Source organism: Vicugna pacos, chromosome 27 (genome assembly GCF_048564905.1).
Source record: "Vicugna pacos chromosome 27, VicPac4, whole genome shotgun sequence".
NCBI lineage: Eukaryota > Metazoa > Chordata > Mammalia > Artiodactyla > Camelidae > Vicugna > Vicugna pacos.
Genome location: NC_133013.1, coordinates 14,986,379 through 15,391,106, shown reverse-complemented (window position 1 = coordinate 15,391,106; position 404,728 = coordinate 14,986,379). Strand labels below are relative to the sequence as shown.

Here is a 404,728-nt window from a genome sequence, read left to right as displayed (position 1 = left end):
AAAAATGACAAATGCTGGAGAGGCTGTGGAGAAAGGGGAACCCTCCTACACTGCTGGTGGGAATGCAGTTTGGTGCAGCCACTATGGAAAACAGTGTGGAGATTCCTCAAAAGACTAGGAATAGACTTACCATATGACCCAGGAATCCCACTCCTGGGCTTGTATCCAGAAGGAAATCTACTTCAGGACAACACCTGCACCCCATTGTTCATAGCAGCACTATTTACAAAAGCCAAAACATGGAAACAGCCTAAATGTCCATCAACAAGTGACTGGATAAAGAAGAGGTGGTATATTTATACAATGGAATACTACTCAGCCATAAAAACCGACAACATAATGCCATTTGCAGCAACATGGATGCTCCTAGAGAATGTCATTCTAAGTGAAGTAAGCCAGAAAGAGAAAGAAAAATACCATATGAGATCGCTCATATGTGGAATCTAAAAAACAAAAACAAACAAACAAACAAAAACAAAGCATAAATACAGGACAGAAATAGACTCATGGACAGAGAATACAGACTTGTGGTTACCGGGGGGGGGGGGGGGGAGTTGAGGGTGGGAAGGGATAGACTGGGATTTCAAAATTGTAGAATAGATAAACAAGATTACACTGTATAGCACAGGGAAATATACACAAAATGTTATGATAAATCACAGAGAAAAAAATGTGACAGTGTGTATATGTCCATGAATGACTGAAAAATTGTGCTGAACACTGGAATTGGACACAACACTGTAAAATGATTATGAATCAATAAAAAATGTAAAAAAAAAAAAAAGAAAACACTCTTATGGTTAATGGTTACTACAGAGGAAAGGGAGCAGAGAGGGATAAATTAGTATGGCTTAACCGATATACACCACTACACATGAAACAGATAAACAATAAGGACCTACTGTATAGCACAGGGAACTATATTCAATATCTTATAATAACCTATAATGGAAAAGAACCTGGAAAAATATATATGCATACATAGCTGAATCATTTTGCTGTACACCTGAGACTAACACAACATTGTAAATCAACTATACTTCAGTTAAGGAAAAAAAGAATGTGGGCACAGGCACGGCCAGGCTGGTATCTGATCTGACCTCAAGGCGCCCCTCAGGGTAGGCAGCCCAGCAGCTGGGTGAGGGCACCTCTGGTCTAAACCTCAGTGGTGTGCAGGCCCCTAGAGCTGAAATTGGGCCTTAACATTGAAGAAATGCTTCACGTACTGAAGTAGGGGTATTATAGCACATGTCTTATAAAATTGATCTTGAATGAATGAGCGGATCTCAAAAGTATGTTGCTGGTAGAAGAGCCAAGAGCAGGGATGCCCTGACAGCCCTGAGGCCCAGCCCTGGGAGGGATACCCTGGCCCCATCACAGTGTCCACTCCTGCTGCAGTGCTGACAACAGCCAAGGCACACACCACCTCGCAGGCTTGAGATCTAGACACCAGGGGTCAGCCCCTGGCTACACAAACAGCCCAGACAGGAAGTAGAGGTGTATTTCTTGCTTATGCAGCCATGGTCTGAGTGTAAATGAACCAAGGCTGGAGTGGCTCCATGGGACTGGGCTCCAGGCTCCTCCTCTTGTGCAGCTCTGCCAGCTTCCATGCAGGCTGCCACCTCCTGGCCCAACATGGCCACCCAGCCCCTGCTGTCTCATCTGCATTCCAACCAGTGGGAAGGGAAAAGATGACATGACCAGCAAACCTCTTAAAGGGCAAATAACCTCTGCCCATTCCCAAGGGAGGCTGGGAAGTACAGTAAAACTCTATTCTAAGTGAAAGGGAGGGAGGCTATTGAGGGACAATAGCACCCTCTCCATCTATGTGCCTGGTCTGGAGTGGAAGCTGCCTGCAGTGACCGGCTTCCCCTTCTCTGAGCTGGTGAGGTGGGACACGCCGGGCGAGCCGTCAGGCCCCTTCAAGAGCCTGGCCCTGCGTGTGTGCTGGCGTTTGTCAGTTGCAGCTGTGCTGCCCCTGCACAGCGCTCCAGTGCTTGGCACAGTTACCTCCTTTAATCCTCACGACGACCCCCTGGGAGGCGGGCATCCTTGTCCTCACCGAGAGCTCCTGCGCATAGGAGGCACCAGGCTGCAGTGGGTGGAACGTGGCCCCCGGGGCAAGGCCTGCTGGGTTTGGGGCCAGCTCATCTGTGTGCAGCTTGGATAAAACAGTTGATTCCCTGCTAAGGACTTAATGATGACAGGGCTAACGGAAGGGATTGAGGTCAAAGTCTGTAAAGCACTCAACACCTGAGAGCCCTTGCTACAGCGGAAACGGCCACCACTGCTGCGGCGACGGAGCTGGGATTTGCGCCAACCACTGCCCTGCAGGCCTGGTTCCAGGTTCCTTGGCTCCCCAGGGGCCAGACCAAATCCGGGATGGGAGGGGGGCCCCTCCCACCATTGATGGGGCAAGGAATCTCTGGGGACTCGGTCCCAAGAGGACCTGCAGGGCTTTCATGGGTTTTGGCTTCCGGTGCAGAGAAGAGTAAGGAAGTTAGGCCACCTGGAGGCTTCAGCATCCTGGGAGCCTTTCCAGAGGCGCCGCATTTCCCAGGAGGTGGGGGGCGCCACCTGCCTCCCCTCACCACTCCTCAGCCATGCCTCCCCGGTCCAGAGGGCCTTCCTCAGGGCTCCAGAGGCTTTCTCCCTAGGAATCTTTGCCCCAGGCTTTTTTGCTACCTAAGTAATTGGCCATAGGCAATTTTGCTGTAAAAGATAAAATAACTGGCTGACAGTTTGATTTCACTTCTCCTTTAACGCAGTACTTCCATCTGTACGTTGAAGAGCTCAGCTGTAAATACGCACCCTAGTATTTGGAAACAGATACCTGTCTCTTAATGAAGGAAGAAATTTTTAATGAAAAAGAAGTGTGATGCCAAACGAGGAAATAAATCAATAATAAAAAGTAAAGTATAAAATACTATGAACAAGAGACTTGGAAGACAAGTGCTTAGGTACAACCCACAAAATAAAATCAGTTACTTGCGCGGTATTGCCATGGATCTACACGCATTTTACACGTATTCAGATATTTTATATTTCACAGTGTCTTTAATTTTGTTTTTCATTTCTCTTACTGCGCGGCTCTTGTTGGCCGAGCGTTGCGACCGTCCCCCGTGCCGAGACCCTGCCGCAGCTCAGCCTCCCCTCCGCACGTACCTGCAGGGTTGGTTCCCGTCTGGGGTTCAGTGGTTATCAGTTGGATCATCACGAACAGTTTTGTACACGTCACGTTCCTTGTCCTGTCGATGCTTTGGGCCACGTTATACCCAGAGAGGTTATGGAGGGCAGTGTGGTTTAAGTGGAAAAGACAGGCATTGAGGTTAAAGGGCAGGGTCTGCACCAGAAGAGACTCAGGTTTCAGAGCCCAGCGGATCCAGGTTGAAATCTGGCATCGCCTGCCTCCCGACAGCCTGGCCGCAGGCAGGATATGCTGAGACTCGTTTTCATCATCTGTAGAAGAGTCCTTCCACTTACCTGGAAGGACTGTCAAGCGACTTTAAATAAGAATATGTGTATTTCTTTCTTTCCTTAAAAAGTGAGCTGGCAGGTGCTCAGTAACCGGTTTGTTGAGTTGAATTGGGTAAGAATGGACCATCTTCCTGGCCTTTCTACAGCTAAGAGAGAGGAGGAGCTTTGCTCTGGTGCCCTGGAACAAGCTTCCAGACACCCCTGCACTGTATAATCAACTAATTCATCCTCTGATGTGTGGGGCACCAACTCCACGCCAGGCACTGGTTCCAGGCAGGCGCTCAGCCCTCCCTGTGGGTGACAGGCCCACCCACGTGCTCACATCACGGCTCTGCCACCCCAGCCAGGCCCCTGCGACTCTGAAGTTGTTTGCAGGTCGACCTGACACTGCTTCACCTGCAACACCCAGGGTTGTCCCTCCCAAGCAGCTCAGCCATGGGAGGGACCCAGGGGAGGGAGGGGCAGCTCCTCCCTCACTCGACTCATCCAGACACTTGCATGGAGGGAAAAGCACACTTTGAGACTGCATGGCTTCTTTCCACACATTAGCTCATTTCAGCTTTGTAAGGACTTAAAGACAACTCTATCTCTGTCCACTTTACATAGGGGATGCTGGTGTCCTGGGTCACATCTCCAGGCCCCAATGAGGGCTTCACAGACTAGGGGACACTAGGTCTTGTCTCTTCCCTCTCCAGCTCCCCATTTCTCAGGGAGAAAGAAGAGATCTTAATATGAGAAAAGAAACAACACCCCAAAGCCCAGGCTGCTGAGTTAGGCTGTGTAGTTGTGCCCTGACGACAGGCCAGCTGGGGCCCAGGCTGCAGCCCCCTTGTATGTGGTGACCTTGCTTGAGAAGGTCCCTTTACTCCTCAGGTAAAGAGAGAGATTACAGACTTCTTTCAAGGATGTCCATGTCCTTTGCCCCATATAAGGTTCCAACTGAATCATTTTTGTGTATGGGTTTGGAAAAAAATTATTAGATGAAAGCATTCTAGATTTTCAGGAAGGGGGTAGTCAAAGGAAACACCATCAAAAATACATGTTTCCCTTGTAGCCGTGGCCGCCAGGAAGCCCAGGGCCAACTGGAACTCGGCACAGAGGCCACAATCTCCCTTTTCTTGGCACATATACTTCCTCCTCCTGCCACAGCCCTGATTTTCATTTCGTAAGTCAACGGTGACTGCAAACACAGGACCTCAGCCCCTGCTTGGAAAGCACACAGAGTCATGGACTGCTGTACTTTGTTGTCCGATTTTCAATGTCTTTAAAACCATTATTCCACATATTTTGTCTGGAGTTTGGGTTGTTTTAGGTAGCTAGGTAAATCTGGTTCCTATGATTCCATCTTGGGGAGCAGAAGTTCTTACTGTTGTTGATTTTTATTTATTTATTCTACTTACCAATAAATTCTCCATTTTCTCTAATAAACATGTTTTTACTTTGAGATAGGAAAAAAGGACACTATAAAATAGCTCTGTATGTTATTCATAAAAGTGAGAAGTTAGAAGTATCTAAATTCCCCAACAACGATACATCTTTAAAGGGGAACATTAAGCACCCAATGTTCATACGAAAATGTGAAATGAAGTAAGTAGGATATAAATGTCTATAGAACATGATTTTAATTTTGCTAAATAAAAATGTGTACAAAGACTGTTGGTGGGAATATAAATTGGTACAGTCACTATGGAAAGCAGTATGAAGATTCCTTAAAAAAAAATAGAGCTGCCATATGATCCAGCATTTCCACTCCTGGGTACATATCTGGAAAAACAAGATCTCTAATTCAGAAAGATATATGTGCCCCAATGTTCACAGCAGCATTGTTTACAGTAGCCAAGACATTGAAGCAACCCAAGTGCCCACAACAGGCAACTGGTTTAAGAAGATGTGGTACTTATGTACCATGGAATATTACTCGGCCATAAAAAAGAATGAAATATTGCCATTTGCAGCAACATAGATGGACTAAGAGAATATTACACTCAGTGAAATACACAGAGAAAGACATACCATATGATATCACTTATATGTAGAATCCAAAAAATAATACTAATGAATATAGACACAAAACAGAAACAGACTCACAGACACAGAAAACAAACTTATGTTACCAAAGGGGAAAGGCGGAGGGAGGGAAAAATTAGGAGTATGGGATTAATAGATACAAACTACTATACATAAAATAGATAAGCAACAAGGTTCTACTGTATAGCACAGAGGATTATACCCAATATCTTTTAATAACCTATAATGGAATATAATTTGCCAAAAAAAACACCGCTGATTACTATGCTGTACACCTGATTGACAATATTATATATTAACCATACTTCAATTTAAAACATGTGTACAAAGACAGTCTCCTAACGTAATGGACATAAAAGCAAAAATAAACAAATGGGACCTAATTAAACTTAAAAGCTTTTGCACAGCAAAGGAAAACCATAAACAAAACAAAAAGACAACCTACGGACTAGGAGAAAATATTTGCAAATGATGCGACTGACAAGGGCTTAATTTCCAGAATATACAAACAGCTCATACGACTCAATAACAAAAAAAAAACAACCTAATTAAAAAATGGGCAGAAGACCTAAATAGACATTTCTCCACTGAAGATGTACATATAGCCAGTAGACACATGAAAAGATCAAAATCGTTAATTATCAGAGAAATGCAAATCAAAACTACAATGAGGTATCACCTCACATTGGTCAGAATGGCCATCATTCAAAAGTCCACAAACAAAAGCTGGAGAGGATGTGAGAAAAGGGATCCTTCCTATACTGTTAGTGGGAATGTAAATTGATGTAACCATTATGGAGGACAGTATGGAGGTTCCTTAAATAACTAAAAGTAGAGTTACCCTATGATCCAGCAATCCCACTCTTGGGCATATATCCAGAGAAAACTCTTAACTCGGAAAGATACATGCACCCCAGTGTTCATAGCAGCACTATTTACAATAGCCAAGACATGGCAGCAACCTAATTGTCCATCGACATTAAGCAAAGTAAGTCAGAAAAAGAAAGATAAATATCATATGATATCACTTATATGTGGAATCTAAAAAAAAAGATACAAATGAGCTTATTTACAAAACAGAGAATGACTCACAGACATAGAAAATAAATTTATGGTTACCAAAAGGGAAAGGAGGGAAGAGGGATAAATTAGGAGTTTGAGATTAGCAGATACAAACTACTATACATAATATAGATGAACAACAAGGTTCTACTGTACAGCACAGGGAACCATATTCAGTATCTTTTAATAACCTATAATGGAAAAGAATCTGGAAAAGAATATATATATATAAAACTGAAACACTATGCTATATACCAGAAACTGACACAACATCGTAATTCAAATATACTTCAATTTAAAAAATGTGTACAAAGAAAACATAATGAAATATCAGTCGATTTTAGGTGTTTAAAAATGTTTTAAAAATAAATCTCAGTGCTTCTCATATATTCTTTAGGGAATGTGAATTATAATCATATCAAACAGCAAACAGCCCCGAAATGTTAAGACAACATCCTTGCAGAGGAGAGGCTCATATCAGGCTGGGAAAGAGGACATGGGTGTGAAAGGGCAGGTGGGCTGGGGCAGGGACCACGATGGGCTAGAATCCTTCGGGGAAGGGAGCTGGAGGTTGGAATCAGAATCTGGGCCTTGCAGGCAGCGTTTGGGCCAAGTGAGCTGGGCTCAGCCCAGCCTGTCTTATCCACCTAGCATCTTCCGTTACTTCTGGAGGCCCCTGGATTTTTCCCCCAGCCCAGGCCCAGTCCCTCGTGTACTCCTCCCATGGGCAGGACTTCTGCCTCGTTCTCCCTTGTGTTTATCCTGCTGCTTAACAGCCTCCAGTGGGAGTCAAGCCCCAAGGAGAGAGCTGTCACCCTTCAGGCCTGGAGACCAGGCTACTCAAAGCTCAGGTTTCCATCAGATGCAGAGCCGGCTCCATCTCAGGGACTGTTTGGAGACCCAGGGGAAGGGAGCCTCACCTACAGAACAGAGCTGATCTCTGGGCTCAAGCCTGGGGATTATCCAGCCTCTCAACCTCAGCTGCAGGCAGGAACCACCCAGGACCCCTAAAATGTCCGAAGTCTGGGCCCCACCCCAGTGGTTCAGGTGGGATCCGCCAGAGGTGTGGCCTGGGCAGCCAAGGCTCAACCTTCCCCACTTTGCCCCAGAATGATTCTAATGTGCACCACCCACTTTGTGGATGTGACACATGCAAGGTCCCCCAGCCCTTCAGTGACAAGGTCAGTACACATTGTAGATGGTAGGAAGTATCTACGGAGCATTGATTCTGTCCTGTTATCTCTTCATCACAACGGCCCTGTGGGCTCATAGGGTTCCTACCTCACCGATGAAGACTGAAGCCCGTACCTCACCGAGAGTCACGCGGCTGCTCCCATGATTTGTAAACAGATCTGTGAAGAGCCAAGATGCTCGTGGAGAATCATCTGTAGAACAAGAGCAGGATTCCATGGAGGGAGCTGCTGTTTGTGGAGTGGAGAGGACCTCACCGCCCGAGGGGTGGAGTACCTGCCACAGCACCTTCCTTCCTCCTGCCCCCGACTCCGCTCTTCCGGGACAGGAGCACAAGGGTGCGCCCGGGACTCTCGAACTGTGGTTGTGCACACAACTCCCAAGGAGTTAGTTAAGGCTGCAAATTCCCCAGCTTCATCCCAGGAGTCTCTGACTCACTGAATCTGGGGTTGGGCTCAGGGAGAAGCATTTTTAACAAGCAGCCCAGATAATACAAATGCAGGGATCCACCGACTGTCCTTTGGAGAGCACTAGTCTCAAGGACAATCTCTGGTCTGCCTGTCAGCAGGCATGGGTCTGATGCTGGCTCTGGCGGGCCGATTACCTAACTCCACGAGCCTTGGTATGATCATCCACAAATGAGAGACTCAGGCCCCCTTCAAGAGGTCAAGTTCAATGGCATCAGGCACATGAGACCAGTGGCTTTCCAGCCAGTGACTGCCCATCGCTCTTGGGCCCTTCGTGGGAAGGTCATCCCAAGAAGATAAAACACTGGCAGACTTTTCTCTGACCCAGAGGAATCTGAAACCATTTGGGAACCCTGAAGTCACAGTAAAATGCTCACCTCTGCAGTCCCACGTGTATGCACATTTTCAAGATCCAGGCCTTCATCTTGTCTCTATAACACCATGGGATAGGTGCCATCACCCCCATTTTACAGATGAGGAAACTGTAGCTCAGAGAAGTTAAGGGTGTTGGCCTAGGACACACAGAGTGGATTGTTTCCAGACCTGGCTGCTTGGGTTCTCCCAGCCCCCCTTTCCCGGAGCTGCTCTCACCCTTAGTAGGAGAGGGTGAGAGAGCCCCCCTGGGCTCTCTGGTCCCAGAGTGGAGGGGGCTGGTAGCCATCCCAGCACTGGCAGCAGGACTCTGGACAGTTCAGGTGGAGGACCCTGGTAGGGGGAACCTTTCCAGAAATAAATGAGGGTCACCTGCCAGACTTGGCCCCGCTGGCAGAGCAATGGCCCCTGACTCTTCTGGGACTTGGGACAGTCCCAGCTGTCCTTTACTCCCAACACTGCAGCCTTGGAATGAGGGTGTGAGGGCTGGGCATCAGCCTGTTTCCAGGCACAGGGGACTGGGGCTTGGCCTGCGCTCTGGCCTGGAAGCCGGGGGAAGTGACTATAGAGGCAGGGCTGAGGTGGGTCCAGCTGCCATGTGGTTCCATGTAGCCAAGATGCTCAGGGAAGACAGGGAGGGACTGGGTCTGCCCTGGCAGTCAGGGCAGGCTTCCTGAAGGAAGTGACAATTTAGCTGAGCCCAGTTAAGGGAAGAGGGGACAGGTATTCTGAGCCCAGAAATAAGGGGCTCCAGGCCACACCCCGTGCTGGGTGCTGGTGCCAGGTGACGGAGAAGGTCGTTTCACCTCTGGGCGCTTGCCTCCTTGTACAGACAGGTCAAGAATGGGGTTCCAGGGGCGATGACAGGCTCCTGCTGCTGCTGCTGGTTACAGGCTGGGGATCAAGAACTGTGTGCTGGGGACCAGCCTCTGGCATCTCATCAACTCGTCACAGCAAACCAGCAGGCTAGGTACCCTGGCTCCTGCATGACAGGGGAAGCGGGGACAGACAGGTTTAGTAACTTGTCCAAGGTCACTAGGCCCTTACACGGCTGGACTGAATGTGGAGCTGACTCTCTGATCCTGTCTGTGCCTGTTCCTTCCCTCACCCCACGGCCCCCTCAGCACAGCGGGACCCCAGCCTGGCCCTCCCCCCAGCCCCGTGCCACATCTGGGCGGAGGGAGTAGTTGCAGCTGACCAGTGTCCCACTCCTTTGGATTCAGACAGGCAAGGCTGGAAGAGTGGGGGTTGTCCCGGCAACCGCCTGGCTCCCACCCTGAAGATGCTGGGGGTGGGGTGGGAAGTTCAGGGCCCCTCAGAGGGTTGTGGTGACGAGGGAAGGAGAGAGAAGCAGGCCTGGTCCTCAGCTGGTCTGTTAAGGAGCCAGTCAGCACCTCCTGGTTCCCCCCTACCCAATTCTCCCCCAGAGGCCCTCCCGGGTCCCCCTCCCCTCCCACTCTCATCCCAAGGGTCCAGATACTGTTTCCCAGGAAGGAGTCTCACCAAGCTGTCTGGAGGGAGGAGCAGCCCGACTTCAGCGGGACTGTTCAGAGCTCTGCGCAGCAAGCCATTATCACATGAAAGAGAGAGGCCAGAGGGGGCCTGGGGGCGAGCCTGGCTGTAACTTGGACACCAAAGGACTTGGGAGGGGGTGTGTGGCGGGAGGCTGGTGGGCCCTGAGGCCCACATTCCCCACCTCTGGGGCACACCGAGTCCCACCCTCCTTTCCACCTGTGTCTCCTCTCGGGACCCCACAGGGGTGGCATCACTGTTCACCTGCATTGCTCCACTAGCCTCTGGGCAATCTTCCCACGGTGACGTGAGGCCCCTGAAGGAAAGGGGGCAAAGTTAGGAAAAAGGAATCTCCAGAGAATCCCAGAGCAGGAACTGGTCGGGGAGGCCCTCCGAGTGCTTTTCGCTTTGAAGGAGGCCCTCAGCCCTGAGTGAGGGATGCGGGGACGAGCTTCCCGATGTTATTTCTGATGCTCTGCAGTGCAGCTCACTGCGATTCTGTCTCTGGTCCTTCTTCCCAGGAGATTACAAACCTGTGCACTGCGTGTCCTCCTTGCCCAGCAAGCTCTTTTCTAGACTTTCTGGCAGCCCTACCTCCTCTCTTAGTGAGTTTGTGACTCAGGTTTAGGTCGTGTTGCATTAGTTCCCACACTCCCTTCCTGGGCAGAGCCCATCCTGGGTTGGTTTGTACCTGGCTGCTCCAAACTGGGCTTCCCCTCGGGTAGGGGAGCCTCAGACAAGAATGAGCCCGGTTCATCCATGGCACCTTCTTCCCCAGGAGCGGCAGAGACCCAGTGGCCCGGCGGGCCAGAGTTCCCGGATCCCTGAGTGCTTTGTGCTTCTGCTGTTCTTCTCGAACAAAGGGCGCCTCCTCCCTCCTCCTGCCGCCCACACAGAGCCTGTCCCTGGCTCAGACCCAAGTACAGCGGCCAGTGGAGGAGGGAGGTCATGGGAACCACTCTCCTGGCCCCGCTGGGGGCGGTGGGACGCTGTGGCCGCCCTGACAGCCAAGGGCGGGGGCGGAGAGAAGGGTCCAGTGTTCACAGGCTGACGGGGTGGCAGCCACTGCCCAGGCTACAAGACTTTTCACGAATCTGAGTCCTCTAAGTTCACCGAGTGAGGGAAGACACTTGGCAGCCTGGCAGGACTTTCTTCTTTTTGGTTCTCGCTGGAGGAGGGACAGGGAGCTTGCGAGCGCAGAGCCAGAACCGAGGCAGCTCTGCCCACACCCCCTGCATCGCCCCACGCGGCCCGGGGGACTGAGGGGCTTTCATAGGGACAGGAGGCTTCAACTTCAGCGAGAGGCAGCCGGCAGTTCAGGAACAGAGGCCCAGGCACCCGCAGGCAGGGTCAGCAACGGCTCCCGCTGTGTATTCCAGCAATTTCTCAGTGGATCAGACCCACTAAATCCCTGTAGGGCTACATGCAAATGCAATTCTTCCTCCTGAATTAGTTTTTGGCAATTGCCCTTGTTCGGGGGTGGGCTGGGATGAAAAAAGTTGGCAAAGAAAGGCAAACATTCATCTTTTTTATGTAGCAGAATCGATCACAGAGGATGTTTTTTTTTACTGCGCTGACTTAACTGGAAATGGTTTGCACTCCTGGCGTCCCGGGTTAGGGTCCATCTCCTGGGGACGTTGAGTTCCCCACAAGCTGCTTCGTGCTTCAGGGCTGTCGTCCTGGGTCCTGTTCCCGAAAGTACAGAAACAAAGGTTTCACTGCGGAGAAGCTCCCTGGGAGCTGGGGCGGGGGTGCCCCTTTACCGGGAACCCAGAGTATCCTGGGACTCTGCAGGAAGCCAACAGGGACAGGAAGAGATTACAGTCACCATCGAGATTTCAGGACATTTATTTATTTTTTTTGAAAGGGTCGAGGGGAACTTTACAGAATCTGAAGCCACTAACTACAATGGAAGATAAATAAAATACAAAGCCAGTATGTTGTGACAAAATTCCAGAAAACATGATGAAAAAAAATCTTTACAGTTTAAAACTGCTTTACTTTATACATAATTACAAATTAATATACAGCATCTGAGTTTTAACCCCTTTTTACTGAATAGGATTCAGCACAGAAATGTTCTTATAGCATCTGAGAACAACGAACGAGAGCAGAGGTATAAGGTGTATGTAATCGCCCTTCTGCACATCCTTGCGTCTCCTGCATGCCTGGCGGGGTGACACGCCGGAACCACAGGCTAAACCGTGACCGTGGGCCAGCCGACAGGCGGGTCGCCGTCAGTGCTCTCGAGCTGCCCATCCTGGCAGGTGGCTGCAAAAGGCAGAGGCCGTCAAGTGGGGTGAGGACGGGAGTGAGCAGAGGCGGGGCTCAGCCGGGGCGTCTGGAGCAGGCTGCCATGGCCATGGCAGGAGAGACGTAGCCAGTTGGGTCTGCCCGTCTTTGAACCTTAGCGAGATGGAGAACTAACTCAAGGCCTGTCAAGCTTTTGACAAATTAAATTAGACTGGTACACGGAAAGAAGCCTTTGTTTTTTTCCCTTCCTTTTTTTTTTTTCCTTCTTCTATGGCAGCATTAAAAGACTTTTTCCTTTTAAAACCTGGCCAGAAGGCAGCAGATTCCAAAGCTCTGGTTAACTAGGAATGTTAGGCTACAATGAAAGAAAAATGAAGAACCAAACCCAAACAAACTCTTTGCCCTCTTCTTTGTCTCTGAGGATCCATCAGAGCCACAGCGCCAGGCGGAGCCGCGACCCCAGGACCACTGGCGCGTGTCCCCCCCGGGTCCTGCTGCAGGAAGACAAGGCACACATCCCCTCAACCATCGGGAGGCTTTTCCTGGGCTTCCACATTCTAAGAGTGTCCAGGTGGGTGGGGTGGGGGTTCGACACCCCTTGGCAGTGTCTGGGGTCCCCTCCAAGCACCCTCTTTATGGCCACTGGAGCCCCCTCACAAGGACAGGCTCCCTCAACTCCCCTCCCAGAGCCTGGCTGTCCTCTGGGCACAACTGGCCCCCCAGCAACACTGTTTGGACAGCTGCAGCTCCAAGGCCGATACCAAATCCCTGGGGAGAAAGAACCAGCTGTGGAAAACGCAGCTCTGGGGCCACCAGATGAAATACAAAGCACTTCTGTGACGGCACCTTCGGGATGGACTTCTGGCTGCTGAGGTCGTGGTGCTTTTATTTAAGGCAGAGCCTACTTATTAAATCCCTACGCTCTAAACCCACTCCCCAAATAAAGGCACAACAAACTCCAAGGGTCTTAAAAACTTGTGCTCACCACTGTTAATACTAGGCGCTCGGGAAGACAACAAATAAGAGGGGATATCAGCAAAGGAATAACATTTAGTGGTATTACCCTGAGACACAAGAGGAAAAAAGGTAAGATTCGTACCTTTCCAAAAAAAAAATCCCAACAGGGATTTCTTCCCCACAGCCAGCTCTCACAGGGCAGAGGATGGAATGTTGGCAAAGGTTGAACTATGGCAATTGGCACATGTTTACTCCTCTCCATTCTCAAAGAAAACAGTTATCAGAGCTGATTGTCTCCAAAGTGAAGCTAACCGTTGAGAGTGTTTAAAGTGCACACGCCCCCCCCCCGACAGGGATGACGACTGAGATGAAGTCAGTTTTGAGAGAAGATGCAGCCTCCTTCCAGGAAACTCACTAGACTCTGGGAACCTGGGGACTCTGGCTGTTGTCTCCACCTGTCCCCCAAAACCTAAACACAAAGTCGGGCACCTGACTTCGCGAATGTGGTAGAGAAGCAGGCCTGCCCAGCGTGGGGCACTGAGGGAATTGAGTGTGAGCCGCCCTGGGAGGCAGTCCCTTCTCACGGGAAGGAAACCCAGATGGGGCTTTAGACTCAGTGACCAGGGAGGGTCTCAAGGTCAGAGCAGGCCTCAAGGTCATAAGCAAAAGCAGGAGCAGCAACAACCCGAGGTTCCCCAAGCACAACAAAATCCCCGAGTTCTCCTTCACGGGGAAACGGGACAAGGTGCGGAGAAGCCCGGGCCCGGGCGAGTGGTCTCCCCTCACTGGAGACTGTGTCCTGGGGGAAGGCTGCCTTCTGAGTCTCTGATTCTCAACTTGTCCAACCAGAACATGACCGAATTATTTTAAGTTAGTAGGGTGTGGGTAAAGGGGAAATCTCCATTCTGAAAAACTACCACCAAACACTCAAGGCAACTGAAACTTTATAACTGACTAGCTGGGAGTAAAAGACACTTTAAAATCGAAACCCAGCTGTGCACTGATGTATAGAAACTCAGTGTCTAGATGCTTCTGTGAAGAGGCTGTGTGAGAGCAGATCCCACCAGCACTGAGCCTTGGTTTCAAGCCCAGAGACAGGGAAGCCTGACCTCCGGGGACACAGACAGAGGGGAACACACCAGCCCTTCCTTTCAGCAGAGTTCTTCTCTGTGAGACAGGGACCCACAGGGGGAAAGCCAAGGGAGTGACAAGGACAGACCACCGAGCTCCATGTGGACCTGACAGGCCAGCTGTCACTCAGAGCTAAAGAGACTGGTGGCAAGAAGCAACGTTTTGGCTAAGGGTCTTGGGCAGGGGAGGGGAGCACATGATGATTCAATAGAAAATCATCTGGTTCTGTTGTTAAAGTGTGTTTCTGAAGGGTAAGACATCTCCATGATAAAACTAGGCAAATGGAGCCCATGGGTGGTAAGTTTCTTAACTCTCAAGCAAAGAAGACAACATCCCTTGGTCAAAACATAAAGTGGGGGTAGGAGGAGGGAAGGAAACAACCCCCTTCCCCAATCTTAATTTTCTGTTGGGACTTCGGGGCCCTCTGACAGTCACAGAGGAGTCAAAGCAGCGCGGGCTGCCCCTCACTCCCTGCACTGACCAGACAGCTGCACCACTGGGCTGGTGTGTTCACCCTTAAAATACACACACACACACACACACACACACAAATAAATAAAACAAATCTAAGCTCAAAATTTTAAACCAGACCTCTTTCAAATAAACTGAAAGATAAATATCTCCATCTGCAAGGCCAGCTTGCAATTCATCAACAAGCACCAAGTGACAGATTTTTTCTTTGTTTTTAAAAAGTATGTTCAAAGACCCATGCTCTTGAGGGGAACAGAGCAGGAACCAAAGGCCACACTTAAAGCACAGAATTTTCCAGGGTCTCCCCTCATGGCAGGTGCAGGGGCCTCGGGGGAAATGCACTGCACCTCCCGGCTGGTGACGAGCCTCAGGAAATACAGATCCAAACACAGCGGGACAAGAAAAAGAGGGAGAGAAGGAAAAGAACAAACAGGCAGCACTGGTGGCAAATCCAAGGGGCAGGGTACAATAAACAACAGACCTTCAGATTTAAAAAGGTTTTTAAGAAATCAAATTTTGCCAGGCCTCCTGACAGATGGAGAACTCTCCCCAGCCATGCCCTCTGGGCCAGCTTGTCTCTCGGTCTGTACTGGTGGAAACCACTATGTTCGGGCTTCACATCACCGCCTGAACCGACTTCTCCACCAATTGTCTGGGACAGCGGAGGGCACTGCCCAGCGACAGGAGAAGCAGGCAGACCCCAGCAGAGGAGCACCCACAGGGCCGCCCTCTCCCACGGCGAGGGCTAGGCAGCAGGGGCTTCCCTGGGAGCCACCACGAGGTCTCAGGAATACTGCCAGGAGGCCGTGGCCACTTCTGAATGGCTGGTGACAACCAAAAAGTGTCACAGTGCAGGGGTAATGGTGAGGAGGCCTCTCTACTTCATCTTTGTCCAGAACACATGGGCACGTAACTTTGTAAGCCAGTAAGTGATTTTTTCTGGATTTGATAAGATTACTTTTTTTTTTTCAAGTGACCGAAACACCCAAATCAAGGAGGTGCCTTTTAAACACATCAAGCCTCTCTCACTGGTTTCCACAAACATCTGCTGTCCCTTCTAAAGTGAAAGAAGACATACACGCACAAAGGGGTGAGGTGTGCATGGGTGGGCTTTCAGGGAGCCAGCCTGGGGGGACCCCGAGCACACTACCTGAGCAGAGCCAGGCAGCGCCCCCTGCACGGAGCTGAGCCGAGCCGAGCCAACCAGGCGTCTGGTGCAGGCCGTGCACCGTCTGGCATCTCCCTGTGTGCACGCAGATGGGTACTGTACCTGTACAGATCAGGTCCAAACTATCTGCTCTTTGATTTTTGGTTCTGTTCCCCAAAATAAAAGGCAGTCAGAGTCTCAGACCTCATCTGGAAACACTCTTTCAGCCTCTAGGAATTCCTGACATGTCCAAAACCATCGCCTGGGCTTCTGGGGCCACTACTCTTGGTGTAACATCCTCAGTAGGGCCAGCCCCAACCTGTGAGTTGTGGGGTCACCAATCCTGGCCTCCTTCCCCACTCTGACCTCCAAGACCATTTGTTCTTCTGGTCTGGGACCTAGGGCAGAGCAGGGCATCAGGATAGGAGTGTGCACACAGAACAGCAGGAGGTGGGGCTGTCACCGCTGGCCGGGACAGGAGGCGACTGCCTCAGCAGAGGAGCGCGGTCAGCAGAAGATCTCTTCTCCCTCTGTGGGTACTTCCGATGCAGGGCCATCTGGAAAAGGGGAAACCAAGACGGAAAGAGAAATTCAGAAAAAAATTGCTCTTTTCACTGGTAAATTCCCTCTCTTCCTCTTCTAGGATGCAAACAGATGACGGGCTGGTGGGCAATCAACTCCTGAATGCTGGGGCTTCCCAACTGACAGAGCAAATGAGGTCCTCAGTGTTGTCCTGTCTACAGTTATCTCTTAACTTTGCAGAGACACTAGGCCTGCTGTTTATAAGTAGGCCTGGGGACTGGAATCTCTCTTTCGTCTCCCACACAGAAGGGAGAGAGCAGTTCACATGAGAAGGACTGAGACCCTGGTGTGGCGTGGTGTGATCGCGAGCCCTGTGGCGGCAGGAACACCAGGTAATCCCTCTGAGCTTCAGTTTCCCAGCCTGTCTAGGGGTTAGCACCATGCACCTCCCTTGGAGGAGTAAAGCAGCCCTTGGAAAGTGCCCACCGAGCACTAGTTATTATTATTACTGGACTACGCCTGGAAAGGGAGGGAAGACTGCAGTTGCCTCAGTCAGGTGAGTTTCAGCCCCTCAACCGGACACCACGTGCCTGAGAAATGCAACCCGCACCCTCAACTTTGTATACACCTGCCACGCAGAGAGGGTTCTTAACTGCTCTCTGAATCTGTGCTCTTAGGGTAAGTTCCAATAGTCCTTTGTGGGCAGAGCAAGTGGCTTTGGTGAGATGTATGACTGTTCTGTTTTTTAACCCCTCCCATGCTGCTAAAGCCACTGACTCTTCAGGGTCCAGGGACTACCTGGGCTAGTGTGTGTAACTCACCACCAGGCTGGGAGCGGCCTCCTTTGTTCTTCTTTTTTTTCTCCTTCTTTTCCTTTGGCTTAGCTAACCCAAACAGGCGGGTGGAGGTGGACATGGAGGTGGAGGTGGATGCTGCGGTCTGGCTCTGACCCTCTGGTACTTTGTTTGTCTGGCCAGTAGAACTCAGTATGTGAAAAGGCCCTTTTTCTTTGTGTGTCCGAGAGATGCTGTTCCTTTTTGGGGACACTGAGAGTTCTGAGTCAAAGGACCCTGATTTGGGTATCGAGGGTGCAGATGGCAAGGGGGTCTCCTCGGGACTTGGTAAGAAAGATGGGATTCTCAGCAGCTTGGTGTGTTGATGGGAAACCTGCAGGGGGACAAGAGAAGGGTCTGATGTGGAGGTCAGCAGCACCCCTGTGCCACTCAGTGGCCGCTGCCCAGATCACTGCCTGTGTCTGCCCCATGTGCACCCACTTCCTTGGACTCAGAGAATGCACTGTAAAAAGATTCCCAACTTCTCAGTTCCATTTACTCCCTCCCCCAAGTAGTATCTATGAAAGTGTTAGAAACATCACCTTTGATAACAGTAATATTTTTATCATCAGCCTCATAAAGAATTAACACTACATTGGATGAGGCCGCTTAGAAAAGAACTCTCACTCTCTGAAGGAACAGGGAGAGCTGCTAGCCGAAGACTGATTTACACTGGGACGTGGATAGTTATCTCAGGGCTAAGAGATTATAAGGGCCTGTTCAGGTAAGGGTGGAGGTGGAGCAAGCTTATACCAGGATCCCAGTCAAAGGTTAAACAAAAGACAGAGAATCAGTCTACTCTGTGCTGTCTCTGTGCCCTGCAGCCTTCCCTGTGGAAGCCCTGAGGACTATTGGGATGGGGGTGGAATCCATCCTCATGTCATAAAGAACACAAGAGGAGCCATTGGCTGCTCCCCCACATCAGTGAAAGCCTCCGCAGGAAGCCAGGCTGCGTCCTCTGGAAGATGTCTGTCTCTCCGTCTTTCACTGTCCAAAGTCAGTGGGTAAAACAAATGGCAACATAAGTATCAACAGACAGGTGGGTCTGTGCGCAGCCAAGCTTCCCACCTGCCACAAGTGTCCCTGTTTCAGAATAACCACCAAAATAAACTCAGGAGTCAGTGTGCTTCCCATTTATGTAAAACCTTCCCATAAAAGTAGCAGCTACAGAAGAAGAAAGGGTTCATCAACAGCAGTGAGACAAATCAGACATTATGCACAGCCCAGGCATCTGAACATCCCCCAGCAGGAGTTTCATCTCTCCCAGAGGGGCTGCCTCCCATCTATTTGCTGGGATGGGCTCCTCCCAGAGGCTGATGCCCACCGACCCCTCACGTGGGCACCTGCTCTCTGTGAGCATGGGTGCTGTGCTCCGGGGGCTCGTGTCCTCGCTGTGTTGACCTCACTCAGCTACAAGTTCCCTTCGGTGGGGCCATTCTGATTTCTCATGTGGCAAAAAGCAGAGGGACTTCTCCCCAAGTCCTGGACAACTGACCACCATCCTCAGAGACACTGAGGCCACTCCAGCCTAAGGCAGCAAGGGCTGGGGGAAGGGCCAGTTGGCCCCAGGTGGCCATTAACTCCCCTGGACAGAGCCTCGGCACCACTTCCCTCTGCTCTCAACCTCTCAGTGATGCAGAGGGAAGAGCAAAACTCACTGCCTCGCCCGCCCCCTTGTGGTATACAAACAGATGCTGTAAAATTAGCCGTTCTGGCTCCGCCTACTCTCTTGGGATGCTCGGAGCACAGAGGGCTCTTGGTTACTCGCCTCGCCACCTGGCCCTGGGGGTGACCGCCCCAACCGCGCTCCGTACCTGGCACATGTCCCTCTGGCTGAGCCGCTCGGCGTCCCGCTTCAGCTGCTCCTGCTCCCGCTCCAGCAGCCTCTGGGCGGCGCGCAGCCGCTCCAGGTCGCTCTGGTAGGCGGTCTTCTTCTGCTGGAGCTCATCGTGGTCGCGGTCCAGGTCCTGGCGGCTGCGCCACAGCTCGTCCTCGCGCAGCGCCAGCCGCGCCTCGCGCTCCTGCAGCACCCGCTCGCGGGCCTCCAAGTCGCGCTCGTGCCGCCGCTTCTCCTCCAGGTGCTGCGCCTGCTGCCTCTGCAGGTTGGCCAGGTCCTGGCGCTGCTTCTCCAGGCTGCGCTGCTTCTCCTGCTCGATGAGGGAGCTGGGCCGGGAGGCCGTCCGCGTCAGCGCCCTCTCCGTCAGCAGCAGCTTCTGGTCCTCGATGTAGCTGTCCTGCTGCAGCACCACCCCCTGGGGGCGAGACAGGCGGGGACATGTACCTCTGCCCGGGCAGAGATCCCTCGGACAGATGACAGCTCCCCTCTGGTTTCTAACGGCTCTGGGGAAAAGGCTCCAGGACAACCCTGGTCAGCGGCCAAAAAGGAATGGCAGTGTGCTGCGGGGGCTCTGGTTTTGGTCCAACGGGTCACGTGCTGGTCACAGTCAGCACGTGAGCTGGGAAGTGTGTTTTGGAGGCAGGAGGAGGTACAAACTGGCTTGCTTAGATCTTTAAGAAAGGAAGTGAGCACAATTTAAGGATATCCCCAGAAACCACAACAGTAGCTGCTTTGTGAGAGCCAGCCTATCCAGATGCCAACCGGACACATGGAACATGGAAACTTGTCATCGTACCAAAGCCCTTCTACACTGAAACCATTTCCTCTGTGCATGGGAGCACCCCATGAACTCATCAGTTCTGGTCTTAGAAGGTCCAAGATGCTCTAACTGCTGCATCTTGTAACCTTTCTTGTCCTGAGAGCCCCATTTACCCATAAGCAACCAATAAACCTTAAGGATCCTGGCCAATGACACCCTCCTCACTGTTTGTCTGGAAGCAAGGCAGTGAAGGGATGAGAGAAGCGCACGTACCTGCAAAGTGCTGAGGAGCTCGTGGAGATGGACGACGCTCTGGATGACCTGCTGCAAGGGAATCGACGGACCATCACCTCAGAGTCTGAGGCTCAGACCCCATCACATGGCGTGTCATCCGACAAGAACCCCCCCTTAGCACACAGCAAAGGGCTTGCATCTGAATCTAGTATTTTCACACTGAAAGCACCACAGAGAATTAGCAGGTACAAGGAGCCAAGAAAAACAAAACAAGATCAAACAAAGTGACTGTGTGTCGGTGGGACTTGAGCACACATTAAAAGGTATTTTAAAGCGCCAATGATTTAAAGTGACTGGCACAAAAAATGGCACACAGACCAACAGAACAGAACAGAAATCCCAGAAGCAAACTGCAGAATTTAGTATATAAGTAGCATTTCTAATCAACAGGGAAGGAAAGGATATTCAACGAATTGTTCTGAGGAAACTGGCTAAATCTTTGGAAAAAAATTAAGTTCGGATCCTGGCTCCCAGAAAAAACACTCAAATGGATTGAAATGTTTTTTTTTTTTTAATTTTATCTTTTTTTTAATTTTTTTTATTTTTAATTTTTGTTGGGAGGAGGTTTATTTATTTATTTTTTACTTAACGGAGATACTGGGGATTGAACCCAGGACCTCATGCATGCTAGGCATGCACTCTACCACTGAACTATACCCTCCTCCCCCCTGGATTGAAATGTTAAGTGTAGAAAACCACTGTAAAAGAGCTGTAAGAAATGCAAATGTTTTCTCATCTTGAAACAGGGAAACCTATTCAGGGACAGAAGCAATAGAAGAAACCACAAACACACACACACACACACAAAATTTCAACTTTTACTATGTAAAAGTGTAAAATTAAGAGGCAAAAAAGGACAAACTGAACAGAAAAGCAAACAAAAAAAATCTGATTTAAAACAAAGGCTCTCAGATCAATAAGAAGGAAAAACGAATACCCTCGTAGAAGAACAGGGAAGGAGCATAAACCACAATTCACAAGAGAAGAAATACGAATGGCCAATTATATAACATATTGAAAGTGATTTAACTGTATTTGAAATCAGATAAATGCGAAAGAAGATAAATAACCCTGAAACTTATCTAGCCGACAAAACGTCAGTTAAAAAATAACTCCCAGTGTAGGTGAAAGTGAGGCAAGAATGGATACTCTTGTACTGACAGGGGTGAACACCCATGACTCTCCTAGAGAGGGGAGGCAGGCACGCTGAGGAAACAATCAGAGCCAGGCAAAAAAACGTATGAGCATGCTCTTGGCTGCATCATTCAAGAAGCAGAAAAGCAGAGAAAGAATTAACCACTGGCAAGATTAAATAAATTATGGCACAGAACATATAATACGCAGCTGTTAAACAGCAAGTTGTGTATGAATGCGCCCCCGGGAAACGCTCCTCCTGTGCGTTAAGAGAAAAATAGCAGGACGTGAAGCCCCAGGGAGTAGGGATACAAATTGTGTGAAACTGTTCTTACACAATTCACACTCACACAAACTTAGATACATAAATACATGTCTTGGAGAAAAAGAAGACTGGAAATATGAACACCAAACATTTAACAGTAGCTGTCTCTCAGTGTTGGGATGTTTACTTTTTTTTTCTTCATTTTTTCCATTATTGGATGTTTTTCAAATCTCCATGAACATGTATTCCTTTTACAATACTTAGAACACACAAAAACCTAATGATCAGGCTTAGCTCTCCTGAGAATACTTTTTACCTCTCATTTAAGTTTATTCTTAATAAACAGAGGGGAAGTCACTGAAGCCAGCTAACTCTGGCTGGGCACCCGCGGTGTACAACCCCCCGGAAGGCCTGACGGCCGCCCGCCTCCTGCCCTCTCTGACCCGGCCCTTCCCGCTTAATGTGGGGGGAAGCTGCCGAGTGGAAAAGTCAACTAAGGGCTAATTTTTAAGCAGCACCAGGGAGCAACTGCGCAGGTTTATTTCATTCAAGGATGAACACACTGAAGAGGCTTCCTTCAGGACACCAGTCAACACACACGCCGACAGACAGAAAACAATATCCTTCTGTGTTTTAGGGGAAAGCGGAAAGATTAATTTGAAGTGTCAAGACAAGGCTCCTCAGGGGTTGAAGGAATTACAGCAGAATCAGGAAGAAACACAGAGAACATCCTTAGAGGCATGCCCTGACATGCCACTGTCACATGTCACACACAGTCACGTGCTCAGTCAACCAAGTCTGGGGACGTTGGTAGTCTTGAAGAGGATTTCCTAAGAGGGACCCAGGGAAGGGGGAGACAGTGAGAGAAGGGGGTGATCCCGTGGGGTCAGCGGAGCTCAGCTGAGGGAAGGTCAGAGACTTGCATGGGAACTTGATCTCTAACTAGGGGACACCATGGCTACTTTCAGAGTGACACACACAGGAGCGAAAAGCAGTGCTTCAAGAGGCAAACGCAACTCGAGCTGTAGCAGAAGCTATTACTATGCAGAATTACTGACAAGTTAATTTGCCGTGTTCCAGACTGTGGCTTTTGGTGCCAGGCTTGTGTTATAGCAGAGGCAGCTACAAATTCTACCCAGTGTGCTTGGATGGAAAGAAACCGCCCTGGAAGCTTCATGGCCCATGTTCAGAGGAAGCAAGGGGTGTCTCAAGGACAGAGAAGCAGAGGCCATTTGAGGAAGCAGTCACTCTGACAAAATGACGCCCAGGGGCTGGGGAAGGGAAACTGACAAACGCACAGGTCACAGCCAGGAGCCAGCTGGTTGATTACAGCAGAACAGAAATGACCACTCCTAACCTAGCAACTATAACACAGTCATATTCCTTTAAATAGCTCACAATGTTCTTACCTCACTGTTTCTTTTAAGCATAAATACCAGGTTACCATTTCCACCCTATAAAACAAACAAAAATGTGCATTAAAAAAAAAGAAGATTGTGAGGCAAAAATTCTACTGAGTGTGTGTCTAAGTTACGCTGTGACTTCCCATTTTTGTTCTTTCCTAAGGCTGTGGGGTAGTGGAGACTTGAGGCGGAATGGTTACTGAAGCCCTGCAGAGTCCAGGTTGGGGTGGGACACAGAGACAAGCCTCCGAATGAACCTGGCCCAGCCCGGGGCCGGAGCTGTGCGTGTAAACATGGTGTCCGAAGCCACAGAGGCCCAACAGTCAAGAACGTGGGGATCTTAATTGTACTATTTGCTTCAAGATATACTTTCCTCTTAAAACAAAGCAGCAAATAAAAACAGCAAAACAGCATTCAAAACAAAATCAAACTGGACAAACTTCAAAGACTATGAACTCAGAGGGAGGTGCCACGGAGGACCTGGTGTATTTTAGAAAGAAATACCTTTTTCAGGCCGCTGTCCGATTCTGTCCTCCTAAGGTCTTGGGCGTCGTCGCCCTCTTCCTTCTCACTTCCTAAACAAACAAAACAAACAAACAAGGTTTCTATTTTTTGTTTTTTTAAAGTTGTGATACAGATTAGCCAAGAAAATACGATATACACAGCTTAGGGACAGAATAGTTCTGAATCCCGTTAATGCCAAAAAAAGAGGACAGTCGCTTGGTGGCAACAAAGTGATTACTAATAATTTTACTGATGCAGAAGAACAAGAAGCAGAAAGGAAAAAGTAAGTGTTATTACTCCTTTGGTTATAGCTTAACTGAGACCCCAGGAAAATACAGTTTATTACAGAAAATGAACTAGACACTGAAAGAGGTTCCTAAGTGTTTGAGCAGCGAGAGACTTACCAGGATCTCACGAAAACACTGACTGACTGACTGGGACAGAAGAGATGGCGTTACTGGAGAACAGGTCATCTTCAGCTGGGATGGTTAAGGACTGCCCATAAAGCCCATGAGTTCAAAATCACTGACCTTTGGAAGCATTCATCTGATGGCTGTCGAATCCTCCAAAGGTCTCTGCTCTCCGGGGCAAGGAAACAGGGCCGACCACGCCTTCTTGCTCAACAGGGCTGCTGACAGCCTGCCCAAGTGTGCCTCCCAGGCTTCCACTCACCAAACCCTGAAGGATCTCCACTGGAAGAAAGGAAACACACAAAACTGACACCTCTTTCAATGGGAAAAAGAAAACCTCATGGTAATACATTATACATATAGGGAACTTGATCAGAAAATTCCAAAGGGACTACGTGACTTCCTTTGCTCAGAGAAAGCTCTTGGCTCAAGAAACATGTTTTAGTTGGAAATGCAGAGATGAAACCTTCAGCCTTATTTACCTGAGATCTAGGAAATCTGAAAAGGCACAGGGAAGGCAGAATAATTTACTGAAAGGAGCATGGCTCCTGGAGTCAGATCCAAAGCAGCCAAAAGGAGTTCTCTAGAAAGTAAGGTGGGCCAATCTGAGAACTGGGGAGGGCTTCTGCCCCTCCCATGTTGAGGTTAGGGGCTAGAGCAGTCTAAACATCTGAATTCTCAAATTCGAGCAGCTGGGGGTCCCCTCTAGGGAGGAGGTGCTGACAGTGGAATAAAAACTGAGCAAGAAGAAACAAAGCTTCCTCTGTACAGCACAGGGAACTATGTTCAGTATCTTGCAATAACTTTTAATGAAAAAGAATATGAAAATGAAAAAAAAATCAGTAATATTATTTTGTATTAAATTTAGGATTACCTTTTGCTAGCTGTGATGATCTCTGTATGTTTTCTTTCAAGATGTTTAACACATTTAAAAGAATCTGGTGTACTAGAGAAAGTGAGAGGTGAATTGATTTTTATTTGAAATGGTTAATTAATATTAGACTTGTGACTTTGACTTAAAAAGGTTTAAGAGAATCTTGCTGAGTTTCTAAGAGCATTTAAATGTATAAGTAAGTGGTCCTGACCTGATCCACTGTGTTACTGCTTCTGCTTTATGTGATTCATAGGAGTTGCTTAGGTGGACAGGAACATTTTGTTCGTTAGGTTTATAGTATTGGCCTGGGAGGCTTTTGAAGAACTTGTGAAAGTCAGGTATTTTTAATTTGTAAATGTAGATTAAAATTCTTGAGGGAATTTAAATAAATCTGAGGTTAATTGTTTACAGTAACTTAATCTATTAAATGTGAGCTAGTAAACATCAAACAAACCAAAACAACAAAAACTCACCGAGCAGGAGACAAGCAACAGAGATGAAGGAAAAAGGAGGTCCAGGTGGAATAAGGGAGGAAACAGAGGCAGGGAATCTTCAAAGACAAACCATCATATTTTCTAAATATTTTCTAAAAACGCTGGATGAAAACAACAGAACAGTCTAGTGAAGAGAAAACGGCTATCTGAGCCTAAAAATTTAGGAAATTTATTTCACATAAAAATGAGCAACAGAAAACCAACAAAGTCAAATTATGAAAATGAGAGCAAGTACACCCAACAGAAAATGACTTAAGAAAACAGAAGGAGGAATATTTAAACATTAAAAAGATAAAGATACAAAGAGTATTATGGAAAAGCAACGAGTACTGAAGACAGGCGAAGATAATCCAACACACGGATGGGGGAGTTCCTGAGGAAGAAAATCAAAGCAAGGAAACAGGGAAAACACTGAAAGGTGTGATCTGAGAGTACATCTCTGAAATGTGAAAAACCCGTCATGTCCCTCCAGTCATTCTGAATGTCTGAAGCTTATTCTTTAGTAGGTATCTCAGAAAAGGCACATGATTGGAGGGACATGACATAAAAACTGGTGGTGGTCCTTGCAGAATTAAGGCGATGGGGTCAGGGCTAAAAAGGAGGCAGCGCCGTGTATGATGGTTGTAAGTTGACAGTGTAGACACAGTACAACTGTTAAAAAAGGGGGTATGAGATAGCTTATAAAAATCATATTTAGTGATAGTCGTATTAGTACTGTAATTCTGATGCATATTAAGGTAGGACAAAGCCAGGGTGAAAACACAGGATATTCTATTTCAATGATGTATCCTTGAGAACAAGGATTCAAAACGTGGACGAGAGGAGATACAGATGTAATACAGAAGAGGTTAAGTAAAAACACTGTAGCCCACAATTTGCATAAAACACGTATCTATATGAATTCGTTGCCACACACACATATATTTCCCCCCCAAGCTGTCCACTGAAAAGGCCCAACCTAGTAACAACAAAAACCCAAGTAGCAGTGACCATCCCTAGTACTTAGACTGTGGTCTTAAAACATCATTTCCCACTGAAAGAAGCCAGAGGATCTAGGAAAACGGCTGATTCCAGATATGGGCAGATCATCACAAGACGGGACCAGAGCATCTTAATATACGAAGAGAAAAGACGCTCTCAACAACTGCTGGGGTCACGCTGAAAGGACTCAGAGGCCGAACAGAGGCACTCACTGGCAAAGAGAGGACCTTTTGCGCTTTTCATAAGGGTAAGAATCGCAACGACTTGAAAGCCCATCAGATACATTTAAATTCATGAGTCTATACTATTTTAAAAGCACTAATCACCTTCAGACGATGACCATAAAATCCACAAAAGAGAAACATACAGGTCAAAAAGCTCTGGTTATTCAAGGGTAAGTTTTGTGGAAAAGAAAGGGATGGTGGGGTGGGTGTAAATTAAGACTCAATTTACTATAAATTAAGACTCTTAAAAGGCATATCAACAACCCTATGCCATGACTAAACCACAGTGTGTATGGATAGGCACTTGGCCATAAAGCCATAAAGAAACCTAAGTGATTACTGTAAGTCACAATACCTGTTCCCTTTTGAAGGGAGGGAGAGAGCTTTGATGGGGACAGGACATTGGAAGGGCTCTTAGGGGTCTGGCCACATTTTATTTCTTGACCTGGTAGTAGTTACCAGGATGCTCACCTGATAAAAATTTGCTAAAGCAAAGTATGTTCTGGCCTCTTTTCTCTATTCGTGCCTTGCTTTACAACAATAATGGAAAAAGTGGTAGATACAATTGGTGTCAATTACCCTCATTTATTGCACTTTTCATTAAAGGTCCTCCTTTGAGAGCCTCCTCTGTGTTGGAGCGGAAGAGGATTCTAGAGCTGTGAGTTGGGGAGCCATCCTCTGGCATGGGGCTGCTGCACTCAGTCATGTCCCGGAAAATCATCTCTTTCTCTTCCAGGAGGAGCAGGATCTGCTGGTCCTTTTGTTGAAGTTGTTCTGCAGGTGGACAGACAACAGGTCTGGTGACTCGACTGCTTGGTGTGAGGAGACGACTAAGACACGAGCACCACCTTGTGGCAGTGCAAGGGAGGACAGGGAACACCTCCTTTCTTCTTCATCACAGGCAGTATCCAGTTTTTAATCTGGAATTTCTACCTGGAAGACTATCCAGGGTCTCTCCAGGCAAACGTCAGAATTTCTGATACAAGTCTGAACTCTGTTCCACTCTCCTGCCTCCTGTTCATTTCTCAACCCATACACTCTTCTGTGGCTTTTGCCCATCACTCTGCACCTACTCCTTCCACGGTCACTCTTCACTACTGAATCTGATGATGTCTTTTATCTCATCTTCTCCAGCACAGATGACCCCTCCCTCCTTCTGAAACTGCCCACACCCACACCCCCCAACACATTCCCTTTGAGGACACTGCTGGTTCTCTCCTTCCTACCACTCCTTCCCTGGGCACTTTACAGACCTGCCCTCTGCAGGGAGTATCAGGGTTCCCCCACCCCAGGATCCACCTCGGCTCCATCTTGGGCTGCCTTCTACACCTGACACACCTTCCTCTCAGGGACCTTATTCACTCCCATGGCCTCAGTTACTCCCTATGTGTTGATACACAGAAAGCATCCCAAGTCCCATCCACTTTTCTGAGCACCAGATCTTGAGTCCCACTGTCAAGTGGCCATCTCCACTTGGATGCCTTGTTCTCCACAGGTCAGAAACCTCTGTTCTCCATTCCTGCTGCCCCACTGACTCCCTATAGCCTCTCATCTCTTCCTCAGTCCACATCAGCTTCATCCCCTCATTGCCCAAGCTGGACACCAGGGAGACGTTTTGTCTCCACCTGCCCCACCATCCATGAAGGTTCCTTATTTCTTACCCACATCCATCCCCCCTCCAACCCAATTCTCACCAGACTTTTTCAAGAATCTCCCAACTGGTTTTTCCAGTTTTCTCAGTGGGGTCCCCCAAACCCCCAAACAATTCTCCCAACTCGCTTCATTACCAATTTTTTTAAAATGTAAGTTTAAATTTTGCTTAAAAAAAAATCATGTCATTCCCTTGTTGCCTTTTAAGACCTGGTGTCTTCCTGGCTGAATCTCCCATCCCTCAGCCCTGACTCTCCAGACACACCAAACACGCCATTCCCTGGCAAATGTGCCAAGTCCTCTTTCACTTTTCACCTAACTGTTCTTCATCTGGAGGTCAGTTTTTCCAGACAGAGCTCCTGTGTCAGCTTCTCTGAGGCTTAACCGCAGGTGGGCTTCGTTGGTCCCAGACACTTCACGTGTGCCCATGGCCTAGGTGGCCTGTCATTTACGTGTGTCTCCCTCACCGGAGTGCGGGCCTCCCGATGGCAGGGACTTTGTTTCAGGACTCTGCACCCCCAGCACCTAGTATCAGGCCGGGCCAGGTGCTTTGCACATGTTACAAGAAGGAAGTACTCCTCTCTGCCATCCTAGTCACAGGCCAGTAAATTTGATGTGATGCTAGCACCAGTCTAAATCTGTCCATCTTTTTTTCTTCTTCTCCTCACTGACACAGAATGTTACCATCTTTCCCAGCTTGAAGGACTAATTATACTCCTTGGGTGCTTACACTTATTTGACTCTGGGCCTCATTTCCACCTAAAGCACATGCGTCTTTACTTCAGAACGTTCAGTGAACACGAGCAAGGAGGGGAGAGCGCTCGGCCCCGGCGTTCAGAAGACAGGGAACAGGGTCCTGGCTCCGCCATGAACCATGCATGTGACCCTTGGCTGCCCGGCCTTCGCGGGCCTCAGCTTTCTCATCTGCACAATGGGGTTAGAGTACACATCTTGCCAGGATGCTGATAAAACTACATGAAAGGCCGCAACAAACAGTAGTCAAACACAGCCCATAAGCACACCTCTCCCAAATTACCTCGTAACGCGTTTGGAACATGCCGAGCGGCACAGTGATAAACAGATTAACTGAAAAATTCTTTTCCTCAAGTACTTTTCTCTCCTTTTTGTTTTAACCTTAGATGTGACTGTGAATTCTGGCAAATTCTTCTGTGATAAAGTAGAAAGAATGTCACCAGGGTCCAAGGACACTGATACCGAGACAAGAGAATCGATGTCCCTGATCTAGTATCGGACATGTTCCTACAGCCGTTTTTTCACTGGAACCTGTGCCGGCTCAGATTTGTTTTCTCTTCTGTTTCCAGTGCCACCGGGACAGCCTGGAACCGAGGAGCAGCAGGGGCTCCCTCCGTGACCACCGATGCCCGACAGGCAGTGAGGGGTCTGAACCACTCCCACCAGCTTTACCTTTCAGCTCCCGGGCTTTGGTGTCCAGCATTTTCTTTTCTTCCTCATTCTCACTGGGAATTCCCTCATCTTCGTCTCTGTTCCTAAAACAACCAAAACAGAAGAAAATGTTCCTCAGATGTCGATTACTCTGAAGGCTGCCCGTTCCCTTCTGAAACCACAGAGGCACCAGGAGGCGGGGCAGGGGGGCCGGGGTGTCTGACTCACAGGGTGTTGATCGTGTCCTGGATGATCTGGATCCAGCTGTTGCGCTCCTCTTTGGAGCTGGCATGGACTTCCACCATCTCCGGATCTTTTGTCCCCATACTGATCAGGAATAAACCTTTCTCCTCATGAGCCACTTCTCTTACAATCAGCTTCTTTAAAGAGATCACTGTTGATTTCTGGTCCTGGACAAAGGGGAGAGGGCAGACAGAAGACATGGATGCAGTATTCTAACTCTGAAGGACAACTTCCATCTAAGGTAAGACTGGGCATCTTGTGAAAGCATATGGCTTAACAAAAAAGGGCAAATTTAGGAGAAAAAGAAAGAGCTTGTTATTTCACTTACATTTTATCAAACAGAAAAAGATTTCCAAAAAGGAAATGAGACTTTGAGGCTATGATGCATCGAGCAATGAGTCCCTTTCAGGCTTGTCAGAATCTGGCTGGCAATGTTACAAATTTGTATGACTTGTAAGACAGAATGTGTGAGAAATACTCCAGTGACAGGCTTCTTTTTAGAGCAAATGGCCAAGGTTTTCAAAGGGATTACGAAGGAACAAATAATGTGGAGTCGGGAGGAGGTGGGCAGAGAATTGCCAGGGTGTGTGAGAAATGACTCGGAGACATCTGTCCTGAGCCAGTCAGTTTTCATGGGGGAGCAGTGCTACACTCCACACCTCCCCTCGCTGCTCTGAATACTGTCAGTCACACATACAGATGAACAATTAATCCAGCTTACCAATGATGCAAAGACGTATTTCTGGTCTTTTTCTTGAAGGAAAACTAAAATGTCAGTGAGCAGGACCGCTTGAACCTCTGTAAAGTGGGGGAAGGGAAGAGAGAACAATGACCACGGCACAGCTAAGCACCTTTGGGGCACTTTCTTAGGACAACTCAGCAGTACGCCCACAGAGCACAATGGATGGAGACCACACCCCTCCGAGGCAAGGACTGGATATTTCTGCAGGACCCACATCTGGTCATTGGATTTCTAGCAGCATTTTCAAATGGGAAGGTTTGAGTGTTTACTGCTGGAAAGATATATCCCATAAGGTAAGATTCTTTTTTCTTTTTCAAGCTGGGGGGTGGTAATTAGGTTTCTTTCTTTATTTTTAGAGAAGGTTCTGGGGATTGAACCCAGGACCCTGTGCACTCTAAGCATGCGCTCTAACGCTTGAGCTATACCCTCCCCGCAAGGCAAGATTTTTAAAAATAAAATACTTTAAAGTTGCAAAGCAGGATTTTAACAGATGTTAAACAGCAACATATCCCACAAAATCCCAGGTCATAATATTTCTCAACTTCTGATCGTAGTAATGGGACAGGCGTGGAACAGCAGACAGGAAAGCTGCCAGAAGGTGATATAAACATTTCTGAGTCTAAGGAAAAGCAGGCTTCTTCCACACGCCCAGGAGGACAAGAACAGCTTGACAACGCCCACTGATCTCACAGGTACACGTGAAAACAGTGACTCTGTCCTCAGCTCCAACACATCACAGTCGACCTCAACCTTTCTGCTCCATGTAAACAGCCTTCTCTTCTCAATTAAAACAAAACAAAAACCAAGTTAACACCTCCAGTTGGATCCAGGACTCAAAAGAATGTCACCAACTCTTGCTCTAATTCTCTTGGAGCATGAAATGACATTTTCCATTATTCCTTTCAGGACACAATGTGACATTCCTGGAAATCCAACAGACCAGCCCTGTGAATCACCTTTACTCTGGGAAGGGGAGCCTACCACTCCTTGGGGAAAGAGTGGAACTCACTTATGTAGCCTCCTCCCAGGGGGTCAGGCCCCTCCTAGTCTTTTCAATCACTTCTGCCACAACTGGGGTCCCCTCTCTGTGTAATTCATTGCAAAACCATGGAGAAAACAGAAGCAAGGATGTCTGATTCCTAGGAGGTCTAGTTTTTCAGCCTGGACCACAGTAATTTTCCATGCACTACCATTAGTTTTGACAAGTTTTTTTTTTTCAAGTTTATTTTTAAATAGTTCAGGTGACTGCCCCCCTCCAAAAGTTCTAAAACACAAGTTTCAACTTTGTTGGATCCTGAAGTTTATAGGATCAGTGTCAGTGGATCAGAGAAAAACAATCTCACCCCTTTCAAAGGTTACCCAACACAGTACTGGCTGTTCTCGGCATGAGCTCACTCAGGGGGTGAAATGACTAAACACCAACTCCTCTCTCCACTGGAGATTTTTCAGGCCAGAAAACCTATCCTTTTGCCATTGGTTTGACCACAACTTTATTCCAACAGCTGGGATCTATTAATTTTTATTTTGGGAATGAATAAACAAACTGCTGTGTAAAGAAAGAACACAGCGCTGGCTCCGGGCAGCAGCAGCTCTAGGAAACCCACCCTTACAAGAGAGGGCAGGCGTTTCTCAACCGCCAGGCTGCCTCGAAGACGGCCTCGAAGCGGCAGTGTGGTCAGAGCCTCCACTGTGGGACTCTGAACATCACACAGTATTAGGGCTGGAAGGAAGGAGCCTCAGGGATCACGGAGCTCATCCTGGAGCAGTGAGACACCCAGCTGGTTGGTGGCAGGAAGGGGTATTTCTTTTGTCTGAAATGACCCTGCCCGGTGCACCCTTCCCCGAGGCCCTCCAACAGCTGCTCCCCCAGGTTTCAGTCCCCAGTCTCTCCTCCCTCCTACAGACTCTCCCCAAAGCCCCTGCGGCTGTCTTACACACACTCTAATTCATCCCTTTCCTTCTAAAGCCCTCGATTCTGAATGCATTCTTTGCCCGCTCCCATCACCACTACTGCTGTCAGCCCCTTAGTCTGGAGTACGTACCTGCTCCAACCTGACCCTCAGCCGATTCGTCAGCCTTATTTCCTGCCAGTCCTCCCTGCCTCACTCTGCTGCCTGCCTGAGCCCCGACTGTCCCCCCTTCCTGATGTCCCAGAGGAGTAAGTTTCCAGGCTTACTCCTCCCTTCTGCCTGGCTCCCTCCTCATCCTTCCAGACTTAACTCAAATGCTGCTTCTCACCCCTTCTCCCCATCCTGAGTTCACGCCTCCATTCCAGCACCCAGGATCAACTGCGAGAGCAAGATCATCCTTGCAAGTCTCTTCGTGCTGATCCTGCTTCATTCACCTCTGAGCCGAGCGGACTGCCTGGGACTTCTTTACTGTTTGGTATCAGCATGGCGAGGCTCTAGCTAAGGACTCCTGGGAGTTCTGACAGCAGTAACCTAAGCAGGACGCACTCCTCGGAGGCAGCAGCAGCACACACTTCACTCACGTGGGCTTTATGCCAGTGGGGCTTTGTGTGCTTAGCTCACTGAGGCCAGGAGGCAGGCTGGGATGCTCAAGGCTACTGGTGCGGCTGGAGTTACCATACAGGCCCAGAGAATACAGGTTTGATGAAAATAATGATTAAAAACACCACCAGGTGTACAGATGAATTAACAAACCTCCTAACTTCCTTAAATTGATGGATCTCATCACTTAAAAGTCAAAGACTAAAACTGAATGCGGATGAGTATCTTTTATGATCTCTTTTGCTTAGAGAAAGATAAAAGATATGAACAACAAGGTTTAGTAATAAATCTAGTTGATGTGAGTTAAACTTACGTTTCTCTAAGGTCTCAGGAGCTGAAAATTCCTCTAACATTTCTTCAGAACGCGTGATGGATTTTTAACCTCAGAGACCCTAGGAACTGTGTGACCAATGGGTGTTCTTCCCTCCTGGCAACTGTTTTGCCAGAACCCAGACCCGAATTTCTTATCCATCTCTCATAGGGGAGCACGCATTCCAGAACAACTTTCCTTTTTGTATTATCTTACCCTTTGCTTTGTTTTCTATATTTTTTCATTTCCCGACTGCATCATTTTCTTGTTACCTTTATTATATTTTATATGGTTTTGCAAGCCATCTCAAACCAGTCCCTCCTGACAGATTAGGAACAAGTGAACGACTGCTGCTCCTGCGTGATATTTGGACCCAGGTCCCCAGGAGCGACCTGGCGGTGAATTTTTAAGCAGACACACTCGTATTTTGCCTGCTCCCCTCTGGCACACACTGAGACCCAGACAAAAGTGAGCCTTACCTTTCAACCTCCCCGTGGCGCTCTTCAGAAACACGCTTCCATCCCGCACAAGCTTCTTCCGCTTCAGATCCTCCTTGGCGAACATCTGACCGCTCTTCATCCTCATGATCGACTTGCTGTCTGTCTTTGTGTAGATCTCACTGAGACGGACTTTCTTCTCGTAACTTGCCACTTTGCTGTTCACAGCGCCAATCACGTCCTTCACCAGGCCCAGGCACTGAGCTAGGTCTTCCTGCTCCACTGCACTGTCTGAGAAGAGAAGAATCACTCTGCTTTTAATGGATTCTTTCAGACAATGGGGAACCCTGCCTTCCTGCTCCACGTCATTCTTCTCCCTTTGTGAGCATGCTGTCAGGTCAAGGGTCACGTGCCCACTTCTCGCTCTGTCACAGTCTGATTCTAAACAGTTAAGACGTTTCAGTGAGACAGGTAACATGCAATTACATGCTATGCTCTAAAGCAGAAGAACCCAACCCTCTTAGGGAGGGAGAGGAGCAACGAGTTTTTTATTTATGTTTTTCTTTTACCTAATCCTTAATGCAACCACAGGATCTCTTTAAGTCAAACTAGACATGGAAGAGTTCTTCTATGGGCTCTCTAGTGCTGCCGGACATAGGGAAAACAGGCCGCTGGCGAACAAGACTGAGTCAGAAAAGAGACCCACCTTTGGTACACTGCAATATCCTTTGGAACAAAACTGGGTATTTGGTGATCCGCTGGGTTACAAGCAATATGCACTCGGGGACTCCAAGCCTCCGGACGATGGAACTGCTCATCTTCTTCTGCAAGGGAGGAAACCAAGTGTCAGGAACCACCCGGGGGAGAAGCCTCTAGCTAAAACTGATGGTGACACAGCACTCTGGACAATGATGGGGATTTTCACGTTTCACATAGATACCTTCATGAAGGCCTGAAAACGCTTATCCTTGGTGTAAAGGTCTTTGAAGTAGTTGACAGACTGGTTGTGTTGCCCGCAGAACTTGCCGTACGTCTTCTTTAACCGTTCTGCATTTTCACCTGAAAACTGCAGAGGAAAGAGAACAGAAATCATGCCATGACTCAGGGTGTGAAACTCATGTTATCATTTTGTACAAAGTTTCCAGGCTATTTGTAAAATTCAAGACAGCGTTCTCATAAATTTCCCCCTAAAATTAAAATGGTGCAGGAGCTTTGGAAAACAGTCGGGCATTTTTTTCAAAAAGTTAAATACAGAGTTACTATATGATCCAGCAATTCCACTCCTTGACATAAAAACAGGAGTCCACACAAAAATATGCACACAAATGTTCACAGCAGCTTCCTCACAACAGCCCCAGTGTCCACCAAAGGACAAACGGATAAATAAAATGTGGCAGATGCGTGTGAATGACAATAGCCAATCACAAAGGACAACATACTGTTTTATTCCATTTACATAACTGTCCAGAATAGGCAAATCAACAGAGAAAGTAGATTAGCTTCTGCCTAGGACTGGGGAAGTTGGTGGGGGTGATGATGATAAAAATTTTCTCTAAGTAATGGTGGTAATGGCTGCACAACTCCATGAATATACTGGAAAACACTGAACTGTACACTTTAAATGGGTGGATCATATGGCATATGAATATTTCAACAAAGCCATCACCTATATTAAAAATAATACAGGTATACCTGTTATGTACTGTACACGTAAGAAATGCAAAACGTGTTCTAACTTCCACTTATCATAAACATAGTAATAAAATAAGGAAACTCACTACAAGTTCCTCATGATTAGACATTAGAACCAGCTCTCATTACCTGGGGATACGTTTATCCTCCTTACCTTGGGTCAGCAGTCCTAACAATTCTCTGTGACCCTTAAATCACTCCCAAGTATGTGTCATCTCAATGGTTTATCTGAAGATATGTTCACTTTGGGGTATACCTGAGAGTTTCTGTACATGGGCCCTATGACACATGCTAGGTGTAGATTTCCACTGTACTAACAATGTCTGGAGGCAACACAAATTGATCCTTACTAGAGAACTTGGAAAACGTTCAGTGTAGCCTTTGCTCTCCCCCTCTGTCGCAGGAGGAGCTGAGGCAGAGAGACTTAAAGTGATCTGCTGCCATCACACGTGCCCTATAAGGATGATTTGAGCTTGGACACTAAGAACCAACAAATGGACACCATGGGGCTAAGACATGAATCCTACTGTCAGGGTCTTACTAGAGCACGTGCACAAACACAAGGGGCTACAAACAGCACAAGTCAAGGCTAGATGAGGCACCTGTGCAGGTCTGAGGGCAGACGGGCAGAGGGAGAGACACGGAAAAGGGCAGGAGAGGGGACGTTTGGGCAGGGAGGGTTCTCACTTGGAGAGCTGGCCGCTCCCACTCTGAGGCCTTGTCAGTGTGAAAGTGTCCACCAGACTGCATTTGCATTTTTTTTTACTTTTTTTTTTAACATTTTTTATTGATTTATAATGCATCTGCATTTATTTCGTAACACACCTATTTTCACTCCTAGAACGTGAGTTCCACAGGGCTGAGTAGTCTAAACTACATGTACCTTTGTGGTTCCACATGGTAGAGTAAATGCCCAGTAGACACTTGAGGGGCACAGGCTCATGAATACAAGGGGAGGGCAGAATTTCCAATTCTCAGGCAAACATTCCAGCACGTAAGTCTCTGCTTCTACAATGAGGCAGAGCTTTGCTGGTGAAAAGGACGTAGTCAGATGTGAGGTTATGCCCCTCTGCCTGCTAAGGTTATACTAGCAAAAAAAAAAAAAATTTTTTTTTCCAAAAAGAATACTTTAAAAAGAAACATTAAAAACTGCCTATGACATATACATCTGAAAGTATCAAAATAATTTTTAGCCAAATTTTTTCTGATGTAGGATTGAAACCATAACACACTTTGATGGAAACATTAGCAAGAGATATTTTATGAATTATTTTATAGATGATTTCCTGTCAACTTCTTAGGCTCAGGTGGTTTTTAGATAAATGAATTCCTTTTGATTTGATGCATAAGAAGAAGTTGAGACTTTCAACAAGTATTTTTTGATCTCTTAAACTACACTACCTCTGATGGTGGCACAGGCTCTGAGAAAGAAAACCTGACTTCTACTGAGTGTCTACCATATATGCGAGGTACTTCGTGTATGTGTTTCTTTTAATTTTTAAAAACATCATTAAAAATTAAAGTCTATTACATATATGTTCTTTTTAACTTTTACATTTACAGCATTAAAAAAGAAAGTCTACTGTCCTCATCTACAGAAAAGGAAACGGAGGATTGGAGAGACTGAACTACTTGCCTGAGCTTACAGAGAACAAACGGCAGAGCCACGGCTCAGGGGCCCCAAAGCTCCGCTTTCCCCAGGTGTGTGTGTGAGAAGAGACCCTTCCGTTGCTCACCTGATGAACAAGCACATCTCCAATCCTCTTGATGAGAAAGTTCTTTTCGCTTTTGTCCACCAGAGAGTCCTTCTTCCGCTCCAGGATCCTCTGAAAGAACTGGCTGTGGATACTGATCAGCTCATCCAAGCAGGGGAACAGCTTCTCCACCATCTGCTGCTCAAAGAGCAGGTCCGTCATCATGCCCCGGCTGTACACGTCACTCATGATCTTGAGCGTGCGGAGGTGGTGGAACTCCGTCTGCATCAGCTCTGGAGCAGGGGCAAAGCCTAACGGTCAGGAATGCTCTCCTGGAGGGTTCTCACATGTCTGCTGCTGTTAGGAGCCCAACTTTTGTGTTAAGGATATTTAGAGCCCAGTTTAAACTTTAAAACTGGGTCAGCAGCCATCTTTTCCCTGACCTGTTTTCATCTTATTCCTCTATTTTTCACCCGACCTCACGCTATTTGCTGACAGGCACACTGGATTCCATCACACTTAAATGGCGGTTTCCAGAGTGGTCTTCACTGGATTCCAAACCTTTCATAATTTACTGTGTTCCCATATCCCAGAAAAGACTTGTGTTTAGTCTAGTTTCTAGGGTAGCTGGGGAGTTAAACTGCACTGACACTAGGGAGCTCCTTCCAGGACTGCTGCATAGATAAGCACTTGGATTAAATGCAACGTGCAATAAAACTAAAGGAAACAATTTCGAAGAGAGAGAAAAGGACAGAAATAAGATCATGTCTATACCTCAAAGTGTGTTTTTTTTAGGGGGGTGGAGGTTTGGTTTATTTGTTTTTTATTTAAATATTATTATTTATTTTTATTTATTTAATGGCGGTACTGGGGACTGAACCCAGGACCTAAGCATGCACTCTACCACTGACCTATATCCTCCTCTCTCCTCAAAGTTTTTGAAGAAAATCTTTGAGATGCTACATACTTGAAAATTGACTTTCCACAACCCAATAAACCACCTGATAAATAATGCCAGATAAGCAAATCAAATATTAACAGAGCAAATGAGCAGTCTCACCATAAATCACTTCTTGCCGTTTGACCACGTCTTTCTTTTGCTGTTTCAGAAACTTGCTGTCCACTATTTGACTCCAGGACTCTGCCTCCAGCTGTTTGGACTCAATCTCCAAGTCTCCCATTAGCTGTCCTTCATTCATGTCTGTACCTACTCCTCAAAATACCAAAAAATCAATATCAGAATCTTGCACCTGTGATCTCTAAAACTACACTGGACGTTCCTCAGGGTGATAGTTTCACGAGAGTACTCATATGGGGGATGTTCACAGAATGCATATTTCACTAAGAAGTTAATTTTCTGTTCAGGAGTGACATACTCTATCTTCAAGACTTTGGTTAAGGATGATAAATGTCACGTAAATAAAACGTGGTTAAGACATGATTCCTATGTGAAGCAGTAAGAGTCCTGGTGACTCTATCTGTTTAAGAGAATAGGCTTACAACTGCGCCAGAGAGCTGGAAACTGAACGTTCATAGAAGGCTAGGGGAAGAAAGAGCCTTTGTACTGGAGTGTGACCACATTAAAATCAATAGCATCCTTCAGTGGACATCTATCTAACAACTGGGCAAGTGTGATCACCAGCTCATTATAAAGCATTTGAAGCTTTACAGACAGTTTAGAGAATCTTCACACGGGTAAGGAAGAGGCAGGAACCATTATGCCATCAGCACTTGCATTCTGGGCAATGGTACGGGCACGGAGTCTGTACAGCTGCGTGCAATACAGGCTGTAACTTCCTCTTACCTTCATCAGTGAGGGACTCTGTTGACTCATTGACCTTGCTGATTTTATTTAGTGAGTCTGTTGAATGAGACAGGAATTTCCAGGTGTTTGATATGTTCTCATCATTGCCAACTCTGGGGACCAAAAGAAACACACAGTCAAACGCATTCTGATAAGCCATGGTTTGCGGACTTAAGTGAGGATCTGAAAAACTATACTGTGACAGCAGGCTGTAAGCGCTACAATGACTGAAGACAAATTCCTCATGTCAGGAACCCAGTAACGTGCAACACGAACCATTAAGGAGGCTTGGAGGCATTTAGCATCATTGCAAATGTGAACTTTCTGGGCCTTGGGCTTTGTTTTGTTTTTTAATGATAGGCAGCAAGGAGAAAGCTCTTCCTTCAGACCTTGGAAGAATTATATAAGAGATTTCTCTGTTTGAAATTCATGTCTAACCACCACACTTTCCCCCCATGTTGCCTACATAATTATAAACCAAGCACTTATATTAGACTGTCTTCTTTGGACTTTCTCAACCCCAACTCACCAACTAGCACAGTGGGCACCAATAACTATTCGTGGTACAACACAGTGAGTGAGCCAGAGTCATCTGAAAATAAATTTTATTTAAAGGCCAACTTTCAAAGGCATAATACTAAAAGATTTTATTAACAACTCTGAAAAGAAGGCCTTTGGGTAATTACAATACAAAGACAAAAGAATATAAAAATACCTGAAAAAAAATTTTGTTTTAAAGGGGGAGGAAACATTAGCCAGCACAGAAGTTAGGAAATACGGACGAAAGGAGATCTGCATCCTTCAGTTGGGAATTTTCCTCCAGGCTAGGTTAAGAGAGCTGCAAGAGATGTTTTGAGTCCTACATTTGAGATGACTTCTTTACTTGATGGGAAAGCAAGCATCTTACTCAACAGCCAGCAACATCATAATCACCCCTGTGCTCACCGCAGACAGCCGAGGCCTGAACAGTCAGGGGCCATAGCAGCTTTCTGTAGGGGCCACAGAAGGAACTCAGTGCAGATGAGTGACCGGGAGCCACTGTAATGACTGACTCGCTACTCACTCCCGTGACTTAAGAGTCAAGAGGCAAGAATGGAAAAGAGTGGGGTGGGGGGGGGACCAAAACCAAAAAAAACCCCCAAAAAACCTCCCACCCTCCAGGTTCCTCTGACCAGCAGTGAAGTGTGACATCTGAAAACATGAGTGGCTGGCTGCAATCCAAAATTCAGAATTAAATCATCTTTTTTTTTTCTTCCTATTTCTACTTCTTATCTGGATCTAAAAATACTCCTCTTAGGATGCAGGTTCTTCACAAGCAGGGCTGATCATGTACAGAAGCGGAGAAGAACCGGCCTGAGAATGGGGTTTGGGAGGGATCCTGTTACAGGGGGCAATCCTGAGGCTGCAGGAGAACATGGTCCTCGTCCGGCTCCCCGCGCGCGGATAACCTGGCTGTGCGCCAGTCCGTCAGGTTATACGCTTTTCCTCCAAGAATCTTTTTGTTAAATTATTATGCTTCTGTCGCCTGGGCGATTTTTATGTCCCCACTTACCCAGCAATGTTCTGTATGGAGACGCTTTTGGAGAGCGAGACACTCTGCTGGGACCGTCGATTAGCAAACATGGGGGCGGCAGAGGTCTCATCAGCTAGGAGGACTGCAGACCGAGGACGCTCCTTGGGCTGGGAGGCTGGAAGGAAGAGAGGATGCCAACTGCTGTGTCACCTGTCCACATCCTATGGCCCTGATTCACCTGAGAGCCGCCAAACGGAAGCTAACTGCTTTCAAAGAGATTTACCCTGGCTGCACAAATGGGCACAAAGACTCCCTGGGGGGCAGTCTGGCAACAGCTATTGAGACTGTAAATGCCTGTACCTTTTGATCTAGCAACTCCACTGTAGGATATGTTTATTCTACAAGACACACTTGTTTGTTTGAAATGACGTAGTGCAAAGTTATTCAGTGCTAAGTCTGGTAAAAGCAGAAGACTGAAAATGACACAAACTGAGTATCAAAAGAAGATCAATTACTAAATCATGGTACACCCTATACCTGGGCACTACGAAGCTTTGAAGAAAAATGAGGACGCTCTCCCTGAACTGACACAGATCTGCAGGATAATATATTTGGGGGGGGTGCGGAATCAAGGTGCAGAACAAAGTGAACATCAGACTATTTTCCATATTTAAAACAAATAAATTAATTCAAATTAATATTTGTTTTATTAAAGAAACTTGAAGAAGATAAATACAAAACTAAGAAAAGTGGTCCCCTGTGGGGTGTCATGGAAATCAGGCAATGAGAAAGCACCACAGATTTAAAAATGTAAACTAATTCAAAATAAGAGAAAATAAAGTTGAAAGAATTTTAAGGACAAAAGGAACCTCAGAAATCACTGCAGCCAGCGCTCTTTGGGAGAACCTACCAAGGTCATCTGCAGGGCTTGCTGGATGTGCCAGTCCCCAGCCCTCCCTGTCCTCTGGGGGCGGGACCTGGGAGTCCACACTGATTTTACCAGCTCCCCAAGTGATCCTTCTGCACAGTGTCTGAGAGCACAGATTTTGGCCAATTCCTTTAATTTACAGACGAGGAAAATGCAACACCTGTTAAACATCACATAGCTAACTTGTCCTCAGACTGTGTCTCTCTCTTGAATGTGACCAAAGAGGGAACTGGAGCTCTACTTTTATGCTAAAGTAGTCACACTGGCATCTGGGTAACAAATTATTCTTCCTTGGGAACTGAGCTCCTGTCCCAGACATGAGCTGCATTATCTGCTCATCCTCAGGCACGTCAGGAACTGAAGGAAACACAACTGGGGCAGCTGTTATGACTGCACAGTATTTCAGGATGCTTCTGACTTGATAAAATTCATCAAAACAATAATTTCCAATTTAAATTCTATTTAGAAGATGTTGATATAATAAGCACCAGAAACATGCCATAGCACAACACGACCAGACCCTCCCTGCAGGAAGCACGAGACACAGGCCCTGCCCCACAACAGAGAAGAAGGGCAACTGGTAGGAAAGAGAAGATGCGTAAACATCCAAGAGCCTGGAGCACACCCTCAGTGTGTCAGAAGGGAGGTCAGTGAGCAGAGAAAATCTGGTGGAGGAAGAAACTCTGGTTCTTGAAGAACAAGAAGGCAGTGGGTAGGTCATAAGGGAAAGAGCAGGAGTGTAGGAAGGAAGGCAGAAATACTCGCAGTGCTCGTATGGAAGGGAGGCAACAAGAGGAGGAAGCAGGGGAGATACATATAAGGGATCAGTGAAACTGCTGGAGAAGCAGAACAGAGTGATGCAATGTAGAGCCCTGGAAATTATAAAGAACAACTTGTGTCTAAAAAGCAGCACATGGTGGTGGGGGGTGAAAATAACAGGTTTCCCTTGTTTGAAACCAATCCACTCCACTCAGGTAAGCTGCTTAGTATCTCTGGGCCTCAGCATCCTTATATATTTGTGATGGCGGGGCTGGCGGATGTAGGAGGCCTACTCCTATGTACTTCCTAGGTAGCATCTCATTTAAACGTGGTACCACCTGCTGATATATATTATCACCCTCTCAGAGAGGAGGGAGACGAGGTACAGGGCGATTTAGTACATGTCCAGGGATACCCAGCTGTTATGTGGGGGGCTGGGACTCAAACCCATAACTTGAATCCACAATCTGTGCTCTTCCCACTGTGCTGGCTCAGTGGGATGAAATAAGAATAAGAAAACACATGGGGGTCAGAGATAATGCAACAGTATTTTTTTTGGAAGGATGTTATTTTATCTGATTTGAAAGGAAACAGGTTTCTGAAACAAGGAGTAATGTCACAGACAAAAAATTTTATGGAAGACTGCACTTGTAAAAGGTGTTACAATGGGCTTCAAGCGGGTGACAGTCTGGTAAAACTTTTCTTCCAGTCTCTATGCAAGGACTGGTGATAGGTGGACTTCTGTTTAAAGGGACTGCACACCCTCCGGGGCAGTGCGGACTGCATGGCCGCTCCTGATGGAGCCGCTGGAGGCACGCAGGGCCGACAGGCAGGGAGGAGTGGTGCTCACGCTGGAGTGTGGGCCGCACCATCCCCTGGAGGGTCTATTAAAACACAGATCCTTGGGCTCTACCTCTGGAATTTCTGATGGAGTAGGTCTGGGTAGGGCCCAGGAATTTGCACTTCTAACTGATCCAGGAACTACACTTTGAAAAACACTGCCTCGGGGTAAGTCTCACACAGGTTCCCGAAGAGCTAATTAAGGTGATGTTCATTACTGCATTATTTATGGCAGTAGCTGGAAACAACTCAAATACCCGTCTTTGGGGGAACTGATAATTAAAATGTGGTATATGTTTATGAAAGAATACCACGCAGCAATCTGAAACGATAGCTTACATACAATAACGTGCAGATCTCAAAATGATGTTGAGTGAAAAAGCAGCAGCAGAATGGATAAGCTAAAGTCATATCACCTAATTTACATTCAACACACAAAACAGTAAGAGATATTTCAGAGGTATACTATGTCTAAAGACATGGCAGATTAGAAAAAAATTTACACCGAATATACTACAGTGGGTGCTAAAGAGGGGAAAAGAGTGAGATAGGGAATGAAGAATTGTTTTGCTTAATATTTTCCCCTTCTCAAAGTGGAGCCTTGCACAGACTGGTAGAGGCAGTTTGACGTGAATGAGACAGTGTGATTTACTTAATTCTGTGAACCACTTGAAGCCCTTGGGGGTAAAAAAAGAACTATTTACATAATAGTTTATCAAGAAGTTTAATAAGCAATGTCTTATTTGACGCAACTCTGAAGGCACTAAAAAGCAGGTTTAATTGTCAACTGATGGAAGAGGAATTTCGAAATGCACAGGGGACACTCGCTTAAACACACGGGGCTGAGGCACTGCCTTTTAAGCTAACACACACACTATTCTAGAACCTTCTAAGATGGTTTGATGATCAAGCTTCTGGTCAATGTACCTGCAACCTTCTCTAACTTGTCACAAAATAGGTATTCAAATCTTAACGAATGAGTATCACAAAAGTGCGTTTCAGTCCTGAACCAGAGTCAAAAAGGAGTTATGAGAGGTGGGCTGAGCTACTTACACTTGTTTCTCATAATGACCGTGGGAAGTGATGAAGTGTCATGTGCCTGAAGGCTCCCTTTGGGCTGCTGAAAGTAAAAGAAAATAAATACATGAAGACTGCATTTACAATTTATCTTCCGTCAACTTTCTCGAGGCTGAGAGTAGGAAAAGATCAGCTGCTCCTACCCCCCTGCTGTTCTTTGCCGGTGGTCCTCGGCATCCTCATCCCAGCCATGGTAGGGGACCACCAGCTCTCCTCTGAGCCTGCCAAGCACTCTGACTCTGCAAACGCTGTTTCTTCTGTTCTGCCTGGAGTGCTCTCCTCACCCGCACAGGCATGGCATCCTTCTATTTCAAGGTCACTTGAGTGTTACCTCCTTGGTAAAGCCATCCATTAGCATCTTTCTTCTCCTCACCCAAGGCAGTGACTGGCACCCCCTCCCCCAAATCCTTCGCAGACCCCCCACCTAGTTTTTTCCCCACTTATGGTCATCGTCTACTCATCCATCTTCCCCACCAGAACACTGGTTCCTTAAGAGCCCTTTTCATTTCTATTTCTCCAGTGAGTAGTGTTTATAAGGTGTTAAATAAATCTTAGGTAGAGTGCTCACTGCAAGACTTCTGTTATAGAATGGAACAGAAACACTCCTGTGAGAAATTACAGACTGAAACAACAAGTCCTAGGGGAAACAGAGTAATTTAAAATGGAATCGCTTCTCGGCCTTTTGGCTAAGATCAAGTGTAAAATGGAGCTCCTCCTTTTCCGTTACAGCCTCTGACGCGGGATACGCTACATCCCCGTCATCTCCATCCTCTCTAGCACATTCATAGTAACATCACCTTATCAGAGATCACAGACTCAGATGCCTACGGGGCCAGGCAGGTAATGCATGGCAGTGATGGGAAGTGGCAACCCTCTCGTCTGAGGAGGCAGCTGCTGACTATCACTTGCCATCCATCTCTCAACAGTTAAGGAAGGACCTACGAGCCAGACACCGTTCTATGTGCTCCACCAATGGGTCACACACTCCTGACTTCAGACTGCCTGGCAAGTTTGGTGCTTATATTCTAGCGGTGGGGGGAGGAGAGGTGAAGATCATAAAAATGAAATGCAATAAATAAACACAGACTGTTAAACAGATCCTGAGAAGGTGATAAGTACTACGAAAAAAAAAAAAAGAGCAAGGTGGGGACTGGGTCTGCTGGGTAAGAGGAAATACCAGGGCTGTCAGAGTCTCCATTTTTTTCAGGACAAATCAGAAGTCCAAATTGCTATGAAGTATAATTTTTCAATAAATATATTAACCCCCCCCCCAAAACTCCGTGAACCAAACAAAATTTACGTCCATGGGCTGAATATGACCCAGGCGGGGTGCAGAAGTCGGCGGTCTTTACACTAGCTCAGGGCTTCTCAAAGGACGGCCCTGGGACCAGCAGCATCAGCATCACCTGAGAGCTTCCTAGACAGGCAAATCCCTGGGCCTTACCCCACCCAGAATCTGCTAGATAGATGTGTCTGGTTATTACCACCCAGCGTCCATTCTCAGAGCCCACTAACTTCCTACTCTTGTCATGTGATCAGAGTCACCCAGACGAACCTGTGGAGAAAAGTGCTGCCAGACAGGCTGCGTTTGACCCTGACATTCCCCAGCCCATGGGCACGTCAGAGCCCTGACGCCCACCCGTTGTCCCCACCATCCTGAAGGAGGAAGCCTGGTGTGTGCAGAACACAGTAGGTCTGTGGACACAGTTAAGAAGAAAACCACTTTAACAAGGACACAGAGGGATTAGAATCACAGAGAAATGTGTATCTAACATGGAGAAGTTCTGAGAGCATTTTATCTTCCCAAAGCCACAAACCCCTCGTATGTTAATTAAGAAGAGAACTGATCACTTAAGAGAAAATCATTTCTTTGGGAGTTCAAGATTTGCAGATACTAATTACTATATACCAAATAGATAAACAACAAGTTTCTACTGTATAGCACAGGGAACTATATTCAATATCTTGTAGTAACCTACAATGAAAAAGAATATGAAAAGGAATATATGTTTGTACATGCATGACTGAAACATTATGCTGTACACCAGAAATTGACACAATACTGTAAACTGACTATACTTCAATTTTTAAAAAAGCCGTTAAAAAAAAGAAACTTAAAAAAAAAAAAGTGAAATAAGAATCTTTTCTTTCCTCCAAAAAAGAGAGAATCATTTTTGGTTATTTTGGTCTCAAAGTTGGTACCAAATGATTTAAACAAACCCCTTCAACCTTAAGTCTCCCAAATCTGTGGATTTTATTGGTTTAGCCAGAAATGTCTTACCTTCATTTTGACCTTTGCACAGGAGGCCAGACTTTCTCTACAGCCTTTGTGGACCAGAGCACTGCAATCTAAAAAAAATGCAAAACCCAAGGTGACATTAATACAGCAAATAGATCCTCGAGATTCTCCGCTGTCATAGCGACCTACGGATTTCCACGTGAAGTCACACACACATCAGAATGTGCCTCTAGCTTAAATTACAAGTCGCAGCCCTCTTCTAGGAAGCAGGCACTTGGTGTCATTGGGAGGAGGAGGGAGAAGAGCAGATGTGATTTCTGACCAGCAAAAACTAGAAACTTGGAACTTCTTGGGCAGGAAGCTGAGAGGCTACTAAAAAAAAGTAAAAGTAAGAGAGGCTATGAAAACTAAAAAGTACATATTGACCGCAGTCAGTATGTAAGACTAAGCCACAAATAGTATGTATGTATATAATGTATGTAGACATTTACATATACATAGAGCAGTAACACTCACAAGTAACATACATGCAGCCCCTTAACAAGGGCTGTGAAATTTGCATGACTGTCAAAGGTGGAGTTTGAGTCTGAAAACTTGTTTTATGTCCTTCCACTTGGGATCCTAGCTGCCCTGAGCTTTCTGCAACCCGCCCTGAGTCAAGATTGCAGACGAAAGGTCATGAGAACTACCCCAAAGCACCTCCAGGAGCCCTGACTCAAGAGAAAGTGGGAGGCTTCCCGAAAGATGAAGCAGAGACCACAGTCTGCCAAGGACACGGTTTTATCCCAACTCTCATTTCTCATTCCTTGGCCTACAGGGGCCACTGATGTAGCAACCCAGCCCCTGGGCCTCAGAAGGGTCACCATCAGCTTGTACTGCTGCTATGAAGTCATAAAACAGAACTGTGCCAGGAGGCCAGAAGTGAAGCAGAGACAAACAAAGGATCTGTCTGTGGGGACGCCCAATGACGAGAGCCTCCCCAGGGAAAGGCTTCCTGAGAAAATCAGCCAGATACCATCCACGAGGCAGTGTTTCACACACTGATTCAGGAAGTCTCACAGGTCCTGCCCGTGGGAACCCACTCATCACGGGCTCGTACGTATGGGCTCTGAGGGGAGGGGGTGGGAGGGATACCAGTATGGAGACGGCCAGAATCCCAGGCCCCAAAGACTTTCCCCTATTCCTTCCTCACTGCCTACTTGGGTCACAGGTCTCTTACCTAATGCCACCAATCGCAATGTGCTGTGATAATCTGATGGTTTTCTCCTCCACCTCCTTCATCTACTGCTGAACCTTCAGTTACGTCTCTCGAGCGCAGTGCCTGGCTCATGCCACCTATTCAGATGTCTGTTTTAGACCTTATGTCTGTCTTGTCCAAAAGCCAAGTGCCCTGACACCACCTCGATTACAGTCAAATATCAAATGACCAACACAACAAGGAGTACAGAGGAACAGCTCCCACGCTCAAGGTGATCTGAGTCCTGGCTCTACCACTCAGTTCATGTGACCCTAGTGCAAGGCCCTTCTCTGCAGGCTGAAGTTTTCTCATCTATAAAAGGAAGGAAGGACCACACTTTCCCCCACGTTCCTCTTCTCTGTGATTCTGTAAGACTCCTTATGCTACTTCTGTTAAAGAGATTAAATCCACTGGATTGTTCTATAAGGTTTCTGTTGCAAGAGCCTTCAATGCCTTAGCCATCCGAATTATCACTAGGGCAGACCCATCCTTCCAGGCCTGGTCAGGGAAGGGCTCAGTAACCAACAGCTCCAACTGGAGGAATCCTGGCTGAAGCTACCACCATCAAACAGGTAATCAGGAGCAACCCTACTTCTGCCACCGGGATGGCCCAGAGCGGGAACCAGTCTGGAACAGGCTGGGGTGAAGCTTCACTCTGGGCCCTTTATCCCTGGGAGTATCAAGCTTCCTGTCTCGCTAACCTCGTGAAGCTCCACCCCATGTGAAATTCACTGTCTGGCCATTTTTCTGATGTTAATAAACCAGAAGAGACATCCAAATTCATTTACCAATGGCAGCAGGAGGAGAGATTGTCCTGGGAAAGGCTCACTCGGAGAATCGACAAGAGGGGAAAACCTGGGAGGTTTTATCGCAGTGACAGCTCTATTCCAGCTTCCACTGTTTTCTTCTCCAGGAGGAGGCTGCAAGGGAGCCGTCTGGGTGCTGTGCAACTTGTACCTTCTACTGCATGTGATCTTTGCATGTAAGTCGCGAAGCTGCTCTAGGAGTCAGCAGTTACTAAGCAGGTACGTATCACTGAATGTTAATGCCAGAGCTTCTCAGCAACGTCCCTTTCTGGGCACAAGGAGGCCTCTGAAGAAAATGACCCCTGAGAACTGACTCATTCCAATCAACAAAAGGAAACATTTTGAGGATATTTTTCTTAAGAACCGGAAACCGCTAGCCCTCATTCATTTCTCTAGTTCTCTGCTACTTGAAAATAAGGATAAATTTTGATGAAGAAATCATCTTACTACTCAGAAACAAGTAGAATCGCAAATAGAAATCCACGTAAGTCCTGAGATGTCAATGCTGTTCTGTCCTTCTCCACATGAGGCAATGCAGCTCATATTCCAGGACCTAGACTCTGGTGAACGCTGGCTGAAGACTTTAAACCCCACTAGCCAATGGTCTTCTTGAAAGGGTCAGAGGCTGGATCATTTGTCTTTAATGATTGTATTCAAAAACTTTTTGCCTCCAGCTCCCCATCACCTCTAGGATAAAACCCAAATGTCTTACTTAGCGTGACTTAGCGCATCATGTGCTGTGTACATTTCCAGCCCCTTGCCGTATTCAGTCTCGTCTGAGCTCTGAACAAACTGTTTCCTGCACTTGTGCCCCTTTCTCCATTTTCCTTCCCTGACTAGGCTGGCAGGACTCCACTCTGTGAGGTCTTCCCTGACTCTCCCGGGGAAGACCAGACTCGCCACCTCTGTGCTCCTGGTGTTCCATGGTATACCACACCTGCATCATGGCTGTACTGTAAAGGCCACACTCCTCTCCTGGACAGAAAACTCCTGGAGGGAGTCTAACTTTGCCTTTTTAAGTTTTATATCCCTACTCTCAGCCTCCAGCCCATAGTAAGCACTAAATGTCTGAAGTGGGGGGTAGGGTGGGCAGGTGAGCTCCAAGCTGCTGGACCCACAGTAACAAGCATAACAAAGTAGTTGAGGCAAATGTCTACAGTCGTTTTCCAGCAAGACAGAATGTGTTCCCCCACTGGCACCTCCGTCCTTACTCAGGGTACAAGTCTCCCTTCCCCTGCTACATAGATGCCCCGGACTGCGAAGCTGTCTTGCTCCGGGGCCTAGGCGATCCGTTACCTCTTATGCACAGGCTTCTCAGCTCCCCTCCCCACCTTTTTCCTCCTTGTCTTTCACACACACCCTCTTTAGTCCTATTCCTCCTTACCCTCTCTGAGTCTTGCCTAGTTACCTTTAGGAGAACCTTCCGTTCATGCCACTTTACTTAAACAAAATATACTTTAAAACATGGGTGATAAGCATATGAAGAAAACCAATGGATTCATATCACGGACAAAGAAAACCACACATTTCAAAGTGGTAGTAAATGTAGTGCCACACCCAATAACACTATCTTAAAACTGTTTAGACATCTCATAAATCAGTAAGAAAAAGATAAAAAAACTCAACAGAAAAAAACAGTAAAAGATTACAAACAGGCAATTCACAAAAGAACAAAATGGTGCTCAACCTCTCTAGAAATTAGAGAAATGCAAACTAAAACAATAAAGAAACATCATTTCATATCCAACCAGATTGGCCAAAATAAGAGTCTGCCAGTTCTAGGTATTGGTGAGGATATGGTGATGCAGGAACTTTCATCACCTGGTGATGGATCTAGAAATTGATACATCCACTTTGGAGAGTAATTTGGCAACATCTAGTAAAGTTGCAAGTGTGCTCACTTCATGAATATACAGCTTGGTAACACACACAAGTTCATAAAGATGTTCTCTGTAGCACTCTTTACAGACAGAAACTGGAAATCACCCAAATTACTTAGCAGAGGTACAGATTTGATGTATTCATAAAATGAAATACCATCTAAGAGTTAGAAGTCAATAATCTAGATCCATCTTCAATATCCTGCCTTGATTCCCCAAATATGATGTTGAGGAGAATAAAGCAAATTACAGAATGAGATACACTGTATGGTACCACTTATGAAAACTAAAAACAACAAAAAAAGTTTTTGCTATTGTTTGTGTATGAGATAGTTATAAAACACAGGCTATGTATACACTGAATTCATGATAGTGGTAGTCCTTGGGGAGGAAGGAAAAGAAATGGGATTAGGCAGGGAAACAGGAATTCAGCCTTAGTTGTCATGGTTTATTTCTTTGAAACTAAAAAATAATCTAAAGCAGTCTGACAATATGTCACTTTTTTTTTTTTTTGACTAATGGGTACCGAGGTGTTGGCAATGTTATCCATGTACTACTCTGTATTAGTATGCTCTTTTTTTAAACCCAAATTCTAATTCCTTCGAAGTTCCTTGAATTTCCTTATTCTTTAAAAAAAAAAGATTTAATCACATTTTGATCAATTTAAAACACTTTTCAGTTAGATTTTATTGTCTTTCAGTTACGAAAGAGCATTTTCTCTTTCGTTGTGATGAAAATTGGTGTTTTGGGCATCAATTAGCAACCCAGGAGGCGGAGGAGTTGCTGGAGAACTTGCCACTGATCCTGATCTACAGACGTGACCATCCAGCATACTGTGGACAGAGCTTATTTCAAAGTTGCAGTCTTCCTGTTCCTTTCCTCCCCACCAGTTCCATCACCATACATAGAATTAAGTAACAGCAATTTCAAAATTTTTATAATTTTTGTTTTTTGGGGGGTTTGTTTTGGGAGGGGGTTGTTTATTTATTTACGTACTATTATTTTTTAAATGGAGGTACTGGGGATTGAACCCAGGACCTCGTGCATGCTAAGCATGTGCTCTACCACTGAAATATACTCTCCCTCCAAGTGATGGCAATTTTTGAGGGAGTGGTGCCACCTCTTTTAAACAGGCTTAGTTCTCAAGTCAGTGTTTGAGACTTAAAAGGCAACTCCAACTGATGAATCACAAAGGCAGAAATACTTAAATGTACTTCTAGCCAACAACTTCCTACACAAATAACACTTTTTAAATTAACTGAGACAAGTCCCCAGATCCACAACCCAGCTGAAATTTTAATGTACTCTATAATATGGGCACAAATCTTAAGAGATAAAATAGTTTACATGGACATCTGCTTAACACACTTAAACACCTACTTGAAAAACACTCAACTTGTTACCAAGTTGTCCTGGACTCAGTTCACAAGGATGGTTTTAGTGGTGTCCATGGGTGATTTAGAAACTTTGGCCCCACTGACATCAGCCGAAGTCATGAGGTTAAAACCTCTGTTTTGGAAAACAGACATTCTTAAGAACACAAGAATCGGAGACAAATCTCATACATTTTCAAATTCTCTGCCACAAACCATACCATGCTGTTAGGGAGATCAAAGAATTATTTGGCCTTTTATTTACTGATTTTTCAAAAAGACTTAATAGCAGTAAGCAACATGCTTTCATTTTTCAAAGTTCTTCAGAAAGGTCTTGGCACCGTGGTTTATGGGAACAGAGCCGACCCTAATCAGACTCCTCTGAACTTAAAAGCAAACAGCCCAGCCTTCAACTTCTTTTCTTGCTATAAGGAGGCATCAAACAGAAGAATATGAAGGAAAAGCCACAGGACTGGGAACTATCGTCTACCTGTTGCTGCGTTTTGTTTTTAAACCTCTACTACCACCCCACCAGAGAGCTTTGGTGAACTGAGTATATAGTTACTATACACTCTTCTCCTTTAGCAGAAAAATGAAACCACCCATTAGAGAGACCAGCTTAAGAAAATCAGCTTTAAAGAAGGATAGGAGGAGCGGCTGGCCAAAATGAAACGAAATTACACAACGGCATGAACACCCAAGGACTGCCGGCTAAAGCGGAGATTCTCTGGTCCTTCTTAAGGATACATGTTGGAAAACTCCCTTTAAGGACAGAAAGGTGCAACTTCCTCCCAGCATGTCAATCCTCACCAAGAAAACTCAAACAAAACAAACAACAACCAACCAGAAACATTTAAACACCAACGATTTAGAAGTACGTGCTCCCAAGTTGTTCCCGTAACTTCTCTGGGGAGTGTGAGATACACAAGGCACGTAGGACGTTCTTTGGTGGCTGGTGTAATAACCACAGTGCTGATGTACAGAACAAGAGGAAAGCCACAAAAAAGAGCCAAATCACCTTAGCTGAAGTGCTCACCGAACAGCAGTTTTCATAGGAACATTGGTAAACAAACAAATAAAAACCCAAATGAAAGTGCTCTGTTTGATTAAGAATTGATTTTATTGCTCAGGCTCTTCTTTTATCTTCCTTTTCCCTAAACAAACTTCTTTTCTTTTCAGCAGTTGTATGTATTTTACTATCTCATATAAGCAATGAACTTTAAATGTGAGAAAACTGTCTAGAGAGCTGTCTTTCTGGATAAAATCTAAAAGCAAAATCCAAGCATCACACACATTCTAAACTCTTATGTTTCCTACTTCGATTGCAGCCGGTCTACTTGTTTATTTTTTTAACCAAGAGAAGCAACCTACCACAAAAGTACTCAGAAGCTGCTAACACAACAGAAAATAAATCAACAATAATCTCAATATCATTTTACATCTGTTTAAAGCAAACAAAACAGAACCACTGGCAAGAGTCAAAACCCCAAACATAAACAGATTCCTTACTCTGAAGGACTCCACCAAGCATTCGCAAGACCAAGTTATTTGCGGCAGCTGGAAAGAACAGCTGATTATCCAAAGGAAGCTTTACATAACTGCATGAAGGACTGGAAAGATGCACTTCTCCTTTCTCCATTAAAACCAAAGAAATCCTAAAGTAAGAGTAGAATTTTGGCTGGGGAGGGGGAGAGGGACCTGCCAGGTTTCTCCTAAATTAAATAACTTTGAAGCAGTCCTGACAAGGGGCTTCAGTTCTTGCTCTCACCGTTTGTCTGTCTTCCAGTAGTAGACTGCAAAGGGACTCCAGGGAGGCTCTCCTCTGTTCCTTGGTATTTCTAGCGTCTGTCATCTTGACCGTGTCTACTTAAGTCCACATAACTGACTCAGTTTTTACCACCACTATGATGTCAGGCTAGCCCAGATGTATTCCACTGGAGTCAAGAGATGTTGACTTGTTTTAAAAGTTCCATCCTGCTGAATCTCTCAATATTTGCATGCAGAAGGACATATTAAAGTGACAAGAGAGATGTGAAAGATAGGTGGAAATCAACACCAGCCATCATAACACACACCCCTGATGAACTACGTGGCTGATTTTTCTAAACCACGAGTCAAAACTGAGCAGCCACTTGGGGTCTGAGGCTCCAGGGTCAGCAAACAAGGTTACGTTAAACCAAAAAAGGGAAGAAGCTCAGAGCGTGAGGGTTTCCTGGGAGGTAAAGGAGGTGGACGGATGCTGCATTTCCTGAGGCTCCTGGGAAGATCCTGAGCACGAGAGGAGATGGAGGGAGGAGAAAAAAGATTCTGAGTCCCCAGATTACTCATATTTTCCACTTCCTGCCAAGATGACAGATGGGGCTTCATACACATACACGTTCACTGCAAGCGCTGGAAGCTGGAGAAGAGCAGCCCATTACTTCGGTTCCTCTGGGAAGATGACTACATGCTGCTCCTTTGCTCTCAAGCCTTGATTATTTTCCTCCTCTTTTTACAAGCGCACACTGTCACATACAATCCTTAATGACACCGCTAAATGTCGAGCTGTTCCAGCACTACCTCTGGAAATGACTGTACAGCTACAGTCGGGACAGGGCGCCCCTAGGTTTCTGAGGTGGGGTGGTACGCAAATTAAAAATGTGTTTTTGAACCTTAGGTGCCACACTAGGGTGACAAGCAGGCCGTACCACACAGTTCCTTTTTCCTGCCTGATGCTTTCAGTTTAAACTTCAAAAAACACTAACTCTACTTTGTTTTGCTGAACAGGCAGAACTAAGATAACCTGGGACATTTTAGTTAGATCAAGTGATTTCCATAAATCAAAGAACTGCTGGCAGAGGACATGACGGTACTTCCTCCCCAGACTCACTCTCCAAACAGAAAAGACTTTTGTGATGACACACTGGACTCCAAGAAATAATTTGCTTCCAGAAGAAATAGACTTCTTGGGTGACTTAATATTAAAAATTACCAAATAAACCAAAAAACCGCTATCCTAACTTATTACAAACATTGTTAGCATGGAACTAGTAACCAACTTGCTATTTTTACTGGTTTTCTATCTTTAGAAAGCCTTAAATAAAATACTGTCATATTGTGTGCTATCAAATATGTAAAGTATTTAGTATAGATTCTTGAGTTATAATTTGAACATTTACTTGTAAAGTCAACAAAAAACAATGATGCTGTTTTGATGAATCAAAAAAATGAGAAATCAGGTGCACAGTATACTTGCAATTCGTATACCTACCTCAGCATCTAACTTATGTCTGTATTTAATTTTATGTACATAATATAGAGAACATCTCCAATTACACAGGTAAGTAGGAACAAATATTAGCAGTTTAAAAAAAATGACTTGTGTGGCTCACAGCGAAAGAGAATGTGACAATGAATGTATGTATGTTCATGTATAACTGAAAAATTGTGCTCTACACTGGAATTTGACACAACATTGTAAAATGACTATAACTCAATTTTAAAAATGTTAAAAAATGACTTGTCTTGCAACGTTTTATTCTTCAGTTAACTACAGATGCAAGGAAAAATCCAAACAAGTAGGTAGGTTGACAGCCAGTTAATATCTTGATGTTAAATTGTGGTTATAGTTTTGAGCATATGTAATTTTAATGCAAATTTTAAATTAGTTTAAAATATACATAAATTCAAAATTCCATGGAACTTCCAAAACACCAGTTACACAAAAAATATTCTGAAGACCACTGTCCTATTTATTAAACTATTCAGTTACTACATGGAGGTGTGGTTGAGAACTTAAGCCTACAAGTCTCAAGCCTCTTACGCTTAGCTTTTCCTCATCAGTACCAGGCCCCACACAAGTGATTCTCCTTGGGTTGCTATGGTATCCTTGGGCCATAGAGGTTTCCACGAGGTACCCAGATCATCTCCAGGGGGAATTCTAGCGCACACTGTACTGACAGCACCAGCAGTTCAACAGTCTGAGGTGCCCACGCTGTATTTCATTGTGGAGGGAGTCCAGTAAAAGAGAACTTCTACGTATGTTTAATGGGATGAAAAAACCAAAAATGGGTTTAGGATGCCTGGTTAAAAGAGGTGTGTTCTACATTATAGTGGATATTTTTGCTATCTGACAAGTCAGTCATATACCAGTTGCAGGTTTAATTCTCAGTCACTGTAGTCTAGCGGAGACTTAGAGTCGATATAGCCAAGGAGGGTAAAGCTCGACTGTTCTAACCTAGAAATAATGTATATACAAAGACCAGGAGCACTAATAAGATGTTCCAGACACTGACGCAGAGTAGGTAACTCTTTCCAGCCTGAATTTAAATTGAAAAGTTTAATCTGGAGCTAATCATGGAAAGAGTCATCTATTCACTATAAGCATAGACCTATGATTCTCTAGAGCATAAAGAAAATGATTTTTGGGGTCTTCAAAAAAGATTTTCTTTCTCTTTGGTCCCTAAACCTTCTGATAATATGTCACATCACAGAACTCAGAACTGGGGGCTGGTAGAATCAACCCCACTGCTTCTTATTCACGGTGGTGCTAATAGCAACTTTTGTCAAGCGGACTGTTTCCCACAGATGATTCTGCTCTTGGTCCATTAAGTTCCTGAATTATCAGTATACTTTGCTCTTTCATCAGAGAGCAGATGACAACCCGAAAAGCCTTTGAAACTATCAGTGGTCCAATGTTTACATTTTTTTTACTCATACAACCAATACTTAAGTCTAATCTTAAAAAATTCAAACAACACAAAAAGTAAAAAATAAAAACTTACTCCCCTTCCAACTCTCTTCTCCTGATCTCTTCAAGTACATAGTTTGGTGTATAGCCTTTGACATATTCTCATATATTTACATAAACAGCTACTGTTTATTTATCTCTTTTTCTATAAATTAGGATCATACATACAGTTCTATTCATTGCCTTTCATGTTACCAAAATGTCTTGGAGATCTGCTTGTACCTGCAGATCTACCCCAGTGGCCAACCATATAGCCTGGGGGCCGAAGGCAGCCCACATCTGTTTTGTAAACACAGGTCCCCTGGAACGCAGCTCACTTTCTGTCTTGTCTCCAGCTGCTTTTGTGCTACAAGAGCGGACTAGCACAGCCAGCACAGAGACCTAACAGCCCAATTCTCACCATCAGTTCCTTCACAAAAAAGTTTGCTGGCCTTTGATCTATCCTGTTCTTTTCACTATTGGCCTAACATTCCATCTAATGACTATACTGTATTTTATTACTGGATATTATTTTCTTTACATTTTTCCACATTATGAATAATGCTGCAATGAGTAAGTACCAAGGATTAACCTTGAGAACTCTTCTTACAAGCCACTGTGTAATAAGCAACTTGAGAAAGGTGCCTCTAATTATATATTCCAACCAGTAAAAAGGATAATTATGTGATGTGACAGAGTTGCTAAATATTGCTACTATGGCAATCAGATTACAATACATAAACGTACCAAATTAATGCGTTGCACACCTTAAATTTACACAATGTTATATGTCAAATATATTCAATTGAAAAAGAGTAAAAGAAAGGTGACTGGCATATAAAGCTGCTCAAGGAGCATTTGTTGCACTGCTTTTGAATGAATCCCACGGCACCTTGAAAGAGTTCAGGAAACTGATTTTTGTTGAGTAACTTCATTTGAGATAAGAAACTCAAATACATACTTATTGAGAGTTAAATGCAAAAAAATAAATCCAGTCTAAAGTTATCAAAATTTCCTAGAACACTCACCCAGCTGCCCCCTTACAAGCAGATGACAGAGTGGAAGCCATTTTTCCTTTATATACAAATATAAATCGGAACAATCATTGATGATATAGAATACTGAGATATTTGAAAAATCTCCACGAAGATTCTTCAAGAACTACTCTCACTCCTGAAGTTTTATCTTTCACATCTACCCCTTGGTTGTTGTGTCCTGTTCTTTCATTAGGGAGTTTATTCATTTTAATCCTTTAGTAACTCTCAACATCTTCTCTTGTCTATGCATCCGCTAACTCATCTTCATAGCGGTTTGCTTCCTTACTTAACTCGGGGTTCCAGGAGATATGGATGGTGTAAATTTGGACCCTGGATTTATGTGATGCAGAATTCTCCCATAGGGTCCTGGGGACAGGGCAACTTTCTCTGCTGCTTCTGAAGGGCCAGTGGGTGGGATTTTTCCAGGCCATTCAGCATGGCTGTTAGTCTTTAAAGCTCTCGGTTTTCTTCAGGGGTCTCCGTCCCAGATGGCACTATGTGCCCTGAGACCACACACCCTGTCCCCAGTTGAGGGGGGTGCTCTGTACTGCTCTGATTCTGAGTGCCTGCAGGGATTTTCTTCTCTGCAAGCTCAGTTATATATTAGGTTTTTTTTTAAGTACGTTTTATTGAAAATATATATTAAAAATTATGTTTCATAGCAGAAAGCAGGTGTTCAGTCTGCTGTACTGATGAAGTTCCTCAAATATCAATTTCATGCTGCCAATCAAGAAATGTGATTTCTCCCTATTTTTCTCTGAGACCAACGCTTCCAAATGGAGAACAGGCCCTCTGTAGGAAGGATGCACAAAATGAAATGATTCCTTGACACAGAGGAGGACATTTTCACAGCTCTCATTTATATCGACTTAGATCGATACCCTGGGGGCTCAGTCAGCGTTGATGTTAGGCAGCTTCTCATCACATGTGATACTAGAGGATTCTGGAGGGAAGAAGAGCACTCGAAAGTGTGTGTCAGGGCTGCGGAACAGCCCTCCTCGTCCGTCTACTTTCAGTATGTTGTGATGAATGGAAACTTACAGGTGCTCAATAACGTAAGCTTATAAATTATATTCAGTTTCAACTAAAATAAAGTGAAAAGGAGACACAAATTCTTGCAAAGAAAACTATGCACCTAAGACAATATTAAAGAGACTAATCACTAACCAGCAAACAAGAAGATGGCAAATTTGACTTGTCTTATTCCTAGAATGAGCTCTTTATGAGTGTAGTACAGGACACGTACCCAATTTTATGTTAAATATGCACATCTTGGAGGAGTAGACTAAAAATCTTTTAACGGCAGATAATACTAAAAAGTGCTTGGTGACCGCTGCCCTAGGCAGCCAGGTTATTCCAGTACCAAGAAGCTGACTGTGTCCAGCGGTTAAGAAACTAAACTGGCGACTTGCGACTGGTGTCCTAGGAATGAGTCCTGTTAGAACCTGGGCTGCAGAGTGAAATGCTGGAGGGATACTGGGCAGTGACAGTCTCTCGCTTCTGAGAGGTCACATAAAACTTACTACTGTGCTGGAGCAGTTCTCAATCTCCTGGGAAGTCACACATGAAGGAGGACATAAATGTGTGTGATATCTGCCCACCAGGATGAATAAAAAGACAAGAGCTCCCTGGAGGGTTTGTTTTTTTTTTTTAAATAGGACTGTTAGAAACAAATAGGGCCTCAGACAATAAAATATCCACAAGAAGCCTTTTTACAAGCGTGTAAGTATTCACGATAGTTGTCTAAAAAGTCGTAACAGCGGGAGCAGAGAGTAGACAGCCAGCGGGCTACACACTCCTCCACCCCTCCTCTTCAAGTCAAGAAAGCAAGAGAGTGGAAATTATTATTGCAGTAACGGTGAATCTGCTCAAATAAACTTTTAAAAATTTCCAATTTCAGTAGCTATTTTTAGTAACAAATCACTTGGGATACTTCATCCAAATGACTGAAAACAAGACAATGTCATGACATCATGGTCTGACAAGGGCTTTCTTGGGAGTCTGAATTAGTCACTGCTTTGTCTGAACTGGTTGCAGGTCTAACATGATGAAAAATCACCTTGGCTTTCTGGATGACTGGACCTCCACACTGGTCACTTCTGACCACAAGCAGCCTCCTTGATTTACCTTGGTTTGCACTACGAATGTTATTAATTTCTATCTGCGTGAAACCACAAAAATTTTGAGACTTGGCGCCTAAGAGCCAGGGTCTGCGGATTATAGCCCATGGGCTAATTGGCCCGTCGCCTATTCTTGTATGGCCCGTGAGCTACAAGTAGTTTTTACATTTTTAAATGGTTGAAAAAAATAGAAAAGATTAATATTCCATGACACATGAAAAGAACATGAAATTCAAATTTCACTGCCCATAAATGCAGTTGCACTGGCACACAGCCACCCTCACTGTCTTCTGCGCTGTCTGTGGCTACCTTGGTGCCACAGAAGGAGAGGTCAGCAGCTGTGGCAGGGACCGTGCTGCCCAGAAAGTCTTGCTATCTTCTCCTTGACAGAAAAGGTTAGCCGACCTGTCTCTGAGAATCTGACCAAAACAAGGAACCATGTTCAGTTAACCGACTCGGCTTTCAGGGGGTTGTAAGGCAGGGCAGTAAGAGGACAACATGGAACATTTCTGCACACCGAGCTGCCCTCCTCCCTGGGCAGTTACCATGACTTAACGCTGGTCAATGGCTGAAACATATACCAAAGCACCAGAATGAAAAACGAGCATATGTGACCTGACAAGGGACCGCTCTGAGACTGTTTCAATGCTGACATGGACCGAGAATAAGGTAGTGGCTTTGGGACAGCAGGACAGAATATCTGAAGTTGGGGCTGCCTGCCAAAACTACAGGCTGCATGTTATATACCTAGAACTTATTTCTTCAATGATTTTTAAAGATAGAAAAAGGGTTACTTCTCTACATAAACGAGGAACAAATAAGGGGTGGGACAGACAGGAAACGAGAAACGAGCTTTTCTGAGCCAAGAGAGTTCCACCATGCAGGCAGGGGCACGTCTCTTACTTGCACAAGTGTAGGCGTCTTTGTTGGTGAAGGGCTTTGTGCACTGGCTGCAGCCGATGGGACCCACCACAGGGATGGAACTGAAAGCATGCCCATTGACAGTCTTCTTGTCCTTTTCCTTCTCTTTAGACTCTTTCTCCTTCTCCTTAATTTTATCTTTCTCCTTTTCCTTTTCCTGCCAAAGAAAAGAATCAACAGTTAATTGAACACTAGAAGGCCTTCCCTTCTAGAAGGGCCCCAAGCTGGCATATGGTCAACAGTGGCTGGTGAACGTTTTGGACAAAAGTTAGGAACACTGTCTTGGACATATGTATATATATTTATTCTAAATTAAATTGTGAGCATTCAAGCTATCTTAGAAAAACCTTTGGAAGACTGGGCAGTGGCTTATTCATTGGTTATTTATTCCAACAGACACAATGCCTGAGGATCAACACTGAAGAGAAAGAGGCTTCCGGTGCTGGAGGAGGAGGAGTCTGCGGTGGCCGCGAATCCTCCTCAGTCAGCCACAGCTCAGCCCACACAGGAAGCAAGCGACAAGCTTAGGGCCAGCTGCAGGCAGGGAGCAGCAGATGGGATGGTAATAGTTCTGGGACCAGCCTGAGGGGCAGGACAATGATTGGGAAGCGTGAAAAGTGACTCGAGGTTCCCCGCTGACTGCCTCCCACCAATCACATATCCCTAAGTGAGGGCACATCCCTGATGTTTCCTCCTTTATTTACTATAGCTAAAAACACTACACATCCCCCATATGTACATCTTCTGTTTTACTAAATAGAATTTCAAGGTTCACAGATATTAATTTTGGCCTAATTTTCAAATTGAGGGGAGGAGGGATTTAAACCCTAAAACTTCTTTAAGTTCTTTAACTTTTTTTAAATTAATGAGTGTTGAGATCCTTAATGAAGTACCTAAAGCAGTCAGGATGTTTCAGGTACACTCTGCTTTTAGGAGACTAGGACTGTGGGATGTAACTATATGCTCTCCAAACAAGGTCCTTTATAAGCACATGTAGGCAGACACTTGGCTGGTTTATCAGTATCAAATGAATGAAAATGAATATAAGCACATAAATGCATGACCGGGACACTGTGCTATACATCAGAAATTGACACAGCAACTGACTGTACTTCAATTCAAAAAAAAAAAAAAACTCTAAAAAATATCAAATTAATAATTTTCTTTCGAATTACCCAGACCATGAACTACAATTCAGAGGCAGGAAGAATGCATTTAGTAGTTGTCATGATCATTAATTTCGGGGTATCCATTTTCCAGGAATTAAAAAAATTACAACAATAGTATTGTATGCCCTGGAAAATGGGTTGTAATTGCTGTAATGAAAAAACTTTCTGGAAGATAGGTACCCCACAATTAGTGACTATGACAACTGCTAAATGCCTTACATTTTGAATCAATGCCTTCTCCATACATTATTTCATCGGATTCAATAACTTTGAGATGACTAGGGTTGGCATGATGTTTCCCATTTTTTAACTGAGAAGAGAAAGATAATAAACAGCAGCTAAGAGTGAACAGTTACTATGTGCCGAGCGCTGTAGTAAGCTACTGACATGAATTTTCTCATGACAACCCCGTGCAGTAAGTACCAGCTATTACCTCCACTTCTTGTTTGAGGACACTGAGGCCTTAGACATGTCTGATTCTGTACTGGAGGCCACACACCAGTAACTGCCCAAGCTGGAATTAAGATCGAGATCTGCCACAAAGCTCACTCACATTCACTGCACTCTACTGCCAAGGGCAGGAGACGTCTGTTGACTCACAGAAGGTCACACAGCAAATGGTATGTGCAGTTAAAATCAGAACCAGGTCTTCTGAGTTCCTATTCAGAACCCAACTGCTGTTCTGAAATGGTGAATGTTTGCTAAGTCTATGACTCATTTAATAAATCCTTTGTTGGGGGAAGGGTATATAACTCAACGGTATATAGTACGTGCTTAGCACCCCTGAGGTCCTGGGTTGAATCCTCAGTACGTCCATTAAATAAATGAAAAATAAAAAATAAAGTCCTTTGTTAATAGAACACATGTAATCGAACTCTAAGAGCTGAACTGCTACTTTAGAACTATAAAAAATAACGAGCGGAAGAGAGAAAACAAACTACTTCACTTTACAAAACAGGAAACAGTTCTGAGTGAAAATTAGTAACTGCTAAAGTATCTAAAACTCTAGTAAAAATCAATAACAAAAACTGAGTTTTTTCAAATAATTTCTTTCTTTTAACTAAATTTTGCAGAAGGCCTTTCCATACATAAAATGTTAAATTGAAGAGCATCTGACAGTTCGCTCAGGAAAGCCAAAAAAGCATGCTCCTGGGGTTAAAAAAGATCTGCGGCAAGTAAGTTACTCTCTCAAGCCTTGCAGTGCTCTTCAAATCTGAGTAAATAATTTCCTCATGCTTTGCAAAAATCCAAACTAGCTCTGCCAAGGATAAGAACAAAACAAAACAAAATCCACTGTCTCTTTCTGTTTTTACTCAAATTTAGTGCTTTAAAGAAGTCAAGCTCTTACCTCCCCATGTTTTGGTCCTATGGATCTCACTGTTATAAGGGGTGCTTCATGAAACCGACCCCATTTTATCGACATGATTCGACCCCCATGCCACGAACTGTGCTCTCACGGAAGGAGGGGCTCATGCCGGCGGGGCAGAGCCCAGCAGCTCCAAGGGGCCATGAGAGCAACCATGAGAGAAACCAAAAGAGGAAGCCAGAGACTGGTTGAGAAAGGGAAGGAGGGAGGGCTCAGGCTGCTTGTTTCCTTAAGACAAGCTTAACTATTTGAATGCTGCTAGCAGAGCCAACTACCCTGGCTACAGAGGACACACAACATGAAACAGAACAAATCCCCCCAAATACAGGACGTGTGGACGGTACTTAAGCTGCAGGACAGAAACTCTGGACCAAGAACAATTTTTTAACACTAGAAGTCAAGGAACACATCTGTTTAAAAACAGACTACTCATTTTATAAAGAACGTCTTAATGAAGTTGCCTGAGGAAAGGTGGTGGTTGGCCGTTTTCTGAAGTTTGGCTTTTCCGTGTTTAACACCTGCCAAAATGTTTCTAAAACTGCTGGGAAAAGAGAAATTAACAGCAGTTAAAGAGAAAGACGCAGGTAACAATTACACTAGGATATAATGAAGGAAAATGATTTTTCATCTTTCTGAACCTACCATTTTAGACAAGTAATTACAATAAAAAATCAGAGAACTCTTTGGAAAACTGTGAAGCAAGCTGAGATTAAGCAACTGTCATAGTGCAAATCTTTAATTGAAGAAGGAAGAGAATTATATTTAACATTGATTCAAGCCTCTAAAAAATTATACTCTACACTCGGCTGACGGGTTTAGTTCTTATTTAGACACACCACAGGAAATGGGAGTTGAAGCTGAATGTCTTGCTATGAAGTTATGGATTATATTAACAGCTGGGCAGGAATTTAATCCTTGCATAAAAAAATGCCTACTTCAAGTAAGATTAAGAATTTGTCTAAAACACCTCCTAGTTGTCTGCAAAGAGGAAAAGCTCAGAAAAAAGAAAATCAGTGTGACGGGATGGTTTTAAAGAGGGTCACCCCACTCCCTTTATGAACGTGGAAATTATGCATGTCAGTGTGACGGGATGGTTTTAAAGAGGGTCACCCCACTCCCTTTATGAACGTGGAAATTATGCATGTTAGTGTTTAAATATTCTGTAGCAAGCAAACTTACTTAGCAGGAAACAGTACTAACTCTTGAAGATACTAAAAGACAGAAGCAGAAACTGCCAGTCTTCCTGTTAAACTTCCTGTTTAGGTTCTCCCTCTTTCACAAAAAGATTCAACACATTTATCTAGTAACTCAGCCAGTTAGTGATAATTCTTAAAAGGACATATAAAGGATCAGTTCTCAATTTCTCAAAAATTTCTCATATACTGGCCACAGGTATGAGAAAAAAATATATATATTATATATATATTATATTATACATATAGTATAGCACATATACTATATAGCATTTACACTAGCTAACGTAAAAAACCTACTGTTTTTCTTAACTATTGAATGTTACTTCTCCATAAAGCTTAAGAAATTGAAAATGCAACTGTAAACAGTTAAGAAAAACAGCAGAGTTAGCATCATCACCCCAAGAAAATATTCACTTATTTTTGTTACCATTTAAGAGAATACAACACTTCTCAACGGCAAAGCTCTACTGTCGGCACAATGGCAAATAAAGACAAGGTGTTCAATGTAACTTAACATAAAATGTATTACTTCACCACTTCCCCTATTTCTTCCTATCTTTTGGTACACTGACAAAAGCTGAACTATTCTACAGGAGGCTCCAAAATGATCTTGTGTAAAGTGAGCTAGTAACAGTGATCAAAGATGACTCCGGAGCGTTTTAATATATTTGCTACTGGGGCACTCTAAACACTTGATGATGTGAAATGGATTGCAATCCAAGGTTACACATTTGAAACCGTTTGAGAGTTTCCACTGCTAGAGATAGCACTAGACCCCAGAGATCAAATCTTGAAGCCAAGAGTCTGAAAGAGGAACCAGTCTCATTGCAAAATAGTGTTGTCACTTTGACAAAGGAGAAGATCGGATGTGAGAAGTTAAGTGATGCAGTTCTGTCACTGATGACGGGCTTCACTCGCACCCAAATTACCTTCTTTTCTCCTGCCTCATCTCGTCATCTCCCCACTAGCAAACTCCAGTCCCTTGAGGTTATTAAAAAACTTAAAAGGAAAAAGATACTGTGTAGTAACACTCAAATCTTGTTTAAGAGCAAACATGAAATGGAGAGCACTCCTGCTGGAGGTCAGATGACAAGGTACTGTCTAGTCTGTGACCTCAAGCACACCTCTCTGTGCTCCAGTTTGTAAAATAAGGAGGCTGAGGTGAGACTTTTTCAAAGGTGAGGCTCCAGTTTCTAAATTCAGTCTTACATCGTTTCGTTCACGTCTGTCTGTATTACTTATCAATGTGATCAGTGGTGAAGTCACTGCTCTGCTCTTAATCAATGCACTGGGGAGGTGGATGGAGAGGGGAATCTCCACTTTTTACTGGTCTTCCAATTAACAGTTTGAAGAAAAGAGTCCATAGTTTAAAAACAAAACAAAAAACAACAGAAACATCTTACATCATCCAGACAGACTGTAAAAACTTTTAAGGCAAAGACTATGTGGTTTAAGTTCTTCTGGGTGGACTACAGAAGTCACTCAATACTACTTGTCCCATTTACACTGATCTTTCAAGATTTTCTTTTGTTGATGCCAACCAGTGTCCAAGCCAGCAGTGATAAGTAAAACAGATATGGCTCTATTTTAAGCCTTGCTGTCGTATGTAGAATATCGATAAGCATTCTGCCCTCTTTAATTTTTTTGAATTACAAAGCAAAGCTATTATAAAACTTAAATATGTGACTATTCTAGAAACCATTTGCTAGATTCTTTGCATCTTTTCCAGTTTGCCCACTTTCTGTCCATTCTGCACTTGGGCAGAAAAAATGAAAACACAATTCTAGTGGCAGGATTTAACTGAGTCATGACCAAACCTAGTATACGCTAAAAGAGAAGAGATCTTATTTACAAAACATTGGATCTATTTCTACCAGCTCACTTAACTAAGGGCCTAAGAAGCTTGTTGTATTTGGCGGGTGTAGAGTGTGTGTGTGTGTGTACTTTTACAATATTCCTGACTTCACTGTTTATTCCTATACTAAGTATATACATGCACCTGTATAACATACACACACACACACACGTATATAGTGATTCCTTGGCAAGAACTTCTTAACTGATTTCTAATTTTTTTTTTTACTTACTTATATTGTTGGAGGGCAAGTGAATGGAGTATAGGGAAGTGAGAGGCACAAAGCTTTTCCTGCTGATGTGAAACTGAATCTTTCGGTTTAGCACTGGGAATGGTATTAAAAAGATAACTCCTTTTCTTTCTTTCCTTTTAAAAATACACTTAAAAAAATATTAGAAGAGTCAATGTGGAATTATTACAGGTAATGTTTATTTCCTTATTTTTCCTAGTTAAGGTACTTTATGCCAAGGAAAGGGAGGTAACATCTACCTTACAGGGTTGTGGAAAGGGTTAAATGAGATTAATAAACGGAAAGCTCTTAGAACATAGTGAAAATTCAATTAGTGGTATCACCTCTCATTGTTATTTTTCTTGCTGTTATTTTTCTTCATATTAGGTTAGTTCAGAGAGCATCTCTGAACCATGTGTCCCCACCACTTAATTAGCCTTCAGCTGTGTGCAGGCTGTGACAGGAGCCTCCTGAGAGCTGACTGAGGCGGCCACACAGCCGTGCCCATGGCAGGACTTACTCTGCTCTTCTTGCTGCTGGACATCTTGTTCTTGATGTAGCTGAATGTACGACTGACTTTCGTTCCACTCTTCAGTTCAAAATCTTTCTTGGAAGGGCTTTGTGGCGGGAAATTAAAGTTCTCTTCTGTAATACTAAATAGAAAAGAAAAGAATTTTAAAAGGGGTTACAGAAGTTAATTTTTAAAAATTAAAATACCCTACATACAATGCTTTGTAACCATCACAGTCATGCATTATTTTAGCTACAAGTTACAGACAATTTATATATTCATATGCAAATAGGAAATGAAATAAGAGGTGGACAGAGGCTGCTGAGTGGTTTTATACAATAATATCCAAGAATGGAGCACAATGCCCATGTTCTGTTGCCAAGACTTGGCTAAGTCTTCTTATATCAGTTATTAGTGTTTTATTAATGAGTTTTCAGTGATCTGATTGTTAAATATTAAACAGAGCCTAATTATCAATTATAATTATATTATCTGAAATTTCTTAATCTAAAATAGCACCCAATTTACAAACTTCTTTGCATCAAATAGGTGCTTGAAAAGAAGCCCACGTGTGTGATGCAAACCAAGGAATTTCTATGACTGAATGCATAACCAAGTTCCCTCACAGCAGAGATCACCCCTCTTTTTCAGTCTTGAATGCACTGGAGAATCAATACGTGAATGCAGCTACACACAGTTCAGGAGGGGATATACTGAACAGCAGGCAGAAATGACGCTGAGTGTGGAGAGATCCATTTTAGGAGTTTCACACAGATCCATGTGTACCAATTTACCTGTGCAGGAAACCTGTATTCTAAGTCCATGCATCATGGGCATGTTTGGACTCTAGGAAATTCACAATTGTTGACTTCTTCAAAGAATGCTGGGCCTTTGCATATACAATCAATCACTTATACACATATACAATTATACGCATAATCTACCATATACACAATTATGTATAATTGTGTACATAATCTATTATCTAGAAATCTATTTCTTAGGTGTTCTAGACTTCTTAGGTGTTCTAGAACAGTTACGTTAGAACTTTTCTATAGCAAAGTAGTGTTTACCTCAAGGGCCTCTATAAGAGGGCAGACAAGCAGAACCACAAGGGTCCTCTTTAGTAGCTAGTAAAGTCTATTTATATATAAAACATTGTTTACAATACAAAGCCATCTGTTACTAAGATAAAGGGCAAATGATATGAAAATCACTGCTCTAGAAAGAACAAAGAGTAAGTAAAATACCACAGAAATGCAAAGAAGAGCATTCATACTGAGAGTTCTGGATCACTGAGCCACAACTGATGCCTCTGTGAAAGGAGTTTCATAGTTCTTTTTTTTTCTTTTTTCATGCAGGTACTACAGATTGAACCCAGGACCTGGTGCATGCCAAGCATGCACTCCACCACTGAACTACTACCCTCCCCTACACCTTTGTGAAAAGGAAGGCAACTTAAAAAACATTGTAGGGCAACGACCAGAACCCAAATTATACTTAAATTAGAACATTTAATCTCATAAGCATGAAAAGAGGAATATGAACATAAACAAGTCAAAACAGCAATCGCTGGCCTGCTATCAAGAAAAAAAACGATTTACTTGCTTGGACAGAGGTGTGTGCCATGTCAATGCACACACAAGAAAATAGTTTTAAAGCTTAAAATGGCTAAGAAAATAGCAACGCTGCACGAATACACACACACACACACACACACACACACATATTTATGAAACAAAATGCTCTTAGACTTAGGAGTTAAAAATTCCCATGAGCAAAGAGAGCAAAGTTCATAAAGTCAAATATTCATATAATTTATGGGAATGAATGCAAACAGTATATCTTCATCATTAGGCTCGTGTAAAGAATAAAGGTGGAAAATTACTGAAGACATTAAGTTAAAAGGGTATTGCCTTCAATGCAAAACCACGCTTAACCATTATTTCAAATTTATCAGTCAAGGAAATAAGAATCCAATGAGCTCAATTACTTAGTTTGCATAAACACCATAAGACATTTAGAACTTCCTTCATTTCATCTTGGGAAAATGAGTAACCAAATATAAGTAGAGTACCTTCCAGTCAGATTAGCACTCGTGTTGTGGAAGGGTCGTGAATCTAGAAAACAAGAAAAGGAAAAAAAAAAAAGTTAGAACAAAAGGATTTCACCCAGATAACAGATAAAATGTTTAACATTTTTATGACAACACAGATAAAGCAAAAATAGCCTTTGAAAGCCAGTGCCGGGTGCCTTCTTCTCCTGAGGGTTTGGAAGAAGGAAAAATTGAAAAAGAACACAGTGAAATTAGAACCAGAAATTGGCAGCAACAGGCAGTGAATTTCTCACAGGAAAAAAAATTTTTAATCCAGGATTCAAGTAACCGAATAAACCCCAGATCAACTTAAAAAATACTTGAATACACATCTATCAATGTTCAGAGCCCACAGGCCATCTTTCTGAGATGATGTCAGAGAAAGAATACACAATAGGAAATTAAATGTCATATTCTGTGTGCTGTTAATTTTGCTTTCATATATTTCCACACTAAAAATCTAGCTAATGTGTGTCTGATACTTTCCTGAACATTTCTGGAAATGGATCGGTGAACAGCAAAGAGCATCGGAGCTGGCTTGTAAGGTCTAGGCCTTGTTGCTAACTTGGGGTGAGATCTCTGATTTCATTTCCTCATCTATGAAACAAGGAAGGTAAAACAGATGCTAAGGTCCTTTCCAGGTTGATCCTGATCAAAGGAGTAGGGCTGATACATTTTTCCTCCTTCCATAACTATCAGACATTAAACCGAGGGGGTCATTAGATCGAAGGCTAAGACAGATAGGGCAATAAGCAGAACAAACAAAAAGGAACAATACCAACACTTAATCTACAACATGTTAATCAAGTCTGAACTACTTTAGGACTTAGATGAGAGAAAGGCCGCAATCACACAATGATAAATGGTTTCCAAGTTTTAGGAGATCAGGTACAGAAAACTGTGTATGAGTCCAGGCAGACAAAAGGTTGCTCTGTATAACTATTGTTATGATGTGGACAAAACACACCCTTTCTCCCTGTTCTTGGTTTCAAGAATCCCCAAGATCACTGTGAGTAAAACTTTTAATTTGATAGAAATTTGAAAATGTTCTGCTACCAGATTACCAGAACTTGAAACTTTTAAACTCCCAAACTATTCTAGATTATGAATAGAAATGCAGAGTTGTAGTTATGGTTAACAGAAAGTCAGCAGGTGGAAATGATGCATATGAAACTTAAAAATGAATTCTAAGTCTTCAAAAGGTTGCTTTCTGTACTTTTTCCCTTTTACCTATTTGGGGTTCTTCCATTTCACTTGTAACGCATGGTAATAACAGGCAGAGGAGAAAGGTGAACAGTAGGAATAAGTTCTGGGATCTGTCTTCCAGTTCTGCATGATGTAGGTGTGAAACCACCAGCATTTTAACTTCAGAATGCCTTCATTTACTTAAACAAAAATCAGTAGTGTGTGTGGAACAGTGGCTTTAAAACTTTTTCCACCCAAGGAGCCTTGAATAATATAAGCAGCATTAAATTCTCTCAGGCTGCCAGGATTCTGCTGTACACTTAATCAATTACCCAGTAAGTTACCACCCTAGTAATGTAAACAAAGTAAAAATAAAACCCGTAAAGAAAAACACCAGTCAGCACAGAGCCTGGCCAAGAATAAGCTCCTAGCAGATTTCTGTCAAACAAATTAAAAACTTAACAAATATGTGACTTGACTACTGGGAGCATCTATGACCTCTAACTTTTTTGCTGCTGAAACAAATTTTAATTCATTTACTGTGACCTCTCAGGTGTGGTTCTGAAAACAGTGACTAATCTACAAATGTTTCTAAAATCAATGCCTCTGAGATTCCTAAAGTGTCATCAAGTTTTCAAAGCATCCCAAGAATATGATATAACCAAGGTTCCCTCTGTGATACAATTACAAGCAAAAGCAAAGAAATCTGTCACTGAAGTTAGCCTGTGAAATACTATTGCAGGTAAATAGCTTGTTTCAGCTAGACTTTTTCTAAAAGGCATAAAATAACCTGCAGATCTAATACAGTAACATTCTAGGATTGGAACGACTGGATAGACACAGTCATTACTTTGTCAAGAGTGTTCCATGGAAACTAGCTTCATGAGCAGTTATACATAGTCAGCACCTACTGTGGTCATCTAGTTAATAAGTTTGGGAAACACAGCATATTGAACGCTGCCTTGGAAATTCACAATGTACCCATTAGCCTTTGAAACCTGCTTAAACCAGAGTCTCCTAAATTTATATGGCCAAGTCAATCATTTCTTTTTTTAAACTCTCCCTGCCTCTTAATTCTCACTGGTATTTTTGAGTTTAAGGAACACATTTTGAGGAATGCTGGATGTTTAATTCAAAGGTTTCTTCAAGCTTCTATACTTTTTGATTCCATCATGTTGGATTAAGTGGGAAGCCAGTGCCATCACAATTTTATATTAGTGGCAGAACTACTACGGGAACCTTTGTTCCCCCTGCCACGCTCACCTACTTCCCAGCACATGACAACCACTTTGAGATTAAACAGCCTTGAGGATTTCTGGACACTCAAAGTTGTGGGGGATTTTCACAGCTTCCCAGTGAGTATCTTATGTGCCTGTTTACCAAACACCTCTTAACTTTGAAAAAAGTATTGAACACATAAGACTTCCATTTGTATATAAGCCATTTTCCTTTTAAGAACAATGCAAAAATGTGACTCAGCTTAATATTGCTTAAATATTAAATACGTAAATATTGCTAACGCTTAGGATCAGCAAGTGGCAGGGAATTAGGATGCTTAATGATATGGATACTGTAATCGCCTAAGACTCACATTAGTTGTATGAAATGACAATAATTCATTATGAGACTTTATATTAGAAGTAGTTTTTTCATTAAAAATAGCAATCCTGGAATAGTCTAGAAATATTGTACAGTTGAAAACAGTGATTTTCATGGTAGAGGGGGATTCATTTCCAACTTTACTAAAACTGATACTTTGTATAGTTTTTAAACTAGGGTTTATCAAGTAAGGACATAGTAATCTGAAGCCTTTAGTGTAGTGAACGGATTGAAAAATTAAAGTTCCGAAGGAAAGAAACCAGAAGGGAAATAAGTATCTGACTTCCACGCAATAATTAATGTGGCCTAATCTCAAAGAAAAGGTATTTTTAAAGAAATGGTCTAAAAAGTGAGAAGAAAAAAGTTTAACATTAGCTTCTGAATATCACAGGTAGACAGCTAAATATCTGTCCCATGAGACAAAAAAGCAAAACAATGAAAATGAAACTTACGCGATTAAATGGAAAGTTTTGTCAAGGCAGTACTCAGCATTACAAGATGTACAAGGTGGGATGGGAACCCGTTATGCCTTATGTGTTCTGGGACGATGTCTTGGGCCCTAGTATCAGGCCACTGGGTCAGTGAACATAGGTAGTGTACTAAAGACAAAAACTGTTTTATCCAAATTAATTTTCAAAGCAAAGCATGAGGACAAATGATTTAGAAATGATGGCATGCAAGGGGACAGAATTCCCCAAACAATTTCTTAGTACCAAGCCCAAAGCATTTTCAGCACTGGTCACACCCTGGAAAACAGCCATTGGACCCCAAAGTGGCTTACTTACTATACAACTCCTCCTCCTCATCACTGGAATAAGAAGAGCCAACAGAAAAGAGAGTTTTAGACTTAAGGAGGAGTGGAGAGGTGCTGACGGAGAAGGAGATCTGCCTTGCTGGCTTCATCCGCCGCCGGGCTGAGGAGTGGGTTAACAGAAGGTATCAGAGGGGGCACCAAGTATGCCAGAACAGAGTGGGAGGCACCACAGACCCACAGTGAATGGAATCATGTCCCTGGCCTGAACGATTCTGGGAAAGGCCATCTAGATGAACAATGTAATGCACTCAACATTTTCATCTTTATTTCTAAGTATGCAGAATGCTAATACAGCTGAAGAAAATTCATCCAACAAACATGTACTTACTAGGTAATGAAAGTAAGGATTTTATTTTTCATAGTCATCATTTACAGCGAGAGGTTTTTGTTTCCTTCAAAGTGAAGGAAACACTTGGAGTAAGTGGGGTTCCCCTGGAGTCTGCATTTTACTCTCTGTTCGCTCACCCCAAACCTCCTCATTTGCTGTTGCCTCTTAAAGTACAATCTGCCTGTGATATACTGGTGACTCATGACTTTCTATTCTTAAATCAGCTCCTTCCTTTGAGTTCAAACCTCATTCATCTCACTGCTCACTTATAGGTGGACATCCCACAGCAGCTCAAACTCAACAAGTACATGAGTCAGCTTATCCCTTCTTTGCGACCTGTTCCTCCTCCTTCATTCCTTTGTTGAGTGGTACCTAACATCTAACTAATTATCTGAAATAGAAACCTGGGTACACCCTTGAATCCTGGTATTATAACTCACTCATTCCTTTTGGTTCTGTCTTCTAGAATTCCCTGAACACCAACTTCTCTCCTACTGCCACTGCTCTGTGGCCTGGCTCAGACCACCACCTGCTCTCATCTGAATCCTGCAATAGCCTTCTTCTCCTCTATCAGCCTCTCTCCTCTCCAACACTTTCTCTCAGGTGGTCTCTCTGAAGTGTCTGAATCAATTAATCAATTGATTTAGTCAACTTAAATCACTCCATTGCCCTTAGACAAGAAGCCCAAATTCCTCAGTCTAGCTTTCTACATACTGATTCACCTAGCGAATTTCTGGTTTCCTTTTGGTCTCAACTTTGACATCACTTCTCAGTAAGCTTTCTCTGATCGCTCAAGTCCTGGGCACTGATGTTTCTCAGTGGCTGCATTTATCATCTTCTATTGCACTCAATTGTTCTCACATTTGTCAGCTCAAGTGTGGTGAGAAAACGAACTGTATCTGTGAGTTCATCCTCCTCCTGCTACTGTCTAGCCTGGTGCCCAGCAGAGAGTAGCTATGAATAAATAAACATTAATAAATGAACTTCCTTCTGTCAGGCTTTCTGGAAGCTCAACAGCCTAAGTAAAATGAAAGAAAAAGCCCTGTACCTACCACACCCCAGATAAATGCTACGTGACGTCAGACCACTGTGTGCATCCACTGCACATGACAGAGATCAAAGAACGACCGGCACAAACTCATGTACATTGGGCTTTTTAGGCAGTAACAGTCGAGTACAAAAGATATCATTTTAATGTGTGTTCTAAAGTATTTCCAAATGTGAAGCAAATTCAGGAAATGAGAATAAGCTCTCTTGTCACACAAGTTCTAAGAATATCCCCTTCTCTGTCACACAATCATGGATCATAAAGAAAAACCTACCTGTATGAATAAGGAGGATCTTCAACATATATGGAAAGAATGTGTTGTGTTAACACAGAGATTCAATTTTATCATGTACTCAAAATGAATATGCATATATTCCAGCCTTGCAATTTAGTCAAAAGATCAATATAAAAAGTCTATCTGCCTGACTGAATTTTTGTTCTGACAAATGTTATCTTTTCCAAATAGAACTACTCTAAGAAAATGAATGCATTCCAATAAAGTCTCATCTTACTGTCCACAGCAGAGAAACTAAGCACAGAAAGCAGTGATAAAAGATCCTCAGTAGCATCGATGCCCCTTTCCAGAGGTTCCCCCCCCACCATTTCTGGTCACATGAATCATTTAGCTTTGTAGATCTGATGCACTTTACATATGTAAATGCCACAGTTCAGTTCTTAAGACCCACTTAGCTTTCATAGTCCAATGCAAGCTATACAATTATAATCTAGTGCTCCCACCAAAGCATGCAAATTCATACACCACAAGTAAAGCAGGACAGGTGCCACTTGTGAGCATCGTTCTTTGTGATAACAAACCATGCAAAGTGAAGGGCAAAATGAAACCTCATTAAGAAGCCCCTGAGGTTACAACATCTAATGGGTATCATTCTCCTTTTAACATTACTGTCACTGAGTACTGCTTAGCAAGGATACTACTGATAATAATAATCAGTTTTCTCTACTGTTTGTAAGCATCTTCTGGGTGCAAGCAATGAAAAGTTTAAAAATAAAGTCTTATTAAGGGAGTGTATGTAATAACAGAATTATTCTGTACACGCAAAAATGAAATTTATTCTTAAGTTCTAAACTGCTACCTTTCTACTTCCTGTCCCAGAAAATGACACAGAAATATTTCAGTCACCACCTTTACTCAGTATTTTCCTCTACATCAATGGATTTTTGAAACAGATTTCAGTTTAGGAATAATGCTGAGTTTGTCTTTTTCTAATGTAGACAATGATCCAACAATGAGACAGTCCAGACAACAGCTCAGGGGACATACATTTTGAGAAGTGCTCAAATGTTAACAGCCATGAAAGACTGCGGTGGAAGCAGCTAATTTCTTTAAAGGAAGAAGACAGAACACAAGAGCTGACAAGTAGTGAGATAAGGCTCATTTTAGAAAGTGTTTCATTCCTAGACAAGGATGCTCATGAGACATAGCCACTTAAAGACAATGAAGGACAATGTTCTAGGGTTTTTTGGTTTTTTTTCAAACATTGCTAAATTCTGGTCAGAGAAAAACGGACCCTAGCATTGTCTGGACACTGTGAACTCACTCCATACTATAACAAATGCTTACTATAAGCCAGAAATATGCTAATGTGAATTTAAAATAAATTCACATTTAAGTCTTATCACATTATCAGCCCTGTTTAATAGTTCAAGGACCTAAGGTCACACAGCCACTAAGTGTTCTTAAGAGGTGTACCACACACTTTAGGCTTTCAAGCCACTGGGTAGATTTTAATTATGATACTTTCAGCAAGGAAGATCACGACCAAAAATGAATCATGCGGAATACATAAGCGATTTGGAACTGAAGAGTTGCTTCTGTGGCAAATTGAGAACCATCCAGTTATCCTGAGGCTTAAAGGCATAGCACACAGCAATTTTAGTCCTGTGTTCAACAGCCAGGATTTTTTACAACTGCAAAGAAAAATTTATGTTTCTAGAACAGAATAAAAAAGTACAGTTGGGAAAATTAATTTAACTGTCTATGGGGAGGGACTAAGGAGAAACACTATCATTCAAGTTGATGAGTCCTCCAATTATAGTATGAGCTAACTTAGGGAAGTTAGTGGGGCTAGGTAATGAGTATATGACTTAAACTTTCACACTTGCATGAAGTGTACATTATAAACTAGAATGAGAGCACTCTATTTGGATGAAAGGATTAAACGCTTGCTTAAAGCTTTGCTCCTGACAGCAGTCTGCGACTGATTCCCGCGAGCTGAGCCACGGGTTTCCCAGCAACACGAAGGGCTGGGCCTGCCAGAGCGCCTGGCGCCGGAGGAGGGAGTTTTCCGGGGGTTAGCTGCAGTGTTTACAGTGTCTGGCTGGCAACTGAAAGCACGGTCAAAAACCGTCTTGCTTTATGGAGGAAAAATCATGAAGTGCTTCATGTACTGGGCAAGACAGTGTATCACAGAATACAGGAAAAAGGTCTCCCTCCGGGCCAGTCTGGTGGTCCTGGGTATCCTGGCCACAGAGGAGGGTCTGCAGAGCCGAACGCCACATGGGAGGGTGCTTCCCTTTTCCTGCCTGACTCTGGTCCTCCAGGTTCATCAAAGCCGCTATGAGCTACTTCGTTACAGTAATTTTCATTCTATAGCAGCAAAACTACTAACCCAAAGCCAAATCTACACCAAAGCACACCAAAACCCAAATAAAACCAGGAACAGCTATTTCAGTTAGGATTCTGTGCGGTTATACTTGTTATCTTTGAGATTAAGTCATTATTAGGCACCTTTAGTTAAACAAGCCAGATTTGCATGTGAAGCACTAATCATATGAAAACGAGGACAAAGTTAATAGAATTACCCATTATGCCTTAACTCCACTGTGGAAATTAAAAAGATTAGGCCTCTCATAAGCCACGAATTGAGACAAAATATCCCATCAATGCAGGACAGCTACTTCTGTTCCCAACTCTTTAAAAATGAGACATGTATCAGGGGACACTGAAGAACACCAGAAACACCAGGAGAGTTTCTTCCCTTTGCTTCAGCCTCCTGAATACACGGTCTTTCAGCAAAGAATGTAATGTATCATACCCTCTTTGATGAGAATTTAAATCTTTATATCAAGACCCCATACTACAACTACTCATGGGAAAAAAAAAAAACTTTTCAAAATTTAAAAAAGTGGCATTTCCCAAAGAAAACTTTCTGTGGCAAACATCTGGATCCAATTCAAATATGTTTTATACATATATTTTTTTATTTTTATTTTTATTTTTAATTTATTTATTTTATTTTGGGGGGAGGATGTAATCTGGTTCATTTTTAGAGAAGGTACTAGGGATTGAACCCAGGACCTCATGTATGCTAAGCATGTGCTCTACTGCTTGAGCTATACCATCCCCACTTCAAATATGTTTTTGAGCATCTTTAATTAGCAAATGCCCTGTGCTTATGGACGCCAGACGTCTCTAGGTAACTTTCATAGCCTGTGGATCCTGAATCTGCATACATTTCCATTAATCATTTTAGGATGTAACCTTCTTGGCATTTGCTTAAGCAACTGAAAATGTATCTCATTCTTTCTTTGTTCTTCATGAGCTTGATACTTCTGAAGAGCCCAGGAAACTAGTGCTGGATAAAATTTGGATAAATGTACTGAGGTAATATAAGAAATATCATCCAGACATTAAGAGCATTAAGTGTGTCGCTTACTCTCAAGTGTTTCAGAAAAATCTTTAAGGAAAGTGATCAAGAGAGATGGATAAGACAAGAGTTAAGATAACATCTGGGGGCCCCAGGTGAAGAATATATAGTAACTATTTGTATTGTTTTTGCAACTATTTTTGAAGTCTGAAATTATTTCAAAATAAAAAGTTTTAAAACCTGTGTGTCTGGTTTAGGCTCAAGAATACAATGAATTTAATGTATTAAGGAGATTTTTATGTAGAAAAAGGAGGAAGATCCCCAAGCTGAACTCTGTCATCTTTCTGTAACTCATCAGCCCTGCATTCAGAGGAAGAGGAAGGCAAATTCTGCAAGGTAACGTCAGACGGTCTTAAAGTGAAAACAAACAAAAAAAGATGGGAAAACTATTTAAAATATATTTAGTTTAATAAAGTATAGTATACTCACTGTCCAACCCAGGATGGCTGATGGTCATTAATGAGATGGATTTTGTCAGTGGAGAAGAAATGGCTGATGTACAGTAATTAAACCTCTGTTGTTTAGATCTGTGGCATGTCTGTGAGGGAAAAAAGTAAACAGGTTCTGAGTACACACTCTGCATTTCTAGATAAGCACAAAACTTTACATCCTGACTCAACCTAAGGAAATAAGGTAGCACACGAGAGAGGTAAGGCAGAGGCTTTGTAGCCCAGTCTCCCCTGCCACAAAACAGCTGCTCAACTTCAGAGAAGTTATCTGGCTTCTTTGAGCCTTAAGTTTCTCAACTGTAAAATGGGGATAATGAGAGTATCTACCCTTTACACAGTACTTTTTTATCCCTCACAATACCTAATAATGTTTCAAACTTCGTAAGTGCTTATTAAACATATTCTAAGAATAATCAGACAAAAATAATTCCACTGGAAGTATCAAACGATATATAGTCCTTGCTCTTTGAGAATCTAAATATCGTTCACAAACATGTAAGTAGGATTCCAGTAATATCATTCTGATTTTAAAAGAGTTGGAAACAGAGATGCAAATAGAAAGTGTTTTAAGATCACAAGCAAAGTAGCCATGCATCTGGACAGAAGCCTAAATTGCTTTCATTTCCTCAAGATTAGATTGTTTCTACTTGTATATGAGGGTGACTGAAATTTGACAATCTGACTCCCTCAGTAAATTCAGCCACTTCAAGGCCATGTACTCCAACTGACTGCAGAACTTCCTGCAACACAACTCCTAACAGTAAACCAGTGTTTACTAGCACACTTCCGGTGACGAAGGACTCCCTCTCCTTTTGTTTTGAGAGAGGCCATCCTGTTAACTAACTTTAGTTATCGTAAACCCCCTCCCTTCATAGTAGGCTGAAATCTGCACATGTAGCATGAATGCGACTTAAGTGCGCCAAGGACTTCTGATTATTTAGGGCTTGTTCCATGAGTAACCATGGAGTCCGAGGCAAACAGTTGCTGTGTTTCGAATACAACTGTGAGGTCTGAAAAATTATCTCAGTGAAAGGCCCCCGCCTTTCAACAGGAAGTTGGCTACAGGCGACTGGTGCAGATCAGACACAAGCAGCTCAAGCAGCCATTCAGAGGTTGCACGTGAGACAGAAAACCATGGGTGAGCAGAGCCCCAGGCAGGTAAACACACGAGGCAACTCCAGTGTCGACAACGTTACCTAGACAGACTCAACAGAAAGGCCACTTAGAAAGAGACCACTTACTAAAAGATGGGGCCGTTTGTTAGAGTCCCAGGAATGCCAGCTCAGGAAAAGGTTATCCCATAAACAGTATTAAGAAAATAAAAATGTCCTCATTTCCTCATTAGAACTCATCTGCTTCAAAGACATGGAAGCAGCAGTGAGACGAACAGCCCGGAATTCTGAGTTTAACCCTATTCAGCTAATAGCCAGTCATGAGGCCTTGGGCAAGTCACTTAAATGGGCTTGAAGTTCTCACACACAAGACTTAAGTGGAATCCAAAGGGATATATTGGTTCTAAGTCTATGATTCTGTTCACAAACACACACTTTTGGTACCTGGTCCTACAAATGATTTCCAAAGGATTCTATACAATAAGATGCAACATACTTTTCAGATTTTCCATTTATCAGAGATGCTCTCAGTTGTCACCAAAGAATTGTTTTCTGGGGTTTTTTTCTCCCTCCCTTTTTCTGTTACACCATTAGGCTGAATAAATCTAAAGCATTTACTTCAATAAATATCTTCCACATATTCTTGTTATTTCTTCCAACTGTTTCTAAAGTATCAGGCCAAGAATCCATGGGTTGGGGGCAAAGGCGGTAACATTCCTTAGGCCTTCAGTTTGATTTTCATTAGGCCTAAATTCTCATAAGCTTCACATGAGCATAAGTGACACATTCATCACTAAGGTAATCCTCCAGTGCCAAATTTATATTTGGTCATATTGTTGCTATGCAGCAGGATGTAATAAAAACTTACATTTCTACAGAAAACCTCAGTCACCAATCCAAGAACAGGTTGTTTAAAATTTTTGTTTGTTTAGTTTGAAATGTTTCATTTTATTTCTACCTAAAACGCCAGTCACCTATTCAAAGATAGGTGTTTAACCTTTTATTTGTTTGACTGAAAATTTTTCATTTGGACGTGTATCCCGGAATCCTCTCAGAAATTAATACAAGGTCTCCTTGGCCCAAGAAGAGGAAAAAGGACTGGGAGTAGGGAAGAAAGCCAGAAAAGCATGTAATTCAAATTCGCAACTCAAAAATTCCCTGAGGGATTGTCAAAAGTGGTTAAGTGATCATGAAAGGCCCGAGAAGATGACAATTAAGAAAGAGTCATCTGGTCTGGGTGACAAGGAAGCCCACAACCTCTGAGGCAGGAGTCTCAAGAGCGTGAGAGTGGTGCACAAGAGGAGGGGAGGGAGGGAGGGCAGGGAGTGCAGATGCTGTCTCAAGAATTCCGGCAGTGACAGGAAGGAAGCAGAGAGAATACACAGTTGTTTCCCACACAGTGCGATGAGACAAATAAAAAGAAGTTTCTTTTTCTAGGAAGGAGAAACTTGAGATATGTTTTTGAGAATCGGGAAATTTAATAATGGTGTGTGACATGCTTTAAGATTCATGTTACTATTGGGGTGGTAAAAGTCCTCAGATAAGAAGAAAAAAACTCAATTTAATATCCTGGATACTTTCCTAATTTAAAGAAGCTGGAATACTTACATCTATGCAGATCAATGGCACTCCTTAATTATTATTAAGTGCTAAAAACCTACTTTGTGCTACTCTGAGTATATTACATAATGGGTAAGTAATCACAGCTACTATCCTTATATTAACATAGGTCCTGCCTTCTTTGTTCCTATTATGAGGACATATTCAGGGAAATAAAATCAATTTTTTTCCCAAATTCGCAACATATTACCCATTTCAGTCTTACCTGCTGATCAAACAGTCTACGTTCTCTCTGGCTTGATTCCAGATCTTCTTCTGAAAGTGACATCAAAGAGTCACCCCTTTCCTCACCACTAAAAGGGTGCCTGAGCTCTTTGGTGTTTGAAGAGTTTACTTCTAGAGATGAAGATGGCTTGTTTCCAACACCAGCTCCTCCTGTCAAGCCTTCTAGGCTGAAACTGAACACAGAACACAAGAGTTAATTCATTTTATTTCTGAGTCTCAGAAAGGACAGAGGATACAAAATCCCTTCCGTTGTATCTCCCCTGCTCGTACTTCTACGTCACCTAGCAAAACTGTCTACAAGGGCATGGTCAAATGTGTACCACCTACCCTTCCCCCCACAGATCTTGGTATGCTGAGAAACATACCACACTTAAAGATTTTTTTTTTTAACCTCATTCAACTTACTCAAATGTTGGACCATTTAAGGTCATTTTCTTAGATTTTCTTCAATATACCATATGGACAGACCACATTATCTTAATGATCTTTTATTTATCTGTGTTTTTTTCCCCTGAATTTGATGTAATTAATCTTTGCCAGAATTGAACTCTGCCAATGCCAAAGAATTACATGGCACAGAGAGAACACGACCGTAAGTAACTCTCAGTAGGCAAACAGAGACTAAGACTTGCCCTTGTAATCATCAAGCGGACCTTTATAACTTTACATTCAACTACAGTCTCAGTGATCTTTATAACTTCACAGGTACGCATCCACCCCAGAAAACCCATGTTACATATGAGCATTACCATCTGTGCACACCTGCCCGGACAACAACTGCTTTGACAGCTTCCTGAGAATTGTTAGTTGCAGACAGGCACATGTGACATCTTAAAGGGCAAAAGCTGAAAAGCTAGTAAGTCTAAAAGAGGTTTAATTTTTTTTTTTGTCTTGATATTGACAAAGGGGAGAAAAGCAGACTTAGGGTTTGGTATCTAAAATTGGATCCCTGGAATAAAGACTATGTGGTCTGTAGAGTGAAAAGTTTTTTTTTTTTTTTTTTTTTGGTAAGCAGGAGGCTACCGAGAGAAGTCAGCCATCCATCATCCTTGGAGTTGCTAGCCAAAAAAATTCACATCTCTTACAACTGGATCTCAAAATATAGCTGTGGCTGACCATGTCCTCAGCTACAGCATCTGGAATTGTATTTGAAGGTATATTTAAGCTATTTAGTTATCTCTTCTCAGAGTTAATTGCTACCAAAACTTCACGTATGGCAGTCCAGAAGGGCTTGCATTTGCTTTTTTCCCATGAATTACTTATTATGAACTGAAACCATATGCCTCTATTTTTCTCTAGTGAATAAGTGAAACAATGGATTTTATTTTTCTTATTTCAATATGACAATAGAAATCATGAATAACTACAAGCAAATGTCTCTGTAAAACTCATTTTCAATACCAGGGATAAGAAGACGGGCTAAGTGAAGAAGAAATTTAGTTTTCTATTATGAATTATTTGTAAAGCCCAAGAAGCCAGATCTATGCTTACAAAACATTTAATCCTGAAAATGTTTTAGTAATCAATCTGGCTGCTTAGCTGAGAGAAGACTAAAAATGATAAGGAATCTGTGAGCTTGGAATCTAAAGAGACTGTTGGATTTGGAAGCATTAACAGAAATAAGTACATCTTATTAGCTGTCTTGTTTCTGGTATTGTTCTCCTCAGGATGTGGGAATTCCTAGGATCTGGGAATTAGGACCGATCAAAACAAAGAGAAAAGTTGTCTACAATACCAGAGGGTCAAGTCCGTGTGGAAAACACCAAATCTACAGCCACTTGAGACAAACAGGATGCATTGGGGTACACCATCCAACTCCTTGGCTGTACCCCTTCAGTTGGATTAGTGGTGCCCATAGAATACTGTGCTCACAGACAAAGCAGGCCACCATATGCATTCCAGCCACACAGAAAGAAGCCAGCTCCAAGCCAAAAGCTCAAATGCCATATTTTCTGATTCCCACTTTGGTGGCTGGACACATAATACCATACCTTCTGTAATTAAAGTCAGCACTCAGGGCAGCAGAGTATTGCACACCAGAGGGACACCAGCTCATACTGGGGATGACATCAAAGGCAGAAATAGAAATGGAAGAAGAAAAGAAGAAACAGGGATGGGGTTACTGAGTTTAAAAAGAAAGGACACAGTTAGAGACAGATGGATGTATTTGATTATCAAAAAATTAGGAATGTAACATTGACTGAGAATTTAGAAAATGGCTGGAACAAAAACCATGGAAACTGAACATTTTTCTACTGATGTCCATCTAGATAACGCGTTGGAAATGACTATGTGAAGTCTTTACAGGATAACAAGTCCAATCTGAGACCCAAGAATTCCTTCTAGCAAACCCTGAATGGAGAACCACCCTGCTGGGGCTCTGGCTTCCTCTCTGGGCATGTTCCCAAAGGCGTTTCAACCTCCGCTACCGGGGTCAAGCTCACTGCACACCCCACCACTCCCACGTCTCCCTTACCACAGTTATCTCTAATCTTTAACTAAAAGGAATGATGACAAACTGCACGGAGGTAGGCTCACTGAGTCATCTGTTTTTTTCATTTGTTTCCATTAAGGATTCATCTAAGCCAGACAATTCATAAATCTTTCATAATGATACCCAATCAACACTTACACTCATCTTCAAACCCTATTCACTAGGCCTGTCTGCTGAAGATAAAACATGTTAACAGTGGTCACATTTCTTTGTATTTTAATAATAATGAAGGGATTTCTTCTCTTAAAAGGAAAAGGGATTGTGTAATACTGAGTTAGCAACCTGTCCCTTAATTTTAAGTTTGTACCTGCTTTCCCACAAGATTAAAAAACATCCATTCGATCACTACTTCCTTGATTATCACAGCACTGAAATTTATTCTCAAGCAACAAGAACAGAAAAATCTGGGGTTGGAAGGGCTATGTTAATAAAACCAAATAAAAAAATAATCAATTCAAAATATCAGGTACTCCGTAAAAGAAATTCGATCCGTAGGTCAGGATTCTTGATTAACAAAAGCTGTTCTTTAAAAAAAAATACACTGCTGCTATTTTAGCCTTAAAGTTCTAAGGGATAGGCTTTTGTTTTCAGAAGGGGGATAACAGTAAAATCAATCAGCTCCCTCCGAACCTTCAAGTGGGAAGAGCTGCAGACACCAAAGAACAACCCCACCTTATCTTAAAGACACCTAATAACTGTTTTGTTGACAAGTGGGAGTTTTTGACAGAGGGAAAAAGACAAGGAAAAAGGTGGGAGAGTAAAAATGAGCTACCCCTATGGTTCTTCTAAATCCTTAAATATCACTAAAAATTAATTCAAATGGTAAACATTTTAAATCAGATCAAATCAATGGTATAAAGCTCACAAGTGCAAAAGCAGAAAGTGGAACTACATAGCTGAGACATCTCTACTAGTCCGGTAAGTGAGATCAGACTGACTTATAATTTACTTGCGTGAGGGAAGCCAGCCTTGATATAGTTACAGACACACACAAGTCCGTTATTTGAAATTACTCACTTAATTTTGTATCTCTAAACTGTTAATAAAAAGGCATACTATGCCTGTGTATCCAATTTATTAAAAACAAAATGTGGAAAAAATTAGTAACTGAATACACATTGCCAAATTACCATTCATTAAAAATAATGCCCTTCTACAGATTTAAACATCCCTTTATTCTCAAAAAATGATAATGACATGAGAAACTGGGATGAAATTTAGGATGAAGACAATGAAGAGTAACAGGGAGACAGAAAAGTTTTTCTAAGAACCTAGGAAAGAAGCTACAGATGGTCCTACAGTAACAGAAAAACTGCTCTTTCTTGTAGCAAAAAACCCCTTTCACAATTCAGTGTATTTTTGAAAGCACACCGTAATTTCCTGAATTCCTCAAATGGTGGGGAGGAACACTTCATGGTTCTTTGGATTTTGAGATTTAGTTAGTTCTAGATTCTTATAACTAACTAACTAACTAAATAAATAAATCCTACTCCCTGACCTTTTAATATTTGGAGTTTTACTAGCTAAGGCTTAATACAAAATTTAAAACTATACCTCCCGGTCTCCTAAAGAAATATGACTAAAGGCGAAGCTGTAACTGGAGCTGTTGGGATAGTTGTTATCTATATGCTAACCTGGACCGCATCCAGCATCCTGTCATCTTCCAGTGCCATCTAGTGCATGTTTTTAATAAGTTCATACTGAAGAGTTTAAAGAAGAGTCAAATGTATCTCTAAAGGTTTTAGATACCTCTACTGAAAAGGCATTTAACTACTTGTTCCCATGAAGAAAAACTTAACCAGGTTGAGTACAGTTATCTAAGATTCATGAGAACATTTGTACTTGAGCTCAACCTGGTGCCTAAAATCAGGAATTAAAGGAAACACCCACTTGAAGACGAAGTAGGAAAGAAAGATCACTGTGTGCCCACTTCCCAACGAACAGCTTCAGCCAATAGTTAAAAATACCTCTTTACAACTGTCTTCTAATAAAAGAAGCAGTGATCTAACCATTAGTTTCAGATTTCTAAATTTTTTCCCAAATAATGGAAGAAAAAGTCACTAATGACTTCTAAATAGTAAATGTAAAACAAAACTTAGCATCTGAAAAATTTAAAGCAAATCAGCACTTTCTGGCTAGAAATGACTTTTCAGCTTATAAAGCGCTATAACTCTTAGCTTCAAATTTTTATGTGACAAAAATAATGAAGGAACTGAAAAACCAGAGGGCCCCTGAGAGCTCAGCCGATGCCTCTTACTTGCCTCAAAGAACGACCACATCAGCAATGGAATGGAAACTGCCAGGTGGCCTGGGAATAAAGGCTTTCACCACATTATTACCGAACGTGTTGAAAGTATCCTAGGACCTGTGCACGAACACACCCATATTCTGGTTCGTCCCCATTTTTCTGGAAAGAAGGAAAAAGTACTCCCCAGGGTCTATTACAGAGGTATAACAGGCATTTCTTTGAATTCTCCTGGATAAAGTTGGGGAGATCATATTATCAAAGTGATCTGAACACCAAAAAGAGCAAGATGGAAAAAAACATTTTTTAAAATTAAAAAAAAAAAAAAAAGTAAAATAGGAAAATTTGAGAAACCATTTCTTACGGAATGGACATTAGCAATTAATAAGTATACTTTATTTGCCTGAAGCAAACATGACATTATTCACAAACAGACTGTTTAATCAGGGATGAAGCACAATGAGACGCTCGTTAGTATAAGCTCAGAGGCAAACGGTTAGTCCATCAAGTTAGTGAACTCTGTACCTTCTCCTATGAATGGGAGGCCTCCTGACATCCCCAAGAACTCGCATTGAACTGAAAATGAATGGTGGAAGAGGTCAGTGTTGAGATGAAACAAAATGGGTACAAATGCATGAAACATACAGACATCACACTGGGAAGAGAGACAAGAAATAGTATAGGAAGTAAGGGAATGAAAGAATGTGGAATAAGAAAATATCAGGACCAGAGAGGCCTGACAACTTCTGAAAAGGGCTACTTTGCTCCCTCTCTCCTTGCTCCAAGCAGTAAATTCAGGTGACCAGGAAATTGTAAAAGGATTTGGGAAAAAAAGGCCATTCAGAACTTTGAAATCATCTTCGTAAGACTTTAAAATTCAGGTTACACTATATGCAGATAATACTGTAAGAATTAGCTAAACTAATTAAAGTGATCCCTAACTCTCATTCCATCATCTCCAGAGGTACTTGGGACTGTGGGGCTGGGCACCCCTTACTGATAAAATCAAACAGGAGATTCCATGACATCACATAGGCTGAAAATACAAATAATTTGGGTGAAAGGGTTCTAATTTTAGCACAGTCCTAAAATCACCATGGAATCTTGGGCAAATCTTTTACTCTGAGCTTTAATTTCCTCATCAGAACTACATGATCGATAAAGTCACATCTAGCTCCGAAGTCAAAGTCATAGTAAAGGGATCCACAGTGGTTTATAAAGAAAAATACATTATATATGAAATAAATCCTCATTTCTCAATGCGGTTATCATCTCAGACAAGTCTGTCAAATGAAGATGCTTCTCTTGCTTCAGGAAGGGAATCCTGGCTGTAGGGATCATTCCCCCATCCTTATTTTCCCTTGGGGTATGGATGATCTTCAAAAAAAAAAAAAAAAAAAAAAGCCCTACAGCCAGAATAAAGCTGGGAAGAAAAACTTTTAGAAAAACTGCTTTTCATATAATTTCAAACGTGTATAAAAACTACCATCAGATAAAGCAAGTGCTAAGTTTTAAGGTTAGCACCCTCAACTCCATCAGAGAGTAACGTGAAATTGTAGAAACAGTGCTTGACCAGGAGACTGGAAACTTGGATTCCACTGACCTTGGGTAAGTCGTATAAACTACGTGCACCAGTCTCATCTTCAAAAATGGGGATACCACCTGACTCATGAAGAGGACTCGAAAATTACATGAGACTGTGTGTTATTAAAGGAGTCCGAAAAGGGTAGCAAATCAGGAAAGTGTAAGGCATTACCATCAGCTCCATAAAGGCAGGGACTTTGTTTTGTTCACCTCTGTGTCTCCAGAACCTAGAAATGCCTGGCATGTAGTGGGTACTGAATATATCTTGGATGAATAAAAGAATAAATGAGTGATGAATGTAATTAGGTAACATGTACTTCTTACAGTTGAAATCTGAGCCAAAACATTATGAGGGCAAGGAATTTAAAAAAAAATAGCAAACAAACCAATAATTGCTTAGGTGAGCTGTTTATATCAATTGTTTTGCAACAACTGTCAGCCTCCTCCCTTAGCTGTTTTTCCTCATTAAGAAAGTAGCTTTGGAGTAAGCACACCTTTGTACATACAGTAGGCATGTGGCACCTGTTCTTTAGACTTAAAACCATCTGCTTAAATTCATCTAGGCAGCCGATGGTCAGAAGCCAAATCCAACTTATCTTCTTACAGCCGGCTTCCAAACTGAAGGGATGAGACTGGGTCGTACTCGTGAAAGACCCTCAAGGCTGGATGATATGTGGAAAATGATTTAATAATTATTATGATCTCTTGAGGATTAAATACTGATAATTTAGACTTTACAAAAACTTTATGCATTAGAAACAGATGGCAATTTCTATGGGGCACTGTGAAAAACTTAGATGTGTTGAGTCTATAAGATTTCATGTTTATTTCTTAATTCAAAATTGACATGAAACTATTCCCTCCAATTTTTCTAATCTGCGAATTTCATGAACAAATCTGGCCTGAATAAGTGTTACAATTTACTAAACACCCACTATGTGACTGATACATTTCATTTGTAATATTTACTATTACTAATATCTGAAAGGCAACTGTTTCGCAGAGAAGAAAATTAAAGCTCAGAGGGGTCAAGTAACTTGCCCAAGGTTATCCACATGGAGTTTGAACACATATTTCCCTGATTCCAAAGCCTATATTCTGTCTTCCACACCATGGTCTCTCCTAAAATCTTTTACTAACAGTAACATCAAATCACTAAATCAAAAGCAAGCAGACACTGAGAGACTAAATAAACACCCTGGCATCTCACCTCCGGTGGTTCATTTCAGCATCACTGGCTGCATTCTTCCCAGGACCCCAGCTGTGCCTCCGGAAAGGGGACAGGGAGCGCATAGAGCTCCTCAGGACAGAGCAGTTGGCAGGCACTTCAGTGATGCTGTCCATCTCCTCCTCTTCCATTTCACCTGAGCCAGCAGGCTCACTCTCACTCTCCCGACCCTCGGCTCCCACCCCGTGGCTGTAGAAGCCATCCAGACACTGCTGGTCTCTGGACCTGTTCAAATTTGAAATCTGGGGGAGGGACACATCACTGCCATGAGAAGAATGTCGATCCAAGGAAGCTGTGTCATCAGTGGAGGAACTGCATCCAGTGGTATCGCAGGCCAGCTGCTCTTCCTCGGGCTGTAATGGAAAGAAAGCACGTATGGTTGAAAATGGCAGGACCAAGCAGATAGCCTCAGTTATTTCCGTTGAGCCAGTGCCTTCACAGTGGGTAGGATGTGCAACATCACGACTGGCTTCAACAAATAGATTTTCTTCTTAAAGCACAATCACAGCTGGACTCAAACAGCCTCTCGTTAAGGTACGGTCCAGATCTATGCTCTTTCCACCCTTTTCCTACAGGTGCTTCACAGGAAGTACAGAATCTTCCCTTTCTTACAGAGGTAAAAATCTAATTCAAGTCTTTTTTTTGTTTTCAGTCAATACCATCAACTGAAATGAAGGGAAGTTATGTCTCCAAGGTTTCTGCTGTATGAAAACTCTAAATTCGTATCATAGTAGGTTTAATTTTTTTTTTAATAAGCCTTCACTAAAAACAAGATAGTCTGCTGGGCTGCAATAATGATGTGCTGAAGTTTATATTCCAAAGGCAAGTCTGATTGTTTTCAGTGGTGTTGTGAAAAATGCAAAATAGTTTATGATCCCACCTAAAGTCTGCCACAAATGCCCAAATCCTGGCCACGAATACATACATGGAAGAAAAAAATCTACCCTTTTTTCTCACTTAACTGAGTCCCAGCTGAGTGTTACTGAGCCAAACTTTACACAAGAGAATCAGTCCCGGCAATGGAGCCTGATAAACTGATGGCACTCCTTTCCCAGCCAACCTCTAGAGCCTCAAAGGAACTGAGCCGTTGACTCCAGGAGCCTGACATTCTCTACTTGCTGAAAGACACCAGCATACAGAATCTGACGGGCAGAATAGGATGAGCTTTGTGGCATTCAAAAACTAAATTTATCCAAAAGTAAAGTGTCTAAAAGAAAGCATGACCATGCTCTCAGTTACACTTGTGGGCACTGAACTGTCTTAATACCTTTATTTTGCATTCTTACAGGATAGGGAGCAGGGAATAGAGAAAGGCGGTCTGTGGTTTTTTTTCTCTTCTTCACAGTATTTTCCTAATTAGTCTGTCTACTCAAAATTTTAATTACGAGTAAAGAAACTTACAGTTCTTCAAGAGAGATTTTTAAAAATTACAGGAATTTTAAAAATGAGCGTTTTTAGCTTTGAAATAGAAAACAACTCCTATACTAGGAGTGTCTCTTTAAGGCTTAACATAACACTTCAAAAGCACTCTACCTTCTACAAGCATTCTTTATACCTTTCTGGCTGGGTCTCACCAGCTCACGAGTTTTTTCAATCTGTAGAATCCAGTTTCCTAGATTAATTGCTCTTTATACGATGTGTGAGGGATGAGACTGAGGGAAGATGTGAGGGGACCATTGGACAGCCAGAAATCTGAGCCCAGACTGTCTCATGGGCTTTGCTAAGTACACAGGCAGTGAGCAGCAGAAACAAGATTTGAATCCTGGCTGATTTCAACTAAAACTGTCCTGTTCTGTTATCTTCATCACCTTAACAAAAACCCCCAAAACCAAAAAACAAACAAACAAACAAAAAAACCCTGTAAGGACAGGATCTCAAAGTCAGTATCAAATAAAATTATTGATTATTCTTTTTAAGTTAGTGAGGACTGATCTGGGCATCCTAGAGTTTCTATTCATGGGGCCATTCTCCTTAGAGAGGGAAAATATAAATGGTCATGGATACCAACTTTTTAGAAGACACTTTTAGGATGTCTTAGCTTTCTCACTGTACTGGGTTGAATAGTGTCCTCCTCAAATTCATGTCCTTCTCAGAATGTGACCTTATTTGGAAATTAGGTCTTTGCAAATGTAACTAGTTAAGATGAGGTCATAGTACAGAGGGTGGTTCCTGAATTCAGTAAGAGTCGTGTCCTTACAAGAAGAGACAGCAGCCCCTCTGATATACTGATTTTAGGACTTCTTGCCTCCAGAACTATGAAAGAATAAACTTCTATTGTTTCAAGCCACCAAATTTGTGGAATTGGTTACGGCAGCCCTGGGAAACTAATACACTCACCCTTAAGCTGCCTAAATTTCTAAGTCTCAAAACAGTAACAAGGGACAAACAGAATGAGCATCAATAAAGCAAAAGGTGTGACTAGCCTGTTATAAAAACAGATAAGGCTTCAAAAAGAAATGATAGCTCTGAGCTGAAGTTTCCATTTACTCATTTATCACATATTCTTACAAGTTAGCTCTTCCCAACTTGGAAATGACTTGCAGATGGTAGAACAGGTACTTCTCTGTAAAAATGAAGAAATCTGCCTAGCACACATCGTCCACACAACCTTGTTCCTGCTGTGTGCTACGGCATTTCTTGGTGTGTGCTTTTGTAAATTGACTACACTTCAATTAAAAAATAAAAAAGAATTAATTCTGATTTAAAAAAACAAAACAACAACTGAAAACTAAAAGGCCTGGGAGTTTTTTTCTCCACAGTAACTACATGATCTCTTTAGTTTTGTATTCCTGATTTAAGAATGTAGTTCACGTAGTATAATATTCTTACACTTACATATTTTTACTGTACCTTTCAACTCTTATTATGAGCGAGTAGTTATTACTTGAAAGGGGAAAATAGGACAAATTCAGAAATTAAGACTGGGCTCATTTATTAAGTATTAAGGATTTTCTTTGACTCAGATCTAAATCACTTTTTTCCAAGTTTTTGTTAGCGTTCTCAGAAGAATTTCCAACTTCATCATGTCTTTACGCTATCTTTGTAGACTAGAAAGTAGTTAGTGGCTAATAAGAAATCAAAACTGGAATAAGGTCACTACCTTTCCACGGCTAAGTATGTCTATAGATAAGTCCCTTTCCCCCTTATCTAACATGATGATCTGTAGATCTAAAGAAGTTAGAAACTGATACAAGGTCTTTTGAAAGATACTATCTATTTAAATTATGGATAATAGAGGAAAGAAGAAAAGCAGGGTTTCTAAAACTTTTGGGGTTTTTTTTGTTGTTTTTTAGGGGGCAATATTCCCTTTCCAATCCCTGAATTCATTAGTACTAAAGTTCTTAGAGATATCTGCCAAATAACAGGTATGAAAACTCTTACTTCTACCATTCTCCTCCCTCCTCAAAAAAAGTACCAGATTTGGGGGATGCCGTTTTTCCATCTATAAATATTAGAAGGTGAAAAAATTGTGGCTTCTGACATGAAATGAAATGTTCCATGCCTGACATTTGAAGTCCCTCTTAAGGGTTTTTGAGTTTTGTGTCAGTCTTTCTTTAGAAAGGACTTCTCTCTTAAAATGTTTGCTAATTAAATGACTTTCAAGACTTAGGAAATTATCACCAGTTGGAGGAATGATGCCATGGGATCAGTTTAACACAGTTTTAAAAACTTAGTTTTGACTCCATGTAAGTCAAATGTATTAGTTAAATTGATCCCATTCTGCCAGACAATTTGGAATAATGTTGCAAGCCCCTGAAAGTCAATACACATATATGTAATTTTTTCATTCTTATAAGCAAATGGCCCAAATACAACTGTCTGCTAAATACAAGGTGCTTTTTGTTTTCTTAAGATGAGTATTAAGACTGGTTTAAGGGCAGAAAAGTAGAAGAGATTTTAAAAAGGCAGAAATAGGAGAGAAGGCGTGGGTGGGTGATGTGTCTGCACACGAGAGAGCAAGCACGCTGGGGAAACAAAGACTGAGTCTGTACCTGAGACTGACCCACGAATCCTTCCCCCTTGAGTTTTCATAATTGGTTTTCCCCCTGCACAGGAGAGGATGGGAGCACACAAGAAACCTATCCTCTCTACCATCAGCTTCTTTTTCCTTGGGGTTTATATATATATGCGAAAATCTGCACGTGGTTATCAAGCTGGCAAAACCCATTAGGCGTTGGAGAGAACGCCCACTGAGCACTACAAAGGTATGAGGGTGGCTGATCTTTCTAACACCAGCCTTACACAGACAGTTCCAGCTTCAAGAGCAGGGGCTAAGCCGACCCAGCAGCCCAGGAATACTTCGGTTTCGTTTAATTTAAGCTCAAATAAACTAGGGAGAATAAAAATTACAAAATAATTATGTAATTATCTATGTAAAAGTCTAAATTAAATGATGACTCTGTGTATATACAGCTTAAGAAACTATTAAATATATGTACAATATAACTACTACATAAATTTCAATAATAATTATTTAGTAAATACACATCATATGCGGGGCTCCATACTAAGTGATTTAGATGTAGGACTTCTTTTACTCCTCACAACTGTTTGATTTAGTAGCTATTCTTATTCCCATTCTATAGGTGAGAAAACTGAAGCTCAATAAGGTTACATAATAAACCCAAGTTTCTGAGTTAACTGCTCTGGGGTAAGGGTCAGTCTTTTTTTCTTTTTGTCTTTTCCTTTCTTCTTCTTCAAGCTCTCCAGGTGATTCTAAGTACAGCTAGGATTCAATCCTATTGCTAAAAACTCCAGAGCTATTATTGCAACTGGGGGCAGACAAATTAGTAACAGGACAGGACACAGACAGCAATAACCATAAAAAACTAATAAATTACACTTAATCAAAATTTTTAAAATTCAGTTCATCAAGACACCATTATGAAAGTGAATAGGCAGCCACAGACTGAGAGAAAATATTTGCAAAACATAAATCTAACAAAGAATTGGTATCCAGGATACATATACAGAACTCGTACTTCTCAACAACAGATCAGTTTTAATGGGCAGAAGATCTGAACAGACACTCCATAAAAGAAGATAAACAAGTGCCCAATCAACACATGAAATGTGTTTAATATAATCAGCAGTCGTCAAGGAAAAGCAAATCAGAACCATAATGAGATACCACTACACGCACACCAGAAACGCCAAAGTTAAAGCAAAACAAAACAATTACACTTGTTGGTAAGGATGTGGTGGAACTAGAATTCTCATTCATTGCTGGCAAGAATGAAAATGGCACAACCACTTGGAAAAAGGTCTGGCAAAAACTTCTAATGAAACTAAACCTATACCTACTGTATGACTCCTGTGTACTTATCCAAAAGAAATTATAATATTTCTATTCCATTTATAGGAAGTTCTGAAATAGAAAAAACTAACCTGTGGAAGAAAAGACTCAGAACAGTTGTTGCCTCCACGAGTTTGGAGGAGACAGAATGGGAAGGGGCATGAGGAAACTTTCCAAAGTGATACATTCTTATGCGGGTTTGGGTTACAAAGATGGATGGATGCATTTATCAAAAGTCACTGAAGTACAGCTGTTATGGGAGACAGTATGGAGGTTCCTCAAAAAAAAATTAAAGGCAGAACTATCTTAAAGAGGTATTTGCACTCCTATGTTCAAAGCAGTATTATTCACAGTAGCCAAGATATGGAAATATTCTAAGTGTCCGTGGACAGATGAATGGATAAAGAATCACTCAGCCTTAAAAAAGAAGGAAATGTTGCCATTTGTAACAACATGGATGGACCTTGAGGGCACCATGCTAAGTGAAATAAGCCAGACACAGAAAGACAAATACTGCATTATCTCACTGAAATGGGAAATCTAATCATGTCAGATGGAAAGTAATATGGAGTAGAATGGCTGTTTGCAGGGGCTAGAGGGGTGGGGGAAATGGGAAGATGTTAGTCAAAGGGAACATACTTTCAGTTATGAGATGACTAAGTCCTGGAGACCTCATGTACACCATGGTGATTACAGGTAATAATAATGGGTACATGAAATCTGCTACGAAAGTAAACCTCAAGTGTTCTCACCACACGCAAAAAAAGGTAATTACGTGAGGTCACAGATACGTTAGCGGGATCGTGGTAATTACTTCACAATGTATGTCAAAACATCAAACCATACACTTCAAATATATGTGATTTTCATTCGTCAATTATAATTCAGTAAAGCTGGGGGAAAAGTCATTCAATGGTAGCCTTGAGACTGCACTTCTTTGCATGTAAATTTTATAAGAAACAAAAAATGTTATAAATAAATACTGAATTCTAAGTATTTAGGGGTCAAGATATCTGTAACTTATTTTGAAATGTATCGAAGAAATTAGATGGACTGGTGGGTGGAAAGAATGAGGACAGATGCATAATTAAGTAACAAAGTAAATACGATAAAAAGTTAATTGTAGAATCTCAGTGGTGGGTGTTCACTGCACAATTCTTCCAACTTTACTGTTTCAGAATTTTTTAAATAAAGTGTTGTAGGGAAAAAAATGCCTGACTGGCTTTCTTAACCAGAGTTATTATACCATATAGGTATGATATATATATACACACACACCATAAAGGTATGATATATACATGTATAAAGAGAGGTTTAAACATTACATACACTTATATAAAAAGATATGTAGAAACAGCTATACTTTATATCTTATTACTACACTGGAAGGAATCATGCTTAATATCGCCAAAATACTAGTCCTTTAATTTTCATTCATTTATTCACCAAATATTTATAAATTATTATCTATTATATTATACACAAGGCACTCTGCCACATGCCTTGAAAATAAAAGCTCACATTTTAAACACCTAATATATGCCAATCACTTAATCTATTTATGTGCAATATTTTAAGTACCTTAAATATCTGATAGCAAGCATTATCCTTGCTTCACAGTTCTGAACTCATAATAATTTCAGTAACTATGCACAAGTGATTATAGTTTTTCTAATTTGGATTCTGTAAATATATTTACTTTTATCTCTAAAAGGTTAAAAATAAAAGGTAAAATTTTTGACTTGGTGATCAAGTGCTTGAGAGCAAACCACCACATATAAAATAGAGGACTTTCCTTTAAGGGTTAGCATCTTAGGGGACTTTGATTTTCTTAATCAACTGTAGGTATGTCTTATAACTTGGAGAAAAAAACAAGATTTAAGGGTTTCATTTTATCTTTGGGAAAAGGTGCAGCAACTCTTAGTATTTTCTGTTGACCTCAATCATCCTTTTAGATAACAGGGTGGCCCAGATTGTGCATTTTATAATCACTCTTTCTTAGCTAATGTCGAAAAGAATTCTAGGATTTCTTCTCACTTTAAAAACAAAATTTAAATTTTATGCTGTTTATCTATGGAACAGAAAGACCTTAGGAACCAGCAAATATTCATAAGAATAAACATGGAGCTCCTAACACTCACTGAAGAGTCATACTTGCCAGGAGGCAGGCATACTGAATGGAAACATAAGCTTAAGGTGGAAAGTTCTGACATACACTGCAGGCTGTTCAAGAGAGCTCTGTAAGGCCAGAGTCACACAAGCGGCTGCAGGAAGTGACCTAACGCACCACTCACGGTTCACAGAAAAGGATGTCGCAATGCCTTGCCTACAGATTACTTTTTAGAGAAGGGAGAGTAGGAGGGCCAGAGCCTGGGAAGAAACCCTGGGACAGTCTGATGTTTCACAGCACACATTGTGCAGATGACCACAGAGGAAGGCTTTTAAGGAAGTAGCTGCTGGCCTGTCTGCCATGCCAAGGCTTCTACATAAAAGCACTGATTATTAAAGCAGGTGCTTGGAGAATGAGAGCCAAATAACAGAAAATGAACAGATTTTAGAGTTGGGCCTAGGTACAAATCTCAATTCTGCTACTTACCAGCTAAGTAATTCTGAGTAAACTTCTTTACCAATCAGAGCCTCTGTGTACTCAGGAGAACACTGAGTATAAAACCACCCGCCCTGCAGGGTTGCTAGGAGCATGAAATGAGATCACACAGGTAAAAGATTCTGTTCAGTGTCTCGTGTATAGTATGCACTTTGTAAATACTAGCCTGCCTCTCCCTTTCCTTGCACACGTGAACCCCTGGTTTTGTGAATGCTACAGAAAAACACTAGTGCAAAACTTCTCCTAGTCACAGACAGCTGGAGTGTAAGGACCCTCCACATCTCGTCCCAGGCCACCAAACACTCGTGTGTGCACGAAGAGGTCAAAGTACAGCCACCACTTCTGGACTTCCTGAGGCACTCCACTGCAAAATGTAGGTAAAAGTTAACTCTGGGGTATGTTTCAACTTTTAAAAATTGTATCTGTCCAGTCATCCCGAAGAAACTGCTAAATGTACCACCGGCCATTTGTGTGAACAATCTCCTAGATGCTCTCGCCAGTTTGAATAACTAAGCAAAATATAGGAAATTCTAATTCTCCACAGCTAGGAAAATCATTCAATTTAGTGACCAGAAATAACTACCATTCTGAGAGACAGTAACACCCAGGGAAAGCTGTTATGCACCTAGGAGGTTCGAGCAAGTATTTCTTAATGGAGACTTTCCAATTTGCAAGAAACTTCTCACTGAGAAAATTTTCATATATATATATGTGTGTATATTAACAAAGCTTCACGTCTCCATGACCCAGTTTCAGTGATTATCAATGATTCCATTTTAAGGTTGGAATTTCGAGATACTATCTATCTCAGACAAAAGCAATACAGTTTTAGAGACACGCATCTTCAGAATGGCAATCCCCTCGGGGGGAGGCAGCTGCTTTAGAAGTCCTTACAATGAAAACCTCAAAATCACAGTGAAAATTACCTAAATTCTGTTGGTTAAAAAAAATCATATTGGTGTCCCTCTCCTTTAGTAACTTCAGAGAAGAACAGATCTTTCAAGTGTGTGAAGTTTTCACTTGACGGAGTCCCTCAAGTCAGCTCACTGTGAGCAGCAACGAGAGGACTGCTGGAGCTCAGGGGTCTTCCCAAGGGCCTGTGCAAGACCACGAGCCCCAGGGGAAGGACACGGCGGAGACGGCCTCGGGAAGGCCAAGCAGGCACACGAGCGACAAAAATGAAAGGGAAGCGTCTGAAGGTACATTCACAGGGGCTTAAATACGTTTCAGACCAGAATTCCAGAACGCTAAGCCTCCACTCTTCAAGCGGAACTTGCAAACCCAGCATCACCACCACGCTGCCCTGGAGACCCTAATTCAGCCACTAATGCAAACGCTCCCTCCAAAGCCATCGTGAAGCCTCATACGGGCGTCTTCACAGCTGCCATGTCTCTGCCTCCTCACCTGCTCTCTAGGAAGACAACCACTCATGGCACATGACTGAGTACCATCTGCTGAGCCTGCCGTGGGAAAGCCCTCTGCTACTCTTAGGAGACAAAACCACCTTGCTGCAACTGGATACAAACATAAGCAAGAGAAAGCAAACCGCCTGCATCCCCCAACCCCTCACAGACTCAAATCGTATGAAAACACAAGGTGATTCATGTGGATGGGCTTGGCTTTTCACTAGAGAGAAAGCTTGGGTTCCTGAGCGGAGATGTGGAGAGTTCCAATTAAGCAGGCTTGATGAGGAGGGGTGACGTCAGCAGGCTCAGCACCAAGCTCCAGGCCGAAACACATTAATCAGAAATGACTCTACGGTTAGTTTACACACATCATGTCATACAGTCTGAGCTGTGGTCTCTTTCTGCCCACTGAGAAGTATTCACTGTCATCTGATTTAATTCAGGAACTTCCATTTCTTTAGGCTCCAATGTGAGCTTCAAAACCTGCATGTCAGCAGCCATAATTTTACAGAAAATAAAACGGCCAATGCCTTTTCTTAAGGCCCAGCAACCTGGAGCTTCATTCTCTGAAAAGGGAGTATTCATACTCCTGTAAGATCACTTAAGAGCTGGAGAGAAGCACTGGAAGACTCAGAGGAGTCACAGTTTACTGGCAGGAGTCACATCCTGAGGCAAACAGTACCTTGGAGAAGATAATGCTGTCCACTTCTTCACCGGGTGAGTGAAAGAGGTCAGACTCACTCCCAGATTCTCTTTTAAGTACACCTTGTTTTGAGGCACACTCTCTGCCCAGTCCAACATCCAGGAAGCTTTCACAGTCTGAAAAAGATTTATTCAACCGCTGCTTTAAAAAAAAGTCAGTTTCTTTTCATTTCCACAATCAGCCCTTTAAATCAACCAACTCCTTCACCCCTCCCTCCCTTCTAATATTAAGAAGCTTTAGGAAACAGTCAAATTAGTTAGCTTTCAAATCAGTACTCTTAATTTTCTGCTACAGTTACTACAGGATAACCATGAGTTTATAACACAAATCATAGGTAGAAAAGATAAAATGATGATACAGAACCATAATTCCACCTACATTTAGGTGTTTAGAGGGTAATCTTTTCTTCCTGGTAGCTAGAGAATTTTTTTTTTCTTTTGCTACAAAAACCACAAGTTCTTTATTAGGAAACTATGTGATAGACTTTGTGAACAATTTCTGTTTTGAAACTTAAGTTCTTTCTGGAAACCTGTTACTTTATCAAAATACTGAGATAAAAGACAAAGAGGGAGGGAGCATAACTAATAAACAGAGCCGTGTATTAAACTTACAGGTTCTATCAAGTAACAACAGAAGTGCAATTATTTAACTTCTACCTTAAATAGATCTGACACTGAAGGAATAATGTGAAGAAAAATGTACCATCCAGAATCTGTTTTCAGTTCAACAACTAGGATACAGGCTCTGATGAACCAGACACAGGGGGCCTTGACAGAAGTATCACACTGGTACACCAAGGGATTCTAAAGACTTGGCATATTTAAATTAGCAAAGTATTTAACACATTTTCTCCTTTAACTCTGTAAAAAGGGACATGTCATCTAATAGCAACAGACATAGTGAAACCAAGAAAGATATCAACCTTCTTCAAGAAGTTTTGAAGAGCAAAGCATTTCCACTTAGCATTTTCATGTGTGATCTGGAAAAACATACAGGTATGCTTATCAAATCCTCAGGTGATACTAGGTGGTAAGGGATAGAGTAGATAACCTGGCTACCTAGTAGAGGTTTTGGCTGAAAGCAAATTCAAGAGGAGCTGACAATACAAGGAGATGGCAAAGCAAACGAAACCACTAACAGCTTTAGGGTCTATTAATAGACAGTGTACTCAAGTCCAAAATGGGGACAGTCCAACCAGCATGTGCCAGATACACTGCACCTATATGATTCTGTTTGTCCCTAAATAAACTAAATACAGTGACTGACAAAAATGCACGCATGGTAATGAAGCCACCTCAGTGGAAACACCTGAGATACATTCAGGTGGCAGAGGCGAGGCGCTTCAAGAAAACGTGTCTGAGGGCAGCTGCAGATCTGCTCTGTGCGGTTCGAGAGGGAGAATGAAGCCCGAAGAGTGGAAGCTTCACTACAACAGGGCCTCTGGGCAATGGGCTGGCAGCCTCATAAAGTCATGAGTCAGTTCACCAGAAGGGCTGGGGGCTGGAGCAGAGGCTGAGTGGGTGTGGCAAGTGGTTTTGAAAAAGTTGTCTACACAGAAGGAGGAAGTGGAGATTGGACTAGATGACCCCTAATATCTCCAAATTCTTAGAATCTATGCTAAGGCAGAGAGAGAGAGAGAGAGAGTGTGTGTGTGTGAGTGAGTGTGTGTGAGTGTGTGTGTCTGTGTGTGTGTGATTATTAATAAAAAAAAATTATTTGCCCTGTAGTAGCCAGGAATTTTAAAGGAAGAATTAAAGAGGCACTGCATTGATAAAGGTCATGAATCACCTGTCAATGAAACTACCTTTTTTGGGGGGAATAACTCAGTGGTAGAATATATGCTTAGAATGCACGAGGTCCTGGCTTCAATCCCCAGTACCTCCATTAAAAACAAACAAACAAATTACCCCTCCCAAACAAAAAACCACCTTTCTATTAGTTAGGCATTTGACTAGATACTAGGGATTGTCCAAATAAAAAGAGATGTTTAATGTTGGTGTGTGCGTTGAGGGTGGGTGGAGTTAACAATCTTGTAGTAGAAATGAACATATTAAGAGGTTACTTTCGACACAGAAGTACATGAAGGATACTGCAGGAATCGAGGCAGGGCCAACATGTTACCTTGAAAATGTTCCAGTTAAAGAAAAAAGTGACCTTAGTCTATTTCAACCTTGGTTCAAACTACTTCTGAGTGTGTTAGTTCAATGGAATAACCCTTCCTTTAAAAGACTGGAATGCATGGGTATTCTGGAGGGTTTTTTTCCACATTTCAGACCATGCACTAACTTACGTAGAGTTGGTGGGTGTGATTTTTCTACTTGTTCCCCCTCTGTTTCCCCACTTGGAAAAATCAAAAACTCTACTCCGTGGTTGAGGGGAAAACAGGGGGGCTGGCCAAGAAAAGAAAGGGCTGTCACAGCAACTATGCTGAGCTGCTAGCCGTCCAGCTGGCAGTCAAACAGACCACGTCCAAATTCCAGACTGGAAAACAGAGTAGCTCAAGACATTCTAATGGAAAATTCACAGGGAAGATCCAGACTCAGCCCTGGGAGGAATACCTCACCCAGAAAATAAATCCAAGCCAGCACTCCAAGGGACCACAAACCAAGAATGGGATGAGAGTTTGCTGCTGTGATACAATGTGGACTGCTGAGTTGGGGTGGAGGGGAGAGTAGGAAAACAAGGAATAAGGGAGAGAAAAGGACCTTAAGCCATTATGAAACTCCCACATATTGGGGGGGGGGGCTCCTAAGGCAAAGGTAATCTATATCCCATGTCAGACGTGTCAGCAAGTTTCCAAAGTGAATGCAATGTTTCCTGCTTCATATGTGCCCCCTTCCTAATGAATAAAGTGGAGCAGCAATCAAAAATATAAACAGGAAGAACAATCACTGGTTTTAGAGGTAGACTGATGTGGCTTAAATCTAGATCTGACTACTTATAGCAAAAGGATCCCAGGCAAGAAATAATTTGACCCTCTAAGTCTCCATTGCCATAGCAGTGAAATGGGGTGATTCACACCTCCCCTAAAATAGTTGTAATGACAGTTAGAAAGGGTTTATACATATAGTAACCAGAACTCTGTCCCTCAGCACACGGCAGGCATGTGATAAACATGACTAATGGAGTTAAGGCTTCATTAACCTAACGTGTGATCTGACAAGTATCCAGTAAGGACACTACACCTTGAGGTGGGCCAGTCCCATTTTATGGCCCATATATAAATTTGTCTGACTTCTGTGTTCTGAGCCACTTGCTTTTTAAAAGTTAGCAACATGTGCACTTTTAAAGTGCTATCTAGTTATCTGGGTTTAAATTGTATATATGCAAACAAATTACAGTTGAGGAAGGGTAGGAAAACTTACCAGCAGCACGCTCACTGGGCTTTGCTGAACCATGCTAATCATAATGCATCTGTACTTATTTGTATTTAAATAGATATGTGTTTATCCAGAATTGAAAAGTATGCAAAGTGATTTTAAAAGTTATTATCTTATTTAGTCTATATTGCTCTCTTGAGCTATGCTTAAAAGTAAAAGAAACCTGCAAGACTGAAAGTACCTAGAATTCACCTAAATACATCAAACACACAAACAAACCCCAACAACAACAAAACCTATGCCTAAAAATCAAAATCTCAGGGCTGAAGTTTAGAAGCATCAAGACCTTGGATTCTGTCTGCTAAACTGAGGTTTAAAAAGAACCACCCTAAAAAGACTAAAGTCTTCTGGGGCTGGGGTATGGAGGAGGTCAAGAGAATTCAAGATTATGCCCTGGGGAAAAAACACAGGGGTTCAAAATTCATTTCTTTAAATGAGTAAAATAAACTGCAGTATGTGGAGAAACTTCCTATGAATATTCAAATTGTGAGGCAACCTCATTTAACCTTCACATGGCAGACAATTTCACTGCTTAAGCGGCTCGGAGTCATTACACTTTCAGAAAAACCCTCATACAGCTTAAGGAACCAAAACATGGTAAGTAGTAAACTTTCGAGTAGAAGATTCTAGGGGACTAGCAGACAAGAAGAAGTGTCAGTTAAATCTGTGAACAGGGTCAATCTTATAATATTCACAGACCCTAAACACAACTACAGCGTAATTCCTTTACCTCTTTCTCCATATGACAGAAAAATAGGGGGGAAAAAAACACCTCTTTTTCGTGTTTGCTTCCAACACTTCCTTTGGTTGAGAATCAGTATGAAACTTCTCTGGAGGTAGAGGATTTGAACCTTTTGTCTTAAAATTTACTACTACCGCAGGACATCCACAGCCAAACTGTTTCTACAAGGCTAGTGAACAAGGGCTCAGCAATTCTTAGAGCAGGTCTGTAAAAACCAGGCAAGTTCACCTGTCGGGTAAAGCATTAACTCAAGAGCCCAGAAACCACCAGTGTCCACGTAGCAGTTCAGGGACCTACGTTGCTTGCTGTGTCACTGGGACCATTCCCCCAACTCCCTGCTGCCTCAGGGAAGGCCAGTAATGCTCCAGGGGTGGGAGACAACAGAGCACACAGACATTAGGGAACGGCCCTTACATCATAGTGAATTAGTGGCTAAACTTGGGTAAAAAGTTAGGACTCCTAACCAACCACAAATTATGTGCTGTGTCATTAACAAGCAAGGTCTTAAGAGCATTTTACCCTCATCTGATGTTACTAATACCTCATGGGTACTTAAGGAAAGACTCAATTGCTGACAATACTTCCAAAGATTATGGTTCTCAATCTTGGCTACACCGCAGAGGAACCAAAGGAGCTTTTAAAGATTCTGATGCCCAGGTCATACCCCAGGCCAGTTAAATCACAATCTCTAGGGGAAGGATTCACACTTCAGTATATTTTAAAGCTCCCCAGATAATTTCAATGAATAGCCAAAACTGAGAGCTACAAGTTTAGTCCTTAATAATACATATTTATAGCTTTGCCATATTAAGAAAACTTTATCACCTGTACATATATGCAAAGGGACATATGCCTTCACAAGTGGATTAATAAATCATAAAGCCACACGTGAAAACTTACCACTAAAATGAAACTTACGTAATTATATTACACGTGTTCATTTTCAACTGTGAGACAAAACACCTGCTGACTCAAATCACATACACCCCTTTCTTGTGATTTACCCCATTAACATGCTAAGGAAGGACAGATCTCTGAATCAAACAACCTGTTATTAGAATGGGACTGTGGCTCTAGAAAATGGACAGTTTGGATGCAGTTATTCAAACAAACCGGAAGTTGGAAAATCCCTGCGTACCTGGGCTCTGCGTGGGAGCCAAAAGAGATGCTGCATCAGGGCACGGCTCAATGGTACACCAGCTTTCTCGGTTTATCTGAAGGAGAAGAAAAACAGAATGAATTTCAGACAGTGAAGTAACATGGGATGGCTCTACAGCTCCTGCAGGTATGTCTACCGCACCAGCACGCCTATGTTTTCCTCTAATACTTTATTGCCAAGCAGGTAACACAATGTCAGAACAATTTTTTTTCTTCAGAAAACCAAGTCAACCTATACTCAATTAAGGCTTTAAAGAGACTGTCAATAAAATTTAGGAATATAAAAGCAAAGAGAAACATCATGGTGCAGGCCAAAGGTGATATAAAAAAGAAAAATAAGTTAAGCAGCGAAATGAATCAAACACTAAAATAGATATTTGACAGCCGAGCTTGCAAGCCAGAAAAATGGAAAAATAATTCCTACTTATTCAAGAATTACTAACACTGGGTATTAGATCAAGAATTCTATGTATATTACCTCATTTAATCCTCACAATAGCTCTGAGGAGTTTGTATTATCTCTATCCAAAGACTAACTAGGCCCAGAGGAGTTGCTAAGATAATAAATTGCAGGACTGGCAACGGAACACAAATCTATGTGATTCTAAAGCATATTAAAAAGCAAACATACCCCTCTGAAATATTTTTTTAAATTCAGCCATCACAACTCCCAACCATCTAAACATAACCTACTTTTATTAGTTTAAAAATAATGTAATTTTTATTAGTACAGTGCCCGCTTAGCACACACAAGGTCCTAGGTTCAATCCCCAGTACCTCCTCTAAAAATAATTAAGTAAATCTAACTACTCTGCCACCAAAAATAATATAATTTTTAAAACTATCATGAAAAACTTGAAAAACATTATCAATCAATTTGATTTAGCCAGCAAATACTGAGTGCTTCACCCAACAATAGCAGAATACACATTCTTTTTAGTGCACAAGATGGACCACATTCTACAGTATAATACAAGTCTCAAATGTGAAGATTAAAATCATATTAAGTACGCTCTTTGACTACCAGATTATCAAATTAGGAACCAAAACAAAAAGATAGCCGGGGAACTCCCAAATATTGAAAAAAATTTTTAAAAACTTCTAAAAGAATCCATGACTCAAGAAAGAAATCTTAAGGAAACATAAAATACTGGAAAATACTTCAAACTGAGTAAAAATAAAAACACCAAATGTAAAAATTTGTGAGATACAGCTAAAAGAATGCTTAGAGCAAATTTATAATATTAAATGCCTATATTAGAAAAGAAAGGTCTCAATTCAATGATCTAGGCTTCCACCTTAAGAACCTAGAAACAGAGCAAATTAACCCAAAATGAATATGATAAAACAGAGCAGAAATCAATGAAATAGAAGTAAGAAAAACAATAAATCAATAAGCTCAGAAGCTGGCTCCTTAAAAAGACCAATGATACCAGTAAAACTAATAGACTGACCAAGAAAAAGAATTCCAATCTATAAAATACCAGTACCAGGAATTAGAGGGGAACATCATTACAGATCCTACAGACACTTAAAAGGATAATACAGAAATACTATGAACAATAAATACAACAAATTAGACAAAATGGAAATATTCCATAAAAGACACAAACTACCAAAACTCATTCAACAAGATACACAGAATCTAAACATCTCTAGTCTATTAAAGACATTGGATTCATAGTAGAAACCCTTCCTATAAGGCAAACTCCAGGCTCAGATGGCTTTAGATGTGAATGTCACTAGATACTTAACAAAGAAATAACAGCAATTTTACACAAATTCCTAACAGAAAACAAAGAAGGAACAACAAATAGCTCATTTTATGAGCCTAGCATCACCCTGACACTAAAACAAAGACATTAAGAAAACTATAAATCAATATCCTCAGAAACATAGTAGCAAAAATCCTAAACAAAACTAAGAAACTGAATCCAGCAATACAGAAAAATGATAAACCTTTCATGACCAAGTTTACCGCAGTAACATTTGAAACATGGCTTAACATTTGAGAATCAATTTATTAACAGCCCAAGACCCACCACAAACTGATGATTATCAAGAGATGCAGAAAAGAATTTGGCAAAATTCACCACGTGTCCATAATAAAACTCATAGAACACAGGAAACAGGAAATTCCTCAACCTATAAAGGGAATCTATTAAAAAAAAAAACCCTACAGGTAACATCATACTTGATGGTTAAAGACTAAATGACTCAATGCTTTCACTCTGAGATCAAAAAACAAGGCAAGAATGTCCACTCTCATCACTTTTATTCAACATTGTAGCAGAGGCTGTAGCCAATGCAGTAAAGCAGAAAAAGAAATAAAACGCAAAGATCTGGAGAAGAAGTAGTTTTACTACTTTAGTCATAGGTGGCATGACTGTCTATGTAGAAAATCCTAAGGAATCTACAAAAATACTACTAGCATAAATGAGTTTAGCAAAGCTGTGGGACAGAAAGTCAACATACAAAAAAAATCAACACTAGTTCTACGTACTAGCAGTGAACAATTAACAATTAAAATCAAAAGTAATACCATTTACAATAGCATCAAAAAATATAAAATAATTAGGCATAAATTTAAGAAAATATGAGCAGACTTGTACTCTAAGAACTGCAAAACACTACTGAGAAGAATTGAAGCAGGCTTAAATAGAGGCACCATGTTCATAGCTCAGAAAACTCAATCCTGTTAAATTGTTAATTCTCCTGAATTCAACACTACTTGATTTCAAGATTTACTATTAAAGCCATATTAATAAAGTCCTTGTGGTACTGGTATAATGAGAGGAATACAGATCAACAGAACAAGAGAGAATCAACAAATAGACCTTCACAAATATGACCCATTCATATTTGACGAAGATGTCTAGGTATTCCAATGAGGAAAAGAATAGTTTTTTGAAGAAATGATGTTCCAACAATTGGGTGTTCATATGAAAACAAATAAAAATCTACCCCAAATCTCAAACTTTGTATCATCTATAAAAACAAACTCAAAATACCAAAATGTTCAAGCTAAAACAACAAAACTTCTAGAAGAAAACATAGGGGAATGTTTTTTGTGACCCTAGGTTTAACTAGGCAAAGATTTCCTGGCATACATAAAGGTAAGCATGACAGAACTGATGAATGTGACTTCATCAAAATAAGAAAAAAAATCTGCTCCTCAAAAGACATTGTCAGGAAAATGAAAATGCAAATCACAGACTGGGAGAAAAGTATTTATAAAACATTTATCTGCTGAAGGATTGGTAACTTAGAATATTAAAATATAAATCAACAATAACAAAAAATCTCTCACAATGCCATAAGACAAACAACATGCTTTTTAAATAGGCAAAAGACTTGAACATTTCATCAAAGAAGATATATGAATGGCAAATAAACACAGGAAAAGATGCTCAACATCATTAATCATCAGGAAAAAGTAAATTAAAAACACAAGGAAATAACAGTCTACATCCATTAGATGGTTAAAACTAAAAACTGCTAATTCCAAGTGTTGACAAAGATGGAGAAACTGACACACTGACACACTGCTGGAGGAATGCTATATAGTGCAGTCACTTTTGAAAGCAGTTCAGCACTTTCTTATAAAGTCAAACATAAACTTACATATAACACAGCAACCCCACTGTGGTATTTACCCAAGAAAAATCAAAACATATCTTCACACACAGACTTTTACTGGAATTTTCATAGCAGCTTAATTCATGATAGATACCCCCAAACTACAAACAGCCCAGATTGGCTAAATGGATAAACAATTCATGATGCATCCATTCAATGCAATAGATTTACAATAAGAAGGAATGAACTACTGATACAAACAACATGGATGAATCTCAAGATCATTAGGCTAAATTAAAAGAAAAAAGCCAGACAGACAAAGACTACCTTCTGTATGGTTCCATTTATACAATACTGCAGAAAAGGCAAAATTAGTGATTAACAGGGACTGGAGGAAGAGACTGATAGCAAGGGGACAGGAGGGAACTGTGGGGGTGATGGAAATTTTCCTGTTATGACTGTGGTATTGATTACACAATTAAAACATTTGTTAAAACTCATCAAATTGTGAACTTAAGGTCAGTTTTTTTTTAAGGGCAGTTTTATTTATTTTTTTTAACATTTTTTATTGATTTATAATCATTTTACAGTGTTGTGTCAAATTCCAGTGTTCAGCACAATTTTTCAGTCATTCATGGACATATACACACTCATTGTCACATTTTTTTCTCTGTGAGTTATCATAACATTTTGTGTATATTTCCCTGTGCTATACAGTGTAATCTTGTTTATCTATTCTACAATTTTGAAATCCCAGTCTATCCCTTCCTACCCTCTATCCCCCTGGTAACCACAAGTCTGTATTCTCTGTCTGTGAGTCTATTTCTGTCCTGTATTTACGCTTTGTTTTTGTTTTTGTTTTTTAGATTCCACATATGAGCGATCTCATATGGTATTTTTCTTTCTCTTGCTGGCTTACTTCATTTAGAATGACATTCTCCAGGAGCATCCATGTTACTGCAAATGGTATTATGTTGTCAGTTTTTATGGCTGAGTAGTATTCCATTGTATAAATATACCACCTCTTCTTTATCCAGTCACCTGTTGATGGACATTTAGGCTGTTTCCATGTTTTGGCTATTGTAAATAGTGCTGCTATGAACATTGGGGTGCAGGTGTCATCCTGAAGTAGATTTCCTTAGGGATACAAGCCCAAGAGTGGGATTCCTGGGTCATATGGTAAGTCTATTCCTAGTCTTTTGAGGAATCTTCACACTGTTTTCCATAGGGGCTGCACCAAACTGCATTCCCACCAGCAATGTAGGAGGGTTCCCCTTTCTCCACAGCCTCTCCAGCATTTGTCATTTGTGGATTTTTGAATGACGGCCATTCTGACTGGTGTGAGGTGATACCTCATTGTAGTTTTGATTTGCATTTCTCTGATAATTAGTGATATTGAGCATTTTTTCATGTGCTTTTTGATCATTTGTATGTCTTCCTTGGAGAATTGCTTGTTTAGGTCTTCTGCCCATTTTTGGATTGGGTTGTTTATTTTTTTCTTATTGAGTCGTATGAGCTGCTTACATATTTTGGAGATCAAGCCTTTGTCGGTTTCACTTGCAAAAATTTTCTCCCATTCCATAGGTTTTCTTCTTGTTTTACTTCTGGTTTCCTTTGCTGTGCAGAAGCTTGTAAGTTTCATTAGGTCCCATTTGTTTATTCTTGCTTTTATTTCTTCTAGGAGAAAATTTTTGAAATGTATGTCAGATAATGTTTTGCCTATGTTTTCCTCTAGGAGGTTTATTGTATCTTGTCTTATGTTTAAGTCTTTAATCCATTTTGAGTTGATTTTTGTATATGGTGTAAGGGAGTGTTCTAGCTTCATTGTTTTACATGCTGCTGTCCAGTTTTTCCAACACCATTTGCTGAAGAGACTGTCTTTATTCCATTGTATATTCTTGCCTCCTTTGTTGAAGATGAGTTGACCAAAAGTTTGTGGGTTCATTTCTGGGCTCTCTATTCTGTTCCATTGGTCTATATGTCTGTTTTGGTACCAATACCATGCTGTCTTGATGACTGTAGCTCTATAGTATTGTCTGAAGTCTGGGAGAGTTATTCCTCCAGCCTCTTTCTTTCTCTTCAGTAATGCTTTAGCAATTCTAGGTCTTTGATGGTTCCATATAAATTTTATTATGATTTGTTCTAGTTCTGTGAAATATGTCCTGGGTAATTGGATAGGGATTGCATTAAATCTGTAGATTGCCTTGGGCAGTGTGACCATTTTAACAATATTGATTCTTCCAATCCAAGAGCATGGAATATCTTTCCATTTTTTAAAGTCTTCTTTAAGTTCCTTCATCAATGGTTTATAGTTTTCTGTGTATAATTCTTTCACCTCCTTGGTTAGATTTATTCCCAGATATTTTATTACTTTGGGTGCTATTTTAAAGGGGATTGTTTCTTTACTTTCTTTTTCTGTTGATTTATCGTTAGTGTAAAGAAAGGCAACTGATTTTTGAACATTAATTTTGTAACCTGCTACCTTGCTGAATTCTTCGATCAGCTCTAGTAGCTTTTTTGTGGACCTTTTAGGGTTTTCTATATATGGTAACATGTCGTCAGCATATAATGACACTTTTACCTCTTCTTTTCCAATTTGGATCCCTTTTATTTCTTTCTCTTGCCTGACTGCTGTGGCTAGGACTTCCAGGACTATGTTGAATAGGAGTGGTGACAGTGGGCATCCTTGTCTTGTCCCAGATTTTAGTGGGAAGCTTTTGAGTTTTTCACCGTTGAGAACTATGCTGGCTGTAGGTTTGTCATATATAGCTTTTATTATGTTGAGATATGTTCCCTCTATACCCACTTTGGCGAGAGTTTTTATCATAAATGGATGTTGAATTTTATCAAATGCATTTTCTGCATTAAGGTCAGTTTTATTTTATGTAAATTATATCTCAATAAAACAGAAAAGAAAAAAATATACCTCCAAAATAGAAGTACGATCTATGCTTTAGTTTTTGCAACTCACAAACACCTTAACGTTATAATCCTCTAGTTCCTTTAACACAGCAATAGTCAGTGGGTAATTGAAAATAATGTAAGTAGGAGTATTTAAGAGAAGGTAGGTCCACAGTGCCAACTGCCACTGAGAAGTCAAAACTGATTAAAAAAAAATAAAATAAAAAGTTACTGAATTGGGCACCTGTGAGGTTTATGGTGACTTTGGAAAGAACAGTTTTAACAAAATAGGTGAGATCAGAATTAAAACTGTAAAGCACCTCGCTATATTTTAAAATTCATGGTACTTTCAAGTTTGAAAAGTCCAAAATCACTCAGATTTGACCTCTTCCTGTCCCTCAAGGAGGCATGCTGCAGTTTCCCTGAGGAGGGCACACCCTCAGTGAGGCTAGATTTAAGGACAGCCACCTTCGCGTGTGAATTATACTGCACTGGTAGTTTTATCTGCACAAACGACAGTCAGCTTGTTGAGAATAGAAGCCCATCTTTTATTCTATGGGTCTCCTCAAAGGGTGGATGGTAGATACTTAGTGAATAATCTGAATTCATCATCCTCAGTGATTTTACAGAGAACTAGAAGCCGGGAGAACCTTTAGGATTCACTCTGCCTCCCTCTACTAGATCCATTTAAAAAAAAAAAACAATGAGGCCACAGAAGGTGAAGAGAATTGACAGAGTGAGGACCCAGTTTTCCTCACTTCGGTCCACTGCTCTTTTCCCATCCCTACAGTGTCTCTTCTTGTTCTTAACTTTGTCTCAGAATTCAACAATTGTTTAAACAATTTTTAATAGCAATATCAAATTGATTAAGTCTGGCAAAGTATATTTAACAGCTTTGGAGAAAATCTGTTGGAAAATAGAGTCATTGTTTAATTTAGACAAAAAATATTCAGAAAACAAAATATTATCATAATGAAACAACTAAAATGGGAAACTGTGGGTGCCAATTTTTTGAATATCAAAATGCTAGAATTGAAAGAAATGTTTTTTGTTTGTTTTGGCTCTGTCTACTTCTGGGAGCCTGTGTTTTCAATCACTAACAGTTAATTAACAGTGATGTGCTACAAAAGCTGTCTTTAAGTATACAAAAAAACTTCAGGAAATCTGGCAATGATGCAGCTCCTTCTTTAGAATTAGGACTCATTTACAAACATTTAAAAGTAAAACCAATATTGAAAAATATTAAGATTTCAGGTAAGTCAAAAGACTTCCTCACCAGGAAAGGATGGGGAAATCTAGCATGAGAAGTCTTCCTAAAGCTATCTTGTTGATCTATCCACATAGCTGGCTGGTCAACTTCTATAAAGTACCCACTTTAAGGAAAGAAACGGTGTTAAGGTATAGCAACAGTCAGAAGGACGATTAAGACTCGATCCTGACGACAATTTGCACAATAGGTCCCACAGTTTACAAGTATGAGGAACCCTTGCTTGTTTAAAATGTCAAAGGTTACAGCTGCCTCCACGTCCCAGGATGACAGAAGTATGTAAGCACATGGGTCTATGGATTACCAGACTCAGTGAAATAACTCCACAAACTGTGGACCACAGGCTGGGAGACACTGATTAGTTTGTGAAATACAATAAACACCTGAGTACCTGAAACCCATAGATGTAAGGAAGCCCCTAGGATGAAGGAAGATAATTTCTGGTTCGGAGATTTGGGAAAAGCTTAACAAAGCTGGTGGTACCTCCAAGGGGTACACATGTTCAAGGGCGAGATGGTAGAGCAGGGCACTCCAGCCACACGAAGAAGAAGACAGGCAAAGCAGTTAGGAGGCTTCAGAGGTGGAGCTCATGGCCTTTTCTGGCCCAGACGCCTTCAAGAATCTGAGGGAAGCCACGGCTCCCTTACCAGAAACATGCATGTGTGTGTTCAGTCAGTGGTTCTGGAGCACACTTTTATAACGCAGAGTAGAAACTTTTCCTTAGATGTTTTTGAGAAGCACAAAAAGCCCAAAGGTGTTCAGAAGTATAAACTGAGGAAATAGGAGATATGGCTACAATAAAGAATCTAAGCTTTATTTTCTACCAAGAGTGGACCCTCCCCTCCTCAATTATATAAGAAAGGGAGTGGGGGAAAAAAATTGGTATTATACTAGGAACATAACTCTACAAGCGTAGAAACAAAGTGGGATGGTGGGGAGGAAGGAAGCGTGGGGCATCTGGGACACGAAGACCAGGTAAGAGGTGCCTAGGTTGCTGGAGTCTGCAGGCGGGGGGTAGGAGGTGCTCTGGACACAGAGGCAGCAGCAGGTCAGTGAGCTGTACAAGGGGCAGAATCCACAGAAATAAGAGAAAGAGGGACCAAAACTCTACAATTTAACAGATACAGGAAATCCAGAGGAGAGGATGGCGATGCACTGTCTTTGACTATGTTGAGTTTGAGGTGTTAAGATGCCTTTCAAACAAAGTTATGGGTCTTGAGAGAAAGGTTGGAACTAGCTTCATCTGACCTTGAGTAACTGGTGAAAGAATGTGTGAGAGAGCGGAGGCAGGACACACCAAGAGAGAAGACACTGAAGGCAGTGTTCGTGTTAGATAACACATGTTTGCAGACGGAGTAGCCTGGAAAGCTCGTAAGAACTGGCTTCTTACAAACATAAACAGCACAAAAGTGAGTATGGACTAAGGAAACGCAAATAAATCAAAATCACAGTGAGATACCACATCACACCCTAATGGGTGGCTATTAAAAAAAAAATCCAGCAACAACGGAAAACAGCAAGTGTTGGTGAGAATGAAGAGAAACGAGACCTTTGTGCATTGCTCTTGGGAATGTAAAACGCTGCAGCCACTGCGGAAAACAGTAAAGTGATTCCTCCCAAATGGAAGCACAGAATGACCACACGATCCAGCAATCCCACTTCCAGGTATGGACCCAAAAGAACTGAAAACAGGGACTCGAACGGGTACCTGTATACCAATGTTCGCAGGAGTCCTATTCACAACAGATAAAAGGCGAAAACAACCCAAATGGCCGTCAACAGATGAACGGATAAACAAAACGTGGTATACACATGCAGTGGAATATTATTCAGCCTTAAAATAAGGAGAGAATTCTTGACACATGCTACAACACGAACCCTGAAGACACTATGCTAAGTGAAATAAGTCAGTCACAAAAGGACAAATGCTGTGTGACTCCACTTACATAAGATACCTTTTGTTGTCAAATTCATAAGAGACAGAAAATAGAATGGTGGTTGCCAGGGCCTAGTGGGAGGGGAAAATGAGGAGTTACTGTTTAACAGGTACAGAGCTTCAGTTTGCAAAGATCAAAGCATTCTGGAGATGGATAGTGGTGATGTAACAGTTGCAATCAATGTGAATGTACTTAAGGCCACTAAACTGTACACTTAAATGTGGTAAATGGTCACATTATGTATATTCCCCCTTGCAATTAAAAAAAAAGTGAGTGTGCAGCAGATACAGATAAGCAAGCTTGTTTAGAGAAAAGAATTTAGGCAGAGGGAGAGCTGGTAATCTGGGCCAGATGCTACCAATCATGGTCAATGCCATTAACCCGAGGACAAACTCCTTAAGCACAGAGTGTGGAAAGAATGTCAAAACACGTATCAGCATTTTCAACCACATCCTGTATACAGTGACAGCAATACCAAGCAGATCATATTCATGTGTGAAAAATACCGTGCTTACTGTATAAGTAGGCTGTTTCAGAGATATAAACTGGATTACGAAACATCTCTCCCTCCTCCTGTCCTGTTTTCAGAAGCACTGAAGTGACAGATAAATTTGCCCTCATCTCAGTTTTATTTTTCCAGCAAGTCCATCGTTTCTCACTCCCACAATGAGACAACTCAAGGGCCACACTACGTGGCTCCATTTGAAACATCTGCAGTGTTTGCCATGGGCTGAATAAAATGCCAGGCCCTGACTATACACATAGTAACACATCTGTTCTCATGTTAGTCTCTTTTCCAGAAGGTGACCTCTGAGACTCAGGTTCCTAGATTATGGATGATGACCTGGTTCTTCGTAGTATCAACACTCTCCCTGGCCAGCTCCGAGACTAGGCTTGGCAGAAGATTCTGATCACCAAAAGAATGAGGAGACACAATAGAAAGAAACGACAGTGTTGAGATGACTAATTTGAGATTTAAGAGAAAAATGAAGATAATGATTATGAGCTGCTCTATCCAGGTTCTGCCCTATGAAATCTCTGAACTATTAGCAAAATACAGGATTGGCAAACGACTGGATGGGTAGGAGAGGGACTAGTTCAACACGATTCTGAGATTTTGTTTAGTAAGTAGCTAGAAATTAGGAAAACAGAGACTTTGCCATTAAAAATTCATGTCTTTTGGAGGAGTAAGTTACCAAAACCCACTTTCTGGCTCTTGACTCCATTTATGACTCTTTAGCTAAAAAACAAACTCAGTCCTTTGTTCATGTTACCTCCATGACAACCAGATCATGGACACTACCAATATTCAACACCCAAAGCTCTGGTGAGTAATAGTGCATATGGAACGTGGGAAAAGAGGAGTTAACTCAAAAGAAATGCTGACCCATCCAGGTTAACTTTTCATTCCTGTCACAAAGCCTGGGACCCCTTGTGACTATCTAAACTGCACCCACGTTGTGTTCCCATTAGTCTGAAAATAGAGTCGGACATATTTTCAGTGGAGAGGGAATTGCCTTTTGTTTTTGGCAGAGTTTCTGCTACTGTTTATATCTGAACATCCTAATAATACAGCTCATGGTTACACTCAGCCTTCCCAGCCACTGCCTGTATTTACTTCCTCTGCAACTGTCTCAGGAGATCTAGCCAGAGTTATAAGGCTGAACAAAAGGAAGCAAAAACCCCACCATCCGGACATGGAAGCCAACACTTGAGTCAAAGTCTCTTCAGGGAATCAGATTATAACTGAGCAGACAGGCATAGCTGTCTTTAATCCTTAGCCCGCTTACGTCTTTTGTTTGAAGCAGCATGGAAGTGTCTAGAGCAAGTAAACTTTTTAAAGGATGTATATTTCTCTGGAAAGTGACACCAGAATTAAAGACAAGTTACTCCTTCTGCACTCCCCCTAATGAGGTCAGGTAGCCTGCCTGACATCGTGAATGGGGAGGGGGTCATCCTCCTCTGTAAATATTTTCACTCAGTGCACACAAAACATGGCTGCAAATCTTTCAGCCATTCCCATGATACTGTGAATTACTAGCTACAAAGCATGCTCTCAATAAATCATCAGTAACAAAAAGAATCATGTTATTACCAGTAGGTAATATTTTTCCAGGTACCCAAAGTCATAAAGTTAGTAAAACGGAAGTGGTCCCTGGACTAAAATCGGTTTAAGTCAGCAGTCACCCCTTCTTTTTGGTCTGCTAGAATTGCAGCAAGTTTCTGATACCTTGTGTCCCCTTGTGCTAAGAGTGGTCTCTCACACATGCCACCGAGAGTTGGCTACTGAACCGCGTCAGACAGAGACCTATCACTCTCTAACTTGTGAGGGCAGTGCTAGCTTTCCGAAGGATGCTGAGGAAAATGAGCACGTTGACACCAAAGGGCCTCTGCCAACAATTAAAACTCTTCCTTACCCCATTTTGTGCACATGATTCACAGTTACCAAGCACTTATCATAAGGGCAAGAAGTCATATATGCATTGGGGAGGGTGTAACCAATATGGTGAGGAAGAGAAATGTGTATGTGTGTACTGGGCTGGGGGCTAGACAAGTCAATGACCAAGGAATACTGGCAACCTATGCCTTATTATCTAGGGAAAAAATAAGGAGATAAGATTTCAGAGGCTCATAGGGGTTGATGATGGGAAGCAAGAGCTGATCTGAGGATGAGGACCAATGCACCCAGCCTTTGGGAAATCTGATGGGAGGGCTCTGATGCACAAAGGCTACTGTGAGACTAACTGTACAAAACTGACAAAGGGAACATATCAGAATGCAGAATAAGCCAAAGAAAGTACAGGTACACAGCAGAGGATGAAAATTTTGAAGCGCATCTACGGTGAAATATTAGGGTGCCAATGGGAGGGAACGGGGCTGTAAACGTGAAATATCAAAGGGAGAGGTTCACAATCTAAATTATGCCATGATTGCCATAATTCACCTTTGTTCTTATCCCAACCTTATCAGTACATTAAAGACCGTTTACATAACATAATGCTTATGAATCCATACTTACAAATCCTAAAAGATTAATTCATTCAATTAACAAAACTTATTGAGCATTTAATATGAATTAGGGACACTGTTTTGAGTGTTTGGACATACTGAATAGAGGAAAAAATGACAAGCTCCTTAGTATAAAACGCAAACTTCCACAGACGAAAGGGGAGTGAGAACATATACATACTCACTTGAGAACTGAGGTGGTGTATACATCCAATGTAATTATGTTTTTAAAACACTGATTAAAGACACTGAAATTCAATATGGAATATACTTGGACAACACTTGTAAGTGATTTAAAAAAAAAGAACTGTGGGGGAAAATCTGTTAAAAATTGTGTGACAAAATGAATTTAGATGAACTGTGCACCTGTCAGCGTTGCAGAAGGAATTCCTGCACTGGGAAAGACGTGACTGAGGTAACTTCTAAGACTTTTGCCAATATAGAAAGTCTAAGATTTAAAAAAAAATATATATATATATATATAAATAAAAATTGGTATACACATTGATATAATAAAAGGAACTGGCTGACTCAATGAGGAGGTCTTAGAACAGCAAGAAAAAGTATGAGCTTTGAAAACAATCAGGCCTAGGGTTGCTTCCTCTTACCTACTACGTATGAGCTGTGAGAGCTTTGGAAAATTACTGACTATCTGAATCTGCTTTTCCATATGTAAAATGAGACAAAGCTGGGATTGTAAAAATTAAATGCCTATATCTCATATCCATCCACTTCTTCCCACTTCAGACCACAAAACCATTTTATCATGCCCCGACTACCATAATGGCAGCCTAAGAGCCTCCCACATGCCAGAATGATCTTTTAAAAACATACACTGGGAAGCAACGCATCCAAGCAAAGCAAACCCCTCACCATAGCTGTCAGGGCCCGGCTCTTCTAGGTCCCACTTACAACTCCACCCTTACTTGCTCACACGGCCCTGCTCATCCTTTCCTACCTCAGGGCCTTTGGATCTGCTGTTTCTTCTTCCTAGAACACTTCCCTCAATATAGGTGGCATCTTTTTATCCCCTGGAGAACAATTTTTAAAATGTCAGAACCTCAGAAAGATCTTCTATCTGAAAGAGATCTTCCCATTACTTCCTATACAGCACACTGCTTATTTCTATCAAATCGCTTATAGTAATTTGTGCTTTCTGTTTCTCTGCTTACTGTGTGTTTTTAAGCAGTCCGACGGCTTTAGAGACCTCTGTGCCCCTTGGACCAAGCACCACATCTGGCACTGAAGAGGCTATTAATTCCCCTTCAGGGCATCGATCTCACTTTCTTCTCTTTATCTCCAAAGCAAAGAAATTAGCAACAAGCTGACTTCTCTCATTTCAAACTGGAAACAGGGCATTTTCAGGATTTCCCGTGTTTACTTATTTTCTGAGAAGTAAAGTCTTCCCTATTGAAAATCTTTCACTTTGCAGTAGGCAGTATGGTGCAAAAAAAGAACACACAGGTTCATCTAAAAAGACTGTCTTTTACTGGCTGTGGCCTTGTGAAAAAAAATCACATCACTCAAGTCTTTCTTATCCCTCCCCCTGGCTCATGAGAACCCTCAAACTCTTCATATGAAAACAGAGGGAAACGGTTGCTGCCTGACAAGTCAGTCTCAAATGAAATGCTGTATATGGAAGTGTTGTGTTAAAACTGTGAAACAGCTCCTTTCAGTCTAACAAACCTGTTGCTGATTTAGCTCTACTCATACAGGCTTCCCTGTGCTGACAGAGCAGAGTATTGCACATTTCAGTACGATTTCCCATGCACCATGTTCCCTGTGGTACTTTGACTGAGATTTTTCTACCCCTCACTTCTTTCTTTTCCCCCCAGAACAAGTGAAAGTCAGAATCAAGCAAATAAAGGGCCTAAAAATGAGGCTTTCCTAAATATATGAGGACAAAAAACTTTAAAACATCACTGTGATTTCAGAGCAGAAATCACATTTCAGAGAAACTAAAATGAATAATATTTTGGATCAAGTTCAAAATGCCAAGTTACCCATGGCTCTCTGCCTCTGTCTGGCAAGTCAAACCACCACCACCCGACAGCGATTAGGAGGGACAATGGCGCCACTCCACCACAAGTCACAGCTCCTTCACCTACCCCTTGTCTGGCATGGTATTATTATTATTTCACTAGCTTTTGTGTCTAGCCTTCTGAGACATTTCTTGGCCTCAATGGACCAATGAAAAAAATTAGGGAGTCTCAAGTAATAAGCTGAATTGATAAATCAATACAACAGCTGCACCATTTCCCTGACCAGGGCAGCACAATACTACTTTGCCGAGACTCCCCTGGCTCCACACCCTCACAAGTTCAGGTACTGAGGTTCTTTTGGCATCTGAGAAGCATTTGGTTGGCTTCCAATTTCCCTTGCCTTTGCCAGAAAACTGCTAAACTTCCAAAAAGTGCTCCCTGAGTTGTCCAACATTCCCAGACTCCGATCTTATGGCTGGTGGAGTCCTTACTAATTTTAGATTCAAGGATGCCTTCTGTGAGCAATTAGCTACTCAGAGTCCCCGCCTCCATCCTGCTTAGACACCCAACATCACTAATGGAGAAAACAACAAATACAGCTATCAAGAGTCAGAGGCTAGATCTGAAAAGCAGTCAATTCCAGCCAAAATGGCCACTTTGACTGTCTGGAGACCCTTCCAATGGAAATAAGCACCATCTCTCTCTCTCTCCCCTAAAGAGCTTAAGTAGAGACAGCAGAAAACTACAGATGGAAAAGACTCAGGCAAAAGACAGACTAAGAGACAGAGGCAGAAAGACTGACAGAGAAAGCTTCCCCGAAAGGAGGCCTGGGGTGGGGAGCAGAGGCGTGGAGATGTCAGAGACAAAGGGACAGACAGAGTCATCTCAGGAAGGAGCACCTCTGAAGGTGAATTTCTCCCTCTGTGATTTTCAAGACTACGAGGTTCTCCTGAGCATAAGAATGCATTTTTTAAACAAGTAAAATGACACTGAAACAGTAAGTGGCTCAGTGTTGATTCTCAAGTCCCCACTGCATCTGTTCAAATATTCCATTAAGAACCCTAAAAGTCACCAAGCCAACCTCCACTCCCGATGTTCACCCGCACACACCTCTCAGCCTTCCTCCCCATACAGGGTGGCCAGGGACCCAGCTACTGGATTCAGACAGGGAAGAGCTTGAGCTTTGGGATGGGTGACGCGTGGCCCCTTACCTTCAGCAACACCACGTCCACAGTCCTGTCCACCTTGGAGATGTCACAGAGGCTGTAGCGCCTCTTGTGTCGTTCATACATTTTGTTCAAATGCAGAAGAGAGGAAACAAGGTGCAGGTGATGTACCCAGTGTCAGCTCGGGGGGCCAGCGCACACCTGCAAGCCCACAGTTTCAAGTTTCTCACGGTGAGCTGGAGGGAACTTGTCCCTTCCAGACTCCTCTATACAGAAAACCCTCAAAGGGTCAAAAACTGAATTAAAAAGAAACCAAGCAGAATCCCAACTCCTTGAACTGACTAAGAACTTCCTGGCAACTTCGGAGCACTGGGATGATGAGTTTACAATTCACAACATAAGCAGTAAGTGCCCCCGATGCTATACTTCGTGTAGGTCTTGACTGGAAGAAAAGCACACGTCGTCTCCATCACTGGCCGTAACTCCAGTAGAAAAGCTAAGAATTAGCCGGCTGCGCATAATGGCTGGCACACGTGGGGGAGGAACCCCGCAAAGGCAATAAAAATCCAATATGTACTCTGTCGGGAAGCGAGAAGGAGAAGGAAAGAGACGACGTCTCTATTTCGAAGGAATGATAGGAAAAAAATGATCTCATTAAATTCTCTTCTGGCTTAAAAAATAAAAACAAAAGACGTGAAAAATCAATTTTTCCTTTACAGAAAAAAAAAAAGTAGAGGCTTGGAGATTTCTGTTCAAAGGAGAGAGTCTTGAATCAGCCTCTTGCTCACCAGGCAGGAGGGCTTGGTCGTGATTTCAGTTGAAAATCTCTAATGACAGCAGAGTGAGAGGAAAAAGACCACTCCCGGCTCCTTGCTCCCTCCCTGCTTGGGCGCCGGCCCCTCCCCGCCCCAGCCCCCGGCCCCCCCTCTCAAGAACATCAGCACTTGCCCTTTCAGCGCTACACCAGCAGCCTCGGAGGCTTGAAAACCTAATTGCAGTGGTGGGAACATGATTCATCCACAGACGAAGAAGAGAAAAACAAGGCTTCCTTTTCCAGCCCGCTGCTTCCTCCTCCTCCTCCTCCTCCTCCTCCTCACACTGTCCCCTATGAAAAAGGCTCTGTCAGGCATTTCCAGATGCACCCCGAGTGCTTTGATGTGGCGCATGGTAATAAAGGCAGGGGTGTCATCCTAAACACCACAGACAGCTACAACATACTTATCTATTTATTCCACGAAGTAGGGGAAACTGAAACTACCCAAGGCGCACACTGCATCTCCCTGCATCTCCCTGCCAAAGGCAAGCCAGTGATTTAATGTGAGAAAAATGCTAGCCAAATATTTCAGGGCTCCGTTTCTGGGATCCAGAAGGGGTTACAAAAGTGTCTGACAAGGCTTGAAAATCATCAAGAGGTCAGCCTTTTCTTTGGCACGGAGGGAGTGTTGGGAGGAGGGGTTAAGGAAAATTTAAGAGGAAAGGGGGATGAATGGGTACTTGTAGCAGTACTTTTTGTGACTTGTCACCTGGCTGGGACTCCTCCCTTTCAAAGTCCCCTCTCACGTGGACTGAGCCCGGTGCGCGGCCAGCACTTCACGCCTGTTCTCTCACTGAGAACCCTCTGGCCCCAGCCCAGCCAGGACTCTCAGGGGCAGACCTGTTCCAGAAGTCATTCTCTCTTGGGTCGTAAATGATTTGGAAGGGAAAGGAGGAGAAGGAACTAAGGGGGAACAAAAAGAAGAGAAAGGGGAAAAAAAAAAAAGAAGAAAAGATGTTCCCCTTCTAGGAGCATCAGGAGGCTGACATTCTTCTCAAGTGGCCAGAGGAGTCCTTGGCTAGACCTGGGGAGGGGGAAGGAGGGGGCTCCAATGCCACAAAAGAAAGGAAGAAAAGAGACTGAATACCTGAATTTCTGTCAATATTGTAAACAGTAGGTGAGGAGGTTTTCTAGGAGGTCAGATGAATCACCATCTCCTCCGGCCAGGCATTCAAGTTGCTAACCAGCTCAAAGGAGAGGCAGCAAACCCCATAGAATCAAGCACTTTCCTTGCCGTCTGTTACACACCACAGCGACAGCCCTACCCAACTCAGAGCCTCTGCCCACCCCCATCCCTCGCTGTTTCATCCACGGCATGGAGGTAGGTGTGAACCCCCCACTTCCCCACACACCCTATAAGTCCTGGCTCTGTGATGCTACCAACGTGGACAGTGAAACAGATGTCGCTTTTCATTAGAGAGAAACTGATTAGAGAGAAATTAGAAAGCTGTAAATAAAATTCTAGCTCAGGCTTACCAAAAGGGTGGGAAGGCTTTAGTGTAGGGAAAGATGGATAATAAACTATCTTTTCTGTATGAACTTTCACCAGGCTGTAATTTAGAACTCTCCCTCCTCCCCATATAAACACAAAGCTGCCTCCCCTCTGTCCTCAGTATGGTTTATTCTTTACTGCCGCTCCCTTCTGTCTTAATGAGAATCAAATGTTTCCTGCTCCCAAGGGTCCCAGGCAGCTCCCTAGGGATCACAGGTGCTTTCATCACCACAGAGCCTTTCCACTCCCAGCCTCGCCCCACTATTGACTAAACGTAGATAACCTACACTGATTTAATAGATATTTGGTGCTCTGCAGCAAAGGCAAACAAAAAGAACAAAGAACAAGGTCTCTGTCCTCAAGAAGTTTATATAATTAGAGAGGAACCTGTTTCAAAGTAATAATAATTGTCTGAAATGGCCAAGATTACTGTTTTGAGACAGATTAACTTTTTTATTTCTGACAATGAGCTGGTTTTGTGCTACAGGCTGGAAATCTAGATTTCCTACCCTTTTTGTACACATAAATACACTGAAAGGATTTGGAATTGTCCTTACGTAGTCTGTTCCTTCTTGGAGAACAAATGCTCTGGGTGGGGAAAAAAAGAGTCTGTTTTGCTTTCCCCTCTGGATCTGTTCAGTACTCTCCACAGAAGACAGAGTCTGCAGTCCTGTGCTTTTGCTGCTGGTGTGACAATTCCAAGTTTTTATCAAAAACATCTGGAACTACTGAAGTTATTCTGTTAGGATTTTGAAACACAGAAACCAATCATTTTATAACCAAACCAGAGCTGAGACCTATGAATTTTCATTTTGAGAGTATTTCTTCCTCTCCTCTAACTTTGGGAACTTGTTGCAAAATATGCTTATTATTTACAACTTCTTACAACAGTAATTATTCACAAGATTAATTATATCTCCCTTCTCTCTGTGCCATCTTACCTCTAGCCACAAGAAGTCCTAAATTCTTCAATAGAAGCAACCAGTGCTTAAAGCCTGTTCAAACCATGGGCCTAACGTATGTTCTTTAAGATTCTGGAAAATGAAGTATAAAAATATTTCATGCATTTGAATTTAACGACTGCATTTCTGTTTGTGAATTAAATTTGCTCTTAGTATTTAACTCTAAGATCTAACACCTTACCCAAATGACTGATTTAAGCATTCTAATGGGTCAACTCTATTTGGCTCCTCTTCTAGTGAGGCCAGAACCCTATCTAAAGTCCCCCAGCAAAGCTTCTGAATTAGGACACCACCTAGTGGGTATACTGAAGATCCAAACAGAACACAAAGGCCAGTAAGCATGGGGTGGGGGGGCTGTCTACTGCTCCCAAACATTTGTCCTGTAACCCCAAAGTGAACATAAAATAGAAGCATGTCATTGGCTGAAAGATCCACCAACGATCAATTTAGTCTCTGCAGGGAGCACAGGGTGAAAATCAAAGGTGCTTTCCATTAGATGTGCCACTATCTCACTGAGCACCCTGGGATAATTAGCTTGACTCCCTGGATCTTGGTTTCCAGAACTGAAAAATGAGAAGGTTGGACACTAGATCACATCTGAAGTTCCTTCTTCATCTGATATGGTCAGTCTGAGACCTACAAATCTATCATTTGCCATATAGCTCATAGAATGTGGGTAGATGCAGAGTAGAAACAGGAATTGATAAGTTCTCTCAAAACTTGTTGCAGAAAACAAGCAGTATATTCTTGCATAATTATATTTTCCACCACCACTTTTCACATGAAAAGAGAAGGAAGGAAATGTCGACCACAGTCAATAATTTTCATTCATCTATGATTTCATTAACTTGAAAAAAAAAATAGTCATCCAGAGCGACACATTTGTTGGTGGTGAAATTGACTAAAATACAGATAAAATATTATATATATTTTTTATTATAGCCTCCACTTAAACAACTTCAGTCTGCTTAAAATAACAGACTGCTTCAAATAAGGTGTTTGAGTGTTTGAAAGGAGAAAGAAGGAAATTATTTACAATAGCTGCAAAGGCATTGTTTCTAGCCAGGATTCCCTTTTTAATTTCAATTTAGGTGTTTTAATTTCAATTTAGGTGTTTGAGCACTATTGGTCCAGGAGAGGGAGGACTACTGCCCCCAACTCCTTGAATTTCTTCCACTCACAGATTTGGAGTTCCAAAGGTTTAAGAGACTAAAGGAGCAGGGGAAGGCCTAAAGGGCAATCAACCAATCAGCCAGCACTTCTCCCCAGATTATCATCTGGCAGCAGCAGGCAGCACCTCTGCTTTAACCCTTTATTGCCTTTCTCAAGAAGAAACTTCAGCTGGTAGCAGCAGTTTGGCTGACAACAATAACAATGGCAAAAAGTAATTAAGGTGGAAGAGAGTAAGAAAAGACAAAACTCTAAATATGTCTCTACACAATGGAACATTACTCAGCTATAAAAAAAACAATAAAATAATGCCATTTGCAGCAACATGGATGGACCTGGAGATCATTCTAAGAGAAGTAAGCCAGAAAGAGAAAGAAAAATACCATATGATATCACTCATAGGTGGAATCTAAAAAAAGAAAAGAAGAGGACACTAATGAACTCATCTACAAAACAGAAACAGACCCACAGACACAGTAAACAATCTTATGGTTACTGGGAGAAAGGGGGTCGGAAGGGATAAATCTGGGAGTTCGAGATTTGCAAACATTAACTACTATATATAAAAATAGATAATAAACAAATTTCTTCTATCTAGCACAGGGAACTATATTCATTACCTTGTAATAACCTTTAATGAAAAAGAATATGAAAACAAATATATGCATATATATGCATGATTGGAACACTGTGCTGTACACCAGAAACTGACACATTGTAATTGATTGTACTTCAATTAAAAAAAAGTCTCTTCACAAACTTGGACTCATAGGCAATAGGTCTTGTGGAACAAGCACACAAATGTTAGATTTTACTAAAATTACCAACAGCTTGGTGAAATAAAAGGAGGGAGGAGGGGAGGGAAGGAGAGAGCTAAATGATAATTTCATTCGGAAAAGTAGCGATAGGACAGCTGAATCTCTAGGACAGGTCCTCTGGGGCAAGATTTATTAATAACAACATGTACTGAGTGCTTCCTGTTTGCCAGTTGCTCCCACATGAACTAACTTCATTTATTCCTCATAAAAAGCTACAGGGTGAAACATCACTGTCTGCAGATGAGAAGCAGCAGCACTTAGAGTTTAAGTCAGCCGTATCAGGTCACAGAGCTCATAAAACAAGCCTGCATTAAACTCAGCTCTGTGCATCTGTTTTTCCATATGCATCTTATTTTGCCTCAAGTAATATACTAAATTAAAAGAAATGAAGCTAGCAGAGAACAGGTAAGTTAAAATATGAGGAAAGAAAATTTAGAATTTATCACTCATATCATTGGTATTCTTACATTTGATTTTACACAAATGCCAAAGAATAGAAAAAAGATTTTATTTTTTCAATGAAAATGACAAAGTCCCTAATTTTAGAAAGAACAGGTAAAAAGTGTGTCATTACATTAAATAGGCTCAACTCCTTTGCCAACATTTTAAAACTTGACCTTTAATTTTTTTAATAGCATCTTACTGTGGCAATATGTTAGAAAAATCAGAACAAACACATTTTACGCAGAGACTGAAGGTTTCTGGACATGGACAACGGTCCTCCCATCTTCTCCAGAATGAATGGGAATACTGTTCCTAGTTTTTCTCCTGGGAACAAACAGTAGTAACTTCTTACGGCAGCAGTTCAAACATTCGAAGATGCCTGTTAACGACTCACCATCCTCCTCAAAGCTTCTCCTCTGGATCGTGATTCCAACTGTTCCTCACGCCACAGGGCAGCCGACTGTGGGCTCTCTAGTCAGTGTCCTCCATGTGATGTGGACACCGAAACAAACCCTCTGCTGTTATGTGCACAGGGAGAATTAAGATCAAACTGGCTTTCTGAACACAGAGCACGCCGCTAGAAGGATGTAAGCCTGTGGTGAGGTAAGCTCACTTCTCTTATCTCGTCAGTCTGACGTGTCAAAACAAGTCTCTTCCATACTATAATCTTGTGATTTTAAAACCTATTTTACATCTTTCCTCGTTTAAAGAACATTTTGTAAACATTTAAATTTTTTAGGTTAAGTTTTCAAATTTTCCCAAAGAATGTGGCTCTACAATACACTAGTATTTTAAAAAACCTGGAATGCTAAGAACGGCAAATTTAGTTATCAGCAACAAGTTAAACAGCTGAGAAATTTTACACGGAAAACCCGTAATACTGTTGTGCTTGTGGACGACAACCTCTCATGTGTCCCTGTCCTGAGTCTTCAACACGCGTTTCAACAAATGAAGTGAGTTCAGTCATTACATACTTCCTGAAATTTATGTCTAGCACTGAGGATACAGCAGTGAACTAGGCAGCCATTCGATGGTTACAATGATGCGTGTGAGCAGCGTCAGAACAGAGGAATGACAAGGGACTACAGGAACACCTGCCTTTAGAGGAACGACACTCTGAGGCCCAGGAAAGGCCTGCTGAGGAAATGCTGACCGCACTGAGACCTGGTGGATGAGTCGGGGAGCTGGAGAGCTGGATTCTGTGCTGGTTCCGGCAGAGGACTAGGAGCTAAGGCCCAGAGGCAAGAAAAGAGCAAGTGGCGAAGGACCAGGCCTGAGGAGCAGAAAGAGGCCAGTTCCCGATAAACATACTCTACGTATATTTGAAAGTCTGAATCACTGCAAAAGGAAAAAGCCATGAAGGGCTGTTAGCAAGCAAAAGGCATGATCAGTTCTGCGTTTCAAAAATACCGCTGTTCTTCCCCTAGAGCACACTCAACAGACAGGAGGGAGCAAGACAAGGGGCAGGGAGATTAGCTGCAAAGCTGTTACCTGAGTGGCATGAGAGATGATGGTAGCTTGACTTCAGGTGATGAAAGTGGAGATCAAGAAATTAACATTAGGAGGCCTGGGGGAGGGAGAATGCGGGAAAGAAGGGTCATGTCTGACTAGGATTCTGCTCGGGGTGAGCAGGTAAATGGTGCAGTGCAGCATAAGGAGGTGCAGGGAGAGATGAAATGAGGTTTTAGGCACAGGAAATCTGAGGTAGCTCAGAAATGTCCAAGCAGAGCCAGGTAAGCAGATGAACATGTACATTTGGAGCTCAGGAGAACAGCTGGGACTGGGCACACAGATGTGGAAATCAACGCACCGATGTGACATCAAGAAAACAAAACGAAAGAATGGCAAACAGTGCCATATGCTGTGAAAAGGTCAAGCCAGTAAGACATCTGGATTTTGCTATGTGAATGTTTCATGGACTTTGGTGAGGGCAAGTTCTGGTGCAGCAGGAGTGGTGAAAGCTGAATTTCCATACGCTTCCATTTCACAGGGGAAGCTTTATGGTTTGCTTGTATACGCCACATTTCCCGGTTTTCTCTCAAGACATTTTTCCCTTTAGACAAAATGACTTAGTGAATCACTACATAATGGTTGCTACAAGTTGGCTAACCTGGTATTAAATACTTCAGTGTGTAAAAAACCTTCTGAGAAGTAAATGAAGCATTAATTAACAGAGAAAAAGGGCCAATAACACAAAGTGAGTTCTATTGCCTGTTCTTTTGCATACTTTCAATTCTTTCCAAGAGCTCCTGTCACAGAGACCGAAAGGGAACACCCGGGTGCACACTGCAACCTGGTCAGGAATATGGACAAGGGTTTCCTAACAGCTAAAGGAGAGAGGCAGGGCAGACCGTGCTTTGGCAAGAATATGGGAACAGAAAGGAACAGCCAACAAGTAAGAAACTCCTTTTCCATACGATCACCTATGGAACTCAGAACAAACCTCATCCTATAGAACAAAGGCAGTGAGGTCAGGGAAACACTGACAGTTACCGACCAGAATTTCCTCATGGGAGTCTGTCATCATCAGTATGTCTTGGCCAATTAGTAGCAAACTAGTGAAGATTAACCAAACTTAGTTAACCATTCAACAAATATTCAAATGCCTGCTGTAGCTATGGTGTTCTGTGAGGTGTTACGAGAGATGTAACGATGGATAAGACATTTCTGGGACCTCAAGGAAACAAAGCAGGGGCAATGCGTGAAACAGAAGTATGAGACAGCACGGTAGTACAAATGAAATGCAAGGTTTCAGCAAGGAATAAGGATCTCTGGCTGAACTGAGTAGGTGGAAAAGTTTCATGAAGGTGTCGGTTTAACATGAAAGGACAGAGAGAGAGAAAGTGAGAGGCAGGAGGCAGGCATCACTTATAAAGACTGTGAGTGAAGGTACAGATGCTGAGGAGAGGCAGGTATGACAGAACTGCCTAGTCAGACGCATCAAACTCCTGTACGAGCGCCTATGACTTCAGCTGGAAGAGCACTGACTGCCCAGACTGTAAAAGCACAGGATGCCGCGCTAAAACTATTCAGAGGCAACCGGGAGTCACCAGAGATGTTTCAGCACAGAAACAAGTGGTATGATTTGTCCTGTGATTCAGGAAGAAGGTACAAGTCTTTAGCCTCATCAAGCTTAATCTCTCCTGTCTGGATATCACGACTCTTCATGATCCTTATTCAATCTCACTTAATTATTCCTCAAGATAAGTAAACGGTCATTTTCTCAAGGTTCCACAATTAGGACGTGGTTCTTCCTACCCGAGTGCCTCCTGGCTCTTAGGACAAGTGTGGTTTCTGGAATTCCCTACCTTGCCTCTCCACCTTAATCAAAATCTGCCCTTCAAATCTCACTTTTTACATTAAGCTCTCTGCCTGCTCTCACTCTCCCTATAACTGTAAGCTATGATGGTCCTTGGGCTGTAATGCACTCACTGTCATCCTGTATTCCTTGATGCTGTGTGTTGGTCTGAGCCCAAGTAGAATGGTGAGTTCCTTAAAGGCAAAGGTACTTCTTAACCTTCTCTCCCAGAGTGCCAAAAACGGAACCAGGCATCCAAGGGCCAGACGAATAACTGATTATGCACTCGTTTATTACCACAATCATAATCCTAAGACTTTTCAGATGGCTGACCAGATTTAGTCATTAAATAAGAGGAAAAAAAAGCTTGTCAGTGTTAACATACACAAAAGAAGAGTAGCCTAAAAGAGTTTCTGAATTTAAAGGATTAAAGTCCTGGCCAGACATGAAAACTCGTGTTCAAAATAACCATATCCTTAGGAAAAGTTTGAATCCCACATAAAATGAAAATGTGTATGTTAGGAAATTACTCGACTTATCCTTCTTATTTTTCACTTCACAGCACAAAGAATAGCTCTAGCGTAGTCAAGCAGTCATACAAGCCAAAAAATGATTCAGCTTCCCATGGAAGTCTTCCCTCGATCCTCCAAGGCAAACACATACTAGTACAGTCATGCCTTCAAAAAAAGCACAGAAAATAGAGGTATAACTTGCTTTTTCTACCAACTGTCCAAAAGACAGAGCAAAGAGAGAAGAAAAAAATCCTTCAAGAAGAAAACCTACTTTTTTAACACTGCTGCCAGAGGATAAAAATAATAAAGACATATAGTAATAGAAAAATGTTGCTATGAGGAAAAAATGAATTAATACACAAAGTATTTTGTATAGTGCCTAAGGCATGAGTACTACATAAGTATTAGTTGATGTAACATTTTTATTTTATTATCATCATTATATTTTGGCCTTATTTTTCTTAAAGAAGTATTTAAGTCGGTCTACAAGAAAGGGTACATATAAGAAAAAACCAAGTAGCTGGAAATTCTGACTCAGGTTACAACTGAAAGAAAAAAACTCCTTTGCTTTGAATCAGACCACCATCTTCTCCCTGAAAATATCTTGCGGGATGAGACCAGAAAGTAGAGAGAAAAGTTAGGTTGTCTTTCCTCTGATCAGTGGAGAAGGTAGGTGGCTGCCCCAGAAGCGAAGATTAAAGGAGCTACTGGGCATCTGAATGCTGAGCTGTTTTATGGAGAAGCCATTCTTTAAAAGGTCAAGACAGAACTGGGAACTGAGATGGAAGAGTCAGCCTTGGGAAAAAAAGAAGAAAAAGAAAAAAAAGGCTTTTCATCTGAGGCAAAGGGAAAGGAGTAAGAAAAAGACAGATATTTATAGATTTTTTTTCCTGGCCAATCCCCAAGTGCCTAATTTGGACTGAACTTAAAGTGTCCCTAAACAATCCCCACCCAGACAGCTGAAATACCAGTGTGCCCACTGGGATAAAGAGCAGGGGGCTCTAGGAGGTGACTCTGAAAACAGTCTTGCACCATGACAGCCTCTGGCCATTTCTCTCCTTGTGAGACTCTTCCACTGCCGCCTCAATGGTCAGCTCACTGTACTCACATCAGATCTGACAACTGGCTATACCCATGTCCCCGATCCTGCCCTCACTGTCTTCCCCACAGAAGCAAAACCAGGCAAATCTTTAAGAGTCCTTCAAATGCCATCCCATTCATGACGCCACCACTCAACACCTCAGTCAAAATACTAAGTGAAGGAAGTCAGACAAAGACAAATGTCATATGATACCACTTACACGTGGAATCTAAAAAATGGTACAAATGAGCTCATTCACAAAACAGAAACAGACTCACAGACAGAAAACAAACTTATGGTTACCAAAGGGGAAAGGCCGGACAAATTAGGGAGTAAATTAGGAGTAGGGGATTAGCAGATACAAACTACTACCTAAAACATAAACAAGGTCCTACTGTACAGCACAGGGAACCACATTCAAAAACTTGTTAACAACCTGTAATGTAAAAGAATATAAAAAAGAATGCATATATATGTGTAGCCAAACCGGAAACGAGCACAACACTGTAAATCAACTATCTGTCAATTAAAAAAAAATACTGGCCTGTCCTTCCTCCCATTCTATCAGAACTGTGTCAGCACTCGTACCACACTTAAATCACCCCCGGTTATCAGTTATCTAGACACCTGTTGTAGAAGTCTCTCAGACCAGGGCACCTATTTCTTTGGATTTCCTGCAGGTTCTTGGCCTTAGTATTTAACATACGGTTCCTATGTGAATGAATCAACATTCATCTCTCTGTGTGAAGAGGAACTTTCAGGAAAGATAACCCATTCTCAGGAGCAGATCAAAACGGCGCAGGCAATCTAGATTCAGAAGCTCCTTTCCCCATACATTTATAGAACTCATGGATTTTTGACACAGAGGCACAAATGGCATTAGCAGTTAGGCCTTATCAGTAAGTGGGACGTATCAGAAATTAATCAGCAAGTTAAAGAACAGAATTCTCTGCCTACTCTGAATGCTTTTTTTAAAATAAAATGGTTTGGGGGTGGTTCTCTAAGATTGTCCATTTTGGAGATTTATCTGACCAAATACATATTAACTTTAAGGTTACTATTTTATTTGCTCATAATTTTTAACAGACTGATGATATTCTAGTGCCTACCTAAATAAACATGCCCACGTCTCTTTTCAAAATTAATGTGATTCTTTTAACACAAATCTTGCCGGAAAAAAAAAAAACTTGTTCCCAGTGAATTAAAAAAAAAATCTGCACATAATGGTCAATTATTCAAAGACCAAGTTTCATGGAAGCATTCTGCTAATTCCTCCAAAGATATACACAGTGTGCACGCATGTGTGTGGTCAACGGCTCAGAAGACTGCATAGCACTGACTATGTCAAGGACAGTACATCTGACAATCAGGGAACACAAGGAGACAGTGTAAGTAACTGAAAAGAGTATAAAGTATTATTAGGGTCACCCCTGCGCTTCCAGCACTGAACAGGATGGACACACAGAAGGCCTTTGCTCTGTCCCTACAACTTGTCAACTATAAGACTATTATTAATACTTCTCTTTTGCCTCCCCTATGAGGATGTTGTAATAATAAGCATTTGCAGTCTTCAAAAGAGCACAGTACTACTTAACATGGCTCACTGTTACTATCTTTCTCATACAAGCAGAGTTTTCCTGGGTCTGAATTCGAACGGCTCTACACCTCTCTCACACTGAGAAACCCAAAAAAGCCTTTCAGTCTGTTCCGTGTCACTACAAAGGCAACTATCCGAATTCTACACAGACAGAAAGATGAACCACTCTTCCTGGTTCAATCCTAAATACACATATTAATGGGTTATCAGTGAGGACCTTTCCCTTCACCTAGTTTGTAGATGCAACTCTCGCCATGCTGATTAAATCTGTGGTTTTTTTTTTTTTAAAGCTGAACTAACAAAACTTAAAAGCCTCAGATATATCTGCTTTGGAAACAGGAAAAAAAAATTTAAAGAAAGGGAACTATTTAAGGTTTTCAGTGCCCTGAGGAGAGAAATTGATAAATGAAGTAACTATACTCTTAGGTAAAGTTCACTGAAGTAATGGTTGCCAAAAACTGTCAATTAACTAGAAACAAGCCCTGCCGAAGTTCTTCCTGTGTTCCTTCTTCTTTCAAGATACCCACCATGCACGCTGCTTGATAAATGCCTGTCTGTGTGATACACACTGTGGCGGGTAACACTACACACCGAGCAAGGACAGCGATGGATTTTAGTGGTAAGGAGGAGCCCGGGGTGGCTGGCAGCTGGGCTGTGGAACTGACAGCAGTGCTGATGGGCCCCTAGGTCATTTCAGGAACAAGACAGTGAAATCTGTGCCACAACCACACAGTTTAGCAAGAATCTCTAACATGAGCTAGAACAGGAGTCTCAACGTGTGGCCTGCAAACCTCCAGGGGCCTAGAGACCTTTCCAGGGCATCTGTGGGGTCGAAACTATTTTCATAGTAATGCTAACACATCGTTTGCCCTTTTGCCGTGTTGACATTTGCACTGACGGGCCTTAGCACGAATCAAGCGACTGGTACCAAGGCGAACCAGCAGTCACTGCAGGCTTCACTGCCACACGCTTACAGTATAGGAAACAAAAACAAAAAACTTTTTCACACAGAGTGTCCCTGATGAAGCTGTAAACTTACTAATGTCATTCAATTTCATCTTAATAGTCTGTGTGACGCATGGAAAGTGGACATAAAATACTTCTGTGGAGGACCTACGACGGTGGTCTCGAGGAAAATCACTCATGCAACTGTTGTATGTTGTGAGCCAATGGAGAGCAGCATTTGTATCTGAAGGGAGGACTGCTGAACAAGGGACGGCTATTCTGAACTTCGGTATTTTCCTGGAAATAAACAAAGTGAACCTGTCTCTCAGAAGCAGCAACTGGCAGTATTTATTGTTGATGATAAAATCCAGACTTTCAAGTGAAAATGAGATTTTTGGGAAAACTCGCATCTGCCACTGGGAACTTGCCAACTTACCAAGACTTAAAGACATTTCTGATGAGATTGGTGGTGATACTAACAAGTGTGATTTTCTGATATTGCAGAATGAAATGTTCAATGTTTGGAAAAGTTGTATGATTTGGCGAATCAATATTTCCCAGATGACCAATGCATGATGTTAGGAAGCCATGCGTGGATAAAAGATCCATTCAAAGGACAAGATACACCAGTGACTTTTAATGTGCTAGAGTACAAAAAGTTTGGTGATATGATTTCAGATTCCACATTACAAGTGACTTTTTAAAAACTTTTAAGAATTCTCATCCAGTGTCAAAGAAGAGTATCACAATTATCTGGCTAAACTATTACAATATCCCTCCCTTCTCAAGCATGTATCTGTTAGGCTGGATTTCCCTTACTGCAGCAGTCTGAATGGATAAGACATACGCGAATCTAACTGGTTTCTACTGAGCAACAAGTTAGGGCAACACACTGTTACTCCTCTCTTTTTGTTTTTGTTTTGGAAAAGTTATTTTTCATGAAAATAAGCTCTTTATGTTAACAAGTAGTGGGTTTATTATTGTTACTGTGAATGAATTAATAAATAATTTTAATGTACCAGTTTTAATTTCCAAGATAGTAACTATTTACAGATATAATTCATATAAACAAAACATCTTCGGAGTTCTTAATAATTTTTAAAGTATAAAGGAAACTTGAGACCCGAAGGTTTGAGAACTGAGAATTATAAGGCAGAAAGAAATTAGTGGTAAGGAAACCAAAGAGTCCAGGTAAGAGAAGATGAGGGTATGAATTACCTAAACCAGAAATTTGAAGTGATAAATTTGACAGCAAATTTTTTTTTTTTTTGATTTGGGGCAAAAAGAATGATTCTGGGTTGAAAGCCTTCTAGCTTAAGAGACTGTAGGTATGAAAGCCTGTGCCTTTAGTGACACGTGAAGTGAGGCCCAGATAATTGCATAATCTCTTGACTAAAGCTGCTGGCTTGAGGTGATACAGCAGGAATGAAGAGCAGAGATGGTTTTCTGAAGAGCAAGTGAAATTCTTCAGGAGGAGACTGTTTCCATGATCTACGTGCGAATGAATTTAGCCAAAAGACACTTTCTAACAGAAACATGGCTGACCGTGTTCCGTTCCATTTTTGAGAGACTGAAGCAAATGGCCCAGAGGTAAAGTGACACAAGTAAATCCTTAACCCAAGTTCCTGTCCTGCCGGTAGGCTTAGTGCCCTGCCCACTGAGGTACATCTTTACTACGTAACAGTCAAATGACAGCCATAATGATACTCCCCAGACATCAAGAAAAGGATAAATTTTGATGAATATTCTAGAAGCCAGCCAAATACACAGGTGTTTAGAAACAGACTCCCAGATGGAAGGTCCAGCACTTAAGGCTTTACCTCCAGCTATCTGAAAACTCTGCTATTCCAAAAAGAATCACCTGTCAAAGGTTCTGCAGCGTGGAAATGTTCTAATCTAACTGTAAGATGGTCTTCACTCAGGGCAGGTAAAATGAGGAGCCAAAGCCAGTTCTAAGAAATGGAATTTAAAAACACGGCAGAAGACTTCATATATTTTTTTCTCCCTGCCAAGGCTGAGTTCTCTCAGCCTGGCTACTCCTTGTGGTCATCAGAGCATATGTGCAATTGGTGGTGGGTGGGTGGGGAGCAGGGCAGACATCCCTTTAAAAGGCCACCTTGTTAAAATGTAAAGTCAATGAAAAGCATTTGTCAAATGTCTTAATTACTATTCCTTTGCTAAAAAGAAGTTCCTAAAGGAACATTTGTTTTGTGAAAATGAATGCCAGTATTTAAAGTCCTGTCTATTAAATTAGCTACTTAGCAACAGCTGGTAAATTTCCTGAATAACTGTGTATATCTAAAAGCAAGAGCCTTGCTTTTAAAAATATTTTGATAATTTCCACTTTTTAACTTATTAGATTTGTGCAATTAGCTCCCTCATTAGCCTAAATTAGTCGGTTACAAGATAAAACCTTTCTCAGGAGAAGAATCAGCTAGCTCTTCTTTTGGTAATACCTCACTTTATGATCTCGTCTTCCCAACTGTATGCTGGGGCAATCAATCACAGGAACTTAGAGGAACAGAGGAACAACTGCCAGAAGAATTAGACAACCTGGGTCTTTTCACAGCTGTTGCCATTTCATGCCTTCAGAGCTTGGTCAGTTGCAGATGCTGTGAAGAGACTCATGTTTCGTTACTCTTCTGCTTCCTCAAACCTCCACATTAAAGCTCTCCTTCATCTTCCCTTTTCTTTTTGTTACCTCCCTCCTTCCGGCTCCATGTTCCCACTAACTAGCCTTACGCAAGAAGGATGAAGGCAAGTTTTCACATCAGTCACTTTCAGGGCACATTCATGTCTGTCTACTAATAAATGGCTAATTCAGAGGGACTCTAAGTTTAAATTAAAAAAAAAAAGAACACACACACACAAGATTGATTTAGAGACCATATTCTTGAAAGGGCGTGCATTATCTTGTTTCTATTTAAACAAAGAGCCATGCCAGGAGACACACACCCGACAGTAAAGGGCCCCATCAGGAATAAAACAAAGATAAGAAACTTTGGTGTTATTAGGCACTGAAGAGTTTCCAGCCCTCACCCCGTCCAGGGACAGCTAAAAAGCAGCTCCCAGTATGACACCAAAACCAAAGTGTGCAGGTAGAGATACATGGTAACTACGACAGTAAGCAGCACGTGTCAATCATCTGTATTCAGGCACTGACAGCATCTCTTAAGAACCTCCTCCACTGGCTTCACAGAGCCTGGGTGCAATGGGGGTGAAGTGTGTCAATGACAAATTCTTTCTCAAAGCCAGAGGACGTAGTCTTTTGACCAAAAAAGCAAACCTTGGGGCACTGTCCACATTATATGCCAATCATGAAACATGTCTGCTCCCAGCTTGCAGGTCAGGTTCAGCTGCAACAGCAATTGCACTGAAGTTCCACGTCAAGAAAGCCAGGATTTAAACCCTTTCCCTGACTCAAGGAGGAAAGAACAGCCTCAGACAAGGGGAAAAATGATCCACTGAGCTTGATGTGAAGCAGACACCACACCGGGTTTCAGTACTAACGAGGGAGGCGGGCCAGAGCTCTTTGCTTCCTCCAGATCATCCCATTAGGGAAACCTAATGACTCCTAGGAAGGAACATAGCCTATTGTGTTGCGGATGATGCTGACAGAGGCCGGAACTGTTCCACGGCGAACAATCATGACAGGAATCACTTTCTGGAACTGGAATGAAAAGACTCACTCCCTATTTTAAGGCCAGCAAGGCTGTCAACAGGGGAAAATCCCCTGAACAAAGTATTTCAGCAGAACTCTGCTTAATGCTGATGGTAAAATGCCATCAAAACTGAAGAGAAGGGACACTGGTACATACAGGCCTAAACAGGAGATGGTTCCTTCCCCAAGTTCCCATGACCCAGGCACCAACCACCAGTTCACTCCTTTGTCTCTCCCAGCAAAGCTTCTTGAGGGTTGGGACCTGTCTCAGTCATTTTACCCATCATGGCATCCCCAGTTCCTATTACAATGTTCAACACACAAAACAGTAGATGTCTGCAAATTAAAGGCTCGATTTAGTTCTGGAAACGCACAACAGTAAATAACTGCTGTAGGAAGGGAACACACATTCTAACAGCATGATTTACCACTGGAATCTTCTGTTATAACTGTTTAAAAGTAAGGAACTCATGCATGGATATATGTGCGCTCTCTCCATGCCGTCCCTGCTGACAAGTCAGTCTGTGGCTTCCCACAATCAAGCCCTGGCCTCAAAGGGGTGGAATGAGAGAAAAATCTCCTGAGCCTCGTGGAATGAATGTCCTGGTGCCCACAAAGTGGAGGTCACAGAACACACAGGTTGCAGTGCTTCTGATCATGCGTCCCCTCCAGACCGGTCCAGGCCCTGGGTCATTGGCAACAGGCCTGTAGCTGAGGCCATGGTCCTTCCTGGCTCTTCTCTGGCCGTCTCTGCCACCAGCCCAGGATGGCAGGGAGAGGCCTGGCGCCAGCTCACTCTGTCCCCAGTCCTCTCTGCCTAAAAAGAGCTTGGCCTGTAGATGATTCAATGGGAGAAATGACTACAACAGAATTTGGGGTGGCAAAATAAGGAGGCAGGCTGGCAAAGAAATAAACTGATGATGTCAGAAACAAAATAGAACACAAGCATATTTCCATAAGTTATTACTTTCATGGGAACAGGAGGATAAAGGGCCCTGGAAAGGAGATCCTATAATTCAGCTTTTCCCAGGGCTGTGGGACACCTACCTAGCGAGGGGCAGGCAAGCACTGAGCTCTTCCCTTTCTCACACCATTCACCCACTGTGGCTCGGCCCGGATACATCATTAAACCAAGGTGGAATCCTAACCGACTCACACGAGCTCCTTTGGAACCAAAGACCCCCCCTGCTTTGGTAGGTAACAATTTGCATTAAATTACAGGGAAGGCAACCCAGAACAAGCAACAGGTCAAAATAAAGATGCCATGCTCTGGAAGGGAGTAGGCAACAAGGGGTGAGGCTCTCACACCTGTCCAGATCGCCCTACACTGGGATCTGCACGAGGCCCCACACAAGACGGCGATCTGCTGAGGGATGCACTGCAGAGCTGCCCGGACGGCGGACGCCCCGGCTCTTCAACCAGGGCACAGCAGGCGGTGCAGATTCAGTGCGCCTTTCCCAGGATTCCTCTCCAGGTACAGGTGGAGCAAGTATTTCATGAGACAGAACAGGGTCACTGATCAGGGAAGGTGGTCCTATTTAAGGATTTCCCCTGCAGACGGAGCACAGGCCTGGAGAGGTTCACGGGGTGCCTCAGCTCATTGCGTGACACTGAGGAGCTGACTGTAGTCAGATGAGGTGGTCTCTCGGGTCGAGGTGGGCCCGCAACAAGGCCCAGGTTTAGGGTCTGAGGCTTGACTCTTCACTAACCAGCTGGGCAAACAAGGGCGGGCCCTTTTGAGCACTGGGGTACTCTGGACTCAAGTCCCTTCTTTGCAAACTACAGGGGATACAGACAGCATGACAGAGCTACAAGGCCTCCTTACGCTAAGATTCTGTAACAACTTTTTTCTACAAGATTTTGAATTCCTCTAGTTACAGACTCTGGAATACAAACAGAAAAGACCTTTAAATGGTCCCATTACAAATCTTACAATCCCATACAATTTTTGCAAACAAACCAAAGGGGTAGTGAGGTATCCCCAACTCAAGTGCACTTTTCCACTGGTCTACTTCAAGGAGACTCCAAGCAAGAGAATAATTCATAGTTTTTCATTATTTATCCTCCCCTCCATTTTTTTTTCCTACTGCCTCAGGGAAGGGATTGAACAAGATTTCTCAGCTGTGATGCTTGCAAAGTATCTCAAGTTCTATGCAGTAAAAGAAACACACACGTATTTGAGGTTTTACTTTCCATGGTTTCAGTTCCCTGTGCTCAACTATAGTCGGAAAATATTATATGGAAAATAAAAAATTCATACATTTTACATTGTGCGCTGTTCTGAGTAGCCTGAAGAAATCTTGCACCATCCTGCTCTGTCTCACCTGGGTTGTGAACTGTTCTCTTTGTCCAGAGTATCCTGCCCGCTAGTCACTTGGTAGCTGTTTTGGTTATCAGATTGACTATCTTGGAATCACAGGGCAGTGTTCATCTAACCCTGATTTTATTTAATACTGGTCTCAAAGTACAAGGGTAGTGAGGCTGGCAGTTCGGACCTGCCAAAGCCATAAAGTGCTTTCTAAGGTGAAAAGTCTAGGCTTGATTAAAAAAGGAAAAAAAAAGTATGCTGAGGTTGCTAAGATCTATGGTAAGAACAAATCTCCTATCTGTGAAATTGTGAAGGATACAGAAAATAGTGTTAGTTTTGCTGTTGCATCTCAAACTGCACAAGTTATGGCCACAGTGTGTGATAAGTGCCTAGTTAAGGTGAAAAAGGCATTAAATTTGTACAATAGATATTCTGAGAGAGATTACATTCACTTAAGTTTTATTACAGGATATATTGTTATGATTGTTCTATTTTATTATTATTGTTAATCTCTTACTGTGTCTAATTCATAAATTAAACTTTATCACAGGTATGTTAAGTATAGGAAAAAACACGGGTACATAGGGTTTGGCGCAATCCAGGGTTTCAGGCATCCGCGGGGGTCTTGAACGTATGCTCCATGGATAAGGGGGGACTGTTGTGTATCTCACACAAATGAAAGTTCCAAGTCAAATTTATACATTGAAATAAGTATTTTCCACAGTGCCCACTTTGGGGAGCTGTACACTTATTCAAATTATTCCTACCATGATAAGTTCAAACAGTTTCAGTAATCATCTTCTGCAACTATCTTCAAAAGAAATTCAGGAGCCAAACATGAAAAATCAATTCCATTCTGATACTTCAGCTTGATCCCAAACTCCAACCCCAAAATGACTAGGCTTTCAAAACTCTTAAACATATGTCAGTCCTGATGACTCAGGACAGAATGCCAACAAATGCTGCCCAGATAAGGAAGATTAACATAATAAATGACTGGCTCACTCTGACTTCTGAGTGAGACTGACATTCAAGATATTTTAAATTGCTCCTAAAGAGTATCTTCTGCTCTGAGTTTTATGGAAGGTATTTTCACCATCAACTAGCATCCCTTGGAAGACGACCTATGCGGCACTGACTTAAGACCGTGTGACAATAGCTTCTTGGACCCACAAGCAGGGATGGGGCTTTGGGGGTCCTCAGAATGGAAGCAAAGCGTCTATATCACCACACCAAGGAGACAAGGGGGGAGCAGAATGGAAATACGTGAATACCGGAACTACTCTAATTCCTGCATGGTTCCCATACTACCGAATACTTCTATTCTTCATAGTTCTCTTGGTAAATGTTACTTTTCTCAGTTTCCTAATGGGATTTTTTAAACCTAGATTGTCACTAGCTCAGTTTCCTTGCAAATTGGGGCGTTTCTGGCAATTCTTAGACCTTCGAAGGGCCAAGTACATTGTGAAAGCAATAAAGGACTGTAAAGCTGGAAAGCACATCAAAGGTTCCCTGAGTCCAGCCCTACTTTCTAAAGAATATTTATACCACGTGTATTACAACAAGGTTATCACCAAGGAGACACAACCACACTGCAGACAAGCACTTCTCAGGAAGAATTCACTTCTCTGTGGGCTCCTACGGCATGTAAATAGCACCTCATGACATCTCACGTGCAGCATCCGCAGACTGCGATTACACCTGCATATGCTTCTTCATTTCACTAGCCTCTAACTACGCTGAGGGCAGAGACAATATTTAACTTTAAAAAAATCCCCCAAATATTTCATGCAATACCTTGAGAGGGAAAGGCAGTCATTTAATGTTTACTAAATCAATCAATAAATGAAATCAAAGCCACAGGCTCTATCACAAAGTTAAGCAGGCTAAGAGGCCAAAAATACCAAAAATCGTTACCCCTGAAACCTTTTCTGGATAAAGCAAACGATTCCATATACAGTGTGCACCTTGACTCTTATGGTGGCCAATCAGCAAGGCATCTTCTTAAACTACATCATCAAAACCCAATGTGAGAAATCCACAACTGCTCTAATCATGGCTCACCGAGAAGGACCCAGGCCTCTTTGCACAGATCAAACAATACTTTTCTTTTAGTTTTTCTACAATGGAAGCTTCCTCTCTTAAGAGACAAAAACAAGCAGCCACAAAGTCACGTTTAGGTCAGTAAGCTGAACACAGAACCCGGGGTCAGAAGCAATACGCTAGCTTTCCTGAGAGATCGCCTGGTGGGGGCCCTTTCAAGTCTACTGGCAGGAATAACTATCACACCCACGCCTGTGTTTCTGACACAGAATGCACGGATCTTCACTCTCACAACAGACAATCCACTTTCACAAGGAAACATGGAAGGCCACTTGAGGTAAACAGCATAAAAATAATACATCATTCTTTAGAAAATTCCCTCCTCCCAGGGGGTATATAGGAACTTAGAAGAACTGACCGTTTATCTTACTGAAAGATATCTATTCATAAGCAACCCTAAATTTATCTATATTTTAACACGTGCCAGACTATATCTTATTGGTTTAATAATTGTCTCTTCCCACTGAAATACAAACCTTTGAATGCAGAGACTGAACAATTTTCATTTCAGCATTTTTAAGGCCTAGCGGAGAGTTCAATGAACAGTTGCTGAATAAATCAGTGCATCCTCACAGTCAACATAAAGTGACATAGTAAGTTAAGTGAGTACCACTATGGCCTGATAATATGGGTAATTTCTTCCAAGACCATTTTGATTATCACCTATTTACAATCATTTATCCACAGAGTATTAAGTGGGTCTGATAATTCTGAGTTAGTTTAAAATGAGATTAGAATCACACCTACTGCTTATAAAATGCTTATCACATGCTAGACACTACAGTAACTCTAGTTAGTGCAAATAACCCTTGAAGTGGACATCATTATCCCAAATTTACAGGTGAGGAAACTGAGCCTCTAAACAAATGGATCAAAGTGGCAGATGTGGGAGTGAAACTTTGGTTTGTTTACTGAGCTCCATGACCTTTTCAATGTGCTTGGCCACTAGCCTTGGTTGTCAACAGTGAGATACGAATGAAAAGAAGTGAAACGAGGAGTGTAAGAAATGGACCAAGAGTGGTAAGAATCAGATTTGGTTCTTCTATCCCAACAGGTGGGAAACAGTAAGGCACACATGTCTCCTCCAAAATGCACATGACCTATGAGTAAGCAGTTCTATGAAAGAAAGAAGCGGATTATTAATATAAAGTAAGGCTGCAGAGCAAAACACACTGGAAAATGTTCAAAGAAAAAAGTGATTAGTAAGAATTTGGCCATTAAAGGAAGTGGGACTTTAAAAAGTCCCTTGTGATTGTCCTTTGAGTCTAACACAGTAAGATATACACCCCGACACTCATGAATGTATTCCAATCATTTTAGAATCACACACTAGTCAAAAATTAAGAACTGGAAGAAACTATAGAGATTACCTAACCGTTACACAAACAAGAAAATAGAGACCAAAGAAATTAAATATTTTCCTCAAGGTCAGTGAAAGATGTATAGTCATATACAATGGAACACCACTCAGCCATAAAAAAAGAATGAAATTTTGCCATTTGCAATAATATGGATGTACTTGGAGGGTATTATGCTAAGTGAAATAAATCAAAGAGAGGAGAAGGGTATAGATCAGTGATAGTGTGCTTAGCATGCATGAGGTCCTGGGTTCAATTCCTAGTACTTCTGTTAAAAAAAAAAGAAAGAAATGAAAGAAAGACAAGTACTGTATGATATCACTTATATGTGGAATCTAAAAAAAATAAAACTAACTAGTGAATATAACAGAAGAGAAAAAGACTCACAGATACAGAGAACAAACTAGTGGTTACCAGTGGGGAGAAGGAAGCGAGGGTGGTGAAGATAGGGGTAGGGGGTAAACAGGCACAAACTACTATGTACAAAACAAACAGTCTACAAGGATATATTGTACAACATGGGGAATATAGTCAGCACTTTATAACTATAAATGCAGTATAACCTTCAAAAATTGTGAACCACCATGTTGTACACCTGAAACCTAAGTAACATTGAACATCAACTACACCTCAATTAGGATAAAGAAAAAAATGTATAGCAAGTCATTAAATTATACTCATATCTACAGATACTTTTACACTAAGGTTGTAGTTTTTCCACTTCTGGCTTTACGATCTGGAGTTCTTCAAGGTACTTCTTTTTTTGCAACTATCTTCTCTAGAAGAATATCTGCAGAATTCCCTGTTAACTCTCCATCTTAGAAGAGATATCCAGAGTATTTCCAAACATTTTGTACAAAAAAGCTGAAAAGTAAGTTTCCCCCTGCTTGAAGCTAGCTCTAGCTTTGGACCCAAAAGTGACAACTGGGGGTGGTGCGGGGGAGGCTGGTTCTCTTAAATGCCAAATAGACACAGAAAAGACTTATTGGTGACATTAAAAGTCCATTTTGCCTTTTCCTGGGTGGCATGTACACCACAAAACTATGTATATAAATACGACAGCAGATAGATTTTTTTAAAGGACCTTTTTTAAAAACTGAAAGCTGTTAAAAGAAGAGGGTAGGATGTGTAAGGCACGCTGAATGTCAGTGTTACGGCTTGTCCAGTTAGTTACCGAGTAGCCTGAGAGCCGCTGTATTTTCCTATGGCAGCTGAGCATGAAGTCTGTGAACAGCCCCACAAAAACAAAATCTTTTAAGGAGACCTCTGGACTATGGATGGAAATGCAAGCTCGCCCCCTTGAGACAAGAGAAAGAAAATACAGAAAATATCAAAAGTACAAGAGAACCCAAGATTTTAACCAGGAATAGTCCAAAACTGTCCTTACCACAACCCTTAAGAAACAGATATTAATACTGGTGTAAAAATAATTAAGAATGGAAATTCAGTTAATTTAATGTTTGGTTGTGTAGTGATTTTAAAAAGGGGGAGCATGGTTCTGATTTAAAATGCTTTCCTGATTAGGGAGTGTGTGCTACGTGAAGAGTGGACTTTCCCAGTAACCTAATATTCAACATATGGGATTGTACAGTTGTGCGTGAACACCATGGGCGTCTTGACAGGAGATACTGGTTTGCTGAATTAACTGTTCTCTATGGCTAACAGGCGTATGCAGTGAGCATTTGAAAAAGGAATTATTACAGAAATACCTCAACAAACAGACATCCCAGAGAAGCCAGCTCCTTCCTAAAGAACTTGGCCACATATCGAAGAGAAAAGACTCACAGAAGACATGGAGTATGCTGGCTGGCAGCACCGGGGAAGTGGAGTAGGAGCTGGAACTCTTTCCTGGCCACCACGGAGTATACTCTCAAGGTCAATGGTCCCAGAAGGCTTTCTGGTCTGGACTTCAGTGTTCAATGTCATCTCTGTACCAAGTCATATCATTCTTTAGAAAATAAAAGGCAGGTATGGAAAATGTTTGCAATTTCTGCACTGAAAGTAACCTCTCTGGACAAATACCATCTTGGTGGTATTTAGCTACAGCTAAGCAAATTTTAGTAAGAACATAAGAAGATTTAAAAGTGTATCAGCTTAGGTCCTAAAATGGCCAAAGGAATTTTTCCAACGATCACTGAAAGCATGGGAGGATAATGCAATGGATTTAGAATCTTAGTGTGTATACGCATCATTCAGGAGTACTTGTTTAAAGTGCAAAAACTCATCCAAGTGAACTGAACTCCCCAGAGGTGTACCGAGCCTCGGATGGCTCTTCTGGAAACCACAGTGCTGCAGACACATTACTGACACAGGAGAGAGGTTCTAGTCTGGCTTACCGAGTTAACTAGTTGTGAAACGAGGCAAGTCACTTAACCACCCAGAAACCATCTGTTTCTCCTATAAAGCAGAGGTATGAGACTTCAGATGATACTTAAATTCTAAAGGTCTCAGAGGTAAACAAGCTCCATGTCTCCCAACTTGAATGACTGTCTGATGGTATTTCTGAGGCCTTCACGGCAATGTTCAAGAAGCAGAAACTGAGGGTTGATTGTTTTAGGAACCACCATATGCCACTGATTATTTAATGAGTAAAAAGGATATTCGAATCTGAAGTTATGAAACTAATTAATAATAATAATGCTAAGCCATAGTTAATCATGTGCCAGGCTCTAAGTACTTGTTACATATTAACTCATTGAGGGAAAAAAAGATGAAAACAAAAGGTAATCTGAAAACCTTGAAACTAGCAACGTATGTAAGAAGGGATAATGTTGAAAATTAAACTGTGACTAGTATTAAGGCTTTGGCAACACTTAATAACAAACCACAACTATAAAATGCTGACAAAGTGGACTAATGAGAATGGACCATATTGTGTGTGAAACTTGGCCTCTTGAACTGTGAACAGTTTTCGACCCAGTGAAGAAATATCTATGAGGATCGTGTATCAAGTGTCGAGAAACCTGCAGCATTTAACACATGCATGTGTTTTCTCCGAGAATACGAGCACTGCTCTCGATACTGCCAATTCCTTTATGAATCATGATTTTAAGCATTACTGACCTACCTCTAAAGGAACGGCCCATTCATAGCACAATGGGTTAAACAGGTTAAAAAATGAAGAACTACTCCTTGGTTTTTATGACATATCAGATTACTGGACTAAAGACCATAACCCAACTGTACCTTTTTCTTTAAATACTTAGTGGTGCCACACTCGACAGAGGTCACCATGCACTGACAATTATATGCTTAGAGAAGGTTACAAGACAGGAAGACTTCTAAAAGGATTTAAAACGGATTCTCCATTTACATTTACTAGAAAATTGCCATAAATGCACCACTGTTCCAGGTTTTCAAGACAGTAGCAAAGCATAAGATACACAAATTTTCCCATTTTCCATTTGGAAGGGGATGATTCAGTGAAACGATGATTCAATGAAGCTATGACTGGCTTATTCCCAAGGCCAACATACAGACTGGGCATGCATCTGAAAGACTGGATTAAATAATACTAAACAAATGCCATTCCACCCTCAACTACAGTCACAAGCTCTTTTCAGACTGCAAACCCAGACTCCAGAAGATTAAGGCTCAAAGATGACCAGAGTAAGGAAGTTGAGCCCTGGAGACACGGTCCGGAGACACACAGAACTGGCTCTCTCCCTTCTAACATGCAGTTTAATACCCAGAGCTTTCACCACAAGCCAATTCTCCCTCTTTTCATCTGTTGATGCACAAGGACCTTCTGAGGCCAGGGGACCACTGCTCATCTCTGTACAGCCCGTGAAAATACCCTAAGAGTAGATTTTACATTTTTAAATGACTGAAAAAAATTCAGAAGAGTATTTCATGATATGAAATGATTTTGTTATATGAAATTCAAATTTATATGAATAGTTTTATTGGAACAGTCACTCTTGTTTACAAGCAGCCCATGGCCCGCTTTCACACTGTACAGCAAAGCTGATTGGTTGTGACAGAGATCGAATATCTCACAAACCCCCAAATATTTACTCTCTGTCATTTACCAAAAAAAGCTCACGAACTTCTCAATGAACATAGTATGCGAAGAGTTAAATGGGAAAAAAGAGAAAGTGGGACATGGGCAGGATTAAAGTATGTTCATGCTTCATCCTTCCAATTCGCAGCAAATGAGGCAACTCTGGCAGATTTTACATCACTTTAAGAATGCTGTGAACACAGAAACCTCCACTGTTCAGACCTGAAAATCTTCAAGAACTAAAAATCCCATTAACATACGCTTTCTCTAATGATGCTAAATGAAGGCAGATACAAAGCACAGATACCCCCCAGCAACAGACAAATCACATGGTTCTCATGTACTGACGCTCCTTAGACCACACCCACAGTCAGAGAGCCTGGGTAAGAGTCAGGGAGGAAGGCACTCTGTTCCGTAAGCCCTAGGCTAGAATCAAAACTACAAGTTCCCACTCTAGCAGGATCAGACCCTGAGCTAGTCACGTGATTCTCCAAGGGTTTAATTCTTGTATCTGTAAAATGAGGCATGATGACCAGCCCAAGGAATATTCTTTCTTTCAACTCCTAAAACTGGAACAAAAACAAGAACAGGAAAGAGACGAGGAGAGAAGGAACTTTTTTTTTTTTTAAGTATTTGTTTTCTTCTTTATATTAGTCAAAATACAATTCGGACAGAGCTATCCTCATGGGAAAGCAAAGCGTCCACAGCCAAGCATCAGGCTGTGCTGAAGGACACCACTCAGCAGGATGTTAAGACGGAGGACCGACAAACAGAGGCATCTGAATTCAAGGATGTGAGCTTGTTCCTTCCCCTTTTTAGGGGTTTCTGGAAACAAAGACACATGTACCCATACAGGGTGTGTTCCCTTTTCTCTCCCCAGGGGCAAAAGCAACATTTGTCTGAATAAGGCCTGCTGTACAAGCAGCCACCCAGGCATTAGTCATGAATATTATCTGTAAAAGGGGTGGGTTAGAACAGTCAGCACCTCCCTGCCACTGCACTCCAATAAAAGGAAGCTTGTTTATCACAGTCCATACACGTGAAACAGTTTGGGACGGTACAGTTCTGTTTACCTACTGGGGTAACTTTGAGAGAAAAATGCCTCTTAACCCACTGAACAGCAAAAACAGTACACTCCCAAGTCTAGACAAGGAAGGCCAATTCTCTGAGGGGCATTACGATTCAGTCCAGTAACCTGATTATTCAGCTTCTTTCTAAAAGGTTTTTTTTTTAAAACAAGCATGGAATCTAAAGCTTAGAGCACTGTTTCTCTCAACAAGTTTAAGTTCTCTTCTTTTACAAGTTAATAGCTTTAAACAAGAAAATAATTTCAAATCCCTGAAGAAAACCATTTTTGAAAACTTACTGAATATTAAATACAGAATTACCATGTGATGCAGCACATCCACCTCAAAGTATATGAAAACATAACGTCCACACAAACTTACACATAAATAATTTGTTCACAGCAATTATTATTCACAAGAGCCAAAAAGTAGAAACAATCCCAAAGTACAACAAAATGTGGGATACCCACGCAATGGAATTTTACTTGGCAATAAAAAGAAATGAAATACTGATTCATGTTACAACATGGCTGTTACCTTGAAACAGTACACTAAGTGAAAGAAACCAGTTACAAAAGGCCTCATTGTATAATCCCACATATGTGAAGTTCCAGAATGAGCAAATCCATAGAGACAGAAAGGAGATCAGTGCCTATCAGCTGAGGCAGGTGGGGGTGGACGGCTGTTAATGAAAATGGGGGTTTCTTTTTGGCGTGATGTTTTAGACAGTGGTGATGGGTGTACCACTCCATAAATACATTGTAAAAAACTAAACTGTGCACTTTATTTGAATGAGTGGATTTTATGGTTATGTGAATTATGCCTCAATAGAGCTGTTAGGAAAACCTACTGAACCTTTTTTTCAATCACTAAAAATGATACACTTCATACTTTAGTCAGTATTGAGCTTTAAGTTAAAATCTCATTTTCATTATCGGTTTCTATATAAAAGAAAGAGTCAGGTTTAAGGAGGATTAGTAGATCCCTTTCTGTGGTAATTCCCATTTTGTGACATGTTAAATCTCATGACAAACTGACAAGTCTTGTGCTCAGAGGGAAAATTTTTTTCATTACAATCTCCAAGGGATTCATGCAAGAGGGTCTGTTCCAAAACTCTGCTATGTAAAAGCTTCACTGCAACCACATGTCCACATGTGTACGTGAGGGAACGAGAGAGAGGGGGGAAAACTCAACTGTGAATAAAAAAAATCCCCACAACTAAAACAACAAGGCCATGAACCACACGCAGCAAAGCCAGCTAAACACACAGTGTGCTCACACAGAAAACTTGATGCCACTTACCACCTGGGTCTTCGGGCCTGGTGTCACCTCAGGTGTAGACATTACGTCCCCTGCACCCACCTCTTCAGAGACTGAGCTCTCCCTGGCGTCACTCAGAGAATCCACTTCATCTCCAGCTTTCGTGCCTGGCATTTCTGAAGAGAACAAGGCAGTTACAAAGTGCATTTGATTCCTGGGCCTTACTATGTACACAACATGCTCCAGGTTTCACGTGTTTGCTTTTGCTTTTGTGTTGAACAGAAAGTATTCATTTCTGCCCCTGAGCTGAGCTATTCCCTGGCCTCTATATGGATTTGCATCTAAGAAAAGATTTAGTTCAATGTCCACTGAACTTCCATTTTCACTGATTTTTCATGACAATTCGATGAGTGTGGTGCTGACTTGCGTATGGAAAAGTAAACTCGCAAGCTTTAAGGGAACAGATTAACAGCTTACGCTGGTTGTCCATCCTGACCATTACCAAAGAGGCAAGAGACATTTGCACACTGTTTGTACAGGACAAAAAGGAAAGAGCCGCTGAGAATGAGATAAAGCCTTTGGGAAGAGTTAAACGTTCTTTAAAAACACACTACACACAATCATCTACCCATCACTGCAAATGGTAAGACTGAACTATTCTAGCAAATTATTCTTTCTTTTAACGTTTATGTGTTGTTTAGGAAGAAATAATCACAAACTAGCAATTCCTTTTCATAAGAAAAAGTTTTTTTTCATGTTTTCTTTAGAATTATGCTCAACAGACCAAACAGTAGTGATTTTTGACCTGACTACTGTATGGTCAAGCACATACATGAAGGAAGTGGTAAAATGATGTCTGAGGCAAAGTTAGGCTCTGACACTTCTTTAAGGGGGACTGATGGTTGAAGAGTCAAAATTAACCTTGATAATCCAGAGACAAATGAAACTATCACCTCAATTTCATTTGGAAAATTTTCTGTTCTTGTTATTAATCTAGTCATGCCACTACTCCAGCAGAGAAAAATGTTCCCTACACCAAAGGGCAGAGTGATTTCTTTCACTAAAGAATAAATTACATTAAGATTGTATTCTCGTAGCATATTATGAGATGCATAAAGATCTACTTTAGATTTAGGAAAGTTACATTCCTATAAATGAACATTTCTAAGTCTCCCTTCTGTGCCCTCACTTCTAATTGTATCATCTTACTAGCAATTTAAAAAATGGGCAAACATGTTTCCTTGCCCAAAGAACCAAAATCTGTCTTACATTGCATAAAATGTCATTTAAGTTTAAAAAAAATCTGATTAAGCAACCCCCTTAGAAGTATTCCTTGATTAAAACATTTCTAAGTGAGTAAGATAGCTTTTTGGGGGGGATGGGGGGAGGGTCGTTGATGATTTTTGTTTTATTTATTTGGGGATGTGACTTTCGGCACATCCTTACTATCCTATACCCATCACCTGAAAATACCTATCTTGGCAAACAGCGACCAGTCACAACAGTAAACAGATTACTGAGACCTGCGGGGTGTCGGCAGCCTCTGTGGGACTGGCCTGCCTCCGTCACGCACAACTTCCCACAGCACTGGGATCAACGCTCTTGACGGGTGAAGGGCACCTCATTCTAACTGGAAGTTTTGTGTTTTCCTCATCTCAATTTCTATTTGGCTTTGCCGACAACAGAATATGAAAACAGAAGCCAATGCCATGTGGCTCCTGCCAAACCAGTAGTTAAACTGGTGTTTCCTCACTTATGAAACAGTAGGGTTAAATTCACAAATGGAATGTCAACTTCCTAGAAAATACCCTTTGGTCTGAGATCACACTCAGGTGCTTTTTCCCTGGGGCAGTGTGACCAGGGGCTTTCCCCAATCCTGGCTATTTTCTGAAGAAAGTACCAATTTCTTCATCACTGGCTACTTCTCTCTGAGGAGCACACACGACTCCTCTTGGTAGCAGAACAAGTAATGCGCCCACACATACCGACCAACCCCAAACCCACAGATACTGCTGAAACTTCATTTTCTTCTCATTTTCCTTCCTAACTTTAAAATCTGAAATATAATGTCTCATCATCTTTACTTCATTTGTGTCCTATTACAGGTCAAACTCTGAAACTCTTCCTGGTTTCTACCTTTTCTCATAATGTACTATAGACACAAACCTTAGTTCGTACTTGCTTGGGTTAAATTCTGACCACTGAGCCAGAAAGAGAAATAATTTCAGCTCATGTGGCCAAAGATGCAGCACCCAAACGGAAAGAACACAGCCAGGAGTCAGCTTACAGCCACGCCCGTTCTTCTGAAACATCAACCTGCCAGGGCCCCCAAAATAGACTTGTTGTTGTGCTTTATTTTAAAAATTGGAGGCCTTCTCCTTTAAACTTCTGAGTAGCAGTCGACAAATTTCTCTCATTAACAATACAAAACACTAATATAACAAAAAGCCTGAAGTCATCAAAAATACTACCTCAGGTTTCTTAAATCCCTCAACTGGAAAAATAGATTATAAATGGCTAAAAAACCCTTTATCAGGGAAAATGACCACTGTTTAAACTGCTCTTTTCCCAAAGCAACTTCTTTTCTTATTCTATTTGTTCTTTTTTCTCCACACCCCACCCCTACAGTCTTAACACATAATACAGTAAAGGGGTTTTCAAAAATTAGGAAGAACAGCAAAAACAATCAAACAATAAAAACAAAACAGGCTTCTTACCTACAAGAGCCTGGGGACAAGCATGGAGACGGGTCCTCTGTCTATACCTGGTAACAGGTGGTGGTTTCCAGGTGGGAATCAAACTGAACCCTGAATGGCTTTCGGAGTCAAAACCCTGAGTCCGACCCCAGTTTGAACTTTAGCCTCAACCCCCCCAGTAAGAAATTTTATTCAGGTCGTTCATTTCCACCGAGCAACAGTGGTTTCTCTTTGCTCTCTCTGGACATGGTTACCCACAGACAGAACCGGCTGCTGTGTGAGCAATCTGCTCAGTGCAGCTGCTTCACCCAGATAAGCAGACACAACGTCTGCCGGGTGACAGCAGCTCAGCAGACGAGGCTTGGGCGGAAATCCTGCATCCTATCCCCTGCGCTGTGCAGGGTCCTGAGTTCCCAGACTGCTGCCCAAGAGCAACAGGCAGTGGAGGTCTGCGGCTCAGGCAGGAAAAGGGGGGAGTTCCCTTCCCCCTAACTTCCACCAGTGACCTAATACCACCATTGGGGACGCTGGGCCATCGGCTTGGAACGACACTTACAGCTGTTCATGAAACCACTCTGACTCTAAGTTTGCTCAGGACACAGACTAGGATGGTAGGAGAGGAAAAGAAGTTTCAGGCTTGTAAATAAAACACACTTTTTCAGCCCTATTATGGTTCTTGAGAGAAAGGACTAAAGCCATGTGAATAAAAACATCTGCTAAATTCCTTTATCATTTTAGAGCACCTGGATCTCAGCACTGTTTTCCAGGTTAGGAAAGTTGCCACTGCTCCAGTGTGACAGACAGAGCATTTATAAGCTTTAAGCAATCAAGCCTGGAGTCTGGCACACAGGAAGCAAAATCTGCCCAAGCCTGAGACGATGAGCCTTTTCGGATGGTGTTGACTAGTAACTTGGCAACCTACCCAATGAACACAGGGCCACCAAACAACAACACCTATACTTTTACCAGCATATCAGAGACTCTGAAGGGGATCTGTTTCTCCAACTACTGGTTTTGAATTCTGCTTTGCTTACCTGTTGCCGGTGGAGGTCCCTGGACAGGCACAATACTCTTCTCTGGCTCCTCCCTTCCAGCAAAGCATCCTGCAAGGCTCCCAGAGGCTTCTCCACGAATAGTGCCCATGTGTGGGGTCCCCACAGGCAGGAAAGCACTCGCCTTCCCCGCAGCAGCACCTTCTAGCTGTTCAGTCACTGGGCCCGACTCGGAAGGACTGGGCAGTGACATGTGACTGATTTTCCCCTCCGTCATCAGCGCTCCCGAGGCCTTGACTCGTGCTATGACAGCATCCACTATGCGACTCGCAGCTGCCTCGATCGAGTCTGCTCTCTCAGGCAGATGCGCAGCTTTGGCAGAGAGAGTGCAGGGCAGGGGGGCAGCGCCCTTCTCCCTGCCTGGGACCTCGTCACCATGGCCCGAGAGCTGGAGTTCTGTGGGGAGGTCTGCCACACTGGGCTGCAGCGGGACAGGGTGTGCCTCCTCTCTCATCTGTGCCCCCTTGGAGTCACCCACACTGCAGTTGCTGTCCACTCCAGCCAGCTTCCCCTCCTGCTGACCAAGAGACGCCACCTCTGGGGTTGCGGCGCCCTGGAGGTCAGTCACAGCTTTATCTGGTAAAGCTCCCAGGATCATACTCTTCTCCTGGCCCAGCGACACCTGTGGAATCGGGACGTCATGGGTGTTGTGTGATGTATCCTCTCTTCTGGCTCCAACCGTGCCCTGGACCACGGCACCATCCAATACCACATTTCCACTCACCTCACAAGCAGGGGTCTTGCCCTGGGGCTGAGTGTTTTCCACTCCAACATCCAGAGCAGAAGGTTGACTGCAGTTAAGAGCCTCAGACCCATCTGGTAACAGTGGTGAGCTGCTCTGCTCTGCACCCAAGGCTTCCTGGCTTGCATCTGCAGCTGGACTTGCTCCTGGTGGCACCAGGCTCTGTGCAGCCCCACCTTCAGTCAGCAGTGAGACTGGTGGGGCCACTTCCTTGTTATGTTTAGTTTCTGCGTTAAGACAGGCCAAGGGTGTGCCCAGTGAATTACCGTGCCGAAGCACTCTGTCCTCAGCACAGACAGCTGAGCTAGGTTCTTCACCAAATCCTGGGGGCTCTTGTCCAGGAGGTGGTGTTCTCTGCTCTTCCTGCAACGTTCCTGAACAAAGAGTGTCTTCCCTGATGGAGGAACAGCTCACTGCTTTATCCTTGTCATCTGGGCCCTGAGCTGCAGGGCTTTCTGGAACCACCTGGTTTTCTTCTTCAATCAAAACAGAATCAGACGCCAAAGTGGCCTCACCCACATGTAGCAGGGAAGAGTCAGTGCCCCCTTCAATTTCCAGGACTTCAGGGGAAGCTGGGAGGCAGGGACTCTCATGCTCCCCACCAAGTCCTCCGGGGCTGGTGTTTCCCATGTCGGGCTGAAGATCTAGAGCAGAGGAGGGTACGCACAGGTCTGCTGCACCGTCTTCTCGTGGCTGCTTCTCTGGATCATTCGAATGTCTGTCTGGGCCATCTCTACAATCTGTGTGTGGTTCAAGAGTTGCTGTTCCCTTTTCATTCTGGGAGGGGACAAGAGAAAGTGCGTCATCTTTGGTTACTGATTCACTGCCGGGACTGCTTGCCAGAGAGAAAGTCCTGCCTGATGTTACTGCCTGGTCTGATACCCATTCTCTCTCAGCTCCGGGGACAACTGCATGCGGATGTGGAAGCCCCTCAAACATGTCTATTAGAGATGATTCTAGTTTCACATCTTTTCCTTGGCTTTCTGTATCTGCAACTTTGAGAGGACAAAAAGCCACATGTTCCTGGGTCTCTCTAGTTGGGTCAAGGGGGGCTGTGTCAGTCTGTGGGCCTTCCGGGCAGATGACAGTGGGCGGGTGTTGTGTGGTGAGTAGTCCTGTGGTGCTACTTTCAGGCTGGGTCACTATGTCATCACTGGGTTTTGCAGCCAACACTCCACTAGAAGTCATCGTGTTCTGCTGACAGGCAGAGGCAGCACAAAGTTGATCATCTCCAGTTGTCGAACAGATGGGTGGTTTGCTGTTTTGGCTTTGAACATGAGATGAATCCGTTTCTGATGTCTGATTTGGCATAACATCTGTCTGTGGCCTGGGAAAGGTTAGATCAGAGGGTGACACCGCCACACACACACTCGCTAAGGGAGTGTGAGGTTCTAACCCTTCTGAATTCCTGTCTTCTGCAGCAGTTGGAACTACCTGAGAGTTCTGGGCTCTGGGAGCATCAGCACTCTCTTCACTACATCTACGAGTTTCCGTTTCTGCAGTTTTTTCAGTGGGGGCTTCTCCGTGACTGACTGCAAGTAAAGACTCTGCAGGCTTGTCAGTATCCAGGGAGCCAGTGGCAGAGGCGTCGTCTGGAACACTGGCTTTATCCACAGGCTCGTCTGTGACTTTTATGTCAGAGGCTCCAGCTGTGCAGACACTGGAATCCTCAAATCTCTCCTTGGTACTCTCCCCTACTTCAAGCTTGTTCCTCTGGATGGTGGAGTCTTGGTTCATGAGACCACCCTCCGTTTCCCCTACAACCTCCGAGACACTGGCACCTATTGTGGAACTGACCACCAGTCCGCCTTCAGCGGGAGGCTGGGTGGTGCCGGGCTCCGTGACCACACCTCCCTGCAGGACACTGCCTCCACTGCCCGGAGACTCCTGGTCTGTGGCCGCGGCAGAAGATTTTGTTCCAGTTTCTTCACTTGTGATTCCACAGGATGGAAGGCCTTCTGTGCCCTTTCCTCTGCAATCAGGTGTGCTCTGAGGGCAGCTGTCAGGATGAGACAGAGCCTCAGAGTCCGCAGTAGGTGCTGGCTCCACCTCTTCGTCCTTCTCCAGGTCTGTATTTTCCTTCCCACAGAAACAGTCTGTATTCTCTTCCTTAACCACACTTGACATGTCATAGGAACTTTCAGCCTGCCCCACAGTGCTCCCATGGCAGCACTGAGAGCTCTCAGCATCTTCAGGAGGAGAAGCAAACTGCTGGCTGACTGTGGGCTCTGATGCACAGGGAGGAAACCGACCATCTGCATCATGGAGGCTGGGCAGACTGGAAGCTTCCCGTGCTGCCAACACTGAGGGCATAAGATTGTCCATCTGCTTGAGGTTTGTTTTCTAGGAGAAAATGGAAGATATTTTTAAAAAATTGTCCATGGGAAAAGATGTCACTGACACTTTATTACAAGCAAAAATCCTGCTGGAGAACACTCACTAGCATTCTAGGTCACATGATAAACAAACCTAAATAAACACAAGTAAGTTCTCTCTTGCTCCTGATAATCAATTTCCTTTTATAGCTACAAAACCACTGGGATAATAAAGTGGCAAGAATATACAATATAACTGTTTTCTATATTATAAACTTATGTTTACAAAAGTAGATTAAAATTGAGCCTCAAAAACCTTATTTTAAAAAAGCACAGTGGATATATTCAAATGAGCAGCTCAGAAATATTTTTAAAGGTCTTCAGAGGGGCAGAGGCTGCTTTCATGCTGCCTCGTACATACAAGGAAAAACAAATCCTGACCAGCCTTGTAAACTCTTTTCAATAGCAAGGCACAGACAGATGCTCCTGCGCCCTAAATTTTCAGCGAGGAGTTACACAGCACCCTTTAATTCCCAAAATATGCTCCATTCAATCCAGCTTAACAATTTTAGTTATGGGGTTATATTTCAAAAAGATTGGAATGGTCAGTATTCTTTAACTTTTTGATAAAAGTCGTCCCTTTGTTCCTTTAATGCTGAATATTAAATAAGACTCTATCAAGCTAATTATAATACCTAATTCTTGATTATTCCCAGATGGTACTGTGGTTTGAGAGTGTTATATGTCATCTCAAAACAGTTTTTACAACTTTGAAAACAGATATAACCAATTATATGAGAATGGTTAAAATAATCATGGTTGAGCAATTCGATGGAAAATGCTATGCTGTCATATAAATGTTAACTATGAAAAGCAGTGAAATCAGAAAAAGGTATTTATAATATAATGTTTAAGAAAATAAATAAAATGTAGAATCTAAGGTTAGAATTATGCAGAAATCAGAAGTACATGCAGATAAGGCTTAGGAAAAAATGCTGAAGAACAAATGCAGCTGATCTTTAAAGAGTATTTATATCAAAATTTCAGGAATCCATCTAATGATACTATTTGTTCAACACATAAAAACTTTTTAAAATGTCTGGTTTGCTCTTCACTCGTTAGCTGACCTACTACAACAATCTCATGCACATCTACTGAGCAGGGTCATCTGGTTCAGTTACTCACTCGGTTCTGACGTTGAACACTTACACTACCCCACCATCAGTCTCTCCTGCCCCTTTACTGGATCTACTGAAAAAGCTCACACATGTAAGTGTAAACTGTGTTACGCTCATGAAAGTCCTTCTAATAAGACAGTGTAAGAAAAGCGGATTCTCACTAAAAAGTTTCTGTCCTGTGCTCCTTAAGAGTATTCAAAACTGCTTGCTTCCCTTCCTACAGAGAGTGCAACGGTCTCCTAAAAATTAGAGATGAAATCAGGTCATTAAGCTGAATAAAGGGTAAACATTACAGGACAGAGAGATTTGGAGGAAAAAAGCAGTACTGCTTGAGAATTTGTAGAAGCTCCTAACACATGCATCCTCTCACAGTTTTAACTTCTCATGGTTTCCTGTAAACTATACCTATACCTTGCAGGTAGCTTTGGCACCTGCAAACTGCTATTTCAAACGGACTATCATTCACCGAGAAAGAAGAGCTCTAAAGGAAAATCTGACTTCCTGACAGTCCATCCAGAGGAAAATAAAATGACACCTGTTCTGGAACAAACACAGTTTGGAGGAGCAGAAGCAGGCGCACCATTCAACCCTTCTACAAAGTGTCTCGACCTGCTGGCCTCAGAAACAAGACCTGCTCCTAGAGAAGCCTCTGGCACTGAGCTGACGATCCTAGATGACCTTAAATGAAATTACTGCCAAGCTTTTTCCAAATCAAATCAACTATGAAATAAAATGGGAGGAAAAATTATTTAAACTTAGCCTTTCAGATGTTATGGCCAAGAGAGATGTACCCATATGACATTTAGATTACCCGTAATAAATGCTACCAGGGAGTCTGTAATGTTTTTATGTCTGGCAACAGCTTTATCTTGAAGGCTTGAGTGGATTATAAAAATCTTAATTTTTTTAGTGATCTTTTAAAGCACATAACTATTGATTCAAATATAGTAAACATGCTCATCATCAATAGTGGTGAAAAGCCTCTATTTCTGAGTAAATCTGGTTCTTGTTCTTTAGCAACAATCTCAGAAACTGTTTAGCTCATTTCATTTTATAAACTTAAACCAACAAATTTATAGTTAAACAAGTTTCCTTTTACGCCAGGGAAGTTTAGTTCTAGTTGTTGCATATTTCTGTATCTGCAATGTGTATCAGTACATTTCATTATTTTAAAAGCCCGGCAAACACCACTAAAACATTCTCTCAGCCTCCTGCTACTGCCACCCCAAAGCCAGCTCTGCATCTGCACGTGGTAACACCTACGCAGGTAAAACTGCTCTGCAGGCTTCACGGTCTTTAAGGGAAGCATTTTTATGTTCTAATTATAACAAGGTTCATTGTGGGAAGGGGTGAGGTCACCAAAGACTGAAAATGAAACTTTTCTTCTTTACCATTAGCTGCTGTTGGATGTTCATAAGTTTAAAAATATGTCCAGTGCAACTGTCTCCAGGAGGTCGGGGCTCCTGGTGTGAGTCGGACTCGGAGGTTAATGTATAGATGTCCAGCTCTCGGTGATGTCTCACAGAACAGTCTCCGTAAGGGATTTCATACGATAAACTGCTCCAGGAGTCTGGTTCTCCAGCATTCTCCCTGGAAGCAAGCAAACTCTGGTTAATATTATATTATCAGAATGTATAATATAATAATATGTTAATATATATATATTTTTTTTTCCGTCTCCCAGGCATAGATTTAACCCTCAAAGTCTTATGTAAAATTTTTCACCTCATTGCTCTTTGAGGCTCTGTAGGAAAAATCTGGTTTGTACGGTTCCCCAGTAATTCAGGCATATAACTAACTGTTCCATCCTCTTCACAAGGGGTCATAAATGAGTTAAATGAAAACTGTAGTATTTCTCCCTAAAGACAATCTTTTGATCAAGAGAAGAGAAGACTAGGATCTTAAAATAGTTAATATTATGCTGACAACCATATAATGAGGAAATGTAAGTAGAATGGTTTTAGCCTCGCTTTCCAAAAAAACAAGGCTTATTAAGCGTTTCCCTTAAAATGGGTTACACCACATGCTAATTGCAGTCAATTATACTGGGAAGGACAGAACTAATCACTCCAATCCCTGCAACGGCACGCCAATGTTTATTACAAATAGGTGGAGAAAACATTCTCAAAATTCTCAAGGTCAATTATATGAAGAAAAGCAACTACAATGTCATATCGCACTATGCTTGTCAATATAGTTATCAAATCCTCTTTTGAATGAAGTACTTTTAAGTACTTAAGTAAGTTATAACTTTTTTAATTTAAAAAACAACTCTGCTCAACACATCATTATGGATATACCTCATAGTTAAACAAAGCACATATATATAAAAAAGTATTTCTGGGATAGGGCTCAAAACACGAAATCTCAGTGGCAGAGGGTGTGCTTAGCATGCACGAGGTTCAGTCCCCGGTACCTTCGTTAAACAAACAAACCTAATCTCCCCCCAAAACAAAACCAGGAAATCTTTTACGTGGTTCTCTCTAATGAACCCAGTACGTTGGTAAAGTATCCTACAGATTTTGGAAGAAGGCGGAAGGTTGTGTTTGAGATCATTATCATTTTTAAAATGGAAGAAACTAAAGCATTAAGACATAACAGACTTGCCATCCACTGACAAAATAAGAGGGAAACATTACTTCAACTCTCTCTCAGTGCTTTGTCTACTAAACCACACCTGTCTGTCTGTCTGTAACAATTCACCAGTGAATAACTGGAATCTGAAAGCTAAAAATATGTTGTAGTGGAAAACCGGTAACAAACTGGAGAGCCACGCACTGACCGAGGGTAACAAGGGGGCTGCAAGAGGAAACTATTGTAATTTCCACACTCAAGGGTGACACCCCAGCAGCTGCTTAAAATGAACCTAGCATATGCTCTGTTAAATGTTTTACATATTTACGAAGCTGCTCTATGCTGAGTAAAGTGACCACAAACAGAAAAGTACCTGTAAGACAGTCACTTAAAAGTTCAACTGAATGACTCAATTAAGCAGCCAATCAGCTATACCAAACAAGGGGGCGGTGACTTGTCAGCTCTGGAGCTTGGGTTGACATTGCCATGAACTCTGCTTAACTAACTGTCTGACAGACATTACTGGCATAACTGCTTACTCAGATTACCATTATAACCATACTCCAATTTTTTTTTTAAAACAAAAGGCCTTTGAAAACAAAACTTGATTTATACACCATTCAGTGTGAACCAAATATAATAAGCTAAAAGGGGACTGTCTGCCAAGGCAGGGGCAATTAAAAAGTGCAAAGTCTATTTCCAACAAAACGGATTTTTTTTTTAACCAACCTCGCCACTATTAATTCTCAAACTGCTTCTTTTCTAATATCTAAACCTTGGGAAATTCCCTTCTGTGACCACAGTCTATTTACCATCCACCTCTCCCATTCTCTCCTTCCAGAGGAATGTGCTCTTGTTGCCGTAAGTGCTAACCCTGCAATCTTCCAACTCATCATCCCTGTGGATTTTCGTTGCTTCCTAGCCCGTTTAGAAACCAAAGACTAGTCAACGCCATTACTCCCCCACTGGCTTCCATGAGTACCTGCTGCCACCAACACTCTTCAAACCCACGTTGCCTGCGGGGCTGGGGAAAGCCCACCATTCAGCACGGACTTATGTGCCAGGGGCTATTCTAAGGTGCTGGTGATACAAACCAAATCCGTGTCCTGCTGGAGCTTACATACTTACTGAGGGACACAAGAGCAATCAAGATAAAGAAAGCGCCTAATATTCTGGAAGACAGCAAGTGTGATGGAGAAAAATAAAGCAGAGATGAGGGTTGCAACTTTAAATGTGGTGGGTCAGGGAAGACCTCAGTTTGGTGTCATTTAAGCCAATACACTTCCTGCTCTGTATAAAATCCTTACAGGGCCCACTACTAAAATCTGGCAAAGTTCTATGAATAAGAATGTTTACTGCAACGTTAGATATGACTATTAAAAATTGAAAGTAATCTCAGTCAGTAACTAGAGAGCTATTAGAGAAATTAAAGAACAGATCTACAGATGATTACATAGCCATTAAATATAACTGGAGTAACAGTTCAGTAACACTGAAATCTGTAGTATTCAGTGAAATAAAGGTAAAAGTGCAAAAAATGTAAGTTTTAAATATAGACAGTGAAATGTACAAATAAAAATAACGTCACGGTGACTGGGTTATCAGTTTTCTTCTGCAGGATTTTAATTAATGTTTTTAATAATTTTAAAGCTCCTATCCAGCCAGGCCTCACTGCTGCTCTGTAATGTTTTTATGCATGTGTGCTAATCCATCCCCAGTGAGTTACCAAAATGTTCTGTAATGTCCTCAAAGGCCTAATGTTAACCTTGTCTACTTCATTCTCTCGCCTTAGTGAGACACTTGAGGCCATCTAACGTGAACTAAGTCCACCTTCATCCATCGCAGATGCCCCTCTAACTTCTGGATCCTTTCTCAGAGGTGGGTTTGCTCTGTTTCCTCCTGCCTCCTCAGGTAACCGACTCAGAAATCATCCCCCGGATGCCTGAGGTTTCCACCTGCTTCTGGACAAGCTTCTTCCCCACCCACCAACAAGCACGGTGAAGGCACCAACCGTGGGCAGGAGCGTGGCAGGAAGGGGGTCACTGTGCCACCAGCAGCAGCAGCGGTCTTCATTCAACCCTGCAGACCTGGAGTTCTCACTGAGGAATCTGGCCCCAGGGGGACATCTGACAATGTCTGGAGACATTTTTTGTTGTCACAACTTGGGGCAGGTGGGGGGTCCTACAATGCACAGGACAGCTCCCTACAACACAGAATTATCAGGCCCAAAATGTCAGTAGCATTGGTGTTGAGAAATCCTGCTATAAACCCACCAGAACACTTTGTCCGCTCTCCCCTTCCCTGTCTCCTTACCAGCCGTTGAAACAATCAGAGGCTCTGCCATTTGGCCCTTGCTCTCTCCTACTACTAAAACTTCTGTCACAGGTCTCCAGAGACAAAGTAAATCCCTAAAGCCAGTGGCTTTTCTTTGTCATCACTGCCCCTGAGTTTCACAGAATCTAAAAATGATGATCTGATTCTTCTTCTGAAATTTATTGCCACTTGACATCCATAAAGAACCATCTTATTCAGCCACTGTTTTCTCTGGCTGCCTCTTCTTCTCACACCTTAGATGCAAACATGTCAACCTCCTGAACTTGGTTCTCTTTCATTCATCCTTTCCCGCAGCCCCAGCTCACCTTCCTACTCTCTCTCTCTCTAGCCTCGAAGTCTCCCTGAGTTCCTGCTGCACTTCAACTACTCAATGAGTATCTTTGCCAGGATGTCTGGTGGGCTTCCTCAAATTTCAAAACTCAATTTTATATTTCCCCCATTCCCCAAAACAGCATCAACTCCAAATTTATTTCAGTGAATGAAACCACTGTTATCTCTAATAACACCGTTTCCCTTGTTCAGAACATTCTGTTGACACTGTGTTTACACTGCTTCTGCCACCCAGCACCTTTTTCAATTCCTATCTGCACAGCTCTAGTTCAGACCTTGACTGAATTATCTAGACTCTTGCAGCCACTCCTGTTACAGGCCAATTGCCCTAGGACCTCCAGATCTACCAAAAGTAATTATTCTAAACCAATAATATAAGAAAATATTTTAAAGCAAGCCATTGTCTTGCTCAACAGTTTTGTTCTGCAAAATAAAACTTTTTGTTGTTCTTCTTGCATTGGGAGTGGTGTGTGTACTGTGTATGCCCACACCACCTAGGCATTCTCTTCATCTTAAGCATGCCGTGAAGCATAGATCTACCGTACAGACACATAAAGCAGAGAGCCACAGAACTTCATAGACCAAGGCCACTCAGCTAACAACTGTCTCCTTACACACTACAACGGCCCTTCACAGAGGCCGCGCTGCACCACCAATGCTTCTGCCTGGCCAGCAACACCTCCACAGTAAAGCACCGACGTTCTTTTAGTAGATTTATCTTTATAGATCCTACTCTGCAGCCACACTGTAAATGCCCATTCCCCACACACACTTCATGAGCCAGGCATGCAGGCCTATCCAAACTCCACCCATCCCGCACAGTCTGGTGTCCTGATCTCTGTTTCTATTCTTCTCTCTATGGACACAGAACCTGTTCACCCACTGATCTTATTATATTACTCTTTTATGGCTTAAAAAACACTTTAATAATTCATTACATATTATAAATAATATGTTAAAAGCTATTTAATAATTTATGTCCTTGTCATTCCTTCTCACTAGAATACAAGCTCCTTAGGACTGAGATGGTGTCTCTCGGAGCTGCAATTCACAGAAGGTTCAAGATAGAAAGTACAGAACACAAAAATAAGAGTATATGAAGAACTTCTCTTTATCACTAACTTTTTTGGCAGAGTAACAAATGAAAACCTGGCCTAACATTCTGGGGTCATGTTATATAAAAAACTACACATCTCCAAACACCAGGATCATGAAGCACAGGCAGACACGCACAAGGCGGGAACGAGGGAGCGGAGACTGCCAAGGCATTACGAACTGACTTCCCAACACAGGAAATGCAGGCTCAGTTCACTACCTGCCCCCTTCCCCTAAAAACACACGCCCACAGCCTGTCCTTTCCTCCTCGCTAAGAGCTATAGTTTCGGTTGCATCAGTGCTCAGTGTCTGTGCCATCATGCGTCTAGAGCTGCTGTCCACAGCCGATCCAAGTAACGAACTACAACTACTTCTCCTTTCTGTGTATAATTTATTACTTTCTGTTGAATTAAATGAGTTTTTCTAATTACTTTCCTTTTTCTGATTACTCCTGACTACAACCTTGTTTTTATGGTCTTGTTTCACAATGTGATATTCGAAGGTCATTCAATGAAACATTACTGAACACCTATTACACAGTAGGCACTGTGCTAGATGCCAGGGCTACAGGGATAAATATGATACCTTTCTCAAGGATAAATGTACAAACACAGTTTAAGGTCAAACATGAATCAGACAGCCAGTTTGGCTTATTGGTGTTACTGTCACCTCCATGGAAACAAAAAACAGGAAAGAATCTAATAGGAATTTTACCCTTATGAATGTGGCATTTTATGCACTAAATATACCACATTTTATCAAAATTATAATGCTATAACTTGTAAAAGTAACACGTTTTTGTACTACCAAGAAAAAACCTTGTGAATTAAATTATGACACAAGCTGGAATACATACATCTGAAAAGAGATAACACAGACTATAAATACAGTCAACTACCCCCCTGAATACTGGTAGGGGTAAAACAATTCAAACGAACAAACAATCCAACATCACCTGCTTAATGTGAACATTCTCCAGGGCTCCCTGAGCATGCAACAAATAAGACAGTAGATACAAGCGAAAAACGCAGCTCAGAGGCTTTAGACAGACTTAAACAAAAAACACCTAAGTAGCTGAACAGTTTCAAACAAAACCATATGCAGAAACAGAGTTGCTCCGGTGATGGAACAGCAGGCCCAGTCCCACTGCAACCACCTTCCCTCCCAGGTGGGCTATGAGGCCCATACCTGGAACCCAAGGAGTAACTAAATGTTCTGCAATTCCCAAAGTACAGACTTCTTTATGGACAGCTACCACATTTCCCATTTTAAAGTCATTTTCCGTGCTTAGTCTCCTTCACACTTGTGGACTAACTACTCAGCATTCTCCTGATTAGAAGCCCTCTGTGTGTCTAGTTAGTAATCAAGTTGTTCCTCGGCCTTGTATTTTTGCCCTGGAGAAGAATATGCCTGGGTATCTAAAACTTACCTTAGAAATACACACGAAGATTTTATGTACTCAAATCAAGTCTAGCAGGACAGAAAGGCACGTTCACAAATGCACTAGAAATTCTGGTTGTCTCAGTTGGTGAATTAAGAGGCATCAGAGCCTCAGCTGAGTGAAAGGCAGATTTGTAGATGGAGTACAGAGGCTGCAGGAAGGTTTACAGAGATCTCCACTACCTTTCCCTTTTCATCCCAATGAGGACAGCACCACGCTGAAGAAAGGAGAAGGTATTTTTACTACCAACTGTGGCAGTGTGCATTATTTTATTACTATGACACCAGATGGTACTGGAGTCTCTTAGAATTTCTTAGATTGTTACATGCAACTAGATCTCAGAACAGGCTTCAAGATATAAAGAGCTGAGATCATGATTACTGGAAACTTTCAATCATCCTGTCAATAAGGTAATTTTCAACCATTCATGGGCACCCTGAATTTTATCTAGAGTGTCCAGCATGACTCCAAGGGCAGTCTTCCTTTTCTGAGCTCTGAAAGACTTGTTGCTCTGCACCGTAACTTCCTCTTCACTCATCTGTCACCCCTATGGAGGACAGGACCAGGACCACAAACCTGCCGACTTGCTGGGTCTCACTACCCTGTTCCATCTCCTGACACACTGTAGGTACTCAAATACTTGCTGGGATTTCACTCCAGGACGGAAGAGTAGGGATATCCCTCTGTTATCCTCAAGATGTTTACAAATGGTTTGAAATCACTAAGAACTCACTCTACATGAAGGGAAAGATAACCTAAAGAAATAATTCTAGTAAGACCCAATGGAGTGGCAGTGATGGCTTAAAAGGTAAAGTTGGCAAAGCAGATTAAAAAGCCATGACAACTGAATTTAGTGTATGATAAAGACCAGGAGGAAAAATCATGGCTTGAAAGGATATTTTCAACAGCTAGTGAAAAGTGAATATAAACTATATATTAGCAAATCATATTATGTTAATGTTATATTACTGATTTTGATAACTGTACTGTTGTAAGAATATGCTGAAATATTTAGGAATAAAGGGGCAACTTTACTCTCAAAAGAGCTCAGTAAAATTCTATCCATCCATCCATCTACACACATACAAACACACACAAAGCAAATACAACAAAATGTTAACAATTGGTGAATTTAGATAAGGATACACAGCAGCTCACTGTATTATTCTTGCACCTTGTCTGAGTTTAGAATTTTTCAAAAAAATGTTAAAATAAAACATTAATTTTAAAAAGGCAGAGGTATTAATTCTTCCACTATTCTACGATTAGTATTTAGGGAATATGTTGCGATTACTTAAGGCAGGGAAGAAACTAGTATTATTTGAGTACCCACTAAGAGACAGGCCATACACCACGTAATTTAATCTTCATATGAATTTTTCAAAGAAGTACTACCCCTAGTTCAAAGGAGGAGAAATTTAGACTCAGAAATATTAACTCATTTGCTCTGCATATAACACAACAGATTTTGATAAACCTGTCCTCAAACGTTACCATTTCCAAAAAAGTGAGAATTTAGACTAGACATGTAACCTCTTTGAGTATGCATCATGATCTGAAAAAAAGATAGTAACAGTCCCTTTAAAAGGTGCTGTGGTGATTAGAGGGAACAGGAAACAAAGTATCTAATAATGCCTGGCACCCTGGCGGCAGTCAGTGAACACTGGTGCTCGCCTTACTAGCACACAGCACACACATAATGGAGTAACGCACTTGGATCCATGTGGGACTGACCCCTGAAGCCTGTGCTCCCCCACCATCAAACGTTGCACTGCTTCAGGTGGAAAGGGCTGGTCTTTACAGGAACGCCTCATCAGGTGCCACAGGAGGAAGCGTCTCGGGTCATGTGAAGTCAGCAGGGAGCAAACAGGCCTTTAGGGGAACCATTTCTTCACAAATTAAAAGAACGTTCACCCCAGGCAGAACATTTTCCAACACACAAGCCTTCTCTGATGAGAAGTTCTAAAGCCTATCCTCTACTGGCTGAGTCACTCACAGAATGAGCAGATCAACCACAGTCCTTCTCAGGTGTCTGATGAGATTCTGACAGCATCCAGGACAAGCGGCACAGCCCACAACTCTCATTACCTGACTATCTGCAAAACGAGCACAGGCTACCCACATGAAGGGCATCAACTTGCATGTTTATTCCTTCAGTTTTTCTCAAAAATGACACCCCAAAGTGTTCACTACCTTTTTCACAAAACTGACACTAACTAGTACCTACCTTTTTTCCTAAGGGGAAAAAATATCCCACTTGTCATAACAAATCATCGCAAATTCATCTCATTATGTTGTATTTAGACTTCCCTAGAGGTTAATCCCTGGGCAATATGATGCGGAAAGCACGAGAACTGAGGTCTGAGCAGAATCTTGTTTATACCATGGTCTGATCTAAGACAAATTATTTAGCTTCTATGAGAGTCTTTTCCACTATTTAAAAAAGAATTAGGAATAATATTAGCTCTCTTACAAAATTGTTGTAAGGATTAAAAGATACATGGATAGAGATATCATTGCTATATACATGGTTAGTAAGCACTCATTAAATTTTAGGTCCTATTTCCTTCCACAAGCTGGGGGTACAACCATAACCACCCTCTTTTAGTGCTAAGTTTAATTATGTAATAATGTTATCAAATATTGAGCAATGTGTTTATGTATCACATGTATCACCTCATTTATTCTTAACTATCTTGTGAGCGAAGATATTACCCCAATTTGCAGATGAGGAAACTGAAACTGAGTCAGAATTTGGGCTGACATTCTAAACTGCCCCACAAAACTATCTCTACTGTCTATTTTGCACTAGAAAATGCAAACCAATAAAACAAATGAAATATTCTTAATACACGTATTTTGGGTGATTAAGTTCTGGAGATTTAAGTTCTAGATTACTGTGCATTATGGACATGGGCACAGTTTGTGGTCCATGCCGTCCATGGTCATTTTTCTCTCTTCCTTTCCACCGTCAGGGGCTACCTGGGCCCTCTTACTCCATGGTTCCATGACTTCTGGAATATCTCATTCTTCTAACAGCCAAAGTTCTGTATTTTCTAGTTTAACCTTATTGCACTGCTTTCAAGATTCTGTAAAACCATTTTCAATATCCTACCATATTAGTTATACATACATCAATATCTATCATACCAATACTTACAGGGTAAATAAAAATTAAAGTCAAGTTTATACTAGACAGACATCTAAATATTTACTGATGTCATCAAGGTACTTAGTTGTTGATTCTTCTTTTTCAATCAGATTTAAGCCACCAACCTGACTCATCAAGTAACTCTCGGGAATCAATCTTCAGACACAATGCTAAGTCTAATTTTCCCACTAAAGCAAAGTCCTTCATCTTACTTGCGTTTTAGAATTACCTGGAGAGCTTTTACAATTCCTGATGTCCAGACCGTACCTCCCATCGATTAAATAAAAAATCTCTAGAGGTGGCCCTAGGCATCAATATTTTTTTTAAAGGTTCCCAGGAGACTCTAATGTTTAATTAGAATCCCCATGTGATTCTAATGTGCGGCCAAGGTTGTAAAACACCACATTAAAGTAACCTACAGGTGCCGATTCATTTAAAAAAGAAAAGTAGAGCTAAGGCTGGCAAGATGGCAATGAATACTGGAGCTGTTCGTTTATCCTTTGACCTAATTATGTAATCCCCTGGAATTTATCCTATAGAAATGATTTATAAGACGTGAAAAAACAACAGGCGAAAAAATGAGGCTCACTGCAGCATTCGCTTGGTTAATTTCTGGGTTTGTTTTTTTTTTAAGGTTAAAATTAACATCAAACATTAAATGATTTAAATACTTGTGATAAACAAAATATTTTAGAGGGCCTCAAAAATAATTATACAGACCCAAGAAATAGATAAAGAGTACGATAAAGTGAAAATATCAAAATACAAAATGGAATATCAGCTGCAAGTATTTAAGAAAGTCCAAGCAGTGTGGGAGGTTAATATCTGATAATGAAATAAACCTGTCTTAACAGTGGGGGCATTATGAATAATAAGTTATGTGTAACTTAATTGTTTAAAAAATACTAATTCTTCCCTCCCTGTTACCTTCCTACCTTCTGGCCTAAGTCAGAAGGCAGGCAGCTTAGTGCAGGTGTCCCCAAGAGCTGCTTCAAGGGAACATGGAAAAATAAATCACGACACAGAAGTCTGAGCCTGGACTCTGACACAGTTATACTTAATTCATCCCCAGAACACCGGGCACTTCAAACAGACCCTCAGCTAAGAAACAACCCAGAATGACCAATCTCTACTCACCCTGTAAGGTACTCTCTCTTTCTCAGCCCTGTCCCTCCCCAGATGACTAAGGTCAGCTCAGTGATACACAGAGATTTCTGTTTAAGTACTTCTTGGTTTTACACTTAGTATAAAGCTAGGCTGATCTCTCACAGGATCCTTTGCCTATTCCATGACAGTTATTGTCTTGGTAACTACTTATCTCCTCTGCCTACAAAGTGCCTGGTGTTACTTAACGAGACTCGGGAGACACAGACACGTGAAAATTATTTGGAAACGGAGGACATTGTCACTGTTGACAGTAGTCAAATTCTAAATTGGGGAAAGAGACAGAAATACTTACAAAATAGTCTGAAACTTGAAAAAAATAGAACTGTTTAAGGTAAAGTAATTTCAGACTCATGAACAGAACCCAGATCAGTAAGAAAAGTCCAATATCCAAGCACCAGAAGAGAGAGAACACATCTTTAAAACGTTAAAGAGTTTCCTTAGCTTTCTCATGAAGCAAATACACAAAGCAAAATCAAATAGCAATCTTATATGCTTACCAAATTAAATAACTAATCACAAAAGAGGGACGGGAATGCTCATCCATTTTTTTAAACTTTATTTGAAACTCAATATAATGGAAAGATTAAGAGCTAAATATGAATCTCAAACTCTAATATAATGGTAAGCATTAAAATCAGTTGATTTAACAGGTTCCAATGGTGAAGATTCCATTTTCTATAGATAAGCTATTTGTCCTACTTACAGAAACCGGTAACTTTAATCACAATGAAGTCATAATTCTGTAAGCCAGCTTTTCCAGCTCAAGAAAAAAAGAGAATTTTTGTTCATTAGTCTGGGCAGGATTCTTATCTTCAGGCATGAAGTTCACCTGACTTTGTATCAGGTTACTGTAATTAAAATTTAAGAAAAGAACCCATACTTAACAAGTCTAAACTTATGGTTACCAGGGGGAAAGGGGGTGGGAAGGGATAAATTGGGAGTTAGAGATTTGCAGATACTGACTGGTATGTGTAAAATGGATAAACAAGTTTATACTGTATAGCACAGGGAACTATAATTGATATCATGTAGTAACCTATAATGAAAAAGAAAATGCAAATGAATATATGTATGTATATGTATGACTGAAACATTATGCTGTACACCAGAAATTGACACATTGTAAACTGACTATACTTCAATAAAAATAACTTTTTAAAGAACCTATTGAAATAATAATAATAATAATAATAATAATAATAATAATAATAATAAGAAGTCTATAGGCTTCTAATGATCTTGTGTATTTTTATAAATCCCACTGCCCTTATTCAGCACTCTTCATAATTCACTGGTGAAATGCATTAATCTTATTTAGAAGCAGTTAGACAAGTGTAATAGGTCAAAATAAAGGGACAATGTCTCTTTCACAGAATACATGTGATTTTTTTCAGGTCTCTCTCCTCTAATTTGCCACTTTTGTAGAAACATATAATACTGATCTACTATTCCTGATTACAGCATAAGATAAGTAAAGTCATGTGTCCCACAAAAAATTCCCAAACTATTTATGAAGAACTAGATTTTTTAAAAAATTTCCGATTTGTCATAGAAGCAAAAAATCTAAAAATTAGGAAAAATGAAATTTACAAGATACAAAGTTTAAGCTCAAAGATTTAACAGGTCCAGCAGAATAAAATTACTCTGTCAAAAGTTTCTAAACACATACTCTCATTATGCTTTATACTTAACATGAACCAGTGACAAAGAGTTGGCAGATCAGCCCTGATCCAGGACTTGCCTCATTCTGAACAGCAATGCGGTAACAACAAAGATCCCTCCAGACTGCCAGGAACCACTTTTTACTTCCTTAACATCTACAGACCCTGGGGAGACAGGCCATGGGCAGCAGAAAGAAAAGTCATGGCATAGACAGCAACATGGAATGTGGTACCAGATACAGATCCGTTAGACCGATTTCCGTTTCTCCCAAGGTATACTTCACACAGGCCTGGAAAAGTTGGAAACTAACTCAATAATATTCAAGGGGATTTTAAAAGTTCAGTCTCAAACAGGGTTTACTATTACTATTATTTTCAGAAAATCAAAAGCATCCAAAAATCTACTTTAACGGTCGCGTCAAAAAGAGCTTCTGTAATTTACTGACATGATTTCCTTGAATCAAATGTGCAATGCCAGAAACTAATTACAGTGCATAATAAATATAATACAGCTGACCCTTGAACAACGTGAGTTTGAACTGCATGACTCCATTTATACACAGGTATTTTTTAATAAATACATACAGTAAATACTACATGGTCTGTGGTCGGTTGAGTCTGTGGATGTGGAACCGTGGTCACTGAGGGCCAACTATGGGACTTAAGCATCTGCAAATTTTGCTATCAGTGGTGGGTCCTGGAACAAATCCCCTGCGGATTCTGAGGGATGACCGTACCCTGTAAAGCAGTACCCAGTCTTTCAGAGCTCTTTCATTTTAAATATCATTTGTAATATTCCAAGTATAAGGCTGATGTTCTGTGTATAGATGGAGAACAAAGTTCAGGTAAACCAATCAAGGTTTCACAGAGTTAAGGGCTGAATGAGGACTAAAAGAGAAATTCTTTTATTAATTCCAAGCAATTTATTCCCAAGTAATTTAGTATAGTAACTTATGTGGATTAATGAACTGAAAGAAAAGCTAAATGCAAATTATTTCATTAGATTGCCTTTAAAAAAAAGATACTATTCTACTGGACACTCATACCTTAACCAATAAAATCATTTTCATATTAGCAATATTCTCTAAAATGGTATACATATACAAAGACCCCAGAAGATATTCACAGCATAAACATACAGAGAATTTTAACTTACTCTGTAAAAGCTTAAAAAGAAAATCTAAGTCCTATTAAATAGGAGGGAACTGGATTATACATGAGGCAATTATAAAAATGCCACTTCTCAATATATGCAAATGTATTGAGCTCTGTATAAATACTTTGGTTTTCAAACATTCGTGTATATATATATTTTTTTCTGTTACCAAATAAAATGTTTCCAAAAGTCTGTTGAAAAGATAACATGACAGATGGTATGCCCTTGTATTACAAATGTGTTCTACCTGGAATCTGCTCTTCTCTGTACTGTTCTTAAGCTCTTATCTCAGGGTATCTTAAAAAGCCACGTTTTCAGAAGATGAATGGTCTAGGTCATACATTTTTTCCATTTATTCATTCAAACATTCAACAAATATTCAAGCAGTAACTATCATGTTCCTAGGTATGAGGAATATATTGATGAATAAATAAGACAGCCAAGGTTCCTACCATAATGGAGCTTACAGTATAGAGGGGCATGATTATAGTTAGAGACAAGTGTTTTAAAGAAAACAAAACAAGGTGCTTATGGCAGAAATTTCCTTTGAGTGGAGATAGTGGCTTCTGCAGACAGGAGTCTGGAAAATCTCTGAGGAGTCATGACAACTGATCTGACTCATATGAAAGAGCCAGGATGCAGAGTTACTAGGACAGACTATCAGGCAAAGGGTACAGCAAGTGCAAAGATCCTGAGGTTAGCAAAAGAAAGCAACGGGAATGAGGAAAATGTCATGAAATGAGATGAGAGCTGTATGGGGTTCAGATCTCATGAAGCTCTGCTAATCATGTAGGAACTATGATTTTATTCTGAGTAGGGTGAGAATATATTCAAAAGAGGAAGGCAAAGAGGGAAAAAAAATGAAACTAACAATATTAACCAACAGTGGTACCAGACAAATATAATTGACTTTTAATCCTCACAATAACTTTGAGGCAGGGGCCAGTGTATTTCCATTTTTCATATGAGGAAACTGAAGCTTAAGGAATAATTTGCCCCAGTTCACACCTAGTAAGTGCCAAGGCCAGACTCTGTACCCAGACCTAATTCCAAAACTTCTGTACCTCTCTACACAATTCACAGTCATACACACTCACAGCTTCAAACTGCGACTGCATTCAAATTATGCAAACTGTAAGTCTGGTACAATATTTATCAGAAGCTAATCTATACTCGGTTTTCTGTTATGTATTTCGTAGGATCCACAGCAAGTTTTCAACTGTGGAAAAACACAGATTAAGAGGCCATTCCCCAGAGACAAGGTTACAGCATCCCAATAAGTATATTCATGGTCGGCCCCAAAACGCAAGGTTCATGTATGCAGTACAACAAAATCCATTAAGGTCAGAGTTAATTTCAACTAATTTCCCAGCATCCCATCTGTTATGCAATTGTCAACAATCCATCAACCTCTGTCTTCTTACCTTGTCCAGCATGTTGCAACTCAAGAAAAAGGCTCAGTTTCATGTTAACATACACGGAAAACCCTGTCAAATCAACTCAGAGAAAAATACTTCTCCAGTACTAACAACACTGGTCATTCAGAGGGAAGTTCAAAGACAGGTCTTGTTGAGATACAGCAAAAAGCCAGATCAAATGGCAGAGAATAAACAGTGCATCAGTTTGGAAGCTGATACTCACTTATAGCTGCCCGAACACCACGAACATTGCAAGCCCATCCTATTCAGGTCCTGGCTTTAAAAGCAGAGAAAAACAGCCAGGTCAGCCCTCCCAAAAGGCACGTTTTGCTGAGTCTACTTTGGACAGGAAGTGCAGCACCTAGTTCCTTATTTGAGGGTTACTGCAATATCTTCTATGAAACCACATCACCCTAACAGTGCCAAACCTCAAGGAGTCCTACAAAATCAACCATAACTCCACGGAGATGGAGTGGGAGAGGCTAATGCCAGAAAAAGGAGAGGGAGGGGGAAAGGGGACAGGAGGTGAAGGAGGGACGGAGCCCAGGGGAGGGGAAGGGGGAGGGGAGGGAGAGGAGGAAAGGGAGGGAGAGGGGAATCAGTGATCCACCTTAAAATGAATAGGAGGTGGTTGTAGAGAGCTCATTGCTAGACTAGTTATGCACTCACACACGTGCAGATTCACTAGAAATTTTAGCACCCATACTCTGACTTTCTGTCTTCCCTCCTGTTTTTGACTGAATACTGCTACTCTGCCCTTAACAACCAGAACGGGAACAGTGCAAAGGAAAGAGGGCACATAATTTGAGCAACTGCTGGGTATCAGCAATTTGTTGTAAATTCTGTTGTTAAATAATACAAAACAAGTTTTATATGGTAATGGTAAGAACACGAGCTGGAAAGCCAGAACGACTTGGTTTGTTTCCTTTTTTTTTTTTGGCATTACCGCCTGTGTGATCTTGGGCTAGTCACTTAAATTTCTCTGCAGCTCAGTTTCTTCATCTGTAAAGTGGAAGTGCTAGGTTTACTGTGAGAACAAATGAACTCAAATGTAAAGTGTGATCAGCACAGCATTTGGCTCTCCCAAAGTGCTCAATAAACTGCCACTATGTGGGGTACTAGGGCTGGTATAATTCTAATGAGAAAAACAGAGGCAGTTTCTGAGTATTCAAGGGTTAAAAAGAAAAACAAAAAGCACAAGGACCTTGCTTGTGGGGTAACTGTCAGGCAACCTTCCCTATGTCACCCTACCACTATTTACTCCCAAGGGCCCTAAGAAGAAAATGGGGCTCTAATTCCCTGCTGTTTCAAGGGACAGTGTTGCAGTTGCAGGATGAGTTTGACCAGGAAAAAATGTGTCAGAAATGGGATGGTGGTGCAGAGATGCCATATTCATAGAAAGCTAAGTCATCATCTTATTTCCAATGAATCTTCATTCCTACACTTCAAATAAAGGGATATGCTAGATTTCTAAGAACTTGACAAGCATGTTCTCATTTAATCCTATCAGGCCTATGAAGTATATGCTATCATTTCCCATTTTATGGATGAGAAACTGAGGCTCATGGATGATGAACAATAGGGATGCACTCAAGTTCAGCTTTGCCATCTTTAATAACAAATAGTTGAAAGCCTACTGAACATGTATGTGATCAACGATCAATTAACTGCAGTTTACTATCATATCAGTGAAGCAACATCACCAATACAATATTGTCAAAAAAAAAAAGGAAATATTTTGTTAGCATTCTCTACATAAAGTACAAATGTCCTTATGTGCTTTTGATGTAGCAATTCTAATGGCCAGTTAAAGCACAAATGTGTATTTACTATAAAATGCTACAATAATCAATGACTGAAAACTGTTAATGTTATGAATAGAAGAGTTTTCAAATGATTAAAGTAGTAGAGAAACAGCCTAACAGTTGATATGGATATTAAGAGAGAGTGCACTGGCTAGATAACTGTACGAGGACCATTTTATCTTTTTTGAGCCACAAATGTTTATAAAAATTTAAATGATGCAAAGAACTACAGATATTAGATTATATAAAAATTAATTCTGATTAATTTTTTATTAACTATCATTTATAACACTAAATAAACATTCACTAGAATATTTCTTTTTAATTGTATATATCTCATTCCATTTAGGTCATGTGTCTTTGGAGGCAAAATTCTGTATTTGTAATTCACAATTCAAAATCCCATTTGTATCGCTATTTTGTAAATCAATCACAGCTTATAAGAAAAAAATTAAAAGCAGAATGTCAACACTGCCACCTCCAAATTTTACAAGAAGGAAAAATGGCCAAAATCATGTATAACAATAATGACAAATCATCTTCAATCCAGATATAAATGTATGAAGAAATGATTTAGAAAAAAAATGAGGTGCTCCAAATATGTTTTGATTTTTTGCTAATTAAATGTCAAAACAACGGACTTTACTAAAAATACTTCGAGAATACAACTATATACAGCCGGGCCTCAGTATCAGCAGGGGATTGGTTCCAAGAGCCCTCAAGTACACCAAAATCTGCAGATGCTCAAGTCCTTTAAATACAATGACACAGTATGTAATTATTAGTGTATATGGACACTAAACATTTGAACAAAGCTTTGTCAAAATGATTGTTTTACAATGCTGAACAACTTCAGCGGCTAAAGCTCTTTCAAGATTCACTAAACCAAGAATCCTAAATACAAAATTCCTCTTAGAAAACATATTCTGGAAGAACATTCCTAATTTACCATTTTATACAGCCCACCTAGTTAGAGCTACAGAGATGCCAGGAGAAAAGGAGTATGCTGCTTAGTGAATCAAGAGTGATCTTGGAGCTGGTAATGCTGAGAAATTATCGTTCTTCCACCATAAGGTCTAACGTTTAAAACAAAACTATTAAATTTTAATAAAGATATAGAATTATATCTTATATTATTTCGTATTTATTCTCAGACGACACAATTTCACTCTACACTGGTGATATTCAGCTTTGGCCAAGACTGATTTTAGCCAAAATGTTTATTCAATACTCTTTATCTTTTTTCCTTGCTTAAAAATCATTTTTATTTCTGTTAATAATAAACGCAGGTAAAATTTTCAAATCATTCTTTTGTTGATATGCCTTTAAGAAAACTTCAAAATTGACCGAATAAAAACAATGTTTTTATTAGTTACTAAAGGTCTGTGTTTTTTAGAGGGTAGGTGACAACTGATCCTTCCCTCACACGGGCCCATCAAGTCCTACACTCCAGGTTCATATTCTCCTCGCTCTACGGTGAAATCAGAAACATTTTCAAAATCACATGCTGCTGCTAGAGAGTTTGTTACCACAGGTTAAGCTGTATAACTTCGTAACTCTTTGAAGAAAACCTCTGAGGCCAAAATGCTACACACCAAGAGCACAGCACACATAGAGCAGGGAGAGACAAGAAGGGTACAGAAGTAAACACAAGACATATGGAATAGCTTTATTATTCCAACCAACTTCCAGTACCCATCCAACATCTTAGATGGTCCAAGTCAGTGTCAAAATCCATTAAGTTTTGGATTTGCAACCTGGTTCAAATTACTGTGCCATTACCAGCTATGGTGATCACCTTGTGAAATGAGGATAATATGCCCACCCCCGAAGGGTCTGGGAGAGGACAGAATATATGAGAATTTACACAAAATGCCGAACACAAATAAAACAAATGCTAACTAGTGTAATTCTTATATAAATACAAACATTATCCTCAGAAAGTGCATTCTGCAAATTTCCACAGGGTTGCCAGATAGGGCAATCCTGAGATTACCAGTCGAATGGATTTTTAAAAACTATAAAATGTCAAAAGTCTTAAAATGCTTTGGCTGAAAATTTACAAAAGGAAGGGAGGGAGGAAGGAGTCATTGAAAATCAGATCTATGAACCACTGTAATTAAATTAGTTTGGTTAAAAATCTGACAATGTTACCAAACAGGCCTCCTCACAAAATTCTGTCAAAAGAATTTAAAAATAATCTAAAAACAAACTTGTGAATAATGACAACTTACTAATAACTATATGGCTTCGGGTAATCTGTTTAGTCTCTTTGGGTCTCTTTTCTCATCTGCAGAAGAATACTGACTGTATTAACTACATCTCAGGTGTTTGCTGAGTGGTTTTAAATATGAACACATGTAAAGCACCAATGCAGCAGGTATTCAATATTCAGTAACTGTTACTGCCCTTCCCTCTTTTCTAGTTTCCACTCAGTTCTACCACCTTATCTTTACCAAAAGACAAAGACCCAGATCACACAGTGAGACGGGAGGACAGATGGACAGATAAATGGATGGATGAAGGGATAGACAGATGAGCAGATGGATGGATGGATGAATGAGACTAAGGCCAGAGAAATGTAAAATTAAAAAAAATTTTTTTTGCTCTATTATTTTGAAGGTAAATTTGTACATTTGTTTCATCCTTTCCCCTCTTAAGCAAAAGCTCCAAATTTGTTTTGCACCCAATGGGCTACTGAGGACCCACTTGTCAAGGACTTGAAGAGGACTCAGAAAAGGCAATCACTATGTTAACAGAACATCTTGCTCAATAGGACTCAGCTCCATTGTGAAATACGTACACTTGAGTACCAGTTACTCTACCACCTGACCCCAAACCCAGGTTTCAAGTGCAAATGGGTCAAAAGAAGGCCTTAGGAACAACAGACACAAACTCTCAGAGAGGGGCCAACACTGCATGCTACAATGAGAAACCACTGATGGAGCACCCCATGTCTGCCATGCTGGGTCTGTGCTCTGTGTGTGCACATGCGTTGTCCCAGCCTGGGCCGATCATTCCTGGACTCTGAGCCTGAGTCTGGCTTGCAGCCTTGTGATGTTGGGCAACTCACCTCTCTGGCCTCAGTTTCCTCAACTATAAAATATGGATAATAATACCTACCCTGCCCCTCACTAAGCTGTCGGGAGAATCAAAATGTAAAAAGACAGCCTAAGTGTAACCAAACATAATTTTAAAACCATACGATGGGCAACATAAATGTAAAGTTACTTTAGTAAGGATCTTTTTCTCCTCAGGAAAGAACAGGCTAGGACTACATGGAAAGCCTACTATCCTTTCCTTATTAAGTGCTGCTCATCCAGTAGTTCAGGGGCCTTTGCCCCCATCAAATTTTTGTAGCGGAAGAACATGGGCCTCAGAACTCCAAGAACTGAGTGTACTGGCAGCTCTATCATATCGATAAAGCCTTGGGCTAGTTACTTTAATTCTCTGAGCCTGCATATTTCACCTGTAAAACACAGAGAATACCTATTTCACAAGGTTGTAATAGTGTTTAAATGAAATATTACCTGTAATGTACCAACCATGATTTCTAGTGCACTGTAGGCATTCAACAAATAAAGATTTGTTGAAGTGATACTGAAAATGAGATAAAGTACGAGGACAAATACTTTTAAACTCACTCTGGGGGCAAATAAAATACTTCAGCACTTTTATGTCCACACTCCAGAGTGGAAATTCGTCAAAGAAATACTCTTCCTGTAAGGGAGGCAGCACTGTAAACGCCTCCCACCAACCCATCGGCGTCGGCGTCACAGCACGTACCAGGAAGTTAAACCAAGCCTGTAAAGCATTATGTATTATGCCAGGGAATAATTTCAAACTCTTATCAAATAGGTACCTTCAAATGCTCCTGAAGATATGAACAGATTTTGGCCAACTTTCCTTAGTGTGTGGGAAAATTGATACAGGTCTAGAAGGAAAGGAAAATTAAGAAAAGGACAGTAATAGGTAACATTTATGCCAGTCACGGTGTCCTGCCCTTCTTCCATTGAGATGTTACGCATTCTTCCATTCATATCCCAAAGCATCCCATTGAAGACAGTCCTCTCATTCTTCCCATGTTACAAACATGGCACTGAGGCTTGGGGAGGGTGAGTGAAATCGCCTAAGATCACAGAGCCTCAAGAGGTAGACCCTGGATTCAAAATTAGTCTGCTTCACTACAACTCTCCCGACCTTTCTGCTAGCTTTAATTCATAGAGAACTAGATAAATATGACCAAAAAAGACAGTCTGGGAAGATCAACCAACTGGAATGTGAGTTTCAGTGATCAGTGCACTATCATTTTGCTGATTTTATGACTACATAGGAAACCTTCCCATAGGGCCCATAGATTTTAACAAAGTATTTGCACAAATCTCACTTGGTTTTAAGGACCTGGTGAAATAGGCAGACTAGGTATTATCCATAAGTGATGAGAAACAGGAGACTCGCAGTGGGTAGCCCCCTAACTTTTTCTCAGTCACACAGGCTACTAAGTGGGAGGCTTAGATTTAATTAAGCTTTTTGTCCCTAAGCAATTCTACTGTACTATCCTGTCTCTCTTTAAGCTGAAATATATATAACCCCTATACTTGCTCCAAGAAATAACCATAAACTGTGTGACAAATAAACTCTGATTTTTCACATTTCACAGCTTTTAGTTATCATTCTAGAAGGCAGATATTACTATCCTTTTTAAAAAATCAGATGAAGAAACTGAAGCTTAGAAAGTTAACGTGTCCAAAGTAATACAGTTAAAAATGGTGGAACCAAAATGCAAACTTAGGTTTGACTCCAAGGTTTGCACACTTAGCCATTACCTGAAACTGCCTCTCAGTCTCAGTTCTAATGAATGAGCCAGGGCCCAAGATTCCCTGTTCGTCATATGTGAGTGAGATGTCAGAGAGCACCTGGCTCTAACATTCTCTCATTAGGAGACTCCAACGCAGCACTCATCTCATGCCGTCACTTGCTAGCATTCGCTAAACTAAGAGCCTGGAGACATGGGTTCTCTCCCTACTCTGTCCATCACTAATTAAGGGACCTTACACAGGGTGTTCAACCAACTCTTCTTCAAAAAGGGAAGTTGACTGCATCTACCTTCAAGCAGAAGTAGGTGCAGGTATCCTCCAGGGGTAAGATTTCTCAAGCAAGACTGGTAGGTAACATTCTGATTAAGGTGAATTTTCACTTCAGATGCATCCATATTCATAACATAAGATCAAAGCATAAGCTAAAGCAAAACAACAGTGAGTCAACAAAATCTCCCTCTTCCCTGTCACTGAACTAAGTGAAAGTTAACAGGTTACAGAAAAGGGAACCTGCCAAAACTGTGCTGAACATAGTTCCCTAAAGACATGGGTCTCATTTAGAGAATCCGTCCACCTCTAAGCACAGCTGAATCAATTTTCACTTAGAAATGGCTCACTTCAGCGAGTGGATTTTCTAAATAAGCTTCAGGCACACAAACACAAACAGAACTTGGACCCTAATCAGCACGATGCCGTCCCTTTTCCTCCTCAAAAAAAATAGCAAATAACTAAAACAACAAATTTATTTTGGGAGAGGTATAGAAGGAGTTAAGTAAACTTGATTTTTCAGTTATGGCTGGACTGTACACAGTAAACGTGAACTGTATATAATCATATTTCAATTTCATATTAACTGAAAAGAGAGCATAAGAGACAGGCCTATATGGAAACATTCAATTTGAAAGAGGGCAGGGGTAAGAACGCCCACGTCTAACGATTTTAGTGAACTATCAGAAAAAGATACCATCATCCAGTGGAGCACATCTTAACTTTCTACAAATGTCTCTGTGGATTTCACAAAACAAACTCTTCACCGAGAAACACAGGTGCATAAACTTTTGCCTGTAATTTCAAAGGATGTGGACCCCATGAAGTCTACCCTTGGGGCCCTTGAATCCAAGGAGTGGAAGGCACTCTAGACGGCCTCTTAGGAGATGTGACGTCTATTTCTGGCCCGGCCACCTTGTCGCTCTAATCCAGTCACTTTGCCTCTCTGGATGTCAGTTTCCTCATCTGTTAAAGATGATCTTTCCTGACTCTTTAGGGTTGAAATTCTAACAAAGTCTACTGATACCACAGTAAGAGTGAGGGATTTAGTAAAATCACCTCCTTATCATTTTTTAAATTGTTACTCATGACTCAGAGCACTTTTTCTAGGTTGCAGAGCAGTAACAGCCAGGAGAATCTAAGCTCTGGACTAGGTCTACAGCAAGGCACTCCTACTCCCCTCCTGCAGTCCTCTGTTGGAAAACCTCAAGTTGGCTTTCCCTTACTTACTTCCCTCCAAAAGGGGAGAGGTGGCTTTCCCACATGTACAGCGGTAGCACTATGAAGCAAGCCAAAAAATCTTCTCCAAGAACAAACACACTCCAGTTTCCTTAAAGCTGTGCTGCAATAAGTCTCGTGACATCCTCACCCGGCGTAGAATGAGGCTGTTGTAATCACTCTATTTCCCCATCTAGATGGCAGTCCTTAACCAACTCCGCTTCCCAGCAAAATCTCTGAGTTCTAAGACTGAATAGAGAGAAACTGCACTTGAACTTCACAATAGTTATACCGAGTTGTTTCCACTTCTAGGACAAGGCCTGTCTTCCTAAGGCCATGAGGAGAACGAGCAGAAGGAATCCAGTCACTGGCCAGATGGGAAGTAGGAAGGAATGGAACATATCACTCTCTGGAATACTGTCATAGGAGAGCTCAAGTATCCAAAGCTCATCTGAGATGAGGTGTGACCCCCTACCGGCACTGTATCTGTACCACCTATCAGAGAGCTTTCTGCAAAGAACCTTCTGTCTGGCTTGACTGGGAAAGTTAGAGCAGGTAAAGAAAGACACACAAAAAACCTTATTTATATAACAGTCAGTAGCATTGTGTTCTGAGATCTCTTCTTGGCCCTTCTAGATTACCCCCACACACAGCTTAAAATGGTAAAAAAATAAAATGCAACTAAATTAAGTCTAACTTGGCAAAATATATGAGAATTTGGGAATATAAGGTTCCTTCAATTGCTAAAAAAATAAATCCAACGGGATTTACTCTTGTTTAGCCAATGTGGTAGGAAAGATGATCATGACCATAACCAGTAAAAAACATATTAAACAAGAGAAACTGTACTTGAAATTGTCTACCCTTCATAAATACTGCAATCAAAAGTGTTAGCTGTTTTAACGCATTTATTTCTCTGTTTATACAAGAAAATAGAACTCTTTAAATGTTTTGACTAACAACCTTCCTTCAATCTAAAGAGTCAGAATGTATAACAATTGAACCCACAAACACACAGACAGGATTTCCTACTGCACGTTTCCAGGACAACTCAGTGGCTTTTTACCGCTACTCATATGAAGACATCACTGCTCTCAATTTTATTTATAAAAATTACACTCAAACCAAAACTCTGTGGTTCAGCATACTTTCCATACACAATTACTACATTAAAGTATTTGTTTCTAGTTAACTTTTTAGTCTTGGAGACATACCGAAAAAAAAAAAAAGACAGAAAAAACGTTTCCTCTTGTACTAAACCGGGAAAAGCTGGATACCATGGTAATGGAGTGCTACCCCCTCAGACCAGACTTACTCTGAGTTTTCAGCAAAATGTTAAGAGGCAAGCAGCAGTGAAGGCAGGGAGACAGAGGAGAGAAAAGACGGTGACATGACTTACGTGTGTCACTCTCAGACAATGCAGTGGTTAGAAGGAGCAGGCTGACAAAGCCCCAGGAAAGGCAAGGCGCAGGGCTGAGGTTTCAGTTCCTGGCAAGCGCCCACTGTGAGGCCAAGTGGGCAGGGCTTCTATGAACGAGGGGTGGGGCTGGCGCTGAGAGGAGGGAAATGGGGAGAAGGAGCACTTACTCGGTTAGAAGCTGGTGCAGCTTGTGATAACCTCGCTCCAAGGCCAAGCTCACAGGTGTCGCTCCTTCCTGGTTGTGGATGCTCAGAGCTCCGCGGCCACCTGGCTTCTGCAACAGGAACCATGTCAACCGCAGCAGTCCCAGCCGCACAGCAAAGTGCATCAATGTTTCCCGGGGGCCGCCATCTGTGGACGGGGAAGAAAATGGAAACAAGTGAAGAGAATGTGAAGACACGGAGCAAGCAAACAGAAAGACGAGTCAGGTAGACACCAATGCCGCCAAGGACCTAGGGTCCTACAGTTAAGCCACCACATACAACGTGAACAATTTTACTGCAGCAAAGTAGAATCAGCTCTCGACTAAAGACAAAACAAAGCTAGAAAAAAGTATGAGAAGCAAAATCTCCAACAGGAGCCAGTTCTACAAAAGACTCAAGCCATTTCTTATTCTGATTTAATGCATCTGTTCAACCAATTTATACAGGCAGATTTGTAAGGGTGACTCCACACATATGTTCTTTCCCTTAATAAAGAAAGAAATAGAAGTGAGTGCAGCCTCCACATGGGGATCCAAGGGGAATAGCTGTCGGGGCTTAGATGGGTGTATCATCAAGGATATAATTACTTTAAAAAATTGTTTTAAAAAACACCACCACCCAGACAGGAGTCGGCTAGTTAAACACTAAAAACAGGTTCTGCTTGTTAAGTACACACAGCTCTTTTTATTCCCCCACATTAAGGGCAAATCAAATGGCTGGCACTGCCAGCTTATTTCTGTTGGTTTAATGAAAGAAAGAAATGCATCTCCAGGTGTAAAACAAAAGACTAACTCCAAGAGGATATGCTAACAACTTCAGAAAGAAAAACGTGTGCCTGGGCCTAGTTCACCCGATGGGAAGGCCCCTTCCTGGTGTAGTGAGTCACTCTGAAAGTGGCAGAATGTAGAAGGGCTTTGGCGTCAGACAAAGCTGGGTTCATATTGGCATTTACCACCTGTGTGACTGGGCATCATCCATCTCACCTCTCTGAGCTCACTCTCTTCATCCCTGGGGTGGGGTACCATCCCTTCACCCCCAGGGCTGCAGTAACAAATGAGAGGGAGTGGATGAGATGCTACTCTGCTGCTTGGCTGTAGCAGGTACTCACTGAATGAGTGCCAGACTCCTTCCCTCCCCTGCTCTTTTCTCTGTCCCTCCCAACTTCCAGCTGCATCCTGGGTTCACCAGCAACTCTCTCTCTCTGCCTCAGGTGTCCTCTTGTGCCCAGCCTACAATGTCGGGAGCTACAGGCCCTGCAGGGCTGTGGTGCACACCCCATAAGGCTGGGCCTTACTCAGCCCCAGGGAGCAGGACTTGGAGTCTGGAATGGTGCCCTGGAGTTGTGCCTGCCTTCATCCCCTCAGCTGAGCTAATATCTCTCATTCTCCAGAGCTTCCCACAGGTCTCAACTCCTTCACTGAGCGTACGCAGACTTCCTGGACGGACCCCGGTGTTTCCTCCTTACACTCAAGTCTCCAGTGCTTCTGTATGTGAACAGCACAATAAGAATGAACACATCTTTGAACCTGAGTTTTTACACTGAACTGCACTGTCTTCTAATGACATGTGTGCCTTAGTCTGGTCTCCCTACTGCCAAGGTAAATTTCCTTGGAAGCAAAAGCCATCTTTCATATTTCACACTTTCCCTACAGAACTCTGCACACTACTAATTCAGGGTTTATACGGTGTTCAGCAGAGGCACAAGGCTAGAAAGAAATCAACACTGCCAAAGAAGCCACTGCCGATGCAGGTACAAATTTTAATTATCAACACCTCAGGGGAGGTAGCCAGGCCAGACTAAAGGACAGAAAGAACCTTCAGCAAAGATCAAATATCACCATCTGACTTGTGCCTTACAGCTGTTCACAAACACTCTGTCATCCTTATCAAATATAAAAAAGCTAATGAGGCACTGCCCAGGAACTGTGTGATTTTTTTTTTTTTGAGACTGGTTAATTCCAGCCTTACTAAGCAATACCTCCTTAAAGTAGTTTTCTCTACACCCCCACCATTTCTCACCCCTTATTTGCTCTGAGTCAGCTCAGCCTTTAAGAGTAGTGTTCCAACAACAAGGCCATGCACCTGCTCAAAGCTGGCACCCCAATTCCAGCACCTGTGGGCTCCTGAATCTCACCTTAAGGTCTTCGCAGCAGGTGCCACATTTGCTTTTAGGTCACCCCCTCTCTGCCATCAACAGATAATAAGAAAAGCAATACCAGGTGAAGGCCTGCTAAGTGCCAGACCCCGGGCTAAGTGGTTTGTACTTTTTTTCATCCTTTTTCATAAAACCCATGAGGTCCTGTTATCCTCATTTTGCGGATGAATTCAGGTTAATAACTTGACCACAGCAAAAATCATCAAGATTTGAAAATTCTTCTATCTTGAATTTAGAAACCACACCTTCCTCTCTTTTTGTAAGAACTTCAAGCAATCATGCACGCGATCTAACATTGTAGTTTAAAAAGCACCTTTTCATTATGTTTTCCTCCAAAAATAATTTTATTACCTTCCATACCTTCCATTTGTCTCTTATTCCCTCTGTCTCAGTTTAAACTCCAGAGCCCCTACAATTTAGAATCAATCTCTGTTCTCTACTCTCTATGTTGGTATTTTTTTCCTCTGTCAAGATCCTTTGTCTTTTCCCTATGTATGATGAGAGCTACTCAACTTTGTTTTTTAGATCACTAACTGCATTTCCTATGATGTCAAATTGGGTCCTTTGTCCCCAGTTTGAATTTAATTATGCTATGGGATTCTGGATGTCCTTGCATCATTTAAGCCAACTCCCTTTCCATCTCTGCCGTCATTGTGATGGGGTTTTTTTGCAGATGTAATTAAAGCGCCTAATCAGTTGATCTAATAAGGAAGATTATCCTGGCTAATCTGGGTAGGCTTAACTGAATCAGTTGGAAGATTTTAAAAGCAGGGCTGAGGTTTTCCCTGGAGAGAGAAGAAATCCTGCCTGTGGAGGGCAGCTTCGGCCTGTGCTCGTGGAGTTCCGTCCAACTCAGGGCCTCCCCTTCCTGTCTGAGGATGGCAGCTTTGGCTCCTGCTGGTGGGTCTGAGCTGGCCCGTGATTTTTCTCTTCTCTTCCTGCCCTACGAATTTTGGACATGCTTAGTGAGCCCCCGCAACTGGGCAAGCCATTCCATGAAATAAATCTTAATACATACTTTCCTACTGGTTCTGATTCTCTGGTTGACCCTGACTAAAGTACTCATTAAACCAATTTTTCTCCTTGGTGCTTCCTTCTCCAATTTCATAATAGGCGTTATGTCTTCAATCTTTTAAAGGACCTCTTCAAATTTTTTTCTTTGGTTTCTTAATGAAAATTGTACCCAGTGAGTCTTCCACCTGAACACTCGTGATAATAATTCTCCATTCCCTTTATGCTGAAGTGCTATGTCATAGGCCATGTTGGTTGGTTAGTTTTCCTGTTTAACCATACTCAACTGGAAAAATCTCTATGTGGGCCCAGCTTCTAGCCACCAAGAAGGTAATCGAAAATGTCATAAGTCCTGCTTGCTATCTGTTTATATGCTGGAAGCGCGCCCCAACAACCCCACCACACACACACTCCCTCAGATCTGCAGAGAAAGGAGATGTGTGCCTAGCAGGCATTCAACACCGACGAGCATGCTAGATGGCTGCATCTTTTCAAATCATTGCATTTTCTGACTAAGCAAAACGTCCTAAGTTTCATGAGCAAAACAGTAATCAAAGATTCCACGCACTTCTCCTCCCCGATCAATCATGGAGATGCCCTGCTCACAGTACTCCTTGAGTCTGTATCTAGGAGGCTCCAAAGTCCATTCTTTCTACCAGTCTGTACTGTTTCTTAAATAAACCTCAAGTCCCACATGAGGCAGGAATTTTCATATCCCCTGCAGAAGGAAAACAACAGGCCCATGTGAGAAATGGGCTTTTGGAAAAGTGGCACTTATAACCTTGTGGCAGGATCGAGGTTTGAGAAACAACAAAATCTTTTGGAGCTAAAGTACTGGCATTACCAGGCACCGCCTGTCTTGGCGTCAATCCCTTAGATTAGTATAATGTTACATTATTATTAAAATAGCTTTTAATATTTTATTATTTCTTTTTTTTAGTAGCTATGATAGCTGAAAACATACAAAAATACTAGCGAGTGTAGCTAAGAAAAAAATTTCCATGGAAAGCTATCAAGCAATCTGGAAAAAGTGTGGGAACTAAAACACCAAATGATTAAGGCTGTGGTTCTATGAACCAACATCAGATAAAAAGAACTGAGAACACACAGGCTGTTTTTAGCGCAGCCTTCTTCACATCTCTCTCACCCTTCTCTCCACCCAAATGTCTCTATGTGGGGAAGACTCCCACCCCAGAGATGATCAGCTCTTCTTTTCATTAGTTATACAACACCATGACTAAGAACGCAGACTTCCCCCAGAACCTTTCTCCTCCTTGCTTTCTTCAGAGCAAGTCTTCAGCAGCCCACCCTGTTACCGAGAGTTATGCTGCTTGCTGTTGTGTGGGGTCTTTCAGGGGAAAACCCATCCTGGGCTTCACCATTTTCACTAACCACAGAGGCACTGAAGAGCTGACACACGCGAAACTCAGTAACTCAGAGGGATAGTATCCCAACCCATCACTCACGCTCCACCCAGATGAAGCCATGTGACTTCCATCTGAGTACAGCATGGAAGCTGCTTTACGTAACTAGGGATTAAAGAGCACCGGGAAGAATAACATGGACAAATTCCCTCTTGCAGGTGTTTAAAGTGAGGACGGACTTTAGAAATTTTTTAAAAATCTCATTCTGCTTCAAAGAGTTTGTTGTCGTTTTTTCTTTTTTCTTTTTAAATAAAGTGCCGCACTGTTTCATCTTTTTCATAGGACATGTTACTTTCCCTCATCAGAGCTCATCCATGTTTTGTCTCTAATAGGTTGGTGGATCTTGGTCATGGTACATTAAAAGTGAAGAGCCTGTAAACTAGCACCCACTATCAGACATTCCTCCATTTCATATGGGAAGAAATTTAGAAACAGAGAGATTAAGTATTTTGCACAAACTCCTGCAATGAAGCCAGCATATAAACAGGCCAACTCCATGGCCTAAGCTTCTCCACTCTAATACTGAGTCTAAACCAAGAGCTCTGAACTCCACGTTCAAGCCTGCGGTTCAGGGAGACTACGAATCCCTGAAACAATATGTAAATGTCTGCAGGCAGGCCCCTATGAGTATTTTTTCCTGAGAAGAAATCTGAGCTATTTTCAGAGGAGTTACTGACCTGAAAAAAAAAAGTTAAAAAGCACTGCATCTAAATAACTAGAGTGGGAGGATTAACCATAAATCTTACATGACTCCTTTGTACAAGCATTAGGCTGGAATACCTGTAAACATCCTAGCTTTCAACAGGAAGTAGTCCTGTTATGTAACAAGGTGTCCTATTAAAATGCATTATTATCCCAGGCAACAAGCTTACTTCGTACCTTCTTCCTTATTTAAACACCTTGAAAAAAAAAATATTTGATGTGCAACTCATTGATGTAAGCAGAATGTTCCTTTGCATTTGTCACTCAACAGCAAGCAAGGACCTCTTAATTGATGCTACTCAGTCTTAAAATATCTGTTTGTAGCTTCTAATCCACAATTAACTGAAGAGTTTAAACTGCAGAATGTGAGTCCAGCACTTGAAATCAGATTCCTTATCCCAGTGTTGACTTGAAGACAGGTCTGCAAGTCTCTTGCACGCATTTCACCTTGTAAAGTATACACCTAACTTGTTCAATTTCTTCTGTTCTTTTAATTGCTTTTAATTCATGTCAGTAAAATTCACCTTTGGAGGGTATACAGTTGTATGAGTTTGAGCACACAGATAGCTTCTTATAACCACCACCACCAAGACACAAAACCAGTCCAATACCCAAAGAACTCCTCCATGATACCTCTTTGCAGTCAGATCTTTCCCCTATAGACCCTGGCAATTACTGGTCCATTTTCTGTTCCTACAATTTTGCTCTTTCTAGAATATCATATAAATGGAATCATACAGTAAATAACTTTGGAAACTGACTTCTTTACTTAGTGCAATGCATTTAAAATGTACCCAAGTTGTTGCTCATATCAACAGTCTATTCCTTATTTATTCCTGAGTAGTATTCCATTGTATGGATGTACCACAGGTTGTTTATATATTCACCCAGTGAGGGATATTTGGGTTGTTTCTAGTTTGGGGTAATTATAACTAATGCTGCTATAGGCACATTTGTGCAAAGATTTTTTTTTGAGTAAATTTTCATTTCTCTAGGCTAAAGACCCAAAAGTGAGACTGCTGGGTCATGTAATAAATGTACATTAAACTTTTGTAAGAGATTGTCAAACTGCTTCCTAGATTGGCTGTAACATTTTGCATTCTCACCAACAATGTGTGAGCCGCTATTCTGCATCCTTGCCAGCACTTGGTATTTTTAATTTTAGCCTTCCTTAATAGGTGTGTAATGACACCTTATTGTGGTTTTAAGGCATTTCCCTAAATGTTCAAATGTGATTTAGCCTTTGCTAGCACTGCTTGAGCAATTTTATACAACAGAAACTGAAGAAGCACATGGAAAGTCCACAAAAATATTAAAGTTGCCGAGTTCCTTATTAAAGACAAGGAAGGATGCTAAGGCCCAGAGAGGGGAAGCGATATGCCTAAAGTCTCAGACCCGTGCTTTTCTAATAGTTCTTTCTAATCATGTGACATGAACTAACTATCCAACTCCTGTGCCTTCTTTAAACAAGACAAAGCAAACCCACACACAGATAAAACTTTAAGCCCCACACATAACTAGCGCAATCCTTCTTGATACTGATTTATAAATGACAACCAGAATAAACATCCCCATCACAAGACAGAAAGAGCAGGGGCCAGAGGTACTAAGCCCCAACATCAGGTTTCTGAAAAGGTGCCAGAGCCCTGTAAACAACAAATATTCTCATCTCTAGATCTCAGCACTGCAGAGCTTTCTTAGACATTATATTAATAAGAAAAAGGACACATTTTTTTTTCCTTCATGTGATTTCAGGGTCCATACTTTCTTTTGTATTTTACCTGGCAGGAAGCCCCTGAGAGTGGGGGACACCATTCCTACAGCTGGTCACAGCCTTAATGGTTAAATTCGGTGGATTTAAGAGAACCCAAACTAGCAAGCACCTCTCTACCATTCTTCCATGGGAGGAAGAATGCACCCACTTGATGGGTCTGTGGGAGCAGGAACTGAGCGGGGCCTCCCGCTCAGGGCCTCTCTGGGCGTTTCTCCTCAGGACCCGCTTGCCTGCAGGGAGGATGACTTCTGGTTGCCCTCCTTACATAACACAACAGTCAAAGCTGCGTGGACTCTGAAGGGCAGCCCTGTGATTGTTCAGCTCTTTCAGAGATAAAGTAGAAAGGATAAACAACCCCTTCAGTCAGCCAATCTAAAGTCAGCCTTCCAACCTAGCTTTTGTCATCAACACAGCAAACGTTCTGATCTATATCCGTGTAACTCCTACATCTCTCCAGGAGATGGTGAACTCAGGAGGGAAAGACGACGTTATTTATTGGACTCCAGGCATATACTGTTTCACTGAAGATACACACATATTCACAAATACATATTCACAACATTTAGAAGATGTCATTTGCCACAAGAATAAATATGTGGGATATCCCCTGTCTGAATAAAAGGAACACATACAGATACTGATTACATCAGTGTTTTTAACAATGGAGCCCTTCCTTCAATGAACTCGCCTATGGAGGGCCAGTGGATAAAATAAGCAAGTGAAGATACTCTGGCTAAAAATGTTTGGGGTCTACCAGAGCTCAGCCTGCTCTCAAGCTCCTCCCACCCACTTCCCAGCCTCTTCTTTTCCTCCAATTTCATGGAATTTCTAGAGAACTTGAGAATACAGTAATAAAAGCCTGTCTCTGATAATTAAACACCAAGAAAATAGCACAAGTTACTCTGCTACTTTCCTCCTCGTGAAGGACGGGTCTCTTTCTGCACGGGGTGGGAGAGGATGGAAGGGCAATGGGCCACCCTCTGCTCTATTTTATTTTTTCAGACCAACAGCTTTATTGAAAGATGAGAACAGAACCCCTCTTCCCCTCAGTCCTGGCAGCATCAGCCTCCAGCCCTGAGCATCCTGGCGTCCTGCCACCCAAGCCCCCCGCTACTTTACATGAGGGCTGACGACGACTACAGCAAGCTCCCTCTGGCGTCACTTCACCACAAGAACAGGCCTAAGAGCTCAGCTGAAGAGCCCAGAGGAGATGCCAACGGGGTCACTTCACTACAGTAAGTGCAAGGTCTGTTCAGCCACAGTGGCAGACGTAGAGACAGACCATCACCATATAAAAGCAGCCTCATCCAAAAACATAAGAATCCAAATTCAAAGACCGTGGGCCACTTAAGTTCTTACCACGTGACATCGGATCTGTCCCCAACACATTCCACTCTGCCGGCAGCTTCAGGTGCCTGAATGCCAGGGCCACCTTCTCATCAAGGGAATTCACATCAGTAGACGGTGGTCCTGACCGATCAAGAAAGCGGGTGAAGTTCAGAGCCTGCTGATTTCCAGCACTGGTTGCCAGGAATTGGGCTGCATCGTAGGCCTCGTCCTGGATGAACTGGAAGTCTTCTTCGGCCACCACAAACACGGGGAGGCCCTCTTTGGAAGCACAGAGCAGCACCTTCACTGTCTCGCAGCAGTCATGACCTAAAGGAAACACGTGCAGCAAGGAAGACAGGATTAGAGCCCTCCTCCTGAAACGAAGACGCTGGGGGCGTCCTCTCTGCTCTTCCTGTGTGATGTACAAGTTCCCCTGCCTAAAAGAAACCCTTCCTTCCCCTGAGTCCTGGCTGTAGTCTTCCCAATTTCTTAAAACTCCATTTCTAGCCCTTGTTTCAAATTGTTATTCGCAAATATGAATCAGTTCCCCTACCAAACAGCAAACAACTTTGCATTCCAGCGGCCTGTCACGCCTGCAACGTAGTGTCTGGCACTCAGTCTCTGAAAATCTCAACATTTACTGAACTACTGCTGTTCAACTTGAACAAATTAAAGAAGGGAAGCTCAAAGATCGTGTTAGGGCCTAGCATGCAGTGGGGAGTCTAACACCTACTGAATTGCATTAGCTCTGAAGACCCAGCAGGCAAGAGGTGAGTCACACAGGTCCCATGGCAGGAACTGTACAGATTCCCCAGCACCTGCCTTACTGTCACCACAACACAACAGATCAAATAGTGAAGCACTTTGAAAAGTACAATATGATTTTATTTTATTATTATTAGCAATTCAGGGCCTAGAAAATAATTTTGCTCTCAGACACACGTTCCTTCCTGTAAAGAGGACTTCGATGACTTGGCCTGGTTCACAAAAGGATGATGCAAAGTTGCGGCCAGACACTGGGTTCAGGACGAGCAGGCACGCCAGAGACCGTGGCGTCCACTGAACACAGGGCAGGGGCTCACGCAGCAGGCTAACACACCACCCTCAAGAGCCCCTCTTGAGTGCGAGCAGAGGTTCTGCAGGGTTAGATCCTGTGGAGAGCACCTTCCTGGAGAATCAGACTTTCTCCAAATTTTCAGCCTCACAGAAGTCAGTATTTCCAACATGCAGAATGTATTCATCAAACACGTTTCTTCTCAGCTTTCAAGGCCCTGATCTCCACTAGCTGCAACTATGTTCCTAACATCATCATTTCTTTCATAAAATATCTTTCTGATGAGAAAAAAGAAAGGGGAGTTGATGTCCTGGTTGAGTTATGCCCCTGCTGCTCTGCCTGATTAACCACCGGCGGCGGAGCACTGGGGCCTGTCGGGACCCTGCTGCGTGCAGAGGCCGCTTTCCCCTGAGGAGTGAGGCAGAGGGTCCTCGAATCTGACCTCTCAGACCACAGGCACAGGCTAACAGAAGCTTCTCACTTGACAGAACAAACTAAGCTTTCTGCCGTCTTTGAAAGAGTAAACAGTCATTTTTTCCCATGTGTCCAATGATAATAATAAGTAAATAGATTTCCACACACTTTTCCCCCAGGGGCCTCCTTAAGCTCTTTACCTGGTGACAATAGAAATCTCTCCCCGCTGTGTAAGTTGAGAGCGGTAACAAGTACTCAGTAACCAAGAACCTACGACATACCATATGACATGTCATTTTCTCCACATAACAAATGTATGGGTTATGTATTTGTCCTTGGGTTACAGATGAGAAAACTGAGACTTAAAGAAATAACTTGCTCAAGGTTACACAGATATTAAGAAGCAGAATCTATCATTCAAATTCAAGTCAGATGCCAAAGGTCATGGCCGATTGTATCATGATGCCAGAGTTTTACAACACATCGCTTACAAAAAAAAAAAAAAAAGGAGGAAGGGTAACAGCTATGTCCCTGTCTGCAAGGAGCCCAACACTTGGAACGACAGGCCAGTATGACTCTTAAGCAAGAGTAACAGGTTCCTGAACTACCCAGGTCACTCTCCATTCAAGCACATGACTCCACCAGATGCTGCCACTGCCTTCGAGTTGAATTCTTCCTGTGAAGGCCGTGGGAAACAGAGGCGTCCTCTAGCTCACACACATGTACACGTGTGTGGCTGTGTGTATATGCCCATGTGTGTATTTCAACTCAGTAAATATGCTGAATTTTCTGTATGAAATGAAATTGGAAAAAACAAATCTTCATCTTTCTTCGAAAGGCAATTAGCCTAATTACAGGAGACAACAGTATCAGCAGAAACAAATCAAGTGATTCAGGTAGTAAAGGTCTGGATATTGTTCTGGCAGAAAGTGTTTTTTTTTAAATGTTCTGTAACTTTTAACAACTAACATCTGGACACCCACCAAGCCCAGGGCACTGTAATTAATCACCCTCTAGCAGTTACAGTCTCTAAGGAGAAAATCAAAGAAGCTGGAGATCTCTGCAAAAAGGGGCTGGTTCTACAGAAACAAATACCATGCGACTCGTGGGAGAGGACCAGCGATTTCACAGGTGGGCAAAAGAGAGGTGGTAGTTAAGAAGGACCCCTTTTTGACAGGCATCCTGCTCCCAACTTTCCAACCCCAGGGGTTCTTCACTGCAACCCTCAGAACTCAGATGCACAGTCCTGTCCTATCTATCTATCTATCTATCTATCTATCTATCTATCTATCTATCTATCTATCTATCTGCCTGCCTACCTACCTATCAATCAACCAACCAACCAACCAATCAATCAATCACTTCTCTAATAAGTTCTGTTCTCTGTGCCAGGCACCATTCTCAGTATTTTCTGAGCAACAGTTCATTTATTCCTCATTACAACCCTAGGGGTGAATACTATTATTAGCCTCATTTGCCAGACAAGGAAGTGAAGGCACAGAAATGTTAAGTAATTTGCCCAAAGTTATAAAGCTCCTAAGTGGCACAATTTGAATCTGAACCCAAGTGTTCTGCTCTCGTGTCTAGCCCTCCGCCCAAGATTCATGGACACAAGAAGGCTTGAAGAGGAAATAAGGGTCTGGAAGAATCAACGGGAAAGGAAGAAAAATGCTATGTTCAAATCCTGGCTGTGAAACTCCGCAGCTGCGTGAGCTCACACCAGCTCTGCTTCTCTGGAACTCATTTCCTTCACGTACAGCGTGAGACGGCAGCCTGTGCAGGCTGTGATTCCTGCAGCTGCACAAGCCTGTGGGGTTTACCAGGCAGAAGTTAGGGAGGGAAAGTTAGCAAGAGATTCCAGGAACAGAAAACAGTTTCAAAAACATAAGAATGGACACAGAGTGTAAGTTCAGGGGATGGAATAATTACTGCAAAAGACAGCTTCAGGAAAATATTACCTAGGCTACATCTGGATGCCGAGTGTTAGGACAGACCTGGGTTCAAACCTGTTTTGTTCCTTCCTAGCCACGTGGCCTCGGGTAAATGACAACTTCTCTAACACTTTAAAATCTAGACAGTATCCTAATCTTGTAAATGAAGAGGTGTAATTTAGAAGACTCCTCTCAAATTCTTTAATACTATCACCCAAAACATGCACAGCCTCATTTCTAGTTAAATTAGTTGGAGAGAGAGAGAGAGATTGACAGATAAGATAGGTAGACAGAGAGACAGACATAGCAACACATATTTCAGTCAGAATAATTACAGTGGACCCTTTAACAACACGGGTTTGAGCTGCATGGGTCCACTTATACGTGGATTTTTTCCCATACTACATACATGTACTACTATATTTACAACCCATAGCTGGTTGAATCCATGGATGCAGAACTATGGACATGGAGGGCCAAATAAGGGACTTGAGCATCGGCAGATCTTGCTTGGGGGGGGAAGGGGAGAGGGTCCCAGAACCAATCCCCCTGCGGATACTGAGGGATGGCTGTACTTTAAGAATGTCGTGGTTTTCATTCATAAATCTCACCAATTATAGCCTCCTCTCATTTATTCAGGATTAAGCTCATTTATAAACTCCTGAGAGTCCTGTGAGGTAAATATGAATAAATGTCAACAAATGATGAGAATGTGAGTAATTTGAGGTCCAAACTGAATTCTGCCTCCATAACTTAAACACCGTCTTAAAAGAGGTATTACACGGATCTAAAACAGTAATAACCACTGCCCCACCCATCTAAACAATCCTTAATCTTTCTTACTCGTCTCCTTTCCCAAGCCTGTGCAAATGTGAGACACCTGAGCACCTGAGCCAGAAAGGGAGTCACACGGCCACCAAAAGTAAACAGCATCACTGCTCTGTAAACCACCTCCTGTATACACACAGGGTTCACGCCACAATCCAGATCTTCAACCTCATCTTACATACACACAGCTGAAAGCCATGGTGAAACAATATCACCTTATTCAAAACTGAAAAGTGAAGAAATAATGTATCTACAGAGAAATCTACTTGGAACTGCTAAATGACTGTTTACTTGGATAGTACGGGGTGGGGAAAACAGGGGGAGAAAGAGAAGAAGGTTCAGGGGTGTGTCTATGTGTATGTCTGTGCGTGTGGGTGCAAACGGGCTTATTAGCAGCGTAAGCATGCATTATTTCCTTCTGCTGCTTTATAGCAGAATTTGACAAGGTGGATGGGTGAGCTATTGTCTACTCTGTGTAGAACTGAAAGAAAACCATGTATTAGGGAAGTCAGAATGTCAGAGAAGGCTGTGAAATAGACATCCAGGAGACGCCACCCAAGGCCAGCCCAATATTTTCCCTTCAGACATGCACTCACAATCTGAAGGAGAAACTATGAATCACCCTGAGTAAAACGTGCCATAAATCTGGGATTTGTTTGGTATGATTATAGGCTGCTTTTTCCAGAGAAAAACTGAGGGTTAAAAGAGGAGGGGAGAACTGAGGGTTTCCTGGATCAGTCTTTATTAATCTTTGAGTAAACTGGAAGAGTTACTACTGATCACGAACAAAGTGCCTCAAAAGTGCCTCGCCCCACTGTCTGGAAACCAACCACACAGGGCTGGCAGGGCTACTCTCTCACATTCATGTTTTCTATTAGGCTCAAGTGGTTCACAAGATTATATTTTAATCCCTACAACCTTTTAGATAAAACATCTAAAAAAAAAATCAACTGTTCTTTTTCAAACAAAGGTTATATAATACGGACCTATTAATAAAACTGAAATCACTGCATCTGCACACATAAAATCTCTTACTACCATAAATTAGCACTAGAGACACGACCATCTCCAGGGGCCATCAGTCTTGTGACTGCCTTTGCACACACAAAATGCAAAGCATTAATGATGGCTACATCTTCACAGCAAAAACACAGGGATGGGAAACTATCCAATGTGGCATAGTAACTACAATTTTACATGAAAACAGAAGCTGCCGCGTAAAGAGGACACGTTTTCAGCTACTGACATGGTGTTTTTCCTTCTACTCCATTTCCTGATAACAGAAAAGGAAAATAAAAATCCCAAGTCCTTTCAGAAGGGGAAGTTCTGAAACTTTTACTGCACTGCTTCTGAGGGAAATACCCCCAGACAGTCTAGAGAGGGGAAGAGGATGAACTGTTAAAGACACATGGCCTAAACTTTAATTTCATTTTTAAAAACTGACTTCTGAATATATCCCACCATCAGGTCTGGTTCATTTACAACAGAAACATGAAGCAAATGGTGGGGTGGGAGAGTCCTGACCCAAACTGAATTGTAAGAGGCCCTGAAGTACACTGGCAACCAGCGGTAGGGTCAGAAAATACCAGGTTTGAGTCTCACCTCCACTGCAGACATCCTAGGTTACCCTAAAAAAGCCACGAAACCTTGAAGCTTGTTTGCACACAAACTGAGAACACTGCCAACCTTCCGGGTTGCTAAAAAACATCAGAGATGGCTGTCAAAGCCATCTGGCAAAAGCCAGGCATGTAAAACTGGTACTTATTATTATGATTAGTCATTTAAATGCTCCTGTTCAGGTGACTCAAGAAGAGATCCCTAGTACTCTACCATGAGCTTCTGCAGCAGGGTCACAGTTTCTGAGCTCAACGGTGCCCGACTCCAGAACTGAAAAAAATAAAGGGAAGGGGGAAGAATGCAAAATACACGAAATACAGCAAGGAGCATCCAGATGGGAAACAATAATTTAACTGCTGATAGCCCTCTTAAAAACATCTAATCCAAACCTTTATTAAATTGGCAGGTCAGGAGGTGTGTGCTCCTGAGGTTGGAGAGCTTCTCTGCAGGCTGCTTATCACTACATGAAGCACCCATCCCCATGGAAACGAAATGCTGCTGCAGATAAACAAATCTGCTGAAGCATGACCCAAGAATTACTTCATTTCCTATTAGGCTAAAAGTGGCACACATCCCATCCAGGCCGTCTCTTTTGAGGATGAAACAATTGGGACTTTGTTTGACCAGCTACCCAAAAAGGAACCCTGAAAGGGCCTGCTGGGCCAGCCAAGCCCAGTCCCACTCCTCCATCTTCTACAAGAAAGGCTGCATTAGATGTCGGTGGTGGAAAATATAAAAATAACATCTTTTACTTCTTCAGTTAGGCATCACAGTATTTAAGAATTTGGTGTCTTTTTCTTCCTTTGAAGTGGCTATATAGGGTTAAAGGAAATGTTCAGGCTTCAGACTCACCCTCTAACAGGAGACAGGATTATGTGCAGAAGTATGTGCCTACTGTTAGTTTTCAGCGGTCTATCAGTAGATGTGCAAATTTGGCGTATGTATAGAACACCTCTATATGTATAGGAGTCCTTAAGTAGAGGGGTGAAAAAACAGCAGACCCAGGAATCATGTACATTTTGGGGGAGAAAGAGGCTAATTAATGCTGAAAATCTGAACTACAATAATCCCTACTCTAAGGCAGTGCTTCTCAACCTTTTATTCACTTTCATCTCCCCAAGGAGTCTTTGTCAACATTTTTCGCTATTTGCCACCTTTTACCCCGTGAAATTTTAATACCACAGATATACCATACATTTGCGTATCTATATCTGTGCTTTATATATAAAGAGTAGATTTTTTTACACTCCTAAGAACCAATTTTCACCCCCCTGGGGGGATACTGGCCCCATTATAACGCATGTGCTCAATTCCAGTGGTGCGTCCGTAGTTCTAAGGTGATGAAATTAACAATTTCCACACAAGCATTGCGAAGGACAGTAGACAGCGGGCATGTTTCCCTTCAACTACTTCCCAGTTTGTTTTTCCAGGACAGCCAGCCACTATATATAATAACCAGTCCTGGGATAGTAATTTAAGTCTTTTAAAATATAAAATCACATCTTTCTCACTGAAATAGCCTTATAGTAGAAGTATTTGAGAATAGGGAGACTGTTAGAAAATGTCCAATAAAAAATAACTGATTATTTTGACAGAGAGAGAGAGACAGGGTACCAGAATTCTCTGACTGGGCCAGTTTATAGAACTTCTTCTCAAGTGCGTTATTCAATTTGGCAACCTCTGCACATCTGCTGCTAGAAATAGAGGCTTGGTTCACGAGAACTGAGTCACACCATGATATAACTGTAGGACTACTTGTTGAGAACTGAGCTGTAAGCACTGATTTTTAATTAAGCCCTGAAGGACTTCTCATCATGGTAATTTTTTTTAATCACAAATCTACTTTATATAGTACCTTTCCTTTGATGAGTGAGAAAGTAAAGTAATATACAAAAGACCTGAGTCAAATTTGGGGTCAATGAATGTTTGCAGTTTTCTGGTGAAACAAAAATTCTTGCTGTGAATTCTAAAAGTAAACAGACACGCTGGAAAAAAAAAAAAAGATTTTCTCTTATGAGAGACTCTGTACCAAAGCCTTCCACAAAAACAGTATGCAGCATCCACTAAACATCCTGTCTCATTACCATTCTGCAATTACTGTTTGCTTGGCCTAAATCTGATCTTATTAATAAAAATGAACACAATAAGACACAACTCTGTATCCCCCAAGAATTATCTTCCAAGGATACTCAGATTTCTTTATATTACTTAGCAGTCCTACAGTCTCTTAAAGAAAACTCAGCTTCATCTCCAGTGGAAAGTCACTGTTTAGTTAAAATGGGATTTGGGGTTGGATTTGTTTTCTACGAAGAGAAAAAATAGAGATATTTTACTTTCATTTATTACAAAGGCAACATCTTTTGTCTCTGGAGACATATTTTCATTTCAGGCTGTATTTCACAACAAATTATATTGTTAAACCAGCCACTTCATAGGTATTTTTGAATGTAGTATTTTACTATAAAACTTGTTTGCCTAGTGTTTTTAAAATTTTTTTTAATGGAGGAGAGGTAATTTTGGGTTTATTTTTTTAAAACAGAGGTACTGGGCACTAAGTCCAGGACCCTGTGCATGCTAGACACGCACTTTACCAAGAAGCTCTCCTCTCCCTCTCCCCTCTCCCGTCTAATGTTAATTAGCACAAAGATGGCTTTATTTTCAAAACAGAGGATACTGCTTTCAAAGTCTTCAATTTTTATTAAAAACTACTATATATGTTAATAGTAACATGCTCACTGTAAACCATACAAACAATTCAAAGGCAGATAAAATCTCCAAAGGCTCCAACTAACTGTCCCCTAAGAAGTTACTACTCTTAACACAATTTCATATTAAAAAGAGGGGACTGTATCACATCTACAGTCTTTCTATGGCAGTAAGGCAAGAAAAGATTACCTTAAAAAGCCTTTACAATTTTTTTTATAACTAAACATACATGCACAATTTATTGTGAGTTTCTACAAGAAAGTAAGCAAAAAAGCAAGAATTTAAGAAAAAAAAGGAAAAAGATGGACCGTAATCTTAATAACTGAACTTGAAGAGGTTTTTTAGGAGACTATTAAGAAATGTCTTATTCTTTACACCCACCCCACAAAATAAAAGGTTACAGACTACCATCAAGGAGTAACTTGTCTTTTGAAGGTCAATCAATCATCTAGTTTTAGTAAAAACTAAAATATAACACAACACTGACAATGAAACATGCAGAGGACTCAAAGAAAAATCAGAGCCAGCAATCTGATGAAACATGACATTAAAAGCAAGATCAAGGCACAAAGCTCTTTTTCTTCCCATAGTCAGCCACATCAACTAGGAACTGCAGAGCTAGCCGCACACATGAGCAGAAAGAGTGCAGGGACACCTCTCTCGGCAGCGGGTGCTGCAAACAGACGGTGCACATCTAACCAGTAACTAACTGGGATGCACAAAGCAAGTACAGACTTTGTATGAACAATCCTGACTACTCTGACAGTGCCCTCAGCAGACAGGGACTCTGAGGCTATCGATATGGTTAACTGACGCACAGAAATCATCAGAGGTAGCTCTGCAGAGAGAACACAGACTCCTGCCCACAGCCGAATTCAAGTCAAGAAGCCAAAGGCTCCTTTAGCAATTTTCAAAAGAGTGTGTGTGTTTGTGTGTGTGTGTGTGTACCTTTCTAGAAGGGTGGCTTCTGAGAAACAGGATGAGTTCAACACAGTGGAAATGCAGTCCCATCAAGTGGTAGGAATTCACAGAACAAGCCTTCCTGGCATAACCAGTGAACAAAACAGACATACGTCCTCTCCCTCATAAAGCTGACACTCCAGTAGAGGCAGGTAAAATACAAATAAGATAAATAAAACATATACTGTGTTAGAGGTTGACAAGTGCAATGGAGAAAAATAAAGCCAGGAAGGGGAGCAGGAAGTGTAGAGAGGAGGCAGTTGTCTAATTTTACAAGGTGGACAGGAAACGCCTCACTGAGAAAGTGACATCTGAGTGCAGACTTGAAGGAAAGCAAGAACAAGTTAAAGACATCCCCCAAAGCAGACTTAAGGCAGTTTAACTCTAGACAAAAGTATTAACTCCATGATATAAACAAGAAATTCAAAAGTAACTTTAACTCCCCAAATCCCTCCATCTCCGTCCTCCCCCTCCCCCTCCCCCCCCACAGCAATTACTGAACCAAGCCGGACGACAGCAGCTGAAAAAGTGAGCAGAAAGCCCCACACACGACGTCCAGAGCAGCGAGGTCTACTCGGGAAGCCTCCCTTGTTTCCACAGTGAACAAAGCTCCCACTTCACCAAGGAGGGAGGCTTGCTGGTCCCCCTGCAGACACATCAAAGACTCACATGTGGAAGGGCTGCCTTACTCTTCATTTGGCTCGCTTGAACAAGAAGGTCTTTCAAGGACTCTAGTCCTTTGTCACCTCTGCTGTGATCAGGGGCCTCAGGCAGCAGCCTGACTGAATTCAGGCCAACTGGGAGCAAAGGGGACAAGTTATGAGAAAATGGCAAATGGGTAAGGTTCTAATTTGAGGGAGGAGAGCTGATTAGTGAAAAATAAGAAGAAGCCAGGTACTCCAGGACCTGAGCAAATGGTCAGAAGTGATTTCTGAGGATTCAGATCAAATGAGGAGGAAAGAGCAAAATACATTATCCATTCTGGTCGGCTGGGGTTCACAGGACTAAGGTACTCAAGTCAGTAAGCACAAAAGGACGCTTGGAGATGGGTGGGGCTGGAAAAGAGGGGTCCTGAGACACATGAAAGAGCTGTCAGACAGAGGCAAGGGAAGAAATGGGGACTGGAATTCAGAAAGGCAGGTCAGGGACAGGCTACAAGGACAGGGCACAAACTCAGAGCTCTTGGCTGTCATACACGTACAGGGGGACTGTGAATCCGAGGAGAGTAACTGCCTGCAGCCCACCCGAATTTAAGTACTTTGCCACTGAAGGTGTAAGAGCCGCCAGGCATATCCCTCTCCACCAAGAGGCTGGGCTCTGCTGGTTCTGGTGACCGAGGACAGCGGTGAGGTCACAGGGCTACATCCTTGTAAGAGCTGTGCTTCCCTTACACTCTCCTCTACCCAGTTACATGCTTCCTTGCTCGCTCTCTCCATAAGTGCTAGCACGCATGCGTGCGTGCGCGCGCACACACACACACACACACACACACACACACACACACAAACTCCTAAAGCATTTCTAATGCAGGGAAGAAAAAGTTTATAAAAATTACCTCCATTCCTTTCCTAACAAGGGCCCAACCAGAGACTGACTGATTCTACCTAGCTGAGAAGTCGGTTCTCACCATCACCCACATGTGATAAATGTTCGGCAGTGGTGATACTGGATGGCTCCTGACAGAGAACAGACCTCAAGTTCCAGATAAGCCTTTCTGACATGATAGACATCACGGGAAACAAGGCAACTAGAGCTTTAAGTTACAAAGAAGGATACTTAATACTCTCCAGGAAAAAAAATCAGTACCTATCCTGAACTCCTTGCCAAACTGCCTATCCCTAAAAGTTTGGGGGAAATACGCATAGGAAGTGCCAAGAATCTTTAAATCCTGTATTTTCAAAATCTGTCAGCCAGGAGGATAAAAAGTTTTCAAAGGTCATAATCCCAGTTCTTGACTGTGGTATACTTTCCAGGAGTTGGTAGGTATTAAGACATGAAGTTATTTTATATAAAATGCCACAGCAACAGAATGCTGGCAATCTGACAATACCACAGGACCACATACAGAAGGGGCTTCAAAAACTAGTACTTTTTTTACAACATCTATTTCAACAAAGTGAAATCAATGTTACATAAAATAAATACTGGTAACAGGAAAGTTTCAATAAGAACTAAATCCATTTTAGTCCCTAAAGGCAAATGGTTCAACTATTAACACTTTTTAGGCCTTCCCCTTAAATGCGCCCTCTCTTATATTCTGATGAAAACTGGTCAATTATTAACTGTGAGGCAAGGTCAATTAAAGAAAGAAGATCATTTCCAAACACAAATCAATACACCTTCAGGTGCCTGGGATAGGTCAAGAGATGGCCATGATTTTATAAGCCATTTCTGGTGGAAGAAGCAATGACTGAGTAACATTGTAAAGAATTTTTAATAAATAAACACTTTCATTTTAAACTTATAAATGCAATAGTGATTAAGTATTCATTCCACCATGAACTATAATCCATTAATTTGAGGAAACTTTGGCTTTAACAGAAGACTTGTAAAGTCCTTCCCTGACGGATACTGAGGAAGGTGTTACTGTGTTTTCCCTTTGCTTTTGCCACTATGATATTCTGAATCAAATTTGCAGTTATATCATAGTAACCACACAATAACTTTTATCTTCCAAATGTGTTTTAGTTTTCCTCAACATTCCAATAAACTGGTATTTTTGCTGATTCTAATTACTGTCTTTCAATTTATGACACCATTTTATTTCTAGTTAGGCTCAGATTTTTGTGGAACAAACAAGATATAAACAAGATATTTTATTTCATAAATGGATTTAAAATAAAGATCTAACAATAGTTCTACCACCCTGACTCATTTGTCCTGTCACTCTGCACTAATGAACAGTGTAGAGTGAATATGAATATACTAATGACTTCTGTGGAATAAAAGAGTCACAGGAGTTAGTGAAGATCCTAATCAAACACTTACCAGGAGCAATGGTCTCCAGGGTATCAGAACTGACCTTCCGCGTACTTGTACAGTGATGGAGGGTGGAACCCGAAAATACCAAGTAAAAGACTACATCATCCTCAACTTTGTCCTCTTCAGCGAGCAGCACAGTGACAACACAGTCACCCTACGAAAGAGAGAGAGAGTTTGCGTTAGGCTCCTCTTGGGACTCTATCGTTACAAAATATCAAGTTTAAGGGAAAATCAAATGTATTTGTATGCCATTGTCCCAATCTAGTAAATTTATACAAATATAAACACTGATTGAGCACGTATGTGTCAGGAAGTATTTTAGGCATTGAGAATACAAAACGACCTGAAAATAAGATCTTTGTCCCTTTGAACTTAAATTTTAGTGGAGGGAGATTAGACAAACAAGTAAATCAACAAGATAGCCGTATATTTATGTGAAGAACTTTTTAAAGGAATATAAAAAAGCTCTCTGGAAAAGCTCCGTAAAAATTTCAGGAAAATTCAAAGAATAAGGCAGAGAGGATAGAGGAAGCATATTTAACAGTTGCATCCTTATACTCAGAATGCCCCTCAATCTCTGTGTTCCAGTTGTAGCAATAATTCTCTAGATTCTACACCCCACAAATCACTGCCAAGTCCACCCATTCTCCAAGAAACACGGAGCGCCTCTATCACAGCTGGCCTGGAAACAGTGGCGTGCAAAGAACGTAAGCTTGGGCTCCAGACAAATCTGGGTTTAAACTCCGTCTACAAAGACTTTACTTAAATCCCCTAAATCTCAGTTTCCTTGACTGTATAAATGGAGATAAAACCTTCTCTTCTTACAGCTAATATGTGAGAACTCTTGAAACATATTCACCTCTCAGTCTACAACAATATTCTTAATCTATTAAAATGGGAGGGTCACTTTTCCAACAACTGGTGTTTCCTGACCATCTGGAATCTCTACTCTTCTTTACCCATCCCTCCACTAAGCCCATAGAATCAGACATAAATCTTGTGCCAGTAACTCTGCCCATGATTTTGCAACTATTCAGAAGTTAAGACATCTCTGTCCTTTTATTTGCTAGTATTCTAGCAATTTTGATACATTCATTTTTTAAAAATTGAGGTCAGTGGCTAAATTACATTTACTCTATGAAACACAGTCCTAATTACCATTCTCCCAGTCAGAAACATTATATAATTCATGTTGTAACCATAAACAAGACTTTAAAGCACTGAGGTTCAGCACTGTATAAATCTTAATAATGCACTGTGCAAAATCCAATTTAGAGAAGACTAGGCCATTTTAACATTAAACAGGGGAGAGAATTCTCATTACTTAAGAGCATCTTTTTTCTTTTCCACTTTAGCAATAATAAAGCCTCTTAGAGAACCATGCCACCCTGTGGCCACAACTTAATGGTCTGCAGCATGATGAAGCAGCAGGTAGTGTTTCACTAAACTATGAAAATCAAAAATTGTAATAAAGTCAAGCTTGGGATCAAGTCTAGTAGAGGAAATGCTCCAACAGGTTGATTCTGGAAATGGAGTTCACAGTACTTCCCGCAGTCCTGAGTGTCTCTTACTGTATCCTCAGCGCTCTGCGCTGTGTCCTGCACACGGTAGGGGTTAATCTGCTGTTAAGAAGTCAGAATGAACTACAGATAAGCTGTAACTCACCATGACTGCTGAACTGGATAGTTCCAAAATACCCTAGCACGCGGAATAGCAAAGTCAGTAAAAGAGAGTCATCACTGACTTTAGTCACTATTTAGAATTACACTTTGGGCTTGTGTATAAGTTCTTTTCTTGGAAAAGCTTAGGCTGGTAAAATGTTTAATATACTTTGGCATGATAAACCACAACCAGTTAAAATGTCTGCAGCACATATGAAAAGAATCAATTTCTCAAGGTACTGAAATATCGTTATAACCTGAAAAAAAGTATAAATTAAAGTTTTAAAGTTTCATCTTTTGGAGCACATGTTAGCAAACTTTTGAGCCATGGGCCAAATCCAGCCCTCTGCTTGTTTCTATGTGGCTCACAAGCTGAGAAAGGATTTTACATTTTTAAATGGCTGGAAGAAAAATATGTGTTAACATGTGAAAGTTCTATAGCACCCAAATTTCAGCGTTCACAAATAAAGTTCTTCTGGAACACAGTCATGCTCACCTGCTCACACAATGTCGATGACTACTTTTGCTCTGCCGTGGGCCACAGTAGAGTTGTGTGGCTGCAAAACCACTGTGGGGCCTGCCAGCCTAAACTACTTATAATGTGGGCTGTTACAGAAAAGTTGTTTTTCCACTTAGATAGCTAACCTGGAATTCCAAGAATATATCTTCTTTTTCAAGATCAAGAATTTCCTCTCCACACGAAACCCACGAGACCTCTCTGTGCCCAGGATACGAGTGATATCTGGGGCCTTCTTTTAACGGGGGTCAGAGAAGATGGCTAATCGGCAGTTGAAACCCTTTTAACAAAGCTTTCCATATCAACCTTTTTTATTCTTAAGACCAAGGTAAATAAGCTTTAAATTGCTTTCATAGCTTTAATAATTTTGTTAAAAAATTTTTGAGTCAACTACCCAAAATATTCAAAAGAAGAGAACAGAGAAGCCTCACTCACTTCAAACTCACTTGAAATTTAGGTTCCAAAGGCACCTGGAATCAAAGTACCTGTTTTCCTTGAAGGAGTATCCTCTGCACTCTGATAAAGTCACTGGGAGCAAATAATAAACACTCTTACTCTGCATTTCAGCCACATGACTCCTATTTCACCGCAGTAGTACCAGGCACTTAGAATTACTTGAGATGGCCTTAAAAGATTAATCGAGCAGAGTGGTGATTAAAAAACAAAAGTGAAAAACAGATCTAAGTAAGAATTTCTGTTGAGGTGGCTGCTTTGATCACACCATCCCTGAGGGACACCCTGGTAAATGACACTACAGCTCATGGGAAGGACAAGCCCCGAGGAATAGGCAGATAAATCAATCTGGCTGCCAGTTAACAAGTCTGTCGTGTTTTTTTTTTAACTACAACAGATGAACTTATTATAACAAGGGCAACTTTCAAGACATTTTGATTAAAATTTCAGTTTGACCACCTAACCCTGGGGACAGAGTACAACCACATCTCCATTTCTCCAGGAATGTGAACTCAAGAAATAGAGTGCTACCCTTACCAAGGTAATTTCTGTTTCTTTATTAATGAGAAATGTATTCTTGAACCTGACAGTTTTTCCAGGGTCCTAATTAGCTTTGCTGACAGATGGCACAAGAACTAACAGAACAGACAATCTCTACTAGGCCCCAAGTACAGGTGACACTCCAAATATAAATGCACTGCAATCCTAAAATGCCACCAATCACTTACTGGGTTTTAAATCGCAGTTATGGTCCCAGTTCTCCCCATCTTTAACTCATTTATATAGTGAATACATTGTATTAATAGTACTGTAATCACCTTTATATACTTATTAAGTAGTAAAAGGAAATTTATTTTTCATTTACATTTCTAACCTGGAATTCAAAGAATAAACCTTCCTTTTCTAGATCAAGGAGTCTCTTTCCACATTAGACCTAACATCCTGCTGAGAGACTCTTGATGCACCAAGATACCAGTGAGGTCTGGGGCCTTCCTTCCACTGGGGACAGTAACCTGATTGGGACAGAGTGGAACGGGAGGAGAAGAGCACCTGAGGGACGGGGGAGAGTGACTCAGCAGTGTGGGGACAAGCCAGGCCTTGGAAACAGGGAAGATGTCAGATGGCAATTTGGGGAATGAGACTGCTAGGCAGTTCTGTGGGAGGAGTGTTAAAAGGAAGGACAGCACTGCTCTCTGAGACAGCAAAATGGTGTCAGTCGTTAAGGTTTCTAGAAGGTGGCCCTGTCAGCAGCAGATAACCGCAGTGGTATGCTGGAGCTGGCAAGGATGGGCTTGGAAGAGCTTTCCGTATTTTCAGGAGTTCCACAAGTCAGGTGTTAAAACATAGCCATTAATAAAAAGCAAATGACATAAGCTTACAATTAAATAGATGTAATTAATACTCAAAAGTCACCACTTCTTAATTATTTTGCCACATCGGACTATTACCTATGCTCTTGAGGTTTCCATCTCTTGCCCCTGTTATAATGATGCGCTACTGCATCTTGTTCCAGTACACATCTCTTGCCAACTCTGTTCAGTGATGTGGTGCTGACATCTCGAAAACAACCATTATGGGAGTATTAACACCACCGAAACAGGCAAATGTTACAAAGCAGGGTTTGGCTTGGTTTTGCTTTTTTTCTTTTTAACCATCACATCACTGAGAACAGGTCAGCAAAAGGGAAAAGGGGGAAAGGAAGAGAATTTCTATAAGGAAGGCCCAATCAAGAGAGGTCACTGCTTACAAGGAGTCAGAGGGCTTGCTGTAAGAGGAAATCCTAGGCCAGTACAAAGCATCTCGGGTCACGGACAACAATGTCGCCACAGTTCTGCTCCCAAGAGTTCAATATAATCCCCACCTTAGGTCAACGTGTTTTCTAATTTTCAAACTTGGCTGAGAACTTGTGAGCACACCACAGTGGTTAAGAGGACGGCCTCAGCCTCCATCACAGCAGACACAGCACACCACTCTCTCCAGCTGTTTAACCTGGGGTACACTAAGGTCTCTGCCATGAGAGAGCAACAGTCACACTTACCTCATCTGGTCATGGCAACAAGTAAATGATAAAAGTAAAGCACCTGTAGCAGTGCATGGCACATGGTAACTGTTCAATAAACCACAGCTATAATCACTGTACGGTGCAGCATGATGACTACAGTTAACTGGTTAACAATCCTGTACTGCACCCTTGAAAGTTGCTAAGAGAATAGATGTTAAATGTCCTCATCACAAGGAAAGTTTTCTAACTGTATGTGGTGATGGATGTTACCTAAGCTTATTGTGGTGATCATTTTGCAATATATATATATATTGAGTCATTGTGTTGTACACCTAAAACTAATGCAATGTTATATGTTAATTATATCTCAATAAACAACTAAGTGATAGCTATTACTATTTCCAGAATGTCAGCCCCATGAGCATGTTTCATTCACTGAGCTATTCCCTTTGTCTAGAATAAGCAGCAGGTGCTCAAAACACACATTTGACAAGAGGAGGAGACACCAAAACTTTAGTAATAGTTATTCCTAGGTAGTAGTTGAAGCCAGTTTTAATTTACTTCATGCTTTTGTGTTTTCCAATTTTTAAAAATAAAAATCGATTATTTTAAAAAGAAAAAAAAAACTTATTTTTAAAAATAATTTGCTCACTTATAAATTACAAAGGGAAAGATAGAAGCCTGGCAGACACCACCTGAATCAAGTGATCAAAAAAGTTAACATCACGAATAATGAAACAAAGTTAACATCAGACGTCTTCTGATCCCATCCACTGGGTACACAGCATCACTTCGTGTTCCTAACAAAAATGCATAAACTCAATCTAGTCCTAAGAAAACATCACACAAACCCAAATTGAAAGGCTTTCTGTTAAAAAAAATAAAAAACAAAAACTGGTCTATACTCTTCAAAAAAGGCACTAATGAAAGACAAAGAAAGACTGAAGTACTACCCCAGATTAAAGGAGACTAAAAAGACTTTCCAACTAAACGCTATACATGATCCTGGACTGGATCCTGAACAATAAAAACAAATTGCTATTAAGGACATTAATGGGACAAGCATCAAGATCTGAATGAGGTTTTCAGATTTAACACTGTATCAATGTTAAAATTTTCCTAGTTTTTGGTAATTGTGCTGTGGTTATGTATGAGAATATTCTTATTTTTAAGAAATACACAGTGAAGTATCTGGGGTAAAGGAGCATGTCTACAAGTTACTCTTAAATGATTCAGGGAAAAATGAGAGATAATGATTAATTAAGCAAATAGGGCAGAATGTTAACAGCTGGTGAATCTGGGTTTAGGGTATATGCAATTTCTTTGCACTAGTCTTAAAGTTTTTCCATAAATTTGAAATTATTCCAAAATAAGAACTTTCCTGGAACAGACTGGGATTTCAAAATGTAGAATAGATAAACAAGATTACACTGTATAGCACAGGGAAATGTATACAAGATCTTGTGGTAGCTCACAGCGAAAAAAATGTGACAATGAATACATGTGTGTTCATGTATAACTGAAAAATTGTGCTCTACACTGGAATTTGACATAACATTGTAAAATGACTATAACTCAATTAAAAAAGTTTAAAAATATATAATAAAAAAAGAAGCTTCCAAGAAATAACTTCTCAAACAATTTATATGACCAGATACTCAAAGTTAAAAAGTACAAAATTAAGTTACATTTCTGAGACATATTTAGTAAAGACATTCTTGCAGGGTCCCAGAATTCGGAAGTTCTAACAGTAACTTTCATTCTAGAATCGCAAAATGACAAGAGATATACCCAGCGTTCACATGGGAAACGTGAAACAAAGGAAGTAATACTAGGTAAATATTGAGCATTACTCCAAAGTAGTATCTTTCCATGAGGTGCCAATTATTACAGTACCAACAGAGTAACTCCAAAGTGAGTTCTTGTATAATTCAGATGCTATTTGCATTCATGGAATTACTTTCATTCTCACCTTTAAATACAGAGTTTTGGCAACTGACATACCATTTTGCCCAATCATTTCCTAAAGCAACCAAAGACTGACAGTCGGGATTAGCTTTTCCATTATCTGAAATGCAAAGCCTATCCCATGGAAACTCAGGGCAGCTGGTTTTAAATTTCATTAAAGGCTCACACCACTGAGGGACACCCAGTAGCAGTAAGCATACCTAACACTCCGATTTTGGTCACTAATACCATTCTTCAGTACTGGAACCAAGGCAGCTCAAAGAAATGGCTGTTTCCAGGGCTAGGTCATGGGATGTACAAGATAAGGACATCTTGTTTTGACAGAAAATAAGCAAACGTTCCCGTTAAAAAAAGAAAAAAAGGACGGGGACATGTTGCATATTGAAGTGGCTTCCTCTGGCCAAATCTGGAACAACTTGGGACCAAATTTTCAATTAAGAACAGTAATGAATTATAAATAATGAAAACTAGGAAGTCATGAGTCTACACTAACAATACTAACAATAGACATCCTAACAATAGACAAATAAATTAAACAGACATCCTAACAACAGATAAATAAATTAAACAGAGGAGAAGGGAGAACCCTATGTATAATGGAATGAAGAGGCTGACTGGGCCACAAGCAGTAAAATTACCATTTTGCAACCATAATGGTAGAGATCAATTCTGGCAAAAACTGTCAGTGAATGCTCAATCTAGGGGGAAATTGTGATGAGGAACAAGACATTTACATTGTCTTAAAAGTATCGCCCCACAGACTGCTTACTAGTTACAAGGAAGAAAAAAGTAGTATTTATCAAATGAAGACCTCTGCCAATACCTTGACCAGACAGTCAAAATAAACATCCTCAGTAAAGATAAATGAACAGTGTGTGCTTCCAGATGTGATGCCCTGAGAAGGACACAAAATTACCTAAGCAGTACTCTGACCAAGAACACAAAAGTTCAATCTAATAACAAGGAAGTATTAGACAAACAAAAAATGAGAAATGTTTTATTAAAAAAAAAGAGAGAGAGAGAGAAGTGTACTGTATTCTTCAAAATGGCCAACGCCATAAAAGATAAAGGCGAGCTGTGGACACGTCCCAGATTAAAGAAGCTAAAAGAGGCCTGACAACTAAAAACAATAACCAACTCATTGTGATTTAGAAGAGGGAAGCTCCAGTCTCAGGAAATTCATACTGAAGGGCCTTAGGGATAAGGGGCCAGGATATCTGTAACTTACTGACCGACAGTAAAGGAAACACTGTGGGTGTAGACAGGTATTAGAGAGAGTGCAAATGATAGAGCAAGTGGGATGAAATGTTAACAACAGGTGTTATCCTGAGTAACTAAAATATGGTTATTCTTTGTACTGTCTTTTACAACTTTTTATAAATTTGAAATTATTTCCACATATGAAGTTTTAAGAACGTAAAAATGAGGGGAAAAAAGTGTTTCATTCAAAAGGCTTTAAAGGACTTAAGGACTGGGGATGTGACAAGCTCTATCAACACAGATGTGGAAAAAGCTCTTTATCAACAGCAAACTGTTTATAAAGTGGCCTTGGTGCTAGGTTCCAGGCTGGACGCAGGGAGCCTGTCCTCACTCCTGCACAATCGTCTCTTATCCGACGAAAGAGGAAAAACAACTAATATAACACAGCAGACATTTTAACCACTAAATTAATAGTCCAGACACAATAAACACCACAGAAGTTTGGTGACAGGAGAAAGGGTGGGGAGCCAACACTGGCTCACAAGTACCCTCTTCTGTTTTGTTTTTTTGGTTTTTTGAGATGAGGGCCTTTATTATTTTATTTATTTATTTGGAGGGTGGGTATGTAATTAGATGTATTTATTTTAGTGGCGGTAATGGGGATTGAACCCAGGACCTTTGCATGCTAAGCACGCACTCAACCACCACAACCACCACCCTTTTCTGAAGGCCCACTGCAGGTCAGAGGGTGGAACCAGCCACTTTACAAACACTGTAAGGGCAGTATCTCTGCCCCTGCTTAAGAGATGAGAAAACTGCAGTCCAGAGAATCTGTAATATCTTGTGTAAGAACAAAGCTAGAAGGGGCTAAAGTCGGGATTCAAACCCAAGTAGGATGCCAAAGTCTGTCTTCTTTCCACTATTCTGATGCTAAGGTTAAGCGCAGGAAACAGAGTTAGGTGACAAAAAAGGAGATGTGTATGTGCAAAGAGGTAATCATCGATAGAAAAAAACACATGGTCAATAGCAAGCGAGCTGCAGAGACCAAAAGAACCACGACAGTTTAGAAGGAAGAGAGTGCTGAAGACAAGGAAGACGAGCATCCGGAGGTGATGAGGGAGATGAAGCAGGAGACAGGGTCACATTCAGGGTAAACTCAAACCCAGGCACATGGGCTGCTAGGACGCGAAGATGTGTGACAAAGCCCTGGACAGAGTATGTTTAAGTGTACGCTTAGCCCACCTTATTGCACGCACTTCTCATCACCACCTGAAGCTTGTGAAAAGCAAGAACTGCACTCGTTTGGGCGCTTCACCCAGTGCCTGTCTAACAAAATGAAGTTTTCCAATAACTATATGAATGAACAAAGGTAGCAGAGATCAGCTTAAAAACAGTATTAATGGCAAGCCAAAAAATTCATACTTGAACCTGTATGCAGGCAAGAAAAAATATACAGCCTTGTGTGGTATGTACTGGTAGAAAATCGGGTAGCAGAGGAGTGGAGGGTAACATGCTAGAAGCTGCAAATGTTCTAGGAGGTTTAATCTCACAACAGTATCCTAAAAGGAAAAAGAGAAAAGAGGAAAGGAAACCATCCGGGGAAAATATTACAAAAACATAGTGTAAGAAAGCAAAAGGAGCTTAAACTACTATGGTACCAAGATGAGCTAAAAAGAAATAAATGTAGAAAGGCATGTGGTTGGAATAATTTGATAAAATATGGTAACTGACTGACTGGGGGCTGGACAAAGACAGGAAGAGAGTAAACATGAAGTGACATTAGCAGAAAAAGGGGCATCTCACTAAGGAAATATGAGGGGGAGATGATTTGTGAGAAAGAACAATAAGCTTTAAGTGTCGAGTTTCATACACCAGAAGGATGGAAAATTGTAGATATTACATATCCAACAGGTAGTCAGCAGGACAGGCTGTCAGAAAAGGTCTGAGCTGGTGAGGCAGGTCTGAGAGTCAACGTGCACTAAGTTAAGAAGCCTGGACCATCAACGAGTCTCCATGGTCACAGAGAGCCAAGGACCAGACCTTCAGGTTCCTGTAGGGGAGAGAAAGAAAAAGCTGATCTGCAGAATCAGACCAAGCAAGGAAAGGCCAGCCAGAGAAGAGGAGAAACCAAAGAACAGAGAATCAGGGATGCCAACAAATGTAAGGATTAAAGGCTAAATGAATCCAAGTCATTCAGAAAACAGCTGCCAAATCAGAGTTTTTAAACACTGGGTATTATTAAACTAACAAAAATCAATATAATATCAGCAAACCTCAGAGAAATATCAGTCTCATATTTCTATCTTTGTGAGCATCCCGAAGTACCATTCCTTGGCCTTCTTTACACTGGGACTCACTCGAAAGGAGAATACCACAAACTTTAATTATAATTTGTGCCACCTAATTTACTGGAGTGTTCTAGGAAATAAAAGGCCAGTTTGTAAGGCACAGTCATAGCAAAACGTACCCTGAGTGCCTTTAAGATAACAACAAACATAAATGTATGATGTTGTTGCCATCAGGCTGAAAACACAAGACCCAGCAGAAGAAAAACCCCAAATCCAACTCGCTGAACAGGACTGTTGAGTTCTGCTGGGTTTTTAATAATCCTCCCAAAGTAACTTGTATGCATCTCAGAGTAGCTTTGTTTTTCTGGGCAAGTAACACCATCACAAAGTACTAGCTCACCAGGTTTGCTTTGTTTGTTTAAGTTGTATCTGTATTTAAAAAGTCTTTATTTTTATTTCAAGTATCTTCAAACTTTCGGTGTGTGTGTGTGACAGCAAGAGAGTGCATGTGCCCAAATGTGCCCACATACACACAAATCTTCAATATTATGTAGGATCCACTATTTCTTCTGTGCAATATGTTCCTCACTAACAGAGTATCTGCCACGACAAACGGTCATGAAGTAGGAAAAACATAGGCTCGGGAATAAGATCAGAACTAGTCACTTCATAGCTACAGACCTGATAAATAACCACTAGAAACTCATTCAGTCAGCAAAATGAGTTTACTCATGATAGTATTTATTGATCATCAAATATCTGTCAAGCACTTTTAAGAACTAGGGGATAAACATGAAAGAGACAAGGCCTCTGGCCTCACAGAGCTTCCATTTTAGCAAGTAAAACAAATTACAATAAGTAACACCAAGGGGAAAGTTCTATTACAGAGAGTAAGACAGGTAAGGGATTAAAATGTGTCCAAAGTGGGGTTGAGAGTCTGTTTCAGGCAGGAGAGTCAGGGAAGGCTACTAAGGGAAGTCACATCTGAGCAGAAACCTGAGAGAAGAAGCAGGTCACAAGTGTTCAAGGCCAAGAGCCCAGCAACTGCAAGACAAGCATAAGCTCAGCACGTACACGGAACAACAGAGGGCAGTGAATCAACACTGGATGGTAGACGAGGTAGGACTTTGGATTCTTTCCTAGTCTGAAGCTGAAGCACTGGAAGGTTCTGAAAAGAGTAACATAATCTGATTCACATTTTAAAACAATCACTGTGGTTCTCTCTCCTTGGAGTGACTTTATCCTTTTTCTACACCTACATGCTTTGAACAAACAATGTCCATTTGAGAAGTAATGTGCCATAGCTCGAGCATACAAACCATAAGCAAGAAAGGAGGACATAAAGAAAAGCCAAGGACGTCGGCTTTTATACTCTAATCCCAGAGAAGCCCTGGAAGGCTTAACATTACTTCCCCCATCTACTTTCTACACATGGTTGGAAGATCAAATGAGAAAATGATAAACAACTTTTATACAATATTAGTGATCATTATTCTCAAACGTCCCATTATCCGTGAGGTCTTCCCTGACTGTCCTACATGAAATATGAACTCCCCTGCCCCAACTCTCCTTATCTTGCCCTGTTTTTCCCCATAGCACTTTTCACTATTTTACATGTATTACTTCCTTGTGTGTATGTGTGAGTTTATATACACATACTCAGTATATATTCTACATATATATTATATGCATGAAATTCTAAGGGCATATATTTAGTTGCATATTTCCCTGATTCCCTCCTCTCTTCCCAACTTTTATGTAAGCTTCACGAGGCCAGGGAGCGTATTTGTTTTACTCACTGCAATATCATGGCCTGAAAGTGTATTTAAGTACTCAATAAATGATGGATGGATGGACGAATGGATGGATGAATTCCTAACTGGATTTTCTTCCTGGAAATAATCTGCCTCTCTCTTGTCAACCCATTTAAACACTTAAGATGACTAGATGAGAAATTAGATCTTAAATCCAATTCTCTGGCTATGCCAAACTGGAGCTCAGTGGTCCTTAAACAGTCACTTAAAATATAACTAAGGCTCAAAAGGACCAGTGACAAGAAGAGAATATAACAGCATCGTCCCCATTTATCTACCTCAGCAGCTTTACCCATCTCTCTCTCAAGTGGAAAAATATTCAGGTAATCTTCACTCCCTTCAGAATAAAGCCCACTTTCCAGACTGGTCAGCAAAGCCCTTTTTATAACACCTTCCTTAAAAGATGTCTCAAAGCACCTCAAGTGACATGAACCAAAATCAACTGTGAAAAGTTACTAATTCAGGGCATAAACTACATTCATTCCATATGAACAGTGGCTGATTTCAATGTTAGAAAAGATGTAACTATTTTATTTCATATTTGAAGTTAATTTACTTCAACCAGGTTCATCTTTTGCCACATGAAAATACAGGGTCAATGAAACCCCTATAATCTTCATTTTTAATCTTTATTCCTGCCAAAAGCATTCCGTTCCCAATGTTAATACAAAACTATTATTTAAAATACTACTACTAATGATAATCAAAATTCATACTGTCTTCTAGCTTCAAAATTTTCAACACTAAGATATACACAAATTCTTAAAGATTTCCTAGCACCACCTATTTGGTCCATTAAAATAAAACCAGCAGATGATTTATAAAACAGAAACAGACTCACAGACATAGAAGACAAACTTATGGTTACCAGGGGAAGGGGATAGGAAGGGATAAATTTGGAGTTTGAGATTTGCAGATACTAATATATATATATAATAGATAAACAAGTTTATGCTGTATAGCACAGGGAACCATATTCAGTATCTTGTAGTAACTTACGGTGAAAAAGACTATGAAGATGAATATATGTATGTTCATGTATGACTGAAGCATTATGCTGTACCCCAGAAATTGACACAACATTGTAAACTGACTGACTGTACTTCAATAAAAAATACATATATACAAAAAACCCAGCAGATGGCGCTCAATTAGTCTGTTGCGTTCTCTATGGAATGGTTTTAGAGACTATTCTGTTTAATGGGGAATAATCTTGAAACTTCAGCTGGGAAAGGAACCAAATTTTTAAACTTTGGAAATCATTTAATGTATGGCCCTTTTAACCAGAAGTATTCCTTACAAATATTTTTTTTTTAGAATTCTAAGAGTATAACCTTTTTGTTTCAATGTACAACCCTGTCTGTCAGTCCATTCTTGTTAATAAGTAAAGCTAAATTGGTTGGACAGGGTTGGCTGGTGGCTCTGAAAAAAAAAAAAAAAGCACCAGCCTCACCCTTTCACAGATGTTTCCCAACTCTCTGGACCTGCTAGAGTAATTAGGTCAACACTTAAAGGGACAGTCCCCTCTGCTAACAGGACCAGATATTCAGTTAAAATGCAGAGATCATAAAGGTTTTTGTTCATTCTTGATAGAAATTTAGTGAGACTGGAGGGGATTAGACAAATCAATATCTCTGCTCCCCCAGAGAGCAGACGACTGAAGTGGGGGCATTTTATCATTAAAAAAAAATCTACCAGCTTGACGTCTGGTCTACCCATCTCTGACTCTTACTCACTCAGCTTTCCTGGTCAGTTCTCTTGGTTTTCCTCAAAAGTCACCTATGAAATCGGGTCTCCAGGGTTTTAGGCTAGCCACACAGTCTGAAGCAGAAGAATCTCCAAAATACAACGGGATGAAGTTACTCCCAAGACTCACAGATGGCCAGCAGGGTAACATTTGACCTCCTGAGCACGCCCCGTCAACTGGAAGCAAACACGCCCTCCCCAACCTAGCCCCTGCTCACCTCTCCAGCCTCTTCTCCCTCACAGCCCCTCCCCACACATGCCCTGCAATCATACCACACCGCATACGGTTCAAGAGCACACCAAGAGGTTTAAGCCTCACTCTTTACTATTTGTTTCACTACTAGGCCATGCTGCTCCTTTTACCTGTCATATCCTCCTCTCACCTGACTAATGATTGGCCCAAGAGAGGACAGCATGAAACAAGACATGGTTGCCTTTCCTGAGTAGCCACCTGGTCTCCGTCCTCAGGTGAAGGCCTCCTTACCTGGTCTTACACACTATGTCTCACCCACTGCATGCAGATCAAGGTCTCCTCCAATTCCTTAAGCTGGCTGTTTGTGCAATGGGTATGTGTACGGGAGGGGAACCCAGCAGGTCAAGTTGAACTCATTCCTAATCCAGGATATGACAAACCAGTAAGACCATGAAGAGAGATATTCGAGACCTGCAAGTGGGACACTGTCAACTACACCAAAATTAAGGAGGGAAGAAGGAAACACAGAATAGGAGGCATTATCACTGGCTCTAAAGTCACATGACTCAGAATACCAGCTTCCCTTGCTACTAGCTCCGTGATTCTTTTAGGAACCACCTCCGGTCCTTTTTGGGAACTGCTAGATTGTAAACTCCAGAGGGGGAGAAACTGTATCTTCTATATTCACATATCTGACTTGTATGAAACAATTTAACAATGGGCCTTTCACCAAGTGCTAACTATGAACCAGCAGCACTTTAATTGTCTTACACAGATTAGGGTTACTATATAATCCCCTTAAGCAGTAGTATTTTAACAAGGTATACCAAGTATCTAGCACACAGCAGACCCAAAATAAATGCCCCCACCTTACTTACCTCCACCATGTGCATAAAAATAGCCCACATTTCAGAATCTCTGTCTTTACTTTCCTATATACTCTCTCCAAGTAAACCACATTATTTCTCAAACAAAGCCAAATAAAGCAATAAATTTTACTATTTTGGGTTTATATTTAATTATGAGTGAAGGATTTTAACTGGATGGCAAAATTGGCTTTATGAAACCCTCTGAAAAGCAGTCATAAAGGAATGCAGAAAGAAAAAATGATTAATTTTAAAAGTAAATTATAAAGCATAAAGATGGTTAAGTCTTCTAAGTGATAGTAAATAGCTATATGGGCATTACACAACCCACAATACTTAAAAACCATAAACTAGTAAGAAGTATTTTATCATCTCAGATGAGAGCAACATTTTTCTTATCCAGCCTTACGTGGTGAAACCAATGCAAATAAATATTCAGGGTTTTTTTTCTTTTAAGTTTTCCTTTTAAAGTACCGAAATTTTAAAAAGAAATAAATCAGCTCTATGAAAATCTAACTAAGGTGTATTACACATTTCCTGGCCTTCTTAAATACGGACAGGGAAGGGCAGGAATACTGACTGAGAAACACCTGTGTGCTAGGGTCTTTATAAGTGGGGACAACAATATTTAACAGTTGAAGAGTAAATTATATATGGGAAGCACTTCTCAAAGTACCTGGTACTTGGTAAATATTTAATAAGTGCTAGATATTGTCATTTTAAAATCACACTTAATCCTCACAAACACCCTATAATACAGGTTTTATCCTGCTGAATTTTACAGATGAAGACTCAAGGCTCCCACAGCTGGTTAGTACTAGAGCAGGAATTTAAACCTGTATCTACTTGACTCCTACAAAGAAGTAATTTTTCTCTACATGGGTTCTCAAAGTGGTGCCCCAGAACTAGAAGCATCATCCAGAAACCTATCAGAAATGCAAAACTTCAGCTCTGCCCCAAACGCAATAAATCAGCAGCTCTGGGGCAGCAGCCCTGCAACCTGTGCATTAAACAGATCCTCCAGGTGATGCCAAGTAAGACAGCCAGGAGCCCGCACTGCACGGCTCCCCACTGGTGCGGCTCCTACGGAAGGTCCAGTGCCTGTCCCTAAACGGCTCCCCTTCTTCCCAGACAATCCTGCTTTTCACTGCTCTGTTCTGCCTTCAATAATCCCATCAAGTCCTCAGCAACAGCCACTTCTTCCTGCACCAGGGAGGGGAAGAGCCGACACACCGCAGCATATCCTGATGTCGGGAGCCCAGGCTTCAGAATCAAGAAAAGCTAGTACGAACTCACCTCTACACTTCCCAGCTGCACGACTTCAGCAAGTGACTGAAGCTCTCCGGCCCTAATTCCTCATCTTTAAAATACAGAAAATATTATCTCATGAGGTTGTAGGGTGGTCAAATAAGAAAATGAATGTAGAAGATACAGCACAGTGGGTAGGTACTAGAAGGTATTCAATAAATGGAGAATCTTAGGATTACCATTTTATTTGGGGGGGGGGGTAGGTTTATTTATTTTCAATGGAGGTACCAGGGAATGAACCCAGGACTCTGTGCATAATAAGCACACACTCTACCACTGAGCTTTGCCCTCCCTCCCAACAGTTTTAACACAAAGAGCATTTCTGCTGCCTTCTACTGCATACACATACCTCACAGCAAATGAAAAATCAAGACCACAGCCCCATAATCTACAGGAAGACTGAGGCTGGACTCTCAGTACACCATTTCTTAAAACACCCACTTTTGTTTCATAATAAAGACCCACTTCTAATTCTGAGACTTAGTAAGATATGGAGAACATATAATCACACCCATAGATGTGGCAAGGATAAAACAATTTTATGGAGATCTGAAAAACAGGGGTTTGTGGAGAAAAGATACTGGCTATGGGAAACACCCACAAGAGTACCTTCTTAACATTATGCTGCCTGGGATCCCTTAACCACACAAGGTAGGATGAGCTAGACAATGCTGGCAAAACTTAATAAACTTTACTCAAGGTAGAATTTAGGAACACAGGAAGTGACCAAAGAGGAATTCATAGTCACGACAGTAGTTCAAGATCACCTCTGGCCTTCAACTAGTTCAAGAAGATGACAGGAATGGAAGAAAATAAATCCACCATCAGACTGGTGGGTCCCATGGACCAAAAAAGGAATGTACCACTGCCTGAGTAGTGAGATAAAACTCACATTTCCTTCTGTGGACATAACAAAGAGAGACAGCTGAAAATTCCGCCCCAGCTGCCAGATGCTCTGTATATCACACAGGGTCAGCAGTTAATCCACACAGAACTTTGTGAAGGGCTGCAAGGATGCACAAGGGCCAACACTTCTTTTTTGGTTTAAAAAACAGTAAACAACTAAACAAATCTCTGAAAGTATCCTTAAGTTCTACCTACTTAAGGATAAGGACCCACATAAAAGGAAACCATCAGAATCTCTGGAGGAGAAATGCGTAGGAATAAGGAAAAGTACTAAAGATGCATATCATCAGCTCATTAATCAGTAAGTCAGTGTACCTTTCCGAAGAAGGTAATTTCCACATCCCTGCTGATACAAACACGTCCCTAATGTTCTCCCTGTCTGGAGCTATCTATGGATTTCTGAGTTAGATTCAGTAACTGTATCTGTACTCCGTGAACCTACTAAGATTTCTATCTCAGTGACACAGCAAATTCCAAAGAAGGAAATGAAAATCTTTAGTCTTATAATAAACAGATAATAACTTTACTTTTTTTAGTTGATGTACAATATTATTTAAGTTACAGGTGTACAATACAGTGATTCAGGATTTTTAAACATTATACTCTTATTTATAGTTATAAAATATTGGCTGTATTTCCTGTGTTGTACAGTTTACCCTTGTAGCTTATTTTACACATAAGAGTTTGTATTAGAACTTTAAAATATAAATCCTGCTGTCTTAGTTTCCCTATCGGTAAAATAAGAAAACAATCCTAATTCATAGGTTTGTCCAACCAATAAAATGAGTACAGAGAGATGCAAACACAGAGTTCCAAGCGAACAGCCCATACACAATACAAAAGTATTAGACTGTCTGGGGTGAAATTCAGTTTTCACCAAGTATCATTCAAGTTTTTCTAGAGGCCCTATCTCGGGGGTCAAGGTGACACTTTGTCACTGGTTCCAGGTCACAAAGTCCCTTGTGCGGCTTCATCTCCCAAGTGATGATCTATAGTGGCCTATCCTTCAGGGTCATAAACCTTACCCCCCCCCCAAAAAAAAACCTAATCTTTCACTAATCTCATCCACGCATGGAGCAAAGCTCTTTCCTGAACAGCTTTAATTTTATTTAACTAAACAGTGAGAACCTATCATGTGCAAGGTACTATGATAGAAGCCGAAGCTAAAATGAGAGTAATAAAAACAATTCAAGTATAAAGCCTCTGCCCTGGGGTGCACACAGTAAATGGAAAAAGGCACATAAGGAAAAGTGTACTCATTTATTGCCTATGAGATGTTATAGCAAAGTCCATACAGAGTAGTTGGGGCCTGGATAGGGGAGTGAAAGATTCCACAGGAGGCTGAAGGTGCAGGAAGGGCTCCACAGAAACAAGTGACAGGAAATGTGTCTGGAAAGATGAGCAGGTTTCTTTGTGAGTGTGCTGTGGGTGGCGGAGAGGGTTCACTGTATTTCAGAGATGGGGAGAGATGCAAAAACTGTCTCACATGGCAGAAGGCTAGCTCACACAGAGTAGCAACTGGTTTACCTGAAGCACCACTGACTCAGCATGTAGTCCATAACTGGGAGTTTTAAACTCGCAAATGCTGGCTGCTGGCTTCAATTTTTTTTTTAATTATGCTGTCCAAAACTCAGTTATACAAGCCTGTTTACAATATCATTCCAAAACCCAGGTGCTCTTATCAGTTCCACTGGCATCATGAACTGCTCTACTAACTATATAAAGCAGATCTGGCTTTAATTATCCACAACCAAACAAGAAAGGAATTGTGAGAAATCCCAAATGACATAAAAATATTGTGAAGAGTAATGTGAAGCATTAACTCCCTTAATTGAAAATCATCACTGCCTCCTGCCAAGAAATAAGCAGTCCTATATTCAATACTACATACTTGATGTTATTCTGAGTCAATAATCCAGTAATAATTTACTCAGGAACCTGCCACAGATCCGTCTATTTGAAATAATATCCGGCTTAATGTGTATAATTTTCCATGTATCTCCACAGTCAACCACTGCTGATGGGTTAGCAGTCAGCCATATGCTAGAAGTTCTACTCAAAATGCTCCAATTTAATTCATAAGAAAGGGGCTTTTAAAACTATCTTTTTTGTTCACTTGGTTCATGCTTAAACACAGGTGCATCACAATCATGTGACGGGCATATTTACAAATGGCTTGTAGGGACCCCCTCCAAGCATTCTGCTTCAGTAGGTCTGGGTGGGTCCTGAAAAATGTGTGTTTCTAACAAGCTCCTGGTGATACTCAAGCCAGTGGTTAGGAACCACACTTGGAAAACCAGGGCTCTAGAGCAATCCAGGAAGTCAGTCTACGTCACCCCACACACCGACTACTGTGAGTAGACAAGGTTGGTAGGATTTCTATCTTACATTTGAAAAGGGTGTGGGAAGTAGAATTCAGTGCTAAAGCCAACCTTGAAATGCAAAACGTGACATAAGCATCAGGCTTTCGGTTAGTTTCCAGGTCAGGAGAAGGTGGTCTATCAATTTGAGGGACTGGTAATGAAACCATCCTTACCTGCAGAGACTAGACAGAAAGAGTGAGAGCTCTGAGTTCAAATCTCTGCTTCACCTCTGACTAGCAATGCTCCTTCCTCTATAATATGAGCCTTGCAAAGGGGAGGGGATAATGTACGTAAGTCACCTTATATAGAAGGGACTCAGTAAATGGCAGTTCCCCTCCCCTTTCTAAGCAAACCAGAGAAACAGCTGTCAATACAAGTGCATGTGCAGAAGATGCAAGAGGAAGCTGCACAATATAATGTCTATTTGCTTTCGCACTGCATCACAAAACAAAGGAGATGGGCCTCTTTAAGAACTACGTATTTAAAGTTTCTATCTATCATCTGTTAAATATGCTTATATCATTTAATCCTCACTACCAACAACCCCCACCCACAGCTGCTGTAAAACATGACTGTTCTCCCTCCAGCGGACAAGGCAGCTGAATACTCCTCACCCATTGGTGCTACATCATTCTCCCTCTGCCTCTGATATTAAAATCCTCAGTGGTCCCTTCTGTGGCTCTCTGATGCTTTCAGTCATTCTACCAGACAAGATCCATTTGTCTTGGGAACAGCGTAACAGTTCTCACATCCCAGTCAGCAAGCTGTAACAGTGAAGTAACAGGCCTGTTCACCTGGTGGCCTCTCACTGCTCCTCCTCTGCTCTCTACACCTCTCATCAGTGTCGCTCTGGGTGCTACTCTCATCACGCGTCTACCTGCCCAGTCAGAAGATCTCCAGTTGCTCTGGATCCTGTTTGTAAAATGCTGTATTTTCCTGTATCAGTGCTGGCCAAAAGAATTTTCTGCAGTGATGCAAATGCTCTATACCTGCACTGCACTGGTAGCCACCAGCCACATGTGGCAACTAAGCACTCTGCAATGAAGGGAATGAAATTTTAATTTTATTTCATTTTAATTAATTTAAATAGTAACATACGGCTAGTGAACAGAGGAGACCTATACAACCTCATCTCCAAGTATTCTCCAATGTGAACCATCCTCTCCAGTCAAGCCAGAACCCTCACGCTCCTGATAACATCCAGGCCTGACTTCAAAGACTGTATTTCCTTCTCTCACTCTGTTCTTTCCTCTCCGCAGCCAAATTAATCCAGGCTAATAGAGCCCCCATCTTTCCTGAAGGCCTATCATTTCTGCCAGCATCTTATTCCTCTCTCTGCTATGAACCATCACTGTCTGTGGAACTCATCCATCATCTGAACAGGTATTGTTTGCACTGTCATTTAACTCCTCATGCACCTGAGCCTGGGTGAAAGAATCTAATCCTCAAAGACCAGCTGCTCCATTCACGTAACAGGTGCTTCACACATACCTGGGATGAACTAAAGCTACAGAGCATTACACTTCGGTCTTCGCTGGACAGCAAGACTTCTCCTCACTAGAAGCAAATCGAAATTTTAACACCACCCCCACCCCTATACATGGTTATTCACATACTTGGGAAATACCAAGTTACTGTAAAAAGATCCCTGCTGACAGACCTGAGAAGTCTTTGACCTCTATGTATCTTCACCTGCTCTGAAAATGCCAAGGAAAAATAAGTAAATGCTAAGCAACTTTCTGGAGATGGATTAAAAAGTCCAACCAAAGGAAATTGAAGTTCTTGCTCTGTAAAACCATCAAAAGGTAGACTGAGGAACACTTGACTTCCTTATTTCTTCTGGCACTAGTGACAAAGTTGTCATTATTTAAACATAGTCCTCAGATCTGGCTGGAAAGGGCCTCCAGTCCACAAAATGCTGGAGCTGACCCATCAGACATGTATTGTTAAGGCAAAGACAGGTAATTCATTTAAAAGATCAAAAAGCTGATAAAGCTCTCTTTGTAGGAGCAAAATGTAACATAGTAACAGCCAAGCAAGAGGCACAGTCAGGTTATTCAACTCCTGCTATGGAAACACATTGCCCTAGGAAGAGATAAAACGGTGCCATTACCAAATAGGTCCTCTTCCTTACAATGAGGCAACTGAGTGCATTAAAGCTGGGATAGCTCAAATTCTGCCTCTCTTCACAATTTTATTTATACCAAGTACACTTACTCAAGAATAAATTGTTTTAACTGCTGATTTTAAACCAGCTTTGAGCACGTCTTCACTTGCATTCTCCATCTTCTGATACCATCTGGGCTCTGAGGCCAGTTCTGATTAGCACACACACAGAGTACATGAATCCAGTGCACAAAGCCTAAGTCTTCACTGAGGCTGGAAACAAGTCCAGAGTTAACAAGAATCCACTGCGGTGGCAGGAAATCACTCTTAAGTTTTTCTCAAGATCTCAATGTGAGTCAAATGCACAGGCTCTTCTGATTTCCCTTATATAAATGGGCTTTGGATTCATTCACAGGATTTGAACCATAGGTCCAGCATAGCTGCAACCTTAGACTAGTTAGTTACCCCTTTGAAGCCTCACTTCACTGGCTCTGAAGTAAAAATACTGACCAAATCTTTTTTGCCTCTTGTGAAGATGATTAACTCAGGGAACGTGTGTAAGCACCTACCATGGTACCCTGCCAAAAGAGGCTTCTCAACCAACACCAGTCCCTTTCCCTTCCTTGAGAAAACACAGAACCTCAAGAAATGGTCCCCATTCTAACAGAAATAGTTACAATCGCTGGACACTGCTTTGCTTATTTTAGATGCAGAAAGGCATTCAGTGCTGAAGGCATTCTTTCTTATAATGTTCCTCCACTGCCAGCAGGTTCTTGCCTCCTCCCAGAAGCAGTTACATGCAAATACATTCAGTGCTAAGGAGAAAGAGAAAGGAAGGAGGACATAATAAACCAGATCTGCTGGGGTTCTGGAAATTTGTTTTGTAATTAGAATGGCTCTTCCCCTCGAAAATTTAATAAATGTGGGTTTTATCCAATCATATGGCAGGTAATGATAATTATCCCACATATAACTTTGCAGCATGCTTGGAACAGAATTTACCTCTCACATCTGAATATCCCTCTACTTTTAAAAAGTGTTTAATTTGTAAGGGGAAAAAAAAGCCTTTTGGCTTTCCTGAGGGAGACCGAGAGATGTGTTCAATAGACCACAAAAAAAATTTATTATTGAAGAATTTGAGAACTGCACCCCAAGTTTTCCCTTTTTAAATGTGTTATGATCATCTTAGTTACCGAATCATTAGCACCTAACATAAACCTTCTGAGTCAGTGTTAGGGCCACAGCCATCCATTCCAGAGTATCATTAACCATAAAGTGTCCAATGCCCACTGGAACACTTTGGAAAACAGTAAGAACATTATTCTCATACAGAAAAGCACCAAAGAGCTGCAGGGGCTGCACTTTACAAGAGAAACGCTCTGCTGTTCCAGGGCCTTGACCTTCCTGTCACTGGTCCAGGGCTACAAAGCCACCCATCCTCCTGAAGAAGCCCTAAGTACAAAGTACCTGACCAACTAATTCGCCAGGATGGCTATGACTGACTTCCCTACATCCATCACCCCTAAAATACAATGATTCCCTATGATTCATCAAGCCATTCTCCAGTCCTGACCTCTCCCACAGAGCTCACTCCCACATGGAGAGCTGACTGTGGGACAGCCTCCTGGGTGCATCACCACAAGCTTCTCTCCAGAAAAGTAAAGTGTTGAGAGAATGGAAGTGACTCTCCCTGGCATATAAAACACAGGATTAACCCAGTTCTCCTTATTCTCCACCCCTAGAGTCTCCTTGTGCTTTGCAGAGCTTCAGGCCTGGCCTGGCCAGATTTCTTCTAGAATAAGCCTGGGGCATGAGATAAGAGGCATCCAAAGACCTTTCCTCCTCCTCTTTCCTCCTCCTTAAAATCTTGCTTCCTTTTCAGCTGTTAGTCTGGGGGTGGATTTATTTACTGTTGCTACTGTCCAGTTGCTAGGTGGCTCAGTCCGGTAGTGCTCAGTGTGTGGGTGTTGAGGTGGGGCCTATTCTGTTTGTTTTATAAATACCAACCTTTGCCTGGCTTTTTGTCTTTTATCATCTGATACCATTCCCCGTCCTCCATCTCTTCTGGGCAAAGTCTGTGCTTTCATCCTGATAGTGAGTGAGCCCAAGGGTACAAGTACTACATTCACAAAAAAAAATCAGCAGTCACATAGTTTACTGTATATTGTTTACAGTAAACAAGTGTTAAGTCCCACAAGGGCTAGAGATAATAATTCAGGACTCAAGAGATAGAGGCACTATTTCTAGCATGCCTTTTCAATTCACTAAATGACTAGGTAAGTTAGCTATTTCTCAGAATCCATCTCTAGAATAAAATTCTATCAGACACTCTGAGCTACACTTCATAGGAATGCTGTACGTATTTCCTTACAACTGTAAGAAAGTTACAGATTCACAATAAAGACATCTTATCACAGTTATTTCCTTCTTAGCCACACTTTCAGTCACAAAGATGACACCACTAACTAGGCAAGACTCACAAGGTAAATTTAATAATGAAACTTGGGAAATAAGAGTAACTTTAAGAAAGGCAGTTGTTTTGTCAAAAGAGGTGCTGTGAGATTTGCGTGCTTTATGCAACAATTACGGACAGTGTAAGACAGCTTGGTGTACAGAGGAAAGACTGGCTTTGAGAGCTGCAAATCCTGGGTAAAGCCCTAAATTCTGCATTTACCAGATGAACCATCTTGAGCTCTTGTTTCCTCAAGTACTATACGGGTAAGGATGAAGCTTCCTCCACGCACACCCCGCAAGGTTGCTGTGTGCACCAAATGACAGTGTATGCAAATGTGTAGTTTAGACTAAGAGGTGGGATATGAATATGAACTCTTATTTTTAAGGAGTTGTTGCTTACAAAGGTCATGGGTGATGCAAACAAATGAGTGTCACACCAGTAGGTGAAGTAGTCACAGAAAACCAGAAGGTGAAAGGACTGCCCTGAAATCACACCAAATGTCATTTATTCAGGTTCACAAATGGACGAACAGCAAGGTTTGAAACTTTTTTTTTCCTCCCAGAAGCAATTAGACCATGAAAGAATATAAAAACAAGCAGAATGTTTTTAATTACACTATCCTCTGATAAAAGAGAACCAAATCTGCTCTGTCCAAAAAAAGTTCCTTAATTCAAGAATATGCAATTTACACCTAAAACATGGATCTTAAAGATGACTACAGAGTACTAAAACTATTTTCCCTCAAATGGGTAGGCCACCATACTATGTTTAAACTACCTAACAATCCAGTCTGCTCAGGGCCCATAGATGTACATTAGGATAAATCGGATACATCCAATTGACCCCAGCCACTGGGGGCTCTGAAGTTCACAGAACACTCAGAGGTGCATGCTGTGCTGAGATTCAGAGGTGATGGAACGCAGGCCTCAGCGAGATTACCAAATGGTCTGTGAAATCCTTCAAGATCAGGCCTTTCCCTCCCTGAGTCTTCAACCTCATCCAGGAGAGAACATACCTCGCCCCCTCTGCACTCTGAGTCCCAGCTGTCCTTCCTGTTCTTCATGCTTACCAAGCTAGTCCTCGGTTTAGCGCTCCTGTACTTGTTCCCCTGGGCTAGGACACTGTGTCAAGATCTGCACATGGATGGCTCCTTCTGGTCATTCAGCTTAAATGGCCTGCCCCTCAGAGGCCTTCCCTGACCACCCAATCGAAAATAGCCCTTAGTCAGGCACAATCACATCACAGTCTCGTATTTTATTTATTTTCATAACACTGTTCTTCCCAATGTTTTCCTGTTTGTAAGTTATCTGCTTTTTCCCTGCTGTAACACAAGTACCACAAAAGCAGGGACCCTTCTGTTCTGTTCATGGCTAAATCTCCAGCATCCTAAAAAGGGTTTGTACAAAACAGGCCCCTGAAAGAAAGAATTCCCCAGCTCCACCCCAAAATTCACTTCCATTACTAATGTGTGACTGAAATGAAAGAACTCTAGGAATAAAATTTTAAAGGCCCAAGTGCAGCCCAGATTTCTGGAACTCCTCCTCTCTCGATTCACGGCTGCATTCTCTGCCAGTTTACTACTCTAATTCCACCCACTCTTCTATCTTTTCAAAGAACTTGTTGATTCTCATAGTCAAAAGTTCCAATTTCTTTTTTTTTAATTAAAGTATAGTCAGTTTACAGTGCTGCCTCGATTCTGGTGTACAACATGTTTCAGTCATACACATACATATACATAGTTTTCACATTCTTTTTCATTATAGGCTACTAGAAGGTATTGAATATAGTTCCCTGTGCTCTACAGAAGAAACTTGTATATCTATTCTATACAAAAGTACTACTTTCTTAAAGATGACTCAAACTATCTCCACTTCAAAACTAACTTTCTGGCCTCATATTCCAAGCCTACATCTCCAGCTGTCAACAGAACATCAATAGGCCCTTCAACATGTCGAAAGAACAAAGTTGTCACCTTCTTTCTTCGCCACGTCTGGCAATGGCATCAGTTGTCATTCACGCTTGAGTTCTCAATCAACTGTCACTCATTCTACTTTTTCACTTCCCATATCAAATAAAGCATCTGGTCCTACTGCTTCTTTTCAGCATTTCTTGCCTCTGCCACTGCCTCTCCATTTTCACTCCCACTAAACAAACTAGACCCTCAGCACTTAGAGGGAAACTACTAAACTTGTCAAAGTTTTTATTACCACCACCCAACGGTCCTGAAATTGCAATTCTTACAAATTCACCTGGCAATAATACTTCTGTAGAGGCTGAGGGAAATCCCTGACATAACTAGTTTGCCTAACACAAAGGGTGTCCTTGTGGAATCACAGAGCTGACAGATGAGGAAACCAAGACACAGCCATGTTAAGCTCCTGGTGTCCGAAGTTCCAGGTTCGGCATGTGAACATTTTGTCAAAAATAACTCATTAAACATTCAACAGTACTGCCACCTGTACAGTCTGGAACATATCTTACATTTTTAACTATTGCAGCTTACTCTGGACACGTTTTTATTCAAAGAATGATTAAAATGTTTATTTGGAATATTTGGCATCCAGTCTATTTTTCTTAACTTTCAGATAAAAGTTCTCAGGATCCAGTGTTTTTCCTCATTAACTAGCAATTTCCTCTCTGCCGTTGATGATACTCACCCCCAGATTATCTCAAATATAAACTAGGAGAAAAACTTCAACACACTTTCTATTCTTTTGCTTAGCACGTTTTTCTCTCAGTGCAGAAGATTGACCCCCTCACCAACAGACTGTCACAAAACAGCTACAGTGGTCCCTCTCATCCCTAGGGGATGCCTGAAACTGTGCAGAGTACTGACCCTGCGTATATTGTTTTTTCCTATATATACACACCTACAATAAGCTTAATTTATAAATTAAGCACAGTAAAGAGATCAACAATAACTAATTACAAAAAAACAATAAAAATTGTAATAAGTTACGTGACTGTGGTCGCTCTCTCAAAATATCTTACTGTACGAATTTAATGCCTTTCTATCTTAACTAAGGCACTTATCACACACCATGGTAGTAAGGTTTGCAGTTTGAGATGCAAAAGCAAAACTAGCATGATTTTATTTTTCCTTCCTCACAGCTTCATGGATAGAAGATTCATTCTTTCTGTAGATCTCAGCAACCTCAGCATACAAATTTTTTTTTCCTTCCTTATTAAGTCAAGAACTTTCACCTTTTCATTTAGCAGAAACACTTTACTGCCCCTCTTTGGCACATCTGAATTGCCGGCATCACTACTCTAGTGCTTTGGGGCCATTATTAAGTAAAATAAGGGTCACTTGAACACAGCACCAAGATACCACGACAGTTGATCTGATAACCCAGACACCTACTACGTGATGAATGGGTGGGATACGATGAGCAAAGGGATGATTCACATGCCCGATGGGATGGAGTCGGATGGTGAGAGACTCCATCACATTACTCAAAACAGTACGTCATTTCAAACTGACGAATTGTTTATTTCTGAAATTTTCCACATATTATTGAAGCATGGTGACTGCAGGTAACTGAAACTGCAGAAAAAGGAAACTGCAAATGAGGGGGCGGGACTACTGTATTTTTCTCACCCAAACAGAGTAAATCCCTGAGATCTGGCTCAGTTCACTGAAAGTAAAGCACAGTGCTGTTCTCCTTTTTAAAAAGAGCCAGCCAACTGCTCCATTCAGTATTATTGCTGATTGACATACTTGAAATCTGAAGTTTAAAATGCTCTTCTTCAGTAGATCCTGCCCAATTAGATTAAACACATAAATTATACATAAAACACTTATTAAGAATAGTCCCCAGAAATGATCTCTAAGAGAGATCCCTGCTTCCCAAACAGAACAAGGCTTTTTTAAGCTTAACAAGCTTTACAGTGGTTTCTATGACAAAGCCTGGAAAACACAGATTTAAATCACAATTTACCACCAATGAGCTGTGTGATCTTATCACATTATCTTCATAACTCATTTCCTCATCTCTAAAATGGAGCGAAGCAGATACCATCTACAGTCTTTATTAACTCTAAAGTCCTCAGATTCCATGATGGCAAGATCAGAAAACTTCTAACTCATCTCTTTGCCTCTGCTCTCTCCTAAACTACCCTTCATACTACCACCACCAACTAATGTTCCCAAACTGCCGCTGTATTAGCTTCCTATTACTGTTACAACAAATTATCCAAACTCAGAGGCTTAAAACAACTCAAATTTATTTTCTTACAATTCTGAAGATCAGAAGCCTGAGCGACCTTTTCCGGCCTTGATTCGTTCATTTACCCACTTCACCTTTTAACTCCCTCACAAGGGAGATGTATCAGCTTTCACGCAGACTCTTAAATCTGCTGATGACAGAGTGCCACCTAGTTGCAATACAGGGTACATCACGATAGCAGCAGGAAGCTCCCCACACTAATTTTACAGAAAGGTACTGTAGGTAAAAATAAGAAGCCACAGTACTATTTCTCAGGACAATGTAATTGTCTTATCAGTGCATCTTATCACCCCGATCAGTCCACCTCCCAAGTCTTAAAGATACCTGTTCTCAGATCAGCACCATGCATTATTAGTCATTTAATATTTACTAAATCAAATTCAGCTCCTCAAGTGTATCATGCCAGTCAATTCACGTGTAGATGGTTAAAAATTTGTTTGATAACCACATGAGAGCGGTTTTTCTTGTTTTTGGTTTTTTTTTTTTTGGAGTTTATTATAAGAAGTAAACGTTGAAAGTAAGTACAAAATGAAATCTTGTGAGTTACTCACATATAACGGAGCTTGTTGTGGATTAAGTTTCATGACCCAGGACACTGAAAAAGAAAAGGAAGATGTACATAAGAATAAAATCAAAAGTTATCAAAAACCACCTCAAGTCCCCTAGATGTCAAGCATGGTTACATAAGCACAATCCTTACTGGATACCCAGCTTTCCTTAGAGGTTGGGGAAGGCAAGAAGGTCGAGTATTCCAGAATTCCTTGCAGCCCAGATTCAATCTTTTCAAGTAGGGAGGAAAGATTTCCCAATTGAAAAATAAAGACAAACGGCTTCACTGTCATAGAAGTTGTTTCAACAACCGACCAACAGGATATTAAAAGCAGTTACCAAAGCAAGAACAGTGTGTGTTCAGTTATGCTTTTACATAACCTCCCAAATTCACAAAATGCTCCTCAAAGAAGGGTCCTTCCCGGCCCCACTAGGGAGCATGGGGTGGAGGGGAGGGGCAAGAGACCACCAGGGGGCCTCTTCCTCCCAGCCCTTCTCTCAGAGAAGGGCAGCTACGGCCGGCCTGCAGCAATTGTTAAGTTATCACTCCCCTCAAAGTTCATAGCTGAATTCCCTATTGTTACCTTCATTAAATAAACTCTCACAAAAATCTTACGAAGAACTTTAGAGAAGCCTTTCAGGGAAATATACTACATCTCTGAATATTAAGAACAGCATGTTCTTAAAAGTTTAACTTGGTGATTTGACCAGGATTTCATCTAACTCAAAACTATCGTGATCCAGAATTGTGTACTTCAGAAGGGCAGGTCTTTTGCCAAATACAATGAATTTGAGAATAAGCTAATCTCATCTGCGTAAGAGTCAGAGAAGTTAACCCAAGTGATCTCATTATAATTTGATCTTAAGTGTCTTACTCATAATCAGTAATTGGATTAAAATAAGGCACATACAAACAACAATACAGAAGTGTCACTCATGCAAAAAAAAAAAAAAAGGTAAAATCCCACACTTGGTATTATACCAGATCACAAAAACCCAACAAATAAGTGAAATCCAAACAGCATAAATTGGAGGTTATCAAAGACCAAATTTTTAGAATAAAGAGCAATGCCTTAGCAATCATGCATAACTTAACAGAATCCTTTCAATATTAAAATTCTCATAAATCTGCCAGTCTGTTCGTGCTGTGTATGTCTGAGGATCAAGGCTCACCCAGAAAAAGTTAATGCACACCTGTGAAAAAGTATCTATGACCACGATCCTAAAAACCACCACCCCCAACCAGCAGCAGGCCAGGGTTTCAATGTGTTCTGCTGAAAGACTAATAGCCAGGGGGCTCCCCACAGTGACTGACCACCTCCCTGTCCCCCAACCCCATTCATTCTCTGGTCTACCCTCCACATTGTAACAGGCTTCCTGGGCTCAGGGCACGCTTTCCTTCCTGCCAGCCTTCCTTTAATGATTTTGTACCCCTAGGTGCTAAAATCACCTGCAGAAATCCACACGAGAAACCAAGCTTGAGAAAAGTAGCTACAGCCAACTCTTTTAGTAGAAAAACAAAGATTTCCTGCCCATCAGATTCAAACAGCAAGCATGAATAAAAAAGAAAGACTGAAGACTGAGTACTTTCTCAACACGTTCAATACCCATTTAACTTAATACTACGCTCACTGTGCTCACTTGTCTTTTAATCAGCTTTCCAGGTCCTGTTCAGACTTGCCTGGGACAATGATTGAAAGAACCTATACATTTATGAACCAATTTGCCTTAACTAACTTCTGAAGTATTCCTATCCTCCCAAGCAGAAGAAATCTCAGTGGAAATCAAAACAGGAATTAACACCTTGTAATCCATAAGGTTTAGAGATATCTGTGGAGACAAACCAGTGATGCACCAGCCCTCTGATGTTTCTGAGTTTGCCAAAAAACCCAGAATGACTAGTGTAAGGACCATATACATGAACATATCTGAGTGGTTTCTAATGCATCTGGATGAAAGATCTGGTGAAACTCACTTGGCTCTAAGGAAGGGCTGATGCCATCTGAACTGTCTGGAATCATGAACTCGACTAAACATATTTCAAAGCCAAAACCCGTACAAGTTACTTTGATATGAGGATTAGCAAAGGATGACAAAAGTGTCTGTCCACCCACACTGGTCCAAGGGACAAGGTCATTGTTGTGCAGGCAACGCAGGCTGCTGAAAGAATAAATCTGTCAAAAGTCATCAAGGCAATGACCCCAGAAGCCATGGATTGGTAAATTCAGACTGCCTTTATGCTTCTTCAATGCTGACACACAAGGGGGAAAGAAAGGTCTAATATTTCTAGAGCTTTATATCCAATGTTATATTTAATCTCCATAAAAAGATATTATTTTTCCCCATTTCATCGGCAGAAAAAAAAATTCTTTCGATGATTAAATTATTTAATACCAACACCAAGAGGTGGAGAACCCAGATTCAAATCCAGTCTGATGCCACCAATTGACTTGCCCTACCCGCAGCCCTCATTCTACAGAGGCTCTCCCTGACTTTGTTAACTCAGCTCTGGCTGGGCATCCACAGTGTTCCAGGCACCGTACTCCTCAAGGCACTGAGGGCACAGAGGCTTCACAGAGCTTATTCCAGGAGTAACACAGATAAATAAAACACTAAAATAAATGGCTTTTGGAAAGTGATTAGTAAGTGAGTGCTATGTGAAAAACAAAACAGAGAAGAGGGAACAGGAAATAAGTAGGATACAGTTTTAAATACGGTGCTGAGGGACGGCCTCTGAGTTGACTTTTACCCAAAATGAAAGAGATTAAGAAAACAAGGGATACAGATAATAGATGAAAAATGTTCCAGACCCTCAAACTGGTCCTGAAACTGCGAACTCAGAGTTCTGAAGTGAAGACATCCAAAAACTTGCTAAGTATAATGTATCAAGTTATTTCACACATTTAAACAAACTTACACTACTTGAGAACTGTTCTAAAAACAGGAGCATGATACAGGAAGGCAGTCTTTGGGCGAGAGCAAACGCAATTAAAAACCAATCTGTACTCCATGACAAATTTGGAGATCACTGGAGTCTTTGCTTTGTTAAGAGATTTTTGACTAAGTTTCCCAAAAGGAGAATTAAAGAAATGCTCTATGTCCATGCAAGCATTTCATCAAGGAATTTTAAGAAAGAAAACCCTAAAATGTCTTCCTTTGTCGTAACTAGTGAATGACTCTGAGCAAGTTCACGAGTTTACCAGGCTGCTTTCACGTAACACAAGCACAACATGGGACAGTAAAGGCTGTGTGCCATTTGAAAGAGACCATGAAGAAAAGGAAATATCAAAACTCAGAGACTTAAATTATATCATTTAAGTATGTTCACCAACTCTGCCATTCAGTAGTAGCCAGCTAGAGCTCTGAGGAGTTATAAATTCCAGGGGTGTGAAATAATGATAAGCATGGTAATTAAGTATTTCTATTCTTCCCACATTTTGCATTTTATTTCAAAATGCTCAAAAAAAAACCCAAACTTAATAGTTAACTGCTGTATAAATGTAACATGTTCACTTTATGTCAAAACAAGACTTATCCAATTTTAATGCAACTGTCTCAATTATATAAATCTACATCCTCCCATAACACCCACATGTAACAAGTCTCAGGGTGCTGGGGATTAGAAAGCAAAGACTGTTGCTACAATCTTTTCCTGCACTTTAATATAAAGTATCATCGGCCTTTCCTTCGCAGGGTGCAATGCACACACCATCATCAGAATGCACCAGCACCAGGCCAGCACTGGGTATGCAGTGCTGATGAAGGTTAACAGGAGCACAGGTTTTGGAATTTTTTGCAATTCACTCTACCTGAAAACGATTATACAGAAATTCAGTCACTACAAAGGATCACAAAGAAACTCAGGCATGAAGTGATATGCCTGTTTGATTAGTTTGGGGGAAGTAATGGGCAGAAAGCACTTCCACCAACCAATGTACCTGAGCAAAAGAATGCAAAACCTTAAAAGCTATTTTAAAAAAAATTACATGCCTAAATAAAAACTGGCATCCACAACAGGTGCCAGCAAACATTTTTGTAAAGAGCCAGATGATAAACACTTAAGGCTTTGCAGGTCACGTGGTTTCTCCTGCAAAATGTACATGAATTGGTGTGGCCATGTTCCAATTAAATTTTATTTACAAAAAGCAGCAGCAGGTTAGACTCAGCCAGTGGGCCACAGAATGCCAACTCCTGGTCAAAAAACTAACAAATACTTCTTAATAAGGCAAAGAAGCAATATGTCCTCATTCAACAGTTTTATATGTCTCAAAGACATTTTCATCAAAAAAACACTTCTCAATACAAGGAAGGCTTAGGATGTGGCACAATATTCTCTAGACAAGAAATCAAATTAAATGGGCAGGCGTCCCAAGTCCTTAATTAATTAACCGCATGAACAAGTCACTTAACTTGTCTGAATCTCTGTCTCCTTATGTGTGGAAAAGGCATTAAAACTCCTGAGTATACTATGGAGTTGGTGGAAGAACTAAAAGAAACAATCCAAGTAAAATACTTAAGCACACTTGCCAGGTACAGAGTAGAAGTCACTGTTCCTTCTTCTTGGCAGGGTTTCTGGGTCTCAAAGGAGAATATCATGTAAAATACTTTGAAAACCATAAATGGTTAAATGAAAAGCTTAGGGTACCAAAAAATTTCTGTCTTAAAACATGCTGGTAGGTAAATTATAATTGTAAAATGTAACAAAATAACCAAAGAAAAGAATCTGGAGAAACAAATACCAAAATGTTAAAGGTACACATTTCTGGCAATTAGAGGGAATTTTCATTCCTAAATTATCTGTTTTTTAATCATAACTATTCAAACAATGAACAGATATTACTTTCAAAATCAGAAAAACATTATACATCTGGTTTCAGTCCACTGTCATTCCATGTATTGCAACTGAACCAGAAATGAGTAAAAAGACATTTTTTCCTAAAAGTGCAAACTGAAGAACTCTACAATGTTTACTAAAAGGCCCTAGAGCTGGTAAAAGCAAGGCAATTAAAACAAGAATGGCTGCACCCATATGCATGTAACCATAAACTCACCCACTATTCTTTAGCCACAGCCACACATTACACTACCGAAGCCTTTAATAGGTGTTCCACCATTAATGAAACGTCAGGGGGTGCAAATCACAGGACCTTAACACTCACAGGTGATTATACTGCAAACTACAAACTGCAAACTCTTGAACCTGTTAGCTTGGTGATCTCAGCCCATTTCCCAAGGACCAGCTGTCCACATCTGACAAACCTATCACTTCAATTGGCATGGTTTTTGTCACTCACAACAGGGAAGCTTCCAAATTCACAAAGAAGATGTGCAAACTACCCTACACACACACACAACCACCCCCAGTGTCATTACGGGGAGGACAGCTGTTTGGGACGCAGCCAAGTGTAAACAGAGGATTTTTACCTACAGGGTACTTTCATGGCAAAATGTGCTTCAAGTGAATTTCCATGGCCAGGGACCCTGCTAAGATCGGGCTACAGTAAATCCTTTGAAACCCACAAACATTTGGGGTGAGGGTTAACATGGAAATGACAATGCATACTCTGGATTCTTGTAAAACAGTCAATGCTCAGCTCTTCCTCAAGGAAAATAACAGGATCCAAAGACTCTTTCTCTTTCATTCCTAAGGAATCTGGGCCGCTGGCTATAAACATGTTATGCACTGGTTGGGGGTGGGAGCAGGGAAGTCTGAACAATGGAAAAAGAAGCAAGGTACAAAGAGTAGATAGGCTTTTCTTGGTGAGGATGTCAAATTCTACAAAAAATATTAAACACTGCATGTACCAAATATATTTCCTGACTAAGGGACTGAGGAAATCTTACAGAAGCCTCATAAATGTCTGAGGTCTTCTGTTTAAGGGCATACTGATTGACTACTGAGCAGGCAGCTTTAAGCACTGATTCTCAAACCTCAGCACACGTTGAGCACCAGCTGGAGCCTTGCTGAATAATGCCACCTCCTGCTCTCGGCCCCCTCCTGCCACTTCCACCAACAGAGAGTCCAAATCAGGAGACCAGACCTTTTGATGTTTTTGCTTTGGAATCAAGGCCCACACTTTTGGAAGGAGTGGTGTTGAGACTCACAACGTGTCTGACTCTCTCGTGGCTCAGTTAGCCTTGCTCTGTCTTTCTCTCTTACTACAAACCAAGAAAAAAGCAAAGCACTGGTCAGAACTGGGGTGAGATGGGAAGGGCAGCCCAAACAAGGTAGGTAGGACATGAAGAGAACGAAGTGTCTAACACAGAGCAATACTCAAAGTAAAACAAAAGGATATAGCAAACAGACTAAAAAACCAAACAAGACACTAACACCCATATTCACTCATTTAATTTGCTCTTTACCAGTGCTGGATTACCCAATAGACAGAATGATCCTGAATTCAGGGCAAACACACAACACAAATAATCAAAGTAATTACCACGAAATAAAAAAATCAAATTCTTAGCACGATAATTTATTAATTAAAATAATTAAGGAAATTAACCTTTATTTTTTAAAACTCTGACTTTCTCATACTCATCTTAGAGCTTGCTCTCCTATGGGAGAGTACACCAGTCTTTTCGGTGCTTAGGGCCACCTTTTCTTTATCCATGTGCGTAATAACTGCCCAGCACATTAAGACTTAATAACGGTAGATACTTTCACATTTCTGAGCCCTAAGAATATTCCATGCAGAGCTAGATGCTGAGCGTTAGGGATAAATAATACCTGGCCCCTACCAATTTCATAAGTGACACATATATGTAAATGGATAATTATATTACAGTACAGTAAGTACAATAATAAAAAATTTACAAGGATCAGGAAGGAGCTATAAACTCTCTAAGGTGGAGGCCCAGACACAGCTTGCTGGAAGAGGCCCGCCCTAGGGCAAGTGGCAAGTTTCACCAAGCGGACCTAGGAGAAGTGTAGTGCAGAAGAAACAGTATAACCGAAGACGAGACCGCACAGTAAGGTCTCAAGAACTACAGAGAATGAGAAGAGCAGCAGGAGATGATGGGAGAAGTCAGCAGAGGTACTCATCTAAATGCACGCACCTCAAAGCTGCCTGGCCTTAGAAGCCAAGAAAGGAAAACAGGAAAATAAACAAAGCACCATGACACACAGCTCTACCCTCAAGAAATGACAGCCATGCAATGGCACTGGCATCAACGAATCTCTGCTTTTTTTTTTTTAAGTTCAGCTCGAATGTCTGGTCATTCACAGCTTCAGGTTCAAAGATTCATAATAAGTAGCCCTGGAAGAAGTTTGTAATCACGCAGCCTAAACTCAAACCCAGACAGAGCATGGGTCTGAGCTGTGGGTTACAACCAGTAAGGCCAGGCCAGAACCCCAAAAGGCTTCCCGGAGGTGCAACAAGCAAAGGTTGGCTTCCCAATCAATTTCCACAATCATTCCAAAACCTGGCCAAATCCTGACAGCCACAGAGCTTTATAATTAGAAGGGGTCTCAGAAGCAACCTATACCACCCTCCTTCCCCAGGTAGGAATCATTGCCAGTCTACCTGCCTCTGCTTGTGGACTTGAGTGCCAAGGCCTTATCACCCTGAGAAAATCTCTCCAGGCTCCATTCACACCTCTGACTTAACCTTCCTAAAATGCTACTTTCATTTGCAGCTTCCTCTCTGTCTGCACAGTAGTAAGCAATCCCTTAGAAAAGTTCTTTTGGGACACCAACCTCTTTTCTTTAGGAAATTCTAGGGGATGGCACTAAGATCCTGGGGGGGGGGGGGGAGAGAGAGAGAGAGGGAGGGAGAGAGAGAGAGAGACAGAGACAGAAAAGCTTTAAAATAAGATGTGATCCCAGTTTTGGGAACACATTTAACCCATCTCCGTTCTTCTAGAGGTGGAGCCCTGTACCCTGGGGCTCCTAAGCCCAGATGCTGCATCCACAGACACATGCGCAGCCTGGGACTGGCAGCTGCCAGCAGAGAGGTTAAATTCACTATGTTTCTTCTATCATACATATTTTTACACCAACTCTCTGTAAGCCATTTTGATGAATAATGAAGATATTAAAGGAACAGATGATTGCAGACTTCCCATCTAGACTAGGGAGACAATCTTCTAGCATTTAAGAATTCTTTAGCAACCCCTAGTAGATGACTGAGAAGGATAAAAAAAGAGAACGGCAATATAATTCAGAGAAGGAGACGGATGTGGATCTGAGCTGTAACGTTTGCACTTCCGGCTACATTACCTTGGACAAGGTACTTAACTGCCAAATTTTATTCTCAAGTGTAAAATGAGGAAAAATAAGAATAAAAGATGTGTGTAAACTGTTTAAATACTACTATGCAATAAGAAAATACTCAGACTAAGTCACTGCTCTTATTGCCTGGTATGGTTACATGATTAGCCATCTCAGCACTAACCTCACATCATATTCAGCTCCATCTCTTGGACCATCCTAATCACTGTGCTGATCCCTAATTCTAAATGAAGGGTATTGATGAAGGAAATGTGGGCCCCAACAGATACAGTACTCTATTAAATATGCCCTTTATCTATGGTGAACTCTCAGAGGCCATCTAGGCTCCCTCCACTACCTCTTCTGTCTCTGAACAGTGTTCAGTGTGTTATCTATGCAGCCTTATTTAGCACTCCGCTCCCCCAATCCCATATCTTCCATCCAGCCCAGCACACCATCTGCATGCACCATGCTCAGTCCAGCCCTCATTCCTCTGCTCATGATAACGCCCTCCATCTTGTGGATTTTGATAATAGGATTAATCCTGATAAGCTATCCCACTCAATCAGCAAGAAGTCACATATTGGTTTTTTTCCTTTTATTTCTGTGCCTGCCTTTTCTCCTTCACTTGTTTTTTCCAGTCTACACAGTGTAGATGTCTTCTCCAACACTCCTCCGCACCACTGCCCCTCCTGCCACAGCATCTGGCACAATACCGAGCACCCAATAAATACTAAAGAAATATCTGACTGACATGAACATCAGAGACAAAACTATTCAGCAGCTTTTCTGCATCATTTGACGGCAAAGGATCCACAGCTATAAGAACAAAAATCAATCTTATGAAAATCAAGATATCTAAGGTCAGTCTAGTCCCAGAAGGTTTATCTAGTGGCTCACTAAAGGTAGTATGGATCCTGCCAAGTGTGAAGAAGTTCAGCCTGGATCAAATTGCGTAATTGTCCAGAAAGGTAACAGGGAGCAGAGTCGGGGAATTCAGCATCATCCAACCAGACAATCTCAAAGCAAAGGGGAGGGCAAAGAGCTACTTAACACCATATATTTAGGCTCTCACCACTGGGAAGAGGAACACTTACACATGTTATTTCTATTCTCTTTTGGTGTTTAAAACAGGCTTGTGGTTTCCTGCAAAAATGGTTTCTGCTGCTTTGCAAAGAACTATATGGAGAAGAAAACTCCAAATGGCTATTCCACAGGTGAGAATCTTGCCGCCAGCTGTATCCTGTTATCCAAAGGAAACGGAACTGTACGCGGCCAGGAGGTTCAGATACAGGAGAGTAAGACGATAAATTCAGTAAGTGCTGACAATCTTATCCCTGAAGTAATAAGAATAAACTTTAAATTTAGAAAAATTCACACACAGCTGGGCTTTATGTAAATTAACCTCAGCAGGGGTTAAAATAGATATCCGGTAAAGAGACTGCCAAATTCAAGCCTTTATACTTCCTTCACCTCCCCAACCTCTATCATCCAAAGAGCAAGCAACTTGATAGGCTAAACCAACTGTAAACTACTGGGAAGGCCAAATACAGGCAAGTGGGCTCCTGCACAAAAGCAGACATTACTGAGCTGGATGACCTAACCTGGACAAATCCCAAGGCCTGGAGGGGCCACTCTGTTAGAAATTATTTCACAGTGACACAAAGCCCACCTTCCTGGCCACATTACATGACAAAAGGACTATCACATTATTCCAAGTGGCAGGCAGAAGAGGTATCAGAAACAGATGCTAGAAATGTCAATGTTAGCTTTTAAATTATTAAAATAGTTCTCAAACCTCAAGGGTAAAGGCTAAATATCACCTCCAATCTTACGATTCTCCAGTAGTAAGTCTTTAACATCTTGAGGACAACGGCATTTTTAAAACACAAGAGAAGTAGTTGTGTTGTATTTTTTTTAAGCCATCTCAAAATTGGAGGGAAAGTTTTGAGCAATAAAGACTTCATATAAAAGAAATTTGTATATTTTGTAATTAAATGAAAATTCTGCAGAGTCAAAGGAACCCCAATATTTTCAGCAGCCCTCTCTTAGGGTTTTTTAAAGTATCATTTTATTAACCTCTTAAGTAAAAATCTTTATTTTTAAAGGAGAATTTCTATTCATAAAGCATTCCCAGCCTGAGTTATCCCTTGGGGAGTCATTCTTGTTTTTATAACCTCTACAGTGAGCAGAGAGTATTTTTTTTTATTACTGATAAATTTATTTTGGGTGGAAACAAACTAGGATACATCAAAAAAAGCACATGAAAATCATAACCCCTATTTCTAACAATCTAAGTGCCATGTAGAACTTTAACATGCTAGAGAACCTGTGATAACTTGATTAGCAGATTTAGCTATTTGGGGACAAAAATGTATCAGTATTCTAACAATAGAACTGTTTCTCAGCCTCACTGTATGGAGAAGGTATCTCTCAGTAATAACCCCTCCACGTCACACTGTAGAGGGGAGGAGATCTAAAGGAAACTGAATCTGCACTTACTGTACCTACAGTAGAGGAGGAAGTACCTATGCAATCTGAAAATGGTAATTTATAAGAGTTGTGGCTAATTCTGTTTGGATATCAATGAAGATAATTCACTTTCAATTCAGAAATACTGTTTTGTAAAACAAACACAAGTGTTTGACAAGACTAAGATAAAGAATTGGTAAGATCATGTCTCAACTGAGCTGAAAATCAGCTACATGTTCTGCAAATTCTCCTAATTTGATCAGTCATGAAAATGATGTAAAAATAATGATTCAAAAGGCAGCTTTTCACCAAATTATTGTAAGGTTATTGTCCAGCCTTATACTTGTTTTGGATTTTGAAATAACTGAGTTAAGAGAAACTTTAGAGATTATTCCCTGAATTTCAAATTTTCTGAATTCCTCTTAGTAGAAAACTCTTGGAGAGCCACATATGTTAATAACATACAATAAGGAATGGAAAATCAATTTCCCCACTTGAACTAAGTTAAAAAATAAGACTGTCATAAAAAAAAAACCCACAGACCTGATGCTTTAAAGCATTTAGCATTTCTAGCTATGTGTTAGGAGATAAATGGCTCAAGACTGAAATGCGTAACGATGAATTGCCGATTCCAGTAAATGTGGAAACAGACCATTATCTCTATGCATGTGAAACTTCAAATATTTAATATGCATAGAATACATACAAAAACATAGCTAGAGAAAGTCACATACTACACAGTATCCTTTCCTTTAAAATGACAACATTTCAAAATTCAAAATATATTACACAGATGTTTCATAAAAATCAGTGTTATCATAGAATGACCCAAGTGCTGTATTTTGGTCAGAATGAACACTTCAATGAACACCTTTCCTGAAAAATCTCTACAGTCAAAAAATAAATTAATTTCGGGGAAAAAGAGTAAAGATTTCCAGGCATATTGACCTAAAAGTAAAACTGTCGCTTTGCAGGTTTGTTAACTGCGAGTGGAGGGTTGGAGGGACAGGTACCTGTACATGTGTCTTCAACCAGCCCAGGCCACCCAGAAAGTAACTGGATGTGGTAAGGGAAGGAGAAAAGATGTAAAGGATGCAAACAAAAGGTAACTGAAAGGCAACAAAAGGAAATAATTCAATGCAGCAAGTATCTGAGTGTGTGCTCTAGACAGAGACTGTGGACAGAACAACAGATTATAAATAGTCCAAATAAACTCTCCAGAGAGTTCTGAGATCTTGGCTTTCTGATTCTCCACGTAAATTAAACAGGCCCCACAGAAGCCCCGCACCCACTACTGCAACAGTTGGTTCAGTGCTGGATTAGTCATGGTTAGAAGACAACAGGACCCAGACTACCTGAAAGACTGAACAACTACAGTTGCTCCAAAGATCTGAGCAACACCTTAAACATCCCCTGCCAACTGAGACTGGATGAACGGCTCTGACCAGAGTAACAGGACCACTGGGAAGAGGGCACTAAAGTCCATCCAACCCTTTGACAGCTGTAAGGCCTCTCTCCTCTGTATGAAGCAGCTGGTCATCACTTGTCTCTGAGAACTGCTGTGGGGCAATTAATCTGTGTAGCAATGCAGTACAGTGGTGACACAGAGATGTTCTATAAACTTTGACATTCACTGGCACAAACCCAGCCAACAGACACACGTGAACTTGAGACAACCAGTAAGGAAAAAAACAGTAATGCAAGATGGAAACAAGGAAACAAGGTCCACACTTCTTACTTGCAGCAACAGCAGAATCCTTAAGAAACAGAGCCCGCTCAACTGGCCACTAGCTTGAAAGCTTAGAGTTAAAACCTCAGTGATACCAATTCTCCCTTAAGTGACTTGAATAAAATGAAAAAGGTGTTTTCAACTGTCAAACCTGGGCTCAGGAACAGGTGACTTTGTGGCTGGCTCCCCAACAGCAGGAAGTAAAATGGTAAAAACCACAAGCCCATACAGCCTCAGCTCCCGCTCCATGAGGTAAAAGCTCATAGGTCAATTTACTCTCAGAGTTTTAAAAATATATTCCCGATTCCTCTTTCTTTCCTTCTGTTCCCCTCCCCAAATGCCGACATAACCAAACTCAAGATCACATTCTAAAATAATCGCCAGGGGCATTTCAATAGAACAAAACTGCCCCAGTACCTACTGCAGGAAAAAGCTAAGCAAAGATGAAGGTTGAAGACTGACTCCAGGCTCTGTCCCACATTCCCCTCCCCAACGTGACACATGACACATCTATCTCTATGGAGAGACCTAGTCACTTTCTAGCTCAGATGTTTGTACAGAATAGGAACAGAGTAAAAGGATTATCAACTAGCTCCAATTATACCAACTGATCTCATCCTCTTGTTACAAGCTGATTCCGGCATCTGAAATCCATTTCTGAAACTCAACTGAGGGCATTTAAAAAAATATTCCTTCCTCGCTCATTCTCGCTCTCAAGCATACTCTGGAAATACACCAGGTGGTAAACAAGCACTCTCTGGCTTTCAGAATTCATACTTATCGAAAACCATACAATGAATATGTACCCCATAAACAGGTAAATCATAGCCTCCAGTTCTCATAACCAATGGGTGGTTATTTGTTCATCCAGAAAGCAAACATCGTAATTCTAGAGTTCTGACACTTTACAGCTTATCAACAATGAAGACATAATTACCACCATCAGCATCTTCACAGGCATTTATAAAAGAGTTTCCTTGCTCTGTCCCAAGCACCCTGCTAATCCTCATATTAACCCATTTTACAAATGAAGAAATTCATTATTAACGTTATGTAACCTTCAGGCTGCACAGTTAGCAAACAGTGGGAGCCAGAACCTGAACCCAGATCATAACCTCTAGACCACACTGCTGCCTCCCCTAATCTGTAGCAAGCTCATAACCTCCATTTCTTATTCCGTGAATGGAAGGGGTTGGAGTAGGTAATCACAAAAGTTCCTCCCATCTCTAACTCATCATAATTCCATGTATAGAAACACTGGGTCCCTTAGATATATAAACAAAGTAGGCAAGGTGATTTTGTGAGCTGAGAACTAAAGCTCAGTGAGGATGAGAAGGAGGAGAAATTCTTCTCATTCATTTAAATGGAAAATGCTTGGTGGAGGAAGCAGCATTTCACTAATTAATTAAAAAACTGAAGGGAGAAGAGGAAGGCAAGACATGCTTGTTTAAAGCTTCTCTGCAGACTAAATCATCTTTTCTCCTCCCCCAAAACTTACCATTGTAGACTAATTTACAGATGTGCCCTATTCTGTTTTTCCAAAGTAGCAGGTAATGGTCTACAGAAAAAGTCAGCTGCATAACCAGCAAGTGAAGCAACTCAAGAGACACACATGTTCCTACCCACATCCAAATGGAAATGTTTACAAGCTCGAGAATCAGCTCGGAATGGACGGACTCCTTCTACACAAACACAGGCTGACATCCGCCAGCTGAAATCTGCTGCCCAGAAACTTCAGTCGCTATTACATAAGCAACAGGAACTTATGAGAATGTTTTCCCCTCAATTCTACAAAAATCTGATGAAGAAAATAATCAGGCTTCAAAATCAATGCCCAAACTTAAAGAGAATAAACGGGGAGTCTTTCACATTCAAAACTGCAAAGTGAATAATGCTTCTGTGAGCACGATACTAAATGTTACAAACTGGAAGTACCAAGAAGTACACTACCCGATCACTCCACAGCACATACTGGAGAGCATACTGGCTTTTCACGCAGGTCATTAGCCGTCTTGAGGTTTGCTATTAAACTGAACAGAAAATTAAAAAACAAAGCAGTTAAAAGCAAGATGGACAGACCAGAGACACATGTTCTTCCATCATAGACCTGATCACTATCCCAGGTCAGGGCAAGGAACAAGTAAAGAATTCAGCCACCCACAGAATGCCTCCCCACCCAGTAGGAGAGAAAAAAGGAATACCACAGAGATGGGGAATCTAAACACTCAGTTATTGAATCTCCAAGGAGACATTCCTTCTTAGCTGATATTCAGATACGGGCTAACAGCCTCCGACCTTGAGCTTTTAACAAATGCAACCAAAAGCCCCACTACGGGTCACCATTAGCAGCACGTACCAATCCCAAGACAAGCCCTGCCTTTCAAGGACTCTAATCAAAACAGAACTAGAAGCATGGAAATCATTTTTAAAATCTTGCCAACCAAATCAACCTATTCCTTTCACTTTCAAAAATTTGGACTCTTGAGTTAGGTTTCCAGGACCTCCGTAGAAGAAATACACGATGAAAAGTTAACTGGAGGTGACCAAAAAGAGCTCCACTGCCTTAAACTCCCAACAAGGAAGTAAAGGCAGTAAACCCTGTATCAGACGAACGCTCTTACAGGTAAGGAATCACAACCGAACAAAATATAAAAAACTGCCACTTGAAGGCACTGGAAGGAGACAAAAGCAAACAGAAAGCTGAAAGAAGAGAAAAGAATTGGGTAAGACTCACTTTTACACTTCTTTTCAACTAAGGGTACTCCCCAGATCACTTTATACAGTAGACAGGACACTAGCAGAAACCTGCTTTCTTAAAATCTGCATATAAGCTTTCCCCAGATTGTTGATAGACCCCTGAGTTGTTCCTATACTGAGGAGAGTCCAAGGTTTCCAGCAAAAGCAAGTCTGTTAGGCTGAAAAGAACTGAGCAGAGAACAAACTAAAGTGGGAGTTTTGAATGCAATCCAACCAGTTGCCTGCCAGAACAAAAGTTAACATTTTTCAGAAGATAAAAACCACAGTGGTGCTGAACACTGGAATTTGACACAACATTGTAAAATGATTAGAAATCAATAAAAAATGTTTAAAAAAAAAAAGAATAAAATAAATTCAAGGTGAAAAAAAAAAAACCCCACAGTGGTCTCTAAAACATATCATCGACAATGTGTAGCACACAATAAAAAATTACTAGGAATCACATATCACATTTAACATCTTACTAGATACCTCATGAATAAATGAATTAGATAAGATCTTCAACACATATTCATTTTATATTTGCTTAAGAGTCATAACTTTACCTCTGAGAAGCCACATACAATATCCACAAATCATATACCTGATAAAGTACTCACATGCAGCATTTCTAAGGAATTCTTCCATCTCAATAATAAGAATCAAACTGAAACAGGTATTTCTCTAAAGAATATGTACAATTAACCAATAAGCACAGGAAAAGATGTTCAACATCATTAGTCATTAGGGAACAGCCAAATTAAAGCTACAATGAGACGCCCATCTACCAGAATCACCCCATACCTATTATAGAACTTGAATACTTAGCTAACTTTTATCACAAAGAAAACTCCAAGCCCAGACAGCATCAAAGTGACATGTACCAAACAGTTAAAGAAAAAAATGATATCAGTATCAAAAAATAGAGGGAGGATTTTCCAACTAATTTTATGAGGCCAGCATTACCCTAATACTAAAACCAGACAAAGACACTACTAGAAAAAAATACAAACCAAACTCTCTCAAGAACAGATACAAAAAGCTTTAACAAAATGTTATCAATTTAAATCCAGAAATATAAAAAAGTGTAATACACAATAACCAACTGCGTTTATTCTGGGATATAATGTTGGTTTAACTTTTGTAAACCAATGGAATTCACCATATCAACAAAATAAAATAGAAAAACTACACAAATGTTTCATTAGATGTACAGAAAATGCTTACCAAAACTCAATACTAATCCATTATGAAAACACAGCAAACTAAGAATAGAAAGGAAACTTCATCAACCTAACAAAGAGAATCTGCGAAAAACCTACAGGTAAAATTATACAGAAGGATGACAGTTTGATTGCTTATCCCTAAGACAGGCAACAGGAGTATCAGTTATCACCAGAAATCTACAAAAGAGCTACTAAAAATAAGTGATTTTAGCAGGTTATGGTCAATAAACAGGAATCCATTGTATTTCTACATGCTATAACAGACAACTGGAAGTTGAAATTTCAAACGTCTATAATAGTACCCAAACCATGAAATACTAAGTATATATTTAACAAAATGTTGCAACCGAAAATACGCTTTTATAAAATATGTAAATAAGATGTTTTAAAATAGATATAGCATAGTTAAATGCCAACTCTCCCCAGATTGAGTTAAATTTAATACATTTTCAATAAAAACTTCAGTATGTTTTCTAACAGAAATCAACAAGCTGATTTGAAAAAGCACACGGAAATGCAAATTACCTATAATATCCACATGAATTTTGAAAAAGAACAAAGTTGAAGGACTTAGGCTACCTGACTTCAAGACTTAACCATAAAGCTACCATAATCAAGACAGGGTAGTACTGGTCTAAGGACAGATACAAAGAACAACGGAAGAGGAGAGTCCAGAAACAGACTCACACTTATATGGCCCATTCACTTTTCAATGAATGGGCCAAGGTAATTCAATATGGAAAGGATGGCTTTTTAAAACAAAAAAATGGTGCTGAAACGAGTACCCATGAGCAAAAAATGAACCTTATCTTAACTCTTACCTCACACCAGCTATAAAAATTAACTCCAACAGATCACAAACCTAAATCTAAGAGACAGAATTTCTTTCAGGAAACATACAAGACAGTGTTTGTGACCTTGGGCTCATCAAAGATCTCTCATAAGGACACAAAAAAACATAAAATAGAAAGAAAGTGGATAAATTGGACTATAACAAAATTAAGAACATTCTACTCTTCAGAAGGCACCATTAACACTAAAAGGAGAAGAAACTGAAGAGAAATTATTTGCAAAACATACGTGATAAAGGATATGTACTCAGAATATATAAAGAATTCTTACAACAAAGACAAGTATCTCAATAATAAATAATAAATCTTTCACCAAAAGGATATATGCTCAGTATTAGTAGCCATCAAGGAAATGAAAATTAAAACCACCATGAGATACGCACAATCCACCCCCAGCATGGTTTAAATTTAAAAGGTTGATGATACCAATTTTTGACAACTTGCAGCTTTAGTAGGTTTCCATGGAATACCTCAAAACTTCCTTTACTCTGAAAAATACAAGAAAGCTTTTCCAACATGGTCTCATAATAATTCACTGCCCTATTCAATATTCAAGAGCCACTTCTCTGCACAATATTTTCAGAGCAAATAATCATAATAGACTCTCAATCTCTTGAAAAGTAAGCTATTTTGAGCCATTCCTCTATCATGTAAGCCATGAAATAGTGAGTTCTGGAAACTTTAGTCCTTGAAGATATTAGAAACAGGCATCAGAAACGTCTTCCTCAACCGTGCTTTAGTGGACACTGAAGTCAGTAACTTGGATGAAGACAAAAAGAGCATGCTGACCAAACTTGCCGGATTTAATAATGGGTAACAGGTTGGATAACAGAACGCAGACCCAAAAAGATTACAGACTGGAACATCAGACCCTGACTCCATTCATTTGTTTATTTATTCATTCACTCATTCATCAAAGTTTAGTTATGCAGCTACTGCTAGGCATACTGTGTTAGATGCTGCAGATGGGAACAAAAATACAGTGTTTGCTCTCAAGGTATATATATTCCAAGGGCAACAGAGAGGAAAACAACTAAGTGGAATGATATACCTTAGTCATCTGGGTGGAAGAAATAAGGGGGTATGGGAAAGAGTGGTCCAGAAAGGCTTCACGAAACAGGTGAATTTTGAGCTGAATCTTAGAAGTTGAAACACATCAGCGATGAGAGAAAAGAGGGGTTCTTCTAGAAAGATAAAATGGTGTGCATATTCACACAAAGGCATATATAACTCAGAGGTGTTCACGGGTACAACTAATGGTAGTTCAGTAGGGCTAGAGCACAGGTTCTATGGGGATGATGTTTTAAAAAACAAAGAAACAAAAAGCTCAGGGAGTAAACAGGCAAAAAATCACAATCACTCAAACATTTATTAGGTACCTGTTATGTACTACGTACTGAAAACATGCAAAGCATACATCTAGAATCAATTAAATCAAATAAACGCACAAAAGATGTAGTATAACACAAGCACTTGTAAAGTACACTTAAGGGTTGACTGGTAACTCAAATGAAGAGGTGACAGCATAAAATGGCTGCCCAAATCATTGGTATGCATTAGTAGATACATCATTAACATAGATATATATACGTGTGTGTACGTGTCTATGTATAGTTAATACAATAATAGATATTCAATGTCCAAAGCAAAGAAGCTGACACGTGATTCCAAACCACTATCCCTACTCAACAGATCTAGAATTTAATGGTCCATCCTGGGAATCCCACCAAGATAGACAAAAACAAAATTTTAAAGGTTGAGAACAAAGTGAAAGGGATGGTAAAAGAAATGAAAACTATGTTTTAAGAAGTAACATTTGATAAAACTAGAGAGGTTTAGCCAGAAGAAAAGATCCAAGGATCTTTAGATTCAAGGATCTCTAAGATTCTCTTAACTCCAAGATTCTGTAGCTTGACAACAAAGCATAAATTTTAAAAGCTTATTTATGGTGTTTCAAAAGTTATAGAAGTCATCACTGTCAGCAGTAAAATGCACAGTGTGCCTATTATGAGTAGGATGCAGTGCTAGACAGTGAGAAGAAGATGAGTAGGATGCTGAATCCTCTAAAGGATTCAAAATCACTAAATCTGAGTATTTATTTGCTTTTAGAGATCTCCGGTCTACTAGATTACAGAAGTAGATCTATAAACAGATACACAGTGAGGTTAAAACGTAAAACATGCCTAAAGATCAGTAAAGATAATTACATTTCTGTTTAAGAGAAAACTACACAGCTTAGCCTCTCTGGTTTTGCCATTAATCTATATGTAAATTGGTAAAGTGGTGAAAAGCATAGGGTAACAAGTAAAAAGCCTGAACCTACATAACTTTACCATTAGGGAGATCTTGATATAAATCTGTTAAGAACCACAGCTCTGACATCAGATTGCCTGAGGATAAGTTCTAGCTGCATCACTTACTAACTGAGTAATCTTGGGAAACCCAATTGTACCTCTGAGCTTCGGTCTTCTCTCTGTGAAGATAGATGAATGAGAAAAACTACCAGTCTTATCAAATTCTTGCTGTAAAATGAATTTCTTCAAACAGAATTACACAAAAATGTACAAAATTAGAAATGACCTAGAATAATTGGCTATGATGAAACCAAAAGAAAATCAAAGGAATAAATAATTGTATGGAAAGTTTATTATTACGTACAGATTCTTTTAAGCTTCAATTAATGCCTGAGAAGTAGATATTACCCTTATTCTACAAGAAAATGGACATTAGGGTTAAAAAAATTTGTCTAAGGACACCCAGCTCAAAGTCAGTTAGACTCTGGAGTCGATCTGACTCCAAAACTCTTTGTTAACCCTAGACCATACTACCTCCCAAAATCTGTAACCAAATGTCTCACATCTATGTAGGACACATACTGGTGGCACACAGGTGGATGGGCACAGGAACTAGAGGGACAGACAAGGGAGATGTCTGAATATTTACTATCAGGGAAGTCACTAGTCTGATAAAGCCTAATAGAAAGAGGCACCCACGCCTCCTCCCAGACTCACCCCTTGGTTGCCAGATTATAGGGAATGTGTTGGAAGGGAAGAAGCCATCCTGGGGGAGGTCCAAGGGCAGCCAGAGCAAGGAGAAGTGGGAACAAGGGCTTGGGGCAAGATTTCAAACTTTTAACAACCAGTATAGCCTCACAAGTGCATACTAGTTGTGTGTGAGCATGCAAGCACACATTTTTTAAAAGGTTAAGATCAGAATTACAGGACTGTGGCTTCCACATTTCAATCAAGCCGTATTAACGACAACTCGTTACCGAGTGACTCCCAGCACTGCCACCAGCAACGCCATCTAGGAGAGAAAAGCAAAGACCCAACAAAAGCCTCCCCAGAGGTTGCTCTCTGCCAAAGCTGACTCTGATATCAACAGAACCTCACTGCTTTTGACGTAGCCAGTCCAGCTCAAATGCATTAGGCTCCTTTTTGCCCTTTCTCAGAAACAAGAGGGTAGCAGGAAAGGAAAGCAAAGAAGAAAGGCAAAGGGAAAAGCATCACACACACAAAAACCCAGTGTTCACCACAGACCTCCAAAAGAAATCAGCCCTTTCTTTTAGCACATTTCAAAAGCCACCATACTCTACCATTCTGTGCAATTCAGTCTTGGCTGCAACTTAGTCTACTGACCTCATAACACTGTGGATGTGTTAAGACCCAGAAAGAAGCACTATAAGGGACTGAAATCAGTCAGGCTTGGTTAAGGTCAGACATTTGGGGGAAATGAGGACAAGCAAGACTCAATTCTTCCCAGGTTCTACAGTTGTCACCCTTTCCCCCTTCTTCTTAAAAGTAATCTCAAACAGTAATGATTTCTACTTAATTCTTTCATTAAGTTTAGGAAATGTTTATATCCCTATTGCCTCAAATAACTTCTGTCCCATCCTCCCTCTCTTGCCTTTCTGGAACTTCAACTGCACGCATATTTTAGATCTTTTTAAAACTGGCCTGTGGGGCTCTGGGGTTCTGTTCATTTTTGTTTCAATTTCTTCTCTCTGTTCTTCAGATTAGATAATTCTTACTGATCTAAAAGTTCAGTGATTCTTTTCTCTGTCACCCCTGTTAAATTTGCCCTGTAAAATTTTATTTCAGATAGCTTTCCTTTTTTTATAGTTTCTATTTCTGTGCTGAGATTTCATAGCTTTTCATTACAAGTAGACCTTTCTGTACATAACTGAGTATTGTTACAGTAGCTGCTTAAAAATCCTTATCCACTAAATCCAACATATGGGTCCATCTTGGGATCAATCTCTATTGATTAAATTTCTTTCGAGAATGGGTCACATTTTCCTGTTTCTTCATATTTTGAGTAATTTTAGACGGTATTCTGTATATTGTGGAGACTCTGGATTATTTCATTCCACCAAAGAATCTTGATTTTTGTTGTTTGTCTGCTTTAGCAGGCAGTTAATTGAACTCAGATGGCAAACTTCTGTCTCAAGGATGGCAACTCCAGTCTCTGTTCAGTATAAGCCTTAGCTTGACTGCCCCATTCATGTATGGATCAGGGGTCAGCCAGAGACTGAACAGAATTTCTACACAGACTTTGGGGCACCCCCTCTCTGGGCTCTCTTCTCTCCTGGATTCTTCATGTTCCAGTGGCTTTGACTTCCCTGAACTGTGTCTTCTGGTGATACAAGCCATAAATATGAATACAATGGGTTTCCCATGAGAAATTCACCCAGTGATTGCCCAATCCCTTCTCCTACATATCAACTGCCCTCCAGAATCCACTTTGTTGGTTACTCTCCAGGATCTTTATAGTACTGTTTTTGTATTTCATCCGTAATTTATACTTGGTAAATTGTGACAGGCTAGTGAATCTGGAATTCCTGCCAGATTTACACTGGAATATAGTTTAACAAAAAAGAGTGGGAAAATCAATAATTTAACTTCATTTATCAAAATTACCCAACTAAAATTTTGGTTTGGATTTCTTTATGAGAACAGGAAGGCACACATCTGTAAAGAAGCCCTGAGTAAAGGTAGTAAGCCCCAACACCTGAGATTACACAAGCTTCTCTCCAAAGGGACTCAGGAACAGTGCTACTCTAAATTGTCATGCGCAAATGATGCACCTAAGACTGTATCTGAAGCAACAAACCATCTGTAGGAAAAGTACCATCATAGTTTAAAGAGAACACAAGCAGTAAGAAAAGTAAGTTAACAGGAAGAAGGAGACAGAAAAACTATTTAAAATGTGAAAACAGTAACTCAAAAAGTAGCTTGGGGGATTTATGTGGCAAAGTCCTTAAAGAGTGGAAGTCCCTAAAGAAAAGGATACAGACATCACTATATTAGTTAATTCATGTGCTCAAACTTTGGTGTGTTAGCACTGTGCTACATGCAGAGGTCAGAGGTGAAAACATATATAATCCTGCTCTCACAGAGCTTAAAATCTAGTGAAAAGAAAGCAGACATAACATAATAAGACAGATAAGATACAATGGAAGTATATTCGTTTTCTCATGCTTTCATCACAAGCTACCACAAATTTAGTGCCTTAAAACATCAATAACAAAATTATTTTACAGTTCTGTAAAGTCTAATAACATGGATCTCACCAGAATAAAACCAAGGTGTCAGTAAGGCTGCATTCCCTTCTGGAGGCTCTTGGGGAAAATCTGTTTCCCTGTCATTTTTTGCAACTTATGGAGAACACCTGCATTTCTTGGCTGTGGCCAAGGGGGATAGGAGTTAAAATTCTAGACATGCCGGCTCTGGGGTTTCCTTGATGTAGTCAAGAGTAACAGCTTTTGACAATGAGCAACAGAAAGATGGATGCATAGATCTGAAGATCATGAGAAAGTCCTAGTTAGAATCATAAATTTGGGAATTATTAGCATATAGTAGTAGTTTATATCACAGTAAATGAAATCACTTAAGACAAGTATATGCAGAAAAGTAGGACCCAACCCAACACTACAAAGAAAACAAACAGAAAGAAGCCAGTGAGTTTGGAGAAACAAGAGAGGCTGGTGTGATAGGAGCCGTTAAAGAGGAGACTAGTCTGGTAATACAGCAATAAAATGATGGCCCTGAGTCATTAGGGAAAATTTAAATTATTGAGTAATCTATTACAGGACATAATGCTTTCCAGAAAAAAAAAATTCTCCAAAATGCTTAAAGTAAAATAGTTTTGAGGGAAAAACCTGTCAGTTCTAGGTATTACCAACTATTCAAAACAATTCCCCCAAGTTTCAGGGCAGCAGCAATCTGGCTTCTACTGTGCATATTATACACTTAAAAATCAAGTATTTTTTAAAAAGCACTGAGTCTATAAGGATTTTATTTATGACATAAATCTGGAAATAACCAATTTAACATTAAGAGAATGATTAAGGTTATTCAAAACCATGAGAAAAACTTGATTGCAATGTGCAAATACTTATAATGTAAAGTGATAAAAATCGAATATAGACACATAGCACTTGCATACATAGTAGGGAAGGAAGGAACAGACTGAGATGTTCAGTGATAATTCCTGGAAGGTGCAATTACGGGTAATTTTAATTTTTCTACTTCATATTCTAAAATTTCTATAATGAGTTAAATTCTACATATCCCAGAATTTCCATAATGAGCATATATTACTAAAAATTGGGATAAAGGGGATACTTACTTTAAAGGAATACTTAAAGGTAGTATTTTCTTCAAAACTGCCTAAGGCAGATGCCTCACCCCTTTAAGGAACCTACTTTTATTTGGCAAACATTCAAATCTCTTTTCTTAATGCTTTGTCTCAGAAAGGTCAAACAGGGCATTCATGACAATTAAGCAACGTAGTCACAACTCAGTCACACTCCACCAAAGACTGCCGTTCTATATGAGAAGAGAGACATAGTAAATGGAAGGGCCTAAAATAAAGGCAAATCATTGTTACCACCCAACAGATGTCTGCAAGGGACAAGTCTTGAGGAAACAGCTGAGTACAAGTAGAGGGTGACATACAGATCACCGCAAGGCTACAACTAACACCGTGGTGCTGAGACAGGGAACCACCACCTACATCTACTATGGCTCCAACTCTGTACACTGATTAATGGATTCAGCCCACTGCTTCCCTAAAAATAGATAGGTCCTCCCCTAAAAAACTCTCAATGGCTCCCCTCACCCACATGAAAAAAGTCTATAAGGGCCAAGAATGTGTTTTCTTCCATTTCATATCCTTCAAAGCACCTGGCACAGTACCAGTTCACTAGACGCCCCCAAGAGCACTGAGAAAAATCACTTCCTTTGGAAGTCAAATAGACCTAAATTAGAATTCTAGGTATGCCCCTTACTATTTTAGATAAGCTATTTTAAAGACTGGCAAAAAAACACAGATATCAAATAGGTTTTTTCTATGAGGTTTGGAACAATGCATTTAACCACTCTAAGCTTCTGGTCCCTGGTCAGGAAAAAGGAGATCCTACCTTTCTTACAACACTGTTGGGAGGATTAAGCAAGCAAATGTAAGCCAAACGCCTGGCACAGAGTAGATAATAAACTGTAGTTATTACTGTTCTCAAGTATTGAATGGACTGAGGAACATCTCCTCAGAGCCATAACCTCATGGAACTTCGAGGGAAGGTTCATGAGCACAACAAAAGCTCACAGCCAACAGTTCTACATGAGCTGGCGAATTGGGGAGTAAGTGGCCAACCTGAGCTGTAAGAAAGGACAAAGTGAGGGCAGTGAGTCTCCTACAGACCCCGAGGCAGTGCAGTCCTTATTATCTGGATTTTGATTAAGAAGGAGCGGTCAGGATTAGCTTTCTTCTCTAACACCTTATTAACAGTCATTTCTAACCCAAAGCAGAAAGGCCTGTTTAACTAAAATGTTAAACATTTCAAAGTGTATACAGTCGAGTGACTATAAACAATTAAACATTTCTGATTTTGCTTACAACAAGGACGGACTTACAATAGTTTAGAAAAGCACAAACCACACAAAGGGTATGATTCGTTACTCCAAAAATGACCTGAAGTTTGGAAAAATGCCATGGACTGAAAAAAAGGCTTTTGGGGTATTCTATGTTTGAAGCAAGACAAATAAGGAAGATCTAAAACCTACTGCTCAGGATGGTGGTGTACAAAAGTACACAAAAGCGCTCTTTATCTATTTTATTTTCTCCTTTTCTCCTCAGGAGAATGAACTTCAGACTACATGACAAAGAATAAGTAACAGCAAAGAAAAAAATTAACAGCCCAAGTCATTGAGATACTCAGAGTATCTGACTTAAAGGGGTTTCTCCCAGACTAGAAAGAGAGACTTCCCGAGTCCTGAAAAATTATTTAAGAATAAAAGAGATGGAGGATTAGAATGGGGCAACAGCCGTCTGCCCCAAGAAAGTAGATTCCATCAACTGCAATCTATTGGATTCTATCTCAATATCAGACATAAATTGTTAAAGGGATGGTTTGTAAGCCTTAGAAGGGGAAGTAACAATCTAAAACCCAGCACATATCCACAATTAAGACACACCAGACAATGTGTGCACTGTTATTTTTAATAACTGTTTTTCCATCCTAGGGATTGACAGTGTGTATGAATTTCAACAAAACACCTGCCCAAATCTCCCAAAATATTATTAGGAACAGAGTGGAGACATCTGGGCTGAGAGAACGTGGTAGCCTCAGCTGGAAGCACTGGGTGACTAAATTTCTCCTTCAGCACATGATTTTGTCTATGCTCTTAAAGTCACAGAATGTGCTTCTAGGCTAAAGCATGTTCCAGGAATTTGGGGAAACATTGTGAGAGGGGACGAATACACCCCATACCCCACTGTTTCCATCCTAACCCTATAATGTTTTCAAAAACAAAGCAAAACTAATAACTGATGAACATCTACAAGAAACTAATTTTCTATTATAGACAACTACAACTTTTCCCCACCCCACCTCTGTTCAATTCTGATGAACATTTCTACCAAGGTCTTGAAATATCTAATGATAAAATGATCAAATACACAGACTATCTGAAATTCATTAAGAACAGCAATATACTGAAAGTTAGACCAAAGATCCAAAAACCCTGAATGCGTAAAAGGGTGTACCAAGGAAGGAGATGAGAGACCAAATGTACCAGAGTGGAATTTAGTACAGATACCAATGAATTCTGCACTTCAAATGTCAAAACACCCAAAACTTAGGTCAAAACACCCAAATGGACAGAGAGAGATAGAAGAAACCTATCTCATTAGCACATGTAGAAAAAGAACTGACTTTTGGTAACCAACAATCTCTCCTCTGTCAATAAAAGGAATTAAGGTTCTCAAGTCAAGGAAGGCAATAATCTGGCTCAATTTCTTAATAGCTGTTAAGAGACCAAACAAGAAAAATGAACCGAGCCTCAGAGAGTATAGGTGACTTATTTAAGATAAAATAGTTATTAAATGCTAAGTCAAGATGGCAGCTCAGGGGTGCAGGGTTTCTTTTGGGGGTGATGAAAATGTTCTAAAATCACTGTGTTGACTTACACAACTCTGAATATACTAAAAGCAACTGGGTTGTACATACTAAAAGGGTGAATTACATGGTATATGAATTACATCTCAATAAAGCTGCATAAAAGAGAGTTGAGAATCAAATCTTGGTCCATAACTTTTCCACTTTATTGAAGATGAATAATTTTTAGATTTAATAATGTAAATCTATTAATCTAAAAAGCAAATCTGAGGTTGTCATTTTCTGACTACATTATCTCGTTTCCTGGCTTAACCCATTCCCCATTCTTTCCTTAAAATTCAGAAAGCAGGATAAAGAGCATTAAGTTCTATCCAGTAGCACACCAAAACCCAGTAAGCCACGGAAACCATGGCTCAAGTCTTCCCACATGTTGTTTGATTTGGCATTCACTCTGCTCCAAACAAAAAGAGAATCTCATTTACCTGACTTGCATTTCCAAGAGTAAGACCAGCTTCCACAGCGTACGACATTATCCAACACACAGATTCAACATTAAGACTCACTGCCTGACGTCTTCAGCCCACACTACTCCCCAGCTCCACTTCTCTGTCTTCACTACAGAATAATGCTTATTTTCTATTCAAGTCACACAATTTTGTACTTTTCACTACTAGAATGTTACTTCTGTGACTCGAATTAACTAAAAGTCACACCCTCATTGAACATATAATTACAGAGTTCCCACTGCCTGCTAGGAGACATACCAGGGATTGTGGAGACAATGTTGCGTCCTCTGAAGGTTTACCTGTGCTCCTGAGAAGGCATCAAGTCTAGTGAGGGACAAAGTCAAATAATCACACAAATAAATAGAGAAGTGCAACAATATTACAAAGATGAGGTACACAGTATTATGAAAACAAATAAAAGGAAGACTTTACCTTTTTGGAGAAGACAAGGAAAAGCTTCCCTCAGACTTGAGCTTATAACATATCAAGCTCTGTGATAAGGGCTTTATAATAAGAAATCATTTAATCCTCACAATAACCATAATGGTTATCTCGGCTTTACAAAAGAGGCAGCGGAACAAGAGAAGCTGGACACGCTGTCTGAGATCACACAACTAGTGAGTGGACAGCTAGTAAGGGACAGAGGAAAGTTTAGAACCCACCATGCAGTACTGCCTCTCACAGTAGGTAATGTGAAACCCAAATATTTACGCTGTCACTTATTTATACAATGTTTAATGCTATGATGTTAATTCTCTTCAGAGTCCAGCACTTTAGGAAGGGCTGGGCAAAGTGGGTAGGAAGAAAAGGCATGTTTACCTGGCCAGACAACCTAGGCAACTCACTACCTCCAGACAGTCCTCACATCTGACAAATACTTTTCCACCCCTTCCCTTCAGTTTCAGCTATCACTATATGCCAGCTGCTCTTGACAATGACTCTCTAGCTCTACCTTCTTTCTAAGCTCCACATCCTAACTGCCAATTATCTGCTAGACAATCTATTCCCCATGGATGTTCTGCACCAAACCCATCTTCTATACCCTCATTCTCTGTCCTTCATCCTCATTCATGGTCTCACCTCAAGCTCTCATGCAATTATTTCTTCTCCTTTATCTATGTTGTAATCTCAACCAACCCTATTTATTTTACCTCTACAATATCTCTTTATCTGTCCCTACTGCCCAAGTCCTCATCCTTTCTCTTGGACTATGTAGCTGCCCTATAGTTCTCCCCACCACTAAGCATAACCTCCACATTATCACAAGGTTCAACTTCCCCACAAGGTGGATATATCTGTGTATCGATGCTCTGACCAAATCCTTCCAAAGATCCCTTGCTTACTTCACAATAAGGTCAAACTCCCTACCCCTAAATTATCTCTGTATCTTTACATTCTGCTGCCATCATAACCCTGGCAACACCAAGCTGCTCACCAATCATGACACTTCTACAGCTAAGTCAACAAACAGGAAGAAAAACTTCAGGTACAGTACCATTACAATGAGACAAATAAGAATGATTTTTGGCTCTCTTTACCCCTGCCTTAATTAATTAATTATAAACTGGCTTTTTTCACAGTTGATACTAACCTTCTCCCAAGTCAGTCTATAAGAACTATAATAAAGGTAAATCACAGTACTATGAAAGCCCAAAGGAAGATGTAATTAAATGAATTTATATTAGAGCACATTTCTATATAAAATCCCTCCATAATATGACAAGCAGGTAAGAAGATAGAATTTAATGACATTTCAGGACACAGAATGCCTTAAATAACAAGTTTCTTGCTTAGATATATCAGTTTACCTTTGTCTCCAAAATTAGAACATATCAATCCGTTTTCTGGGCTGACTCTCAGGGATGTCATCAAAATCCGTAACTCCCACTGAGAGCTCTAGAGCTGCAGGTTTAGAGAAGTGCCTTTCAGTGGTAAAGTGCCAAGCTGTTCACCATTTTCTCTGGTGTTTCAGGAACTATGCTGAGTATTCAGTACAACTATCCAACATCTTCAAAAAACGTAAATAACCCCAAAGAGCTTCATTCCAAAGAACTGTTTTCATCAGATAATCTCCCAGTATTTATCAGAGATCAGAGGATAAGGGCTTTTTGGTTGCGTAAGCACACAGAGGCTGAGGGAAAAGAAAGGAAGAGTTCATCTGAAGTCTCAATTCTTTTCCTAAGAGAAGACAAGACATTAAACGGAAGGACAATATGCGTGACACTGTGCAAAGGCTACCTTAATTTCCTCAGCTGTAAAACAGTTTTCAGAACAGCTGACGATCGTACCATATGATGAGTTAACCATTCTGTGGTAACAGAATACCCCAGGGCAAGGAGGCTGGGGAAGAAAGCCTTCCTGAAGTAAGAGGTCCAGAATGGAGATCAGGAGGCAGCCAGAACAAAATCCACTCATCATGAAGTGCTGCTGGAACCCCGGGGTGAACCCCACTACATGTTAACTAAACTGTGATACCTTTCCAACAAAGCCTACGTGGTCATGTCTTCTGAAAAAGATAAAAACTCATTCTGTACTTCCCCTTAGACATTCTAAGAGGAGAATGCTTTGTTTGTTGGTATTTCACTCAACCACAAAGGGCTTTTGTTTCCAATGTTTCTGTACACGTGAAAAGCAAACGCAAAAATAACAGTCAATGCAAAGTAGTAAAGATTTTACTCTAAACAACTTCCTACTTCCACGTGGATTTCTTCTACAAGGGTTCACTGGCACTAGAATAAGAGAAGGAAAAAGAATTCACTTTTTGTTTCCTTCAGGATTTCTTTTCCACACCTCTTAAACCACCTTTTATTATTCTGCACCCTGATTCACTGGTTCAAATGTGTTAAGGTGATCAAAGGAGGCTGCCATCTTCGGTGGTTTTCTGTTTTGTTTGTGTTTGTTTGTTTGAACAAGCCAGGTGTAGCAGCAGGAGGTGTCACTCTAGCCTGAGTTCTAATGTTCAGCCCAAATATAACATTTGTCAGGAATAAATACAATTCATGTAACAGTAGTTGGCTCAAGTGGAAAGCCCTAAATCGCTAAACAGTTTAGTGATTAACAGAGTGGGTTAATTACAAAGAACTCTGCTTTTAACTGTCCAGAGTCCAGACATCTCACCTACCTCTGCACTCATTATATCCCCCAAGGCTGAGCCTGAATCACTAAGAAAAAAATTCTGTTGGCAAATGTCAACGAGGAGGGAAAAACCTGGATTCCTGTACAAACATATCAACTACCTTTTTGTTTCCAGACAGGTACTATGGCAACAACATAAGCAACAGATTAGAGTAAGTTAGGCTATCGTCTAAAGTGAGAGTGTCAGTGGGAGGTTCTGGCTGTCAAGAAAGCCTTGATAGTCACAAATATCTCCTAAACAAAGGAGGAAGCAAAATGAGCCTCCGGGATTACAAATACCCAACTCAGACCCACAGACTGCAACTGACACTTCTCACCCACTAACTCAAATGCAGATGGTTTCATGATTTGAGATTTAAGGCTACGCTGGAGAAAACAGGTTCTTTTAATACTGATCCATATGGTAGATACTTCTGACCACATCACCAGAAATTTATTTCATGGTTCCACTAAAACACACACACACACACACACACAAATTAGAAATGCTGATACATCATAGAAAAATTTTTGTTGCGTAGCTAATTCATTTTAGAGATGAAAAAACTAAGTGGCTTGCCTGGTAATCCACATCTAGTTATTAGTTAATGCTAAATAAATTTAAACCACTGAAGAAATCAATTCACTTGAAATTTTTCTTGTTAAAAATCCTACCTCTATTCTTTATCTTTCTATTCAGCTACCAAGTTACCAAGGTTAAAACAAAGGCTCTTGGAGTTGAAAGCACAGCCCAGAATGGGGAAGAGAAATAAGACTTAATTTGAGCAGGAACCAGTAATTCTGATAGAGAATAAAAGGGAGACCACATGAGCTACAAACAAAAGAAAAGAAGAACTATTTCATCCTCCCTTCTTTTAAAGCCTTTCAAACCATGAAAGAAAACACAGGTTAACGATTCTAAATGAAAGATGCTTACATTCTCCCCCTGACTTTCAGATCTACCACACAAGCTCAATGACACTGGGCAAATTACTTAACCCAAGCCTGTAAAAGAACAGGAGAGAGGTAGGGAGGACAGAGAGAGGGAAAACAAATTTAATACTAAATATTTTAATACTTCATGGAGCTTTATGAGGTACAAGACTTGGATCACAATAGATGGTCATCAAATATTAGCTCCTAATCTTCTCCCTTCCCATGAGAAATACAAGAAGCAGGCCTGAATCCATCAGCAGATCAAAATATTGTTCAGAAAAACAATGCTATACAGAGTTCATATACCAACCACACAGAATTTAAAGTACTGTTAAGCCAAAACCAGGATGGAAGTGATGGGGAAATAAAGGATTTTCTTTATACGTTGGTGATTTCCAGGTTTCTGTAATAAACACGCTTTACTTATAAAGTTAGAAATAATTGGAAAAAGAAAATGTCTTAAGAAGGGTTTCATCATTCTCATGTTAGAACTATTTTTAACAAATGTTCAAGTTAGCTTATACTATCCTAGGCTTATCCAACCTAAACTGTGTGTTAAAATAAGATTTCATAATCACTCTCAGAGAGGGAGACAGTAACAGAGCGTCTTCTCAACTAAAGCCAAGCTGCCTAAAACTCTGCTCACTGTTTACAAAGACTCCGTGGATGTCTTAATAGATAGAATCAGAACCAAGCAAAGCAAACTATGGTACAAGACCTCCTTACAATAAGGCCAAGACTCAAGACAAACCCTTTACCTCCTTTTCCCCCTGACTCAGCCAGAAAATGAAGGCTTCTGCTCACTAGCACATCCAAGGCTGGGAGGTAATAGTATAGCTTAAAGGAACTTTTAAGAATCTTCTCAACAAATGGCACTAGAACAAGCGAATATCCACATGCAAAAAAAATGAGCTTAATCCCTTAGCTCATACCACACACAAAAATTAACCCCCAAAATGGATCACAGAAATAAGCCTAAGAGCTAAAACTATAAAACTTTTAGAAGAAATGGATAAAATTTTCGTGATCTTGGCTAAGGCAAAGATATCTTAGATATGACATCAGAAGTATGATCTACAAAAGAAAACATGATTAACTAGACTTACTTAAAATTTTAAACTTTTCCTCTTCAAAAGACACCAGTAAGAAAATGAAAAGACAAGGCACAGACAAGGAGAAAACATGTGCAAATCAAATACCTGATAAAAGATGTGCATCCAGAATATATAAAGAACTCTTAAAACTCAACAACAAATTTAATGGGCAAAAGGTCTGAATGGGCACTTCACCAAAGAAAATAAACAAATGGCAAATAAGCACAGGAAAAAATGTCCAACGTCAACAGTCATTACCAATACACACCCACCAGATGGCTATAATGAAAACAACTAACAAATACCAAGTGTTGGCAAAAATGTGGGGAAAAAAATGGAACCTTCGTATGCTGCTGGTGGGAATATAAAATGGTATAGCCACTTTGGAAACTAGTCTAACCCAGCAATCCATTCCTAAATATCTACATATGTGAAAGCATAACCACATAAAGACCTGAACAGAAATGTTCAAACTCAAATGGACCAGCCTACCAGGCTTACAGTTATTCAGTATGGTTTTTGCAATTTCTCCTGCTATCAAACTGTTGGCTCCTCTAACTGCTTTTTCAGCCCCTTTAGTGAAATCAATTTGCGTTGTTAAAACCACTCTAGGATTTTTTATTTTTCAATTTCCACCACACTAAGTCATTCCTAAACTTAATCCTTGGCTTCTGAAGAGCCATCATTAGTTTGCTAGAGGCTAGGAAAAGAGGTAACTAACCTTCTGCAAACTGCATATGTGGCAAGAGTAACTGAATGGCTCTGAGAAAGTAGTCTTTCTAGGATAAAGAAAAGTGTGTGAGAGCTTTGATGCACCACCCTGTTTATATCTTTGCAACTGCTTAGATCTCCTCTCCATTTTTGGTACCTGACTGGCCTTAAGGTAAGTGAAAACTGGTTAATTAAAAAAGATTCACCTCTGCAATACCAGATAGAACAATTTCTACTGATAAATGTAGAAGAAAGCTCTTTTATCTCTATGACAACTGCCTGTTTAGGATTTTGCATCAGCTCTCTCCTCAAAGTCAAGTCCCTCCTGAATGGGATCTGTGAGTTTACAATATAGTCAGTTACAACAAAAGAAGCATTTCAAAACACGTGAGTGAATTCCCAAAAAAGGGGGGAAATTTAAATTAGGTGTTTCACCTATAAGACAGAAATAAGTCTAGTAAATATGGAGCTTAAGTTGAATGAACAAGTCTGTAACCTGTAAGCAAGCTGAGAACCTGCTAGTCACAGTCAAAACAAAAGGCAACAGGAGGGGCTGACCAGGTATTTGCTTTGATGGGGGGAAGGGCAGAGACATCTGGACTGGTTCTTCTGGATGCAGAGACTGGCTCAGCCAAAGCAATTGCTAACTATATAAAGGAAGAGCACAGAACACTATAAACATGGTAGCTTTCTGGGTATCCTTTTTCCTTCACAAAGAATTTCCAAACACTTGCTTAACAATTCAGTGGCAACCTGGTTTTAATGAACTCACTCTGGATCTAGTCTAACACAGAGACTCATGTGTTTAGCAAGTTTAGCTAATAATACGAAGGGATGATCAAGAAGCCCAAAGAATTGGGTTCAGACCAAAACAAAGGCCAAGGAGCTTATGGACTGACTAGGTAGTCATAGCATTTCTAAAAGAGGTATAATCTCATATTTTTCCACCTATAAAACAAGAAGGTATAGCTCAGTGGTAAAGTGTGTGCTCAGCATGCATGAGGTCCTGGGTTCAATCCCCAGTACCTCCATTAAATAAACAAATAAAAAATAACAGACTCCTTCAAAACCTAGACCCATCTCAAGATAGAGAAGAGTAAACGCATTAACAGTAATCTCTGTATCACCACCAGTAAGTAGCTACTGAATGATGCCTTGAGAGGGAATTCAGTAGAATCCTCCCGCATTTTACAAACTGCTCCTATGTGATAAATGTTTCAACCATCCTCAAACTCAATCAACTTTTTTTAAAGACCTGCAGAGGCATGAACAGAGTTGAAGGGGTTAGGAAAATCATGGGCAAAAAAGACAGTCCAAAATAAATATGCGTTAGCTTGCATTTTTTCCCCTCATCGAAGGAAAAAATACATTTTTATAGCAGATAAAAAGTGGGCAGGATTTTACAGCCAAAATAAACTATAAAGTTAGGCTAAGTTAGGAATGAGGTTAGAATAAGTTGAGACAGCTAAAAGAGAAAGCTGTTTCTATTTTTCTTAGGTAAAGTGTATACTCCATCAAAAAGGAAAAAAATGAGAACTAATCTGGTATGTAACATTTAATGCTAGAAAACAAAGAACTCCAGAAATAGAGTTGGAAAGAATCTCTCATCTAAAATGCCTCCCAATGAAATTCAGAATTAGTTTAACAAAAGGGGGGGAGAGAAGTATTTCTATTAATTTAAGAACTTTTGACGTTTTCAAGTGCTTAGCTGTTATTTCAGTCTTTATTTCTATCAGATGATGACAAAGAATCATAAAATCTTACACCTGGAAAAATTCTTAGAAATCGTCTGCTCCAGCTCATCAGGTGATCCAGATACAACAAAGAATGTCACTTTTCCTGTAGCTGTAAAATTACAACACAAATTTAAGTACATAAGACCTTAAGATGAGAGTGATGCTGCACTGGGTCACTTTTGGTCAGGAGGAGGTTATGAATACACATGCCACTCTACAGAAAAGTTACCCAACAGAGTCAACGACCTGCCTGTACACTTCACTCTCCATTTCCTTCTCTCTGATCACGATATATCACATAAGCAGGTTGCTCTTTAAATAATTCCAAACAGTCTATGTTCACAATTTCAAAAATGGAAACCAGAACAAATAACCACTGACTAAATCATTTATTTCAGAGCTCCTACAATGAATTTCTGCACAGTTCAGAGGCCCTAGTTAAAAAACTAAATGGTTTCTGATTCCCACTTTATGCAGCAGGATAGTTTTCCTTAATGATTTTCTTTCAAAAACTTACAATGTGTTTAAATATTATAGAGAAGACTAAACAAGACAGAGTCTGGTTAGATAAATGCTATTTCTCAAAGTCACTGTAACATTAAAGGCATCTTTTTCATACACTAAACCCCAGATCCACACAATTACATCAACCCTTTCTTCTCAACAACTGTCACTTGACATCTCCTTTGCCCACATCCCTCCAACCAAACACGCAAGTACATACAACTCTACCTCACGTTTTTCAAGTTTTATGCATCCTAAGGTCAGTCTGCTAAAATAATCTGCTATCCAATTTTCTTCCCGTCTACTTCATTTTCATATTAGCAAGAATATTTTTAAACATAAACCACTTTAAAATGTTGCAAAATATTTCAGAACTTAGAATTTTTATATTCCTAAAGTAATTATCTAAGATTGAAAATAGCAGAACTTAAGACTGCCAACACAAGTCTGCTGCACACTGAAGGACAAAGTAATCAGGATTTCATTACTTGATCATCTCCACCTCAGAGTCTTTACATAATCTAAATTTAATACTTCTTTGATTTTCCTATTGGCTCACAATAGTAAAGCAACCTTTGAAGCTTACTGTTTGCAAGATACTCTGCTAAGTACTTCATGTAGTCTGGTTTCATCCTCACAATCTCTTTTTGGAGGAAGGTACTAGTACCGCAGTTGTTTTAGAGGTGAAGAAGCCGAGGACTGGGAAGGTTGAAAAATTTGCCTGCAGTCCCAGAGCTGGCAGAGATAAGGTGTAAATGTCCATTCCAGCGCCCAGCCTAAGCTCTTAATCACTATAGTGACACAGTCAGTGGTATTTTGGATTTTCCCAATACACCTGGTGCCGAAATTTGTAACATGTATGCTTCCAAACAGCGTTATGACGCTGACTGTCCCTGGCTGAGCACAAGCCTCTACACCCTCAGTGTGAATGTCTGGAAGGTGACACATTTATGGCTATTCCACTCCCTAGAATCACAATCCTCAATGATTATTTAAAAAACCACTAACTGATCAGTCACTGACTATCCCCTTTCCCTGTCAGTGTCCCCAGGAGAACCCACTTAAAGAAATACAGGTGTTCACCGATTTGATCAGCAAAGGGAAAACTTGATGATAAAGATCTGGCCTGGTCCTGGCAGAGCAAAGTTAAAACTATGGATTCTGAACACAGATGTGGATTTGTGTCTGGGCTCTTTGTTAGCTCTACGACCTAAAGCAACCATTTAAACTCTTAAAACATTCTCAAATGCAAAATATGGACAGCAACAGTACTCTATTCACATAGGTATTTTCATGAATATTAAGCTAGTAAGTGTAAAGCCATCAAGCACAGTGCCTGGTATACAGTAAGTATTCAAATGCTAACTGTTATAGGTAAAGATTAGGACAGAATGAAGCCCAGATAAACAGTAACTGTCAGAGAGATTGAAACAGTAAGAAAAGCAGAAACACCACAAAGACCCACTCCAAGTACAAGAGCAGGAATGACAAAGAACTTCAAGACAACATAACTGTACAGATGGAAATCAGACAGGCTGGTTTGGTGAAATACAATTTACAGTTTTAAAAAAACAAATCCACCAACAGCCACTAACACACGTGCCACTTGTCTCCCCTGATGGGAGAGATTCTGAGTCACATACAACATCTCTGCAACTGAAGAGAAAGTGTCAGCATATTTCTACACAGAGAACAGAGTTTAGGACTTCCATCAATTTCGAACTACTTGGGAACGATAATTTAGTAACAAATGTTAATGAACTTAAGAAATTTTTACTATTTTAACATAGGTAACTTGAAATTGGGTACCAATAAAACATTGCTGAGAAGAGGTTCTACTTGACCTGCTACAATGATTAAAACATGTGATCAGCACACTAGGTAAACAATGGCACCTGTCTGCTTCCAAAATACAAATTTAAATCAGCAGAGTCCAAGTGAATGAGACTTTACAGAATTATGATGATGCTTTGCTATTAAATACACAAATTTATCCCAAAAGATATACAAATAAATGAAGTCTACTTTACTAGGTTCTACAATTAACCCCTGGAAAGATTGAATTTACTCCTACTTTGGAAATTCTGCTTAAGTCAGTCATAGATTACATTCATAGATCTGTAACTAGATAAGGGGAATGAGCCAAAATGCATGAAAGTTCAACTACTTCTACTCTAAAGTACAGGAGAAAGGCTAGTGGAAAATGCAGAGGTTTATTCAGAAGATAAGAAGTTCCCAGCTTCTGAGAACGAAGCAAAGAAAAGATTCCCCTTGATGGCAGTAATCATTGTGCACAGCAGACCCCCGGATCTGCTGAATTAAAATCTCCCCCGGATATTCTGATGCCAAGCCAGGACTGAGAAGCACAGCCTCCCTTCAATAGCTGGATAAATTTGAGCTCCCTTCCCTGGCTAAACACTGGTTTGCTTGGCTTTGATTGGTTGGTTAGACAATATCAACTTATCACAATGCCAGTGGTGCATACTTCGGCTCCCAGACTAAACCCTCCATCTCCTGAGAGCCAGAAGGGAGGTTACTATTTTCCTGAGCACCTAGCATCTAATCATGTAAATAAGGAGAACTCTAACAGATGCTAAACCAGTAAAGGAAATTAGTCCAATAAAAACAAATATTGAGAAGCAGTTTAGGGAATTGCCTCCCATGCTTCCTTCCCTCTTCCCTGGCCTGAAAAGTAACTCCCAGATGGACCGTTAGCCTTAAAGGGAAGCGAGGAAAGGAGAAGATCATCTGGGGAAACTCGAGAGGCAACACATGATTCTAAATTCGAAACTCAAGAAAACCCCCTAGGGAAAAAGGGAAAACACAGATAAAGGGCCTAAAATGTATAAAAGTAAACAGGCAGAAAAGAATGGTGGCTGTCAGGCCATTCTAAACAACAGAAATATACTAACTTGTCTTCTGTGGTCGTAAAATAAATGTCACACAATATCCTCTGAGTCAAGACACCACTAAATTCAAATTCCACTTTCCACTAGCTATGTGAGATTACTTCATCTTACCCCGTAATTGGGGTAAGAACATTACTGTAAGATAAGGAAAAAAAAATTAAGACAGCTGTAAAGCATCTGGCTCATTATCTAGGTGCTCAATAAAGATTATTTCCCTTCCTCCTCAGGTGGGAATTCAGAAGGTAAGATAAAGAAAATGATAACCTTGCAGAAAAGGACCACGTGGTCATTCCAGCAGCATTTCTGAGTGTGTGCCTTCTCAGATGTCTGTTGTTTTTTTGATTCCTGTAGGTATGCCAGCCCTCAGTGCTATCCTCAGCTACCATCTCTGATATGCAAAGTCAACAGGAAAGCTAAAAAGTAGCTATAAGGCCCATAAATCTTTTTAAAATACTTTTTAGAAACAAGACCTTCAGAGAAATACAAATCCACAAATGACCATTTAACACTCCCCTCCCCAGCCACTCTGAAAAAAAGAGGAGTCCTCATATTTACTGAGGCTAACGGCCTGACTTTGCAAGACACTGAGAAACAACTTCTGTCCTGCATAGCTTTAAATAAGGGTACCTTGTACTGCGCAGGCCTGGAGGAAGGTGAATGGTGGTACTGTGATCTTTAGGCAGTAAGAAAGGCAAGAGAATCATGTTAAGGAAAACAGGTAAAAAGCCAGACTTGCTCATGTGGCCAGGAACAACACTTGAAGTCAGTTACCTGGGGAAGATGCCAGGGTCTTCTGGTTTGAAACACTGCTCAGGAGTGTAAACTGCTTGATAAGACAATGTTTCTCTGAAAAGAGATAATCCAGGACTAAAATATTAATACTCTGAATCTTAAGGTGTGGTCTTCTTCTCTAAGAGACCACCAATGAATGTCCTTGCTTTTATGGGTTTTTTTTTTTTTTTGACATTATACTTTTCTTATGCCATTCAAGATCAGTTCAGCCACTCTGAGAGCCATGTTGCTCATGACTAAAATATGTTTATTACAGTCAATTAATGCTCTAATTAAACCAAGACTACCTGCATAACTGGTTTTCTGGACCCAAATGTAGATCTTTACAAATACTTCTACTACAATTAGTCTTATCACATCTAGTGTGCTAGTTCAGTTCAGTCTCTTTCCACCTCTTTGACCCTCAGGCTTCTCTTTAAAATGAACAAACTGGTCAAGATGATTTCAATGATTTCTTCAAGTTTTAAAATTAAACTCTAGCACTTACCAAACATATATGGTTAACATTGTACTTTTAAAGCAATTTTATTCCACTAGGATTTTCAACAGATTTTTTTTTTTCAAACCACAAGTGGCTAGATTTTTGCCTAAGGGAGTCATTATCACTGCATGCCACTCATGCTCCTGTCATAAAATCACCCCACCATGCTTTTAGGTCAGCATAACATAACCTTCTCAAAACTTTGTGTACTGGGAGAAGGAAGAACCCCTAAGTTTCTAATGACCAGGGTTCTTTACTCCTATTAAAGAATAGAAATGAGACATAGAAGAATGAAGAACAAGGTTTTAACTCCTATGTACGAGAAGGAGACCATGTTGAAACAGAATTTCAAACATGAGCAATCTAAATCTCTAGCCAACATGACTAGATACATAAATGGTGGCCATTAAGAATTACCTAAAAAAAAAAAAACTTCCCCTGAGATGGTTATGAAAGAGGGTGTGACCCGGAAATAAATCAAAATCTCCTGCAGTGCACCATCTGTTAAAAACATCTAGGATTGCAACTAGAGCATCTCTCCTCTTAGGATTTTTAATGACAAAATATGCTGAGTAGAAACTGCACTCACTAGTCAGATAAATCTAAACTACCCTGTATGATCTTCCAGCAGGTTTTCCCCGAGTGGCAATGAGAACTCAGAATATTTTTTTCTCCTTTATAGTTTCACAACCACTTTGTCTTTCTCAACCTAAGTCCAAATGTGAAAATACACTTTAAATATGTGTAATTATGTCAGTTATACTGCAAAATAAAAAAACAAAGATTTATCCACAGACTGTGCTACCTCAACATACAAGGGAAACTGCCTAAATGAAAATTTAATTCTCTTAGAGTTTTACCAGTTTTCATTTTAGATGATGCTTGATGATAATGTCAAAGGTCCCAAACAGTAAAGGCTCATTCATTTACTGTAAAAGAAGATTAAGTTCTCACCTCACTGGCTTAACACTGCTCTTTTGCCCACTGCCCTATTTAGCAGTGGGCTTAATAATTATCAAGGTCTCATGCAACAGTGAAACTTTATTATTAGATTAATTAAGGGGAAGACCTGTTAATATTACTGACTAAACCAATACAGAATATTAAAGATTTTTGTAACAGAATTCTAACAGAAATGGGAAGACTTTTGGAGAACAACACTTTCTTATTTTCAAACTAGCCATTTACTACACCAAGCACTTAAGAGCCAAAATTGGAAATTACACAATGAACCAAGGGTTTTCCTATTCAAAGTCCTTTTGGAAGAGTTAATACTTATTCCGCCAACACTGACATTGTTCAAAGTATTTTTGGAGCCTCTTTTACAAGGATCTTCAAATAGCATTAGATATTTATAGATACGTCTTTTTTTTTTCTTTCTTCATACAAAACAGCTTTTTACAATTTATTATCAATTTTGTTTCTAAATATCTTTGGGGCTATTTTTAAAAACCAAAACCTTCTCTCACTCCAAAAAACCTAACTATCCCACCAGTTAATATCAGTAGTTTCAAAAAGGCCTCTTTCCTGGAATTAAGATAAGTCTTCCTAGTATTAAGTCCTTAGGCGGCTTTCTTTAAATGAACAAATATCATGTCAAACGCCAAGAATTACTTCCCAAAAACTGAGTTTTTATCTTTCACAATTTAAACAGGCCCAGAAAAGTATCATTCACAACCAAGCTTTTCTTTATGAATAACATAAAGGCAAATTCAATAAAAATTAACTATAAACCTGAATATATAATATTATACTATACTCAAGAAGCATATGCGTATGTTGGCCGTGCAATATACTGTAATTAATAAAACATCAATATCGTATTAATAAGAAAATTTTTTAATAAAATGTTAAACATTTTTCAGTCACCCATTTTAATACAGAGCATCCACATTACTGAGTCAGATTTGCTGCAAATGTAAGAAATTGTGCAACACCAACTTCTATCCATAATGAAGTTAAATTGGGTTTTCTTCCTTAATTTAGAATCATGCACAGGAATATATTGGGAAGGATGCAACATTTGGTTTGGTTTAATTAGATTATGTTAGGATAGGACTTGATAAAAGTTCTTTCTTAAACTGCTCCACTAGAAAAGAACTTTGTTCAAATTATAAAAGGAGTTGAATTCAAACTAAGCCAATTACTCTTCCTTATAGATGAGTCAAAAAGGTGCATAACCTGAGAACTGAATAGAGTACTTCCGCATTGCAAGGGCCAAGTTCTCCACGCCTTCAATCAAGCCTTTCCTACTCTAACCCCAACTCTTCCCAGCTAACCCCTCCCCATTCTTCAGAACAGGGTAAAATAAATCACTTCTTTTAAGAAACATTCATCTAATTCTCTCAATGCATGGAAAAACTGGGTCAAGCGGCCCTTCCCTATACTTTCCAAAGCACACTATCAAACCTTGTAACATGGCACCTCCCAACTGTAGTTGATGGTTGACTAGTCTAGCCTCTCCTCGAGTGAGATTAGGTCCTAGAAATGTACATCCACAGGACCACCCACACTGGCTGGTATATAGCAATCATTCAAATGACTGTAAATCCCTTGCAGAGAGAAACAGTGACAAAGCCCACCATCACCTGTGTTATTCACATCAACCCTTTAGTTGTAGCTGCAACAAAGGCCTTAGGAATTCTGATCGACTGGAGCACTTATTTTAGTGCCAGGCAGTGTGTTCTGGGTACTGATACAAAAGGGGGTCGGGTATGCAGACCTCACTCACAGAGCAGCGACAGTGGCATTAGTAAAATATTCTTTAATCAACATTAAATGCAGTTGTTCAACAATGCATACAAACTGAAACATAGCAACCTGAAAAATGAACTTTTACTCAAACATTCAAAAACAACATTAATATGTGTATAAAGTAAAAAAGTTCCCTCTGTTACCTTGCTTGGGCCTATGAAAGTCTGTAACTCATTTACAGAGGAAAAAGAATCTTTGCTTCTTCCATTACATTGTCAAAGTCTGGACAAGAGCATGAGATTGGAGAAGAGAAAGATTAAAAAATAAAAGAATATGATCCTGAACACACACACACACACACACGTTCCTCCAGCAAAATATCTGCTACTCTTCTGCAACCTCTCCAAATTTTGCTTTTATTTTGACAGTAGTAGAAACCACTGAATGTTTCACGCTATTCATTCTACTTTCTGTGCTCTAGTCCAAGTCCCTTTGCTATCTTCCTCAAAAATGTCCTGAGAGCCAGTGAAGACTTCTCAATAAAGCTACTAACAGAGAGGGAGAATTATTTATCTGGGAGGGGTAAGAGAGCTTAAGAGACCCACTCCAGCTGCTCCAAAAGTTCAAATGTGCAGATAAGCCTCCATCTATTTTTAGGTTTAGTTTTGCCCACCCATTTAAGACGCCCTAGCACACTACAAGAGCTCTAACGCAATCTAAAGCAACATTCTCCCTTAATTTATCCCAATTCTATGTATGCCATGGACTGTTCTGACCTCTAGATATTTCAAAAAACTTGTTTATTTTTATGAGACTATCCCATTTTTTTGGTCACCATTTTTTAAAACTTGACAAACCACACAAACATCAAAATAATTATTGTCTAGATTTTTGAGTCACTGTCTGTCTGTACCTTTGTTTAATGAAATTCTGGAAATTCTGGAGATTCTGGGAATGGTCTGCAGACTTCTATATTAATTCAAGTTTCCTAATCTATGAAACTAAGAATGGGCCTAAGAATAACTCCCTTAAATGTGAAATGTAATTTTTTAGATATAATCCTTAAAATTTTTTTCCCATATTGAAGTAAATAGTGGAAAGAAAAATTCTTTTATATTTCAGCTTCCCTCCTCTACAATTTCATGCTGTTCAGATAACTTTTCTCACATAAAATAGTAAGCTCTTGAGCCCCTTCAGAATGTATCTCTGGTATCTACATTTTTATCCTCAACAAAATTTTCTGGCCTTATATTCTGGTAAAACAAAGGATTCATCCTCCAAGTCCAAGTTAGGGTATCAGTTTTAAGTATCAACTTCCAACTTATATTTGCCTTTTCTGTCTCAGGAGATGGTCAACTGACCGCTTTACAAACAGCTGGGCAATAGTCTTCACACTGGATAAAAGGTAATTACATTTCATCCATCCTTTCAAGAAGGAAGGGTAACAGACTGAGCTAAAGCACCCAACAACTGTGTCCAAAGTCATGAGTCAGACTTTCCAAGCTGTTCTGCAGATCACTGTAAAAATGAACTGACAATAAGTCTGCATACTGAAGCTACCACTGCTCTGTAGGAACACTGTTTCAAGGATTAGACACCCTTAGTCTTCTAGAAATGATTAAATATAAAAGATGTGTCTTCTTTCTCCTATACTCTTCACTCTGTAACCCCAGAGAGAAAGTGAATCATTTTCCTTCTCAATGCCCTATTAGCCCTGAGGCAAGGACCTTCAGAAACAGAAAATATGACATACATACACGATTGTCACTGACAAAAGGCATATATTATCTTTAAGAGCTTTCAATTTTTTGAAATAATAAGTGCTAGTTAACTAATCATTTCTGTCCATTTCCTCTTTCCCCTCACCAAAAAAAAAAAGTCACTAAACTTGGAAAAAACATTAGTCTCCTCCCCAACCCAAATAAACTTGAATGCCAAAAAAATTAAGTGATTAAGTACCTATACTTCCATATACCTTGCAACCAAGCAATTCTATAAATAAAAATATCAAGTTCAATACTGACATACAGCCATACTCTAGGTGATGTGACTTGTATGAAAAGCTTGGTCAAAAATGCATACCAAGTTAATCAGCATGATCAATGGGTTTATCAGGAACAGCAATGTGGCAACATAATGATAAGTCACAGGCCATCAAAAGGAGAGTATTTTTTAAAACTTTTTCTGGGGCTCTCACAATTCAACCCTCTCAGTACAATATAATGCTTTCTTAAAATGCACGCAAAAAAGTCTGCAACACACTTTCTGAAATCTTAACAATGCTGTGGGATAAAAGTTCTATCTAGAGTAAACACTGTTTTCATGGTGAACTATCCCAAAAGATACATACTTTGACTCTTCCCATCACCCCCAAATTTTTCCTCTTAACACCAAACAGATGGAAAAAAACACCTTTTTGGAAACAACTGTTATAATTAACTCCTTGAGAAAGGATCCATGTCTTCTTTTAATCCCTAAACATACAGCAATGCCTGGAACATAGTAGGCAGTGAAAGCAGACTACCGAATTTAATTATCAGCCTTAAACCCATGTACACTATTTCAGCTGTTCCCCTTTTGTGGTTAAAAGTGGACTTAGCCACTTGTGGTCCTTGCTATTAAGGATAACTATGTGACTGAATTCCTTAAAATCTCCAGACTAAGTCCAATCACTTGCCTTTTAAATACTGCTTGACTATTTTATTTTAACCTACATCATCTACTCCTGTTTAGAGGAGAATTTTTAAATATGGGGAAGACAACCAAATATTGGCATTACCACAAGGCTACTCTGTCACTTCTTCTAATGACTGATTTTATTAAACTAGTGAATGCTACAACTGTATGCTGTAAGCTGAAATCAATCAAAAACATGCAAAACTTAGCTTAATGTTGAACTTTTCATTCCTTTCAACTTAAGCAGAACAGAGCAGTAGCAACAACACAGCGCTAGGACTGCACTACCCAATACAGCAGCCACGAGCCACATGAGGGAAAAAGCAGTTAATCTGAACTGAGATGGCCTATACATGTACCATACACACTGACTTCGCGACCTGGTACCAAAGAAAGAATGTAAAATACCTCAATTTTTATATTAATTATATGTTGAAATAACATTTTTGTATATTTTGAGTTAAAGGAAATAGTAAAAATTAACTCACTTGTTTCTTTTTACTTTTTTAACTTAGCTACTAGAAAATTTTAAATTACGTATGTGGCTCACACCATATTTCTATCACACAGTGCTAAGCTGGAACCAGACAACCTGGATTCAATTCCCAAGGCCAACAACTCCCTTGGCTTGCTGCCATTTGAACAGCTGATTAATATTTGGGCTTAATTTCCCCATCTGTAAAACTAATGTCACCTTCTTCACTGGGTCATGGTGAGGATCAACGAGCACTTAGGACATAATGGCTAGAACATGGTAGAAACTCAGTAAATGGCAGGAAAAAAAAAAAAAGGATCACAAATTCTGCCAATGATGCTGCTGAGCTCAAATAAGCATCACAAAAAGTCTGTCAATGGGTTAACAAAAAGCTGTTCTTTAAACACTGTATGATGTCATTAAGTTTCAGCATGTCTATTTCTGAGAAATACCCTTTAATGACACTGATTAACTTAACTCTACAACATTGACCAATACTCTAAAACTACATTTCAGTGATTTCTGGTTTATTTGTACATAAAGTTATCTAATTTAAAGGTCTGAATGCTGTCCCGATTTTACCAAAAAGGGTATCAGAGGGATTCATTTGGTCATACAGCAATTTTAAATTAAGACAAAGAAAACGCAAAGTCAAAATCCCTCTCAAAAATGAGGTTCCTAAAATCTCAAAGTCCAAAAACTACTGGAAGCTCACCTGGTATGTATTTTTAAAAATAAAATAAAAAGCTTGGATGAACATATTACATAGGATGAACATATTAATATTCCTAATACCACTCTAGAACTTAAACAATCAGCCAAAAACAGAATGCAAGAAAAAGTTACCTGGTGTTTGTAAGTTAGCAAGCTTGTAAAAAAAAACTTATTACAAAAATTAATTGTTCAAGCTAAGCATTAGTTAACATTCTTTTTGAGATGAAATGAAGGAAGACAGTTTGGTGAATAAAATTCCATATTTCACACTGAAACCTAGCACATCTCTATGACGCTAACATATGAAACTCCACTACAGATAACAATTGTCAATTCTATTGCGGACAGGTCATCTTTCATGTTACAACACAATTTTAAGGGAGTGTGTGTGGAGGAAGCCTAAAATGTACTGTCTTTTAATGGAGAGGGAGAAAGAGGAATAAACAAGGATGATTAGGAAACTATGGCCTTGGCAAGGATGGGACGAGAGCAAACATACTCGTTTCCAGAAGGGTCAGTTTTCAGCGGAATGACCCTGACACTATCTCTGATACTCCAACATACACAAATAATTTCCACAATCTATTGTGATGTGACTGATACATGCCCTGCAAGTTTCAGCAAATTACCCAAATGCCCTCAAATTTCCTTTTCCCCACTAAAAACTAGTTAGCTGTAGAAGAAATTAAGCACCTTGAACACACTCACTGACCACTGGAGTCCCCAAAATTAGTGTCACTACCAGTCATGCCCACGAGTACTAATAGGGAGAGGTATAAGGTGTGACTTTACATTAATGAGATGGATGACTTCCAAAGCGACTTAACAGCAAGAAGGGGGGAAAGCTAACAGAATGAACAAAAAGGCACCAGCCTGCCACAGTACCCGGCTATCTCCAGCTGTCTCTTGAACCAAACGTTAATCAGGCTGCTCACCAAGCACCCCCAAAAATTACCGAGGTAGGAGCACCGTATATTTAACTCCTTCTCCAAGCACCTATCACAGAGCTAAACAAACTGCAAAACAAATAGCTGTTTAGACTAACTCTTAAGTGTCTGCTTACATAAACCGGCAGCAGTTTATAGAAGGGTAACCTCATCGCCGTCTTCTGTAACACTCTCAAGCTTTTAGACTGTAGAGGTAACCCTTGAACAATGCTTGAGTTAGGGGCATTGATCCTGGGCAAGGCTGACAATCTGAATATAATTTAGAGTTGGCCCAGCACATACATTCCTTGCTATCCACAGTTCCAAGTTTGTGGGCCATGCAGTACTGTAATAGTTACTACTGGGGGGGGGGACGTACATAAGTGGACCCACGAATTTCAAACCAGTATTGTTGTACAGTCAATTGTACTTCCCTCAACTCCTCAAAGCAGATACAGTTGCTCTATCATCTGTTTCCACCTTTGTTCAAATCTTTCTAATGCCATTTACCATATTGACTGTTCATTTTCCTGTTGATAGATCTCCCTTGATTCATGAATTCTGAGCTTACTCCAAGCACCAGCTCTCTAATAAACCTCCTGTCATGTTTTAGAAGCTAATAATCAATATACTTGTGTCTCAGTTTAAAAACTCATTTCTCTCTGAAATTTCTCAGATTTCTTTGGTTAGTCAGTTCAGGAGACTAACCAAAGAAAAGTGATCAATTTCTAGAGTAAGTTGACTGCCACCCCAGACAAAACTAAAATTTAACAATTAAAACATTCCAACCCAAGAACTCAACCAAAAAAGCTCACAGGACACCTTTCATCACACAGAGGTGGTAAGTAGATTTTTTTTCCCTCATCAAAAGGCTGCAATTCTGCATAATACAAGCCCAGAATCAACTTCATAAAACAGAAACCCTCCTCCCAGGCCACTTTAGTCACATCCAGTCAAATACTTCCCAAATACAATGGGAAGGCTGAGAGAAGAAAAAGTCTCAAGCAGACGCCAACAGTCTCAGAGTTAGGACATCTTTTCAATTTGTCATTTGCCTCAAAGACAGTCATTGAAAAGAACCAAGAACAAATTAACCATTCATCCTAAAAATGCCTCCACACCAAGAAAAGACATTCTGACATAAGAATTAACAAAACAAGCCGTCCACCAACTTGCTTATCCAATTCTGGAGCTCCCCAACTCTTTCCAAATTACTAAATAAAGGAACACTCTGTAGCCATATCATTTGTATTTATAGCACATTTTCCATCTTCATTCTATTCATCATCAACTACATCTCATTAAAACTCATTTTCATTTGTGGTTGGGAATTTTGTTATCATTGGAATAAAGTTATTGGCTAGTTCAGAGGGGAAAAACACAATGTTCATATGCCTTTTTTTTTTTACTGTACAACTATTCATAAGTTCTCATTTTGTTCTCCCTTCATTTTAAAACTCCTTCAACACAATTAGCAATTCAATTCTACCACAAAATATAGTTTAAGAAATGAACAGGCAATCTTTACAACAGTTTAAATTTGTCCCCTGTCAAAGCCTATTCACATAATGCAAGTTTGAAAGACAAGTTCCAATTACACACTGGCCACAGCAGTGCTGAGCAAAAGGAAGACTTTGGTTTGAAGGCACAGTATGGATGTCAGAGAGAAATCTGGGAATGAAATTTGAGTTGATCAAGGCCAAAGTAGGGGGGGAAAACGAATCACACCTCCTTCCTCTGCTTTCTGGGCTACAACAGGGACTCATATTTCCACTTTCACTGAAGCGGTTAAAAAGGAAAACAACTGAGAGTTTAATAATTAAAATAAAGTACAATAAAAATACACATACTCTTTGGTAAAGAGGTAAAGTGTGTCACATAAAGTTGTTCATATTACTAATTTCAAAACAAATTTACAAAGACAATTTTTTGTTCGTTTTTCATTATATATTTCTGCTTTTTCAGACATTTCCCATCATTTATAAAAATAAAGTATGACAAACCCCCAAGTCCCATCACCCAGGTCCAACAGGAACGACCCTTGTCCCGTCCAGTCTCCTGTGTTCACCTCTCACTTGAACAGCAGCAGGTGTCTCCAGCCATCCCTCAATGTCTCCACATGTGTTTTAAATCATAGGGCTATTCTTATGGGTGACCGTGACACCACCACTACATCCAAAATATTGATTGGAACAGAAAACGGGAAGGCAGTTGGGGAGATGTGAGTACTGGCTGGATATTAAGGGTTACAAAGACAATTTTAAAGTATCTCAATAGTAAAAGTCAAGCTGCTTAAGCATTTGGAACACTCATAATAGAAATGCTTGCAAAGTTCCTACCAAGCAGAAACAAAGTGTTCTGTAGAAGATCCCAAACAAGAGGGCCTGACAGCACACTGTGACAACTCTCACTACCCAGAGCTGAAGTCGTGGCACCGTCTGTTCTGTGCAGGGTGGCTGGGTGGGTGGCTTCCCCTTTTCTCAATCTGCTTTCACACTTGCTGTCCTCTCAGTCACCTGATGCTCTAAGCAAATAACCCAAGAGCCTGGGACAGACAGAGCTGTTCTCCTCATGTTCACCTGCCTTCAACTCCATCTCCCTTTCCCTTTCTGCCAATGGGAAAACCCTTTTCTGATCCAAAATGACACTCAGATGCCCTAGGATTTCCGTACCCCTGAATGAAGCCAAGGAGGGCTACCAGCCCAAGCAGTGGCCTCTGAACTACAGCCATCCTGTAAATCTCCCGAACCGTGAGCTCCAGTCACACACTAATTACTACTGAACTTTAAGAAACAAAGCCTTCAGTCAGGGTCTGTTATGAAGTTCTGTTCACCTTCTAAGGATCTGGTTCCACAAAAGAGCTCGGGTTAAAAAGAAAACACAGGCAGGACCTTCAGCCACTGCTTGAACCCCGCCCGAACAGTGCACTTTCACTCTAAGGACTGACCTGCAGGGGAGTGGAGAGTACACAGTGCTGGCTTACTGTAACAGCCACTTTTCCAGAACATCCTGATGAAGAGCTCAGGCTTTTGAATCAGACTTCAACTAGGCCTAAAACTTGGCTGGCTCTGCTACTCACCTCCTGAATAAGTTTGAGGCAATGATTTAACTTCTCTGTCTTTCTGTGCCTTTGCTTCCTGATTTGTAAAACGGGGAAAATATATATATTGTAAGACAAAGGTTAAAGGAAGTAATACAGGTACTTTGGCGCAGGGCTGGACACATGTTAAGTGCCCAATAACTCAGTACAATACAAATAGAAACAAACTATTCCTCTTATCTTGTGTTTTTCCTGTAAAGATTTTCAAATAGGCCAGAATCTAAAGTATTTCTTCAGAAGCTTATAGCAATCCACTGTAACCTATAATCAATGGTTCCAAAACATCCTGGTTTTCTCAGACCCCTTTTACTTTCACAAATTGAGGATCCCAAAGAGCTTTTGCTTATGTGAGATATTATTTACTGATGCTGATTGTATCAGAAATTACAATTGAGAAATGTATAAAATACCAACTTATTTTGAAGATCAATGAACTCATACATTAAAATAACTTATTTTTATTAAGAACTATATTTTCTAAACCAAAACAGAAGTTTAATGAGACAGTGGCAATGTTTCACATTTCTGCACATCTCTTTAACATCTGGCTTCACAGAAGAGGGCTGGATTCTCATACTTGCTTTTTTTTAATACTTGCTTTTATATTCAAACAGTAACAATGTTCTGACTGAAGTATATGAAAAATATTCTGCCTCATACATAGCTGGAAAAAGGAGGAGTATTTTAACAGCCTATTCAAATAATTGCTAATATTCTTCTTTGATATTACACTTCTGAAACTTGACAAGTGGTAGTTTCTCACAGGTTAGTTATGATATGTACTCTGTTACATTAATGTCGTTGGTCTGTCTTTCACTTTGAAAGAATCTTTTATTCATGCATGATTTTCTAACATCACATATCAATTGTCTAGAAAAGACTGGTTCTCTGAGTCATGCAGATCTTCCAAATATTAACACTTTTCATTATACAACATCAAGAAGTACATTTGTTAATATCATTGGCAACTCATGAGAAATTTTTTCAATACTAGCAAGCCATCAAGCTCATGGTGGCAAATACAAGTTCTCCAAATTTCTGATTTTCACTTGAAAGCTCAATTTTTATCAAATGGCAACAAATACTGTCCATTATTTCCCTTGAAGTAACAGACTCGCTTTATTCATTTTTCAAGAAAATGACAACTTAATACCCAAGTTCTGAATAACCATAGTTTCAGTCCTCCCTTCAAGGAAAAATACCGTTTAAAAAAAAAGTTCACCTCCCAAGTCAAACAATCGCACAAGAGCTTTTCCTCAAGACAATCATAACACTTCTGTGTGCAGAGTACTTTGTGCATACTTCCCTTTTTGTCACACAAGCCATTAAAAAAAATGGGTACTAAAAGACTGAGATTTGAAAAAGTTAATAATTTTCACTGATTCATCAAGAACATTAAGTGAAACGGACACTGTTTTTCACTCAGCATACACGACTGTGTGGTTACCACAACTCCTCGACCTCAGCTGAGTGCCACTGCCCTGCTCCACGGTGACACATGAGCAGTCTTGCCCAGGGCTGCTTCCGCACTGCCAGTGCAGATGTCTGCACAGCATGAAAAGATAAATGACATTTTAATATCATTATGAAAATAGTGCCACCCTCACAGACCCACTGAAAGGGTCTCAAGACTCCTCCAGGGTTGTCCACTGACCACACTTTGAGAACCAGTGCTACAGATCAGTAAACAGCTATCAATTACCTATGTGTACAGAATTGTACAAAGTATAAGACATGATTACTACCTCAATGAACTAAGAAAGACAGGAGACACCCCCCACTCAAGAAAAGCTAAACACAATACAGAGCAGTTAAAACCAACTGCCAGACAAAACAGCACAGCACATAAAACAAATGCCATTAATAATTCTGAAGAAAATGACCCCTATGGGTTGGAGCCACTGGAGAAGGATTCAAGAAAGAAATAGATTTGCGTTAAGCTTTGGAAAGTGAGGCAAGAAGAGGGGAGAGCACTGCAAGCAGAGGGCACAGCATGAGCACAGGCATGTTTGGGGCGCAGTGAGGAAGACAAAATCTGAGTCACAGACAAGGAGAAAGGTCCCAGCTGTCAAGCGCCTGAGCCCAGCCCATGAAAATAAAATGCCTTGACCAAGAATCCCAACAGAGTAGTGACCTGGGAAATAAAAAGGCTGGAAAGAAAGGTTATACAGTAGTTTGAACTTGATCCTGGAAGCATCACAAAGCCCCAAAAGAGGTTCTGCGGTGTTTTGGAAAGGCCAGACTACACAGCACCCAGGAAGAGTCCAGGTAAGAGAAATCTGAAGCAGGAGACCTGTTTGGAAGCCACTGCTAGGATCCAGGTGAAAGTGAATGAGGAAGCATGTGAGCAGGCCTCGAGGCAACTACAGCGGTAAAGGAACATTACACAAAGATGGTACGGCAGGACTTGGTTCTAACTGGAGAGCTGGTGATGTGGGACCAGCCCAGCGAAATAAGGCATGCTGCTTACTCTAATAACCATAGCGATGGGCCATAAAAACAAAGGGGCGCGACCCCATTCAAAAGATACTAGGTCAGTAAACCACAGTGAGGCAGCAAAATTCCAGAAAAAGATAATTTCAACCCACCTTCAACCAAACTCATCTTCTTCTAAAGGAAAAGGGAGGAAACTGATTCCTTGGTTTGAACTTGGATTATATGTGAGTGTGTAGACACTTACAGGTATACACACCCAGAGAACTGAAAACAGGAACTTGAAGAGATATCTGCATACCCATGTTCACAGCAGCTTTATTCACAACAGCTAACAGGCAGAAGAGACCCAAAGCATCTATCAATGGATGAATGAATAAACATAATGTGATATAGCCATACAATGAAATACTATTCAGTCTTTAAAAAGGACATTCTGACACATGAGCGAACTTTGGGAACATTATGCTCAGCGAAATAAGCCAGTCACAAAAAGACAAACACTATACAATTCCACTTATATGAGGTAACGAGAAGAGCCAAATTCATAGTGAAATAGTGGTTGCCAGGGACTGGGGGTTAGGAGAAAATGGGCAGTTACTGTTTAATGGGTACAGAGTTTTAGTTCTGAAGATGGACAGTGGTTATGGTTGCACAACAATGTAAATGCACTTAATACCACTGAACTGTACACTTAAAAATGGTTAAGATGGTAAGTTTCATGATATGTGTATTTCACCAAAATTAATTTTAATTTAAAAAAATAAAGATTACTGGCACATGGTAAGCAGATGGTGTTTTCTGGATGAATAAATGAACTCCAGAACAGATTGTAAGCAAAAACAAAAACCACTCTGAAAGAGGTAATCTAAGCCAAGCTCAAATGTTACCTCCTCCAAGAAGCCTACCCCTCCATAACCCCCTTCCCAGAATGAATCACGCCCCTAAGTACACAATCATTCACTCAGCAGCGTAGGCTGGAAACTTCCAGTCACCCCTTCCCACCATCTATTCACAAAGCTTAATCCATTTGACCTTGACCATGTCTAGGAGACTTCCTGACACCCCTCTATTCTCACTGCACCATTCAGGCCCTCATCACCTCTGTCCTAAACAGTTGTGATGGTGTCCTCTACCTCTTTTCTGAGGGGCAGTGTCCCCTGTCCACCACCAAGTCACCACCCGTACTGCTCCTAGAATGAACTATCCAAAATAAAAACAGAGTATCCTCCTTTCAGCTTTGGGAGGACAAACTCAATACCCTAGTGTGACACACAGACACCGCGCCCATTCTACCTTAACTTTTCAACCTAATTCTGTGACTACACCCCACCTGCACTACATCACTCCACCTCGCTGCTCACTCTGCTCAGATACACCAAGCTCTCCGACGTCCCTCTTTCTTTGCACAGACTATCCCTGCAGGGCTGCTGTTCTTTCTCTCCTCAACCCATGCCTGGCAAACTCCTATACTCTCGCTTTAAGATCCAGTCCAAGTGTCACATCCCTCTTCCGTGTTCCTTAGAACTTTTTATATATCACTGTTACACTACAAATTTCCATCTTACCCAAAAACTATGTTTGCATTCAGTGGCTGGTTCCATTCATTTTGCTCATTTTTTTTAATGAGCTAATACTACTTGTGCTTGTAATTGGCAACAAAATTTATCCTTTTTGTTTTGTGAGCAAGATGCTTATCCTCCAGAGATGAGCTTTTCATGAAATGGGACTACACATTACCCTCCCTCAGTTCTTTCAGGGTCTAACTCATAAAATGCTGTTTCAAATGTTTGCTGAACAGAATCTCAAGATAATTTGTCCCTAGAAACAAATCAGGTTAGCTTCATGGTAACATACGATTTCTTCCCCTAAGAGTGTCTATGCTCTGCTTAAAAATGTTGATTATAAAATTTAATTGCATATAAATATAATTGCATATAAAATTAGCAAAGAAAGTTGCAAACAACTTATTAGAGAACTAGACTGTGCATATATCCTAAAAGAGGAACACACAAACACGGTAACTTACTTCTTAAAAGGAATGCACACTAGGAAGGTCAGTATCTGCTATGTATGTCTTCTTCTTTTACCTTCCAACATCCTATAACGTGATCTGCGTTTTAAAAAGTTCTTCCCAATAGTAGTTACAGCTCCTGATGGAATCCAGCAACACGCTTTATAAAGTAGGTATTGTCTTCTCCATTTTACACACAAGAGAACTGCAGCTCAAAAAGACTAAGTATCAAGTCCCAGGTCACAAGAACTAGCTAAGTGCAAGACATGAACCCACACTCGTAAAACCACACAATACTGTGGGACTCTCAGTCGGGTCCCTTCATCTCAGGACATAAAGCACACTAACAAAACCAAAGGGAATTACTCCACTATCATAGATGACACAGCCTTAGCCAGTCTTATCCAGTCTTTCCTTTGTATCTTAAGATTATTCTACAAATAGCATCATACGCAACATGTAGCCCTGCCTTCAAGAGACATCCAAGCCATCCTGCGTTTTGTCCCAAAGGCCACTCCGTTAGCAAAACCTAGAACTGCTTGCAATTCACAACAGAAGCACCTTGGCTTTGGAGTGAGACTGATTTTGGCCAACATTCTGGATCCTGCTCTTACCAACTTATAGCCTATGTAAGCATCCTAGCTTCTTTGGACCTCAGACTTCCTGAAATGAAACACAGAGATTAAAAACTCCCTTACTGGACAGTGCATGAAGTGAATAAACAGCGCCCAGCAAGGCATAAACACTCAATACATCTAAAGTCTCCTTCAGCCTATCCCAACTCTACCAGAATTTTGTTGTCTCTCAGTTTTGCATCCACACTACGTTCAAATTCAAGTAACTTACCTGGTCCTCTGTAAAATCAAGAAGAGAATCACAGATGCTTGTCAAACCCACTAGTTTTGTGGATGCAAAGTTCACAATCGAAGCTAACAAAGTTAGATAGACAAGAATCTGGTCTTTTTAACTACCCATTTTGAAACTCTGAAATCAAGGGTACATTATCTTTAATGAGACTGTCAGTAGAGACAGAAAAACATTAAGACAAAACAAAGCTTGAACTGGTTAAATCGTTTGACACATACATTCTGAAGCCCTAGACTTAACCGATAAGTCACGTTAAGGGATTCCATGGTAACTCTTAAAAAAAAACATAAAACAGACCTCATACAACGGTAAAGAAGACTCATCAGCATGTTAGTGTGTTCTAGGACACAGCATTCTAGATATGGTTTTTAAAAAAAAAAAGCCACTGCCACATATGGCCCTAAGTTGCATATAACCCTATAAAAGTTGCTGAGAATGCACAAATACATTAAAAGCCAGAAAGCACAAGTGCAAGCAAGGAAGGTAGAAGAACTTTATAAAGATAAGTAACACAATTTGTCAAACAAAAGCAAATTAATCATTGACTGACTTTTCAACAGAAGGCACAGCCTAACAACCACTCAGTAAACATTACTGAGTCCCTACCCTACGCTGGGAGTTCGGTGCTAGCGAATGGTTTGACGCTACCCCAGTAAAGGGAGTAAGATGGAACATAAAAGCTTACAACACAGGAGAGAAAGCAGGGTGTCAAACAGGCTTGAGAAGTCAGAAAGAGAGATTAGTTCCAACTGTAAGAATGAAGCAGGGCTTAAATAGGAAATATCCTATTTATATCAAAAGCTGAGTCAAATTTGGACATGTAGAGATGGGAAGGAACACTGTGTGTGTCCCCAGAATCCAATCTCAGCACTGGCATGCAAAGTGATCAATACGTGTTTCTCAAACGCATGAAGGGCGAAGGCACACGCTTGAGGTACAGGTCAGTGTGGCGAGAGAACAGTTTTAAAAGCAAGTCAGGACCAAACTGTGTTAGGCCTTTCTCAGATTTTATTCTGTGAGCAGTGAGGAACCACCATGTTTAAATAGGGCAGTGATACGACCAAAGCTGTGCTTCTAGAAGAATACACTGGCACAACAGGAAACAAACGATAGCTGAAGGAGAAAATTTCACTTAATATGTATCTAACATCACTGAGCTTATCCACATCCAGAGTGATTTTGCTTCGTTCTTGGTCGGCCCCTCTCCTTAGTAATTTATTACGCTAATGAGTATTGACAATGCACGTAGTAACATCAGCACAGGCTGTTATACCGTGGAAACCACCAACCAACCAGAAGGTGTTACAGCCTGAACTCAAAGAGAGTTTACTTCTCGCTCACTCAAAGGTCACCATAGCTCCAGGAAACTAAACAGCAGCTGCCCTTCATGCCTCGACTCACTATTCAATCTGCTTTATTCATATGGTGTGATCCCGACAGCAGGGAAAGAGCAGATTTCACATCAGTTTTTAAATCCTTCCATCCAAAAGTGATGGAAGCACAAATGCTTTGATAAGCAAGGAATATGATTTTCTTGACCTTTTTATTAGAATTCTCCAAGTTAGGAGAGGTAAAAAGTGCTTCAATTTCTAACTGTGTAGTTGAGAAACAGCTCATGTGCAGTTGACATCAGGGCACAGACAAGTAGTCAAAATACCACAATTATCTATTGTTCTGCAGTTACTTAGCAATTAAGCCTGTATTTCCCTAACTGTGACAGAATTATACCAAGAACAAAGACTATAGATGAGTATTCACAAACTCCAAATCATAGCATCAAAAGGTGTTTCAATCTAGACGTTTCCAAACTGATTTTGGCCATAGGAATTTCTTCAAAGGAAGTATTACAGCAAACCCACAGAAGTCAAATTAAAAAAAAGTAAAAGTTACTCTTTGGGGGACAACTTGGTCTTTTCCAGAAGGAGGAGAAGGAATGTGGGAAGAGAAAGAGGAAGAAAGCTCATCTGACCCCAAAAGATTTCCAAAACAGAGGGCCTCTGAGACTTCCGGATGGTAGAGAGGATGTTCTCAAAATTCCACATAAGAGGGGTTCCTACTTAACCAAAATAACATCCAGACACATCAATGAAATCTGAACAGTTCAAGAATCAGGTATGCTACATAAAAAAACGGGTGTTTCCAAGAGGACCACAGAAGTCCTCCCACAACTGAACAACCATCTACATGTACCAGGACAACACTGTTATAGAGCCATCATAAATCAATTCTTCTACTTCTAGTGATATGATTTATCTACTAAGTTAACCAACAAATCTTTCTCTATAACCAGGAATAGGCTAAAGATCAGGGAGGTAATACTCCTAAGAATGTGCAACAGAACAGAGACACTCAGGTGTATCACAGCGCCAGGACATCGGCGTATGCACCCACCTGACATGTAACTTGCTATGCAACTGATTCTTCCCACCTATGGTACAGAAAATCTTGACGAACTTTACCTGATTAAAATCACTATCACAGTTGAGACCAATTAACTTATCTCTGTCTCACAGAAAAATGTTTGGCTATATGAGTAAGTCAGGAGCACAGACCAATGTTAACTTGATTATTTTCTTGGTTATTTAAAGCATAATTGTCAACACATGACTGTGATTTTGGGCACATATATGAATTGTGCATGTTCATAATTACATTAGACATAACATTAATTTTTAAAGCTTCTTATACACATCTGGATATGGAACCAAATGGCCACAGATCATCCCATATAGAGCACTTTGTATAGAAAAGTACCTTACTCCATATTATCTGTACAAATCTTATCTCATCTTCCCTGTCTCATCGCAGGAGTTAATTAGGACTGACAATTAAAGAGAAGCCAAAAAAAACATAATTATCAGTGACTTTCTTTATTTGAAAGTTCCCTTAGGTGCCTTATAATAGAGAATCAATTTTAGAAGAATTTTCAGTGCTTAAGAGAGCAGAGACTATACTTAATGAACTTTTTCCTATTCTTCTAGAAATACAAAGTTCTTTTAGTTATAATTAGTTGCCAGTATTCCAGTAATTCTACTAGTAATTTTATTATGGCATTTAAAGCTTCCCTTTAAATACTGGATTTTTTTAAAACTTTGTTTCTAAAGACTATGGAGAAATAAATGGTAAACAAGCACTCATACTTTGCCTGTGGGAGTGTAAATAATACAAGCTTTCTGGAGACAATTTGACATCTATTAAAAGCTGTTGAAATATACAGTCTTTGCCCTAGCAATTCCATTTCTGTGAGAAAGAAGTAAACAAGAATACAAGATTATGTCCACAGTCATTCATCACAGCAGTGTTTACAACAGCAGAAAGAAGAAAGGAAAGGAGGGAGGGGGAAAAAAGAAATGCAACCTGAATATTCAACGGTAACTGGTGATCTGAGATAAATCTAAATCCATACAATAATTATATAGCCATTAAAATGATTACATAGGTTACTTGACATCATGTAAAGGTACAGTCGTGAAATATTTCATAATCTGCTTATACTCAAGAGCATATAAAATATGATCACATGTGGTATATAGAAATGTACACAGACACACACACCCTCTACAAATTCAATTTGGAAAGAAAAACACCAATTGCACCCAAAAACTTTTCCAGGCAGTGTCATTTATTCACATGTGTACTTCTTCTGTTTACGTGTAATTCCTGAGTTTCTAGAGTGATTGTACATTACTGGTGTTAATAAAAGACAAAAAGTAATCCCTCATGAATCATGAAAACTATCTGATGACTTCTAGAATAAGAGAGTATATAGCAGAAAATTAATATAAAAATAAATCTACTGGCAAAGTCAAAGTTACATTAAGTTCTGCCAAAATCACAGCTCACAATGGATGTTCCTTTCACACAATTACTTATTTTAACTCTTGGTCAAAATGTTCTTGATGCATGAAGGGCTTGGAGCCTGGAGTCAGAGACTCGTACTCAATCCCAGCTCTGCCACGTTCTGTGACCCTGAGCAAGTTATCCAGCCTCTCCAAGCCTGTCTCTTCATCCCTGAAATATAAACAGACCCCACCTCCCAGAGCTGGGGGGATTAAAGTGAAACAAGGCTATAGAGAACACATACTAAACTTGGCACGTGCAACATAGTAATAAATGATGGCAACTGTTACTATTCCTTTCGCTGCTATCACACATTAATCAAGAAACAAAATCATGAGCACTTTAAGGGCAATGGCTATGTCTTAGTTTTGTTCATCTCTGGTTTCCCAGCACCCAGGAGTAACCTTAACATATAGCAAGCCTTTAATAAATGCTTGCTGGTACACCTAAAATGAATGAATTAACTTCCTTGCACCTCAATTTTCTTTTCTGGCAAAATCATAAAAACACCTTTCAGGTGAACTGATACACGTAAGACACCTAGCTCAACAGAGGTTCCCAATAAATGACAGCTGTTGCAGATTTCAACAGGCATCAAGGCTGACCGGAGAGAATACATGTAACTTTTCCTCTGAATTTTCCTCCTTAATTTTCTTTGGGTCCTGAGGTATCTCACAGTTAAACCATTACTTTCACTTAAAATCTGGCAAGAAAAATCTCCATTTACAGGCATGCATCCTAGACAGCGAACGATTAAAGTGGTAATCTTTAGGCAGCCACAGGCACTTTTGGCAAAGCAATCCAGAGTACTTTACCACGGGGAGGTGGGGGGGAGGAGGGCTGGGGTGGGGGCAGTGTGGTATTTCAGAGAACTCAGGAGATTAGGACACAATATATACAAATAGGGACCATGAAAAACAGTGAATCAATTGTTCTTGGGGCTTCAAATGAAAGCTTTTAAGATGATGATCTGAATTAGGAAGCATGAGAAAAATCAACACTATTTTTACATACATTGCCAAATGAATTATTAAGGAAGTACAAAGTATATGAAGGTATTCAATTACCTAAAAAGTATTTCCTTCACAAAAATCAAAATAAACAGGAATGCATTTTAGGAAGAAAAATAGATTCTCAAAAGAAAGAAGAATCATTAAATTCTATGGGGGGGTAAAAAACTACTGACATGAAACCAAAAATAATTTTGTATAAATCATAACATTCCTGTAGTAGCATTTAAGAGAAACAGTCATCCGAAGAAGGGGGGGAAGCCCAACATAAGGAAGAACTCAGAAACTGCACAGATCAGTAATTTGTGCAGCTTTGTTTAATTTTCCATGTCTAATTTGACAGAAACCTCAGATTTCATACAGAAGTGCTTAATAGAAGGTTTATAGTCCTATTTCTGTAATGATTCTGCTGAAAGGAAAAAGGGCTACTCAGCACTCATTTGCTTTGAGTTAAAGTTGTCTGTTCCGTATCCTGGAAACGTACCATGCCATAATTTACTGAGACACTTCACGGTTTATAGTATTAAAACACTGAAGTCAAAATACTATTTAAAAATCACTATTATATAAAAAATGATGTTGCAGAGAATGGTGAAATCTTGCTAAGTCTCCAGAATCTGACTAATGGGTATATAGGAGTCAATTCTACTGTTCTATTTTGAATATGCATTTAGATCACATTTTTTAAAAATTAGGCAGGCAAGCCACATCTACACCTGTATGTGAGCCACACTAATGTCAGTGATGAAGCTGCTGAACAGGTTAGTCCAGAAAGTGACAGGCAGAGACGTACACTGTGGAGTACAGAAACCAGGGGAGAGCTGAACAAATTTTACCGCCAGACTTGGTCAGCACTGGCCAGTCTTCCAATTAACATGGTACCTTCTCGTACCCAAAAAGGGATGATTTAACTCACCAAAATCAAACTACAATTGATGCTGAGAGAAAAAATTCTGTTCATTTATTCTCAAAGAATAGATTTTATTAATATTTTAATAATATGCATGTATGATTTATATACAGTTGTGCTACAAATTCATTCATCCATTCATCAACCCAAATATTTGCTGAGTAGCAACTAATGGCTTTGTGCCATGCATAACGCCAGTGCTGGGAATACAGCAATTAACAAAGCACACAAAATCTGTCCTCCAGGAGTTTGAAATCTAGGAGGAAATACGGACATGCAGGCTTACCTTGTTGGCACCTAGTCAGTAAGCAATGTGACTAATGAATTCTACTGAATTAACTGGGAGAAGGGAAACGAACAGTGGGCAAAGACATCTGGAAAACTTAAAGAGGTGGCCGAAAACAGTACAACCCAAGATACCGAACCTAAATAGGAAAAATAATCATTTATCCTAGTTGCTGGCATAGTATCTCAGAAAAAAAAAAATCCATTTATTTCCATAGCTCATGATACTGCTACAACCAACTACATGTTTCCAAAAGAAAAATTCTATCTTGTCTAATTCATAAAACATGGCCAAAAAAGTCTCCTCTTTGCAAAAAAGTTAAATATATGTTACCTAAAGACATCCTCTAAAATAAAAGGGTGGCTTTAAACAATCAACTAACTCAATCGCAATGACTCAAAGTTCACATATAATTTTAACAGTCAAGGTCCAGCTGCATAACATCCCTACCATGTTATCATAAATCTTGGTAGAAAAGGAGGAAAAGCTTAAGCCTGGTTGTATTTAATGTTACAAAAAGGTTCAAATTCATCTCACTTTAAAGTTTTCAGATTTTTTTTTAAGAAGTGAAGGAACAGGGCAGTGGAAAAAAGAGAAAGAATTGAAAAATAACAGTACTTGTAGAGGGAAAAACTCAGGGCCATTCCTATCTGGCTCCATTAAAAGAACAGATTCTCATTCATAATAAAAATGTTATTAAACGTGTACGTCAAGCTCTTAGAATTCTCCTTCCTGGCATCACATACTAAGGTTTCTCTGGCAAGATCATCTAGACAAAGATTCATGAATAGGTCCCTCTGAATGACCAGACTATAAGCAATGATGAAAAGGAACCAGCATGGCTTGTCTTAGGAAATCACCCAGACACAATATTTATCAAAAGGTTCTATTTATTGCTCCGTATTAGAAAAAAGAAAAAAAAAGATGTTTAAAGTATAGCCATGCCACTGGCAACAACAGTAAGAAAATAAATGAATTATTTCAAACAAAATAGGAAGAAAGAAGTCACAGCAACTTTGAAGAATCTTCACTAATATGAAAATATCCTCTGTTCCAGTTCATGTCCAAGAGTATAAGTTTTAGATTCTCTTCTAGTTACTCCTCTAAGGACTCAAGGAAAGGTGAGTTTAACACATTATTTCACAGAACAAAAGAATTCAAGGGCAGAAGAAAAGCAGTAACCTGCTCAAGGTCACACAGCTAGTTATATGACAGAAACACAGCTGAACTGAGATTAGTGTCTCCTTCCAAATCTTTTTCCAATTGCACAACCTTGCCAAGTAAAAGTCATTTTACTGGGGGAGTGGGAGCGAGGCAGGGGGTTGGAATCAGGTGGCAAGCAAGGAAACTAGCAAAGTATTCAGTTACAGAGTTATCTCCTAAACCAGGAGGGAAAACGGAAAGAATTTTTTCCAGAAATTATCATGTACAATGACTCTGTTCACTTGCCAAAGTTTCTGTGCCAATCACTTCCCGTCCTTCAAAACCCCCATAGGAATTAAGGACCATTCACGTTTAAGGGACTACAGAAAAGAAAGTTGCAATACAGTTCGCTGAATCATCCAGGTCTTTCCCTGAACCCTCTTTCTTTCAGTCCACATAATTCCATTCCCTTGCATTAAGCAGAAGTGCACTCAAAAAACATGCCGATGTGGGCAAGGCTGGGCACAAAGCTAAGGGATCAAGGGAAGATGTTTAATATTGTACGGTGCATACTTACATTTTTCTTACTGAAGACTTACTTCTTAACCCCCTAACGTTTCAGTACTGCTAAAAAGAACCTTAAAAACTGGTTTTTCAACTTTCAATATAGGTTAAACATGAACTAATTAACTGTTTGTAAAACACTTTGAAGATGTGAAAGAGTATGCAAATGTTAATTATTAATGTTGATCCACAAAGCTCCCGCGTGTGAAGTAAAATACAATTCTTCTGGCAAGTTTCTGTAACTTTCAAGGCACAAACATAGAAGCCCAGCATGTTTTTAGGAATTCTAGGAAAACTTGAAAGGCAGACCACAATGATCTCTATTTACAACAAGAACAAGCTGGAATTTTAAGCTGGCTACTTTGGATATAATTGTAAGAGTGAAAAAATGTGACTTATGGCATATATAACAAAACTAGAGTATGTTTATAGTCACAAAGTTCTAGATGAAAATCATAATTCATTGACCTGGGAAAAGCAAACCAACACCTCTGAACCACAGTTTTCTCATCAAAAAAGTACGGAGGATAATGCCTATCTTACAGGATTATTGTAAGGAATTAAGAGAATGTAAGTGAACACGCAATACACAGGTAGGCACCCAAAGTTTCTTCTTCCCTTTAATGACCTCACTTTTTAGAAAACACCTTTTAGGAAATTGCCTGATCTTTTGGAAAAGCTCTCTCTAGACTGAAAAGGTCCTTTAAATATTCTATCCTATGCTTTAAGCATACACATACAGCACCAATTCAGCAGGAGGGCCCAGGCAAAAGTCCTGGCCATTCCTGTCTACTGACCCATATACATCCTTAATCCTCAAACAGAGAAAGCACCTCAGCCAGGCCCCAAGGCTTCATGTGACCAAATGAACAATTAGATGTCTACTTCTCAACTCTTGCTGCCACATTTTTCCCTAAATACTCCTGAACTGCAGAGCCACATCCAGAGTTCCTTTGTACTCCGAACTCAGCCACTCTGTGCACAAAGTATCCAAGAGGCAAAAAATCACGTTCTTCCAGCTTATAAAAGGTAACAGAAATTATTCCCTGGCAGTGCCACAATGATCTCCCTTTTCCAACTCCAGAAACACAACTACTTTTAAACAGGGCAGAACTCAACTGGCAACACCAGGTAGATGAAATAATTTACAGATTATCATTTCAAATTCTACTAAGTGTGTTTGTTTTTAGAAGCCACTCATAAATTACGGGAAATGTCTAATCTGCAAAAAGTCCGTTATCACCTGGTGAAAAGAATGCTTCTAAAAATCTAAGCTAATGGATAATTCTAATTCAGATTTAGGGGGAAAAAATTCAATTCACCTGAAGCGATCTGCCCATCACAATGCAAACGCAACATAATGTTCCCTTTGAACAAAATGGTGCCCCATCTAGCCTGGTGGGGAGAACATGTGCTAACAATTATCCCAGGAGCTGTTGTGGACTCACAGCAAAACCACCCATTCTCTTTTCCCTCACTCCCCAATGTGATCAAGGGCTCAAATTTTCAAGACAACAGACCATCGTCAAAGAGCCATCTATGGGAAGAAGTAGTGCTGGCAACCACAAACAAATGAAACTCGTCAGCCCAGAGGCTCACCAACTGAGTAGCTGCTCCAAAAGTATTAACTCCCTTTATTGAAAATAAGATTAAAGAAAAATACATACATTGTAAAATATTTAGAAGATCAAACAATACACTAATATCACCTCACTCCTCAAATGAAACTACATTAACGCTTGGCAATAGCCTCCTTCCAAACTGTCTTGTGTATCGTGTGTGAAATACATGCAATGACACATCTGCATCACATTAAAGATCACAGATATCCTCAGAGACTGGAAATGTACAAAGTATTCCCTGATCATATTTTTATTGTGCTCAGAGGAGAAAAGTTTTCAGCAGGTCTATAACCCTGACGTAACACACAAGGTACTGTTTCAGGTCACTCCTGTCTTCTTCATTCAGATCCTTGATAGACCTAACTGCTGTTGTTGTTTACCATTGTCACTATTATTAGTGCTACCACGCCATGGACCCCCACTAACTGTGTGCCAGGAGCCTTGTATTATACCCCTAATTCCCACAATAACCCCACTCTCCCCTCTCTGGCTAAGGTTCTCTAATTCGTGTATCCAGTCTGGACTTCTTCCTGAACTCCAGATTTGCAGATCCAAATGCTTACTGGTATCTTCACTTAAAAGTCTCACAGATCTCAAACTCAGCATGTCCAGACGTGAAATCACAATTTCTTCCTCCCAGCAAAGTCACTCCACATCTTCCCCAATCAGGAAACCATGTTGAGATGAAACACCCAGGAGTTATCCCTGATTTCTTTTTTATTAATTTATTATTGTCTTTTTTTTTTGGCACGGGGGAGATAATTAGGTTTTATTATTTATTTTTAGAGGAGGTGCTGGGGATTGAACCCAGGACCTCATGCATGCTAAGCATGTGCCCTGCCACTTGAGTTATATCCTCCCCCAGCCCTGATTTCTTTCTTTGCTCTGAATCTTTTTCCAATTCATAACTAATCCCATCAGTTCTTCTATCTTCAAAGTGCATGTTCATTCCAACCACTATGCATTTCACTGCCACACCCTAACCCAAGCCACCATCTTCTCTAGAGTGAACTAGAGCAAAACTCTTAACTAGCCTCCCTGTTGCTACTCCTCCCTAGACCCAGAGCAAAACTTTCAAAGCCTAAATCAGCTCCTGTCATTCCTTGCTCAAATCCTTCAGCTGCTTCCCATCTTTCTTAAAAACCCATTTGATCCAACCTTTACCTACATATACATTACCTCCTACGTCCCCCTTTCTCCCCCTACCCAGCCACACCAGCCTCCCTGCTCATTCTCCCACCTCAAGCTCTCTGTACTTTCTGTTCCTTCTGCTTGGACCATTCAGGGATCTGCAGGTGGGCTGCTTCCTTCACTTCCTTCAGGTCTCTCTCAAATCTCATCTCAGAAAGGCACTGTCTGACTTCCCCAATTTTTGCTAATACTCTTCATAGTCTTCCTACAATTATCACCACCAGACATCACCGAAATTGCTTTTTCACCCGTTTATTTTCTGCTTCTCTCACTAAAACATCAGTCCCTGGATGGTAGCAACTACATTTTATTTGTCACTGAATCCCAATCACCTAGAACAGTGTCTGATATACAGAAAGCACCCAAATATGGGTTGAATAAATTGATAAACAACCCTACAAGATGTGTCACACGCCCATTTTGTTAAAGAGAAAACTTGAGTTTCAGAGACAAATTATTTACATAAAGCCACACAGCACATAAGTTGCCAAATGTACCTGAAAGAGCCAGTACTCTACCCGTGGACTCACTCCATCCTGTGCCATAAAAGGGAATTATAAATATAGGCTAAGAAAAAAAAATGTAGAAGAAAACATTTCTATACGACAGTATCAGACCACAGTGATCTTGCTCTTTCTGCTCATCACTAGAGCATTTCACATCTTCTATTTATCTCATGTATGTATTATGCATGTACCTCTTCCACTGGAATATATCTTTTTTTTGTATTTCCCACAGAATAAGGGTTAGCTACAGGTAGTGGACATTTGACAAGTGTTGCTTTGATATTTACACCCACAAAGATTTGAAGAATCCTATATCAAGACTGTGAGCGCCATCAATAAAGTATACTCTTCGAAGGATTTCAGTTTCCAACCACGATGGAGTAACTGGATCCAGATTTACCCTGCCACACCCCCAATCCAACAACTAGAAAAATGGACAAAACATATGAGGCAACATCTTTTAGCCAATGGACAACCAGTAGCACAGGACTGCACTCCTTAACAGAAGTAAAGAGATGAGGCAAGCCACACAAGTGCACCAGCTTTCTCAGCCCAGAGGCACATCCTGGACCATGTACAATGAGGAGCCCAAGCAGCGCATGGCAGTCTTGTCAAGCTGAGAAGTTGAAGAGTAGTCGAAGGCTAAGGAATCTAAAATCTGCAGAGTACTAGAAAAGAGGGAGTTGCATGAAGGATCTCCAGAAATCCGTACAGAGGCCTTCCTGAGTCTAATTTTGAAGCCATGTGTGCTTATCGTAAAAATCTACGAGGGCAAAGAATGACCCAAGAACCAAACGCTAAATAACCCCGGAGCTCACACAGGGCTGGCAGACATTGATATTCTGACCAGCCAGAGCAGAGAACATCCTATTCTTCAATGGAAGCTACAGAGACTTCATGCCTTAGCAATGGAGTGAAACAAGCCTTAGAGTAAAAGGACAGAGTTTAGGATTGGCCTATCTTAGACCAATCAACAGCAATCAGCAATCAACAACTTAAAATTCACCATTTCCAAGATCTAGCAAGAAATTACTAGATATTCAAAAAAAGATGTGACCCATAATGAAACAAAACTCAGTCCATAGAAACAAATAATGGGATTAATGAGCAAGGATTTTAACAACTATCATGAGTATTATATGTGGGGACCAAGTGTTTTTTTTTTTTTAAAAGAACATAAATAGGAGGCAAATGGAAGAAATAAAAGATTCAGTAGTAAATTGAAACCAATAACATATAAAATATACATCACAACCAGCTGAGGGTTATCATAAGAATACAAGTCTAGTTCAACATTCAAAAATCAGAGTAATTCACCATATCTACAGATTAAAGAAAAACATGATCATCTCAACAGATGCAGAACAAGCCTATGGCAACATTCAATATCCATTCATGACAAAAACTCCCAACAAACAAGAAAGAGAGAACTTTCTCAACCTGATAAAGGACATCTTCACTACCAGAAAAACAAACTATAAGGAACATCATGTTAATGGTGAAACAGCGAATGTTTCCCCCCTAATATCAGGAAAAATGTCCACTTTCAAAACTCCTATTCAACCTCATACTGGGGGTCCTAGCTAGTTCAATAAAACAAGAAAAAGGAAAGCATACAGACTGCAAAAGAAGAAATCAAACTGCCTGTATTTGCCAAAGACATTATTGTCTACATAGAAGATCCCAAGTGAGTTTAGCAAGGTTGTGAGATACAAAGTCATCATACAAAATTCAATCCCATTTCCATATACTAGTAATGAACAATCGGAAATTGAAATTTTAAACTCATCATTTACAACAGCACCAGAAAACATGAAATACATAAGTAAATCTTACAAAATACATGCAAGAGCCAATTACCAAAAATGACAAAACACTAATGAAAAACTCAAAACAGGTCTAAATAAACAGATATATCATGTTCATGGCTCAATATTATTAAGCTGTCAATTCTCCCCTAAGTGATTTATAGATTCAATGCAATGCCAATCAAGATTTTTATGAATATCAATAAGTTGATTCTAAAATGCACAGGGAAAGGCAAAACAACTAGAATATGCAAAAACAATTCTGAAAATTAACACAGAGAACTCATACTACCAGATTTCAAGACTTACCAAAAAGCTACAATAATCAACAGTGTGGTAATGGAAAAATGAAAGACAGATCAATGGAACAAAATACAGAATCCAGAAATACACCCACACATATAGAATCAATTGGCTTTCAGCAAAGGTACAAAGGTAATTCAATGGAGAATTACAACCCCATATGCAAAAAAATAAATCTCAATTAATACTTTGCACCATTTAGAAAAATTAACTCAAAGTGATTCAAAACCTGAATGTAAAATTTTGAACTAAAAATTCTAGGAGAAAATATAGGGGAAAGTCTTCATGCTTTTAGGGTGGGCAAAGATTTCTCAGATTACATCAAAAGCATGATCCATGCAAGAAAAAACAGTAAACTGGACATTATTAAAAGCAAGAATTACTCTTCAAAAGACATTTTTCTTTAAATTCTTATTTTTTTTATTGAAGTGTAGTCGATTTACAATGTTAGTTTCAGGTGTAAAGCAAAGCAATTCAGTTATACATATACATTTTTTTTCATTCTTTTTTATTATAGACACTTTCTAAACTCTGTCCTTGCTGAGAGGGGAGAGGGATAGATTAGGAGTGTGGGATTAGCAGATATAAACTACTATACATAAAATAGATAAGCAACAAGGATTTACTGTATAGCACAGTGAACTATATTCAGTATCCTGTAATAACCTACAATGGAAAAGAATTGGAAAAATATATATATGACTGATTCACTCTGCTGTACAACTGAAACGTAATACTGTAAACCAACTATATTTCCATTAAAAAAAAAAAGGAAAAATGGGCAAAAGCTTTGAACACACGCATCACCAAAGAATGGCGATAATCACATGAAAAGATACTTAACACCATTAGTCACTGAGCATAAAAATTAAAAAAAAAACAGGCTACATTCTGTATTACTCCATTTATGACATTCTTGTACAGGCAAAAAACCATGGAGACTGAAAACAGATTGGCAGTTTCCTGGGGCTGGGGGTGGAGAATGGGCTGACTACAAAGGATCTCAGAAGAATTTGGGGGAATGAAGGAACCACTCCATATTTTGATTGAAGGAGTAGTTATGCGAATGTATACATGTGTCCAAACATAGAATGCTACTGAATTTCACTGAATGTAAATTATAAAATTAAAATAATGATAAAATAGAGACTAAAGAGATAACAGTGTACTGAGTGAACCTTGATTTTACCTGATATTTGGAGGACAAACAGGGAAAGTTGACTATGTCCTGAATAATATTATAGAATCGTTAATTTTTTAGATGTGATCACTACATTTGGTTATGTAGAACAAAGATCAGCAAAACTTTTCCTGTGAAAGTGAGACAGGAAATATTTTCAGTTTTGTGGATGACACGGTGTCTTGTAACTGCTCTGTCTCGGTAGCACCAAAGCAGCCACAGACAGTATGTAAACAAATAAGCACTGCTGTGTCCCAATAAAACTTTATTTATAAAAACAGGCAGTAGGCCAGCTTTGGCCTTTGGGCTATAGTTTGAAGACCCCTAACGTAGTCAAAACTACAGTGACAGAGAGCAGAGCAGTGGTTGCCTATGGTGAGGAAGGCAACAGGGTTGAAGGCAGCAACTGCCATGGCACAAGGGAACTTTCTGGAGTGACGGCAATGTTCTCTACTTTGTGCTGTTAAGTTATATACATGAATACATTTGTCAAAATTTGTCAAACTCTATATACTTAAAATGAGTACATTTTATCATATAAACAAGATCTCAATAACCCTGATTTGTTTTAAAAATGTACTCTTCCAGTGATAGCATCAGTGATGTTAAAAGCATGCCTTTAGAGCCAGAATAATCGGAGTCCAAATTTTAGCACCTAAGTTTAACAGCTATGTGACCACTGTCAAATCGCTTTCCTCCTCCTAAAACAGGTTTCTAATTCCTGCCTTATAGATTTGCTTTTAAAGTGAAGAAATGTAGGTAAGACACATAGTACAACATGTGGCACATAAGAGGCACACGCCCCTGATTTGAGTAAACCAATTAAAAAAAAAATTTAAGAAAATGACTCATTGAAGAGCAGACAACTACAGTAACTTCTTTTGTACTCTTGAAATATTCTGACATTCTTTGTTCTCTGTTTATTGTGGTTTCACCTGACTTCAAGCATTGGCATCCAATGTCAGTTCCTGTGATTTCAGAGTAACTTGCATCTCTCAGCAAGCACGGAGTTTAGAAAAATATTCCAGGACAAATATGTTATAAAAGGAAATATGGTAAGAGCCAAAAGTAGGAAGTATTCATTTTCCTGAGCAAGTATAATGGTATAATATTTATAAAGAAAAACTAATAAACTTAGTTGGATGTTTTCTCCTTTTATAGAGTAGGATCTGAATTTTATTCAAACCAGGAGCCAACCAATAAAATTACAAAATGACACGGCATTTGTATACTGCTTTATCGCATGCACTTCTCATAACAGCAGAATGCAGTCAACAAGAGATTAAGACCAAATTTGCTCTTATTTTATAAGTAAGGATACTAGGTCTGAGACAGATAAAGTGGCTTGCTCAAGGACACACTGCCAGTAACTAGCGAAGTGCAGATATGAGAAGTCAGCCCTCTGGCTCCATGGCTCCATATCACGTGCTTTCAGTAGAGATCACATCAGAGCGTCATCTCAGGTTCTGTGAAATTTAACATAACTCCTAGGTGCTTTTCCCTCACTGGACATTTGTGGTTATCTAAAAGATTAATTCATGACAGCATGACATAATTTACTTAATTCCTAACCATTCAGGAATAACTAGCCTTTGGAGGTGGTAAAGGCTATTTGTGTGATCAAATATGTGCTTATGATATGATCAGAAGTGAAAATTCAAAAGAACTGATTTCCAGTAGAAGAGCCTACAGAGTGACATAAATGGTAAATCCCTCACACCATTTCCTTTTCACCCCCAATTTCCACATTACACAGTCACAGTAGTAAGATCCACCTTCCTCAGGCTCTGAACACAGCTTTAAAGAGGTTAAAAAAAGGAAAACACACCATTGTTCCACACAGATATCCATAACAATCACAGTATCTCAGCATCAGGTCTGTCAGACCATCCTCTGAGCAAGGGCTGACAAAAATGGGTTATCTATCCATCTTATGTCCAAATCAACCCAGAGATAGACCAGAAGACCATAAATGAGAGGACGTATGAATGAAACAAACCTCCTTCCATGAAGAGCTTCCTCGCCTCCCCCTGGTTTACAGTGGGGTAAGACAGACTGACAGTGACTCGGGACCACTGCTTCCAAATGGATGCTTGTCCCCATAAGTAATAACCAAGTTTATTCAAGTGCACTTAAATATTAACTTTAACAAAGGAGATTATCAAAAGTCCAAGTTTGTTCATCTAGCTTTGTCAGCTTTATTTTTTCCTCAATGTATGAGTCTGATCATTTTTAAAGGTTTATTATAGTCCCTCATGGTTACCTTTTTACCCTTACTTTAAAAGAAAACTAATGGAAAGGTGAGATTCAATATACAGAAATGTCCATTACAGGTTCATATTTCTAGAATATATCTATTCCATTTGGTACTGTGAATATTCTAAACTAAGCTGGTATAACTGATTTAAATCACTGTTTCCTTCTGCAAAGGGTGGCACCTTCAAGCAGGGAAGTGCATGATTTGCTCACATCTCTAAAGTGTACTAACACTACATGAACCCATAGTCCAGTTCTACCTCAAGCAAGTTTGAGAAATGTACTCATAATCCATATCTATTATTTTTCAAAATTAAAGTAAAGTAAGGAAGAAAAGCTGGAACTGATGAACTATTTCAGGTATCTTATTGCAAGTGTTAAAAACAATCCATCTCTCACCATTTCCTAAACACTATAAATGCATAGAGTTCTATCCTACCAAGCAGCTCTCCAGGTCCCACTCAAAGACCAACAGCTGACTATGAAGATAAAACTGCTGCTTCTCTTGACATTCAGTTCAACCAGCATCTTTAAAAAAATTGCAGTTAAGATTCTCAACTCCAGGGGCATTCCTTCTTTATGAAGGAAATAGCTAAACCACTAAACTCGGAAGCACCAGACTTTTTTTAATGTTTTTTTTTTAAAGTCACATAAAAATGTATCCAAATCATTGTCATGACAGCTACCGGGTAACAGGCATGTACTTAACGTTAGGCACGCTACTAAATACGTCACCCAGTTTCACTGATTCCTAACAACGCTGCAATGTTATTACACCTCGAAGCTCTGAGAAGGTAAGTGATCTGCTCAAGGCCACCCAACTAGTCACCTGAAGGGTAGGATTTGAACTCAAATTCACCTAGCTCCAAAGAATGTACGTTCTTCTAAACTGTGCTACTGCCCCATTTCCCAACAGAGGAATGAATAGTAAGAGGAGTGAATGGATTTGTCCTGCAATCCTAATCATTTCACCAAAAGGAGAAATTTCCTAAATCAGAACCACTTTGTGATATCCACAGTGCATTATTTAAACCTCAATTCTTTTTAAGAAGTAATTAACAGGTTAAGCAGAAAGGTCAGAAATCCTTTTAAACTGAACTACATTTCATCACAGACCTGAAAGTGAAGTGTCATCATGGCGAAGTCCCTAGAGTTAGTAGTTCTGTGTGCCCGACACTAGAGCAAAGTACCAAGCACTCATTCAATTCAAGTGCATTGTGAGCACCTGCACTGGGTTAAGACTCCTCCCTAGCAAAGAGGGCACAGAGCTAAGTGAGAAGCCAGCCGCATCACAGCCCTCAAGGAGTTAACAGACCAGGAGTCCATTTACACTACTCATACAGTTACTATTAGTCAAACAAATAAATGAAGTGTGAGAAATCCTAAAACAAAAGTACGGATAACATGCTATCAGAGAAGGAAAGCAACTGGCCTACTTGTCTCCTTATATTCTAAGTAGTGTTTGTTTACATTCTGTCCCTCCCTGACAACCCCTTCCAACCTGTCAACCTCCCTCCCCACAATCCCCCCACGCGGGCACACACAACCACACCATCGGGAAGGAAAGCCTAAGAGCAAGGATTATACTTCCTAAAAGTGACCTTGCTGTTGTACTTTTAAAAGTACAAGCTTATGCCATTAGGACATTTTTCTTTAGCTTTGTCAGGTGAAGAAAGTTGGTTCTTCAAAGCACAATGAGGCCAACCAAACCAGAAAAACCCAGGAACACTTCACATTACTCACTTAGCATGAGAAACCAGTCAAAGCAAACTGACATACTCCATATTTCTCAAAATTTTTCTTTTAATTTAGTAGATGACAAAGTGATCTAACAACTGAAAGGAACACATTCTGGTCATTTTGTTCCACCACGAATCTGACGGACAATTAAGCTTGTTCCACCTGGGGGATTTAAAGAGACTCATTCTCACACCGTAAGCCAAATGAACCGAATTCAGTACAATCCATGCACCCAAAGCTCGACAACAAGGCAGGTACTTCTTGCAGTATGCAAATCCCCAAGAGACCACGGAAGACCACGGGACTGTTAACACTGATTTACCTCAGCTGATGAGAACGCCTTTACAAATTTGCAAAAAAAAAAAAAAAACTTTCCAAAACTGCCAGTGTTCGTCCTGATCTAGGCAACCCAATGGTTTAAAAAAAACTAAGTTTCTTCTGAAAATAAGATTGGGAGGGGAGGGGGTAGTTGTTGAATAAGAAAAAAAAAGGCACACTGCTTTTTCCTTTGGTTCTGTATGCCTGCGGCAACAAACTCTCAAAATAACTTCACTGAGGAGTGTAAAAGTTAAGACGAACACCGAAATATATTGCTCAATCCAACTTACATTGTGAACTCATGAGTGCAGTTAAGATCTAGAGACTTAAATGCGATGGAATCATTTCGCTGTAAGAGCTATTTCCAAAAACAAAAAACAGAAAGCCTATCCTTTCTTCCGATGGAAAGACTCTTGAGGATTTCCCCCATGTTTTTAAAAGCTCTTCACATACTGGTTGGCTTTAGGGGGGAAAGGGCGGCGGAGGGGAGGAGGGGATCAGTAAAACATATTTATTAAAAAAAAAAAAAGTTTTGTTTGGTCTCAAAGCATGGCTGCACTTGAACCCGGCAGAGTTGAGCCGGTGGCACGGTCCCAAAGCCAGTCCCCTCGGGCTGCACGCCTCCGACCCGCGCGGGTCCCCGGGCCGCGCCCCCGGGAGCAGGCGCGGAGGGCGCCCCCCAAAGGCAGACGCGGGTGACGTGCTTACCGCCCGCCCAGGCCCCCGGGAGCCGCTCCCGCGCGTCCGCAGCACTTGTTCGCCGACTCTCTCCGACGGGAGGGACTCACGGACGATTGCGGCCCCCCGCTCCCCGAAGAGCCGACCGCGAAGCCCAGGCCAGGGCTCCAGCGCCCGAGGGGGCATCGCGGCCGTGTCGGGAGGCCGCGCCCCCTACCCCGGGAGTGGCGGCGGCCCCGAAGTTGGGCTGAGGGAGCTGGAAGGCGCGCCGCGGCCCCGGGACAGACAATGCGCGAGGGGGGCCTCGGAGGGAGGCGGGGGCCGCAGAGCCGGGGGGCACTCCCCCGCCGGCCATTCATCCCCGCCCGCCCGCGCGCCCCCGCCCCACCCCGCCCTCAGGAGCCGCCGTAGGGGGAGGGGCCCGCGCTCCCGCCCGCGACCCTCCTCAAATCACAAAACTTCCCAAACTCCGCCAACTAAGTTGCGCTCTCACCGTGAGGCGCCCGGGGCTCCCCCGCGGGCCGAGTCAGAGCAGCTCCGCACCTTCGCCGCGGAGAAAGACAATAGGCGGCCGCTCCTCCGGGGGCAGCGGCGGCGACGACCGCGACGGCTTGAAACGGCGGCGGCCAAGGCGAGGAGCGGACACGGAGGTCTCGGCGGAGCCGAGGAGCTTCACCGCGGCTGCTCCGGCTCCGTGCTGGCCCTGCACACAGCCCCAACACGCCCACGCATGCGCCACAAGCCGCTCGGGAATGGGCGGGGCACCCGGAGAGGGCGGTGACGCCTATGAGCCCTCCCGTGAGTAAGCGCGGAGCCTAGAGCTTAGAGCTGGGATTGCTTGGCAGAGCTGCCCATCAAGATCAGTGAGACCAATAGGAAGAAGCCAGGGCGGTGCGGTCCGGTTGCTAAGGAAGGCTGAAGTTGATCGCAGCTGCTGCGCTGCGGCAAAGTGATCAAAGTCGGGTGTCTGATAGAGGTGGAGACTGAAGTGCTCACCCACCTTCTCCCCTCCGCCCTGTCTCCGGAAACCGCCCTTCCTCTGTGTGAGGGTGCTTACCTGAGCTGTAGCACTTACCGTAACACACACTGAAATGATTTACTCTTCTATTTCCCTCCTCTTGAAATCAGAAAGTGAGGTCTTCTCCGTGTCTGGTGCCTGAGAGTCATAGCTACATATTCAACAGGTGTTTTAGATGGATGGGTGGGTGGGTGGGTGGATGGATGGCTCTACGGTGTATCAGGATTGTGACAGGCCATCCCATAAACTTATGCCTTCTCCATCACCTCAATATCGTACAGTCTTCAGGTTTCAAGGACCTCAGAAATCATCTGGTGGCTTCTGAAAAACAAAATGTCTGTTGGTACACGAAGAAACTCCTTCTGATAGCTGTGCGTTTATTTTAATGTGTATTGAAGGGAAATGCTTAGCACATCAAACGACTATTTCATTGATGTCATTTCGTAAATCAAATAGGAAGTTGTAAAAAATGAATCTACTTAAAGAAAAATTTTAAGTTAAAAAATGGACACACTTTATAGGCAGTTCAAGATCATGTAAATTGATAGTGACTGAAGTAAGAACAGTGGTTGCCTAGAGGGAGAAGGGTTTTTGCCTGGGAAGGATCAGGAGGGGTGCTGGGTATGTTCTGTATTTCATTCTGGATGGTGGATAACAAAGGTGCAGACTTCTGTGAAAATTCATCCATCTGTACACTTAAGATTAGCACACTGTACACATTTTACCCATGTATTTTTATATCAATTTAATGTACTTATATAGGATATGGCCCCAAAACTGTGAAGATGCAAATGACTACATTTTGGGAAACCCTGATGCAGGCAAGCTCCCTACCAGTGACTGAGTCCCTGAGAGGAGGCAATGTGAATTTTTACTGCCTGTATTGGGCACTTTCATTGTTGTTTGGCTCTAAATCTTAGACGTGCTTCTAGGCTTGAGCTGAAATTTGCTTCCCTATAAGTGAACCTGGTTCTCACATATATGTTCTTAATTCACCCTCACAGAATGAAAGACCAAGGCCAAACACTTCCAGTACTTCACGTGAAAATATTTCCCAATCACCTTATCCTTCCCTCCTCCACACTCGCTCTAATCTGTCCTGTCAATATTTAAAAGGTGGCACAGAGAGAGGAGACTCCTAGCTCCTAGTCCTGGCTCTGTCCCAAAGGAGTCCACCATGAGCACGTCACATCTCTCAAAGAACCTCAGTCTCCTGTAAAACAAGTGGGATAACCTAGAAAATCTCTTGGACCCTAACATGTGAAAACCTCATGGTCTTTTGCTGGAGCCAGGCTAGCCTGCTACAGAGGCAGCAGCACATATTACCATGTCATCTTTCTAGTGACTGCTGACATCAACATTCCCTGCTCGCTGCCTCAGCAGGATTTACACCTTTCCAGCCGGCCACAGAAAAGGTCAAGAGTCCAACATTTTTCACAGTTTACCGTGCCTGCAAATCATCTGGGCAATATTGTTAAACGTGGATTCTGACTCACAATGTGGATTCTGGGGTGGGATCTGGGATTCTGCATTTCTAACGAGCTCCCAGGTGATACTGATACTGTGGGTCTGGGACCCCACTTTGAGGAGCAAGGGTCTCCTCTCTATTCCCCAGACAGCTAAGCCCTTGGTATTCTTGGGAAGTCCTAAGTAGTTACTGCATGACTGGTACTTTCTCATCATTCAGGCACCAGCTGTAATGTCCCTCCTTAGTGAAAATGTCCTTGGCCAGCCTATCTAAAACAGCCACCTCTCCCCTAGTTCCTCTCATTCATATTACTCAAACTTTTTCATAGCATGTAGCTCAGTCTGCAAGAAGGTTAGTTGTGTGTGTTAATGGCTCTCTCCTCCACTGTAATGTAAGCTCCCTGAAGTCTATTTTGTTTACCCTTCTCTCCTCCACCTATCAGTGCCAGCGGGAACAGCAGGCACTCAAAAGTTTTGCATGAATGAATTTGTACAGAAGGAGCTACTGTGAGGTGCCCTCAAACTGACTGTCCCTGATACTAAAGATTTGTTCTTCCAAGGGACACCAAATGTCTCTATCCAGCGTGCCCCATTTCACCAGAAAGAGATTTGGGGTTTAGCAATTTTCTCACTTTCCCTGAGTCAGTTTTCAAGCCAGGAAAGATACCAAGGCTTTACCAAGCAGCAGTAGGATTTTGTATGTCTCAACTTTCTCTAACCTATCTCTCCAGTCAATTTATAGTCTCCAATAGATTTACACAGGTTATACTACCTATAAATTTAACAAGGATAAACCCTATTTTACAGAGACTCTCTGGAAATGCCACAGCAAGGGAAAAACAAAATCAACACTGTTTTAAGAATATGAATTTCTCTCGAGACCCATGATCCCTAAAATGTCTACTTTTGTAAAGGAAGGAACACTAGAACCAACTTGCCCCAGGGCTCTTCTTTCATAGCAGTGGACATTTATTCCCTTCCTGGTAGAAATAGTACCCTGATTTGCCTTAGGGAACTTCCACTTTCAGCTCCTTGCTTGGGGTGAAGCCAGCTCCACCACCTCAATTCCATGGCTTCAGCATAGGATCAAACCTGAGCCAATCAATGCATTCTACCCACAGGTCAATAATTATTAGTTCACAGTTGGGCACATGACCCCAGATAGGCCAATTAGGGGCAACAGGGGTAAATTCTACCTACCCTCTGTATGAAGGATCACGGTCACTGACATTGTTTTTCTTAACTGGGAACAGGAGGGGTGTACTTATCAGCCATCTTGTTACCAGAATCTCCTCACGTGGAGCCAGCATAGGAGAAAGGTAAAGAAATGAAGAAAAAAAAATGTATCAGGGACATTGACTGGACAGCTGAATCACTCAATTCCTCCGTTACATGAGCCAACAAAGCCAGCTGGAGTGGAGGTTTCTGTCACGTGCATCTCTGAGTGTGCTCATTGATATGCCACCCGGGTGCAGATGATCACTGGTCAATTCTCTGATTGCTTCTTGGTTCAATTGGCATATACCTGTGGAGAGTTTGCTATGTGCCAGCCTTGGCCTTGGTCCTGCGATTCAAGATAAAAAAGCAAAGTTCTCACCTTTAAGGAGCTCAGTGAAATGAGGCAAACAGGCAAGCAAACCAGCAGGAAATCAGACCTGTAAGTGTCCCCACCGAGGCAGATGCAGGGTCTGCCTTTAGAGGGCATAGAGTGGAGTATGTCTCCTTAGACGGTGATAGTTCAGGCAAGGCATCCTGGAGGAGTGACAGTTAAGCCAGGTCTTGGAGGACAATCCCTTGGGTAAGAGCGGTGGTATAGTTAATGCAGAGGCTTGGGAGGGTGTGCACAGGTAGCAGAGGACATTCTAGGGAGAAGGAAGAGCCAACCCAAAGACACGGAGATAGCAGAAACACAGCACATGCAAGGAGCTGGAGGGAGGAGGGGTAAGAGGTGAAACTGAAGGGAGTTAGCCAGAGCCAGGTTACACTGCTGTGCTGAGGGTACGGCTTTCATCCCGAAAGGCCAACAGGAACCTGGGGGGGGGGGGGGAGCAAAGGAACAAGGATGAGAACAGATTTTCACCTTGAAAGATCACTCTCGCACCATGCACTTAGGCTGAATTTAAGTGGGGGCTGAGGATGAGGGTGGAGAACAGGGGAATCTCTGAGCGAAATCTGGCTCCAGGTGGGCAGTTTTGCAGTCCAGAGCTGTTTTCACTTCTTGGGTGGCACAGAGAAACTTTCTTACCCAAGTCAAACCCAAAGCTGCCCAATGGAAATATATGGTGAGCCACATATGTGATTTAAAATTTTCTAGCAGCCACATTTAAAACATAAAACGAAACAGGTGAAATTAATGTTAATATTTTATTGAATCAGATAGATCCTAAATATTACCATTGCAACATGTAATCCATATAAAAATTTATTAAAGATGTATTCTACATTCTTTTTTTTTAATCATACTAAGTCTTCAAAAGAATCCTGTGTGTATTTTGCACTTACAACATATCTCAAATCAGACTAGTCACATTTCAAATGTCCAAAAACCATATGTGGCTGGTGGCTGCTGTGCTAGACAGCACCACTCAAGTTGATTGATTCTGATAGAGTCTCCATCTGGGAGTTTGTTCCAAACCATAACATGTTCCTAAGGCCATAATTCCTTCACGATACCTCTTTCATTTGCATTATCTCATCTGTTTTTCACAACCCTGGGCTGGGGCTATTATTCAACTTTTAAAAGTAACTCAGGTTTAGAGAGATTAAACAATTTGCTCCAAATCACAGTTACTAACTGACACAATTTACCTTCCAAGGGTTGAAAACTAACAGAAAGTTGTTAAATGCACTTTAGAATAAATAGCATAATGACTAGGTCTTCCCTCACTTGGGCTCTCTCAGCCCCTCCCCCTCCCTTTCTCCATTTAGAATTGTGAGGGCTCAGCCTATCTATAGAGTAAGTGCTCAGTAAACAGCTGTTTAAGCAACCAACCCCTTGTTCAGAATATATTTCTATAGTTCATATCAGAGATTCTGCAGGCACAAACAAAAACAATGTTGAGGTAGTGGACTGGAGTTATAGGCTGGATTACAGATAAATGCATAGTAAATGGCATTTATCATTATGATTATTACCATCTCAGACAGTATTCACATTTTTAGGGAACTTGATGTACATTCATTGCAAATAGTCTTCCAGAAAGATTCTGCTGGTTTACATCCCTGCTGTTAGGGGGTCAGAGCGGCTAACCGCTCTGATTAAAGTTCTTGTATTAGAAAGACCAGAGCTTTAGAAGCATCAGGGATGGGTTTAGATCCTGAATGCTCAAATTCTTCGTTTCTAAAGTGATCATCCCTACTCAAAAGCCATGTAGTGACAAATACATAAAGACAACCTGTGCAGAACCTTTAGGATGTTGCCTGGCACAATGCAAGTGCTCTGCCCACTTTTAATTCCCTCCTCCACTTCTCCCTTTACAGACAATAAGGAAACAACACTCTAGGGATAGAGTTGATCATGCAGAAAACATGCTATTAAAGAAATTCAGGGAAACATGGAGCCTGCTGCAATTATAGTAGAGAATCTCCAACAAAAAGTGCATAGTGTCATGTATTGACTTCTCCAATAGATGTGGCAGCCACCTAGTCTCCTGCCCCTAAGGGACTGCCTAGCCTTTAATTAATATGGGCCAGATGTACTGCTTAGTGATAGAACAATGTATTTAATTTCTGAGACCCTTGCTTTTCTCCATAATGACCCTTCCAGCAATAGCTTTGCTAAAGGCTGCTCATGGGATCAAATTAAGCTTCTAAAGTCATTATATTTCCAACGGTAGAAGAGTAGGGGCTGCTGGGTTCATGGAAGGAAAGGAATCACAAAAGACTTAGGATTAAGGGAACACCCTGCTCTCAAAAAAGGGATTGCCATATCTCTCAGTCTGGAGTCAAGGGGATTTAATTCTAGGAATGGAAAAGGGTTCGGAGATTCTCTCCCTATATCTATAAAGGAAAACCAGAGTCACTTTTGGGGGGTAACATAATTTCGATTTGGTTAGATTTGGTTTGGTGTTTACTTTAAACGTAAGTTCCAGTTTGGAGAAGATGGGGACTGTTACTCTGATTCCAGAGAGATTTATGGGCTGGCTTGAGGACTGCACATTTTATCCTATTTCTTTTTTCTTTATGCCCAGGCTTTTCCAGTTTATTCAGCTGCTCTCATAATTATCCCCAATTATTTCTAATGGTAGGTTTCTGAAGCTGGAGTTAGAGAAACACCATGTTTTTTGAGCCTTAAACACTATTTAATGGAAAAGGACTCCAATAATTCATATGAGGCCTAAACTCAGGTTTTCTTGGGCAGATTTTTTTTTTCATTTTAATCTTGAATACAATATTTTTCTTCCTAAATTAGACAGAGTTTGCAATATTAAAAGAGAGAAGTCCTGATCTACACACAACTGTTACCAGCAACTATAGTTTCAGTACAGCTTAAACCAGTGTTTGTTTTTTTAATGGAGCAAATATATCACTTATAATTTTCATGTTTTTGGGTCTTACAGTGTATAGATTCCTAGGTATGAAAGAACTTCAGGAAAGACCTGATCAATAGAATGTAATGAATCAGAATCTTATTTTTTCCCTACTTTGTATTATCCAATGCACAGTTCATATTCAAATTCACCAGCTGCTTCAATAAGGATCTTTATCATTGTGCTTATTTCCCCCTAGAAGACCTGATCAAGGATCACACACTGCATTTATTAATAATATCTCTTTAGACTCTTGTAATTTAGAAAGGTTCCCCCTCTTTGTATTTTGTTTTGCTTCTGGTCTTCAGTAAGATTGACTTATTTAAAGAGTTCAGGTCAACTGTCTTGTAGTGTTTTCCACAATCTGGATTTCTGATTGGTCCCTCCTTGGTAGAATCAAGTGTTTTTTGTTTTTTGTTTTTTTGCGAGAATACTGCATAGGTGATGTTATATTCCTATTGCATCATATTACAAAGGTCCGTTTGGCCGATATTAAACTGTTTTCTTTTAAAATACTTTCCTTCAAACTACTGTCTGGAGCTGTTTTTCAGAAGAGGCATTGTCTGTTTAAGGGAATACAAGAGATGTCTTATATTCCGCAGTTCTGTCCTCTTGAGGATCCACCATGCCTAGTACCATTGCATATTAAGGCTCTGAGAAGAGCTGTATTTAAAAAACTGTTTAGCTTTGTTTAATCCTGTATTTCTCAAAGTTATTTCATCATGAAACCAATTTCTCTTAGAAAATGCATTAACATCTCATATTGCGCTGAGGACACATTTTGAGAAATGGTGCCTGGAATCCATTCGATTCATCTCCCAGAAAGAATAGCATAGATAGAGTTGGTCCTGAAACATCACTGACTATTTATCCACTGTTATGACTTGAATGTTTGTGCCCTCTAAAACTTGCATGTTGAAGATACAAAGAGGTGATATTAAGAGGTAGGGTCTTTGGGAGATAACTAAATTTAGATGAGGTCATAAGGGTGGAGCTCCCATGATGGGGTTAATGCCCTCATAAGAGGAAGAGACCCCAGAGCTTTCTCTGTCCACTGTGTGAAGATATAGTGAAGAGCAGCCATCTGCAAGCCTGGAAGAGGGCCCTTACCAGGAACCAGAGTTTGGACTTCCTAACACCTTGATCTTGGACTTTCCAGACTACAGAACTGTGAAAAATGAACTTCTACTGTTCAAGGTACCCAGTCTATGGCATTTTGTCATAGCAGCCTGAGCTGACTGATACATTCACACTGTCAACCATTTCAAAAAGTCTCGATTCCCTGTCAAAAAAGGAAAACAGCTGCTCCCTAAATCTCACCTCTAGCTTAATCTGATCCTGATCCTAACCCTGTAAGATTTCAACTTGCAGTCCCACCCACCACAAGCACCTTTACACCTGGACAATCTGCTGAACCACAGACTCAATTATAAAAGTAAGATCTCTTCTCCCTCATCTGCTCCATTTCCTGCTTTCCCCTTCCCACAGTCCCATCCAGTTATTTCCAAAATTCTGCCTTTTCATTCCACAATCTCATTTACCAATCAAGGCCAAGTTTTCTTTTCTGCTTCTCTCATATTCAATTGCAAAGTTATGACTTAATGATTATAAGTCTCCTAACAGGTTTCCCTGCCTGTAATATCACTCAACTAATCCATATTTCTCTCTGCTACAGAATGATTTTCCTGAAGTACAGCCCTAACTTGTCACTTCCTTGATCAAAAGACTTCAATGGCTTCCACCTGCTTACAGAATAATACTAAACACCTTAGCAGAGAACCCAAAAATATGACTTCCAGCGTCAATTTGCACAAAAACTACAATAGACCTCTTCTCTACCTAAACCCAAGTTCCTGCTCAAAGCCTCTAACTCTCCTTTTAGCCATCTTTTCCAAGAAGTATTTCACTCTCCAACGACCTGCTTAATATAATTTATTTTGGTCCCCTCTGGAATTTTATTTTATAATTAAACCTTTTTGTTTTACAGTTTTAGTCTTTATCCTCTGCCTTCAAACTTGGTCAAGTCTCTATTATCCTAAAAAATAAATAAACGGAATAAAATCCCTGACGCAGATACATTCTTAAGACATTGTCCCTTCTCTCTTCTTGCATTAGCCATTTCACTTTTTAGCCTACAATCACTGATTCCATCTCCTCCAATCTCCTCATCATCTGCCATCTTTTCTTAAATCCAACTTTAATTATGTAAAATATACATTCAATAAACACACCCACTTTAAGTGTACAATTCAGTGAGTGTGAGAAATGCATAACCAACCCCACAAACAAAAAATAGACCACTTCTATGATCCTCAAGAGTTCTCATGTGCCCCTGTTTTGTCAATCCTCACTCCTACCCATAACCCCAGACAATTTAGATAAGATCTGTCTTCTGTAGGGTTTATTTAGAAGGAATCAGAGAGTGTGTGTCTTTGGCAAGTGTATTATTACCAAAATTTAGGTTAAAAGAGCAAACATTTATTATCTTCACAATTTCTGAGGGTTGGGAATCTGTAAGTGGCTAAAATGGATGGTTTTGGCTCAAGGCTTCTCATGAGGTTGCAATAAAGCTGTCAGCTGGGGCCACAGTCTCTGGACTAGAGCTGGAGAATCTACACCTAAGTTCACTCTCCTGGCTTTTGGTAGAAGGTGTCAGTTCCTTGCTACTTGGTCCTCTCCATAGGAATGCTCACAGCATGGATTCTTTCATAATGAATGATGAAAAACAGAGAAAGAGAGACAGAGACAGAGACAGAGACAGAGACGTAGTAGAAGCAACACTAATTTTTATGGCATAGTCTCCACGTCAGGTACCAACACTTCTTCCTTGTTATATTCATTAGTAACAAGTTGCTAGGTCCAGTCCACATTTAAGAAAGGAGGATTATAGAAAAAACTGAATTCTAGGAGATGGGGGCCAGTGGGGACCATTTTGGAGGCTAGCTATCACAGTCAGTTCTTTGACCTCCCATTGATTCACATTCTTTTCATATGGAAAATATACTCATTATATCCCAAGGCTGCGAAAAATATATTCTTTACATCCCAAGACTCTCAGACATCTCCAGACCATTGTAACATCAAAGTCTAGAATTTCAGAATTTCATAATCTAAATGAGGTCCAGGTATGAATGAAGTCCCTTAGGTATAGACATTAAGCATAGCTCCTTGAGTATAATTCTTAATCTTTAAACTTGTGAATCCTACGGAATAGACAAGTCATCTGTCCCCCTTCCAAAGCACCTAACCAGTGTACAATGGTGAAATAGGAGGCACAAAGTCATCACTGGTTCACAGCAATTCTGAAACACATCTTGGAAAATACTGTGAGTTCTTAGATTAGGACATAGTCTTATTTCAGCTCAGGAATGGTTCTTATAGCTCTTGGTCCCACTCTCTGAGTTATCTTTCCTTTTGCACGAAAAGTAGCATGTATCTGCACCTAGGCAGATTCCTTAGCTTGCTTCTGTCTTGTTGAATTTCAAAAGCCCCAAATCCTTTCTACATATTTTACTGTCTTCACCTCTTTTAGTCCAAGCTGGTAGTGATACAATTCTGCTGATACAATTATTTTAAATACTTAGGGGGTCTCCTGTGAATCTTATTGGGGTCCTCTCCATTAAAATAAACCCACACTCACAAATCTCTCTGATATAATTCTTCTCTACTTGGGACTTCTACTAAAAGACAACACCCTTAAGCTTTTCAGAAGTCCCATTGTTTGACTGAGAGAACCTGTTAGTCACACCCTTAACACCTTAGAGAGCTTTCTCTGAACAGTACTGAGAGGCAATACCTTTAAGCTTTCTGAAGTATTAACAGAGCATTTTATAGACATGCCCTTGGCTTTCTCTTTGGACCAGGCTTTCCCAGCAGTATTTTGGATTTGATCTTTTCTCAGAAGTCATTTTAAAATTGTATTTAATAAAATAAAATTATTTGCCGTCTAGAGAGGATGAGAATCTCCAAACATTTCCTCTCCTTTTTTTTGGTTTAACAATCCTTCCATTAGTGTATCCCTCTCACTTGCATTTTACTATAAGCAGCAAGAAGGAGCCTGGTGGCACCTTCATCACGCTGTCTGGAAATCTAAATTTGATCACCCAGTTAATCAGGTACATTTTCTACCATCCTCCGTATTTGAACAGGACAACAATATTACTACATTTTCTGCAACTGCATAATGAAGGTCTCCTTTTATCCAGTTTCTAATAAAATTTTCCTCATTTTCCTTTAAGTCTTTACCAGTGGCCTCTTCGAAGTCCATAATTTTACAAATAGTGCGTTCAGGGCACTGTACGCTTTCACTAATGCTCTCCTCAAAACACACTCACTTTGTGTTTCCAAAACAATTTTGACTTCTTCGATTTTTATTACATTAGCACCCCATTCTTGGTACCAAAATCTGTCTTAATTATCTGCTGCTGTGCAGCCAATTACCCATAAACTGATCAGCTTAAAACAACAAACATTGATTACCTCGCAGAGTTTCTGAGTGTCAGGAACTGAGAATGGTTTAGCTGAGTGGCTCTGGCTGAGTTTCTCAACAGGTGAAGGAGTTGTAGTCTCTGAAGACTTGACAGGCGTTGGAAGATCCGCTGGTTCCAAACTCACTCCTGTAACTGTTGACCATGGACTTCAGTTGCTCATCTCATGAGATATTTCAAAGGGCTGATCACAACATGGCTTTCCTCGGAAAGAGTGATCTGAAAGAAAGAGAGAGGAGACTGGAAGCTACACCACTTTAATGCTTGTCTCTAAGCCACAGACCATCACTTCTCTTATTCTATTCATCAGAAGCAGGTCACTAGATCCAGTCCAAACTCAAGGGTAGCGGATAAAATAATAACATAAATACCAAGAGGCAGGGTTCATTCGTGTCATCTGGGAGTCTGGCCACCACAGCAAGCTGCTTAACCTCCCTTGTGCGTGCACTAATATCCTCATCTCTAAAATCCAAATAACAGTTTTTAACTCACATAGTTGCTGTGAGGTGAAACGAGAGAATAAATACAAAGTCCTTTAGAAAAAATACCTGGCACCAAGCAAAACTGTGACTCCTGGCTCTGATTATTGTTTTAACCACATGAATGATTCTTAAAACTTCATCTTCACCAAACACAAAAATAAACTCAAAATGGCTTAAAGACTTAAACATAAGGCAAGTCACTATAAACACCTTAGAAGAAAATATAGGCAAAACATTGTCTGATATAAATCTTAAGTGTTCTGCTAGGGCAGTCTACCCAGGCAATAGAAATAAAAGCAAAAATAAACAAATAGGACGTAATTAAACTTACAAGCTTTTTCACAGTGAAGGAAACCATAAGCAAATCAAAAAGACAACCTACAGAATGGGAAAAAATACTTGCGAAAGATGAGACTGACAGGGCGTAATTTCCAGAATATATAAACAGCTCATTCAACTTAATAATAAAAAAACAAATAACCCAATCCAAAAATGGGCAGATCTAAACAAGCAATTCTCCAATGAAGGCATACAAATGATCAATAAGCACATGAAAAAATGTTCAATATCGCTAATTATCAGAGAAATGCAAAGCAAAACTACAATGAGGTATCACCTCACACCAGTCAAAGTGACCATCATTAAAAAGTTCACAAACAATAAATGCTGGAGAGGGTGTGGAGGAAAGGGAATCCTCCTACACTGTTGGTGGGAATGTAGTTTGGTGCAGCCATTATGGAAATTCCTTTAAAAACTGAAAATAGACTTACTATGTATGATCCAGCAATACCACTCCTTTGGGTATATATCCAGAGGGAACTTAATTTGAAAAGACACCTGCACCCCAATGTTCATAGCAGCATTATTTACTATAGCCAAGACATGGAAACAACCTAAATGTCCATTGACAGATGACTGGATAAAGAAGTTGTGGTATATTTATATAATGAAATAGTACTCAGCCATAAAAAATATAAAATAACGCCATTTGCAGCAACATGTGTGGACCTGGAGATTGTCATTCTAAGTGAAGTAAGACAGAAAGAGAAATAAAAATGCCATATGATAGCCTTTGTATGTGGAATCTTAAAAAAAGACAAATGAACTTATTTATTAAAAAGAAACAGACTCAACGGACATAGAAAACAAACTTACGGTTACCAGGGGAGGAAGAGGGTGGGAAGGGATAAACTGGGAGTTTGAGGTTTACAGATACTAATTACTATATATAAAATAGATATATATATAAACAAGGTTTCTTCTGTATAGCCCAGGGAACTATATTCAATATCCTGTAGTACCCCTTAATGAAAAAGAATATGAAAATGAATATATGTATGTATATGTATGACTGAACTATTGTGCTGTACACCAGAAACTGATACAACATTATAAACTGACTGTACTTCAATAACAAGACAAAACAAAACAAAACAAAAATTCATCTTGGTGCTCACAGCACTTTATCTAGTGTCCAGGGCACTAGATTTTCTTTTTTAACTGTCTACATGGCTCCCAGTACCCAAAATATACATGTCACTAAACAGCATCTTTATGTTCATTAAGACTCTTGTGGTTCACTGGCTCAAGAAAAAAAAAAGGAAAATTTAAGTCTAGAGATAGATTTCAAGCAAGTCTTGTTCCAAGTGATTCAATGATGCCATTAGGAATCTGTTTCTCCCCATCAGCTTCTTTGTCTCTCTCCATCTCCTTCTCTTGACTCCGTTCTCCTCTGTCTTGGCGTCTTTCTCAGAAAGCTCTTCCCTCATAGTAACCATATAACTACCAGAAGCTCCAGGTCCTCATTCTATCATACCCCAGTGAAATGAGAGTTTCTGTATCCCAATACTTTGGTCAAAATTCTCAGGGCTATGTTTCACTGGCCCAACTTTGATCACATGTCCATCCCCGTAGCAGTAGTGGTAGCACTATAGCACTGCAGACAGGTCACTGAAGAAGACTTACTAGCTCCCCTATAATTGTATGGTCCCCCTATTTTGGTGACTTCTTAATCTTACAAATTGCTATGCAAACACAGCTTAAAGTTCCACCGTCCCACCACTATATTAGCATTCATAAGCAATTCTATATAAAAATTACAGAGTCTGCCCTGATGGCCTGGGAGATGAAATGTTCTGATTAGTCAGGCCTGGGTCAGGTGCCTACCCATTGAACAAAAGCTGGTGCAGTTACAACCTGAGCCACATGAATAGAGAATGTAGGATGGAGTGTGTATTCAAAGGAAAACTGAAGTATCGTAGATAGAAGCAAGTGGTATGGAGGCTGGGAAGGCAAAAATCAACAGATGCCCATCTCAGTCACCTCCCCTTCCAAATTCATTCCTTTTCCTATGTCCCATCCTTCAGCAAAGGTCACCAACTGGACTGAAACCTTCAAGTCACCTCTGCCACCTCCCTCTGCCCTGCCCCAAACATCCAGACTGATGCCAAGTCCTTTTGATTCTCTCTTTTCACATGCCCAGAACATGTCCTCTGGTTTTTCCCTTCCCGCCCTTGTTGCTATGGTTTCCTCCACCCAGAATTGCCTCCCACTGCATCACTGTCTGGCTAATTCCACAAGTCTTAAAAGCCAGCTGGAGAACACCTTCTCCACGAAGCTCCCAATCTGGGAGGAGTCAGATGAGTCACCAATTTATAGGAAGATAGTTCTGGGTCTCACTTTTATTTGGGAGTTGCTCTCACTGTTAAATAGAGCTCTTAAACCAAGACCTTTGGAACTTAGGAAACCTTGGGACCAGGCACAGGCTGAGAGCTGGTCCTTCAACTCTCTCTTCTCTATCTCCTGGGCACACATTCATTTCCCCTCACACAAAGCCGGTGCCTTGCAAATGCCAAAACTGCCAAATGTAGAAACCTATTCATCCAGAACAAAGGCATCAGAGAATGTTTTTAAAATTTCACATCTGTGTCTCAATTCGTGAAACTTCAATGAAGTTTACGAAAAAACGATTTAATTTTGTTTTCTTTCCCCTTTCTGTCTTCAATTAGGATTTCATGGGTCTCTGTCACCTTGGCTTGAAGAGGCCCTCTGTTAATGCACTTAAATCTTGACCTGCAGACCCCAGAGGGTGTATCATTCCCAGCCAAGCTGTGACTAGAGCTCCACTTCGGAAGGCCTTGGCCTCAGCATACATGAGGGACAAAGCTTGTGACACCAGACACTCTTTAGCTGGAGTAACTTTAGCTCTTACAGTGGATATAGGGTCTATTTGGAAATCTGCTTGACTTTCTGTTTTTCTCTGGAAGACCTTCGTCTCTCTTTCTTTTCATTTTAAGAACAGAACTACCACCTGATTCTCTATTCTTAAGTATTCAGTGACAGAAAGATGGCAGCTGTGTAATGCATGTGTGCGTGCACGCACACACACACACACACACATACACACATGAGAAGATTGATTTTAAAAGTAAGCTCAAACCTGTCTGACATCAGCAGGGTTGCCAAGCCTTCGAAATAACTTTGTGTTGGGACCTGGCCTGTTTGTGCTGAAGGTTACACATTCTAGCTCCTTGTTTGTTTCTAACTTGCTTTCCCAAATGCTTCCATTGAGTTATGCCACTTATCACCTGTTTAGTATGTGACACTTTATCCGCCAAGACAAATGTCAGATTAGAAAAGCCATCAAGTGAATGAGGGCAATACAGGATCACAACACAGAAAGTTTGAAGCTTTTGCTTTTAATGTACTTTCTAAGTCTGCTGCTAAGGTGGGTGGGATTTTTATTACATGTGGGTGTGTTGTATTTAAGTTACAGAGACAGAGCCTCAGATACATGGGTCCTGGTTGGTAGGAAAAACTGCCCCTGAAACTCCAAAACTCTGACAGTAAATCTGATCAAAAGAAGTGGCAATGATTAAATACAAATGTTCACAAATGTTGTGGAGCTACTAAAAAACGAAGTCATCAGATTTTCAGGGCACATCTATAGACTTCTCACAATCATAATATTTTTTTAATTAAATGAACTAAATGCTTTTGAAAGTGAGAAGCTGGCAGCTTTGGTAAGGGCCAGATATCGAAGGCAAGCACTGGGGGTACCTTAACAGTGAGGCTTCACAGTCATAAACTGCTTCTGCTAATAAATGTCAGGGCTGGGTTACAGCCCGCTCTCCCGCTCTCTCCCTCCTGAGAGGCCTCTGAGAACTCGTCTGTCAGAGAGATCATTGTCTCCAGATTTGGTAAAAATCTCGAAACTCCTGTTCACATTATGAGAACCATGGATTTGGCTCTGCAGGTGAAAACAGAGTCAAACGGTCTAGCCATCGTATCAATATTCCAATTCAAATCCAACCTCTCCCACCCCCAACAGCACCGTCAACACAAAACCAAAATCCCAACCTGCATGCAGTTCTTCGACAATTCTAATTTTTGAAGGTGTAATTTTCTCTCTCTGTGGGGCAGGCATGCTGGCGGGGGGAGGGAGGGGGCAGATGGTGTCATGAGTTCATAAAAAGCAAGTCAAATCTGTGGACATAAATTATCACGGCAATTTAGAAAAGCAAATCTGATCGTGTTACCCTGCTGCTTGGAATGTTTCAAGGACTCACTAGACATTTCATTTTCAAGCCCAAATTGCATAGCTTAGCTCCCCAGACCCCCTGTGATCTGACCTCTGCCCAGCTCTCCAGCCTCTGCCTTGGCCCCACCCCCTGCAATTCCTCTGTTCCCCTCTGTCAGAACCAATGGCGATTTCATACTCCCTGCCTAGGCGCAGGGAGAGCCAACCCCACCTTCCTTCCTCACCTGGTCTACTCCTGCTTGTCCTTTCAGCCTCCCGCCTGCCCCCACTCTCCTTCATGCTTTACTTCCCAACACACACATGCATGCGCACACACATGCACACACACGCACACACCCTCCTCAAGCAGTTCCTAAGAATCCCATTTAGATACTCTTCCTGGGACAAGCCCAGACTCTAGTTTTGCCCTTATACATTGCACTACGATAGTCTTATTTGCCTGTTTCTTCCTCTAAACTGAGACCCTCAAGTCACTTACATCTCCAGCTTCTAGTTCAGTCCCTAACCCAGAATATGGGCTTAATCATTTTATTGAATGAAAGAATAACTGAATTGCCCATTTCTCTTTCTGGAACACAGAGTATCCCAGAATGGCCTTCAGTGCATTTTTGATCATTGAGTCCTGTATTAGAAAGAAGAGATGGCTCTAGGGCTCTAAAAAGGACTTGGTAAACCCAAATCAGACAAAGATACCACAAAAAAAGAAAATTACAGGCCAATATCACTTATGAATATAGATGCAAAAATCCTCAACAAAATACTAGCAAATCGACTCCAACAATGCATTAAAGAGGACCATACACCACGATCAAGTGGGATTTATCCTAGGGATGCAGGGATTTTTCAGTATCTGCAAACCAATCAATGTGATACATCACATTAACAAATGGAAGAATAAAAACAATATGATCATCTCAATAGATGCAGAAAAAGCTTTTGATAAAATTCAACATCCATTTACGGTAAAAAACTCTCCAGGAAGTGGGCATAGACAGAATATACCTCAACATAATAAAGGTCATATATGAAAAACCCATAGCTAACATCATACTTAATGAGGAAAAGCTGAAAGCATTTCCTCTAAGATCAGGAACAAGACAAGGATGCCCACTCTGACCACTTTTATTCACATAGTTTTGAAAGTCCTAGCCATAGCAATCAAAGAAGAAAAAGAAATAAAACGAATCTAAATTGGAAATTAAGAAATAAAACTGTCACTGTTTGCAGATGACATGATACTCTACATAGAAAACCCTAAAGAAGTGACCAGAAAACCACTAGAGCTCATCAATGAATTTGGTAAAGTTGCAGAATACAAAATTAATAAATGGAAATCAGTTGCATTTCTATACACTAACAGCAAAATAGCAAAAAAAGAAATTAAGGAAACAATGTCATTTACTATCACACCAAAAAGGATAAAATAACTAGGAATAAACCTACCAAAAAGGCAAAAGACCTGTACTTGGAAAACTATAAGACACTGATGAAAGAAGTTGAATACAACATAAACAAATGGAAAGATACACGCGTCCTGGGATTGGAAGAATCAATATTATTAAAATGACCATACTACTCAAAGCAATATACAGATTCAATGCAATCCCTATCAAATTACCAATGACATTTTCACAGAGCTGAAACAAAAAAATGTCAAAATTTGTATGGAAACCCAAAAGACCCCAAATAGCTAAAACAATCTTGAAAAAGAAGAATGGAACTGGGGGAATCATGCTCTCTGACTTCAGACTATACTATAGTAATCAAAACAGTATGGTATTGGCACAAAAACAGACACATAGATCAATGGAACAGGATAGAAAGTCCAGAAACAAACCCACACACTTATTGCCAATTAATCTATGACAAAGGAGGCAAGAATATACAATGGAGAAAAGACAGTCTCTTCAATAAGTGGTGCTGGGAAAACTGGACAGCTACCTATAAAAGACTGAAATTAGAACATTTTCTAGCACCATATACAAAAATAAACTAAAAATGGATTAAAGACTTAAATGTAAGACCAAATACTATAAAACTCCTAGAGGAAAACATAAGCAGAACACTCCTGGACGTAAATCACAGCAATGGATTTTTTGAACCAGCTCCTGGAGTAACAGAAATAAAAGCAAAAATTAACAAATGGGATCTAATAAAGGTTAAAAGCTTTTGTACAGCTAAGGATACCATCAACAAAACAAAAAGACAACCTACAGAATGGGAATAAATATTTGCAAATGATGTGACTGACAAGGGACTAATTTCCAAAATATATAAACAGCTCATACACCTTAATATCAAAAATACAAGCAACCCAATAAAAAAATGGCAGAAGACCTAAATAGAAATCTCTCCAAAGAAGACAGACAGATGGCCAACAAGTATATGAAAAGATGCTCAATATCACTAATTCTTAGAGAAATGCAAATCAAAACTATAATGAGGTTTCATCTCACGCCAGTCAGAATGGCCATCATTAAAAAGCTTACAAACAATAAATGCTGGAGAGGGTATGGAGAAAAAGGAACCCTCCTACACTGTTGGTGGGAATGTAAATTAGTGCAGCCACTATGGAGGACAGATGGAGATTCCTTAAAAAACTAAGAATAGACTTACCATATGATCCAGCAATCCCTCTCCTGGCATATACCTGGAGAAAAATATAATTCAAAAAGACACACGCATCTCAATGTTCATAGCAGCACTATTTACAATAGCTAAGACATGGAAACAAACCAAATGTCCATCAACAGATGACTGGATAAAGAAGATGTAGTATATATACAATGGAATACTACTCAGCCATAAAAAGGATTAAATAATGCCATTTGCAGCAACATCGATAGACGTGGACATCATCATTCTAAGTGAAGTAAGCCAGAAAGAGAAAGAAAAATGTCATATGATACCATTTATATGTGGAATCTGAAAAAAGAAAAGGACCCAAATGAACTACTTGTTATTTCTAACATAGATGATTAATTTCTTGAATATGTATAAGCACATTTGACTATCCTTTATGATTGGATTACTGCATTCTGTTATTTCTTATTTTGTGGTTGGCTTTATTTCTTTGATAATTATGTAAGTTTAAAAAGCTAAAGCTCTAAACTGTTCTTAAAAACAATGAAGAGTACATATATCTAGATTTTAAAACGGTTTTATCTCTCAGTGAGTTGCTCTTCCTAGAATAAACTTTATTTACATCATTTAAAATAAGGACTTGGTAATACAGAAAGATGTACAGGTCAGCCCAGGGGACTTGGTAATACAGAAAGATGTACAGGTCAGCCCAGGAGACTGGGTAAACAAGATCTAATTGACTATGAGCCAGACATTGTCCTGGGCACTTTTACATGTATGTTCTCATTCAAGCTTCTCAACAACTTTCCAGCGTTAAGTCTTGTTTTCTCCATTGTTACAGATGAGAAAGCTGCCCAGCACCTATGCAGACAGGAAATAGCAGAGTTCACCTCCATATCTTTATGATTCTAAACCTTTCTTCTCTTTACACGTGGCATGGAAGCATAATCCCTCTTCTTTCTCTAGGAGGGTCTAGGTGAGCAGAAAATTTCCTGGTTTCTGTGTTTTGAAGAAAGAAGTGCAGCTTATTAAGAACTATAGGAGCCCAGGTCTGGGAGCACAAGATGATCCTGACACCCTCTGACTCCACAGAGTTCAGATTCAGAAAGAGAGAGAGGTGGACCTGGAAATGATGGGGAGAACCTGGACCAAGGTCACACTATGACAAGCCTTTTTCATTTTGTTTAAGTCTCTACAAACCGATGCTGTTTGTTTTTAGGTTCACGTGCAGGCATTGTATTGACATTTTATTTTTGGCTAGTTCGCATTGCAGAAGTTATAGAATAATACAAATAAATCTGTGCCCCCATCTTGGATGAATTAGACACACATTACGGAGTGCCTGGGTGTAGGGAAGAGGAGAATTAAACAAGTACACTGCCACCTACGTGACTGTAGGTCTGTCTTCTGCCATAGTAGCACCAATGAGATTTAGTCAGTGACCACAACGCCTGCCCAGTGGTCTCTCTCAGGCCCAGAAGAACTGCCCATTCTCCCCAGGGCGGTCCACTTCAGTCCTCTGGAGTTTGTGAAAGCAGCTGCACCTTGGCGAGGCCTGGCCTGGGATAAATTTGGCAGGAGGTTATCCCGAGACTTTTCTGACTCATAACTTTGGGGCTAACTCTGAGCACCAAGCCCCAGCCCTGCCCTCTTTTGCTTTTTTCTCTGTGCTGATTCACACTGGGTTGGGATTTTATTGTCAGCAGTCGTAATTGTGCATGGGTGGACCTTGGATTTTAAAGATGACAGGAGGCCAAGTCTAGGGCTTCTGTTAGCTTTGTTATTCACAGTGTCATTTTTAATTGAAATGAGGAAGAGAGGAAAGAAGGTAGGGTAGGAGGCAGGAAGGAAGGAAAAAGGAAAAGAATGTCCCACCAACCCACATTGAAACCTGTTGTCTTCCACCCTCTGTTTTCTCTAAGCCCTTGGAAAGGCTTGCTCTGGATCTAGCTCACAAGAAGAGGAGGCAGGTAGAGCAGAACAAGCATGGCTTTCAGAGTCAGCATATCTGAATAACCGTGTGATGGTGGGCAAGTTTATCCTACCTCTTCTAATTTCTGTCTCCTCATCTGTAAAGCAGCAATAATAATATTGACCTTGTAGGATTGTCCTGCAGGTTAGGAATATTGTACATAAAGTGCCTGGCAGTAACCTATGGTGAAGGGGAATATGAAAACAAATGCACGTATGTTCCTATGTGACTGAAGTATTGTGCTGTACACCAGAAATTGATACAACACTGTAAACGGACTGCACTTCAGTAAAAATATATTAAAAAATAAAATTCAAAAATAAAGTGCCTGGCACACTAGAAAGCATTTCAGAAATGGCAAATATAATGGTTACAGCTATTTTTAATTTAGAGGCCCTCTGAAGCAGTGAGACTATGGGCTCACAGAGCCGACTGCAAGTTTACATTTCCTTCCTCTGAGACGGTGGCAGATGGTAACATGCTCCCCTTGAGCAGGGCCTGTCGGGTGGCTAGTGTCAAGGTGGTAGGGTCCCAGGGATGGATTCAAGTCGTGAGAATACCCAGGGGAGAACGAGGCAGCAGTTAGGGGGGATAAAGAGCTCCGTCTGGCTCAGTGGCCAGCAGCATTCCCACTAACTATTGGAATAATCTTGGGCAAAGATTAAATCCCTACGATTTAGTTCTTTTATCTGTATTTTTTGGAGTTGTCTCGAGGATTAGAGAAGGTCACACAGGAAAAACGCTTTGCGCAAAAAAAGTACTCAGTAAAAAGTTACCTTGGATGTTAAAGAAAGACAAGTTGAAATGTGTTAAGCTCAAGTGAAGTTTGGCATACACTTTGGAGCAATACTGCCTGGTTCAGATCTGATTTCCACTTCTGTCAGCTTCACTTTCCCATCTGTAAAATGGGTGTGGTAAGGGCTTCCTTTTCTGTATTTCTCACATACTTTTGTTATGAGGGATAAATCAGTTAATACATATAAAGCATTTAGAACATTACTTGGTATATGGCCAAATACTATCTAAATATTTCTTAAGTAGATAGAGGGGTCAGTAATGGGACAAGAACAGAAGACAAAACTGTAGAAAACAAAATTGGTTGACACTGGATCAGAATGGGAAATAAAGAACAGAAATGGTAATGAAGTGAGAGCTTCCAAGATAGTTGCCCTAAGTAGGGCTGAAATATTCACATTCAAGGCACTTTTTTCCCCCAAACCAGCTACAGGCAGTGAAGTGTGAGGGTATGTTAGGCTGTGTTAAAGACCAGGATCTGAGTGGACACAGTCCTTCCAACTAGCCGTGGACTCCAGGAGAGTACCACAGCATCACTGTAACAGCCAGTCCTGCCGGCTTAGCTTCCCAGACCTGGTACCCGAGAAGAGCACCTTTAAACCTTTCCTGGGGGATGGCTTTGCTCAGAGAAAGCCTGCTCTTCAAGGAAGGGCCACTGCTTCAAAAAGGCCTGGGATCATTTCCAAGGTCAACATACGAGTTGCTGAGAAACCATGACCACTTCTGTTGTCTAACTTTGGTGTGCAAGCAGGACGTGAAATATTCAAATTCCAGTGATAGAGCCAACTGTGCACATTCCTGACGGGCAAATTGAGGCCCATTATCTGTAATTACAGTCGCCCGAATAACATGCCAGAGAGACCCTGTTTTCTGGCCGTCAGTAATCGCAGCTGCTACTCTGGTGCCAAATGCATCCAGGGAAAGTCCCAGGAACGGAGATCAACTGCCCTCACAGGGTATTCCTGGCAGCCGCTGTCAAGTAACCCAAACCTCTGCTGACCACCTTCAAATGGCTCCTCTAGCTCTCAGGATAAGCTAGTTAGTTAGGCTTGTCATCATCTGATCCATCTCTGTCTTGAACTTTTTCTCTCCTTCTTCACTTAAGCCCTACTGAATTCTTTCTTTATCATGAACAATCCGGTCCCCAATTCCACCATATTGCCCTGCATTAAGGTGCTTTCCCATATGTGATTGAGTCCTTCTGCCTGTACTTACCTCATCACTAACTCCAACTCATCCTTTACCACTTAGCTCTGCCCCTTTCTCTTCTCTGAGAAGTCTATCTTGACTCCCTCAGGCTGGATTGATTCCTTTTCCCTGGGCTCCTGGAGTGCTTGTGCCCACACAACATACCGCTATCATTCTATATTTGATATTTTTTTTGTCTCCCCAACTAGACTATGAGCTTCCTGAGGACAGAGGCCACATCTTATTAGGTTATCTCAGAACCCAGCACAATATCCAGCATCACTATGCATCCATCTAATGGACGTTGGCTGAATGAACAAATGATATCATCCTTGCATCTGTGCTGAGGGGATTATTTCTTCATTTGATTAGATACAAAGTTCCTCTCTTGGGAGTACCACTCAAACTTACTTTAAAGTCCACCAAGGAAAATCCAAGAAGAGCATTTCGTCGATATAATGAAGATAAATTCAACTCACCACATGCCCTTCTATCTTTAGTACCATTTAATCTAAAGAGGGTAGGTTCCCTAGGTATATAATAGGACATAGAGACTTAATTAACTATTGCTTCCGTTTCAATATGGTGCACTTGTTGAGACCTTCTTTAAATGTGATTTGGTTTTAGTCTGCTTGTAGTTATCAAACAAAGTCCAAAGATTTTTATTTGATTTTTATTCATGGCATTACTTGAAGTGTAACTACTAAGAAATGTCTATTTTAAGTAGAAGAGCCAAAGCTATTTATCTTATCTAAATGACTGGATCCCCTCATTGCAGACTCTTTGAAAGTCTAGCCACTTCTCTGGTGATAACATTGTGGATGTTCAAAACATTTTTGGGCTCCTACCTTTTTTTTTGCTTTCAGAGACAGTTGAGGAGACTTGCTTAAAGAATGGTCTTGTTATACAAATGGCCAATAGGCACATGAAAAAATGCTCAATATCACTAGTTATCAGAGAAATGCAAGTTAAAAACCACAATGAGATATCACCTCACACCAATCAGAATGGCCATCATTAAAAAGTCCACAAATGATAAACGGTGGAAAGGATGTGGAGAAAAGGGAACCCTCCTACACTGTTGGTGGGAATGTAGTTTGGTACAGCCATCGTGGAAAACAGTATGGAGAGTCCTTTAAAAACTGAAAATAGACTTACCTTATGATCCAGCAATCCCACTCCTGGCCATATATCTAGAGGAAACTCTAATTTGAAAAGATACACGCACCTCAATGTTCATAGCAGCACTATATACGATAGCCAAAACATGGAAGCAACCTAAATGTCCATCAACAGATGAGGATAAATAAGTTGTTGTACATTCACTTCTCGGCTTTTTGGCTAAGATCAAGTGAAGAAGTTGTGATATATATATATATATATATATATATATATATACACACACACACACACACACACACACACACATATACACATATGCACACAATTGGAGACTACTCAGCCATAAAAATAATAAAATAATGCCATTTGTAGCAACATTGTTGAACCTAGAGATTATCATTATTAAGTGAAGTAAGCCAGAAAGAGAAAGAAAAATACCCTATGATATCATTTGTATGTGGAATCAAAAAATGACACAGATGAACTTATTTACAAAGCAGAAAAAGACTCACAGACATAAGAAAACAAACTTATGGTTACCAGTGGTGAAAGAGGGTGAGAAGGGATAAATTAGGAGATAGGGATTTGCAGATACTATCATATATAAAATAGATAAACAAAAAAGGGCTTACTGTATAGTACAGGGAACTATATTAGGTACCTTGTAATAGCCTTTAATGAAAAAGAATATGAAAAGAAATATATATATATCTGAACCATTATGCTGTACACCAGAAATTAACACAACATTATAAACTGACTATGCTCCAATTAAAGAAAAAAATAAAACAAAATGGTCCTGTTACTTCAGAACGTAAAACAACGGCAACAAACAGTTACTATTCATGGAAATGTCCACCTTATTTAATTAACTTCTGGAAGCTATGTAAGATTATCCAAAGGTTGAATATGTGCATCGTTAGAGGGATATACTAGGTAGTACTCACATAATTTTAAATTTAAAAATTAATAGTTACATAACGATTTTAATGTGCATTAACAATATACATAACAAGCACATGGAACCCATAATTTCATGCATATTGCCTAAGGAAAACTTAAAAAACAGTGAGTGAATTTGCTGAAACATGGTAAACAATTATTCACGTTATGAGGATTAAGACCAAAATAGAGAAGGGGGCACGTAAATGAGTAAAGTGTGAAAAACACTGATGGAGTGAAAAGAGCAGAGCCTGCTGGAGCTCATATTTTACTTATTAGCTGGGAGGCTGTGGACAAATTACTTAACTTCTCTGAGCTGGGATTGCTTAGCCCTACAATGAGGAGACTGAATTGCAGATACGGTTCATGGAATACCTAGAACCGGACCTCAAGGGCTCTATAGTGAGATCCGGTTTTAAATCACTTTCACTCTCACAGGTCAAAGATATGAGTCTTTTTTAAAGAAGTTGCCACCGTCTCAAAGGAGCCATTTCATTAAATGTGATGAGCAAAGGCCAGCAGCTCAATGGGTAGCTTCTCGACGATTTCTTTGAAGCTCAACATATTCATTTGAACCTATTCACTTGGGCATGTTTGTCAAGGCCCCAGTCGTATAATGAAGGAGGCAAGTAGCCACACCTTGTATAATGCTGAATAATTGATGCTGTCCTTGAACTCCAGAAGTTTCTAAACCCTAGACTTTAAGCCAATGGGAATATGCCCTTTGCTGGCCCTTATAAAACCTCTCTCTCTCTGTCTCTCTTTCCCTTTGGCCAACTGGAATCTCACAGGCAAATGTACAGCTCAGTGCTAGGACTCTATATTACCCCACTAGCTACATGCTTTTTCTCTTCATCTTCACCTCTGTGCTAATGTGCACTTTTCCTGGCCCTGATATTTTTTATTCTGACTTTGCTATTTTATTACGCAGATTCTCATTTTTTATGTGTGCAGTGAGAAAGGAAGAGTACGCGAGTGTCTTAGTCAGCTTGGGCTGCCATAACAAAATACCATAGCCCGGGCGGCTTCAACAGCAGATGTGCTTTCACACAGTTCTGTTGGTGTCTCTCTTTAATAACCCTAATCATCTACCAAAGGCCCTATCTCCAAATGCCATCACATTGAGGGTAGAGCTTCAACACAGGAATTTTGTAGGGGTTGCAGAACACAAACATTCAGTCTATGGCACTAAATAAATAAGCAGATAATACAAAGTCACCGTCTTCTTCTGGCAAGAGCCAGCAACTTATCATCTGTGTCCCACAAGAATTCCCATACCATCCAAAAAGTCTTCTTTCTTGGATCAGCCACTCTAAAACCAGGTAGACATGCTAACAATGGGTGAAAAATCTTGGCTGTCATAGGAGCCAAATATATATCCCTGGTTATTCCTCAGTCATCCTGGATTCACAAACAATGGGCAAGCTTTCTTGATGTATCAGTTTAGTGGGTTCTCTTTCTCATTCTGGTTGGCCACCCTGTGTGCAGATAGCCTATAATGAGAGCCTACGACGTGGCAGGCAAGCGCTGGAGGTTATTATCTCACCGAATCTTACAATAATCCTGAGAGTAGAGATGATTACGTTTCCTTTTTTATATATGAGAAACTGAATCTCAATGAGACCCGTATTTTGTACAGTAAGTCAGCACGAATTGGAGTTCAGATTCGAAACACAAGTCAGTCTGCATCCAAAAGTTCTGGGAAGATTTTGATGTATCTAGAATCCTTTCTTGTGTTGCTTGTCCAAATATTCATTCACTCATTAAACCAAAGTACTTTGAGTGCTTACCATTTGCCAGGGTCTGTGCAGGCAATGGAGGCATAGTAGTGGATAAAACATAACAAAAAATCTCTGCCCTTCTGACTTATTTTCCAGTTATGGAAGATAGACAGTGAACAAAACAAATACATGAAATAAGCAGCGTATCACAGGGTGATGACTGAGAAAATAGAGCAGGGAGGGAACAAGGATTACTGGGTTGGAGGAAGCCATAATTGAAAATACATTGGTCAGGAAAGGCCTTACGGAGGAGATAGTTAAGCAAAGATATGCAAAAGATTAAGTTCTATCAGAATGCCATTAACTCTGGGGCCCCAAAGTCTCAAGAGAGAGTGACTTTTTTTGAAAAGCCATTGTGTCAGGACTTTTTCTCCTGCAAGGGATACAAAATTAGACTCCAAATGACTTAAGCAAAAAGTGGGAATTTATTAGCTTAGAAAATTGGAAAGTCCAGCCAGGCTGGATTCAGAGGTCAAACAGCATCATTAGGACACAACCTTCTGTGTCTGTGTCTGTCTTACTCTGCTTGAGCTGCTATAACAAAATACCATGGACTGGGTGACGACTGGGTGACTTAAATAATGAACATTTATTTCTCTCTGTTCTGGAGACTGGGAAGTCCAAGATCAAGGTGCTGGCAGATTTAGTGTCTGATGTGGTTCGGCTTCCCTTTTCACAGACAGCCATCTTCTCACTGTGTCTTCATATAAGGGAAGAAGCAAGAGAGCTCTCTGCGGTCTCCTTTATAAAGACCTCGAAGGCTTACCCACTGATGAGGTCTCTACCCTCACGACCTAATCATCCCCCCAAAGCCTCACCAATACCATCACACCAGGGTGGGGGTTTCAACATATGGATTTGGGGTGACACCAACACTCAATCCATAGCAGCACCTCTGCTTTCCTCTGTGGTGACTTTACTCTCCAGCTCCACACAGAGCTAACATGACTGCTGTCAACTCCAGGCCAGCATGCTGCCGGGTCCAAACCCAGAAGGAACGAGAGAGCATCCTTCTCCCTCTAGCCCAAGCAGAAGTCAAACTACATCTCACTGAACTGCCTGCTCCTCTGGGCACGTTACTGTGATCAGGAAGGGAACACACAGCTCTGATTGGCTGGGTCTGGTCACCTGCCTGCCCCTGGAGTCAGAGGGAGAGTCAACCTACCCAACAGCAGGGAAGGGTGGGGCTCAGAGGAAATTCGGGGTGTTGCCGGAAGGAAATGAATGACTGCTGAGTGGAGAAAGCACCAAGTCTCTACTGTTCTCTGATCTAAAAACAATCTGTTTTATCCTCCTGTGTGCGTTGTTGGTCCAATGTGCTCCACACCCAAAGGATGGTTAAGCACAGACTTCTCCCTAAGAGACGGCATGCAGATAGTTGTTGAAGCTTGTTCAGCAGGACTGGTGGCTTCTGGGGTCTCCTGTCATCACACAGACGTGTGGGCAGCATACTCATGGGAAGTCAGCCCTTGGAGGATGGTTGGATGTGTGGTTTTGGCCTGTGACCTCTTGTGTTTCCTCCATGGGCTTCAGGGAGCCACATCACAGGTGCCTGACAGAACTAATGTCAGAAGTTTGTGGCTTTTAGAGCCTTGTTCCACTCATATGGACTAACACATAACCCACTGGGCTGGACAACGGGCTAAGGTCTCAGTTCTAAATCCTGGAAACAGAGCCCACTACTTCAGTAGAATGTCACAGTTTTCTAGGAAGGTCCATGCTTGTGCTTTGGGTTAAATGGTCCTAGGGCTGGATCCAGACTCCACCGCTTACTTGCTACAGGACCCTGGACAAGTCATGTAACTTCCTGAGCTTCAGCTTTCTTACTTGCATAATGAGGTCATTAAGAAGAGTAAATAAAATACTGCATACAGAAGCTAGCATACAGCTTGGCACACAGTGGGGCCTCAGAAAAATGTGCTCTTTCTTTCCCTGCCTTAGCTGCTCCCTTTTCCCAGGGGACCGTTATCATTCTCCCTTGGAGTTGATGTTGTGCAACATGCAGATAAACCTGTCAAATAAAAAGAAAAGGAATGAGAGGGATGGGCAAGTGAATCCTGGGGCAGAACTGGGGGCTGCGCACTTGAGTGAAAACGATATGCTTTGGAATTAGACTGGGTTTTGAATCCAGAAGGCCTTGGGAAAATTAGTTACATATCTCAGAGTTGTTTCGCTCATCTCCACAACGAGAAAAATATTTATTGCTATTTATGGTTGTTGTGAGGATAACTGGATTAATGTACGTAAGGAACCTGGCACATTGAGGTCTTCAGTAAGTCTTCATTCTGTCTGTTTTCGAAAGTAAATCTGATTTGCAATCAAGAAACTCATGTGAAAATGCCCCGAGAGAAAGACTTCTTTTTCTGTAGGCTGGAATGTCCAGATCTCTGCCTTCTTCTCTTCCCTTTTTGCTTGTGTTAATGTTTTTCCTGGTGTTGGCGGCTGGGCAGAAGAAATGAAAGTCAGCCAACGAAGGCAGCCACACAGTCTGTTATTGTTGTTTTTTGTTTTTACGGGTTTTTTGTTTTTTTGGCAAGGGTATATATATGTGTATATAAAAATATATATATATGTATATATTTTTTAACAGAGGTACTGGAGATTGAACCCAGGACCTTGTGCATGCTAAGCATGCTGTCTACCACTGAGCTATGTCCTCCCCCTCAGATAGTCTGTTGTGCATGAACAGGATGCTATGTATCATGGGTGGGAAACCAAATAAGTAAAAGATATGATCCTTGTCCTTGAGAAGCTTCTGACCTAATTAAGAGAAATAAAACATGCAAAAGAGGCTATTTTAAATACTCATGAGCAAAATAACAGCCTGTCTGCCAAATGCCGAGGTAGCGTGAAGATGTGACCAGAGGTGGGTGTGAAAAATCAGGAAGGCTTCTAAGGGCAGAGACTAGCAGGGAGAAGGTGACCCAGCAGAAGCCCAGAGGAAGAATGAAAAATCTCCTACAGGTAGGATGGCGGCCTCCCGGACTTATCTGCACAGAAGGAAAGACAGGATGGAGGTGATGAGATAACAAGTCAAGAGGCTCTTGGGCAATTGAATGAGGTCAATCGCAAGTCAGTGTTATTACCTGTTACTAGAGCTGGTAACCAAAACAAATCCAAATAGTTTCCCTGGACTGACTGGTTGGAAGAGTTGAAATTCTCATCCACACACTGTGGGGACCATCCCTGTTATCATAGTTTTATCGAGGAGTGAACTTTCTGACAATTCTTACACGGGGGCAAGGCTACCTTTCTCTGTGCTGAGCTGCACTGAACAAAAACCAGAACTCCATCAGGTGCCATATGTGAGCATAGAACAAGTCATGCTGCCACCTCTTATTGGAGCTTAGATCACTGGATCTGCTACCCCCACAGCTGAGGACAGAGGATACTGAAGGCAAGGCTTCTGTCTCTGGACACTGGCCTGCTGTTTCAGTCTCCCAAACCTACCTTACCTTCTGAATAGAACCTTCCTCTGTGCTATTCTCTATAGCTGGGTGACATCGTGGTGTGACAGTTATGATCACAGCTCTGTTTCTTACTTGCTGGGGAATTCAGTCAGCTAACTATAGGGATGATACTGATACAGGCATACGTTGGAGATATATATATATATAGTATATATATATATACTTTAATTGAAGTATAGTCAAAACTATAATGAGGTTTCACCTTACGCCAGTCAGAATGGCCATCATTAAAAAGTCCACAAATGATAAATGCTGGAGAGGCTGTGGAGAAAGGGGAACCCTCCTACACCGTTGTGGGAATGTAGTTTGGTGCAGCCATTACAGAAAACACTATGGAAATTCCTTAAAAAACTAAAAATAGCCTTACCCTATGATCCAGCAATCCCACTCCTGGCCATATATCCGGAGATGTTGTTGATTCAGTTGCCGATCACCACAATAAAGTGAATATTGCAATAAAGCCAGTCACGTGAGTTTTTTGTTTCTCAGTGCATATAAAAGTTATGTTTACACTATGTTGTAGTCTATTAGTATGCAGTGGAATTATGTCTAAAAAAATGTACATACCTTAGTATAAAAATATTCTGTTGCTAAAAAATACCAACAATCATCTGAGACTTTGGCAAGTCTTCATCTTTTCACAATAGTAACAGCAAGGATCACTGATCACAGATCACATAACAAATATGATAATAATGAAAAAATTTGAAGTATTACAAGAATTACCAAAATTACCAGAGACATGAAGTGAGCAAATGCTGTTGGAAAAATGGCACCGGTAGACTTGGTCGATGCAGGGTTGCTCCCCACCTCCAACTTGTGAAAAACACAAAATCTGTGAAATGCAATAAACGAGGTGTGCCTGTAATGGTAATTCTCTCCTATGATAGCTGGAAGGTAATTAATTCAAAAGGCTAGCAGTGTCTGGCACACAATAATCACTTACTAAATAATAACATTTTATCATCTTAAACTAGTTTGGAGTTTGATGAAGTCGGGATACTATTTTTCTCTAGAGCAAAAGGGCAGATTTATCTGACCCAGAGAGGACTAGAATTTATATTAAATCCAATATGATTCTAGCATGGTGGTTTAGAGAATCTTCTTCCTTTAACTTCTGGTGATTTAAATGTTTGAGACACTGTTCAGTAGGAAGCTTCACGGAGAGACTCAATAGAACAGAGACCTGTGTGTATGCTAGCTTTTTTTTTTCATATTGAAAGTGCAATTACTTTTTCAAGGCATTGCTTAGAAACAGACTTTATGTATTTGTCTGTTACACATAAAGTAATATATACATGTAGGTTATACATGCATATAAACTACACCATGTTAATTAATTTTCAATATGATGGACCAGTTGCCACTGGAGACAGAAAGACTCAACAGTGACTTTACCACTTACTAAATATGTGACCTGGAGAAAGTTATTTTATCTTCTGCCTCAGTTTCCTTAACTGCGAATTGTGGATAAGTTATCAAACTCAGAGGGCTGTTGTGAGAATTAAATGGGATACCAAATGGAATGTATGTATCTGGCATAGAGAAGTATTTAACCTCATTTCTTTCCTTTGCTTCAGACATTAAATAAAAGTTAAACTGGGATCTAGAGTGTTGTTATCAAAGTCCTGGCATCTTACCCAAGAAATTACAGAGAAGAAAAAGCCTGCTTGGTGAAGACTTGGAGAGGAAGAGAACTGAGTGGGTGAATATATTTGATCCTTGATGCAATTACTCCAATTCCAATGAATGTAATGACAACTGGAACCTTCTTTAGACAGAGGATGATATCATGCAGCCGACCTTGGTAGGAAGTTTCAAAACGAATTGCCTCAACAGTGTCGCTAGGTTGTTTAGATAGCAGATTGCACTTATGACATAGATCCACCCTCTCTCTGGACCACAACTGACAAGTGGAAGCATCTGGATTCTCAAGGTTCTGGTCCAGGAGTTTGAGAGGGTGCAGTCCTGTAGCCCTGGGCTGGGAGTGAAAGTGCCTGAATTCTGGTCTCATGCACTGCTTCTCTGTGGGAGGGTCACATCATCCCTGGGTTTCAGCTTCCATGGTTCCAACTGATGTTCTCCAAATTCCTTCCAAGTTCTAGTATCTCGTAGTTCCATGAACGTGTAACTTGGTTCCTAGCTGAAGAATATGGTCTTAATGGGCCAAGGCAAAGCCAAGATGAAACTGCCTCATTCCATTACAAAATTTCTCTGGCTTTCTAAGAGGGGCAGGGAAGAGTTCAGCCAAATTAGTAATAAGGATGTGCAAATAAGTCACTAAATTCAGGACGCAGAGTCTGGTCTTTAATGACTTGGAGGTTATGCCCTTCGATGCCTCTGACACCCACCCACCTTGGTCTGATTCCTCCTGGTTGGGGAGAATCGTTTGAATCATTTTTATTTCAGTCTCTAGTGGAGGTTGTATTCAGAACTGGTTTTTTGGCCACGTCATTTCAGAGAGGTTTCCCTCTGCTCTCACACACCCAGCTGGGGCAGTCCCACGACCTCTTTCCACTTGTGTCTGTGGATGGATGTGTCAGAGCAAGTCAAGTCATGGGGAAAGCATGAAGTCTCCTACATGCTCCCCAAACAGGTCCCCTCGGGGCTGCTTTCTCTGGAACCAAGCACAGTCACTTGCCCAAACTCTCAAAACAGATGTCTCTAAAATTTTATGAGGACTATTTGTTCCCAGGTGAAGTGCTTTGTTGTGTTTATAAAACTGAGAGAAGGCGTCTTCTGGGAGAAGCCGCCCATTGGAGGGTAAGAATTGGTCGCCCAGCATATAACTGGGAATTTTCTAGCACAGACAAGTATTATTGGCCATTTTTACATTTTTAAAGCACTTGACCATTGATTAAGCCCCTTCATAGGCCTTGCATCATCTTATTGGCTTCACAACATTGCTATCTGGTAGGTATTACTAAACCCATTTAGCATACGAGGAAAGCAAAGTCTAGGGAGACTAAGTTTGGCTCAGAGTCATATAGCAAATAAGGAAGGAGTCTGGGAACGTAAACCCCAGTCTTCTGGTCCATAACCAGCAGAACCAGGAAGTTGATTCAAATCCACATCCCCACACAAGCAGGAAGAATTTGTGAACATTTCTCAGTCACTGATCTCATGACTCATTGGCCTGATTTATTTGCCAATGCCATTTTTATGGTGGTTTAGTCATTTTCCTGACACCGTATGTCTCATGCAGATCAAAATTAAGTAGATAAGATACCGGGGCTGCTTGTATGACATTTACATTCCAGAGAAACAATTCAAGTGAGAGAACAAGCTGAGTTTTATGGTTTTCATTTAAAGTGAGAGCAGAATAAGGGACAGGAGTCTCAAAAAAAAAAAAAAAGTTCTTAGAGGAAAAATTGTTCCACAAAGGCAAGGTAAATTCATCAATATATTCTTTCATTCATCAGAAGTTAACGAAGCTTCTGTTATGCGTCAAGCTTTGTGCTAGCAACTGAGGATGCAATGATATAGAAGACTTAGTCTCCACATTAGGTAACTGATAGTCACGGGGGAGACAGAAACGTCAACCAGTCATTATAATTGTGTGATAAGGACTCCAGGAGGGATGTACATGTTGAATGCTGTGGCACACTGGCAGGAGAGGCCTGGCAGAGGATGTAACATTTTACCCAATTTGTAAAGGATTAATAAAACCTTGCCAAATAAATGAGGGTGAAATGATCATTTTAGAAAATCATCATCATTATCAGTAGCACCCCCATTCTCTATTACTTCCTATATGCCAGACACTGGTCTAAACATTCTGTAGACATGAACTCATCCAATCCTTCCAATAAACCACAAGGAGGTGTTGTAATTACCCTCTTTATTCTGATGGGAAAAACGGACAGAGAGATTAAATGACTTACTCCAAGTCATGCAGCCAGTAAGCGGCAGCGTTAGGATTGGAACCTGGGCCATCCAGCCCCAGAGATGAGATGCTTGAACACAGTGGTGCCTACAATGGAAGGCACAGCTGCTGCAAAGACGAGCAGGTGAGTGTGGGTGTTTGTGTGAAGAACTGGGAGCCTGTTGGTGGGCCTGGGGGAGAGCACATAAATTGTATCTGCCTCTCTTGCCCTCCAACATACTTTTCTGTACCCCTTCTCCCATTTTCTCATCTTAATTTTCATGCAGTACCATTTTAAATTCATAGCTTGAGTTTTTGAACCACGCCAGTGATGCCGATGTAGGCTGTGAATCTGCAGAATTGCTAGTCCATGGTTACCATCCCTGAGAGACGGGCTGTCTTTTTCTTCTTCTCTCCTGACTCTGCTTAGTGCCAAGGCCTTCCTCCCTGCGGTCCCAGAGGGTGTTGTGGGAGGGGCCTGTTGACTTCTGTTTCACGCTTCCTTGGAAAAGTGTCAGTGGAAGCCCTGGCAATACCTGGCCTTGACGCCTGCCTTCCTTGTCCTGAGAAGTCATCAAAACCACCACTCATTTTCACATTTTCACAGCTTGCGTGATCCAGACTAATAAGTGCCTTCAGAAGAAAGGTGACTTTGATGCTCTGCTTACTTCTCTGGGTTCTTGCTCCCTTTTAGATTGAGGCCTGGATTTTTTTTTTAACCATTTTGTCAGTTTTTTGAAGCTTTTGTGAAGAAGAAAAGAAAAATTATCCAGCACGCTTAGCTGTTTTCAGCAGAAGGATTGGTCCAAATTACTAGTTCTTCAATTGCAAGAAACTCAAAGTTCCAAGACTCATCCAACTTTCACAACAACCCTATGATGTGGATACAATTAACCCGTTTTTTCCAACGAGGCAAATGTGATTCGAGGAGTTTAAGTAATCTGCAAAACGTCACACAGCTAATAGATGATGGGGCCAAGATTCCAATCCAAGTTTTTCTGAGTTCAGTTGCTATGTTTCTCTCTCCACATTCCCACTCATTAGCTGTCTGACCTTGGGTAAATCGCTTAACCTCCCTGTGTTTAAATTTCTTCATTTGCAAAATGAAAATCATAAAATAATCTAGTTTTTTTAATCCTTAAAAAAAATAAAATAATCCACATCAAAGAACAGACAAAATGAGTTAATAACGTGGACTTATAGCTATGTCTTGCACATAGAACTTAATAAACATTTGTGGTTATTATTATTATTATAATTCTCTAGGGAAATCCAGCTTGTTAAGAATCTGGAAGTTGATCTTTATAGTTTGTTTAGAGTATAATACTTGCCAACCTCTCTTTTTTCTCCCTCTCTCTCACACACATTCACTCATTCACCATTTACGGGCCACCTCCAGTGCACAAGGTCTCTGACATGGTCCACATTTAGGTCTTCTGGATCTTGGGGCCAACGCCATGGGTGTCTCCCCAAGCTGGAGTCTTATTTTCCAAAGGGAGGAGTTACTTCCTTTCTGGCCTCTAGGATAAGAGAGGAGGCCTGTCTGAGTAAATATTTTGTAGTTACAGTATTTCTTGATCTTCTTTCCTAATTTGTTCTCCTGTTTTTGAAGTCCTGTTCCTTCCAGCCTCCAGATACACAGTGGACACATCCTAAAACAGGGGTTTACCACTGCAAAGGACCTGCCGTTTCCTCTCTCAGACTACAAGACTCCTAAAGCATTAGCTAATTGTCTCTCTCTCTCTCTTTTTTTTTTTCAAGCTGTAGCTCCCTCTTCAGAGACTGCCAAACCCTCTCTGAAAGAAGAGAGGTGAAACCCAGCAGAGCCAGAGAGCCATGTGTGACATGAATATCTACTGAGTACTGGCTGTGAGCGAGGCACTCTGGCTGGCACTGTGGAGGGTGTGACCGTAACCACAATACAGTCCTGTGACGAGGTAAAGAGCACAATCGGCCACATGTCATAGTTTGATTAGAAACAGAAGTTTGCCATAAAGCCTACTTAGGCGCAAGGTGAACTGAACAGCTACCTGGGTTGGGGGCAAGGAATTCAGAGGGGAAAGAGGGAAGTGTGTGTGTGTGTGTGTGTGTGTGTGTTGTAATTGGTGTTAGGGCCCCCCTTGGGAGGCAAGCTGAGTGAGAACACTGTCCATGGGACAGGGAATGGGGCAATGGTGGGTCTCGGGGCTCAGGAAAAATGATTGGAGGCAAATACATCCAGTTAGAGTACAAAGATTCTCACGGAGGAGTTCATTTACTTCTGTTTTGTTTTTTTTTTTTTCAGATTCCATTTAGAAGTGAGATCATGTGTATTTGTCTTTATCTGTCTAACTTATGGCACTTAGCATAAAACCTTCAAGGTCCATCTATGTTGTCACAAATGGCAAGGTTTCATTTTTTAAATTATATATATTTATTTTTATTTTAAATTATATGTATCATGTTTTCTTCACCCATTCATCCGTCAATGGACACACAGGTTGTTTCCATATTTCGGCTATTGTAACAATGCTGTGATGAATGTGGGGGTGCAGATATCTTTTTGAATCGGTGTTTTTGTTCTTTGGATAAATATCCAGAAATGGGGTTCCTGGATTTTATGGTAGCTCTATTTTTAATTTTTCTGAGGAACCTCCATACAGTTTTCCATAGTGGCTGCACCAATGTACATCCCCACCAACAGTGCACAAGGAGTCCCTTTTCTCCAACACTTACTTCTACCAAGGTGTAACTGTGTTGAAGTTTTTAATACTAATCATTTCACTGTTTTTGATGTTGATGTATCATTTTGTATAAAACACAGGTATTGTTGCAGCTCTATTTGCTTTCTAGTTCTTAATCTTAATGCCTTCAGTTAAATGGTTGGAGGTACGCTCAAGGCACTCCTTTCTTGTGTTACTTTGAGAGCAGGGATGAGGGGATAAAAATAGCAGGATGAGCAGCGGAAAAAGGAGGGAGTAGGGCTCCGACTTTGGTCCCCAAGAGACAGAAAAGGAAGAACAACACAAAGCAGATGAGAAATCCAGAAAGTCATTGAAAGGAGCGGGAAACATCTCAGGAAATGCGAGAGAAAGCAAAGGCCAAGGAGTAGGAAATAGCGAGAGACTGGGAGTCCAGTCATGGGCACTAAAGGGACTAGGATGGTCCCAATCGGAGATGGAGAAATTTTTTCAGAAAGATGAAAGCCGGTCACCACTGGAAACAAAAAGGAGGTTGGAGGTGGAGCGTGTGATGGAGAAGCTGCTGTGCCGCGGTTTACACGACAGATGTCAGTGGCGGTGAGGCTGTTTGAGCAGGAACTAAGAAGGAAAACTGTCCCCTTTGTGGGACGCACGCTGTAAGCCTGGAAACAATTCCAACACAGACCCCTTAAAAACACATGAAACAGTATTTGGAAGTGGATTTCCAACAATTTACTAAGTGTTCGGGGTTGCAGCTGGGCTGAGCAAGGAGTCCCCAGAGATTTACGTGGAGAGAGCTTTTGACCACAAAGGAGAAGAGAATGGACGTTTGTCGGGCAGCACAAGGACGCTCTGAAGAGGGTGCTATAGTGTCTGCATTTTACAGGTGAGCACAGGGACGGAGTAAAGGGGACAATTCCCCCATGCCCAAGGTCACACAGCCCAGAAGTGTGACGCTGAGACTCAAACCCCAGACTTTCCACCCCAAAACCTTATCCCTTACATCATGCTGGGCATTATTTCATTCTGGAAATCTCACCCAAGGCCAAGTTCTTTATATACTTTCTCTGAGCTATAACAGGATCCGGCCATGTGCTTAAGTGTCAGCATGTCAGCATTTCAAAAACTTGCCACTTCCACATGACCCTAACACCTAGAGCTAAAATTGGACAGGATCTCAGAGCCCAAGCGTTTCTTTCCTTTTCTGATGACTTCATGGGGGTGGGAGTAGGGGTGGGGCGAGGATCCCTGAATGGGTAGAGCCCAGATTAGGAAATATGTCCTTAACTGGCTCCTGGGTTTGCTCTAATGCATTCTTTCCTCATAATCACAGTCTTGTTTAAGAAATACAGACCCCAGAAGAGAAAAAAAAACAGAGATTTTTCTTCTGCTATTTGGAGGAATGATGTGATATAATTATACCATTGTCAGAAAGCACTGGACTAATTTTCCAACTTAAATTATTTGAAAGTTGAAGGATTTTCAATAAAAATATCATCTGTTTAGAGGAAGGTAAGTAACACTCATTGTGAGCTTGTTGTGTGTCAGGTGCTTTAATCTGTTATGTGTTGGGAACCATATCATTTCACTTACTTTTGAAAGGAAGGTATTATGATGTCACTCACAGATAAGGAAGCTGAGGTTCAGAGACATTATAAAAGTAGTAGGTGGCAGGGGCAGGATTCGAACCCAAGGACACCTGAACTTTCACTAGGCAGCCTGTCAGGCTTTAAGAAGGAGGTCTGGGGATTAAAGGAGATAAAACTGTTAAGGGGTGATCTTTAAGGGGCTTAGAACAGTCCCTGGAACATAGCAAGCGTTCTATAAATGCCAGCTCCTGTTACTGGCATTACTATTATCGGAAGATCATCTGTAAAACCACCTTTCACGGAGAATCTCTGACATGCATTTCGCAACCACATCTAGAGGATCAACTAATACCTGGAGATATGATAGTGATCATTATTCTGATGCTAACACTGGCCTGTTACACTCCCAGAGCGATGCTACCTTTGTAAGCTTTCCAGCATCTCCGTTCCTGGGGGAAAAGGGCTGTCCTACAGACTTGCCCTGGTGCAGCCAACAGCTGGAATAAAGATACAGGAATTGCGTAAGTTCAGAGCACTGGTGGCGGTTTTAAAAAGGCAAACTCTGGCCGTCCTTGTGATTACAAGAAAACAGTCATGGGTCAGAGATAAGAGATGGAAGAGCTGAGGCAGCTGAGAAAAGCTTGCCTGGAACTCTGTCCGCCTGAAACGTTCTGAGGTTGGTGAAGAGGATCAGGGAAAGCTTATCACCAAAGGGCAATCTAACTGCGGTAAGAGCACAAGGAATGAATAATATTTAAGGACTACGGAATCAAATTCAAATTTACCTCCATTTTCGCCTTTTAAACTTGTTCCAGGTGGGCTGCTAGTTTGCTATTCAATTTTTTGAGTATTAAATTAAAAAAAAGTTAGATTTGGGTCACAGTGCCTTCTCCCTACTTACCCTTCAGGGCCTTTGTTTATGCTGTTTTTTCTTCACCTTCTTTGCTGGTGCACCTCCTGCTACTCCTCAGGGCTTACTTTAGCGTTATTTTCCCAAAGAAGCCTTCCTGAACTGTCTGCCCCCCATTCCCGCTCCCGCCTCCGGGTTAAGCATCCTTCCTCTGAGCTAGATGAGACCTCGGGCGTTACTTCTCTGCCTATGTCATGCCTGGTTATCACTTTGAACCGATCTGCATTGACAATATCTGCTACGTGCCTGAATCTTTTTTCAGACCAGAGCATCTGGGCCTTCTGTCACTTATCAACATAGTGACTGGCACACAGTAAGCTCCCAAGAGTGGGGACTCGGAATGAACCACATCCAAAACAGGGTGAACCCATCTCAGTTAGCTCTGCAGACGGTAGCTGGAATCATATGACTAAAAAAACAACCTACCGTTCTCTAGTGCTGGTCCCTCCCATGGGCCCCGCCCAGTACTCTCTCTAATCACCAAATCCTGTTTTGAGAGATAAAAGGTATCTTGAAAGGCAAATCTGAAAATCTAAGTGTAAAAAGAGATGACAGAACGACCCCAGATGCCAAGGATGGAAGGTTGGGTGATGCGTGTTATTTCCCCAGAATGCAGAATTTCGTGGGCCTGTCTGATGCTGCCTCTATTCATTTCATGTCCCTTTAGGTCAACAGCCAGAAATGAAGGAGGACGTGGTCCCCTACAGCAGCAGACCGCCTCTAGCTGATCCTCCTTCCAGTTCTAGGCAGGGATCCAAGCCTGGTTGAGGCTAAGGTATGCAGGATTTGAACTTCCCTGGCACATGTATGAAACAGTGTGATCCAACTGGTAGCAGAAATTCCATGCTTATGCAGAACAACATCTGCAGATTTTATCTCCAGTACAACCCAGTTATAGTCACACTTGGTATTTAAAGAATGAAATGAAGCAAGCACAGAAAGAGATAAAATAGCAAGTACTCTCTGTCCAAGTCTCTGTACAAATACAAATAGACTTCATAACTAGAAAAGGAAAATAGGAAGGTCGTGGGGGTTGGGAGGGAGGAGAGATGAGTAATTACTTATCAGAGCTGGCATATATAATGAGTCCTGTGTCAGCTTTGGAGTGGAGGGAACATAAACTGTTTAGAGCTAGAAAGATGTGGGCCCCTGGCTCTGACATGTGCCAAATGATGTGAGTACAAAGCTATTCATTGCAACACTGTTTACAGGAGCAAAAGGTTGGAAACAACCCAATGTTCACCACTAGAGGACTGGTTAATTAAACTATGGTATGTCCATTCAATGGACTACTGTGCAGCTGTAAAAGGAAAAGAATGAGGAAGGTCTTAATGTGCTGATATGGAAAGATCTGTAAGATATCTTGTTAAGTGAAAAAAGCAAGACATAGAGCATTATGTACAGGATGCCATGATTTGTTGGAAAATAAGAATATATATACTTATTATCTGGCACACTAAAATGTAAATGCTAAAAGTATATCACAAGGAACAAATGATGGAGGTTACCTGTGTATGTGGCAAAGGAGACAAGGGATGAGGGCAACTAAGTATTTGGGGTTCAGTAGGCACAACAGACTTCTTAATTGTATATCTTTCTGTGCTTTGTGATTTTTGAAAAATATGACTGTATTATCTATTTATAAGTTTTGAAAATGTGACTGTATTATCTGTTTTTAAGTTAAATCAAACAAATATGCACCATAGCTCTGCTACTTTGTTACCAGCTGATCCTGGAAAATGACTTAACGTCTCCCAGTCCCTATGTTGACATCAGGGAAATGAAGATATTTATATTTGCCTCACTGGCCTGTTAGGTTACTGAGCAACAAAACACAGAGAGAGCTACGCCCAGTGCTTGGAGGGGTGCTCATATATGTTGGTGTGATTTCCCTTCCCTATGGAAGGGCCAGGTCTCTCTGCCCTGGGGGCAGGATTGTGATCCACTGGCTCAGAATTTCTCAGGAAACATTTTAGGAGCATCTTTCTCCTGCCTGTCTTGTCATGGCTTTATCTGAGTCCTTACTCCACAGTTTCAGATGTCCAGTGACTTTAACAATTCAGTGGCCTCTGAACACTCTTTCAGGCGGGGCAGCCTGTAGAAACCTCTGCTTCATTTCCCCCGTTGGTTGATTTCTTCCACATGGGCTCCTCTCATAGCGCCGACTCTTGCCAGCCTCCTGGGGAGCAGTCCCAGGGCTCAGGTGCCTCCCAAGGAAGGAGGCTGCTTGCTGAGCCCTGAGGTTCATTCTCTTGCTCCACCTTTGCTTTCTTTCCAAATCAGTTCTCATGGCTTCAGTATCTTAGTGAAGTCAGAGGGCAGATGCCTCTTACAAAGAACCAAGTTTTCTTCCTCAGGGGAAGCCTGGGAAGAGATCCGGGAGTCCCAGGAGGGGCTCTGAGGGGCCACCCAGCGTCCCACCCACCCTTTGCGATGCAGGGGCCACGGGGTGCTCTGACTTCAAGGCTGGTGTTTGATCTGCCCGCCTAGGCAGAGAGCCCCAGGCAGAGCGCCGATGTTACGAAAAAAACACACAGTGCTGGGCTGAACAAAGCCACACTCTTGCTCAGGCCCTGTCGTTCCCTGGGGGAAGGGACCGAGCGCGGCCTCTAGCGGCCCTTCCTAGACCTGCTCCCCGGAGTCCTCCCCTTCGTGGACTGTGCACAGCTTCGTGGGAAAGAGGCTGCGGGAATGCGCGACGTTGTCCTTGGAAAACCTTCACCGGGCAGAGTCGTGGCCCGTCCTACAGGGAAGCGTGTGAGTCAGGCTGGGCCTGACCCCAGACCCCGTGCGGTCCGGCTCCCGGGCTCCACCGGCGCATCCACTCGTGCATCCAGAACTCCTCCCCCTCCTCCTGCTCCTCTCAGTCCGACTGACTCCTCCCCCAGCTCTGTTCCCCTTTCCATCTCAGTTATCAAGGGCTGCCTGCCGCACCTAATCTCAGGCGACGTTTTGCAGCAGTGGTTGCTGCATTCCTTCAAAGTCTCCTTTGCACAGATTCTGGGACCTAATATTTCTTGAATGAGTGATGCCAAGCCAATGTGGGCGCCTTGAGAGAGGACGTGAAGTTCAACCTGATCCATTCACTTTATTTTCTAGGTTACTTACAACACGGACACTTTTATTTTTCTAGTTACAAAGTTTTGGTATTACGAAATGTGTTGAAAATACTGATCAAATCAAACCTGATTTCGTCAAAGATCAGTATAGATTCTTTTTTTTTCCTGGGGGACGGTAGGTAATTAGGTTTGTTTGTTTGTTTTTAATGGAGGTACTGGGGATTGAACCCACTATCTTGTGCATGCTAAACACACACTATGCCGCTGAGCTATACATCCTACCCCCTAATATAAATTCTATCTTTGTTCTCTTTTGAGAAAAAGAAAAAACAAACACCCAAACACTTGCACACTCATTAGGTGCATGAAACTGTTTCAGGTACTAGCACTACATTTAATCTAACCCAACGTGGATCCCTTTAGAGCAATTAAAAAGAAATAACGTGGCATTGACTTTCTGCACGTATTCCTTCAAATTTCTGTTTTCTATATTACAAGCTACCGTCCACAGAGGGTCATAAATCCCCTGGAGAAGTCATATGTTACACCACGTGATTTGCTTTGCATCTGTTTTGCAGCTGTTCACTTTGCAGTTTTATTTTGCCTTTTGGAAACCCTAGAGCAGTGCTTCTCAAACATGAATGTGCATACAAATCACTCGGGCATCTTGTTAAAATGCAGGTTTTGAGTCAGGAGGCCTGGAGAGGGCTGAGATTCTACAGTTCTAAGGAGATGCCAGGTGGTGCCCTTTCTGCTGCTCTGGACACCACACTTGGAGTGGGAAGGTTGTTGAATTACAGGAAGCATGCTCACAGCATCAGTGTCGACGCGATTGCGCTGAGAACCAGTCTGGTCGTGGGGGAGGTTTTCCTTGGAGAGTCTAGTCAGCTCTTTCCCTCACCCTTCAGTTTCCCTTTTCCTTTAATATTCTTTCCTGTTGTCTTGATTGAATAGAAACTGGGAGATTAAAGCCAAAAGCTTTGTTGATACCGGATGTGTGGGTAGCATCTTATTTCTTCAGGTCATCTAGGTTGGAAGAAAATGAAAGGATCCAGCAGCCAGCTGTAACTGAAAACTGTGACCTCTGCACTAGGTGTGAGCAACCAGAAGCAGATCATAAACCTGTGCTTTCAGTTCCCTCAACTTTATTTTACTAATATGAGAGAAGCAGCAGGCATCTGTGAGGAGCTATGCTCTGCTCCCTCCTTTACGTGTGCTGTGACAGAGGGCAAGGTTCTCACCTGTGGCACTGTTGACATTTTGGGCTGGATAATTGTTTGCTATGCGAGGACCCGAGAGTCCTGCACATTGTACGATGTTCAGCGGCGTCTCTGGACTCTACCCTTTAGGTACCAGTAGCACTGCCCACCCCCACCCCCGAGTTGTGACAACGAAACATGTCTCCAGACATTCCTAGATATCACCTTGGGTGCCAGAATTGCTCAACTTGCCCCTGATTGAGAACCACTGATCTAGGATAAGGAATCATCTGTCAGTTCTGCCGAATCTCTCTTCCCCAACTCTATTTATCTGCATTTTCAACTACCATCTTATTTTTCACTTTCTAGGTGGAATATTTCTAAGTTGGATACCACAAAATGAAATTTCCAAGTAAGTGAAGCTAAGGCACATGGATGTGTATTCTGTGCCTATTCCAATGGATTAGGTCTGGCTACTAGAGACACTGAGTTAAAAAGGATTCTGAGGATTCCATATGCAGCAGGAAAGAACACTGTCTGCCATGGGTGTGAGGTAGAGGGGCCATTATGCTTACATGAGTTTGACTCATTTAAAACCATAATCTCTTCCTTTGCATACCAATATTCAGTTTACTCTCAACAGGGCGGAGCTGTGGTCTAATGGAAAGCATGCTGGCTTTGGGATCTGAAGACTTGAGTTGGAATTCCAGCTATGCCACTCACTAAATATGACCTTGAATGAGTGGGTCATTTAATGCCCCCAAGTTTCAGTTTCCTCAGCATAGAATACGGGCTATGCATTCCTAGTTCATACGATGGGTGTGAAGATTAAAGGAGATAAATGAAAGTAAATAGTGCCGGTCTTGTAGGGAATGCTCAATAATAGACGTGGATTGATACACTATTTATTTATTCATCTAATAATTAGGTGACACAAATTTCGGGCCAGGGAATATTATCCTATACTGAGTATTTGGAAAATTTCAGAAGATGAAAGTAGGATCTTGAAAGGGCTTGTCCAGAAGGAGAGAGGAACGATCCAGGCGGATTGGGCCAATCATCCTCTCAAAGTGTAGGTATATTTGGAAGCTTTCAAGCTGGTGCCCACTGAGAGAATAATTTAGAAGAAGGAAGAAATGTTTCTATTCATAGAGATGACTCCTTAGAGAAGCTCTAATGAGTTCTCAAAGTGTTGTTCCTGGACTGGCAGCATCAGCATCACTTGGGAGCTGGTCAAAAATGAAGTCACAAAGGCCAGACCCTAAAGCGCATGTGATTCACAGGCAAGGAACTCAGGCCCTCACTCAGAGCTGTTTTCTCTTAGTCTTGCTTCTTACAAAGTATGTAGTTTCTAATCCATGGTAGAGAAGAAACAGTAAATTCAAAGAGGTGAAGTGGACGTATTACAAGTTGGACCAATGAAGGCAGAAATAAAGTGACAACTGATTAAGATAGAAAACCCCCAAATAGTAAGACTGGACTTGGGTTATGTTAAGTAGGGCAAACAGCCACGTACCCCTCATTAAATCCTATGGTCATTACTTAATATTCCAAAAATAGAGATCTGCAATATGGCCTAGAATCATCAAGAAAATTTTAAACCATGTTCTTTGTGCTTGGTTTAAAATCATAGAAAGTTATATGTTTTAGAAATATTTTTAAAATAAAAAGTACACTCCAAATAAATGGAATTTAAGTACTTTAAGGAATTAGTTTTATTTGGGAATGTCACTTTGTGGCATTCAAGAAACTGATCATGAGGCATCACTGTAACTTCTAGGGGTCAAGAGCCATGCCCCATACTTTTTTCTACACATCCCTGAGCATACCATAAGAACTCAATAAATGCATGTTTACTGATTAAACTTCTATGTAGGCACTGAGAAAAGAAAAACAGCAGAAACTCAATTGTTTTGTAGTTATCATACTGTTTCTACCTTGGCCTTTCTTCTTACTGCTTCTGTTTTCAAAGCCAAACGTTCTCTATTGATTTTCTGCATTGTTTGCTTCTTTTTTTTCTTTGGAGGAAATGAAATTTATGTATGGAGAGTGATCTTGCTGAGAGCCTTTGTTTCCTTTCCATATTGTATCTCCATGGAAGCAAATTCATCTGCTAGTTTCCTTTGTGTATTAATCATAATTATAGATCTTCAAGAGTTAAGTGAATTTTATCCCTTGTTACCGGTTATGAAGTTCATTGCTTCAGGGACTGGCTATTTGTTGAGATGAATTATTACGGAAGACTGGATGAGTTCTCCAAGTAGTGTCCCTGCACCAGCAGCATCAGCCTCACCTGAAAACTTGTGCACAATACGAAATTTCAGTCCGAACGCAGACCTGCTGAGTTGGAAACACATGAGTGGGTGGGGCTGAGACTTCTTGATTAACAAGCCCTCCCGCATGATTCTGATGCATGGTCAACCTTGAGATTCCCTTCTCTGGAGTACCTGTCTTCATCCATCTCATCCCTTACTGCACCCTGTTGGGCATAAATTGTTCTCATTTCAGAATATTTGGGCTGTAAATCTAGGGAAGTACATAAGCTTAGCAGAAAGAGCAGGCTGAGCTAAACGTGGGTTTAAATTCTGGCTCTGCCACTTGTTAGTTTCATGTCTTTAAGCATTTTATTAACATACACTAAATATTGCTAACCATTTTGAGGTTTGGTCTCTTTAATTCTTTCCTCAAAGGGCTATCCTGCAAATGGAACGAGCTAATGTGTTTTAAAACATGAAAAGCTAAATGTTAGGAGTCTTGCCTTTCCTTGTTTTGTTTAGGCATCAGTGATGTTTCCACTTGGAGAATGTGTCTTCCTACGAGAACACTTAGTGCTCAGAATCAAATGTATCTGAAATCCTAATACTAGCATTATACTTTAGATACATTATGGGATAAAAACAAGCCTGGCAGGCTTTGGTGTGCTGACCTGGGAGCATTTCTTTCTTTGTTTAGTTATGTCTTTAAAAAGCACAGTACAATTTCCCTATGGGGAACTATATTCCAAGTTGTAAAAATACAGTTTACACATGGCTTTTTGGACATTAGATGTTCCTAGGTATTTATCTTAAATGTAATCTGGATAGTTAAACTAGAGGAACCAGGGTTCTGGAAGCTTAATAAAATGAGTACCTTCCTCAGTACTAATAATGTTCTTTGTAATTAAGTAAAACTCAAAGGACAGGACAGTTGCAACTTGTTTTTGGTGCTGATCATGCTAAGTTGAACATGAGGAAGTCAAACATTAGGGCAAAGCTGGGCTGGCTGAGGCACAGAGGAAAATGGAAGCTGGTTTGGTCATGAAGTCACACTCGTCTGCAGCATAAGTTCTCACTGAGCATCCTGTCACCTCAAGTCACCACATCATATGGTGTCTTCAGTGTTATCGTTCAAGGGCAAGAGCTCCAGGTCCCTGAAATGAATCATTCAGATTTTTCTGCCTCCCAGAAAAAGCACAAATTGTGAAAAGAGATCAAACCCTTATTCAAGTTTGATGATAAGTTTTCTCCTCCTTAAAATTGTTCGGGGAAAATTTAAGGGCGTACGTTCCAAGGAGACTGCTAATTTACTTGAGGCCGTGGTGGCACAGTGGACAGAGGTCTCTATGGGGCAGAATACCTGGGTTGTAACCCTGCCTTTGCTTGTTGCATGTAATCTGATCTTTGACAAGTCCTGCCACCTTTCTGAGCCTGTTTACACTTCTGTAAAAGGGTGGTAATAATAATGAGAAGAAGAAAAACAAGAGTAACAACAACAACAACAACAACAATGATACTCAATCTTCCTAATTCACAGGGAACATATGAGATGATGTAGATGAACATCTGAACCGTGTCTATGTGGACATGGGACACTTAGCCAGAAAAAGCCCTAGAAAGGCAGCAAGTAGAACTTTTTTTAACCATAGGGGGAACTTTTGATTGCAGAAGGCACAGAAACCAATCACAGACGGAATGGTCTTGGGTAATGGGAGAGATTTTTCTAGCCACATGTAACCTAGGAGTTCTTCTGTTACTACTTACAGCCAAGGACTCTCTATCCCTTCCACCCCGGCTAGAGAAGACATTCACATACACTTCTCACAGGCATTTGTAGGGGTGATTCTGCAGAGGGCATTCACAGAAGAGCTTAATGTAGACACACACTGACCACATTTCAGCAGTCAATGGGAACAAATCATCTAAGAGCAAAGGAAATGCAGTTGGAGACTCTGGACTTGAAAAGCTGTGAACAGTAGTCATGGTGCCCTGTCATTCATGATTGCCCATTAGCCACCCTCACAGAGATCTGGATGTTTAGTCTCAGGATAGAACAGAGGGCTTCTGGATGGGAAACTTTAGACATGTTTGTATGTGTGGGCACTATACCAAATTAACTCTGTACCCAAACCAGAGAAATTAAGTGACTATATGTACATTAAATTCAGAATGAAGGGATCCCCCTTCCCCTTTTCTTCCAGTTGGCTCCCGGAATCCTGGAACTGGGGCTCTTATTTCCAGGCAGTGGATTGGAAGGCTCTTCTTTGAGCAATTGACCAGCCCAAGATGAAAGACCTAAATATAAAGACATCAGGGTTTACCCCAAAGGGACCACCAATACAATCCTACAGCGAAGTTCAAAGTCAGCAAAGCTCAGGAGGTGCTCAGAGCTTTCAACCAGCTTTCTTCTCTTCTGGTTATGTTGAGTAGATGGCCAAAAAGTACTAGATATCTGAGAAAAGTCACTATCATGATAGGTTGTGGTGAAAAGATGGAACAATAGTAACTTAGAGAATATAGAGACAGGACAGGGAGAAAATAGTAAACAAGAACCTATGATTAAAAGCCTCTGAAGGAAAGGAGAGGGTAGAGTGTCTACGAAAAAGGAATACAAGGCTATAAAAAAGAATCACTCAAAGGACAAAAGCACTTCTGGAAATTAAAAAACTCAGTGGAAGGAAAGGAAATCACCCCCAGAACAGACTGAAAATATAGAAATGGAAACAAAAATAAAAATATAAGAAGATTAAAGGATCAGTTTAGGAGATCTGCTATCTGAATAACACGAGTTTCCTGAATGAGAAAACAGAGGAAGCAAAATCATCAAAAAATAATTTGAGAAAATTTCCCTGCATTGAAGGATGTAAGTTGCCAGATTGGAAGGGGCCAATGAATGCACAGCAAAATGGATAAAAATCAACTCACAAAAAGGCACACACTATGCTATTTCAGAACACTGGTAACAAAAAGAAGTTTCCACAAGCTTCCAAAGAGAAAAAATAAATAAAAAGGATTGTGAACAAAAGTGGATTTGGGCTTTTCAATAGCAACATTGAAGGCAAGAAGATAATTGAGCTGTGCCTTCAAAATTCTGAAGGAAAATGGTTTCCATCCTAGAATCCGATACCCAAACTATCATTTAATTTGAGAGTTGAAAAACTACATTTTCAGGCACACAAAATCCTGAAGCCTTTATGTCTTGTGCAATCTTTTTCAAGAAGCTCATCTCAAGGGGGATGTACTCCACCAGAAATGGAAAACAAATCAAGGAAGACATGGGCCATAGGAATTAGGAGATGCAGTTATAGAAGACGAGAAGGAGTCCCCTGGAGGATGGCAGCAGAAGATTCCAGAATGAGCTGTGCTGCAGTGGCCAGCTGGTATGCATGGGAGGGGTGGACCCGAAGACAGGCTGAGTGCTGCCATCAACAAGACCCCCCACTGCCATTTACTTCTCTTTCAACTTGAGAACAACGTGTCTGAGTTTTATATTCTCTCCTTTTTATCCTTTTAATTTTTAATTGAAGTATAGTCGATTTACAATGTTGTGTTCATTTCTGGTGTACAGCAAAGTGATTCAGTTATACATATATACCTATTCTTTTTCAGATTCTTTTCCATTATAGGTTATTACAAGATATTGAATATAGTTCCCTGTGCTGTACAGTAGACACTTGTTGTTTAACCATTTTATGTACAGTAGTGTGTATCTGTTACATATTCTCTTCTTAACATGGCTTGTCTTGACCATATACTAATGAAATTTTTAACATGTACTGCCACTTAGATCTGCTGAGAACATTCATTTCATTGCACAGAATTTTTCTGTTTCCACTTACTCCTGACAGCTGGCGAGAAGTCATGGGTTCAGAAGCAGAAAATACTCAATAGTCTGTTTAGAATGCTGGACGTCCTGTGCCTGGCCCATACTCCAGTCCTGCCTGATGCCCAACTATGGTGAGCTCTGTGTTTCCGAGGACTCACTGACAAGACCTGGCCCTTCCACCTTCACCAGAAGGGGTGGAAGCTGGAGCCAGACTGTGACTCAGAGACTCAGTTAGCTTTGCTTTTCTTGGGAGCCTTCATCTAAAAGAGGCGATACTGCCTGTTCCTTCCATGGTGTGCTTATACTGAGTTTTCCAAAATGAAATAATACATTGTTTAGCGACACATGTATTTGTGCTACAACATTTTTTACATGCAGAAGAATGCTTAATATTAAAGTCAGGATAGTGTTTCATTCTCCAGGGAGTGAGGGGGAACAGGATGCTGTTATGGAGGGACACATCATGGAATTTAAAATGACTTGCAATATGTATCTTAACCCAAGGGGTGGGTACAGTGTTGTTTAACTGTTATTTTCAAGTGTACCTATAAGTTTTACACACTTTTCTCTATGTATTATATATATATCATAATAAAATTTTTGAAATAAAAATGGGGAACTCCAAGAGTTATGGTGGGCCCCAAAGTGGAAGACCTAAGGAAAATTTATTGTGACTCCGATAGAGAGGAGGAAACTCCCAATTACTTAGGTACTAAATTCTCCTGGGAAGCTTTTTTCCTGACTTGCAGGGACCTGTTCTTCAGGGATTGAGTCACTGGAAACATCAAGCAAGATGCAGTTACTTCTTTACTAAGTGCTGGGCTGCGCCTGCGCTCTCTCCCTTAATTCAGATGTTACTGAGGGGGGAAAAGCCCCTAATTGTAGTCAGTTACTGACTCATAGCCATACTTTGCTGTGGTTATTTCCTCTAAGAAGAAAATATACGTGGTGTTTTTGCCTCCTGGGTGTGTGTGTGTGTGTGTGTGTGTGTGTGTGTGTGTGGTGCTGTTTATTATCTCTCTAGACCATCTTCACATGACCTTTAGACGGAGGGTGGGCCTTCCTAGTTCTTTAAGCCTGCTTCAGCTTTGTGCATGGCTGTTGGATTGCTTGCGCAGACACACCTCGCGTATGGGTGTGGCTGTGAAATGCCCAGCTCTCACGAGTGTTCATTTCACACTACCTGTGGTGTCAGTGGTAACTGAACAGGAGGTGGAAGCTGATCTATTCCTCTGTACTGGTTAGAACTCCAGGTTGCAAGGGACAGAATCCCAGTTCACAGATTTAAACATAAAGAGGGGGGAGGATATAGCTCAGTGGCAGAGCTTATGCTTAGCATGCACGAGGTTCTGGTTTTAATCCCCAGTGCTTCCATCAATACATACATACATACATACATACATAAAACTTATTACCCCCCCAAAAAAAGAATTAAAAATATCTCCACAGCATAGGAGGATGTTCAGGTAGAGCTGGATTCAAATGCTCTAAGAAAATCATGGGCAATCTGTCTATCTGCTTCTTCTCTATTGGCTCCCTTTTCAGGCAGGCTGTCCCTAGTGTGATGGTCTGGAGCAGCTACAGCTTGTATTTTACCTGCTTAGAAAGTCCACTATAAAAACACTTCTTTCTCAATCACTCCAGCAAAACTGTGGGGGCTCTTATTGGCCCAGCCCTGGCCATGTGACCAACCCTGAAGCCATCACCTTGACTAGGGTGAGGTGTGGGCTCGCCATAGCACACACATGCCCACTCCTGTTCCTGGGGAGGGTCCTGGATCCACCCCATGACCTGGACTGAGAGAAGGAAGGAAGTCTTCATTACAGGAGCTATCTGTAGATAAAAACTACTCTGGACTTACCTTTGAATAACTAGTTTTTGAATTTAGTTGTGTTCGAAATGAGAAAATTTAGGTCTTATTTACGAACTGCCAATCTCTTCTGACCTAGCCATATTTGATGAATTTCCTCCCCTTAATAACAACATACTTTAAAAACTCAGAGGCTTCCAATTCAGATGAGTAAAGAAAGTCTCTTGTTAAAGAAATCTGACAGTAATAGAGTCCTGTGTCTTTATCTTGAACGGGGGCTGGGGGGACCCCGACAGGAGAAATCTGCTCCCAGAGCATAGTTTAGTCTGATATGGGGACCTCAGTTCAATTTGATTAATCAGCTCATGATTTTGGTTTAGTTCAAAGGTTTGTACATTCAGTCTTCTTAGTGAGGCCTTTCTAGCACAGCACCCAGAAAAATAAAGTGCTTTTAGAGCTATGGGGTTTGTTCCAAAGCTTCTCCCTTATTAAAGGGGACTCACATATCTGACTTCACATTTTGCCTTTTCAGTGGAGGCGTGTGTTACTGTTCAGCAGGCAAGACGTCCTTTGGGGATGTGCTGGTTGGTTTCAAATCCCCTACGGACTCTGTCATTTAGTCACTTTGCCTTTTGGTGCTGGCGTTTCCTTGTCTGTGAAAACCTCCTACGTGGGGTTGCCTGCATCAGTGCCTTAGGACAGCGCCTGGCACATAGTGAGCCCTCTACGAGTATCTGCTACCACTATTGTTATTTCATGAGCTCTCACAGCACAGAACCATAGGCCTGTTTTACTTCTGGTTGAGATGGAAGCTGGGAGGGCAGAGGGCAGATGCCTGAGGCTAAGCAGCCTATTAAAAGTAGAATAGAAATAGATGAGAGGAAACCCAAGCGCTTTTCTCTTCAGATAGCTATCAAACCATGCTTCGCTGCAGACCACGGGCTTGGGCATGGCTAGAGATCAAAGGCCCTCTTATGTGCAGTGACATTTGTGAGCACAGGGCTGAGTTATAAAACTCTTGAATGGAAGGTTTTGGCACTTGGAGCAGCTCGGGATAGAGAGGCAGGGTTTTTACAGAGGCGATTCACGGAACTGCTTATGCTGGTGGAGAATCCAGACTGTTATGACTCACTTGTCTTTTTATTGCTTTGGACCAAGAACTGTTGTTTCCTTTTAAGTCCCTCTGCAGGAGCTGAGCTACAGCCTAGGGCCAAGATAACTCTTTCAGGAAGACAGTGTGGCTTCAGTGAGTGTGAACAGGAATACTCCTTTGTTGGGCTCTGGGTCAAGTGGACTGGACAAATCGAATGAGGATTTTATTTTTATCCAAGGATAGAATTTAAGAAACTGGCAGCATCCTTAATGCTTCTTAATTAACTTTAGAAAAGCTTTCTTTCCATCTGTCTGCCATTTTCACTTTCTGAAAACACAGGCTAAATTTGATTGTGTGACTGGTAGAGGACAGTGGAATACCTTTGGGAGGTAGAAATCAGTGTGTCTGGGTTGCCACGTATGGAACCAGGACTAGCGGAAGGTCATCTGCAGTCCAATTTGCACTGCTAGGTCTCCTGGGGAAAACTGGGAAGAGGAATTTTGGACTGAGGGTAAGACCTAGTGGTAGGCAGACTTCTAAGATAGCTCCCAGTGTTCTCCACCTCTTGGTAACTTCCTCCTTTGTGTAATTTCTTCTTCTTGTGTTTGGGCTAGACCTCATGCCTAGAATGTGACAATATGAGAATATTCTCAAAAGAAGAATATGACAAGAGGAATGAGATGTCATTTCTGTGATTTGGTTATGAAAGACTTTGATTTCTACCTTGCTGAGTCTCTCTTTCTGCAACTCGCTTTCTCTCTCTTGCCTTCTTGGCTTACGTGCTCTGATGAAGCCATCATGATGCTGTGCTGGAGAAAAACACGTGACAGGGAAGTAAGGACGGCTTCTGGTCAACATCCTGCAAAGAACTGAGACCCCCGCTCTGATGTCCATGAGGAACTGAATCCTGCTAACAGCCACTGGGTGAGTCTGGAAGTGCATCCAGCCCTAGTTGAACCTCGAGTTGAAGACTGTAGCCCCCACTGTCACCGTGATTTCTTGAGGGATGCCCTGGAAATTGAAGGCCCAGCCAAGCAGGATCTGGATTCCTGACCCCTCCAAACTCTGAGATGATAAATGTGTATTGTTTTAATCTGCTAAATTTTGGCGTAATTTTTAATGCAGCAATAGATTACTAATATGCTGGTACTGTATTTTAAATTGTGCTTTCTTTCTCCAGTGGTTTGAAACGCCACACTGTCAAATTCCAAGTTACATTTACATGGGGGTGGGTCTGTTGTCTGTTTCAAGGGTTCTAATTATGTTCTCTTGACCTTTCTTTTTCTTTCTTTCTTTCTTTCTTCCTCTTTCTTTCTTCCTCTTTCTTTCTTTCTTTCTTTCTTTCTTTCTTTCTTTCTTTCTTTCTTTCTTTCTTTCTTTCTTTCTTTCTTTCTTTTCTTTCTTTCTTTCTTTCCTTCTTCCCTTCTTTCTTTCTCTTTCTTTCTCTCTCTCTTTGTCTCTTTCTTTCAGTCTTGGTGCCTCTTCCACTTTCTTCACATAACATTATTTCATAGGTGAGGAAATTTTACAGGCTGCCACAGGTGTCTGGGACATGGAGGACATAACTGTAAGAACTGGGGTTCTGAGGGACTAAGATTCCCAGTGGACACACTAGGAGGGGATCCAGAGACAGAGAGCACCCCCAACACCCTGGACTGGCCTCTCAGTGAGCATGGTGAGCCAGCTTCATGGCTGGAGTTGTGAGTTTGATTACACGTTCTGGGGAAAAAGAAAAGGGAACTTGAGCCTGTCTTGGTCTTACATTCCTCTACCTAGTAGTTTATCTGAATTGTTAAAATTTTCACTATAGCATAGATTATCAAAAATTAGACCATATAATAGAAGAGGCAACACACCTATTTATCACAGTAGGAAATGAGTTTAAGGAAATACAACTATTTCCATTTTTCCCCCTCCTAGGGGTAATACCATGAGAGCAGAGAAATCTTTGAGATCATCTGGTACAGCTCCTCCACTTTCCAAGTGTGCAGAGCCACTACATGCAGAGATGCTGGGGACAGTTCCAGTTTGTAACAGGTTCCAGAACAGCAATTAATAGCACTTCCGTTCACTGTCAAAAATGTCTTGGTTTGGGTAATAAATTATATGATCATTCTATTAAGGAGAAAACTGAAATTCTTAGGAGTAAAGGGACTTTCTTCTTTGCTTTTAAACTTTTTCACTCATTATAACTGGATAATGTTGGCAACAGATTTCTCCAACCTCTACCCTTGGAAGTACATCCAAGTGTAAATATATTTAAAAATTTTTTCTCATTGAGTATGATGTACATCTGAGGTCTCAGCTAACAAAACCCCTGGGAAACTAATTAATATTTAATTGATTTGGAGACATGTAATGGGGTGACCAAATGATTGAAGACAAAGCTAAACTAAACACTAGGGGTTAAGTAGTTTTCAGTAGGTCATACAGATACTGTAGCTGGGGTCATGAGGACTAAAACCTCAAGTTCCTTGATTGTTCATCACTCTTTCTATGTTGTTTGCCTTTACAATTTGTATGGTAGGTTTCGGCAAAATGCTGGACTAAGCTAATGGACACCCATGTCTTCTATTACAAATACATAGAATAAAGGTAAAAAGCATTTTCTTATGAAGAACCAAAAAAACCCCGTGATTAATCATAAAGGAATAGACTGACAAATCCAACTTCATTAACTAACATCTGTCTATCAAAAGGCACCATTAAGAGCGTGAAAATACAAGCCACAGAGTGGGAAGAGTTATTTGCAACATAGCTAATTGACAAATGCTTGTATCCAGAATTCTTATAAATTAGTAAAAAAAAAAGACAACTCAACAGAAAAAGTTGACAGAAACATTGAACATGCACTTCAGCAAAGAGGAAGTCAAACATTTCTCTCTCCCTCTTTCTCTCTTTCCCTACCCTAACTATAGGTGAAGGGTATGCAAATGTTGAACATACTATTCTTTAAACTTATTGAAAAATTTCAAAATAAAACATTGGGAAAAATATAAATACAGCCAAACTTAAAGAAAAAAAAAGTTACCAGATGGCAGAAATGAGATAATTCACAGGGAGAGCAAGGCATGCCACCCAATTCTATAGTGATTTAAGGATAGACTGGCCTTTGGTATGGGCCCCAGGAACTTGGGAGGAGGGTAGTGACTGACCACCTTTGCAGTGACAGGGGGCACGTGACACAAAGAACTAAAACAGCCTCCTGCGTATAACCCGACTGCAGGGAGTGGCTGCCTTCTTCATAAAAGGGGACTAGAAAACTCCTATTATCCCAAGAAAGCAGTAAGGGAGCTTGTCTATGCCTAACATTCTGGGTGGAGAAAAAGTGTCCTGTGATAAAGGGAAACAACCATTCCCGTGTCACACATGAGTGTTGAGTCCAAATTTTTCTCTAAGTGCATTACAGATAGAATGGCCCAGACCAACGAACTCTCTACAATAGTTAACAGAAGCAAATGCAGACTACTCTGAAGGGATACGTTCATATGAAACCTCGAGTGCATGAGACTTTCAGCAAGCACTAGCTTGCAGCAGCAGAAACGACAACACTCACATAAACCACCACCACGAGAGGTGGTTGGCAGGCACAACATGCACCAGGATTAGCACCCTAAGGACTTGAAATTATGTAATCATCTGAGAGAGATGATAACACAAGAATCTTTAAAGTAGTCAAATAGATTTTAGAGAAAGAAACTATAATGGAAGAAGAGGATACTGCTAAAAATGAAAAGGTGTATTTGGAAAATAAGCAAATTGAGCTTCTAATTATTAAAAATAGTGATTGGAATTACAAAAAAAAAAAAACAACCTTCTGTGGCTGGGTTATATAGCAGATTAAACACAGATGAAGGAATACTGAGTGAACTGGAAGATTTTTTTTCAGAGGAAATTACCCAGAATGCCACACAGAAAGATTATAAGGTGGGAAAAAGTGAAAGAGAGGTTGTGTGGAAAGCAAAATTAAAAAAGTTAATGACTGAGAATTTTCTAGAAGAGATGAAAGACATGGCTAACTGGATGTGAAAATAAGACCCATTTTAGTTTCTCCTGTGACCAAGAGGTCAAGAACAATTCAATAGTTCACAGTATGACCCAGATTTTAAAGTTTGCCTCTTGGTCACAAACGCAGGCTAACAGATTGCAAAACTGGTCCTGACAATATGAGACAATCACCTCCTTCTGATCTACAAAAGAGGTTAAGGATGAAAACGCTTAGAGAGGGAATTTTTAGGAGAGAGTCATTGCTATGCTGTGTTCTTAGGACCCCTCGTGGAGGAGAAGCAGGAAGTTGCTTCCCCCTCACTTTAAACCAAGAGAAAGTCACTTCAGTGGTGTTACCTGGAAAGCTTGCCATGTGTCTCCTGAAGCTGGAGGAGCCTAGGGAAGATAGGTATGTCATGACTGGAAGATCTAAAATCAAGAGATGTGGTTAGAGGGGCTTCTGACTGGCAGCAGAGTGACAAGCAGTGGCTGCCCTCTGGGGAAGAGCTGCACTTCAGCTAATAGTGGGCAAAGGTGCCTGCCTTCTGAACCATGGAACGGAAGATCTGAATTTGAATAAATGCATGGTTTTGATATTATATCTGACTAACTAAAAACTATGCAGTTATTAAGTTATTATCTAAGATTTCAGGTAGGAGAGAGGAAAGAACTGCAGAGAACGTGTGAAGGGACTGGAAGAAAGAAAAAAGTTTTTTCTTACGCCGTTTTGGGTCTAGCTTAATGAAAACACTGTTAAGTATGAATCTTCAGATTGTAGAATCATAACAAGTCACAGTTAAGATAAAATAATTTCATATTTATCGTATATTTTATTAAATATACAATAGAGAAAACATTCCCTTTCTTGGATTCTCATGTGCTTCCAAATGTGACACTCTGAGAACACATCACCCATGTATTATTCCAGGCAAGAATGTATATAACGTGAATCTAGTGAAGAAACATCAGAGAAACCGTCAAATGAGGGCAATTCTATTTAAAAATTGGAGGGGTGGCATGTAACAAAAATTTCAATATCATAAAAAATAAGGAAAGGCTATGTAAACAGTCCAGATTCATGGAGGTTACAGACACAAGACAGCTAAATGCAACACCTGAGACTAGACTGGATTGTGTACTGTAAGGATAGGGGAGAGGATGCTATAAAGGACGTTACTGGGTCAATTGAAAAAATCAGAAAAAGAATGAAAGATGAAAAAAATCATTTAAAACTTACTAAAGTTGCTAACTATACTGAGAGTTATCTAAGAGGATGTCTTTAAGGAAATGTACATTGAAGTAATTTGGGGCATGATATGCATGACTTACACTCAAATGATTCAGAAAAAAATTATGTGCTATGTTTGTGAGTGTGTATGTGTGTCTGTGTGGGTACAGATGGAGAACAAACAATAAAGCAGATGGAGTAAAAGGTTAATGGTGGATGATTCAAAGATTCAAAAGGATAATACACTGTATGGGACCACTCTGTAAATTACAAAGTGATACAACACAACGTTATATATTGTTTATGGATACACAGATCTGTAGCAAAATTGTGACTAGAGGGATACATACCAACTTAGTGGTTATCTCAGGAGAAGATGGCAGAAGGGAGGGATTAGAGGGAGAGACAAGGGCGCGTCTAAATTTATCTGCAGTTTTTTTCCTTAAACAACATAAACTGAAAAAATCATGAGAAAAAGTTCATGTGTTACATCTGGGTTGTAGGCATATGAGTGTTATGCTTATTATGTTATTTCTGGGCTCATCTGTATTTTTTAAGTATTTAAAGATTAAAAAATTAAACACTAAACCTCTATATTTTATATTTAATTACATTTTTCCAAGGACAGAGAAAATACAGTCCTGCTCTCATGGATGCTGGTGTAGGTATAAGGATGTGGGTTCTTTGTTTTCCCCCCTTCCAGATGCATGCTCTTCCTGCTGAGTCCCGTGGACTGCATCTCCCAGCTGGCTTTCAGTTTCAGCCAATGGGAGGCACCAGGGGAGATGGAGGGTGGGGTTAAAAGAGGCCTGGCTGTTTCTCCTCTGCTCTCTTCTGGCTTGGCACCACGTGACTATAGTTGCATCCTTCCGTAAGGACCGCTCCCCCTGACAGCCCTTCCTCCAGAGTTCCTGTTCTCACTGGGCTCTAGTGACAGTACTTCCTCTTCTTGTCTCAAGAGGCCCTGGGGATGGTAGCAGCTTCTCACCACTGCAAGTCTCCCTCTGGACATCTTACCATGCCTTGTGTGTTCCCTTAATCATGCAGGAAACTCTGGGACTAGTCTCTTTGTTAAAGTGTTTTGCTTTTTAAAGTTTTATTTTTATTTTTTAGTTTATAGAAGCTTCTTTGCTGTAGATGAAAGGTTGATTAGTTGATCTTCTCCCTGTCTCCAGCCTATCTGCACCAGAACAACCTGTCTTGAGCATGTATGATTGACAGCTTGATAGAAATTGTGGCTGACATACACAGGAAGACCCACTCTCCTGAAATCTCATGCCCCAAGAATCTTATGATTCTCTGAATCAAGTGTGGTTTATGATTTATTTATTCCTCTACTCAATTAATTTAAAAAATTATTTTGGGGGGAGAGATAATTAGGTTATTTCTTTATTTTTAATGACAGCACTGGGGATTGAACCCAGGACATTGTGCGTGCTAAGTATGTACTCTACCACTGAGCTATACCCTCCTCCCTACTCAGTTAATTTTGATTGCTGCTCTGTACCAGGAACTGTGTCAAGAAATGGGGATACATTGTTGAACAGGACAGAGTTCTTATTCTCAAGGAGCTTCCGGTAGTCAGGGGAAGATACGCACATTTCTAGTATGAAGAAATATGGCAAATGCTAGGAAGACGGAAGTGGAGGGTGCTATGGGGTACACAGGAGGTTTGTTCAATCCAGTTTTGTACCATCAGGGAGAGTTTCCCAGAGGAAATAACATCTAATCTGAGACTGAAGGCTAAACACCAGTTAGCCAGATTAAGGAGAATAGCTGGTTGGAGGGAATGGGTTTTAGTTTCAAGGTATTCTAGGCAGAGAAAAAAACACCTTGGGCTAAGACCAGCAGGGGATAAAAAAGTTGGGAAGTTGAAAGTAATCTTTTGGGTTGACATAAGATTGCAGGGGAGATGGGGAGAGATGAAGCAGGAAAGGAAAGCAGGGGTCAGATCACAAAGGCCTTATAAGGAAGATGAAGGGTATAGATTATTATTCTGAGGTCAGTGAGGAGCCATTAGGTCTTTTTAAGTAGATGGTGTACAATATAATCATAGTTGTATTTTAGAAAGATTGTCCTGAGGATGAACTTGAGATAAGACTAGGACTGGAAGGGAGTTCTCTTAGAAGGCTGCTGCAGTCACTAGGGCCAGAGATGATGAGCTGGGCTTGGATGGAGACAGTGGGGCTGGAGACACGTGGCCATGTCTCTAAGATGCTTTGAAGCAGGCAGCCCAAACTTGGCATCCTGTCACATTAGGCAGTTGCTGTCATTATAGTACAGCCCTTCAAAATGCAAGTTGGCATCTCCTTACTTGATTTCAGCTAGACTGTGAACTCCCTGGGGGAGTATTTGGTATTTATCTCTGTGTCTCCAGTACCTCAAAGATGTTCAGGGAACTGTGAATAAGTGACTCTCGGTGACATGGTATCTTTGACACAGTGGTTGCTCGCCTGACTTTTCACACCCAAGTTTGTGAGGAAAGCTCAGTAACGATTGTGAAATCAGCGTAGAGAGCTGTTTCAGCTTCTGCACATTAAGGTGTGAATGCTTTTAATTCGGTTCACTGTGCCTACTGAAATGCCCAGGCTGGTTCTCCTGACTCAGTTCTCTTCTGCCATCTGCTGGGACAAGCATTTCATAACAAAACCAAAGCTAGATAACCCAAGAAGGAGACAAGCCTAAACGCGTCATAGGGGAAGCAGAGGACAATCTCCTAGACGAGTTCACAATTTAGTTGGAGAAATAACTGCTATACCCAGACGACCTTCCATCTGCAACCAATCACCCGGATTTTCCATGTCTCAATTTTTTTCATGCCGACTGTCTTAAACATCTGTATTCCCCTTTAGTTTTTGCAACAACCCTACAGTAACAGTCATTGTTATCATTACTAGTTTTGAAACAAGGAAACAGAAGCACAGAGATTTAAATAAAATGCCAACTCTGAACAGTAAATAAGTGGCTGAGTCAGGATGGAAGCCTCCTTTACTAAAACCTAGTTCCACTTTTCTCACGAAAACACCTTGATCAAAATAAGAGAGTTCAAAGGGGCTGAGCTGCATTGCTCATTTGCAGCATGGACCTGGGTGGGGTGCGGGTCTGGCATGGAGGCAGAGAAGGCTGGCAGCTCCTCAATGTTCTGCACTTAAAATGCTGAGTGACGGTGTGAGGACTCGGGGGTGGAGAGTAGTGGGAACAACTCTCCCATGTTATATGTTCCCCAATGATGAGTCAAGGGGGATGTCCCTGCAAGGGGGAAAACTGCAAGTCTATGAAGATTGCGAGAACTTGAACCAAGATTGTATCTAAAACATTTGGTGGATGTTGTTAAAATAGATCCTACTGTTTGGGTTAATACATGATTAAGATAAAGACACTAGGGCGCCATCTTTTTCTCATTTAAAATTATTTAAGTTATTCTACAAACATATGCCTATATAAATGCATAGATATATTCTTGGTGTTAAAAAACCCAAACATTTAGGGAATGCTGTAATTCTCCTTTACCTTCCCGAAAGACACCACAGACAGTGTTAAGCTTCCAGATCTTTTGCTATGTGTTTACACAAATGGGTGTTCCCATGGGAACATGGAGTATTGTTTGGTGTTTTATTCCCATATGAATGACATCCAGCTGTACTGTATCCCCATGCCTCTCCAGCTGAGGGGTCCACACTCTCCTGCCTCACTGGGACGTGCAGTGTGCTTTACATGAGGCCCCTCCTGGGGCTCCACCTTATTACCTAGTGTCAGTCATCCTCTGCCCAGCCCTGGTCCTCTCATCCCACGCCTCCAGGGGGGAGCTCTCTACAGCACACACCCAGCTTCACAATAGCTTTCTTCCTTTCTTTATTGGGGTAAAATATACATAGGATAAATTTATTATTTTAACTATGTTTAAGCGTGCAGTTCAGTGGCATTAAGTGCATTCACATTGTTGTGCAACCATCACTACCATCCGTCTCCGGGACTTTTTCATCTCCCCAGACTGAAACTTTACCCATTAAACAACTCCTCATTCCCCCTTCCTCCAGCTCATAGCAAACACCATTCTATTTCCCGTCTCTATGAATTAGATGACTCTTGGTACTTTGTAAAATTGGAATCGTACAGTATTTGTCTTTTCGTGTTGGATTTATTTCACTTAGCATAATGTCTTTAAGGTTTATCCATGTTGTAGCAGGTGCCAGAATTTTATTCTTTTTTAAGGCTGAATAATAGTCCATTTTATGTGTATATCACGTTTTGTTTATCCATTCATCCACTGATGGACACTTGGGTTGTTTCCTCTTTTTGGCTACTGTGAATAATGCTGTTATAATCACTGGCGTACAAATATCTGTTCAAGTCCCTGCTTCTTCCTATTCTTTTGAGTAGTTGTCCAAAAGTGGTGTAATAGCTTTCTGAGCATATTTTGGGCTGTAGTTTCCTTCTTTATCACAGTTACTTAACCACCAAAGACACTCCTCCTTGCTTTCTAGGCTATCCATGACCTTAAACACAGGTTTTTCCATTTCTAGAGATTTGGGGCAAGAGAGGTTGTTCTCAAACTCCTGTACTTCAAGACTCAGTTCAGAGGCCTCCACTCCAGCTGAGTCTGATCTGATCCATCCCTAACACATTGAGTTCCCTTCTCCTTTATGCTGCCTCAGCCCTGTGTGCTCCTAGGGAACAGTACTGTCACTGTTTGCTTATGGTGCCACCTTCCTCATGAGACTGAACTTCTTTAGGGGAAAGACTATCACTTTTTAATCTTTAACCTGCTATATTGTATATAGTGGTCAGTGTCTGTTTTTAAATGGCTTAAATTAATAAAAAATTATCTTTAACAATTACACACAGTTTACAAATTCAAACAACAAAGAAAAGGTTTATAAGCCTTAATCCACTCCTCCCTATCTTGGTACTAAGCTCCAAAAGGAAACAATTCTGTTTCATTTTTTAGTTCTCTGAGTGTTAACTTGCTTCTCTAAACAATACATTTGTACCACTACGCTATCAATCCTGAGGAGTATTCTCTCTTGGTTTCTACTCTGGTAGAATGGAGCTCACCTATATGAGATCTTATCATCTCTACCACCACCCACCTTTCCTGCCCCGACTGGTTCCAGTCCTTCCCTCCTCCCTTCTCCATGCCCACTGCCTTGTGGCTCTGCAGATCCCTACACCCCTACTCTTCACCCTTTGACTTTGCGCTTAGCCAAGTGACATCCTTTGGTTAATGGGATGTTCGCAGACATGATGCAAGCAGGGTAGAGAAAAGTGCTTGTGCAGTAGGTCTGCCCTCATGTCCTTCTGCTAGCACCTGGCTAGCCTGCTGGTCTCAGAAGGATAAAAGATGTGGAACAAAGTTCTCCCAGTGGACTCACAGACCCACAGAGAGAAGCAAAGTCATCTAGCCAGACCCAACTTGGACCAGCTGAACTCTGGTTCATCTGCAGATGAGCAAGTGATAATAAATGGTGGTTATATTAAGCCACTGAGTTTTAGGGTAGTTTGTTTTGCAGCAGTAGCTGACCAATACATACCATTACTTTCCATACCGTCTCCTGCAACTCGAGATACACCATCATTTTTTATCCTCTACTGTTATTTTAGCCCTTTTCATTCCATTAATTGCTGATGGCATCACTTTTCCTCTCATCTTGTATAAGTTCATAATCACTTCTCTTCCTTCCACCTCCACTTGCTTCCTGACTCCTGATTTCCATCTGCTACACCTTAGCTTTTAAACTGTGAGGTTTGATTTCACTAACATTTTGTTTGTGACAGAAATTTTGGACACTTGCTGCTTTCTAAGCCCATTATGTTTCTATGGAGGAAAACTGAGAAAAGATTATTTTAGAGCAAACTCACAACTTCCTAGGAACTAATTTAGCAGGTTTCCCTTCCTTGCAACCAAATGATCTCAGATTAATATACCTCTAGTCCTGTCAAAGCTCCTGGGGGCCAAAACATAAGAAGGAAGAAGAGGATTGAACATCAGGAAGAGATTTCTTTGCACTGAGTGATGCTGGGCTGTTAGAGAAGGTACTAGAAATCAGAATATTTCCTTTATGACAATTCTTTCTATTGCTGCACACATCTGTGCTAGTGGAAGATGGCTGGGTTACATCAATTTAATACAACAACTGTACTTTACAAAGCTCCAGCTTAATAAAGATAAATTAAACCAAGTTGGACATTGTGCCCAGAAAATGTATGACATATAACAATAAGAAAAATATTGTCTATTGATACATTTTAGTATCAATTTTTGTCAGACACAATGAGAAACTGGAGGTGGAAATGCACAGATATTTTGCAAGGCTTAGACTGGAAATGGTGATGTTAGAAACTAGAATTCTCAGTTGGTAGGAATGCTATCCTTGTGTTGGTGAACTCTCTTAGGCCTTTCTTGACCCCTCCACACCTACGTGGGTCAGGGACAGTAATGGGGGACTACTCTTTTCCCTTTGGAGGACATTGGTTCCTTTCATCCCCTCCCCATATTCTCTGGAATCATGAAGAGAACACGAGTTTGGGAGGAGACAGTTTTAGGACTGAACAGTCACTTTACCACATCTTGACAAGTGTAAACAAGTTCCTTAAATTTTCTGACTTTATGGTTTTTCTAAAGAGTGATTATAAATACACACCTTGTAAGTTTTGCTGTGAAGAGTAAATGAGATGACATATGCAAAACAACAAGGAGCTGCCTTTGTTTTTTAAACAATAGTATTATTTATAATTGCCACGATATGGAAGCATCCTAAGTGCACATCAATAGATTAATGGATAAAAAGATGTAGCATATATATGCAATGGAATATAACTCACCCATAAAAAGAAGGCTATTTTGCCATTTGTGGCCCTTCATCCTCTTCTTTTTTTTTTTCCCTTCAGAAACCAGAATTTTATAACTGGCATAAACATTTCCATTGCATCAAAAACAACAAACTAGCTATAAATAAACTTAACCAAAGAAGTTACCTATACTCTGAAAACTGCAAAACACTGATGAAGGAAATTGCAGATGACACAAAGAAATGGAGAGACGTCTTGTGCACTTGGAGTGGAAGAATCAACATTATCAAAAATGAGGTAGCTGCATTTGTTACTGTTTATCAGCTTGAGATAGACGTTTGTTTTTTATTAAAATGTTTTAAATTGAAGTATAGTTGATTTACAATGTGGTGTTAATTTCAGGTGTACAGCAAAATGATTCATATATATATTCTTTTCAGATTCTTTTTGTTATAGGTTATTACAAGATATTGAATACAGTGCCCTGTGTTATACACGATACACCTTTATTTTATATTTAACTTAAGTCATTCCATTATCCCATACCACCCACAGTGAGAATTTTTCTTTTCCTGTGATCCTCTCCCCTTGTCCCACCAGGGATACTGTGTGATTCCTGGTTACTATCATCTCAGCTGAGAAAACCGGAAAACCGTGGTGTCCAGAATTTTCAGCTGCTGTTGCTGGTCCTGCCACACAGTGTCACTGTTGAAACAGGCAAGCTGGACACTGGGTACCATCCTCCTGGCCAATGCCCAGTGATCTTAGGGAAGGAAGCAGGCACCTGCATGAAGTGCACTGATCTGGGAGCAGCTGCTGGATTCCACTTCAGCCTCCTGGTGAGCTCGCCTCTATTTAAGTACTTCTTGTGATGGAGAAAAGCTGTAAGACCATTGTGTGTGTAGAAGGGACCCTCACACCTATGCATTTTTGCCCATGGCTGGGGGGCGGCCCTGCCGCCTAGTTTAATTCTCAGATCTTTGAGTGACACATCCAGAAGCTCCAAGATAGAGAGCTTCTTTGCCCATGGACAGCTACCACCATGTTCAAGTAATGAGCATCTTCTCCCTGGCAGTATTGACTTGTAGGTTGTAGGTTCCTGTTACAAAGGGTCCATTGTAGGAGAGCCAGTAATGACCAAGGTTGGAAAACTCTTCCCTCTTTGGCCATATCCCTGTCCAGGTGAGTTCCTTGGGCTGGGTTGTTTCTGCCCACACTCATGTAAAGTGGGCTGGAATGAGCAGGCTGACGGGGCTGAAGGAGTGCTGAATTAACTTCAGCTGATCACTCCTGTCTCCAAAGCCAGAACTCAGGTCTTTAGAAGTAGTAAGGGTGCTCGTTGTGCGAAGGGTGTTCATGAAGACATGCCCACGACAGTTTAATCCAGAAAACAAGCTGCCAAACAAAATGTATGACACGATCCCATTTTCCCTATTTTTCCTTCACATTTCTCTATTACCTGAATTTATTTTTATAAAGTGTATGTATGATTTTGCATATAGTAAAAAAAATAATAAAGATTAAAAAAACACACTCCATACTGCTGGCATATTAGTCAGGAATAGAGCCTTCAATTGAAAAAAAAAGTCAGGGAATAATACAGCATCTTTATAAGGACTGCTTTTGGAAAAACTGGATTATCGAAATTTTTTAAATAAGGAACACAAAATAAAATCCATCAGGTGATGTAAAAGTATATTGTGAGCTAGGCTTTGCTTCCTTAAAATGATAAAACAGTATCAAGGTCTTGCAGTAACTCTCCCCTAAGGACAACGGTGGAACCATACAAAAGTAGATGGTGTTTCTGCCCACTTGTAGCCAAGAAAACTTTCTGTGCCTTCTCTGCATGTAGGCTTCCTTTTTCTGTTTTCACTTTTGATCAAGCAGCTGGTGGCTATATTCGTTCCATTTGATTATGCCTCCGGTGTCCAGGATTGGAGTAGCATCCATTATTCAGTTAGAGATAGAAACTGAGGAGATGAGGGAAATTGACACTTAATGGGTACCACAGTGTGTTCAGCACTGGGCCAGTGCCTTCACTGCTCTCACATTCCAAAGGCTTTGGGTCTAAGAGGGGTTAAGAGCCGATCCAAAGATGCTGACTTTTTTCCCCTCTGGTTTATATATTTTTAAATAGGCTTTATTATTATTATTTTTTAGAGCAGCTTTAAGTCTGTAGCAAAACTGAGAGGGAGGTACAGACTTCCCATATACCCCTCCCCCTACAGACGCACAGCTTCCCTATTATCAACATCCCCCACCAGAGTGCTGCATTTGTTATAACCAACGAACCTACACTGACACAAAATAATCACTCAAAGTCCATAGTTTACATTAGGACTCTTGATGTTGTACATTGTGTGGGTTTGTATATACATGTATAGTGACATGTATCTACCACTACAGTAGCACACAGAGCAGTTTCATGGCCCTAGAAATCACTAATCTTTGTATTGTCTCCATAGTTTTGTCTTTTCCAGAATGCCACATAGTTGGAATCATGCAGTATATAGCCTTTTCAGACTCGCTTTTTACACTTAGTAACATGCATTTGAGTTTCCTCTGTGGTTTTCATGGCATGTTAGCTTACTTCTTTTTAGTGCTGAATAATATTCCATTGTCTGGATGTACCACAGTTTATTTATCCAGTCATCTGCTGAAGGACATAGGAGTTGCTTCTAAGTTTTGGCCATTATGAATAAAGCTGCCACTATAAACATCAGTGTGCAGGTTTTTGTGTGGATATGTTTTCAACTCCTTTGGATAAATACCAAAAAGCAGATGCTGGCTTCTGAAGACTCTTGGCCCTTGGCTCCTGCATCTGTGAACTTGAGAACTACAAATATGTATGCTTCTATATGAAAAGGGCAAATTCCAATTTGTCTATATATATATATAATATATATTATATACATCTATATTAAAGTCTCTTTTAGCTGCATGTATTTTCTTTATTAATTTGGGTGATATTAGCTCCTATAGCAGATTAACACCAATTTTCAGTGGATTAACACAATAAAAATTTATTTCTCAGTTCCCAGTCCAAACTAGTTGGAAAGCCTTCCATATGATTATTCAGGGCCCCAGTTCTATTTCCCCATCCACAGAGTTCTTTCCATTCATCTGATGGCTTGGGGAGAGGGACTGTGTGGAAGACCCTGTGTGTCTTAATCACTTAATGTGCAGAAGACAACATCGTTTCTGCATATATCTCCTAGGAAGAACTAGTCCTGCCTAGAAACTGGGGAATGTAGTACTTACTGGGGAGCCACTTCCCCACAAAACTCTGCACTCTAGAGGGGGGTCAAGCATCTTTGATGGTCACCCAATTATCTACCACAGGTATACTCATGACTCAAATACGTGGTTTTGGTTTCTGGAAAAATCCAATGTTTAATCTCATCAACCACTTTCCAACCAGCAGTGAATAACAAGAAAGAGAAAGAGAGGTCATCTGAGGTTAACTCAGGGAGAAGGTCGAGATTCAGATGAGGCATACTGGAGCTTCCTGCTTGAACTTGCATAAGCCACTAATTAACAGATGGGGTATCTCCTCAGCACAGTGGTCAGACAGCTCATGGAAACATGTCTATCTGACAGCAAATTCCTTAGAAGGGTAAAAGCGTTCCATGGATTGTAAAGAATGCCCAATATGTATTTCCAAAGATTATTACTATACACACCTTTTGTGTAATAAGTAGCTACCCCTTTAAAAGACTGCTGCTGGAATTTTTAACGGGTTCAGCCATTTGGAGAACAAAACAGTACTGTATCTTAAAGTTGAAGACACAGGCATCTTATGACCCAGCAATTCCATCAGTACCATTGATGAGGATGTATTTCCCAGTCAGCAACCCCAGATAACTAAGGAGTGCCAACAAATGCATGTATAAATGACTCCCAGTGGTTTCATTTTCTGACAAGATGACATCTGAAGAGCAGGGAAAAGTTGACCAAGTTCTGATGAGAGAGAAATCGATTCTTCCGGAATGCTGCTGACAGTCGGGGAAAATGCACGTTGGTAGCAAGTCTCTAAGTGAGGGAGACTGTCATGCCGTTTGCCTCACAGACATTCTCAGAGCAAGCCTACCTGAGGATTAGAATTTGAGCAGGTAAAGCTATCTGTGCAAAGAAGAATCAATAAAGTATTATATCAAGTAGTCCTTATGGCTGGATAGGCAAAGACACAGAAAGGAATCAGAAACTTTACAGTAACATTTTAACTAGTTTTTTTTTTTATTATTAACAGACATATTAATTCAGGGAGAATGGAAATGTTGTAGTATTTTTCTGTTGTAGGATAAGTGAAGATTTAGAGATGATAATATGCTTTGTATCAAGTCACATGATAAGAACATGGGTGATCACCATAGTGGCAAATGTAGTACATTTTCTTTTGTATGGTCACTGATCTCAGGACCTCAGTTATTCAGAATATGCTGGAAATATAAAATGTAGATAAAAGAAAGTTGGCCTCTGAGCCAACAAGTCACAGACCTCATGGGCTAAAGCTCACACACTACACTTGGAGTGGTTTCTTCACAGTATCACTCGAGTTGATCTAACTTTTAACTTTGTGTTTTTGACTAATAAGCCTGGCTAGCTGTTTCCGCCTTTAAACAGCATTGTAAAAAGGAAGACATTAGAGGTGGGGTGTGTGTGTGTGTGTGTGTGTGCATGTGTGCACACTGAACAGTGGTTCTTAACTGGGGGTGACTTTGCCTCTCCCTCCACTAGGGGACATTTGACAATGTCTGGAGACATTTTTAAAAATTGAAGTGTAGCTGATTTACAGTGTTGTGTTAGTTTCAGGTGTACAGCATAGTAACTCAGTTATTCATTTTTCACATTATATTCCATTATAGATTATTATAAGATATTGAATATAGATCCCCATACTACACAGTAAATACGTGTTGCTTATTTATTTTACATACAGTAGTTTGTATCTCTTAATCCTGTTCTCCTAATTTGTCCCTCATTCTTTCCCTCCCTTTTCCCTTTGGTAACCATAAATTTATTTTCTGTGTTTGTCTGTTTCTGTTTTGTATATAGATTCATTTGCATTACTCTTTAGATTCCACGTATATATCATATAGTATTTGTCTTTCTCTGTCTTATTTCACTCAGAATAATATTCTTTAGGTCCATTCGTGTTGTTGCACATGGCAGTATTTCATTCATTTTCATGGTCTAATATTCTACTTTGTGTATGTATATGTGTGTGTGTGTGTGTGTGTGTGTATATCTATCTCACATCTTCTTAAGCCAATTGTCTGTTGATGCCAAGACATGGAAACAACCCAAGTGCCCATTTCTTGCTTGAGTTTTTGTTTTTGTTTTTTTATACTGAGTTGTATGAGCAGTGTATATTCTGGAGAAATTTTTGATTGTCATGACTGGGAGGAAAGGAGACTTGTTATTGGCATTAGAAGACAGAGGCCAAGAATGCTGATAAATATACCAAAATACACAAAACAGGCCCCCACCCAAAGAAAGAATTAACTGGTCCAAAACGTCAGTAATGCTGCCCCAGAAGCAGTCAGAAGGACACCAGCAAGATGTGCGTGGCAGCTTACAACCTAATAGTGAGGTAGGAGGGAGAAAACTGATAAAAACAGACACACGAGTTTCAAAAAATTAAATATACAAAAGCATGTCCAGGTGACATGGTTTAGCGTGGAGGCAAAGAGTGCTATGCATGTCAATAACCCCTAAGGTTACTGCTGTATCAGAGCACTGAGTGGTAATGGCAGTTCAAATAATGCTAATATATTCAGTTTAATAAAATAGGTGGACAATCCTTATTACCTGCAGCTAAGCAGGAATGCAGATGGCAGAGGCTGACATCAGTGATAAACAGATACTTCTGAACTCTGCCTGGGGCTAAGGGACTGCTACCCAGTGTACTGCAGGTAGAATTTATGTGGGAAAGTACATGCATTCAGGCACCCTGGTTCTGTCACCATGTGCTCTAGAACAAATTTTAAATCTTCTGAGTCCCTGTAGGGGATTATCAGATCTACCATGCTGAGTGCTATGAAGATTAAATAAAAATATTTGTAAAAAGCCTGAGGCATACAGGGCACTTAGTAAATGATAGTTTTTATTACTATAAAATGATAAAGCATTCATTTATAACAAATAAACATTACCTATTTATCTTTATGACACATTTATATAATAAAAAATAATACATAATGAATGAATAATAGTTTTTACAGGAAATCTGATGTCTTAAGACATTTGGGTATCTTGGCATTTGGCAAGTAAAAGGTAATCAGCACAATGCCAGCGACCTGAGCTGTTATGGCCAGCCCACTCACCCACCCACATAAAGCTGTGATGAGCTTCTAGAACAGAATGGAAGAGTCAGGGTGCCTTTAACCCAGAGAGGCCTCAGGGATTGGAAGAGGAGGAAGAAAAGCCTAGCCATGGAAGCAACCTAAATGTCCATCTATGGATGAATGGATAACTAAGATGTGAGATACGCGCACGCACACACACACACACACAAACACACACAATGGAATACTACTCAGCCATAAAAAGAATGAAATAATGCCATTTGCAGCAACATGGATGGACCTACAGATTATCATACTAAGTGAAGTAAGTCAGATGGAGAAAGACAAATATCATATGATATCACTTACACGTGGAATCTAAAATGATACAAATGAGCTTATTTACAAAACAGAAGGAGATTCACAGACATAGAAAACAAATTTATGGTTACCAAAGGGGAAGAGGGGGGTAAATTAGGAGTTTGGGATTAGCAGATACACACTATTACATATAAAGTAGATAAACAAGGTCCTACTGTACAGCACAGGGAACTATATTCAATATCTTGTAATAACCTATAATGGAAAAGAATCTGAAAAACAATCTTTCTCTCTCTATATATATATATCTGAATTACTATGAGGTACACCAGAAACTAACATAACATTGTAAACCAATTAAACTTCAATTAAAAGCAAAGTAAATGCTCCTGATGTTGAACAACAGGTTGCATTACTATACTGTTAAATTTCCTCAACCCGACAGCCATCTCAGTGCTGCAGAGAGACTATCAGTCTCATCTACATTCACTTCCATCTGCTGGGGAAGCAAAGGAAACCACCAGGATCTGCACATGGTAAGAAATCATCTCCATCAGAAAAAACCCACATTAAGTGAAGCAGTCACGCATCCAAGACATGTTTAAGGGCATCAGTGGCTATCTCTCCTCTAACTCCCGGGCCTCTTATAGCTTGGTCTTCAGAAAGAACTGAGTTAGCATCCTTGCTTTTGGGCTTACTGTGTGGCCTTGTTACCGAGGTTACACAACTTGTGGCTTGCAGAGAAGCAAGTTTCTCCACATTTCTAAGCCTGTTTGTTGCCAAAAGATCAGCCCCCATCCCTGATGAGCCAAATAACCCAGAGACAAGGTCTTGGAGCTTAGAAGAAAAGAGGCAATTTTATTGCTTTGCCTTGGCAAAGGGGACTCACAGCAGGCTAGTGCCTTCAAAACCGTGAAGCCACCTTGGGGATGGGGTGGGTTGGTTATATAGCCATAGCTTAAACAATAAAGCATTGATAACAATCCACAGAATCATTTTCTCATCAGAAGACTTAGAATGGCATCATGATGCCCGCAGGCGACCAGTTCTATAGAGGCTAGCGGTTGTCGCTCTTTCCATCTCTTTATCTTATATGGACCCAAGGTGTGGTCCTCTTGGTAATTCAGGCTATTTTGTAAGGTTAAAGTCCCATGACCTTCTCCCTGGAGATCGACTCAGAGACCAAGCACGATTATAGCTTTGATTACTGGAACAAAGTAGAAACAGTAAGAACAGTAGTTTTAGTTTTAACAATGGGCCTGGAACTGTAAGTAGCAACCGGTCAGTCAGGTCAGTTGACCATTCTAAGGGCGAGCATAAGAATAAGCCATCTCTTAGCCTAACTGCGGCCATTTTATTAATCCTCCTTCAAGTTTCCTCAGTTCTAAAATGAGATAGTAACAATTCCTATTTCTTAGGCTATTGTTGAACACATAGCAAACATTATTAAATAAAAATTAAATGCATGCATTCAACAAATATTAAGTATGTTACTGGATAAAATAATGTCTATGAAGCACTTAGCTGAGGGTTGGAACACAATAAGAACTCTATGAATGTTAACTCTGTTTTTATTATTAATTATTATTATCACCCTTGGGATGGTTTGGGATGAAGATCTTATTGAATATCACCCTGATAATCTTGGTCCTAAGTTGGCAGTGCTCTTGAGGGTAATTCATCTATTGGATTTCTGGTAGTTTCACGTTAACTTTTAAAAGTTGAATAAATAAATTCAACTTTGAAATTCCTTTTCAATAAGGAATACACAGTTTTTTTTTTCCAAAGTTCAAACAGTATAATCATTTTTGTTACAGTTACTATATGGAAAGTGAACATTATCAACAAAAGGAAATCACAAACATCTTTGTTGAAATTACAAACTAATTTTTTTTAATCCTTTTATACGTTCACATTGATGAAAAGAACATGTCTTGGCATATCCCAAGTGTTGTTTCAAATATTCTCGATTATTGTTTTGTTTTTTTTTTTTCCTATTTTATTGTCTGTTTTAGAAGACAAATAGCATGGGTCCTCACCAGCTTGAGCCTGGTGTCCACTGTGGGAACCACCTGTCCTTGCTCCTGGGACACATTATTTTTGAAGAGGTTTTTGTATATGGTATAAAATTTGGGACTTGTCTTAATTGGGATAAACTTTCATTTTTTGCTGTCTGAACAGATAAAGGTGAGACAGCAGGAAAAGCAGAGCTGTTAGGTGGTGACCATTCTAAACACTGGATAGCTTTGGGGCTTAGACCTGGACCATCTTCTCAGCTAATGTAAACTTGCTAAGTGATTTCACCCTGTCTGCTGGTTGTGAATACCATTAACATGCTGATGACTCTAAGATTTAAATCCACAGCCGAGGCCATTCTCATCCATCCAGCCACCTACTTAACATCTCCATGTGGCTGCCCAATAAATAGGTAATCCAAACTTCACACATGCAAAACCACACTCCTGGTTCCAGACTATGACCTTCACCAGGTAAGTGTCCCCACACCAGTGATGAAGAATTGTCTGGTCTTTGTCTCCATTCCTGGGAGGGGCTCTCTAAACCCTTGGAATCTCTCAAGTGATAGGAGTGTCTTTGTCAATCATGATGGGCCCCTTAGACCACACCTGAGTTCATGCTAATGAGATGACTCAGGACAGGGGCTCGCCATGCCAGGAAGACCAGCCATGTGATTAGAGGGTTGGGGCCTTGAGCCAGATGATATCAGCCCAACCTCCAGAGATGTGACAGCTGCAGATTAAGTTCAGTTCTGTGGCTAATGATTCAATCGATCACGCCTATGTAATGAAACCCCAGTAAGAATTCTGGACACCAGGGCTTGGGTGAGATTCCTGACTGGTGATACACATAGATGTTCCAAGAGGATGACACGTCCCGAGGACACAGAAACTCCACGTTTGGGATCCTCCCAGACTTCGCCTATGTGTCTCTTCATTTGGCTGGTCTTCATTTGTATCCTATATAGTAAAATTGTAAGTACAGTGTTTTCCTGAGTTCTGTGAGATGTTCTAGCAAATTACTGACACTGAAGGGTAGTGGAACCCCCAAAGAGGCAGTCAGTTGGTTAGACACGTGAGTGGCATGAGAAGCCCAGAGCTTGCAGCTGGTGTGGAGGACTATGCCCTAACCCTGCTAAGTTTCATCTACCTCTAGGTAGTCAGTATCAGAAGCGCATTGCAGCAACTCACTCATTAAGGCTTCAGAGTGAGGAGTCACATATCCTTTCCTTCTTTCCTTCACCCTCCACATCCAATCTACCAGAAATTTCTATTGTTTCTACCTCCAAAATGTAGCCCACACCCAGTCACTTCTTCCCATCTCTAATGCCACCTCCCTAGTCTAAGCCACCATCACTTCTCACCTGAACCATTGTGATGGCCTCTTCACTGGTCCTCCTCCTTCCACTCTTGCCCCTGAGGTCTACCCTCCATTCTCCTACACTCTGTAATCAGGGTGATCTTATAGAAACCTAAATCACTCAATGACATGCCCCTGAAAAACACTCCTTTAGTTCCCCTCACTCTTAGAATAAAATTCAAATTCCTTCCCAAGGCATACAAGGTCCTGCACAGACTTGCACCTGTGTATTTACCCAACCTTAATTCCCCTTAGTCACTGGGCATCAGTCACCCTGGCTTCCTTTCTGATCCTTTAACACAGTGATACTCAATCTAATTGCACTTAAAAATCCCCTGGAGCCCTTAAAAAAACACCTAGCACTAGAGTGAAGCTTGGGCATCAGTATTTTTAGAAAGCTCTCCTGATTAATCAATTGGGTAGCCGAGGTTGAAAACCAGAGCATTAACACAACAAGCTCTCTTCTGCCTCTTAGACCTCTGTCCCTGCTGTCCCCTCCACCTGGAGTGCTCCTGAAACTGCCAGGTCTCAATCCAGACATCACCTCTTCAGAAAAGACAACTTCGACATTCTATCTAATGTGGCCCCCTATGTTTTCTCATCCTATTTACTTTATAATCCTTCTCTTAATTTGTTAAGCAACTTGCTTATTTAAGTTTGCTTGTATCTACCTCCCCCGGTAGAATGTAAATACCACGAGGATAGGGATCTTGTTTGTTGCTGTATCCTCGCTGCCCAACACAATGCTTGGCATAGATAGATGCTCAGGAAATAAATGTTTCTGAAACAAATAACTTAATAAATGAACAACTGAAAAAACGGAGTGATCAGTTAATGTTCCACAGGGAAAAATAGTACTCAATGAATTTAATGGCTCTTGTGTCCTTCTGTACGTGATATATCTGCATATCTGCATCTGTATCTATGTACGTATTTCTGTATGTCTATAGACACATTTGTATGAATGTATACAAACACACAGTGAAAACGTGAAGTAAATGAATCTCATGAGCCCTATACAGTGGGGGACACTGTATGTCTGTTGAACTGGAGACTGCTCAGGTGGGGGTCTTGGGCTCAAAGCCTTCATGGAACACTCCCTTTGACCAATCTCTGGTCATCTCTCAGGCCTCAGATTTGGTGTCCCTGCCTTGCCCCATGGTGGAGTGCCCTGTTGCAGCAATGGCTGTGGAGGATCTGATGGGCCTGTTTATTTGTCAGTATCACCCAGTGCACTGTCTCTCAGGGACTGTATCCTGTCTCCATTTCTCTGAGCACCCAGAACAGTGCCTGGCATATAGTTGGAGCGCAGAGTGTGCACTGGATGCACTTGAATGCAGGGCAATAACAGGAGAGTTTTAGAGACATTCAGCTGGGCTCAGACCCCAGCTGCCTCCTTAATGTCTCCATCACCCTGGACAGAGCCTCAGTCAGTTCATTTAGAAGACGGAGAAAACAGTGTCAGCTTTCAAGTGTCCTGGGGCCAAATGAAGACTATGCCGGGAAATGCTTTTTTCTTTTTTACTACTTTTAATTTTTTTTTAATTGACATATAGTTGATTAACAATGTCGTGTTAGTTTCTGGTATATGCTGGTGTACAGCATAGTGATTCAGTTATACATGTATATTCTTTTTCATTACAAGTTATTACAAGATATTGAATATAGTTCCCTGTGCTATACAGTAGGAGCTTATTTACAAAAGAAAAACAGACTCACAGACACAGAAAATAAACTTATGGTTACCAAAGGGGAAAGGGGGGAGAGATAAATTAGGAGTTCAGGAAATGCTTTTTAAAGACTATGTTTGTTAAAATTTAAATTAGATTAAATTAAATTAATTGGCTCCCCTAATATTTTTTTCAAAGCAGAGACCTGAGACCTGGCTGACCATTTTGGACCAGGGGAAGCACCAGGGAGCACATGACTGCTGTGTGCACCCCGTCCATGGTTCTTCACTCAGCAGCATTTTCCGAGTGTCTTGCTTAGTAAGCAGGACCCTGAGCTGGGGCAGATCCTGTGAAGACCAGGCTTCCCCCTGAGTGGATGGCTTTGTGGACACCTGGAGGACGGCTTAGCATCCACGACAAGTAAACAGAAAACACATGCTGGGGTCTTTAGGTCACTTTTCTTTCCTGATCATTAAACTGCAGCATGCACAGGGAAGCTGTGAGTCTGAACATTAAACCTGGGGGGCTGGCAGTGGCTTCTTCCGTGAATAAATCTCAATCTGATTCTCAGTGTCGAGGAGCTTACTAGTGAGACTTCACCGCTTGACTGATGAGATTTTTTAAAAAAATCTTTGAATTTTTTAGCTTGCTTACAACCTAGAGGCTCAGGCACAGGCAGTTCCACTCTCTTCCAGGAAAATGGGCCTCTTTTAGTGAAATAAATTTGTTCCCAAAGGCTCATTTTGACGTTCTCCCTCTGTGATCTCTAACCCAATGCAACAAGGCTGCAAAAAGGTAGCCCCTCTATCTGGAAACCTAGAAATAAGGGAAATGAGTCTGTGCTCAGAAAATTGAATAGAAAAATTCATGCCAGATGGGTTTACCTATCTGTGGAATACACCGTTAAGGTTGTTTGTAAATATTTAAGCAAACAGTTGGAGGACACCCCAAGCTCTATCCAAGTGGGAAAACACAGGCCCTACAGTTGGAAAGAATCCATTTCAAATCTTGGCTCCAGAATCTACCACTTGTGTAATCTTGGGCACGTTTCTTAAATTCTCTAAATCTTAGTTTCTTTATTTTCAGATTTTTGGGTGGGGATGTATACAGCAGAGAATTCACTGTAACTGTTAAATGAGGCCCAGTATTCAAGGCACCTTGGACAGTGCTCATACCTCACAGGCTCTGAGTACAAGGTTTTCCTCCACACTGCCATCTTCCTTATCAAGGTCCTTAGGGTATAGTTTCAAGGAGGTGGGATGACTAGACGTGCCCACAATTTTGAACAAGAATTGTCAACACTTAGAGGCGCACTTACCACATGCCAGGCACTGGACTAAATGCTGTTTTATATGTATTAACTCAACACCACTGTGAGGTAGGTACTATTCTCACCTCTGTTTTATAGATTAGGAAATTGAGGCACAGAAACAAAGTCACACAGCTAAACAGTGGTGTAAAGAGGATGCCAACTTAGGAGGTCTAGGTCCAGAACTTGTGCAATGAGCCACTGACTGTGTCAGCCTCCTTTCAGGACATAAATCCAATCAACTTGGTTCACTGTATTAAGAAAGACTGATGAAGAGCAGTGGAATGGTGAATTTAGAGGGCAGGGCAGAATGAAGTGATTCACACTGCTGAGGTGAGGTGGCACAGAAGCCAGTCAAACATCTTCATTTTGGCTTAGTATTTTATCAGAAATAAGCATAGAATTTTTCACCCTTCTCCACAGCTACTGCTGAATATAAACATGTGTGCATATATAATGTTTTAAATATTACTTGCAACTGCTTATATTCAGTGCTCTAGGAAGACACACTATGTTTGCAGGCTCTGAGCAATCTTTGCCATATACTTATTGCATGTGTACTTTGTGCCACACACTGTGCTGCAGGAGTGTCCTCAGGTGTACTTGAACTCCCAAAGCACAGGCTTAGAGCATAGATAAGTTATAGTACTCCTTTAATCTGCATTCAAGGAGGGTCTACCTTCTCCAGTATATCTGACGTTCCTGTGGAAGGTGGACTCCTACTGAGATGCCATTAAATATCTGGATCATACATTTAAGCATCCTTGTTCTTCACACACATCAAGAAACCATCTGAGGACCTGTGTTCAGTTCACGCATTCCACGTGCTTGAGTCTTATGGTCAGTCAGGTAGTTATGTTATTACTCATTATAAATTAATAAACTGACCTTCTGAGTTACTCACATTTGTGTTAATGTGACATCACTTCTGCGAAATGATGACAGTCTTTCTGATTCTTGATGTACAAATTACTTGCCAGAGGAATAGATTCTGGAAGTTGAGTTTACCAAAATAATGTCGTCTTTTGAGTTCTCCTGGTGCCTGGCTGGTAGGCATGAATTTTCTTTGAATATACAGCACAATCAAGTTTCTAGACAAGTCAAAGGGCCCATGAGGGTAAAGAAAAATGAAGTACCGATACTGTTCTCAGATTTGAAAATATTAGCAATACTGGTTCTATTCTCACAGGACTTCTTGAGATTCATTCATAGGTTTTCGAGATTCACCCAAGTTGATGTTCTTAGTTCTGATTCATTTATTTCCTCTGCTGCACATAATCACATGACAGAATGAACTCCTAACTATAGCACAATTCATTTATCTATTCTATTGTCAGTGGTCATTCTGGTTGGGTTGCTTTCAGTTGTTTTGCTTTTACAATCATGCTGCTTGAATACTTTTGTTCATGTCTCCTACTGCACATGTGAATGCAAAAGTTTATTTTAAGCTACAAATCTAGGTTTGAAACTGCTGTGTCAGAATGGATACAAATATCCAAATTTACTAGGTTATTTTCAAGTGTTATACCATTCCTACTGGGTTTTGAGGCAAAAGAAAGGATTAATAAATGCTACAATTTATAATAAAGTTGTAGATATGCACAGTGAACAGCAAAAATGATATGAATCTCTATAATTTAGGACAAATCGAATCTATAGTTCATTGGTTTTGTACAAGTAAAACAAGCTGGTTTCAAAAAGGAGGTAGAATAATGAATATCTGAAAGTTGGATTTCAGTGAATTGTTGATTCATTTGCCCCTTGTCTAGCGCATAGTCTGTTAAGAATTTTTTCGATAGTGAAATAAAATCATTGGATTGCAAAGCACAAGACCTCTTGTAAATCAATCAAGTTTTCTTCCCCCCTCCCCAAATTTCAGAAAAAAGCTTTTCTTATGAAATTGACAAATTTTATTACAGGGACTAAAAGTAAGGAGCAACCATTCAGAGTACTCTTTAAATAAAAAGAGGCATGCGTACACTATACCCAAAGAGCTTGAAAACCATCGCGAGAGTTAATGAGAAACATGATGTTCAGCGGGACATGGAAAGGTCTGCTGACAGGTTGAATGTATTCTGACAATGTTGAATGCTGAATAACATCAATAGTATACAGTGTGGAAGAGCAATTGCCACTACCTGAGAATTCCAGGAGACATCTGACTTTACCTTTGGATATCGCCCCTGAGGGAATGTATTCGTTTCCTGGGGCCATTGCAAAAATGACAAACTGTTCTGGAGGCCAGAAGCCCAAAATTGGCTTTACTGGACTGAAAGCAAGGTGTTGGCAGGGTCATGCTCTCTCTGGACGCTCTAGGGGAGGTCAATTTCTTGGCTCGTCCAGCTTGGGATGGCTGGTCGGTGACATACAACCAGAGATGTTTTTGCACCATTTTCAAGCATCACGTGCTTTCCTTGGCTTATAAGTGCATCATTCCAATCTTTGCTGCTGTCCTGTATGGAGCTGGTATACAGACCTGTATGGAGCTAGTGTACAGATTTAAGAATATGCAGGTTATGACCTACTGAATGCGGAAGCACAAGCCACCCACCAGGAGGCGGCAGGTGTCTCCAACAGCATCCCAGCTCCCACTTGAGAAGAAGTGAAACCCACGTAACCATTTGGACTGAAGTGCAGTCTCAATATACCTATACGATTGAAGTAGAGTCACAGGATGTGGTACAAATCCCAGAAGTACGGGGTTGCAGTGAGGTGGGGGAAGGGCAGAGAGCAGGGTAGCAAGGACCTGGGTACTTATAAGGTGCTTATGGTGGAGTCACTAATTATTCTGGGTCTTAACTCTTAGTAGTTATTTTGAAAGATACCTTGGGAAAGGTCTGAGAAAAGTAAAGGGGGAACATATGGCTGGAATCCTAAACTCAAGTCCTTACCTAAATGTCCAGACTCTGGGGGTGAGCAGGGTTATCACATTGTAAAATGCCTAAGCAGCAACCCAGAAAAACAAAAGTTGTCCTTCTTATCATATGTCCTCACACAGCCTTTTCTTCTGTATGCGGTCAAATTTCTGCCTTCCTCTTGTTAAGACTACAGATGATGGTGCTTAGGACCCATGTGGACTACCCAGGATAATCCCCTCAAGATCCTTAATTTAATCACATCTCAGAAACTTTACCAGGTCACATTCACAGGCTCCAGGGGTTAGGGCCTGATATCTTTGGGGCCACCCTTCAGCCCACTCTAGCGGCAGCATGGGAGTTACCGAGGTATACACATAAGGAAGTGCACGATGAGTTTTTATTCTGTGTATCATTGAAATTTCATGTTGCAAGAAGAAAGATTTTTTAAAATTTAATCAGTAATACTTTGCAGGCCATGATGTAGACTTAAGTAGGGTTATTGGGAAAAATATTGATGGAGCACCAGCGAATTCACAGCGAGAAAGAGCTCTGTCACATGAATCAAAGAAGCGACTCTGGCATGTCAAACCACAGAACGCTTTCTCACCAAGAATAATTGGCACTTCGCTCCTCATCTTCATTTGACATTGAAGGAAGTACTGACAATTGCGAATAAGAACAAACTGGGGCCTCTGTGCGCACATCTTTTCATGCTGACGGGAGAAAGACATAGTTAGGGAGACACTGCCTTTCGTCAGTGAGTGCACTGTTTTGGAAAGTGGGAGTGGTATGTTTTTGTCTTTGAAATGAGGGATGAAATTAAAATAAGTTTTTTTTCATAATGTCGTTTATGCCTTAATTTACACGTCTCAGCATCTTGGATATGTAATCTAGGGGTCTAAACTCTCATATTAGAGACAAAATCTCTCTCAGATGAACACTCAGGACAGACAGCAGGATTTCTTTAGTAAGCTGAACTGTGGTGTGAAGAATTTGATTGCTGGGGAGTTGTCTGTTTTTACCAATAGTTAATGGTTTTCTTCACTTGTTAGAGAAAGACAAGAAGAAAAACACGATATAAAATGTTTGAGGTATATGTAAATCCATGTCCACATTCAGGCACTGCAGCAGACCATGAAACAGTACTTTCTTGAGCTATGGTCAATAAAGGAGTGAAAAAGGTCTGTTTTCAAAGTCATTTTCCAAGCAGAAACATTTACCCTTCAGCTTTTGGTGGTGACTGCTGGTCAATGTAGCGTCCAACAGGGCAGTGAAAGTAGTATTCAGTGAGAATCCACTTCATTTCCCAATAAAAATTTAATTTTTAATTTTTTAAAACCACTTTATTGAGGTCTGATTGACATGTAAAAAGCTGTATATATTTAATATATACAACTCTGTAAGCTCGGGGTTAAGTATACACCTGTGAAACCATCACTACCATGAAGGCCACAAACACATCCATCACCTCCCAAAAAGGAAACCACTTCATTTTCTATTTCAATTTCCAAACCTGTGTAAGAGAGGCATCCAATATTTACTGCCATTCCTGACGACCTGAACTCTGTGCTTGGCCACTCTGCATTTAGCAAAAATACAGAGGAAAGTAAACCATAAGAGGAGGAAAGACAAGATGTATAACCTGACCTATGGCTCAAACTATTGGCCACAGAGCCAGATGCAGGGACATTGTTGGTGAAAGTTTGCAAAGGATATCACTTCTATAGCTGACAAAATGTTTCTATTCATGTTAATTTAAAATATTTTATTTTGGAGAACCCTCCTACACTGTTGGTGGGAATGTAAATTGGTGCAGCCACTATGGAAAACAGTATGGAGATTCTTTAAAAAACCAAAAATACAGTTACCATATGATCCAGCAATCCCACTCCTGGGCATATATCTGGAGGAAACTCTAATTGGAAAAGATACATGCACCCCAATGTTCACAGCAGTGCTACTTACAATAGCTAAGACATGGAAGCAATCTAAATGTCCATCGACAGATGATTGGATAAAGAAGATGTGGCAAATATACATGACGAAATACTACTCAGCCATAAAAAAGAATGACGTGTCATTTGCAGCAACATGGATGGACCTAAAGATTACCATACTAAGTGAAGCAAGTCAGAAAGAGAAAGACAAATATCATATTTTATATACATGGAATTTAATAAATGATACAAATGAACTTATTTACAAAACAGAAAAAGACTCAAGACATAGGAAACAAATTTATGGTTACCAAAGGGGAAAGATGGAGGAGGGATAAATTAGGAATTTGGGATTAGCAGATACTAACTACTATATATAAAGTAGATAAACAACAAACTCCCACTGTATAGCACAGGGAACTATATGCAATATCTTGTATTAATCTATAATGGAAAAAAACTTGAAAAAGAATATATATGTATCTATATCTATCTATCTATATCTATATCTATATATCTGAATCACTTTGCTATATCCCAGAAAGTAATACAACATTATAAATCATCTATACTTCAATAAAAACATAAATAATTTAAAATATTTTATTTTTATGTTTTTACCTTATCAAATTTATCAGTTATAATAAAATACTGTTAGTATTAATAGATATTTTTATCATTTATCTCTGTCCACCAATTGTATTCTCTATCAATTATTGTCATTGAGAAAGTGTTATTAATTTTAGTACTATTTTAATTTTATAAACATATTTAAAAATTAATACTAATTTTATCTGCTTTACCCAAAACCAGTGGTCCTTAGCAAGCATTTGTGTTCTCAAGCATTGAGCTCCCTGCACATGACAAAAGTTGAGAGACACTTCCCCACCTACTCCTACCCCAAGCTAGGCACAGGCAAAAAAAGATGAACAAAACATGCTATTTCTGACATCAAGGACTTGAAATCCAACTGTGAGATGAGAATATACATAAATTACCATAATAATAAGGCAATGTATGGTTTGTAATTATACAAAGAAATTTGTATTTGCCCAGCACCAGGAGAGTTTTCTTGACTGTATCACTGTGTCAGTAGTCTTAAATTTTAATGTTTAATGTGGAAAATTTTAAACAATACAAAAAAGAAGAGTATAGAATGGTGAGCCACCATTTTCTCACTAGACAAATTTAATAATGATTAAATCCATGGCCATTCTTATTTGCGATATATTGCCAACTACTTCTTCCCATAGCACTCCCTTGATTATTCTGAAGCAAGTTTCAGACATATTATTTCATTCATAAACATTATCATCTGTATCTTTAAAGGATATGTGCTCTTTAAAAATATAACCAGCAATACCATTAAATTACATAAAAGTTACTTACTTTCTAATCTTTAATCAGTGTCTCAAATGTCCTTGATTATCTTATAAACATGTGTAGGCACAAAAACTTATGTGTGCTTGTCTGTGTGTGTGTGTGTGTGCGTGCGTTTATATTTGGTTTGTTGGAAACAGGATGCAAACAATCCATACATTGATTTGGATTGATTAATTTCTCTCTTAAAATTTTATGTGGTCAAATCGATCCATTCTTGCCTTCTTGCTTCTGGATTCTGTGTCATGGTTAGGAAAGATTTCCCCACCTGCAAGTTAAATATATTCACACATGTTTTCTTTGTCTGATTTCATATTTTATATTTAAACCTCTGATCCACTTGGATTTTATTCTAGTGTGAGGTGTGAAGAATGGATCTAATGTTGCATTTTTCCAACTGACTATCCAAATTTCTCAGCACTATTTATAAAATGTCCATCCCCACAATCTTCTTTTTAATTTTCCTCACCTGGTCAAGGGAGAATAGTAGCATGAAAGAGATGGACAAATATTCAGACATTATAACAAATACAGCAATCCACGTGTACTGATGCAGAAAAAATGTCTTTCATGTATCATTAAATTAAAAAAGACACAGAGGTGTATACATTATGAATCAATTTTGTTTGAAAATTATTTATATATGTATATGAAAATATCTGGAAGGATATTCTTCAAACTATGAGTAATAGTTAACAGTGGATACCTCTAGAGGTGGGATAGAGTATTAATTTTTTTTCTTTGTATACTTTAATATTTATCTTTTACAATAAGCATGTATTATATTGGCTTAAAAAACTGGAATCTGGAAAAAAGAATGGTTATTAGCATCTCCTGAATTGTACCCAACAAATGTTTATTGGGTTTCACTGTGTGCTAGATTTGCTTGAACACTATGTCTGTAGTTTCCCCCACCCTATATTTTCAAATTACCCACCTCTGTCTCTCCATTTCCTACTCTCTGAAAAAAAGGAAGCTTCAGGATGTGCTCAGGATGGATGATTAGGAGACCCAGTTCTCATTCCCAGACTCCTTGGCTAGCTAGTGAACCTGGGTAAGTGCACGGCCTCTCTGACCCTCTAGTCTGCACCTGTTAGATTCGGGTTTAGATCAGATCCTCTCTGCATTAGGCTGTCCATCTCTGGAATTCAGTATTTGGTAACATTCCCACATACTCTGCATGCATCATCTGATCAGTCCCATTCTAGCCAGCCTGGCCAAGTCCAGTAAGTCCCTGAGCATCCAGCCTGACTGGAAAATAGTATTCAATGAACATTTACTCTATCGGTTATGCCTGTTCTGCAGACCAGGATAGTGATTTAATTTATATTTAATTAGTATCATAGTTGGCAAATGGCAAGGATATTTTTTTGGGAGGAATTTAAGACGGGTTACATAAACCGCTTGAATAGTAAGGCTGTTTTTGTTGGACACTGAATTTATTCTATTTTCTTCAATAACTTTTTTTGAGTAGTAAGTTTTAAATAAAATCTTTAAAAACTTTTGAGTACAGGGTGATTATGTTATAAATGCTTTCAACGTAAGCAAATGTGGCTATATGTATGTGATTCTAGTGCTAATTTGTATACAGCATGGACTTCAAATGCAAGCAGACTCCCTCATCTGGTGCTTAGCTGAAGAAATAGCAATTTGTTTCAATGCCACAGGAATAACTGGTTGGACTGACCAACCAGTAACTAACCAACCAGCAATTGATCAGTCTGAGTACTGTATTTAGTGGACAATTAAAGGAATTCAATTTTAACTAAACATGATTTTTCACATTATAAGTGGCCATTGGAAGCTAATACAAAAAATACATTTCTATCATAATATATGTTCATTTTACAAAAACCTGAAAAAAAATAGCAACAGAAGCAGCTAAAAGTCACCTCTAATCCCTCCACATGGAGATAACTGTAACGGTTGTTAAGGTGTACAGCTCTCCAATATTTATTCTATGCACACATTTATGTGATAGCATACAACTTTGAGATACTGTTCTAGGTACTTTTCCTCACTGGATTCCCTGGTACTTTATCCTGGGGTTATTCCTCACCACCCTCTAGCTCACCAATTCTTACAGGCTTAACATCTCCTTGTGAAACTTTTGTCAGAATTAAAAGACTTGAATGTCAAGCTTTGGGGTGTGAATATTTTGAAAGTGTATGTCCTGAAGAATTCAGTGCATAACATTGCACGGGGTAAATAGGTAGAAAGGAAGAAGAGCTGAGCTCTCCTCTCTCAAGAGGAGATGTGGAATCCCCAGCCTAGGGGAAGGCACACTGGGGACACACAGCACTTGCCAGGAGAGAGGTGGGTGGAGCAGAGAGAACCTGTGTGGCCCTGAGGGGATCCAGCATCGAGCTGCTGCCTAGCCTTCACTAAGGTGAGCACCATCTGTGTTGGCAACGGGGGTCAGGCCCTGCTGACCACCACGTCCCACACGAGTAAGCATTTGTATTATCAATGCCAAGGAACTAAGTCCCCCTGCCCCCGCCACTGTGCTGGGAACGCCCATGGAGATCTGTCAGTGTGTTTCTAGCATGTTAATCACCTGGCGTGAATGTTGTCCATCTGTTCCCTGAGACAAGGCTAGTCTCCATTTGAATTACCTTGTGTGGCCAATGCCCATTTCACTGGTCAACAACACTTGTGAGCCCAGCTGGAGCCTGGGCCCTGGACACCTGGAGGGACAGTGATGAGGTCATATGGAAAGACCCAGCCATGGTTCATTGGTGAAATCAGCTCCCTGGACCACCTATCCCATCTCTTAGATGTCCAAACTGGCATCATACATCATCTACAGCCTATTCGGAGAACCTGCCTTTCCACTTTATAATCTAATCATAAACTTTCCTCCTGTGATTAAATATCCTCCCAGAGGATGATTTTCATGGTTTCAGAGTATGTGCAGGTAGTATTATTAACTTTAAAAATCCCCTCTTATTGGACATTAAGGTGATTTCCAGTGTTTTGCTGCTGCGAAAAATGTTAACAATGACTGCCTTGTGAAATCTTTGTGAATGTCTCTGAATTGAAAACAGATTCTTACAAAATGTCAAGCAATCACAAGATAAATACTGTGAACATTATTGTCTAGGTTTCGTCCTCGTTTTCCAAGATTATTAGCAGCCCATAAGGCAGCTGAGGCCCCAGCTGCATTGCAGATGGGCAAAGCCCGCAGAGGCCTAATGTGGACTTAACACACTGGATGGGGACGAAAGGCAGGCACAGGAATTTAAGACTGCCATGGAAACATGCTTTCTGGATAAATACACATCTTGGTATCTAACCCATGTCACAGAGTCTGTGTTGACCTGTGTATGTGGAATGAGGTCTCACTCTGAGCTTAGCAGTTTCAGAGGAAACTGTGCAGTCCCCAGTAGCCTTTGCCCTCTCTCTTATGACTCAGGAAGTCCAGACTGAGTTGTCCTCACACATGAACAGGAAAGCCATGAAATATTAATGCTCTGTTACTGACTCTGTTGCAAACACTTGGAGAGCATCAGTCCCTTCCAAATCAATAAGCTTTGCATTATGCATAAGAGTGCCACAAAGTCACACTTATCATTATCCTTTGGGTTACAGGGTGGGAGGGCTAGGAACACAGACCAGAGAAAGATGCCAAACTGGGAGGGCCATAATCCCTTTTCTCAATGTTTTTACTGCAGAGCAAGTTCAATCAGTGCCGGAGAACCGGAGTGTGTTACTCATCACACAACTCAAGACTTGGACAAGTGCAATGGGTCCCTTTGATTCTCCTGCTCTTTTATGGTAGGAAAAGGGAAGTGACAGAATTTTAACATATTTTATCTCTGTTTACACACACTCATTATAGTAAATTTGGACAGTGCATAAAGATATTAAGATTATTTTTCCTCTATTTAAATAGAATTTATTTTAGAACAATTTTAGGTTCACACAAAATTGAGTGGAAAGTTCACAGCATCCCCATATATCCCCACACCCCCCAACATGCATAGCCTCCCCGATAATCAACATCCCCCACCAGAGTGGTACCTTTGTTACAGTTGATAATGTACACTGACATTTCACTATCACCCAAAGTCTCTAGTTCACCTTTACAGTTCACTCTTGGTGTTACAGTCTATGGGTTGGAACAAATGTATTATGACATGCCTCTACCACACACCTACCATACAGGTGAGTTTCATTGCCCTGGAAATCCTCTGTGCTTTGCCTATTCATCTCTTAATTTTAATTTACATGTGTCTTTAAAGTGGGTTTCTTGTAGACAACATATAGTTGAGTCTTGTTTTTTGTTCCGCCCCCTCAAAGTCTATCTTCTAATTGATGTGTTTACACCATTGACATTTAAAGTGATTATTGATACAGCCGGATTAATATCTACCACATGTTTCCATTTTCTATTCATTGCCCTTGTTCTTTATTATTTTTGTCTTCCACTCTTTTCCTGTTACTTGTGGCTTTAGTGGAGCATTTTGTATGATTCCACGTTCACTCCTTTCTCATCACATCAGTTATACCTCTTTTTCAACTTTTTTGAGTGGGTGCCCCCGATAGAATCTGCAATATACATTCACAGATAATCCAGGTCCACTTTCAAGTAACACTATACCTGCTTCACAGGTAGAGCAAGTGCTTTATAAAAACAAAACATTCCTAATTCCTTCCTCCTGTCCCTTGCTTGTTCCTTATACCATGGCTGTCATGCATCTCACTCAAACAGAAGCATACGGAGGTGCATATACTTATACATACAACCCCATATGCTTATACTGTATATACAGAATACATAAACATACATCATTGAACACATTGCTGCTATTGTTATTTTTAACAAAGTGTCATCGGTAAAAATCAATTAAGAAGAAGAAAACCAAAAGTTTTTATTTACCTTCACTTATTTCTTCTCTATGCTCTTCCTCTCTTCACGTGGACCTGAACTGCTGCCTGTATCAGTTTCCTCCGGGTGAGGGAGGTCCCTGAGAGGGTGTGGCCACCGGCTGACCCGCGGGCTGGACCCGGGCAGTGGGAGGCTCCTCGGCCCCTCCCCGGACCTCGGAGCCTGCGCCCTGCCCGCTGTTCCCACGGTGGGGGCCGTTTTCAAGGACACAGTCCTGAGACCATCTGGACGGTACGCGTGACAGAACCGCGTTCAGGCCTCTGTATAAACTTCAAGATGCTGGCGGGTAGGTGGGGACAGCTACTCATCTCACAGCGGCCAGAACAAGCCTCACCGGTAAGTCTGTTACCGAATCAGGCTGCGGGCACCCGGACTCGGGCCCTAGCCGAGAAGGTTCTGTCTTCTTCCCGTCAGGTTGGCGCAGCCGAAAACGAAGCTGGAGCCGAGATAGAAGCATCGCGAGATTTATTCACTGGCGGGAATCGGAAAGGCGGGAACTCGGTTCGCAAATCAACTTCTAGTCCCGGGGGAGGATTAAGGCACGATTTAAAGAGCAAGGTGAATGAGGGGGAGGCATCTGCATTGGTCTTCTGGCGGGTTTTTTTTCCTGGAACTGGGATGCCATCTCTTTCCTGCGCTTCTATGGTTCTTTGGCATCTGGGTGGGAAGCTAGTTGAACCATCCCGGCGTGGGCGGTGGAAATCTTATTTTTACAAGGAGATCGGATTGAGCTGTAGGGCGACCTCTGTCCCCCTTGTGAAGTCGAACTAGCTTGCACCGTTTTTTTTGGGGATAGACTGCTCTTGTGCTGGGAACACAGCTAGAAGATATGGTTAGTTGTGGTTTTCTGCAAGTTTACCTGGAGTGAGGGACAGGGGTGTTGTTCCTGGGCAACAGCCTTGATAACAAGTTCCCTTGGTTATTAAACCTGCCACCTACCAGTCTGGAGTGGTTTGCCTCTTCTGTCTCTTCTCGCCCGTCCCGTGCGGAGGCCGTTTCAGATTTCGCCTGGGAAGCTCCAGGTAGTTGGTTTGAATCAAGACCTTCTCTCTGAAAAAAACTTAATATTTCCTGTAAGGCAAGTCTATGGCAACACATTCCCTCAATTTTTGTTTGCCCTAGACAGTGTATATTCTTCACTTTTGAAGAATAATATCTCAGAATACAGAATTCTAGGCTGATGTTTGTTTGTTTGTTTGTTTTTCTCTCAACACTTCAAATATTTCACTCCACTCTCTTCTGGCTTGCAAGGCTTCTGAGAAAAAGTTGGATATAATATTTATCTTTGATCTTCTATAGGTAAGGTATTTTTTTCCCTCTGACTTCTTTTAAGATTTTTTTCTTTATCTTTGATTTTCTGCAGTTTGAATATTACATGCCTAAGTATATTCCCCCCTCCCCCCATTATCCTGTCTGTTCTCTGAGCTTCCTGGATCTATGATTCAGTGTCTGACATTAATTTGGGGAAATTCTCGGTTATTATTGCTTTGAAGATTTCTTTTGTTCTTTTATCTCTTCTCTTGGTATTCCCGTAAATTGTATGTTATACCTTTTGTAGCCGTCCCACAGTTCTTGGATATTCTGTTCCATTTTTTGGTCTTTTTTCTTTTTGCCTTTCTGTTTTGGAAGTTCCTATTGGCATATCATCACTCTCAGAGATTATTACCTCAGTCTTCTAATGAGCCCAACAAAGGCATTCTTTATTTTTATTAGTGTGCTTGATTTCTAGCACTTCTTTTCGATTCTTTCTTAGAATTTCCATCTCTCTGCTTACATTATCCATGTGTCTTGTATGGTGTCAACTGTTTCCATTAGAGCCCTTAAGTGTATTAATCATAATTGTTTTAAATTCACAACCTGCTAATTTCTTAAAAAAAAATTTTTTTTTGTTTTTGGGGAGGAGGGGTAATAAGGTTTATTTTCTTATTTATTTTTAGGGGGTTCTTTTCTTTTTCTGTATTTTTTTTTATTAAAGTATAGTCAGTTTACAATGTTGTGTCAATTTTTGGTGTACAGCATAATGTTTCAGTCATACATGAATATACATCTATTCGTTTTCATATTCTTTTTCACTGTAAGTTACTGCAAGATACTGAATACAGTTCCCTGTGCTATACAGTATAAACTTGTTTATCTGTTTTATATATATTAGTAAATATTTATTTGTTTTTAAAAATTATATATATATATATATATTTTTTTTTAGTGGAGGTACTGGGGATTGAACCTAGGACCTTGTGCATGCTAAGCACTCACTCTGCCACTGAGCTATATATACCCTCTCCCAGTGACTTGCTAATTTCAACATCCCTGCAATGTACAGTGTGGTTCTGATTCTTTCCCTGTCTCTTCAAACTGCTTTTTGCCTTTTAGTATGCCTTGCGCTTTTTTGTTGAATGCATTAGGTAGAGGGAACTGCAGCAAAGAGGCCTTTAGTCGTGGATGGTGAGGTGAGAGGGGAGGGGAGGTGTTCTGTAGTTCTGTAATCGGGTCTCAGGCTTTCCATGAGCCTGTGCCCCTTGGCTGTGAACTTCACAAGTGCCTCTCGGTCCCGCTGCCCCCTTGAGTGGGACAGGAGGGCTGGAGGGGGCTAGACTTGGATATTTTCCTTCCCTCAGGTTGGTTAGGCCCAGACAAAAGCCTAATAGGTTCGGCTCTGGCAAAATAGTTTCTCTTGAGAGCAGGCCTGGCTAAGAAGGATAAAATAGTGTGACATATTTTGCTATTTTTTTTAAAATTTTTTTTCCAGGAGGAGGTAAGTTCTGGCATATTTTGAAATGGCCACTTTCCCCTTCTCCCTACAGGAAGCATGAGTGGAATTTTCTCCCCTCTTCACTGTGAGAAACTGGTCAAGCCTCTGGAGGTAAAACTCATAGAAGCGTGGGGCCCGGTAGGGCTGAGTGCGTCTGGAGTTTTTTTGTTGTTGTTGTTTTTAAATTGAAGTATAGTTGATTCGCAATGTTGTGTTAATTTCTGGTGTACAGCATAGCAATTCAGTTATACGTATATACATATATATATATTCCTTTTCATATTCTTTTTCATTATAGGCCGTTATAGGCCTACTGTGCTATACAGTAGAATCTGGTTGTTTATTTTATATATAGTAGTTAGTATCCACAAATCCCAATTTATTCTTCTCATCCTCTGGAGTTCCTACCTCACAGACGGGGTCCACCCTGAGCCTCTAGCAATTCATAAGTTATAGTTCAGGTTTTCCAGCCCCAGTACTGGTGCCTGCGGGGGCTTCCACTCCTGGGTTTCTGCTCCGGTAAATTGCGATTCTCCGTATCTGCCTGTGTATCTCTCCGATGTTGGGAGCAGCAGTTTGCGCTGGGATCTCACTTCTCTTACGGATCTAAGAAGAGTTGTTGATTTTTCAGTTGGTTCAGCTTTTTACTTGTTAGGACAGAGTGGTGACTTCCAAACTCCTTAGATGCTGGACCAAAAACTAGAGGTCTCAAATATATTTTTTAAATGTCTATAGACATCCTTATGAGGTGTGAACATTGTTAACTATGTTGATACATTTCCATAATATTTGCATATAGATATATATATTGTGTGTATATAGTTTCTACATACATGTACCATATACGCTACTCCTTTGACCAAATTTTGAAGTTTGTACAGCTTTGTGTTTAGTTTTCCTTACTTCACTCCATTTGCATTTTTCTATGTCATTAAAAAATCTTGTTCACAGGAGTTAATATTTAATTATCTAGATGGAACTAAAAGGCGAGGCATGGTAGAAAACTCACCTATGAATTCAAGGAAAGTTGGCTGTGAAAAACGGGTCAATTATTTGTGAACCTTTAAGATGGCATAAACTTATTTTAGTTCAGTTAAAAAGCATGTAGTAAATACTCCAGCCCTGTCATCTGCATTGAGGATACAGGCATAAATAGAACATAGACTTTGGCTTGAGGGGCATATAGCTAGTTAAAGAGAAGACTACCAAAGAGATATGATAGTAAAAAATGGTAAGTTCCAGGGGATACATGTGTATACATGGTAGACAGATGGTAAGGATGTTTGGGGATGAGAGGACAAGCACTTCACCCAGCTTGGGTGGCTTCCTTAAGTGGGAACAAATGAGCTGAGTTTTTAATGATGACAAGAATTCAGCCAGAAGAAGACTAGACTGAAGGAGGGAGGAGCAGGTGTCCTAAGTAGAGGTGACAGCCCGTGCAAAGCTGGAGGTGCGGAACCAGGCAGGTGTGGATGGCAGGTGAACATTGAAGGGGCGCTGATATGGGAGAAAAATAAGAACTGGGTTGCTGGGAGTTGTTAATTTCATTTTGGTCTCAAAGTCTTGTGTTTTTCTTGAAAGGAGGATAGAAACTCATAGTTATAATAGAGCAGAGTCCACCACATAGTTCCTGGCGAAGCCAAGTCTTTACCAATCAGGCTATGGTCAAGGAATCCTCTTTCAGAAGGTATGGAACAAGAGTCAGTTTTTATAGGATTTTTTTTTAATTGAAGTATAGTTGATTTACAATGTTGTGTTAGTTTCTGGAGTACAGCAAGCATAGTGATTCAGTTATACATGTATATATTCTTTTTCATATTCTTTTTCATTATAGGTTATTATAAGATATTAAATATAGTTCTCTGTTCTATACAGTAGGACCTTGTTATTTATTTATTCTGTATATAGTAGTGTGTATCTGCTAATCCCAAATTCTTAATTTATCCCTCCCCTCCTTCCCCTTTGGTAATCATAAGTTTGTTTTCTCTGTCTATTTTACCACACATAGATATTTAAATGAAAGTCTTGTACTTAAAGGAGGTTAATTTCATTTATCTAAAAAATTCACTTACCTGTATTCCTGAGAAACATAGCTTTCCATGTTTTTAGATTAGAAAAATGTTTTATAAAAGTGAATATTGAACATAACCTCAATATATAAAAATTGAGCATCTCTGCTGGATTCAAGGGTGTGTGTGTATGTGTGGGTGTGTGCATGTGTGTGGTCCTGAAGCTTCCAGAACTCAAATGACTGCCCTTCATCTAGAGAACTAAAGCTGCAGAATACAATTTACAAACTATTGACTTAGAACAGAGAACTATGAGCGATGGAAGAACTTACAGATGGTTTAATGAATTGTCCAAACACTTCACGTTAGAAATAGGGACTCTAAGGGTTGGCAAGGCATTGTAACTTTTTTTTTCAGGTAATCACACCAAATGATTTCTCAGGCACTTCAAAAAATTCTGATGATGTAATCTCACCACATGCTTTCTTTTCCCCAAAAAGGAACTCTTGACATAATGAGACCATCTTGGGCTTCCACTCAAGAAACTTCATGAAATAACAAGTATAAAATTTATTATTTTTGGAGCATTTTCTGTATATCTCACGCTGTGAAAGCATTTTCTATTTACTGTCTTAAAATTCTTAAAAAAAAGTGTGATAGGATACATATAACAAAATTTATCATCTTAACCACTTACTGAATACAGTTTAGGTAATTCACACTGTCATGTAACCATCACCACCAACCATGTCCAGAACTCTTTATCTTGCAAAACTGAAACTCGATACTCATTAAACAACAACTCCCATCCCCCTCCTGCAACCACCATTAACATAATGTCTTCAAGGTTCATCCATGTTGCAGCATGTATCAGAATTTCCTTCTTTTTAAAGCTGAATAATATTCCATTGCATGATTATAGCACATTTTGCATATCCATTCATCTGTAGATGAACATTTGAGTTGTTTCCTTCTCTTGACCATTGTGAATAATGTTGCTATAAACATGTCTGAAAATATCTCTTTGAGTCCTTGCTTCTGATCTTTTGGGCACATACTCCTAAGTGGAATTTCTGGATCAAATGGTATTTTTGATTTTTTGAAGAGCCACCCTACTGTTTTCCTTAGCAACAGCACCATTTTGCATTTTCATCAGCAGTTCACAACAGTTCCAATTTCTCCACATCCTTGTCAACACTTATTGTTTTCTTTCATTTTTTTTTTTTAACAATAGCCATCCTATTGGGTGTGAGGAGATATCTTACTGTGGTTTTGACTTGCATTTGTCTAATGATTAGTGATTATCGAGCATCTTTTCATGTGCTTACTGGCATTTGTATATTTTATTTGGAGAAATATCTTTCCAAGTCCTTCATCCATTTTTTAATTGGGTTGTTTGTTTTTTCATTATTGAGTTATAAGAATTCTTTATGTATTTTTGATATTAACCATTTATGAAATATATAATTTGCAAATATTTTGTCCTACTTTGTGCGTTCCCTGTTGAGCATGTCCTTTGATGCACAGATGCTTTCAGTTTTGATGTAGTCCAACTTAGCTATTTTTGCTTTTGTTGCTTGCTTTTTTGGTGACATATCCAAAAAAAATCAATGCCAAATCCAATGTCATGAAGCTTTTCCCCTGTTTTCTTCCAAGAGTTTTATAGAGTTAGCTCTTATATTGAGATCTTTGCTCCACTTTTGGTTAATTTTTATATACAGTATAAGGTAAAGGTTCCACTTCATTCTCTCAAATGTGGATATCCGTTTTCCCCAACACCATTTGTTGAAGGAATGTTACTTTCTTAAAGCCACACAGCTAGCTGGTAGCAAAAATAGGACCAAACCCTAGTTCCCTGACTCCATGTTTTCAGGACTTCCCCTACTAGTCTTCGTCGGTGCTACATGGTCCACTGTCTTAGAAAACTGAGGCATTTCGACTGTGATCACACAGAGGCGTGATGGAGCTTCCACTCAGAGTACACCCGCATTTGAAAGGAAGAACGTGTTGTCTCCAATATTTGTTAGTAAAGAGGTCATCCACTGTTCCCTGCCCATATAGTCATTCAGTTTCCGCCTCTACTTCACCATTCTACTGAATTTGCAAAGAAGGCAAAGCAAATCACAAAAATTTGGTTTCGTAGTCACTTGTCATTCACACTTTACTTCACATAATTATCCTTACTGAATCACAGGGCCCCTCAAGCACCAAGCGTCTTTCCACAGGGAGAGAAAATAGGCTTGTTCAATGAGCTGTAAATATTTGAAAATATGAATTATGAAATGATTAATGCAAGAGGTTCAAACTTGGCTAACTTAATTTCTAAACTACATTCTATCTGCTGAGACGCTTTGATCATGACTCTAGTTTGATTTGTATCTAAACTGCCTTCTATCTAATTTTCTTTGCAGGAGTTGGTACTTAATATATCTCGGAAAAATTTATGAGTAAAAAAATCATAAGAGTAAAAATATTTGAAAGTCACTTTCAAAATGTGTTAAACAGGACAAATTTCATTCTGTGTAAGCCTGTGTAACTCCATGTCTGTTGGGTCCCACATAGTTCAGTCTTTGCATGGTATTGTATTTAAAGAAACATAACCCAGCGATTAAAAGTGCTTAGAATATTCCAATATTATTGATCCTATGCTATTGATTAACATCAAAGTGGATTCAGTTCGTAAGGCACATTTCTTTCTCACTTTGCAACTGTCCTTCCAGCTGAATCAGATGTCCTCCCCAATGCCTATCCAGTGGCCTCCCTTCTCCATTTCCTTCTGGAATCCATTTTCCTCCCCAGACATTTCCTTCCTCAAAGATTTTGCTGCTATGCACAGTACAGTGGGTGGGAATGAACCCCTTTAGTCACCTTCACCCTCAGCACTCTTGCCCAGGCTGCCATCTTTTCCAGCCCAAATTACTGCATGAACATCTAAATGGGCTCCTTGCTTCCACCCCAGTCCCTTACAGAAACAGCTGATCCTTTAAACATGTATGTCAGTCTTACCTTTCCCCACCTCTTGACTATTTATTTGTTTACTGTCTTTTTCCCCTGCTAGACTGTTGGGGCAGTTTTGTCTGTTTCCCTTCTGTATACCCAGGGAGGGCAGCAACAATGACTGGGACACGAGAGGCACCCTAAATTTGTCGAATGAAAAACTGAGCTGATGAATGAATTCCTTGTTCCTTTTATACATGACTGTTTCTTCTGTATCTCTGTAAGGATGGGCATACTTTCAGCTCCAGGTTACAGAAAAGACAGCATGCTTTATTTCACATAAATAACTGAGTAGCTTAGGTACATTTTGAACATGGATGACAAGGTACCATCAAGGCTTCACAACCAATGAAGGAAACAAATCCTGTACTGTAGCAAACAAATTCTATACCTCTGATTGCCTTCCTGCTGCTACTTGCCATGCCACAATTCATAAATATATACATATTTTTTCTAGTAGTTTCCTTTTGATAAAGGAGGGGATTAAGAAGAAAGAAGTGGCTTAAACAATAAGGAAGTGAATGTGTTCACATTACTAGAGGTACAGAGGTTGCCAGATTCTAACAGTGGATGGTGGCCTTGAGCTGGCAGGAGTTTTTTATGTCTCTCTGGCATCTGGTACTACTGGGTGAACACCTCCTGTGCCCCACCTCCTATCCTCTCAGTCCACCTTTAATCCAGCTGTGAGTGTAGGACTCAGCTTTGCCCAAGTGTATCAGCACCTTGTTTCAGCTGCACAGTGTATTTTTTACTTTCTGCCCCAGGGCTTTTCTAATACCAGATATGGGAGTCTTCTGGGAAGCAGCTGGTCCAACTAGAGGACCAGTGAATGATCCAGTCACAGAATCATCACTTCTTTTGTGAAGGCTTTGTGAGGCAGCCGAGCCAACTGGAGGACACTTCTGTACACGCACACCTGCAAGTGTGAAATTAACAGTCCATCCACCAACCTCTGACCAAGGGGAGATGAAAAGTGGCAGATAAATGTTTCACTTCTTCAATGCTTGGGTGACATTTCTCAGTCATACTCTGTATAATTCCTCAGGGTTTCCCAACAAGACCAATGTCCAGTTTCCAACAGTAGTGACTAGTTTGATAATGTGCCCTTGAATTTACTTTTCTTTTTCCCCTTTTTCATTATTCAGAGTCTCCCTACTCTTGTTTCCTGGGCTCATTTATCAAAACAAACTATCTACATGTGAAAAAAAAAAATAACCCTTGCCTCAGGCTCTGCTTTCAGGGGAAAACCTAGGCTATGACAACTGGTACCAGCAGGGGATCTGGAAACTAGTCAGGGTGGGTTCTGTGACTGGATCACTCACTGGTCAGATGGCAACGAGGACCCCATTGGTGGTGAAAGTAGGCTGGTGCTAAGCCTTGGCATTCGGTGTCACTGTGACTAAGACTTTCTATGTTAGAGAATTGGGATGAAGAGCAGGTGGAAGGTGAAATGCTGGCTTAAGTGAGGGGAATGTAGGCTAAGACAGTAACCT

The 404,728-nt window shown here is 41.0% G+C and overlaps 1 protein-coding gene and 1 long non-coding RNA gene across 15 annotated transcripts; one reads left to right on the top strand and one right to left on the bottom strand.

Moving 5' to 3' along the window:
- Positions 1–15,403: 15,403 nt before the first annotated feature.
- AKAP13 (A-kinase anchoring protein 13) lies at positions 15,404–307,505 on the bottom strand. 11 transcript variants are annotated; one of them, XM_072950728.1, is made up of 39 exons: positions 307,276–307,505; positions 232,125–232,168; positions 203,505–203,652; positions 191,037–191,333; positions 182,576–182,759; positions 157,946–158,144; positions 152,302–155,404; positions 148,614–148,747; positions 103,818–103,893; positions 98,537–98,673; positions 88,530–88,900; positions 86,261–86,311; positions 82,988–83,053; positions 80,977–81,169; positions 78,020–78,128; positions 68,931–68,973; positions 66,863–66,995; positions 60,510–60,684; positions 46,488–46,555; positions 44,183–44,249; positions 40,642–40,777; positions 39,090–39,202; positions 38,346–38,498; positions 37,328–37,578; positions 34,840–34,965; positions 34,606–34,723; positions 33,942–34,190; positions 30,622–30,698; positions 29,886–30,067; positions 29,679–29,761; positions 27,183–27,377; positions 24,905–24,976; positions 24,151–24,312; positions 23,621–23,691; positions 23,123–23,167; positions 20,294–20,344; positions 19,238–19,675; positions 17,412–17,757; positions 15,404–16,625 (listed from the first exon to the last, which is right to left on the bottom strand). In XM_072950728.1, the coding sequence occupies exons 2-39, from the start codon at positions 232,155–232,157 to the stop codon at positions 16,576–16,578; spliced, it is 8,505 nt and encodes a 2,834-aa protein (XP_072806829.1). In that variant the 5' UTR covers positions 232,158–232,168; positions 307,276–307,505; the 3' UTR covers positions 15,404–16,575. The 11 variants fall into 11 exon arrangements, with proteins under 11 accessions (XP_072806829.1, XP_072806831.1, XP_072806830.1 ...); XM_072950730.1 differs by having other exon boundaries at positions 20,294–20,341; XM_072950729.1 differs by having other exon boundaries at positions 38,346–38,495.
- LOC140689706 (uncharacterized) lies at positions 46,900–52,837 on the top strand. 4 transcript variants are annotated; one of them, XR_012064758.1, is made up of 5 exons: positions 46,900–47,540; positions 48,160–48,254; positions 48,596–48,707; positions 51,069–51,282; positions 52,061–52,837. It is a non-coding gene; the product is annotated as an uncharacterized lncRNA (long non-coding RNA). The 4 variants fall into 4 exon arrangements; XR_012064755.1 differs by lacking the exon at positions 48,160–48,254 and having other exon boundaries at positions 46,904–47,540; XR_012064756.1 differs by lacking the exon at positions 48,160–48,254 and having other exon boundaries at positions 46,907–47,540; positions 51,129–51,282.
- Positions 307,506–404,728: the final 97,223 nt, after the last annotated feature.

Coding starts and splice junctions, on each gene's coding strand:
- AKAP13 (XM_072950728.1), bottom strand. CDS start 232,157: ATGAAACTTAATCCACAACAAGCTCCGTTATAT. Junction 34,966..37,327: donor GAGATGTGCTTGTTCATCAG/GTGAGCAACGGA, acceptor TTTCCTCTGCAG/TTTTCAGGTGAAAATGCAGA. Junction 16,626..17,411: donor AGGCCGCTCCCAGCCTGGTG/GTGAGTTACACA, acceptor CCCCTTTTCCAG/ATGGCCCTGCATCGGAAGTA.